The following is a 481,837-nucleotide window of genomic DNA, read 5'->3' as shown; positions in this document are numbered from 1 at the left end:
GTTTGCGGAGCAACAGGGGATTGGCGGAGAGCTCAGATGGCAATTCTCACCCGCCTTAAAAGTACCACCTTAAAATTCTCCCCATGGGATGGGAAGGTGGCCCGCTAATGTCCGTTCCTACTCTTCGTTTTCTTTTTAATTTTTCAGACAGGGTCTCGCTCTGTCCCCCAGACTGAGCGCAGGGGCGCGATCTCGGCTCACTGCAGACTTGAACTCCCAGGCTCAAGTGATCCTCCCGCCTCAGCCTCCCCAGTAGCTGGGACCACAGGCGAGTGCTCCACTATGCCTGGCTAATTTTTGTATTTTTATTCTTTTGTAGAGACTGATGTCTCGCCATTTTGCCCAGGCTGGTCTCGAACTCCTGGCCTCAAGCGATCCTCCAGCCTCGGCCTCCCAAAGTGCTGGGATGAGAGGTGTGAGCCACTGCGCCGGCCCTTTTCCATTCCTTAGATTCTGCGATTGTTTTTTGAAAGTCCTGAGCATTCAAAAAGCTTTCCAGGGAGGGGTAGGAAGAGAGTTAAGAGTGGTAAACAGCAGGTCCACCCGGGGCTGGAGGAAACACCGTGGAACAGAGACAGTCTGGTCTCATTCAGGTGAAGGAGCTGGGCAAGGGGAAGCGGTCAGCATCCCCATTCCAGCGAAACCCACGGGTTTTCCTAGCAGTCCCCTGTTGCACAGCTTCCTCTTCACAATCGACCTCCACCCCAACTTTTCCAAACAACACGGGAGCCCATCCCCAAATGCTAATGCTTCTGGGAGGAAAAAATGAGAAGGGGGAAAAATGTATTCCCCAGATCATGAAAACGCTGCACACCCTTGAGCCCAGAATGCAGGATCTAAATCCGCAAGAACAGGATGGAATAATGTGGGAAGGTCTTCCAGGAAGAAATCTGATTTTATTCTGCTTCGACTGCTGAACAAAGTAAATCAAATAGCACGGAACTCAAGGCAGCCTGAATTTTGTGTAGAAAAAATATCTCTTGTTTGTCAAAGGATCCTTTGAAAAGCATCCAAGGACGCTTGTGTTTCCAAAGCGGCTGTGACAGGTATGCAGGCAGACAGCAGTCGGAATGCAAAGGCTTGTGCCGGATAAACACTTCTCATGAGTGTTTCAGCTTTGGCATTGCCTTTATGCCAGTTATTCTGGCAGATCACCACTGTCAAAGAAATACCTTTATAATTTTCTAACATTGATTGTCAACAGCACTATAGAGACCATAATATTACACGAAGTACCTTAATGATCTAATGAATAAAAACATTTTGTCTGGATTTCTCTTTGGTGCCTATCAGCACAGATAGGGGGAGGAGTGACTGATGTGTGAGGGGGAAATGTAAGAAACAACAATTAATGACACTTGCTATGTCCCTTTTTTACTTTATCTTATGATCTGTATACAGTGGGTTTTTTTCCTCCCTGGATATGAATCACTTCTGATTGAGCTTTGATGTTTTTGCCTTTCTTTAGGAAAATAGCAATGTTAGTAAGTGTACTTCTGAGCCATACCTGTCTTATCATTTCAATCCACACAACTCTATGAAGTACATACTGTGATACGGTTTTTTAGAGGGAGATACTCCAGCTCAGAGAGGGCAGGTAATTTGCCCAAGATCATACAGCTTGTTAGTGGCACAGCCTGGATTTCAACTCAGGCAGTCTTGACACGAGGACCCTCTCACTTAACGCCCATGCAATACTGCCCTCCTCTGCTTCATAGAAAAGGTGCAACTGTGTAAAGGTGTTCCTGGAAGTAAAAACGTGAGCTTTTGTCATAGATTAGTCACTTGACATCTCAGAGCCTTACCTTCCTCATCTGTAAAATGACAGCTTGGACTAAATAAATGCATTAAAGGCCTAGCCAGAAGTAAAGTTCAAGATTTAGAGTATTACTATGTGAGTATGAGAGTATCAGTATTCTTGTTCAGCATTGTAAGAAATCTTAACCTGGAGGTACATACAGTGTTAGCCACTTCATTGGTTTGCGTGATCTCACCACAGCGCCTTGTTTTAACACTGCTTGTGCTGCTTTCTACAACATCACCTCTTCCTGCTCATTCTAATTAATACTCTTTGCTTTGCAAATGTGATATCTAATCGAATTAATGTTCTTTTTTTTTTTTTTTCTTTGAGACGGAGTCTTGCTCTGTCATGCCCAGTCTGGAGTGCGTGGCGCAATCTCGGCTCACTGCAACTTCTGCCTCCCGGGTTCAAGCAATTCTCCCGCTTCAGTCTCCCAAGTAGCTAGGATTACAGGCACCCGCCACCACACCCAGCTAATTTTTTGTATTTTTAGTAGAGGCGGGATTTTACCATATTGGCCAGGCTGGTCTTGAACTCCCAACCTCAGATGATCCACCCACCTCGGCCTCCCAAAGTGTTGGGATTACAGATGTGAGCCACCCAGCCCGCCCTAATGTTCATTTCTTACTAAACTTGAATAAGACGCCTGGTGTAGGGGAGGGGGGTCAGTTTCAGTTAAGTGGTTGTTAGGATGATCTTGAAGCATTAGTTGGCCTGACTCATTCTTAAATTCCCTTCAGAAACCAAGAATGTTATTCAGCTGTACCAAATAAATAACAACACATCAGTTGCTAATGGAACACAGTCACACTGGCCATCTATGGAAATCCTCATGTTTCCAATGCTCTCATTAACTACCCTGAAGAATCAATTTAACAGTAAAACTAGATTGAATCAGATTTCCCCCTTTTTTATTCCAGGGGGAGGGGGAAAGATCTTTGTTTCTTTCATGTGTTTAAAGAATCTTCAAAATATTTTAATGATAGAGTTGTCTATCTGTTTCATATTATCATATCTCCATTAGCCTTCTAAACTCAGCGATATTATTTGATTCCTTGAAAACCATCTAATGTTTGAGAACACTATATTTTCCCCTTTTTTCTTGATTGTTCAACTTCTCCACCAGTCACAAACAACACTGTTATTCAGCCTTCTTTTTTTTTTTGAGACAGTGTTTCACTCTTGTCACCCAGGCTGGAGTGCATAGGCACCATCTCGGCTCACTGCAACTTCTGCATCCCAGGTTCAAGTGATTCTCCTGCCTCAACCTCCCGAGTAGCTGGGATTACAGGAACCCCCCACCACTCCCAGCTGATTTTTGAATTTTTAGTAGAGACAGTGTTTCACCATGTTGTCTAGGCTGGTCTCGAACTCCTGACCTCAGGTGATCCACCTGCCTCAGCCTCCCAAAGTGCTGGGATTACAAGCTCAAGCCACTGCACCTGGCCTATTCAGCCCTCTTGATCTGCAGGCTGGATTCATAGGTCTTCATCTGAATACAGTAGGAAGTATACTGGCATCAGGAGGTCAAGCTTACTTCTTTCATTACCTATTAAGGTAGTGAAGGCATTTGATATAGAATTGAACAAAAAGGAACTAGTTTACAATTTTACATAAATAGTAAAAGAGAAATAATAATTTCTTCTTTTTGTAGATAATAAATGTTATCAACTGGCATAATTTCTTACCAGTCTGTCATCCTCCATTTAGAAAAGCATTAGTAATTAAATGTTTTCCTTTACCATGTTTCTAAATATGAATCCTTCATAAGGCATCTATTAAATACTTACTATGGGGCGTATACATTATTGATTAAATCAATCCATATTTCCCTGAGAAAGACCAAGAAAAATTTCAAGGAAACATGTAACACAGCTACATGCATTGAGTACTTTATATGTTCCAGGCACTGTGAAAAGCCATGTATCAATCTGTTTCATCCTCACAAAACTCTGCAAGATTGTTGTTAGTATCTTCTCCAGATGATAGACTATGAAACTAAGATTTATCGAGATGAAACAACTTGCCAAAGGTTGCTCATTTAATTAGTGACACACGTCTAGCCCAAATCTGACTACAGAACCAAAGAGACTGACCAGTGATAGGTGGATGTTAATGTATCACACAGACTTCTCTCTCTGGAATTTCTTCAAAGTGGTGAAAACGTAAGCCAAGAATTTTATATCTGCTAAAACTGACTTTCAAGTATTTATACTAGAATAAAGTGACATTAGTTAAGAAATAATTCTTAAAGGAGATGAGTTCTCAGCTTGAAAAAATATAAGATTTGAATGGGAAGAGTGAAGAATATTCTTTTTTCAGCCTCTCAAGTAGCTGGGACTACAGGTGCATGCTGCCACACCCATCTCTACCATTCTTTTTGTTTGTTTTGTAGAGATGGGGTCTTGCTATGTTGCACAGGTTGGTCTCAAACTCCTGGCCTCAAGTGATCCCCCAACCTAGCCCTCCCAAAGTGCTGAGATTATGGCATGAGCCACCATGCCCAGCAAGAATATTCTTCAAAGGGTACAGTGGAATGAGCCACAAAGTAGAGGTGGTGAGTCAATAAACCATTCTTAGGGAACCCTGGGATGTGTGACTTTTTAATTTTTATTTTTTATTCCAATATCACAGTCACTTAAGGATATTCTGGGTCCTTTATTTTGCTGTAGGAGGTCTGCGTGGTTGCTATGCTATTTCTTTTCTTGTCCTTGACAAGGCCTGTTCAACTTCTCTGAACCACAATTTAGGGGCTTGACATTCTATTGATCTTTTTTTTCTTCTTCTTCTTTTTGTGGCCTGAAGATGCAGGGTAGAGTGGGAAAGAACTTACCTAGAGCTGTGTGTCGCCTTTATCATAGGAATTTAGTTTCTTCTTTTTTCTGAAGCTCTGTGCCAGAGTTCACCCCTCAGTGGATATTTAAAAAGACAAAATTCACCCAGACTTGCACCCCTAGTGCTACTTATATATTTAATTCCATGCTTCTTTTTAGTCTTCGTCCAAATGCATATCCATCTGCAATCTATTTACATAGCTATCTCGCCTGCTAGACTCTGAACTCCTTTAAAGAAGGGACTGTCTTAATTCTTACATCTCCATGGCCTACCCCAAAATAGGTGTGCTTGGTACGCGTTTAATAAATGAATGAGTGATGTTTAAACCATATTATAGTCTGCTGTTTTCCCTTGGTTAATGTTTCCTATATTTTACATAGCCTTAATAATTACCTTTATTGGCTGCTCAATATGCACATCTCAGTGATATATTGTTTAACCAAAGCTCATGTTGCCATTTGCATTGTTTCTACTCCTTTGATGGAGCCCAAGAGTTCAAGACCGGCCTGGGAAACATAGTGAACTCCATCTCTATAAAAAATACAAAAATAAGCCAGGCGTGGTGACACACACCTGTAGTCCCAGCTACTCAGGAGGCTGAAACAGGGGGATCACCCGAGCTCAGGGAGGTTGAGACTGCAGTGAGCCGAGATCATACCACTGCACCCAAGCCTGAATGATAGAGCGAGTCCCCATTGCAAAAATAAAATAAAATACTCCTTTGAAATTCCCTTGAGTTAGTAAGTAGGGATATGACTTCATATTAAGAAGGATTTGGAGGATGAGAATGCGATCACGGTAGATTAAATGGTCTAGAGGTAGGAAGACAAGTTAGGAGGCTAACCTCAGTCACACAAAATGGAACTGGTGAAGGAACCAGGGTCAATATTAGGATGGTGGTTGTGGAAATGGAAAGAGAAAAACAATTTCTACATCCACTGCCAAAGCTGGGAAGATATAACTAGGGATTTACCCTATATAGGACTAAAAATATGACAAACAGTGGGGACATTGTCCTACGATGGGGAGCGCTATTTTAGCACCACGGACAGCTCCCAGGTTATCAGGTATTCGTTCTGGGTGGTATGGAACCATTATTGCAGTCCATTATGGTGCCTTTTAATAAAAAACATTAAGTAACATTTTTGAACATATAATTAGTGAAAGCTTTACATACATTAATTCTCATAAGGAAACAGGCACATAAAGATTACATAATGTCACCCCAAAATCATACAGATAGCAAGTGGCAGAGCTAAATCCTGAGTCCAGGTAGTCTGGGTTTAAAACCCACTACGCCGCCAGGCACAGTGGCTCACGCCTGTAATACCAGCAATTTGGGAGGCTGAGGCGGGTGGATCACCCGAGGTCAGGAGTTTGAGGCCAGCCTGACCAACTTGGTTAAAATCTGTCTCTACTAAAAATACATACATTAGCTGGGCGTGGTGGCGGGTGCCTGTAATCCCAGCTACTCAGGAGGCTGAGGCATGAGTTTTGCTTGAACCCAGGAGGTGGAGGTTGCACTGAGCCAAGATCATGCCACTGCACTCCAGTCTGGGCGACAGAATGAGACTTTGTCCAAAAAAAAAAAAAAATTACACCATACTGGAAAAGACACTGATGACAAAGTATGATTATATAGTTATAAAGGCTATATCTTTCCAGCTTTGGCAGTAGATATAGACACTGTTTCTCCCTTTCCATTTCCACAATCGCCATCCTAGTCTTGACTTTGGGTCTCTCATCAGTTCCATTTTGGTTACATTGGAACTAAGTTTTGAATGACAAATGGAATTTAGCTACAGTCCAGATGGCCAATAGGCTACCTGAAGCCATGTGTTGAGAAGGGTTCTGAGTTCTAATCTAGGCCCAGCAAAAAGCCTCCTGTGAGCAGTTAGCAAATGTGGTAGAGAGTGATAGGAGACCTCCTGCTAGGAAGGTAGGTAAGCCAAATAATAAATGATCTTGGATGTGAGGAAGGAAGTTTAGACATTTTTCCTAAAAGTTTTAAAAACCCACTGAAGAGTTTTAAGCAAACTATGGCATTAGGTTGAGATTCGCATTTTTTAAAAATAATCCTAATAATTTCAGTATAAAGATAACAGAGTAAATCATGATCACAGATTCTCCTTTTCCTAATACCTGATATAACGAAGAAAAACTGTAGCTCAGAAAGAGGACAACAAACTCATCTGAGATAAGGTGAGATGGGGGCCAAGGAGACTTCATCCACACTATATAACAGTTACAAAAAGATCTAGTTGGAGCTGCCCCTATGAAACAAGATTAAGATGAAAAGATGACCATGTACATGTGGTACGGTCAAAAAAGGGTGGAGTGGAGAGGAAGGAAGATAATGTATGTGCTGTGAAGAAACCAGTATGGAAGAAAACATAAACCCATGAAACATATCCCCCAGGTAGTGCTTTGAACTATAAATGCCTTCAGAATATGAACCTGGGGAAATAAGACCTCAAAATTGAGATGAAAAAATGACCGAGAGAGCAAAAAGGTGTCAGAGCTAAAGAAATGAATCAAAAACTGAAACAACACCATTATAGACCTAATATATAAATTAGAAATGCCAAATAACAGGAAAGACATGATTGAAAATTGAATTAATGGATAGTAAAAGGTTTGCGATAATCACGGCAAATGCGTAATTTGCCACGGAGGGAGTAAAGTAATTAGGGAGAGGATAATAAGAGAACCAAGAGAAAATCAAACATAAGATACTTGGTGTTCCTAATTGATATAGATAATCCAATAAGTGTAACAAAATATGCATTTAGACACACAATACAGGAAGAGTTTTTCTAAAATGAAGAAAGAACTGAATCTGCAGAGGAAGATTTATACTGTATGCCAGACAAAAAGTACTTTAAACAGACATCAAAACATAGTCTGGTTAAGTTAATAATTTTCAAGGGAAATTAGTTATTTAGGTATCTAGGCAGAAAAGGCAAATCATCCATGAACGTGGGAGTGGGCGGGGGTAGAATCAAAACAGATATGAACATGCCCAGAAAACCTCAAGCCAGAAGACAATGAAACAATGTCATCAGCCTGGACAACACAGCTAGACTCTGGTCTCTACAAAAATATATTTTTTAAGATCAGCTAGGCATGGTGGCACATGCCTGTAGTTCTTGCTACTTGGGAGGCTGAGGTGGGAGGATTGCTTGAACCCAGGAGGTTAAGGCTGCAGTGGGTCATGATCATGCCAGGGCACTCCAGCCTGGGTGACAGAGTGAGGCCCTGTCTCTAAAAACAAAACAAAACAACACACACACATACACACACACACACACACACACACACACACGCCCCATCTACCTAGCTTGGAGAGAGAAAAAGTATGACCTAAAATGGTTACACATAGCCATCTGCAGATATTCTCAAGCATGAAAGAACTCAGGGAGTAAAACATACAAGCCCTTCTTGGGGAAAAAAAAAATCCAGCCAATCAGGAGCAGGAGATGAATGAAAAAACCAAAAATCAGGAACAGAAGACACCAAGGTAAAAGGTAAAAGGGCTGATGGTCGACAGTTCAGTATTTAAATAGAGAACTAAAATTAAACAACTGATGGAATTCTAGCAGTGCAATAAATTGAAAATGTTACAAATTCTAACAAAGTAAAAATAATAGAAAGATTTTTAAAATCAGGAGGTGAAGGAGAGTGAAAGGAAGTATGAGTGCTAATTACTTCATCTTCTATCTGCAGAGAACCAATTGAGATCATCCAAAATCGAAACATAAAAGAAACGCTTAAACTTCTTTATGATTTCAGCAGTTTTTTCTTAACCTCAGGCATATCTTAGTAACTTCTCCCATGATGGGGGAAAAAAAAAGGTTATCTGAAACTGAATTACTTCAGTTTAATTATAGATATTTTATTGTGTTAAAGTAAAACAAACTTAAATTCAGTAATTAAAATAACCTTGGTAGTCATAAAACTCTCTCTCTCTCTCTCTCTCATCTTCTACCTTTACATATAAATAGAGAGGCTTTTTGAATTATGTTAACACTCATTTCTGGGTGGTGAGATTTTGAGACATGTGCTGCTTTTCTTTTTTGTACTTTTCCATATTGCTTAAAAATTTTTTTAAGGAACAGATATCATTTTCATTTAAAAATAATTACTTTTTAATGATAAATGAATATGGCTGCTAAGTATAATTCAACATGGAAAGATACCCATGATATATTGCTGAGTAAAAAGGTTGGTTTAAAATTTCATCTGTATGTAGTTAATCCATTTCAGGTAAAAACCTACAAAAATAAAAAATGCTAATATATCAAAAAAAAAAAAAAAAAAAAAAAAAAAAAAAAAAAAAAAAAAAAAAAAAAACATTTAGGTAAAACCTACATATCATACATGCTTATGTATTCATTAAAAAGTCTAGAAAGATGAACACCACAATGTTAACAGTATTTATTTCTAAAGTTGGTGTAGAGAATTGGGCTTATAATTTCTCAGTATCATTTTCCAAACCTTTTTATTTAAAAATAAAACAGGCTGGGTGTGGTGGCTCACTCCTGTAATCCTAGCACTTTGGAAGGCCGAGGCAGATGGATTGCCTGAGCTCAGGAGTTTGAGACCAGCCTAGGCAACATGGCAAAACCCTGTCTCCACTAAAATACAAAATATATATATACATATATTAGCCGGATGTGGCGGCACATGCTTGTAGTCCCAGCTACTTGGGAGGCTGAGGCAGGAGAATTGCTTGAACCTGGGAGGCAGAGGTTGCAGTGAGCCCACATCATGCCACTGCACTCCAGCCTGGGCAACAGAACCGAGATAGTGCCACTGCGCTCCAGCCTAGGTGACAGAGTGAGACTCTATCTCCAAAAAAAAAAAAAGCAGATGGCCAGGAACAGTGGCTCATGCGTGTAATGTCAACACTTTGGAGGACTGAGGTGAGAGGATCACTTGAGGCCAGGAGTTTGAGACAAGGCTGGGCAACAGAGTGACATTTTGTCTCTACAAAAAAATTGTTTTAATTAACCAGGTGTAGTGGTGCGTGCCTGTGGTCCCAGCTACAAGCAAATGCTGAGAGATTTTGTCACCACCAGGCCTGCCTTACAAGAGCTCCTAAAGGGAGCACTAAATATGGAAAGGAAAAACTGGTACCAGCCACTGCAAAACCATACCAAATTGTAAAGACCATCGACACTATGAAGAAACTGCATCAACTAACAGGCAAAGTAACCAGCTAGCATCATAATGACAGGATCCAATTCACACATGACAATATTAACCTTAAATGTAAACAGGCTAAATGCCCCAATTAAAAGACACAGACTGGCAAATTGAATAAAGAGTCAAGACCCATTGGTGTGCTGTATTCAGGAGACCCATCTCATGTGCAAAGACACACATAGGCTCAAAATAAAGGTGGGGAGGAATATTTACCAAGCAAATGGAAAGCAAAAAAAAGCAGGAGTTGCAATCCTAGTCTCTGATAAAATGGACTTTAAACCAACAAAGATCAAAAATACAAAGAAGGCCATTACATAATGGTAAAGGGATCAATGCAACAAGAAGAGCTAACTCTCCTAAATATATATGCACCCAATACAGGAGCACCCAGATTCATAAAGCAAGCTCTTAGAGACCTACTAAGAGACTTAGACTCCCACACAATAATAGTGGGAGACTTTAACACCCCAATGTCAATATTAGACAGATCAACGAGACAGAAAATAACAAGGATATTCAGGACTTGAACTCAGTTCCGGACCAAGCGGACCTAATAAACATCTGCAGAACTCTCCATCCCAAATCAATAGAATATACATCATTCTCAGCACCACATCACACTTACTCTCAAATTGACCACATACTTGGAAGTAAAACACTCCTCAGCAAATGCAAAAGAACGGAAATCATTAACAGTCTCTCAGACCACAGCGCAATCAAATGAGAACTCAGGATTAAGAAACTCACTCAAAACTGCACAACTACATGGAAACTGAACAACATGCTCCTGAATGACTACTGGGTAAATAACAAAATTAAGGCAGAAATAAATAAGTTCTTTGAAACCAATGAGAACAAAGACACAATGTACCAGAATCTCTGGGACACAGCTAAAGCAGTGCATAGAGGGAAATTTATAGCACTAAATGCCCACAGGCCCACAGGAGAAAGCAGGGAAGATCTAAAATCGACACCCTAACATCATAATTAAAAGAACTAGAGAAGCAAGAGCAAACAAATTAAAAAGCTAGCAGAAGATAAGAAATAACTAAGATCAGAGCAGAACTGAGGGAGATAGAGATACAAAAATCTCTTCAAAAAATCAATGAATACAGGAGCTGGTTTTCTGAAAAGATTAACAAAATAGACCGCTAGCCAGATTAATAAAGAAGAAAAGAGAGAAGAATCAAATAGACACAATAAAAAATGATAAAGGGGGCATAACCACTGATCCCACAGAAATACAAACTACCATCAGAAAATACTATAAATACCTCTGTGCAAATCCATTCACTTTTTAAGGATTGCAAAATAAAGATTTCTAATTCTGCATTTCTTTTTCATTCATTAATGGAAATGCTTTTAAAAAGAAGTAATTTCCCCCCATTGGTTAACTAGTATTACAGTTTATACAGAAAAGGCAAAATAAAACCTTGATTCTATGCATTTCTCTCCCAGTTTTCAAGATAATGGATTGGTTCCCTATCATCTTCTGAAGGTGAACAATCTTTTAAAATATTCGTATGAATTCACAAATTTAAACACTTTTGATAATTTTAATCAATTACAATTATTAACTTCCATGAAAACTCAAATTGTCCTGTTTTTGGCCAATAAGAGCCCCTTCAATTTGGCTTCTCAGGTTTTTTTCCCCATGTACCTAGATGTGTTTGATATTTTTCTTGCTACTGAGTATAACAGAATGCTCTAGGCTCATCTCGTACATTTTCTGTCTCAGATAGAAATCAACCATTTCTCTGAAAATTATCAATTTTTCCAGGAAGTCTTCCTCTCTTTTAGTGGTAAATAGTGTTTTGAGACCAGGATCTTGGTACTAGGAATGCTCCTGGCTGCTGACTTGGTCAGAAATTTTAGGTCTCTTCAGGGGACAGAGCTAAACTACAAGACTATCTATATAGATAAAATCTATAAACTATATACTCTCTCTAGCTAGTATTATGTGATATATATTATACTAATAACTCCAATTCCAAGTCATTCTTGTTTTTATTTGGCCTCTTATGTATTATATCTTCTTCCAAATGAGACTCCTGGTAGTTCGAGACCAGCCTGGCCAACATGGTGAAACCCTGCCTCTACTAAAAATAACAAAAAATTAGCCAGGCGTGGTGGCAGGCACCTGTAACCCCAGCTACTCGGAAGGCTGAGGCAGGAGAATCGCTTGAACCTGGGAGGCAGAAGTTGCAGTGAGCCAAGATCACACCCGTGCACTCCAGCCTGGGGGACAAGAGCAAGACTTCATCACAAACAAACAAACGAGACTCCTGGTTCTTAAGAACACAAGTGATGATAGAAGTAGAATATCCTATAATTACTCACTTATTTATCACACAACTCTTTCAGAATGGCGATACTAATACACTAAATATTACTACTGAGAACATTTAAGAACATTTTTGTATTTACTCTCCCTATTCTGCTGCCTCGTTTTTTAATTTTAATTTTTTTTTTTTTTTTTTTTTTTTTTTTTTTTTTTTTTTTTTTAGCAACAGACCTCTCTCTGTCACCCAAGCTGGAGCACAGTGGCATGATCATAGCTCACTGCAGTCTCAAGCACCTGGCCTCAAGTGAGCCTCCCACCTCAGCTCCCAAAGTGCTGGGATTACTGGCATGAGCCACTGTACCTGGCACTATATTACATTATCTGATCATTTACCCGTTACATGATATCCTGTTTTAACACTCACATAGTCTTAATTTAAAAACAACTGTATTTCTAATTCTCACCACCAGTTTCTCTTGTGTGAATCTTATTCTCAAGTAGAATCCTCGGGAACTGTTAATAGGAACAATATTTATTAAGTTCTTACGGTTGATAGCAGTTTGCCTATTGATAACAGTCATCAAGTGCTTAAAAGTTTACAGAATAGAATGAAACAATTACCTTTTATTTAAAAGCCACTAAAACATATTAAGAGAATGACAGAAGAGATGAAAAAAAATTTACTGAATATAAAGTTCTTGGCTCACATGTTCTTTTTTCTTAAGTATCTTAAACATGTTAAGATATATTTATTGAGTATCTTAAATATATTAAATATGTTATTTAATTTTCTCATGGGGTAAATCATTGCTCTCAAAAATTCTGGTGGCGATATGATTTTCTTTCCCTTGCTGTTTTTGCTTAGATGCTCAAAGGAAATTTTTCTTCTTTAAAGCACAGTAATTTTATTGGAATGTGTCTAAGTGCTGTCAGTTTCAGTATGATATTCTCCAGTGTGCAGCATGTTCATTCACATGTAGCTTCAAATCTTTTTTTTTTTACTTCAGGGAAAAATAATTTTTTAATTTATAATTTTAGAATACATTGTTTTCTTCTGTTGCTTTTTGTCTTCAGGGATTCCTGTTATCTGTATCTTGGATCATCTTCTCCTATCTTCAATATCTGTCAATTTCTCTTGATATTAACAAAATTCCTGTCTTAATTTCTTTTTGACTTAAAAAATCTGCCTTTTCACATTCTGTTTTTCTTTTTTCACTCTGTTGCCCAGGCTGGAGGGCAGTGGCATGATCTGGGCTCACTGCAACCTCCGCCTCCCAGGTTCAAGCAATTCTCCTGCCTCAACCACCTGAGTAGCTGTAGCTGGGACTACAGGAGTGCACCACCACACCCAGCTAATTTTTGTATTTTTAGTAGAGATGGGGTGTCACCATGTTGGCCAAGCTGGTCTCGAACTCCTCAGCTCAAGTGATCCACCCACCTCAGCCTCTCAAAGTGCTGGGATTACAGGCGTGAGCCGCCACATGTGGCCCACATTCTGTTTTTCTGCTGGATTTGTCTTTAGTTTTCTGTTTAGTCTTCATTCACAAAGTTTAGTCTCCACTTCTTTTATTCCTAATTCTTTCTTGAAGTTTGTCACCTCATTTAAAATTATTTTTTGTAATTTGATTTATGTTATTTTTCATATCTTCTGTTATTCTCTTAATATCTTTTAGTGGCTTTTAAAGAAAAGGTAATTGCTTTGATCTATTCTGTAGACATACCTTGCTGTGTGGTGTTGTCTGAATGGATGCTGTTGTGTTCCACATATATTTTATTTATTTTTCAGAGACAAGGTCTTGCTCTGTCACCCAGGCCGGAATCCAGTGGTGCAATTATAATTCATTGTCCCACCTCAGCATCCCTAGTACTACAGGTATGTACCAACTAATTTTTTTTTTAATTTTTTGTACAGATGGGGCCTCATTATATTGCCCAGGCTGGTCTTGAACTTCTGGCCTCAAGTGATCCTTCCGCCTTGGCCTCCCAAAGTGCTGAGATTACAGGCATGAGCCACCACACCCAGCCTCTTTTATTCTTAAAATAACTTCGTGTGGGATTTGGTCTTGAGACTTTTTATTGCTTATTTTTTCATGTAAAACTCATTTTCCTGAAACTCGAGAAAGAAGTGTGACCCAAGGTAATATTTCTAACTTCATGGAACTCTCTTTTCTGATATTTTTATAACAAGCTAAAAAACATATTGCAGCTTGTTTTCTGAGATTTCCTGGTCCTCTTTCTTTTTACCACTTATATCTGTTCCCTCCCCGCGCCCCCTAACATCCCCACCTCCCCCACTCCACCTACCTCCACCCCTTCTCTACTGCCTACTTCCACAGTTTCTCTTCAGGGTAGAAACCTATCCTGAAAGGCATCCCTGGCTGGTCACTTTTGAGAGTTCTAGAAGCCAGACTGCTCCAGCTCCTTCAATGTTTTTACAGCAAACCCCTTCCACTCACCTGCTATTGGAGTTGGCAAACCTCTTCCCAGTTACAAATGCTGTCCTCAACTTGCCCTGCCATGCTTTCCAGTGAATGACTGTTGACTATTTGGGGATTCTCTTGTTTTCAGATCCATCAGAAGTCTCACAGAGAAAGCCCCTGTGCTTTCTCCTGCACAGATGCTAGTACCATGCAGGTCTTTGTGGATTTGGGAGTTTGCAGGGATATCTTCTCGCCAAGTTTTGTTGTAAATGTATTCATGGGTTTTTGATTTGGCTATCTAGTTGTTCTGTTTTTATTTGGGAATTCAAAGAAATTTCAAAAACTATGCTGCAGCTACTATCTTCCCAGCTCACTTTATTTTTAAAATATTTTTACAGCAATCATGTTTCTCTGGGGGCAAAAGCAATAATATTTCCATTTTTGGAAAAAAAGATGCACCTGGCCACATTCTATTGGACGGCTTTGAGGGATTTAAACACATACAATCAGCTAATATGAAGTAGCACAGCTGTACCATTGTCAAAATATTTAAATACTTTCATTCCAACTAGAAAGTAGCCAGTGCTCCGACCCCCAATGCCTGTTTCTCAACTGTCCTTTCCCTAGGTCCCCCTGACTGAAGTAGAAGCTAAAGAGTCAATGTCTATCACAAGAGGGGTCCTGTGGGTTCCTGCTCCAGCTCAATGGCTGATTGGTCAAAGCCCATGCGTAATGTTGGTTTAATACTTGGAATATCACCACTGAGTAGACTCCATGAGATTTGGAGACAGCATGGGGGAGGTGAAAGTGAGGGTTTACAGGCCTTCTGAATGGGCCTTAGCAGAATATTTCAACCAACATTTATTAAGCAACTCCTGTATGCTAGGCACTATTCCGGGCAAAGAAGGTACAAAGATAATAAGACAAAGTTCTTGGCCTTGGGGCACCCACACTCTAGTGCTCCGTCTTTGGGGCTACTTATCTGCTGGAAGGATGCCAATTTCACTGAATTGCATTACACAGCTCAGCCTCTGAGCAGAAATGAAAGAAGAAGAAAAGTGCGGACCTAATGGCAAAGCTCTTACTGAAGCCATGACCTAAACAAGCTCGAATCTCTCTACCTTTGGAACAGTGACTGCTGTAAGAGGCCTGGCAGCTAATTAAAACATGTGGTAAATAAGCCAAGCAAGGAACTCTCTGTCCTTGTACACAACGATTCGAGCGGTCTCCTTAGACACAAAAGCCTGTATCCTTATCTATGGAGCAAATCAACTATTAAACGATTCATGTTCTGTGTCCTCAGTGGACTGCAATGCTTTGTTTGAATGAGGAAAAAGAGACCTGGAAGGAAATCTGGTTGGAAACACAGTGTTTGGCTAAATAATAACTGCAGTTTTTCTTATAAAAGATTTTTACCCTCAGGAGTGCAATGCATTTGAAGAGATGCTCTGATTTTTGTTTGCCCAGTTACTGGAAGCACAAGTCACCCTGTAGAGGGTGGAGTGGAGGGGCTGGGATCAAATGGGACTAGCTATTTACTGTCAGAGCCCAATGCCATAAGGGAAAAAAGTTACTTCAACACCCTTATTCCCCCAAAGTCAATAAATTCCAATTGACCACATTTATTAAGCAAATACGTATTAAGCACTTACTGTGTGTCAACTGTAGTCCCTGCTATAACCAAATTCCACCTTAACCGTCAGGAAAATTAACATACAGAAACCAGCTGGGTGTGATGGCTTGTACCTATAATTCCAGCACTTTGGGAGGCCAAGGCAGGAGGATTGCTTGAGTCCAGGAATTTGAGACTAGCCTGGGCAACAATTTGAGACTCCATTTCTGCAAAAAATAAAAAATTAGCCAGCTGTGGTGGCACGCACCTGTAGTCCTAGCTACTCGGAAGGCTGAGATGGGAGGATGGCTTGAGCCTGGGAGGTTGCGGCTGCAGTGACCTGTGATCATGCCACTGCACTCAGCCTCAGCAACAGCTCAGCCTTGCCTCTGTAAAGAGGTATAGAAACCCAGTGGTTCTCAAAGCAGAAGTAATGCTTAAACAGGAATCAGACGTACATTATGAGTAGGACATTATTGTTTATACCTTCAGTTGTGACTTCTGAGAGACTGATCACAGTCAAGACAACTTGATTAGTCTGTAGGAGTTTATGGGGCATTTGGGAACCCCTACCTCAGAGCAAGAAAAACAGGCCCTATAAATTATCATCTGACAAAATGAGAATGTTATATTGGCAACTGCTATCATTAACTTCCAGTAATGTAGCAATTTTCAATGCAGGAAGGGAATGTATCAAAAACCTTGGTGGGAAGGCAAGGGAAAAATAAAAGGTGCCTTTTCAAATTACACATCCCCTCTTAATAGATTTTTGTATGGTAGTGGTTAAGAGCACAGGTTTCGGAGTCAGACTGCCTAAATGCAAATCCTGGCTCTAATCCTTACTAGCTATGTGACTCTGGTTAAATTAGATAGCTACTGCATGCCTCAGTTTTTGCATCTGTAAAATGGGAATGATGACATTCATGGCATCATACAACTGTTTTGAAGATGAAATGAGTTAACACATGTAAAGTAGTACTTAGAAAAGTGCCTCCCAGCTGGGCTTGATAACTCACACCTGTAAACCCAGCACTTTGGGAGGCCGAGGTGGGTGGATTGCTGGAGTCCAAAAGTTCAAGGCCAGCCTGGACAACAAGGCGAAATCCCATCTCTACAAAAAATATGAAAAATTAGCTGGGTGTGATGGCATGCTCCCAGCCACTTGGGAGGCTGAGGAGGAAAGACAGATTGAATCTGGGCAGTGGAGGTTGTGGTGAGCCATGATCACACCACTGCACTCCAGCATGGGCAACAGAGCAAAACCCTGTCTCAAAAAGGAAAAAAAAAAAAGTGCCTACCTCCCAGGTCTTGTCCCACTGCTGCCTCTTCCTGACCTACATCAACCATCTTAGCGAGTGTCCCAAATCTCAGACCCTGATAGAATCAAGAAGGGAAAGGAATCTTAGAGGCCAGCTGCTCTTATCCATTATAGGAACCCTCTCTCTGAAATCTCGGCCACATCATCTTGAACACACCCTAACAAGAAGGTTTCCTTCCCGCTAAAACACCCGTTACATCTCTGGACACTTGAAAGGTCTTCTTTGCCTTAAGCTAGAGTCTGTTTCCCTGTTTCCTCTGCCTGTTGGAATCAGAGATAACAAGGAGATTCGCATCCTTTTCAATGATGGAGGCCACAAAAGTTATGCATGAGGGCTCTAGGGACAGCTTGCATGGCTTGAACCTCAGCTTCACCATTTATTGGCTGTGTGATCCCGGGCAATGTAATCTCTCTATGCCTCAGATTCCTCATTTGCAAAATGGGCATCCCAATACTACCGATCTCCCAGGGTTGTTATGAGGATCGAATGAGGTAACATATTTAGAGCTTGGTACCTAAGACTCAGTCCATTTTATCATGATGCTCATGCTGTGGATAGCCCCTCAGCATTTGCTTCTTCAGGCTACACATCCCTGTTTCCTTCACGTGTTCCTCAATCAGTAATTCCCAACACACCTCACCCCTCTCCTTTGAGTAGCTCCAGTTGCCAGTGTTCTTCTTTCTTTATTTTTTTTTTCATTTTCTTTTTCTTTTTTTTGATACAGGGTCTTGCTCTGCTGCCCAGGCTGGAGTGCAATGGCACAATCACAACTCACTGTAGCCTCAACCTTCCTGGGCTCAAGCCATGCTCCCACCTCAGCCTCCCGAGTAGCTGGGAGTGCAGGTGCACACCACCACGCCTGGCTAATTTTTGTATTTTTTGTAGAGATTGGGTTTCGCCGTGTTACCCAGGCTGGTCTCAAAATCCTGGTCTCCAGTAATCTGAGTAATCTGCTCGACTCCGCCTCACAAAGTGCTGGGATTACACGTATTCTGTACAGTAACATGCTGTACAAGTTTGTAACTTAGAGCAATAGGCTATACCATATAGCCTGGGTGGGTAGTAGGTGATACCACCTAGGTAGGTTTAGGTAAGTGCCCTCTATGATGTTGGCACAATGATGAAATAGCCTAATGACACATTTCTCAGAACATGTCCCACTTGTTAAGCAACACATGACCGTTTATCCCTAGAACTGAGCCCAGGACTTGGGTGGGCTGTGGTCCACAAAGGCCAAGAGGTGCCATCCTCTACCCCGCTTGGTTGTTTATTCATTCATATATTCATTCACAAAGGATTTTAAGAGGCTGTATTTTTATTAAGCGACCCTAAGAGAGAATTGGCTTTTTTTTTAGTGCACTTATCATACTCTTGACTCAAAGTGAACTTGCAGTGGGCTAAAAGAAGGGTGAGTAAACTCTTCTGTAAAGGGGCAGATAGTAAATGTTTTAGGCTTTGCTCTTCATATGGTCTCTACTGCAACCACTCAACTCTGCTGTTGTCACACAAAGGCAGCCACAGACAAAATGTAAAACTTTATTTACAAAAATAGGCCACTGCCTGAATTTGGCTATGAGCCATATTTTGTCGACTTCTGAACTAAAACATAACATAAATGTGTTATTTTTCCACCTCTCACCTACTGCCTCGTGTTTGCAGTTGGCGGTTATTGTTTTAACACAGTGCAAGTCCTTTCATTTACCTCTATTCAGCTTTATTTCGTTGGTTTGCCCATTCCTCTACCCTGCTGAGATTTTCCTGAGCCCCGATTGTGCCACTGTCCAAAGTAACCCCTGTCTCTCTTAACCTTGTGCCATCATCTGCCAATGATAAATGTGCCTTTTTATATATTTATCCAGGTAATTGATTAGCATTTTAAGCTGGAAAGATCTGAGCACAGAGCCTTCATTTTTGCGACAAGCAATGTCCCTCCTTGTAAATTCTGTATATTGTTCGGGACTCAGCCCAGTGCCACTTCTTCCAGGAAGCTATTCTTACAACTGCTCTCCCTTCCCAAGCCACCCTGTCCAGTCTGAGAGGGTGCCCTTTGAATGTAAGTCCATCCTACCTTCCACATAGCTCTACCTTAGCACTACCACTGCCCTGGAATTATGCCTTCTCCGTTAGACTTTGTACTCTGTTCCAAATCATGGCACAGAGTAGGTGCTCAACAAATGTTGCTAGAATTAATGAATAAAGGAATGAATGAATGAATGAATGAATGTGTGGTTTCATGTATGGGTCCTCCTTAGCTTCTTCCCTTCATCAAAAATTACTTTTGGGGGGCTAGATGCAGTGATTCATACCTGTTATCCCAACACTTTTGGAGGCTGAGGAGGGAGAATCATTTGATGCCAGGAGTTTGAGACCAACCTAGGCAACACAGCAAGACCCCATCTCTACAAAAACGTTTTAAAAATAGCTGGGCGTGGTGGCAAGCACCTGTAGTCTTAGCTCGTTGGGAGGCTAAGACAGGAGGATCTCTTGACCCCAGGAGTTTGAGGTTACTGTGAGCTATGATTGCACCACCGTACTTCTGCCTGGACAACAGTGTGAGACCCTATGTCAAAAAAAAATTACTTCTTTCTTGTTGCCTTGCTTTGATCAGCAGCTTGGTTACTGGAATTTAATAAACTAATTGGAGAATGGTGTAAGTGCAAGATAACAGCTCAATGTACCATCTCTACGTCTTCCCGGATTGCCTGAGAGGTTATGTTTTAGAAGAGTGTCCAATGTCCTTATCTCAAAAGTCTAAATAACATGGCAATTTTAGGTGCTATAGGAAAGAGATTTTAGAAAGGAAGGTGAATACTTTATCATCCCCATCTAATCATACAGCACTGTGTTCTCTTTATTAGGCTTTTGCATAAGAAAAACCTGAACACAGCTTCTCTGAAGAATATGTATAAATGTTTGTGGATTACGAATAATATTAATAAACACCATCTGCACCCCTTAGAGTGTTCCAGGCTTGTCCCCAGAGAGTCTCTAACGAAACAACTCTTAGTCTCACCTTTAAAACCAATATCATGCTGTTCAATTACCAGGAAATTCCTGTCTCAAAATCCAGCCTCATCTTGAGAATAAACAACAATACATAAAGATAGAGTTGGTGTTATATTGCTGTCATTGTTAATAAATTATTGAAAATTATTGAGGGTCTCATTCACACTGGTATTGGGGTAGATGAATCCTGTACCCCGAAGTACTTGGAGTGACCTAACTCCTCTTTGGTTAGAAATTCAATAGGGAGTTTCCTTTGTCACTAGCAGTTGAAAGCTGAGGGTTAAGACCTGGGATTTATCTCCCAAACACAGCTCACTCAGCTCCTTAACATATATTCTACTTTTTTTTTTTTTAAATTAGAGACAAGGCCTCACTATATTGCCCAAGCTGGTCTCAACCTCCTGGGCTCAAGTGATCCTCCCACCTTGGCCTCCCAAAGTGCTGGGATTACAGGCATGAGCCACCACACCTGGCCCAAAATATATTCTACTTTAAATCAGAGTAAGGGGTGCAAACTGGTGGCTCCAGGGCCAAGTCGAGGTAGGAGCTATGTACAGTGTTGTCTTCTTTCCTCCCTTGCTCCCTCTCTCCCTTCCATCCTTTTTTATGCATAATATTTGAGCTAGATTTTCTTTTTTCTTTTTTTTTCTTGAGACGGAGTTTCACTCTTGTTGCCCAGGCTGGAGTGCAATGGCGCGATCTCGGCTCACTGCAAACTCCGCCTCCCGAGTTCAAGTGATTCTCCCGCCTCAGCCTCCCGAGTGGCTGGGATTACAGGCACCTGCCACCATGCCCAGCTGACTTTTTGTATTTTTAGTAGAGACGGGGTTTTGCTGGCCGGGCGCGGTGGCTCACGCTTGTAATCCCAGCACTTTGGGAGGCCGAGGTGGGCGGATCACAAGGTCAGGAGATCGAGACCACGGTGAAACCCCGTCTCTACTAAAAATACAAAAAAACTAGCTGGGCGTGGTGGCGGGCGCCTGTAGTCCCAGCTACTCGGAGAGGCTGAGGCAAGAGAATGGCGTGAACCCGGGAGGCGGAGCTTGCAGTGAGCCGAGATTGTGCCACTGCACTCTAGCCTGGGCGACAGAGCGAGACTCCGTCTCACAAAAAAAAAAAGAAAGAGACGGGGTTTTGCCATGTTGGCCAGGCTGGTCTGGAACTCCTGACCTCAGGTGATCCACCTGCCTCAGCCTCCCAAAGTGCTGGGATTATAGGCGTGAGCCACCGCGCCCGGCCTAGGTTTTCTTTTAGCAGAGCATGCACCCTCCTATTCATCATAGTTTCTTCCATTCCCTGTTGCCTGTCCTACACCAGGTAGCTTTACACATTAGAATTATTTTCCTGGCCCCTGAAGACATTTAAGTTCTATATTCAGAACACTGAGCAATTTGCAAAAGGGAGGGATATTTATAACAGTTATTATTTCAGAGCATTTACTATGGACAGGCCATGCACGAGAGGTACTTTCCACATATTATTTCACGTATCCTACATCTTTAGGAGGCTAAGAAAGAGGAACTAGTCCAGAGCCATAGAGCTGATAGATAGCGGAGGCGGGACTGATAAACAGAGCCTCCCCAGAGCAAGCCACATTACAACACATGACAGTGTGTGCTGTTCTGAAACTATCACACCTGGTCCTCTTCTTAAAAATTTAAAGAAATAATTACAGAGGCTTCAACTCAGCAGCAAACTACAACTGGATCTGAAATTTAAAACTTAGAAAAGAGAAAAAGCAGATAAGCCCCAGAGCAAAACTGTTAAAAAAAAATTACCCGCGATGGCAGAAATCCTAAATAACATGAGAACAAGAGGTTTTTATAGGCTGCTTTTAAACTAACTGTTCTTGTGTGCATGTGTATGTATACTATATTTTGTTTAAAATGTTTTTATTTTACTAGATCCTGAGTGGAAAAATTTATTTCTCTCAGGACAGTGCAAACAGAGCATCAGAGCCGAAAGCTGGCAGCTGTGTCCTCAGAAGCAGAAACAGAATAGGGAAGGGGCAGCAGGAAACTGGGAAAATTCTGTAAACCTCTGGAAAATTCCAGGCTAGTCAATTTTCAGTGGTGACAGGAGCCCTCTTACCCTCCCTCTGGGTTCCTAACAGGGGCCAAGTGAAGGCGATACAGTAACAGTCCTGCAAACTACTAATCTTCTATCTTCAGGAAGGGCTGTCTTTACTGAATTCACGTTTATCAGGGCCTGCTGTTGTGCTCTGTGCTGAAATACTGAGGCACAGTCCCTGCCCTCCTGGAGCTTAGAATCTGAAGATAAAGTCTTTCCCTTTAAATTCCACTTACTCAGAATTTTAAATATTTCTGGCAACCATTTTCAAGCATGAAATGTTTTCTAGAACCCTGAGATTTTTGTCAGACGCGGACTGTATCCTCCAGTATCTAGACCCCAGGATGCTAGGGACTGAGTTGTCTTCCTTCTCCCTAAATTCATATGTTGAAGGCCTAATCCCACATGTGACTATACCAGAGACAGGGGCTTTAAGGAGGACTAAGGTTAAATGAGGTCATAAGGGCAAAGCCCTAATCCAACAGAACTGGTGCCCGTGCAAAAAGAAGAGATACTGGACCTCTCTGCATGCGAGTCCTGAGGAAAGGTCATGCCAGCACATGGTGGGAAGGCGGCTGTCTGCAAGTCAGGAAGAGAGGCCTCACCAGAACTCAACCAATGCTGCACCCAGATCCAGCCCCCAGAACTCTGAGAAAGTAAATTTATGTTGCTAAAGCCTCTAAGTATTTTGTACTTTGGTAACCCAAGCTGATGAATATACAGGAAAACTTCCAGACCACGTCATATTGATGAATACCAAGCTTGCTTGTGCAGTGGGGAGCTGGAGAAAGAATCACCCTCAGTGTGAGGCTGTTGGCTTCTCATCTTCACTCTTGTCTTCTGAACTTGCCTAGTGCATCTGAATTTGAACAGTAAGGCCATTCCATGGGAAGCAAAACCTAGAAGAAAAAGACAAGCTAGTACACCTTTTCAATATGCATCAAAACTTGGATCCTAATCACAGCTAAGAAGGAGAAACCCTCTACGAGGAACTCTAAGGTGGTTAGTGATCAATGAACTAACCAGGTGGTCTTCCCTAATTACAGAATCTATGAAGAGGAAAACAGGAAAGCGTATGTGTAACCATTCTGCATGTGAAGTTCTATATGGTTGTCTCTTGGTATCTTAGAGGGATTGGTTCCAGAACCTCTTACATATACTAAAATGCCCAAGTTCTCATATAAAATGATTTAGTATTTTCATATGACCTATGCATATCCTCCCATATACTTTAAATCATCTCTAGATTATTTATAATTACCTAATACAATATATTATATTATATATTACATGTATATATGTATTATATATAATACCTGATATAATGTAATACCTAATACCTTCCTGCTAAAGGGAACACAGTGTTCCTTAAAAATCTCTCTCACCATCATCTCTCATCATCTTTCTATTATCAGTCAGATCATTGGCCAGGCGTGGTGGCTCATACCTGTAATCCCAACACTTTGGGAGGCAAAGGCGAGTGGATCAACTGAGGTCAGGAGTTCAAAACCAGCCTGACCAACATGGTAAAATCCCATCTCTACTAAAACTACAAAATTAGCTGAGTGTGGTGGCACATGCCTGTGATCCCAGATATTTGGGAGGCTGAAGCAGGAGAATCACTTGAACCTGGGAGGTGGAGGTTGCAGTGAGCCAAGATCAGATCAAGCCATTGAACTTCAGACTGGGCAACAAGAGTGAAACTCTGTCTCGAAAATAAAAAATAAGATCATCAATGGGCTGCATAGACACCCATGCACCCTGTGGATAGTAAGTTCTCAATAAATATTTATTGATAATGATATAATAATTTTACTCTCACAGTTGCCCTTGACCAATGCGAGCAACAGTATCATTCAGTTTGGAATTTAGAAATCAAATCTTCATGGGATCAACACTGGATGTCTCCAGCAACAGATTTCCTGGAAGTTTTGGGATCTTGCTGATATGACCTCTCATTGGTGCCAAATTCTATCAACCTTGAACACATCTCCAGAATTTTGTGATTATTCTAAAGAAGACTTTTGTGCTGAGCATTATTAAAAAGAAACTTCCTGTGACATCTCTAGTCCAATTGGAAACAAAGCAATCATACTCCTGCTAAGCAGATATGCTGCTCCGGGCTCTGAGCATGCAGCTGGAAGGGTTTGCTGCTCCCTGCAGGCAATCCCCATCCATGACTGCACTTGCAGCTGGCGCCTGAGACAACTGCTCCATCCTGGGAAGCAGCCTTTCTATACCTTTCTGAGAGCCCTGCATAACACACAATAACATGTTGGATTATTTAACATTACATGTAAAGGTCAAGGGAAAAAAATGGTAATGCAATGCTAAGTCTAAATGACAATTGGGAATGAGTAAATCTGGTTGTCTTGGTAGTTGGAGACCTGCTTTCTGCTCCTAATAGTATTAGGTGGCTTAGCCACCTAAGCTGTCATCCCCTATTCCATTGGATTCTCCTATAGCCTTATGCTCTATCTCTAATCTTTTTAAGAATATGCTACCAGCTTCTGAAGGACAAATATCAGAACTATGAAGGAGACAAAGGAACTCCAGTTATAATAAGATAAATGCAGATGAAAACCACACTAGGACACCATTTCTCAATCATCAGATAAGCAGAAATATAATATTGGATAACATACTCTCTCTGTTGGCCATTTCAAGGGCTAATAGGCATTCTTATATATTATTGGCAGGAATGCAAAATGGTATAACTTCTATAAAGGGTAATTTGGCAATATCAGGCAAAATTATACATGCATTTACCCTTTGATGCAGCAAACCCACATGAAGACTCTATCCCAAAAGAAAAGAATATGAAAAGATTGGAATATCACCACTAGACAAAACCTAATGAAATGAAGGATCTAGACAATGATCACCAGCAGCTGTTAGGAACACATAAAGAGAGACATCATGTGCTTCCTGGTGAAGTTCACAATAAACCCTGTAATGTATTATTGCAAAAAAATCAAACTGAGTCAGATCAAGCCTCTAGATTTAACTACCAAATTATAGGAACTATAAGGGACAGAGCAATATATTAAACAACACCATAGGCGATGCAATCAACAAAATCCAGACTGTAGGAAACAGTATAGGATAAACAGTCTGGCTGAGAATCTTCCAGAGTTTGTGAAATATATGAATCCTTAGATTTAGAAATCACAGTGAATCCTAAGCAAAATATATAGAAAAAAAAATCTATATTTGCACACATTATATTGAAAATGGTAAAAACAAGATCTTGAAAGCAGCCAGAGGGAAAAATATTATCCAGAAAGCATAGCTCATGAAAAATAGGAGAAACTAACAGATTGAAACCAAAATCTATTGTTTTTAAATGACATACAAAGACCTAAGGTCCCCTTCCCTGAGACAGGCTACCTACCGACAACAAGGAGAAATAACATAGACACATAAACTCTCTGCTTAAAATCACTATTTGTTTTAAAATCACTCTTGGACGGGCACGGTGGCTCATGCCTGTAATCTCAGCACTTTGGGAGGCCAAGGCGGGTGGATCACTTGAGGTCAGGAGTTTGAGACCAACCTGGCCAACATGGTGAAACCCCATTTCTACTAAAAATACAAAAATTAGTCGGGTGTGGTGGTGCATGCCTGTAATCCCAGGTATTCAGGAGGCTGAGGCAGAAGAATCGCTTGAACCCAGGAGGCAGAAGTTGCAGTGAGCCAAGATCACGCCATTGCACTCCAGCCTGGGCAACAAGAGCGAGACTCCATCCCCTGCAAAAATAGAATAAAATGGAAATCACTTTTGCCTATTTTTCTTATTTCTATTGAGGAATGGGAAGAAACTGTGTCCAGGTAGGAGAGTTGAAATTAGATGTCACTATTAGTCCTTGATGTCTGCTGGCAGTTAGCCAGCCTTCCTTGCTTGGCATGGTCACTTTGTTGTGCTTGCAAAGATTTGGTCGGGTTCTGAGCAACCACTCTGGTGTCTGCCATCAACACCAAGTGGGAGATACCACCCTAGGGGTGAGGATGGTTTGCACGACTAAAGAAGCCACTATCTGGGCTGAAGACAGGAGCAGCAGGAGTATTACTTGGATGGTGCATCTGATAAGATAGGAGATCAGGGAAGTGCAAAACTCTTCTGGCTGGTCTCTGCCTCCTGGGATCCTACAATTTCTATTATGTGAAATCAAAAAGAATCACAGTACAAACTGCCTCAGAGAAGAGAAGCAGTCTTCATTTTGGCAGACCCCAGAGCCACTTCTATGATCATTCAGTCCTCGCTGAACAATCAACCAGAGCAGGGCAATACCTGCTCTGGCTTGGAAAACCACTGAACCACGGCACTTGGTGGGCCAGCCTCAGCCAAGGCCACAGGGACCTTAACTGGCACAGACAGAGAACTGAGCAATACAGTCCCTCAGACAAAGCCTTCTACCATCCCTGACAGCAAATCACCCCATCTCAGCTTCGGCTGAGACTTCCACTTCCTTCCCTTGTGGCACATGAGCCATGGAAAACTAGCACGGTATGCACCCGACTCAGTGCATGCAATTATCTCATTTAGTTCCCACCCTGTGAAGTGGTGCCTATCCCCATTATATATGGGAAGAAACTGAGGCTTGGAGATACTAAATAACCAGTTGGTAAGTGGAGGAACTTGCAAAACTGGGTGACTGCAACACCCACATTCTTCACCACTGCCATAAAAGGTTTCCACACATTCAGGCCAGACTGGTGGCTCAAGCCTGTAATCTCGGCACTTTGGGAGGCTGAGGTGGGCGGATCACTTGAACTTAGGAGTTTGGGACCAGCCTGGGCAACATGGCAAAACCCCGTCTCAACGAAAAATAGCTGAGTGTGGTGGCATGCACCTATAGTCCCAGCTAGTCAGGAGGCTGAGATAGGAGGATCACTTGGGCTGAAAAGGTCAAGGCCGCAGTGAGCCAAGATCATACCACTGCACTCCAGACTGGGAGGCAGAGTGACACCCTGTCTCAAAAACAAGATAACAAAACAAAACAAAAAACGTTTCTACATATTTAAGACTCCTGTTCCTAACGCCTTCAATGAAGGAAATTCAGGCTTGCACACCCCAACTGATTTCAAAAGCTTCATCTAATAATCTTTATCCCTTTTACTCTTAAAGAGAAAACCGTCCTACCACCACCCTTCAAAATATTTACTCTCTCAAGAGAGAAGAGGTTGTCCTCCAACACTTTCTCAATCTTAAGAGTGCCTGGCACGGCCAGGAGCAGTGGCTCATGCCTGTAATCCCAGCACTTTGGGAGGCCGAGGCTGGTGGATTGCCTGAGGTCAGGAGCTCAAGACCAGCCTGGCTAACATGGTGAAACCCTGTCTCTACTAAAAATACAAAAATTAGCCGGGCATGGTGGTGCACACTTGTAGTCTCAGCTACTCAGGAGGCTAAGGCAAGAGAATCGCTTCAACTGGGGTGGCAGAGGTTGCCGTGAGCCGACATTGTGCCGCTGCACTCCAGCCTGTGTGACAGAGTGAGACTCCATCTTAAAAAAAAAAAAAAGAGTGCCTGGCACATCATTCCTCCAAAAAATACAATTTTTTTTTCTATTTTTTTAGAGATGGGTATCACCATGTTGCCCAGGCTGGCCTCAATCTCCTGGGCTCAAGTGATCCTCCTGCCTCAGCCTCCCCAAGGCTTAGAATTACAGGCGTGAGCCACCACGCTCAGTCATAGAAACAGGTCTCCAGCTCTAGAGCTGGACCATTTACTTTAGTGTCTCTGGCCAGGCCCACTGAGGATGATAAAGGCTGCTGACGCCACGGCACTGACTGCACCCTGAGGACAGCAAAGCGTTGCCAGAGAAGCCCAAGCTGTTCGGTGGATGAACAGATCCCAGGTACCTGGGAGGCTGAGATGGGAGGATCACCTGAGCCCAGGGAGGTCGAGACTGCAATGAGCCGTGATTGTGCCACTGCACACCAGCCTGGGTGACAGAGTGAGACCCTATCTCAAAAAAAAAAAAAAAAAAAAGCCCGGCACAGTGGCTCACCCCTGTAATCTCAGCACTTTGGGAGGCTGAGGTGGGCAGATCACTTGAGGTCAGGAGTTTGAGACCAGCCCTGCCAACATAGTGAAACCCTGACTCTACTAAAAATACAAAAAAAATTAGCCGGGCATGGTGGCGCCCGCTTTTAATCCCAGCTACTTGGGGGTACTGAGACAGGAGAATCACTTGAACCTGGGAGACGGAGGTTGCAGTGAGCCAAGATTGCGCCACTGCACTCCAACCTGGGCGACAGAGCAAGATTCCATCTCAAAAAAAAAAAAAAAAAAAAAAAGTAGTAGGACATGCCCCAAGCTGCCTGTTACTCTGTACAAATGATACCCAAAGGCACATTTCATCACGGGGCTATTGAGAAACACCTGGTTTACAAGGTTTTGAAAAGTTTTCAAATAACCATCACTTGAGCTTCATTCAGCAGTTGGAGAATCAACCCAAAGATAGAAAAGGTGATATTTGATGTCCCGTGACCACTGCATTTATTTCAGTAATGTCAATATTGGCAGCAGGATGGGCATAAATTGGGTGGGGAGGGTGTTTGCTTCTTAATTAAAGGCCCTTCCTCACCTCGTATCTATTCTCATTAGTCAGTAACTGGAGACAGCCATCTATGAAAGATTTTATTTTTCAACGGTGTTTTATTTTATTTTCCTAAAATGTCAGTTGGATGGCCAAGGAAATTTTTCCCCCAAGAGTCCTTGGAGATTATTTTGAGCCGAAATAGCCACCATCACGGTTGGCTGAGCACTAAATGAAAAATAGTATTAGATGTCAAATTAATATTTTAGGACCGAAAATGTACAAACCCTCCCTGCCATGTCGGCTAGCGTGATAGTAAGCATTAGCTACAAAACTGCAGGGTGACAACTGGAAGGCCGGAGCCACAAGTGGCCATCAGTTCAAGAGCTGAAATCCAAGAGCAGGAGAGAGAATTACAGGGAGTAGGTCTCTATTCATCAAATTTGGCAGACTAGAGGGGCAAGAAAAGACAAGAGTGATGACGTTTTTAAACGGATTCATTTTGTGAGATGACTGCTGGGTGAAAAGCAGTGGATTAGGGCTTTGTCAAAACCACAGCTGAAGCCTTAAGAGAAAAATATGATATTGTAGAAAATGACAATGGAAAATATAGCAATGTGACAAGAGCAGGCTACAAACCAAATGTACAACATTGTCCAATTTTTAAAAAATAATATGAGAGGGGGAGCACACACACGAGTGAGCGCAAGAAGGCTGGTTTTGCCATAGAATGTTCTAGAATGTTTTCTTAAAAAATGCAGATCCCTTGGCCCCACCCCTAGAGGTTCTAATTTATTAGATCTGGTTTGGGTCTCAGGTATATGGGATTTTTTTTATATATATACTTTAAGTTCTAGGGTACATGTGCACAACATGCAGGTTTGTTACACATGTATACCTGTGCCATGTTGGTGTGCTGCACCCATTAACTCGTCATTTAGATTAGGTATATCCCCCCACCCCATGACAGGCCCCAGTGTGTGATGTTCCCCACCCTGTGTCCAAGTGTTCTCATTGTTCAATTCCCACCTGTGAGTGAGAACATGCGGTATTTGGTTTTCTGTCCTTGCGATAGTTTGCTCAGAATGATGGTCTCCAGCTTCATCCATGTCCCTACAAAGGACATGAACTCATTCTTTTTATGGCTGCATAGTATTCCATGGTGTATATGTGCCACATTTTCTTAATCCAGTCTATCGTTGTTGGACATTTGGGTTGGTTCCAAGTCTTTGCTATTGTGAATAGTGCCACAATAAACATACGTGTACATGTGTCTTTATAGCAGCATGATTTATAATCCTTTGGGTAAGGTATATGGGTTTTTTAAAGCTATTTAGGTGGTTCTCTCTGATATAGAGAGAGAAAGAGAGGGGTGGGGGGAGGGGAAAAAAGATCAGGATAGCTTTATGGGGCATTTCTTTTTTTTTTTTCTTTTTCTTTTCTTTTTTTTTTTTTTTTTGAGATGGAGTCTTGCTCTGTCGCTCAGGCTGGGAGCTCAGTGGCACAATCTTGGCTCACCACAACCTCCACCTCCCAAGCAAGCAATTCTCCTGCCTCAGCCTCCCAGGTAGCTGGGATCACAAGCATGTGCCACTGTGCCCAGCTAATTTTAAAAAAATTTTTAATATTATTATTTTTTTAGTAGTGACAGGGTTTCACCAGGTTGACCAGGCTGGTCTTGAACTCCTGACCTCAGGTGATCCACCCTGGCCTCCCACAGGGTTGGGACTAGAGGCATGGGCCACTGTGCCCGGCCTCATGGGGCATTTCTGATTTAAATGTTTTGCCAGTGGATTTTTTATATTTACATATTGCTCCGTGAATATGCATTGTGTCCACTCTCAGAAAAGGCTATTAGTACAAATTCCAACTGAACTTCTTAGGAGAAATAGCCTCCAGCAACAATAATAATAATGATTAATGCTTACAAAGTGCTTCCTGAATGCCAGACACGATTTCATTAATGCTGCCATTTAGTCTTGAAAATAACTCTGATGTAGGCACCAGTATTGCAGCCATTTTATAGATGAGAAAATCAGAGGCCAGAGATTCTAGCTCAGACAACTAGAAAGAGACACAGTATGAGCATAGGGACTGTTACTGGGAGCCTGAGGCTTCACTCCCACATTCTATTTCATCCTAGTGAACAGGATGCTTCGGACAGGGAGAAGTCTGTGGTCCAGACACCCACCTGAGGCACCGAGGGCTCCCCTCGGATCACATCATCCCATGCGCCCTGGCTCCTGGGCCTCAAGGTGCCTGCTTTGAGCTTCCCTGGGAAGTCATGGGAAGTTTCTCCCTGCCTTCCCATCAGTGTCCTGTTCCTTCCAGAGACTTCCCAGAGTTTGCTACTTGCCTGACAGGAAGAATTCTATCACCAGGCAAGCTAAACAGAGGGAGAAAGAATGAAGAAATTGAATACCCCAGGACACTAGCTGGCTATTAAGGCATGCCATCAGCAATCCTTTGAAAAAATTCTTAATTGGTTTTTTAATTGAAGTAGAGAATGAACTTCTGTGAAGTACTCCATGCCATTGTACATGAGGATATGGATATGAAATCTGCAGGGGTTTTGACTGGAGAGAGGACAGAGCATTCATTGGGATTATTTCCCCATTTAACAGATGGTGGTGCCAAGTCATTAAGGAATGTCCTAAAAGAGAAAAGAATGAGTTGATGCCCCTCCCAGAACCAAAGGTCTTCACTAGTACAAAAGTGTTGGGAGCAAGCCCCCCAAAATCTGGCCATAAACTGGCCCCAAGACTTGCCATAAACAAAATCTCTGCAGCACTGTAACATGTTCATAATGGCCCTAACGCACAAGCTGGATGGTTGTGGGTTTAAGGGAATGAGGGCAAGGAACACCTGGCCCGCCCAGGGCGGAAAACCGCTTAAAGGTATTCTTAAGCCACAGACAATAGCATGAGCAATCTGTGTCTTAAGGGCGTGTTCCTGCTGCAGTTAACTAGCCCAACCTATTCCTTTAATTCGGCCCATCCCTTCATTTCCCATAAGGGATACTTTTAGTTAATTTACTATCTATAGAAACAATGCTAATGACTGGTTTGCTGTTAATAAATATGTGGGTAAATCTCTGTTCAGGGCTGTCAGCTCTGAAGGCTGTGAGGCCCCTGATTTCCCACTTCACACCTCTATATTTCTGTGTGTGTGTCTTTAATTCCTCTAATGCCACTGGGCTAGGGTCTCCCTGACCAAGCTGGTCTTGGCACAAAAGTATTCCATGGATTTTAAAGATTTTACAAAACCAGTAGGTATTTTAATTCATTCTCTTTCATGGTAATGTTGCCAGATAAAACACAGCATGCCCTGTTAAATTTGAATTTTGAATAACAAATAATTTTTTGTAAAGTATGTCCCAAATATTACATAAAAAAAATATATATATATGTATGTATGTATGTTTTGTTTGTTTTGTTTGTTTTGTTTTTTTTTTGAGATGGAGTCTCACTCTGTCGCCCAGGCTGGAGTGCAGTGGCACGATCTCGGCTCACTGCAAGCTCTGCCTCCTGGGATCATGCCATTCTCCTGCCTCAGCTTCCCGAGTAGCTGAGACTACAGGTGCCCGCCACCACACCCAGCTAATATTTTGTATTTTTAGTAGAGATGGGGTTTCACTGCATTAGCCAAGATGGTCTTGATCTCCTGACCTCGTGATCCACCTGCCTCCGCCTCCCAAAGTGCTGGGATTACAAGTGTGAGCCACTGCACCCAGCCGAAACATATTTATATTTTAAAATTATTTGCTGTTTATCTGAAATTCAAATTTATCTCAGAGTCCTGCATTTTTATTTGCTTAATATGGCAGCCCTATTTCATGGGAAACATGATTTATTTTCTCCTTGGAGATTGCTTTTTTTCCTCAGTGTCACTAGTTCAATGATTTGAAGAAGCATAAACCAGAAAATTAACCCCAGCCCATCCTTTTGTGTCAGACACCCACAGGGTCAGCTCTTTTGGTAGTCAGTGAGTATTACATATTGCAAAAGCACACATGCATGCACACTCACCCACACACCTTCAAGCACACATGCACACACCTTCACATCAATGTTCTTACACTCATACATACAGATACAAATGGATGCTGTTTCTCCTAATATCCTAAAATAAAAATCCCTCACTCCGTTCAGATTTTCATGGCTTTCCAAACACATCATTTTCCTTTTTGTTCAGTGTCTGTCTGTTCAAGGAGAAAGTCATATCCCCAGCTTGCTTTGTGTGCTCAGCTACACTGACTCGGCTTCCCACAGAGAAGGCTGGCACTGAGACTTTATCTCTTGTATTTCAGAAAATTTGAATTTCTCTTTTCTTGCCATTGCATAAAACTGCCTGTTTTAGTATAAAGGGATGAAAGTTGTCTTAGGGTCAGATAATGAATGCAACTTACTAACAAGAAAAAGCACAGAACTGAGAGTTGAAAACTCAAGCCATATAATGAAAACATTTGAAAATGAGAGAGAAGAAAAAAATTTTACGTATTTAACCACAGTATAGCACAGTGGTTAAATCATCACTCCCATAGCCAGGCTCTTGGAATTACTAGATGGCCAAATTATTTACCCTAATCCGTAAAGTGGAAATAATAACACCTACCTCCTGAGGTTGTTGTGGTAATTAAGTAAATATATAGAAGATGTATGAAATTGTATCTGACACAGTGTTTGCTTTTATAATGATCTTTGATTTGCCAGGCACAGCAGTACCTTCTTCATGTGTATCCTCCCATATAATTGTCGAAATAAGCTTTGAGATGTATGGACATGAGGAAACTGAGGCTCCAAGAGGTTGACTTGCCCAAGGCTACACAGGTGGCATGCAGCAAAGCCAAGATTCGAGTATCAATCTCAGGACACAGCCACCCTTCTCTCAATTACCCAGTATTAAGAAGACAAAAGGTGGAAGGTTGATGGTTCTTTAGAGAGGTGACAGCATTCTGTCTATGATTGTTGTTTTTGTGGGATGGTGGTGCATCAGGAGATGTTTGCAGTGGTGCTTTTGGGGGAGGACAGGACCCTTTGTTTTGGTTACAGACCTCACCCAAGCGTCTGCCAACCAGATGAGGACCTTACTTTCTTGTGACTTCTCCAAGCAAATCCCCAGGAAACGGGAAGCCCTGATCCCAGACTCTGCCTGGCTTTCCATCATTAAGGCAGTATAAGGCAGGGTCCATCAGCATGTGGTGGGGGGACAGTGGTGCCAGCAGGAGCCCCAGGACTCTATCCTCAACTCTTCTCTATTTGCACGCTTACCATAGATCATTTCATTCCGTCCCTTTGTACCATTTATAGGCAAATGATTCCCAAATTCATGTCTCTGGCCTAGACCTCTCCCCTGAACTCAAACTCACAACTGCCTACTCAGCATCTCCACTTGGATATATAATAAACATCTCAGAGTTTACAAATCCAAAACTAGATTTTATTTTAAAAAGCAAAAACCTGCTTCACTTCCAGTGTCCCTGGGTCAATCTATGGCGATTCCATTCTTCCAATAGTGCAGCCCTAAAGACTTGAGGTCACTCCTCACTTCTCTCTTCTTATGGCTTGGCTATCCAATCTGTCAGCTCATCCCATTGGTTCCACCATCAAAATGCCTCCTGAGCCAGACTACTTTCCATCATCTCCACATCTGCCATTTTGTCTCACCTGGACCATTGCAATAGACTCCTGGTCTCCCTGCTTCCAACCTTGCCTCCTGCCATGGTCTATTCTTCATACTGCAAAGTATTCCTGTTAAGACATAACTCAGGTTACATCACTCTTTTGCTCAAACTTCTCCAAAGCCTCCCATTTCAGAGGAAAGTCAAGGTCTTCCATGACCTGAAAAGGCCTCCATGGTCTTAGCCTGCCCCAGCTCTCTCCAACCTCACTTCCCATCACTATCACCAGCTCCACCTGCACCAGCTGCTAGGCCTCCATGCCAGTCCTTGCATAAACCAAGAGCGCTCCTGCATTGGGCCTTTGCACTTGCTCTTCTTCCCACGGGACATACTCCATCCACCACAAAGTCCTCACGACTCACAACCCAATGTCCTTCAACTCCTGCTCAAATCTCACCCTAACAGAGAGGATTACCACATCCATCTGCATAAAACAGCCACATGCCATCTTCACCTGAGCATTCCCTCTCCCCTAAACTGTCTTATATTTTTTTTCACAGCATTCATCCTTTATCAGCACCTGATGGGATCCATTCATTTATTCGCTTATTGCCTCCATCCTCTGGAAGGGACGATCTATGTGGATAGAGGTTTTGTCTGTTTTATTGACTGCTATATCCTCAGTGACTGGAAGGATGTGTACACACAGTAGGTGTTCAATAAGTACTGAGTGAATGGAAAGAGCCTTCTAGATAGTCTCGTGCCAGCTGAACGGACTGCTTCAGCTTCCCTAGCACGCAATCAGGCTTTCAGAAGACTCCATCCTGTACTCCTTTCCATCTAAGGAGTCACAGCTCTAGGATGATACTACATACAGTTTCTTTCTTCCTTTCTTCCTTTCTCCCTTTCTCTCTCTCTCTCTCTCTCTCTCTCTCTGTCTTGCTCTGTTGCCCAAGCTGGAGTGCATGATCATAGCTCACTATAACTTTGAACTTTTGGCTTCAAGTGATCCTCCCGCCTCAGCCTCCCAAAGCACTGGGATTACAGACATGAGCCATCATGCCCAGTCACACAGATCTTTTCTGATGGCTTGCTTTTGTGTTTTGTATCTCTGCTCTGTTTGATTTGGCAGAAAAGGCTCCTGCACAAAGCCATGTGAAAGTCTCCCTGTATGTCTTGGCTGCTCCTGTGCTCCTGATGGAAATGTGTCTGGGGACATTATTCTAAAGGCTCCAAATCAAGCTGCAAATGATGAAAACCTCATTGCTCAAGTAGAGAAGAAAACAAATCCATCCATCCTGACTCCCACTGCCATGGAAACCCCAAATGAGTTCAAAAGGCCAGTACAGACAATGCTTGCAGCTTTTCTTATCCTCTCTTGTCATTTCAGGGGATTGTGTTTGCAGGCACATGCTGAGAATAGGAGCCCTTTTGGATGGAATGCACCAAGGAGGAAGCTTTCCAAAACCCAGGCTAATCATCTGCAGCAGCATCAACATAATTATTATTATGTGAGGAGTTTGTAGCCAAACACTTTGGTACATCTATTAGGGACCCTCAAACCACACCAAGTGCTCAGCCTCTCAGCAGAAATTCACTCATCCCTTAATCAAGCAAGGCTATTAGAGGAAAGCTTTGCTGATTCAGCTGGGAGGCATCAGCCAATCCTCTGGCTTCTGCAGCATCTCCTAACAAAGAGCTGCTTCTGGAACCCTAGAATGAACATTGAACATCATTGCAAGTGTCAAATACTAGGACCTGTGATATCTCTGTACCCATTCCTAAAAGGACCCAGGTATATCCAATCAAAAGATCCAGGTAGGCTGGGTGCCGTGGCTCACGCCTATAATCCCAACACTTTGGAAGGCTGAAGTGGGCAGATCACCTGAGGTCAGGAGTTCGAGACCAGCCTGACCAACATAGTGAAACCCTGTCTGTACTAAAAAAAAAAAAAAAAAAAAAAAAAGATACAAAAATTAGCCAGGCGTGGTGGTGAGCACCTGTAATCCCAGCTACTTGGGAGGCTGAGGCAGGAGAATCGCTTGAATCGCTTGAACCCAGGAGGCAGAGGTTGCGATGAGCTGAGATTGTGCCACTGCACTCCAGCCTGGGTGACAAGAGTGAAACTCCATCTCAAAAAAAAAGAAAAGAAAAGAAAAAAAGATCCAGGCATAGCAAAGGATAAATGAATATTATTCTCCAGAATTATTATTAGCAAAACTGTCACTAGGCCAGAGTGCCTATTAATGGGTCCCAGGTTCAAGAATGCATGTTCCATCCACATAAAGACAGTGCCCCAGTGGAGGTGCTTAACTCTGTGGTTTTTGATACTCAGATCAGCAATGGCACCTGAGTATTCCTGAACAGTCAGCCAGCAGAAATTTCTAGCTCATCTTTTAAGTATATATAATATGTTGGCCAGCCACGGTGGCTCACGCCTGTAATCCCAGCACTTTGGGAGGCTGAGGCGGGCAGATCACATGGTCAGGAGATCGAGACCATCCTGGCTAACACAGTGAAACCCCGTCTCTACTAAAAATATAAAAAATTAGCCAGGCATGGTGGTGGGCGCCTGTAGTCCCAGCTACTTGGGAGGCTGAGGCAGGAGAATGGTGTGAATCTAGAAGTCGGAGGTTGCAATGAGCTGAGATTGTGCCACTGCACTCTAGCTTGGGCAACAGAGCGAGACTCCATCTCAAAAAAAAAAAAAATACATATATATATGTATATAATATATCTCTGTACATCATATTTGATTTTATCTGTCATCCATTTTTAAGACAGACCATTATTTTGTGTAAAATTAAGAAAGAAAATGATTTTGTCAATTAAATTAGAATGAGTCATTGATTGTAAGATGTGTCCTGATTAGAGACTTAAACTGTAAAAAAACTGTGTGTCTTAGAATTGTGTGTGTGTGTGTGTGTGTGTGTGGTGTAGGGAGAAAGAAAGATGGAATTTTTAAAAAGTAATGTAGGTGGTTTGGAGCAATTTTAATATTTAATATTCTTACCATTTCTGAAATTAAGGAAAGTAACGATTATATTGTTTTTAAAAACCTACCTAGAGGAGTTTAACAGAATTTTTAAAATCATCAACTGCATGAGGCTGTTTCTATTTCAGACTCTAGTGAACACGCACAGATTTCTGTAATGTGGAAATGAATTATCTAATTGCTCTTCCTGCTTGCTCTTCTTGAAAGGGCTAAGCCAGGTTCAGTGCTGATGCCTCAGCAAAGCGCATATGATTCAGTAACGTGGCAAAATGGCTTTCATTCTAAGATCTCACATTCGCTCCAGAGTTCACTCCCTCTCTCATAGCCTCCCCCAAACCTCTCTTGCTGGTGGTCATTTTCTAGGTTTATCACTAATTTCTTATTTGCAAAATCAGAGAGTAGAACGAGATTGATTTCTTTTTTGAGTTAAATTTCTTTCTTTTCTGTTTTTTTGTAGAGGCAAGGTCTCTCTATGATGCCCAGACTGGTCTCAATCTCCCAGGCTCCAGCGATCCTCCTGCTTCAACCTCCCAAAGTGCTGGGATTACAGGCACATGCCACCATGCCTGACCTTGGTTGAATTCTAAGGACCTTTCTGCTTTAATATTCACCTTTTATACGAATTCCTTCTGCTTTAATATTCGCTTTTATACTAAGTCCTCTTTGACTTTACAAGTGTTGGCAGCAGCAGGCAAATATTTAATGAGAATATTACAAAAACAGAGTGAACTTTTTTAGAGCATTTACTATATGCAAGGCACTAAGGTAATTGCTCTGTATACAGTATTTCATTTAATCCTTGAAGTGGCTCTGTGAGGTGGATGTTGCTATGCCCATTTTATAGATGCAGAAGTTGCCAATGAATGCCAAGAAAGGTTTTTTTCGGTGTGACAGATTTATTGAGATATACTTCACATACTTCATAGCTCATCCTTTTAAGAGTACGATTCAGTGGTTTTTGGTGTATTTAAAGAGTGGTGCAACCAGCACCTCAATCAATTTTAGAACCTTTTCATCCTCCCAAAAGGAAACCCCATCTCCTTTAGCAGTCACATCCCATTCCCTATTTTCCCAGCTCCTGGAAACCACTAGTCTACTTTCTGTCTACATAGAGTTGCCTATTCTGGAAATGTCCTACAAATGGAATCAAAACCATATGTGGTCTTTCCAAGTAGAGTCTTGAACCCAGGACTTTTTGACAGCAGTTATGTTCACTATATGCTCCATTGCTAGGTGCTTTGAAAGACAGACATAAAGTAGGAAACTTGTATTTTTTTTAAGAAATCATTTTATATATTTTCTAGTAAAATTTCAGTTTATAAATTTATGAATAAATCTGGCCAGGGAAAAAATTACTCTTAAAACATAAAGCAATTGTTAAAGGTCAACATTCACCGGGACAAAATGAAATCACGTTCATGATATCTGTGTTTTTTATTCGCTTACCCCCATCTTTCATCTCATGCTGGTAGTTGACAGAACTAGAGAGAACATCAAATGTTACCAAACAGAACCTGGCACATCAAACTCAGGGAGAAGAGCATTAAGAGTTTTCCAAATTTATGCATTGATAACAAGCATTTTAAGGCTCCAAAATGCAGTCGATTGAAATATAAGAGGCTTAGACCATTTACAGGATGGAATTAGAATGGCATAATTCAGCAGAGGGGATGGACCTCTTAGCAGGAGAGACAAGAGAAAGTATAAACCTACAAAAAGACACCTTCTGGGGAAGCACTCACATGTTTGAGCATGCTGTCTGGTTAGAGTAGGCCCAAACTCAAAACTTTTATTTCTAATCTGTGACCCCGGACATCTACACACCCAATCTGAGTCAAACAGAAGTTTCAGAAACTTCATGGGGGCCAGGCATGGTGGCTTACACCTGTAATTCTAGCACTTTGGGAGGCCAAGGCAGGTGGATCACTTGAGGTCAGGGGTTCGAGACCAGCCCACCCAACAAGGTGAAACCCCGTCTCTACTAAAAAAAAAAAAAAAATACAAAAATTAGCTGAGTATGGTGGCGTGCACCTATAATCCCAGCTTCTCGGGAGGCTGAGGCAGGAGAATCACTTGAACCTGGGAGGCGAAGGTTGCAGTGAGCCAAAATCATGCCACTGCAATCCAGCCTGGGTGACAGAAAACAACAAAAAACAACAAAAATTTCATGTCTCAAAAAACAACAACAACAACAAAAAACTTCATGGCGGGAAAAAAGCTTTAAGCACCTAGCATCCATTCTGCTAGCAAAAGCTAATAATATTCATGCACTGGAAACTTGTATTAATGAGGGTTCTCCAGAGAAAAGAACCAGTAGGATATATATACAGATATATTGAAAGAGACGTATTTTGAGGGATTGGCTCATGCAACTGTGGAGGCTGAGAAGCCCCACAATCTGCCATCTACAATCTGGAGAACCAGGAAAGCTGGTGGTATAGTTCCAGTTCAAACCCAAAGCCCTGAGAACTGGGGAGGCCGATGGTGTAAGTCCCAGTCTGCATCTGAAAGCCCTGAGAACTGGGGAGCCGATGTCTAAGGGCAGGAGAAGATGGACGGCCTAACTCAAGCAGAGAGCAAATTCACCCTTCCTCCATCGTTTTGTTGTATTCAGCCCCTGAATGGATTGGATGATGCCCACCTGTATTGGTGAGGGCAACCTTCTCTACTCAGTCTACCCATTCAAATGCTGATCTCTTCTGGAAACACCCTGATAGGCACACTCAGAAATGTTTTCCCAGCTCACTGGGCATGCTTTAGCCCAGTCAAGTTGATATATAAAATTAACCATCATGAGACTAAGCCCTGCTTGTTTGAATGAGAAAGCAATTGCTTGAAGCAACAGCAGACAATACAAAATTCACATTTTATATTGAATCAGGAAGAGGAAGCAAAAGTATAAAATGATGAATCTCCCCTGTTCCCCAGTTCTGCTCGGGCTTTGCCCACTCTTTCCTGCCTGCATGTGGATATTTAGAAGGTGCACAGAGGCACCGGCGTTCCAAACAGTCACCCACCCACTCGGCTTCTTGCACTCTGTTTGTAACTCATTCAGAAACTGCAAAATAGAGTGAAGAAGAAAAAAACAGGTGATTTTCCCTGCCTTCTTCTACCAAAGAGGGGGCATGCTGTGGCCTTGTTTCTGCATCATCTTGAGCTGATAGAGTGTTCCTCAGTCATCCCCCACAGCTGGGATGCTCTTCCCTCCTGTACCCCTGCTGAAAGTTTCGGTCTCTCCATTTTCCTTAAGCTACTGCAAATCTTGCCACCATAAGGGCCAGGCACTTTGCCCTGGCATGTGGAAAGACACAGGGCTTGATGGCACTTGCAAAGGGGACTGTACTAGTCTCCATTTGTCCCCCATGCCTGCCACCATCCTTTGCCCTCCTCTACCTGCCTGGGGGCCCCCAAACGACTGATCTCTAGGGCTGAATCACCCAAGCTCCTCTGCCCTCAGGTTAGACCTGGGGGAGGGAGGGACAGGAAGTGGTTGGAAAGCTGGTGGAAGCACGGAATTAGTAGGGCATTACATAGATCAAGGTTCTTAGTTGCAGACAATAGAATTCACCATGGCTAGTTTAAGCAGAAAGAAATACATGAAAAACTTCATTTACTCAGATGTGATTATTATACATTATATGCCTGTATCAAAATATCTTATGTACCCCATGAGTATATACACCTACTATGTACCCATAAAAACTAAAAATTTTAAAAAGAGAAATACATGGAAAGAACTAAAGAGCTTATAGAATCTTTCAGAGGACCAGAGAACCAGGCTTGAACACTACTCAGCCAGAAACAATGCAGCCAGAAAAAAACGTCCTCTGATGGCATGCAACTGTTTCCACGCACACCCCAGCAGAAGCAAGCGCTTCCACCACTAAGCTTAGCAGAGAATCTGTTCTCTCTCTGGGCTCAGCCACCACCTTGCTGCTGTGCCTCACACATTGGCAGAAACTATGTCGTGAATATCAATCTAGCTGCAAGGGAGTCTAAGAATGTAGTTTTTTGCTTTCCGGATCGAAAGTGATTTGAATACGTATTGAGTCAACTTACAGTATCTGCCACAATAATTTTAGGGCTCCTTTCCTGTGGCTTTATTAATATGATTTGTGCCAGAAAGACTGTGAGGTACAGTGAAAAGAATATGGGCCATGAAATCAGATAGAGGTGGTTCTTTCTTTTCCTTGAACACACCAAATTTGTTCCTATCTTAGGGTCACTGCATTTGTTCACCTTTTGCCTGAAACACTGCACCAGTATCTTCTCATGGGTCTTCAAGTTCCAGCGTAAATGTTAGCTCAGAGAGGCTGCCTTCCCTGGCCAGCCCATCTACAGCATCCCACCTCACCCTCACTTCCCATCATCTCACCTTTTTAATTTTCTTTTTAGGACTTCGCTGCCATTTTCTTGCTTTTTGTCGTTTATGATCCAAGTTCCCCTCATCCCAAATAGAATATAAATTCCGTAAGAGCAGTGACTTGCTCTGTCTTGTTCACAGCTGTATCCCTGGAGCCCACAAAAGTGTCTGATACACAACAGTAATAGCATTGATTATATAATTACCATCTGCCACATATTGTTTAATCCTCATGCTACTCTTTATGAAATAATTACTGTTATCTTTGCCATTTTGCAGAAGAGAAAATAGAAGCCGAGACATGGTAATAATTATTTGTCTCAGGCCAGACAGCAAGTAAATCATGTATTCAAACCTAGGTAGTCTGGCTCCAGAGTCTAAACTCTTAACTGCTATAGCATGCTGAATATAGTAGATGTTCAATAAATATTTTGTGAGGCTGGGTGTGGTGGCTCACACCTGTAATCCCAGCACTTTGCGGGGCTGAGGTGGGAAGATCGCTTAAGGCTAGGAGTTCAAGAGCAGCCTGGGGAACATAGTGAGACCTCACCTCTAAAAAATAAATAAAAATGTTGTGGCTAAGTGAATGGACACCTTGTAGTCATCTCACTGACACTGCTGGATTATCAATTTCTCCATCTCTGTCATGGGCTTCTCTTCCTGAAACCCCTTTCCCCCTTCCTTAACACCAGCATTCCCCAAACCTCTATCCTGTGTCAGCTGCTCTTCTTACTACATGCTCTCTTGGGTGATATTATTCAGCGTCATGATTGAACCATATTATATACTGATAAGTCCCAGCTCAACCATAAATCTCTAGCATCAACTCTCCCAGAGTGAGAGAATTGAATGTTCATGGCTTCCTGACACCACTCTTTTTTGTTTTTTTGGTTTTTGTTTGTTTTTTTTTTTTTTGAGATAGAGCCTCACTCTGTCGTCCAGGCTGGAGAGCAGTGGTATGATCTCAGCTCACTGCAGCCTCCACCTCCCAGGTTTAAGCAACTCTCCTGCCTCAGCCAACTGAGTAGCTGGGATTACAGGCATACACCACCATGCCCAGCTAATTTTTGTATTTTTAATAGAGACAGAGTTTCACCATGTTGGCCAGGCTGGTCTCAAACTCCTGGCCTCAAATGATCCACCCACCTTGGCCTCCCAAAGTGCTGGGATTACAGGCATGAGCCACCGTGCCTGGCCTGATATCACCTTTTGAGGATCCTTTGGGCATCCTAAACTCAACAAACACAAGTTAACTTAATTTGCTGTATGTACAGTCAGGTTAATCCCAGCCAGGCTGTGAAAAGCATGCCATTTCATCTTCCCCCAAACAAAATCTGCTCCTTCTCCCCTATCCCCCACCTCAGCCAATATCACCACCATTTATCCAGCCTCCAAGGCCAAGAGCCTGGCAGGCATTTTGGAGTTTTCCTCCCTCTCCTCATTGCCCACCTGTGACTAAGTCCTGTGGATTCTACATCTTAAAGTAGCTCTCCAATCCATCTCTTCCTCTCTATTCCTGCTCCCAGCGGGACTATTGAATATGTTTCCAAGATCATATATTGCAGTTGTGTTACAGGAAAGGGGTCCTGATCCAGACCTCAAGAGAGAGTTCTTGGATCTCACGCAAGAAAGAATTTAGGGAGAGTCTGCAGTGCACAGCAAAAGCCAGTTTATTAAGAAAGTCAAATGGTGAAAAGACAGCTACTCCATAGACAGAGTAGGATGTTCCCGAAAGTAAGAGGAGGAACACATTCATCCTAGGTACAATGCTTGTATATATAGGGAGATGTGCTCTGCTACAAGGGTTTGTGATAAAGAATTAATTTTCTTCATTACTATATTTTGCAAGAATTGATATTATTATCTTTAAAGCAAAATTAGGAATGCCTTTGTGTTCCAGATATTGGGATATCTGCACACTCCCAAGTCCGGCTCTGTTTAGTAAACATTATTAATTTGCTGCCCTAACTGTAAACCTCTAGAGGCCAGGAATGCCTAACTTCTGAGAATGCAGCCTAGCCAGTCTCAGCCTCGTTTTCTTAGCCCTCACTCAAAATGGAGTTGCTTTGGTTTGAACACCTCTTACAGTAGCATCCTAACTTCTCTACCTGTCTCTGGTCTTGCTCCCTTATGTGTGTTTCCCGAATACCCCAGCATGACCTAACTGCAGTAGAAATCTGCTTGCTCTACTCTAGCCTCCCCAGAGGCTCTGCCGTTCATTGCCTTCAGGACAAAGTTCCAGCCTGTTAAAAATCAACCTTGATGCAGTCCCTGCCTACGTCTCCAAATTTGGCATCAAGCCTCCCTCTCCCAACCTTTACCATCACCCTATGCTTCAGAAATAGCCAGTTCACAGCATTTCCCCAGCAAAACTCATACAGAGTCATGTTTTTCTCCTTATGAAACAGTGATCAGGGAAAGCCAGTCAACTTGAGAGGAGAGAGATGGACATCATTAGAGCTTTTCAGCCCCCTATTTTAGTTTCTCCCTGAGGCCCAGCTGCAGTCCTGCCATTTTATTTCACCAGACACTCCAAGAGCTTTATAATTCAGACTCTTCATTTGCTGCTGCGAGCTCTCATTGAAGTCTGTTATTTGCAACCAAAAGATTTCCAACAAATGCACTGATGAAGCGAAAGAAAAGGCGTCTATTTACATGAAGTGATTTGCATGAGAGGAAAGAAGGAGGCACTTCCCAGGAAGAGGGAGATGGGACTGGGGAGGATGGTCGCGCCAGCCCCAGGGATTCACATCTGAGCACTGTGGCAAGAGAAGCTGCAAACGGAAGACAAAGCCTGTTTTACAAAGGCTCCCTCTTGAAGCACACAGTTTGTGTGCCCAAGGGACAAAGTGCCTCACAGAGCAGGGCCTTCTTGATGCAGTGCAGCTTTGGCACATTTAAGGTTCCCAGTAACATGAAACTGCTCTGGCATCTCCAGGGCTGGCTGTCCAGGGATCACTGGAAGTTGGCATTCTTGGGACAGTCTTAGAGTTATCCCAGGGGGCACTAGCAGTTTGGGTGGTGGAAATGCACATTCTCAAATGGCTAGCCAGGCAAAGGATATCTGTGGGTCAGAGCACAGGAAGAAGGCATCACATTACCCAGTAACTGTAGAGGATACATTTGTTTGCAATACACCCTCTGAGAACTTCCAGAAATAACTGAGTGAGACTTGAGTGGGGTACTTAAGGCACCCAAACCTGAAGATGTTAGATAAATTCAGCAAAATATGAGTTATCACCATTAATGTGCCCCCCTTTCAACCCACAGGCCAGGGAAACTTGAGGAAATCAGGTTCATGGCATTAGGCTCACTTTAAAAAATGAAAAAGAGAAAGAATAAAATAATCTACTAAACTATAAGTGGAATTACATGTGGGGCTTTTATTCTTCCTTCAAAGTCCTCTCTATAGCTCTCAAGATATTTATGAAATGTCATCTGCTAAAAGAAGTAGTTTATAATTTAGCTTGTTAAGATTTTTCTTTTAATTCAGCAACGTAGAATGGGATGAACTTATATTCCAGGGCCACAGGTCTGAAAGTCATAAAATTATGAAGTTATAAAGTCAGCCAGGTGCAGTGGCTCATGCCTGTAATCCCAACACATTGAGACACTGAGGCAGGAGGATCAACTTGAGGCTAGGAGTTCTAGGCCAGCCTAGGCAACATAGTGGGATCTCATCTCTACAGAAAATTTTAAGAAACCAGCCACACGTGGTGGCACGGGCCTGTACTCCTAAGTCCCAGCCACTCAGGAGGCTGAGGTAGGAGGATCACTTGAGCCCAGGAGTTCAAGGTTACAGTGAGCAATGATCACATCACTGCACTCCAGACTAGTCAACAGAGCAAGAACCTAACTCTAAAAAAAAAAAAAAAAAAAAAAAATCACGGGGTCTCTGGTTAATCAAAGAGCTCTTGCACATTTCCCTTTACCTCATTTTGGAAAGAAGTAGACAGGCATTTTTGTAAGCTTACTTTTAGCCCCACATTTTACATTATATTACTTGACCCAATTGTGAAATGATACATTTTGCACAGGCTGGTTAGGATTAACCCAACTGAACATACAGTAAATCAATTCACCCATGGAATGGATGTCAACAGAGCCTTAAAGAGAAACTTTATCTCTACAGAAAACTTTGAACTCAATTCAACTTGACATTTACATATCCTTCATGCTCTTCAAGTGCTTTTTTATTCTTATTAGTAATGAGATAGAGTTTTTAATTTGAGCTGATTCATTATAAAAATCTTCTTTTAGGCCGGGTGCAGTGGCTCACGCCTGTAATCCCAGCACTTTGGGAGGCTGAGGCAGGCGGATCACAAGGTCAGGAGATCGAGACCACGGTGGAACCCCGTCTCTACTAAAAATACAAAAATTAGCCAGGCGTGGTGGCGGGCGCCTGTAGTCCCAGCTACTCGGGAGGCTGAGGCAGGAGAATCGCTTGAACCCAGGAGATGGAGGTTGCAGTGAGCCGAGATTGCGCCACTGCACTCCAGCCTGGGTGACAGAGTGAGACTCTGTCTCAAAAAAAAAAAAAAATCTTCTTTTTAAAACGTCTTAACTATGTTTATTCTTTGAGATGGAGTTTCACTCTTGTTGCCTAGGCTGGAGTGCAATGGCACAATCTTGGCTAACTGCAACCTCCGCCTCCTGGGTTCAAGTGATTCTCCGCCTCAGCCTCCCAAGTAGCTGGGATTACAGGCATGTGCCACCACGCCTGGCTAATTTTGTATTTTTAGTAAAGATGGAGTTTCTCCATGTTTGTCAGGCTGGTCTTGAACTCCTGACCTCAGATGATCCGCCCGCCTCAGCCTCCCAAAGTGCTGGGATTACAGGCATGAGCCACGGCAACCGGCCAACCGTGTTTATTCTTGTAACAGCCTGGAGACATGAAATGCAGGATCATTAGTTCACTGGAAGATTAAAAACTTGGGGAATTATGTTTTTCAAACATAAACTTTCAAGTAGATGAAATCCAGGAATCAAACTTGCTATATGATAGGAATTGTCCACAGCAATTCACTAAATCTTATGAGAAAGAAACTGTTGTTATCCCTAGGTCATAGACAAAGAAACAGAAGCTTGGAGAGCTTATGTAACTGACTTGCCAAAGACCCCACAGCTTGTGAGTGTTAGGGCAGGGTTTTAAGGCAACCTGACTACAGAGCCCACATGTACTGATCAGGATACTCTGCAACCTCCCAGCTTCTCCTACCTCCTTTCTTGAGCTAGCGTGTGCGACTTTGGGCTGTTTTGTTACCAACTCTGACTCCATCTATATGTGATCTTATCTTACCTAGCCCCTAAGAAAGTCTAACTGGCAGCCAGGTGCGGTGGCTCATGCCTGAAATGCCAGCATTTTGGGAGGCCAAGGCAGGAGGATTGCTTGAGCCTAGGCATTCAAAACGAGCCTGGGTAACATAGCAAGATCCCGTCTCTATTTTTTTAAAAAGAAAGTCTAACTGGTTTAGCTTGGATTATGGTCCACATTTAAATGGTGAGGACATGGGCTGGAGAGTCCCTTAAATGCACCCACTACATCTCGTTGAATTTTCTGCACTCAAGACTGGAACAACCACCACAGGCAATAATATAGCAGGAGGAGAGTGGCAGGAAAACTAACCCGTGTTGATTACCTAGTAGGTACCAAACACTATGTGAAGTGTTTTAAATGCATTACCTCATTTATCTTTATAACAACACAAGGGCTAAAGGAGACCAAAGACTATCAAAAGGTCAATCAAAACCATTTCTAGGGTTAAAGAACAAAGATAATGCAAGACATTAGAAGGCCCAACAGCATAGGAGGGATGAGGATAAGAAAAATGGCACTAAGGAAGAGCCTTGAAAAAGGAGACTTAATTTTTTTTTCCTAATTTATATTTTGAATAAATATTACAGCAATGGGGCTGGGCACAGTGGCTCACGCCTGTAATCCCAGCACTTTGGGAGGCCGAGGTGTGTGGATCACGAGGTCAGGAGATCGAGACCATCCTGGCTAACACGGGGAAACCCCATCTCTACTAAAAACACAAAAAATTAGCCAGGCATGGTGGCATGCGCCTGTAATCCCAGCTGAGGCAGGAGAATGGCGTGAACCCAGGAGGCGGAGCTTGCAGTGAGCCCAGATTACGCTACTGCACTCCAGCCTGGGGGACAGAGCAAGATTCTGTCTCAAAAAACAAAACAAACAAACAAATAAATATATATATATATATTACAACAACAGTACAAAATTCAAAAGATATATGAGAGTTTTTTGTTATTTACTTGTTTTATATAGTCAAAATAGTTTATTGATTGGGACCATAAACTTTTCTTTTCATAAAAGTTTTATAATGGACATTTGTCATTTGTGTCTGCCTCAAATCTTTTTTTGGTAGTTCTTCTATGTTGTGAATTCTCTTTTCCATAGGAAGAAAAAAAACAAACACGCCAGGTGCGGTGGCTCACGCCTGTAATCCCAACACTTTGAGAGGCCGAGGCAGGCGGATCACTTGAGGTCAGGAGTTCGAGACCAGCCTGGTCAACATGGCAAAAACCCTATCTCTACTAAAAATACAAAAATTAGCTGAGCATGGTGACATGCGCCTGTAGTCCCAGCTACTCAGGAGACTGAGGCAGGAGAATTGCTTGAACCTGGGAGGCGGAGGTTGTAGTGAGCCAAGATCGTGCCACTGCACTTCAGCCTGGGGGATAGAGTGAGACTCTGTCTCCAAAAAAAAAAAAAGAAAAGAAACAAACAAACACAACACATTTCTTAAGACCCTTTGCTGCTGGGATATAGACATTTGACTATCTTTCAACAAATCCAAACCTAAGCAAGACTTGAAATATAGGTGACAGGCTGTAGACACACAATATTCTAGTAAGTCTGGACACAACGGTGCCTGGTTTTCTGCACGAACTGTAATGAGGGTCCTGGTGGTCAGTTCCAGTTTTATAGATGTTAAGCATCATCCGGCAGCAACGGCAGGATTTCTGCTAGAAGAGTCTTAGGATATTTGGGACATGTGTGGGATGCTTGGACATTCCTCCTGGCTGCTTCACTTCTGGCTCTGTAATATCCAGGCTTTGTTTCTCAGCTCTCCTAGAAATTCTAAGTAATACCATGTAATAAAATTCTGCTGAAACTAGCTAGACTGGATTGTTTTCCTGAAAGAGATCCCAAGGTATTGGGAATCTGGAATTGACTAGGTGACTTGGTTGGACTTGAAAGTAGTAAGGATAGGATACAGGAAAAACATGACATCTGGTGGCCAGGACGTCACTAAAACTATTGTTAGAGAAGTTAGCATGACACTATTTCTGCCTCCGTTTGTTTTTTATTTTTATTTGTATTTTTTTAAGACTGAGTCTTGCTCTGTCACCCAGGCTGAAGTGCAGTGGTGTGATCTAGGCTCACTGCAACCCCCGCCTCCTGGGTTCAAGCAATTCTCATGCCTCAGCCTCCCGAGTAGCTGGGATTACAGGAGTGTGCCACCACATCCAGCTAATTTTTGTATTTTTAGTAGAGATGGGTTTCACCATGTTGGACAGGGTGGTCTCAAACTCCTGACCTCAGGTGATCTGCCCGCCTCAGCCTCCCAAAGTGCTGGGATTACAGGTAAGAGCCACTGTGACCGGCTGCTGCCTCAGATTAGATTGAGGCATCAACAGATTAAATCTCAGGATGCCAAAATTAGATTGAGACCAACCACCGCACCCCTCCCCCACCACCTACCTCACCCCCGCCATGCAGGATTTAGAACAGGAGTGAAGGAGACCCTTTTCCACATCTCCTAGGACTCTCGATGAAATCAAAGATACAAAAGGGGTCAGTGGGAAGATTTAGTAGAAGATGGTTGAGGAGATTGTTTTGAAGAGGCTTTTGCTCTGCTGTCAGCCCTCTCCCCTTAGGATGAGAGGCAGAGGCTCTGTCTCCCAACCCTACGCGTAGTAAGAAGGTTTTTATTTGTCCACTGGGAGAGCTCTGAAACGTGTGCCTTGCAGTTGGAAGACACAGAAGACTGGGGCGGCCTGACTAAAGAGCAAGAAACTAGAGTGTGCTGCGAACTGAAGTCCAACTCCACCAAGAAAATTCAGAACGTTTTCCTCCATTACAAAGCTGGTTACGTGCTCTGGAGATAGAAGAACAAGCAGGGCTTCTGTATTGGGATCAGTGGACACTCCTGGAGTTTACTGAGGCAAAGGATGAAGGAGACTTCCTAAGACCATATGGGGGTAACACAAGACAAAGCCTTGGGTCCTGTCTACCAGGTCCTCTGAGAAGGACCTCCGCAGAAAGTAGCTGAGCACGTTCAGCTGGATACCCAGAAGCTGAGGAAGGAGTTGAAAGAGACAAGCTGGAATAGAGATACATCCACTTGAGTCAAAGGAAATTGCAGGAGAGGGGGCCTGCAGGGAGCCTCTCCAACATTCCTATTAAAGGGCCAGAAGAGAAAGAATCAGCTTGAGCCATCATCCAGGCCCCCTGGGGGTTACCAGCTTTAATCATCTGCATCCCCAGAGAGCACGAAGCTACCAGATCAAGTAGTGACTCACTTACCCCTTTTTCCTCTCATCTCTACCCTACCTTCAACCTTGGAAGAGAAAGAAAATGACAGCTAGTGGGTAGAGGTGAGGGTGAGCAGGGAAGAGAAACCATAGAAGCCGTCAGAAGTTTCCTCCAGGGCTAGAGGAAGGCCATGTTCCTTTCTCTAACCCCTGAATAAAGTTTAAAGAGTTGGTGAGAAACAAATATAAAATCGCATTTTGATTATATCATGAGTTGTGTTCATAGATGTCCACGTCACCCAGTGGCAGAACACCAAAATTATCACCTGTAGTGACACAGAATGAAGTGCCTATTGAAAGCAAGGCCCTGGGGGCTGTGGAGTGGGGATTATAAAGGCCACGAGGTGAGCGGTTCCATCTAACTGCACGATGCAGTTTAAAGAAAAGAAATGACATTTTCAGGGATTTAAATTCTCACTTCGAAGCGTGGTCAGTGAGTGAGAAAGTTTCTGTGACTTCCTTCAAGTACTCTTTTATGTCATGCAGGTTCAAGGCTAATGAAGCTGAAAATTAGAGGCAGAGGCAGAGCCTGAAGATTGATGAATCTCAAAATCGACTGAATTCACAGTCCCGCTATGACTTTCAGGGCATTGATTGGGAAAAGATGGTTCTTCCCCTGAGTACTGGAGTGGAAATATTTTGGAGGTGTTAGATAACGCCAAGAATCTGAAACCCCAGGACTCACAGAGCCTCGTAGGCCAACAAAATGAGAGCAGCCCTTCCTCCCATTCTGATGAGGCTGGTCCTGTTTTATGCAGAGACCCTGTACCGAGCTCACTGAATGGTCACCTTGCAACGGGATGTCCTCATGGCCCACCCCTTACTCTGCTCATGGTCTCCAGATCCACAACTAGAGTCAGATTCTAGAATGTCCCGAAATCAAAACCAAACCTGGGAAGAGAAGACCTACCTACCAAAAGAATAGCAAGATTAGGCCAGGCGCGGTGGCTCACGCCTGTAATCCCAGCACTTTGGGAGGCCGAGGCGGGCAGATCATGAGGTCAGGAGATCGAGACCATCCTGGCCAACACGGTGAAACTCCGTCTCTACTAAAAATACGAAAAATTAGCCGGGCACGGTGGCGGGCGCCTGTAATCTCAGCTACTCGAGAGGCTGAGGCAGGAGAATGGCGTGAACCCGGAAGGCGGAGCTTGCAGTGAGCCTAGATAGTGCCACTGCAGTCCGGCCTGGGCGAAAGAGCGAGACTCTGTCTCAAAAAAAAAAAAAAAAAAAGAATAGCAAGATTATGAAGAGGTTTACGCTTCTTGCTTGGCTGTCTAAAAGTGAGTCTCAATGGTGGCCTGTGCAGGAGAAGTCAGATGCCACACAATCCTTGATGTGCTGTGGAAAAAGGAACCCAAAGCCTTAGAGAGATACAAATGTTGGTGTATTAGTCCATTTTCACGATACTATAAAGATACTACCGGAAACTGGGTAATTTATAAACAAAAGAGATTTAATTGACTCACAGTTCCACATGGCTGAAGAGGCCTCAGGAAACGTATAATCATGGTGGAAAGCAAAGGGGAAACAGGCACTTTCTTCACAAGGTAGCAAGAGAGACAGAGCTCAGGAAAAACTGCCACTTTGTTTTTTTTTTTTTGTGGGGGACACAGTCTCGCTTTGTCGCAGGCTGGAGTGCAGTGGCGCGATCTCGGCTCACTGCAACTTCTGCCTCCTGGGTTCAAGCGATTCTCCTGCCTCAGCCTCCCAAGTAGCTGGGATTACAGGCAACGGCCACCACGCCCAGCTAATTGTTTGTATTTTAGTAGAGACGGGGTTTCACCATGTTGGCCAGGATAGTCTCGATCTCCTGACCTCGTGATCCACCCGCCTCGGCCTCCCAAAGTACTGGGATTACAGGTGTGAGCCACTGCGCCCGGCAAAACTGCCACTTTTAAACCATCAGATCTCCTGAGAACTCACTCACTATGATGAGAACAGCATGAGGGAAACTGCCCGCATGATCCAATCACCTCCCACCAGGTCCCTTCTTCCACATGTGGGGATTACAATTGAGATGAGATTTGAATGGGGACACAGAGCCAAACCTTCAGTTGGAGTGGATTTATAATCACTGATCTACTCACCCACCTCCAGAAAAAACACACATTGGTGAGAGAGGAGTTGGCATTCTTGAAAAGCGGATGCCCTCTGTAGGCCAGGGATGATGGTGAGAGATGCTTTGATGGAAAGAGGTTTCCTCGGGGGGCAAACATCAGCTTTAACTTTCAGGGGCAAGCATGTCCTGATTCCTGAAAAAAAGCAGAAGACTTAGATATGATTATCAAAAGGATTTGACTCTAAGGGATATTTGAGGGTGCTTAATAGATCCTAGGGCCTTTGGGGCTGAAATACATGGACGCTAAAGTCTGACCTAATTTGTATAACAACAAAATCTAAGTCTGGGGAACAGAGGACTGACTAGTCATGATGGAGGCGAGTCCAGTCCTTCACCCAATGCCAGGCCTGAGTCACTTTCCAAACCCAGAGCCCTTCGAATAGTAGGGAGACAAGATGCTCTTGAGGAACAACCCAGCAAGGCCAGCACAGTGTGTACTGAAGTCTTCCTCCTATCCTTTCAGGAAGGCACTTGGGACTTACCAGGGCAATGGGACCCTGGGAAAAGGAACTCATAGACCTTTCAGGATGACTATCTTCTAACTAATGCTAATCCTGCACGCCCCAAATGCCATCTGTGATTCTCTGGTAGGTGTATGGAGTTTTATGGTAATAGCAGACAGTGGGGCTTACTCACAGGGGGACTGTTCCCAGTGACCCCAGTGGGTCCTTGAACTCATAGTTATTTCCTCAGTTCCTGAGTACTTAGTCGTAATCAAAGTACCGGCAGAAGAGTCACACTGGCTCCCTGACCTGTGATGTGAATGTTATTACAGTTGGAAGTGTTAAGAGGAAGGCTCTGGAATGGTCCCTCCCTGCTGAAATAATAAACCAAATGCTTCGGGTCTATCAACTCATTGAATTTTCACAACAACCCGATGATGTAGGAAATACGATCGTACCCATTTACAGATGAGGAAACTGAGGCACAGAGAAGTTAAGCAATTTGTCCATTACATGGCTAGTAAGAGTGAATTCAAATCCAGTCAAATTTTAGAGTCCACACACCAAGCAAAAATCCTCAGTCAGTCTGGGCACAGTGGCTCATGCCTATAATCCCAGCACTTTGGGAGGCTAAGGTAGGAGGACTGTTTGAGCCCAGGAGTTCAAGACCACTAGGGACAACACAGTGAGACCCTGTCTGAAAAAAAAAAAACTAGCTGGGCATGATGGTGCATGCCTGTAGTCTCAGCTACTCAGGAGGCTGAGGCAGGAGGATCACCTGAACCCAGGAGGTCGAGGCTGCAGTGAGTTATAATTGTGCAACTGCATTCCAGCCTGGGTGACAGAGGGAGACATTGTCTCAGAAAAAAAGTCCTGTCAGCTGAGATGCTTGCTACAGGCAAAAGGGACATCAAAGGAGTGGTGGAGGAAAGATGTTATAAACACCAATTGTTCCCTTGTGAATATTGCAGAAACAAGGAATGAAGTAGCTATTCATGTTGAGTATAGTTAAGAGGCCCAGGAATAGAATTTGAAGTCATACTGAATGGGTTGAGATCCCAGATTTACTGCTGAAGATGTTGAAAAATTTTCTTAACTTCTATTTGGCTCAATTTCCCCATAAGTTAAAAAAAGTGGGGAGAAGGGAACACTGATAGTTGTTATTTAGTAGGCTTATTATAAGGATTAAATTAATTAACATTTATGTAAAGTGCCTGGAAGGCAGTGTTTGCTTTTATTATCTTCCTTACTGTATCGAGTACATTTGGATGCAGTTAACTGATTTTCTATTTTATTTCTTTTTTTTTTTTTTGAGACAGAGTCTCGCTTTGTCACCCAGGTTGCAGTGCAGTGGCACCATTTTGGCTCCCTGCAACCTCTGCCTCCCGGGTTCAAGCAATTCCCCTGCCTCAGCCTCCCAAGTAGCTGGGACTATAGGCACCTGCCATCATGCCAGGCTAATTTTTGTATTTTTGTAGAGATGGGGCTTCACCATGTTGGCCAGCCTGATCTCTAACTCCCGACCTTAGGTGATCCGCCCACCTTGGCCTCCCAAAGTGCTGGGATTACAGGCGTGAGCCGCTGCACCTGGCCTATTTTATTTCTTATAGCTTTTCTCCTACTATTTTGTATAGTCTATGTTAACGATGGCCAAGTTTACAACTTAGTTCAGGGGTTATAGAATAACAAGATGGGCTTATTATTATTATTATTATTACTTTTTTTTTTTTTTTTTTTTTTTTTTGAGACGGAGTCTCGCTCTGTCACCCAGGCTGGAGTGCAGTGGCGTGATCTCGGCTCACTGCAAGCTCCGTCTCCCAGGTTCACGCCATTCTCCTGCCTCAGCCTCTCCGAGTAGCTGGGACTACAGGCGCCCGCCACCACGCCCAGCTAATTTTTTGTATTTTTAGTAGAGATGGGGTTTCACCGTGGTCTCAATCTCCTGACCTCGTGATCCGCCCACCTCGGCCTCCCTAAGTGCTGGGATTACAAGCGTGAGCCACCGCACCCGGCCTACTATTATTATTGAGACAGAGTCTTGCTCTGTTGCCCAGGCTGGAGTGCAGTGGGATCATAGCTCACTGCAGTCTCAAACTCCGGGGCTGAAGCAATCCTCCTGCCTCAGCCTCCCGAGAGGACTACAGGTACCCATCACCGTGAAGAGGGCTTATTATTAAACTTGAGGAGGAACAGCCATCACTCAGAAGTCCTGGACTTGGAGACAGATTCAGGAGCTGCTATGACTTCAGGTCTCTCCTTTAGGGAAGAGAGTGAACATGTTCTCATTTGTACAAGGGATAGTAACATCTCAAATTATAGAAAGTTATATGGCTTAAAGGTAGATTTTCTTTTTCTTTCTTTCTTTTTTTTTTTTTGTTTTTTTTGAGATGAAGTCTCACTTTGTTACCCAGGCTGGAGTGCAGTGGCGCAATCTTGGCTCACTGCAACCTCTGCCTCCCGGGTTCAAGTGATTCTCCTGCCTCAGCCTCCTGAGTTGCTGGGACTACAGACCTGCACCACCGTGTCTGGCTAATATTTTTGTGTATATTTTTAGTAGAGACAGGGTTTCGCCATGTTGGCCAGGCTGATCTCGAACTCCTGACCTCAAATATTCCACCTGCCTCGGCCTCCTAAAGTGCTGGGATTACTGGCATGACCCACCACACCCAGCCTTAAAGGTAGATTTGCTGTGGATGCTTTGCTTATATTCACTAATATTCACCTGTAGTTTATCCAGTTAGTTATGATACTGGTTACTGATGCTAATGCTGATAATAGCATCAGACTGTAGAGCTCATAGAATAATTATTTAATGTCATCTATCTCATTAAACTGTAAGCTCCATGAAGGTCAGCATCTTTTCTCTCTTGTTTTCCATCATATACCCAGAGCTACTGTAGTGTGCTGCACACGGGATCTCTCAATAACTATTAGAATAAATGACCCATTTATTTTGAGTATGATGATTGTATCAGTTACCTAGTGATGATAACAGATGACTACAAATTTAGCAGCTTAAAACAGCACACATTTAATATCTCACCATTACTGTGGGTTTGGGTCAGGAGTCCAGGCATCCGTTTGTTGGGTCCTCTATTCCCGAGTCTCTTCTGAAAGCTGCAATCGCATTTCTGACCAAGACTGAAGTCTCATCCCACATAGTTGTTGGCAGAATTCGGTTCCTTGTGGGATGTTGGACTGAGGACCTCTGTTTTTTGCTGGCTGGCAGTCGAAGATTATCTTCAGTTCCTGCCACATAGGCCACTCCATAGAGCAGCTCAGAGCAGGGCACCTTGATTCATCAAAACTAGGAAGGAAGAATGTGTTAGCAAGAAGGATATTACAACCTTCTGTAACATACTAATGTACATGTAATCACATATATCTCATTATCTATCTATTAAAGGCAAATGACAAGTCCCATCCACACCCAAGGGGAGAGAATTACACGAGAGTGTGAGGACCAGGTGGCAGGGATCACTGGGGGCCGTCCTAGGGTCTGCCTCAAAATTCACCAAATACTGTCATCAGATCAGCTAACCCGGGGTTGTTCCCTAAGGAAGGCAGGATAGTTAATGTCTGTGAAATGGCAGTGAGTCCTCATTAGCTCAGCTCTCATTATCAAAGTCTTTGCGTTGCCAGGTTGCATAGGGAAGCAAAGGTCATCTTAAGATGAAAATATCACTAATATTATCAAATTAGTCCCCACTCTAGCAGACATTTCTCCTCTTAATGCTAGTTATGTCCTTGTACATCCCATTTTTCCAGAGCAGCCGCATGCTAATTATATGAGTCTACAATGTAAATTCAATCAAACCAATTGCTTAGGTTCTTCAAAACAAAATTATTTGAATATCAGAGGCTTTGGAGAGGCTTTTGAGGAAACTGATGAAATGCTCAAATAATTTTGCACAAATGATTTTTGTTTGAATCATGTTGGGAAATTTGAGTGTGGAAGATTATGTATCCTGCTATCATATCATGTTTGGGAGAATACTATGAAAAAATTCCAGCAAAATATATATTTTTTTCATTCTAAGAAAATTACCTAGATGCAAAACAACCTAAATAATTGAACCTTAAAAGTAATTTGGCCTGGCCGGGCGCAGTGGTTCACGCCTGTAATCCCAGCACTTTGGGAGGCCAAGACGGGCGGATAACAAGGTCAGGAGATCAAGACCATCCTGGCTAACACGGTGAAACCCCGTCTCTACTAAAAATACAAAACAATTAGCTGGGTGTGGTGGGCGCCTGTAGTCCCAGCTACTCGGGAGGCTGAGGCAGGAGAATGGTGTGAACCCAGGAGGCGGAGCTTGCAGTGAGCAGAGATCACACCACTGCACTCCAGCCTGGGGAACAGAGCGAGACTCCATCTCAAAACAAGACAAAACAAAAAAAGTAATTTGGCCAGGCACGGTGGCTCACGCCTGTAATCCCAGCACTTTGGGAGGCCAAGGCAGGCAGATCACGAGGTCAGGAGATCGAGACCATCCTGGCTAACGCAGTGAAACCCCGTCTCTACTAAAAATACAAAAAGAAAAAAAAAATTAGCCGGGTGTGGTGGCGGACACCCATAGTCCCAGCTACTCAGGAGGCTGAGGCAGGAGAATGGTGTGAACCCGGGAGGCGGAGCTGCAGTGAGTGGAGATTGCGCCACTGCACTCCATCCTGGGTGACAGAGTGAGACTCTGTCTTGAAAAAATAAATACATAAATAAATAAAATAAATAAAAAGTAATTTAAAAATAACATAGTCTCATAATTTTACTGTTTACTATAGTTTACTGTAAATTTTGGTCTCTTGTGAGTGGTGCTTTGATTCAAATCCTAGCTATGTCAGTTACTAGCTGTGTGATCTTGGACAAGTTCTTTAACTTTCCTGTGCCTCATTTAACACATATATAACACAGGATACCAGTAATAATAGTATTTATAGCGCTAACTACACTATTTGACTCTAGCAACAACCCTGTGAGGTCAGTGTTATGGCAGGTGCCTTAGACAGAGTGACTTGTGGTTGGGATAAGATGACCAGATGTCCCATTTTAATCTCTAAAATATTAAGCCTTAGCATCATAAACCAGGATGCCCAAGTAATTAGGGAAGCTCAGAGGGTATCTGCAAGTTTTGGATAATTTCCTCATCCAAGTCTAACTGGTTTTGGAAAAAGTTCTGCATATGTGAATTCACCTAAAACAGAAACCAAATGATATTCTCTCCCTCTCTTTCCTCTTCTTCAACTAAATCTTTCATTCCTTAGCTCTCCTCTGCTCCCAAACCCATCTCTTAAGTTCCTCCAGGGCGCTGTTTAAGGTCTTTGAACAGTACCCTTAAGTTCTCAGGAAAAGAGAAACAATCTAAATCAAAAAAGCAAATATACAAATATTGAACCACCTTCCAACTGTTTTGTTTGAACAGAGAGAGAAAAACCCAAAGCAAGACTCAAGAGTGTTAAAGTTCATTTTCAAAACACAGAGCAAACAGTGTTCATTCTTAATAAGTCAACGGAGCATAACAGAATTCAGAGGGGCCAAGGAAAGGGTTACTGCACGACAGATCAGTGACACAAACATAAGCAGTGGAGTCCCCAGAGGGGCAAACACAGGAGACTGAGCTGCTGCTTGGGGCAAGAAAGGTTCTTTGGAACTTGGGGTTCTGAGCATGAAACCTCGCATTCCCCATTCAAGCAAGTCACAACATCTCTGCTTCTTCAGATGCAGAGAATAACAAAATCCTTAGAGGCCAAGCTTGGGGAAAAGAAAAGAAATGGTGGTATCCAAGTAGTATTGAAGTAGTATTGCCTTTGGAAAGTAATAACTAAGAGAGAAAAGAAGCATGATTCCATAGTTGGTGCTGGATACAATCTGAAGCATATAATAAATTTATGTCACTGTAGAAATTTCAATTCTACTTTGATGGAAATGAAAAGAAACTATAGGTAACACAACACATGGTATTTAATCGTGAGGCTTGAAAGAGGATAATCTCCTTAACAAAAGCACATGTTGAGTTCAAAATCATGGGGTGGTATTTCTCTTCTCAGTAAGATGAGAAAAGGGGATTGGAGAATAATTACACTTCCAGGAACCCCAGAAAAACAAGGAGCAATAAATATTTTCTAGATGGGTCATAGATCTTAAGTTCAAAAAGTTCTTATTATCACTCATAACTCTGATCACTACCATTTCAATATTTAAGGGTAAAAAATCTCTCCAATATAACAGTTTATTACATATGTGTTTAAACTCTCTAATTACAACCTTTAACCTTGAGTCTATGATACCTACAAAGCTTGTAAACCATGTCCCTGTTACAAGTATTAGAGTGTTATTTGTAGGAAATTAGATTTCCTCACTGTCTTGGATCACATTGCCTAGAAGCAGAGCCTGAGACAGGGATTGGAGTGTGCATGATTTGAAGGAATGCAATTGGGAGAAAGGGAGTGAGGGAAGGAGAAGGCGGGAGAAGGGGCTCAGCAAGGCTGGGGTCTCAAGCCTGGAGAGGAGCTTCAGCCTGATCCTGCGGCCAGCTCTGTAACGTAGATTACAACTCAGAATAGGTCCCACGTTGAGGCCAGGCATGGCTGACGCCTGTAATCCCAACACTTTGGGAGGCCAAGGCAGGAGGATCATTTGAGCTCAGGAGTTTGAGACCGGCCTGGGCAACATAGTGAAACCCTGTCTCTACTAAAATTAGCTGGGCATGGTGGTGCACGCCTGTAGTACTAACTACTTGGGAGGCTGAGGTGGGAAGATCGCTTGAGCCCTGAAGGTCGAGGCGGCAGTGAGCCATGATTGCACCACTGCATTCCAGGCTGGGTGACAGAGACCCTGTCTCAAAAAAAGAAAAAGGAATTGAAGAATTGACACACATTGAGGCAAGGGGGCCAGCCTCAGAACCTCGGTCACTGGCTACTGCTTATGACTGGGGAGGTAGTATAATTTCTTTATTTGGGGTGATGCAATTCTCAAAAGAAGGGGAAAGCTGTGAGTGCTCAGCAGCCAAAACTTCAGCACCTGAGGGTGGGTGCACCAGCCAGGTAGAAGGCACCTGGGGGCTGGGCGTGGTGGCTCACACCTGTAATCCCAGCAGTTTAGGAGGCCAAGGCAGGTGAACCACTTGAAGTCAGGAGTTCGAGACCAGCCTGGCCAACATGGTGAAACCCCATCTCTACTAAAAATACAAAAGTTAGCCAGGCGTGGTGGTGTGCACCTATAATCCCAGCTACTTCAGAGGCTGAAGCATGAGAATCGCTTGAACCCGGGAGGCAGAGGTTGCAGTGAGCAGAGACTGCGCCATTGTACTCCAGCCTGGGTGACAAGAGTGAAACTCTGTCTCAAAAAAAATAAAATAAAATAAAGGCACTGGGTCAGCACACCAACAGCACCCAGTGCACTCACTACAGCTGCAACAGGAGCTCAGCCGCCTGTGACAACTAAGCCACTATCTACAACCTCACCAGCCTATGTCAAGGAATCTCACTGCTATAAATATGGAAGAGAGGTTCTTGGTGGTCTGTCACTAGTGTTCGCTTTCCCCATTGAAGCCTGTTTGAAATAAATACTTTCTCTGGCAGATTCAAATATAAATACAATGGGAATTGTTATTTTTCCACAGCCACAGGCAAAACCAATTAAAGATGGATAAAAGTAAATAATGTTTAAAAAACAAACATTAGAAGACTGGAAGGAAGTTGAATTGAATATTTATCGTCATTCTCAAAGGTAGATGATTTTTCACACCTAGAAGTAAGGAGGAAAAAATCTTGAAGGTTTTATCGTATAAAAATGTAAAACTTCTGGCTGGGCGCAGTGGCCCATGCCAGTAATCCCAGCAATCTGGGAGGCCGAGGCAGGCGGATTACTTGAGGACAGGAATTCGAGACTAGCCCGGTCAACATAGTGAAATCCTGTCTCTACTAAAAATACAAAAATTAGCTGGGCATGGTGGTGGACGCCTATAATTCCAGCTACTCAGGAGGCTGAGGCAGGAGAATCTTTTGAACCAGGAGAATCTTTTGAACCAGGGAGGAGGAGGTTGCAGTGAGCCAAGATTGCACCACTGCACTCCAGCCTGGGTGACAGAGAGACTCTGTCTCAAAAAAAGAAAAAAGTAAGACTTCTATCCACCAGGGAAAAAGAAAAACAACAACAGTGCATTGACAAAATTAAAAGGTAAACAACAGTTAGCAAAGAATATTTCTGCAAATTTAAAAACAAAAATTCCTTGTCAAATCAAAGTTGCTAGTGTGTTCCAGATAGTGTTTTCATAGCATGCTCCTTGGACATATTCCGGAGTAAAATCCCCACCCAACAAAAGAAATATTCCTTTTTGAGTGCTATCAATGACTAGCTGTGACCTTGAGGAAGTTACTTAATTGCTCTATACCTCAGTTTCTTTATAATGTGGGGACAATAATAGTACCTGCCTCTTTTTTATCATGAGGGCTGCAAGAGCCACGGGTCCTACTAGGAATTAATTGTCCTTATTTATTTATTTTAGAAACAGAGTCTCGCTCTGTCACCTAGACTGGAGTGCAGTGGCATGATCATGGCTCACTGCAGCTTTGAACTCCTAGGCTCAAGTGCTCCTCCCACTTCAGCCTCATGAGTAGCTGGGACTATAGGCACACGCCATCAGGCTTGCCTAATTTTTTTTTTCTTTTTTTTTCTTTTTGTAGAGACAGGGTCTCACTATATTGCCTAAGCTGGTCTAGAACTCCTGGGTTCAGGTGAGCCTCCCAACTTGGCCTCCCAAAGTGCTGAGATTACAGGCATGAGCCACCATGCTCAGCCTAATTACAGAAAGAGGAAATCAAGAGTCAGCAAGAGAAAGGGGAGCTATGGTGAGTGACACAGGACAACTACTAGGGAGGAATACACAGAGATAGGGTTGACAGAGTTCAAGGAAGCATAGCCAGCCAGGTTCTACCATGCTCTGGCATGAAGCTATCCTTGGCAGAGTTAAAGACTTAGAACTTGGGTCAGGGAATTGTCAGGGGACCCTTAACACTCCCCCTTATCTACTATGACAGAAACAAAATTAGTTTCTTCTTCGTCTTCCTGGGCTTCTTGTAGTGGATGTGGTCATAAGACCAAGTTCTGGTCTATGGAATATGAGTGGAAGTGGTGGGTGCCATTGCTGGGCTGACATGCATTGTGTTCCTTCCTTTCCAACAGCTGGAAATTGGATCTAATGACTCAACCTGGACCTTGCAGAAGGCAAGAGGCCCGAAGACAGGGCAGAGCCACTAGATGGAAAGAGCTTGGGTCCCAGAATTGCTCTGTGGAGCAGAGCTGCCAACCAACGTGGAACACCCACACTGGCAGTTTTGTGAGCAAGAAATAAACTTCATTATTCCTTACAGCACTAAATTGACAGGTCTTGTTACAACAATTTAGTCTGCCCTAATAGAGCAATGTTGAGCTAAGCTCGTTGATAAATGGCACTAAGATCCTTTCCTACAGAAACATCCAAAGCATTCCAGAAGTTACCCTACCAACAAACAGCAGGAGACAACACATTCATGCTGAAAGCTACACATACAATTTAAAGGCTACTGCTAGGCTGGGCGCAGTGGCTTACACCTCTAATTCCAGCACTTTGAGAGGCCAATACAGGCAGATCACAAGGTCAGGAATTCGAGACCAGGCTGACCAACATGGTGAAACCCCGTCTGTACTAAAAAATATAAAAATTAGCTGGGCATGATGGCGCGTGCCTGTAATCCCAGCTACTCAGGAGGCTGAGGCAGGAGAATCGCTTGAACCTGGGAGGCAGAGGTTGCAGTGAGCTGAGATCATGACATTGCACTCCAGCCTGGGTGACAGAGCAAGACTCCATCTCAAGAAATAATAATAATAAATAAAGGTTACTGTTAAAAGCACTTCCCTTTCCCCTCTTGGCCTAAAGTAGGGGTTGGCAAACTTTTTCTAGATATTGTATGTGGCTTTGTAGGCCATTTAGTTTTACAACTACTCAACTCTGCCAGGGCACGGTGGCTTATGCCTGTAATCCCAGTACTTTGGGTGGCTGAGGCAGGTGCATCACTTGAGTCCAGGAGTTCAAGACCAGCCTGGCCAACATAGGAAACCCCTGTTCTCCAAAATTAAAAAAATTAAAAAATTAAAAATAAATAAAAATAAAACTACTCAACTCTGCCACTTTGTTAGCACAAAAGCCACCATAGATAATACTGAAATGAGTGGGTGTGGCTCTGTTCCAACAAGTCATGATTTATAAGAACAGAGTGTAGGCTATCTTTGGCCTGCAGGCCACAGTTTGCTGACCCCTGGCCTACAAGGACCCCTGGAATTTCCACTGTTAGACAATCACTTGTTTGGCCTATATGTAGGAGGGTCTTATTAAAATATAAACATAGGCAGTAAGCCTATGTTTATTGTAAAAGTCTGCATGTTTTGTGTTCTAATGACAGCCTTATGTTGCACCTGATTTTCTTAAGAACGCTACATTATAATAGGTTGACACTCCTGACCGAGGGTCTAAGGTTAAACTTTTATAAAAATTATAGCCATCATATTTAATCAATTAACTTTATACCTGCCCGATGTAATGCTTTCTAAAATAGATAAGCATACTTTAACAGAAAAATATTGTGAACATTCACATCAATTTTTTTTTGAGACAAGGTCTCACTCTGTATCCCAGGCTGGCATGCAGTGGCATGATCTCAGCTCACTGCAGCCTCCACCTCCTGGGTTCAAGCGATTCTCCTGCCTCAGCCTCCCAAGTAGCTGGGACTACAGGAGCACGCCACCATGCCCGGCTAATTTTTGTATTTTTAGTAGAGATGGGGTTTCATCATGTTGGCCAGGCTGGTCTCAAACTCCTGACTTCAAGTGATCTACCCACCTTGGCCTCCCGAAGTGCTGGGACTACAGGCATGAGCCACCACACCCGGCCTCATATCAATTTTATTTAAGACATTTCTAGAGAAAGTTACGATTGATTGTTCTGCTACCATGGTCCAGATGCTGAGTTAGAAGCTTTAAATACATCATGACAAAAACTCCTAAGGTGCCTCACAGAGGGAGAAATTGAAGCTTAGAGGGGTTAAGTAATTTGTCCAAGATAACCCAATCAACTGATAAATAACCCCGCCAGACATGTTTAGTTTCAAAGCCTCTATTCTCATACCACAGCATCCTGCCCAGGAAAAAGAAGGGCATGGGTTGAAATTTTGATGGGAAACTAGAGGCTGGCTAGAAGAAGAGGCCACGTGAGTTCTGCATTTCAAGCCATAGGTTTCTTTTTTTTTTTTTTTTTTTTTTTGAGACGGAGTCTTGCTCTGTCACCCAGGCTGGAGTGCAGTGGCGCAGTCTCAGCTCACTTCAAGCTCCGCCTCCCAGGTTCACGCCATTCTCCTGCCTCAGCCTCTCCAAGTAGCTGGGACTACAGGCGCCCCCCACCACGCCCGGCTAATTTTTTGTATTTTTAGTAGAGACGGGGTTTCACTGTGGTCTCGATCTCCTGACCTCGTGATCCGCCCGCCTCGGCCTCCCAAAGTGCTGGGATTACAAGCCCGGCCCAAGCCATAGGTTTCTATGGTCAAAGGTATCAGGAGCAGAAGCTTGGCCACTGTGCATTTGTCAATGGCCATTCCATGAATAACTGGCGTGTATTCTAAGTGGGAATTATTGTTAAGTACATGTGAGTGGCCTACAAAGAGGAGATATGAAATTAATAAATTTACTGAGTACTTACCATGTGTCAGGCAGTGTTCTATATACTTTACATGGATTCTATCATATAATCTTCACAATAAGGTAAGTACTATTATCATCTCCATTTTATAGTTAGGGAGACAGAAGCACAGGGGGAGTAAAGTAATTTGTCCAAGGTCAAACAGAAAATGGAAAAGCTGGCCAGGCCATCAGCTAGTGCTTATAATCCCAACACTTTGGAAGGCCAAGGCAGGTGGATCACCTGAGGTCAGGAGTTTGAGACCAGCCTGGCCAACATGGTGAAACCCTGTCTCTACTAAAAATACAAAAAAATTAGCCAGGCGAGGTGGCAGGTGCCTGTAATCCCAGCTACTCAGGAGGCTGAGGCAGGAGAATCGTTTGAACCTGGGAGGCGGAGGTTGCAGTGAGCCGAGATTGCATCATCAATCAATCTCGGCAACAACAGCAAAACTCTGTCTCAACAACAACAAAAAAAAAGACAGAAAGAAAGAAAAGAAAAAGAAAAAGAAAATGGAAAAGCTAGGCTTGATCCTATCAGACCTCAAAGACCACATCTTCATGTCCTGTGCTATATTGCTTCCTGAAACAGCAAATGGTAAAATTCTGCCTTGTTATAATTATTCTTATCACCATCCCTGTTCATTTCTCTAAATAACTTATCACAACTTGCAATGATGTGTATTTTGTTTTCTTTCTGGTCTCTTTAAATAGTAAGTACCATGAGGGCAACCATGTCTATTTTATCCACCAGTCTCATTCCTCATACAATGCCTGGCACCTTGCAAGTATTTGATACATATTTATTGAATGAATTCATGGGCCAACAGGGGAACTCATGATAGAATAATGTCTATGCAATGGAAAGTGGTTCTTTTCCTAGTAAAACGCAAAACAAATAAACAAACAAATCAGAGTTGGAACCCTTGTGTATGGCTACTAGGACTGTGTGACAGAACAGATGGTATGGAAAACAGTTTGGTGATTTCTCAAAGTTAAATATAGAATTACAATATAATCCAGCTAATACTAGTATATATGTAGTAAGTAGTAGCATTTAGTACACATACAGTAAATTACTGATTTAATTATTAGTAATTATTATATATTCCACTCCTAGGTATATACTCCAAAAATTGAAAGCGGAGACTTAAGCAAATACTTGTACACCGAAATTCATAGTGGCATTATTTGCAATAGCCAAAAGATAGAAACAATCCAACTGTCTACCAATGAATGAAGAAACAAAATCTGTTTTATCATATGATAGAATATTATTATAGAAAGGAAATTCTGATACATGTTACCACATGGATAAACCTTGAAAACATTGTGCTAAGTGAAATAAGCCAGACACAGGACAAATATTATATGATTCCACTTACATGAAGTCCTTAGAATAATCAAATTCATAGAGACAGAGCATAGAGTAGCAGTTACCAGAGCTTAGGAGCTGGGGGGATGAGGAGTTATTTCATGGGCACAGTGTTTCAGTTTGGAATGATGAAAAATCCTGAAAATGAACAGTGGTGATTGCCGCACAACATTATAACACTGTAAGTACACTTAAGGCTACTGAATTGTACACTTAAAAATGGTTAAAATGGGCCAGGTGCGATGGTCCACACCTGTAATCTCAGCACTTTGGGAGGCAGAGATGGGGGGATCACTTGAGCCCAGGAGTTCCAGACCAGCCCGGGCAACATGGCAAAACCCTGTCTCTACAAAAAAAATACAAAAATTAGCCAGTTGTGCACACCTGTAATCCCAGCTACTCAGGAAGCTGAAGTGGGAGGATCACTTCAGGCCAGGAAGCAGAGGTTATAGTGAGCCAAGGTCATACCACTGTACTCCAGCCTGGGTGACAGAGTCACACTCTGTTTCAAAAAAAAAAAAAAGTTAAAATGATAAATATTGTTATGTATATTCTACCAAAAATTTTTTTGAAATAGGAAATATAAAACTGTTTCCACCAGCACATCACTCAGGTCAGAGACAGCCACCAAGCAGCAGGCCTCCTAGGGGCGCATGGGTCTGAGAGAACAGCTGTCCTCAGGATAAGGGTACTGGTGTCTGCAGAGCCCAAGGGGGCTGAATGATGGCAGTGAGTCTCTGGCAATACAGATGATACTGATTCTTCATAGAGTTAAACTCTGAGCCACAGTAGGCAGAGCCCAGGTCATGCTGGTCATTATGATAAAGTCCTGGGTGCGAGGAAGTGGGCGCTCCACTGCAGAACGAGTGGTGAACCTCAGACACCATGGAAAACAGAAGATTCACAAGACAGAATCCTGGTGCGAACATTTCCACAGGATGGGGACAGAAACATGTCTTTCAACTACCTGTGGTATCCACTAATCCTCTGGTAAGAAAGGACTGAAGGCTCATGCCGGGGCCTACTGCATGAGACAGAATGTTGTCCAAACAAGAAGTACCTGGGACTACTGAACACTGCCCATCGCTCCAAGAAAAGTGATACACATTTTTGTCATTAATACTTTGGCATGAATTAGCTTGCTAAGGAGATAAGCAAGTTAATGACTTTCCAAGGCCCGAAGAAAGAAGATCCAGGTGAATACGTTTTTGTTTTTTTGTTTTTGAGACGGAGTCTCGCTCTGTCACCCAGGCTGGAGTGCAGTGGCATGATCTCTGCTCACTGCAACCTCCACCTCCCGAGTTCAAGCAATTCTCCTGCCCCAGCCTCTTGAGTAGCTGGGATTACAGGCACCCGCCAGCACACCCAGCTAATTTTTGTATTTTTAGTAGAGACAAGGTTTCACCGTGTTGGCCAGGCTGGTCTCAAACTCCCAGCCTCAGGTGATTCGCCCGCCTCATCCTCCCAAAGTGCTGGGATTACAGGCGTGAGCCTCTGTGCCTAGCCCCAGGTGAATAAGTTTTGTAGGAGACAGAGATACTATTTAGGAAGAAGCAAGGGATAGAGCCTAAATGGATAGCCAGAGTGAAGCCCAAGAGGGCTGGAGGCTGCAGGAGGGGAGGCTCTGAAATATCCAAAGAAACTTCAGAGGGCACAAAAGAGAAGATCTGGCTTCTTTCCAAACACTAGTGTCCATGAAATGGAGCCATCTAACCTCCAGAGAGTAGTGAGAGCCTCTCATCAAGTGCCCTTCCCTAGCTAAAGCAGGGGCCCTGGAGCCACAGTTACACTCAGGCAAGCTCGTTCTCATTTTTAGGCCTTATTGATGTGTATAGGTAGCATGACATGACAGTGAGGGGAAAGACATTGGGAGTCTGAAGCCAGTCTTCGGGATGAATCCTGCTTCTTCCACTTACTGGCTTAGGAATTACTTAAATTCCCTGAGAATCAGCTTATTCATTCATAGAATGGGTTAATATCAACTTAAGGTAACACCATATACCATGGTAATTCCTATTAGGTAAGTAGGTGCTATGGATTGGATATTTGTGACCCCCACCCCACCCCACCCAGAATTCATATGTTGAAATTTAAACCCCAATGTGATGGTATTAGGAGGTAGGGCCCTTTGGGAAGTGATTAGGTCATAAGAGCAGAGCCCTCATGAATGGTGTTGGTGCCTTATAAAAGACGCCCCAGAAAGCTCTAGCCCCCATTCTGCCATGTAAGGATACAAGAAGTTGGCAGTCTGCAACTCATAAGAGAGCCTGCCATCAGGCAAGGGATGGTGGCTCATGCCTGTAATCCCAAAACTTTGGGAGACCAAGGCAGGTGGATCAGTTGAGGTCAGGAGTTCGAGACCGGCCTGGCCAACATGCTGAAACACGTCTCTACTAAAAATACAAAATTAGCTGGTGGCTCATGCCTGTAGTCCCAGCGACGTGGGAGTCTGAGGCAGGAGAATCGCTTGAACCTGGGAGGCAGAGGTTGCAGCGAGCCGAGATCGCAGCACTGTACGCAGCCTGTGCGACAGAGTGAGACTCCATCTCAAAAAACACACAAAAAAGAAGTAAGCCTGCATCAGAAGCCAACCATGCTGGCACCCTGATCTTGGACTTCCAGTCTCCAGAACTTTGAGAAATAAATTTCTGCTGTTTATAAGCCACCCAGCCTATGATACCCTGTTAGGGCAGCCCACTGCCTGCAACAGCAGGTAATACTTAATGCCATGTCCAGAACACAGTTCCATGTTCGCTTAGATGTTCATGTCCTTCTTCCATCCCTAGTTCCAGTCCTGTGCTCTGCCTACCCTGGAGTGAGCACGGTGCTGTTTCATTCATTCTGCTCCCTGAATTTGAGATGTCAGAGGTCAGTGCCTTCTTTTTAGCCAGCACTGTAAGAATTTGTAGCCTTTATTTTCACATTGCCCCTCCTCTGAGGCTCTCTAAGGGCTTAGCAGCCTCCAAGGGGGAAATATAAACAATTTCTATTTTACCAAGAGGGAAGCTGGAACACGATGCAAGATCAGCTGTTTTTAAAAAAAAAAAAAAAAATAGAAATTTCAAATTTTCTTCCATTCCCATGGTTCATTCCACTGTGTAAATGGCTGTCCTGGAAACCAGCCAAGAGCAGCCAGCAATCAGGGACCATTGCGGGCTCATGGGGACTGCTGAGCAGGGGCTGGCTAGAGGAAGATTTTCAGTCATCGCATCTTCTGCAACCCTCTCAAACTGCCCCTCCCAAATGATGACACGTTCAGCTCAAGAGTCATTTCATTCTGAAACAATTGCCAAGCACCAGGCATGCCCAGCCTGTGGATAGGAATGAATGACGTGCTTCCTCTGATCTATGTCTGTCCCTTTGAGAAAACACTCATTGCTAAATGATGTTAACCTCTTGTAACACCTCCTATTTTTAGCCTCTTGAGTGAGTGATAAATCAGGTTATAATCTGACAGGATGTTTAAAGACGTATTAGAATCAAATTAAATGACAGGGCCTCAGACATCATACACACTTTTAAAGAACAGAGCCAGAACACATTATCCCTGCCCAGTTTCAATGCATACCCACTGAAACCTAATTTTTGTAAAAGGACTTGGCTTATGTCATAAGGTTGACTCTAAGATTAACTATGTCTCCTCCAACTTTAATCAAGCCCCATGTACCCAGCCAGCTCATTCCAAAAGCTGGAGATAGAAATGATTTCTCTGGAATGTTATCATTATGCTGTGAGCTCAGACACTGCTGGTAGAAACCATACTCTCATCCATATCCGTAGGGAGCACCTACTTCATGACAGCCACTGCCTGGGGCACTGGGGGGACAGCGGTGAACAAAGAAGACATCACTCGTACCCTCGTGGAGCTAGCTTGGTGAGGAGATAGATATTAAGCAAATAACCCAACAAATAAATGGCCGGGTTGCTGGGTTCCACTGTTGAAATGATGCTATTTGGCCCCTGTTTCAGTCTCTCTCTTCATCCATCCCTTATAGCTCCACTGTCTTCTATTTGGCTTCATTTTCCATAAGATTCTACATGACTAAGGTGGCCACTTGCGGCTCCTGACTACTGTGGTGCTAATGAATGATGACCCCAGAGCAATGACTGTCCCCAGAGTACCACCAAAGTTTCAAGGAGGATGCTGACTGGACTGATTCAGATCACTTGCCCGTTCCTGGACCCATCAGGAAGAACTGCGGGAGAAATAATCCGGCCAGCCCAGGTCGCATGCACACTCTCAAGGTGGGAAGAGGGAAGGGTGGTGTTGGTGCCCCTGGCACCTTATGGCAGAACAGGATTCCGATGGCACAGGAGAGAGTGGTTTCCCAAATGAAAGGATGGTAGGCTAGTGAATGTTTGTCGACGAGTGTTAGAGAGTTGATGTTTAAAGTTGGTCAAGTCAAAGAAGAAAAGAGGGAGCGCTGTAAATTGTGTTTTTTTCGGTGTTTCTTCCACCTCTTCTTGAGGTGTGCAACATGGTAGAAAGAGAGAGGCCTTCAGGACCAGGCAGATGTGGGCCCACATCCTGCCCCCATCACTTCTTAGTGGCTACGTGGCCTTGCGCAAGTCATCTAACCCTCTCTGAGACAGTTCCTTGCTGGTATCATGGCAATAGAAGCTCCATATGGGAAAATGAAGTGATAGGATTTTTTTTTTTTTTTTTTTGAGTTTTGCTCTGTCACCCAGGCTGGAGTGAAGAGGTGCAATCTCAGCTCACTGCAACCTCCACCCACCAGGTTCAAGCAATTCTCCTGCCTCAGCCTCCCAAGTAGCTGGGATTATAGGCACCTGCCACTAAGGCCAGCTAATTTTTGTATTTTTAGTAGAGACGGGATTTCCCCATGTTGGCCAGGCTGGTCAAGTGATAGAATTTAAAGAAGTAGGCCAGGCGCGGTGGCTCATGCCTGTAATCCCAGCACTTTGGGAGGCCAAGGCAGGCAGATCATGAGGTCAAGAGATGGAGACCATCCTGGCCAATATGGTGAAACCTCGGCTCTACTAAAAATACAAAAATTAGCTGGGTGTGGTGGTGCACACCTGTAGTCCCAGCTACTCAGGAGGCTAAGGCAGTAGAATTGCTTGAACCTGGGAGGCAAAGGTTGCAGTGAGCTGAGATTGTGCCACTGCACTCCAGCCTGGCAACAGAGCGAGACTCCATCTCAAAAAAAAAAAAAAAAAAACAGAAGAAGAAGAATTTAAAGAAGTACCTCATTACTGGGAGCACTGGAGGTACCTACTGGATGGTGGGTATTTAGAAATCTCCCTGCAGTATCATGTCCTGTAACAAGCATTGTAAATAGTCTCCAGAACTGTGCAGTGGGACGAGTGAGTGATGCTTACAGACAAGAGAAAGAAACAAAATATAAACAAATAAATAAATAAGCACTTCCATGTTCTGATAAGTGCTCTGATGTAAATAAACAATGTGACAAGATGATACAGAGTAATAAGGGTGGAGGGCTCCTTAGACAGGCGAGACCAGAAAAGCATCCATGAGAAGATGACCTGTGAACTGAATCCTGAAAGATGAGAAAGGGATTGCTATGCAAAGAATACAGGAAGAGGATTCTAGACAGAGGTAACAGCAAGTGCAAAGGCCACGAGGCAGGAAAGGGGTGGGTGTGTTGAAGAAACAGAAGGAAGGCCAGTGGTTTGAATGGTGAGATTAAAGAGGTGGGTAGGAAACAGATCATAGAAGGCCTTCTAAGACACAGCAAGAAGTTTGGGGCCAGGTACCAGGGCTCATACCCGTAATTCCAGCACTTTGGGAGGCTGAGGCGAGAGGATTGCTTGAGCCCAGAGGTCAAGGCTGCAGTGAGCCGTGATTGCACCACTGCACTCCAGCCTGGGTGAGAGAGTGAGACCCTATCTCAAAAAAAATTGAAGGAAAAAAAAAGAAGTAATTTGGGTTTTACATTGAATTATATATGTGGTTAAAATTCTAATAAGATAATTCAGGTTGTTGGGTACAAAAATAGGTAGATAAGGGCATACGTGGAGACCAGTTAGGAGACCATTGCAATTGTCTAGAGAATAGACAATTGGGGCCCAGCCTAAGGTGATGGTACTGGAGATGGGGAGAAATGAATGGATTAAAGATGTTTTTGGTGGGCCGGGTGCGGTGGCTCACGCGTGTAATCCCAGCACCCCAGGCGGGCTGATCACTTGAGGTCAGGAGTTCAAGGCCAGCCTGGCTAACATGGTGAAACCCTGTTTCTACTAAAAATACAAAAATCAGCAGGGTGTGGTGGTGTGCACCTGTAATCCCAGCTACTCAGGAGGCTGAGGCAGGAGAATCGCTTGAAACCAGGAGATGGAGGTTGCAGTGAGCCAAGATTGCAGCACTGCACTCCAGCCTAGGCAACAGAGTGAGACTCGGTCTCCAAAAAAAAAAAAAAAAAAAAAAAAAAGATGTATTTTGGATGTAAGACCAGGAAGACTCAGAGATGGATTTGTACATGGGAAGGAAGTAAAAGGGAGGAATTAAAGATAAATCTTGACACTAGGGTATAAATAACTACCTGGGAGTGTATGGGGCCATTTATTGAGATGGGGAAGATTTGGGATGAAAGAGATTTAAGACGTTGAGTCTGAGATGCCTATAGGGTCCTAGGTAGTAGCAGGGATTAAGACATCAGATGGGCAAGTTTGGGTCTCAAGGGAGAGGCCAGGGCTGGGGTACAAATTTGAAGGCATGGGCAAGGATGAGATCTCAAGAGACTAGATGAGAAGGGAAGAGGTGCCAGCCTTTAGGCTCTGCTATCTGAGCCCTGAGACCCATAGAAAAGCCAGCAAAAGAAAAGAAGATCTAGGAGGGAAATCAGGAGAGCTGGAGTGATAGAGACCAAGAGAGGAAAATATTTCAAAAAAAGGAAGCATTCGACTCTGGTGTAAGATGTTGAAAGACTAGTGAAATGAGGACAAGGAAATGAACTTTAAATTTAGAAGACGAAAAAAAATCAACCCTTTACAGTGGTACCCCCAAACTGACCCTTCTAAAACAAATCTGATCATGTTCCTCCCTTGATTAAAAGATTCAAGCCTGGCACAGCGGCTCGAGCCTGAGGCAGGAGGATTGCTGGAGCCCAGGAGTTCAAGACCAGCCTGAGCAACACAGTGAGACCCTATCTCTTAAAAATTTTTAAAAATTCAGTGGCTCATCACAACTTCTTATTTTATTTTATTTTTGAGACCGAGTCTCACACTGTCATGCAGGCTGGAGTGCAGTGGCGCGATCTCGGCTCACTGCAAGCTCTGCCTCCCGGGTTCACGCCATTCTCCTGCCTCAGCCTCCCGAGTAGCTGGGACTACAGGCACCCACCACCATGCCCAGCTAATTTTTTTGTATTTTTAATAGAGATGGGTTTTCACCGTGTTAGCCAGGATGGGCATCACAGCTTCTCAACAGCTTAATTAACAATTTGGCCTCCATCTGCTCTCATTCCACACCCTACTCTGCCAGCTCTTCCTAAGAGCAGTGCCCACCAGATTCCTCCTGCCTCAGTCGGCACCCTCTCTGTGTCTGTGCTCACGCTGGATATCTGTCTGCTTGGCCCTTCTCTTGCCCTGGTGGATGTGTACCCCTGACTCAGCTGAGCTGCAACTCCTTAGGTGAAAACTTCCCTGATTCTACCTCCAGACAGTGTTGTTTGAGGCATTCTCTAGGGACTCACAAACCTCCTCCGTGGATCTCTGACATAGTATAGTATTTCTCAGGTTCCTTTTTTTTTTTTTTTTTTTTTTTTGAGACAGAGTCTAGCTCTGTTGCCCAGGCTGGAGTACAGTAGTGCGATCTCAGTTCATTGCAACCTCTGCCTCCCGGGTTCAAGCGATTCTCCTGCCTCAGCCTCCTGAGTAGCTGGGATTACAGGTGCCCACCACCACGCCCAGCTAATTTTTGTATTTTTAATAGAGATGGGGTTTCACTGTGTTGGCCAAGCTGTTCTTGAACTCCCGACCTCATGATCCGCCCGCCTTGCTCTCCCAAAGTGCTGGAATTACAAGTGTGAGCCACTGCCCCCGGCCTCAGTTTGCATTTTAATCATTTTCATATTCGTGTCACCCATCAGACTATGAGCACCTTCACAGTGGGGACTGTGTTTTGTTCATCTTTAGTGCCCAGTACAATACCTAACCCAAAGTAGATGCTAAATAGGTATTTGTTAAATAAATTCCCCAAAGACCACTCTTTGAAATAGACATTCTAACCATTATAAAGGAAAAGCAAAGTTAAAATGTATCTTTTGAACTTGAGTATACACACAAATTCTCATCACCCAAAAAATCATCTTAATGGTTAGAAACACATTAATACCCCTATTATGGGTTGAACTGTATCTCTCCCACCCCCCACCAAAATATTGAAGTCCTAACCCCAGTACCTCAAAATGTGATCTTATTTGGAAATAGGGTCTTTATAGATGTAATCAAGTTAAAATGACTGAGTAGAGTGGGCTCTACTTCAATGTGGCTGGTGTTCTTACAAAAAGGGAAAATTTAGACATGGAGACAGACATGGTCAGAGGAAAATGATGTGAAGACCTGGAGTTGTGAAGACAAGGATTGAAGCAATGAATCTACAAGCTAAAGAGTGCCTGAAGCTACCAGAAGCGAGGACAGAGGCATGGAACAGTTTCTTCCCTAGCCCCTTTAGAGGGAACACAGCGCTGTCCGCACCTTAACTTTGGACCTGTGGCCTCCAGAACTGAGACAATAAATTTCTGTTCGTTTAAGCCGTTCAGGTTTTGTTTTGGCAGCCCTAGGAAGCTAATAGACCTCACAACATGACAGAAGCCAAAATATATTTTCTTTGCTTTATCCCTTTGGAACTCCGAAAATTTAATTATTTTCTTTTTTGCTGAAAAATTATTTTTATGCTGAAAAAAATCCAAGAAAACCCAAATAGCACTCTGTGCAATTTTGCCTAACAGAGAATTAAGAAGAATCCCAAAAGATCTCACTTTAATTGGGTTTAAATTAATCTACATTTTACATTTATAATGACATTAAATTAACCAAATGCATTTTTATAATAATAATGCATTCTGAAGGGTGGAAATTGGATTATGTTAATTAGAGTGCTCTATTTTTATTTAGTAAAAGAAAGTTATGCATCTTCTGCTCATTTCATAACTCTGGATGAGCCTCATTATAAAATAAAATAGTCTATTAATTAAAGTGTACTCTGTGAAAACTGTAGAATTCTGGACGGAAAGCAACAGGATGGAGGTAAGTGGTGAAAATTTCCAGAATACACAGGGAGGTGACACTAAATGGTTTTGGCAGTGAAAAAAGAAAAGAAGCTGATATGTTGGGGAGGCATTGGTCAGTCTAACTAGAAAACAAAAGCCACTTTAAGTGTCTTAAGAGAGGGAATTTAATTCAGGGAAAATACACATAATGGAAAAGCTACACATCCAAAGGGATAATGAGGCAAACCTGAGATTACAGCGGAAGGAACCACTGCTGGCTTCAGGCTAGAGCACTTTCTCAACCTGGGCACTCTTGACATTTCTGGTGGGATAATTGTTTGTTGTGGGCAGTCGTCCTGTGTTTCATCACATGTTTAGCCTTCATCTCTGACCATTTTCCACTAAATGCTGGTAGCATGCCCCTCCCCAAGTTGTAACAACCAAAAATGGCTCCAGACATTGCTAAACGTCCCTTGGGTGTATTTGTGTGCAGTGGCTGGGGTTAGGTAGTAGACAGACATGCTCCCAGCTGACAGCCACTGAGCTAGAAGGACAAAAGGAGAAGTAGTGACCAGAACCCAGGGCCAGGGTCACCCAAGCAAGAACAGCTGGAACCACAAAGCAGAGAGGTCTGTCCAGTAGAGAAGGGGAGGCCTCAGGCAGAGAGGGGAAGGGACAAACGCCCTGGCTTCTCCCTTGTCCCCACATTCTCCTTCAGGTGGCTGTTGGCTTCCCGCCATATAGAGCAGAGCAAGGGAAAAGAGAGGAGTGGTTCTGAGAACACAGGCCAGGGGCAGCACTTTGCTTCTGAATAAGGACAACAATTTAGATTTGAGGTCCGACTCAGACTGGTGCTCCTTCAATTTGCCAGATCCCCAGACAACGGCTGCTTCACACAGGGGCCCCCGACTGACGGCCGCTTCACCGGGGGCAGACCTACTGTGAAACTAAAGGCGTCTAAACGTCAAGCCCCTTACTTGGGCAGACTCAAGGTCCTTGGAGGGCTCTGGTAATATTTTCCTCACGGCCTCACATTTAGTAAAATTGGCATCACACTTCCCCTCCTGTTGAGTGGAACTGGAGTGGGTGTGGGCATGTGTTTAAAGGAAGGTTGAGTTGGGGATCACACTGCCCTTGGACCTGGGCAGCAGCGGCTCCTGCCCTGAACCCCACACTTAGGAGGGCCTCACCCTGGTTCTCCTCCTGCTGTACCCCTCCCTTCAGGATGAAAAGTCCACAGAGTCCAGGAGATATGCCAACCAAAATGTACACGCCCCTCATCCCCAGTTCTTGCCCATACTTTCAGTACCTAAGACCCCAGGATTCTCTGCTCAAAGGCCCTGAGTCTGCCTCCAGGATGTACAGGGTCCTCTCACCTGAGTCCAGCCTTCCAAGAGTGGACCATGCTGTCAGAGTGCATACCCTTAGACCCAGGAAGTGGCCAAGGCACCGCTCTTTGCTGGAGGTTGTGGATAAAGCTTGGACATTGTAGATTAGGGTATCCACATACATGTGTGAGAGGCTGCTCATGGTATGGAATGGAGTAGGGAGTAGGAAGAGAATTGGGGGTTCAGAAATAAGCAATAAAATCAATAGAAATTATTCTGGGTCAAGCACTATGGCTCACACCTGTAATCCTAGCAATTTGAGAGGCCAAGGTGGGAAGATCACTTGAGCCCAGTAGTTCAAGACCAGCCTAGGCAACATAGGGAGATACCATCTCTAAAAAAATGTAAAAATTAGCCAAATGTGGTGAAGCGTACCTGTAGTCCAAGCTACTCTGGAGGTTGAGGTGGGAGGAACACCTGAGCCCAGGAGGTGAAGGCTACAGAGAGCCATGATTGTGCCACTGCACTCCAGCCTGGGCAACAGAGCAAGACCCTGTCTCAGAAAAAGGAGAAAAGAAGGAAGGAAGGAAGGAAGGAAGGAAGGAAGGAAGGAAGGAAGGAAGGAAGGAAAGAAAGAAAGAAAATTATTCTGACAATGAGAAGCAAAGTGTAAGCCAAAATATTTTTTTTTCAAATTATACCCAAAGTATAGTAACTAACTCATTTACAGAAAGAAAGGACTTTCAAACAAAGAATAGGCTTTTATATTGTTTGATTATCTGTTTTTTATCTAACATGAAATACTGGTACCATAATCCACCAGTTCAATGGGGTTACCAATGACAAACTGGCTAATGAGGGTTATCAATTCAGAATACTTAAGATCAGTCCCTCTGGGAGAAAACTTGAAACGTACATGAAGTCTTACAGTTCATATATGAAAGAAATTTGCTGTGGAGTTTCCCAAATTTGGCAACAATTTTAAAAATTTACATGACTTACCAATAGCCAGTTCTGAGGCTGAAAATTTTTTCTAATATATAAATACTTTAAAGGAAGAGTATTCAACCATGCTATAGGGAAGACTGAATTCTCTATCTCTAGAAAATGATATTATGAAATCATTGCATGTGAAGAAGCACATGGAGGTATGCAATTACAAAAACAGTAAAGTATAAAGAGAGTGTCGAATAGTCCAATAATAAAGATATTATTTTTCTGGAGTTTTGTACTATTTGTCAGCTTTTAAAACTTTGTAACATGCTTAGACCTAAAACCATAAAAACCCTAGAAGAAAACCTAGGCAATACCATTCAGGACATAGGCATGGGCAAGGACTTCATGTCTAAAACACCAAAAGTAATGGCAACAAAAGCCAAAATTGACAAATGGGATCTAATTAAACTAAAGAGCTTCTGCACAGCAAAAGAAACTACCATTAGAGTGAACAGGAAACCTACAGAATGGGAGAAAATTTTTGCAACCTACTCATCTGACAAAGGGCTAATATCTAGAATCTACAATGAACTCAAACAAATTTACAAGAAAAAAACAAACAACCCCATCAAAAAGTGGGCAAAGGATATGAACAGACACTTCTCAAAAGAAGACATTTATGCGGCCAAAAAACACATGAAAAAAATGCTCATCATCACTGGCCATCAGAGAAATGCAAATCAAAACCACAATGAGATACCATCTCACACCAGTTAGAATGGCAATCATTAAAAAGTCAGGAAACAACAGGTGCTGGAGAGGATGTGGAGAAATAGGAACATTTTTACACTGTTGGTGGGACTGTAAACTAGTTCAACCATTGTGGAAGTCAGTGTGGCGATTCCTCAGGGATCTAGAACTAGAAATACCATTTGACCCAGCCATCCCATTACTGGGTATATACCCAAAGGATTATAAATCATGCTGCTATAAAGACACATGAACACGTATGTTTATTGCGGCACTATTCACAATAGCAAAGACTTGAAACCAACCCAAATGTCCAACAATGATAGACTGGATTAAGAAAATGTGGCACATATACACCATGGAATACTATGCAGCCATAAAAAATGATGAGTTCATGTCCTTTATAGGGACATGGATGAAGCTGGAAACTATCATTCTCAGCAAACTATCGCAAGGACAAAAAACCAAACGCCGCATGTTCTCACTCATAAGTGGGAATTGAACAATGAGATCTCATGGACACAGGAAGGGGAACATCACACACCGGGGACTGTTGTGGGGTGGGGGTGGGGGGGCAGGGATAGCATTAGGAGATATACCTAATGCTAAATGACGAGTTAATGGGTGCAGCAAACCAACATGGCACATGTATACATATGTAACAAACCTGCACATTGTGCACATGTACCCTAAAACTTAAAGTATAATAATAATATTTAAAAAAAAACGTTGTAACATGCTATAATTTCTTTTCCCATTTTAAGTAAAATACTCAATTTCATACTTAATTTTATATTTATAACTTTGCATTCTTTTTCATAGGGAAGGAGCTCATCTCCCCACAAATTGTATAAGCCTTAGTTTCCACAAAACCTGGATCTTCCCTGGCATCATCATTTATTATGTGAGTTGTTTGGGTGTGGAGAGGTGAAGTGAGAGGTGCTTGGGGGCTATGTCTGGGGAAATTTATAGAAAATTATCTGAAAGGGCAGCTTGTGCTGACCCATAAGATGTCGAGATGTATTATTTTGAGGTAAACATGTCAGCAACTGGCACTTCTCGGATGCCTTTTCAGATGACTGAATTCTCTCCTCATTTCTCTTTGTTTTTGTTGTGTGGTCATGGTGGTGGCTGATAAGAGGTGAGATAATGGGGCCAGAGACAGATGACTTTAGCTGTCATCTCACAGTCTCCCACACCACAGAGAGCAAAGAAAGACAATGGTAAAAAAAAAAATAAATAAATAAATAAATAAACACCCACCCGGGAGCCCCCCCGGAGCACACCACAGATCCTGACAAAGAGCTGGTTTCCAACTGGGACAGATCCCAGAAGCAGACCAAGCTGGGGTGTGGGCCCCAGGGCAGGTAGGAGCCAAATCAACTTGTTTCCTCTGTGAGGCTACAGGCTGCAGAGCCAGGACTATTCTCATGGAACAAAGCACAGGGATTAATTTGCAGGATGAAATTTATTATGTCTTTTACAGTAAAGACATTTTGCCCTGAAGCTTACTAGGTTTCTGAGTGCTCACATTTTCTCAAAAGTAGCCACTGAAATTTGCTGATTTAATTTCAACCTTAGTTGGTGTGGTTCAGGGATGTGTCCAAGATAGGCTACCTGGGGCAAATCCATTTCCCAGCAAAGCTTCTTTGATTTCTGGAAGATTTTACCATTAAATAAAGTGAGTTGAACGCAGGCTTTATCTCTTCTCTCTTCTGAAATCTCAATAACATGACTGTAAAATAACAAAATAGGTATGAAGCAGGTATAAATCCACACAGAAAAAAAGAATGAGAGGAAGATAACAGCGGACTAGAGATTCAACAGAATTCTGGAAGTTGGAATCCTAAGAAGTGGGACTTGCAGGTCAGAGAAAACTGGATCAGAAATACTCACCCTGCCCCTGCCACATTAGGCCAGAACAGAACAGCTTTCACAAAGAAATTTTCAATGTGTATGTTATGAGATTATTTTCTAAGATGGATCACTTATGATTATAAAACAAAGAGCTTTCCTTTACTAAATAGGAGGAGCTAATCAGGAGCAAGTTCATTGTTATTCTATGTCTGCTCTCCAATCCCTGGCCAAGAAAATTCTCTTTCTGGAGAGGGTGAGCTGCAAATCGCTGACTCAGGAGGACTTGGGTGAGATGTCACACTGCAAACAGAGGTAAAGGTGGAGTCGGCTCTATCTGAAACACAGACTGAGGAAGAGAAGAGCGGTTTCCCCAGAGAAAAAGAAGAAAAGTGGGGTAACAATAATAATAATGTGGACAGGAAGCAAGGAAATACTGGGTAGAAGAGGACGGTTCCCTGGCAAGGGCCCCACTCTCAAGCCTGGAGACCCACGGGAACAGGCATTCTTGTTTTTGTGCCCAAATGTTGCCTTTTGGCCTGCCACGCCCCCTATCTTGTACCCATATAAACCCCAAACCCCAGGTTCTACAAGCAGATGAGACAAACAGAAGAGCAGCAGAGTGGGGCGGCAGAGAAGAAGAGAAGAGAAGGAGCGTCTGAACATCAAGAGGAGTTCAGCTGGGGACAGTTGGTTGGGAGATCAGCTGCAGGACAGCCAAACTCCAGGGGAAGATCATCTTCCCACTCCATCCCCTTTCCAGCTCCTCATCCATTCTGCTGAGAGCCACCTCCAGCACTCAATAAAACCCCCGCATTCACCAGCCTTCAAGTCTGTGTGTGATCTGATTCTTCCTGGATGCCAGACAAGGACCTGGGTACCAGAAGGGCAGGGTGTAAAAGGCTGTCACCCTGACTCTCTACTGAGCTGGTTTAGCAATTAGCTGTCCACGGATGGCAGCTACTAAAAGGGCATTAATTGTAACACACCCTTAGACGCCACCATGGGGCCAGAGCCCAAAAGTGCTCACCCCAGCACCTGCATCTGCCCATCTGTGTGCTCCCCCTCGCGTAAGGGGTTTGAGTGCACGGTGGTCAAACATTTGAGCCATCCTCCTATTGCACATCCTGCAAGGGGGGTCAGGGAAATCTCCCATTTCAATAACAGTTTATATATAAACTTGTACCAAACAGTGTTTAAAACACTTTATATATACTAATTCAGTTAATTCTTACACAGCTGTGTGCTAGAGGTGCAAATATCACTTAATTTTACATTTCATGAAACTGAGACACAGAGAAAGTAAATTCCCCAAGGTCACACTGCTGGTAAGTAGCAGAGCCAGGAGATGAACACAGACAGTCTGGGGAAAATGGTTCCTGGGTGACAAAAACACAAAAGGTCTGCCATAGTTAAATTTGCGGATGGTACAATTTTACCCAGTTTCCCATAATTATAAAATGGGAAAAGGAAATGCCATAAGGTTAAGCTCGTTCCTTTGAGCAGATTCTTTTCTGCAGCAGCAGGTCCCCCTATAAATATGGGTCTGTGATAATCTGAGTAATAGCCCCCAAAAGATGTCTGTGTCTCAGTCCCTGGAACCTGTTACTTTACATGGTCAAAGAGACTCTGCGGATGTGATTAAATGAAGGATCTTGAGATGGGGAGATGAGCCTGGATGGGTTCTCCAATACTCACAGGAGACCCCACACCCCTTTCCACTTCCAGACCATGAAGGGAGGGGCTCACAGACTAGAAAGCCCTCTGCAAATGCTACCCTGCGCCCATATCACTATTGCAATCACTGGTAAGAATCTGAGGACAAAGGTGAGTGTGATCTCAGACGGATATCTCTCCAAGTTGGGATATAATTGAAATCGGCACTGATTACACTTGACTTTGGATACCCACATAACCAACGGTTTATGATCACAGAACGGCAAACTTGTCCATCAAAATCAGGGTAAATATACCAAGATGTTTGTAGAATTCAAACACCAGTCTAACTTGATTTCATTCAGGAAACAGAATGTCTAGAGTGTTAAAGACTTTGCTATGGTTTCAAGGAAAGAATCATGAATAAAGTCTGGCTCAGCCATATCTATAAAAAGGATTAAACTTCATGAGTCATGGATGAGAGCTGGTGTGTGATCAACAGCCCACCTGTTCTCTTGGTGGAAATCATGTCTTTTCATTTTCAAGCTACTTTTATATTGTAAATCTATAATTCTAAAATGACCTTTATAGCTGGAGGATTAGAGAGGAACCATATTGTTCCGGAATGAGCCACCAGAGACTTGAGCAGATGGGAGAGGCAAATAATTAAGCCAGGAAGGGCACCGAGATAGTCATTTGTCTTAGGGTATGTCAATCATTTCAGGTCTGCAACAGGACTCTGTGTTCCCTAGATAAGGTGCAGAAGTTTATTGGGTACACCCATATGAGTCATGAACCAGGAAAAGACACATTCAGCCAGGAGCTGCAGGCAGACATTGGGAGGCCATATGACTATCAGAGGTACTCGGCTCAGACCTTGACTTAGAACAGTGACATCAAAAACATGAGGCACACTCCCCATCCCATGCCCATGGCAGACATTACTAAGTGATCACTGCATACTTTCTTGCTGAGACCAGAGACAGCCCCAGAATCTCTCTTAGCACAGATCCCCATTACCTATCTCCTACTACCTATTTTGTTGTTGTTGCTGTTGTTGTTGTTGTGAGACAGGGTCTCACTCTGTCTCCCAGGATAGAGTGCAGTGGCATGATCATGGCTCACTGCAGCCTTAACCTCCTGGGCTCAAGTGATCCTCCTGCCTCAGCCTCCCAAATCTACTACCTATTGATCAGACCCACAAAATAAAACCTATTTGTTATTCCTGGTTCAGAACAAAAAGAAAAGGAGGCAAACTTGAGTTAGAATAAAATCTGCATTAATACCTGTCTTGAGAACGCACTGGAGGCACATGGCATTGAACAGAGAGCTCTGGACAAGAAAAGAAGGGAGGACGTCCAAGGGCTGAAGCCAAGGAGGCATCCAGGGAGTTGTAGAAGATGACACTGAAATCTCGATGAGCTTTAATACTTCCTCATGTGCCTTCGGCCTTAATGGAATCATGTGCCCATCCTGAAGCAATCACTGTAGTCAGATGCAAGGGCTTTGTTGATTGGCTTAAGTTAATTGGAGCCCACCCGTGGAAAAGAAGGAAAGCATGTAAAGGAGTGATGAGAAGCAGCTGTGTGAGCTCAATGGGCAGAAAACCCGTGCATTTTGGAGCAAGAAGAATTTGTAAGTAAGTAAGAAGGGAGCCATCAAAAGAAAGCAAGCTGGAAATCCGCTACAGTGTCTCTACAAGTGGCATCAGGTGGGCTGATGTGGAACTAAAGTCATTCCCACCTAAACCACATGACTCACAGTGGGGGTAAGGTGGCGCCTCAAAGGAAACTGGGGTACTATTACCATGAAGAAGAGGAGAGGAGATTTAATGCCAAGGAGTAAATAATAGGCGGCATTCACAGTAGGGTAAGATTTCCAAGGACTGGAGTGAGAGAGCTCTCCTCGAAGTACAGGTATCTACAAAGCAGGTGCAGAGTGGCCTGAAGCCCAGAGAAATAATTTCCGGAGACCAAATGGGAAGCACTTTCGTTCTCTAAGGAGACCTAGGGTACCAAACCTGCCATAAAAATGAGGAAGCAAATTTAGGTTGTAACTCAGAATGCTCCCAGGACTAGCAAATGTGCCGGCGTGAATTTTCCTGGAGTAAGTGGTTAAGGCCAACCTTCCAATGTAATATGAGAAAGACACCCTAGAGCCACTCAGGTCTTTCTTACTGCACCTAGATTCATAATAGACCACAAAGACCCTAAGAGCAAATGATTTCTGCAACCTGTGCAAACAGCCCACTTTTGTAATTTTTCCCTGGATATTTCCTTACAGTGGTTAGCAACAAATTGCTGAAGTCAGAAAGCTCCAAAGGGCTTGCCTTCTAGGAAAGAAAGTAAGGAAACTGGCGGGGGGTTGTGCCCCATTTCTTTGTCATTCCTGGAAACAGGAAAGTTTCCAGGGATGAAGAGGGGGGATGGCAACGTTGAAAAGAAAGGGATGCAGGGCTGGGCGCGGTGGTCCATGCCTGTAATCCCAGCACTTTGGGAGACAGTAGATCACCTGAGGTCAGGAGTTTGAGACCAGCCTGGCCAACGTGCTGAAACCCCGTCTCTACTAAAAAATACAAAAATTAGCCAGGTGTGGTTGCGGGCACCTGTAATCCCAGCTACTCGGGAGCCTGAGGCAGGAGAATTGCTTGAACCTGGGAGGCGGAGGCTGCAGTGAGCCAAGATAGCACCAGTGAACTCCAGCCTTGGACCTATGGAAAAGAAGGAAGGTACACAGAGGAGCAATGTGTTTCTTTACAACTAGTGTCAATTGGGTCGTGTATCTTTTAGCTTTAAGCATTAAAAACCCTTCCCCAAACTGGCTTAGACGGAAGAACTTATTGACTTATGAAAGAGAAAAATGGAGAATGAATTTTAGGCAGGGTTTGATCCAGCAACTCAAGGACATCCACATCTTCCCATCTCTACTCTCTTCATCCTAAGGTTGGCTCTCATTATTGCAAGATGCTCACCAGTAGCCCCTGGGGAGAAGGGGGAATGTGTCCTCATTAATATCAAAGAGAAGAGAAAGGAGTCTGTGTCTCAGAATTCTTGTCAAAGGACCTCGGATCGGACTAGCTTAAGTCTTGTGCCTGCCTTTGAGCCAATCACTGTGTCTGTGGGGAGGAAAATCAGGTTCTAACCAGGAGATGGCTATGGAGCCAGCCACATAAAACCTGCAGAGCTGAGAATGGTGGGAATGAATGCTGGTTTCCCCAAGAAAATGGATATGGTTATGATGAATGAAGGGAAATAGAGGCTGGACAGCCAACAACAGGTCTCCTAGCATCAGATGTACAGGGGAAGGTGGAATGTGTGTACTACACATTCTAAATCAAAGGTAAAGTTAAGAGCTGAAGTTTCTCCCTGGAAGTAACTTTTGCTTTAAAAAAAAAAAAAGCAACAGGAAGAGAAGGCGCCCATGATGTGATTGTGACCATGCTCAGCTGGGTAGCAGCTGCTCTGCCAGATGAGACACAGGGATAGCCAGTGCACATGAATAATCTCTGAAGATGGATCTGATACATGCACTTTACCTAACAGTCTTGGAAGGACTCATAGGATACACCCCAAGGAGTGAGTTAATGTTGTGTGCTTTATTTATTCACAAGGATGGTTTCCTCCTGAAACCCAGCACTGTGTTAACATTCTGCATGTCACTTTGGTTCAAGCAAGTCCCAGGAAGATGGATCACTATTCATTCACTGAAGAATTTCCCAAGTTAAAGAAGAGATACAATTAATAATGTTAGAGTAGCCCAGCTAGAAACTCTAACAAGTTATATAACAGAGAAGACAGAGAATAATGAGAACAGTTATTCCTTTGTGCTTCAAAGAGAGTAGTAAAATAGACTCGATAGCATGAAAATTCTTCAACAGTTTTTTTTTTGTTCCTCACTCTTGGCCTAATGGGCCTTGATTCATGCCAGGGGTCTATGGGGCTGAAAGAGCCAACATATCTATCTGAAATAGAGTTCTCTAACCATTATGTCAGATATAACAGTAGCTTTCAAAGTCTTGCCTGATAATGAGGCGATTGTTTAAATGAGTTATGATAAACGCCTACAATGAAATTGTACTCATTCATTTAAAATGATGCTGTAGGCTGGGCATGGTGGCTCATGCCTGTAATCCCAGCACTTTGGGAGGCTGAGGTGTGAGGATCACTTGATGCCAGGAGCTGAAGACCAGCCTGGGTAACATAGTGAGACCTCCATCTCTACTTAAAACTTTAAAAATTAGCTGGGTATGGTGGTGTGCACCTGTAGTCCCAGCTACTCAGGAGGCTTAGGTGGGAGGATCACCTGAGCCCAGGACACAGTGGGCCGTGATCGTGCAACTGCACTCCAGCCTAGGTAACAGAATAAGACCATCTCTTAAAAAAAAAATGGCATTCTTTCTGTCAGCAGCCACAGTCGTCTGTGGATTGATGTAGGGGAGTAAATAGATAAGTGCATGGAAAAATGAGTGAATGAATAAACACAGCACCAATTAGAGCAGTGAAGGAAACTCGGGAATCCAGAGGCCAACCCCTGGTTCCCTTCATTCCATCTAGTTAACATCTAAATGAGATCCTGTTCCAGGCTATCCTCTTTCCAGCCACTAGAAGGGACAGTCCACAGGAGGCATTTTAGTGCTTCCAGATCTAGAGATGGTGTTTTCTTGCTCTCAGGAGGGGCATCTTAAGAGTCTAGACTCTCAGACCCTTGTAAGGGGTCAGCCACCTCCCGCCTCTACCCCTTGAGGAATTTATCTTTTCGTTGATCTCTAGATCCCTCCAGCCTCCCCAGGTGGGGCTACAGCTTGTCTCGGAAGGAATGCCATCCCTGCTGAACCTCAGGGGCTCCTTGACCTTCACCCTGTCTCAGCCACCTTCTCCAGCGCTGCCACCCCCACACAACCCTCATTAGTGGCCACCATCACTGCTGCCGCCGTGCTGCAGCCCTGTTAGAGACCACTCCCCTCCTCTTCAGTCCTGAGCAAAGAGACAAGGAAACACCTTCTCAACAGCTTCATGAGTCTAGAAACGCAGAGGTCCCATTCACGGGGCTTTCCCCAGGTAGGGAGGAAGGCATGGACACATCAACCTTCCATCTCGGCAGTACCTCTTCCTCTTCTTGTTCACCAACCTGCTAGCTTGAGGGACAAAAAAGGGGGAAAGTGACAAAAAAGGAGGTGAAACAAACTCAAAGCCTGCAATTAGCTTAAATGAGCTATCCATTAGATGCTGAGCTGTAGTGGATTGTTGTGAAGGGCCCCATGTTGACAGGTTTGGTTGTTTTTTTTTTTTAATTTTTCAAGAACAAGCAGAAATCTAGATTCTTATGTATAAGTCTCCCAGATTTTAAACATTGGTGACTCATTTTTTTTTTTTTTTTGAGACGGAGTCTTGCTCTGTTGCCCAGGCTAGAGTGCAGAGGTGCGATCTCCGCTCACTGCATTCTCTGCCTCCAGGGTTCAAGCAATTCTTCTGCCTCAGCCTCCTGAGTAGCTGGGATTACAGGCACTCACCACCACGCCCGGCTAATTTTTGTATGTTTAGTAGAGATGGGGTTTTGCCATGCTGGCCAGGCTGGTCTCAAACTCCTGACCTCAAGTTATCCGCCCACCTTAGCCTCCCAAAGTGTTGGGATTACAGGCGCGAGCCACTGCGCCTGGCCCAGCTGCTTCTATTTCAGAGAAATAATATGGCTTAAGAGAGAGACTTCTTTCTCTCCCACCTGAAAGAAGTCCAGAGGTGGGCAGTCCAGGGCTGCATGTGGCTCATGAGAGCCCCATGTCTGAATCACATGGCTTGGGTTTCTTTCTAGCAGTTGCTAGAATGCACTGTAGCTTCAATTCCAGATCAACCAGCTAAATGCCCCTGGGAACAGCCATTTATCTTTCTATGCTTCTGTTTGCTCATTTGTAAAATGAACAATAACAGCACCTTCCTCACAGGTTGGCTGTTGAGAATTAAATGAGATAATACACAAATAGTTGTTAGCACAGAGCCTGGAACACAGCCCCAAAAGTGTAAGATTAAGTGACCCCATCCCCACTCTTTGATTACCTGGGTCATTATAAACTGTAACAACAAAGCAAAATCACTAGAGGTCAGGAGTTTGAGACCAGCCTGGCCAATATGGTGAAACCCCCGTCTCTACTAAAAATACAAAAATTAGCCGGGCCTGGTGGCATGCGCCTGTAATCCCAGCTACTCGGGAGGCTGAGGCAGGAGAATTGCTTGAATATGGGAGGCGGAGGTTGCAGTGAATCAAGATCATGCCACTGCACTCCAGCCTGGGGGACAAAGTGAGACTCCATCTCAAAAAAAGAAAAAAAAAAAGAAATGGGAATCAGGAGCCAAAAGTTAATCTGTAAGAACATAAGCTCTACCCCTCCCTGAAGCTTTGGATAGATTGTTGGATTTTCTTCAACTGTGAAGGGGAGAGGGGCTTTCTGAGTCAATTTTATCTAGAGCTAAGGAGCAGGAAGACCCCAAGTGACACTTGATTTGTATAGTTAATGCCTACCCTCCTTCTGTCCCCAACCGCTTCTAGAGACTCTTGGCAAAATTGAATGGGAATTTTCTGACACTGTCTCTGCTTGTACAATACTGAGAAGTCAGGAAGAGCTTGAGTTGGCTGTAATTCTAAAGGGTGAATGGATGCTGATGGTGTATCCTAGCAACAGCTGAAAAGAAATCAATGTCAAGTGATACAAGTTCCATGAGTAGAAGAAGCAAAACATCCACTGAAACATGGTGAGAAGTCACATGACCTAGGTACTGACTGTCAGGCCCAAACTGGCCATTGTAAGCTAATCTTGCTGTTAGGATGCTATAAAGATGAGGCAAGAGCAAAAGGGTGAGCTGGGTTGAAGGAAGCCTCATAAAAATGACCAAATCAAAATGTTCAATCAAAGCCCAGCTTTGGAGCGATGGCCTTAGCCAGAGAAAACCACTTAATTTGTAGATAACCAAAGGCCATAGAAGGTTGTCAAATAAGTCCCTTTAATCTAATTATGAGTGACATTTACCTCAATAAAGCCACATGGTATTAAATAAGACATTAATAATCATATCTCACAAGAGTGGAAATGACTCTCATCCATTACCCACCTCATAAATTTAGAAAGCATTGATTTTTAGCCAAGTACCAACTGAAGAATACTAATATCCTACTGCATTAGTCAGGGTTGTTTTTGCTGCCAACGAGAGAAATTCAGCTGGAATTGAGCAAATTCAAGGGGAGAGAGTAAGTCATAGAATCAAAGGAAGTCTCTCTCTCTCCTTCCCAGGGAGGCTGGGCATGGTGGCTCACACCTGTAATCTCAGCACCTGGGGAGGTTTAGGTAGGTGGATCACCTGAGGTCAGGAGTTCAAAACCAGTCTGGGCAACACGGTGAAACCCCATCTCTACTAAAGGCTGGAGAAACCAGCCTGGGCAACACGATGAAACTCCATCTCTACTAAAAATGCAAAAATTAGCCGGGCGTGGTGGCACACATCTGTAATCCCAGCAACTCGGGAGGCTGAGACAGGAGAATCACTTGAATCCGGGAGGCGGAGGTTGCAGTGAGCTGAGATCGCACCACTGCACTTCAGCCTGGGTGACAGAGGGAGACTTCGTCAAAAAAAAAAAAAAAAACAGAAAAGAAAGAAAGAGAGAAAGAAAGCAAGCCAGCCAGCCTAGGGAATAATTTGATGAGCCTGGTGTGGACCGCACATATGTCTATTCCAGGGCCACTTATTAGGGCCAGGAGGATGGTGTCAGAAGGCAGGAGGCAGTGTGCTGTAGTTAGCAGGGCTAGAATGGGAAGGAGAAGTTTTCCAAAGAAGGGGGATGCTATTTTCAAAAGGGAAGAAACTGATGCTGAGCAGACAAATACCAAATGCCCAGCACATTTATTGAATTTGTGATAAGAGTGAATTTTATAACCTGCCACTATCATTAGCTTGTCTAAGTTGTCTTGGCAAAGGTAAAACATTACAGAATCCAGAGCTGTCTGGAATGTACTGTGGATTTGATCTTTCTAAATCATTTGTAATTATCTATCATAGGAGGTGGAACGTTAGCTGTACATCTCTGAAAATATCAAATTTCATTTTCCTGTAAATAAAAGAAGGCTACTATAAAGATAAAAGCTAATATTATAACCATATATTTAATTTTGTCTTCAAGTATAACCGTTAAGTGTTTTAAGTAAGTAATTTAAAATTGAGTTTCTAGTAAAAATCAAAGGACTATTACATAAAATAACTTTAAAAAAGTCTCTAAGTCATTCTTGTATAGTGATCTATATTAACATATAATGTAAAATTTAGTTGAATGAGTTGGCATTTATATGATTCCATTTACTTAAAATAAAGAATAATAAAAGGCCTAAAATTAATCATGCTTTCAGGAACTGTTAATCAGTAAACTAAATTATCATTATTTAATATTGTTGTTCATGCTGGGTGCGGTGGCTCGCTTCTGTAATCCCAGCACTTTGGGAGGCTGAGGCAGGCAGATCGCTTGAGCTTAGGAGTTCAAGATTAGCCTGGGCAAGATAGTGAAACCCCATCTCTACTAAAAATACAAAAATTAGCCAGGCATGGTGGCGCATGCCTGTGGTCCCAGCTACTCAGAAGGCTGAGGTGGGAGGATCACTTAAGCCAGGGAAGCGGAGGTTGCAGTGAGCCGAGATCACACCACTGGACTCCAGCCTGGGTGACGGAGTGAGACCCCATCTCAGAAAAATAAATAAATAAAATTGTTAAAATTTTGGATCTTTGCTTACGATTCCACCAAGATCATTAAGATATGATGATAATAATACTAATGTCTACCATATGTCAGATGCTTTACCTAACAAGTCTAAGGAAGATTTAATCATCCCCGTGTTACAGATGAGGAAACTGAGTTTCTCTTAGGAGGTGACAGTTGCTACGTGGCTAAGCTCTGGGATGGTCCTAGGTCAGTCCAGCTCTAGAGCCGAATCTCTTTCCAATCTGTCATACTGCTTCCCTGACTCAACAGTGCTAGAGAGAAGAACACATCTGTTCAGGATGTTTGTTAATCAAATAGAACTCTAACAACTGAGGGTTCCAAAATAATTATTGAATCCACAGCCATACCACCCTGAATGTGCCCAATCTCGTCTAAAATAATTATTGAATCATAAATTATATAGATGTGCCATACAGTTGGACAAACAAGTTAACTTATTAGATTTTTAAATGTACTCCAAAAATAGAGTAGACACACTTGCAGTGTGTACGATGAGATAAGTGCCAATTCTAGGGTCCTAAAAGAAATCTCAACATCAAACTCAATGATCAAATACAGACAAAAAAGAAATGAGGGCAAGGCAGCCATTACTCAGTCAAACGTAGGGGAGAAACTTTGCTTTAAGTGATCACAAGAGAAAATGTGAGAGTGAAATCTTAGTTCTTCACCAGTGGAAAATTAGTTAGGGGTTTTAATTTAGGGTTGTAGGGGCTAGGTGTGTGGAGACCGTAAGGGAGCTGGGACAAGCACAGCTGTGTGACAAATATTAATGGCTATCACAACTCTCAAACTGAGAAATTCAGGTCAGCCTGTAGGGCAAGCTGCCTCTAAATGCAACAACCTTTTTATATGGCTGACTACTTCTTCCATGAGTAATTTTTTTATTTTTTCACTTAGCTCAAGTTGGAATTAATGGTTCTAGTGATTTGCGTTGCCTTAGATGAAATTCTTAACATTGCAAATTTATTAATCCTACCTGCAAAGAGATAGCACTCGCGTCTGTAATCCCAGCACTTTGGGAGGGTGATTTCTCATTTCTCAAAAATGAGAAAGTAGTTTTCCATGTAAGTTAATATTTAAATTTCAAATTAGGGCCCGGGCGCGGTGGCTCACGCCTGTAATCCCAGCACTTTGGGAGGCGGAGGTGGGCGGATCACGAGGCGGGAGAATCACGAGACCATCCTGGCTAATACAGTGAAACCCCATCTCTACTAAAAATACAGAAAATTAGCCGGGCGTGGTGGCGGGCGCCTGTAGTCTCAGCTACTCGGGAGGCTGAGGCAGGAGAATGGCATGAAGCTGGGAGGCAGAGCTTGCAGTGAGCCGAGATTGCGCCACTGCACTCCAGCCTGGGCGACAGAGCGAGACTCAGTCTCAAAATAAATAAATAAATAAATAAATTTCAAATTAGGATCCAGATTTTCTTGCATGTAATTTTTCCATCCCCTTTGTATTGCTTTGAAAACAGTATCATACATCACCTAAAATTGTGAGGCTGATGCTTACCCTTATTTAGTGACATAAAAATGACAGCCAATTTTTTTTTTTTTTTAGCAATTTTATTGTGGCTCAAACTTCCAAGTCCAGGCTACATGCAGGCAAATCTGTAAATCTGACTTCTCTGTAACTGGAATCAGGTAGAGCCATCACTTACAGAAAATTTAAAGGCCTGGATATATCCTCAAACGCACATGCAGAGGTTTTGTGGAATACATGCATCCATTTCAACACAAACTTTAAGTTTTTAAATAAAGCTATTTATTAGCTTATAGTAATAAATTCTGGCAAACACTACTGGTTCATAATATGCCCAGAGTTATGAATCAGAAGATTCATAATCAGGGCTACACCTAATCAGAAAGGTGGCTGGCAAGGCATGGTGGCTCACGCCTGTAATCCTAGCACTTTGGGAGGCCAAGGCAGGTGGATCACCTGAAGTCAGGAGTTCGAGACTAACCTGGCCAACATGGCAAAACCCCATCTCTACTAAAAATACAAAATTAGCTGGGCATGGTGGTGAGTACCTGTAATCCCAGCTACTCAGGAGGCTGAGGCAGGAGAACCACTTGAACCCAGGAGGCAGAGGTTGCAATGAGCTGGGATCAAGCCACTCCACTCCAGCCTGGGTAACAGAGTGAGACTCTGTCAAAAAAAAAAAAAAAGAAAGAAAGAGAGGGAAGGGAAGGGAAAGGAAGGGAAAGAGAGGGGAGGGGAGGGGAGGGGAAGGGAGGGGAGGGGAGAGGAGAGGAGAGGAGCAAGCAAACTTGGGCAACATAGGAAGACCTTGTCTCTACAAAAAATTAAAAAACTAGCTGGGCATGGTGGTGTATGCCTATAGTTCAAGCTACCTAGGAGGCTGAGGTGGGAGGACTCCTTGAGCCCAGGAGGTCGAGGCTGCAGAGAGTCATGATTGCACCACTGCGCTCCAGCCCAGGCAACAGAGTAAGAACGTGTCTCTGGGAGAAAAAAAAAAAAAAAAGAAAGGAAAGGAGAGGGGAGGGGAGGGAAGGGAAGGGAAGGGAAGGGAAGGTGGAAAAAAGGAAAGAAAGGAAAAGGGAAAGGGGAAAAGGCAAAGGAAAGGAAAATGAAGAAAGAAAGGAAGATAGTACACAGCAGTAACAAATTCTATTACTAGAGGAGAAGTAATAAAGCCATAAGGATGCTGTATTAGTGAGGACATTCAGCTGCAAGTGAAGGAAGCATAAGTCAATACAGATTCTCAGTCAAGCTATAAGAAAATAGTTGGGGAAATTTACTGGTTCGTATCATTGAAGAGTGTAAATGAATGTACTTCAGGCACATGTAGAACCAGGTTCTCAGACAGCAGACATCAGCCTGGAAAACAATGTTTCTGGCTGGGCGCGGTGGCTCATGCCTGTAATCCCAGCACTTTGAGAGTGCTGTGATCACTTGAGGTGGGTGATCACTTGAGGTCAGGAGTCAGAGACCAGCCTGGCCAACATGGTGAAATCCCATCCTTACTAAAAAAACAAAAATTAGCAGGCATGGTGGCATGCATCTGTAATCCCAGCAACTCAGGAGGCTGAGGCAGGATAATCGCTTGAACCCAGGAGATGGAGGTTGCAGTGAGCTGAGATTAGGCCACTGCACTCCAGCCTGGGCAACAGAGTGAGACTCGGCCTAAAAAACAAAAAACATACACAGACATTACCTTCCTGGTGCCAGAGCTGATAAATATAGCTCCATTACTATGCTCTTATGATGTGACTGCATTTCATACTATGGCCACTTGGCACCAGTGGATGAACTAACTTGTATTTGAGAAGAATGTTAGGAACAGGACTTCTCCATTCATAGAAGGATGACTTAAAGCAGAGAGGTAGACCGAGGGGTTTTTGCAAGCTGATCACACAAGTGATTGCAAACCCTTGAAATGATCACCAAGTTTTTGGAAACACAGCATAACATCACGGTAATTAGTGTACTTTTTTTCCTGTAAAAGTTGCTCAATGAAACTTTAGAAATTTCCTATGTATAACTATTTGCATGTTTAGATGTTATTTCCCACAAGAATTCTTACGTTCTGAAGCTTCAGAATTTACTGTTCTTGGCTGCTGCTGTTTAATTTCAGTCACTATCTCACCTCCAACAAAAATTATTAAATTTTTTTTTTTTTTTTTTTTTGAGACAGAGTGTCACTCTGTGGCCCAGGCTAGAGTGTAGCGGTGTGATCTCAGCTCACTGCAGCCTCCGCCTCTCAGATTCAGGCAATTCTCCTACCTTAGCCTTCTGAGTAGCTGGCACTACAGGCATGTGATGCCATGCATAGCTAATTTTTGTATTTTTAGTACAGACAGGTTTTCACCATGTTGGCCAGGCCGGTCTCGAACTCCTGACCTCAGGTGATCTGCCTGCCTCGGCCTCCCAGAGTGCTGAGATTATAGGCGTGAGCCACCGTGCCTGGCCCTAAATCTAATCAATACGTTTTGCTTCATTATGTCTACATATAGAGTGCCTTTGTAGGCGGACAGTGGGTTTTCAGTAAATGCTCAATACACAGATTCTTTACTGGAATAATTTTGTTCAGGCCTTTTCCCAAAAAGTAACAATAAGTACTATGAATAAAATAAAACAAGGAAATTCATATAAATAAACAATAATAGGAAGTTCCTGAGGAAGCTACTTTAGATTAGATGGACACAGAACATTCTGTTGAGGAGGTGATACTTGTAAAGCAAGATATGAATGATACCAAAAAAAGGAGCAACACAAAGATGTTAATATTCTCGGCAGAAGGAAGAGCAAGTGCAAAGACCCAAGACAAGAATGAATCCAGTCTTTGAAGATTAGACAGAGGCTTGTGTGGCTGACATGTAGTAGGTGATGGAGGGAGAAATGAGAGATGATATCTGAGAGATAGGTCAGTAAGGCACATCATAAACACAAGCAGGGACTCCCACAGGCAGTTCCATTGTCTTTTTTTTTTTTTTTTTTTTGAGACGGGAGTTTCACTCTTGTTGCCCAGGCTGGAGTACAATGGCACAATCTCGGCTCACTGCAACCTCCACCTCCCGGATTCAAGTGATTCTCCTGTCGCAGCCTCCCAAGTAGCTGGGATTACAGGCGCAGGACACCACACCTGACTAATTTTTGTATTTTTAGTAGAGCCGGGGTTTCATCATATTGGTCAGGCTGGTCTCGAATTCCTGACCTCAAGTGATCCGCTTGCCTTGGCCCCCCAAAGTGCTGGGGTTACAGGTGTGAGCCACTGCACCTGGCCTCTTTTCTTTTCTGTGAAGTGAGTTTCTCCGCCATGGACACTGTCCTACATATGACAAGGCAGAAAGCATTCTAATCCCATGAATGTTGATGTTGGCCAAGGTATGATAGGCAAGGAAAACAGACCCAAATTCAGAGTAAGTGTCTATTCCCACAAAAACAAATCATCTCTCCCTCCAATATGGAAGAAGTCCCGTGAAATGAACTCGCTGCATTGATGTTACTGGGCTTAGATATGCGTTTTCTGTTGGGATCTTCGAGAAGCAGGCACTGAGACAAAGATTTGTTCTCAGAAGGTGATCTCAGTAATCATCTGGCTACTTTGTTCTCAATCTTTTTGGATTACAGATCCAAGCCTCAAGGTTCATTTGCCAAGCTCTTCCCAAAACTTTTACACTAATCTTCCATGTTGCTTTTTTCCATCTCTGACTATCTAGCCAGTGACTGGTTACGGTTACAGATCCTCACCTCAGATCATATTTCCCTCAAGTCAAAGTACATGATAAAAGGCAGTGTTTGGAATTCTGCCTACAAATTGAGATTTGCCCTCTACTGTCCTTCAAGACCACCCCAAATATACACAGTACATTTCTAGCTCATAGTGCCTATTGTTCATGGTATCTGTAAGCCAGGTTTGGCTTTTTTCATTTTCAGTTAACTGGACAATAATGCTCCACATGGGTAAAGAGACAGATTGGTAGGGGCAAGCTGTGGGAATACAGTAGGTAAAGGCACAGGGTCGGGAGAAATCTGTTCAAAGGAAATGTGTCTTCATGGCCCGTCTGGTCCTACCTGCTAGGTTGATGGAGTGCTGCTGGAAATGGTCAACTTTATGAGTAGATGGATTAAATAGCACCTGGTGTCCCATAGTCTCCAACATCCCCAGTAGCAAATTAGAACCGTTTCTCAAAAGGAGAACAGTAATCTTCCAGAAGGGGGTATGACCTTGCTGCAAAGTCCTGTGGGCTTCCATTGTGATTCTCCTGGAGAAATTTGTCTCTGACTTCAGTAAGTCTCCCAATCAGCCAGACACTTTGAGAGGGCTGAGCAGCAGAGCTGCTTGGACTGCAGACTGGGCCACCTACAGGGAATATTTTTGCTCTGCCAGCTCTTCAGGTCACCAGGTGAATAAATAAGTGCAAAACACCTGTATGTTATATGCTGTCTCAAAAGTCCAGGGCTCAAAAAGCCAAAACAGCCACTGAATAGTCTCTTGAAGGCACTGAATTCAACCCGATCCAGCAAAGTAAGGGATACTCAGGGCATAGGGCTGTAGTAGACTAGTTTCTTATGACTGAGGAAGAGTTTCAAAATAACTGGTTTTTGCATGTTGGTTCTTTAGCACAGTTGTTCAAAACATTGGCTGCAAATGTAACCACAAGGTGGGTGCAGGGAGAGGTTTTAAAAATTACTGATGCCTGGAACCTACCTTCAGAGATGCTGGTCTGATTGCCTGGGCTTCTAGATTATAAAAAAGCTAATATGCAGCCAAGGGCGGAGACCATTGTTCTAGTTCCTTCTAGATGTCCCTATACCAATAGGCAGGGTCCCACTCTACCCCTTCATTTTCATATAGGAAACCGAGGAGGTAAGTTAACTCATATAATTACCCTGCGTTTCACTTATAACCCAAAAGGTATCTGAGACAGGTCTCAATCAATTCAGAAAGTTTATTTTGCTGAGGTTAAGGCTGTGCCTCTGACACAGCCTCAGGAGGTCCTGACGACATGTGCCCAGGTGGTCGGGGTACACCTTGCTTTTAGACATTTTAGGGAGACGTGAGACACCAATCGGTATGTGTAACATGTACACTGGTTCCGTCAGGTGAGACGGGACAACCTGAGGCGGGGGCTTCCAGGTCATAAGTAGATAAGAGACAAAAGGTTGCATTCTTTTGAGTTCTTGAGCAGCTTTCCACTGAATACACAGTTTAGTCTGGCTCAGTGAATCTGGATTTTTACATAAACAATAAGGCAGAGGAAGCAACCGGATATGCATTTATCTCTGGTGAGCCTCAGAGATGACTCTGAGTTCTGTCTGTCCATTGTCCACAAGGAATTTCAAGGAGGGAGATGTGTAGCTTTTTATCTTTGTAGCTATTAATATCTTATTTAGGGATAAAATGGGAGTCAGGTTTGCCTGACATCGTTCCTAGCTTGACTTTTCCCTTGGCTTAGTGATTTTGGGGTCCCAAGATTTCTTTTCCTTCCACACACTTGATGCTTGAGTTGAGATTTGAGAATCAAGGTTTATTCTCTCTTAAGTCATTCAATGCCCTTGGAAACAACCACCTGACTCCATAATCCTAGCATTTCTTTCCATTGCTATTAAATTGTTCCATGGTGGCTGCTAACCAGTCTCCAGGGTCCTTATCCTCAGGGGGCTCATGGATCCTGGTGACTAAAGGCAACAGCCTGATAAGCTCCTTGATCACTGGAGCTGTGAGCTTTCCATCTGGAATACATAGAGATGTGGGCCTTTCACCCTACCCAGACACAACAACCAATTCCAAAGATCCCGCATCATTTCCTTGAAGGTCTTTTGCCTACCTCTGGTACCAATCTGGATATTAAAGACTTTTTTATTTGTAAGCAACAAAAAAAATCTGTGACCCTAGTTAGCTTAAAGAACTAAGAATATATTGGAATAGAGTCTAGGATAGTTTACAGTTTAAAATGAACCATTAAAGAACCAGACTCAGGAAATAGGATTTCTCTGATAACCTCCTTAGAGAGCTTCAGTAAAAGCCACCCAGTTCTGATGACTTTCAGCCTTCGTGTCTCTCCATTCAAGTTCCAAATTCCCATGAGAAAATATGGCTTGGCTTAGGTCTTCCCACATAATGAGCTATGGTAGTAAGGTAGGGTCCCAAAGCACAAACAGGACCACAGAGGCTGTTTCCAGAAAAGGGAACTGTAAACCAGGCAGCTACCCCCATACAAGTCTACTTCAATCACCATGTTTGGAAGCATCTATTTTGCAGTTGGAGAACAACAAAGTGAAGGGCAAAAAGGCATGAAGGACATTGTTTAGTTACACAATTTTAATCTAGTGAATGGTAAACAGTAAATGAGTAATTACACGAAAAGCTCCATATTTTGCATGTTTCAATTGTTCTTCATTGTCTTTACTTGTAAGGTGTTGAAGGTGGGATCCACTCCTGAATCTTCTTTCTAGTGGTAGAATAAGGTACATATTGTTCTGGGGTGCCAGTCACGTTGAATTTATGGTTTGTCCAAATGAATTTACGAGCAGTAGGTGGTTTTGTTGTTGGAGGATCATCAGTCATACTGTGAAGCCAACGATGCCTTAAAGAGGGGAAAAAACCCAAACAGTTATGAAGAGACAGTACAGCATAGTGGGAGGAGGGTTAAAAAGGTAGCCCTGGAACTATTTTGTTGCTTGGGTTCAAGCCTCAACTCCATCACTTACTAGCTGAATTCTTCTATGCCTTAGATTTTTTCCATCTGAACATCCCTACTCCTCAGGGATGGTATAAACATAAAAGGAGATAATATACATAAAGCACATAGAAAAATTCTTGTGTGTGGCAGATACTCAACAAATGTTAGCTACTGTTCTCGTTACCGTATTTTTTTTCTTCATTTTCTTTCTTTCTTTCCTTTGGAGACAGGGTCTCACTCTGTCACCCAGGCTGGAATGCAGTAGCACTATCATGGCTCATTGCAGCCTCAAACTCCTGGGAACATGTGATCCTCCTACCTCAGCCTCCTACGTAGCTGACACTACAAGAGCATGCCACCATGCCTGGCTGACTTTCAGAACATTTTTGTAGAGATAGGATCTCACTATGCTGCCCAGGCTGATCTCGAACTTCTGAGCTCAAGGGATCTTCCTGCTTCAGCCTCCCAAAGTGCTAGGATTATAGGCATGAGTCACCATGCCCAGCCCATTACTGTATTTTATCAAATCTGACACTATCCATTTTCAGACATGCCATCATTTTATCTACCTCTAAGAAAGAAAAGATGCTACCAAATAAATTATGGCACACTACTGATTATAATATGTATCCTAATTTTAGATGTTAAAATGTATTTTAGAATTGATAAAAATACAGTATCACTATTAGGTGCTAGAGGCCGATTCCAGATTTTCAGTATGCTCAGGTTACTCTGGCTCATGAAGGTCTAGTTTAAAACCCATGAGGCTCCTGCTGAGAAGAGTCTCTGATGCATTGTAAATTCAAGCATGTGAGTGTAAACACTAGAGAATATGCAAGTTGTTATATTAAAAAATTAAATCAGGGCCAGGCACAGTGGCTCATGTCTATAATCCCAGCACTTTGGGAGGATGAGATGGGAGGATCATTGGAGGCCAGAAGTTCAGGACCAGCCTGGGCAACACAGTGAGACCCCGTCTTAAAAAAAAAAGTTAAATCGACCCCCAGTTCACAAATATTTCAGTCATAAGTGCTTAACAATTTAATTTAAGAGGATATGTTCCAGAAATCAGACCTAAAAGCTGGATACCTGGAGTTGAAAGGGAAGAGACCAGCGATGCTGCTGCTAATGACAGGGAAAGGAGGAATCAAAGTTTGTGGGACAGAGTGTGATCAAGCAGGAAGCTAAGCTGAGGGGTTTACATGGGAAAGAAGGCAAGAGAGAATTTGTTCCAGCCTCTAAGACCCAGAGCTCACAAGACAGAGATGACCCTATTGAGGAAAAAAAAAAAAAAAAAAATGAGAGGATAGCCACAGAACTGCAGCCCAGGGGAGGGGGGAAAAGGTGATTATCTAGCTGCAGAGAAAAGGATAAGAGGAGGATGTTTCAGTGGAATAACTAAAACTAAAGCTAATGAGAAAAATTTTTGTTGCTATGTAAACCTAAGAATATTTGCTAGCAGTAATTGGTAGATATAGCTAGGTAATTGACTAAAAACCAGTCTGAATAGAGATAACATATGATTACAGTTGCTATATTTGTGTCTAAAGATAATTGTATCATGATCAGCTTATACAATGAAGAATGCAAAAGGCTGTACAAGCTAGGTCAGTGTCTGTCTTACATCCTCTAAAGGAAGCTGGGGATTAGTGAAAGTGACCTGGACCAATAAACTGTAACCATTCATATGAGCACACGAGCGCTGAAGCCCTTGTGAGACAATAGTGGTGAGCCAGGCTCCACTAACCACTCAGATATTAGCTGTTAAAGTCACAGCTGTCACTTATCAAGGGGCTTTACGTGAGCTTATGGCACAGCTGAAATATTTAACTTTTACCTCGTTGAGTCAGCTTAACTAAAGAAACATTTTATTCAAAAAACTGCTGTCAAGACTCCTGAAGGTTAAAATAATATTTAAGGAACCATGGTCCCAAGCTTATGCCTATTCAGTTACTTAAGTGAGGAACTGAAGAGCTCATGGAGAAATGGAAAATGCTCCAAAAAAGTAAAAGATAATTTTTGTCACAATACACAAAATCTGAAAATATTTTTCCTAGCAAGGCTACATGCAAGAATCAGAGAATTAATAAGTAATAAACTATACCCATTATGGCAGTTTATAAAGAATTATAAGAAACAAGGAAATGTTTATAGTCTGCTAGACAAATATAACCCTTGTTATTTTATTATTAAATAAGGGGTAAATAAATCATATCTTTCAGATTGCCACACCAGAGAGTTTTACTTGCAAAACAGACTCTTAGCTGAGTCTTTTTTTTTTTTTTTTTTTTTTTTTTGAGACAGAGTCTTGCTCTGTGGCGCACGCTGGAGTGCACTGGCCATATCTTGGCTCACTGCAACCTCCGCCTCTTGGGCTCAAGCGATTCTCCTGCCTCAGCCTCCCGAGTAGCTGGGATTACAGGCATGCGCCACCATGCCGGGCTACTTTTTTTATTTTTAGTAGAGATAGGGTTTCACCATGTTGTCCAGGCTGGTCTCGAACTCCTGGCCTCCAATGATTCACCCGCCTCGGCCTCCCAAAGTGCTGAGAGCCACTGTGCCTGGCCAGAGATACTGACTTTTAAGTTATTTTAAAAAATTTGGCTGGTGTCTCAAAATAAATAAATAAGCAAATAAGCCAACATACTAACTGCATTGTTTAGAAAACTGTGTTGTAGTTGGCATTAGACTCCAATTTTACATCCCAGTTATTAAAGGACAAAATATAAAATTATATATACTTATTAAAGTCAGTGAGATTGCAAATACGGAGACTAGGAGAAAGGAAAAAGATTACAAATACAAAAGAGAAGACAATTTACAGTGAAAAAATATTACATTGGGGGAAAACTCAGTACTCAAATATATTGAAGTTATATCAAAATAACTGAAAAACAAAGATATTAAATCATAATTACTGAAATCTCCTCTACCAAAAAAAAATTATTTTAACTTTTGGGAATGAAGCTTAAACTTGCAACACAACTCCAACAGAAGTAAATCCCATAAATGGTTGATCCTATTTTCAGTTGTATAAGAAGAAAAAGTGTGTCTGAGAACAGGAGAGGGAGATTTCCCCTTCTTTAAAAACATGCTGCTTCACTTATATAGCCCCTCAGTTTGAGGATGTGAGCCACTCAAAGTGGAAAACAAAGGGATTTATTTGTGAGAAAAACTAAAATAGCCTAAAAGGAAATTTAAGAAATAAAAACATACATACAATATAAAATACATTTTCAAAAAACCATTGCAAATGAAAACACTCCTAAAGAGTGTTTTGTATTAATAACAAAGATAAGAAAGTTTAAGGTTCTCTTTTAGAAAATTGTCAGAAATAAAACATCACCAATTAACAGCTAACAACAACAATGCAGACAGGTTTTTTTTTCCTTAATTGATACATAACATTTTACATATGTGTGGGGGTACATTTGATATTTTGTTACATGCACAGAATGTGTGCTGATCAAGTCAGGTCTCTGAGGTATCTCCATCACTTTGAGTATTTGTTATTTCTGTGTTGGAAGCAATTCAAGTCCTCTCTTCTAGCTACTTTGAAATATACAATACTACTTTGACTCTTTCTTCCCGGATAACATACATGATCAAGTTAGGGAATCAAAGACTGCAGTGGTGTCATCACAGCTCGCTGCAGCCTCAAACACCTGGGCTCAAGTGATCCTCCTGCCTCAGCCTCCCAAGTAGCTAGGACTACAGGTACACACCACCACACTTGGCTAATTTTAAAATTTTTTGTAGGCCAGGGGTGGTGGCTCACACCTGTAATGCTAGCACTTTGGGAGGCCGAGGCAGGCAGATCACGAGGTCAGGAGATCGAGACCATCCTCGCTAACACAGTGAAACCCCGTCTCTAGTAAAAACTCACAAAAAATTAGCCAGGCGTGGTGGCGGGTGCCTGTAGTCCCAGCTACTTGGGAGGCGGAGCTTGCAGTGAGCCGAGATTGCACCACTGCACTGCAGCCTGGGTTACAGAGTGAGACTCAGTCTCAAAAAAAAAAAGAAAAAAAAAAAAGAAAACAAAAGAAAATTTTTTTCTGTAGAGATGGGGTCTTTATGTTGCCCAGGCAGGCTGGTCTCAAACTCCTGGTCTCAAGCAATCCTCCTCTCTCAACTTCCCAAGGTGCTGAGATTACAGGCTGGCTTCTGACCATATTGTTCATGTTTCAGGTATTTTCACTTAGTATCACTGAGACTAGAAATGCCAAAGATTTTGTAGTTTTGTTTATTTATTTTTTTTAAGACAGAGTCTTGCTCTGTAGCCCAGGCTGGAGTACAATGGTACAATCTTGGCTCACTGCAACCTCTGCCTCCTGGGTTGAAGCAATTCAGCCTCCCAAAGAGCTGGGATTACAGGCGCACGCCACCACACCTGAATTTTTGTATTTTTAGAAGAGACAAGGTTTCACCATGTTGTCCAGGATGGTCTCGAGCTCCTGGGCTTGAGGGATCTACCTGCATCAGCCTTCCAAAATGCTGGGATTACAGATGAGCCACTGCACCCGGCCTAGAAATGCCAAAGATTTTTCAATTTTTCAAAAAATAAATATGAAAGACTAAGGAAAAACTCCAGAATGTTTTTTGAAGTAAAAATATTCATGATACTAAAACTGTTACTCCATCTCACTTAGTTTATGAGATATTCTCACACATACTGCTCTTTCACTTATTTAACACTCATCAAAGTATTCTAAAGTCTAGGAAACAGGATTACAATGACTTTCCCAAGGTCCCACATGATGTATGTTATAGACCTGAGGCTTGAACACAGCCTCCTAATGGTTGAATCAAGAACCTTTTGATTAGAAATTTAACTTTCAATCAATAGATGAAACTGGGTTGGGATTATTTATGGTATCCACAAAACCCCTGAGATCCATCTAACCCCAGGATGGGATTGATACATTTAACAAACTTAAAAACCAAACATGGTTCATTATAACATGGCAATTCAAACCTTGTTAGCACACTATTATTTAATTAAGTGCAATCTGAATGAAAATCCCAGTGGGGTTCTTCTTAGAGTTTGACAATATGATTGTAAGCGTCAGTTAAAAGTTTATCCAAGAAAATTTTGAAAACTCAAAACGATCAGGCTGGCACTGGCATTATCAGACATTAAATGAATGTCTCAAACATTAGAATGCTATAACAACTGACACAAAAGTACAATAAGAAAGTAGAAAAAAATTCCCCAAACAGACTAAAATGTATATAAGGTGAAACTGGCATTTCAAATCATTAAGTAAAAATTTCTCAACAAATTATGCTAGGACGATTTTGTTGGGGGGAAAAAAAAAACACCATAAGGTATAAGTTGAGAGGAGTGTAAAAAACAGATAAATAAACAAACAAAACAAAAGAAAAAAAAGTTAGATTTCCCAAGTCATCAATGAATCCAGATAGATTAATAATGCTCAGGGCCAGGCAGTGACTCACGCCTGCTATCCCAAGGGACGCCAAAGCAGGAGGATCACTTGAGGTCAAGAGTTTGAGGCCAGCCTGGGCAGCACAGTGAGACCCCCATCTTGACAAAATAATTTTTGAAAATTTAGCCAGGCATGGTGGCACCTGTAGTCCCAGCTACTCAGGAAGCTGAGGTGGGAGGATTGCTTGAACCCAGGAAATAGAGGCTGCAGTGAGCCATGTCCTGCCACTGCACTCCAGGCCTGGACGACAGAGCAAGACTCTGTTTCTAAATAAATAAATAAATAAATAAATAAATAAATAAATAAAAACAAATAAATAATAATAATGCTCAGAGACAAAATGAATATTTATAATCATAGAATATATTGATATTCATAGAATATGAAGGACCACTGTAAAATTATTGTCAAAGGTAAAAAGCCATAAAAAGAAAAAAAGCTGATAGATCTTACTATGTAAAAATTGAAAAAATTATACAACATTGATGAAAGAAATTGAAGAGGACACCAAAAAATTGAAATATATTCCAAGTTCATGGATTGGAAGAATCCATATTGTTAAAATGTCCATACTACCCAAAGCAATCTACAGATTCAATACAATCCCTATCAAAATACCAATCACTTCCTTCACAAAAATAGAAAAAAAAACCCAATCCTAAAATATATATGGAACCACAAAAGACCCAAAATAGCCAAAGCTGTCCTAACAAAAAGAACAAAACTGGAGAAGTCACATTACACTGACTTCAAACTATACTACAGAGAAGCCAGGTGTGGTGGCTCATGCCTGTAATCCCAGCACTTTGGAAGGCTGAGATGGGTGGATCACTTGAGGTCAGGGGTTTGAGACCAGCCTCGCCAACATAGTGAAACCCCATCTCTACTGAAAAATACAAAAATCAGCAAGTGTGGTGGTGCATGCCTGTAATACCAGCTACTTGGGAGGCTGAGGCAGGAGAATCACTTGAACCCAGGAGGTGGACACTACAATGAGCTGAGATCACACCACTGCACTCCAGCCTGGAACAGTAGAGTGAGACTCTGTCTCAAAAAAAAAGTCTTAAAATTATACTTCAGAGCTATGGTAAACAAAACAGCATTTTCGCCAAAGGTGCCAAAAACATACACTGGGGAAAAGGCAGTCTCTTCTGGGAAAACTGGATATCCACATCTACATGCAGAAGAACGAAATTAGAGTCCTATTTTTCACTGTATTTTACAAAAATCAAATCAAAATGGATTAAAGACTTAAATCTAAGACCTTAAACTATGAAACTACTACAAGAAAACAATCGGAAAACTCTCCAGGAAATTGGTCTGGGTAAAAATTTCTTGAGTAATAACCTACAAGCACAGACAACTGAAGAAAAAATGGGCCAATGAGATCACATCAAGTAAAAAGCTTCTGCACAGCAAAGCAAACAATCATCGAAGTGAAGAGACAACCCACAGAATGAGAGAAGATAATTGCAAATTACCCATCTAACAAGGGACTAATAACCAGATTATGTAAGGAGCTCAGACAACTCTACAGGAAAAAAAATCTAATAATCTGATTAAAAAATGGGAAAAAGATTTGAATAGACATTTCTCAAAAGAAGACAAACGAATGGCAAATAGACATACGAAAGTGTTCAACATAATTGATCATCAGATAAATGCAAATCAAACTTACAATGAGGCTACTATGGGCACACTGCCTATGGGGTAGCTCTGGTCTACAAGGAGCAGTAAAAAAAACCTACAATGAGATATTATCTCATCCCAGTTAAAATGGCTTTTATACAAAAGACAGGCAATAATAAACGCTGGGAGGATATGGAGAAAAGGGAACCCTCAAACACTGTTGGTGGGAATGTAAGTTAATACAACCATTATACAGAACAGTTAGGAAGTTCCTCAAAAAACTAAAAATTGAGCTACCATATGATCCAGCAATCCTGCTGCTGGGTATAACCTAAATGAAAGGAAATCAGTATATCGAAGAGACTTTTGCACTCCCATGTTGGTTGCAGCATTGTTCACAACAGCCAAAATTTGGAAGCAACCTAAGTGTCTGTCAACAGATGAATGAGTAAAGAAAATGTGATACTTAAATACAATGGGGTACTATTCAGCCATAAAAAAGAACAACACCCTGTCATTAGTAACAACATGGATGGAACTGGAGATCATTATGTTAAGTGAAATAAGCCAGGTACAGAAAGACAAACATTGCATGTTCTCATTTATTTGTGGTACCTAAAAATCAAAACAATTGAACTCATGGAGATAGAGAGTAGAAGAATGATTACCAGAGGCTGGGAAGGGTAGTGGGGTTGGTTTGGGGATTAGGGGGAGGTGGGGATGGTTAATGGGTATTAAAAAAAAAGTTAGAAAGAATGAATAAGACCTAGTATTTGACAGCACAACACAGTGACTATAGTCTATAATAACTTAATTGTACATTTTAAAACAACTAAAAGAGTATAATTGGATTGTTTGTAACACAAAGGACAAATGCTTGAAGGGATGGGTACCCCATTTTCCATGATGTGATGATCACATACTGCATGCTTGTATCCAAACATCTCACCCCATAAATATATACACCTACTATGTACCCAAAAAATTAACATTGTTTTTAAAATTGAAAAGCGTATGTCCTAAAACACTATAAACAGGATTAAAGACTAAAAGAAACAGGGGAAAATATTTGTAATATACAGAAAAAAGGTTCATCTATCATTACAAATCAGAGAAAGTCAAATATCCAATAGAAAACTGGATAAAAAATATTAAGAGATGTCAACAAAGAAAAAAATTATAGTGGCAAACAACGAAGTTTAATTAAGGCAATGCACATTAAGGTATAATTTTTTACTTGCTAAATTGGCAAAGATTTTAAAAAATAAAACCCAGAATCAGTGAACTTAAAGAGAAATCAATACTCATATACTACTGAATATATTTATCCTGAGAATATAAATTGGTATAGCCCTTCTAGAGGGCAAGTTGGCAGCAGGTATCAAAAACTTATAAAACATGTATACTCCTGGTGGATCCATTTCCATTTAAGGAAATGAGAATATGAATACTCATGTACAAGGATATTTATCAGAGCTTTATTTATAACAGTGAAAGAATGGAAAGAATGGAAGGAACAAAACCAAAAATGAAGGGAATAGCTCATGGCATACCCATATGATGGAAGACCAAGGCATTATTAACATTTATGCTATAGAGACTATTTTGGCCAGGTATGGTGCCTCACACCTGTAATCCTAGCACTTCTGGAGGCCAAGGCGGGAGGATCACTTGAGGCCATGAGTCTGAGACCAGCCTGGGCAACATGAGACCCCATGTCTACAAAAAATGCAAAAATTAGCCAGGCATGGTGGCAGGCACCTGTAGTCCTAGCTACTTGGGAGGCTGAGGCAGGGATCACATGAGCCTAGGAGTTCAAGGCTGCAGAAAGCCAAGATCGTGCCTGGACAGCGGGGGATCCCATTTCTAAAAAAAGAAAAGACAGAGAGAGACAGAGAATATTTTATGACTTGAGAAAATGTTCACCATATATAAGTTTTAAAAGCAGGTTATTTGCCTAATTTATTTAATACTTATATATAGCATTTATAAGTCATGGGCACTAATCTATACACTTTACAAATATTAACCTATTTGATCCTTATAACAACTCTAGTGATAAATATTATTATCCAAATATAGTAAGTGAGAAAACCAGAGTGCCAAAAGTTAAAACAACTTGCAAACCCAGGCTACTTCTTCAAAAAGCTCAATTACATTAATAACAAAAACAAAAGAATATATATGCATAGAAATCGAGGAGAAAAGAATAATATATAGTTGTCCCTAGCATCTATGGGGGATTGATTCCAGGACACCCTGTGGATGCCAAAATCCACAAATGATCATTTGTGGATATGCAAATGTAGTATTTGCATATAATTTATGCACAACCTCCTGTATACTTTTAATCATCTCCAGGTTACTTATAATGCCTAATACGATGTCTGCATATCACTTCATTCATGTGGATTCAACATAATACCCGGCACTAAGCAAATCCAAGTTTTGCTTTTTGGAACTTTGTGAACTTTTTTTCTGATATAATTTCCATCTGATGTTGGTTTAATCCATGGATGCAGAACCCACACATACTGAAGGTCGAATGTATATCAAAATGTTAATAGCAGTGGTTTCTACAAGTGGTGGGATAACAGGCTATTCTTATTTCTTTTGTTATTTTTTGAATTTTCTATAATGAACATGCTGAGCAGTTCCTCATTCACCAAGAGTAATACACAGCTTATTTCCACATCCCACATATGGAATTTTCCAACAAGGCATCTTTGTAAAATGTTAGAATCAATATTAAATGAAGCAATGAATACTCAGTGAAATGTGTTAAATAAAAGCTGAGTTTTAAAAATCGAAACAATCTTGTCTTCTGCTTATAATGAGCACATTTTAACAGAGAAAGGGTATAAAGAAAAGTAACATTCTGTAACATAACAGAAACTACCTAATTAATGCAGTTTGTAGTTTCTTTGAACACAGTCTCCTAATATTCTAATTTTCTGGAGCAGAAAATAAACATTAGGAAGGACTTACTTTGAAGAAAGTATTATCTGCCATTGACAGCCAGCAATTTATTTAGAGAAATAATATTTTAAAAGACTATAACAGGCTAGGCACAGTGGCTGTCACATATAATCCCAGTGCTTTGGGAGGCCAAGGTTGGAGGATCACTTGAGGCCAGGAGTTTGACACCTTCTCTCTCAAAAACAAAAACATTAGCTGGGTGTGGTGGCATGCACCTATACTCCCAGCTACTCAGGAGGCTGAGGCAGAAGGATGGCTTAAGCCAAGGATTTTGAGGTTGCAGTAAGTTACGATCACAGCACTACACCTGGCCTGGGTGACAGAGCAAGACCTTGTCTCAAAAAAAAAAACACCCCTCTGCCCCCACCCCAAAAAACCCACAACTGTAACAAATGATTCAGTGGGTCAAAGTACTAAAAAGGACAGGTTGAAATTGCAATGTAATTCAGAGGTAAATTTAGTTTCAAATTTATTAAAAAGCTATAAAGGAGTAGCAGAAGATGCCATTTTTGGATCAGCTAAAGTGAAGAAAACTGATTATCATACCCAAAAAATAATGTTTGTTTCAAGTAAAATAGTATATGTACATCCATTCGTTCAACAAATATTTATTGCAGAAATACCATGTGGTAGGCACTGTTCCAACATGGTATTTGGGGAAACATACAATAAATAATATGAAAAACATGTTAAGCCGGGCGCGGTGGCTCACGCTTATAATCCCAGCACTTTGGGAGGCCGAGGCAGGCGGATCACAAGGTCAGGAGATCGAGACCAAGGTGAAACCCCGTCTCTACCAAAAATACAAAAAAATTAGCCGGGCGTGGTGGCGGGCGCCTGCAGTCCCAGCTACTCAGAGAGGCTGAGGCAGGAGAATGGCGTGAACCCGGGAGGAGGAGCTTGCAGTGAGCCGAGATCGCGCCACTGCACTCCAGCCTGGGTGACAGAGCGAAACTCTGTCTCAAAAAAAAAAAAAAAAAAAGAAAAAAGAAAAACATGTTAAGCAGAGGTAGGTAAGTGCCACCAAGGAAAAAACCAGAGCAGGGGAAGAGTATAGAGTATGAGAGGGAACAGGGCTCTTATAGACTAGATCACCTGAAGAGCCACCAGATGGGCACTTGAATAAAGTGAAGGTGTGTGAGCTGTGTCAAATATGGGGAAACAGCTAGTGCAGAGACTGAGCTGGGAGTATGCTCACTGTTCAAGGAAAAGCAAGAAGGCCAATGTGGCCAAGTCAGAGTCAACAGGGCTGTGACTAGGACAGTGCATGCAGACTGTGATCACATAATGCCTTGCAGACCATGGAAGGAGTCGGGGTTTTTACTCTCACTGTGATGGGAAGCCACTGGGTCATTCTGAGCAGAGACTTGATGTGATCTGATTTACATTTAAAAATAGGCACTCTCATCACTTAGCATGTTGGGAACACTAGTGTGCTCCAAGAATGTTATCAAACCAGTTGGGAGGTGACTGTAGATGTCCAGGCAAGAGACAATTGTACCTTGGACTAGGGTAACAGTCATAGAGGCAGGGATGATATGTGGGATATATGGAGAAACGAAAGCAGGATGAACTTGCTAACAGACTGGACATTAGAGAAATTAGACTGGGGGATGACACTGAAGTTTTGGGCTTGAGTAAACAAGAGTCATTTAAGTGCTTAGGAACATTTTGCTTGATAGGTTAATCTGCCTATGCACTGGGGATTTGAAGAATTGAAAAAAATCAAATATCAAATATGTTCAATTTATAAATGTGACCTAAAATGCTTAAAGAGATGTATTAAATAAATTTGCAAATGGGTATTACTGTTTAGGACAAGGTAATCCTTTCCATTAGAGTTTATCAAACATTCATCAAAGAACAAGAGAAAATGATTGTTCCTTATTTTTATGCAAAAAATAATTCAATTTACTAATCTTTTTATCCTATTTATAAATTGAACCTCAAGAATGAAAAACAATTAGGTTTTTAAATTTGCAACTATAATAAATAGTATATTAATTTAAAATCCAAATTGCCCAACAATCCTTTCTAAATACAAAAGCCCCACAGAAACTAAAACACTCAAATTGACACAGTATTTAGTGAGACAGGAAAAGTGTCTGTGACATATTAAGTGAGGGGAGGGAGAAGCAAGTCAGAAAATGTGGTATACGTTATGTGAGAAATGTGTAGGTATATTGTTATTTGTAATAATAAGCTTTCTTCTAAAGAAGGTGTGACCAATAAACTACAATCAGTTTTTCACACTGTAGTCTTTAAAAAATATTCCTCTGTGGAGTCCCAGCTACATGGGAGGCTGAGGCAGGGGGGATGCTTGAGCCCAGGAGTTCAAGGCTGTAGTGTGCTATGATTGCACCTGTGAATAGCTCCTGCACTCCATCCTCGGCAACATAGCAAGACCCCACCTGTAAAACAAACACCCCCAAAACATTCTTTCTCTACCCAAAGGCAGACCCTCAAATAGTTGTTGAATCCGTGAATAAAATGTTAACGGTATTGCTTCTGGGCCAAAGAATCAGAGCTTATTTTTGTTTCTATCTCATATTAATATTTCTGTGGATTTCCAAATTTTCTATAGCAATTGTATATTCTTATAATCAGAAAAAATCTTTTAATGGTGATTATAAGGATTGTTTTAATAACATGAAAAATTGCTTATAATATTGATGGAAAAAAGCAAGTAAAATGGAGTATGGTTATGAACACAACTACACAGAAAGGATTAAAAAGGGGCCGGGTGAAGTGGCTTACACCTGTGATCCCAGCACTTTGGAAGGCTGAGGCAGGCGGATCACATGAGGCCAGGAGTTTGAGACCAGCCTGGCTAACATGAAGAAACCCCACCACTATAAAAAAAAAAAAAAAAAAAAAAAAAAAATTAGCCAGGTGTGGTCATGGGCACCTGTAATCCCAGCTACCCAGGTGGCAGAGGCACAAGAATTGCTTGAACCTGGGAGGTGGAGGATGCAGTGAGCTGAGATCATGCCACTGCACTCCAGCCTGAGTGACAGAGTGAGACCCTGTCTCAAAAAAAAAAAAAAAAAAAAAAGGATTAGTGGAACTATGTCCAATATTGACAGTGCATGTCTACTAGGGGCTATGTGGATCACTCTCCTTTGCTAGAATGTTTAAACTTTTCTGATCTCTCCTCATTTCTTTCAAGAACAGATTCTATGTAGATTCAATGAATTTCATATTGCCAAATCACAAGGACATTTTTCTGTCATCATCTTCCTCAACCTCTTGGCAACAATCAATACAACGAGGCTTCCCTGGCAGAAAGACTCCTCTTTCTTCCCTTTCCTCCTACCTTGCTAGCTACTTACCTTGTTCTTTGCTGGCTGGCAGGTTTGACCATTGTCCTAAGCTCGATTTGTATATCCAGCTGTTTACTTGATATATATCTAATCATGTAGATTTCACAACAGGTATCACACACTTACTGTGTCCAAAAAGAGGCTTCTGATTCTAATTCTCCACCCCTACCAACCCGCCCTTCTACAAGTCTTCTCATCTCAGTGAATGGTCCCAGCATTATGGTACCAACCACTCAGGCTCCAAACCTATGAATCATCCTTGATTCTTCTCTATCACCTCCATGTAATGGCCCTCACCTGCCAACCTGTTTCTCTATAAAGGCTTCTAGAACACATCACGCCAAATGAAAAACAGCTGACCACCACGATGTTAAGCATCTTAAACAATTAACCTAACAAATGGCAAAACCATTTATTAATTTTTCCCTGGCCACAGAAAAATTTTCAGGGACAAAACTGTATTCTGTTAAAAAAAAAAAAAAGAAACCCTTTACCATACACTATTATTTTTTAAATGATGTATTTATGTATTACTTCAGTAAATTAATTTTAATAAGAAAAATCAATGTATGAGGAGAGACTAGTGTAACTACACTGAGAGAGAAAGACATGTTACTAAGAAATGAACAGAAAGTGCCACCAAGTGGGAAAATGGTATACATGCAATAGAGAAAAATCTAACCAAGCCATGTCTGGCTTTGTTTTTTTTTTTAACTTGGTTCAAAGGACTTCAAGGTTCCAATGCTTCCAATCACAAAAAGCACATCTTTATTTCTTCTGATACAAGTGAAAACAATAATTTTATACAGCCATGCATGAAATAGCCCAAACTTTCTACTTTTCTACACTAATTCTATATAAACACTAACCACCATAACAACGAAAATGAAGACTTCTGTGTGTTACTGTATAGACGGTGGCAATTAGATAACTTCAGAATAAAACTGAAGGCAATAAAATTGGCATTGAACAAAACAGACAAGAACAAGAAGAAAAAAAAAGAAAAAAAAAGTAGTATAGAATAGTACTTGAGCTGGGCACGGTGGTTCACACCTGTAATGTCAACACTTTGGGAGGCCAAGACAGGTGGATAGCTTGAGCCCAGGAGTTTGAGACCAGCCTGGGCAACATGGCAAAACCCTGTCTCTACTAAATAAATATAAATACATACATACATACATACAAAAAGTAGCTGGGCATGGTGGCCCGTGCCTGTAGTCCCAGCTACTCTGGGGGCTGAGGCAAGAGGATGGCTTGAGCCCAGGAGGTCGAGGCTGCAGTAAGCCAAGATCGTACCACTAAACTCCAGCCGGGGTGACAGAATAAGACCCTGCCTTAAAATAAAATAAAATGTTGTTATCTACTTAAATACTTTCAGAGTATTCTACTCAATCAAATTAAATTTAAATTCCTGAAGAAGAAATTAATATCTTGTTGCTGATCCCATAAGAGAATAAAACATATAGGAAAATGAAGGTACTGTAAAAAAAGACACTAAATTAGAAGACAGTATTAGTACTAGTATTCATTAAGTGCCTATAAACTACAAGAGAACAAAGACCATACATATTTCACTCACCACTGTGAATATATAAACCCATCAAGGCCTGACATATAGGGGGGTGCTCAATATATATTTGCTGAATGAATCGAGTTTGTAAGCAGACTGTGTTAGGTTCTAGGCAATCCCCGTTTCTTATTTTCAAGGCACGTGTAGCTCAACTGCCCATCCGAGAAGTTTGCACCACCATCTTTTGTTTTTGTACTGGTGGACTTAGCAGCCTTTATTGGTGGCTGGTAGATTTAAAGAAGTGAAGGCCTTTAGACCAGAGAGATAAAATGAGCTCATTTTTCCGCAAGATTTCTAATGTTTCCCATAAGATTAGAGAACATTAAATGAAACAGAGAAGCTGACTAAAATTCTATCCAAAACACTAATGTCGCTAAGGGAAATCTTTCCCTAGGTGAGATTACGCAGCTACTGAACAGACTCATAAGACTATCATAGGCCACACTTGGCATCTGAAAACTCAGGACAGAGGACAGGAATCACAGCTTGCTGGCTGGGCAGCATCAGATGTTCTTCTCCCTGGGAGTCTGTGCAGTTGTTCATGCAAGTGACAGCTCACCCAGCCGTCCAGAAGCTATTTTTTTTCTTTTTTCTTTTTTTTTTTTTTGAGATGGAGTCTGTCTGTTGCCCAGGCTGGAGTGCAGTGGTGTAATCTCAGCTCACTGCAAGCTCCGCTTCCCAGGTTCACGCCAGTCACCTGCCTCAGCCTCCCGAGTAGCTGGGACTACAGGCGCTCGCCACTAGGCCCGGCTAATTTTTTTTTGTAGTTTTAGTGGAGACGGGGTTTCACTGTGTTAGCCAAGATGGTCTCGATCTTCTGACCTCGTGATCTGCCCGCTTTGGCCTCCCAAAGTGCTGTGTGTGAGCCACCGCGCCCGGCCCAGAAGCTATTTTCTTTAACTCCCTAGATGACACAGCTTAGGCTCAAGGGAGATGAGAGCATCATGAGGCAGGTGCAGGAGCTGCCCTAACTTTAAAGCTTTATGCTCCACCAGAGCCAACGTCTCTAATAACTCCAAAGGCATAGCTTCAGGATTCCCTTTCCCACAGGGTCATGCCAGTTCTAAGAGCAGCAGCACTCACCAGGCATTTCTAATTCCTCTCAATCCAGAGGCAATTTCCCAATCAGAGGTCGATTTTATATTGCAATACTGTTAATACAATTTTATCTGGTTTCCAGGATAACAGAACTAGGCATTTAACTGAAGGTCATATTCTCCTAACCCTTAATTTATAAAGTTAAGTTGAATACTACACTAGATAAAATCAAACCAAAATCCTATCTCCAGCACCAATCTCTATCCTAACCAACAGGCTAGTTTTCAACTGTCTACTCACCTTCTCACGTGGTCGTCTATCAAGCTTCTCATACTTAACGTAGACTACCTCTTCTAAACCTGCTCCCCCTACTCCACTCTTCCCTATCTCAGTAACTGTACCTCTAGTAGTTCAGGCCAAAAATCTTGAAGTCATCCTTGACTGGTTTTTCTCTCAGAAGCCAATCAGCAAATCCTGCTGACCCCATCTTACTTGGCACCCTCTAAGAGGGCCTCCAATGATCACTGCCTCCTGGATACCCTCATCTTAAGTGTGGCTGGACTGATTGACTTGCTTCTAGTAAACAGACAGCTGAAGTATGGGATATCACTTCCTAGATGAGGTTTAAAAAGACTGTGCCTTCCACCTTGGTCTGGGGAAGCCAGAGGCCATGTCAAGAGGTGTCGTGTGCAGAGGTCTACTGAGTGAGCTGGGAAGCAAATCTTCTGAGGTCTGTCTACAGCCACATGATTAAGTGTGGCAGTGGGTCCTTCTCAAGTCAAACCTTGAGAGCACAGCAGCCTCAGAGAAGATCTCAATTGTAACCTTGTGAGACTCTGAGCCTGAGGCACCCAGCTAAGCTACACTCAAATTGCTGTGAGATAATATTTACTGTCTTAAGCTAAGTTTGGGATAACTTGTTCCACGGTATAGACAACTAATACGATCCCAAATCTCACAACCTGCATCACCAGCACCCTAGTCCAACCCCGTCAACAGCCTAGGCCATGACTTACAACAGCTTCTTAAGTGATTAGCCCGCTTCCACACTTGCCTTGCCCCTTTCCTTTATTCTTCACAGCAACCACAGAGATGCTTTAAAAATGTAAATCAGAGTGCAAAAGTCATTAAGTGGGCCCAAGGAATGCAGACATCTGCACTTGGTATGTGAGCGAGAATGCTGCGGTAGCCCAGCAAGATGTGTCAGAGCCTTTGTGGGGAGAAGAGCCTGTCCACACAAGGAGAGCGGAGGGTGGCAAGCTGGTTTGGGGTGCTAGAGGCAAACTTGGGTAAGGAGGAAGTCCAGTGGGGGAGGGTGGATGAGAGGGCAGCAATGGGAACTTAGTTACACACAGTGGAATTGATCAAATAACTATATTAAGAAAAAAACCAACTATAAATGTGGAAAGGGAGAAAACTGGAGTGTAACCTGTAGTGCTGGACTGCTGTCAGTGGTACTGGTGAGGACACACAATCATCATACATGTTTCCTAGCTTGTCCACTGAGAAGGCCTGGGAGCACTGACATTCCAATAATGATGAGCACATCTGACATTCATATCTTAGTTTCTAATACCACTCTCCACTAAAAAACAAGCAAATGGCCAGCTGTGGTGGCTCATTCCTGTAATCCCAGCACTTTGGGAGGCCGAGATGGGTGCATCACCTGAGGTCGGGAGCTCAAGACCAGCCTGACCAACATGGCGAAACCCTGTCTCTACTAAAAATACAAAATTAGCCAGGCATGGTGGTGCATGCCTGTAATCCCAGGTACTTGAGAGGCTGACGCAGGACAATCTCTTGAACCCAGAGGTGGAGGTTGCAGTTGAGCTGAGATTGCGCCATTGCACTCCAGCCTGGGCAGTAAGAGTGAAACTCCGTCTCCAAAAAAAAAAGCAAACAAACACAGGGCTCCTCAGAGAAATGCCTGTCTCCAAGGCTGGAACAGACAAACTCTAAGATGAACCTGGAAAACCTTATGTCAGAAAGTAAGAAGGTGCTCCAAGAATGATGAAGACATTTCAAAAGGACGCCCTCTAATGCTAAAAGCCAAAAAAACAAAAAACCCATATATATATATGGGTGTGTGTGTATATATATACACACACACATACATACATATATATGGAATTCAAAAAACTCACCATCCTGGCCAACATGGTGAAACCCCATCTCTATTAAAAATACAAAAATTAGCTGGGTGTGGTAGCGCGCGCCTGTAATCCCAGCTACTCGGGCGGCTGAGGCAGGAGAATCGCTCGAACCCAGGAAGCGGAGGTTGCAGTGAGGCAAGATCGCACCACTGCACTCCAGCCTGGCAACAGAGCAAGACTCCACCGATAAGGTAAGATAAGACAGCATAACATAACATAACACAAAATAAGGGCGAAGTGGCTGGGCATGGTGGCTCATGCCTGTAATCCCAGCATTTTGATAGGCCAAGGTGGGAGGATTATTTGAGGCCAAGAGTTACAGACCTGCCTGGGTAACATAGGGAGACCGTGTTTTTAGAAAAAATAATTTTAAAATTAGTCGGGCATGGTGGCACGTGGCTGCAGTTCCAGCTACTTAGGAGGCTGAGGTGGAAGGATTGCTTGAGCCCAGGAGGTCAGGGCTGCAGTGAGCCATGGTCACACCACTGCACTTTAGCCTGGGCAACATAGCGAGACCCTATCTTTAAAAAAAGTGGTTGATAGGCCAGGCGCAGTGGCTCACGCCTGTAATCCCAGCACTTTGGGAGGCCGAGGCAGGTGGATCACAAGGTCAGGAGATCAAGACCATCCTGGCTAACACAGTGAAACACCATCTCTACTAAAAAAATACAAAAAATTTAGCCGGGCATGGTGGTCGGCGCTTGTAGTCCCAGCTGCTTGGGAGACTGAGGCAGGAGAATGACGTGAACCCAGGAGGTGGAGCTTGCAGTGAGCCGAGATCGTGCCACTGCACTCCAGCCTGGGCGACAGAGCAAGACTCCGTCTCAAAAAAAAAAAAAAGCGGTTGGCAGGGACAAAGTACCTAGGCATTTCTCAGAAGACATGCAAATGGTCAACAGCTATATGAAAAAAATGCTCATTGTCACTAATCATCAGGGAAACGCAAATTACCACCAAAGTAAGATATCACCTCATATCTGCTAAAATAACTTATCAAAAAGACAGAAGATAACAAGCTTTGGCAAAGGTATGAAGAAAAGGGAACCTGCGGCCAGGTGCGGTGGCTCACGCACCTGGGATTACCAAAGTAATCCCAGCACTTTGGGAGGCTGAGGTGGGTGGATCATCTGAGGTCGGGAATTTTGAGACCAACCTGGCCAACATGGCGAAACGCTGTCTCTACTAAAAATACAAAAATTAGCCAGGCGTAGTGGCTCACGCCAGTAATCCCAGCCACTCAGGAGGCTGAGGCAGGAGAATTGCTTGAAGCTGGGAGGCGGAGGTTGCAGTGAGCTGAGATCGTGCCATTACACTCCAGCCTGAGCAACAGAGCGAGACTCTGTCTCAAAAAAAAAAAAAAAAAAGACAAGAAAAGGGAAAAAGGGAACCTGTACATTGTTGGTGGGAATGTAAATTAATATAGCACTATGGAAAACAGCATGGAGGTTCCTCAGAAAACTAAAAATAGAATTACCATATGATTCAGCAATCCCACTTCTGGGTATATATCCAAAGGAATTATACCCAGAAGATTCCTGAATTATGCTGAAGAGATACCTGCACTCCCATGTTCACTGCAGCATTATTCACAAAGCTAAGATAAAGAAGCAATCTAGGTGTCTATCATCGGATGAATGGATAAACAAAATGTGGCATACGTACACAAGAGAATACTATTCAGCCTTAAAAAAAAAGAGAAATTCTGTCATTTGGACATTGTGGATGAATCTGGAAGACATTATGCTAAGTAAAATAAGCCAGGCACAGCAAGATAAATACTGCATGATCCCACTTATATGTGGAATCTTAAAAAAATTGAACTTATAGAAGTAGAGACATCCAGGTACCAACTCCAGCTGCCCAGACATGGGCACCATGGTCATGGCAGAGGGGACAGCAGTGCTGAGGCAGAACAGACTGGGCACCAAGGCACAAGATTTCTGTAACTGGCCTAATGAATCCTTTGAGAAAATGGGACAGTACACTTACGGTTCAGCAGTACATTCAACAGAAGAGCAGATTGCTCCAATACTGACAAAATTCTTGAACCACCTGAAGGCCAAGATGAAACTGTATGGAAGTATGAACATTTAAAGCAATTCTGCCTTGAACTAAGTGGACTTGATGTCAAACTTCCGAGTGAATACCATCCAGATACTTGTACTTAAATGACAGCAAGTGAACAATGGATTTGTCTTTGTGCAACTCATAAAACAAGAGTGCCCTGCTAGAGACTACACTAGACACACATTTGATGGTGCTGTGTCTTCTGAGTAGCCACATTTTCCTGGCAAGGTTAGTATAAAGGAATCATTGGTAGCAAAACTAGGATCAGCATGCCACAAGATTTACATAATATTTTCACATGCTTATTTTCATCACTGGCAAATTTTTGATGAATATGAAAATGAAACATTTTTGTGTCATCGGTTTACTGTGAAGTATAATTTGATGTCCAAGGATAACCTGAGTGTACCAATTTTAGAAGAAGAAGCTCAGAATTCAGTTTCTAGGAAAAGTGAAGCATGAAGGGAATTATATAGAAAAATGTACTGATCACATAATTAACATTAATTATATGCTGTATATATCATTTTAGACACATCAATCATGTGTCCATATTACAGTTTCTTTGTTTAGTGTAGGTTTTGGCATGCTGTGTTTGTCTTTTATTAATAAAATGGGAATGACTTTTTAAGTTATTCATAAGCTGTATGTTCCCCAGTTTGGCACTCATGGGTTTTCAATAAGATTAGGGCCAGGTGCGGTGGTTCATGTCCGTAATCCCAGCACTTAGGGAGGCCAAGGTGGGTGGATCATTTGAGCTCAGGAGTTCGAGTCCAGCCTGAGAAACACGGCGAAACCCTGCCTCTATGAACAATACAAAAAATTAGCCAAGCATGGTTGCGCAGGCCTATAGTCCCAGCTACTTAGGAAGCTGAGGCAGGAGAATCACTTGAGCCCAGGGGGCAGAGGTTGCAGTAAGCTGAGATCACACCACTGCACTCCATTCTGGGCAACAGAGAGATACTCTGTCTCACAAAAGCAAATAAAAATAAAAAATAAATAAGATTAGTATTATCTGTTATAATGCCTGTTAATAAAAGAATTTACAGTTTGTAAAATTGCTGCTAAATAATCACTGGATCACAGTCCTTATCAAACAAATCCACCTATAAAAAATGAGTGAGCTTGAGGTTTTGTATAAGCCATATACTAAACAGGTGGTGATGTTTTCCTTTGGTTTTACCTCTGAGTTTAGATATTCTAGAAACTTCTGTAGTATACAGTTTCACCTTACCTGTTAACTTTCCCAAAATGAGATTAAAGTGTTATAAAATTCTGTTTAGTTTTTAATATGCATGTAATTATGTACATTTAGATTATATTATATCTAAATATAAATGCAAATGAAGCATTAATATTTAAATAATCTTACTATGCTACATAAAGTACATTCTAGGCTAGCATACTCAGAAAGGATTTATCTTTCTGCAACAGTGGACTGTTACATACAAGATGATGATAATGGTAAGGCACATAAATGATGTTCCCACTGGAAACCTGCCCTGCCTGCCACTTCTCCTTTCCCTTAACCCTCTTCTCAAACTACTTTAGCTGAGAAGCTTTTCACCAGACTGTGATTTAGTGATGGATTATACCTATTTATATTCGTATTAACTGCTTACCAATTATATCCCATATTAGCAATTACATTACACTACAGAACAATATATTGGCATAGGCTCTTGCTTATCTTTGTTTTGCAAAAATTGTTCTAACTACCTAGAAAATAGTCTTTAAAATAGTTTCTCTTCCTGTCAGTAGTATTAGTCTTTTCATGTAACCATCTAGGCAGCATTAAATACAGTTGAAGAAATATTTTAGTATTTATTTTATATACCCTGTCCACAAAGTTTCTGTTTGAATTATATGCACATGTGAGATTATCTGCAATAATTCACAGGTTCTGAGGGTGTTGGTAAGTGGCTACACATTTTTTGGACTTTGGTATAATTAAGGGTCTTAAGAAGGATTCCAGCACAGGTTTAACCATCTTATAATCTATTGAATGCCATTTCTGATAAAGCACTGGAGGTCTTATTGCCAGACTGACTGTAATGAGGCACTAAAGGGGAAAAAACTGTACACATTGTGACGAAAATATTTAAATCCATCTTTCGAACAAATTTAACACAAGGAAATGCTTTTTCATTTAAAAGGGTTATTTTGAAATGAAGATGAAAATGTATTCATCTCCACTGTTTTTTCTAATTTAAGGGAATAATTTATACCATATTAGACAAGAACGTACAGCAAAAATGTGGGACATAGCAGTATACTCAGAGTGTATATATATGTTTTACACCTTTCCAAGCTGCCAGTCTTTTAGGCTTTGAATATAGCCAGCAGCCCCTATCATTGCTGTACCCCAACCCACAACTATCTTATAAAAAGTTTTATGTTCACAGTGAAAGGAATGCTGACTTTCAAATTACATATTTATATTAATGTCACTATAAACCAATGGGAATAGTAATTTTTAAACAAGCTTGCTAAATATTGGGACTAAACTGTTAAGTTAATAAATTATATGTAGCCATGTAGCTGTTCTCTCTAGACGGTGTCTCTCAATAGGTTTTTACCACTTGACTAATTTCTTAGTGATTTTTTTTTTTTTTTTTTTGAGATGGAGTCTCGCACTGTCACCCGGGATGGAGTGCAATGGCATGATCTCGGCTCACTGCAACCTCTGCCTCCTGGGTTCAAGCGATTCTCCTGCCTCAGCCTCCCAAGTAGCTCGATTACAGGCGCCCACCACCACACCCGGCTAATTTTTTGTATTTTTAGTAGAGACAGAGTTTCGCTATGTTGGCCAGGCTGGTCTCAAACTCCTGATCTCAGGTGATCCGCCCGCCTCGGCCTTCCAAAGTGCTGGGATGACATGCGTGAGCCACCATGCCCAGCCTCTTAGTGAGTATTTAAACAAAGGTAGTGACTGGGATTGGTGATCTGGCTAGGTATTTTGAAACACATTTTGAAAAATATGGCTTAGTGTTAATAGGGAAATAGAATATGAGGTTTTTTTCTTATTCATTCTATCTTCTTTGTACTGTGTATTTAAAATTGATCAGTTAAATCTCCAAAAGAAAACATCAGGCTGGCTGCAGTGGCTCACACCTGTAATCCCAACATTTTGGGGGGCCAAGGCAGGAGGATAGCTTGGGATCAGGAATTTGAGACCAGACTGTGCAACATAGCAAGACCTCACCTCTACTAAAAATAAAAATAGGCCAGGCATGGTGGCTCACACCTGTAATCCCAGCACTCTGGGAGGCCAAGGCGGGCAGATCACCTGAGGTCAGGAATTCGAGACCAGCCTGGCCAACATGGCGAAATCCCGTCTCTACTAAAAATACAAAAGTTAGCTGGGTGTGGTGGTGCGCACGTGTAATCCTAGCTACCCAGGAGGCTGAGGCAGGAGAATCACTTAAACCCGGGAGGCAGAGGTTGCAGTGAGCTGGGATCACGTCACTGCACCCCAGTCTGGGCGACAAGAGCGTAACTCTGTCTCTAAATAAATAAATAAATAAATTAGCTAGTCCCAGCTACTCAGGAGGCTGAGGTGGGAAGATCGCTTGAGCACAGCATATTGAAGCTGTAGTGGGCTATTAATGTGCCACTGAACTCCAGTGTGGGAGACAGAACAAGACCCTGTCTTCAAAAGAAAAAAGAAAAAAAAAACAAGCAGAGTAGAATGGTGGTTACCAGGGGCAGGAGGAGTGGAGAGTATAAGAAAGAGGAGATGTTGATAAAAGAGTACGAAATTTCAGTTAGGAGGAATAAGCTTTAGTGCTCTACTGCACAGAATGGTGACTGTAATAAATAATAATTCACTGTATATTTGGAAATTGCTAAAATAATTTTAAATGTTTTTACCACAAAAAAAGATAAGTATGGGAGGTAATTGATTTATTAATTGGCTTGATTTAATCATTCCACAATGTAAACATGTATCAAAACATCATATTGTACCCCACAAATATATACAATTATTATTTGTCAATTAAAAATAAAATTTTAGCCTGGGCAACATACTGAGACCCCATCTCCTAAAAAAAAAAACAGCAGGTTGTGGTGAGGCACGCCTGTAGTCCCAGCTACTTGGGAGGCTGAGGCAGGAGGATGGCTTAAGCCCAGGAGGTTGAGGCCACAGTGAGCTGTGAAAGCACCACTGCACTCAGCCTGGGCAACAGAGTGAGACCCTGTCTCAAATAAAATATTTTTAAAAACTGAGAACCCCTCCCCTCTAAAAACCTCCAAAGAACTCCAAATGCAGCTTGCATGGGTTCCAAGTAGTCAAATTGAGCCCAATTTGAACAATAAAAGAACCATTTATAGCAATGGATTATAACCCATTGATTAAAATAGGAGTTGATACAGATACAAATAATGAATTAAAGCTTTGATGAGTAACGGGATACTTATATAACCTCAAAGTGTCTCCCCACAAAATGCTAATTAATTTCAAAGGGAAAATTAGTAACTTTAGAATGGAGAAAACCAGCAGACCCCTTAATCATGTAATAGAGGTTTTCATTAATAATAGGACAAAAACAAATCAGCTGCTACTTAATAGAGTGCAACAAGAAAAACATGGCTTCAGTGACGGGAATGTCACAGAAGCATAGCCTGAACCTAGTCATGAGGAAACATTCAACAAACTCACTGAGGGACCTTCAACAATATAACTGTCAAGTAATTTTCAAAAGCGTCAAGGTCATGAAAATCACGGAAAAGCTGAGGAACCAATCAAGTGTGAAGGAGACTAAAGAACTTGAGATCCATATGAAATGTGTGATTGGATCTCTCTATAAACGGCATTGTTGGGACAACTGACAAAACCTGAGTGGCTGAAGTTCAGAACACACTCCTCCAAAATATGCAGCTCTGGCATATTGACTATGCTGAGTCAAAGGTACTTGAAAAACAGCAGGCACGGCTGGGTGTGGTGGCTCATGCCTGTAATCTCAGCACTTTGGGAGGCCGAGGTAGGCATATCACTTGAGGCCAGGAGTTCAAGACCAGCCTGGCCAACACGGTGAAACCCCATCTCTACTAAAAATACAAAAATTAGCCAGATGTAGTGGCACACGCCTGTAATCCCACCTACTTGGGAGGCTGAGATAGGAGGATCACTTGAGCCCAGGAGGTCGAGGTTGCAGGGAGACGAGATTGTACCACTGCACTCCAGCCTGGGTGACAGAGCAGGACCTTGTCTCAAAAAAAAAAAAGTAAGGAAAAACAGCAGGCAAAAGAATAATATGGCCTTTTTCTTTCTGAAAGCAGGAGAAAAAATCCCCATATCAAGGATGTCCTCCTTATACCAGAAGGAAACTATCATTCTACATCAAGGACAGGAAATTGAGGTCAAGGGAAATCTGCACAAACTTTGTTAAATTAACTCTTATCTTCTTAGTTACTTCTCCACCCAATTAACCTATTCGAGCCCAAGTCCCTTTGTCTTCTCACATTTTCACAGTGTTCTACTCCTTGTCCAATTCAGTATCTAAGTGTTCAACATGAACTGCATCTTTGGGTCTTCATCCCTTATGAGGGCTCCATGTCATGGAACTCTTATATTAAATAAATTTGTATGCTTTTCTCCTGTTAACATGTGTTTAATTCTCAGGCCCAGACAAAAAGCCCTAAGAGGATAAGGGTAAAATTTTGCATCCCTTTTATAGCGTATCTTTGTTACTTTCCTGACATTTATGGTTATGTTGTGGTTATTTAGGACAATGTTCTTGTTTGCAGGAAGTATACACTAAAGTATTCAGGAGTGATGGGGCATCAATTTGGCAACTTACTTTTATTAAAATATTTGTAATGATTCTGAAAGTTCGGGATTATTTCAAATGTTAAAAAAATGTAAATCAGACCACACCCTATCTTACCTTCCAGTGACTTCCAAATAAATTCAGACAAAAAGCTGAAGTATGTACCATGGCTTACTGAAAGATTCTCCCCAAAGCCTGAAAGCTTGAAGGGACTCCTCCCTTCTCAGGCCCAGTCCCAAGGCTCAAGGCTACGTGGGCCAGCAGCTTGCGTCAGCAAGACAGGAGAAGCAGGAAGAGAGCTGGCCGAAAGACACATACCCCCTTGAAGATCGAGAGGCAGGCCGTCTGGTACTATGTAGCAGTTACATCAGACTGAGACACTTCCTGTTTACAGGAGACTATAAAACCCCTGCCCCATCCTCATTTGGTGCTAATGCCATTTTAGGCATCAGCCCGCCTGCACCCAGGCACTCATTAAAACAGCGTGTTGCTCCACACTGCCTCATGTTGTCTGTTGGCACACTCTTGGGGTTCGAGCTGATACAAGAACCTTTCATCTTACAAGATCTACACAATTTGGGCCCTAGCTATTTCTCCTACCCCGTTTCTTAACGTCTTTCCCTCACTCATTCCATTCCAGCCAAACTGGCCATACTGCTGTTCTTTGAACAGACCAAGCAATACATCTCAAACATACAGGCTTTGCACCTGTGGTTCCCTCTGCCTGGAACGCTTTCTCCCCCCTTCTACGTCTTTCCTCAAATGTCACTTTCTCAAAGAAGCTTTCTCTAACTCCTGTATAAAACAGCCACCTGATCCTTCCATTGCTCTTGATTCCCCTGTGAGGCCCAGCTTCATATTATCTTCCTTACATTTATCATTACCACAAATATATAAAGGATGTTTTTCTGCCTTCCCCCATGAAAACAAGGACCTTGTTTTATTCACTGCTTTACCACAGGTTCTTGGCACCTGGTAGGTACTAAATAGTTATTTGAATAGGGATGATAAATTGTATCTGTACAATTACTCTCTACACGTGATAATACCTAGCTCTCTAATTAGAGATATATCAACCCAACATCAAATTTATTCATGAATCAAAGGTAAGAATCCACAGATTTAGAATTCCACAATGTGTCACGGTCAACAAAGAGGGGTTTGAGAAACAAACAGCTAAGCTTGTTCAACACCACTTCTCCCTAAAAAGATTCATCACAAGCCGTGAAGCTTCCCATACAAACAAGGGTCATCAAAGGTACTCAGCCCTTAGGAAGCTCCTCTCCACAAAGAAATGCAGCTTTGAATCCTCACTTGCCCTCAGGCACCTGCTGGAGTGATCTTCTACAGCTCTTAGCTTCATTTTCATGTGATCTCAGATCAAATAAAAGGACTTGCTCCACTGAATACAACTTTTATCTTTTCAGGTTTTTACTATTTTATAATTTTAAACATAATTAATCGCACATAATTGAAATCATACCCTTACTCCTCATCTCCCAAAATGTGGCCCCTGAGCACCAATGTTAGATGAACATTTTGAAGCAGATAGATGTCAATCTGAATAAGACAGCTCACATGCCTTCCATAGCCTCCCAGGACCAACTCCACCCAAGAAACAATCTCTCAGGGAAACAAAAACCAGGACACCTCAGCTCCTAAAGCCTGAATTCCACGTTGACACCTTGGTGTCAAATAGTCCTCCTAACATATAGAATGCCCCTTTGGAGAAGGCTGATGGTTCTAAACCTAAAACCAAAGCTCAATGCATGCTGGGCTTAATACCTAGGTGACAGGATGATCTGTGCAGCAAACCACCATGGCACACGTTTACCTATGTCAACTTGCACATCCTGCACATGTACCCTGGAGCTTAGGATAAAAGTTGAAGGAAAAAAATAAAGAGACATAGACTGTGGAAAAAAAAACAACCCCACAGCTCCTCAGACCTTAACGGAACCACAGGTTATTATTTCCCACTAAAAAGAGTGCAACAGCAATCCGCAAATGATATAGCATGAGAAAGCTCCTAATCAGGACTGCTTTCTCATGTTAAGAACCAATGAGCTTTTTTAGTCAGAGACAGGGTTTCACTCTGTCGCCCACGCTGGAGTATAGTGGTGCAATCATACCTCCTTGCAACCTCAAACCCCTGGACTCAAGGGATCCTCCCACCTCAGCCTCCCAAGTAGCTGGAACTACAGGTACGTACAACCATGCCTGGCTAATTTTCTAAAACTTTTTTTATTTATAGAGATGAGGCCTTGTTATGTTGCCCAGGCTGGTCTCAAACTTCTGGCCTCAAGTGATCCTCATGCCTCAGCCTTCCAAAGTGCTGGGACTACAGGTATGAGCCACCACACCAAGCCCCAGTGAGCTTTTAAAGACATTATCCATTATCATATTCTTCAAATTACATCACTGACACAGTCAGTGCTCACAATTAGTCCAAGTAATAGAACAGGGGTTGAAATCTGGTTATAGCTTAGCAAAAAATGTACAGTACAAATATGCTTAGCTCACAGTATATGAAAAACAAACTGTTCTGTCCAATCGAGTAGCCTATTTATCTTAAAAAAAAAATTTTAAAACGTCCTCAGTTGCATTCTCCACATTTTAAAGTGCTCTAGAAAGGCCAGGCATGGTGGCTCATGCCTGTAATCCCAGCATTTTGGGAGACAGAGGTCGGCGAATCATTTGAGTCCAGGAGTTCGAGACCAGCCTGGGCAACATGGCAAAACCTCATCTGTACAAAAAATACAAAAAAATTAGCTGGTTATGGTGCCACATGCCTGTAGTTCCAGCTATTCAGGGGGCTGAGACAGGAGGATCACTTGAGCCCAGGAGGTCGAGACTGATTGTGCCACTGCACTCCAGCCTGGGCAATAGAGTGTCACCCTGTCTCAAAATAATAATAATAATAATATTAATAATAATAAAGTGTTCTGGGCCACATGTGGCAAGTGGTTACCCTACTGGACAGGGCAGATAAAGAACACTTCCATCATCGTGAAAAGTTCTGCTAGATAATGCTGCATTTAAAATGTCAAATATTTTTAAAAATTAATTGGAAAAAAAAAAAAAAAAAAAAAGAACTGGCCCAGTGCAGTGGCTCATGCCTGTAATCCCAACACTTTCAGAGGCCGAAGTGGGTGGATCACTTGGGGCCAGGAGTTTGAGATCAGCCTGGCCAACATGGTGAAACCTGTCTGTAGTAAAAGTACAAAAATCAGCCAGGCATGGTGGCAGGCACCTGTAGTCTCAGCTACTTGAGAGGCTGAGGTGGGAGAATCACTTGAACCTGGGAGGCGGAGGTTGCAGTGAGCCAAGATCGTGCCACTGCACTCCAGCCTGGGCGACAGAGTGAGACTGTCTCAAATAAAAAAAAAAAAAAAAAAGCAAGAAAAACAAGAAGTCTCACAAATAAATATAGATGTCCACCTTTGAAAAATCATCCAGAAACTCTTCGTAGAATTCTCACCTGATGGAACTGCGGACTGCTGAATAAGCCTGCTGCCCTCTTTGACAAGTCTGCACTTTTCAGTTCACTGCAGTCTCCACTATGTCCTATTGTTTCATAGCTGCACTTCACTCACTCATGTCACATATCTGGGTTTCCAAGTGACTCTTTAGAACAGAGGCAAATACGCTGAGATTATCCCACTTTCTACTGAAGACAGCCCAAAACTAGCTCTGATGATCAAAGCCAATTAAAATAAAATGTCACAGCCCAACAGATATACTTATTTCTAGTTTTTGGGTGAAATTTTCTAGACCATTGGAAAGGATCTCTAGAGTTTAATTGTATATCAACTGTACGGTATTATTTCAACAATCTATGAAACAGATATAAGTACTGTGCTTTGAAATACTTCATGCAAAATTTGGTAATTCAAGTGAGCATTTAGAATTTCATTTCGAAATGTGCGTATTATAAAGTCACATAAGTTTTAGAGACCTAAGGAATTTTAGGGCTCTCATTTTATAGACAATGAAACTAAGCCCCAGAGAGGTTAAGGAACTTGCTTAAAGTCAAACTGCCAGATAAGATTACAGCCAAAGTTCTTTTCACCTTTCGCTTCACCCAGACAGGTGATACTATGGCATATTGTTTTTCCAAGACAGCCACACCATTATACATATCCCAATATATGCTGTGATGTTGACATGCCTCCATCAGGAGATAGGTTCATGTTTTCTCATGTAGAACTTGGGTGGAGCTTTCTAATTGCCTCAATCAATGGAATATGGAAGTGACACTGGACAATTTGCAAGACTAAGTTAGATAAGGCAATATGGTTCCTGCCTAGCTCACTCTCTCAGAGCACTTGCCTGTGTCAGCCCAGGCAACATGAAGGTGTACCAACCCACAGGCCCAGCTATACCCCCAGCTGACAGCCAGCAATAAATGCCAGATACTAAGTGAACAAGTTTTCAGATGATTCCAGTGTCCAGACTTGCAGTCTTCCAGCTGAGGCTCCAGACATCTAGGAGCACAGACTAGCCACCCTCGTTTTATCTTGTCTGAACTCCTGACCCCAAAAAAAACTATGGGGAGAGAAATAGTTGTTGTTTTAAGCCCCTAAGTTTAAGGGTGACTTATTATGCACTCAGTGTAAGTAAGATAGATACTTTCAGAAGAACACCACTGACTGCCTTATAGAGAGATATTCAATAAATATTTTTGTAATGAAATAAATATTGCCAAGTTAAATAAAATAAAATGAACCAGGCATGGTGGCTCGTGCTTATAATCTCAGCTATTTGGAAGGCTGAGGTGAGAGGATTGCTTGAGCCCAGGGGTTCCAGCCTGGGCAACATAGCAAGATACCATTTCAACTAGAAAAAAATAAATAAAAGCTGGGCATGGTGGCACACGCCTGTAATCCCAGCATTTTGGGAGGCCGAGGTGGGTGGATCACTTGCGCCTAGGAGTTTGAGGCCAGCCTGGGCAACATGGCGAAATCGCATCTCTATAAAAAATACAAAAATTAGGCCGGGTGCAGTGGCTCATGCCTGTAATCCCAGCAATTTGAGAGGCTGAGGCGGTTGGATCACCTGAGGTCAGGAGTTCGAGACCAGCCTGGCCAAAATGGCGAAACCCCATCTCTACTAAAAATACAAAAATTAGCCGGGTGTGGTGACATGAGCCTGTAGTCCCAGCTACTCGGGAGGCTGAGGCAGAAGAATTGCTTGAACCTGGGAGTCAGAGGTTGCAGTGAGCCAAGATCATGCCACTGCACTCCAGCCTGGGCAACAGAGTGAGACTCTGTCTCAAAACAAAAAACAAAACAAAAAAACAAAAAACAGGCCAGGCATGGTGGCTCACACCTGTAATCCCAGCACTTTGGGAGGCTGAGGTGGACGGATCACCTGAGGTCAGGAGTTCGAGACCAGCCTGGCCAACACAGTGAAACCCTGTCTCTACTAAAAATACAAAATTAGCCAGGCATGGTGGCTCACACCTGTAGTCCCAGCTACTCGGGAGGCTAAGACAGGAGAATCGCTTGAACCCAGGAGGTGGAGGTTGCAGTGAGCCAAGATCGTGGCATTGCACTCCAGCCTGGGTGACAGAATGAGACTCTGTCTCAAAAAAGAAACAAACAAACAAATTTAAAAACAAAACAAAAATTAGCCGGGTGAGACAGCATGGGCCTGTAGTCTCAGCTACTAGGGAGGCTGATGTGGGAGGATCACTTGAGCCTGGGAGGTCAAAGCTGAAGTGAGTCATGATCGTGTCACTGCACTCCAGCCTGGGTGACAGAGTGAGACCCTGTCTCAAAAAAGAAAAAAAAAAAAAAAAAAAGAAAGACAAATAAAATAAAATGTTGTCTTAGCTTACCATTCAGGAGGCACCATGCTTCCATCCACATCCCAGAATGTGTTTTTGCCATTCATTTCAGTAGTATATACAACCCATCGGTGACGGCCTGGGTGGGAAGATGAACATTTAAAAAGAAAAAAAAATTTTTTTTAAAGCATAGATGCATAATATCAAAGAAGACAACCTTTTTATTAAGAAAAGACTTTTTGTGATCTTATATAAGAGAGCTATTGGAGGAATAACACCCTGGGTGAATTCGTGAAGGCAAGCTCCAGGACGTGTGTGGCAAGCTTTAATCAGCAACCTGCAGCAAGGACTGAGATGATTCACTGCTGTGGGTGGGGCTCAGGCCTTTCCCACAGTGGAGAATCCTTGCTTCCCTGCCAGCTCCCCACAGAGGGAGGGGCAGACAGGATAGGAAAGTGTGTTCCCAGATGTACAGGGTATTCAGAAAAGAAGGTGCTCCTCTTGAGACGGAGGCAAAAACACATTTGTAGCAATCATACTTGAATTCTATGTCTCCACATAAGTATTTTTTTAAAACCACCCTAGATCCTTTTCGAAATTTGTGAATTATACACAATAAGCAAACATTAGAAATGATGGTTAGGTACACAGGACAACTCATGTCATCAAAATCATATGGCTGCACTCCTCATTTAGGAAATTTCCGTGCACTAGTTGAGGGGTCTAACCACTATTTATTTACACTATTGGGTCCTTAAACTGAGCAATGACTTGGGCTTTGTCACTTATTATCAGTGGTTATTAAGCAAATTTTATGAGCCTCAGTTTCTTTATCAATTAAAAGTGGATGACTATACCTACATCTTAGAGTTGCTGTGAAAATTAAATATCACATACATTCACCTAGTTCAGCATCAGCCATATAAGCGCATAATAAATATTAATTCCTTCTACCCCTTCCTTACTGCTCTTACCTGCCAATAGGGAACACTGAGTTCATTCATTCCTATGACGGACTTTAAACCAATAAGTAAAAGGTAATCTGCATTTCATTTACAGGGTTTTCCTAGGTAAACATATAATCAACAAATATTGACTACTGGTACTTAAACATGACCTCATCTCTTTTTAAAAAGACAGATTTCAATCAACATTTACTGCTTCATTTAGAGAAATCAATCTTAAGAATAGCTAACTAAAAGTAAACTATAATCCAATAGAGGCAGGGGAATGTGCAGGCAGATGGAGGAGGAGACCTCGGGAAAAGTTTCGTAAGTCAAGCCCTGACAATACAGTTAGGCTATAATGATGGAGGTGGGCCTTAACAATCTCTCTCTCTCTCTCTCTTTCTGTCTCTGTATTTCTTGAAATGTTAAATGCCTATTCTCAGACTCAGAAATTCAACTTTATTTATTTATTTATTTATTTATTTATTGGAGACGGATTCTCGCTCTGTCACCTAGGCTGGAGTGCAATGGTGCGGCCTCGGCTCACTGCCTGCAACCTCCCCTTCCTGGGTTCAAGTGATTCTCCTGCCTCAGCCTCCCAAGTAGCTGGGACCATAGGCATGGTGCCACCATGCCTGGCTAATTTTTGTATTTTTAGTAGAGATCAGGCCAGAAATTTATTTAAACACATGAATGTAGTTACAAGCAGGTTTACAGTAGCATCATTCCTAATAGCAAAAAGTCAAAAGCAATCTATGTGTCTATCGATAGTAACAGGTTTGAAGAAATAATGGTTCTTCCATACACTTGAATGTTGTGTTGCTATTTTTAAAAATGCTGTGCATTTTTTTTTTAAATAAACACAACTGGCTGGGCATGGTAGCTCACTTCTTAATCCCAGGACTCTGGGAGGCTGAGGCAGGGGGATCACTTGAGCTCAGGAGTTCGAGACCATCCTGGGCAACACAGTGAAACCTTGTCCCTACAAAAAGTACAAAAATTAGCTGGGCATGGTGGCACACGCCTGTAGTTCCAGCTACTCTCGAGGCTGAGGTGAGAGGATCACTTGAGCATGGGAGGCAGAGGTTGCAGTGAGCCGAGATCACACCACTGCATTCCAGGTGGGGCAACAGAGAGACCCTGTCTTGAAATAAAAGAAAAGAATCTTAAATATACATACAGACTAAACTATTAAAAGAGCTGCAAAATTATAAGGGGAGGGAGCTTTCATACACCAAATATATATACATACATACATATATAGGTATACACACATATATAGCTATAAACACACACACACACAGACACACACACACGAAATGGGGGGTCTCTATGTTGCTCAGGCTGGTCTTGAACTTCTGGCCTCAACTGATCCTCCCACCTTGGCCTCCCAAAGCATTGGGGTTACAGGCATGAGCCACCATGCCAGGCCCTAATTTTTTTTTTTTTTTTTTTTTTTTGAGACAGCGTCTTGCTCTGTCACCCAGGCTGGAGTGCAGTGGTGCAATCTCGGCTCACTGCAAGCTCTGCCTCCCGGGTTCACGCCATTCTCTTGCCTCAGCCTCTCCGAGTAGCTGGGACTACAGGCGCCCGCCACCACGCCCGGCTAATTTTTTGTATTTTTAGTAGAGAGGGTGTTTCACCGTGGTCTCGATCTCCTGACCTCATGATCCACCCGCCTCGGCCTCCCAAAGGGCTGGGATTACAAGCGTGAGCCACCGCGCCCGGCATTTTTTTTAATTAGCAAAAATAAGAATATTTCCAATGCAAGGGAGAACAGAAGAAAGGAGGCCGGCTGCAGTGGCTCACACCTGTAATCCCAGCACTTTGGGAGGCTGAGGCGGGTGGATCACGAGGTCAGGAGTTCAAGACCAGCCTGACCAACATGGAGAAACCCCATCTCTACTAAAAATACAAAAAATTAGCTGGGCATGATGGTGCATGCCTGTAATCCCAGCTACTCAGGAGGCTGAGGCAGGAGAATCACTTGAGCCTGGAAGGTGGAGGTTGCAGTGAGCCAAGATCGTGCCATGGCACTCCGGCCTGGGCAACAACAGAAAAACTCTGTCTCAAAAAAAAAAAAAAATTAAAGAAAAGAAAGAAAGGAAAGAATGTAATGTTATAGTTTGTAACAATACAGTGAGAAGTTGAAAGAATAATTACCCCAGGTTCTGCCATTAATTACTTGATTAAGTCTCTTTGGTTAAGACACTTCCTTGGACCTCAGTTTCTTCATCTATAAAACAATAGTTTTTAGACAATCTCTTAAAATCTTTTCTAGGTCTAAAATTCTGTGATTTATGTGAGTATTAAAAATATCGTAACTAGGTGTGACAGTATGTGCCTGTAATTCCAGCTCTTCAGGAGGCTAAGGCGGGAGGATTGCTTGAGCTCAGGAGTTCAAGACCAGCCCAGGTAAAATAGTAAGACCTCATCTCACACACACACACACACACACGCACGCACACACATAAATACAGAATACATAAGATGTTTACTTCTTATAGACCAAGATGCATCCAAAGCAACCACATTCCTGAGAAATATTCCTAACTACTCAATGACTTACCTTCTTCATCTGTAAAATGGGGGCAGAGGAGCACAGAAGTGCCTATCTCAAGGAGATGTTGAAGATTAAAGTAGATAACGTATGTTTTTGTTTAGCACAGCACCTAGCACATGGTAATCACTCAATAAATGCTAGGCAATTATTTTTTCACATTATACATTGTTCCCCTGGATGAAGACTAATTGCTTTTTCCTCTTTGATACTTTTCATCTCAATCAAGAGAGTATTTTTTTATTATTATAAAAGTAACAAATGCACATGGGAGAAAATTCAACAATTCAAGAAGGTACAGGTTGGGTATCTCCAATTCCAAAAGCTCCAAAATCGGAAATTTTTTTGTGTGCTGGTATGACACTCAAAAGAAATGCTCATTAGAGCATTTCAGATTTCAGATTAGGGATGCTAAACTGGGATGTATAATGCAAATATTCCAAAATTCAAAAAAACCTAAAATCTGAAATACTTGTGGTCTCAAGCATTTTGGGTAAGGGATACTCAAACTGTAAAAATAATAATAGCAGTCACAGTGCTAATATTTATTGACCACTTATTATGTGCCAAGCATTAGGCCAATGGTTCTTAACAGATGGAAATTTTGCCCCCAAGGGGACACTTGGCAATGTCTGGAGACATTTTTGGTTGTCTGTCAGTGCTGCTGCTGCTGGTCATTCTATGATGCACAGGACAGCCCCTCACAACAAAGAATTAGCTGTCTCAAAAAAAGAAAACTACGAACCAATATCCCTGATGAACACAGATGCAAAAATCCTCAACAAAATATTAACTAACCGAATCCAACAGCATATCAAAAAGATAATAGTATATCATGATCAAGTGGGTTGAATACTAGGGATGCAGGGATGGTTTAACATACCCAAGTCAATGTGATATATCACATAAATAGAATTAAAAATAAAAATCATATGATCATCTCACCAGATGCAGAAAAAGCATTCAATAAAATCCAGCATTCCTGTATGATAAAAACCCTCAACAAAATTGGCACAGAAGGAACATACCTCAAAGTAATAAAAGCCATATATGACAAACCCACAGCAAACATCATACCGAATGGGGAAAGGCTGAAAGCATTCTCCCTGAGACTGGAACGAGACAAGGATGCCCACATTCACCACTTCTATTCAACATAGTACTGGAAGTCGTAGCCAGAGCAATTGGATAAGGGAAAGAAATAAAGTGCATCCAAATTTAAAAAGAGGAAGTCAAACTGTCGTTGTTTGTTGATGATAGGATCATATACCTAGAAAAACTTAAAGACTCATCCAAAAAGCTCCTAGACCTGATAAATAAATCTAGCAAAGTTTCAGGATACTAAATCAATGTATACAAATCAGTACCACAGCTATACACCAACAACGACCATGCTGAGAAACAAATCAAGAACTCCATCCCTTTTACAACAGCTGCAAAAAATAAAATAAAATACTTAGGAATATACTTAACCATGGAAGTGAAAGAGCTCTACAAGGAAAACTAAAAAACTCTGCTGAAAGAAATCATAGATGACACAAACAAATGGAAACATATCCCATGCTCATGGATGGGCATAATCAATATTGTGAAAACGACCATATGGCCCAAAGCAATCTACAGATTCAATATAATTCCCATCAAAATACCATCATCATTCTATCACAGAACTAGAAAAAACAATTTTAAAATTCATATGGAACCAAAAATGAGCCCACAGAGCCAAAGCAATAGTAAGCAAAAAGAACAAATCTAGAGACATCACATTACCCAACTTCAAATTATACTATGAGGCTACAGTTACCAAAACACTATGCTACTGGTATAAAAGTAGGTAGGTAGACCAATGGAACAGAATAGAGAACCCAGAAATAAAGCCAAATACTCACAGCCAACTGATCTTCAACAAAGCAAACAAAAACATAAAGTGGGGAAAGGACACCCTATTCAACAAATGGTGTTGGAAAAACTAGCAAGCCACATGAAGAAGAATGGAAGTGGATCTTCATCTCTCGCCTTATACAAAAATCAACTCAAGATGGATCAAAGAGTTAAATCTAAGACCTGAAAACATAAAAATTCTAGAACATCACATCAGAAAATCTCTTCCAGACATTGGCTTAGGCAAGAAGTCATAACTAAGAACCCAAATGTAACAAAAACAAAAATAAATAAATGGTACCTAATTAAACTAAAAAGCTTCTGTTCAGCAAAAGAAATAATCAGCAGAGTAAACAGACAACCCACAAAGCGGGAGAAAATATTTGCAAACTATGCATTAGACAAAGGACTAATATCCAGAATCTACAAGGAACTCACACAAAGCAGTAAGAAAAAAACAATCCCATCAAAACGTGGGCAAAGGACATGAATAGACAATTCTCAAAAGAAGATATATGAACAGTCAACAAACCTATGAAAAAAATGCTCAACATCACTAATTATCAGGAAAATGCAAATTAAAACCACAATGCGATAGCACCTTACTCCTGCAAGAATGGCCATATTCAAAAAATAATAGATGGTAGTGTGGATGTGGTGAAAAGGGAACACTTTTACACTGCTGTTGGGAATGTAAACTAGTACAACCACTATGGAAAACAGTAAGGAGATTCCTTAAAGAACTGAAGGCAGAACTACCATTTGATCCAGCAATCCCACTACTGGGTATCTACCCAAAGAAAAAGAAGTCATTACATGAAAAAGACACATGCATACACATGTTTATAGCAGCACAATTTGCAGTTGCAAAAATAAGGAACCAACCTAAATGCCCATCAATGAATGAGCGGATAAAGAAAATGTGGTATATATACACCATGGAATACTACTCAGCCATAAAATAGAAAGCAATAATGGCCTTTGCAGCAACTTGGATGGAGCTGGAGGCCATTATTCTAAGTGAAGTAACTCAGGAATGGAAAACCAAATATCATATGTTCTCACTTGTAAGTGGGAACTAAGCTATGAGGATGCCAAGGTATAAGAATGATATAAAGGACTTTGGGGACTCAAGGGGATAAAAGACTACATACTGGATACAGTGTAACACTGCTCGGGTGACAGATATACCAAAATCTCAGAACTCACTACTAAAAAACTCATCCATGTAACCAAAAACCGCCTGTACTCCAAAAACTATTGAAATAAAAAACCAAAAAATGAATAGAATTATCTGCCCCATAGTGTTAACACTGCTGAGGCTGAGAAACCCTACATCACGATAAGTTCCTCCCATTCACTTTTCATCTTTTAATACAGCTTTATGAGGCACATATTATTATTATTCTACTTTACAGATGAGAAAACTGAGGGGTAGGGAAGTTAATTAAGTTAACCAGGTCACAAAGTTATAAAGTGGAGGGGCAGAATTTTGAATCTCTATCATCTGATTCTATGAATTTATTGAGTTTCCTTCCAAAATTTAACATGCACACAAAAAGCCTGTATTTTCTCCTTTTAAGGATACCAAACATTGTTCTGCAACTGGAATTTTTTTATATTACACACATCTTTGACATCTCTCTATATTAAATTTATAGGTTTATATCATTCTTAACAACAACGTATTCCAAAACATGTATACATATGTAACAAACCTGCACGTTGTGCACATGTACCCTATAACTTAAAATAAAAAGAAAAAAACAAAGTATTCTAAAAAATGTTTAATTCATCGGTATCCAACTTACGCACACTAATGTTGCTTTTAAAATTTACTAGCACGGTGGCTCATGCCCGTGATCCCAGCACTTTGGGAGGCTGAGAAAGGAGGATGGCTTAAGCCCAGGAGTTCAAGACCAGCCTGGGGAACAAAGTGAGACCCCATCTCTTTAAAAAAAAATTAAAAAATTAACCAGGTGTGGTGGTGCATGACTGTGGTCCCAGCTACACAGGAGGCTGAGGCAGGAGGAAGGCTAGAACCCAGGAGGTCATGGCTGCAGGGAGTCAAGATCACACCACTGCCTCCAGCCTAGGCGACAGTGAGACCTTGTCTCAAAATAACAACAACAAAAACAAACAAAAATGCTGTGGCCAGACACAGTGACTCACACCTGTAATTCCAGCACTTTGGGAGGCTGAGGTGGGAGGATCACCTGAGCCGAGGAATTCAAGACCAGCCTAAGAAACATAGCAAGACCTCGTCTCTCCAAAAAAAATTTTTTTAAACAATTAGCCAGGCATAGTGACACATGCCTGTAATCCCAGGTACTTGGGTGACTGAGGTAGGAGGACAGCTTGAGGCCAGAAAGTTGAGGCTGTAGTGAGCCATGATCGAGTCACTGCACTCTATCCTGGATGACAGAGCGAGACCCTGTCTCAACATTAAATAAATAAATAAATTTTTAAAACATAATAAAACAATGCTGTGATGCGTGTTTGGTTTGCAAGAATATTTGTAGAATTAATTCTTTTTTGAGATAGAGTCTCGCTCTGTCGCCAGACTGGAGTAGAGTGGCGGGATCTGGGCTCACTGCAACTTTCGACTCCCTGGTTCAAGTGATTCTCTTGCTTTAGCCTCTCAAGTAGCTGGGATTACAGGCACACGCCACCACATCCAGCTAATTTTTGTATTTTTAGTAGCGACTGGGTTTCATCATGTTGGGCAGGATGCTCTCGATCTCCTGACCTCATGATCCGCCCGCCTTGGCCTCCCAAAGTGCTGGGATTACAGGCGTGAGCCACTGTGCCCCGCCTAATTAATTGTTAAAAGTGGAAGTGCTGAGACAAAGGATATGTGCAATGTAAATTTTTACAAATATTACCAAATTATCCCTCCAAAAAGACTGCATTAACCTATATATTTCTATGGTTCTGCCCACATTGGGATTTATCAGCTTGAAAAATACTCAAGGCTGGACGCAGTGGCTCACGCCTGTAATCCCAGCACTTTGGAGGGCCAAGGCGGGTGGATCACGATGTCAGGAGTTCAAGACCAGCCTGGCCAATATGGTGAAACCCCATCTCTACTAAAAAATACAAAAATTAGCCAGCCATGGTGGCACCCGCCTGTGGTCCCAGCTACTCAGGGAGGCTGAGGCAGGAGAATCGCTGGAACCCAGGAGACGGAGGTTGCAGTGAGCCGAGATAGCGCTACTGCACTCCAGCCTGGCCGACAGAGCGAGACTCCATCTCAAAAAAGAAAAAAAAGAAGAAAAACACTTCAAAATTTGATAAGTGAAAAATATGTAACACTGTTTTTAAAGTTGCATTTCTGTTGTTACAAGTGAGAATGAGCATTTTTCCATACCTTCATTGGCTACTTTTCTTTTATCTGTAAATTATCTTTTTTCATTTTCTATTGAGTTTTTCATCCTTTTCCAGGTGTTTTGTAAAAGCTCCTTGCATAATATGGAAAACAGACTCAAATCAAATCCCAATCCAATTATTCATACTAAAAAATACTGCACTCACCAAAAAATTGCTTGTTGTCTTCATAGTATTTGTTTCCATATTTGTCTTCCCCCACTAATGTACCAACCCTCGCATCATTTGTCCTGTGAATACCCAAAAGAAAACAGACATTTTAGAATGATTCTTAGTTCAAAACATAAATGGAAATAAAGTGAGAGTAACAACTTTCTGACACAAGGGCTGCTGCATCAACTAGCAAAATGAAGTGCTAGGGATGGGAAAAGATGAATTGACAACTGATGTGCCCAAATTTTACACTAAAAATATAAATGTAGTCTCTTCAGATTACAGGACTACTTATATCTACTATCCATCAGCCAGGAGGCACTGGAATTAGCAAAACCTTCAGGAAATCAAAAAGTCAAAGTATTTCATCTTCTTACAATGATACGAAGGTCTCCAGGCTCTTTCATTCCACTCTGGGTCTCCATTTAGGTTTCCGCGAAACTATGCTGCTCGTGGGATCAGTGAATGTCAGGAAGAGAAGGGACCATTATTATTACCTTCAATGCCTTACAGAAAGGGAACCGTACGGCAGTGCAGGGAAAAAAACTTTACCAAGGTCACTGAGTTAATGTCTTGTAATGCTCAGTACTCTCCAGGGCGTGGGAAAGGAGGGGAGCCCAGATGCCCCTTCCTCCGTGTCACAGCTCTGACTCTACAGATAGCTTCGGTCTTGTCTTGGGGATATATGGGACAGAGACCAGCCTGGGGGTGGCAAGGCAGAGATTGGGGCGGTTGTCCTTGACAAGAGCTGTGGATTCTCCAAGGTGACCCGAGCCTGGGCCCCCTTCCCAGAAATCAGCCAGCGAAAGTCCAGCCCCAGAGGCCAAGAGCATGGCTCTGGCCGCCTACCTGAAAAAAACCCGTAGATAGCCTCGGAGACCGCCGTGGCCGGTGATCTGCTGCAGCCCGCGTTTCAGCACCTGCACTAACTCCATCTTGCCCCGCAGGCCCCGCCTCCCGGGTGCGCCAAGCAAAACCCACCGGGTGGAAGCTGCCACTCAGCCGCAGGAAGCCCACGCCCATAAGGTTCCCAAGCGAACGCCCGACGTGGTGGCTCTGCGCGTGCGCAGAGCTAGGTCTTGCCTACGCGGTCATGTTCTGGCTTCCCAAGTAGGCAGAATTGGTTTCCTCTGGAAGCAAAGGTACCTTAAAATTTAGAGTTTTCAGAGGTTAAATCTAGAAGGCGGGCATATGCTGGAAAGCTCACCTAGACGAGGCTTTCTCACACTGGGCTTCCTCCTTTGGGAATTTCAGTTTCCTCATCTAAAAATAATTGGCTCTGGTGGGCGCGGTGGCTCACTCCTGTAATCCCAGCACTTTGGGAGGCCGGGTTGGGAGAATCGCTTGAGCCCAGGAGTTCGAGACCAGCCTCGCCAACGCAGTGAGAACTCTGTCTCTACAAAAAAGAAAGAAAAAAAAATTAAAAATTAGCTGGATGTGGTGGCGCGTGCCCGTAGTCCCAGCTAGTCGGTAGGCTGAGGCTTAGATGGGAGCATCGCTTGAGCCTAAATAATTTCAATATTACTTTATTTGTTAACCACAATTCTTCTACAAAGAGAAACCTCCCTTCAACTATTTGGCTCCTGAGATACAAATTAATATAGGAAAGCCAGTATAGGTGCTTGATTCTCTTACCTTTTTTTTTTTTTTTTAAATTTTAGAGACAGGCTCTTACTCTGTTACCCAGGCTGAAATACAGTGGTGTGATCATAGCTCACTGCAGCCTCAAACTCCTGTGCTCAAGCAGTCCTCCCATTTAAGTATGTGCCACCACCCCTGGCTAATTTTTTTTTTTTTTTTTTTTTTTGGAGATGGGCGTCTTGCTATGTTGCCCAGGTAGGTCTTGAACTCTGGCCTCAAGTGATCCTCCTGCCTCAGCCTCTCAAAGTGCTGGGATTACAGGTGTAAGCCACCACACCCAGTCAATTCTTTCCCTTATGTATGTTTTCAAAATAACAATTTAGTTCCCTAGCTTTTTGTTTTGTTTTTTTTTTTTTTTGGTAGTGGTGGTTAAAAACACAAAATATAAAATTTACCATTTTAACCATTTTTAAGTGTACAGTAGTGTTAACCACATGCACATTGTCGCGCAACAGATCTCTAGAACTTCTTATTCTTGCAAAACAGAAACTTTATATCCATGGGACAACTTTTTCCTCTTTCTCCATCTCCTGCCAACCACCATTCTACTTCTAAGAGTTTAACTACTTTAGATACTTCATATAAGTAGAATCATGAGGTGTTTGTCTTTTAGGACCTGGCTTATTTCACTTAGCATGATATCCACAAGGTTCATCCATATTGTAGTATATGACAGGATTTTCTTCTTTTTATAAATGTTGAATAATATTCCACTGTATGTATATGCCACCCAGTTATCTGTCCATAAACATTTCTGCTGATTCCGCCTCTTGGCTATTGTGAATAATACTGCAGTGAACACGGGTGTGCAGATATCTCTTAAGATCCTGTTTTCAGTTCTTTTGGATATATACCCAGAAGTGGATTGCTAGATCATATGGAAATTTTATTTTTTATTTTTATAGGAATCCCCATACTGTTTTCCATGGCGGCAGCACCATTTTACATTACTAACAACAATGCACAAAGGTTCCAATTTCTCCACCTCCTCACCAACACTACATATTTTCTGTGTCTGTATGTATTTTTGTTTGTTTGTTCTGAGACGGAGTCTAACTCTGTTGCCCAGGCTGGAGTGCAGCGGTGTGATCCCGGCTCACTGCAACCTCCCCTTCCCAAGTTCAAGTGATTCTCCTGCCTCAGCCTCTCGAGTAGCTGGGATTACAGGCGCCCACCACCACCCCTGGCTAATTTTTGTATTTTTAGTAGAGACGAGGTTTCACCATGTTGGCCAAGCTGGTCTCGAACTCCTGACCTCAGGTGATCCACCTGCCTTGGCCTCCCAAAGTTCTGGGATTACAGGCGTGAACCACCACGCCCAGCCTGTGTTCATTTGTTTTTTACAGTGGCCATCCTAATGGATGATGAGGTGATACCTCATTGTGGTTTTGATTTGCATTTACCTGATTACTGATGTTAACCATGTTTTCATATGCTTGTTGGCCATCTGTATATCTTCTTTGGAGAAATGTTTATTCAAGTCCTTTGCCCATTTTTGAATTGGGTTTTTTTGTTGTTGTTGTTGAGTTGTAGGCATTCTTTATGTATCATGGATATTTTCTCCCATTCCCTAGGTCATCTTTTCATTCTGTTGATTGTGTCCTTTGCTATGCAGAAGTTCATAGGTTTGATGTAGCCCCAATTGTCTATTTTTACTTTGTCTGTGCTTTTGGTATCATATCTGAGAAATCACTGCTAAATCCAATGTCATGAAGCTTCCCCCCTGTTTTCTTCTAGGAGTTTTATAGTTTCAGGTCTTACATTTAGGTCTTTAGTCCATTTTGAGTTAATTTTGGTATATGGTGTAGGATAAAGGTTGAACGTCATTCTTTTGCTTGTGGATGTCCGGTTTTCCCAACACTATTCTCTCCCCACCATGTAGCTTTGGTACCCTTGTCAAAGATCACTTGACCAGATACTTGAGAGTTTAAATCTAGGTTCTCTATTCTGTTTCATTGGTCTATATGTCTGTTCTTATGCCAATACCACTCTGTTTTGATTACTGCATCTTTGCACAATGTTTTGAAGTCAGGAAGTGGGTTCTCTATTCTACTCCATCAGTCTATATGTCTGTTCTTATGCCAATACCACTCTGTTTTGATTACTGCATCTTTGTACAATGTTTGAAGTCAGGAAGTGGAAGGCCTCCAGCTTTATTTTTCTTAAGATTGTTTTGTCTATTCAGGGTCTTTTGAGATTGTGTATGAATTTTAGGACTTTTAAAAATCTGCAAAGGGCCGGGCACGGTGGCTCACGCTTGTAATCCCAGCACTTTGGGAGGCCGAGGTGGGTGGATCATGAGGTCAGGAGATCGAGACCACGGTGAAACCCTGTCTCTATTAAAAATACAAAAAAATTAGCCGGGCGTGGTGGTGGGCGCCTGTAGTCCCAGCTACTCAGAGAGGCTGAGGCAGGAGAATGGCGCGAACCCGGGAGGCGGAGCTTGCAGTGAGCTGAGATTGCGCCACTGCACTCCAGCCTGGGCAACACAGCAAGACTCCGTCTCAAAAAAAAAAAAAAAAAATCTGCAAAGAAAAATGGCACTGGGATTTTGACAGGTATTGCAATGAATCTGTAAACTTACTTTGGGTAGTATGGGATTTTAATTTTAACAATATTAAGTCTTCCAATCCACAAACACGAATGTCTTTCCATTTATTTGCATCTAATTTCTTTCAGCACTGTTTTGTAGTTTTCAGTATATAAGTCTTTTGCCTACTTGATTAAGTTATTCCTAAATATTTTATTCTTTTTGATGCTATTTTAAATTTGATTGTTTTCTTAATTTCCTTTTTGAGTTGTTCATTGTTAGTATTTAGAAGGCAACTGATTTTTGTGTGTTGATTTTGTACCTTGCAACTTTGTTGAATTTATTTATTAGTTCTAACCATTTTTTGATGGAATCCTTAGGGTTTTCCACATATAAGACCATATCATTTGTTAATGGAGATAATTTTACTTCTTTTCCTTTTTTTTTTTTAAGGCAAGGTTTCCCCCTTGTCACCCAAGCTGGGGCTCAGGTGATCCCCCTGCCTTAGCCTCATGCACAGCTGGGACTACAAGCATGCAATATCATGCCTGGCTAATTTTTAAAAAGTTTTTTGTAGAGATAGGGTCTTGCTGTGTTGCCCAGACTAATCTTGAAATTCTGGCTTCAAGCAAGCAATCTTCCTTTCTCAGCCTCCCAAAGTGATGGGATTACAGAATGAGCCACTGTACCTGGCCCTTCTTTTCCAATTTTCAGCTTTTATTTATTTATTTTTTGCCTAAGTGCTCTGGCAAGGGCTTTTAGTAATATGTTGAATAGAAGTAGCAAGAATGTACATACTTGCCTTGTTCCTGATCTTAGAAGAAAAGCTTTCAGTTTTTCACTATTGAATATGATGTTCGCTGTGGGCTTTTCAAACATGGCCTTTATTAGGTTGAGATAATTTCCTTTCATTCATAGTTTGTTGAGTGTTTTTGCCAAGTGCTTTTTCTGTATCAATTGAGATGATAATATGGTTTCTGTTCTTCATTCTGTTAATGTGCCTCTCAACTTAAAATGGCATTACATTCTGACATGCCCATTGTAAAAAAAAAATGCACCGAGGCCAGGTGTGGGGTGGCTCACACTTGTAATCCCAGCACTTTGGGAGGCTGAGTCAGGCAGATTGCTTTGAGCTTAGAAGTTCAAGACCAGCCTGGGTAACAAAGTGAAACCCCATCTCTACAAAAAATTAAAAAAAAATGGCTGGGCATGGTAGCATGCACCTGTGAGGCTGAGGCTGGAGAATTGCTTGAACCTGGGAAGCAAAGGTTGTAGTGAGCCAAGGTCATGCCACTGCATTCCAGCCTGGGTGACAGAGTAAGACCCTGTCTCAAAAACAAAACAAAACAAAAAACCAAAAAAAAAAAAAATGCATTGTAAACACCAATAAACCCATCATAAAACAAAAAAATTGTAAGTCAAGTCATGATCAGTTGCAAACCATTTGTAGTACATTACACTGATTGATAGTTGTATGTTGAACCATCCTTGCATTCCAGGAATAAGTCAAGTCCCACTTGGCCATGGTGTATGATCCATTTTTTTTTTTTTTTTTTGTGAGACAGAATCTCACTCTGTTGCCCAGGCTGGAGTGTAGTGGTGCTATCTCAGCTTATTGCAACCTCTGCCTCCTGGATTCAAGCGATTCTCCTGCCTCAGCCTCCCAGGTAGCTGGGATTACAGGCGCTTGCTGCTATGCTTGGCTAATTTTTGTATTTTTAGTAGAGACAGGGTTTTGCCTTGTTGGCCAGGCTGGTCTTGAACTCCTGACCTCAGGTGATCTGCCTGCCTGAGCCTCCCAAAGTGCTGGGATTACAGGAGTGAGCTACCATGCCCAGCCATATAATCCTTTTAATGTGCTGTTGAATTCAGTTTGTGAGTATTTTTGTTGAGGATTTTTACATGAATACCCGTCAGGGATATCTATAGTTTTCTTGTAGTATCTGTTGTGGTTTTGGTATCAGGGTAATGCTGGCCTCATAAAATGAGTTTAGGCTGGGCGTGGTGGCTCACACCTCTAATTCTAACACTTCAGGAGGCTGAGGCGGGTGGATCACTTGAGTCCAGGAGTTTAAAACCAGCCTGGCCAATGTGACGAAACGGTGTCTGTACTAAAAATACAAAAATTAGCTGGGCCTGGTGGTGTGTGCCTATAATCCCAGCTACTCAGGAGGTTGAGACATGAGAACTGCTTGAGCCTGGGAGGCAGACGTTGCAGTGAGCTGAGATTCCACCATCACACTCTGGCCTGGATGACAGAGGCGAAACTCTGTCTCAAAAAAACAAGAGTTTAAAAGAGTTACCTTGGCCAGGTGCAGTGGCTTATGCTGTAATCCCAGCATTTCGGGAGGCCGAGGCAGGTAGATCACCTGAGGTCAAGAGTTCAAGACCAGCCTGGCCAACATGGTGAAACCCTGTCTCTACTAAAAATACAAAAATTTAGCCAGGTGTGGTGGTGGGTGCCTGTAACCCCAGCTACTCGGGAGGCTGAGGCAGGAGAATCGCTTGTACCTGGGAGGTGGTGGTTGGAGTGGAGGTTGCAGTGCGCTGATTGCACCATTGCACTCCAGTCTGGGCAACAAGAGTGAAACTCCATGTCAAAAAAAAACCAAAAGTGTTACTTTCTCTCTTTCTTCTTTTTTTTTTCTTTTCTAATGAGATGGGGTCTCACTATGTTGTCCAGCCTGGTCTCAAACTCCTGGGCTTAAGTGATCTTCCCACCTTGGCCTCCCAAAGTGCTGGGATTACAGATGTGAGCCACTGTGCCCAGCCAAGTGTTACCTTCTCTTTAATGTTTTGGAAGAATTTGAGAAGGATTGGTATTAACTTTTCAATTAATTCAAATGTTTGCTAGAATTCTCCTGTGAAGTATCTATTCCTTGGCTTTTCTTTGTTGGGAGGTTTCTGATTACTGATTTAATCTCCTTACTAGTTATGAATCTGTTCAGATGGTTTTTTTTCTTTATTTAAATTTTTGTTTGTTTGTTTTGAGACAGAGTCTCACTCTGTTGCCAGGCTGGAGTGCAGTGGTGCGATCTCAGCTCATTGCAGCCTCTGCCTCCTGGGTTCAAGTGATTCTCCTGCCTCAGCCTCCCGAGTAGCTGGACTATAGTCATGCGCCACCATGCCCAGCTAATTTTTATATTTTTAGTAGAGACAGGTTTTTACCATGTTGGCCAGGATGGTCTCGATTTCTTGACCTTGTGATCCACCCGCCTCAGCTTCCCAAAGTGCTGGGATTACAAGTGTGAGCCACCATGCCTGGCCTCTTTTTCTTTATTTTTATAGATGGGATCTCACTCTGTTGCCCAGGCTGGAGTGCAGTCATTCAGTCATAGCTCACTGAAGCCTCAAACTCCCAGCCTCAAGCAGTCCTCCCACCTTGGCCTCCCAAAGTGCTTGGATTACTGGTGTGAGCCACCGTGCCTGCCCTGTGTTTTCTATTTGTCAAAGTATTTTCCTTTTAATTTCTTCTTTGTGGCATTGGTTACTCAAGACTCTTTTGTTTATCACTGCTGCTTGGTTGGTTGGTATTAAAAAAATGTATTGTTTCATTTCCACATATTTGTGGATTTTCCAGTTTTTGTTTTGCTTTTTACTTCTTTTTCTTTTCTTTTCTTTTTTCTTTTTTTTTTTTTTTTTTGAGATGGTGTCTCGCTCTATTGCCCAGGCTGGAGTGCAGTGGCGTGATCTTGGCTCACTGCAACCTCCACCTCCCTGGTTCAAACGATTCTCCTGCCTCGGCCTCCCGAGTAGCTGGAACTACAGGCACACACCACCACACTTGGTTAATTTTTGTATTTTAGTAGAGACGGGGTTTTACTATGTTGGCCAGGCTGGTCTCGAACTGCTGACCTTGTGATCAGCCCACCTTGGCCTCCCAAAGTGCTGGGATTACAGGCATGAGCCACTGTAATCCCAGCCCTTTGCTTTTGATTTCTCACTTTATTCCACTGTAGTCAGGAAAGATACTTGGTATGATATCAATCTTCTTAAAATTTGTTAAACCTTGTTTTGTGACCTAATATGTGATCTATCACAGACAATGTTGCATGTATGCTTGACAAGAATGTGTATTGTCTCATTGTTAGGTGGAATGTTCTCTGTATGTCTGTTAGGTCCAATTGCTCTAGAGCATTGTTCAAGTCCTCTGTTTCCTTTTTGATATCCTGTCTGGTTGTTATATCCATTATTGAAGGTGGGGTTTTGAAAACTACTTTTATTGTGTTACTATTGCTTTTATTTCTCCTTAATTCTGTCAGTGTTTGCTTCCTATATTTGAGTGTTCTGATGTTAGGTGCATATTTAATTGTTATATCTTCCTAGTGGATTAACCCTTTTATCATTTGGTAATCCCTTTCTTTGTCTCTTGTGACAGTTTTTGACCTAAAAGTCTATTTTGTTTGATATAAGTGTGGCCACTCCTCTTTTTTTGTTACCATTTGCATTAAAAATCCTTTCTCTGTCTTTTCACTTTCAACCTATGTGTGTCCTTACATTTACCCTACGTAAATCTCTTATAGAGAGCATATAGTTGGATTCTGGTGGGTTTTTTTTTTTCTTTTGGTCCATTTAGCTACCCTGTCTTTTGATTGGGGAGTTTAATTCTTGTACATTTAAAGTAATTACTGATAGGGAAGGATTTACTACCGGCATTTTGTTAATTGTTTTCTGTATTTTTTTGCTGTCGTTTTGTGTCTCTCTTTCCTCTCTTGCCACCTTCCCTTGTGTTTCATTGGGTTTTTGGTAGCAATTTGCCATTCCTTTTTCATTTTCTTTTGTGTATCTTTTTTTTTTTTTTGAGACGGAGTCTTGCTCTGTCGCCCAGGCTGGAGTGCAGTGGCGCAATCTCGGCTCACTGCAAGCTCCGCCTCCCGGGTTCACGCCATTCTTCTGCCTCAGCCTCTCTGAGTAGCTGGGACTACAGGCGCCCGCCACCATGCCCGGCTAATTTTTTTGTATTTTTAGTAGAGACGGGGTTTCACCGTGGTCTCGATCTCCTGACCTCGTGATCCACCCGCCTCGGCCTCCCAAAGTGCTGGGATTACAAGCATGAGCCACCGCGCCCGGCCTTGTGTATCTTTTATAGGTATTTTCTTAATGGTTATGTTGTCCCTAGCTTTTTTTTTTTTTTTTTTTTTTTTTCAAACTGAGGCGGGGTTTTAATATGTTGCCCAGGCTGGTCACATGCTCCTGGGCTCATGTGATCCTCCCATCTTAGCCTCCCAAGTAGCTGGGGTTATAGGCACATGCCACTGCACCTGGTGTCTCTAGCATTTTTAAAGTATAATATGTATTTATAGATTTAAATGTTCGATATGTTTCATCCCATTGCAGTTATTATTCTTATCAGTTACCAAATTGTTTTATCTTTGGTTAGTAGAGACCTCTTCAGGTTGGTTCCTGAGTTTCTGAGACACAATCTAGTCATCTTTGATAGTTTTATTATCATTATTTTATTTTTGGTGTGACAAGATGTTCCCAGCTCATCTTATACATTTCCTACCCTGGACCTGCAATCAGTCTTTCTTCTGGGGAGCCCTACTCCACGGTTTATGGTTGCTTAAATCTCAACTCTGTCACTGTATTAGTACCCTCTCACGCTGCTAATAAAGGCATAACTGATACTGGGTAATTTATAAAGGAAAGAGGTTTAATTGACTCCCAGTTCAGCATGGCTGGGGAGGCCTCAGGAAACTTACAATCAGGGTAGAAGGGGAAGCAAAATCATCCTTCTTCTCATGGTGGCAGAAACGAGAAGTGCAGAGGGAAAGGGAGAAAAGCCCCTTATAAAACCATCAGATCTCATGATAACTCACCCACTATTATGAGAACAGCATGAGGGTAACTGCTCCCATAATTAAAGCATCCTTTCCACAACATGTGGGGATTACAGGATTACAATTCAAGATGAGATTTGGGTGGGGACAAAGCCAAACCCTATCAATCACTAATTAGCTATATTGAGCAAGTTGCTTACGCCTTAGTTTACTCATTTGTAAAATGGGGTTAATAATATTACCCACCTCATGAGATCACTGTAGGCATTAAATAAGGCACATAAAAAACTTAACACAGTGCCTGGTGTATCATAAGTACTCAATAAAGGTTAGTTTGATAAATTACTTCTAAATAACAATAGAGACATATGTCTTCTTGAGCAAATTTTTCACAGAACATTCTGACTTCCTGTTCTAATTTTCATCAGTTGTCTTTAGGCCTCATGCATGAATGGATGATCATTGTGGGATTTCTTTTCATTGTGTTTCTAAATAAATGAGTCTTATTTTATCTTGGATCCTGCATATTTTTCTTTCTTAGAATTCTCTCATTTAGGGTTGCTTGTTTTTTTTTGTTTGTTTTGGTAAAGCACATTTTTGAGACTTTTTTCAAAAATGCATGTAGGAGATAACATTTCCCTTGATTGATCCTTTACCTGGTCATAAAACCCTAGGTTCAAGATAGTTTCCTCACAGAACTCTGAAAGCGTTCCTCCATTGTCCTCTAATATCTAACATTTAGATGGGTGTGGTGGTGCATGCCCATAGTCCCAGCCGCTTGGGAGGCTGAGGCAGGAGGATTGCTACAGCCCAGGAGTTTGAGGCTGCAGTGAGCTATGGTCGTGGCCACTGCACTCCAGCCTGGGTGTCAGAGTGAGACCCTGTCTCAAACAAAACCCCAAAACCTCTAACATAGTTGATGAGAATCCTGCTGCCAATCTGATACAAATTTGTTAAAAACCTGTTTTTCAATCTTTTGAAGTTTTTCAGATTTTTCTATTTGTCTTTAAAATTCTGAAATTCCATGAAAATTTATCTAGGGCTATTGTAGTTGATGTTTGTTGGAATTCAGCATCATCTTTGAATTTGGAGATGTGCCATTTTTAGCAGTAGAAATTGTTTTAAATAATTTTTCCCCTACATTTTCTGTTACTTCTTTCCGAAATCTGGGTATTAGGTGAACATTGGCCCTTCTGGATTGATCCCCTATATCTTTTTAATGTTACCTGTATATTTTGTTTTTTTCTGCGTATTTTCCATTTTGATCTTTGTGCTTTACATTCTGAACCATTTCTTGGCATTTATGTACCAGTTCACTAATTTGTTCCTTGTCTGGGTCCAGTCCATCAGTCCTGATATAGATTTTTTCAACATGATTTTCAGTTTAAAGAATGCTTACAAATAAAGAAAGAAAGAACTCTTTAATCTCTCTTCCTTTTTTTTTTTTTTTTTTTTTTTTTTTTTTTTTTGAGACAGGGTCTCACTCTGTTGCCCAGGCTGGAGTGCAGTGGCGCGATCTTGGCTTGCTGCAACTCCGCCTCCCAGGTTCAAGTGATTCTCCTGCCTCAGCCTCCCAAGTAGCTAAGACTACAGGCATGCGCCACCACACCCAGCTAATTTTTGTATTTTTAGTAGAGACAGGGTTTCACCATGTTGGTCAGGCTGGTCTTGAACTCCTGACCTTGTGATCCGCCTGCCTCAGCCTCCCAAAGTGTTAGGATTACAGGTGTGAGCCACTGTGCCCGGCCGGTCTCTCTTCTTTTTCATAGTATCCTGCTCTGATTTTTTTTTGTCATTAACTTGATATCAACATTGTTATTATAGAACAAACTAAAGTTAAAGAGATATACAGAATTCAGTTGGATAATACTGACATGTTCATGTGAACAAGCATTGCCAGAAACCTTAATTCTTTCTTCAATGATCTTAGCTTCAATTTAACTCATCCATTTTGAACATTTTCCCTCTTAAATTTAGTACATTGAACATATGTACCTCACTGAAGAAATCATATAGTTCCATTTTCTGAACTGATTTCCCACTCCTAGCAACAACTACTTCCAACCCTTTTAGCTTATTTTGTTATTCCCTACCATATTTCTAAATTACATGCTTATAATATTTCTAGATTTTTTCCAACTTTAGGCATTATTTGTTGACTTCTCAACATAGGTGAGGACTTTTAGGGCTTTCACACACTCCCCTCCTCACACCTAGCCCCCCCCCACTTCCTGTTCCATTTTTCATATATAGTTTACTAAATTTTCTGTTACATATCCATGTAAGGACAATTTAGTGTTTACAACTTTTCAAGGGCTTACTCCCCTCCCTTGGATACAGGGAATTGTGGAGGAGATCTGGAGATCTAACAGCACCTCATTTTTTCCACATAAGGATTTATTTTTCTATCAAATATTGCAGAATATACAAAAGTGCCTATTTGATCTTAAGAATCTACAGTCAGCTTAATAAGTAGAATAGTATCAGAGATTGAAGTTTTCAAAAAAGGGCTGAAAAAACAGCTTTGATTCCCTAAACTCTTCCAGAATCTTGCCACTTTCCTGTCAAAGGGCATAGTTTATCTTCCCTTGAATGCCGGTGGGATTTATTTATTGCATCAATAAATAAAATGACATGGAAAGCAGTGTTGCTTGGTTTCTGACGGTAGGTTAGAAAAGACCATCTGGCTTTTCCCTGGCACTTCCTCTCTCAACACTTCCTGCAGCAGCCACATGGAAATTACCCTTCATTGCCCACAAAATGGAGTCCAGTCTGTAGCTGAGTAGTTTTCTTAGCCATCTCCTGCCCATACAAGTTTGAAGGTCAAAGATGATACCCTCCTGCCTTTTTTTTTTTTTTTTTTCAAATTTTAGAGAGGGTCTCACTCTGTCACCTAGGCTGGACTGCAGTGGCACCATCATAGCTCACTGCATCCACCAACTCCTGGGCTCAAGCCATCTTCCCATCTCAGCCTCCAGACTAGCTAGGGCAGCCATGCACCACCATGCCCAGCTTAAGATGTTACAATCCTTTAAACTTCTTATGATTTCTTATGTATCACTTTGTAAACAATTCCATAAGATGAAAACCACCCCCGACCTCCCAGGCCCCAATCTTGTCCAGGTAAGCCTTCTCTACCTGGGTTTCCAAGTGAGGCTGCTGAGATGCAATATTTTTTCCCCCCAAGTGAGGGAAACATTTCTAGTATTTCTGGTTCCATATGCTCTTCCAGAAGCTTGCCACTTCATCATCAGGAGGTGGAGTCTATTTCCCCTCCTTTTCCATCAGCACAGACCTTTGTGACTTCTTCAATGAGTGGAATGCAGCAGAAGACACTGAATTAGTGTTTTTTTCATTTTTTTTTGAGACGTAGTCTCGCTCTGTCACCCAAGCTGGCGTGCAGTGGTGCAATCTTGGCTTACTGCAACCTCCACTTCCCAGGCTCAAGCGATTCTACCACCTCAGCCTCCTGAGTAGCTGGGACTGCAGGCACGTGCCACCAGGCCTGGCTTTTTTTTTTTTTTTTTTTTTTTTTTGTAGAGACAGGGTTTTGCCATGTTGTCCAGTCTGATCTTGAACTCTTGAGCTCAGGCAATCTGCCCGCCTTGGCCGAAGTGCTGGAATTACAGGCATGAGCCTGCATCCCCTGCCTGACACTGGATGAATTCTACTGCCAGGCAAGAAATGGTAACAGAGCTCCCACGTGGTCTTCTCAACCCTTGTTCTTGGAACCTAGCCTCCAGGTTGTGAGGAAAGGAAACAGGACTAGGTATGTGTTCTGGCTTCAGCTCCACCTGAAGTCCCAGCAAACAGTCACTATCAACTTCTAGACATGTGAGTGAATGATTACATAGATTCCAACCTCACTATTTGAGCTGACCTAGCTGTGGCTGAAAGGAGCAGAGACAAGCTGTCTCTCCCAAGTTCTGTCCATGTTGCATATTCATGAACACAATATATGTTGTTTTAAACCATTACGTTTTAGGGTGGCTTGTTTAAAAGCAAATAGAACTCTGTCAATACTTTTCAAGCCCCTTGTATTCGCTGTTTTTATCCTCTTCCTACCCCTTCAGAAGTAACTAGTATTCTAATTTAGTATTAAAATTTCCTTTGCTTTCACAAAATTAGCTTTCCCACATAAATACCTCTCAACAATGTATTTGCCTGTTTTCAGTAAACCAGTTAAATTATGGTTTTGTATACTTTTGGGCTTTTTTCATACAACATTGTATCTTGGGGATTAGCCCATGTTTACAGTTTATTCCTTTTTTAGTGTTGTATTCTATTGGGTGATTATACCACAATTAACTTATCCATTCTCCTGTCAATGGATATTTGAACAGTTTTCCTTTTTTGCTCTTACAATGCTGAGATGAATATTTTTGTATGCCCCCTGGTACATGTGTTTCTCTAGGATAATTTCATGCATGTTCAACTTTCTATTTAATGCAAAATCTTTCCTGAATTTATTGTACCGACACTCCCTCCATCAACACCCATAGTTTTACTCCACATACTCTACGTTTGGTTTCACCAGACTAAAATTTTATCATTCTGGTGGGTGTGTATTTACTTCCAAAATACTTTCAGCAAATCCTTCTTCTTCCCCTCCAGAGATGTCACAGTACAAGAGCATTTTGGAGGATCTGTGGTACAAATCAGATTGCTTTGCAGCTGTCCACAACTGCAGGATAAAAAGTCCTTCTCAGGTTTGCTAGGAGCATCACTACTAATCTATTTTTAGCTTTCAAAAAGTTGTGGTTATCATTTATTTGTCCCATTTTTTTGTCTTTGTAAGATGCATTAAAAAACAAACAAAAACCATAAAGCAAACCAGGTGTGGCAGTTCACACCTGTAGCCCAGCTAATCCGGAGGCTGGGAGACTAATCAGGAGGCTGAGGTGGGAGCATAGCTTGAGGCCGGCAGTTCCACCCTGGCCAACACATTGAGACTTGGTGTCTAAAACAAATAAAAACAACCCATAAACCTTTAGCTGTTTTAATGCAGTTTTAGAAGGAACTTAGGGTTAAATGTATGCATTCAAGGCATCTTTCACCAGGCATTAATTTTTTAATTTTAGTACATTTTTTCTAAATGTTTTTTGGCTTTTCAAATCTACTTGGTTATTTTTGCTGCTCCTGTTTCTTGTTTACTTTTAGATTCAATTTTTTTTCTCCTTAAAACATATCATATAGTTACATTCTGCATGTGACAATTTTAATACCTAATATTGTCTTTGAGGGTCTTTATGTATTGCTTATTTCCTTGTGAGTTTGATAATTTTGTGTACTCATATTTGGTTGAGCCTAATCTGTGAGAATATCAAGATTTTAAATTAAGGGTTGGTAAACTATACTCCAAGAGCCAAATCCAGTCCATTGCCTGTTTTTGTATATGTTTTATTGGACCACAGGTATGCCCACTCATTTATGTTGTGTATAGTTACTTTAGCACTTTTTGAGTCGTTTTAACAGCCATTGCATGGCCTATGAAGCCAAAAATATTTCCTTTCTCAACTTCTGATCTCAATTATGAATATTTTCTCCAGAAAAGATTTACACTTGCTTCTGCCACGACACAGGGGATACTACTGACCTGAAACAACCTTAGCCTTCTTTAGGAAGTTATCTCAATTTGGTGAACTCAGCTAATAGATCAAAGGCCTTCAGAGTATCTGTTCCTCTATACTGCTAAAAGTAGCAGTCGTCTTCTTTGACTATATTGTGATTTCAAGATGCTGTATCTTTTAAAATTTATAATGGTGGATCATTTCCACCCACAGACAGGCGTCCTTTTGTGGAACTTTTCTTACATTATTTAATAATTTCCTTTTCTGAAGTCTTTTCTATTTTCCCTTTCTTAAGCTCTTAGTGTTGAAAGTGTTAAGACCTTCGCCGGGCACGGTGGCTCACACCTATAATCCCAGCACTTTGGGAGGCCGAGGTGGGCAGATCACTTGAGGTCAGGAGTTTGAGACCAGCCTGGCCAACATGGTGAAGTCCTGTCTCTACGAAAAACAAAAAGAAATTAGCCGGGTGTGGTGGTGTGTGCCTGTAATCCCAGCTACTGGGGAGGCTGAGGCAGAATTGCTTGAAGCTGGGAGGTGGAGTCTGCAGTGAGCCGAGATCGCACCACTGCACTCCAGCCTAGGCAACACAGACTCAACCCCCCCGCCCCCTGCCAAAAAAAAAAGACCTTGTTTGATTCTCTAATTTTATAATTTCTATCCTATTTTCTATTCCTTTGTCTTTTGGGTTTATTTTCCGGGTGAATTCCTCAATTTTATCTCCCAATCCTTCTAATGAATTGCCTTGACTATCGTTTTTAATTTCTAGGGGCAATTCCTTGCTCCAAATTTTTTTTGGGAAAATTCTGTTCTCCTTTTATGGATACATCTGGTTTCTCTCAAGATATTAATTATATTTGGGGAATATTTTTCTGATCTTTGCGTTTTTTATCTGCTCCCCACCCCTCCTGTCTGGTCTCTCATGTAGAGATTTTCCTCAAGTATCTGGCTATCCTGGGCTGTAAGTTCACATTTAATAATAGGGCACTAAAGAGCTGAATGGAAACCCAATACATACACACATGACTTGGTAATTGGAGTGCTTCATTGAAGAGTGATAAGGTGGCAAACAGGCTTTATTTATTTTTTATCATTAAGGGATAACCAAAATGGAGATCTTTTCTCTGGGGCCATTTAGCTTCTCCAAAGAAAAAAAACCTGGCAGAGAAAACTGTACTTGATTGCCAGTATCCTGGGAAAAGGGTAGGAAGCCTACATATCAACCAAATGCAGACTTTTTTTTTTTTTTTGAAACAGAGTCTCGCTCTGTTGTTGCCCAGGCTGGAGTGCAGTGGTGCAATCTTGGCTCACTGCAACCTCTGCCTCCTGGGTTCAAGCAATTCTCCTGCCTCAGCCTCCTGAGTAGCTGGGATTACAGGCGTGTGCCACCATGCCCGGCTAGTTTTTGTATTTTTAGGAGAGATGGGGTTTCACCATGTTGGTCAGGCTGGTCTTGAACTCGTGACCTTGTGATCCACCCACCTTGACCTCCCAAAGTGCTGGGATTACAGGCGTGAGCCAACGCTCCCAGCCTCCAAATGCGGATTTTCACTTCCTCCACATTTTCAACCCTGTATCTTATTCACACCTTCTGTCATCCCTGGTATCCTGTAAGTCCTATGCTCTTCCAGTTCAGTTTCTCAGAAGAATTATCTCTGGCCTCCTCCTGCTTGAAAAGGGAGGAGAGAAAGTGGCCACCTTTTTTTTTTTTTTTGTAGAGATGAGGTTTCACTACATTACACAGGGTAGTCTCGAACTCCTGGACTCAAGCAATCTGCCTCGCTCGGCCTCCCAAAGTGCTGGGACTACAGGCATGAGCCACCGTGCCTGGCCTCCACCCAACTTAAGTAGGGCTGGGGAAAGACAGTCTAATTATTCTGTATCCAGACTTGCAACCAATCTATTTTTTTTTATGTCTCAAGCATCATCTCTGCATCTGAGCACTGGCTCCTTCAAGGTACTGAGCATCTTGTCTGGTATCCTGGCTTCTTTCTCATTGCATTGCCATTTGCAGTCACTCAGTTAAAGCTTCTTTAGTTCTGGTTCTACTAAATCAGTCATTCTTTCTCTATTTGCATTTTGTTTTCCAAAAATTTACTTTACTCTATCCTTTGATTTCTTCTCTCCTGTTCCATTTGTCATCGTGTAGTTATATTTTATGGACATTTTACTGAGATTTCAGGAAAGAAAACAAAAGCTAATCTGCAGTATTCAGCTGGGAGTCTTCAAATTGAATTGTAAATAATCCTAAAATATAGGACATAGAAATGTTTCCATGTTTTTCTCTTCCTGGAAGTACTTTAATTAAAATCACCCCACCTAAGAGTCATCTATTGTATCAGTGGCGATCTTAATATAGCAGATCTATACTTGCTATAGATGAAACCACAACGGAACAAACGAAGGATAAGCAATCACTGAAAAGGAAAATGAATAATATATTTACAAATATATTGGTAAGACACAGAAATTTGTAATGCATGTCACATTTTAATATAGTTTTAAAAAGTCTTCCAAATATAGTAACAAATTTAATCAGAAAAAACACCTGAAACATCTTAACTATTAGTACATTATTTTAAAGGATTATTTCCCTGATTCCTTGGCTTACTAAATTGTATTTATAAAGGTATAAACTACTGATTTTTCCATTTGAGTATTATACTAAATGTAATTTCTTTAGCTGAGAATTATAAATAAAATTGTTGACTAAGATCATGTTTTAAATAGGGAAAAAAGTTTTCCCTTAGTAAACTGGTAAAGACTGTAAGTTGATATTTTCAAACTTTTGATTACTATAAAGTAGTAAGCAATAAAATCCACATCCCCACAATAACTTCAGCTTTTCTTCTACTGCAAAAATCTTTACAAAAAATGTACTCTGAGTGCATTATCCGTGTTTACTTTAAAAATCAACAAACATACCAAAATAATTCATCAAGAAATCAAAGCAAAGAAACAGTTATATCAGGTTTGCTAAAAGAATAAATTACTGTGGAAGACATCCGAGGAGTCTAAAATGAATTTGTTGTAGCAGTAACAAGGCTTCAGGCTGATTCTTACACTGTTGTTAAAGCAGCCCTCCCATGCTTTACAGTGAAAAAAATCAGTGAATATTTATTTTAAAAAATTATCAATAGCTTCAAATAATGTTTAAACTTGCCTTGAGAACATGTACTGGCTATGATAAATCCATTATTTGACAAATTGGGTGAGTTTTTTTAGTGATCTAAAAGAAATTGGCTAAAACCCATACATGACAGGTTTGGGAAGCTCTAACTCAGCTCAGAAAAGTGGGAGAGAGATCAGATCCTTTTTATGGAATGAAAGAGCAACAATTTAAATATCTTTTTTGAAACAGTGAAACATTTTGGGCTCAATTAGTCTTTACTACTTACTTTCTTTTTACAGAGACGAGGTCTTGCTATATTGCCCAGGCTGGTCTCAAACTCCTGAGCTCAAGCAATCTGCCTGCCTCAACCTCCCAAAGTGCTGGGATTATAGGCATGAGCCACCACACCTGGCTAGTCTCTATTACTTTCAAAGACAGCAGTAGGCCAGGCACGGTGGCACGCGCCTGTAATCCCAGTACTTTGGGAGGCTGAGGCAGGATCACTTGAGCCTAGGAGTTTGAGACCAGCCTGGGCAACATAGTGAAACCCACCTCTATAAATGAAAACAAAAACAAAAACATGAGCAGTAAGTTAAAAATATTAAAATATCAACACTAGCTTATTCTCAAAAACAATTTTCTGCTATATAAAGTGCTTGTAACTAATAATATACATTAAAAATGTCAACTCTTAAGATCATGAATGGCCTATCTCACTGCCAGCAATGAGAGTGGTATATGCTAAGGGACACCATGATAGTTACAGAAGACAAAAAATATATATTCAATTATTTCCTATAGTTCTAATACTGTCATTATACCAGTAAGCATAAAATAATCTTATTTTGATACGGTAATTAAACAAAAATTATTATGGCAGAGTAAAATGCAAGGAACTAACTCCTCCTTAGGTATTTCTGACCATTAAGTATTTTTACTAGTTTGTAATGAAGTTAAATATGACTAGAACACAATTCAGAAAAAAGAGACTAATTTATTTGTTTTATAAAATAGAATGAGTGCTTAGATAATCAAGAGGTGACAGCTTCAGGTATCATCTTCACCAAGAATAAATTTGTAGTGTTTCATATTCATTTAAAGGAATCAGGAAGAAAAACTGATTTAATTTCTGCTGCCTGCCCAGTCACTTCAAGAATTCTTAAGGAAGCTAAAATAAAAATACCTTGGATTCTGGTTACTTTCTAAAGTAAAAATTTCCAGATGCCCCAAAAGCAATGAGTTCAATTTGGTGTCTCATGTTCTGGCAAAGAACAGTTAAGTTTACAGCACTGCAGTCGCAGCTTTCAAATGCTGTGACCAATTATTTGAGAATTATAATCTGCAGGCTCCATTTTCAAAATATGTGGGATAACACTGTCAATTCGTATGTTGCCAATGAGACCTTTGAAAAACAATTCTTCAGTGATGGTAGCATTCATTAGTCTTAAAGCTGGCAATCTGAGTAGTAGTCTGGATAACCTAAAAAAAGAAAGAAAAAAGGGAGAGGAACAAGGTTGTAAACCAGAAAGAAATTTAGTAGAAAAATATGAGTAATCTCTGCATGTGGCCTAATTTAATAAAGATATCATTTTCAAAAGTTAAAATCAAAACTTTAGTATTCTCAAGCCTTAGAACATATGGCAATTACCTGGGTATTAATGCAGTCTGACAGACTCCACAGGGGAAAGCCCTGCTCTTAATGCTACACTGTACTGCCTCCGCTTGGCTGTTAAGGACCATGGAACTGAGTTGTTAAACCATGCATCAAGTTATACAATTTTTTTTTTTTTTTTTTTTTTTTTGAGAGAGGGCCTTGGTCTGCTGCCCAAACTGGAGTGCAGTGGTGTGAGCTCACTGCAGCCTCAATTCCTTGGACTCAAGTGATCCTTCCCACCTCAGCCTCCCAAGTAGCTGTGGCTACAGGAGTATGCCACTATACCTGGCTAATTGTGTTTTTTTTTTGTAGAGACAGGGTCTCACTATGTTGCCCAGGCTGGTCTCACACTCTTGGGCTCAAGCAATCCTCCTGCCTTGGCTTCCCAAAGTACTGAGATTATAAGCGTGAGCCATTGTGCCGGGCCAAGTTATACATTTAAGAATGGCAGCTGGGTGCCAGTGGCTCACCTCTAGGAGGCTGAGGTGGGCAGATCACTTGAGGTCAGGAGTTCGAGACCAGCCTGGCCAACATGGTGAAACCTCATCTCTACTAAAAAAATAAAATAAAAAAATAAAATAAAATAAAATAAAATAAGCTGGGCATGACCAGCCTGGCCAACATGGTAAACCTTGTTTCTACTAAAAATACAAAAAATAATTAGCCAGGCATGGTGGCACGTGCCTATAACCCCAGCCACTTGGGAGGCTGAGAGGCAAGAGAATCATGAGAATCGCTTGAACCTAGAAGGCGGAGGTTGCAGTGAGTCGAGATCATGCCACTGCACTCCAGCCTGGGTGACAGACCAATATTCTATCTAAAAAAGAAAAGAAAAGAAAAGAAAAAGAATGGCTTAGCAACTCATTTCAGGTTTTAAAAATGGCAGTGTTTTGTGTTATCAGGACATAAGACATTTTCTTGGTTTTGCTCTGCAAAAAACTACTGAAGTAGGCAATAGTTGCTATTACTGGGAAAAGCACAGAATGTGGAATCAAGACCGCTGGGTTCAAATCTTGATTGAACTGCCCACTACATATATAAATGTGTGCTTGCCACTTACTGTCTCTCACAGTGCTGTTGTGAGGATGAATGAAATGATCTCTGCCAGTTTCTGTACCAGGTAGTGAGGTTCCTTAGGGTAAGACCCTATCTTGTGTCAAAGTGCCTTGTAAGTTGAAAACTACTATCCAAGCATAATGTATTATTTTTAAGTAACCAAAAATGTAAAAAACTGAGAAAGTTTTTCCTTTGCAGTCACAAAGGAAAAAAATTTAAATACTGTATTTATTTGTATAATGAGGCATAGAGTAACTTTTAAAACTTAAAGATGCTGAAAAACAACCACAACAAAACCACCTTTCCAAAAAGACTGTGGTGGGTTTATCCTTCTGTCCTAACGCCTTGCACTCTAACACCTCAGACCAAATTAGACCAGCAGCCCCCAGGATTATCTTCCTGGAGTTGTGTGCTCTACTCCTCAAATTACTCAGCATCCACATCAAATTACTCAGCTTTTACAGAACTGGTAGAAATCAGAATAGGAAAACGAGTTAGATAAAGTAAGGCTGATATTTGAGATGAGACTGGCTTATAAATCTACTTTAATATATGTAAAAAATTATTATATGTAAAAATGTTATTTTACTAGTTTGAAGTATGCTAAACTAATAAAATGTTTTATTATAAGCAAACACACTTATATAGCCCTTACTATATCATAGGCACAGTCCTAAGCACTGTACATATATTAACTGATTTAATCCTTAAAATAATTGTAAAAAGTGGATACTATTATTATCTCCATTTATAGGTGAGGAAACATGCCCAAGGTTATGAAGCCAGCAAGTGCAGGCGTCAGAATTCAAATCCAGGTACTCTGGCTCTATAACCAGGTGATTAACTCCTCGGCTATAATGTCCCTCTTTAAAGAAAGTGGCTCTTATAAAAAAAGAATTTTTCTCAAAGAACACTGGCGAGAAATAGCTTGGAGCGAATTTCATAAACCATGTTTCAAAATTAATTATAAAACAATTAATGGTAGTTGATTTTTTTTTAATTATTATTTTTTAGACAGGGTCTTGCTCTGTCACCCAGACTGGAGTGTAGCAGTATGATCACAGCTCACTGCAGTCTCACCTCAGCTTCCTGAGTAGCTGGGACTTCAGGCATGTGCCACCACGCCGGGCTAATTTTTGTATTTTTTGTAGAAACAGGGTTTCACCATGTTGTCCAGGCTGGTCTCTTGATTATTTTTTATCCTCCTTTTACTAACAGAATTCATTATTTTATCCAAAGAAAAAGAGTTTGGATTTTGGAGTCAGACTACCTGGGTTCACAGTCAGGTGCTATCATTTACTGTGTGACCCTGAGCAAAGTTAACCTCTCTGTGCTGAAGTCTCCTCTTATATAAAATGTAAGAACTGGATGAAATATTTTATGTAACGTACTTGCAACAATGCAATACTGCTTTTTATAGCATTAGTATTTCAAGGTAAAGGTTGCCTAAAACATTTAATTATTCTGAGAGTAGAAATAATGAGATAACAGATCCACAAAAGGTTTTTCAATTGTTTTAATTATATAGAATTTAACTCTACATACCTGTAGGTGTCATCTGGATATGTTTTGGTTATATAATCTTGGAATTCCACATAAGCCTTTTCCTGAAATTTCTCTATCTGTTCCATGTTTTCTAGGCCTGGATGATCTGAAACATTAAAGAAAACATTGGTACCCTAGTTCTGAATGTTCATTTAAGACGGAGTGGATACGAAAAGAGACAGAAAGAACAGTCAAAACAGAAGCCCCATCATAAAATGTGTGGCTCAGGCCGGGCGTGGTGGCTCACGCCTGTAATCCTAGCACTTTGGGAGGCTGAGGAGGGTGAATCATCTGAGGTCAGGAGTTCAAGACCAGCCTGACCAACATGGAGAAACCCCGTCTCTACTAAAAATACAAAATTAGCCAGGTGTGGTGGCACATGCCTGTAATCCCAGCTACTCAGGAGGCTGAGGCAGGAGAATCACTTAAACCTGGGAGGCGGAGGTTGTGGTGAGCTGAGACAGTGCCATTGCACTCCAGCCTGGGCAACAACAGTGAAACTCTGTCTTAAAAAAAAAAAAAAAAAAAAGTATGGCTCATTCATTCCACAAATATTGATTGAGCCCACCTACTATATACCAAGCACTATATTTTACATATTTAAAATTATTTTTTATCTCATATACATATGCTAACAACTAATAAAAAATAAGTCAGTGTTACCAAAATAAACAGCTTTCTCTCCATTCCAAAAGTAGTAGGAAGGCATTTGATAACTTTGCCTTTAACAGGAGCAAAAGGTAAATGACTCAGCTTAAAAAGACATTTTAAGGCTGGGTGTGGTGGCTCACGCCTGTAGTCCCAGCACTTTGGGAGACTGAGGTGGGCGGATCACAAGGTCAGGGGTTCAAGACCAGCCTGGCCAACATGGTGAAACTCCGTCTCTACTAAAAATACAAAAAATTAGCTGGGTGTGGTGGCAGGCACCTGTAATCCCAGCTACTTGGGAGGTTGAGGCAGGAGAATCACTTGAAACCAGGAGGCAGAGGTTGCAGTGAGCCGAGATTGTGCCACTGCACTCCAGCCTGGGCAACAGAGCGAGACTCTGTCTCAAAAAAAAAAAAAAAAAAAAAAAAAAAAAGGGCATTATAAATCCATGGAATATTTGCAGATTATATTCTATGCCATATTTTTATAAGTCAAAAATTCTATTATTTTTAGGGAAAAAGGTATATAAGAATTATGAAACCATAAATATCATCTCTATCAGAAAAATAACAAATATGAAAAAATCTATATAAGCATTTCAATGGTCGCTATAACATTATACAAAAACAGAAATATTAAAAGAACTTCATAAAAATTATGCATAGCTTAAGAAATGTTGAATATGGAAAGCTCTGTTCTCATGGATGAAAATTTTAAAAAGTAATAAATGGAAAATCCTAAAAATACTTAGTAAAATAAAATTACATTAGAATTTAAACTTCAAATCTATGTTCTTTCAATTTTCACCTAAGGAAAATGAAGGTGACAAATTGTGCTAAGAATAGAGACATACGTTACTAACTCATAAGAAACATTAGAAGAAATAGTACAAGTTTTCATGTTCTTACTAGTATTACTGACAGAAAGAGGCAGGTTTCCTCAGATAATTTTATTATGATGCACAAGAACAGAAACATATCAGAATGAAAAATACAGAACCTAAGAGAACAGTCAATTTCTCTTATTCAGAAATTGATCACTGAGAGCTTACCGTCATTTTACCATCTGTGAAAACTGTAAACTGGCAGGAAAACAAGAAACCAATTTTTTTTATTTGTTGGTAACTCATATAAGATGTTTGGAAATCTAGCCCATCAACATAGCAATAGTCATCTCTCATTCTGCCATTTAGTAATGTCTAAAAAAATACACCTAAGAATTCAAATGTTGACGTGACAACAGAAATAAAGGTCTATAATATTTTTTACATTTTCATTTATTTTTGAGACAGGGTGTCCCTCTGTCACCCAGGCTAGAATGCAGTGGCGTGATTAGAGTTCACTGCAGCCTCAAACTCTCAGGCTGCAGTGATCCTCCCACCTAAGCCTCCCAAGTAGTTGAAACCACAGGTGTGCACCAGCACATCCAGCTAATTTTTTCTATTTTGATTTTTGTAGAGAAGAGGTCTCATTATGTTGCCCAGGCTCGTCTTAAACTCCCTGACCAATCCTCTCATCTCGGCCTCCCAAAATGTGAGGATTACAGGCATGGGCTACTGCGCCCTGCCAAGGTCTATCATATTATTTCACTGACTTCTCCACCTCCCTCTTCATACCCATATAAATGTCTAACATCCTTAAAATTCACCAATTTAAAGTATACAATTCAGGCCAGGCGGGTGGTTCACTCCTGTAATCCCAGCACTTTGGGAGGCCGAGGCAGGTAGATCACCTTAGGTCAGGAGTTCAACACCAGCATGGCCAACATAGTGAAACTCGTCTCTACTAAAAATACAAAAATGAGCCGGGTGTGGTGGTACATGCCTGTAATCCCAGCTACTGGGGAGGCTGAGGCAGGAGAATTGTTTGAACACAGGAGGCGGAGGTTGCAGTGAGCTGAGATTCCACCACTACATTCCAGCCTGGGCGACAGAGCGAGACTCAGTCTTAAAAAAAAAAAGTATACAATTCAATAGTTTTTAGTATGAATATACTGATAGTTGTACAACTATCACCACAATCTAATTTTGGAACATTTTTGTCACTCCAAAAAAAAACCACTCTACCCATTAGCAGTCACTTCCCATTTCTTCCTTCTCCTTAGTCCCTGGCAACCACTTATCTATTTTATGTCTATACAGGTTTGCCTCGCATATTTTATATAAATGAAATCAAACAATGTGACTGGCTTCTTTCATTTAGCAGAACTTTTAAAGGCTCATCTGTGTTGTAGTATGTGTTAGAATTTCCTTCCTTTTATCGCTGAATGATATTCCATCGTATGTATATATTAATTTGTTCATCTGTTGACCGACATTTGGGTTGTCTCCACTTTTTGACTATTATAAATAATGCTGCTATGACTATTTATATACTCATTCTTGCATAGATATATATTTTTCATTTCTCTTGGGCTGACAAGAGTGAAGCTGCTGAGTCATATGATAACTCCATGTTTAACCTTTTGAAGAACTACTGAACTCTTTTCCAAAGCAACTGCACCATTTTACATCCCCACTTGCAACACATGAGGGCTTCTATTTCTCCACATCGTGAAACATTTTATTTTGAATAAGAAGTAAATGTTTATATACCTGGACTGAAGAGTACTATTGCCTTCAGGTAGGCATATTCATATCCATCAATGCAGAGTTTAACCATGCTGTTACAAAACTCCTGTAGTTTGAAGATGTGCTCCATCAATAATTTTCTTCTTTCTGTTGACATTTTATCTTTAATTAAAAATAAACAAATGCTTCTAGTGTTTGTCTAAAATGAACAACTACTTTCATCCAATATATTTCCCTCTCAGGAATTTTGAAATTTTAATTCTGAAATATTTTTTGAGACAGGGTTTTACCCCTGTCGCCCAGGTGGCAGTGCAGTGGGGTGATCTTGGCTCACTGCAACCTCTGCCTCCTGGACTCAAGCAGTTCTCCTGCCTCAGCCTGCCAAGTAGCTGGGACTAGAGGCGCATGCCATCATGCCCAGCTAATTTTCATATTTTTTGTAGGATAGAGTTTCACTATGTTGCCCTGGCTGGTCTTGAACTCCTGGGCTCAAGTGATTAGCCCACCAATGCCTCCCAAAGTGTTGGGATTACAGGCGTGAGCCACTGTGCCTGGCCTTCCTCTCATGAATTTCAAGCTTTGAGTATAACCAATGTAGAATGTTTAAAATTAAGTATGTCTGCAATTATAGCTAAAACTAATCATCTTAAGATATTGTTCATTCAAGAGCAACAAGCTGTTAGTATAATCTGTATAAAAATATAAGTAGAAAGGTTTATATTTATTTTTCTTGAGACAGGGTCTCGCTCTGTTGCCCAAGGCTGGAGTGCAGTGGTGCAATCTCAACTCACTGCAACTCTGCCTCCTGGGTTCAAGCAATCCTCCCACCTCAGCCTCCTGAGTAGTTGGGACTACAGGTTAGCGCCACCATGAATGGCTACATTTTGTATTTTAGTAGAGATGGGGTTTCACCATGTTGGCCAGGCTGGTCTTGAACCCCTGACCTCAAGTGATCTGCCTGCCTCAGCCTCCCAAAGTGTGAGCCACTGTGCCCAGCCAGGTTTATATTTCATCTTAATTCTTTTGATGTTGTAAAAGTACTTTTAAAAAATGAATTATTTTCTCATGGTAATTGCTTTTGGGGGAAAAACTATATATAAAAAATGCATTTGGATGTTTATGGCACTTGGCTTGTTAAAAAAACAACAACAAACAAAAAAAGAAAACTAAACATAATGGTTCCTTTTTTTTTTTTTTTTTGACATGGAGTCTCGGTCTGTCGCCCAGGCTGGAGTGCAGTGGCACAATCTCGGCTCACTGCAACCTCTGCCTCCCAGGTTCAAGCAATTCTCTGCCTCAGCCTCCTGAGTAGCTGGGATTACAGGCGCCTGCCACCACGCCTGGCTAATTTTTTTGTATTTTTAGTAGAGACGGAGTTTCACTATGTTTGCCAGGCTGGTCTTGAACTCCTGACCTTGTGATCCACCCACCTAGGCATCTCAAAGTGCTGGGATTACAGGCGTGAGCTACCGCGCCCAACACCCCCCTCCCCACCCTTTTTTTTTTTTTTTTTTTTTTTTTTTTTTTTTTTTTTAAGAAATGGTTCTCACTCTGTTGTCCAGGCTAGGGTGTAGTGGTGCTGTCATAGCTCACTGCAACCTCAAATTCCTGGGTTCAAGTTATCCTCTGCCTCAGGTTCCTAAGTAGCTGGGGCTATGACTATAGGCATGCGCCACCATGGCCAGCTAATTTTTAAAAAATTTCTGTAGAGGTGGGGTACCACAGTGTTGTCCAGGCTAGTCTTGAACTTCTAGGCTCAAGCTGTCTCACCTCAGCCTCCCAAGTGCTGGAATCACAGGTGTGAACCACCCCACCTGGCTGAAATGTTTGCTTTCAAGATATACCTTTGATAAGATAGGATGTAAAGATAACCATCTGAAACACTAGACAACTAAAAGTACATAAGACTCAAATTTTGGTAATAGGATTTTATTTAAGCTTATATTGGTTGGGAAAAAATGAGCAAAACCATCTACATGTTTCACTACCAAGACTACTATAATAAAAACAAATATTTAGTAAAAACACTGTTAAGAAGAAAAAAACTGAAGCAGAATAAAGTTTTACAACAAAGATTTTAATTTATTGTAGAGGGACATGTTTAAAACCCATCCATTAGTAATTAGTCAACCATAGCTTTCCTGAAGGTAGGCTTTATAACCATTACAGGCATATAAGACATGAACCAGGGGTAGGAGTCCATAAGTAAGATGGGAATGGGATGCTGCCTTCTAGTAGATCTATTTTTTATGACATTTTAAGGTGATTACCCCTCTGCTGTTATAAGAAGGAAGCAAATGATTTAAAAATAATATAAAACAATAAAAAATAGAATATGCTAAGGAACTAAAAGGTAGTCCCCAATTTATAAATTATTTCTGAGCTCAAAAGGCAATTTTCCCCATTTGTTGATGGGGCACTGTTTTGGGTAGTCATAAGCCATTCTATAGTTAAGCATTTATAAATCAGTGATTGCTCGTCTTGTGAAATGAATGAGGGCTGCAATTACCTTAGCATCTAGGAAAGGAAAAACAGAATGAAAAGGATTGTTCTGACTCTTCAGAACTATTTAGGCGAGAGAATACACCCTGATGAATTGATACAAAATCAACCTATCTTAGGATTCAAAGGGCTATAATAAAGAAAGGTCATTTGAAAATTGCTGGGTAGTATTATGTTTTAAAATATTTGACCACCTCTACATAAGCTCACCCTGGATTCTTTGATAGTTGCACAAAAATTCACAAGGCCTGGTCAGAAATAGCCTGCCAGACTTAAGTATACTGTTTTCAATTTTGTTGCATTCTATTTAAAAAATATTTTTAGAGGATTAGTAAATTTATAAAATTGTAAAAATTATCTAAGAAGAGCACTGGTACCTAAAACACTAATATAATAATTATTAGATATCTAACTTTAGTCATAACATTAATGAAACTCATGCCTCCTCCTACATCCTGGAAAAGGTAAGGAAGGTGGTTTTTACCTTGTTGAAGACTACTGTGAAGACAATTGACAAATGTTGCTAATATAGTTGCTACATTCATCACTTGCCAGCACTGGGCAAGACCAAGAGTAAAAAGTTCATTCCAGTAAGCTTTCACCAGTGATATGCTGTTTTCTTGCCTATTAAAAACAGTAATAAAAGCACAAAACAGATATTATTAAAATAAGTTTTATAAACCTTACAGCTAGTCCAAATACTTAAAAACAGCATATTACTAAATTAAAATTACTCTAGAAAGATTTGAGCAAGTCTGTGTTTTGTATAGCTGATAACAAAATGAGAAATGAGGAATGCTTAGACATTTAAATAGTAGCTAGCTCATCAATCAGCCAGTTTATAAGAACAACTGCAAGTAATATTCAAACTAAAAAAGTTGGGGCTTTAACTTCACATTTCATAGAAATGGAATAAAGATTGTTCTTCAAAAGCATATATTAAAAAAAACTTTTGTTTTGAATACAGGTAAATACCTTTTAAAAGAAAGGGCAATTCAAATTATTTTATTGTTTTGAGACAGAGTCTTGCTCTGTCGCCCAGGCTGGAATGCAATGGCGTGATCTCTGCTCACTGCAACCTCCACCTCCTGGGTTAAAGCGATTCTCCTGCCTTAGCCTCCCCAGTAGCTGGGATTACAGGCATGCACCACCACATGCAGCTAATTTTTGTATTTTTAGTAGAGACAAGGTTTTGCCATGTTGACCAGGCTGGTCTTGAACTCCTGACCTCAGTTGATCCGCCTGCCTTGGCCTCCCAAAGTGTTGGCATTACAGGCGTGAGCCACTGCTCCCAGCCTCTAGAATTATTTTATAGTAGGAAAGCAACCAATTTTAGGAGAAAAATGGTTCATTGTATGTTTCAGAGGAGATATTAGTATCCCTATAAATGAGATACCCAGGATTTTACTATGAATAACAAGAGATTAGAAAGGTCAAAAGTTCTTTCCTGAATTTCTAAGTAAGTGATCTCAGCAGCATAAGGAGGCTGAGGCAGGAGAATGGTGTGAACCCGGGAGGCAGAGCTTGCAATAAGCAGAGATCGCACCACTGCACTCCAGCCTAGGTGATAGAGCGAGACTCCGTCTCAAAAAAAAAAAAAAAAAAGAAAAAAAAAAGACCCCCATCTCTACAAAAAATGAAAACATTAGCCGAGCATAGTGGCATTTGCCTGCCGTCCCAGCTACTTAAACCTATTTATCCATTTGAAATTAGGCAAATAAACTTCCCAGGTCTCAGGTTGTCTAATGATATAAAATGCAGAGACACTATACGTCCTATATCTTGCTCAGAGTTATTAAGAGGTGAAATGTAAGAATTAGCTGGGGCTGGGTGCAGTAGCTCACGCCTGTAATCCCAGCACTTTGGGAGGCTGAGGCAGATGCATCACTTGAGCCCAGGAGTTGCAGACCAGCCTGGGCAACATGGCAAAACCTTATCTCTACAAAAAATACAAAAATTAGCTGGGTGTGGAGGTGCACACCTACAGTCTCAGCTACTCGCAGGCTGAGGTGGGAGGATCTTCCCCCTAAGCCTGGGGAAGTCGAGGCTTCGGTGAGCTGTGATCACGCCACTGCACTCCAGCTTGGGTGACAGAGTAAGACCCTGTCTCAAAAAAAAAAAAGAAAAAGACAGAGAATTAGCTGGGTGCTGTGGCACATGCCTGTAGTCCCAGCTACTCAGGTGGGTTGAGGTGGGAGGATTGCTTGAGGCCAGGAGTTTAAAGGGGTAGCACACCATGATTGCATCTGTGAAGAGGCCTGCACTCCAGCCTCTAACCTGGCACGGGAAGACCCTGTCTCAAAAAAAAAAAAAATTGAGAAAGTATATGCCAGGTACTGGAGAAATAGCAATTAAGAGATTAAGTTTGCCTTCATGAAAAAGAGGGGAAATAACAAATATATAATTTTAAATATTTTATATAAATATACATATATGATTATACATAATTTTAGGTAATAAAAATTCTACATTAATATAAAGTTATGTATATTAGAAAATGGGAAGGTTCAGGTAAGGTGGTTAGAAAAGGCATTTCTGAGGTGGTGACATTTGAGTGGAGAAAGATGGCAGAGAATTAAAACAAACAAAAAAACCAAAAATCAGATCTAGGGGAACAGTATCCCAGGGAGAACAAGGGCAAATGTGCTAAGGTGAGAACAAGCATACAATAGATATTCAATAAAAATTGTTGAGTGAATTACTAAATGCTATCCTATTGTCTTGGAAGGTCCTTTCCTAGCCTTGTTTTCCTGGCTAATACCTACTGATCCCTTAAAATACAGCTCAGAGTTCACTTTCTAGAAGGAACATTATTCCTCTCTCAACATAGTTTATCATTCCCCCTTCAGTGTCACGCACACACGTATCCTCACTGAAGGCAGAGACCCCCTTGTGCATTTCTGTATCTCAGAGACCAATGCAGCACATGGTACACAGAAGTAATTCTGCAAATGATTTCTGATCTTAGGGAGTACAGAACAGGCAGAAGTGAGAACTTTGATGAAAAGAGCTGTGGGCACAGGCCCTTTTACAATTACACATACAATTAAACAATCTTTAACCAAACCTACAGACTTTATTATAAATGAGATGATGAAACTATAAGTTTTCTTTCCTTAAATCTCTGGAGAGATATAAGTTGGTAAGAACATCCTGATAGGAAGTATGTCCAACCTAATGAATGGTACTTGTATATTTTTCTTCTTAATAAAGCTTTAAAATTAGGATAATCAGCGTGTTTAACAGAAATCATTTGTTAAGGATCACAGCCTTCTTTATGACATTACATTTTATTAAATAATTGAACATACTTGAAACAAATGCTAATACTGTCAACTCAGTCACAGCAAGTTTTTTTTCTGAGAATTATTAATGTGAAATTTTAACTTCAGGCTGATCTCTTTTCCATTCAGTATCTGAGAAGGATCAATGGCCACAAGAAAATGCCTACCATTTGAAAGTAAAGTTTAAATGCAAAGAAAACCAGTATTTTATAATATTCATATAGAAAATGCTTAAAAATATCAATCTTAAACAAAATCAAAGGAGATAAAAATAAAGGATACTATTTTCATTAAAGATGGATAAAATTCAGAATTGAGGAAGAGGTGAGGAAATAAGTATTCATTCTCATACGCTGCTGACGTGAGCATAAACTGGATCAACATCATCTCAGAGAACAGTTTGGTAGTACCCATCGAAAGTTAAAATGTACACCTTCTTAGACCCAGCAAATTCACCTCTAAGAAACTATTTTATAGAAATACAGTCATGCATAGCACAACGTTTTAGTCAACAGTGTACCACATATGCAATGGTGGTCCCATAAGATTACAATACCATATTTTTATGGACACTTCTCTATGTTTAGATACACAAATATTTACTATTGTGTTACAACTGCCTATGGTATTCAGTACAGTAACATGCTATACAGGTTTGTCTTAGGTTTGTAGCCTAGGAACACTAGGCTGTAGCATATACCCTTGATGTGTAGTAGGTTTGTGTAAGTACATTCTATGATGTTCACAATCACAAAATTGCCTAATGATGCATTTCTCAGATTACATAGCCATCATTAAATGGGCAACGCATGCCTATACTAACATGACTATACTAACAAAAGTGGGCAAAAATACATACACAATGCCACAAAATGCACACTGTAGCACTGGATATAATAACAAAGAAAACTGGCAACAATCCAAATGTCTACTAATAAGGAATGAGTAAGTGCATAAAATAGAATACTATAATAGAAGCCATAAGGACAGATGGGGTAAATTTACATGTACTAACACAGGAAGAAGTCTATGAGTGTAAAAAGCAAGGCAAAGAATAGGATGTGTAAATATGTGTATGTATTTAATTGTCTAATAAGTATCTCACGGAAAAATTCTAGTAGGACACGAAACTGTTAACAGTGGGGTTAGTTACCTCTGGTGAGTGAGGTTTTACTTTATAATCCTATACTTCAATATTACTTTAAACATTAAAAAAAATAAAAGCTAACATGAAGGAAGTTAAACTCAGTTTCACTTTTAACCTCTGATTCTGAAGTTTTAAGGAGGAAACAGCTAACCAGTTTACTACTAAACACAGGAAAGGAAAAATAAATGGAAAAAAATCAGAGCTGGCTTGTGCTATGCATCTTGTAGTAAGAAAGTACCTTGGCATTGCTGGAGAAGCTCAGAAAAAAAGGAGTATAAGTGCAAAGGATAAGAATACCAAAATTATTACTAAGGAAAAAAGACACAAGTGGCAGATGAGAAATAACCTACCAGATTGTTGTGTTTCCAAAAGAAAAGTGAAAGGACTGTAGAAACCAACTATAGAAAGATTATCTATTTACATTTATCCAAATCCCAAACCAAAAACCCTGATGGTATAGCTAGCTATGTTTTTAAAAGTTCAATTATGTTAGGAAAGAAAAACAGCAAGGCTACTCTAAAAAGATGGTCTTTAAGAGAATGAAGAAGAATGACCTTTTATTATCTACTTTGCAGCAGGCAATGGCTTAGATACATTTACATTCATTATCTCACCTATGTGATGTAGTTCATAATCAAGTGTTTCTGCTCCTAATTTACAGACACTGAGCCTCATTTAGGTTACTCGGTCCAAAGACACAAAGCCAGCAGATGCATAAAAACAGAATTTGAAACTTTATGCTCCTTTAAACCTCATTACACAATTTAGCAAGTAAAATGCTAAAGTCAGTAAATTTCTCAGTAGAGACTCCTCCATTTAAGGTTAATATTTTGGGATGGTAAGGGCATGTTTGCTACCAGGTTAGGAAAATAAATGACTATTGTAGTTTATGTTCAAAACATCTTTCCTTTAAGAAGCAAAAAGAGCTGAGTAGAGACTATAGTTAAGGTTATCACTAAGGCATTTAAAAAGCAACACAAATGGGCCGGGCGCGGTGGCTTAAGCCTGTAATCCCAGCACTTTGGGAGGCCGAGGCGGGCGGATCACGAGGTCAGGAGATCGAGACCATCCTGGCTAACACAGTGAAACCCCGTCTCTACTAAAAATACAAAAAATTAGCCGGGTGTGTTGGCGGGCGCCTGTAGTCCCAGCTACTCGGGAGGCTGAGGCAGGAGAATGGTGTGAACCCGGGAGGCGGAGCTTGCAGTGAGCCGAGATCGCGCCACTGCACTCCAGCCTGGGCCACAGAGCAAGACTCCGTCTCAAAAAAAAAAAAAAAAAAAAGCAACACAAATGTTGAGGTTAAAAAAAAAAAAGGCCGGATATGATGGCTCATGCCTATAATCCCAGTACTTTGGGAGGCTCAGCTGGGAGAATCGCTTGAGGCAACGAGTTCAAGATCAGCCTGGACAACATAGTGAGACTTCCATCTCTAGTTTTTAAAAAAGCATTAACTTGCAAAATAGTAAATATGTTAATTTCTTTTACAAACAGGTACAGGTATTTTTCTCTAATTACTACACTATATTGTGAGTTTTTTTTTTTTTTTTGAAGCGGAGTCTCACTCTGTCACCCAGGCTGGAGTACAGTGGCATGATCTCAGCTCACTACAACCTCCGTCTCCTGGATTCAGGTGATTCTCCTGCCTCAGCCTTCCGTGTAGCTGGGATTACAGGTGGCTGCCACCATGCCTGGCTAATTTTTGAATTTTTAGTAGAGACAGGGTTTTGCTGTGTTGGCCAGGCTGGTCTTGAACTCCTGGCCTCAAGTGATCTGCCTGCTTTGGCCTCCCAAAGTGCTGAGATTACAGGCATGAGCCACCACGCCTAGCCTATATTGTTAATATTCATTAAAATATGAATATAGGACTCACAATTAGAGGTTATATAATTGTTTATACTATTTATTTTCATAAAGGAATATAACTTTTTAGCCCCTCATATCTGGTAGTACTGAAGGCACCAGTCCTCAGGGAAAAGTATCAGTGATATGTCAAAATGAACCCAAAAAATTACAGGTTTCAAAACTACAAAGTTACAGGAAACATTACATCATGTTTCAGTGGTAATTTAAAAGATTCAGCTTTCTGGCTTAGCATTTAATGGAAGGCTATTGATTACATTGTTCAATAAATAAAATCTCCTTGGTAAATGGTGGTGGCTTGGAGCTTTTGGTTATATTTTAAGAATCTAGGTAGAGATGACTGCTGCCATACTTACTCCAGGCAAATTATGACAAGTACTCTCTACTACCCCGCAATGGAATCTACCACTACTCATATAGTCACTTAACCTGAATTTTACAGGGAGAGCTTAAAACCAACAACTGAATTACTCTAAGTACTGAAACTACAAATCTTAAAATGGAAAATCAATACCTTTGTAAAATACAGAAGCCTTGTAAAATATTAGTAGTATTAACTGTATACTGACAATCAACACCTTTGTAAAATACAGAAGCCTTGTAAAATATGAAGGTACTATAACCATGCACTGTTTAGTAAAATTATTTAAGTTACTGTTCCCTTCAATTAAAGTGATCAAAACAATCTTGATTTCAGAAAATGATTAATGTTGCTTATCTGTTTCTCTCTGTAAAATTAGGACTTTGTCACCAACTTTTATATTTTTAGATAAAAATGCAACCTAATGCCAGTTTCTACTTTTAGAATAGCTTTTATTTCCATATAATAGAATTTTTCCATCATTAGCACTTTGTCCTTATCCGTATGATTAATTAACACATAAATAAGATCTATGAATCATCCAGATAGGGATAAAAAATAAGAGTTTGCATAATGGCCTTGATTGCTAGATCAAGTTTTTCTAATTACAAAGAACCTTGTGGTTGTTACATTGAAACTGATTCTCAATACAGATCACAGGAAAATGTGGCTACCACTATAAAAATGACTTATTTTATAAACAGAAACCTCCTGAGGCCTTATTTTTGGTTTCTTCAACATCTGCGTTATTTCCATAGGATAATTATACTCAATTTAATAGAAGTACTTAAAATCAATGGTGGTGTAAATAATTCAAGGAGTTCAAACCACTCCCCCAAATTCCTCCCTTTTGTTGTTTTATTATAATAACTGATAGCCTATCATGAAAAATATCACCAGGTTACTTTTTAGACACATGAATGTGAGTTACAAGATGAGTGAACTACACTTAATATTTAAAAATTAGTCAATTGCTGGCTAGGCACAGAGGCTCATGCCTATAACACCAGCACTTTGGGAGGCTGAAGTGAGCAGATCACTTGAGGCCAGGAGTTTGAGACCTGCCTGGCCAACATGGCGAAATCCCATCTCTACTAAAAATACGAAAATTAGCTGGGCTTGGTGGTGCACAACTGTAGTCCCAGATACTCAGGAGGCTGAGGCATAAGAATTGCTTGAAACTGAGAGGTGGAGATTGCAGTGAGCCGAGATCATGCTACTGCACTCCAGTATAAGTACTTATTTTAAAAATTTTGGTAGATAATAGACTAATTGTTCTCCAGATTACCCCACCCTCGGTAGTGTGTACTTGGTTTTCTGTATCCTCACTATATTTGATACTATTGATCATTTCAGTAATTACAAAGTAGAAAAAAGACTCTATCCCAACTAAATAAAAAAAATTAATCAATTGCCAATATGCAAATTTACATTTTTAATACAAACAAACACACTGGACGTTGGGCGAGGTGGTGCACGCCTGTATGGGAGGCATCCATATAGGAGTATTGCTTGATCCCAGGAGTTCCAGATCAGTCTCAATGACAGAGGAAGAACTCATCTCTTAAAACAAAAAAAACCCCAGAAAACTAGAGAAATTCTGAAAATTGAATGTTAAAAAAGGACTAACAATCTTTAAAAGTTAACCATTCTAAATCAGGCTTTTAGTCTATGTAACTATAATATCTGAGCACATGATTTAATGCATAGTATAATGCTGATTAATAAACCAAATTATAATGTTAAATATGCCTTTATTCAATTCTCTGTATGCCTTTTACAATCATGTTCGCATATTTCTTTGTTGTATTCACAATAGTCTCTGAGGATAAGAGGTGGGCAATTATTATTCCCATTTGGCAAATGGAAGAACAGGTATACAGGATGTGAAACTGAATTGTTTACAAAATCATACTGGTGAATAGGGTCCTAGGAGTTGAATAAAAACTTTCTAACTTTGAATAAAAACTTTCTAACTATGGGCTTAACTTTTTCCATTGTTTTGCCTTTAGACACACCAGTTATTTTAAAACAATTTAAATACATTTGGCAAACTTTAGGTAAAGCTTGAGTTTCTTACAGTAGGCCATCTTCTATCTCATCTGATTTCTTCAGAACAGAATACAGATATACTCTTTTTTAAAAGACAGGGTCTAGCTCCATCCCAGGCTGGAGTGCAGTAAGCAATGTGATCATGGCTTACTTCAGCCTCAGACTTCTGGGCTAAAGTGATTGGCCCCCCTTAGCCTCTAGAGTAGCTGGAACTACTAGTGTGCATGACCATGCCCAGCTAATTAAAACTTTTTTTTTTTTTTTTTGTAGAGACAGGGTCTCACTCTGTTGCCCAGACTGGTCTTAAACTCCTGGCCTCAAGCCATCCTCCTGCCTTGACCTCCCAAAATGCTGGGATTACAGGCGTTAGTTACCATGCTCAACCTCAGATGTACTCTTGAGTGGTTAAGACTAACCCTCTAAGTCATTGTAGTGGTACTATGGGGGTTTACATTTTCTTTTTTTTTTTGAACCACATGATTGGAAAACAATTATCTCTACTTTTAACATAACCACTGTAGGCAAAATTCAGCTCTTTAGTAACATGCCTGGGATGAACACTGAAATGGTAGTGATGAGAGAGAAACAAGAACCTAGGGCAGTCTTACAGTCTATCTTTGAGCCAATGAAAGATGAGGCCTGCTACAAATGCTAGCCATAATCTATCAATTCTACTGATCATATTCCATCCAAATTCTTAACTTAGTCAAACTACAAAATATGGATACTCTTCCACGTAAATACAGAGAACATACTAGTTAACTGCTGTGATTTGTCATATGAATGACACAACTTAAAGCTATAATGTTATACTGTTTTTTCCTTTAATGCAAATCTTCCCAAAATAAAAAGTTTTGTTTAATGTACATTTGTGCTACAAAATCACATTTATATTCAAGATTTCAAAACACTCACCCTAGAGCCTGGAAAGAAGGAATCGAAAGTGCCCAGTGCATTGATAAGAACAGCAGTCTGGAGGCAGACTCCCCAATGTAGTGCACATTCAGGTACTCAGGCATAGGAGAAGGCATGGTGAGCTAGTATGAACAAGGATTTAGGTAAATTATCTTATGACTGAAAAGTTCTAAATTATCATTTCTTTGAAAAAGTTTAATGTAAACATAACACATCAAATGAGAGCTAATATATTCACAAAAAAAGCTAATCTTGAAATAATCCAAGTCACTAGAATTTACAGCTAACAGGGCTTAGAATAAATAAGTAGCCCATAGTTTCTAACAAGCCAATATTCAGACAAGCAGAACCTCAACAAATATCAACGATGATATTATCTGGTTATGTTACTTCCTGTCTTGGTCTAACAATATGTTTCTTTTCCTTCCTTCTCTCCATTAATGATAGCATACAACAAATTCAGTTTAAGGAGAAATCCTGTCTGCTAAATGTTTCTTTCATTTAGGCTAAGGGGTTAATAAATTCAAATACTTACAAAGCCAGGAGAGTAAGGAGTGGAACAGGCTTGCTGGTGCCAAGTGGGAAGAGCATATTTATTCCCAGATAAAGGGCACAGCTGGTGAATTGAATTCAGTGCAGTGAAAACATATGGAATTGTGGGCTCAGCACTGCCAGCTCTTCCAGTTTTTCAAAGAGCACATTCTGTGTGAAACCTCCCTATTTAAAAAAACTGGCAGGCTGGGCATGGTGGCTCATGCCTGTAATCCCAGCACTTTGGGAGATGGAGACAGGTGGATCACGGTGTCGACAGATCGAGACCATCCTGGCCAACATGGTTAAACCTCATCTTTACTAAAATACCAAAAAATATTGAGCCATGTGTGGTGAGTAGTCCCAGCTACTCGGGAGGCTGAGGCAGGGGAATTGCTTGAACCCAGGAAGTGGAGGTTGCAGTGAGCTGAGATCGAGCCACTGCACTCCAGCCTGGGCAAGAGAGTGAGACTCCATCTCAAAACAAAACAAAACAAAACAACCCAAACTGGCACTAAATAAAAAAAAAAGTTTTAAAAATTACAGGTATGCCTGTGGACATACTACTATTAAGTGGTCAGTTTATACTGCTGATCCAGTTCTTTAATATGTCTGACCACTGTTGAAACTTTTCTACTTTGTAATTACTGAAATGACCAATAGTATCAAGTATAATGAGGATACAGAAAACCAAGTACACACTACCAAGGGTGGGGTAATCTGGAGAACAATTAGTCTACTATCTACCAAAATTTTTAAAGTAAGTACGTGCAATAATACCACTTCCAAATCTCTGTTCCAGCAAAAAACTTCCATACATGCACAAAAAAGCATGTGTAAGGATGTCCATTGCAGCTCTACGTCTAATAATGAAATTAAATGCTGGCAACAACCCAAATTTCTATCACTAGAGAAAAGAATAATCCATGCTATAGAATATATGTGGGCATTAAAATTGGAAAGGTAAACTGAGATGTAATGGTATACAAAAAATCTCACAGACATCCAAGTGGAAAAAACTGTAAAACAGTATGTATTAAATAGATGACCCAATTTATGTTAAAGAGTACATATATATATGTATACCTAAAAAGTACAGAAGGAAACACGCCATACAGTTAACAGTGGCTACCTGTGGGTGGGGTAGGTAGATGTGCCCATATGTATTTTTCTAGGGAATGACTATTACAGCTTTCATTAGATTCTCAAAGGTATCTTTTTTTTTTTTTTTGAGATGGAGTCTCGCTCTGTCACCAGGCTGGAGTGCAGTGGCGTGATCTCAGCTCTCTGCCCAGGTTCAAGTGAATGTCCTTTCTCAGCCTCCCCAGCAGCTGGGACTACAGGCATGTGCCACCAGGCTTGGCTAATTTTTTTGTATTTTTAGTAGAGACGAGGTTTTACCATGTTGGCCAGGCTCGTCTCAAACTCCTGACCTCAGGTGATCCACCCGCCTCGGCCTCCTAAAGTGCTGGGATTACAGGCATGAGCCACCGCACCTGGCCCGTCAAAGGTATCTGCTATATAAAATACCGCACCTGGCCCCTCAAAGGTATCGTCTATCTAAAAGGCTTGAGGTTTGAAACAAAGAAAAGTTATATAAAAATGTAAAAAAAACCCCTGATTTTGTTCATTATTAGCCAAGAATGGTTTACCTATTTATAAATGGTACCAAGTAATAAAACAAAAGGGCAATTAATAGTTGAAATTCTGTAAGTGAGAAGAAAATTTTTTACATATTTAAGAATGTTTGAGAAAGGTTTACTACAGCAGTAAGTTAAAATACAATTATTTAAGACAATTCTTGGCTGGGCACAGTGGCTCGTGCCTGTAATTCCAGCACTTTGGGAGGCCAAGGTGAGAGGACTGCTTGAAGCCAGTAGTTCAAGACCAGCCTGGGCAACATAACGAGACCCATTTCTACAAAAAAAAAACCAAAAAAAAAAAAAACCCCACACACAAAACAAAAAATTAAAAATTTAGCCAGGAGTGATGGCTCACACCTGTATCCCAGCAACTCGGGAGGCTGAGGTGGAAGAGCTGCTTGAACCTAGGAATTTTGAGACCAACCTGGGAAACACAGTGAGACCTCATCTCCAAAAATAAAAAAATTAGCTAGGCATGGTGGTGTGCACCTATAATCCCAGTTACTTAGCAGAATGAGGCAGCAGAATCCCTTTAGCCCAGGAGGTAGAGGTTGCAGTGAGCCAGGATTGTGCCACTGAACTCCAGCCTGGGTGACAAAGCAAGACCACATCTTAAAAAACAAAATATATCATATCTTTTCAGAATTACCCAAGATGAGTAAAAAGAAAGTCTGAAAAACTAAGGGAATTACCAAAAATTACTAGTTTTGGGGGAAGGGGCAAGTAAGATGCAAAACAACAAAAAGTCCTTTGTAGGGCTGGGTGTGGTGGCTCAGGCCTGTAATCCCAGCACTCTGGGAGGCCAGGGCAGGCAGATCACTTGAGGTCAGGAGTTCAAGACCAGCCTGCCAAAGAGATAAAACCAGGTCTCTACCAAAAATACAAAAAATTAGCCAGGCATGGCGGTGTGCGCCTGTAATCCCAGCTATTCGGGAGGCTGAGGTGCCGAAAATAGCTGGAACCCAGGGGATGGAGGTTGCAGTGAGCCAAGATTGTGCCACTGTACTCTAGCCTGGGAGACAGAGCAAGACTCTGTCTCAAAAAAAAAAAAAAAAAAAAAAAAAAAAAAAACTCCTTTGCAAGATGGTTTAAAATTGCATTTAAATATTAATACTTGTAATGTGTAAACACTGGATATAATGGTTTTGCTTTACACAACAGTGGTGGTAACTGAAAACTTTCTGCTGCTTTAATCATAAAATGGAAATAGTTTACAACACACACTAAAGGGACTCATTATTTAAAATATTACTACACCATGTTAACTTATAAAGAGAGAAAATGTTTCATAATCTTTTCTACATGCTCAATAAAACTCTAGTATTCTGAATCAGAAAGCTAATGCTGGCTGAAGAAACAATAGTCCATTTCACAAGTCTTTGAGACTGAAAAGACAAAGATTTATTCCTATATAGAGAGTGAGCTTCCCCAAAATGCCTGTAGATCTTTAGGTTTATAAATTGAATTATACACATTTTTCAAATTAGAAAAGTTCAATATACTGAGCTGAATTTTTAAAGAGCATTGACAAGAACTAAACCTGACCAATCTGTTTTAGAAGTTATTAGTTGCTTCTACAATTATCTTTCTAGCAGTTTCTGTATTGAAATCTTGTAACAGCCTGCATGATATAGCTTTTTTTTTTTTTTTTTTGAGATGGAGTCTTGCTCTGTCGCCCAGGCTGCAGTGCAGTGGTGCCATCTTGGCTCACTGCAACCTCTGCCTCCCGGGTTCAAGCAATTCTCCTGCCTGAGCCTCCTGAGTAGCTGGGATTACAGGCGCCCGCCACCACACCCGGCTAATTTTTTTTTTTTTTTTTTTTGTATTTTTAGTAGAGACGGGGTTTCACCATGTTGGTCAGGCTGGTCTTAACTCCTGACCTCGTGATCCACCCACCTCAGCCTCCCAAAGTGCTGAGATTACAGGCGCGAGCCACCCCGCCCAGCTGATACAGCTTTTAAAAAATCACTGGACGGCCGGGTGTGATGGCTCACGCTTATAATCCCAGCACTTTGGGACGCCGAGGTTGGCGGATCATTGGAGCTCATGAGTTAGCATGGGCAACATGATGAAACTTCGTCTGTATTAAAAAAATACAAAAATCAGCTGGGAGTGGTGGTGCATGCCTGTACTCTCAGCTACTCAGGAGGCTGAGGTGGGAGGATGGCTTGAGTCTGGGAGGCAGAGGTTGCAGTGAGTCAAGATCACGCCACTGCACTCCAGCCTGGGCTATAGAGCCAGTCTGTCTCAAAAAAAAAAAAAAACAAAAAACAAAAACAAAATCCTTGGAGGCTGAGCACAAGCACAGTGGCTCAGGCCTATAATCTCAGCACTTTGGGAGGTCGAGGTGGGAAGATCATTGCTTGTGGCCAGGAGTTTGAGACCAGCCTGGGCAACATAGTGAAACCTCATCTCCACACAAATACAAAAAAATCATTTGAGTTAGGAGATCTGGATTCTGCTTCCAACTTTTTGTTAATCACTTTGCCTAATTACCAGTATGACCCTAGATTATATATTCATTCAGTAACTATTTACTTAGAGTTCACTGGGAACCAGTAAGTGCTACTGTCTCAGTGGAAGAATAAAATAAAAACTGAATGAGCTATAGAAAAGGGCTAAGAAAGCTAATGGCATGTGTGAGAAATGATGGGCAGCTGGGTCAGAATGTGGAGGGCCCTAAAAGGTCAAGTTATAGAGACCGGACTTAATTTCATAACATATGGGCAATGGGAAGCTACTGAAGGCTGGTAAGTAGCAGAGTGACATAATTTGATTTTTAACAAATATAACGCTGGTACCAGCACACAGGACGAGATGGAAAAGAAAGACTGGAAGCGAAGATATTAGGGTAACAAATCAAGAAAGGAATTTTAAAAGGCCTAAAATATGGTGAAGGAAATGAAGAGGAAGGGAGAAATTCAAGCAATGGAATGGTTAAAATTCAGTTACGGAATGAGAGGAGTGAGGCTTAGGGAGAATAACTGCCTCTAAAGTTGCAAACATGGGTGACCAGAAAGACTGATTCTAATATGAAGATAATAAAATTTTAGAAATAAGTATATGCAATTTCCAAAACCACCTCACTTCTGTTGCATGTATATAATTTCTAAAATGGGAATATGATCTACCATATTCTTAAAATCTTCTAAGGAGATTTTAAGAATCAAGTAAAATAAAGTACATGAAATCATACCAAAAATTATGAAGCTTAATAAAAATCTTTTTCTTTTTTTTAAGATGGAGTATCGCTCTATCACTTAGGCTGGAATGCAGCGATGCAATCCTGGCTCATGGCAACCTCCAACTCCCCGGGTTCAAGCAATTCTTCTGCCTCAGCCTCCTGAGTAGCTGGGGTTATGGGCATGCGCCACTACGCCTGGCTAATTTTTGTATTTTTAGTAAACACGGGATTTCATCATGTTGGCCAGGCTGGTCTCGAACTCCTGACCTCAGGTGATCTGCCCGCGTAGGCCTCCCAAAGTGCTAGGATTACAGGCGTGAGCCACCACACCCGGCCAATAAAAATCTTAAATATTACTACTGCCCTTGATTTTTCAAAATCAAACTTCAAGTTTCATTATTAGACTATTTCTCCTTACTACCAAGATTGCTTTGAACAAGACACTAAAAATCTCTACATCTCTTTCTTTATCCACCAAATGAAAATAAAAATTCTAACCCTGCCAGATATGGTGGGTCATGCTTGTAATCCCAGCACTTCAGGAGGCCAAGGTGAGAGGATCACTTGAGGCCTGGAGTATAAGATAAGCCCGGACAACAAAGTGAGAGCCCATCTCTACAAAAAAATTTTTTAAATTAGCTGGGTGTGGTGGCACATGCCTGTGATCTCAGCAACATGAAAGACTGAAGCAGGAGGATCCCTTGAGCCCAGGAGGTCGAGGCTGCAGTGAGCTGTGATTATGCCACTGCACTCCAGCCTGGGTGCAGTGCTGACTGTGAGGATACTTAGGAAGACAAAGATGGAATGACAAAAGCCAATCCTAGGAAGAAAAAAAAGTTGTAATTTGCAAAATTCTTCTGTCCAAAACATTTCAAGGAATCAAAAACTTTGAGGACCAACATCAACAATAAACAGGTAAACTACCCCTACTTTCTAAAGAGCACTCTGGTCCTTTTCCCTCACAATGGGTCCTGTTCCTACATCTGTCTCATTTCATCCTTCCTCCCATTTAAATCCAAAGCAGAACATAAACCTAAGAAAACAAAAGAGTATCTTTCATTTAGAATAAGAAAGAACAATGGGAAAAATCAAGTTTTGCCTTGCTCCACCCTTGTCCATAAATCTTACCATAATTTTTTAGAATGATACTGATTATTCCAATTACTTTTTCTTATAGCATTCATAAAAAATTTTCCTGTAGAGTGTAGAAAAAAAATTTCTAATTTTTTCCATGTAAATTATCTTTGGTAAAATTTTACATAAAAATTGGCTTCACTGATATATTTTATTGACTACATCAAATTACACTATTTTAAGCCACTGAGTTTTTCTCTGTGGCTATTTCTACCAAGTCAAATTTTATAGATACAAATATTACTTTGCACTCATAATTTCTACTGATACACATATTTACTTGATAGCTATACATATTTTCCTAAAAAATCTATGGAATTTTATAATCTATAGTAAAAGTATGAGCAGTCACCCTCAGGTATTCCAGGACTGCTATATATTGCTAAGTGAAATCTGTATGCATTCAATCCCTTTGCATACATCTTGCTAAGAGTATCCACAGCTGAGTGGTTAAAATGGAGGAGTCAAAACAACAGGATCTTAATGTAGGGTCTCCAGTGAGCATGGCTATAACTCTGTCCAAGCATTATTTGAATGACAAATCAAATAGTAGAAAGTGATTTTCTAGTTTTCTACATGTATTATTTCTAGTGTTCTGCATGTATTGTTTCTGTCATAAATAAATTAGGTTGGTGAAAAAGTAATTGCAGCCTTAAAAATAATGGCAAGGCCGGGCGCGGTGGCTCAAGCTTGTAATCCCAGCACTTTGGGAGGCCGAGGTGGGCGAATCACGAGGTCAGGAGATCGAGACCACGGTGAAACCCCGTCTCTACTAAAAATACAAAAAATTAGCCGGGCGTGGTGGCGGGCACCTGTAGTCCCAGCTACTCAGAGAGGCTGAGGCAGGAGAATGGTGTGAACCCGGGAGGCGGAGCTTGCAGTGAGCCGAGATTGCACCACTGCACTCCAGCCTGGGCGACAGAGCGAGACTCTGTCTCAAAAAAAAAAAAGTAATGGCAAAACCCACAATTATTTATAGGAACAAAATAAATTATAAATGTACCTTCTCCAAAATGGCTAAAAAGTGTAAGTTAAAAACTAAAAGTTAAAATATATTATATAATTTGTATCTTTTTAGATTTTATTATGTAATTTTAATTTATAATAGAGATGAGGTCTTGGCATGTTGCCCAGGCTGGTCTCCAACTCCTGGACTCATGCAATCCTCTGGCCTCAGCCTCCCAAAGTACTGGGATGACAGGTGGGAGAAGCTGCACCTGGCCAATTTGTATCTTATAATAATGCTGGAAGCCGGCTAATTAAGGTGATACATAACAAATGGAGTTCTTTGTAGTTACTATGGTAAGAGCAAACTATCTGGGTCTTATTGATTTATGATATAGTAGCAGCTAGGCATTGAACAAAAGCAGTCCATTCAACACATCATGAATGCCAATACTTAAAGTTTAACAAAATGTGCTGAAAAGTTATAAAAGCTTTTATAGATTTAAATGCAATAACTGCTATTATAACTGACTTAATAACAGGATGCTTTATTAAGCCATTATCTTATCTACATAAGGCTTTAGCCTCCTGCATAGATGCCCGCTAACATGCCCAGCTTATTCAGTATCTTGACAAACAAAAGAGAAAAGCCTAAAGATATTTTGTTTCTATATGCAGATAAGTATTTTTTTTTTTTTTTTTTTTTTTTTGAGACAGAGTTTTGCTTGTTGCCCATGCTGGAGTGCAATGGCATGATCTCGGTTCACCATAACCTCCTCCTCCCGGGTTCAACCGATTGTCCTGCCTCAGCCTCCTGAGTAGCTGGGATTACAGGCATGCGCCATCACGCCTGGCTAATTTTGTATTTTTAGTAGAGACGCGGTTTCTCCATGTTGGTCTCGAACTCCTGACCTCAGGTGATCTGCCCACCTCGGCCTCCCAAAATGCTAGGATTACAGGCATAAGCCACTGTGCTTGGCCCAGATGAGTATGTTTTAGCTGCTGTTTTGAAATTCTATCAGGGATATTTCTGACTTTAAAAGCACAACAAACATACTTTGATTTTTGAAAGGGAGATCAAAATCAAGCAACACAACATACAAGTTAAAAAAAACATATAGAAATACCCTGAAAGCTACATGTGAATCGCTGAGAAGTGGCCCCTCTTTTTCGGTGTAATTTATGCTTGAATCTCCAGTGATTAGGTGTACACTTCCTTCCATGCCCGCTACTGAGCTCTGGCATGCTGTGCTCTCTCCAGGATTCAGTGCTTTTGCAAGAGTGTCAAATGCCCTGTATGAAGACATCAGAAGCTGTGAGCTTGACCAAACACTGCAATAAAATAACAATTCTACACAGGATTCTGGAATTAAGATTTAAGCCTAAAAAACTGGCCAGGCTGGTCTAGAACTCAAGTGATATGCCCGCCTCAGCCTTCCAAAGTGCTGGGATTACAAGCATGAGCCACATGCCTGGCCTAAAGTCTCTTTTTAAAATCTTGCATAATTAAGGGGGAGAAGCATCTTCATATTTTCATATAATAATATGTTTTTAAAAGTTATATATTTTATCGCTTGAGCCCAGGAGGGCAGGGCTGCAGTAAGCTATGATCACACCACTGTACTCCAGCCTGGGTGACACAGCAAGACCCTGTCTCAAACGAAATTCTTTTTAATGAATTATTTTTTAAAAACATTATATATATGATATATATATATGATACTACAAGACTATCAGCCTATTTATTTTGTATACAAAAGTTACTTAGGACAAGGGTAAGAACTTATGTTGACTTTATTATACACAGTACAATAGGTCTTAAATTTTATTTAAAAATTCAGAAAACATTTTACTCATACTTATTTTTGAAACACATTCTCCGTCAGCAAGGCTGGAGTGCAGTGGCATGATCATGGCTCACTGTAATCCTGAACTGCTGGGTTCAAGCAAGCAATCCTCGCACCTCAACCTCCTGAGTAGCTGGGACTACATGTGCACACCACCATGCTCAGCTAATTTTTAAATTATCTGTAGAAACTGGGCCTATGTTGCTAAGGCTGGTCTCCCAACTCCTGGACTCAAGCAATCCTGCCACCTTGGCCTCCCAAAGTGCTGAGATTACAGGCATGAGCTACTGCACCCAGGCAAAGAGTATTTTAAAATGTGTGGTCACACAGCTAAATCTAAACTGTAACAATTTAATGTTAGAATAATAAACTAATGTTAGCAAATAATTACTCAAAATAGTTCCCCATATTTTTCAACAGGCCTCCTACAGTTACTTAAAGTCTCATGTTCAACAAAGTATTACTTATTGTGACTCTTAAATGTAGTTTATTCAGTACATATATTATATTTTGTTGTTGTTTGAGACAGACTCTCGTTCTGTCACCCAGGCTAGAGTACAGTGGCGTGATCTCGACTCACCGCAACCTCCACCTCCAGGGTTCAAGCGATTCTCCTGCCTCAGCCTCCCAAGTAGCTGGGATTACAGGCATGCGCCACCACACCGAACTAATTTTTTCATTTTTAGTAGAGATGGGGTTTCACCATGTTGGCCAGGCTGGTCTCAAACTCCTGACCTCAGGTGACCCACCCCCCTCGGCCTCCTAAAGTGGTAGGATTACAGGCATGAGCCACCGCGCCCGGCCAATTCAACGTATTTTTATCATATCTTTTTTTTTTCCTTTAGAGATGGGGTCTATTTGCCGGTTGACTCAAAATCCCAGGCTGAAGTCATCTTCCCGCCTCAGCCTCCTATACACTAATGTGTTCAGCTTATTCAATATTTTAAATGATAAACATAGTGTAGGAAAAGCCTGAATAAATTGTTTCTATATCCTAGGCATTAATATTTACAGAATGAAAAACAATTCTGATACTACTTGCTTCAAGTGTAACTTAAAACTGTAGTTGATTAAACTAAATCTTTTACATTAATTTTCATCACTAGAAATTGAGGAGCAGGATCAATATGATTGCCTAGAAAGACAAATATTTGATTCTCCCTACACATCTTCATTTTTAGAAGAAAAAAATTCCCAAGTTTTAAGACTACATTTCTAATCTTCTAATATTCACTTACTGATTTTGTCATTTAGAATATAACTTTTCATAATGAATGCAGGTTTTCAGTTAAAACTTACTATGCCTTAAATTTTCTAAGTGAAAACAGAAATGTAGGTTAAGCATTCCCAATACTAAAATCCAAAATGCTCTAAAATCAGAAACTTTTTGAGCACCAACATGATGCCACAAGTGGAAATTTCACCCCTGACCTCTCATGATGGGTTGCAGTCAAAATGCAGATGTTTAACAGTTTATTCAGTGTTTATTCCCTGTCCCCAAGGGAAAAAAGATCCTCCCAGCTGAGATAAATCTTTTCTGCAAACGCCCAGATTCCCCCAAGCAAGCATGCCCACTAAGGATGATAAAATGGCACATGTACAGGCCAGACATGCCAATGGCAGGTTCCCCCGATTCCCCATAAGGAGCCAAGACCTATGTGCATTACACTCACTGTGGATTTTTGCATATTCTCTTCTTTGTGGTGTAAAGATATTTTTGAAAAGGTCAGAAAGGACTGCATGGTACCCAGAGTAATGCAAACATTCCAAAATCCGAAATCTGAAATGTTTCTGGTCTGAACAAAACATTTTGGGGATAAGGGATAATCAACCTGTATTTGTTTTCTGAAACTTTTATAAATAGCATTTAACATAAAAATGTTTTAAGAGATACTGAAAGACATGTAAAGAAAAGGACATTGATAAACAAAAGAGACCTTACCTTGAAACATCACCGTTGGTCTGCATTTCTTGAAATTCACACAAAGAGGTATCATCATTGCTTAAGCTTTCAATCATAGACATTTCATTACTATTTTGAGAAAGATCTTTAGTTTTTCCAAGATTCGCTAATGATGTAACCACACTGGCCAATGTACTTAAATCTCCCTGACATGATTCAGCCTTTAAAAAAAAGGGTATTAAAATTCTGTGAATTGGTATCACTATTTTTTTTCAATCTGAACTATCCAATTATAGATTATGATATGCCAACAAAAGAACAGTATGATAAATGAAACCTGGAAAGTTAAAGGGCTGAGCTTTCAGAAATTTCTTGATGAAAATACAAGTTTAAAAACATCAGGTATATTTCTTAAGAAATGTTTATATGTTACTTTTTTTTTTTTTTTTTTTTTGGGACGGAGTCTCGCTCTGTCACCAGGCTAGAGTGCAGTGGCATGATCTCAGCTCACCGCAACCTCTGCCTGCTGGGTTCAAGCCATTCCCCTGCCTTAGTCTCCCAAGTATCTGGGATTACAGGCACATGCTACCATGCCCAGCCAATTTTTTGTATTTTAGCTGAGACAGGGTTTCACCATGTTGGCTAAGATGGTCTTGATCTCCTGACCTCGTGATCTGCCCGTCTCAGCCTCCCAAAGTGTTGGGATTACAGGCGTGAGCCATCGCGCCCGGCTGTATATGTTACTTTTTTTTTAAGAGACGAGGTCTCCCTTTATCACCCAGACTGGAGTACAGTGGCATGACCACAGATCACTGCATCCTTAAATTTCTGGGCTCACATGATCCTCCTACCTCAGCCTCCTGAGCAGCTGAGCCTGCAGGTGTGCACTGCTATGCCTGGGTCGTTTTTTCATTTTTAGAGATGGGGTCTTGCTGTGTTGCCCAGGCTGGTCTTGAACTCCTGGTATCAAGTGATCCTCCCTGCCTCAGCCTCCTGAGTACAATTTCTAAAACTTACTATACAAACTATAAACTTGTATGGAAGATAAAGAATACTAGTGAAGAGTGGGGGAAAAAAGGGCAAATGAATTGTTGAACAGACTTCCTAGGATGCCAACTTTCGCCAGACACTGTGTTAATTAAATGTGTTAAAAGGCACTGTGTTAAACACAAACATTAAAAGAAATAGATCAGTTACCCATTATTATTCTCTTCACTTTTTTGTTACTGGAGTTGAAAACTCTCTTTATATAGGTAAGATACTGATCTTTCGATTTGTCTTTTTTTTTTTTTGAGACAGAGTCTCACTCTGTCACCCAGGCTGGAGTACAGCTCACTACAACCTCCAACTCCTGGGTTCAAGTGATCCTCCCACCTCAGCCTCCTGACTACGGGTGCACACCACCATGTCCAGCTAATTTTTAAATTTTTTGTAGAGATGGGGTTTCATCATGTTGCCCAGGCTGGTCTCAAACTCCTGGGCTCAAGTGATCTACCTGCCACAGTCTCCCAAAGTGCTGGGATTACAGACATGAGCCACCATGCCTGGCTTGTCTTCATTTTTTAATGTTTGTTGAAAATGTGTATATTATTTGTGCATTAGCTACAATTCTTTTATAAAAAAGAATTTCCTCTCAACTCTTTGACAACTCAGAAATATAATTTGTACAGGAAAGGCAGGTACTTTATTTTGCTTTTACTTTGTTATCAATTTTCAGAGTAAGAAGTTGATATCCTAGCAATTTCTAATTGTGATAGATGAGTTTTTCTGAGTATAATTTTTAATTCATAGATTTTCATATATTTGATGCTTTATATATTTAAATTTATTAAAATCTTTTGTAAATCCTTTCCCATCCTAACCTAATGAGAAGCCTTTTAAGTTGCCTTCTATGGCCTACTGGGCCAACCGCTTGATGGTATCTTTTTATTAATACTTTCTTCGTGGTTTTTCTTTTTGGTGTTTTTGTTTTTTTTTTGAGATAGAGTCTCGCTCTGTTGCCAGGCTGGAGTGCAGTGGCGCGATCTCGGCTCACTGCAAGCTCCGCCTCCCGGGTTCACACCATTCTCCTGCTTCAGCCTCCTGAGTAGCTGGGACTACAGGCGCCCGCCATCATGCCCGGCTAATTTTTTGTATTTTTAGTAGAGACGGGGTTTCACTGTGTTACCAGGACGGTCTCCTAACCTCGTGATCTGCCTGCCTTAGCCTCCCAAAGTGCTGGGATTACAGGCGCGAGCCACCGCACCTGGCCCTTTTTGGTGTTCTTAATACTAAAATAACACATATGTTCCCATGATGCTTCATTTATGATAACAATCAGTTTCTGTGAGATTTATTTTGGTGAATCAGTAGAATAAAACAATTTTTGTGCCTTCTGCAAATTAATCAATGGTCCAAAAATCATTTACGGAAAACTCTACCAGTTATCATGTTCTTACATAATTAATACCTATATATGCATTTTATTTAAATCCCATAAAAACTCTGTGAAATAGAAATCATCATTCCTCTATCGCCAACCAGAAGAATGACCCAAATAGTAGAGGTGGGACTGGCTGACTGCCAAAGTCTATGCTTTTTTTTTTTTAAGAGACAGTGTTTTTTAGAGACACTCTATCGCCTAGACTGGAGTGCAGTGCCAGGATCATAGCTCACTGCAGCCTTGAACTCCTAGGCTCAAGTAATCCTCTGCCTCAGCCTCCCAAATAGCTGGGACTACAGGCATGTACCATCATGCCTGGGTAATTTTTTTATTTTTAGAGACAGGGTCTTGCTATGTTTCCCAGGTTGGTCTCAAATTCCTAGCCTCAAGGAACTCTTCGACTTCAGCCTCCCGAGTTGCTGGGATACAGGCTTGAGCCACTGTGCCCAGAAAAGCCAATAATGTTAAGCACTGCCCCAAGAAATTTTCTTATATTTGAATAAAAAGTACATTAAAATTTTAAATGCTTTAATATTCACCTAAAACTTAGAAGCTTATATATATATTTTCTTCTATCTAGCAACTAGATTCTTAAGTTTTTGCCCCTAAAGGCTCTTAGCCAACATAGAAAACTTTCATCTTGTGACTTCAGAGTTTTGGGGCGATTTGTCAGAGAAGCTTATCATACGGTTGTCATAACAATTTAATACAAAAGATATACAAGAGAGCACAGTGTCTGGGCAGAGTAGTTTGTCAAGGAAACCTAGTTCCCTTCCTTTCTTAAAGGAGTTAATATGTCAATAAAACCAATTATCATTCTAACCTTGAATCATGTAGACAGGGCTAAGTGAAGTTTTCCAAAATATATGGCAAGAGGCCACTGCCTCACCTAGCAATTACATGCTAAAGCCCAGTCTGTAAGATAGATACTTTTATTACTCTTATTTTACAGATGAGAAAGTGGGGCACTAAGAGGTCAAATAACTTGCCTAATGTTATATAGCTAGTAAGTGGTAGATGAAATTTGATCTCAGAGCCTAACTATTTAGAGCGCCTTAAAGCATCAAGTGACAAATATATAACAAATCTTGCATAAACAGGACAAATAATCTATAGGTTATATAAAATCAGATCCCGGCCGGGTGCAGTGGCTCACGCCTGTAATCCCAGCACTCTGGGAGGCCAAGGTGGGCGGATCACGAGGTCAGGCGATCGAGACCATCCTGGCTAACACGGTGAAACCCTGTCTCTATTAAAAATACAAAAAATTAGCCGGGCGCCTGTAGTAGTCCCAGCTACTCGGGAGGCTGAGGCAAGAGAATGGCATGAACCCAGGAGGCGGAGGTTGCAGTGAGCCGAGATCGGGCCACTGCACTCCAGCCTGGGTGACAGAGCAAGACTCTGTCTCAAAAAGAAAAAAAAAAAATCAGATACCAGCTAGGCAGGGAGGCTCATGCACATAACCCCAGCAATCTGGAAGGCCGAGGCGGGAGGGTCACTTGAGCCCAGGAGTTTGAGACCAGCTGGGTAACACAATGAGACTTGGTCTCTACAAAATAGGAAAAATTAGCCAGGCACAGTGGCACGTGCCTGCAGCCTTAGCTTCTTGGGAGACTGAGGTGAGAGGATCACTGGAGCCTGAGAGGACAAGGCTGCAGCAAGCCATTACTGTCCCACCACCGTACCCCCAGCTTGGGTGACAGAAGGGACCCTGTTTAAAAAGCAAACATGGTTGAGAGAAACCCTGATCGTAGGCTTCCTAAAATCTGTTTTCGGATATGAGTTTTCAAGGAGAAATTTTTGCTTCTTGTTCTCCCAAAGGGCTTCTGACAAGTACAGAAACTCTTCATGTTCAATTGAAATAAACAAACTGTTTTTCCTTTAGACCCTTGGTCTGACATAGAGCTGCTCCAATCTCTAAGAGAACTGGATGACTTGGATACATAATAGGAGAGCTCTTGCAGTCCTATTCCTACTTTTGACTCAAGTAAATATTTTGATGGAGGTGAGCTAAGAATTTCCTTTTACCTGAAATATTTTAAGTATTTTGGCACTAAAAAAGAAAAAAAAAGTATTTTGGCACTAACAAATCTGTAAGGGAACATAAAAGAAATATTAAGAATTTTAAGGCCGGGTGTGCTGGCTCACGCCTGTAATCCCAGCACTTTGGGAGGCCAAAGTGGGCGGATCACAAGGTCAGGAGATCGAGACCATCCTGCCTAACAAGGTGAAACCCCGTCTCTACTAAAAATACAAAAAAATTAGCTGGCCGTGGTGGCAGGTGCTTGTAGTCCCAGCTACTCAGGAGGCTGAGGCAGGAGAATGGCGTGAACCCAGGAGGTGGAGCTTGCAGTGAGCTGAGACTGCGCCACTGCACTGTAGCCTGGGCAACAGAGTGAGACTCCATCTCAAAAAAAAAAAAAAAAAAAAAAGAATTTTACACCTATAAATGTCTTTTACTGAGGACTCATATTTCAAGATGAGGGAAGAGTATGTGTTTGTTGCTTTCATGTTGAAGGGATAATCATCCTAGTGAAATTATGAACATTTCTGATTTTTTTTTTTTTTTTTTGAGACAGAGTTTCGCTCTCGTTGCCCAGGCAGGAGTGCAATGGCGCTATCTCGGCTCACTGCAACCTCCACCTACTGGGTTCAAGCAATTCTCCTGCCTCAGTCTCCCGAGTAGCTGGGATTACAGGCATGTGCCACCACGCCCAGTTAATTTTTCCATTTTTACTGGAGACGGGGTTTCTCCATGTTGGTCAGGCTGGTCTTGAACTTCTGACCTCAAGCGATCCACGTGCCTCAGCCTCCCAAAGTGCTGGGATTACAGGTGTGAGCCACTGTGCCCAGCCGAACATTGCTAATTTATGTTAAAAAAAAAAAAAAGGCAACTTGTAATGTGGAATATTTAAGAACAAAGCAATTTACCAAAGCAAAGGAAGTGATTAGGAAAACATTTTAAAATGCTTAAAAATATCTAAGCTTTAAATTGTACTAAACACACCTTATCTGATGTCATCAGCACAGTTGACTCAGTTTTTACTCCAGATGGATGAATATTCACAAACATTCCTGAATCTAACAGTCCTGTTGACCTGTAACAAGTAAGCACAAATTTTGGCCTGAGTTTCACTGGGAAGAAAAACAAAATGACCAGCTACTCAGTGTCTGTTTTACTTTACCTTGTACTTTCACTATCTGTTACAAAAGTTGGAGTTGCAGTTAATGGGCTACGAAGGTCCTTTCGGATATAGATTTTTTCTGTTGAAGCGGCACAGTTGGAAGATTTTTCTCGTGATACTTCAATGGGTTTTCTTTCACATTGGACAGCTACAAAAATGTGTTAAACTATTATATCACAATATAGGATTTACAGACAATTATAAATGTAAGCTGTAGGTAGGCTTAATGCTGCTAATAGGAGACATGGCTACCATACTAAACTCCAAAGATAACCATCAATCTTTAGAAATTATGTGCAAGTTCAACAAAGTTGATTTAGGTTAGTAAAACCAGCCAATTTGCATCTCTCATTCTTTTTTCTCTCCCTGCTCCCCATTTCTGTGATAAAAATGAAAAGGAACTCTTTTTTAAAAGTGCACCATCAAGAAGAAAGAACTAAAGTTAGGAGTTACTTACCTATCTATATGAGAGCTTTAAAAAAAATGAAGTGAAATTTAATCCATTGAAAATAATACTGAAAGGAACAAAAAGGCCTAAGGTAGATCTTTTATTAACTAAGGGCAGGAGATTTTTGAAAGCAATTCAACTACTTCGTCTTCCTTCCTAAAATACAATACATAATCTTTGTAAGAATTGTATCTCATAACTTAGGAGATGGTACAGTAAGGTTGTTAAACTGCCAGGATTCAAAGCCAACTTATGCCACTTAAATGTAAAATGGGTAACCTAGTACCTACTGCAGAGAATTGCTGTGAGAGTAAGTTAATACATATGCTAAGCGCAGTGTCTAGCATAGTGCAAGCTCAATCAGTACTAGGTATTGTCATTATCTTACTAATCACCTTTTAGTAGTTTAATCAAAAAGTAAACTGATATCTTAAGCTAGTTAAGCTTTTTGGCAAACACAAACTACAAAGACATGCTTTTTACACAGGTATTAAATATTAGTTGAATAAATAAAAAATACATACGTATGTCTGTATTCTTATATTTTTAGTTGGAAAACTGTAAACTAAAAAGTATACATATTTGACATATTTTGTTAATTTCAATACTCTTGTAGTTTGCTGGAATCTTTAAAAAGTATTTTCTCCTTAAAAGCTAATACATACAGTCTTGCTTCATTCCAAACGCAATACATCTCTGTAACCTGCAGTATTGACAGCGGTTTCGGTGGTGCTTATTAATAATACAATCCTTTGATCCTCGACATGAATATACTAAATTTTTTCGGATGCTTCTTTTAAAAAATCCTTTGCAGCCTTCACAAGTTACTGCTCCATAATGACGTCCTAGAGAGAAAATGTTTAAGAAAATATAAAAGTCACATTATTTCAGAACAGAAATGAAATAAGCCAATTTCTTCTCTTTAAACATATAAGATGAAACTGATTTTTGAGCTTCTGACATGAAAAACATTTTTAGAAGTTATTTTTATTTATCATAATTTTTTTAGAGACGGGATCTTGCTCTGTGGCCCAGGCTCAAGTGCAATGGTGTGATCACAGTCTATTGCAGTCTCGAACTACTGGACTCAAGGGATATCCCCAAGTAGCTGGGACTACAGGCTTGTGCCACCACACCCAACCAGTTCTGTTACCTTTTTTTTTGTAGAGACAGCCTTGCTATTTTGCCCAGGCTGGTCTTGAACTCCTGGCCTCAAGCGATCCTCCTGCCTCCACTCCCAAAGTGCTGGGATTACAGGCATGAGCCATCTCCCCTGGCCTAATGTAATATATTATTAAAGATCAGAAGTCATCATTTTTAAATGATCCTTTGCCAAAATTTCTAGTTTTCACATTAAAAAATGTTTCTACAGCTGGGCGTAGTAGCTCACGCCTGTAATCCTAGCACTTTGGGAGGCCAAGGCAGGTGGATCACTTGAGGTCAGGAGTTCGAGACCAGCCTGGCCAACATGGCAAAAGCCCATCTCTATTAAAAATACAAAAATTAGCGGGGCATGGTGTCACGCGCCTGTAGTCCTAGCTACTCAGAAGGCTGAGGCAGGAGAATTGCTTGAACCCAGGAGGCAGAGGTTGCAGTGAGCTGAGATTGCACCACTGCACTACAGTCGGGGTGACAGAGCAAGACTCCATCTCAAAAAAAAAAAGAAAAATTTTTTTTTTACATGTTCACTTTCAAAAGTGGAATACGCATTTTATTTCATTACAAATCAAATTAAATTGCACTGAAGTAAAAAAATATAAGTGAATAAAGAACTTTGGGACCGGGCATGGGGGCTCACACCTGTTATCCCAGCACTTTGGGAGGCCAAGGAGGAGAGGGTGGATCACCTGAGGTCAGGAGTTTGAGACCAGCCTGGCCAACATGGTGAAACTCCATCTCTAATAAAAATACAAAAATTAGCCGTGTGTGCTGGCGTGCACCTGTAGCCCCAGCTCCTTGGGAGGCCGAGGCAGGAGAATTTCTTGAATCCAGGAGGCAGAGGCTGCAGTGAGCTGAGATCGCGCCACTGCATTCCAGCCGGAGCAACAGTGAGACTCTGTATCACAAACAAAGAAGAGCTTTGGGAAAAAATTAGTTAAATGTTATAGGCTTCAAATATGAACCATAAAAATGACACAGTCCTTTATTTTTCTTCTTATTTTTAGTAGAAGAAACATGGTAGTGTGGTAGTTATTTCAAAAACACGACACATACAGGAGGTTTTTTTTTTTCTTTTTAGGTTATTCTTAATGTTACCTGATGCTTTGTCTCCACATACTACGCAAAGATCAAAAACCTTATTTAGTCCTTGGTCTGGAGAAGAATTATCTGTTAAGAGCTAAAAAAAAAAAAAAAAAAAAAAGAAAACAAAAAAACCTGTTGTTACTCAGCAGCACTCATTCTATTAAAACAATTAAAGAACATTCAGTTGGTCTTGCTTTGTTGCTTTCTTTTTCACAAGTTATTTTTAAACTTTGTACTCTGTGAAGAGCTCAGAACCTTTCCACATGTAATGACATGACAAAAATAAGCTTATAATGGCATAAATAGATAACTGTAAACCTTTTAAATAGAAAAGGAGCTATAAATAAATTTCCTTGAGGTAATTATAATCATGCAGATGTGCTTGCTATATGAAGGTATGGACTTAAAAAGCTCATCACTAGGCACAGCTAGTAAGATACTGGCAAAGGAAACTAGTTTCTTCTTTAAAAAACAAAAAAAGGCCAGGTGCGGTGGCTCACGCCTGTAATCCCAACACTTTGGGAGGCTGAGGCGGGCGGATCACCTGAGGTCAGAAGTTCAAGACCAGCCTGGCCTACGTGGTGAAACCCTGTCTCTACTAAAAATACAAAAAATTAGCCAGGTGTGGTAGAGGATGCCTGTGATCCCAGCTACTTGGGAGGCTGAGGCAGGAGAATTGCTTGAACCCAGGAGGCGGAGGTTGCAGTGAGCCGAGACTGCACCACTGCACTTTGGCCTGGGAGACAGAGTGAGACTCCGTCTCAAAAAACAAAAAACACACAAAAAACAGCAAACTAGTTTCTTCCTTTAGGCTTATCTTTCAACCTTTTCATCATTTTCTTTCAATCTCGAAATGTGAACAAATAAATTCAATTAAAGAAAATGGTATGGCATTTGAATTCCTCCAGGAATACTTCTGATTTTATGAACTTTAAATGGTTCTTAAAATGACTGCCCCTTACTATGTAATATATAGCATCATTTCTTCTCGTATCACCACAAAAATCAGTCTTCAATAAGTACTTAAACTTCTGGTACTAGATGTCCTATGAAAGCATCTATGGCAAGTATTACTCTTTTCTTTAATAGCCTACCTGTTGCAAATGGTGCTAATCTTTTATCTATTATTTCTAAGTCTGGAAGGAGATATTGAGAAATTAAGGGATTTACCCACATTCATGAGAAAAACATCAGACCAAGTCCAATAGTGGGGCATCCTACAATATACCTGGCCAGTACTCCTCACACAATTGTCAAGGTCATCAAAAACAAGGAAAGTCTGAGAAACTGTTCTAGCCAAGAGAAGCCTAAGGAGACATGTCAACTCAATGCAATAACATATCCTGGATGGGATCCTGGGACAAAAAAAGCCATTAGGCAAAAACTAACGAAAGTCTAAACACCTATAAACTTCAGTTAACAATGTATCAGTATTGCTCATTAATTATAATATATTGTGAATGTAAAATGTTAATAATAGGGGAAACCGTGTGTATTTACAGGGGAGTAATATGGGAACTCTGTTCTATATGCTCAGTTTTTCTGCAAATCTAAAACTATTCTAAAAAATCAAGTCTACTACTTCAAGAAAAATTAAGGTACATATAATGTTATACTTTTTTTGTGACTTTTGTCTTGTTGATAAAACAACTTCTTATAAATCTGTGACTGTATCCACTTTCTACCTTTATTTCCAAAACTAATACAAATATCATTGGATGAATAGATGATATCAGGATATATAGGCAAAATTTCATGTTTTATGAATTCAGTTTTTCAATCCAAAGAGGAATTTTCTTTCGTGATTTTTTCATCATAAAAGATGGAATCCAATTTTAAGTAGACCCCCTTCAAAAAGTTTCTGAAGGCAAACTTCAGAGTACATTATATTTGTATTCGATCATAGCAACCAGCAGTGAAAACATCGACATAACCACAGGCATGTGGTGTATAAAAGTTTTTGAGTCTTTGAAGAATAATGTGTAATTTTCTATTCTAGTGAAAACTAAAATGATGTAATGTTAACATACACTACTTCATTCCAGAGTAAAGCAGGAGACCATGACTACACTGCCTGCTGTTTCATGAAGATGTGCATGACAACAAAGGAGGCACAACGCTGAAGCCAGCAGCTATAGTCCAAACTTCTTGATTTGGCAGCTTCCCGTTTGTAGCACAGGCAGCTTGGTTCTGGAAAATACAGCTACAAAAGCTGCTCCTGATTTGACAATTTCCTAATTATGAAGTAGGAGGTCTCTTAGAAGCCAGCTTTGCATCATGCTCCAATAGTCATTCTTGAAAACTTGGCCTAGAACTGTTTCTTCAACCTTCCTAACAATTCTGCAAGCTCTCTATATCCTTTATTAAAGGCTGTCATCCTGGCTACAATAGCCAGAGTGGATCTTACTGTATGCAACAAAGAATCCCCCAAAATATATGAGTGTGAGGAAAGTACAGTGGCCCAAAGGAGAGGGCTGTCACTGTAGATACTGTGTTGCACATAATTTTATGCATCTTTTTCCTACTGAATATACACAGATCTAAAGTTTTTATGGCAGGGCTTACGATTAAAATTTTTTTTTTATATGTAAGAGGAAAAGACACTTCTATAGTTATTTACCTGCAGGTGTTGTGCAGACAGATCGGGAGTGGTAAAAAATAACTGGTTGACACCTGCTGCATCTGGAGTTGTAAGGAAAACTTTTCCTGGAGTGGAATCTTGCCTGGCCAGAATGACTTTGCTTGGAGTAGAGCCGTCGTGATTTGTCAGAATGAACTGCTTGCCTGGGGTATTATGATCAAGTGCTGTCACAATCTGGATTTTCTGCCCAGTTTGCTGCTCTGTAACAATCTAACAAAATCATGAAAAATAATCAATGAAACTCAATCATTTGTTTTTCTTTAATGACACAATTATCTTCTTAGAAAAGCACATCATTACATATATATTCAATATAACACACACGTACCTTTTAAACTACCAATTCTATTGCCACAAAATTCTATCCTACAGAAATAAACAAATGTGCAAACAAAGGTACAATAGTAAGAACCTTTTGACCTCACTATTTTGATTCCCTCCTTCCCCTTCCCTCCCATGTTCCATTTAGACAAACATATATTGGGTGATTTATATTAGCTGTTCTGCATACTGGGATGTAGCAGTGAATAAAACAAAACTTTTGCCTTCATGAAGCTTTTATTTTAGTGGGGAAAGACAGATAATAAATAAGCAAATAATAATATCGTCATGCGGTACTAAATGCTACGAAGAAAAACAAGGTAAGGTGAGACAGTAACAGAATGAGGGCAATGAGGGAAGCTCACTCTAAGGAGGTGTCATTTTTGCAAAGGCCTGAGTGAAGAAACAGACCAAGGCTTAGGACTACCTAGGGGAAGAACATTCCAGGTAGAGGAAACAGAGCATATAAGGAGGTCCCAGGGCAGGAGGGAGGGTGTTTGACACATGTGAGGCACAAGGCACAGCAATAGAGATATATGATGAGTAAGGCAGAAGAGAAGACAGGGATTACAGTAGAATATGGGATCTGAGTGACAGCTGGGACTTAGAGGGCTTTGTAGGCCAAACAAAAGTCTAGATTTCCTACTGTGTGAAATGGAGAGCCACCAGAGGGTTTGGAGCAGAGGAGTGACAGGATTTTACTTTTTAAAAAGGAATCAGACAGGCACAGTGACATCATCTATAATCCCAGCTACTTGGGAGGCTGAGGCAGGAGGATCACTTGAGGCCAGGAGTTCGAGACCAGACTGGGCAACACAGTGAGACCCTGTCTCAAAAAAAAATAGCATAAAAAAAGCATTCTAAATTTAGTGTGAAGAACAGACTGCAAATGTTCAAGAGTAGGCCGGGTGCAGTGGCTCACGCCCATAATCCCAGCACTTTGAGAGGCTGAGGCAGGTGGATCCCTTGAGGTCAGGCATTCAAGCCCAGCCTGGCCAACATGACAAAACCCTGTCTCTACTAAAATATAAAAATTAGCTGAGCATGGTGGCGGGTGCCTGTAATCCCAGCAACTGGGGAGGCTGAGACAGGAGAATCGCTTGAACCCTGCAGGCGGAGGTTGCAGTGAGCTCGGATTACACCACTACACTCCAGCCTGGGCGACAGAGCAGGACTCTGCCTCCAAAAAAAAAAAAAAAAGGGAGGGGGGGTGGGGGCTGGACACAGTGGCTCATGCCTATAACCCCAGCACTTTGGGAGGCCAAGGCGGGCAGCTCATGAGGTCAGGAGATTGAGACCATCCTAGCTAACAGAGGGAAACCCCGTCTCTACTAAAAATACAAAAAATTAGCTAGGCATGGTGGCATGTGCCTGTAATCCGAGCTATTTGGGAGGCTGAGGCAGGACAATCACTTGAACTGGGGAGGCGGGGGTTGCAGTGAGCCGAGATCGCGCCACTGCACTCCAGCCTGGGTGACAGAGTGAGACTCTGTCTCAAAAAAAAAAAAAAAAAAAATGTTCAGAAGTAAAATTAAGGGAGATCAGAAAGGACACTACTGCAGATACCATCAATATCTGGTTATGACATACGGGCGGAAATACTGACCAGGAACAGGGTAGGAGCCATGCTGGGGGTGAAAAACAATTAAATTGGGATTTATTTACTTATTTTTTATTTTAAGAAGAGAGAAGTAACAAAATATGCTGATGGACTGAAGGGGAATATGAAGAAAGAAGAGTCAAGGATGATTGTAAAATTTTGGCTTGAGCAATTGTGAGGACAGAACTGCCATCTGCCATCTGGGGGGAGGAACAAGTTCATGAATACACAGAACTATTTCAGCATTGAGAGTTTCTGTTATTCAGCAAATATATTCCAGATTAAACATCATTAAGCCAATTAAATTCCTTGATTTAATTTTAAAATGGCAAAGTCGGTTTGTTTCTGATTTTCCAAAATTCCAATCCTGTTCCTTCTGTACCATCCAATCCTGTTCCTTCTGTACCAAACTTTTTTCTATTTTTATTTTCCTGAAATTATTTCAAGATTCTTTTCTATGCAAAATTTAAAACAAAGTTCTGATTCACTAATCAGTTTCTGTCTAAAGGAAATTGTTTGGATAAAAGACTAATAGTTCATACTGACTTCTTAGAGAAGAGCATTTGGTGCATTCACGGTCCAACTGCTCCTGGCTTGAAACGGTCTGCTTAAATGAGTAAAAGGACATTGCTGCAGCATAATAATTGTAATAATTGAATATTTAGGCAATCCAAAGAGCCTTCAATAGAGAAGAGTAGTAAATTATGGAAACAGTTCTTAGCTTTCAGGACTCTTTATATTTTAAAATATTACTGAGGGTTCCAAAGAGCTTTTATTTTGGGACGGAGTTTCACTCTTGTCGCCCAGGCTGGAGTGCAGTGATGTGAGCTCGGCTCACTGCAACCTCTGCCTCCCGGGTTCAAGCGATTCTCCTGCCTCAGCCTCCCGAGTAGCTGGGATTACAGGCGCCCGCCACCCCACCTGGCTAATTTTTTGTATTTTAGTAGAGATGGGGTTTTCTGCATGTGAGTTAGAAATTTAAAGAGAAATTTTACAAATAGTTGATTCATTTAAAAATTAACAACCCATTAAATGTTAACATAATTTTTTAAAATTTATTTTTAATTTTCGTGGGTACATAGGTGTATATTATCTTTGGGGTACTTGAGATGTTTTGATACAGGCAGGCAATACATAATAATCGCATGGAAAATAGGGCATCCACCCCCTCAAGCATTTATCCTGTATGTTACAAACAATCCAATTATATTCTTTTGGTTATTTTAAAATATATAATTAAATTATTATTGACTGGGCACAGGGGCTCATGCCTGTAATCCCAGCACTTTGGGAGGCTGAGGTGGGCGGATCACGAGGTCAGGAGTTTGAGACCAGCCTGACCAACATGCTGAAACCCCCTCTCTATTAAAAATACAAAATTTAGCTGGGCGTGGTGGCAGGCACCTGTAATCCCAGCTACTCAGGAGGCTGAGGCAGGAGAATTGATTGAACCAGGGAGGCAGAGGTTGCAGTGAGCCAAGACAGTGCCACTGCACTCCAGCCTGGACAACAGAGCGAGACTCCGTCTCAAAAAATAAAAATAAAAAAAAATTATTGACTATAGTCCCTCTGTTGTGCTATCAAATACTAGGTCTAATTCATTCATCCTATTTTTTTGTACCCATTATAACCTATTTCTTAATGACTAAAAAGTTTGTTTTCCAAACAAACAAAAATGTAGTGGAGAGAGTGGCTTTGTTTTACATTTCTACAAATTGTTTTAATGTCTGGTTTAACAGAATTTGGAATCTCACATCTGTTTCTTCATTTAATCTGTTGGACTATGTTGTTTTGGTTATAACAAGGCTGGGCACAGCCCCTCACGCCTGTAATCCCAGCACTTTGGAAGGCCAAGGCCAGTGGACTGCTTGAGCCCAGGAGCTCCAAACCAGCCTGGGCAACATGGCAAAACTCTGTTGCTACAAAATATATAAAACATCAGCCAGGCACGTGAGTACAAAAAATGGCCACAAAAAATCAGCCAGAAACATATTTCTTCACCATATATATATACATATGCATACATATATGTATATATGTTAAAGAAAATTCAGCTTCATATTTATTGGTTGAAAAGGGGAAGGATATTTTAATACTCTTTTCGAACTGTGAAAGTTGTTCAATATTACATCAACTCAACAAGTGGCAGCTTTTCAAAGGTTAGCTGCAAGGTAGAGTCATAAACTATATTAAAATCTGTTGGTCTATCCTGCAATTTAAATGGATCCTTCACTCATGCATCATTTTGTAACATTATACACTGGTCATCCGGAAAGCAATGATTCATTGAGTTATGTACACCTTATAAATGCTGACACATTTCATCGTATAGTATCATCACATGTCACACAGTCTATAGAAAATTCCACTGTATACCTGGGAGAGAACAATACTGAAAAGGCAAATAGCATTTCAGTATTATTATAAAAATGGTCTTCACCTGGTTGATTCTCTGAAGTGTCCCCAGACAATACTTTGAGAACTTCCAAATTATGTGATATCTCTAAGTAATAGGACATAGCCATTTAAAAAAATGAAGATGTCAGTATTGACACTGAATTCCTCCTACTGATCCCACCAAAACTGGCCTCAGATTGCACCCTCTAAAAAGCATTCCCTCCAAAAGCATTCCTACTCACTCTACAGCTCTTTAATTTCTTTCCTTCCTTCCTTCCTTCCCTTCATTCCTTTCCATTTTCTTCTGTGCTCCCATTGCACCTGATACAATGACCTGTCACAGAACTTACCACATTCTACTATGAATTGTCTGATTATTTAACTATCTCTCAGTAGCTTGAAAAGCTATCTTAAGTTAGGGAATATCTTTTATTTCTGGAACTCCAGAACCTGGTATATGCATTTAGTAGGAACTAGAAAAGTTTGGTGGGTCAGTGCATCAACCGTAAACTAGACATACCTCACCCATCTGTTGTTCAATAATTTGATGTGCAATTTCTTCTATGGTTGCCATGATCTAACTGCCAAAATGTCCTGCCAAAAATAAAAAGATGCTTTATAATTAAACTCACAAAAACACTTTTATTAAATAATTTACAAATAAAACTATATGATATTTAAGATTTGCTTCAAAATAATCTAGTTAAGGTGGGAGGGTTGGCTTTTTCTGCAGTCTCTTTTTTCTATTCATGGTTGCTTTTTCCATGCGTCTTTTTTTTTTTTTTTTTTTTTTTTTTTTTTTTTTTTTTTTTAAACAAGGCCTCACTCTATCACTGAGGCTGGAGTGTAGGGGGCACCATCATGGGTCACTGCAATCTCAACCTCCTGGGCTCAAGTGATCCTCCTGAGTAGCTGGAACTACAGGTATACACCACCACACCCAGCTAATTTTTTATTTTTTGTACAGATGGGGTCTCACTGTGTTGCCCAGGCTGGCCTCAAACTCCTGGGCTCAAGCAATCTTCCTGTCTCGGCCTCCCAAGTATTGGAATTGGAATTATCAGCATGAGCCACCACGCCCATCCCTTCATGTATCTTTTATTTTTTTGAGATGGAGTCTTGCTCTGTCACCCAGGTTGGAGTGCAGTGGCATGATCTTGGCTCACTGCAAGCTCCACTTCCTGGGTTCATGCCATTCTCCTGCCTCAGCCTCCCAAGTAGCTGGGACTAGGCACCTGCTACCACGCCGGCTAATTTTTTTGTATTTTTAGTAGAGGCAGGGTTTCACTGTGTTAGCCAGGATGGTCTTGATCTCCTGACCTCGTGATCTGCCTGCCTCGGCCTCCCAAAGTGCTGGGATTACAGGCATGAGCCACTGCACCTGGCCCCAGCCCTCCATGTATCTTTATATGTTTATACAGTCTTCCCTCTGAGTGTCTGTGTCCTCTTCATAGAAGGACATCAGTTATTTTGGATTCTGGTACACTCTAATGAACTAATTTTAACTCGATTATCTCTTTTAAGGCCTTATCTCCAATATACTCAATTCTGAGGTACTGGTGGTTAGGACATCAACATAGGAATTTGGGATTCATATGATTTTGTGGGAGAACCGAATTCAGCCCATAACACTCAGGCATAAACTTAATAAGAAACACGCAAGATCTAGGTAGGCAAATAAAACTTTAAAATGCTGCCTAAAGACAAGAAAATCTACACTTGGGCTGGCCCCAGTGGCTCACATCTGTATTCCTAGCACTATGGGAGGCCAAGGTGGGCTGATTACTGGAGATCAGGAGTTTGAGACCAGCCTGGCCAACATGGTGAAATGCCATCTCTACTGAAAATACAAAATTAGCCAGGTGTGGTGGTACATGCCTGTAATCCCAGCTACTCAGTGAATGAGACTGCATATACAATAGCGGTACCACAAGATTACACCCATAACACTGTATTTTTACTACACCTCTTCTATATTTAGATTTTTTACTTACACAAATACTACTGTGTTAAAACTGCCTACAGTATTCACTAAAGTAACATGCTGTGTGGGTTTGTAAAGAGCAACAGGCTATGCTGTATAGCCTAGGTGTATGGTAAGTTATACCATTTAGTTTTGTGTAAGTATGCTCTATGATGTTCATTTGTGATAAAATCACTTAGGGATGCATTTCTCAGAACACATCCCCATAACATATGACTATATATTTTCCAAGACTAAATTTAACTCCGAAGATAAGGCAACACACATTACTTTTTTTCCCCCATAATTTTGTGCCTGGATGACTGAAAGAATGCTTTTAAACATTCATCCATCCATCCATGCATCTATGCAACCATGCATGCATGCATGCATCCATCCATCCATCCAACACTCATTGCTGCTACTGCATGGGGATTCTCAACCTTATAAAAAAAAGCAACTCTCCCTTTCCCTAACTACACCTTTCAGTTAACTGAGTCCCTGATGTGTTCCAGGATCTATGCCTGACACTGGGATAGGATAATAAAGATGGTCTCTACCCTGAAGAGATGAGAAAGAAGGTAAGTAATGGTGTAAGTCAAGGCTGCTCTGACAGCAGTGTCTGTTTTCTTCCCATTCTTCCCAACTTCAAGTAGGATCCAGCCTGATAAACTAGCCTTGAGTAGCCAATACAAAAGTAAAATTTACAAGGTTTTTTTTTTTTTTTTTTTTTTTGAGACAGAATCTTGCTCTGTCACCCAGGCTGGAGTGCAGTGGTGCAATCTCGGCTCACTACAACCTCCGCCTCCCAGGTTCAAGCAATTCTCCTGCCTCAGCCTCCCGAGTAGCTGGGATTAGAGGCATGCACCACCATGCCCAGCTACTTTTTGTATTTTTAGTAGAGAAAGGGGTTCACCATGTTGGCCAGGCTGGTCTCGAACTCTTGACCTCAAGTGATCCACCCACCTCAGCCTCACAAAGTGTGGGGATTACAGGTATGAGCCACCACACCCAGCCAACACACACATTCTTTATACACTGTTGGTAGAAGGTTAGACTGTTTTAACCTTCCTAGAAAAGTAATTTGCCAATGTATACCAAGAGCCTTAAAAATGTTCATATTGACTGGCTCAAAAATTTATTCAATTTTCTTCCATTCAACAAATCACTTGCTGAATACTTACTATGGGCCAGGCATTCACAGAACGACTTATCCTTATTCTCCAGCTTCAGACCATCAGTGCTGCTTTAATGGCAAAGGAACAAAGTTTTAACCCCTTCCCTTGGTATTCATTCAATATTTATTACGCATTCACAAGGTGCCTGGCACTGTGAACATAATGGAGAGTTCTTTCATAATCCAACTTCCCCCTATTCTCATTTCCTATCACTCCCAAGAGGGGCCTCTGTTCAGGTCAAACTACGATGTTCTTTATTCCCCAACATATTCCTACTTTTTCCCTCATTTAAATTCCACCTGACCTTTAAGATTTGTTCAAGCCAGGGGCGATGGCTCATGCCTGTAATCCCAGCACTTTGGGAGGCCAAGGCATGTGGATCACCTGAGGTCAAGAGTTCAAGACCAGCCTGGCCAACATGGTGAAACCCCATCTCTACAAAAAATACAAAAATTCAGCCGGGCGTGGTGGACGGCGCCTGTGATCCCAGCTACGCAGGAGGCTGAGGCAAGAGAATCGCTTGAACCTGGGAGGTGGAGGCTGCAGTGAGCCGAGATCGTGCCATTGCACTCCAGCTTGGGAAACAAGAGCAAAACTCCGTCTCAAAAAAAAAAAAAAAAAAAAAAAAAAAATTTGATTCAAATAGTTTTTTACCCAGTCTTTCTTGAAGGGTCTAGCAATTATTTTGTAGACTAAGGTTGTTAGCTAGGATTCAGAAATAGATTTCTGTTAACTCCTAATACTGTATGTAAAATTTTATCTAAAGGTGCATTTTTCTACAGACAGTTCATGAAAGACTTCAAGAGGCTGCAGATGGTCTTGTCACTGAAAAACGGCAACGAATTATATTTATACTATTATTTATTGTATGCTGTTTTGTTTTTATTCCCCAAGAGTAGGAATTATACATTGTGTGGCAGACACACAGACGGTAGATATTTCGGGGATGTTTGCTCCCTCAAAATCCTTCCTTAAGATGTGGGGCCTGTAATTCCAGCTACTCAACAGGCTGAGGCAGGAGGATAGCTTGAGGCCAGAGATCTGTCTGGATAACAAAATGAGGCCCCCCACCATTTCTATAAAACAAAACAAAAAACCTTTCCTAGAAGAAACTAACATGCCCCTTGAAAGACTAAGATTAGCAACATTTCATAAAACCCACTTTTTTTTTTTTTTTTTTTTTTTTTCAGACGGAGTTTCGCTCTTGTTACAGCCCAGGCTGGAGTGCAATGGCGCGATCTCGGCTCACTGCAACCTCCACCTCCCGGGTTCAAGCGATTCTCCTGCCTCAGTCTCCGCAGTTGCTGGGATTGCAGGCGTGCGCCACCACGCCCGGCTAATTTTGTGTTTTTAGTAGAAACAGGGTTTCTCCACGTTAGTCAGGCTGGTCTCGAACTCCCGACTTCAGATGATCCGCCCGCCTCGGCCTCCCCAAGTGCTGGGATTACAGGTGTGAGCCAGCGCGCCCAGCCGCGACCCACTTTTAATGATAGAAATACGCATCGCTTTTTTAGATACACTAACTGGACTTAAAGCAAAGTTCAAAAACAATCATCGGCCGGGCGCGGTGGCTCACGCCTGTAATCCCAGCACTTTGGGAGGCCGAGGCGGATGCATCAGAGGCGGGTACATCACGAGGTCAGAATATCGAGACCATCCTGGCCAACATGGTGAAACCCCATCTCTACTAAAAATACAAAAAAAAAACCAAAAAACCAAAAAAACAAAAAAAAAAACTAGCTGGGTGTGGTGGCTAGTGTCTGTAATCCCAGCTACTCGGGAGGCTGAGACAGGAGAATCGCTTGAACCTGGAGAAGGAGGTTGCAGTGAGCCGAGATCGCGCCACCGCACTCCAGCCTGGCGACAGTGAGACTCCCTCTCCCTCTCAAAAAAAAAAAAAGAAAAAAAAATCGAGTATCACCAACCACACAGCAGAAACGGTTCAAAAAACCTCAAAATCGAAGGTCCATTTACAAATTCTAGCGGTATTAAACCCTAAAGGCCGTAATTTTAGGTATTTTTGCTTTTGCTTTCCGGTTACTTTTTAAAAGGCTGACCTACTTACTGAAGATTATGGGACAACTTGGCAACATTCGTACTGCTCAAAAATGGTATCTGCCCGAGTTGGAATAATTATTTCTTAACAAAAGAGCTATCCATAGGAAGCTTGGAGATGCGCCCTGCAGTGAGAACCCTGAGGCCGTTCCATTTTTTCTGAAAAGATCCAGGCCCACAGGCAGCGACGACCCTGGCCCGATTTGTCGTGAGAGAAAAGTGAAAGTGGAGGGGGGTCATTCTGTCCGTCCCGTGAAAGCACGGGACTTAGGGACGGGATGCAGGCCGGGACTTGCGGCCACTAGCCGAGGGTCGGCCTCTCCCAGGTCTCACTCGTGCCGGCGTTAGCCGTGCGCCCTGGAAGCCCTGGCGCTGCGCGCGGCTCTCCCGGGCGGGGAAAGCTGCAGCGCCGCGGAAGCTTTCCCTGCAGGTTAAAGGTCAGAGGTGCTGCGGTGAGCGCAGCTGGAAAGGCGGTTGTGTGCTCCAAGCCGCTCGCCATCCGGCCCCGCGTCCCGCCGCCCCCGCCTCTCCCCGGGGCCCCGCGCATTCGACGCCGCCGCTCCGCGCTCCCAGCCCAAGTCGAGCAGCCCAAAGCGGCGCTCCCAAACTGAACGGCTCCGCTAGCCGCAGGACGCAGGCCGGAGGATGCTCTGGGACCGCGTCCGTTGGCGGTTCGGGTGAAGGGCACCCCCTGGCCCCCACCCCCGACGCGGCCGCTGGTGTCCCCACCCAGCGCTTCTTACCGGCGCTTTTGCGCCCCGCTGACTCCGGCGTCGGGCGCCGACGCGACAGTCCTGCGGCTGCCACTCGTGGATTGGGGGGCGCTCCGTGAAGAGAGGTTGAAGGAAGCCGACGGGAGGGGGGATCGAGATTCACGGCGGAGAGAGCCTTCTGTGTTTAGGTATTTGTTGGGGGTCAGAGTTCGTGACCCCTTCCTCGGCTCGGCGGCGCGCTATCCCGCCAGCGCCTGCGCATTAGCAACGGGGAGAAGCGGCGAGAGGAGGTCGTGACGTTCCCAGGGTGGGGTGGAGGGATCGGAGGGCCGAGCAGCGGCTCTGTGAGTCCACTGCCCCCTTTTGGCTTGGAGGCAGAGTGCCTGGCCAGAGCTACGCGTTCCCAGCCAGGTACTTTTTGAAGCCACGTGCAAAGGTTTTAGCACCGTTTGCCAAAGGTGGGCATTAGGGGAAGTTTTGAGTCAACGTTTTAGATTTGAGTAATAAATAACCCTCTGGGTCTTAGGCATATCTGTTTCTAATTTCTGGAAAACTGGGCTCTGGGTACAGTCCAATCATATTTAAACTTTATTTTTTTTGTATTATACTTTAAGTTTTAGAGTACATGTGCACAACGTGCAGGTTTGTTACATATGTATACATGTGCCATGTTGGTGTGCTGCACCCATTAACTCGTCATTTACATTAGTAAACTTTATATATAATGACAAGCTGAGGCCGACTCACGCAAATGTTAAGGCAAAGTTTCACTTATAAACTGTTGTGAGTAAAGAGACATAATGGCTAAACAGGGCAAGAATATAATCACTAGAGACTGGGCACGGTAGCTCACGCCTGTAATCCCAGCAAGTTGGGAGGCCGAGGCGGACGAATCACTTGAGCCCAGTTGTTTGAGGCCAGCCTGGCCAACATGGCGAAACCCCGTCTCTACAAAAAAGTTAGCCGGTCCTGGTGGCATGTGCCTGTCGTCCCAATTACTTGGAGGCTGAGGTGGGAGGATCACCTGAGTCGAGACGGCAGTGAGCCAAGATCACACCACTGCACTCCAGCCTGGGTGACAGAATGAGTCTTTCTCTCTCTCCCTCTCTCTATACACATATATATTTATATTCCACATCCCTTATATAACATATATATTATTATATATATAATCCTCAATGGCCGTTTTCGGTCTGTTTTGCTCAGTGATGTATTACCAAGCACATAGGACAATGCCTGCTAGTCAATAATGATGTATGAAATGAAAGCCAGGCAGGTGGCTGCTGGGAGGCCAAGGCAAGATCACTTGGGGCCAGCAGTTGGAGACCAGCTTGGGCAAGATAACAAAACCCTGCCTCTACAAAAAAATTTTTCAAATTGTGAAATGAAGAGACATTGGTGGAACATCGCATTCTGACAGTGGCCACCTGTGGTGGCAAGGCGTGGCAGCAATAACTGCCATGTGTGCAAAGCACTCTGCGCTTTAGATTTTGAAGCATTCTTGAAATTTCTAATTTTTTTTTAATCTCCTTTGTTTTGTCAGGAAATTTCTATTTTATCTAGCTTAGGTCGGCACTGTAGGAAAGCAGCCACAAACTCAGGGCAGAAATCCAAGGAAGGAAAAACAAACGTTTGCTGGGAATGAGAACATCTCTGTTATTTCTCTCTGGAACTAGGCAGATGGACAGAGATCAAGGCATGAAACAATTCCTAAGAAGTAAAAATATGCTTTATCCTTCATTAAAAATCCACCTCTGCTGAGCCCAGTGGGTTCTGCCCCCAGAGCCTTGGGAGGCTGAGGTAGGAGGCTTGCTTGATGCCAGGAGTTTGAGACCAGCCTGGGCAACATCGTGAGACTCCATCTCTTAAAAAAAAAAGAAAAAAAAAAGGCATGGTGGTGCAGGCCTGTATTCCTAGTTACTGAGGAGGCTGAGGTGGGAGGATTGCTTGAGCCCAGGAGTCTGGTCCAGTGTTGGCGCCATTGCATTCCAGCCTGGGCGAGAGTGAGACTTTTTTTTTTTTCAACCTCTACCTTTTAGCATTATTTGTTGTGTATTTGGTTTGGTTTTAAGGGACACCCCCTGCCAATACCATAAGCTGGTCCCAAAGGTGAAAATTATGAAAGTATAGTCACATCAGGGATATGTTCTGAGAAATCAGTCCTTAGGCAATTTCATCATTTTATGCTCATTATAGAGCGTACTTATACAAACCTAGATGGTCTAGCCTAGACACACCTAGGCTGTATGTTGTAGTCTGTTGCTCTTAAGTCACAAACCTAGGACAAGCCTGTACAGCATGTTACTGAATACTGTAGGCAGTTGTAACATAATGGTAGGTATTTGTGTAACTAAATATGTATAAACATAGAAAAAGTACAGTCAGTCCTTTTAAAAAAAGAAAAAAAGTGCAGTAAAAATAGGGGATTATAATCTTATGCAACCATTATTGTGTATGTGGTCTGTCCTTGACTGAAATATTGTTATGCAGTGCACGACTGCACTATAGGCCTAATGGATACAGGCAATCTGAGACCTCTTCACTATTCTTGGTGGAGAATATGTATGCCTGTAGTGATGCTTCTGGTTACCCCTTATCACCCAGTTAATTCACTGAAGTCACAATAAGTTGACTTGTTAAAACTTGGAAGTAGAAGCCATTTTAGGAACATCATTTGTAGGTGAAGAAGCGTTTCCATTAATTGTGCTTCAGGAAAAGAGGTAAATGAAGTTCATCTTTATTTATTTTTGAGACGGAGTCTCACTCTGTTGCCCAGGCTGGAGTGCAGTGGCATGATCTCAGCTCACCGCAACCTCTGCCACCTGGGTTCAAGAGGTTCTCGTGCCTCAGCCTCCAGAGTAGCTGGGACTACAGGCGCACACCACAATGTCTGGCTAAGCTTTTTGTATTTTTAGTAGAGACAGGGTTTCACCGTGTTGGCCATGCTGGTCTCGAACTCCTCACCTCAAGTGATCCGCTCGCCTTGGCCTCCCAAAAGTGCTGGGATTACAGGCGTGAGCCACCGCGCCCAGCCGAAGTTCATCTTTAAATGTGTGACTCTAGCCGAAGTTCATCTTTAAATGTATGATGCTGGCCAGGCTCAGCAGCTCACGCCTGTAATCCTAGCACTTGGGGAGGTTGAGGCGGGTGGATCACCTGAGGTCAGGAGTTTGAGACCAGCCTGGCCAACGTGGTGAAATCCCGTCTCTACTAAAAATACAAAAAATTAGCCGGGCATGGTGGTGCACGCCTGTAATCCCAGCTCCTCAGGAGGCTGAGGCAGGAGAATTGCTTGAACCCAGGAAGTGAAGGTTGCAATGAGCCGAGATTGCGCCACTGCACTCCAGCCTGGGCGACAGAGCAAGACTCTGTCTTGAGGGGGAAAAAAATCACACCAACAAAATATATTATAGTAAATTTATTTTGTATAAATATAATACATATTAACATTATTTACAATGCTAATTTATTTATAAAGTATCTTTATATGGACAAAAAGATACAAACTGTTATCATTTTAAGTACAAAGTATTTCTAGAAATACATTATAAGCCATTTAAAAAAAAACGATATTTCAAGACTGGTTCTTACATGCTATGACCAACTCATATGAAAGAGCAAGTTGCTCCCCCTTCATTCCTTCCCCCAACCCCAAAGGAAAAGGAATTTGATATTTAGGCTTTAAAAAATTTCCTACTACCCTTTATCTTTTAAAAAACCCTACTCAAAACAATTATCTCTTATAAGGGAAAAATCATAGATAAGATTTTCCTTTAGAAAATGACATTACAAGTGGCATAAGCCCTAGAATGATATGTGTATTAGAGGCACTTCAAAAAAAAAATCAGAAGGGATCCATAGGAAGGAATTTAATTCAGCAAATACTGAGTGTCCACTGCATGCAAGGCACCCTGCCAGAAATCTCATTCAAGTTGTCCTTAGGGATAGAAGGTGCTAAGTATCATACAAAAGATTGTGAACTGAAGGCTGTGTGGGGGCTGCAGGAAGGAGACAGGATCTAGTCTGGAGGAATAGGGGAGAGAAAGACTAAGGGTCAGCTATCACAGAGAAGTCTTGGATAAACAGAGATGCGGATGGGTGAATGAGGAAAAAAAAGGAAACTGTGTGAACAAAGAAAGGTTGGGTCAGAGTTAGCTGGAGTGTATGGCAACTGAGGAAGTATTCTATGCCAAGTCACTGGGAAAGCCACTGAAGCATGTAAAAGTGGGGATAAAACTAGATTAAAGCTATGTTGTTGGAAGACTGCTCTGGCCGTGTTTAAAATGGGATCACACAACGGCATTGGAATTAGAAGTCACTATTCATTGGAACAAGTAACAAGGACTTGAACCAGGGCCTATGTAATAACAGTAGGGCAACGAGGATGGAAAGGATACGAGAGTAATTGCAGAGTCTTGTTGAGAGTTAGAGGCAGATTCTGGAGTCTCAAATGGTATCTTTCTCTTACAGAAGAAAATAAACAGATTTGAATGGGAAGAAAGTTGAGTTTGATTCATGTAAAGTCTGAGATGCTTGAGGACTCATATAGATAGCCAATAGGTAGTTACAAATGTAGCTTTGCAGGATAGTGGAGAGAGTAGGTCTAAAGTCCAGGTTATAACGTGGATATTTTCAGGCTGTGTTGGAGTTGTAGATGACAAGAATCCTGTTTTCAATTGAACAAATATTTTCTCTTTAAAGACCCAGGAAGCCAGGCCTGGTGGTGCATGCCCCTGTGGTCCCAGCTACTCCAGAGGCTGAGGTGGGAGGATTGCTTGAGCCCAGGCATTTGAGTTCAGCGTGGGAAACATAGTGAGACCCGGTCTCTTAAAAACTAAAAAGACCTAGGGCAGTATTATGGAAGACAGTGATATATTAAGTACTGCCTTCAAGGAGTGTGTGGTACACTAAGAAAAACAGAATATGTATCTCTGGAAATTCCATTGACTACATTTGACTAAAATGGATCTCAAACTTTTCAAAAGCTGAGCACAATGGAAGCACACTCCAAAACATACCAACATATGCTGTGATACAACATTTACGTTTTAACTAAATTACCAAATAGGAGACTTTCCCCACATCTAGATATATTCTACGAACCAAATATAAAATACACATTTGGCTGACAATTATACTTTAAAACTGTCACCTTCTCTTTGTTGTGTCATTACAGCTTTTATGTGAATCAAGGGTTGGTCTGATGATCTCATTTTAAGAAATGCTACTACACACTCAAAGAATCAAGCATCTTGAGCAACCAAAATACAATAGGGGGATGCCGGGTACATTACAGAAAAAGGGAAGAGATTGGAAAGAGGTTCGGAAATGTGGATGATGCCAGAGATAATTACTGTCATTTTCTTAGGACTCTGATGGGTCCTATACATTCATAGCTGCCACAGATAAAGGTGGACTGCTAGTTGGGGACACTAACAATGCCAGCCTTCCCCTGGTTCAGCCTGGCGTCTCATCTACGTTATGCTTAGCATCATTTTTAGCTTAGCTTTATAAATGCCCTACTCTTTCCTCCTTATGAATTAAAAGGAGATACCTGAAAAAGGGTTTGATGGAAGCACAGGCACACATATCTGTATAATAAATATAGTATCCTTGGAATCTAGATACTACTTAACTTTTCTCCCCATTTATAGACTGTGCCCAATATCATTTTTCCTCTAAAATACTAGCAAAATATATTTTTATAGTTTTTTAACAATAAATTGCATATAATTAGGTTCTTAGTTGACAATGAATGAGCCAGGTTACATAAATAACAATTGGTCAGCTTTAGTAAGTTATGAAGGACTCATAAAGGGACAGGGGAATGTAATACTATTCCACATTTAAAACATCTTTTTGGGAGAAGGATAATTGGATAGCTTCCACAAAGACTACACATTTTTCTAAACCCTCCATGGGGCTAAGCCAATAGCTAATACAGTCACATGCATTTTACATGTAATTAAAATTACTGTAAGTTTGTGCCAACTTTCTTCCCTGTCTCACTCTCTTTAGATTTAGAACTGGTTCATGATTCAGCCAGGTCTTAGAAGATAGAATAGGCTGGCTGATATTTTTTAGATTCTAAGGCTTAAGCCAAACCTTGTAGTCAGAAGGCTGAAAGCTCAAGAGGAGGGAAAGAAAACCCAAATAACTTGTCTTGCTAAATGCCAGACGCAGAAAGAAAACAGTTTATAAGGTATAACTTTAGCCTCCAAAAAGAATACACTAGAAACTGCAACAATTCTAACATGGAAGCCTTATTTATGTGATCTTGATTATATAAAATTGAGCTACGAAGAAATTTTAGTGTACCTGCTATGACAGAAAGGGGAGGGCACGTTAGGATTGTGTATGAGGTTCAAATGACTCCATAGCAAAAAACAGCCACAAAAAACTATAGCAGCCAACTTTAGATCTAGTAGGGACTCTGGTGCTGCACCAAACAGCATTCAAAAGGCCCCAGAAAGGCACTCAGTAATCCTCATGGTTGCTGTTAAGGATCACACTGAATTAGGAAATCCTTTATTTAGAGGCAGAAAGGAAAATTCTTATACGCTTTAAAGAAATATTCTATGGATAACCTTGCCGTTTAATTTTTTTTTTTTTTTTCGAGACGGAGTCTCGCTCTGTCGTCTAGGCTGGAGTGCAGTGGCACTATCTCGGCTCACTGCAACCTCTGCCTCCTGGGTTCAAGCGATTCTCCTGCCTCAGCCTGCTGAATAGCTAGGACTACAGCCATGCGCCACCACGACCGGCTAATTTTTGTATTTTTAGTAGAGATGGGGTTTCACCATATTGGCCAGGCTGGTCTTGATCTCCTGACCTCAGGTGATCCAACAGCCTCGGCCTCCCAAAATGCTGAGATTATAGGTGTGAGCCACCGCTCACGGCCATTAAGATAATTTAGTTTAAACTTAGTTAATAAATTGTATATTGTGAACATCAGGGATGGCTTTTATCACAGTATTATTTTATTTTCTTCTGCTAATCAACAATTTTATGTACCAGGTAGTTCATATGTTAAACAGTAAGTGCACCAGAATTATGAATCTAAATCTTTCCTAAGGACGTGTGCTGATAGCTGCTTATAGAGAAAGGATTTGTTTTTTTTAATTAGGAGGGAGGATATCACAAAGTGGTAGAAAAAGACCTTTTGAAAATGAATACTATAGAATTTCAGTTATTACTGGCTTATAATTGTGCTTTTCTGATATAGTAATTCCAGTCCCATTTGTAATGCACAATATTTTTGGAAATGTAACATTACTTATAGATACAAATACCATCATTGACTTGGGCTCAGAACTCTTATAATAGCAGGGAATATTATGTAACATAATGCTTGCTATATTTTGCTATTTTAAAAAATGATACATTTATGTTTGTTTTGAAGTGGTAGAATTTTTAAAAGATTGGACTTAAAAGCCCAAAGAGTTGGTTATTTGTGGTATTCTTCTGCAAATAAAAACATCTTCATTCCTACTCACAGTTTTAAAAAATTCAGATTCTATCTCTTTGCTATAATTCTTTGATGATGTAATATTAACTCCTGCCAAAGAGGTACCTAACAACAGAAATACTTTAGATAATTTACTGAAATTTCAGTTCACAGTTACTGAGGTAGAAGCTGCCCATGTTTTTCCACTAAAAGATACAAAAATTCACCCAAGTTTATTGATTCAAAGACATGCATTTTTTTCATCAGCAGTTTTATAATAATCACAATTCCTAAACCAAGCACTTTGTGGAAATTTGCTCCTTGCTATGTATTTTTTCCTTACAAAGACTTTCCACCAGTAAGAATGTTACAGTGTAAGGTAAGAAAACAGTGTGGACAATGTCACGAATAGTTAAGACAGTATACAGTATTAAGATAGTTTTTCTGGTCTCTAAAGAAATGGTACTTTAGAATTCAGTGTGTCTCAGAAATAATTCTGACCATTAAGTAAACATCAAAATTTTAATAAATAACATAAATGAAAAAACAAACACCTTTTAAAAATTGCTTATACCTAACAAAACAATTTCTTTGATGAAGGGTCTGGTTGGCTTCATCTTGGCAGTGTTCATTTTTATACAATTTTTGAATTGCATTTACTCCATTCTGATGAAATTCCACCTCTTTGGAATCACAGAAGAGATAAAACCAATACTGCTACAATATTGTGCCTTCCTGAAATGCTTCTATCCACCTATTGATAAGAGAAATCGGTTAGATTTGTAAAACCTAATCATCTGACATGTGAACACCATAGAGATGACAGCTGGGCCTGTGGTCCTCATTACCATAACAACATAGGTAAGATATCTATATCTATATCTATATATCTATATATATATATCTCTATATCTATCTATATCTATCTATATCTATCTATATCTATATATATCTATATATATCTATATCTATATCTCTATATATCTATATATATCTATATCTATATCTCTATATATCTATATATATTTTGAGACAGAGTTTTGCTCTCGTTGCTCAGGCTGGGGTGCAATAGTGCTATCTCGGCTCACCACAACCTCTGCTTCCTGGGTTTAAGCGATTCCTCCCAAGTAGCTGGAATTACAGGCATGTGCCACCACGCCTGGCTAATTTTGTATTTTTAGTAGAGACGGGGTTTTTCCATGTTGGTCAGGCTGGTCTTGAACTCCCGACCTCAGGTGATCCGCCTGCCTCTGCCTCCCAAAGTGTTGGGATTACAGGCGTGAGCCACCGTGCCCAGCCAGTAAGATCTTTTCTTGCAGCAAATTGGCCTTCTGCATACATGGAACTACCCTTTATTTGGTAATTTGTTCCAAAATTTAGCCTGGAAAGTGTGCCTCTCATTTCTGATAGGCATAAGGAAGGGACCATTTCATGTATAAAAGTTCTATGAAATCTTGATGCTACCAATTAATTTATTTTGGAAGTTGATATGTCAGTGAAGGCTTTATTACAACTTCTTTTTTATCTGGAATTTGGACTCAGTGCTTTTAGGAACACTAGCTCCCTGTCTCCTGCTACCTTAACTCTAGCAATCAGAGTTTCCTTGTATATCCCCTAGTACAGACCTGTTTCAATATTTGCAGTTAAAAGGAATCTGGCATCTAGTGTTGATCAAAAGTTTGCATGCTATATAAGAGCTTCTTGGCTTGGCGCCGTGGCTCATGCCTGTAATCCCAGTACTTTGGGAGGCTAAGTTGGGCAGAACACCTGAGGTCAGAAGTTCGAGACCAGCCTGGCCAATATGGTGAAACCCTGTCTCTACTAAAATACAAAAATTAGCTGGGCGTGGTGGTGTGCACCTATAATCCCAGCTACTTGGGAGGCTGAGGCAGGAGAATTGCTTGAACCCAGGAGGCAGAGGTTGCAGTGAGCTGAGATTGCGCCACTGAACTCCAGCCTGGGCAACAGAGCGAGACTCTATCTCAAAAAAAAAAAAAAAAAAAAGCTTCTCAAAGTTTCACAGACGTCTTTCCAAAATTCTTTAGTCTCAAAGTTTTATCTGACAATATACACAGCTGCAATTATTCAGAAGATACTTGAGGGTAGTCTTTTTCCTCCCTACTAATGTAATTGCTTCTGAACTTTTTCTTTTCTTATGGAAACATTTCTTACAGTATTATTTTATGTAGGCTGGGCATGGTGGCTCACACCTGTAGTTCCAGCACTTTGAGAGGCTGAGATAGGTGGACTGCTTGAGTCCAAGAGTTTCAGACCAGCCTGTGCAACATTGCGAGACTCTGTCTCTATTAAAAAAAAAAAAAAAATATATATATATATATATATATATGTACAGAAGAGAGTCCAGAGAACTATGAACACTTGAAATCACTCAGTTTAATTATTTTGTAAAAGCAACCTATAACAGATTCAGTTCAAATTTTAAGGAATTTTCAAAAATTTAACACTGAACATAAATAGCATATAAGTTATACTGCCATAGCAAGGCTTTTTTTCCACTAAAATTAATACATTTTAATATTCTGTCATGTACTTCAAAAAGCAATCCATATGATATTAATAAAGAGAAACTTATAATTTAGCCTGGGTCGATTCTAAATTACAAGTAAGCTGATTTCCTTTACCCAACTACATGTAATTCTGTCTTGGTGGCATTTCTATCTTGTCAACTCAATGATATAAGCAAAAGATGACACATATTGAAAAGCAGTACTTTTTTTCAGTTTGATGAATACAGATGAAAATTGTAAGAAAGCTAATATCTGACAGAATCTTAGGGCAATTACTATTTTGTCTAAATAATTTTTATAGAAAAGATGGTTAAGTGACATAATTTAAAAATATTCTCCAGTAGCCAAAGGAAAATATTTGGAAGAATAGCTATATACTGTTGGATATCCTAAAATAGACTGAAAAAAGAGTCTTACAGAGTGTGTGCAACATTGTGCCTGGCTGGTATTCAGGGATGTGTGCAATTCTGGTACATTAATCTTAACTGTCTTAAGAAACTAAAAGCTTTGCTTACTCAAAGCATTCTTTTTTTATTTTCATGCACTTTTAAGCTTGTGGAGAACACATGAACACCTCTTCCTGAAAACAAAAATGTATTCTTTTGTGAAGCCAAAGTAAAAATCAAATGAAAGAGAGATGATGAACTATTTTGTTCAAAAGAGAACTAATTTCACAGAGGTAGATATACATCTCTATGTTAAGCAAACTGATAACATCTAAGTAAAGATTCTTGCTGGAATTCTGAAGAGACTGTTTCAGCCTTTGCCATCTAAACTGATAGCCATTTCCTTCTACTCAGTCACTGGGAACAGCATGGGAGTCTCTTAATGTGTTTGACCTTTTCCCCAAAGAAGTTAGCAGCGAGCAGCTGTTTAAACTCCTGCTGTTCCATGGCACAAATGAATCGCTGGATTGCCAAAGTCCTGGAATGTTTCAAGGGAAGATTCTTACCCTCATAGAAGGAGAGGTCAAATGCCTTAGCTTTCCTTCCTTTCAGCAGAGCAGCATCACGCTGCTTCCTCTGAGATCATGTGTAGATAAAATACTTTGTATAGGACTACCTATTTTCTTTTCCCCTCTGCCTCCTGAAAATATTCCAGATACCCCCGCCTTGTCTTTAAAACAATTCTGAAGAGTTTGAATAATATGTTCAATCTTTCTAATTAGAATCTCTGATTTAAATTTTGAGTTGTCCCCATGTCTTAAAGTAGGTCATTTTACAAGCAACCATTAAAAAACTGAAATCTCATGAATAAAAGAAAAATATGGCTAGATTACTTACTTCTGAGCTGAATGAGCATCCTCTGCTTTGAATACATAAAATAACATGTTTTTGTGCAGTAACTGAAATACTTTAGACTCTGAATTCTCATCTTTAACTTGAATAACAGTGAATCCTAATAAAGGCTGACTCTCCAAAGCGGCCACGTCCTAATTTAAAAACATACAAATGGAGAAAAGTTTTTAGATTGAGACAAAATTCAGATTTGAAAACTCTTGATCTACATAGCTCTAATTTAATTTCAATTATTCACATATAAGGTAATGATAATTCTAACAACTTACTCACTTATCATTTATTCAGTAGTATTCATTAAGCCACTCCCTCCCTAGGTACCCTATATGCCAGGCACTGTGGCACACAATTTTTGGCATGTTCACATCTAGTGAATTTCACAACATCCTCACTAAACCAAGGAAGGCACGTCATTATATTACTTTCATTTTATGGATGCAGAAAACAGCTCAGAAAGGTAAGCTATTTACCTGGATCCCACTAAGGAAAAGTGTGGACCCTAGAGCAGTGTTTTCATAGGATGGTGGAACACAGGGTGATCAGGTAGGAGAAAAGGACAGAATTAAACTGCTAGAATTGTTTATAATCCAAAAAAGCCTATCTTATCTATGCTGCTGTCAGATCAATGCAATCTAAGGATGACAGTAAAGGGAGTATCACTCAAGAGAGCTTGGCAGAAAGAAACACAGCTCTGCCTTTTTTTTTTTTTTTTTTTTTTTTTTGAGACAGAGTCTCTGTTGCCCAGGCTGGAGTGCAATGGCGTGATCTCGGCTCACTGCAACTTCTGCCTCCCAGGTTCAAGTAATTCTCCTGCTTCACCCTTCCAAGTGTCTGGGATTACAGGCACTCTACTAATATTTGTATTTTTAGTAGAGACAGGGTTTCACCACGTTGGCCAGGCTAGTCTCGAACTCCTGACCTCAGGTGATCCACCCCCCCCCCCCCCCCCCCACTCAGCCTTCCAAAGTGCTGGGATTACAAGTGTGAGCCAATGCACCTGGGGGCAGCTCTGCCTTTAGTAAAGTAATTAGTAGTCACACAACACACACAAAAATTGCATTTTAATAATATGGAAAATTCCTAACACATTTGAGAAACAGCTCTCCAGGTACAAAGCAAGAACACTGTTCACATTAAAAATAACAGCAACAACACCTCTCCCATCCAAAAGCAAAAAATCATATGTAAAACAAATGGATTTTTAAAATATTGTAATTACTTGCAGTTGGCATTACAAAACCCCAAATTACTCATCTTTAGATTTCAGATCTTACCTCACTTGCAGCATATGTATATAGTACTTTATTTTTTATGACAAACCAAAAGTGTTTCCAGGGTTTTTTATTGCCCTTTGATCTGTACAAATAGCCACTCATAGAAGAATCCTCTGTGTTTGCTGATACCTAGATAAGAAACCCCATACAAAGTTTAATGGTTTTCAGACAAATTATAACAGCAAAATTATTTGCAGCCAATAGGTGCTGACAGCAATAACTGTAATGACAGAATGTTTCAGAATGAAATATATTTTCACAGTGCTACTATACAAATTGAACTCTGCTATTAACGTGAGCATAAAAAAGAAAACAAACAACCATGTTAGAGGCAATTACAGAATTTTACTTGGTTTAACTGCCTGCACATGTTTGCGTATGTTTCTTTGTGGGTTCATCTGTGTTTTCTGGGTTGGCAGGTGAAGAAAAATAGTTCCAGAAGACTAAAATGCTTTTCTAAAAGCTGGATTTGGGGACTTGGGGATTTGTTTTTTATTGCTCTTATTTTGGGGCATCAGGGAAAATTATTTGAACCTTTAATTCTGTTCCTAAAAAACTTTTTGGACTTCTAAAAACCATACAAACAGAATAATAAACAAAATTCTACTATTAAGGAAGCTCATTTTAAGAATCAATCTTTGCTTCCCAAATTATAGTCAGAAAGAAAAGAGGCTAATTTTTACTTCATAAAACGTTGAAAATGTTTTCATCTCTATGCAAAAAGACAGTAAGCTTTTACTGATTGATTTTTTTTTTTTTTTTTTTTTTTTTTGAGACTGAGTCTTGCTCTGTCACCCAGGCTGGAGTGCAGTGGCCCGATCTCCCGGGTTCACGCCATTCTCTTGCCTCAGCCTCCCGAGTAGCTGGGACTACAGGCACCTGCCACCATGCCTGGCTATTTTTTTTTGTATTTTTTTTTTAGTAGAGACGGGGTTTCACCGTGTTAGCCAGGATGGTCTCGATCTCCTGACCTTGTGATCCACCCGCCTTGGCCTCCCAAAGTGCTGGGATTACAAGCGTGAGCCACCGCAACTAGCCTTTTTTTTTTTTTTTTTTTTTTTAAGACAGTCTTACTCCGTCACCCAGGCTGGAGTGCAGTGGCACAATCTCAGCTCACTGCATCCTCCGCTTCCTGGGTCCAAGCGTTTCTTGTGCCCCAGCCTCCCGAGTAACTGGGATTACAGGCATGCACCACCATGTCCAGCTAAGTTTTGTATTTTTAGTAGAGACAGGGTTTTGCCATGTTGGCCAGGTTGGTGTTGATTTGCCTGCCTTGGCCTCCCAAAGTGCTGGGATTACAGGTGTGAGCCATCGTGCCTGGCCTATTGATTCTAATAATGGTCATTCAAAGTTGTGCTTTTAAAAATGTAAGAGGAGTAGATGTATAAAAAAATGTTTAGGATCTACCTTAGTAATGGTATGGCAGGCATACGCTTACGGTGGCTTCCCATGACTCTTGCCGTAGAGAGTCACAGTGTTGTACATTCTCCTCCCCTTGAGTGTGGACAGGACCTATGACTTGCTTCTAAGAATTTGGTGAGGGTGATAGGATGTCACTCCCATGATCAAGCTACCTTATATATGGCCCTGTCTTGTTAGGAGACACTCTAGAAACTTTCTTCCTTGCTGGCTTTGAACAACTAAGTAGCAATGTTGAAAGGCCCACATGGCAAGGAGCTGAGGACCTCCAGCCAAAAACTAGTAAGAAGCCAAGGCCCCCAGTCTTGCAAGTACAAGGAAATGAATTCTGTCAACAACGTGAATGAGTTTGGAAGCAGACCCTTCCCCAGATGAGCCTCTAGATGAGAACTCAGTACTTGCCAAAAATTTTCTTTTTTTTTTTTTTTTTTTTTTTTTTGAGACGGAGTCTCACTCTGTGGAGTGCAGTGGCGTAATCTCGGCTCACTGCAATCTCTGCCTCCTGGGTTCACACCATTCTCCTGCCTCAGCCTCTCCGAGTAGCTGGGACTACAGGTGCCCGCCACCATGCCTGGCTAATTTTTTTGTATTTTTAGTAGAGATGGGGTTTCACCGTGGTCTCGATCTCCTGACCTCGTGATCCGCCCGCCTCGGCCTCCCAAAGTGCTGGGATTACAAGCGTGAGCCACTGCGCCCGGCCTTTGATTATAACCCTGCAGAGTCCCAGCTAACCCATGCCTGGACTCTGGAGATAATAAATGTATGTTGTTTTAAGCTGCTAAGTTTGTGGTAATTTATTATGCAGAAATGGAAAACTAATACACATGTGCTCTGTGAATTTTAAAAGTGTATCTTTAATTATATTAATTTCTTATAAATTTCATGAAAGTATATATTGTTTAGTGGGAAATTTAAGATCTAACATTAAATTAGAAATATTTGTTAAGCAACAGTAGGTTTATATAAATACATCCTTATAAAGACTACCAAGTAATTTTTTAAAAAACTAGAATTGTTTCCTATCTCAGTGAAAAAAAAGAGGAAAAAAATCCAACTAGAATGTTTAACATTCAAATGAGATTTTGCTTAAAATATAGTTACATTGGAATCCTACTATGTTCTTATCTAAGTTGTTATTAATGTTGCTCAAAATATATTACATTTCTCCTTCATACCAATTTAGGATCAGTTTAGTAGCCACACAAGAAGATCAACCATAATACTATTTGAATAGCCATGACTAGACCTGTATTTTTAAAAATAAAACTGCTGTTCACCAACTTAATCACCTAACTGATCCACAAAACATTTCTTCCAATGATTTGATTATTTACAAAATAAATCAGGGTTGTGTGGGTGAGGGACTATAAAACTACATATTGGGTACACTGTATACTGCTCAGGTGATGGATGCACTAAAATCTTAGACTTTACCATTATACACAACTCATCTATGTAACCAAAACCCACAGGTACCCCAAAAGCAATTAAAATTAAAAAAAAAAAAATCCAACTCAAAAGCTGTAGTCTGCCATTACTGAGAGTATTGAGGCTCTAAATGTAATTCTAAAAAGAGGAATTTCTAAAAATATTTTAAACATTACTAGAATAAGAACACAACTTCCCAGTTCCTCAAAAAGTTAAACAGAATTACCATATGAGCAAGCAATTCTACTTCTGGGTATATACCCAAGATAAATGAAAACATATGTCCACACAGAAATTTGCACATGAATATTTCTATCAGCATAATTCGTTATAGCCAAAAGGTGGAAACAACCCAATATTCAACAAGAGATGGGTGGATAAACTGTGGTATACACAAACAATGAAATTTTATTCAGACATAACAAGAAACCAAGTATGGATACGTGCCATAATTTCCATGGACCTCTAAAACATTGTGTTTCAACTGGGAATATACTCGTAACTTTACATAAGAAATATGATCTTGATCAAATTTTTAGAGTTCTCTCCTTCCACTATGTATGCTAGAACACCTCCTCAGTAAAAAAGCAAGAGAACCAAATTAAAAACTACTGGCCACAAAACTAGCACAGGTGGACCTCATTAATAAACTGATCATAATGGAGTAGCCAAAATGGCAGTGCTGTTTGTTCTAAATTTGAGGAGCTGGGATAGGATATCAACAATGTCTGTGGAATACACCATTAGCAGGTCTAAGCATATAGGCTATTATCACTATTTAAAGTTTTCTTTTAAAGGAAGTTTAAAGGAAAGACAACCTACTATCAGTGATATCAGCTGTGCATAACCAACCAATGCCTACAAATAAACGTGCAGATCAGTAAATGCTAACAAAATGCCCAAAATATTCTGTGGACTTCTTCCCTCTGGCAAGGATCTTGCTCAAAGTCATTTTAAAAAATTAATGTGTGTCCAACTTATCTTTACTTTCTATCACTGCCATTAAATGTTCTCTAAACCTTTCAATAGCCATTTTCTACATGACTTAGGTCAGACAGGAGACCAAGCAAGATTGTGAGGCAGCCACATCCATCATCAGTATTAAAATTCATGACTTAATAGTTGTGGGAAATGACATCTTCCTATATGAAAGAAAAATGGTGTATTATATGCATATGAATAATTCAGCCTCTATCACATTGCAAGTTTAATGGAAACACTTACTTCTTTGAGAGCAGCTGGGATTTTTTTCTGTTTCCTCCCTGATGGAATACTATGTAAGACTGATGATAAGGCACTTGAAGGAGATTTGTGATTTCCAGGAGATCCAATCCTAGGGGAGTGCTGATGATCTAGAACAAATCAGGCACACTTATGTAGGCAATGCTCAGCATTTTGCAATTCAATTTCATTCAAATCCATAAACACTGTTGCATAAAATATCCATGGAAGGGCACTAAGAAACAACATTGATAACTTCTGGAAAAGGACAATGGATGGCTGGGAGTTGAGTGGAAGGAAGACTTTCTACTATCTATGGTTTTATACTTTTTGAACTTTATGTGAAAGGATTACTCTTGTGTGCCTTTAGAATTATGAAACATGTGACTATACTACCAACTTTAAAAAAAATCCAAAAAACCTTCCCTACTGACGTAAACCCCAAAGAACCCTGGTATTGTTAAGTGTCTAGATACTAGACCAGCTACAATGAACAAAGCAGTTTTAAAAAGGGGGCTATCGGACATGGATGAAGAAGTAATGAATTCTGATTGCAGAGGGTTCAGGGAAAGCTGAGAAGATAATAAGATAAAAGTTGGCCATGAAGGAATAAGTAGGAATTTGCCAGGTTAAAACAAGCAGGAGGAACACTGTGCACTAAGAGGTCAGCGTGAGCGAAGGCAGAGTGGTATGAAATTAAATCATCTATCTGGAAAATAATGAGGCCAGATTAAAAAAGGGGCTGGTTTGAAGGAAACTGGACTGTTGTTTATATGTTTTAGGCTGGGGAGTGACATGAGCAGATGAAATTTGGAAAAATAGATTATATCTGGCAGTACTAAGGAGAAAGGACTAACAGCAAGAAAACTTGTTAGGAAATTATTATAGTTGTCTAGATGAGAGATAACAAAGGCCTTATTAGGGCTGGGATGGAGAAATCAAGACAAAGATTTTTGATGATAAAATTGACAAGAGTTATTGACCAAATGGGTATAGGTGATGAGGAAGGAGAATTCAAAGATGAATTTTGAATGTTTGCAGCTTATACCATACACCCAGACTAAAGAGAGGAACATAAAGGAAGAGATGGATGGGTCTTCTTGGAAAATGTATACAGACAATAATAAATTATTCATCTAGAAATATGTGGACTCTGAAATATCACGTCATCCACTTAGAAATTCCTCCTTGCTAATGAAAAGCTATCCTTCAGGGAAATGAAGAACAGACTTTTAAAAATTTAGATCCTGGCCAGGCACAGTGGCCTATGCCTGTAATCCCAGCACTTTGGGATGCTGAGGCAGGTGGATCATTTGAGGTCAGGAGTTCGAGACCAGCTTGGCCAACATGGTGAGACCCCCATCTCTACTAAAATACAAAAATTAACTGGGCGTGGTCACGCGTGCCTATAATCCCACCTACTCGGGAGGCTGAGGTAGGAGAATCGCTTGAACCCGAGACGCAGAGGTTGCAGATTGCATCACTGTACTCCAGCCTGGGCAACAGTGCAAGACCCCATCTCAAAAAATACATATAAATAAAATTTAGATCCTACAGGTTTCAGGAATTTAACTAAAAATCTCCTCCTGCCATCCTGGCTAACACGGTGAAACCCCGTCTCTACTAAAAATACAAAAAATTAGCCGGGCGAGGTGGCGGGTGCCTGTAGTCCCAGCTATAGTCCCAGCTACGTGGGAGGCTGAGGCAGGAGAATGGTGTGAACCCCGGGGGGGCGGAGCCTGCAGTGAGCCAAGATCCCGCCACTGCACTCCAGCCTGGGTGAAAGAGCGAGACTCCGTCTCCAAAAAAAAAAAAAAAAAAAAAAAATCTCCTCCCAAAACATAGACCTGAGCAGTCCTGCTAAGCTGCATTCATTTTACTGGAGGATACCTGTAAATAATGAGCAGGGAAATAGTATCATTTTTGTGTTTGGTCAAAAAGCTGCACATTCAGATGTACATTAAGATCTCACTAAATCAGATTAACTGACTAGAATTAAGCTAATGAAGTGCCACCTAAGTAAAGAGAATTACTCTACATATAGATAAAATGATTTGTAATGAGCACGCTATCGTGTGAAACTATAAACTTCAAAATTACTTGAAAGTTAAAGTTTCCTTTTACTGTTTTAAGTGTTTTACACTGTAATTACATTTCTACAGTTTTCTTAGCAAAACCTTTTACACAGACTGAAACCAAATTTCAGCCCAACCTCTCCCAGAATTACAACAAAATATGAATTAAGAAAGCTTACTACAAATTTGGAGATAAGTATCAACAATCATATTGCTAATGTACCGAAGGTGTTTCTGTCAGAAGGTTGTGTGAAAGCATCTGGGGAATAAAGGAATTTTTGGTTAAATCTTTACTTATATATTACCTAATTTCTGCAGTTCTTGGAAACAGTGTTCACATACTCTTGCTGGTTGATTTTTCAGGTAATCTAAGCCATACTTATTAGATGAACAAGCTTGGCATACAATCTGAAAACACATTGGAATTATTTCATTAATTTCATTACAATAACTTGTGTTTCTAAACCATAAAGTATGTTATAATTTACAGTGCTATCCACTTTTCAAAACAGTTTCAGAGTCACTGAGGCTCACTTCGTCTCAATAATAACTCTATGGAGTTCAGGCATATAGTGAACTAATGCATAGTACCACACTTGAAAGATGAAGGGGCCACAGATGATTACTTACAGAGGGCTGACTACATAAAATAATAAAGTAAAGGAGTTAATATATGCAAAATGCTTAGAACAGTACCTGGCATGCAAAAAGGCCTGTGAGGTATACTGATCACCATCATTGTCATCATCGTAATCATCACTGCTGCAGCAACGACCACGTCTCTGCACCTCTACCAAGTTTTTGGGCTCCATACTAAATGCTCTCTAAATACAACCTTATTTAATCTTTAGAGTAATTCTCTGATGTCATTGTTTCTACACCCATTTTACTAATGAGATCATGAAGGCTTAGAAGCATCACTAGGGATAACTTCAACACTGAACATTCCCCCTACTGAATACTATAGATACTTAGTACTAGAGAGATGCAGTTTAAATAATAGCTGTAAATGTGAGGGCCTGTTTAATTGTGGATTTGTTAGATTTTGTTTTTGAATCAGTTATTTATTACTGATGTTCTAAAGTAACTCTGAAGTCGGAGGGTGGAAGTTCACTAAGAAGATTGCTCCCGCCCCTAAATATTTAGAGAAAACACCATTTATGTTTTCTACTATTAACATAATAATAATTATTGTTATTCTTGAACTATAACGGTTTATGAGGGGAAATACACTTCCTCACTATGTACAGCCTGGAGACAGTAAAGACCACAATGGAGATGGGTGTTATCATTGCCAACCTTTCCACAGGCCCGGCAGTGGTGTCGTCTCCAAGTGAGAGTAAATTCGCTTGTGCAGATCATACACATTGTGGCTCTGGTATCAGGAATCCAGATAGGAGCCTTCGATCCAAGAGGACTAACTTCCTCTTTATTTTCTGAGTCTGCCTGTGGAAGAAGAACAACTTCTGATTATCTCCATGCACACTGCCTGCCTTTTTATTCGGCAGTGGCATCTCACACTACCAAGATGGGGATGAGGACCAGGCGCAGCAGCTCACGCCTGTAATCCCAGCATTTTGGGAGGCTGAGTCAGGCGGATCACATGAGGTACAGAGTTTGCGACCAGCCTGGCCAACATAGTGAAACCCTGTCTCTACTAAAAATACAAAAATTAGCCAGGTGTGGTGGCAGGTGCCTGTGATCCCAGCTACTCAGGAGGCTGAGGCAAGAGAATTACTTGAACCTGGGAGGCAGAGGTTACAATGAGCCGAGATTGCGCCACTGCACTCCAGCCTGGGCAACAAAGTGGGACTCTGTCTCAAAAAACAAACAAGAAAAAAAGATGAGGATAAACTATGGGCTATTGGCTGGGCGTGGTGGCTCACGCCTGTAATCCCAGCACTTTGAGAGGCCAAGGCGGGCAGATCACAAGGTCAAGAGATCAAGACCATCCTGGCCAACATGGTGAAAACCCATCTCTACTAAAAATACAAAAATTAGCTGGGCGTAGGCCAGGCGCGGTGGCTCACGCTTGTAATCCCAGCACTTTGGGAGGCCGAGGCGGGTGGATCACGAGGTCAGGAGATTGAGACCACGGTGAAACCCCGCCTCTACTAAAAATAGACGGTGAAACCCCGTCTCTACTAAAAAATTAGCCGGTCGTGGTGGCGGGCGCCTGTAGTCCCAGCTACTCGGAGAGGCTGAGGCAGGAGAATGGCGTGAACCCGGGAGGCGGAGCTTGCAGTGAGCCGAGATCGCGCCACTGCACTCCAGCCTGGGTGACAGAGCGAGACTCCGTCTCAAAAAAAAAAAAAAAATTAGCTGGGCGTGGTGGCACGTGCCTGTAGTCCCAGCTACGCGGGAGGCTGAGGCAGGAGAATTGCTTGAATCCAGGAGGCAGAGGTTGCAGTGAGCCAAGATCGCACCACTGCACTCCAGCCTGGCGACAGAGTAAGACTCCGTCTCAACAAAAAAAAAAAAAAAAAAAAAAAATATGGGCTATTGGCCAGGCACAGTGGCTCACGCCTGTAATCTCAGCACTTTGGAAGGCCGAGGCAGGCGGAAAACCTGAGGTCAGGAGTTTGAGACCAGCCTGGCCAACATGGTGAAACCCCAACTATACTAAAAATACAAAATTAGCCAGGCATGGTGGCACATGCCTGTAATCTCAGCTGCTAGGGAGGCTGAGGCAGGAGAACCACTTGAACCCAGGAGGCAGAGGTTGCAGTAAGCTGAGATCGCACCATTGCACTCCAGCCTGGGCAACAAGAGCGAAATTCCGTCTCAAAAAAAAAAAAAAAGAAAAGAAAAGAAATATGGGCTATTATATTTTTCATGTGCTCAGAATACTAAGTTTAGCTACAATCTAAAAATTTTCTAATGCAAAATTAACTTAAAAAGATGCCTGTGGTAGTGGGATGGCAGCTGATTAGTTTCTGCCTTAAACTATTTCGTATTTTCTAAATTTCCTACAATGAAGTTTTATAGCTGGGAAAATACATGAATATGCTTTATGCTATCACATACTTGCAGTGAGACATTAATAGGAGGATAAACTTTCAGTGCTGAAATGAGACATTAATCTGTAGAGTAACTCTCTGATGTCCAGTCCAATCATTTTCTGAAACACATGTTGCTTTCCTAAACCCCTGTGAAATGTTTAAGGTAAAAACTTTGAAATGCACTGGAAAAAAAAAAAAAAGGAGAAGACAATACCTCATCAAGACTCCTACTAGGACAGAAGGTGATTCTTTTCTTGGCATACTCTTCTATTGCCCTGGAAATCGCTTCTAGCCATTCATCCCTTTCTGTGGCAGAACTGTTGGGGGCAAAAGTTTTCATCAACCAGATGTCAGCTTTTGTTCTTTTCCTTTTTCTTCTTTTCCTTCTCCCATGGCAACAGATCCCACCACCCTCCAACAATACTAGTCAAAAAAGCAGCAACTCTGAGGTTTAGTGAACAGATCATCAGAACAGACAACAGAGAACCCATGATGGCATTTTAGCAACGCTTATTTTTTCTTTCCAAAAGTTCTGCTTTATATTAAATAGCCTTTGAACTCTCCTAATGAAAATATTTTTGGTTTGGTTTAAAGGATAATTGTACAATTAATAATTATGATTATTTATATAGCCAAGGAGTTTCTTAAGACATCATCCTAGAATTTAAAAAGATTCCAATAAGTCAAGTTTCAAATTCCAATTTATAGCATAGAATACTAAATATCTTTAGATTACTAAGGGTCACTAAAAATTTCTACGAAGGGCACTGGGGTGAAGGGAACATATTTTTTTTGTATTAGAAAGCAGATGTTGACAACGCGGTTCACACGGTAAAGGCTGCAGTTTTTGTTAGGGCTTCTCTACCTATTTCACCCACCAAGTTCTCTGTCCCTACCCAGCTCATCAGGAGATATCTTTAATTCAGCGCTAGATGGGAATGGGCCAAATAGGGGCAAGCTTGGTCAGACAAGGGTATTTTTTTTTCTCTGTTTTTCCAGCCATGCCTCTTTCCCAAAACCATGTTAACTCCAAATCATTACTGGTATCCGCCTACTTATGAAACCACTGTTTAAATTTTGTTTTGTATATTTAAAATTGAGAGGCACATGTTAGGTATTATAAATAAAAATAAACATATAAATCTATACATACACAGTAGAGAAAGAGCAGAAAAGAGGCAGAGGGAATGAGAGAAAGACTTTAATAAATAATTAAAACTCCATCATAATAAAACAAAATTCATCAGAATGGGATTGTGACTGTGTTAAAAAAAAAAAAGTCTGTAGCTTAATTTAGAGAGGCATTTTGAGGTATACAGAAGTAAAATCAGCGGGGTGTGGTGGCTCACGCCTATAATCCCAACGCTTTGGGAGGCTAAGGTGGGTGGATCATTTGAGTTCAGGAGTTCGAGATCAGCGTGGCCAACATAGTGAAACCCTGTCTCTACTAAAAATACAAAAATTAGCCGGGCATAGTGGTGCATGCCTGTAATCCCAGCTACTCAGGAGGCTGAGGCAGGAGAATTGCTTGAACCAAGGAGGTGGAGGTTGTAGTGAGCCGAGATAGTGCCACTGCACTCCAGCCTGGGTGACAGAGCAAGACACTGTCTCCAAAAAAAAAAAAAGAGCAGAAGTAAAATGACCTGATATCTGCAATTTGTTTTAAAATAGAAAATTATGAAACAGGAAAATCAGTGGCAAAATCTTGATGATTATTTTTAGTTTGGGTGCCTGAATATGCAGTTTCTGGCATTATTTGCCCTAACTTTAAGTATATTTGAACTCTTAAAGGGTGTTTCTAAAATAAAAAATTCCAACATTAATAATGGTACACATATAGGCCGGGCGTGGTGGCTCACGCTTGTAATCCCAGCACTTTTGGGAGGCTGAGGCGGGCGGATCACGAGGTCAGGAGATCGAGACCATGGTGAAAGCCCGTCTCTACTAAAAATACAAAAAATTAGCTGGGCGTGGTGGCGGGCGCCTGTAGTCCCAGCTACTTGGAGAGGCTGAGGCAGGAGAATGGTGTGAACCCGGGAGGCGGAGCTTGCAGTGAGCCAAGATCGTGTCACTGCACTCCAGCCTGGGCAACAGAGCGAGACTCCGTCTCCAAAAAAAAAATAATGGTACATATAGACATATGTTGCTGTATTTTAGAGAACCCAGGGCAGGTCAAGAATAGAAACCACTCACCTTCCCTACAATCATCATTCTCAGAAAGCACCTCCCTAATCCATGGCTTGAGTGCCATTTAGAATGTTCATTTATGTGGATTAAAAAAGGTAGAAATCCACTTTACAAATAAAATTTTAAATCAATTTCTCAAATTTTCATTATATATGAAGAACAACAAAAAAGAAATAACCTCTTTCTCTCTAAACCAAACAAAACCCTGCCTTATTTACCGCTACTATTCTAGCATTACTGCCAAAACGAGATGCCATTTAACAGTTACTACGTCAGCCAACTCTGCTAAATGCTTAGCAAATGTCACCATGTCTCACCCTCAGAGCTTCCCCATGGAATATACATTGGATCTTACACTCCCTGCCCCCAACTACAACATCATTACCCACCTTCACCATTTACAGGTAAGGAAACTGAGAATTAGTAATGTTTGATAATTTGCTTTATAGACAACAGACTAAGTGATGAGCTGGTATTAAACCCAAGTGTAGTTAAGGACTGGACCTCTCACCACCAGGTCATTGCTAGCCTCTGCTCATGTTCTCTGCAGAACTACATGATGAGAATACATGCTCAGGGTTCCAAGCAAACATTCATAACACATTACCATCTCTCTCCCCCTCCCCGGCCCCTCACCAAAAGAGTAACAGAAAGCAGAGAGGCAGATGGTAAATTTGAGAATTGCTGTTGGATTCTTCTGGAGCCCGGGGAGCATGTGGAATGTGATTCAACTGTGCAAATCATGTCACATATGCTGTTCTTTCATTTAATCATTCCTGGCTCTCTCCTGTGTAGGGTTCTGCCAAGACAATGTTTACCAGCTCTTGATAACACATTTCTCACAGACCACACACATTTGCCCGCAGCATCCAGTGGAGATATTCTAGTCTCCTTTTGTAACATGATTAGCAGAAGAATCAACATCTTCCTCAAACTGAAAAATTGTTAAGTCAAGTATTATTTTCTTTATAGAATGTGTATAGTACAAGAAAGCAAATGTGTGTCAAGTAAGTACCACTTTCCCAATGAGTGGGATGAATCGCCAAGGGTTAAAAACATGGCTGGGCGTGGTGGCTCATGCCTGTAATCCCAGCACTTTGGGAGGCCGAGGAGGGTGGATCACCTGAGGTACGCAGTTCAAGACCAGCCTGGCCAACATGTCAAAACCCCGTCTCTACTAAAAATACAAAAATTAGCCAGGCATGGTGGTGTGCACCTGTAGTCATTGCTACTCAGGAGGCTGAGGCAGGAGAATCACCTGAACCTGGGAGGTGTTGGTTGCAGTGAGCTAAGATCATGCCACTGCACTCCAGCCTGGGCAACAAAGTGAGACTCTGTCTCAAAAAAAAAAAAAAAAAAAAAAAATTAAAAACCCTTCAGTAGAAAGGATTTGGGGTTGTTAGACCATGCCACACCATTTACTACTTGGACTAACTGCAGGATGCTTCTCTGAGGTTCAAAGGCCACATCACTTTGATTTGTGAGTAACACTGTGAGTAACATTCACTGGGAGCCTACTAAGCCAGGACCTAAGCCAAGAACTGGGCACACAAAATATACCTCACTTGTAAGGATGCACACTGAATTGAGGTGAAACGCAATTAACATATGATATGACAAATGTAGATACATAACACAGAAGTAGTAAATTACCTTATGTAAGTAGCAAGGATGGCTTTGCAAAGGTGATGACAAAGTTAGGACTTAAAGAGTTACAGGAGTTTGGCAGGGAACTCTCTGTGTACCCTCATTCAGTCTGCCAGCTGTGGTCATCTCTAAGCTGATGGTGCCCAAATATATGCCTCTGGCCCCAACTTCCCTCTGAAATCCAGATCCTTACAGAAACTGCCCCTTGATGGCTGCATTTGGATGTTGCATAGGCACCTTACATTCCATATGCACACCTGAAACTCAACTCCCAATTTCTCCCCTAAAGCTGCTCCTCTCCCAGTGCTCCCTGTCACAGTGCATGGCACCACCTCCCAATTCATAGTATATGCTGGAGTCTCCTCTGAAGAACTCCTCTTATACCCTGTGTCCAATCAGTCCCCTCCTTTAGGCCACCTCCCAAACCATATTCCATGCAGCAGCCAGATACTCTTTAAAAAATGCCAATCTGATCACATCATTCCCTTGTATAAGCCTTTCCGTGGCTTCCTGTGGCTCTTAGGCTAAAGACCAAATCCCACAAGATGGTTCTGCACCATCTAAGTCACCTGTCCCTCCAGGCTTATCCTGGGTCATTCTCCTCCTCATTCTTGAGCTCATGCCACACTGGCTTCCAATTCTCTGAATATGTCATGCCCCTTCTCACCTAAGGACCTTTGTACACAGTGCTCCTAATGACCAGGAGGCTCTTCCTTTTTCCTCTTTGCCCCTCTGACTCCTACTTATCTTTCCTAAGTCAATATAAACAGCAGGGTTTGTAGGAAAGAGGCTGCCCTCTCACCCCCATTGTAGTTTAAGGTCCTTTGCTTTACAGCCTCCTGCCCCGGTACTTTTTCTGTGCATCATTTAATCACCACAATACTTAATTGTCTTAATATTTGCTAAGTGCCTGTCCTCCTCCATGGAATGTCAGCTCAGTGAAGGAAGGGCCCTTTTAATTTTTTTTTTTTTTGAGATGGAGTCTTGCTCTGTTGCCCAGGCTGGAGTGTAGTGGTGCGATCTCGGCTCACCGTAACTTCTGCCTCCCAAGTTCAAGCAATTCTCCTGCCTCAGCCTCCCGAGTAGCTAGGATTACAGGCGTGTGCCATTATGCCCAGCTAATTTTTATATTTTTAATATAAAATATTAAATGGGGTTTCACCATGTTGGCCAGGCTGGTCTTGAACTCCTGACCTCAAGTGGTCCGCCTGCCTTGGCCTCTCAAAGTGTTGGGATTATAGGCGTGAACCACTGCACCTGACTTGACCCTTTTAATTTTTAATCCACTGTGTCCCGATGCCCAACACAATGCCTGGCCCAAGGTAGAGGCTCCATATTCCTTACTGAACAAAGGGATGAACCGCAGGTGGAGGTAACACCTGTGGAAGGCAGACGGCTGTGGAGTTGGCTGGCATGCATGGAGTCACACGCAGATCCGTGCTGATGGAGCATGCAGTATGTTGGTGGGAGGGGATGGAGGGACTGAATAGGGATGAGGCCTCCTTACCCCCTTTAATATGGGATGCAGTACCTGCCTAACTGGTTGGAGGAATTTGGAAGGAGAGCATGGCATACGATGACATTCAACATGCCTTAGCTCTCTTTCCCTCGTGCCAGCTTGATCCTCCCTTGGAAATTTATTTTTCCTTTATTGGGAACTTTCCAGTTCAATGATTTCCCCTGCAGAGCCCACATTCAGCCCATTAGTAATCCTATTGGGCTTTTTCTGATTCATACCATTGTTCATCACTTTAACCCAAGACACACTATCATCTACTGCGCACTCACTATCTGGCTGCCCAACTTCTACTCTAGTCTCCTGATGGTCTGTCTTCTACAAAGAAGCCGGTGTGATCTTTCACAAACATAAATTAGATATTATCACTTAGCTGAAAACTCTTAAAAATCCAGTGACCTTACTATGGGTGGCCCCTAGCTCTTGCCCCCAAACTGTAACTCACATTTAATCTCCCCTGGTACTAGGGGAGTACTAGGCTCTCCCTGGAGTACTAGGCTCTACCTATATTGGACTTCTTGCTGTTTCTTTAACATACTACACCCTTTCCTGCCTCCCTGGTATGTCTTTTGTTCTTGCTGTTCCTTCCATCTGGGATTTGTTTCTGGTCTCTGATGCTCCTCAGAGATAACTTTTCTGATCCCTCCGCCCCACCACCCCATAAAAGTTCTTGACCTCATCACTTTCTATCTGCTCAGCCTACTTTATTCTTCTTTATAACACTGAATACTCCAAATTATTTATATGTGCATATATATAAATAAACCTGATTATTGTGTATCTCCCACTTTAGAATAAAAGCTTATCCTTAAGGGTAGGGATTGCACACCCCCAGCTCCTGGACAGGGTAAGTGATGCCCAGTAAACATTTGTTAATGGTTGATAGTAGACAATCTCCTTCCCTAATAGTTCTCCATATGCCAGTCTCCAAACAATGACTTTCTCTCATCACTAAAGTTAGTTTGACTCAGCAGTGATTGCTCTCAGTTGTCACTGCTTATCACTGAGGCCAGGACTACTAACAAAAAGACAAACAGGATTGCCCAGACCAGCTGGCTGCTTGCTGCCGTGGCTACACTGTCTCGCCCACCCATGTCATTACTGCTGCCATCCACAGAGGGCTGCTTCTTGGGGACAAGGCTCCCAACTTTGAGGCTAATCGCACTGTTGGCTGTATCTGTTCCCACGACTTTCTAGGAGACTCCTGTGGCATTCTTTTTTCCCACCCTTGGGACTCTACATCAGTGTGAACCATGGAGCTTGGCAGAGCTGCAAAGCTGGCACCAGAATTCACCAAGAGCAATGTGAAGTTGATTGCCCTTGCAACAGACAGTGCTAAGGACCATCTTGCCTGGAGCAAGGATACCAATGCTTACAATAGTGATGAGCCAACAGAAAAATGCCCCTTTCCCAACAATGATGGTAAGGATCAGGATCTTGCCGTCTTGTTGGGCATGCTGGATCCTCCCGAGATGGAAGAAAAGGGAAAGGTTGTGAGAGCTTGTGGTGTTTATTTTTGCTCCTGACAAGAAACTGAAGCTGTCTACCCAGCTACTACTGGCAGGAACTTGGATGAAATTCATGGGGTAGTTATCTCTCTCCAGCTGACATCGGAAGAGAGGGTTGCCACCCTGATTGATAAGAAGAATGGAAACAGTTATGTTGCTGGGCATGGTGGCTCACGGCTGTAATCCCAGCACTTTGGGAGGCCAAGGCGAGCGAATCACTTGAGGTCATGAGTTCAAGACCAGCCTGGCCAACACGGTGAAACCCCGTCTCTACTAAAAATACACACAAAAAAATTAGCCGGGCATGGTGGCGCACGCCTGTAGTCCCACTGACTCGGAAGGCTAGGGCAGAGGAATTGCTCGAACCCAGGAGGTGGAGGTTGCAGTGAGCCAAGATCGCGTCACTGCACTCCTGGGCGACAGAGCGAGACTCTGTCACAAAAAAGAGAAAAAAAGTTACAGAAATATAAATCTTGATCAGAGCTGTTCATTACACCTATCTGGTACTGATCTGGAAATCATGAACATCCAGCTATTTACCTAACAACCAAGGAAAGAAACATGTACTATAATTTCCTGAATTATTTAATCTTAATAAAATAGATTACTGTTTTTCACCAAGGCTCATTTTTACTTGGGAAATGGAAGTGCAATTAAAACTTGACTTTTCTATAGCCATTTCCACCTTGGAATTTTGAAAATAACTTCTTGATTTTAAGAACCAAGCTCAAGCACTCACTGGGAACATGATATACAGAGTCTTAATGTTCTTTGAACTTTCTTTCTTTTTTTTTTTTTTGAGATGCAACCTCACTCTGTTGCCAGATTGGAGTGCAGTGGTGTGATCTCGGCTCACTGCAACCTCCGCTTCCCAGGTTCAAGCGATTCTCCTGCCTCAGTCTCCTGAGTAGCTGGGATTACAGATATGCGCCACCACACCCGGCTAATTTTTGTATTTGTAGTAGAGACGGGGTTTCCCCACATTGGCCAGGATGGTCTCGATCTCCTGATTTCGTGATCCACCCGCCTTGGCCTCCCAAAGTGCTGGGATTACAGGCATAAGCCACCACACCCGGCCTTGTTCTTTGAACTTTTGTTCAAACTCCTCTATCCCTCAAAAACGAAAAAAGGGCTGAACGCAATCCTGTCTCTAGCACTTTGGGAGGCCGAGGTGGGTGGATCACCTGAGGTCAGGAGTTCAAGACCAGCCTGGCCAACATGGTGAAAGCTCATCTCTATTTTAAAATTTAAAAAGATGGCCAGACGTGGTGACTCATGCCTGTAATCCCAGCACTTTGGGAGGCTGAGGCGGGTGGATCACTTGAGGTCAGGAGTTCGAGACCAGCCTGGGCAACATGGTGAAACCCTGTCTCTACTAAAAACACAAAACTTAGCTAGGCGTGGTGGCGCATGCCTGTAGTCCCAGCTACTTGGGAGGCTGAGGCACAAGAATCATTTGAAGCCGGGAGGCAGGGGCTGCAGTCAGCCGAGATCGTGCCACTGCACTCCAGCCTGGGCGACAGAGCGTGACCCTGTCTCAAAAAAAAAAAAACAAAAACAAAAAACACAAAGGAAAAGAAAAGAAAGAAAAAAGTCACAATGCTAAGTGATTGAGAGTTTATCTGCACTCTCTAAATACTGGTATCTGGTGGATGCTTCAGGTACCCCCAAGAACTTTGCTTGTTCTGACTGATAGCTGCAAAGCATTTGACAAACCCTGGATACAGGTATTTGTCTTCTCCTGTCATCCTGTATGTCAGGCAGCAGTAGCCATTGCATTTCAGAGGAGTAGCACACCCCAGGATGACTCCTGTGGTCCTCTGATTTTGGGAAGTCAGACATTTGGTTTGAGTCCTTGACATTAATGGACATAAGCAAAATTATAAAGGTTGTCAGAAACACCTAGGTTCAAATCACAGCTCCACTGCTTACTACTCATGTAACCTTAGATGTGTTATTGAACCTCTCTGAGCCTCCATTTTTCTAATCTGGAAGATCAAGATAATACTCACCCCACAAAGTTATCATGGAACTTAAAAGAGAAAATAAATATAAAACAAAACATGAGCACTGTGACTGATGCAGAGTAATAAATGATTCTGGCCACTACTCCATCTGCTCCTAAGATCCTAGTTGATTTTAGCGGTATGGACAATTGGAAACAGACTGCCTGTTCAAATCCTGGCTTTGCTAATGTAGCTGAGTGGCTTTTCTCAGCATAGAATGGGTATAATAACAACAACTTGCCTTACAGGTTGCTGTGAAGATGAAACGAAGTACTACCCATAAAGTCTTTGTAACAGTGCCTGGCATACAGTAAGTGTTACAAAAGCATTTGCTTCTATTTTTATTAGGTCAAAAGTTAAGTCTGAGAAGAGAGTGTCTCATTATTTAGATTGTGCAGTGGAGCATGCTATGACTATTGGCATCCCTCCCTTCACCAGTCACACCTTCCCAAATACCCACTTCCACCACTCAGTCAGTAACTCAATAATGTATTTTTATGAGTCATAGAGTTTCAGGTTTCCTTAGCACTTGAATTACAGTATGGCAACATATTAAGTCACTGCAGGTTCCGGTCTGGGGCAAGGTGGTATCATAAATAACAATGGATTTCTTTTCCCTCCCTCCCTCCGTTCTTTCTGAGATGGAGTCTCACTCAGTCACCCAGGCTGGAGTGCAGTGGAGTGATCTCAGTTCACTGCAACCTCCACCACCTGGGTTCAAGTGATTCTCCTGCCTCAACCTCCCGAGTAGCTGGGATTACAGGCACATGCCACCATGTCCGGCTAATTTTTTTGGATTTTTAGTAGAGATGGGGTTTCACCATGTTGGCCAGGCTGGTCTCAAACTCCTGATCTCAGGTAATCCACCCGCCTTGGCCTCCCAAGGTGCTTGACTACAGGCCTGAGCTACTGCACCCAGACCATAACGATGGACTTAAAAGTAAAAGACTTCGATTTGCATCCTGGATGTGTCAAATATGAATCCGTTAAGACAGCAACTCCATTTTTCTGTAATTTAGTTTCCTAATTTTTAGAAGATTACACCTACCTCATAGGTTTGTTAGAAGCTTTAAGTGACACATACAAATTTCCTAATAACCTATAAAGCACTAGTTGTTCTTAAAAACAATTTGAAATAGTCACTTAAAAAATGATCAGCAAAGCACTTTCACCATTGTTATTCTATTCATAAGAACATTTTAATCTCTGTGCTTCTAGCATACTATTGCCTCTGCTCTCAGCCACTTCCTTGCATGGTAAATCAAGAGTAAAAATGCACGGTATTGGGAAAGAAGAAAAAGAAGAACAAAAAGTCAGTAGCTAATCTAAATGCAAAAAGTGTTGGCAACATCTGACCCTGTTATACTCACAAAAATCTATTTTTATATATTCTTAAAAATAGGCCAGGCACAGTGACTCACACCTGTGATCTCAGCACTTTGGGAGGCCAAGGCGGGAAGATTGCATTAGCTCAGGAGTTCAAGATCAGCCTGGGGAACATACGGAGACCCCATCTCTTAAAAAAAAATAATTTTTTTTTTGAGACAGAATCTCTCTCTGTCACCTAGGCTGGAGTGCAGTGGTGGGATCTTGGCTCGCTGCAACCTCCGCCTCCTGGGTTCAAGCAATTCTCCTGCCTCAGCCTCCTGAGTAGCTGGGACTACAGGTGCCTGCCACCATACTTGGCTAATTTTTGTATTGTTAGTAGAGATGGGGTTTAATCATGTTGGCTAGGCTGGTCTCAAACTCCTGACCTCAAGTGATCTGCCCAGCTCGGCCTCCCAAAGTGCTGGTATTACAGGGATAAGCCACCACACCTGACATACAAAAAAATATTTTTAAAGTTAGTCAGGTATGGTAGTGCATGCCTGTGGTCCCAGCTACTCAAGAGGCTGAGGTGGGAGAACTGCTTGGGCCATGGAGGTGGAGGCTGCAGTGAGCTGTGATTGTGCCACTGCATTCCAGCCTGGGTGACAGAGTGAGATGCTGTCTCAAAAAAAAAAAACCAAAAACCAAAAACCAAAATTTTCCCGACATTCCCTAGCAAGCAGACTCAGAATGAGAAAAAAAAAAGAAGAAGAAGAAGAAAAAAAAAATTTACCTGGCTGAGAGAATGAAGGAACGTTCTACACTTTCAATCTTTAATTCATTCTGATAGGCTTCTTGGGTAGGTTTTCTGACCTGGAAGAAAGCATAACAATTTGAGCCGACTCATCCTACTGAAAACCATATCAATGAGCTGAAGTTGTCCAATGGCCCTGCCTGCTGACATCCACAACCAACCTTCCTATCCAGCTTTCTCTACTGCTATTCTCCTTCATCTACTCTATGCTTCAGATGAATTGAAAAGCCCACACACCAACCCACCTTTCCCACCTCCAGGACTTTGCTCACAATATGCCCTCCACCTGGAATGCCTTTCCCTTATATCTCAGCGTGGTCAAATGTGACCTACACTTTAAGGTCCACTGGCTCTTCCTCCTCTTTCTCCTTCTTTCCTAGCTGCTCTCAAAAGCTGCAGGCCAGTCCCCACCATGACCATCAAACACTGCAAGTTCTTTATCTTCTGAATTCTCAAAACTGTAATTGTGCCTTTATAGTGATATTTATTACTGTCTACTTGATAGGTATTTATGTGTAGTGTACTATCTTCCCAACTAGTTGATAAGTCCCTGGGGGAGGAAAGACAGTAAGAATCATGCTTCAACTTATCTTCATATTTTCCACCAAACCCATTACTCTTTTGTTTATAGTAGTTCTCAATAAATATGCTATGAATAAATTAATGCATAAGTGAACAAACGACTACATGAATGAATAATCAAATGCATAAACAGGCAGGGCGCAGTGGCTCACGCCTGTAATCTCAGCACTTTGGGTGGCGATGGTGGGTGGATCACTTGAGGTCAGAACTTTGAGACCAGCCTGGCCGACATAGTGAAACCCCATCTCTATGAAAAATACAAAAATTAGCTGAGCCTGTAGTCCCATCTACTCAAGAGGCTGAGTCAGGAGAATCTCTCGAACTCGGGAGGCAGAGGTTGCAGTGAGCTGAGATCGCACCACTGCACTCTAGCCTGGGCAACAGAGTAAGACTCTGTCACAAAAAAACAAAACAAAACAAAATAAAACAAATGCATAAACAGTAACATATATAGACAGAAAAGTAAAGGATGTAAGAAAGATGTTTATCTTAGGGAATTTTCTCTAAATATATCATATATTTGTTGTTGTTGTTATTTTTAATAGAGATGGGGGTTTCACTATGTTGCCCAGGCTGGTCTCTAACTCTTGAGCTCAAGTTATTATCCTGCCTCGGCCTCCCAAAGTGCTGGGACTACAGGTGTGAGCCACTATGCCCAGCCTTTATTTGGGTTGTTTTTTTGTTGTTGTTTTTTTTTGAGATGGAGTCTCACTCTGTTGCTCCAGCTGGAGTGTAGTTGCACGATCTGGGCTCACTGAAACCTCCACCTCCCAGGTTCAAGCGATTCTCCTGCCTCAGCCTCCTGAGTAGCTGGGATTACAGGTGTGCGCCATCACGCCTGGCTAATTTTTTTTTTTGTGTGTGTATTTTTAGTAGAGATGGAGTTTCACCATGTTGGTCAGGCTGATCTCAAACTCCTGACCTTGTGATCCACTGGCCTCGGCCTCCTAAAGTGCTAGGATTATAGGTGTGTGAGCCACCGCACCCGACCTTATTTGAGTTTAAAAACAAATCACCTGGGTGGGCATGGTGGCTCACACCTATGTAACCCCAGCACTTTGGGAGGCCAAGGCAGGCTGATCACCTGAGGTCAGGAGTTCAAGACCAGCCTGCCAACATGGTGAAACCCGTCTCTACTGAAAATACAATAATTAGGCAGGCGTGGTGGTGGGTGCCTGTAGTCCCAGCTACTTAGGAGGCTGAGGCAGAAGAATCACTTGAACCCAGGAGGTGGAGGTTGCAGTCAGCCAAGATTGTACCACTGCACTCTAGCCTGGGTGACAGAATGAGACCCCATCTCAAACAAAACAAAACAAAACAAAACAAAACAAAACAAAAAAAAACAAAACACAAATCATCTAACAGATGTACAGACCTTCATTCCAGCCAGTGAGAGCATGTTGTTCAGTTTATACATCCCAGACTGCACTGGTGTTGTATACAGCAAGGCATCATTAAACTGAAAGTAGAAACATTTCAGGGTAGAAAGTAAAGAAACACATTACTGCCACAAAGATTTTGATAAGATACAAGATTAAAGGATAAATAATACCTCTTTGCTAATAGCTCTCTGAATAAAATACTTATATTCTGCTATATACACTAGAACTACCTAGAATTTTTTATTAGAATATAATTTAAAAGGCAATTTCTGGAAAACGTGCTTTATTTCCAAGTTCTGTAACAGATTTAATGTTTTTTGAATTCTAAATCCCACGAAGGTATTAGTCTGCCTAAACAAATGATTAGAACAATTTTCCAGGTTAGAAATGGAATAAATTCCAAAAAGAAATAATCTTCTGGTTATACATCATAACAGACTTTATTTCCCATACTTGAAATGCAATTAAGCGGTACGGCCAGTTCAAGAAGCTGGTGAGGCTGATATTTGAAGGTGCTAAGCTTATCTACCATGTATAAATGTCTCCTTTCCTTAAGCAACTATCCCTACCTCAGCCACATCAGAACTACACAAGTCCTCTTACCAGGAAAAACATTCGAGGTTGCATCACTTTCCGAGACAGCTTCATCAGAATTCCTTCTTTGAGAAAAACCTGATTCATCCAAACAAACGCCCATTTAGTCCTACCATCACAACACAACGACAATATAATTTCCTTTTCAACTTTCTTCCCCGAGAATTTTTTTCATGACAGACTGGGGAGCCACAGTTTCCTTGAGATTTTTTACAGTCATAGTTAATTTTAAACCCTTAAATCATTTAGGAATCGGACAAGCAAGCAGGGTTGGATAAATCCAGTATTGGCCCCTGGGATGCTGTATGGAGGGACACGTAATTGACTGAGCGTGTACTTGATCCTGAAGCATACCGAACATCCTGACAACTGCATTTTGTAGTTTTCCTGAATTCATTCCCTAGGCCACTTTTGTGCTATATGAGAAGGATCAAAATACCAATTTCCCCCCTCCCTTCATAATCTTCTCTTACATTAAAGATGTTAAATGAAATTGTCTTCAAAACTGTGTGAGGTTGCTGGTATTACACAATAAAACGATCCCATTAAATCAGATACTCTGTGGGGTCCCTTGCTGCTCCCCTAATTGAATTGGACTTACTTCATAAATGGGCTTATTCCTAATTGAATTGTCACAGTGACTTACATCATGAATGTTTTGAACAGATAAAGTGATCAAGACTGAATCAATGAAGAGTAACAAAAACAACCTATTTTTATAAAATGATAAACAGATACAGATGGTACCTAAATGCATCGTATTAAGTTTGCAAAAAGCAATGTAAAATGCTTACCCGACCAGGCTGCACAATTTCATGGTGTCCATTTAAGCTGTACTGAATTTGCATAAGTTTCTGAAAGTTGTCCTACAGAAAGACAATGGAAAGCATATGAAGGCCTGGGCTTTCAGGTTCAAGACCACACCAGCCACTGATAACAAGACACTTACTCCTTGCTTCATGGTGTCATTGGCATGGTTGGCTACCTCTATAACAACAGCAAGGGCATCTGAAATAGGCAGGAACAAAACGTGCATTTAGTAATTACAATGGAAACAAATAGTTTGCAACATTAAGCAATTCCAGGGGACAAGATAGCTAGTTTATAGCAACCAACCTCTGGAGGAGCTTATTGACTGTGAGTAGGCAGAAATATAAGGTTCAATGAAGGCAAAACCAAACCAAACCAAACACCACCACCACTACCAAAAACCTGGTCAAAACAATATTTAGGGAAATAATGAGCCAAAAGAAGACTCTAAAGAGACACTGTAGACCATGTTTACTAACAGTATGAATGTCAGGGTTGTTTTGTGCTGTGATTTGATTATCCTATTCAAGTTTACAAAGATAAGGATGGGATTTCACCTGGAAGATAAGGACCATCCCAGTATAAACTGTCTTGGGAGAAAAGGATCGTGAGGGAAAAGGATCTTGCTATAGGAAATAAAAACTACGAGAAATGACTAAGATCAGGTCTCAGTCTCTTAGTCTGATTCCAAGAGACATGAATTAGAAATGGGGGAAATGCCACATGGAAGCATCCTAGATCTTAGGAATTTGCAAGTGTCATTTTGTGAGCTGGGTTATTAGCTTCATGGGCCTATCTGTGTTTTATTCTTTTTATTAACCCTTTGCCTTTAGCGAAGTGTTTTTCCATACTCCAGCCTTGTCATCTTTATAACTAGGTCTAAAGGAAAAAGTCTGCATTTTCTCAGCTTTGGGGCTGCAGTTATTCTCAACTCAAGGCCATAGTGATCCCTTAGGGACATGTGAACATGTGTAAAGATAATTTTTGGTTGTCACAATGACCAGGAAGATCCACTGGCCTTTAGTGGGTAGGAGGCAGGGATGCCAAACTCCATGCAATACTCCTTAGAAACCCACACAAAGATTATTCAGAACAATATGACAGTAGCATCCCCACTGAGAAAAACTGGTAAGAGTGTTAGAGAGGGAAGCATCTCCTCCCGAGGCTGCTGTGGCAGTGACAGTGGTCATCAAAAAAAGGACTATTAAAAAAAAGAGTGGCTGGGCACAGTGGCTCACGCCTGTAATCCTAACACTTTGGAAGGCTGAGGTGGGCAGATCATTTGAGCTCAGGAGTTTGAGACCAGCCTCAGCAATAAGGTAAAACCTTGTTTCCACAAAAAATCCAAAAATTATCCAGGCGTTGTGGCTCATGTCTGCAGTCCCAGCAATTTGGGGCACTGAGGTGGGAGGATCATTTGAGCCCAGGAGGTCAAGGCTGCAGTGAGCCCAGATCACACTACTGCACTCCAGCCTAGGTGACAGAATGAGGCCCTGTCTCAACAAAACAAAACAAAAACAACAACAACAAATCAATTTCTGAAAAGGGGTTGAGGTGTTTTGGTCCAGTTACTGTAATCTACCAAAGGACTGTCTTCCTGGTACCAGCCCTGGAGGCTTCTGTATTCTTCTTCTTCTTTTTTTTTTTTTTTGAGACGGAGTCTTGCTCTGTCACTCAGGTTGGAGTGCAGTGGTGCGATCTTGGCTCACTGCAAGCTCCGCCTCCCAGGTTCATGCCATTCTCCTGCCTCAGCCTCCCAAGTAGCTGGGACTACAGGCACCCTCCACCATGCCCGGCTAATTTTTTGTGTTTTTAATAGAGATGGTTAGCTACGATGGTCTCAATCTCCTGACCTTGTGATCCGCCCACCTCAGCCTCCCAAAGTGCTGGGATTACAGGCGTGAGCCACCACACCCGGCCTGTATTCTTTCAACATGTATCATCATCACTATTATTAAAGGAAAGCAGCTTTTTCCTTATATAGAGACCCTGACTATGTATCAGAATTTTTTTTTTCTTTTGGAGACAGAGTCTTGCTCTGTCTCCCAAGCTGAAGTGCAGTGGCATGATCTTGGCTCACTCAACCTCCGCCTCTCAGATTCAAGCAATTCTCCTGCCTCAGTCTCCTGGGTAGCTGGCATTATAGGTGCACACCAGTATGCCCAGCTAATTTTTGCATTTTTAGTAGAGATGGGGGTTTAGCCATGTTGGCAGGGCTGGTCTCAAACTCCTGACCTCAGGTGATCCACCTGCCTCGGCCTCCCAAAGTGCTGGGATTACAGGTGTGAACCACAGTGCTCAGCCATGTATCAGAATTTACGGCGCCTGGTACCCTCTTCACAGCAGGTATTCAAGAGGTTACCTTAGACACATTTCCTGCTTTCTGGCCTGCTGGAATTCCCAGTGGACAGGGGAGAGATGCCTTAAGATTTAATGGATGACAAAGCTGCTGCTGCTACTTGGTCACCTGGTCTCCCAAGCTCTACCTTTCCTACTCCATTCTGTGATTCTACTTTCCCCATGTCATCCCATTAAGAGGCCCTGGTGCCTCTATTCCTTTAACTCTTCTGCCTACCTTTCAAAGTTTTTCTTGCCTCACCTTTCCTCACCCTTGGAGTCTCATCCACACTGCTCACCACTCTTTTTTTCTTGAGACAGAGTCTTGCTCTGTCGCCCAGGCTAGAGTACAGTTGCGGGATCTCGGCTTACTGCAACTTCTGTCTCCCAGGTTCAAGCGATTCTCATGCCTCAGCTACTGAGTAGCTGTTATTACAGGCGTGCACCCCCATGCCCCACTAATTTTTGTATTTTTAGTAGCAAAGGGTTTCGCCATGTTGCCCAGGCTGGTCTTGAATTCCTGGCCTCAAGTGATCCACCTGCCTCGGCCTCCCAAAGTGCTGGGATTACAGGCATGAGCCACCACGCCTGGCCACTGCTCACCATATGATTGCTGTGCCTCTGGCCATACAGTGGGCCTCGCTGTTCACTGGTTTTCTCATCTATGTCTTTGCTGCCACGTGTAATTTCCTTTAAATAAGCTCCTTAATCTCTGACCCTGAATTTGTTTCATGTGTAAAATGGAGCTAATAACTCACTTTCATTGAAGGCAGAAGCCCAGGACCCAGGACAGATGTTTTCTTTCTATTCTATAAGTTCCATATACAATTTGTATCCTCACGAGAGGGGCTGCCGTCGGGAATGCTCATTTTTCCTCCCACCCACTCTCCCACTCATCTCCAGTCCTACTTTTTCCTGCAAAGCTTCCCTGCCTCTTCAACCTTCACACTTTTCTCTGTCATCCAAATAATTCTGTCCTGCTCGGTGCACCCTTACTTTGAAGTCATTTGCTTTGTTCTTTAATTTGATGGGTATTATAAACTTTTTCATCAACTAGATATGATCACTGAAGACAGGAAACTTGTCAGATCCCCAACCACAAGCTTTTCCTTAAAAAAAAAAAAAAAAAAAAAAAAACGCCTTTAAAAGCATAATGTATACAAACAGAAGATGTTAGAGAAGTAAAATGATTAAAAGAATATATAAGAATTTCTACAAAAAGGGTTAAAAATGTTCACTTTTTACTCTGCAAATGTAAAGGATATACAAGAATGTGATCAGGCCGGGTGTGGTGGCTCACGCCTGTAATCCCAGCACTTTGGGAGGCCGAGGCAGGTGGATTGCTTGAGCTCAGGAGTTCGAGACCAGCCTGGGCAAGATAGTGAAACCCTGTCTCTACAAAAAATACAAAAATTAGCAGGGTGTGATGGTGTGTGCCTGTAATCCCCACTACTTGGAGGGCTGAGGCAAGAGAATTACTTAAGCCCAGGAGGTTGAGGCTGCAGTGAGCAGTGTTCATGCCACTGCACTCCAGCCTGGGTGACAAAGTGAGACTCTGTCTCAAAAAGTTTAAAAAAAAATAATGTGATCAAAATTCATAAAATTAATAGACTTGCTTAATATGTTTCTGCAGTTAGACCCAGAGGTTGCTGGGCATGGTGGCTCACATCTGTAATCCCAGCACTTTGGGAGGCTGAGGTGGGCAGATCACTTGAGGTCAGGAGTTCAAGACCAGCCTGGCCAATATGGTGAAACCTCATCTCTACTAAAAATACAAAAATCAGCCGGGCATGGTGGTACATGCCTGTAGTCCCAGCTACTTGGGGGGCTGAGGCAGGAGAATTGCTTGAACCCAAGAGGCGGAGGTTGCAGTGAGCCGAGATCGTGCCACTGCACTCCAGCCTGGGTGACAGAGTGAGACTCTGTCTCAAACAAAAAAAGAACAAGGGGTATACCTGTGACATTTGAAAGAGGTTGTTGGGAATAAACAGAAACACCCAAACAGAATTAATCTGTGTGTATGTGTGTGTATCTGCGAGAGAGGGAGAGAGAGAGATTGTGAGGGAGAGAGACACACACAGGCAGACAGACACAGGAACTCCAATTATCCCACTAGCTATGAGTCCCTCATGTTGTAATGGACTTAACATTACATTAGCCCTTAAGTACTACTAGGGCTGAGGGAAGGCTAGTATCCTATTGTTAAACAGTCCCAGAATAATATGCTTTTTTAGACTCATCCCTGCTTTGTAGTTTAGTCACTTCATGGACTCATGATTTTGAAGCTTGAGGACCTTGCAGATCTGGTTCAACCCCTGTTTTTGAAAGACAAAGAAATGGACCTCTAGGGAAACTGAATATGGCACGGGCACAGAGTGACTGAGCACAGGAGGGCAAAGCTTCCTGACCTCAGCCACCATGCTGGCTCCACAGTCGCAAGAGGCTGGTTCCTATGCAGGGCTGGCTGTGGGTCTCCCCTGTCCATATAATCTCACCTATCCCCAGCACTGCTTTACTACTTATCTGGTTCTATGTTAATCTGCTCAAAATGGAGTTTTCGGGAAGTCTTTTTTTTTGTTTGTTTTTTGTTTTTTGTTTTTTGAGAAGGAGTCTCGCTCTGTTGCCCAAGCTGGAGTGCAGTGGTGCAGTCTCGGCTCACTGCAACCTCTGCCTTCCGGGTTCAAGCAATTCTCCTGCCTCAGCCTCCCAAGAAGCTGGGATTACAGACGTGCACCACCACACCTGGCTAGTTTTTGTATTTTTTTAGTAGAGAAGGGGTTTCACCATGTAGGCCAGGCTGGTCTCAAACTCTTGACCACAGGTGATCTACCTGCCTCGGCCTCCCAAAGTGCTGGGATTACAGGTGTGAGCCACTGCACCTGGCCTTCAAGTTGTATGAATAGAGTTTGTAATGGATTTTATTATCAATATATTTTTACTTTCTAGCCCTACATAAATAAACATAATATAAAAACTTCTGCAACCACAAAAGTTATTTACCTTGAGTGTCTCTGTAATCTCCAGCATCTTCTATGAGATTCTTCAAATAATCTAGAAAAGAAGAAAAAAAAAGTATTTGAGTACAATAAACCATTGAGCCCCAAACACATATCTTTCTTTTTCAACACTTCATTAGTCTTGCTGGTTAATATACATGCTAGTCCAACTTGTGCTAACTTTCTAAAAATGTGAAAAAATAAAGTCCTGAGATCAATTTGAAATCAAGACATAGAGTCAGAGTTAGAAAAAGCCTTGGAGGAAACATCGGTTATTTCAGAGATGAGGAATCAGATTACTGAGCAAAGGATCTCACTCAACTCACACAACCTCTTGGTGGCAGAGCCAGCATGAGAATTCAGGTCTCCTAATGCCCAGTTCAGCTTTTATCCCAACACATAGGAAGTACCTTAATCTTGAGATCAGACATACGTCTAGTATAAAATTCTAATAAATTAATTAAATTAAATTAATTAATTAATCCAATCCCCAAAAGACTCCAAATTTGTTAATCTAAGAGTCTAACAATGTTCAGGACACCAAGGGAACTCAATATATGTATTTAAACAGGTGGTTTTCAAATGGGGACAAATTTGCCCCCCAGGGTACATCTGGCAATGTCTGGAGACAGTTGTGGTTGTCATAACTGGGGAAAAGGGGGTGCTACTGGTGTCTAGTGGTTAGAAGTCAGAGATGCAGACTGGACTCAGTGGCTCATGCCTGTAATCCTAGCACTTTGGGAGGACAAAGGGGGTGGATCACTTGAAGTCAGCAGTTCAAGAACAGCATGGCCAACACAGGGAAACCCCATCTCCACTACACACACACACACACACACATACACACACACACAGAGTCAGAGGTGCTGCTAAATATCTTATAATGCAGCCCTGCAACAACAACAAAATTATCTGACCCCAAATATCAAAAGGTCTGAAGTTGAGAAACCTTGGTTTGGATGAAGACAGTCTCTACGACTACACACACACGCACACACACACACACACACACACACACACAGTCAGAGGTGCTGCTAAATATCTTATAATGCAACCCTGCAACAACAAAAAAATTATCTGACTCCAAATATCAATAGGTCTGAAGTTGAGAAACCTTGGTTTGGATGAAGATAGTCTGTAAATAAGTAATATGGTATACAGTAGTTCTTATAATACAGAAAAAAACAGAGGTAATAGAAGAACCTATATTTAATAAATCTTTAACACCAAGGAAAGTCATGGAATTTCAAGGCAATACTTTCCTTCTCTGTTGAGAAATGCTGGATGGCCTCCCATTACCTGTTAAATTAATACAAATTCCTTCCTGGAATTTAAAGCCCCCTGCTACATTGTCCCTATCAATTTTTCTCTCTCTCTTGCTACTGCCTAAAATGGGCCCTTTGTTCTGACTAAATTTGATCTGTGCAACCCCTTAAACACTCCCCATGTGTCCCCTGGCTTCACACGGTTTGTCTCTAATAGTCCCTTTTTCTCGATCCCTTCCTCTGTCTCGCTTATACAAATTCTACTCACAGTCTTCAAGGCTCTTCTTAAATCCCCCTTCTCTTACAAAATTTCCGTTTGAAAGAAACGTTTTCTGCCTTTGAATAACACATGACACAGCAGTCTCACTTTATGCTTCTATCATTTTCTTTCTCATTAGACTCAAAGCTCCTTGTGAGCAAGTCATCTGACACATCTTTCTCTCACACAGCACTTAGCCAGGGGCTTTGCACAAAGGGGACAATAAATGCTTACTGAATAAAAACGGTTCACTTACTCATTCGAGACAGAGTCTCATCCTGTCGCCCAGGCTGGAGCACAGTGCTGCAATCATTGCTCACTACAGACTCAAATTCCTGGACTCAAGCAATTGTCCTGCCTCTGCCTCCCAAATAGCTATGACTACTGGTGCGTGCCACCATGTCTGCTTTTTTTTTTTTTTTTTTTTTGCAGAGGCAGGGTCTCGCTTTGTTGCCCAGGCTGGTCTTTAACTCCTGGTTTCAAGCAATCTTCCTGCCTTACCCTACCAAAGTGCTGGAATTACAGGCAGTGAGCCACTGCACCTGGCCAAGAATATATTATTTTTTAGATAGGATTGTATTTTAGTTGAGGTAAAAGGCAATAAATGCTGAAACCAATTCTAATGCCAGTAGGAACTGAGGAAAATGAAAGGAGAAAAGGTGTGTTCAGAGACTGAATATATCTTTATCAGACCCAACTGCTAGTTAGTACTATTACGGAATAGATACAACTTCATCTCATGGATTTATGAAATCATGCTCAGACGAACAAAGGAAAACATGGGTATCGGTGCCAGATCTTCAAACGTAACAGATGACACAAACAGGCACCCAACTGCTGAAACTTCGTAAGTCTTTGAGACAGTGATCTAAGAGCCTGTGTGAGTCTAGACATGCACATTATAAATATCCAGCAGTGGCAATAAGCCATGGTAAGATGTTATGTATAAACATATTAAGCTTCCCTGCGCCATGGCATAGGTTCTATCTTGCCAGAGACCATCGCTAGCAATTTAGATCTTAATCTGAACGAAGAGAGCATCCCCCCAAAATATAAAGGAAAAATGAAGTGGGCACACAAAAAAGATAAAAAATTCCCAAATTAACAAAATACATGTTATATATTACACTTAGCTTCATCTGGAGATGAAAATAAATATTCTCACTCTGACCCCACTCAGAATGCATTCAATATGTTACATAAGCCGTGTTTGGTGAGTGCAAACATTTAACATTTCTATGGCTGACAGCTGACAGGGTTGGGGAGACAAACTTACCCTCCCTAATTAGACATTCTGAAACCCTAAGCTACCTCATTAATCAAGTGATTTTCCTTAAGCTGTTAGTTAGTTACTATATCTTGTTGTGGAAAGGAATGCAGATTTACCTAAATATCAGACTCATGGCGAGTTCCTATTTCGTCTTCAATTTGTTTTTTAATACAGAAGTAGATCCATGAAAACAGACTTTTCTCTAAACGAAAAGGGCTTCCCAGAAGATGTCCATATTAGGAAATCCTGACCTCAGAATCACTGTGCTGAGCCCGATAAACTTCTAAGTTGCATTTCCTTTGCTCACACTCAAACATGAACTTTTACAAACACAGTTTAAATACACTGAGCAGAAAACCCACCATTAACACGTTGCAACATCATGCTATTAATCAAGGAAGTAACGGAGTTAGGTTTACCCTCCTTGCCAATTTTTAAAAATATCTTAATGGTCTCCAAAACTCAACTCTCCAACTTATCCATCCATTCATCCATCCATCCATCCATCCATCCATCCATCCATCGATCCATCCATCCATCCATGTTTTTAGGGCATCTTCTTGCAGTATATCTTTTTGAGGACTTTTACCTTGGCAAAGAGAGCAGGACCAGGATCTCCTTAAACAGTTAAGAATCACCTGGGGCCTTAACTACAGCATAAGAATGTGACTGATCACCCTGAGTCAGATGGGAGGAACAGGAAACCAGTAGCTGCCCCAGTGACTGTTATAAACCAGGTGAAACCCAGGAAAGGAGACCAGACAGACACGCCTGTATTGGTCATAGGGAACCACCTATTACCTATCACTTAGGACCTGGTATTTGGCAGAAGCTTTCCTAATAACAACGAGGAGAGCAATCATTTCAATTTGCCATGTTAGACTGGTAGTATTCTATGACCTTTCTGTTCCTGCCAAAACAAACTGAGCATTATTCAAAACTTCACTAATAAAACTGCCTCAAATGCCACTGAGGTTATTTTTATCAAAGGAAAAAAAAGCAAATGTTGGTTCAGTGTGTAGGTACACTACAAAATGTACTCTCTGGCCACCAGGTGGCATCACTGATTAATAAACGTTAATTAACTCCATCACCATCGCCCAACATTAGTAGCAAAAAATTAACTGGAACACAACATACTATGTGCAACTTCTAGGGATATGCAAGTTACCTTTTTTTTTTTTCTGTCTTTTTTTTGGAGGGTCTCGCTCTGTTGCCTAGGCTGGAGTGTGCAGTGGTGTGATCAACGCTCACTGTGGCTTCAATCTCCCGGGCTCAAGTGGTTGTCCCACACCTCAGCCTCCCAAGTAGCTAGGACAACAGACCTGTACTACCACGTTGGGCTAAGTTTTTTATTTTTTGTAGAGACGACGTCTCACTATGTTGCCCAGGCTAGTCTTGAACTCCTGAACTCAAGTGATTCTCTCACTCTGGCCTCCCAAAGTGCTGGGATTATAGGTGTGAGCCACAGTGTTAGTACAAGTTAATTTTGTTCTCATATAAAATGCCCACGGCCACCAGGCACAGTGGCTCATGCCTGTAATTCCAGCACTTTGGGAGGTCGAGGTGGACGGATCACGAGGTCAAGAGTTCGAGACCAGCCTGGCCAACATGGTGAAACCCCGTCTCTACTAAGAAAACAAAAATTAGCCGGGCATGGGGGTGCATGCCTGTAATCCCAGCTACTCAGGAGGCTGAGGCAGGAGACTCGCTTGAACCTGGGAGGAAGAGGTTGCAGTGAGCTGAGATCATGCCACTGCACTCCAACCTGGGTGACAGGGCAAGACTCTGTCTCAAGAACAACAACAACAACAACAAATTCCCAAGGCCAGGTGTAATGGCTCATGTCTGTAATCCCAGTACTTTGGGAGGCTGAGGTGTGCAGATCACTTGAGGCCAGGAGTTTGAGACTAGCCTGGCCAATATAGTGAAACCTCATCTCTACTAAAAATATAAAAATTAGCCAGGCATGGTAGCGGGCACCTGTAATCCCAGCTACTCAGGAGACTGAGGCAGGAGAATTGCTTGAACCCAGGAGGTGGAGTTTGCAGTGAACCGAGATGGTGCCTCTACACTCTAGTATGGATGACAGAGCGAGACTCTGTCTCAAAAAAAAAAAAAAAAAAAAAAAAAAAAGAGAGAGAGAAAGGATGAGGACCCAATATATACTATATCTTGTTGGTAATGTAAGTTTTCTGTATAAGGGTTCCCAGGGAGCCTTTTACCACCACTCATTGATTACCTAATCAATATATAACCAACTTAGAGTAGAAACTAGTCGGAAGTACTGTTAACCATTAATAAAAATTAGTCATCTGTGGGAATCTGGGACTTTTTGCATTCAACACCCAGTCAGATTCCTGGACCATGCACTGAGAAATGTTTGGCAGCAAAGCACAGAGGAAATGAGTGTATAGGAGGGATAACATTCCAAAGTCAAGTGTTTTGAATTTGAGGACATGTCTTGCTTTGTATTTTTCAGATTTCTTCTTTCCTCCATAAATATGTAGTGGGATCAGCAACACATACAGAATTCTGGGATCCAGAGAAAAGTAAGTCTAGTCAATATGACTTTGTAAAGTTTTATGAAGTTTCAGATTTTGCAAGAAACAACCTAAAATTAGCCTGACTTGTGAAACAAAGTACTGATCATTTTCAATACCAAAAACAAGCATCAAGTGTCAAGTTACAAAACATACTGACACTTCAAGGCAGCTTGGCGAAGTGGTCAAGAGCCCTTGCTCTGGAATTAGAAGACAGAAATCCTTGGGCCAGGTGCGATGGCTCATGCCTGTAATCCCAGCACTATGGGAGGCCGAGGTGGGAGGATACAGCCTGGGCACATAGTGAGACCCATCTCTAAGTCTTTAGATGATGATAATGATGATAATAATAACAATAAAGATAGAAATGCTTACTCTGCCTGATCCAGCCACATCTAGTCAAGGCATGGGGACTTTGGCCATGCCTCATAGCATTTTTGTGTGTTAATATCCTCATGCATAAAATAACTAGGCCGAACCAGAATGAAAACTGTAATGATTCTCATTCTAAAATATCATGAAACATATTTTGTTGAATAAAATAAAAAATTAAAAATTTGAAAAATTAAATAACGAGGAAAACTTAAACTATGAACATCTCTGAGAAAAATGATTACTGAACTATTTCCTTGTTTTTATAAATGCTTGATTTGACTTAAAAACCATCCTAGGGTAGCTGGGCGCGGTGGCTCATGCTTGTAATCCCAGCACTTTGGGAGGCCGAGGCGGGCGGATCACGAGGTCAGGAGATCGAGACCACGGTGAAACCCCGTCTCTACTAAAAATACAAAAAAATTAGCCAGGCATGGTGGCGGGGCCTGTAGTCCCAGCTACTCGGAGAGGCTGAGGCAGGAGAATGGCGTGAACCCGGGAGGCGGAGCTTGCAGTGAGCTGAGACTGCGCCACTGCACTCCAGCCTGGGCGACAGAGCGAGACTCCGTCTCAAAAAAAAAAAAAAAAAAAAAAACCATCCTAGGGTAACAGTAACAGTACTTAGGTGTTCTATTAGCTCTTTAGTGCATTTAATTTGTTTTGCCTATTTACATAAGTAGGATGGCAATACAACCTTATCTCCCCATATGATCTTGCCTTATACCTGCTGTCCAGACATAATTATAAATACTGTCCTCTTTTACTTTTGTAAGTTAATGGGTTTGGATTTATAAGTAACACTGATTAGCACTGTCGGCTGGTGTGGTGGCTCACACCTGTAATCTCAGAACTTTGGGAGGCCGAAGTGGGCAGATCACCTGAGGTCAGGAGTTTGAGACCAGCCTTGCCAACATGGCAAAAACCTGTCTCTACTATAAATACAAAAATTAGCTGGCGGTAGTGATGCACGCCTATAATCCTGGCTACTAGGGAGGTGGAGGCAGGAGGATCGCTTGAACCCAGGAGGCAGAGGTTGCAGTGAGCCAAGACTGTGCCACTGCACTCCAGCCTGGGTGACAGAGCAAGACTCCATCTCAAAAAAACAAAAATAAAAATAAAAAAATAGGCCAGGTGCGGCTCATGCCTGTAATCCCAGCACTTTGGGAGGCTGAGGCAGGAGGATCACAAGGTCAGGAGTTCGAGACCTCCCTGACCAACATGGTGAAACCCTGTCTCTACTAAAAATATAAAAGTTAGCCGGGTGTGGTGGAACGCGCCTGTAGTCCGAGCTACCCAGGAGGCTGAGACAGAAGAATTGCTTGAACCCAGGAGGTGGAGGTTGAAGTGAGCTGACATCGTGCCACTGCACTCCAGCCTGGGCGACAGAGTAAGAGTCCGTCTCAAAATAAATAAATAAATAAACAAAAATAAATAAATAAATAAATAAATAAATAAAGCATGCCTTCTTCCATATTTCAGATTCTTTCCTTGGGATCAGGGAGAATATTTTATTTATTTTTTTTATTTATTTTTTTTTTTGCTTCGTGATTTGTGATATAGAAAAGAATTAAAGTTAAAAAAAACTTTAGGCTGGGCATGGTGGCTCATGTCTGTAATCCCAGCACTTTGGGAGGGTGAAGGAGGTGGATCACCTGAGGTCAGGAGTTCAAGACCAGCCTGGCCAACATAGCGAAACCCTGTCTCTACTAAAAATACAAAATTAGCAGGGTGTGGTGGTGTGAGCCTATAGTCCCAGCTACTCGGGAGGCTGAGGCAGGAGAATTGCTTGAACTCCGGAGGCAGAGGTTGCAGTGAGCTGAGATCGCACCACTGCACTTTAGCCTGGGTGACAGAGTGAAACTCCACCTCAAAAATAAAATAAAATATTAAATTATTTTTGGGTGCTTGATACACATCACAAAAAACCTTTCCTAAAGGGATGTGAAACTTTTAATACAAATATATGAGAATAACAGTTTCAGTAAATGCCAATTTTGTGTGTTGCAGTTTTTTATTGCTAATAGAGAGAATTGGTAACCTGTTTTATTTGATAATTATCATTCGAAGGACACAATACACCACTATATATTTATTATGTGCTCTTTTTTCTAAGTTATTATATTTGTTCATATTTTTAGTCTAGATGTCTATTTTTAGTATGTGTACTGAAATGAAAATTTCCTAGAGGTATATTTTCTGATGCGCTGTTTGCCTTTTTACTTTGACTGTATTTTAAACTTTTATAATATTTTAATGTTATTATAATGGTGCAAAGGTGCCTCAGAAAATAAAATAAATAAAATAAAATGAAAAGTGTCAATATTTTCATTTACAGGCTGGGTGCTGTGGCTCACCCCTGTAATCCCAGCACTTTGGGAGGCCGAAGCGGGCAGATCACTTGAGGTCAGTTGTTTGAGACCAGCCTGGCCAACATGGTGAAACCCTGTCTCTACTGAAAATACAAAAAATTAGCCGGGCGTGGTGGTGGGCACCTGGAATCCCAGCTACTAGGGAGGCTGAGGCCGGAGAATCACTTGAACCCAGGAGGTGGAGGTTGCAGTGAGCTGAGGTCGCGTCATTGCACTCCAGCCTGGGCAATAAGAGTGAAATTCCATCTCAAAAAAAAAATATATATATATATATATATTCCTTTATAATTAATTTTTCTGGGCCTACAAAACTATCTTTCCTCCTGTCCTCATTTTAGAGTTTCAATAAATAGCCAGTTTTATAATTCTTCATATTTAGCTCTGATTTTATTTGTAGTATATGTATTAATGTAGGGATCTTGATTTGTTTTTCAAATTATTATTATTTTTGAGATGGAGTCTCTCCTGTTGCCCAGGCTGGAATGCAGTGGCACGATCTTGGCTCACTGCAACCTCTGCCTTCTGGGTTCAAGGGATTCTCCTGCCTCAGCCTCCCCAGTAGCTGGGACGACAGATGTGTGTCACCACGCCCAGCTAATTTTTGTACTTTTAGTAGAAATGAGGTTGTACCATGTCGGCCAGGCTGGTTATTTTTCAAATTACTAATAGGTTATTTAATAAACAATCTTTTTTCTATTGTCTTGGGTTTCCTACTTTGTCATACATTAGATTCTTATAAACACAGTCCATTTCAAGTTACTTTCTCATTACATAAAGAATAATTCCTTTTATAAAAAAATCAATAGATCTATTCTTGCAATGGTATTGTGTAACTTTAATTGTTGATGCCTTAGAATATGTATGGACTGGCATTTGCCTCCCAGAATACTATTTAACAATGTACATATCCTATTTACTTCTATACACAAATCATTTTGACAAGTAATGATAAAACTCCAAAATTCTAAGTTAAGTTTAATGAGAATATGTAATGTCATGAATATATTAGAAGCTAAGTAAATGGTACTATAGTATAAGGTATCATGTTATGCACAAACGCTAAAACTGTGGCCTTCCTGAGGACAGAAAGCCTGATTTTAATTATTGTTGTAGCCCCTGCACCTAGAACAAGATCTGCTACGCCAGGTGCAGTGGCTCACACCTGTCAGCCCAGCACTTTGGGAGGCTGAGGCAGTTGGATCACCTGAGGACAGAAGTTTGAGACCAGCCGGGCCAACATGGTGAAACCCCATCTCTACTAAAAATACAAAAATTAGCCAGGTGTGGTGGCTCATGTCTGTAATTCCAGCTACTCGGGAGGCTCAGGTGGGAGAACTGCTTGAATCCAGGAGGCAGAGGTTGCAGTGAGCTGAGATTGCACCATTGCCCTCTAGCCTGGGCAACAGAGCGAGACTCAGTCTCAAAAAAAAAAAAAAAAAAGTGCTCTGGCCTTTGGCTCTAATTCTTCTGCTTCTCAAATACTCATTCAATTCTAGTCCCTGAATCTGTATGTGGCCTAGAACCACCTCTTATAGATGTGGTGCTTGCCTAAGTTAGAAAGTGTCATCTCGGGAGGGGCACGGTGGCTCATGCCTGTAATCCCAGCACTTTGGGAGGCCAAGGTGGGCAGATCACATGAGGTCAGGAATTCGAGACCAGCCTGGCCAACATGGTTAAACCTTGTCTCTAATAAAAATACAAAAATTAGCTGGGCATGGCGGCGCATGCCTCCAGTCCCAGCTTCTTGGGAGGCTAAGGTAGGAGAATCGCTTGAACCTGGGAAGTGGAGGTTGCACAGCCTGAGCGACAGAGTGAGACTTTGTGTCAAAAAAAAAGAAAAAAAGTGATCTTTCTGGGCTCTCAAGTTGCCTTTCTGTGAATTAGAAAAGGTCCCTTTCCTGGGCCAATGCACCCCCTCCTCACCAGGGCAAAAAACATGGCAAGGAAAGGATCACCTGAGGACAGGAGTTTGAAACAAGCCTGGCCAACATGGTGAAACTCTGTCTCTACTAAAAATACAAAAATTAGCTGGGCGTGGTGGCTCATGTCTGTAATTCCAGCTACTCGGGAGGCTCAGGTTGGAGAACTGCTTGCAGGCATCCTTGTCCAAGAATTATGTAAGGAAGCCCTGATCTATCCTAGACTGACACAACCCTGGTCCTGAGGTGGCATCCCCACAGAACTCACAAACCAAACCCAACTCCAGGCTCATCCTAAGGCAAAATTTTGACACAGATCTCATGATAGATGATATCTCCCCAGGCCCCTTTTTAGTGGGAAAGTCCAGCTAGGCATATCCAGAATGTTCTAAGGAGAGGCAAACTGCAAAAGTCAATATACATTTTTTTTTTTTTTTGAGATGGGGTCTCTCTCTGTCCCCCAGACTGGACTGCAGTGGCGCTATCTCTGCTCACTGCAAGCTCCACCCCCTGGGTTCATGCCATTCTCCTGCCTCAGCCTCCCAAGTAGCTGGGACTACAGGCGCCCACCACCACACCCGGCTAATTTTTTTGTATTTTTAGTAGAGATGGGGTTTCACCGTGTTAGCCAGGATGGTCTTGATCTCCTGACCTCGTGATCCACCTGCCTCGGCCTCCCAAAGTGCTGGGATTACAGGCATGAGCCACCGTGCCCGGCCAATTTACACTATTTTGACTTAACTTGTCTGAGACTGCTTTTCTTTCTTCCTTTTTTTTTTTTTTTTTCTTTTCTTTTTTGGAGTCAGGTTTTCCCTCTGTTGCCCAGGCTGGAGTGCTATAGGTCACTGCAGCCTCGACCAACCTCGACCTCCTGGGCTCAAGCGATACTCCTGTCTCAGCCTCCCGAGTATCTGAGACTACGGGTGTGTGCCACCATGCACAGCTAATTTTTTTTTTTTTAAAGAGGCGGGGTCTCCCTATGTTGCCCAGGCTGGTCTTGAACTCCTGAGCTCAACGGATCCTTCTGCCTCGGCCTCCCAAAGAGCTGGGATTACAGGCGTAAGCCACTGTGCCTGGCCTGAGACTGCTTTTCTTAGTGGATACATTTTCTAGTAGCTGCCAGTTTATTAAGCAGGAATCTTAAGTGTACGGAAATGGCCTTGGCACAGTCAAGCCACACTTAAAAGAAGCTCTTACCCATATTTGGTCTGTACCACCCTGAGTATCAACAAAGCAAACTTAGGTTTAGGGAGATAAGCACATTTTATTACCTAACAGCCAAGCGAAGAATAAAGCAAATATAAGCACCACAGTTCAAATTTGATTAAAGTTCAGTGTTTTCTCCAACTGAAACAGGTCCTGATGAGAGCCCATGATTCTGACAAAAACTGTGAGAGAAACTTTAGCAACAGATTCTGCTTGCTATAGCTCTGCCAAGACAAGTCCCAGCAACAGAGGCAATTGGCTACTTGCAGGAAATCTGGGTCAAATCTGCACTTAGAAATGGAAAAAGAATGGCTTTGTAGCAATGTCTATGGGTAGAATTTGGGGTATCTGCAAACTTGGAGGGCAAAAAGAGGCACACAAACAAACCCACCCTATTTTCACTAACCTCTAGGTGTAAAACAGGATTTTCTTCCATCATAAATGTAGGTGCAAACCACAACAGTATCAGTGATGTCTGTGACTTTATCACCACAGATATTTTTATAGCATATTACAGTTGTGGCAGACATCTTATCCCTCTCAGCACTCCTCTCACCCCTACTTCAAAATCATGGTACTTATTACATCTGCCACCAGATCTTATTTAATGCAGTACTAAAGAAGTACATGCATTAATTACTGTGTCACGATTAAAAAATATTACTGTGATTGTGGTATAGCAAAAAAAAATTTTTTTTTTTAATAACTGTACTTCAGCCCAGTTGGTTTTTCCTTTAATCTTACGTAGTTTTTTCAGCACTTAAAAAAAAATTATTCTGAGAAGGGCTCATAGGCTATATCAGACTGCCAGAAGAATCTAGGCACAAAAAAATTTAAGAACTCCTGTTCTACAGAGAAACTAAGATTACATTTAAAAGCTCTAAGCTAATAGAACAGGTGGATGAAATGTGCTACCCTTGATCTTAGCCGAAACGCCGAGAAGCGATGATGAAATGTGCTTGCCTCATATACCCTAAACACTTCATAGCATTAAAATATTTCATGGATGGCTAGGTGTAGTGGCTCATGCCTATAATTGCAGCACTTTAGGAGACTGAGGTGGAAGGATCCCCTGAACCCAGGAATTCAAGATGAGCCGGGCAACATAGTGAGATCCCATCTCTACAAAAAAATAGAAAAAATTAGCCTGGTATGGTGGTGCATGCCTATAGCCACAGCTACTTGGTAGGCTGAAGTGGGAGGATCTCCTGAGTCTGGAAGGTTGAAGCTGCAGTAAGCCATGATCCTGCCACCACACTCTAACCTGGGAAACAGAGCAAGACCATGTCTCAATACATAAATAAATATTTATCTTTTATGGATACCTGGATACAATTTATTCAATACTATCTCTCAAAATACCTTTCTCACAACTACAATTAAAAATGAATTCCTTCTCACCGAGCGCCGCCAATATGGTGTTCAGGCACTTCATGGAGGTTGGCCGGGCAACGTACGTTGCCTTTGGACCTCATGCTGGAAAATTCATTGTGATCATAGATGTTATTAATCAGAACAGGGCTTTGGTTGGTGGACCTTGCGCTCAAGTGAGGAGACAGGCCATGCCTTTCAAGTACATGCAGCTCACTGATTTCATCCTCAAGTTTCCACACAGTGCCCACCAGAAGTATGTCCCACAAGCCTGGCAGAAGGTAGACATCAATACAAAATGGGCAGCCACACGATGGGCCAGGAAGATTGAAGCCAGAGAAAAGAAAGCCAAGATGACAGATTCTGATCATTTTAAAATTATGAAGGCAAAGAAAATGAGGGACAGAATAATCAAGAATGAAGTTAAGAAGCTTCAAAAGGCAGCTCTCCTGAAAGCTTCTCCCAAAAAAGCACCTGCTGCTAAGGGTGCTGCTGCAGCTGCTGCTAAAGTTCCAGCAAAAAAGATGACCGCTGTGGGCAAGAAGGCTCCAGTGCAGAAGGTTCCTGCCCAGAAAGCCACAGGCCAGAAGGCAACACCTCCTCCAAAAGCTCAGAAGGGTCAACAAGCTCCAGCCCAGAAAGCCCCTGCTCCAAAGGCATCTGGCAAGAAAGCATAAGAGGCAACTATAAAAAGCAATACAGGTTCTTTAAAAAAACAAACAAAAAACAAAGGCTAGTCATGGTGGCTCACGCCTGTAATCCCAGTACTGTGGGAGGCTGAGGCAGGTGGATCACTTGAGGTCAGGAGTTTGAGACCAGCCTGGCCAATATGGTGAAACCCTGTCTCTACTAAAAATACAAAAAAATTAGCTGGACGTGGTGGTGCATGCCTGTAATCCCAGCTACTCAGGAGGCTGAGGCAAGAGAACTGCTTGAACCCAGGAGGTGAAGGCTGCAGTGAGCTGAGATCGTACCACTGCACTCCAGCCTGGGCGACAGAGTGAGACTCCGTCTCAAAAAAAAAAAAAAAAAAAGAAAGAAAAAGAAAAAACAGAACAATAAAAATTAGCCAGACGTGGTAGTGGGCACCTGTAACCCCAACTACTTGAGAGGCTTTGGTGGGAGAATTGCTTGAACCCAGGAGTTGGAAGTTGCAGCGAGCTGAGATCATACCACTGCATTCCAGCTGGGGTGACAGGGTGAGACTTGGTCTCAAAAAATAAAAATAAAAAGGAATTGCAACAGAACAAGAGCTGAGCAAATTACAACATGAACTCTGAATTCTGAATAGTATTATCTTCCTAATTTACATGGTTGGAACTGCCTTATATCAGAGACCTTTGGGCTCGTCAGAAACTAGATAACCAGATTCCTTGGCTGGAGTGCAGGACAGCCCTACTTTTTTTTTTTTTTTTTTAATCAAGTTCTGCCTTAGAGAAAGTGTTAAAATAACTTTGATACATACAATTAACCCTAGGTTTTAAAATAAATACTTGCTAAACAGAAGCTTTCCGTAAGGGTTTTTAAAAAAGAGTCATCTATTAGCCGCCGGGCGTGGTGGCTCACGCCTGTAATCCCAGCAGTTAGGGAGGCTGAGGCAGGTGTATCACGAGGTCAGGAGTTCGAGACCAGCCTGGCCAATATGGTGAAACCCCATCTCTACTAAAATTACAAAAACTAGCTGGGCATGGTAGCACGTGCCTGTAGTCCCAGCTACTCGGGCGGCTGAGGCAGAAGAATCACTTGAACCCAGGAGGTGGCGGTTGTAGTGAGCTGAGATCATGCCACTGCACTCCAGCCTGGGCAATAGAGTGAGACTCCATCTCAAAAGGAAAAAAGTCATCTATTAATTTAATTGTGATCTTTTTTGTGTGTGCTTGTTAGCCTGTACATAGCTCAAATTTATAGCTTCAGAACACTATAACAGATGTTTTAAATATCTCATTTTCTACCAACATGAGAAATCCTAGATTTCTAAAACCTAGAGCGAGTTAATATCATCCTAAAGGCAAAGACAATGAGAAAAAGTGATATAATATGTTGTTAAAGTAGCCTTTTACATAACATAAATATTTTGAACAAGATCAAAGAAACCACCTGATCCACATTTAATCAAAGGACTGTTTTTTTCTAAATACCTAAGTGGAAAAGACTTATCAGAGGAATTTTAAAATTCCTGTATCTTATATTTTCTCTATCAGGATCCTTACTGATTTAACTTGTTTCAACACCAATGTAATAACCTTCCACAAATGAAAGGCTTTTTTCTGAAAAACAAATTATACAACATATAGCACAGGTGGAAACCCTGTTTCTACATAAAATTAAAAAAAAAAAAACTCAGTGCCTAGACAGCAGTACTTTCACAGCAACAGTAGATATATCTTGCAAAGTAAAGAGTAATCAGAACATCACAAAAATGAGTACTGGAAAATCAGAATTTTAAATAAAAATAAAAAGCATCAGTTAACAGGATGGATCACTTAAATACAAAAATAAAAATAAAAAAGCAAATCTTTAGTATTAACCTGCAAGGTTATAGGAATGTCCTTAGGATTATAGGAACATAGGTGCTTCAATTAAAGCTGTGTAGCCTTGGGAGGACATTTCACCTTTCTGCTTGTGCCTTTCTTTTTAGGAGAAGATATAATCTCTAATATAAATGTTGTCTCGATGTCATTCTTTGGGCGAAAAACATTTTGGCTAACGAGTTGTTTTTTTTTTTTTTTTTTTTGAGAGGGAGTTTGCTCTTCTTGGCTAGGCCGGAGTGCAATGGCACGATCTCAGCTCACCACAACCCCTGCCTCTCAGGTTCAAACAATTCTCCTGCCTCAGCCTCCCGAGTAACTGGGATTATGGGCATGTGCCACCATGCCTGGTTAATTTTTGTATTTTTAGTAGAGATGGGGTTTCTCCATGTTGGTCAGGCTGGTCTTGAACTCCTGACCTCAGGTGATCCGCCCGCCTCAGCCTCCCAAAGTGTTGGGATTACAGGCGTGAGACACCGCACCTGGTGAGATGTTTTAAACCTAGCTTAAAACCAATCTAAATTATTTCCTGAACAGCTTTAACATATCCAAAACTGACCCAGATATTTTGGAGGCCGCTAAATTATAGATATAAGACACACTCCCTGAACTCAAGGTTGGAGAACTGAAGCAATCAGAGATGGCTACAAAGAGAATGGACTTCTGACCTGACTTCAGGTCAGGCTTAGAGGAAGGAAAGAATTTTAAACAATGGAAAAAAAGGCATAGGATGAAGAATACAAAGTCTACATTCTTTCTTTAATTTTAGTCCTGATTTCGTGGCCTTGAACAAGCCATTCATCACTTTTCCCCCTTCCCAAATCCACCAGTATCGAGGGCCTATTATATATAAGGTATTGTGCATCAGTTAACGAATGGAAAAGCCGAGGTAGGCAGATCATCTGAGGTCAGAAGTTTGAGACCAGGATGGCCAACATGGCAGAACCATATCCCTACTAAAAACACAAAAATTAGCTAGGTATGGTGGCAGGCACCTGTAATCCCAGCTACTTGGGAGGCTGAGGAGGGAGGATAACTTGAACCTGGTAGGCGGAGGTTGCAGTGAGCTGAGATTGTGCCACTGCACTACAGCCTGGGCAACAGACAAGATTTTGCCTCATAAATAAATAAATAAATAAATAACAGAAAAGATTTTCCTATCTAAGATTAAGAGGTAGCTCAAGCTAAAAATAACTCCAAGCTCACATGATGTTGGTATTATAAAACAAAATTCTTCTTCTTTTTTTTTAAAGACAGAATTCTCACTGTCACCCAGGCTGAAGTGCAGTAGCATCACCATGGCTCACTGGAGCCTCGAACTCCCGGACTCAAGCAATCCCCCCGGCTCAGCCTCCTAAGTTGCTGGGTTACAGGCATAGGCCACTGCACCTGGTTAAAATCTATTTTAGTAAAGAGAGGTTTTTAAAACCTGCTTTTGTCATTTCACCCTTTCTCAATAAAAAACAAAGCATGAAACCTAAATTTAACATATGTAGACTTTTTACTACTTAGAACAGTCGTAGTGTGTGAAATAAAATAAATAATATGGCCGGGCGCCGTGGCTCATGCTTGTAATCCCAGCACTTTGGGGGGCCAAGGCGGGCGGATCACGAGGTCAAGAGATCAAGACCATCCTGGCCAACATGTTGAAACCCCGTCTCTACTAAAAATACAAAAAATTAGCTGGGCGTGGTGGCACGCGCCTGTAGTCCCAGCTACTCGGGAGGCTGAGGCAGGAGAATCTCTTGAACCCAGGAGGCGGAGGTTGCAGTGAGCTGAGACTGCACCACTGCACTCCAGCCTGGCAACAGAGCAAGACTCTGTCTCAAATAAATAAACAAATAATATGTAAAAATTAATCTTTGCATTAAATTTTCAGATTCTTGCTCCATTCCCCTCCCATTTGAAACTACAGCTGTCTTTTGCCACTGAAAACAGTACTTCATTTGACAGCTATGGAAAGAGCCTATGCCATTCAATAGCTGGTTTATGAGAGCATTGAATTTATCTAGCAAAAACACAACATGTGTATCAGTACTTCCCTTTGTCCTGTGTATTCTAAATCTCTGCCAAAAGCAGAAGAAAGAAAGTACAGAGGGACAGGATATCCTTAAATTATTCAGTTGGCTTTATGTCATTCCAGAGAGAAACCTAGTGCCTGATTCATTGTTAGAAATTTAAATTAAGGGCCAGTCGTGGTGGCTTACGCCTATAATCTCAGCACTTTGGGAGGCCGAGGTGGGCAGATCACTTGAGGTCAGGAGTTTGAGACCAACCTGGCCAACATGGTGAAACCCCGCCTCCACTAAAAATACAAAAATTAGCCGGGCATGGTGGTGCACACCTATAATCCCAGCTACACAGGAGGCTGAGGCAGGAGAATCGCTTGAACATGGGAGATGAAGGCTGCAGTGAGCCGAGATGGCGCCACTGCACTCCAGCCTGTCCTGGGGCTAAAAGGTAGGTCTTCCTCGTGAGCAGTCTGTCACTAGGCAAGCTTTTAAGTGCTGAAGCCTTTCCCCTAAAGATAAATGAGGAAATCCTTGTTTTTCAGGATTCACCTATTATCTCCAATATAGCTCTTGGCTTAAGAGAGTGAAGTTAAGAAGAAAAGCATGCACAGCATTTCTTAAGGAGAGTAACAGAAACCAAGTACCTCCAAATTTACTTATAGAAAATTACAACACATTGACTTTACGGTTGTGGCCACATTTTGATGTTCTTGTCCATTTTGATACAATTTTAATGCATATTATATATGCATATTAAGTCACTGTACATCCAATATAGTTCAGCAAATATTCCAGAGAACCTAGTAGAAGGTGTTGGGTAACTATGTTTGGTACTGAGACTACACTAGCCTTTTTGTGATGCCAAACCACTTAATCTCAATAAGCCTGTTATCTCATCTGTGAAGATAAAACTGATATTTGCAAGGCTATGGTGAGGATTTAAAGAGCCAGTGAATATAAAGACCTGATTACAGCAAGTTCCTTCACTCAAACACAGTGTTTTTGCTTTTTTCTTTCCTTCTTTTTTCCTTACCAAACAGACATAGCTCTATAATCCTGAAGCTTACAGTCTAGTAGAAGATAGACTAATTATCATGATAAGGAAATAACTATCAGGATAAGAATACTACTATTACTAATAATAGTAAAAGCTAATACTTATGTAGAACTTGTTATAATTAAAGCATTATTCCTGTTTTTTTAAGACAGGGGTCTATGTTGCCCAGATAGTCTCAAACTCCTGGGCTCAAAGATCCTCCCGGCCTCAGCCTCTCCAGTAGCTGGGACTATAGGCGTGTCCACTGCACCCAGCTACGGTACTATTCTAAGCACTGTCCACATTTAGCTCATTAATCAAACCTTACAACAACCTTCTGAGGCAAGTAACTAGGGCTATGATAGTGCTATATAAATATGTGGGAGTGACCCTCTAAACTCCATTCTCGAGCAGTTGGGGAAAGTACCTTCTTGGAATTAATCATATTAGACAGGTGAAATGATGCAGGGGTATGGGCTTGGGATGGTCAAAGATGTTCTGAATTAAAAAGTAGCTACATGTATGAATGCCGAGGTGAAAATGCAAACATGGATGGATGATCAAAGAACCGAAAGCCGTTCAGTTCAGGCAACGTATATGTGAAGTACATACGCAATCTACAAATCTACGTATTAGGCAATGTGGTGACTGGGGTGATATACAAAGAGAGGCACCCAAGTTTCATAAAGGCAAGAAGAGTTGGCTGATGGATAAACCAACTGGGTGGTTGGCAAAATGCTGGAGAAGCCCACCTGTCAGCAACAGCCTGTACTGGGGGATCCTCTGAACCGGCTTGAGCAGGTAGTGCTTGAGGGCCAGATTAGCACAGCGAGGGCTCATCTGAAAGGAGAAGGCATCCAAAATAAACACGGTGTTTTCTAAGAAGCAAGGGACCTCGATTCAAGTGCTCAGGAAGCCAAACTTTAAACATCAAGCAACTCTGGAAAGAGATTCGTAGAGAGGCTCCCTTTTATTTTAAGGTACAGCTGTTAGATACACTGAGAGTGAACCCCAGCCAGACTGACCACCAACCTCCACCCTTTCCTGTAGGCAGTCCCTGAAATCACTTGCTCCTGGGAAAAACTTGTTAACAACCCTGTCAAAGAGCGTGGTAGCCACAGTCTGTGTCCTAGGCTAGTTAGAGCCTACCCTACTCAGCAGCTCCCACTTGTATTGATAAATACAAACAAATCCCAATGGACCAAGAAGGAAATGCATGGCCCCTAAAATAAGGCAGCGGAAATACAACTGCCAGGAATTGGATTCAAATGATAATCAGAGCCTTGTGGTCAATATAGTCAAAATAATGGTGGTAGAAGGGAGAACTGTAGAAAGTAAAGATAACCTGAAAAGCGGCTTTGCTAAGTATCCCTTCTTTAAGAAGTCTGAGGAATGTAAAAGTCTTTTGCAGATGAGTGGCCTTATAAAAAGATAGCCCCCAAATCACAGCGTTTATAGGAACATTTGATTATGGAACCACATTTTGGCTTGACTACAAAGACATTTGGTTATCCCTTGAAACCTCTCTTCCTTAGTATGTACAACAGACATCTATCTCGGCCCATTCCTGAGCCTCACCCTCATTCTCCAACCTAAGAGTTTACTGTGAGGAGTCATCAAAAAGGCCAAGTGAAAATGTCCCTGCATCCTAAGAACTACAAAATAAAAGTCACGCTTCTAACATAGCGCAAGTTGCTGGATAAGTTTTGTTAGATTTGCTCAGACTTTTATCATTTTCTAAATATGTACCGCCACTATCTGGTACACAGAGTGATTATGAAATTATAATGATAACGCATGTTAAGAAAGTATCTTTCATCCAAGCATCATTATAACCCAGATTACGAATTCTCCTGGCCTTATGGCTCCCTGTTTTCTTTTGTTAACAAGGTAACACAACTCACTGGACTCTTACCAAAACCTGGGTCAATCATCAGTTGCCACAATTACATCACACTTTGTTTTTTGATAGCACAAAGACAACAGAGGAGAGGAAAAGAAGAAAAAATTACAGATGACTTTAAAATTTAATTATTTGTCTACTGCGCAAATCAGAAATCAGCAATACCATACTATTTTAAAAACTTTTCATTTCGGCCGGGTGAGGTGGCTCACTCTTGTAATCCCAGCACTTTGAGAGGCCAAGGTGGGTGGATCACGAGATCAGGAGTTCGAGACCAGCCTTGCCAACACAGTGAAACCCTGTCTCTACTAAAAATGCAAAAATCAGTTGGCATGGTGGCACACGCCTGAAATCCCAGCTACCCGGGAGGCTGAGGCAGGAAAATCACGTGAACCTTGGAGGCAGAGGTTGCAGTGAGCCGAGATCACACCACTGCACTCCAGCCTGGGCGACAGAGCTAGACTCCATCTCAAAAAACAAAACAAACAAACAGACAAACAAACAAAAAAACCCCTTTTCACTTCTAGTTTTGTGTGACTGGAACTCACCGATCTTTTAAGCTTCAAAACAGAGAAACAAGTACTAAAACATAGTACGCAAATTTTACTCCAAATTGGTGGAGGGGACTTGTGATTTTATCTCTGATTAAATCCGGGTTCCACCCTCACAGCTCTGAGTTAGAAGTCAAAGCTTTGGCTGACACATGCTCTAAACAGGTTATTACTTTTTCTTAACTTTGGCACCAAAACCATGATATTTATTTATCTAAAGGGAAACATAAATTCTATTTCCCATCCATCATTGTAAGTTAGTTGTTAGGATAAAAGAAGAAGTTAAATTAAAAGTTAAGAAATGTTCCTTAATCAAGTTCATTGAGTCAGAAAGCAGAATGGTGGTTGCCAAGGGCTGGGAGGGAAGAGAGAATAGAGTTAATGTTTAATGCCTACAGAGCTTCAGTTTTGCAAGTTGAAAAGAGTTCTGGGGATCTGGTTGCACAAGAGTGTCAATGTACTTAACATTACTGAACTATATACTTGAAAATTGTTAAAATGCTAAGTTTGTGTTATACGTATTTTACCACAGTTTAAAAAGCCCCATCAAAATATTCTTTCCAGCTAGGCACAGTGGCTCACGCCTGTAATCCCAGCACTTTGGGAGGCCGAGCAGGGTGGATCACCTGAGGTCAGGAATTCGAGAACAGCCTAGCCAATGTGGTGAAACCCCATCTCTACTAAAAATACAAAAAATTAGCCAGGTGTGGTGGCACGTGCTTGTAATCCCAACTACTCGGGAAGCTGAGGCAGGAGAATCACTTGAACCCAGGAGGCGGAGGTTGCAGTGAGCCAATGTATGCGTGACTGTACTCCAGCCTGGGCAACAGAGCAAGACTCTGCCTCAAAAAAAAATTCTTTCCAAGTCAAAATATTCCCATGTGCAATAATATATTTTCAAAATTAAGTCATGTACATTCTTGAGTTCTCACCATTTAAATTGTTCAATTCCATCTTTGATTTTGAAGGGATTACTTTTTAACTTTTTCTTTGTTTGCAAGCTTTGTTTTCAAGGACTGCAACTTATTATTAAAGCTTCAACAACAAAAAGGAAGAGAAATGTTCAACATTAGATGGTAGCAAATACCTCAAATTCTCTAACAACAGCAGCAAAACCTGGATTTTTCTTGCACTGTTCATCCAGCAAGGCTATATTCTTATCAAATTCTTTGATGTATGTGGAATACATTTTTAGATATGGTCCCTTCTTTACAAAGATATCAGCAATTCTTTGTTGTTCAGTCCTATGGATAGAGAAGAGATACACAAAAAAATATAAAGAGAGAGTGATGAACATATCCAATGATAAGCAGAGTCCACATCTAAGCCATCAACTTACCTTTTTTTCGCTTCTTGTAAGACATACCTCAAAATGCCTACTTTTCACCATTTCCACTGCCACCATCCCATCTTGCCTGGACTCTCACTGGTCTCCCTGCTTCCATTCTTGCCCTCTCCAAACCATTCTTCAACACAAGGAGAGAGTCTTAAAAAATGTTTGTCATGGCTGGGTGTGGTGGCTCATACCTGTAATCCCAGCACTTTGGGAGCCGAGGCGGGCAGATCACCAGAGGTTAGGAGCTCCAGACCAGCCTGACCAACATGGAGAAACCCAGTCTCTACTAAAAATACAAAATTAGTCAGGCATGGTGGTGCATGCCTGTAATCCCAGCTACTTGGGAGGCCGAGTCAGGAGAATTGTTTGAACCCGGGAGGGGGAGGTTGCAGTGAGCCGAGATCGCGCCACTGCACTCCAGCCTGGGCAACAGAGCGAGATTCCATCTCAAAAATAAATAAATAAATAAATAACTCACTCCTTGGACGGGCATGGTGGCTCATGCCTGTAATCCCAGCACTTTGGGAGGCTGAGATGGGCAGATTACTTCTGATCAGGAGTTTGAGACCAGCCTGGCCAACATGGTGAAACCCTATCTCTACTAAAAATACAAATATTAGCTGGGCATGGTGGCAGGCACCTGTAATCCTAGGTACTCGGGAGGCTGAGGCAGGAGAATCGCTTGAACCCGGTAGGTGGAGGTTGCAGCGAGCTGAGATTGCGCCCACTACACTCCAGCCTAGGCGACACAGTGAGACGCTGTCTCAAAAAAAAAAAAAAAGAAAAAAACCCCAAACTCCTTACCTGGCATACAAAGGCCTGACCTTTCTGACCCCTGTCACACTTCTCTTCCTCTTCCCCATTTCTCTCCCACCACACTGGCCTTCTTTATCTTCTTTGGAGACATGGAATTCATTTCCACTATGCAGACTTCCACTAATGGTTCTACATGCCTGGAAATATAGAACCCTGGCTGGTTCCTCCTTTTCTTTCAGGTATCACTGTAAATATGCCACCTTCACAGAGGGCTTTCCCTGACCACCCAAGCTTCATTCGCTACCACAGCGTCCTATTTCAGGTCTCTGCAACTCAGAAACTGCTTCTGGTAGTTTTCTTGTCTATTTATCTGGTCCTTCCCCTATTAAATGTCTGCTCCATGAAAGCAGGATGTCTGTTTTGTGCACTGTGATATCCTCTGCATACTCAGAGCACAGACTAGCACACAGTAGATATGCAAACTTTCTTGAATGTGAAAATAAAATATTTCATCAATTGTTGTTAAAAGCCAATGGAAAAATGTTATTTCAGAAAGTCAACTAACACCAAAGAATATGTATTGACTTAAACCCTAAGAGAAAAATATTTTAATAAATAGAAAATTAGGCTGGGTGCAGTGGCTCATGCCTGTAATCCTAGCACTTTGGGAGGCTGAGGCGAGAGGATCACTTGAGCCCAGGAGCACAACACCACCCAGGGAAACACAGGGCAACCTGTCTCTACAAAAAATTAAAAAAATTAGCCAGGCGTGGTGGGGCATGCCTGCAGTCCCAGCTACTTGAGTGGCTGAGGTGGAAGGATCACTTAAGCCCGGGGAAGTCAAGGCTGCAGTGAGCCATGGTCACACCACTGAACTCTGGCCTGGACAAGAGAGTGAAACTCTGTCTCAAAAAAAAAAAAAAAAAAAAAATCGGAAGCAAATAAGCCCTAATTTTTTTTTTTTTTTTTAAATTTAAAACAAGAAAAAAAAAAAGATTTGTTTTTTAGTAGAGACAAGGTTTCACCAATGTTGGCCAGGCTGGTCTCAAACTCCTGACCTCAGCTTATCTGCCTGCCTCGGCCTGCCAAAATACTGGGATTAAAGGTGTGAGCCACAGCGCCTGGCCAGTTATATTTTACTTCTATCATGACTTTTTTTTTTTTTTTAAAGGAGTCTCGCTCTGTCACCCAGAATGGAGTGCAGTGGCACAATCTCGGCTCACTGCAGCCTCCGCCTCCCAGTTCAGCCTTCTGAGTAGTTGGGATTACAGGCAGGTGCCACCATGTCTGGCTAATTTTTGTATGTTTACTAGAGACGAGGTTTTGCCATGTTGGCTAGGCTGGTCTCGAGCTCCTGACCTCAACTGATCCACCCGCCTCAGCCTCCCAAAGTGCTGGGATTACAGGCGTGAGCCACCGCGCTCAGCCTATCATGACCTTTAAAGACTACATTTTAGTCATTTCTCAGTCCTTAATTGTGTGTTAATTTATACTTAGGCTACAGCTATGTATTAATTGCTTATCTGCCATATTTACCCAACATATAGAGGCAAAATATTTCCAAAACAAGCAGAGGTATTTTTCTGGTTTATATATAAAGAAAGTTTAGAGAAATTTTGAACATGAAAATAGGCGATACTATTTTCTTATTCTAATCATGTTGTGTTCCCCATGGTCTTCAACAGTAAATTCAATCCTCCTACACCAATCTTTCTACATTATTTCCACAGAAGTCACCAACACCTCTGCGTACTTATTTTCTTCAGCCTAGTGGAAGTAGCTTCCAATACTAACCTTTTGGTACTCTTTTCCTATTCTTAAATCTACAGCTTCTACAAGGATGTCATACATATATAAATTTGCCTTTCTTTGGGAGGCCAAGGCGGATCACCTGAGGTCAGGAGTTAGAGACTAGCCTGGCCAATATGATGAAACCCTGCCTCTACTAAAAATACAAAAATTAGCCAGGCATGGTGGCATGCGCCTGTAATCCCAGCTACGTAGGAGGCTGAGACAGAAGAATCACTTGAACCTGGGAGGCAGAGGTTGCAGTGAGCTGCGATCGTGCCATTGCACTCCAGCCTGGGCAACCAGAGTGAAACTCCATCTTGAAAGAAAAAAAATTGCCTTTCCAAAACAACCATCCTATTATTTCAGTGAACGGCCTCTTTTCCAAAACTGGAAAGGGAGTTTTATGACCTGCAGCTCCAGAAGGTAAATAAAACATTTAGAAACTATTCCATTGTGAATATAGCATATAGCATCTATCTACACTGAATCTCAAAAATCTTGATTGCCCAAGTTCACCTATAGAAATTTAAATTGGCTGCATCTTGCTTCTGAGGCAGCATTACCAAAGATTTTTTTAAAATAATAGTATTGAGCTTGGTGTGCCAAGGTTGTGAATTCTGGGCCATTGAAAATAATCAATCTGGTCAGGCATGGTGGCTCACACCTGTAATCCCAGCACTTTAGGAGGCCGAGGCAGGCAGATCACCTGAGGTCAGGAGTTCGAGACCAGCCTGGCCAACATGGTGACACCTCATCTCTACTAAAAATACAACAAATTAGAAAGGCGTGGTGGCACGTGCCTATAATCCCAGCTACTCGGGAGGCTGAGGCAGAAGAAACACTGGAACCCGGGAGGCAGGGGTTGCAGTGAGCCGAGATCGTGCCACTGCACTCCAGCCTGGGCGACAGAATGAGAATCTATCTCAAAAACAAAAAACAAACAAAACAAAATCAATCTATGGGTAACTGCAAAGACAATATATTCAAACAACTCAATGTAATGAACAATATATCTCTGTCACATGTGGGGCCCTTATGGCTTCATCTAAAATTGGAAACACTAGGAAAATCTGAAAACAGTCCATTTTTACCAGTGCAACATTCTTTCCTCCAGTTCCTTCAGGAGATCCCGGTTGAGCTCATACAGCTGAGGCAAGTAGTATAGGATCTGATTTAGAATCCGGTCCTCAATCACTGGTTTCCCAAGTTGCCTGGAAGCATGAGCTACTGCATCCCGGAAATCCTATTACAGTCCAGAGAAGGAAAAACAATACACACACAAGTAACTTGATAACAAGCTTTTATCCTCAGTCCCCCTCTTCCCTAAAATGATACAGATTGCACAGCTGTATTTCTCATGCAGAATTACAAATCTAAAGTACCCCCTTCCTCCTACCCCACTCACCTAGATAGGAAATTAAAAATAAAAAGTAGCGGCTGAGACGATTATTTGATTTTCAAACATACTATATCATATTTATCTTAAACCTTTTAGTTTGATCTCTAAACTTAGCAATTATACTAAGCGAGTGTCTGGAAATTGTAACGCAATTCTAAATAGTCTTTAGAATTATTCCAATACCATCAATATAAACACAATCCATTTATTTTAAAAGTTCCCAGGAGCTCTTAGCTAATTTTATTCTGGATTTAAGAGTCCCACTGTCCACTTTCAGTCATCATTTCCCAACAACTGGAGCATCCTAGGTGAGGCATGTGGAGAGAGGCACATGTTGTGGGTCTCCCTCTGTCGTCCAGGATGGAGTGCAGTGGCCCAATCTCAGCTCATGGCAACTTCCCGAGTAGCTGGGACTATAGGCGCGTGCCACCATGCCAGGCTCATTTTTTTTTTTGAGATGGAGTCTTGCACTGTCACCCAGGCTGGAGTACAGTGGCGCGATCTTGGCTCCCAGGTTCATGCGATTCTCCTGCCTCAGCCTCCCGAGTAGCTGGGATTACAGGTGCCCACCACCATGCCCAACTCATTTTTTGTATGTTTTTAGTAGAGACGGTGTTTCACCATGTTGGCCAGGCTGGTCTCGAATTCCTGACCTTATGATTCGCTCGCCTCAGCCTCCCAAAGTGCTGGGATTACAGGTGTGACCCACTGCACCCAGCCCATTTTTCTATTTTTTGTAGAGACGAGGTTTCACCTTGTTGCCCAGGCTGGTCTTGAACTCCTAAGCTCAAGCAATCCTCCCACTAGGGCCTCCCAAAGTGCTGTGATTATAGGCATGAGCCAACGTGCCTGGCAGACACATGCCTGATAATCAGAATCCTGGATCCAAGCCCTTGCTCCTTATTTACTGTGTTTCCTTGGGCCAGCCTGATTTTCCTCATCTGCTAAATGAGTATAATATTAGTTATGGACTTTAATTAGATATTGCACATAAAACTTTTTTTGCAATGCAGCTGGCACACAGAATAAATGAAACATTTTAACTCTGGACCTGAAATTCTCCCCTCCCTCTTGTCAACCTCTCAATAAATTCACCAGGGTTTACACTTTTCACAAATAAGAATCTTTCTCTTCACCTATTATTTTTCATTTAGTGTTCTCTAGACTATCTGTACTATGTTTTAATATAGGTCAATATCACCGCACCCTATTACTCCAGAGGACTTGGAAAGGGTGGGGTAGGAGATAAGTATTTGCCTAGATTTCATTGTCCCCTAAGGGTGGGCCTCAAGATATAAGTAAAACAGAGCGAAATCTGTTCCACAGTCCTGAGGATTCAAAAACAAAGATTTTTTCCTTTTTAGAAACAGCAGTTTTAATTAAAATCTGAAAGCAAAGTTTGGGTAAATGACTAATAGGCCTTATCTTTCCTTACCTTTATTTCCAACTGCTTTCCCTTCAGGGATTTACCAGGCAAATGAAATCAACCAAAAAAGATACTGTTCCTTCCACTGATCCTTTCAACATCTGCCCCTAACATACATATATTACCCATGAGGTTTTTTTTTTTTAAACTCTGGACAGCCAAAAACCTCACAGATAACAGATAATATATGAAAGGATCCTTTTTCTAAAGGATAGCTATTTTGAAGAAGTCCAATCCTCTTATGCTTAATCAATGCTAAAAAACCCTTCACTTAGGACTCAGTACCTGGGACTAAGTTTATTGATCCAACAGTCACATCAGCCCAAAGGAGCCAACTACTCATACCAGTAACTAAAGGACTAACCTGTATACCTAATTAGTATCACATAAAATAAGAGTATTTAATTCTCATAGTATTATAAGCTCTAATCCAGAAAACCACTCAGAACATCTCCAGAAACCAAGTGGATATCAGCCAAATTTCACCTCCCAACAGCTTGCTTCAATCAGCACTCACATTTACTAAAAGAAAATAGAGCCACTTAACACTTTTGAAAATCATTAGGCTGTCTGCTATCAGGCAGGGCTATAGAATACATTTACACATCATGAATAATGTATTCAAAGCAGAATAATTAAACATCCTCTATGGTTATCTTTTTTGCTTTTGTTTTGACCAGTTTAGTGATTAATACAATTTGGATGCAAGAATTCCTTGCTCAGCAAAGCAATAAGTGCCACCCTTTCTTCTGGTGGAGTAAGTGATGACTATATTTGTCTCCTGGCAGCAGGATAACTTTTGTTTCCCAGTTGGAAGGTATTTCCTCTGCCATGACAGTGACAGTGATGTTAGCTGCTAAGTAACTTAAGGAGCCAGTTTGACACAGCTTTTGCCAGACCCTGCATTCCATATGTCTGCCACCATTGCCAAAAAGGGAACTTGTTTATTTAAGACGCATTTAACAGAGACCAGCCAAATACAAACTGAACTGACCAGTGAGATGGCTGCCTCTAAATGGAGGCCCTTGTCACACACCAGGCAAAACTCTGCTTTTCCCAGTACTACTGGATGTTTTTAGGCAGCTCAGAATGGACTGATGGCCCACAATGTTTTCTTTTAAATTATACGCAGTATGTCAGAATAAAATAGAAATTTAATAATTAAAATAGCAGAAGTACACTTAATAAAGGCTATAAGAATTTTAAGAGTATATATCCATGAAACCCAGAGAGTTACTTTTTTTTTTTTTGAGACAGAGTTTTTCACTCTGGTTGCCCAGGCTGGAGTGCAATGGCATGATCTCAGCTGACCACAACCTCTGCTTCCTGGATTCAAGCAATTCTCCTGCCTCAGCCTCCTGAGTAGCTGGGATTACAGGCATGTGCCACCACACCTGGCTAATTTTGTATTTTTAGTAGAGACAGAGTTACAGAGTTTCTCCATGTTGGTCAGGCTGGTCTCGAACTCCCAACCTCAGGTGATTCACCTGCCTCAGCCTCCCAAAGTGCTGGGATTATAGGTGTGAGCCACGGTGCCCAGCTTACTTTTTTTTTTTTTTTTTTTGAGAAAGAGTTTCACTCTTCTTGCCCAGGCCGGAGTGCAGTGGTGCAATCTCAGCTCACTGCAACCTCCACCTCCTGAGTTCAAGTGATTTCTCCTGCCTCAGCCTCCCAAGTAGCTGGGATTACAGGCGCTTGCCACCACGCCCGGCTAATTTTTGTATGTTTAGTAGATACGGGGATTTCACCATGTTGGCCAGCTGGTCTCGAACTCCTGACCTCAGGTGATCTACCCGCCTCAGCCTCTGAAAGTGCTGGGGTTACAGGCGTGAGCCACCGCACCCGGCCTTTTTTTTTTTTTTTTTGAGACAGAGTCTTGCTCTGTAGTCCAGGCTAGAGTGCAGTGGTGTGATCTCAGCTCACTGCAACCTCCAACTCCCAGGTTCAAGCCATTCTCTTGCCTCATCTCCTGAGTAGCTGGGATTATAGGTGTGTGCCACCACATTTGGCTAATTTTTTGTATTTTTAGTAGAGATAGGGTTTCACCATGTTAGCCAGACTGGTTTTGAACTCCTGGCCTCAAGTGATCTGCCTGTCTCAGCTTCCCAAAGTGTTGGGATTACAGGCGTGAGCCATCGTGCCCAACCAGAGAATTACATATTCTAAGTAAGCACTCGACAAAGATTCTGTACTAGTCAGGTTCCTGAATCTTTTCTTAGGCCCATCTGTGCACTTTCTTGTAAAATCCAGTTTTAGCAAGAACTTCCCACCCTTGATATTGTTCGGGTCCTTCATCCTCTACCATTGCCCAGGTGATGTATGATCACCCTGGCTGGTCCGTCTTCAGCAAGAATCCTCTTAAGTTGGTTTAGCCAGAATCTCCCTTGCTCCTGAAGTTTCTTGTTAGTAATTTTCCATCCACTAACTCCCACTTTGCTCCTCCTTGGCTATAAATTCCCACTTGCCCATAATATATTTGGAGTTGAGCCCAATCTCTCTCCACTACTGCAAAATCCCATTGCAGTGGTCCCTATGCCTATTGTTTTTTGTTTTTGAGATGGAGTTTTGCTCTGTCGCCCAGGCTGGAGTGTGGTACGATCTCAGCTCACTGCAACCTCCGCCTCTTGGGTTCAAGCGATTCTCCTGCCTCAGCCTCCTGAGTAGCTGGGATTACAGGCATATGCCACCACGCCTAGCTAATTTTTGTATTTTTAGTAGATACGGGGTTTCACCAGGTTGGCCAGACTGGTCTCGAACTCCTGACCTCAAGTGAACCACCCACCTTAGCCTCCCAAAGTGCTGGGATTACAGGCATGAGCCACTGCACCAGGCCCCCTATGCCTACTGTGATAGTCCTGAATAAAGCCTGCCATACTGTGCTTTTGCTTCAACAAGTGTCATTGAATAACTGGGTTCCACTCCCAATTATGGCCTCCATAACCACATGCAGCAGCCCTGGCCCCATTCTCTTTTTTTTTTTTTTTTTGAGACGGAGTCTCGCTCTGTCGCCCAGGCTGGAGTTCAGTGGCGCAATCTCGGCTCACTGCAAGCTCCACCTCCCGGGTTCACGCCATTCTCCTGCCTCAGCCTCTCCGAGTAGCTGGGACTACAGGCGCCCGCCACCACGCCCGGCTAATTTTTTGCATTTTTAGTAGAGACGGGGTTTCACCGTGGTTTCACCGTGGTCTTGATCTCCTGACCTCGTGATCCGCCCGCCTCGGCCTCCCAGAGTGCTGGGATTACAAGCGTGAGCCACCGCGCCCGGCCGCCCTGGCCCCATTCTCATTCCCTCACCTCTTGTGCCACCATTTCCTGACAGCTGTGTGCTACAGCCCCAATGCCAGATGTAACTAATTCACACAGGAACCACACGCAGAATCTTTAACTTCTCAGCTCTTCATGAACCTCAGCCATTGCAAAAACTGGTGCCACTGGGAGGAGGTGACATCTTTTTTTTTTTATAAAAGGATTATTACAACATACGTCTGGTTATTTTTCTAAATGTTAACAACCAGGATAATTTGGGAAAGTGTGATGACACTTAAAAGCCAGAGGCAAAGCTATTTTGAGGCAGAAGAATCTAAATTCACCAACACCTCCTTGATGAAATCGGTGAGGATGCAAGACAGCAGGATTAGCTCTTCAAAAGTTAGATCCAGAGTTTAATTTTTCACACTGGAAAAGCTGGGTAAATAAAATATTAAAATAGTGGGGGGAGGAGTTAAGAGTGTGAAAACGTTAGTTAGCTATAGAGTTTGTTAGCATCAAGTACCTAGACTTCATCCTTACAACAAAACCTACCAAAGATTCTGCATGCAAAATTGAACCACCTACACTGTAGTTTCTGGTCATAATAACCAAATGCTTGTTTAATGTGGAATTTGTAGAGCTAGAAATGGGCCTCTGAATTATGAAGCATATGATAATATTATTCTTACTAATTCCCCAAAACCTACAAATCAGAATCAGATTAACTTTAAGTTGATCTTTAATTCTTTTGAGATATTAACATACCAGCTTTGACAGCTCGAATCACTTAGGGAAGACCTAAGCAAAAAATAAATGCAAATAAAATCAAGTATGAGCATCTGAGGCAATGAAGCACAAAACAGATGGCCTTGTTTATGGGGTCAGGCTTTATATCTCCAGCACCAACGAGGGGTATGTGACTTAATTACCAGCTGTCCTGACCCAGCTGCCTGACCTCAGGGCATTACTGAACTACTGTCATGACACAGTGAATTACAAAGACCAAACGAACATACGGACAGACATGGAGCTCTATAAGGTTCCCTGTCCTCATGAAGGACACCAGGAATCACTTCACTTTAAGCAAAAGCAAAGCAGCTGTGGAGGTCAAAGTGCTATGATAAATATGCAGAAATGAGTGTGAAACTATGGAGTAAAAGTAGAGGTGGGAAAGTCCCCACATTAACCATCTGACTTTGTTTTTAAAATGAAAATATTTTCCCAATGAAATTATTCTTCCCTCTCTATATGCAGACCCAGTGATACGGTATATAATCATCAGTGGTGCATAATCATCAATGCAAAACTGTAGAAAACATAACTGAAAGCAATCTTTTATGTCTAGTTTCCAATCTCCTTTAATAACACTAACAAGTAATCATCATAATAACTCTAAGTGACCAAGATCTAGCTTCATTTTCATCTTTAGAAGATGAAAAACAAGTTTCTCTGGTTTCCAGGGCAACTAAAAGAATTCTGAAAGCAAGCTAATATATCCAAAGATACACTATATCCTATACAGCATAGTAGAGATTTCAAGTAATAATTTTCAATCAGTTGCTAAAGAACAACTAAGTACAAGGGCTCAGACAGACCAGACTTCAAAGTCTGGTTTTCCTATTAAGTAATGGGTTATTTTTGACAGTTAGCTTACTTTCTTCATTGAAAAAAACAGGAATAACATCTATTTGATAGGGCTGTTATGAGGATTAAAACAGATAATTGATGTAACATAGCATGCTGCAAGGAACATAGACAGCACTTAATAGAGCACCATTTATTTAACTAAAGGAGATTCGGTTAAGTTAAATGATCAGATGAACATCATTTAAGATCCACAAGTCATCTTCCCTCCCTCTCTCCACAAGTCCCTGAAGGCTTGGAAAGAGAGCTGTGAAACAGAGGCATCTAAAGAGAAGGAAATACCAAACCAAGGTAGGGAAAACACCTCAGCAGCAAAACAAAGGTACTCTGAACAATGAGCTTCATTCAGTGAAGGACAGTTCTCATGTGAAAGAAGCTGCTCCAGAGTGAAGGTTTGGTAGCCATGTCAACAGAAGCTAGAGAAAGATTCTTTACAACTAAAGAAAAAATGCTGAAAATGCTTCACAAGACTCAAAAGTCAGGGTGTATTCAGTAAAACAGCATGAAGTGATTTTAACATGGAAAAAAAAATGAGAACTGAGAAAGTCTTCTATTCCTTTTACAATGCGAAAAAAAAAAAAAAGATCTATTTAGTAACAGACATCAGGATGCCTAGGGTAGCCCTGCCTCTGGCTCTATGGATTTTATTGAGTCTCTCAAATTTTCAAGTGGATGTACGTCTCCACCTAAAGAAATTAGTGAAGCAAAGATGCTTCATTACTAATACTATATAGCCAGTCCATCTTTGTCTAAAAAAACCCCTTCCAAATATATATATAATATATAGTATATAACTATATATTATATACTATTCTGAAAGCAAGCTAATACATCCAAAGATACACTATATCCTATACAGCATAATAGAGATTTCAAGTAATAATTTTCTTGAAATATAATATATATAGTATATAATATATAGCATATATAATATATAGTATATATTATATAATATATTGCATATATTATATAATATATAGAATATAGTATATTACATAATATAGCATATATAATATATAGTATATTATATAGTTTTATATAGTATTATATATAATATATAGTATAATATATATAATATATAGTATTATATATAATATATATAAGAATCCCTTGAGCCTAGGAGTTCAAAACTGCAGTGAGCTGACTGCACCACTGCACTCTAGCATGGATGACACAGCAAACTCTTTTACCAAAAAAAAAAAAAAAAAAGACAATATTTTGTCACCCTAACAAACTTGTTGAGTGTCAAGCTTATTGTCATTTCATATAAATTATAATGTTTGATAAATAAGTGACTATATATAGTATATGGTATATAATACTATATAATATATAGTAATCTATTATATAATATATAGTATATATACTATATAATGTATATAATATATAGTATATATACTATATATAATGTCTATAATATATAATAGATTGCTATACTATATATTATATACACTACACTATATAATTATATATAATATATAGTATATTATATATACTATATATCATACTATATATTATATAGTATATATACTATATATTTTATGTATACACACACACACACACACACACACACACACACACACTTTTTTTTTTTTTTGAGACGGAGTTTCACTCTTGTTGCCCAGGCTGGAGTGCAGTGGTGCAATCTCGACTCACTGCAACCTCTGCCTCCTGGGTTCAAGTGATTCTCCTGCCTCAGCCTCCTGAGTAGCTGGGATTACAGACATGCGCCACCACGCCCGGCTAATTTTTGTATTTTTAGTAGAGACGGGGTTTCTCCATGTTGGTCAGGCTGGTCTCGAACTCCCAACCTCAGGTGATCCACCTGCCCTGGCCTCCCAAGGTGCTGGGATTACAGGCATGAGCCACCGTACCCGGCCCAAATATTTTTTTAAATGCAGACTATTTGTACATTTACATAATATTTTTATAGAGATACTTACTAAGGCTAGCTCCCATCAGAGAGCAAATAAGGCAACCAAAAACCTTCCTATTAACTTGTACTTAATTATATCAGATGTCTACAGTGTGGTGGGGATGTTCAGGGCAGAGCAGCAAATATACAAGAAATTCATTTTGAAAAGCCACTTATTTATCAAACTTATAATTTATATGAAATGACAATAAGCTTGACACTCAACAAATTTGTTAGGGTGACAAAATATTGTCCTTTTTTTTTGGAAAAAGGGTTTGCTGTGTCATCCATGCTAGAGTGCAGTGGTACAATCAGCTCACTGCAGTTTGGAACTCCTAGGCTCAAGGGATTCTTCTGGCTCAGCCTCCTGAGTAGGTGGGATTATAGGTGTGTGCTACCCATGCCTAGCTTTGTCCTATCATTAAAAAAAGAAAATCTATTACAAAAGAGAACTGGCTGGGCATAGTGGCTCATGCCTCTAATTCCAGAACTTTGGGAGGCCGAAGTGGGCAGATTGCTCAGGAGTTCGAGACCAGCCTGGGCAATATGGCTAAAACCCATCTCCACTAAAAATACAACAAATTAGCCTGGCGTGGTGGATGCCTGTGGTCCCAGCTACTTAGGAGGCTGAGATGGGAGGATCGCTTGAGCCCAGGAGGTAGAGGTTGCAGTGAGTGGAAATTGTGCCACCACACTCCAGCCTGGGTGACAGAGTGAGACCCCGAGTCATTAAAAAAAAAAAAAGGAGAGAGAGAGGAAGAGAGAACTTACCAATATTACCAATATAGCCAAAAGTCAACGTGAGAAACTATTCACAGGGAAATATTTTCTCAAAAGAAATTAGCAATGTTAAGAATTCTTTTGGAATTTCCAAAGCTAGAGATTTTTCACATAGGAATCAGGCCCCTATTTTTGTTTTGTTTTGTTTTGAGACAGAGTCTTGATCTGTCACCCATGTTGGAGTGCAGTGGTACCATCTCGGCTCACTGCAACCTCTACCTCCTGGGTTCAAGTGATTCTCCTGCCTCAACCTCCCGAGTAGCTAGGACTACAGGCATGCCACCACACCTGGCTAATTTTTGTATTTTAGTGGAGATGGGGTTTCGCCATGTTGGCCAGGCTGGTTTCGAACTCCTGACCTCAGGTGATCTACCCGCTTCAGCCTCCCATAGTGCTGGGATTACAGTCATGAGCCACCACACCAGGCCAGGCCCCTGGGTTTCTCTTGGACCAAGTGCAGAGCACAGGTAATCATTTAGTGAATGTGAATCATCCCTAAGTGTAACCTACTTTTCATGTTCATATGTATCCATTCAAAGAAAACCTGAAAATAATGATAGTGTTTGCCAAGACTTAAATGGATGTATATTTGGTGAACCTTTCATTTCTCCACAATTAAGCCTAATTTATGATGTTAATAATTACACCACATAAACTGTCACTTCAACTCCTTTTTTCATTGTTTCATCTACGTTTTCCTTTTGTTTTACCCCTCTCTTGAGTCTTAATATCTTGCCTAAATATAATTGAAATAAAGTAACACTAAAAGCACTTTAACTGTCAATGCATAATGAAACTTGTGAAAACCTGCAAGGACAAAGGAGTGCATGAGAAAAATGAATATGCACCCAGACACATATCATAATTCTTTCCTAACAAGTCTGTTCAAGTTGACAATTATAGGCTGGCTGCACTGGCTCCTGTCAGTAATCCCAGCACTTTAGGAGGCCAAGGCAGGCTGATCACTTGAGCTCGTGAGTTTGAGATCAGCCTGGGTAACATGTTGAAACCCCATCTCTACAAAAATTACAAAATTTAGCTGGGCATGGCGGTGAGTGCCTGTAGTCCCAGCTGCTCAGGAGCCTGAGGTAGGAGAATTGCCTGAGCCCAGGAGGTTGAAAGGCTGCAGTGAGCTAAGATCGCACCACTGCACTCTAGCCTGGGCAACAGAATGAAACGCTCTCTGAAACCAAAAAAACAAAAAAAAGTTGACCATTTAAAAAACGGAAAATAGAACTAAAACTTAGTTGTAAAAATGTCGATTTCTAATCTCTCCTAAATGGAGGTGGTAAAAGGAAAAATAGTAACAAAATTGTCTATTTCAAGTCTGTTTCTGGGAGCTTATTTAGGTAGGAGAAAAACACTTTTGGACAATGATAATGATACTCTTCATGTATTGCTAATGCAAAACTCTAATAGCAAGTATCTTCAGCAAATGCCTAAGAAAATATATTATCACCTTAAAAACTGTTATGAAGACATAAAGTTTGAAGACTTTGGACATATAGCTACTAAGACTCTTTCAGAAATCATGTTATCTACATATATGAAATACATACATTTTAGAAAATATCTATCATTAAGTTAGTAATGCTGAAAATTTCTAGGGGTAGGGAAAGTACAAAAGGGAATAGTCTTAGACTTCAAGAAAATATTAGCAGATACTTACAATGTGCAAAAGTTTTAACACATCCACAAACCTGTAAAAAACAACAATGAAAAAATGTTTTAAATGTGCCAATGGGGGGAAAACAGTCTTCTGAATTGTAAACTAGATACCTACACTTTCTCTGAGCTCATGATCTCCTTGGCAATATGATGAACTTTACTTTTCACTCCATTATCTTCATCCTGTGGATAAGAGCACATTTAGCACGAACTCATAAAAGAATAATGAAGATCAGCTATGAGCTAGTCAGACATGAATTTTAACTCGGATACTTGTAAGTTTCCTACTAGCACACAGTTCATACTATATAACATTTCAAATGGCAAACGTGGAGAATTGGATGAGGGATAAACCAATGTCACAGGAGTAGCTGAGAGCAATCAGTAATCTTCACTGTCATCAGCTGGATTGATGAACTGCCCTGAGTAGCTCCAGAACCTTGCTGGGACGCAACCATCAGTGGTTCAAAATGGAAGTCACAAACTAAAAAGGCTACAGGGGAAGTGGCCCCTTACAGATAGATATCAGAAGAAGACTCCTTTGGGTGCGTACAAATAATTTAAGAATTTGGCCGGGTGCAGTGGCTCACGCCTGTAATCCCAACACTTTGGGAGGCTGAGGCGGGTGGATCACCTGAGGTTGGGAGTTCAAGACCAGCCTGACCAACATGGAGAAACCCCGACTCCATTAAAAATACAAAATTAGCCGGGCATGGTGTCTCATGCCTGTAATCCCAGCTGCTCGGAGGCTGAGGCAGGAGAATTGCTTGAACCCAGAAGGCAGAGGTTGCGGTGAGCCGAGATCGCGCCATTGCACTACAGCCTGGGCAACAAGGATGAAACTCCGTTTCAAAAACAAAAACAAACAAACAAAAAGAATTAGTTAATATCCAATGGAATGTATATGAGAACTTCACCATAAGTAAAGGTATTTTAACTCACAACTTTAGTCTGAACAGGGCTCTTCTTCAATCTATAACAAATATAAGTCAAAATTATAGTCACAGGCTCTCCGAATTTCCTTAAAATCCCTTTTAGATATATGCTTAGAGAGTCAAGGCAGTTTTATGCTAAGGAGCTGAAATGAAATTCGTGTGTGTGTGTGTGTGTGTGAGAGAGAGAGAGAGACGGAGTCTGGCTCTGCTGCCCAGGCTGGAGTGCAGTGGTGTGATCTCAGCTCACTGCAACCTCTACCTGCCAGGTTTGAGAGATTCTCCTGCCTCAGCCTCCCGAGTAACTGGGACTACAGGTGCGTGCCATCACGCCTGGCTGATTTTTTTGTATTTTTAGTAGAGACGGGGTTTCACCATGTTAGCCAGGATGGTCTCGATCTCCTGACCTTGTGATCTGCCCACCTTGGCCTCCCAAAGTGTTGGGATTACAGGTGTGAGCCACCGTGCCCAGCCATGAAATTCTTTTATTATGGACTACTTTGTATAAAAATTAAATGCCCTAGCAGGAACAAAAAAAATGTGCATCTTTAACAAAATAATAATAAAGATGACTCAAAAAGAGGTCTCAGTATTTAGGTGAATTTGTTGTTGTTGTTTTCAATAAAATATCGAGAGCTGGATTTAGTTCCAGGGAAATCAGAGAAAAGGAGAGAAGCTTCTCTCCATTTATGTTCCAGTTCAAGATCAGAACACTACAGTTCCACAGTAAAGACCAAAAAGAGTAAATAAGGAACAAGCAAGTATAAATTTCAGATATTACACCTACGGTGAAAATGATGACTACTGACATTAAAAGGAAAATGCTTGGATGTTTCTTTGAAGAAATGTCAGACCTGGTTTTGGAAAGAGATCTCTTTGCATTCTCGTAGGCACTGGCAACACCAGGACACGGTTATTTTGTGCTGACCAGGGTGCAGCTGGACAAGGCAATGACATGATAAACATTAAAAATGACTATGACAGTCCAGCAGTCATTCATTAATGAAATGCCACAGGAAAAAAAAATACGGTAGCAACTTCTCTCTAAAGTAGTCTTCTTTTTAACATTGGAATCATGGATCTAGCAGATCTGCTTCCCCGAGACTCACTGTGATGGATCACATGACTATGTTAGTTCTTCATTTGGGAAAATTTTTTTTTCTTTTTTCTTTTTAAGTTTCTGTATACAACACTGAGGGAAAAAACTTTTTTCAACTGCTTCCAGAATTTCAGTGTCACAACCAAGGTATAAAAATAGACGCAGGTTTAACAATGAAACCCTTCTGAAAACTACATTTTAATAAATTTTAAAAAATATGACTATATACGTTCCATACATACACCGAAACCCTTTTATTCGTTACTTTATTAAAGCATGGGTGATGTTCAAGTGAATAAATGGGGGAGAGGATTCCTCAAGGTTTTATAGTATGTTAAAATTTAGATTTTTAAAAACTGTAATCAGGCCGGGCGCACTGGCTCACACCTGTAATTCCAGCACTTTGGCAGGCCAAGGCAGGTGGGTCACCTGAGGTCAGGAGTTGGAGACCAGCCTGACTAACAAGGGGAAACCCCGTCTCTACTAAAAATACAAAAAATTAGCTGGGTGTGGTGGCGCATGCCTGTAGTCCCAGCTACTCAGGAGGCTGAGGCAGGAGAATCGCTTGAACCTGGGAGGTGGAGGTTGCAGTGAGCCAAGATGGTGCCACTGCACTCCAGCCTGGGCAAGAAGAGTGAAACTGTCTCAAAACAAAACAAAAAACAAAAAAAAAACACTGCGATCACTTCTATGCTCACAAGAAGTCAGAGAACTATAGGGGAAAGTTTTATTTTTGCATTCATTCTTTTTATTACATTGAGAACCATTAGAATCATAAATAGTAGTTAGTCATTAGAGTGAACGAAGTCAAACACATGGACTATATAAAGTGAGAGTTGGACCAAGAGCACAGTCCCAAAGAACATTCACTTAAAATAGAGATTTGCCAAGACTCAAAGTTGACTATTTGTTGTGGGAAGTCAGGAACCCCAAACGGAGGGACCGGCCAAAGCCATGGCAGAAGAACATAAATTGTGAAGATTTCATGGATATTTATTAGTTCCCCAAAATTAATACTTTTGTAATTTCTTATGCCTGTCTTTATTGCAATCTCTGAACATAAATTGTGAAGATTTCATGGACACTTATCACTTCCCCAATCAATACCCTTGTGATTTCCTATGCCTGTCTTTACTTTAATCTCTTAATCCTGTCATCTTTGTAAACTGAGGAGGATGTATGTCACCTCAGGACCCTGTGTTGATTGTGTTAACTGCACAAATTGTAGAGCATGTATGTTTGAACAATATAAAATCTGGGCACCTAGAAAAAAGAACAGGATAACAGCAATGTTCAGGGAACAAGAGAGATAACCTTAAACTCTGACCGCAGGTGAGCTGAGCAGAACAGGGCCGTATTTCTCTTCTTTCAAAAGCAAATGGGAGAAATATCGCTGAATTCTTTTTCTCAGCAAGGAACATCCCTGAGAAAGAGAATGCGTCCCTGAGGGTAGGCCTCTGAAATGGCCGCTTCGGGGGGCGGCCGTCTTTTATGGTCGAGCTGTAGGGATGAAATAAGCCCCAGTCTCCCATAGTGCTCCCAGGCTTATTAGGACGAGGAAATTCCCGCCTAATAAATTTTTGGTCAGACTGGTTGTCTGCTCTCAAACCCTGTCTCCTGATAAGATGTTATCAATGACAATGTGTGCCCGAAACTTCATTAGCAATTTTAATTTCACCCTGGTCCTGTGATCTCGCCCTGCCTCCATTTGCCTTGTGATATTCTATTACCTTGAGAAGCATGTGATCTCTGTGACCCACACCCTATTAGTACATTCCCTCCCCTTTTGAAATCACTAATAAAAACTTGCTGGTTTTACGGCTCAGGGGGCATCACGGAACCTGCCGACATGTGATGCCTCCCCCAGACACCTAGCTTTAAAATTTCTCTCTTTTGTACTCTATCCCTTTATTTCTCAGATCAGCTGACATTTAGGGAAAATAGAAAAGAATCTACGTGAAATATCGGGGGTGAATTTTGCCCGATATCTGGCTGAATTTCCCCTGATAACTATTAGCACAGTTGGAAAAAGAACACAGATTTCCCAATATTTAACCTACAAATAATTTTATTACACCTTGAATCTCTCTTCAATATCTGCCAGTAATCTCAGCATATCCTTACAAATAATTACTGCTAAACATAATACCCACACATCCACTCTCCCACCAAGATTTAACACATCCAAACATTCTGAAATACTTGTTTTAAATCTTTCTGTGAAACAAATTGTTAAATTGCGATATTAAAGTTCTCTTCTTCCTCTGACGGAAGTAGCCACTAATCTTACAGTTTGTATATATTTGTCCCTTCGTGTTTTCTTACTTTACTACAGAATAATTTATATGCAATAACAAGAAATCCTGACCCTTCCATAAGAATATAAATACTGAGCTGGGTGCGGTGGCTGATGCCTGTAATCCCAGCACTTCGGGAGGCTGAGGTGGGTGGATCACCTGAGGTCAGGAGATAGAGACCAGCTTGGCCAACATGGTGAAACCCCGTCTCTACTAAGAGTACAAAAATTACCCTGGCATGGTGACAGATGCCTGTAATCCAGCCACTTGGGAGGCTGAGGCAGGAGAATTGCTTGAACCCAGGAGGCAGATGTTGCAGTGAGCCACGATAGTGCCACTGCATTCCAGCCTAGGCGACAAGAGTGAAACTCCATCTCAAAAAAAAAAAAAAGAATATAAATACTGTTATGCAAAAAATATTCAAAGAAGGCTGTGAAACCAACTACTTGTGAAAATAATCTTTAAAGAGCAATGGATTACTAATTCAGAGTCCAGTCTAATGAGCCTAGGATATTTTTTTCATTCTACTTTACCTTAGCTCTCAAATTCTACTGCTAAAAAGACAGTTAGATAGACAGATGAATATGACCTCTATTCCTATTATTCCCCTTTCCTAAGATAGGTTCCTGAATGATGGAGACTAACAGGTTGGATATGTTTTGCTCAACTACATTCACTCACTTTTTTTTTTTTTTTTGAGACAGAGTCTCGTTCTGTCACCAGGCTGGAGTGCAGTGGTGTAATCTCAGCTCACTGCAACCTCCGCCTCCCGGGTTCAGGAGATTTTCCTGTCTTAGCCTCCCAAGTAGCTGGAACTACAGGCATGCACTACCACACTCAGCTAATTTTTGTATTTTTAGTCGAGATTGGGTTTGACCATGTTGGCCAGTATGGTCTCGATCTCCTGACCTCATGATCTACCTGCCTCGGCCTCCCAAAGTGCTGGGATTACAGGCATGAGCCACCGTGCCCGGCCATACATTCACTCACTTTTCTTTTTTTTTTTTTTTTTGACACAGAGTCTCATTGCTGGTCAGGCTGGAGTGCAGTGGCATGATCTCGGCTCACTGCAATCTCCGCCTCTCGGGTTCAAGCGATTCTCCTGCCTCAGCCTTCCAAGTAGCTGGGACTACAGGTGCATGCCACCATGCCCGGCTAATTTTTTTTTGTATTTCTAGTAGAGACGGGGTTTCACCGTGTTAGCCAGGATGGTCTCAATCTCCTGGCCTCGTGATCTGCCTGTCTCAGCCTCCCAAAGTGCTGGGATTACAGGCGTGATCACTCACCTTTTAAATTACACATAGCTATATTCCTCAGGAAGACTGCAGTCTTAAGCACAGTCTGACCTTGACCTGGCAGACCATGTATCAGGCACTAAATAATCATGATTACATAAGTATCTACACACACATACACACACACACGGATAACTGTTATTTTGAAAAAATATTTTAGCAAGTCCAAACTTTTCTATCACAATGGGGTTCTCCATATAATCTGTAGATAGAAAGTTTAATGTTTACAAAATACAGTGTATAAATTTTAAATTAGAAATGGGCTTGGCATGGTGGCTCATATCTGTAATCCCAGCACTTTGAGAGGTCAAGGTGGGAGGATTGCTTGAGCCCAGGAGTTTGAGACCAGTCTGGGCAACATAGCGAGACCATGCCGTTAGTAAAAAAAAAAATAATAATAATAATAATAATAATAACATAAATAAAATTAAAATTACAAATGCATTAAAAATGAGAAAAACAGAAACCAAAACCATTCAGGGAACTGAAGCCCTGACTCTTCATTTCCAAATAATGTGACATCCCTTAAAGGTCAAGAGCGGATCTCATCAGTAGCTTTAAAGAAATGCAGGCACACTATAGATGTGGAAGCATTTGATTACTGGAGTCAGCTAAAATGTGCACGAGCTCGACACAAAAATTTCAAGTAGCTGTTAATTTATTTTTGGCACCTACCCTTTGTTTCCTCTCCTCTTTTTATCACTCTCCTTTTGTTAGGTCTCTACTCTGTATCTTTTTTTTCTCTCCTTTTCAGGACCTTGCTCTACCAGGGCCTGCATTACACAGACTTGTGTAGAGGAGGCTACTCCATACAAAAATTAACTAAAAATGTGAAAACTGTAAAACTTCTAGAAGAAAACATTTTTTAAAAATCCTTATGACCTTGAATTAGGCAGAGTTATTAGATACAACACCAAAAGCATAACTCATGAAAGAAAAAAACTGATAAATGGAACTTCATAAATTGTTCATGCTTCAAAAGACATCATTAAGAAGATAAAAAGATAAACCATAGACTGGAGAAAATATTTGCAAATCATGATTCTGAGAAAGAATTAGTAGCTAGAATACATTAAGAACTCTGATAGGGCTGGGAGTGTTGGCTCATGCCTGTAATCTCAGTATTTTGGGAGGCCAAGGCAGGCAGATCGCTTGAACACAGGAGTTCGAGACCTGGGCAACAGGGTAAAACCCTATCTCTACAGACAATACAAAAATTAGCTGGGCATGGTGGTGCACACATATAGTCCCAGCTACTCAGGAGGCTGAGGTAAGAGGATCACTGAACTCAGGAGGTTGAGCCTGTGGTGAGCCATGATTGAGCCACTGCACTCCAGCCTTGGCAACATAGCAAGACCCTGTCTTTACAAAATAAAAAAATAAAAAACAATTAGCCAGGCATAATGGCACACACCTGCAGTCCCAGCTACTTGGGAGGCTGAGGTAGGAGGATCACTTGAGCCCAGGAGTTCCAGCCTGCAGTGAGCTATCGTCGCAATATTGCACTCTAGTTTGGGTGACAGGGTGAGAACCTGTCTCTTAAAAAAAAACAAAACCAAACTCTGATAACTCAAACAAAAAGGCTGTGTGCGGTGGCTCACACTTGTGACCCTGGCAATTTGGGAGGCTGAGGTGGGAGGATCACTTGAGCACAGGAGTTTGAGACCAGCCCGGGTAACAAAGCAAGACCTTATTTCTGTTTTTTTTTTTAAATTAAAAAAAAAGATAAAAGATGTGAATATGTGAAGAAACATTTCACAGAAGAAGATGTAAGAATGGGCAATAAGTATATAAAAACTTGTTCAACATAGTTATTAGGGAAATGTAAATTAAAACCACAATGATATACTTCACACCCACACAATGGCTATAATAAAAAAAAAAACACAGAAAATACCTAGTGTTGGTGAGGATGTGGACCAACTGGAACCTTTATATATTGTTGGTGGGCATGGTAGCCCTTACTCATATGGTGTGAAAAATGAAAAATAGCTCAGAGCAAACTGAGCTATGTGAGGTACGCAAAATTTATCAGGCCCAGAAAAACATGAGTATGAGACTTCAGTGATGGCCCAACCCCCATGCCCAGATGCAACTGTTTGAAGGCATTTTTGTCCCTGACCAGCTGCCTCCACCCATAGTCTCCATGTTCCTGGAATTTGTGAAACAAAGAACAATGTAAAGTCAATCAAACAGCTTATGATATTTTAATATAAATTACTGACAAACAACTTAGGAATTGCCTCTTCTTTTCCTTTAAAAAACCCACCTGTGTGGGAGGCTGAGGCAGGAGAATCGCTTGAACCCAGGAGGCAGAGGTTGCTGTGAGCCAAGATCGTGCCATTGCACTCCAGCCTGGGTGATGAGAGCGAAACTCCATCTCAAAAAAACAAAACAAACAAACAAAGAACAACTTGTGGCCAGGCATGGTGGCTCATGCCTGTAATCTCAGCACTTTTGGCCAAGGCGGATCACTTGAGGTCAGGAGTTCAAGACCAGGCTGGCCAACATGGTGAAACCCCGTCTCCACCAAAAATACAAAAATTAGCTGGGCATGGTGGTGCACACCCGTAATCCCAGCTACTTGGGAGGCTGAGACAGGAGAATTGCTTAAACCAAGGAGATGGAGGATGCAGTGAGCCAAAACTGCGTCACTGCACTCCAGCCTGGATGATACAGTGAAACTCCATCTCAAAAACAAAAACAAAAACACCCACTTGTGGCTGGGCCAAGTGGCTCACACCTGTAATCCCAGCACTTTGGGAGGCCGAGGTGAACGGATCACTTGAGGTCAGGAATTTGAGACCAGCCCGGCCAACGTGGTAAAACTCTGTCTCCACTAAAAATACAGAAATCAGCCAGGCGTAGTGGCGAGCGCCTGTAATCCCAGCTACTAGGTAGGCTAAGGCAGGAGAACCACTAGAACCCAGGAGGCAGAGGTTGCAGTGAGCCGAGATCGCACCACTGTACTCCAGCCTGGGCAACAGAGCAAGACTCTGTCTCAAAAACAAAACAAAACAAAACAAAAACCCCACTTGTAACTGCCCCTAACAGGAGTCTTGGATCTATGCTCCAGGCTTGTAGTCCTCAAATTTGGCCCAAATAAACTCTCTACTTATATTAAGTTTGCCTCATTTTTTTTTCCATTAGGTCGACAGGGTTTTCTGCTGTCTCCTAATGTCACTGAGCACAGAATTTACATTTCTTCTCCTTGTTATTTTGAGATCATTTTCAAGAGAAAGAAGTCAGTACCATCTTTACACTTTCATTTTAAAATCTGAAGTTAGTAACTGACTTTCTGTCATCTGATAGCAGTTAGTAAGAAAAAACAGCTCTACCACCAGCCCATTCACTGCTCTACATATAAATTTGAAAACATTAGTGGTCATTAGAATCACAGGCAGATCTTAAATTTCAGATTCCCAGGTACTGTCTTAGAAATTCTGATTGTGTAGGTCTAAAATGGAACATTAAAAGTAGGTGTTAGAAGAGGGAATTACACAGGGCACCATGGTTCACATTTGTAATCTCAACATTTTGGGAGGCAGGAGGATCACTTGAGGCCAGGAATTCAAGGCCAGCAAGGACAACATAGTGATACCTGAAAAAAAAAAAAAAAAAAAAAAAAACCCAACAACAACAACAAAAAACAAATAGCCAGGCGTGGTGGCATGTGCCTGTAGTTCCTAATCACTTGAGAGACTGAGGTACGAGGATCACATGAGCCCAGGAGTTCAAGGCTGCAGGGAACTATGATAAATAAGAATAGCCCCAGTTGGCCAGGTGCGGTGGCTCACACCTGTAATCCCAGCACTTCGGGAGGCTGAGACAGGTGGATCACTTGAGGCCAGGAGTTCGAGACCAACCTGGCCAACATGGTGAAACCCTGTCTCTACTGAAAATACAAAAACTAGCTGGGTGCCAACAGTGGCACATACTTGTAGTCCCAGCCACTTGGGAGGCTGAGGCATGAGAATCACTTAAACCTGAGAGGCGGAGGTGGCAGTGAGTCAAGATTGCGCCACTATACTCTCCAGCCTGGGTGACAGAGTGAGATTCTGTCTAAAAATGAATAAATAAATAAATAAATAAATAGCCCCAGCCTTCAAGAAGTGAATAAGGGAAACAAACTGAACATACAAATAACTATATATAAGCACAACTATGAAAAGTGCTGACACCTTGAAGAAGTGAAAGACCATAATCGGGCAGAGGTGTGTCAATCAGGAAAGGCTTCACAAAGAATAAAGCATTTGATGACTCCAAATCACCGTTTAAACACAATCCATCAGCTACTCCTATACTAGCTACTGTAGATACCAACTCATTAATGCCAGAAACCTGGACTCTTCTTTTTTGTCCCCACAGTCACCTTTTATTATTACAACTGAGTCAAGTCCTATCAATGTCTCCTGAATATTTAAAGCTTAAATGATCCTTTCCTCTCCTTTGATGTTGCCTCCTTACGTCTTGCCCTCACTATTACAGCAACCTCAGAGGTTTCCTTGGCTCTGTGTTTACCCCACTGCAACCCCTTCTATACACTGCCACTAGAATATTTCTAAAATGCAAATATAACCGGGTTAGGTCTCAGGCTAAATGTTAGCAGCTCCCTATCATAGATGGATAACAAAGATTCAAGTTTCCTTCGCCAAGGGTATTAGGCATTTCACAACGTGTCCACTCACCTTCGCCAGCCTTCTCCCTCATCCTCCACACTGTGTACTCTCTAACCCACCACACTGCAACTCCAGCCGTGCTCTGCCCTTCTGTGTCTGTCCCTTTGCGCATATACCTTTCCTTTTGCCTTGATTTGATTCCCCATCACTTCGCCTTCTCCCTGAAGACTTCTGCCTTTCATATTCCAAATGTCCTTTAAGACAACACTCCAACTTTTTTTTTTATGATGGCTGCCTTGATATTCTTTCCCTCCTACTGTCAAAGGACAAGATAAATTTCTTGATCATGTAATGTTTAGAGGACTTAACCCAGTAGACTTTGTTTACTTGCTGAAATGTCTGAATTCCCTCTAGTCTCTGATCTAATTCACCCTGTACCCTTCTGCACATAGCATGCTGCTTGGTCCACTGTGCAATTAATATTTATGAATAAGCAAATGTGTATAAGGATGGCTGCCACCTTCTCAGAATCTGAGACAGAGCACATTGCTTTTGAAGATGTGTTGCATAACACAAAAATGCAAATTCAAATGAACTAAAAGCTTTAATCACATAAAAGAGTAGGAGGTTGGACCAAATGATTAAGGTCTTTTCCAATTCTAAGGTTCTAGGAGTCTATATATTCCATTGTCCATTTTACCTTCTAAACCAGGAAAGCTACAGAGCTAAATAAAGAGGTATAAAAATTATTAGAAATAAGTCAATGGATTATAATCATCTTCAAAGTGGACAGAAAGTCAAATATAAATTAAAAAAAATTAAAAGCTCTATATGATCTCCAACTTGTAAGAACAATGACTGATTCTGACCCAAGTAAAACAGCGATGGAAAAACACACACCCCATGGCATCTCAACTTTTCAGCTAATGAAAATCCTCACTTAAATTACATTGCATTTCAAAGCAGTTCCCTGTTAAATAACAGCATCTCCCAAAAGTACACTGCTGTGGAAGTTGAAACATGAGCCACAAACAAATGAAATAATTTTGTCAAGGTCATAAAATAAGTCAAACAAATTCCAAAACAGAACCTTTGAGCCGAAATCTAGTTTTATGTTCCGATCTCTTGACGCTAGCCCAGCTTTGTAAATTCTTTTTTTTTTTTCTCTTTTTTTTTTGAGACGGAGTCTCGCTCTGTCGCCCAGGCTGGAGTGCAGTGGCGCAATCTCGGCTTACTGCAAGCTCCGCCTCCCGGGTTCACGCCATTCTCCTGCCTCAGCAGCTTTGTAAATTCTTCATTGTGTTCTTATCATTTCATATTTGTTCACTACAAGTGACATTCAGTGAAATTTATCCATTCCTTTTTTTTTTTTTTTTTTTTTTTTTTTTTGAGACAGAGTCTTGCTCTATCGCCCAGGCTGGAGTGCAGTGGTGGGAATCTCAGCTCACTGCAACCTCCACCGCCCGCATTCAGGCAATTCTCCTGCTTCAGTCTCCTGAGCATCTGGGACTACAGGTACACACCACTGTGCCTGGCTAATTTTTGAATTTTTAGTAGAGACGGAGTTTCACTATGTTGGCCAGGCTGGTCTCGAACTTCTGACCTCAAGTGATCCACCTACCTGGACCTCCCATAGTGCTGGGATTACAGGCAGGAGGCACCGTGCCCAGCCTATCCATTACTTTTTAATAGAATTATTAAAAGGCCTCTTCTATCCTACTCTAGAGTTCTAATAAAAAACAAAAAATGTTAACATCCAGACTTGCCTGAGAAACATCTCTTTATCATTAAGTTATTTCAAAAATGAGGTGACATCATGATTAATCTCTAAACAATGCTCTCTTAGGTTTTCGCCCTTTCTTTATGAAAGTATGTATCATATGAGCTACTTTACAAAGATTTTTTAAAAAAAAACAAGGAAATCAATATATAAGAAAGATGAAGATGATGAATATTCTAACCACAAACAAGCAGAATAAATACATCTTACTTTTTAAACAAGCATTTAAGCCCTGAAAGGAAAGACCAAAAAATATAAAAATAAAAATTTAGAAAAGGGAACAGGACAGATCAGCATGGCTAGGTATTTCACCTCAACATGTTTCACTGACATCATTCAGCTTCCACGGCTGTACCAAGTTGTTAGTAGAGACAGATTGGGTTAAAAACCCCAACTTGGGGTTCCAAGGCAAGTTACTTAACTTGTATAAAACTCCTTTTCTTCATGCAACATGAAGAAAAACAGTACCTATGTCAGATCCGTATCAATTTTCTTTTTTTCTTTTTTTTTTTTTTTTGAGACAGCGTTTCACTCTTATAGCCCAGGCTGGAGAGCAATGGTGCAATCTTGGCTCACTGCAACCTCCGCCTCCTGGGTTCAAGGGATTCTCCTACCTCAGCCTCCCGAGTAGCTGGGATTACAGGCATGCACCACCACTCCTGGCTAATTTTTTTTATTTTTAGTAGAGATGGGTTGGTTTCTCCATGGTGGTCAGGCTGGTCTCGAACTCCCGACCTCAGGTGATCCACCCGCCTCAGCCTCCCAAAGTGCTAAGATTACAGGCATGAGCCACCGCGCCCGGCCAATTTTGTTTTTTTCTAAGTGAGATGAGGCCTCCCTGTTGCCCAGGCTGGAATGCTGTGGTGTGATCTCCACTCACTGCAACCTCCATTTCCTAGGTTCAAGTGATCCTTCCACCTTAGCCTCCTGAGTAGCTGGGACTACAGGCATGAACCACCACACCTGGCTAATTTTTTGTGTCTGTTTTTTTTGTAGGCATGGGGTTTTGCCATGTTGTCCAGGTTGGTCTCGAACTCCTGGGCTCAAGAGATCTGTCCACCTCAGCCTCCCAAAGTCCTGAGATTACAGGTGTGAGCCACCATGCCTGGCTTGTTTTTTCTTTTTCTGGGTTTTGTATTTTTTTTTTTTACAATAGGGTCTTGCTCTGTTACTCAGGCTGGAGTGCAGACTGGAGTGCAGTAGCCTAAATATAGCTCACTGTAGCTTCAACTTCCCAGGGGCTTGCCCCACCACACCTGGCTAATCTTGTTTATTTTTTGTAGAGACGAGGTCTCACTATGTTGCCCAGCCTGGTCTCAAGCTATCCTCCTTCCTTGGCCTCCCAAAGTGCTGGGATTATAGGCATGAGCCACCATACCCAGCCTGATATCACCAACTTTTCCTGAGTTGCTAGAAAGCCAAATTTGTGGCCCATCCTCAGCTAATGAATAGGACTACATGATATACATTACTCTGTACAAATCTTCCATTAGCACTATTGTTTTTCCTTCAGCAAGGTTTATTTTATAATAGCTTTGTTGAGATATAATTCATATATCACAAAATATGTTTTTACCCTTTTAAAGTATACAATTCAGGCCAGGTGCAGTGGCCCATGCCTATAATCCCAACACTTTGGGAGGCCAAGGCAGGAGGATTGCTTGAAGCCAGGAGTTGGATGCCAGCCTAGGCAACATGGCAAGACCATGTCTTTAAAAAAAAAAAAATTAGCCGGGCATGGTTGTGCATACCTGTAATCCTAGCTACTAAGGAGGAAGAGATGAGAGATCACTTGAGTCAAGGAGGTTGAAGCTGCAGTGGGCCATGATCGCACCACTGCACTCCAGCCTGGGTGACAGGACGAGACCCCATCTCAAAAAATAAATAAATAAATAAATAGAAACTCCATGCCCATTATCAGTCATTCCTCATTCCTATTTTATGGCTGAATAGTATTCCATTGTAGGAATATATCGCATTTAGTTTATGCAGTCATCATTTGATTAGTATTTGGGTTCTTTCTGCTTTTTTTTTTTTTTTTTTTTTTTTTTTTGAGTCAGAGTCTCACTCCGTTGGCCAGGCTGGAGTACAGTGGCATGATCTTGGCTTGCTGCAACCTCTACCTCCCTGGTTCAAGCAATTCTCCTGCCTCAGCCTCCCAAGTAGCTGGAATTACAGATGGTCACCACCACACCTGACTAATTTTTGTACTTGTAGTAGAGACGGGGTTTCACCACGTTGGTCAAGCTGCTCCCAAACTCCTGACCTAGTGATCTGCCCACGTTGGCCTCCTAAAGTGCTGGGATTACAGGCATGAGCCACTGCACCTGGCCCTTTCTACTTTTTTGACTATTATGAATAATGCTGCTATGAACATTCCTCTACAAGTTTTTGTGTGGACATATGTTTTCATATCTCTTGGGTGGATACCTAAGAGTAGCATTGCTAGGTCATATGGTAACTCTATATTTAAACTTTTCAGAGCTACCAGACTGTTTTCCAAAGTGGCTGCACCATTTTAGATCCTATAAGGACTCCCATTTCTCTACATCCTGACTAGCACTCATTACTGTACATCTTCTTGATTATGGCCACCCTAGTGGGTGTGCAGTGGTACCTCACTGAAGCATTGCTTTGTATTTATTTAATGGCTTATGATGTTGAACACCTTTTTACATCCTTATTGGCCACTGTATATCTTCTTTAGTCTATTCAGATTCTTAAGGCTGGGTGACTGATCTTTTCACTGTTTGAGTTTTTTTTTTTTTTTTTTTTTTTTTTTTTGAGATGGAGTCTAGCTCTGTCACCTAGGCTGGAGTGCAATGGTGCGATCTCGGCTCACTGCAACCTCCACAACCCGGGTTCAAGCAATTCTCCTGCCTCAGCCTCCTGAGTAGCTGGGATTACAGGCATGCACCACCACACCGGGCTAATTTTTGTATTTTTAGTAGAGATGGGATTTCACCATGTTGGCCAGACTGGTATCGAACTCCTGACCTCAAGTGATCTGCCCGCCTCGACCTCCCAAAGTGCTGGGATTACAGGTGTGAGCCCCCGCGCCCAGCCAAACCACCGCACCAGGCCTGAGTTGTTACATTTAGGTCTATAATCCATTTTGAGTTAGTTTTTGTGTATGTCGAAAGGAAGGGGGTCCAATGTCATCCTTTTGCAGGTGGATATCCAGTGATATCAGCACCATTTATATGTTGACAACCTGATTTATTTAAAAAAACATTTTGACTTTTTGTATTACACACATTTTTTAAGTCACCTGAAGTCAATTGTGAAGTGATACTCATGTAAATAAACTGACTTTAAAAAATTACTCAACCAAGGTCATACAGTTAGTAAGTGACAAATCTAAGACTAAAACCCAGGACTTAGGATGCCAAATTTCAAGTTTTCCCATTAAAATAAAATACTAACTTACATGTAAATAAGTTTCATATTTACTCATCAAAGATAAGAAAAGGCAAGCCAGAAACAATATATTTATTGGTAAGATTACAGAAAGCTTGATTTGAGATGTTTAAGATTTGGCTTGCTTATTTTCATAAAAATCGATAATAGCAGCCAGGCGCGGTAGCTCACGCCTGTAATCCCGGCATTTTGGGAGGCCAGTGTGGGCAGATAACCTGAGGTCAGCAGTTCGAGACCAGCCTGACCAACATGGAGAAACTCCGTCTCTACTAAAAATACAAAATCAGCTGGGTGTGGTGGCGCATGCCTGTAATCCCAGCTACTCAGGAGGCTCAGGCAAGAGAATCACTTGAACCCTGGAGGCGGAGGTTGCAGTGAGCCGAGATCGCAGCACTGCACTCCAGCCTCGGAGACAAGAGTGAAACTTCATCTTAAAAAAAAAAAAAAATCAATAATAGGTAAAAATCTACTAAGCATTCACTTTGTGTTAAGCCCTGTTCTAAATAGTGTATAATCACTTAATAATCACAACAATCTTAGAAAATAACGTCAAGTGTCCACTTTTTTTCCTCCTCTTTTTACAGATGGGGAAACTAAGGAAAGTAAAATTAAGTAAGTTGTTCAAGATCGCAGAGCTAGTAAGTGGTGGGAACCCAGGTAATCTGACTCCAAAGACCACTATGAAAGCAAATTACTTAAGAAAAAGGCATTCACCAGCCTGTGGCCAGATGGATTAACAAGTGTCTAGAAAGAAAGAGACTATTCTATCATTGCTATTGTTGTCTCAGATGAAGAGACAGAAAGAGAAAATTCATTAGCGTGGCTGAGAATTCTAAAGGAGGGAAATTATTAGTACTGGTGGCATCAGGTAAAAAATGTTCAATGTCCATAATCAGGGTGGAGGGTATTGGGAATATTGAATGGGTACAAAAACACAGTTAGATAGAATGAACAAAATCTAGTGTTTGATAGCACAACAGAGTTATTACAGTCAACAACAATTTATCGTACATTTTAAAATAAGAGTATAGCCGGGCACGGTGGCTCACGCCTGTAATCCTAGCACTTTGGGAGGCCGAGGTGGGCGGATCACCTGAGGTCGAGAGTTCAAGACCAGCCTGACCAATATGGAGAAACCCTGTCTCTACTAAAAATACAAAATTAGCCGGGCATAGTGGTGCATGCCTGTAATCCCAGCTACTCGGGAGGCTGAGGCAGGAGAAGCGCTTGAACCTGGGAGGTGGAGGTTGCGGTGAGCCGAGATCGTGCCATTGCACTCCAGCCTGGGCAACAAGAGTGAAGTCCGTCTCAAAAAACAAAAAAAATAAAATAAGAGTATAATGGGAATGTCTGTAACACAATCACATAAAGGCTTGGTAAATGCATGAGATGATGAAAAAAATTAATGTACTCTGTTTCACTAAAAACAATGTCCATGATTAACTAAAGAAATAGTCCTTTTTTTAAAAAAAAAAGATAAAAATTTAACAGGGCTACTGCAATATAGCACAACTAATAACATAAAACAATAATATAAATACAGGAAGGGAAAGGAAAGGCAGGCACAAATGCAGAGGAAGGAACCTTGGGAGTCTCCACTGCCCACAAAATGAATGAGTCAACCAGGTGGTGTTATCACAGGATGTGTTGGAAACAGACATAACACTGCTGGGTTAAAGATTAATCCTTCCTTTATACGATGTATCAGTGAGATCCCTGATAGAATGTGGAAACCAATTTTGGTCAGTGCTCCATGAAGTATGGAAAGAAATGGGAAAAGATTCACGCAAAACAAACAACTAGACCAAAACAATAGAAAAGAGTGTCTGCGAGGAAAAGAAAAAACTTGGAGTTGCTTTTCAAAGAAAGTCAAGATTGATTTAATTATGGCCCTCAAGAAGACAATTTGAGGCTGGGTGCAGTGGCTCACGCCTGTAATCCCAGCACTCTGGGAGGCCGAAGCTGGTGGATCACCTGAGGTCAGGAGTTTGAGACCAGCCTGGCCAACATGGTGAAACCCCTTCTCTACTAAAAATACAAAAATTAGCCAGGTGTGGTGGTGGGTGCCCATAATCCCAGCTACTCAGGAGGCTGAGGCAGGAGAATCACTTGAACCTGGAAGGTGGAGGTTGCAGTAAGCTGAGATAGCACCATTGCACTCCAGCCTGGGCGACACAGAAAGACTCCGTCTCAAAAAAAAGACAATTTGCATGTTCTTCCTCAAATTCTTCACAGGCTTTGGTTCTTTCCAGTCATTTAAATCCCAGGCAAATATCATTTTCTAAGAGGCTTTTTCCCAAAGTAGCCTCCTGCGTTTGTAGCACATCACTCTGATTTGTTTCCTTCATAGCCTGTAACACTCTGAAGTTCTTCCTGATTATGATTAAGCACGTAGGTTCCTCTTACCCTGTTAGAACACAGCTAGGCCGGGCGCGGTGGCTCACACCTGCAGTCTCAGCACTTTGGGAGGCCCGAGGTGTGTGGATCACCTGAGGTCAGGTGTTCGAGACCAGCCTGGCCAACACAGTGAAACCCCGTCTCTACTAAAAATATAAAAATTAGCTGGATACGGTGATGGGTGCCTGTAATTCCAGCTCCTCAGGAGGCTGAGGCAGGAGGATCACTTGAACCCGAGAGGCAGAGGTTGCAGTGAGCCGAGATCGTGCCATTGTACTCCAGCCTGGGCAACAAGAGTGAAACTCCACCTCAAAAGAAAAGAACGTGGGCTACATAGAAGCTTAGGACCTGAGTACTGCTTATCTCTAGTAAATACCAGTGGTACCTGGAACATAGTGCGAATTCTATAAATATTTGTAGAATCTATGTCCATGAAGCTGCAACATGGAAAATGAGCTTTCAAATTAAAGCAAGACAGACACCAGTAAGACACAAAAGGAATTACTTGATAGTCAAAGTAAAATCTATACATTGCTGACTGCTGTGGGTCTTTAAGAAGAGAGGCTGAGGCAGGAGAATGGCGTGAACCCGGGAGGCAGAGCTTGCAGTGAGCCGAGATTGCGCCACTGCACTCCAGCCTGGGTGAGAGAGCGAGACTCCGTCTCAAAAAAAAAAAAAAAAAAAAAATCAAATTATTTTATCTTCACTATTCTATGAGTATTATTCTTTTTTTTTTACCTATAAAACGGCACCCTTTAGTCCCAAAAGGTTAAATAATTGGCCCAAAGTTGACCAGATCATAGCTGGTGGATCTGGGACTTAAATTCAGACTGCTGCACGTGGGCCATTCATTTAAGGCTGAAAATAAATTTAAACAGAGCAAAAATATTAAACAGGAAGGATAATAGATTGATAAAATTATGACACAGGAATTAGGTGAAAGTATGGCACATGAATTTTCTCCATGGCTTGCTATGCTGTGTGGATCTTTTCAAATTCCATATTGCTGTAACATTCCTGGGGACATTGTTGATGTACTAATTTTTTCCCTTTAATAACGTCTCTTAAAAAATGTGGTTTCAAATGAAAGAGATAAATATACTCATGCCAAACTAGAGAGACATTATAATGAACCCCTGCATCATGCATCTTTATTTATTTATTTATTTATTTTTGAGATGGAGTCTCACTCTGTCACCCAGGCAGTGATCTCGGCCCACTGCAAGCTCCACCTCCCGGGTTCACGCCATTCTCCTGCCTCAGCCTCCCGAGTGGCTGGGACTACAGGTGCCCACCACCATGCTTGGCTAATTTTTTGTATTTTTAGTAGAGATGGGGTTTCACCACATTAGCCAGGATGGTCTCAATCTCCTAACCTCACGATCAGCCCACCTCGGCCTCCCAAAGTGCTCAGATTACAGGCGTGAGGCACCGTGCCCGGCCCTCATGCATCTTTTTTTTTTGTTGTTGTTGTTGTTGTTTTATTTTTTATTTTTATTTTATTTATTTATTTATTTTTTTTTATTATACTTTAGGGTTTTAGGGTACATGTGCACAATGTGCAGGTTTGTTACATATGTATCCATGTGCCATGTTGATTTCCTGCGTCATGCATCTTAAACAACTCTGAACACATGGACAATCTTCATGTATGCTGTTCTCCCCCCAAACTCACACACACACTGGATTATTTCAAAGCAAATGATGATGTACTATTAACAGCCATCTTTATTCTTTCCCAAAATAATTTGAGTCTAAAATGCATATAATTCCTTTATTTCAAAAAAATCTACAAAAAATTGGTAGCAATACAGGGAACAATTCTAAGGGGGGGGGTGGTTTCTTATCAAAAAGCAAGCCATTGGACATTAGGAAAAAGAATTTCTTTGCCTGGCACCATGGCTCACGCCTGTAATCCCAGCACTTTGGGAGGCTGAGGCGGGTGGATCACTTGAGGTCAGGAGTTTGAGGCCAGCCTGGCCAACATAGTGAAATCCTGTCTCTACTAAAAACACAAAAATTCCTGGGAGGAAGAGCTTGCGGTGAGCTGAGGTCGCGCCACTGCACTCTGGCCTGGGCGACAGAGAAAGACTCCGTCTCAAAAAAAAAAAAAAAAAAAAAAACAACCCACAAAAACTAGCCAGGTGTGGTGGCACGTGTCTGTAATGCCAGGCACATGGGATGCTGAGGCAGGAGGATGGCTTGAACCCAGGAGGCGAAGGTTGCAGTGAGCTGAGATGGCGCCATTGCACTCCAGCCTGGGTAACAGAGCAAGACTGTCTCAAAATAATAATTTCTCAAAAATCACTAAGTAATCTCTAAGTGATACATACTTGGTAACGAGAATATTTTAGGTGCCACATTATAGCAGGAATTGAATTTAAATTTCGAAAGAGTTTTATAAGTTTTAATAAAACTCACGAGGGTTTCTGTGCCTATCATGCAGACAAATATCATTCCCAAGCATAGGGAGAGGTCAAGAAGCAATTAAGTACCAAAATATACCTGTTTATCTTCCAGTGGGTCAGGCTCTCCTTTACTTGACTCAGAGCTGACATCATCTTCATCAGAACTGTTGATGACTTCCTCCTCATCAGAGGGAAGGTCACCAAGACCAAGATCATTCTGTTCCTCCTGGGATGCTCCTGAACTGCATTCAACAGAAAGCAGGTATTAGTCACCTTCAATAATAAGGAGTGCTAGCAAAACAAAAACCAAATCAACATCTTATCTTCATAACGCAAACAAGATATATCTAAGGGATTTGTAAGAATGAAAAGACCCAGATCAGCCAACTTTCCCTTCCTTCACCCCGTCTCAGCTGCCAAAAACTCAAATTAATTTTTTGAATTTTTAATGACAAGAATGTGGGTGGGAAGCAAGTTTCCCAGCTGCTCCCATCCTATGCTTCTATATATCCCTCCCAAAGAAGATCAGGTCTCTGCTCCTAGAATAAACTAAGAAGCTTTACAGAAAGTGCGCTGGTTTACCATAAAAGGCTGCCAGGTATACCAGAAGAGTTGCTGTTTCCTTAGGCCTTGGTGTTTAAAACAACAACAAAAACCAAGTTAACAAATCTATGAGGACTGGGGGATAATAATGGTGACTACCATCAACAGTGCAGGTGCAACTGTGAACATGTACCCTGCTATGGTTATCACTGTTCTGTTCACAAGACATGGGGAGGAAGAGGAAATTTTACAAATTCTCAGATTATGCTCAAGACCTGCTGCATTAGAACTACGAGGGGCACGGGGCCCAGCAATTTGCCCAGCAATTACAACTACCTGGGCCACAGGGCCTAGCAAATAATAAGTAAGCTTGTTTAATGCTTTCTGGGTGATTCTGATACAAGCTAAACTTGGAAAACCACAGAACCAGGCCATTTACCAATTCCTCCTTGCCAGCCTGATATCATCAAGGTTCCTCCGTTTGTTTTAACATAGATCTCATGAATCTAAAAGCCACTGTTGCAATCCAATCTGTGGGGGGAATTCCATAGGAAAGTTCCCTAAGAAGAGATGAAAAGAATTCCTTCTAGTATTGGCTGTAAAGATTCAGGAGCCAATTGCCTGTAGCAACTGCTTTTCTGTCGTAAGTCTACAAGAATATCTGCAGAATAGAAGAGTATAGGTGGAGCCAGTAAAAGATCCACAGACAATCAGCAGGAAAAACTCTCAAGCAGAATAAGGAGACAGTTGCATTCCACTCTGGCAGGCTCTTTCAGCGGGTCACAGGCAGGTCACTCAACAGCCAAGGTTACAAGTTACGAGAATCTCTAACGGGAATCTTAAAAGCTAAAGATAAATTTTCTGCCAGTTCCTGATTACACATGGTAGGATACAGACTTGCCTCAGAAGCCATTCCTGGAGCCCAACTGTTACACAAACCAGTTGGCTGGAGGCACAGTGCCAAAAGGAACACCTCTCACTGCTAAAGACGGGCTTTTCCATTACTCAATGGCTGGGGCCTCTGGGAGTCATATCACAGCCTCGTAAGGTGGGTGCACACTTTATCACAGCTCCCCAAGACATGCAGGAGACTCACTCCCCAGGGGTAAGGGGTGGATAGAGGATAGCAACTTTCTGGTTAGATCAGTGGCAGGATTCACTGTCTCTGGGTGCAGGGGTAAGAGCCAACCCTGCCGGACAATTAATTGTTGACTGAGGTTAGTGAGAGCAAATGAGAGTTAACAGGGTAGACAGACTATAGGATCCACCCATATAGCTAGAAGAAAAGGTACCCCCACCACTTGTTTTTATCTTAATTCCTTATCTCTTTATATCTTCTAAAACCCTGTTAACACAACACATGTTCAATTTCCAAGCGGCAGCAGCATCACCTGGAAGCTCCTCAGAAATACACACGCTCAGGCCGCCCACAACCCACCGAATCAGGATCCATGCTGTAACAAAATCCCAGTCTATGTGTGAGAAGCTCTGCTCTAAAAGGCTTTTTGAACCAGCCCATCTGGGTACTGTTTTAGACTCCTAAGTGTAATAGATTCAGATAGTTAGTAATAGGGCTGTGGCACCTATGAAGAAATTAGGTTTATTTGGCCGGGCGCGGTGGCTCACGCCTGTAATCCCAGAACTTTGGGAAGCTGAGGTGGGCAGATCACGAGGTCAGGAGATCGAGACCATCCCGGCTAACACGGTGAAACCCCATCTCTACTAAAAACACAAAATATTAGCCGGGCGTGGTGGAGGGCGCCTGTAGTCCCAGCTACCCAGCTACTGGGGAGGCTGAGGCAGAGAATGGCGTGAACCCGGGAGGCGGAGCTTGCAGTGAGCCGAGGCTGCACCACTGCACTCCAGCCTGGGCGACAGAGTGAGACTCTGTCTCAAAAAAAAAAAAAAAAGAAATTAGGTTTATTTTGTCTGAAGAGGGGATGAAAGGTGTTTCTTGATCAAACATCATTTGGAAGGCTATTATTAAGAACATAGTAACTAGGTGTTGCCACATCCATTAGGGATAGAGGAGGGATTAAAGTACAAAGTGAACATCTGAAAATAAGAAAAAAAACTTTAAATATTCAAACTACATGAATCAAAACACAATGCCATGAAACAAGGAGAGATTTTAGTGTCTCTCCTGAATCCTTTAACTATCTCACTAAACTGCACTTGGTGGTAGACTTGTTTCCCTCATTAAAATGTAAATTTCCAAAGACAAGGAAATTGAAATTGTGTTTTCCAGCTGAATCCTCACCATACAGCCCAACACACAATGGACCCTCAATAATTTTTCACCAAATAAATGAAAATGATATCAGAAAGCAACAGGTGTTGAATTTTAATGGTACAGGTGGCCTGAACCAGGGTGGCTACATCAGGAATTGAGAGAAAGGGATGGATGTTAAGAGGAAGAAAAATCAGGGCTGGGTGTGGTGGCTCATGCCTGTAATCCCAGCACTTTGGGAGGCCAAAGTGGGTGGATGGCTTGAGCCCAGGAGTTTGAGACAAGCCTGGCCAACAGAGCTAAACCTGTCTCTACTAAAAATACAAAATGTAGCCGGGTGCGGTGGCATGTGCCTGTAATCCCAGCTACTAGGGAGACTGAGGCAGGAGAATCACTGGAACTCAGGAGGCGGAGGTTGCAGTACTCAGGAGGCTGAGGGAGGAGAATCACTTGAACCAGGGAGGTGGAGGTTGCAGTGAGCCAAGACTACGTCACTGCACTCCAGCCTGGGTAACAGAGTGAGACTCTGTCTCAAAAAAAAAAAAAAAGAAAAAAAAATCACCAGGACTTAGGGTAAAGGTGTGAGGAGGAGAAACTTCTGGAATACGTCAAGGTGTCAAGTCCAAGTCACCAGCAAAATGAGGGGGACATGAACTGAAACAAATATTACAACAAGGGAGCAGATTTTAAAGGAAAGATAATGGTTTAGCAGCAAAATCTAGGATCCACATTTTACATGTTCATTTCTAAAACAATTACTCTATTTTCCTAAACAACTGTTGTCGCTTCTGAATCTACCTAGATAATTTTAGATTTCTATATTTATTTTTTTGAAAAAATAGACAAGGGTCTTGCTGTGTTGCCCACGCTGATCTCAAAACTCCCAGGCTCAAGCGATCCTCCCACCTCAGTCTTGCCAAAGTGCTGGGATTACAAGCATGAGCCATCATATGCAGCCAATTTTAGATTTCTGATAATGAAACAAGGACTCCTTACTGATGGCAATTGTATAGTTTGGAGTTCTATTTATTTCCTTCCCACTGTCCGAATGATAACATCCTAACGCTGTCTGCTTTGTGGGGTAAAGGAACAGGACGTAGGGCTTCCTCCACGTCTTTCTGCCTAGTTAGTTCATAATTTGATATCTGAAGTAAAAGGAAAGTAAACTCCAACAGCAACCAGAACAAAGAGTGGGCTCTACTTCCCCAGGCACTCTAAGTCAGATTTGCTTCTGTAAGGAGCCAGTTTCTAGAAAATCAGTTTGTTTCCAGTGCACTGGAATTAAGACAAACAAGTAAAGCCAGACTTAAATTCCTACTGATGGGTAACTGTTTCCTTCAATTCCACATGCTACCATCTACACATCTGAAGTGAAGACTACATGATGCCATCACTTTTTAAAAGTTATTTTTTTCTATATGCTAGTTTCTCTACATTACAGCACATCCTCCACTGGAAGTATATCAAATTTTTCTTTCAGGTAATAAGTCACAACTACAGTGAAGTCCTTCTCTTTTAGAAGGAATTATCTTTTAAAATTTTAATTTATTTTATTATTATTTTTTGAGATGGAGTCTCACTCTGTCGCCCAGGCTGGAGTGCAGTGGCGTGATCTCAGCTCACTGCAACCTCGCCTCCCTAGTTCAAGCAATTCTCCCATCTCAGCCTCCTGAGTAGCTGGGATTATAGGTGTACGCCACCATGCCCAGCTAATTTTTGTATTTTTAGTAGAGACGGGGTTTCACCATGTTGGCCAGGCTGGTCTTGAACTCCTGGCCTCAGGTGATCTGCCTGCCTCAGCCTCCCAAAATGCTGGGATTACAGGCATGAGCCACCACGCCCTGTGGAATTATCTTTTTTAAAAATACTAAATCCATTTCCTCTAAGAGTTTTTAGGAACAGAAAACCTGTACAATGATGAGCCAGCATAGCAACTGCCAGGTTCACCAAAAAACATCCTTCTGAGCCCCCACTAAATTAAAAATTCCAGCAAGGAGAAGGGATAAGGGATAGGATGGCCAAGAGAAGGAAAAGTAGAGTTAATGGCTTCTCTGTTGTTGACAAATTCCAGTTATCTTTTTCTTCTTTTGCCTGTGGTTTTATTCTGAGCCCCTTCACCAAGGAATGCTTCATGTAATTCCTCCCAAGCTTGAAGAAAGAAGTTCTTTCCAATTCCCTCACCTTCAGTAGTTTCTTTCTCATTTCCAAGTCACCACATGTAAATCTCAACTTCTGTGGTCTTTCTCTTCCTCTTCTTTCTACTCCTGGCCCAAACTGAACAGAAACCTGCTTGTCCTCAGGATGTTGTGATAATTTTTTTTCAAATGCTGTCTCATTATGACTTGGTGATTATGTGTTTCCTTTGGCACATTTCATATTTATCACAGAATGAGGGGGAAAAAACTACCATTATGGGTTTTAAATTAGCAAAATAAATTTCAAGTTATTTAGTAGTTATTATAGCACACTAACTCTAAAATTGGTACACAATTTTCACCAAAAAAATTATTTCTATTTTGTTTTACCAGGAAACATTTCCTTCTGCTACTTCAGCTCCCTTATAGGACTGCAGATTCCACTGTCACAGTAAAACCATGAATCAAATCAATCTTTAAAAACTATTTATTTATTTATTTATTTATTGGTAGAGACAGGGTCTCTCCCTACATTGCCCAGGCTGCTCTTGAACTCCTGGCCTCAAGTGAACCTCCTGCCTTGGCCTCCCAAAGTGCTGGGATGACAGCATGAACCACCGTGCCTAAAAAAAACTATTTAAAAAATCCTTCTTACTCTCCTTTTCAGGTCTTCCTAATTACACAGCACTTCTAGAATTTTCTCCATCCCTTACTCAGGTAATGTTCTTGAGATCTACCACCAAAATGAGTTTGGAAATATGGCACGACTTGTGAAATAGGCATAGTTGGCCATTTGCATCCTCCAAAAAGCAACCATCACGTATTCACGTCATGTTTTTAGGTTTTTCAAACACAAGATTGTGCACAATTATTTTAAGTATGTGCAGAGCCAGGTGACAGGACTGAACAAATATCAAGTTCAACCAGTGTGACTCCTGAGTGCTGGTAGGTAAAGTAGGTAAACCAGATCAACTAGTAGGTCTTTCTCCACTCCTAACTGCTTTCACAAAAAAGAAACATCAATGCTTCAGTAATACGTAAGGCTATGGATGCTGATGTTCTTATTGAATAAGTATAATAGCAGAAATCCTTCCCTCTGAAAGAAAAGGACATCTATCAATTTTTTTATGTCCTTGTATTATAAAGGTATCAAATATGTTGATTTTTAATCTTCTCTTTGAGAGGTTGCTTGATAAAGGTTAGGACAAATTTTAATTTAAAAATTAATGATTTTATTATCTCGATTTCAGTTTTTAAAATCCTATAATGTATATATGTAGTGTATAAACTTTTTGAGTTAAATTCTTTAATATTCACAAAATAAAAATAAATAAAATCACTAAAATACTTAAAGGGATAGTACCACAGGAGTTTGTTACTTAAAGGAAGATAAGAAAAAATGAATAAACAAAGAAACTTACAACATAAAATGTACACGATCAGTGTTTTATTTTTTCATTCTTAAGTTTTAGAGGTTTTAACAACTGAGCCTTTCAAACTAACAAGCTAGGGTTCTATGGCTTCAAAAAAAAGAAATCACACAAAAATATCCAGCTTCCCTGAAATATAAACCAGAAACTGTTTAAAACTGTCTCTGGGTGACTCTGTTAGGGTAAAATGCCAGGCTTCAAATGATGGATATTTTTTAAAAACAGGCCTGCTTCATTTTCCAGAAGCAACCTCTACCTTTGCAAATACCATTACTATCACCTTCCCCCAGTAATTACGAGGATTCTTAGAATTGTATGCTACTGACTAAAGACATAATCAGGGCCAGGGGTGGTGACTGATGTCTGTAATCCCAGCACTTTGGGAGGCTGTGGGGGGTGGGGAGGGATTGCTTGGGCCTAGGAGTTCGAGACCAGACTGGGCAACACAGGGAGAGACCCCATTTCTATGAAAAAAAAAAAAAAAAAAAAAAAAATGCATGGTGGTATGTGCCTGTGGTCCTAGCTACCTAGCTACTTGGGAGGCTGAGGTGGGAGGATCACTTGAGCCCAAGAGGTCGAGGCTGCTGTGAGCCACGATTATGACCCTGCACTCCTGCAGGTGAGGGACCAAGACCTTGTCTCATAAATAAATAAATAAATAAATAAATAAATAAATAAGACCAAAATCATAATCAGTACCTTGAGGCTGCTATTTAAAATACAGTCTTCACAAGACAACTCTGAAAATGGTTTAAAAAACAAATAGAATGCAAAATTCTTTAAAATAGAAGAGTACCTACCCATATGCTTGCAACTTTTATATGGAATTGGCTTTAAAGTCATTCATTAAGATTTAACATAAAGAAGCAGTTTTAAAGGGATCTTCCTTCAATGGCCATTAAAAAAAGACCAGTTAAATAAATTGGGGTTACATTCATATAATGAATTACTAAACAGTTATTTAATTTACTTTTTCTTAATCCCTAGGTTTAAAACTAAAGAGCTATTTAAAAAATGAGGTAGGCCAGGTGAGGTGGCTCATGCTTGTAAATCCCAGCACTTTGGGAGGCCGAGGCATGTAGATTGCTTGAGTGCAGAAGTTCAAGACCAGCCTGGGCAACATGGTGAAACCCTATCTCTATTAAAAATTAAAAAATTAGTCAAGCATGGTGGCACACACCCATGGTCCCAGCTACTTGGGAGGCTGAGGTGAGAGGATCACTTGAACCCAGGAGGTTGAGGCTGCTGTGAACTGAGATTGTGCCACTGCACTCCAGCCTGGGCAATAAGAGTGAGACCCCGCCTTAAAAAAAAAAAAAAAAAAGCCAGGATTGGTGGCTCACGCCTGTCATCCCAGCACTTTGGGAGGCTGAGGCAGGTGGATCACCTGAGGTAGGGAATTTGAGACCAGCTTGACCAACATGGAGAAACCCCGTCTCTACTAAAAATACAAAATTAGCCAGGCGTGGTGGCGCATGCCTGTAATTCCAGCTACATGGGAGGCTGAGGCAGGAGAACCGCTTGAACCCGGGAGGCCAAGGTTGCAGTGAGCCGAGATCCTGCCATTGCACTCCAGCCTGGGCAATAAGAGTGAAATTCTGCCTCAAAAAAATATATATATATAAAAGAGGTAGATCTATGCACAGTGGCATAGATCATTCTCCAGGAAATATTGTTAGGTTAAAAAGAAATCAAGGCACAGAGTGTGCTCCTATTTGTATAGAGAAGCAAAAAGAACAGTACATATACACAAACACATGTAAAAAGTGTGTATATTTGTGTGTGTGTGCACAGACATGCTGGCATATACCAGGCTGCCCCCGAACACATTCAGAAAAACTGATAAATATAGTTGAAGTATAGTTGCCTCTGGGACTAAAGTCCTGAGAGTAAAAGACAGACTTTTTTTTTTTTTTTTTTGAGACAGGGTCTTGCTGTTACCCAGGCTGGAGTGCACACCCAGGTTAGAGTGCCGTGGCATGATCACAGCTCACTGTAACTTCTGTCTCCCAGACTCAGTGATCCTCCCGCCTCAGGCTCCCAAGCATTTGGGACAACAGGTGTGTGCCACCACACCTGGCTAACTTTTGTATTTTTTCTTTTGTAGAGATGGGGTTTTGCCATGTTGCCAAGGATGGGCTCAAACTCCTGGGCTCAAGTGATCTGCCTGCCTCAGCCTCCCAAAGTGCTAGGTGTGAGCCACTACTCCTGGCTGAGAGATTTTATTATTTGCCCTTCAGTAAATTTTAAAAAGTTGTTATCACATGCATTTTTACTTTTTCAAAATTGACCACCCCTGCCCTGACACACAGAGTCTGAAAAGCTTCATGAAAGGTAGTTCAAAGCATATATGTATTTATACATATATACACATATTTTTATATGTATATAGACTCTTTAGGGATAGTTTATTTTCTCCCAGGATGATGAGATTAAAGATATTTTCTTCTGTTCTTTCCCTTTCTCCCCCAACCCCCAGACTTGGAGCTCTGTGTAAACATTTTCAGGATTGCCATTTCCAAAAAAAAAAAAAAACTCTTTTAACTATTGCTTAAGTTGCTAAGATATATAAATTATGGCTTTCCCTTACTGCCGGGAGGGGTTTGTTTGTGAGAACCTTAAGCCTAAGTCTCTAAATAATAGGTAGGAAGGGGAGATCTGGCTAACCAGCTGATAGCTTTAAAAAAGAAAAAAAGAAGTCAGTAGAGGGATTGTTCAACAGCCTGCAGGGCCCACAGAGTAACCACACGACTTGCTGACTATGTCACAGTGAACAGCAACATAATAATAGGGTCCGCCTCCCATAGTTCTCCATCTGATTGTGGGAGAGCTTCCTGACCTGCAAGTAAAGATGATCATGTGCTTCAGGGTTCCTGGTCCTATCTTAATGACATAGGAGGAGCCCCATGGTGAAAACAGTCCAACAGACACTCTTAGCCATCTAGCTTAGCTGGGAGGCATCCAGGTCAAACCTAGCTAGAAGGAATCCAGGTCTAGCTGGAAAGGAATAAATTGTTACAAAAATATCTCCTGAAACAAGCACTACATAAAATAAATCTGCAACATTTAATTACCGTCAATTTTGCTTTCTTAGAATTGGGATTCACGTCACGAAATGTGGACAACTTTCTCGTTAATACAAATAGAAAAGCATTCTACTGAGCTTGAGGTTGCCTCCAATAAAATATGGCAAGTTCCAGTTGGGCGCGGTGGCTCAGGCCTGTAATCCCAGCACTTTGGGAGGCTGAGGCAGGCGGATCACGAGGTCAGGAGATCAAGACCATCCTGGCTAACACAGTGAAACCCCATCTCTACTCAAAATACAAAAAAATTAGCTGGGCATGGTGGCAGGCGCCTGTATTCCCAGCAACTTAGGAGGCTGAGGCAGGAGAATGGCGAGGCGGAGCTTGCAGTGAGCCGAGATTGCACCACTGCACTGCAGCCCAGGCGACAGAGAGAGACTCTGTAACCCTGTCCCCCCCCCAAAAAAAAAAAAAAAGGGAAAGTTCCCAATCCAATTCCGTCATTGCACCAAAGATGATGTTTCTCTTATTGAAAACGAAAAAGTTTTAAGACAAAGTTAGAGTTGACTTAGTATCATTTCTCCCCTTCACATCCTCATTATGTAATATACTGTCTGTATCTACTTGATGCCAGAAAAAATAAAGGCCATTAGAAATAAATAATGACGCTGGGATGGCTACAAGAGAATACTTCATAGTTACATACACATATTTACACATATATATGTACACATACCTTTTTTTTTTTTTTTTGGAGATGGAAACCGGAGTGTAGTGGCATGATCTTGGCTCACTGCAACCTCTGCCACCCGGGTTCAAGTGATTTTCCTGCCTCAGTCTCCAGAGTAGCTGGGACTACAGGTGCCCCACCACGCCTGGCTAATTTTTGTATTTTTAGTAGAGACTGGGTTTCACTATGCTGGCCAGGCTGGTGTCAGACTCCTGACGTCAGGCGATCCACCTGCCTTGGCCTCCCAAAGTGCTGGGATTACAGGCGTGAGCCACCTTGCCCAGCCTATACGTACATTTTAAAAAATACTTTTGTAATACTTAGAATATATAAAAATGGTGATGCCATTTATTTCAGTAAACATTTATCGAGGGCCTACTATGTTTCATTTACTATTTTAGGAGGCAGATGAAGATAATATTGAATTAGTTACAATGTTCAAACTACAAATTCTATTGATTGCTTCTCTTTATTTTCCTACTGAGACCTTCTTAAACAGATAAAGGCAGAAGGGATTGAGATAACCACAGTAATTTAAGACAAAGGAAAGAACCACTTTCTAAAATGAGACAACTTGGCTGGGCATGGTGGCTCACGCCTGTAATCCCAACTACTCGAGAGGGGCAAGACTGGTTAGTTAGTTAGTAGAAAACACAGCTCACCCTTTGACTACCTTCTCTGACAGGGTGACCACTTTGTCCTGGTGTCAGCTGTACATGCCCTTTGCTTCCTCTAAGGTCTTGTCATCATAATCCTAAGAGCCTTTTGGAAAACATGACTACTCCGCCTGGCCACACTATGCTCTTGATTGTGAGTCAGCACAAAACCATTGCGGTGCAAGGCTGAAAATTCAGACCCAATATTATGCTCTACCTTGACATCTGGGGAAAATTAGGAGGGCTCCAAATGGTCTCACTACACACTGCCCTTCCCACTGTGCTTCTGCTGATAGAGTCCCCTGGCCACCCTCTTAGTCACAAGGACCAGGCGCAGTGTCTGCCTAGCCCTGAGAAGTGGGTTTTAGTTCCCTGTCAGCCAGCAGAGTTATTTAAACAAGGCAATCACATCCTCTCATGGGAACCAAGAGTGACCCCCACCCTCTTGGTACTATAAAGCCTGCCTCCTGCAGCCCGTAGTTGTTCCTGAGTACAGGCCTGGATGGCCAGGTGTGGCATGCTGTGTCCTCCTCTAGGCTGGGACTGCATGTGACTGAGAAACTGCTGTTGATCTCACCTGTCCAGTGATGAGCATCAGGTATTCAGCCATTCCCGTAACCCTAAGCAGAAATCCCTCCCTCACTAACGGCGTGAAGAGGAGGTAATTCAAACAACCTCCGAGGCCAGGAGCGGTGGCTCCCAGCAATTTAGGAGGCCGAGGCAGGAGGATCATTTGAACCCAGGAGTTTGAGATCAGCCTAGGCAACATATGGGGATCCCGCCTCTACAAAACATAAAAAAAATAGCCAAGTATGGGGGTGTACACCTGTGGTCCCAGCTACCTGGGAGGATGAGGTGGGTGGATGGCTTGAACCCACAAGTTTGAAGCTGCAGAGAGCAGCGATTGTGCCACTGCAGTCAGGCTGGGTGACAGAGCAAGAACCTGTCTCAACAACAACAAAACAACCTCCAAAAAAGGTGCCATTCTCCGGGATCCTGACAAAGCAGGTGCACTGGCAGATTTTAATAAGATTATCCCGAGAAATTAAATTGAGAGGTGTATAAAGTCAGCTTTGTGTTTACCTAAGTATATTTTGCATATATATCTAGACTCTGCCATGAAACACTCAAGCAATTTTCAAGTTAAAGGCATTAACTTACATGTTCCAGAAATGTGGCATATTCCATGTTACAGAATGCTAAATGTTACATTATATACAGACCCCACTATAATGAAAGAGTAGGGGAATTACAAGGAAACCAATAGCTAAAACCAAAGGACTTCTGCTTTCATTCCCAGATGTTATTTTATCTAAACCTATTTAAGTGTATCAATTTCCAATAGGAACCACAATCATATCTGGGATTTCCCACTAACATGGGGAAAAAGGATCAAAGGCTTCTTGGGAGCCCATGAGGAGCCACAGAGGGGGAGGTTAGTCACTGCTCATGAATAAATGTGTCTACTTTCTTACTTAAAACTATACACAAGTAAGCCTATTTGCCATCTTTCTTCTTCAGATTCTATTCACACAAATGGTATGTCTTCAAGGTCTACTCTAGACCAGTTATAAACCATCAATAACCCCCCAAAACCATAAGGAACCCACATCTTTCTGACACAGCACCCTGGGGAAGCTGTAGAGGGTGTCAGGAAAAGACATGGATTTCTTCCTGCACTTTTTTTTTTTTTTTTTTTTTTGAGACGGAGTCTTGCTCTGTCGCCCAGGCTGTAGTGCGGTGGTGTGATCTTGGCTCACTGCAACCTCCGCCTCCCAGGTTCAAGCGATTCTTGTGCCTCAGCCTCCTGAGCAGCTGGGATTACAGGTGTCTACCACCAAGCCCAACTAATTTTTTATATTTTTAGTGGAGATGGGGTTTCGCCATGTTGGCCAAGCTGGTCTCAAACTCCTGACCTCAAGTGATTTGCCCACGTTGGCCTCCCAAAGTGCTGGGATAACAGGCATGAGCCACCATACTCAGCCTTTTTTTTGAGACAGAGTCTCACTCTGTCATCCAGACTGGAGTGCAGTGGTGTGATCTTGGCTTACTGCAACCTCCACCTCCCAGATTCAAGCAATTCACTTGCCTCAGCCTCACAAGGAGCTGGGATGACAGGCGCCAGCCAACATGCCCAGCTAATTTTTGTATTTTTAGTAGAGACAGGGTTTCACCATGTTGGCTAGGCTGGTCTTGAACTCCTGACCTCAAGTGATCTGCCTGCCTCGGCCTCCCAAAGTGCTGGGATTATAGGCGTGAGCACCCGGCTCCTTCTTCCACTCTTAATCCCACGCATCAGTGAGTCCTTACACCAGTTACATTGCTGACTAGTTCTGTGTTTATTTTTAGCTTCTTTGATTGAGAAACCAAAAAAAATCACTACTTTTCTATCAAACTCAGATTACATCTTCGAAAGCTAGAGTCAGGGAAAATGGAAGGGAAGTGAAAATAAACGTGTATTCAAGTGAAATAAACATTCACTTCTGACAGGATCACAAACATTTATCACAGTTTCATACATTTCTAAGAGGGAAGGAAAGGCAGCAGAGAAGAAAAAAAAAAATGCTCTTTCAGCCTAAGAGACCTGCATTTGAAGGCAGGGTCCACCACTCACGGCTGTGTGTAACTGGCTAGTTAACTGGACTAAGCTTACATTTCCCTATACTACAAAATTGAGATAATAGGCCGGGCGTGGTGGCTTACACCTGTAATCCCAGTACTTTGGGAGGCTGAGGCAGGAGGATCATGAGGTCAGGAGTTCGAGACCAGCCTGGTCAACATGGTGAAACCTCGCCTCTACCAAAAATACAAAAATTAGCCAGGCATGGTGGTGCACACCTGTAATCCCGGCTACTCAGGAGGCTGAGGCAGGAGAATTGCTTGAACCCAGGAGGCAGAGGTTGCAGTTAGCTGAGATTGCACCACTGCACTCCAGCCTGGGCAACAGCGCAAGACTCCATCTCAAAAATAAAAATAAAAATTGAGATAATATACCACCTGCAATGAAGATTAAATGAGATAATGTGAATATATCTGTTATATGCAATGGATAGGAAATAAAGACAGCTTTTTAAAAAGCAGGCATGAGAAAGGGGACAACATCATAGTTCATCCAGTAAGCAGAATGGCAAGAGGAACTGAAAGTTGTTCTTGTTGCCCCTGGAAATCCCAGAATTTAGTATAATACCTTTCTTGCATGAATATATTAACAAATGAATGGATTCCATCCTAATATCTCACACATACATAGTATAGCATAATTAGGCAAATCTAACCTGCTGCCTGTTTTGGTAAGGTCTATGAGCTATATTCTTTTTTTTTTTTTTTGAGACGGAGTCTTGCTGGGTCACCCAGGGTGGAGTGCAGTGGCACGATCTCAGCTCACTGCAACCTCTGCCTCCTGGGTTCAAGCGATTCTCCTGCCTCAGCCTTCCAAGCAGTAGAGATGGGGTTTTGCTATCTTGGCCAGTCTGGTCTTGAACTCCTGACCTTAAGTGATCCTCCTGCCTCAGCCTCCCAAAGTGCTGGGATTATAGGCATGAGCCACTGTGCCCAGCCTGGTTCTCATATTCTTAAATCATGGAAAAAAAAAAAAAAAAAGAACAATATTTTGTGACACATGAAAATGATTTTCATGTCCATAATGAAGTTTTATTGGAAAACAGCCACGCTCACTTGTTTTTGTACTATCTGTCACTGCTTTTGCTCTACATTGGCAGAGCTGAAGAGATGCAACAGAGACCTATGGCCCGCAAAGTCTAAAATATTTATCATCTGGCCCTTTACGGAAAACGTTTGCTGATCCTTGGTACAGTAGATTACCTAAAAGAAGCAGTATATTTCCTTTGGGGCAAAACTGCCTGTGTTCGAATCTGAGTTCTGCCACATACTAAGTAGGTGAAACTGAGTCAGTTTTTAACCTCTCTATGCCTCAGTTTTTCCTCCATAAAATGAGGATCATAATATTGCCTACCTGACATAATTTTGTGGGGATTAAACAAATTAATACAAGCAATGCACTAACAATGCCTGGTACATAGAAAGCTCGTTTGCTCACTCACTGTTTCTCTTGTATATACTTAAAAGTCTAGAACTGTATAAAAAGTGACTTCAGGCCGGGCATAGTGGCTCACGCCTGTAATCCCAGAACTTTGGGATGCCGAGGCGGGCAAATCATGAGGTTAGGAGATCGAGACCATCCTGGCTAACACCGTGAAACCCCATCTCTACTAAAAATACAAAAAATTAGTTGGGCGTGGTGGCAGGCGCCTGTAGTCCCAGCTACTCGGAAGGCTGAGGCAGGAGAATGGCATGAACCCGGGAGGCGGAGCTTGCAGTGAGCTGAGGTCGTGCCACTGCACTCCAGCCTGGGAGACAGTGCGAGACTCCAAAAAAAAAAACAAGTTACTTCAGGCTGGGCATGGTGGCTCATGCCTGTAATTCCAACACTTTGGGAGGCCGAGGCGGGCAGATCATGAGGTCAGGAGATCGAGACCAGCATGGCCAATATGGTGAAACCCCATCTCTACTAAAAATACAAAAATTAGCCAGGCATGGTGGCATGCATCTGTAATCCCAGCTACTTGGGAGGCTGAGGCAGGAGAATCACTTGAACCTGGGAGGCGGAGGTTCCAGTGAGCCAAGATTGCGCCACTCACTCCAGCCTGGGTGACTGAGTGAGGCTGCGTCCCAAAAAAAAAAAAAAAAAGACTTCGGAGAGAAGCTTCTGCATTATCAGTCATGTGAAACAGCTCATCACCAGCTTAAAGGTCTGAGTCAAGAACACCTACAGTGAGGTCATGTGAGCCATGGTTTTGCAACAGGTTACTCCTAGAGCCCATTTTCCATGTTTAATTTCACTACTTATTTTCGGTAGCTTACTACTTGTACAGTAATATCCTGAAGCTCAGAATAATTACAGTTTCATGCATATCTCAATATTCTCTCTTATTTCTAAAACAATTTTAGTCACATATAATGACGAATTCACAGGTATTCCACTAGATCTCAAAGTACCTTTTCAAGTATGTTTTGAAAAGCTGGCTTTGTTCCTCTTTGCTTAATAATGATCACACTGATGCGACAAAGGCCAAGGCGGCCTATGAATGACACTGATAAGCATACCTCACGTATGCAATAAAGTTGCTGATTTCTCTAGTAATGTAAACTTCATTTTGCAATATAAAGCAGAGTCCTATTTCTTTTCTAAATGGAAATTTTCATATTGCACTGAACTAGAAAAAGCCCAGTAGAATGCAATTTCAAAGCAGTGATCACTTGCTCTGAGCTACTAGCTGAAGGCACAAAAAAAAAAAAAAAAAAAACGGGGAGAAGAGGAAGTAGAAGAAATGAAGAAACCAGAAAACAGTAAGTAAGGCAGGGTAAAGGAGAGAAATAAGCAGATGGGCAAAGCACCATCCGTGTGTGTGTGTGTGTGTGTGTGTGTGTGTGTGTGGTGTGTGTGTGTGTGTGTGTGTAGATGACATGTTACCACAGACACATGAGAAGGAAGACAAGGTTCCTGCCCTGGGGAAAATGGAGCTGTCAGCCTTTGTCTTTCTCATGTACCTCAAAGATAACAATAGCCTCATAGGGACAGAGTTTACTCCTAAACTTTCCACTTATTCTAAAACTTTCCATGTGAAAAATCAAAACAAACAAAACCCCCAAAACCTTATCTCTCCAGTGGAATGGAGATGGATAAACAGAAGAAAAGGAGGGAGCATTTTACTTTTCACTTCATGTACATTTAACTTTTTTTAAGACAACAATTTTATATAACTTTTATAACTAAACAAATATGTAAAGAACTGAAAATCCCCATTCTCTCTTCTCCAAGTTTACTAATCTCAGTTATTTCAAGTATTCCTTAAAAACAACTTTTTTTTTTAATACTTACTAAAGAAAGGTCAACGGTAAAGCAGGCAGAGAGGATTAATTAGAGAAAGCTATCCCCATCTGCTCTTCCCACAAAACGCAAAGAAAGAAAAGAAAAAAATCCGGCCACGTTGACATGTGGATTACAGCAATAGCTTTTGGTCTACTTCGTGTAGATAATCTCAAAATGAATTCTCTAATTCCCTAGACGACTCCCCGCTCTGAAAATAATAAATTCCCTGTACTTTGTAAGGTAAACCCAGTAAACAAAGAATATTTTCACCCTGGGCATCAGGAAATGATGTATAGCAAAATGGAAGCTTCTATACACCCCCACACTTGTGTTCACAGTCACAGATTTTACTTAACAGAACCCATCCACAGGGTATTAGCTGCATAGCCAGCACAGATATTTACAGGGGCCAAGATTTCAAAGACCAGGCAGAGAAGACATTAATTTGTAGAGTACAAAAGAGCACACAAAAAATGCTTTTGCTTCTTAACACTGTGAGGGCTCAATAAGAATTAAAGCTGCTTAGAATCACTGCTATCAAGAGTCAATCTAGCTGGGTGCAGTGGCTCACGTCTGTAATCCCAGCACTTTGGGAAGCCAATGAGGGAGGATCGCTTGAGCCCAGAGTTCGAGACCAGCCTTGGCAACATGGGAAGCCCCATCTCTGCAAACAAATACAAAAATTAGCTGGGTGTGGTGGCATGGGCCTATAGTCCCAGCTACTTGGGAAGATGAGGTGGGAGGATCACCTAAGTCTGGGAGGTTGAGACTGCAGTGAGCTGTGATCTTGCCACTGCACTCTAACCTGGGTTGACAGAGCGAGACCCTGTCTCATAGAAAAAAAAAAAAAGAATTCAGTAAGGTCACATTCAAGAAAAGGGGAAGCAACAACAGTTAATCAAGTAACCATTGGGTATAAAAACATACTTAAACTAATTTTACCATCAAAAAAACCTCCTAACCTAGCTAGAGCTAATATATTTGCTTATTTTCACAGTATTGAAGTTTTGCCCTACAGAAAGATTTCATAGAGTGTTTTAAAAAGACCAAATGGATTTCCTTAATAGTAATAGAAAACTTTCACCTTTCAGATCTTTAATATTCTTCGCTTGTTAGTACTAACTTTCATTGTAAAAGTTCCTTTTATATTCAAATATGGTGCTCCACACACAGTGAATGTGCAGTAAGTACCTGTTAACTAGAAAGAGTATGTAATACATTGAGAAAAGATGTAATATATTAAATAGTTTTCAGTTTGTCTTTACAAATTCTTTAAGCATTTTACCTGCCTTCTAACAGCTAAGACATGGGATTTTATCTGTTGTATAGTAGCAATAAAAAGATAAGATGTTTTCTTTTGTTTTTGAAATGGAGTCTCGCTCTGTTGCTCAGGCTGGAGTGCAATGGCGCGATCTCGGCTCACTGCAACCTCCGCCTCCAGGGTTCAAGTGATTATCCTGCTTCAGCCTCCTGAGTAGCTGGGATTACAGGCGGCCACCACTGCGCCCGGCTAATTTTTATATTTTTAGTAGAGACAGGATTTCGTCATGTTGGCTAGGCTGGTTTCGAACTCCTGACCTCAGGTGATCTGCCTGCCTCGGCCTCCCAAAAGTGCTAGGATTACAGGCGTGAGCCACCGCACCTGGCCAAGATGTTTTCTTAAATTAATATTTTTCTAAAAGATTTTATAGCTCTTAGCTAATACTCTTAAATCTTTTCCATATAGATATCTAATTAGTCCATATCGGGGCTCAGAAAAAACTTCATTTTATTTAGGCCGTACCCATATGTTACATGGAGACAAGAGAGCAGAGTCTAAAATACTATATTTTGGCCAAAAAAAAATATGTTGAAATCCTGAAGTAACTATATGGATTATTCATCCTGTAAGAGAAAACATGTCTTCCATAGCCAAATCATTCTGATATTTCCCTACATATGTAAAAATTTTGGGCGAGGCATGGTGGCTCACACCTGTAACCCCAGCACTTTGCGAGGCCAAAGCAGGAGGATTGCTTGAGGCCAGGAGTTTGAGACCAGCCTGGGCAACATAGTAAAATTCTGTCTCTATATTTAAAAAAAAAGTTAAAAATTAAAAAATACATTAAAATGTCACTAGACCCTTCACCAGAACATTTTAGTAAATTTTTGCTAACTCCAAAGCTAAGTACAGACTGCCTAGATTTTTTCAGTTTCAGTCCTACTACAAGTAAGACTACAGGGACAGTTCTTTCATTTACAGTTCAATCAAACTAGATTTTTTTAAGTGATACATCTTTGCATTTTCTGAATAGCACATTTAGATACGGTAAGACCTGTAGTAACCAAGAAACTGTCAAAACTGCTTTTGATTGGCGAATTTAGACTCCATGCCTTCTTTCTGCAGGTTTGGTGAGAGGACTGGTGGAATGGAGTGCTTCTTGCATAAACATCCCACAATATGGAAGGATGCTCACTATGTATCTAATAAAGACAGATGCATGTGAGGTCTTTTAATTCAATTTCTCTTCTCCAAGGGAGCTTTGTTTTAGCAAATAGCAGTAATTCTCCACACCAGTGGAACTGCTTTCCAAAATTAACAGATGTTTCCTGTACATTCTGGAAGCCTGGTCAGTGGGACACTGGTTTACTCAAAATGCAGCTGGATTCTGACTTCACACAAGCAAAAGCAGTGTTTAACCTGACCACTGTTTGCTCAGATGTGACTACTTAATTTGTGCCAGGTATCTGCTGGGGCCAAGGATACAAAGGTGTTGTAATCTCTCACAATATTTATTCTTACATAGTTGTCCCTGGGTATCTGTGGGGGATTGGTTTCAGGACCCCCCACAGAGACCAAACTCCATGGATGCTCAAGTCCCTTATATAAAATGGTACGGTACTTGCATATAAACTACATATATCCTCCTGTATACTTTATTTATTATTATTATTATTTTGAGACGGAGTTTCGTTCTTGTTGCCTAGGCTGGAGTGCAATGGCACGGTCTTAGCTCACTGCAACCTCTGCCTTCAGGTTCAAGCTATTCTCCTGCCTCAGCCTCCCAAGTAGCTGGGATTATAGGTGCCCGCCACCATGCCTGGCTATTTTTTTTGTATTTTTAGTACAGATGGGGTTTCACCATATTGGCCAGGCTGGTCTCGAACTCCTGACTCAGGTGATCCACCTCCCAAAGTGCTGGGATTATAGGCATGAGCCACCATGCCCGGCTCCTCCTGTATACTTTGAATCACTGTTAGACTACTTATAACCACCTAATATAAATGCTATGCAAATAGTTGTTGTATTATTTAGGGAATAATGACAAGAACTAAAAGTCTAAAAGTCTGTACATGTTCAATACAGATGCAACCATCCATTTTCCCCCAAAATTTTTTCAATAAGCAGCTAGGTGAATCCATGAGTGTGCAACTGATGAATACAAAGAGCAGAATGTACATGTATTTTTTAGGGGGGAAGCAGAGGGAGGTTAACAAAGTGTTATGATAGAATGGCGAGTTGGTGCTGTGTAACAGTAGAAGATCAAGGAAAGGGGTCCATTGTACTGTTTGATATGTAGTTAAAATCAATATAGTACATGTTAGCTATTTTTATTATACCATAAACAGGATATGCCAGGCAATATGCTAGAGAAGGGAGTGGAGGCACAATGTACAAATATTCACTTCCTCACTCATTCTTTCCATAAATATTTACTAAGCACCTACTATGTGTCAGGCACCGTTCTGGGCACTGAGGACAAGGCAGTGTAACAAAATTTAGGATCTCCCATCCATGCAGGCTGTTTTCTAGTAGGAGAGACACATAAGCAAACGAGTAGATAATATACTGACAAGAAGAGGCAGTGTTAGGAAAAACGAGATGAGTGGATGGAGAACAATGGGGAAGATTAGGAGGGGAGTGTATTTTGTTACCTTTCCTACATTGGAAGGGGAGGATTTCCACAAAAGGTAGCATGTGAACTAGGTCTAGAAAGATGAAAAAGTCTCTGTCTGGGAAAAGGGCTTTTTAGGTAGTGGAACAAAGCCATGAGAGAAGAGCATGTTTTGGATGTAGAATGTGGTCAATTTTGTGTAGATGGGCAATAAGGTGATCAGACTGGGAAGGCAGACTGCCATAATGTGGTATTACTGCACACCTGTCAGCATTGCTAAAATAAAAAAACAGTGAAAACTACCAAGTGCTGGTGAGGTGTGCAGACACTGGGTCACTCATACATCGCTGGTAGGAAAGCAAAATGGTATAGCTACTCTGGAAAACAGTTTGGCAGCTTCTTATAAAACTAAACATGCAATTCCCACACAACCCCCAACTGCACTTTTGGGCATTTATTCCAGAGAAATGAAAATATATTCACACAAAAACCTGAATATGAATGTTCATGACAGATTTATTTGTAAAAGCCAAACAGTGGAAATGGCCCAGATGTCCTTTAACTGAAATACTACTAATACTTAGCAATACTTAACATTAAAAAAGAAAAAGCTATTGGCATACACAACAACTTGGATGGCTCCACAGAAAATCATGCTGAATTTTTTTTGTTGTTTTTTTTGAGGCAGAGTTTCGCTTTCGTCACCCAGGCTGGAGTGCAATGGTATGATCTCAGCTCACTGCAACCTCTGCCTCCTGGGTTCAAGAAATTCTCCTGCCTCAGCCTCCTGAGTAGCTGGAATTACAGGCGCCCACCACCACGCCTGGTTAATTCTTGTATTTTTTTTTTTTTTGAGACAGTATCTCGCTCTGTTGCCCAGGCTGGAGTGCAGTGGTGTGATCGTGGCTCATTGCAACCTCTGCCTCCTGGGTTCAAGCGATTCTCCTGCCTCAGCCTTCCAAGTAGCTGGGACTACAAGCATGCACCACCACACCCAGCTAATTTTTATATTTTCAGTAGAGACAGGGTTTCACCATGTTGGCCAGGCTGGTCTCAAACTCCTGACCCCAGGTGATCCGCCTGCCTCGGCCTCCCAAAGTGTTGGGATTATAGGCATGAGCCACCGTGCCTGGCCCGTGCTGAATTTTTTTTAATGTCAATTCCAAAAGGCCACATGCTATATGATTCTATATTTTTATTATTTTATGTTACATTTTATTTTCTACTTTATTATTTTATATTTTATTTTTATTTTTTTGAAGACAGGGTCTCACTCTGTCACCCACGCTAGAATGCAATGGCGTGATTACAGCTCACTGAAGCCTTGACCTCCTGGGCTCAAGTGATCTTCCTGCCTCAGACTCCCAAGTAGCTAGGACTACAGGCATGTACCATGACACGTTTTTAAATTTTTTGTAGAGATGGAGTCTTGCCAAGTTGCCCAGGTTGGTTTTGAACTCCTGGGCTCAAATGATGTTCCTTCCTTGGCCTCCCAAAGTGCTGGGGTTATAGGCATGAGCCACTGTGCCTGGCTGTGGTTCCATTTTATATAACTTTTTTTTTTTGAGACAGTTTCGCTCTTGTTGCCCAGGCTGGAGCGCAGTGGCATGACCTCAGCTCACCACAACCTCTGCCTCCCAGGTTCAAGCAATTCTCCTGCCCCAGCCTCCTGAATAGCTCAGATTACAGGCATGAACCACTATGCCTAGCTAATTTTGTATTTTTAGTAGAGTCAGGGTTTCTACATGTTGGTCAGGCTGGTCTCGAACTCCCGACCTCAGGTGATCCGCCCGCCTCAGCTTCCCAAAGTGCTGGGATTACAGGCGTGAGCCACCACACCTGGCCTTATATAACATTTTTAAACAACAAAACAATCTGAAATACACTAGTAGTTGACAGGGGTTGAGGGGAAGAGGTGGGAGGGGGGTGGGTGTGGGTATAAAAGGACAAGGGGGTCTTGGTGGTGATGGAATGGTGACGATGGAGATGCAAACCTACACATCTAATAAAATTATATAGAATTAAATACACATGAGTACAAGTAAAACTGGGGAAATCTAAACATCAGTGTGGATTCTGTCAATGTTAATATACTAGTTGTGATTCTTTACTATAGTTCTACAAAATGTTACCATTAAGGGAAACTAGCTGAAGCACACTAGTTTCTCTATTGTTTCTTTGCCACATGTGAATCTACAGTTATATCGATAAACATTTCAATTAAAAACAGTAATAAACCACATTGCAAATTCCTCCTGGGTAAGAACTATCCTTAATTTCTATGCTGTTTTTTCACTTCCACTTCCAAATGCCGAGAGCAGCCTCAGATAAGGACATTATCGGAGGTAATTTATTTGTTTGCTGGTTTTCCTGAGGGGACATGAAGTTTACTGACTTCTATAAAAGTAAAATCTATATTTTGCTATAAATTTTATATTTAAAATGCCATATAAATTCTATGAAATAAAATCTAACAATCCAAATCTCTCTGAAGCACCTGATTAGCTACAAGGGACTAAAATCACCTGACAACATCCCCTCTAGCAGGTAAAATGTCACTATGTTTACATGAGAATCAGAGCTCTCTGAAATCAACTGTCATTAGATAGGAATCTCAGCCGAAGAATATTGGCAGATTGAGGCCACAGGACTTCACCAGGCTCTATAACAAAAGCCTTCAGAGCAGCATCACACCACTGTCCCTTGGCCATCCTCTGTTTTGTTTTAGCATAAAACACAGCGAAAGGCAGGAAAGAAGTGATGAAAGGCAGTGAAATGGACACGTACCTACACCTGTAGACTAAAAACTGAAAGCCTATACTTATATGCCCTTTGATAACGAAATGTCCTGGCAACCAGGCCAACTGTGTAGCTATTTGTGGGTAGATTTTAATTTAATTTGAGAGGAAAAAAATTACAAATTCATTAAAAAGTCAGAATTATAGGATATTTTAAGTAAAATACAGTTTGAAAGGGCCAGGCATGGTGGCTCACGCCTGTAATCCCAGCACTTTGGGAGGCTGAGGCAGGCAGATTACCTGAGGTCAGGAGTTTGAGACCATCCTGGCCAACATGGCCAAACCCCGTTTCTCCTAAATATATAAAAATTAGGCAGGTGTGGTGGCGCACGTCTGTAATCAGCTACTCGGAGAGGCTGAAGCAGGATAATCGCTTGAAACCAGGAGGCGGAGGTTGCAGCAAGCTTGAGATCACGCTGCTGCACTCCAGCCTGGGTGACAGAGCGAGACTCTGTCTACAAAACAAAACAAACAAACAAACAAAAAAACAGTTTGAGTAATTTCTTTTTGTTTTTTCTTTTTTTTGAGACGAAGTCTCGCGCTCTCACCCAGGCTGGAGTGCAGTGGCGCGATCTCGGCTCACTGCACGCTCCGCCTCCCGGGTTCACGCCATTCTCCTGCCTCAGCCTCTCAAAGTAGCTGGGCCTACAGGCGCCCGCCACCACGCAGGGCTAATTTTTTGTATTTTTTTTTTTTTTAGTAGAGATGGGGTTTCACCATGTTCTCGATCTCCTGACCTCGTGATCCGCCCTCCTCGGCCTCCCAAAGTGCTGGGATTACAAGCGTGAGCCACCACGCCCGGCCCAGTTTGAGTAATTTCATATTTTTAAATCTACCTTTAACAGCCAAGTACAGTTTTTTAAATCAGTTTGGCTCTACAGAAGCCTGTTACATAATTAGCACAGTAAGAGCAGGTTGTGCATAGAAGGAAGTTATTATTTATTTATTTAGAAACAGGGTCTTGCTACGTTGCCCAGGCTGGTCTTGAACTCCTGGACTCAAGTGATTCTCCCACCACGGCCTCCCAAAGTGCTGGAGGCCATGCCCAGCTAATTTTTTGTCTTTTTAGTAGAGATGGGGTTTCACTATGTTGGCCAGGCTGGTCTCAAACTCCTGACCTCATGATCCGCCCACCTTAGCGTCCCAAAGTGCTGGGATTATAGGCGTGAGCCACTGCACCTGGTCAGAAGGAATTTAAACATGCTTTCTATACTATGACTATGGCATTTATTCACTTAAAACAAGACAAACCAAGTTCAGTTCAGCATGGACAGTATTAATAAATATGCCAATTTTTTTCTTTTTTTTTTTTTTTTGAAACAGGGTCTTGCTCTGTTATCCAGGCTGGAGTGCAGTGGTGTGATCTCGGCTCACTGCAACTTCTGCCTCCCAGACTCAGGTGATCTTCCCACCTCAGCCTCCCAAGTAGCTGGGACTATAGGTACATGCCACCATGCCTGGCTAATTTTTAAATTTTTTGTAGAGACAAGGTCTCACTATATTGCCCAGGCTGGTCTCAAACTCCTGCCTCAAGTGATCCTCCTGCTTCGGCCTCCCAAAGTGCTGGGATTACAGGCATAAGCCACCAGACCCAGCCAGATGACAAATTAAAAAGTCACAAAGAGGCATCTCAATCCATTTTACCTTGGAAGTAGATTCAGCAAGCCTTTTGGGAGACAGGGTCAGTGACTATAACCTGTGTTCCAGTAATGCTAGCAGTGGTTTGCCTAAGAACTTCTCTCAACTTATAGCCAGACTGAACATGCTCCCTCATCCAGTATCCAGGTCCTACCCTCTCACAATTCAAAATGCTCAGGCCGGGCATGGTGGCTCATGCCTGTAATCCCAGCACTTTGGGAGGCCGAAGTGGGTGGATCACTTGAGGTCAGGAGTTCGAGACCAGCCTGGCCAATACAGTGAAACTCTGTCTCTACTAAAAATACAAAAATTAGCCAGGTGTGGTGGTACGCACCTGTAATCCCAGCTACTCAGGAGGCTGAGGCAGAAGAATTGCTTGAACCTGGGAGGTGGAGGTTGAAGTGAGATCATGCCACTGCACTACAGCCTGGGCAACAGAGCAAGACTCTGTCTCTAAAAAATAAAAACAACAAAAAGAACCCCAAAGGGCTCCATAAAGCCTTCCTCCTCTAAGAAATCTTCAACTAATTAGAGGGAACGTATCACCTGCGTCTTTTGGGGGCATATACCCCTACCATTCATTTAAATCTGTTTTTTCTCTAAGTTAATAAGGGTATTATCTTATTATAAAAAGTATTTTAGCCTTACAAAATATTTACTTTGTGGATCCATAAATAATGATTATTAAATAAAAGTGCTTTAGATGTCAGAATGTACTTGACAGAGAGAACAAAATGAAGAACAGGGATAACAGGTTAAAAAAAGCAGCTCTCACGTAAATCAGTGGGGAAATATGAGACATGCATAATCCTTTCCATGCCATTAACGTCCACATGCAACTAGTAAATGACAGGAACCATATTTAACTTGCTTTGAATAGCAGCCACCACCTACCGGACTAAATGCAAATATGACGTAATGAATTCAGGTTCTAACCTTTGAAACACCTATTACCTAACCACAAGAGCTTTCGAATCAATGAGCTCTTCTTGCATGAAAAATCTGGGGTCTCTAAAAATGTTCATTAATTTCTATTCATATCACTGCAGGTGTCTCTGTGTTTTCCCTCTAAATAGTGAACAAATTAAAGACAGAAATATTTTGTCCATTGTGGTCCCTTGGGTAGAAGATTCACAGACCTCTACCAATATTAATAATAAAAAATAAAATAATAGTGAAACCATGGCTCACAGCAAAGCACAACATCAACATGTTCTGATTAAATGTCAGTCTGTCTCAGAATCAGAAAACTTGGTTTCATACTTCAGTTTATCTACAAGTTAGCTGTGCCCTTGAGCAAGTTATTCAACCCCATTAAGTCTTAGTCTCCTCATCTGTAAAAGAAAACCATAATATCTATCATAAAGGACAAAAGGGACGAAATGGTACATGCAGGAGCTCCCAGCATAATGCTGGTGTATCGAAAATCTTGAGTAAATCCAAGAGATTACTATTTTTTTTTTCTGTTTTTTGAGACAAGAGTCTCGCTCTGTCGCCCAGGCTGGACTGCAGCAGAGCTATCTCTACTCACTGGAAGCTCCACCTCCCAGGTTCATGCCCTTCTCCTGCCTCAGCCTCCCGAGTAGCTGGAACTACATGTGCCCGCCAGCACGCTCGGCTAATTTTTTGTATTTTTAGTAGAGATGGGGGTTCACTGTGTTAGCCAAGATGTTCCCGATCTGACCTCGAGATCCACCTGCCTCGGCATCCCAAAGTGCTGGGGTTACAGGCGTGAGCCACTGTGCCCGTCCATGATTACTATTAAGCCTAAAATTCATGCTATTTATGTGAACGGCACTTTTAATCCTTCATCTTGTCTGGTTTATAGACTTTTGGTGAGGTGGAGAAAAAACTGGATTGATGGGGAGTCAGTTTGGGGGGAAGAAAGTTTTGTTAACGTATATTAGTAGCATCAGATTATTTGTTTGCTGAAAGTTTCTGCCTAGTTTGAATATTCACCTTGCTGAAATCACCATTTTAAAAATAGCCATATAATTCGATGTTCATATGCATCTGTGTGTGGGGCCTCCTTCCTAATATTGGTAACAATATTGTCATAAAAGGAGAAAAAAGTGCAATGATACAAGTAAACCTGAACCTTTGTGCAACAACTAAGATCACTTTCGTCTTCTAAATTTTGCTCACTTTCTCTATAATGCTTCCACCCCAGCATTAGAAGCTCCAGGCTAGAACTCTGGTTTTGGAATTTCCCATTTCTGTGGTGCGGGCAATGTCGACAAGTCTTTATGGGCTTTGGTTGCAGCAGTGAGTGAAGAGATTTTACTGCATGATTTATAATGATTCCTTTAGTGCTAAACTTTAATGATTCTAAGACTATATTTAACCTAAAATCATTAGCAGACATATGTTAATTTCTAAGTTTTTTCAAACCACTTGATTACAAAACAAAAAAAAATCCTTATTTATTTTTTTCTTAACCCCAGACTTCTAAAAGACTAAGATTTCAGAAACTTTTGTTATCAAGCAAATCATACCTAGACTTGTAAACGATTTCATTATCTATTCCTGCCTTCCTCCCCAGTAAGAAGGGCAGTAGAGATGGACTGTGCTTTATCTGCATGTTTTTAGTGGAGCTATGGAAAGAAAAATTAAGCAGTGGAAAAGCTACCTTTTTTTTTTTAGATGGAGTCTTGCTCTTTTCCCCAGGCTGGCTCAATCTTAGCTCACTGCAGCCTCCGTTTCCCATGTTCAAGCAATTCTCCTGCCTCAGCCTCCTGAGTAGCTGGGACTACAGGCACGTGCCACAACACCCAGCTAATTTTTGTATTTTTAGTAGAGACGGGGTTTCACCACGTTGGCCAGGCTAGTCTTGAACTCCTGATCTCAAGTGATATGCCTGCCTGGGCCTCTCAAAGTTCTGGGATTACAAAAAGCTACACTTCTACATTGAAATCTCTTCTTGGGACTGTGGGATGTATCAAAAGACCAAAAGAAAGTTAGGGAAGGCGGGGATAAGCTACAAATTATTCCTTCTTTATACATTTTGTCGACTTAAAATTACAGTTGCCAAACAATTCAAAATCAGAACTGCTTTTCAGATATAAAACAAAACAAAACAGGCTATTCTAAGTTTATTAAAAACCTTATCTACTCTTTAATTTCTAATGTTTCATACGATACTAACATATGCCAAAGTATGTCAACTGTTACAAATGTTATCAATAAAAACTGACTTCAAAAAATAAATGATCTAAGTAAAATATGAAGTTTTCGACTGAATCCACAGGAGCTAAAAGAACAAGCAGTTACACCATTTCAAACATAAAAAGCCTAAATGTGTTTGTTTTCCTTTTTATTTTTACGGAAACATTAGGGGGAAACTGGTTTTCTTTGTTCAGTGTTTATTATTTCACCTTTCCTGCATCAGAAACCAAAATACTTTGATAAATGGGAGAGTCTGGTAAACAGACCCTTAAAGATGAGGGCTCAGAACCACTAATCCATCGCATTTCCATCACTGTTCATTTTTCATGAAATCACTTAACCACCATAACTCAATTTCTTTGCATATAAAAGGGTAACATAGCAACCTTACTCCAATTCATGCTTATATAGAACCAAAAGGGGGCCTATAATAAATGCAAACAAGAAGGGCTGAGAAACCTGGGAAAGAAAACTGAAAGAAGATAGCTGTTCTTCCCAGAAATACAATCATCATATTTACTCCACTGATAGTCTATTTGGCCACTCCTATTTTTATTGCTCCAATCATAGATTATCTCTGCCTGCTGTCAAAACTACTTACAAATACAGTTTTTTCTCCAGAGATCCACAAACACAATTACCAGAAGCAGGCTAAACCACCGAAGTAGTTTTTCCATACCACCCAGAAGAAAGTAGGCAGTTCCATTCCTGAACTTAAGACACGCAGCATTAAAAAAAGGCCAGTACTTCTTTGAAGCTACCCACACCCAAATGTGCTATAACACGAACTGTTCTTTGTACCTAACATAGTTTCAAGAAAGTATTAAAATAAATAGGCCGTTATAAACATGTCTAGTCTGCTTTTTTTTTTTTAAACCCAAAAGGGCTTCCCTAAAGACCAAATTTATCTATACGATTCCAGGGATAATGAATTTTTAAAAAATGTCTAGAAGAACATAAAAAGCTATCAAATGTAATATACAAGCACAGGCATTGCTTACGAATATGTGAAATATGAACATACTCATTCCCTTCCATAAAGACACACGCCCAGATCTGGAATTCCCCTGAACCACCTGGAAGATGAGGGAGATAAAGTTCATCTCCACCTCTTCATCCTGTTCCCTTCCCCCTTGCTATTTCCCTCCTCAACACACTAACCTTTCCCTTCTTGAAGGCACCATCATTCAAGAATCACAAAAGCCATTTATTTAACTTCACTGCTGTTTTATTACTGTCATAGTCTCATTTCCTATTACTTTCTATCACATTTTTCATATATTAGAAGCTAAATATGTTCTCGTGGGCGGGCTGGGAAAGAAACCCCAACTCAGTTATGACTACTGCAGAAATGCATTCTGATTTCCAAACACCCTACTGCTAGGTTCCATCCAGTCCCTCACTGAAGGATGATTCTCTGATTACCTTTATATATCAGGTAGTTACAAGAAGTGCAAATACTTAGGAGAACATAGTGGGCCCTCCTTGTCACCCTCCCCACTTCTGCCCTTCCCAAAAGATTTACACTGGGGACATTTCTCTAGGACCTAGGTCAGAAATTCACTTTACAAAGCGATGTTTGTCTCACTGATATAACTAACTCAAATTTTATAAAAATAGAATAATCATATCCTTGGCTAAATTTAAGATTTTTAGATCTTTATTATTCAAGAACTTGATGAAAACACAGCAATGGAAAACTAGTTAGCTCTAAAAATAATAATGCAACCTTTTATTCTCCCAAAGTGTGCAAATTTCAGCTATCTCAAAAAAATGTTTTACTAAGCAGGACAGAATACACACACACACACACACACACACACACACACACACTTCTTCTTCCATACATTTTTGTAGTCTATATTTTTTTCTTCTATCTCTGACTAAAAATATGCCTCTAAAAGTGTAGAGTGACAGTCTACCACACAAAAACATACATATGGGCTGGCCGCAGTGACACACGCCTGTAATCCCAACACTCTGGGAGGCCGAGGTGGGCTGACATGAGGTCAGGAGATCAAGACCAGCCTGGCCAACATGGTGAAACCCCATCTCTATTAAAAGTACAAAAAATTAGTTGGGATAGTGGCAGTGCCTGTAATCCCAGCTACTCAGGAGGCTGAGGCAGGAGAATCTCTTGAACCCAGGAGGCGCAGGTTGCAATAAGCCAAGATTGCACCACTGCACGCCAGCCTGGGCGACAGAGTGAGACTCCATTTCCCAAAAAAGAAAAAAAAAAAAGCATATAGATAAAATATCATTTATCTGCTTTGGCAGGAAATGAGACCAAAGCAATACAGCTGGACAAAATACTGCAATTTAATTCCTAATATTTAATTGATACTCTTCATAATACTTATTCCTAATTCCTTTAAAAAAATTTGTTTCTTTCTTTTTCATAGAGATAGGGTCTCACTATGTTGCCCAGGCTGGTCTCGAACTCCTGGGCTTGAGCAATCCTTCTACCTCGGCCTCCCAAAGTGCTGAGATTACAGGCATGAGCCACCATGCCTGGCCCCTAATTCCTTATTAAAAGGAAAAAAGAAGAGCTTTACTGCCAAGAAAGAAAACTCAATGCTTCTGCTGCAATTTCAAATGCAGGGTAAGTATGCAAACAAACAGATTTGCCAGAATTGTGTGGCTATGATTCTAACACAAGAAACACCAAGTTAAAGAGGCATACAGATTTTTTATATTTCCTGAGCTGTCTCTGAAAATAACTTACAGGAAAGGGCTGCTGTTGAGTATTAGTCCCAACCCCCACCTTCTAACTGTGCATAATCTTATCTGTGCTACGACAACATGGAAATGTTCATAGGCTGTTAATGTATGCTCTAATCCTTACACTGAAATCCAACAATCCCATGAGTGGTAAATGTAACCAAAGAGAGAGGTCTTCTAGACTAGGTCCCCTGATTTACAATGAAAATCCCATAACAGGACTTGTAATGTCATTCAGCAGCTCTTCAAGACCAGTCTCAAATTTAAAATAGGGAGAAACAAAAACTTAGTACTTTGTTTCATCAGAGATGAGGGTATACTGATTCATTTAAGAGAAATAATTTTGAAGTTCAATTTATTTTGAATTCTGGTGCTTGAAGAAGACCAAAAGATAAATCCAAACCTGTCAAATGACAGGCACTTCTGGGCAAAGTTTCAAGGGACAACAATCCACATTTCTGATGCCACTTCCTCTCTTCTCAGTCCCAGTTTGCAATCTGGCTCCTTCTCCAACAGCACCACTAAAACTGCTCTCACCAACATTAAAAAACAACCTCCTAAAACCAGATCTAATCATGCCCATTTAAAAAAGACTTGGTTCAAGTGTTGCCATGTAGGTGATGTTTTCTTTAATACCCCATTCAGGGTACAACTAAGAAAAAGACAATTAGTAAAATCATGTATTATAAATTTCTGTCACCTCAATGGGCAGAAGTTCCCTGGGAGTAGGCATCACTTTTCACCTTTGAAAGTACAATGCTTGACATATGGTCAGTATCTGTGAAATAAATAAATCAAGGGTTTGCTAAGTTGCCTAGGAAAACCCAATTATCATACTTTTTCTTTGAAATGTTTATAATAAGAACAAACTGAAACAACACAGGAAAAACCTGGAATGTTTCCAGGGACAGTTTTCTTTATAGAATCAAGAAATCTGCCTCAATTTCAAAAAGAAAATTCCAACATTTGGACACTATTATTTTGCTGATTTGTCTACAGCCCTTGAATAAGGGTTACAGACAAAGGCTCAAAGCCTCAAATTTTAGGAACTTCTCTCTGAACATCAAACTTCTTAAATAAAAATAGTAGTAAATGGGTACCCATCACCTGAATATCAATAAGATAGATCCTTTGCCTGCTGGCTATTTTATGTTTATTATATCTGAAACATTTCAAGGAAGAGGTCTCATAACTATACTCCCAAAATGTCAGAATAATCCAGAGAGGCTCACAGTTGCACTACCAACAAAACTGCCTCTGAGAACTCGGAGCGGTGACTAAATGATGACCTATCTGGAACACCTAAAGCTATGGTTTCTCCAGCCATGGGAACTTCCCTTCCAGTCTCCTTCATCTTCAGGTTTGGCTGTTAGTCCTTTCTCCTCTGGGGTTTCCCAGTGCCACTCCTTACACCCCCATCCAGTCTCCTCCTCTGGTTTCTTCTACTCACTCTGCCAGGCATCAGAAACTCAATTAGCCGAATGATACAGTTAGCAAAGGAGAATGGGGAGGGAAAGAGAGAAGGGATTGGAATAAGGAGAAAAGGAGGTAGAGAAACTCACTGCCTACTAATTCCCAGCCACTACCCTACCCTTCCCCCTTATCACTCCTGACGACTTTCAGTCTTCCACACGCTCACCCAGCCCCCAGTTTCCTCATTCTTCCTTAGTCATCTCATCCTTCCCACAAACCCTGGGGCCCCAGGCCTTGTAGATTTGCTCCTCTGAGATCCCAGGTGCTTAACCCCACCCTGGCTACCGCCTCAGCCCCAGCTTGCATCACAGGGACACACGTGCATGCAGGCACACACACACACCCACAGTCAGAGATAATTCACCTCCCTTGGGCTGGGGTAGGGAGACGAGTGGAGGGGAAGACAAGACAGTAATGGTTAATATAACCTGGGGACTAAACTGAGGACTTCACCACCACTTCAAAACTGTTTCTTTGGGAAATACACTCTGAGTTCCAAATTATCACGAACTTTTAGAACACAATCCTATTAGGAAATGGGGACTGCCTACCATTACTTCCTGATAAATTGTAAACACGTTGTTATAAATTTGTAAATGTTGGCTAGGCATGGTGGCTGACGCCTGTAATTCCAGCACTTTGGGAGGCTAAGGCAGGAGGATCTCTTGAGACCAGGAGTTCGAGACTAGCCTGGGCAACAAGGTGAAACCCCATCTCTACAAAAAATACAAAAATTAGATGGGTGTGGTGGCACATGCCTGTGGCACCAGCTACCTGGGAGGCTGAAATGGGGGGATCACTTAACCCCAGGAGGTCAAGGCTACAAGTAAGCAGTGATGGTGCCACTGTACTCCAGCCTGGGCAACATAGCATGACTGTCTCAAAAAAAAAAAAAATGGTAAGCATTGGATTTATGAAACATCTATATTCTAAAGAATGCGACCATATGGGCTACACCCAAGCTTGTCAAAAGTCTGTTTACTAACCAGAATTTGGTTGGTCATATGTGTAGACTCTGTAAAATTCATGATTCAGTGAATTAGAGCCCTGACCCAGACTTTCTTCCCTGAAGGTTGAGAAACTAAGACACCCTTGTGATGACCCCAGCATAAAAATCTTAAACAGAGTTCATTTTCACTTTTTCTTATCATTTTAGAACCCCAGTCAGTGTACTGGATTTTGAATTAATTATTCTAAGGCATAGGTCTGTATTTTCAACAGCGAGATTACCAAACAAGACCCTTTGAGCTCACCTGAAATATACGCCTCACTGTTCATTTATTTGATCTCAGGGGGTCAAGGTGTCCTCCTCAGGAAGGATTGAATTTCTTTTCTCCTCTATTCAATGTTGTTTACAAGAGGAACAACCTCCCAGGCAATACTGTGATTCTGACCCTATGACTCAGGGCTTTTGATTCCTCTGGCACATTTTAGTAGTCTCAAGCCTGTTGCAGTCTCCCTGCTCCAGGCCTAAACAAAAGTCTCCTTGGAAAGCGATATTCAAAAGCAAAGCTCACCCAGCTTTTACCAGGCTGCCCTACTTGACAGCCTATAACCTGTCCAAAGCCGCCCTGGTTTCCTGTGGCCTCCAGAAAGAACTCTCCTTATGCCACTGGCTGGCTGCATCCATTAACCCCTTCTCACCAGCTTCCACCCAGTTGAGCACCAGGGCCCTAACAACCTAAGCAGCATACCAGATAAAAAACAAGCTCCAGGATTGGCAGAGATAATGGTAAGCCCTTAGGGTTTAAGCCCGATGGCCAACAGAAAACACACCCCAATGGCCAAACCTCCAATTTCAAGAAAAAATTGTACTCATTCACAAATAAAGTGATTTAAAAAAAAAAAGAAAAAATTTATCTTAGACAAGGATAGTAGTATATTGTGAAGAAGCCAACCAAACTTATTACACACAAAAAAATATGCAAAAGCATGTTAACAAAAAAAAGCATGTAGTACCAATAAATGGTTCTACAGAGAAGAGCAATCCTGAAAACAGACAATTTGAAATATTTATGCCAAGAACCAGGAGTGGGTGGCCCATGTCTGTAATCCCAGCACTTTGGGAGGCTGAGATGGGAGGATCACTTGAGCACAGGAATTTGAGATCAGCCTGGGCAATACAGGGAGACCCTATCTCTACAAAAAATAAAAAATAAAAATCAGCTGGGTGTCGTGGTATGCACCTGTGGTCCCAGCTACTTGGGAGGCTGAAGGTGGGTGGGGGATCACTTGAGCCCAGGAGTTACAGGCTGCGGTAAGCCTTGACTATACAACTGTACTCCACCCTGGGAGACAGAGGGGGGACCCTGTCTCCAAAGAGAAAAAAAAAAAAAAAAGAAAAAGAAGTATTTATGCCAAGGAAGGAGCTTTTTGCCTAGGTACTAATATTCAGGAAGCAGAAATATGAAAACAAAATGCGGCTGGCTGTGAGAAAAATTAGGCAAGGGAGGAAAGTAGCCTTTTTTAGGCAAAAGGAGGAAGGGCAGGAAAGACTGACTACGAGTAAAGAGAAATGCTATGAGAATATCTGACAGTTAAAGGAACTTAAAATAATTTACTTGGTACGCTGACTTGCTCGACAATTTTACACATTCAATTCACCCAACAATGCTTTTTTTTTTTTTTTTTGGAGCCTCCATGATATGCTTTGGCTGTGTCCCCACCCCAGTTTCATCTTGAATTGTGGTCCCCATAATCCCTACGTGTTGTGGGAGGGACCCGGTGGGAGGTAATTTAATCATGGGGTGGTTTTCCCCCAAGCTGCTGTTCTAGAGATAGTGAGTGAGTTCTGACAAGATCTGATGGTTCTATAAGGGGCTTTTCAATCTTTTGGTCTGCACTTCTCCTTGCAGCCCCCATGTAAAGAAGGACGTGTTTGCTCCCCCTTCCGCCATGATTATAAGTTTCCTGAAGCCTCCCCAGCCATGCTGAACTGTGAGTCAATTAAACATCTTTCCTTTATAAATTACCCAGGCTTGGGTATGTTTTTATTAGCAGCGTGAGAACGGACTAATACACCCCACTATGTGCCAAGTATTTTCTAGAAAATTCACATTTTAAGACTTGAATTTCAAAGACCTGAAGTTAGTGGACTAAGAACAATCTAAAGATTTCCAAAAGGGTCCATGTGCTTTTTTGTTAAACACAAACGAACATTAGAAATACAATGGAAAAGCTACCTATGCAACTATGGAGAGAAGGAAGCCCCTGCAGTGGTTGCTCCCTTGGCCTATTTTCATTCATTCTCTCTTAGACCCAATCAACATCTACTGATTCTACTAGGCCTCTTGCTTGGCTTTATCCAGGGCAAAGAGATGACTAGAACTCTTCATGGAGCTTAAAACCAAATACAGAACATCAGACATGCCAATACATAGTTATACATTAAGACAGCCTGAGATGAAAGGATATCACAGCATAACTGGGTGGTCAGAATAGGAAGTAAACACTTCTGACTAGGTAATTGTAGAAGCTTAATGAAGCCAAAGACTGAGGGGGTGGATTATCGAGGATGGGCACGATTTTAATAAGAGAGATGGAGTAGGTATTCCACAGGTAGGAAGCGCACATAGAAAAGTGAGAAACAGGCCCAGTGCAGTGACTCACGCCTGTAATCCCAACACTTTGGGAGGCAAAGGCAGGAGGATTGCTTGAGCCCAGGAGTTCAAGATCAGCCTGGGCATGATGGCAAAACCCTGTCTCTACAAAAAATACAAAAATTATCTAGGCATGGTAGCATGCACCTATAGTCCCAGCTACTCAAGGAGGCTGAGATGGGAGGACTGCTTGAGCCTGGGGGGTCGAGGCTGCAGTGAGCCATGATCATACCACTGCACTCCAGCCTGGGTGACAGAGTAAGACCTCATCTCAAAAAAAACAAAAAAATTAAATTAAATTAAATTATTTTAAAAGTGAGAAATAAAGAGTAGTTACGTGTTTCCTGCATTTTTCCTATATCCACTTGAGGTCAGCGATTAGCTATCAACAGGTAAAATGACCAATCTTCAAAGAGTGGTGAACTTCTAAAAATGTGGAGGTTCCACCTGATAAGGGCGCCACACGTAAATGCCTGCATATTTCAGTAACTTCAGATTTCTTACACCTAGCAAATAAATGTCATTGAATTGGCCAATTTCCTACCCCAGGTTTCCTGATATGACTTCTGAGCTGGTATCTGGAGGCCCAGGACCTCTCTGTTCCATGCCTTCCTTGCAGCGGCACCTACACTGCCACTGGTTCAAATTCTTTGAATTTGAAAATAAATTAAATAAAATACATTAACTACTTCAAGCTTGTATTGCAAATACCATTCCAACTGTGTGCTAAAAGGAGGCTGCACTTGAGAATAATTTAATACACATTTCCTAAACTATTCCTTCAACCACGTGTTTTTTCCCCCCTGCATTCCTAACTCACCAGGCTGTTGAAGGTTAATTGCAACGATGCATGCAAAAGTGTCTGTCTGGCACCTGTTACCTGGAATGCTGATGTCTGGGTCCAAGTTGCAGCTGGCCATCTGGAGCTTCATACAGCTCTTCTACCTCATACACATTTGCATCAGCGTCCTCCATGCTGCTGGAATTCTGCCATTCCAACTCTTGAGTTTTCCGTATAGCCATAATAAATGGCAAGTTCTCGTACTCTGGTATTTCCTCATAATGGCGTATATTTTCATACTCCGGTGCACAGAGGCTTGTAACAGACTTGTAAGGTGCCTGAGATGATGACTCCCGGGACAGCATTTGGTCATCCAAAGACTCAGCTCTCAGACCATTAGCTGCACTGGTCTGGCCCCGAGACTTCTTCCTCTTCTTTTGAGATTCCAGGCTATAGTTTTCTGTGGAATATGCCTTGATGGGTTTACTTCTCTTCTCCTCTCCTACCAACAAGCCTTGCCAATCACTTTCAATCCCCTTCTGCTCCCCACTGGAGAGGTGGCCTGTGGTGGTGTCTCCGAGTTGGCTACTCTTGGACCAAAATTTTTGAAAGTCACTCTTCGTGAAACAGATGGACAGTTTCATGCTGAGCAACTTTTTAAAAGAGTTTTTCTTTGTAGAGTCTTTGCAAGGCTTAGTGCACTTTTCCACATCCATAGCAGATAACGATTTTGCTCTGGGCTTGGTTAGGGCTGTTGAAGGCTCACTGTTTGACGATACGGTGACAGATTTTAAGGATTCTGGGTTCCCTGAAAACGGTAAAATAGGATGAGGTAACTTCCACACTGGCTTTTCTGAAGCCCGTTTAGGCATATCAAAGGAGGATGACACACCACAGTTTTGGGCACACAAATGCTGAAGGTGATTTCTTTCTAGACTCTTCTCTGAACTTTTTTCTTCACTTGAAGGATAAGAACTTTTTTCCACAAGCTCCTCGGAGGCAGCCTTTTTAAGCACTCCTGTAGCAGGCAAGCTATGTCTTTGAGGTTTTTTGGGGACAATTCGTAGAGAATTTTCCTCTTTTATAACAGATTCCTTTTGCATTTGAGGGGCAGAAACTCCCAGGTTTCTCCCAGATTGCGAATGTTCATTGCAAGTTAATTTGAGCTGCTTAGGCAGGCTCATAGATAGAGTACATCTTAAAAAATCGGTCCCTTCGTCCACAGCAAGCGACATACTAGAACCATCTACAGTTGTGCTGTCAGAACTCAAATTAGAGTCTGTATCAAAAGAAGGTGCCATTTTTTCAAAGGAAGATGTTTCATCACCCATGGCTTTCTGTGAATTGACTAAGTCCTGTGCGTCACTGTTGGATTCCATATTCAATTCACTTCTATTTCCCAGCTTCATTTTATCCACCTGTTCCTGCTTACACAAAACATTCTGATGAAGAACACTGATTTTATTGATTTTCAAACTATTTTCAGTAAGACAGGAAGAGCTACTGTCTGAATTCCCTGGTTCTTCAGTGCTTTCACTAGGAGTATCTACACACTTTTGGCGTAACAGACGAGCAGTTCGTGTCTTTCTGGGCTTGGGAGTTGGAAATTTTGGGGTATATGGTACTAAATGAATTTCTAAGGGACCAAGGTCTTTGACTTCTGATTTCTTACTAACTCCATCTGAAGATATAAAAGTACTCCTTTTCCCATTTTCCAGAGCCTCTAGTTCAGATGACTGAAAGCAATTATTGCTTTTTTCACTGTCATCCTGGCAAGTTTCAAAATTTTCACATTCATCACTAGGAAGCTGTAAGTGGCAACTGTGATGATCAGGAACTTTTTCAAAGCTGGATGGGGAAGGTGACAAATCTGCAAATTCAATTCTGAATTGTCCATTTGAATTACAGCCACCATTCATTTCTGGGCTGTCTGTGGGCCTGTGCTTCTGTGCGGAAATAAAAGGTGGCATTCGGTGTATTAAGGCATCTTTGAGCTTCTCTTCTAAAATGCTTGCCTTTAAAACAACCCCACCCTGATTCTTGGCTTTTTCACCATACAAATCATATTTACTCCTAGTTTTTATAGTCAAAGTCTCATCAATTTTACTGTTTTCTAAATTTGCATTCATTTCCAGGGGCTCTAAAACAAGCTGCTTTACACACAAATTCTCTTTATGGCCCAGCTTATGGATACACTCAGAACTGCAGGAACACATTGGTGAAATACAATCACTGCTCTGATCACCTTCATATTTACAATTAAAGTTGTCAGTGCTTTCAGCTAATTCCTGTTTATGCCCTTCCAGGTTCAACATGATTTTCCTTGATGGTGACTGCCCAATGTCTCGAACAGGTGAGCTCTTCAGGACTTTTGGTTTTGGGGCTATTGCTGGTTTCATTTTCTTTGTTGGCTGTGGAACACTAGAAATCACAATGTCGGGTTTAGGTGCAATAGGAGGTGGAGCTGGCTTATTATTTGCCACAACAAACTTGGGCTTGGGGGCCACTGGTGGCTTCTTCATCTCTAGAAAGGAAAAAATAATAATTTGATGTCAAAACAACCAAAGCACAAAATGATACATGATTAAATCTGATAGCATTTTTTATTTTTAACAATATGACCTTGCCTTTTACGGAATATGTTACATTATATAGTATCAATATTACTCCTGAAAATTCCTTAAATTGTCTTTCAATTCCATACATAGCTTTGGGTCTATTGTACATTTTTAAATAAATCCAATACAGTTTGTTTCTCCAACTTTGGAACTGGTTACCATATCTTTTTTTCTTCTTCTTCTTCTTCTTTTTTTGTGAGACGGAGTCTTGCCCTGTCACCCAGGCTGGAGTGCAGTGATGCGATCTCGGCTCACTGCAACCTCTGCCTCCAGGGTTCAAGTGATTCTCCTGCCTCAGCCTTCTGAGTAGCTGGGATTACAAGTGCGCGCCACCACATCCGGCTAAGTTTTGTATTTTTAGTAGAGGCGGGGTTTCACCATGTTGATCAGGCTGGTCTCGAACTCCTGACCTCGTGATCCACCCACCTCAGCCTCCCAAAGTGCTGGGATTATAGGCGTGAGCCACCGTGCCCAGCCCATCATATCTTTCATTGACAATAAATGAAATAATTGACTTCAGTTTGGGACCCACATAGTAGTTCTTCAATTCATTTGCCAAGTGCTGAAAGTTGAATTTGCCTAAGTTAAATGTAGGATGCAACTCTTTAAACTTCTCATGTGAATAAGCAGTAGTAGTCTTCTATCTCAAGGATAATATAATTGAGTTGTATAAATAAATGCCTTTTATCAATGATCTGTCTACCTCAATAGATAGCACCCCAAAACAATATTAAAAAAGGAAGACAGAAATCAGAAATTTTCTAAATTTAAAAACTGAAAATTAACTCTTTGGTATTATTTAAGGCTCATAATAAACCTGGTATTTCTTTCTGCAAGAGTTATTAGTTGGGAATTTTCATTATATTCCTTTACGGAGTTCTATTTTTTAAAAAGTCACATGTCTAGGCCCTACCCCAGAGTGAACTAGTTAGAGTTTCTGGGGATAGATCCTGGACATCTGGACATCTTTTAAGTTCCACAGGTGGTTATGTTGTTTATCCCTCATTAACATCCACTGTTCTAGTATATTTTTAAAAGATAACCACAATTTCTAGTGTAGCAATTCTTCCTAGACATTATATATAAGGTATTTAACTAACACCTATTATACAATGCTACATCGGTACAGATCTGCTCCTATACTATAGGAACCTAATAAAAACATTACACAAAAGACCTACAAAGCGAAAAGATAAATAAAGCCTGTATATCTGTAAGTTCCCTTACGTTCTTAAACCTACACTGTCATATTATTGATCATATTTCCCCAAGGAGACGTGAGATAAAAAATATTTTATCTTTTACGTTTATATTTGTTCGTTTGACAGGATCTAACACTTAATAAAAACTTAATTTACTGAAAAAACTTTTCAAAATATCTGCTGCAAAGGACTGCCGGATGTTTTTTAATTACTTGAATAGACAGGGGCTCTGATATTTCATTTGGTGATGACTTCCTTTTGAACAAAGGAAATTAGTCACGACACTTGGGAAGCTATTACACGGAACTGAGTTTTATTAAAAAAAGAGGAGTAGGGTGCTCTACTTCCTTTTACCAACCAAGGAAGAATTCCCTAAATCTCTACTTCTATGTGTGCAATAAAGATTATATGATGTATATGATGATATATGTCTTCTCACTCAATTTCTAGGTATAATGTCATCATCAATAAAAAAATTAATTATTTTTGAAATAATGCAAATTCCTATACTACATAACTTCAGTTAGCTGTTCAATAAGCATAGTTGATTTTGTCTGAGTTTTTAGGCAGAAAATAACTGAAAAACCCTTCAAATCCTAGTGAGAAACCTAGTTGTAAATGTCTATTAAGTTAAACCCTCCATTTATTAAGTCAAGTCTTAAGAGAAAGTATGAATGCCTTAGGCCTCTTCCCAACAGCCCATCTTACTCAGTTAAGACTGTCAAGTTCATTTTATTTCTGTAACCATTATCAAAACATCCTACCTCTGGGATTTTTAAAATAATTTTTTAAAAATTAGTTTTGGCAGCCTGGCATAGTGGCTCATGCCTGTAATCCCAGCACCTTGGGAGGCCAAGGTGGGAGGATTGCTTGAGCTCAGAAATTGGAGACCAGCCTGGGCAACACAGTAAGACCCCGTCTCCATGAAAACAAAAAAAAATAGTTTCGAAAATGAAGAGTTCTTGAGATTGGCCGTACCATATGAATGTACTTAACACTTCTGAACTATACACTTAAAAATGAGTAAGACAGTAAATTTATCTTACGTGCTATTTTACCACAGTTGGAAGAAAACTTCATCTCATCAAATTAATCTTTTACTTTCCGTATCTTAGAACCTTGTCAGAAGCTTTAGGGTCATGTAAATATCATTTTTTAAAAATCCCTGGTACCAATTTTACTTTTTAAAAAATGTGTTTTGTACACAAATCTGCTTCCAAGAGATATAAATTCCTGTTCTAGTGTCACAGAAATTCAATTAACTACGTATGAGCTGGAGTTGATTCCCAATAAATATAGCAAAGCCCTATTATGTACATAAAGCCCTCAACGCATACTCACTGAATTCAATTAATAACTGTGAACTTGGGCTTGCCACTGTTAGTCAACTGTGTATTGAAGGAAGTCAAAGACATAACTCAGGGAGCTGGCTAACCTAATTGTGGGCCTTGTGCAGACCTGGCTGCCTCACTTTCCTTCCTTATAAATGGGGGAGTTGAACAGGCCTTAAAGCCCATAGCAATCTGAGATGATAACTTCTGAGATACTCATTTCAGAAGAACCTTATGTACTGTGGCCTCTTTCTCCTGCGTTGATGTTTTTTCAGTGCACCTTTGTCTGTGTTCAGCATAAGACACAAGCTCCAGAAGGGCAGGCACTTTGTCTCATTCACTGATGTATCCCAGTGCTAACAACAGGGCCTGGGAATAATCACAGCTGCCACATACACATCCTCTTTAATATGTCTCCATAACAGAAAATTTCTTCTTTAAAAATAATCACACTCAAAACTGTACATCCATTTTAATGTAGAATAATATTTTGAAAAGTTAGCAGGAATCAATTTCAATAGGATTATTGAATAATTCCTTAATTATTAATAGGAACAAGTGTTCAACTAAGTCACTGGTATAGCAATATCCAAAATCCTTCATTATTTTTTTTTTCATGGCTCTATTTTGGAAGAAACACAACTCAAAAAATAATAAGCCATTATATTATGGTCTACTCCAATGTGAAATAAGTGCATGACATTTGGCAACAAAGCTAGCACCTTTGGATCTTAATACTGTATCAACAGTCAGACCCAAAGCTTCTTAGAGCAAAGCAGCAAATCTTTTATTTACACAGCTGTTTGGCTCCAGGGAAATATAAGGTAAGAAAGTAAAGCACTAGTACCATTTTACTATTACAAACATACTCGTCATCTGTTACACACAGATGGCTGTGGTTCATATGTACACTCTCTGGCTACTGGACCAGCCAAAATGCAAAGCACAGACAATGAGACAGTGACCTGTACATGTTCAAAAGGACACAAAATATATACCTATTATATACCTATATATACCTATAATTCTCTCTCCTTTTTTCTTTTCTTTCTTTTTTTTTTTTTTTTGTGACAGAGTCTTGCTCTGTCACCCAGGCTAGAGTGCAGTGGCTCGATCTTGGCTCACCACAACCTCTGCCTCCCCGGATCAAGCAATTTTCATCTCAGCCTCCCGAATAGCTGGGACTACAGGTGCACCCCACCACACCTGGCTAATTTTTGTATTTTTAGTAGAGACAGGGTTTTGCCATGTTGGCCTGGCTGGTCTCGAACTCCTGACCTCAAGTGATCCACCCGCCTTGGCCTCCCAAAGTGATGGAATTACAGGCGTGAGCCACCGCGCCCAGCCTCTCCTTTCTCATATATAGCTTAAAATAATTCTGAAATTTCCACTAAGGGCAGATTATTTTATAGATGCAGAAAAACAAAGCAAGCTTTTCTGCTGGACACATACAACCTAGATGTTCTACAACGTTCCTTTTATTTTCTTAAATTAAACCAACCCTTCCAAATACCACAGATTAGATTCAAAAGCAAAAATCCCCTCCCTTAACTTCAAATAACCTTCCTAAACGTTTCAATGAATTTGACTATTGTTCCCAAAAAGCACCATAATCAGCTTGTAAGAACTATGTATACATATAAGAATGGGTAGAAATAAAACCCCAGTTCTCTTCCATATTCCCCATCTAGACACCAGAAAGAATTATAATAAATCCAACAGATGGGTGAGCAAAAAAGTAGTCGATGCTTCTCAGCCAGCAATGCTAAAAACCAACCAACTCGGCTAGACACAGGAAGTGTCCCACTTTAAACACCATAAAAATTTCTGTGGATTTCTTTAATTGTAAAGTTGATAAAATACAAAAATAGCTTGCATTATTTTAGGATAATTCAAATGCAAGAATCATGAACTTCCAGTCTGGGCCCTAGAAATTGGGTTTACATAAATGTCAAATTACATGCTTCTGTGCCTGTTCCTTATAAACTGTTAAGACTGGAATTGAAAACTGATACATATAAGATACGGTTATTTTAATACATTTGACACCTCCACAAAGGAAAGAACTAAAACTGGCTGGAAGGATTTTAAAATTTCCAACCACTTTTAATTTAAATCAATTTCTTGATCGAAGGTAAGGCACAGAAATGTAGGATGAAAATAATTTACCTTATGTAAGTATAAAGCCTCCCTTTGGCAAAGAAAAGAGAGTTTATAAAGATATCTCATATAAGTGCATATAACATCAAAAAGGAAAGACCCACACAACACCTACTTCTTGCTTTCTTTTCCTATTGGCTAACTTCTTGTTTCGTTTGTTGTAATCTGATCACAGGGAGCAATGCAACACAATATATCTAGGCTTTAGAAATAATACAAATCAGAACATTTGAGTGCTGTTTGACAGTTTCAGGTTGCAAGAATTTTAAACAAATGCCAAGTAAAGCAATGAAAATTTAATCTGATACTTAAGTGCTGATTCTGGAAGTAACTTTGAGAAGAAGCTTTAAACTATTTCACTATAAAATTTCTAATGAAAGTTTGTTTCAACATGGACAAAAACGTAAAATAATCCGTAACACTCTACTTAATACATAAGTTCTGGTTTAAAAAATAACCTATGTACTTATAAAGTGAACGTAACACCACTTTGGTAATTATTTTGTAAAACAGAAATTGTTCCTTAAGAATGTTCAGAAACACAACGTCTAGAATTGCTGAAAATCCACACAAAGATAGAGGCTTTGTCATTTGGATGAAGGGGAAAGAACTATGGGAGGCAGACAGAAAATAAAGCTTTGTTTACCCTAATCAGGTAGAAACAAAGTATCTGTAATTGGGTGCAGACAAGCAAAAAAAAAACAAACAAAAACAAAAACAAAAAAAACCTCAACAATCTCAACTCCTCTGCTTCTCAGGTAACAGAGGTAAAATCACCAGGACATGACAATGTGTACGCCTCTTTAAAATGGGTAAAAGGTTTACCAGCAGATACAAGATTGAAAGTGACTCACTTAGTGGCCAAATTGAACACGCTGAGAACACTGCCTTTGCCTATAATAACTGATTTATTAACTTGGGAATCTACACTATTTTCACATGCAAAGGCGAAGTCCTCGCACTGCTGGAGAGATGAGCGAACGCCCTTTACACATCGCATTTCACCTGGTGCAGAGCCCCCAGCACAGTCCCCCTTGGAAGGGAGATCCCGAGAAATCCCGGGTTTCCAAACAGCCTCTCTGGGCAGGAAAAGACGAGAAATCAGGCAGCGAATCCCATTAGCTCCGCGCTTGCCGAGGTGCTCGGCAAAGGTACGGGGCACACAACTCGCCCACCCCGGCGAAGAAAGTTGCTCGCGAGCCCAAGCCTAGCAGCGCTCGCCACAAACTTTCCCGCGGCAGCGCGAGCGCCGTCACTTACCGGCTGCAGAAGTCATGATTCCCCGGTGCAGCTCGCTTCCCCGCTCGGCCCCTCAATCCATGTTCCCCTTTCAGTCCATTGTTCCCACAGTTCGGGTAGAAGAGAAAAGCCCCCGCAGCGCCCACATTCCGTCCCGCCGCCCCGCGGCGCAGCCTGAGCGCCACACAAAGGACGCGGCCGGCTCCAGCGACCCTGCGGGGCTCCCGGGCGCGAGCCGCCGGGGGCGGGCGGGCGAGCACTAGCACCGCCCCGCAGAGCTGCACGCTGACAGCCAGGCGCGGGAACGAGCAGTGCTCTCTTCGGCTCCGCTGGCGCGTGCCCTTCTCGGGCTCCAAAAATCAGCAGTGCTCCGGGCGCCCCCTGCTAGTCGCGGCCGTAAAAGGCAGACAAAAGCCCTAGCCTCCTCCAATCGGAGGGCTCGAGCTTCAGCTCGCTCCCGCCTCTCTCGCTTACACGCTCACTCTTTTCTCCAATATGCGGGCTCGAAAAGGGGGCGTGAGCGGCGAGGCATGTTGGGAATTGTAGTTTTCTAGACCCACGGGACGGGCAGGAGCCGGAGCTCCGTGCCGCCTGTTCTCCCGCCTTCATTTCCCATCGTGCTGAGGCGGGTGGCATGGCGGAGAAGGATGACACCGGAGTTTGACGAAGAGGTGGTTTTTGAGGTAAGAGGAAAATGGCGGTGGGTGTGGATTGCCTTTGTTTGAGAAGGACGAGACGGAAAGCAGGGAGGCAAGGCGTTCCCGGGGCGTGGGATCGGGTGAGGCGCTCCAGCTGGCCTCGACCACCGAACCCCAGCGATTTCAGGGCCTAGTGTCCGTCGTCGCCTGACAGGTGTAGCCAGAGGCGCCCTGGCCGTGGCCGGCCTCTATCTCGGGCCCCCCCAGAATTCCCAGACGGTGCCCGGTTGCCAGGCCCTGGGCTGGAGCGGTGTCTCTTCCTTCCTGGGAATGGATGTGCCGCGTGGGGACTGCGCCCGGCTGGGGCGGGGCCGAATCGTGCCTTTTAGATAGTCACAACTTAGCCTCCTCCTTTTCCATCCGCGATTTTTTTGGGTCAGTATCCAGAAGTGCTTCAGGTCACTGTTGACCGTCAAGGCGTGGCCCTCGGAATGAAGGCAGCAGGTGCCCGTTTTCTAACACGGTTTAAAGTCTATATGTGGGACCTACTGTGGGTGGTTAGGGCCGGGGCATCTCAGCGTCTAGATTCGATTCTTTTGTCCTTTGCTGTTGCGCTAGGTGTAGCCAGTTCTTCTGACTCGAGGCTCTAGATGTGAGTGCTTTTGTGTGGGACTATTTTAAGACGTTCTCTGCCATCTTGAATGAAAAAAATCGGGCGAGTGTTTTTGATGCCATTTTTTCCAGACACAGGTCAAAACTCGCACCCCTGTACATATGTGTATTGCATGTATACACTTTACTTTTATTTATCCAACTAGATTTTAAGAAAATTTAAAAATGAAGTGGCCCATGCCATACAGCGAGAGAGCGAGGCACAGACAGGACAGAATGCTAAATGTTGAAATATGTACAAACTGTCATTGAAGGATTAATTTCTGTTCTTGCGGCCTCCCAGAGGCTACACCCAGTACGCGATATCCGAGGTGAATCTTTAACTATGAATTGGATTAGAAAAACCGGCAGGAGAAAATGTATTACAGGGTAAGAGAACTGAGTATGCCAAGCTTGGGAAGTGCGAAAGTACCTGGTGTGCATTTTTAGGGGGCAGGGTGTGGAGGGTGGCTATGTAAAGTGGCTTGATGTGGCTGCAATGAAGAAGCAGTGGAAAATGTGGCCATTTTACCAAAATGAAGAGTCTAGATATGAGGCGTTCATTAGGGAAGACAAGGGCCTGAATTTTGGAAATGAGAGATGTAATGGAATAATGGCTTGGACAGACACTTGTAAGTTAAAATCGAGGCAATGTTCATAGATTGAATGTGGTAGCTGAAGGAGAGAGAAATAGATTTCTAGAGTAAGGGTAACTTACCTATTTTTTTGATTTCTGAATATAATAGTAATATATGCTCAAGGAACATTTTATTGTAGAAAATAAGCCCCCAAGTTAAAATCATCCATCATCCCACCACCCAAAGATGGTAACTACTAACAGTATGGTATGTGTTCTTATAGACTTTATTTCTACGTAAATGTGTGTTTATGTGTGTGTAATTTTTTAGCCTCTATATTAGGACACAATGTGTGTGTGATATTTTTTAAAACAAAAGGTATACCACATAGAATTTTGTATATATTTTTCACTTGACTTTATCGTGAATCTTTTCCCATTCATCATTCTTTGAAAACATTAATATTATAATATCCCCTCATGTGTATCATAATATAGCCTTTTTTTTCAAAATACCATTGTAATCAACAGTGATATAAGCCTATCTTTAACCACAACTCTGATTTTCCTCAGAATAATTTTTAGAAGTAGAACTAGTGGGTCAAAGAATATGAACATTTAAGACTTACGCAGAAAGGTTATACCAATTCAGGTTTCCGTTAAGAATAAGAGAGTATTGGTTTCACCAAATCCTCAACAACAGCCTTAACAGTTCCCTTTAATCTTTGCTAATTGGATAGGCAAAAATAACATTCCATTGTTTTAGTTTACATTTTGTGCATTTATACATTTATTAGCCATTTTTCTTTGTTTGAACATTTCTCTTCATATTTGTTGCTCATTTTCTTATTAGATGCTAGCTTTAAAAAAATTGACTTGCGTGAGTTCTTCATGTATTACCAAGCCTTTGTCATACTTGCAGAAAAATTTCCAGTTTGCTGTTTGTTTGCTTTTTGATATACACAATTTTTATTGCAATATAATTTACATAAGGACAGGGCACAAATCACAAGTGTGCAGATGGTTATATTTTCACATGTTGAGCACACCCATGTAACCAGCACCCAGATCAAGAAACAACAGATGGGGCATGGTGGCTCACACCTGTAATCTCAGCACTTTGGGAGGCTGAGTCAGATGGATCCCTTGAACCCAGGAGTTTGAGATTAGCCTGGACAACATGGTGAAACCCTATCTCTACAAAAAAGACAAAAATTATCTGGGCGTGGTGGCACGTGACTGTAGTCCCAGCTGAGGTGGGAGAATCACTTGAGCCTCGGTAGGTCAAGGCTGCAGTGAGCCATGATCGTACCACTGTACTCCAGCTTGGATGACAGAGCCAGACTCTGCCCCAAAAAAATAAAAAATGAAAAAAGAAACAACATCACCAGCACACCAGAAGCTCCCTCCTGGTCCTTTCCATCACTACTCCCTACCCCAAAATGATCGCTATTTAAACATAATAACCTAGATTAATTTTGTCTATTTTTATTGTTTAGACACTGTGCATTTCCATTTATATACTCTCTTATTTCTGACTTTTTTTTTTTCCTCTCTGGCTTTATTTGTGAGATTCGTCCATATTGTTAGCATGAGAGTTTTTATTTCTACATTGTATTCCATGTGAATATATGATCATTTTTAAATTCATTCTTCTGTTAATGGTCATTGAGTAGTTCCCAGGTTTAAACTAGTGCTATTGTGAACCTTTTTGTATGCGTTTGGTTAAACATATTTCTGGTGGATATATATGTAGGAATGGAATTGCTGGGTCATAGCAAATACATAGATATTTCTGTAGATATTGCCAAAATTGATTCCAAAGTGGTTGTACCAGTTTATTCTCCTGCCAGGAATGTATGAGAGGTCCCATTGCCCCACATCCTCATCAACAGTTGCTAATTTTAGTGTTTTTCTTTTTATGATTCTAGGGGCTATGTCCTGGTATCTCCTTGAGGTTTTAATTTGTATTTTCTTGATAAAGACGTTAAGATGTTTAATGTGTTTATTAGCCAATTGTATATCCATTTTGTGAAGCCACATCAAATTTCTTGCATATTTTTCTATTGGGTTGTCTCTTTTTCTTACTGATTTGAAGGAATTCTTTACATACACTGGATACAAGTCCTTTGTTAGAGATGCAGTTGGCCCTCCTTAGCTGATAGTTCCACATCTGCAGATTGGACCAACCGTGGCTCACGCCTGTAATCCTAGCACTTTGGAAAGCTGAGCCAGGCGGATCACTTGAGGCTAGGAGTTTGAGACCAGCCTGGCCAACATGGCGAAACCCCGTCTCTACTAAAAAACACAAAAACTAGCTGGGCATGGTGGCATGCACCTGTAGTCCCAGCTACTCCAGAGGCTGAGGCATGAGAATCGCTTGAACCCAGGAGGCGGAGGTTGCTCTGGGTGACAGAGTAAGATTCCATCCCCCCCAAAAAAATAAAGGAAATACTCTGGCCCGGTGTGGTGGTTCATGCCTATAATCCCAGCACTTTGGGAGGCTAAGGTGGGAGTATTGCTTGAAGCCAGGAGTTTGAGACCAGCCTGGTCAACATTAACAAGATCCTGCATATTAAAAAAAAAAAAAGAAAAAAATTAACCAGGTATGGTGGTGCATGTCTGTAATGCCAGCTACTCCAGAGCCTGAGGCAGAAGATTGCCTGAGCCCAGGAATTTGATGCTGCAGTGAGCTACAATTCCAGCCTGGGTGACAGAGTGAGACTATATCTCTAAATAAATAAATAAATACTCAAAAATATTCAAAAAATAATACAAATAAAAAACTATACAGGATAATAACTATTTACATAGTGTTCACATTGTATTAGGTATTAAAAATAATCTAGAGATGATTTAAAATATGTGGGAGAATGTGTGTATGTTATATGCAAATACTATGCCATTTTATATAAGGGACTTGAGCATCCATGGACTGGGTATTTGCCCTAGTCATGTGACTAATTCCCCATGAATAAAGAGACAACTGTATATACCTCATATATTTTACCTTGGGCTATATGTGGCCTCTGCACTCTTTTAATCGTGTCTTTTAATGAACAGAAGCTCCTTATTATAATCCAATTAAACCTTATTCTTTTGTGATTAGTGCTGTTAAAAAAATATTTGCCTACTCTAAGGTCACAAAGATATTTTCTTTAAAAACTTTATTTGACCTTTTCCCATTTAGATCTGTCATCCATCTGGTACTGATTTTTGTATGGTAACAAGTGAAGATCAACATTTTTTTTTTTCCCGTATGGATGTCCAGTTGACCTGGCACCATTTACTGAACAGATCATTTTTTCCCCACTGAACTGTAGTGTTGCCTTTGTCATAAATCAGGGAAACTTTTATGTATGGATCTCTTTCTGGACACTTTCTTCTTTGCCATTGATCGTTTTGTTTATTCATGTGTTAATATGACATTATTTTAATTACTATAATTTAAAAAATAGGTTTTAATATCTGATAGCATTAGACCCTTCAGCTGTATTTTTCTTCAAGATTGCCTTTGGCTATTCTTGGCCCATTATATTTCCGTATAAATTTTAGAATCAGCCTGTCAGTTTTTGTAAAAAAAAAATAAAAATAAAAAAACCCTACTGAGACTTTGATTGAATTGCTTTGAAGCTATAAATTAATTTGGGGAAACTTAACATCTTTACAATATTGAATCTTCCAATCAGTGAACATTTATTGCTTGCCTTCTAAATGAATCAGGCAACTTCCCATCTCATTCTGTGCTCTAGGACTGATTTTACAAAATGAGAATTATCTGTTTCTTCAGAGTATAGCTAAATTGGCCTTACCTGGGGAAAAGAGACTGAATGTTGTCTATCAGCTCAATTTCTTTTATGGTTATTGCTCAGGTACAATTTTCTATTTTGATAACTTTTTTATTCTGAAAGGCAGTGTAATATAGTTAAAGATACGGGCTCCAGAGCTGGATAGCCTAAGAAATCCTAGGTCAGCTATTTATTAGTTAATGTGACTTTGAGCAGGTTACTTGTCTAAGCTTCAGTTTTCTCCATATTAAATAAAAATAACAGTAACTATCTTGTAAGGTAGTTGTGAGTACTAAATGATTTAATATAAGTGAATTACTTAGATGAGTACCTAACACATTGTAAACACTCAGTAAATGTTACCTTTTATTAAATTTTTCCAGCAAATTGCTTTTTATCTAGGTTTTCAAAGTTATTGATATATTCTTAGTAGTCTCTTTAGTTTCATTTATAGCACAAATTAGATCTGATTGTTGTTATGTTTTTCTTTTTGTTTTACATAGATGTGCTGAAGTGTCAACTTACCAGATAGACTTTTCTTTTTTTTGAGACAGGGTTCCACTCTTGTCGCCCAGGCTGGAGTGCAATGGCAGGATCTTGGCTTGCTGCAACCTCTGCCTCCTGGGTTCAAGCAATTCTCCTGCCTCAGCCTCCCGAGTAGCTGGGATTACAGGCACCCATCATCACGCCCAGCTAATTTTTGTATTTCTAGTAGAGATGGGTTGGTTTCACCATGTTGGCCAGGCCGGTCTTGAACTCCTGACCTTGGGTGATCCACCCACCTCAGCTTCCCAAAGTGCTGGGATTACAGGTGTGAGCCACCGTGCCTGGCCCCAGGTAGACTTTTCAAAAAATTAATTGTTGGTTTTGTTTGGTCAGTTCTATTGAATTTGTTTGTGGTTTTAAATTTTTTAAAATTTCTACTTTTATCTATTTCCATTCATCTATTTGTGTTTATTTTGCTATTTGTGTTCTGTTTTCTTTAGCTTCTTGAGTTAAAAACCTAAATGCCCAAAATAACTTGTAAGGCTATAAATTTCCCTGAGTATTGCTTAAGTTGTGTCACAAAAGTTTTGAAATGTAGTTTGTCTCATGGTTGCGTAAGTTCCATTTTTATTTCTTATTTAATACTCAAGTGTATAGTTGAGGGATTGATGTTATCATTGGTGATTATTTTTCTCCCTGTGTCCCTCAGACCCATAATTCCACCCTAATCATTATGGACTGCATCACTGTATTCCCTTGTCCTCTGGGTTCCATTTAGGTTCGGCCAGTGGGAAGGACCTGCAGATCAGAGGATGGAGGAAAGAGCGCCAGAGAGGTTTGGGTGTTTCTTGTCTGAATTCTTTCCCTCTATAGCTACTATTGGTTAGTGATTGCATTCCTGTACCTAAAGCCACAACTTTTTTTTTTTTTTTTTTGACAGGGTCTTGCACTGTTGCCTAGGCTGGAATGCAGTGTTACCATCATAACTCACTGCAGTCTCCAACTCCTGGCTCAGGCGATCCTCCCACTTCAGCCTCTCAAGTAGCTGGGACTACAGGCGTGTGCCACCACGTCCAGCTAAACTATAAGTCTTATCAGGGAATTCTTGGGAAAGGCTTGGAGCAGCCATCTTATTTCCTGTGTTTGGGCTTTACCACCTATGAGACCTGTAACCCCCTCTACCCCCTATTACCACTTTCATTCAACTTAGATCTCAGGCCACTGACTGAGAAAGGCCTTCTTTTGAAGAGCTGAAAGCTTGTAAGGCACGTTGTCTTGCCATCTACCACTTGATTCCTCAGCCAGTGGAACATATTTCAGGTTCTGCTGAATCAGCCCTACTTCTAGATACTAAGTACTGTGTCACCCATACATCCTAATGCACAGTGACTGGTTTTTGGCACCAGGGACTTGTTTTGTGAGAGAGAATTTTTCCACAGATGGAGGATGGTTTCAGGATGGAACTGTTCCACCTCAGATCATCAGGCATTAGTTAGATTCTTATAAGGAGCACACAACCTAGATCTCTCACATGCACAGTTCACAATAGGGTTCCTGCACCTATGAGAATCTAATGCTGCCACTGATATTGACAGGAGGCAGAGCTCTGATAGTAACGCTTGCTCACCCAGTGGCCCACCATCCTGCCGGCCGCGGGCTGTATTCCTAACAGGCCATGGACCAGTACCAGTGCTGCGCAGGCCTGGGGGTTGGGGACCTCTATTAATGCAGTAAACAGAAACCTGTCTATGTGCCATAAGCAGAAAGGAATTTAACATAGGGAATTAATGGTTAGATTATCGTTGGAAGGCCTACAGGATCAAGCTCTATCAGAGTTGCTATATGCTCATGAAGGCAAGAGCACGTGATCATGATCATAGTTACAATCCAGGAATTAGAAGCCATCACCACTTTGGGAGTCCAAGGCGGGCAGATCACGAGGTCAGGAGATCGAGACCTTCCTGGCTAACGCTGTGAAACCCCATCTCTAGTAAAAATACAAAAAGAAATTAGCCGGGCTTGGTGGCGGGCGCCTGTAGCCCTAGCTACTCGGGAGGCTGAGGCAGGAGAATGGCGTAAACCCAGGAGGCTGAGCTTGCAGTGAGCCAAGATCGCGCCAGTGCACTCCAGCCTGGGCGATAGAGCAAGACTCTGTCTCAAACAAGACAAAACAAAACAAAACAAAACAAAACAAAACAAAAAAGCCATCACCACATCTGCCTCTCAATAACCTAACAAAGTGATACCTTGGTGTTGGAACTTGGAGTCTCTCCACTGTCTCTACCACACCTGCAGCTGTGTTACCAAGAAGCTGGAGAATCCATATTGGAATACTGCCATAGAAACATTTTGCCTCCACAGCTTTGTTTCATAGCAAAAAAAAAGAGAGAGAAAGAGGGAGGGAAAAGAAGGAATGAGAGAACAAACGGACAAATGAAAGAACAAGGCCAGCAGTGGGGGGATCACTTGAGGCCAGCAGTTTGAGACCAGCTTGGGCAACATAGCGAGACCTTGTTTCTACAAAAAATTATTTTAAAGAATTAGCTGGGCATGGTGGCATGCATCTGTAGCCCTAGCTACTCAGGAGGCTGATGCAGGAGGATTGCTTAAACCCAGGAGTTCAAGGCTGCTATGAGCTTTGATGAGCCCACTGCACTCTGCCTTGGTGACGGATTGAGACTTTGCCTTTACTTAAAAAAAAAAAAAAAAAAAAAAAAAAAAAAAAGAACAGATGAAACAAAAGCCAAAGAAGCAAAAAGTGGACTTCTGCTCTTCTTCCACCTTCCAAATCTCTTACACCGTACACCTACTTGAGGAAACCCTAATTTATATCTAGAATCCTAGCTGCAAGATAATTTGGGAAATTTCAGATGTAGCTTTCCTGCCTCTGTAACACAAGAGATACATTGGAAGAAGGATTATAGAATAGAGATTGAACAAGCCAATTTACCATATCTATCTTAGGGCCTAACCTCTCTTCCCCTAAGAAAATTTAATTGTGATTTTTTTTTGGTATATTTGTTGTAATACTGTTATTTTAATGATCTTCAGAGTAGAAATCAGACTCATTCATGTATTGAGACTTACCTAGAGAATTGCATGCTGCATGAAAGTTAAAAACTTAAATCATGCAGAGTTTTGGATAATATTCCGACAGCATCCCTTCCCTTAAAACAAACTCTTTGAGGTATCTTGTTTTAATTTCTGTTTCTTGGATTATTTGTAAATTTTACTGTATTATACTTTGGGTCATTTGTATTTCTTCTTCCAGTGATCACTTTGAGTCCTCTTAGTCTGAGAGGACTAGATGTGCACTGAAAGATGATATAAGAGAAGGACTAAGGGAGGAAAGAAAGAGTGAAGTGCCCAGGCCCAATTTCCATTTCTTGCCCTAGAATCTGATTACCCATTTTGTCAGAGCTAGATTCCGTATATACTTTCAATGTTAATTCCGTTATATTGGAGCCTGACTCCTCCTTCTATAAGATCATTTGTTTTAATTAGATTCTTCTACCATCATTCTACTCTAAGAGGCTGAATTGAGAAGGACAGTATAACCTCAGTCTTGGACCTCTCAGGCTAAACAGCAACAGAACGAAGTTTAGAAAATGATGGATACTATGTCTAATGTGAATATTAGCAAAATAAGCATGAAATACCAAGATTGTTGTTTTACTCTATTATCATCATCATTAATTACAGTGTTTTGAGAGTAAGAATTCTCCAATTACTTTAGAAAGGTATTAAAATTCTGATGTTGCTTTCTTAACTGTTTTTTAGACAGGGTCTCACTCTGTCGCCAGGCTGGCCTCCAATAGAACAATCACTGTTCACTGCAGCCTCCATTTCCCAGGCTCAGGTGATTATCACATCTCAGCCTCCCAAGTAGCTGGGACTATAGGCATGTGCCATCACGCCCTACTAATTTTTTTTTTTTTTTGAGATGGAATTTTGTTTCGCTCTTGTCGCCCAGGCTGGAGTGCAATGGCGTGATCTCGGGTCACTGCAACCTCTGCCTCCCGGGTTCAAGCGATTCTCCTGCCTCAGCCTCCCAAGTAGCTGGGATTACAGGCGCATGCCACCACACCCTGCTAATTTTTGTATTTTTAGTAGAGATGGGGTTTTGCCATGTGGGCCAGGCTTGTCTCAAACTCCTGACCTCAGGTGATCCATCCGCCTCGGCTTCCCAAAGTGCTGGGATTACAGGCATGAGCCACCATGCCCGGCCAATTTTTTGTGTTTTTTGCAGAGAGTGGGTTTTGACATGTTGCCCAGGTTCAAGTGATCGTCCTGCCTCAGCCTCCCAAAGTGCTGGGATTACAGACATGAACGACTGCACCAGGCCTTAAATTTTAATTGCAGAAACTTCAGGTCATTTATTCTGTCTTAAACTCTGCTATTCCTAGAGGGAAGAGTGCCTGGAAATAAGACTTTTTAAATCTGAAAGACTAATTTTTCTGCCTCTTTGCATCATTTGAAGTTCATTTAAACCATTCCTTTGTAACTTTCTTCTAGTAGGGACAATATTGTATTAAAGGGATCTTTTACTCAAATCTCTTGCCTTGGTAACCTTATCCTCTGTAGGTGAACTCGTTACTGTTTTGGGTGTTTGTTTAAATTCATTCTTCCTCTTTTCTTTTCTTCCTGGCTGAGAAAGATAATTTTTGCCCATTTTATCATGATTTCTTTTTCTCCTACTTCTTTCATACTTCTGTGTAAGTTATTAAATGTTAACCCTTCGTTGGCAGTATGTTCAGCTTTCGCCCTTTTCTCCCATAGCATTTAATCAGTTAAATGAAAGGAAATGACTCTCACAAAACCTTTCACATTTAAAAGGAAGTTTTAAAAAATTTCTCTCTTCCTCGAGAGATTCCCCTTTCTTTGTATTTTTAAAAGTTATTATACATCTCTGAGGAACATGAAGGCATTTTTTCCCTAAGTAATAATTGTGGATTCTTTCTTATTTGTATTATTGATTTGACTAATGGAAGAATATTGTTTTTGTCTGTGAACATATACATGGACAGTATTTGCTATTTTGATAATGGAGCTTCCTGTCTAGAATAATTATAGATATAAAATTTAAGGTATTATTATATCATTTATTTTTTTAATATATCCTGAGTTTCAGTTTGTCAAACATAAAGCCCTAAATTGTATTATTTAAAATAATCTTGTTCCAATTAGTAGCTGAGATTAGAAGTATAGCAAAATTCATGCTATAACTATCTATAATAGGAATAATATTTACTAATAGTGTTATTAAATCACAACTCTATTGACATCAAAGATTGACCATTAAGACCAAGTCTAGCCAGATATGGTGGTTCACACCTATAATCTCAACAATTTAGGAGGCTGTGGTTAGAAGATCACATGAGCTCAGGAGTTCAAGACCAGGCTGGGCAACATAGTGAGACCCTGTCTCTGCAGAAAATGTAAAAATTGGCCAGTGTGGTGGTATGTACCTGCAGTCCAAGCTGCTTCGGGGCTGAGATGGGAGGATTGCTTGAGCCCAGGAGGTTGAGGCTGCAGTGAGCTGTGATTTCAGCACTGCACTTCAGCCTCCTGGGCATTGAAATGAGACCCTGTCTCAAAACAAAAACAAAAACAAAACACCAACTCTGGTTTATAACCAAGATATGCAAGAAGAAATTCCATGTTTAATATGGATTATAAAAATTATTCTTGGGGAACAAGTCTGCTTTTTTTTTCTGCTTATGTTGTGTCATTTCTTCTGTTTTGGCTTCTTCACAGATCCTTGGGGCTCCAGTTTAGATTAAAATTTTGTTTCTGTTTTACGTCTAAACATTCAAGAAAAGTAGGAAGTTCTCTCTTTTATGTATTTTTTATTGCATTTATTAAAATGTAAGTCCATTTGTCTCAAGCTATGACACACACAGTGCCTACATTATTTTTTGTAGTTACCTTGGTATTTTATGTGCAGCTGTATTGAAGGTTTTTATTTTTTTAAAAGCATTGTGGAAAGAGGACCAGATGAGGAGTCGAGAGACTGACTGACATAAATTAGCAATGAAATTCTGAATAAATCACTTAATTTCTCTAGAGCTTGTTTCCCAGGATCATCCTTTATACCATATCATCCTTTGGTATGAAATTTTTCTTAAATCCATTCTAGGGGATTGGAAACTATCTAGTGGGTTGGGTAAAGGAGAGTAGGCCCTTAGAGGCTTCCATTAATTAGGAAATACAGGAAAAGAATCTACTCATTTGCAGTCTCTTTTTATATTAGAAATCCTGACTCAATTTTAGTTTTCCCTGGTTCTGTACCAGGTGTTCTCTGAGTTCCTAGAAGCAAATCATGCCTTACGCATTTAGGAGAAAAGGCCCAAAGCTCAGTGTACTCGACAGGGGCACAGTGTTAGAAAGTGTACTAACTTCGACCAGGCGTGGTGGCTCATGCCTGTAATCCCAGCACTTATGGAGGGTGAGGCAGGCGGATCGCCTGGGGCCAGGAGTTCGAGACCAGCCTGGCAAACGTGGTGAAATCCTATCTCTACTAAAAATGCAAAAATTAGCTGGCTGTTACAAATGCAAAAATTACAGCTGGCGCCTGTAATCCCAGCTACTCAGGAGGCTGAGGTAGGTGAATTGCTTGAACCCAGGAGATGGAGGTTGCAGTGAGCTGAGATCACGCCATTACACTCCAACCTGAGCAACAGAGAGAGACTCTGTCTCAAAGAAAAAAAAAAAAAAGAAGTGTACTAACTTCATTGCCTCTGGATTTTTTGAGTATTGCTTATAGTATACATTGAGACTTCCTGTTGTTATTATTCCCACTATAGGAAATCAGTGTGCCCATTACTTTTTATTTGAAACAATATATTTGAGGACATCCTTTATTTTAAAATCTGCATTGTAATTTATGTAGTTGACAGAATATAGCCTCCTATCTCTTATTGTTGAGGTTTTTGCTGATTAATCCACAACTTTTAATATTATATCTCATTAAGACCTTTATTAAAATGGATTTTTTTTCTTTTTTCTTTTTCTTTCCTTCTTTTTTTTTTGAGACAGTCTCACTCTGTCACCCAGGCTGGAGTACAAGTGTTGCAATCATAGCTCACTGCAGCCTTGAACTCCTAGGCTCCAGCTATCCTCTCCTCTCACCTCATCCTGTGTGAGCCATTGTGTACAGTTATCGCTCCTTTTTTTTTTTTAATTTTGGGATAAGAAGCAAAGGAAATAAAGTTGGATGTTATCTCATAATATCCAAAAATTATATTAAAGTTTACTTCATGCTCTCCTCACATCCAACATTTTGCCAATTGTGTTTGATCTTCTGGCCTTTGTCTTAAAGCAGTTGAAAATGAAGTTTTGCTTCCTCTCCTTGCTTCTGCTCTGCATTCATTTAAGTGACCGATATGTGCCAGTTAATTAGCTAGATTTGAAATAATATTAAAAGTGCATCATAACCAAGGGGATATCAATCTACCATTGCTGACTTCTCTCCATTTAGTTAAGACAATCCACGGCTGTCCTTGCTTTTTAGTCAACAGAGTATAAAAGCTGTGTAAGTCAGTTTTCTCCCATTGCATCTCTTAGTCTTTTCATGGGTATGTTTGATTTTTATTTAGATTTTGGACTTAGGTAGTAATGCACTTAAGTACATTTGTACTGTTGTATAGGAAAATCTTAAGGTTACTCTTTTTAAAAATGTTTGCTATTTATTACATCTCATATCAGAATCATTGGATAGGATTTCAGCGGAAAATATTAGAAGCCTGCAGCCAGACAAACTTATTAATATATGTGTCTTACTTTTTCTTGGTTTATTTAAAAACTTTTAAATAAAGACTAATACTAAAAACATCCTTTGAAGGCATTTTTAAAACTCCAGTATTCCTATTACCTTCGTCTGTAGTTGCTGAGTAATAACAGCACTGAAGAAATAATGTTCAGATTTTTTTCAAAGGGCTGCTTCTGATAGGAAAATGCTTAGTAATGACAGAGGCACGCCCTCCAATTCAGTGGCCATTTTGTACTGTAGTTCTTCTGGAGAAACAAGTGGGAATCATCAAAGAAAGAAATGTATGGATAAAAAAGAATAAAGACAAGAGGCAGTAAATTTTTCATTTAGGTCAACTGGAGAAATTAGAACCATGCTGTCTGTGAGTAGTTTAATTAGTTGGACCAATTTTAATGGACCCTTTTAGCTTAATCTCTTGAAATTCTATGATTAGATTTTACTTTGCTGATTAATTAATTAATGCTTGAATTTGGGGCTTTGGTATACTAATTTAGAAATTATGTTGAAATGTAAGCTCTGAAAAGCATTTCCTATTATTTTATATCTCTAATATCCTATGATATTATCTAAGGTTTAAGGGAGATAAAGGCACGAAGTAGTTAATTTCAGATTATATTTTGTGATTGTGTACTGAATTAAAGATAAGTGAAAAGTCTATATAGAAATTTACTACATTGGCAATACAATTATGGGGAAATTTATTTTCCATCATGGGGTTTTGTTAATTTTGGCAGAGATTTAGCCTTTTAAGTAGATTCCTCATTAAAAATTGAGAAAAATCACTGCCTTTTATAATTTGTTATAGTTTTACTCATCAGTTTATTTTGTGATACTCTGCAGCTAGCCTGGAAAAACATGGAAATCATAGCAATTAACAACAGGAGTTTAATCCTTTTCAGTGGTATTTTCCAAAAACAATATATTGTTGTTCTATATGTGATAGTCACATTTAGACCTATAGCTCTAAGCTATATTCAAAGATAAAAGATTTTTTTAAATGCTTTAAAATAACACATAATAATTTTCAGGCAAATATTTTCCCATCAAATCCCTTTAGTTGCAGATAACTTTTCCCTAGAGATTTTATTGAATTAAATTTATTGAATTTTATTGAATTAAAGATCTTTTAGAGGTTCTGTTGGCATGGTAGAAACTTAAAAAAATATGTAATTTACATGGTAGTATGTAGAGAATACTTTTTTTCCAGAGAAATTACAAGTTGGTACAAACTTGAAGAAAAGTTATGTATAACTTGGTGAATTCTGTAACTTGGGAATGAAAATCAAAGGCTTTTTGATCCTTTGAACCAGAATAAGCACAGATTCATATAGGTGGGAAGTCTGTGTTAACAAAGTTACTTCTCAAACATTACACAATTTCAGGCTTTTGTGCCAATGCTTTGTGCCTCATACTGTCTTCTCTGTTAGTAGCTGGTGTGCCTGTGTTTTCCTGTTGCTTTTTGTGTTTAATATGGACTGCATGGCCCAAATAACATGTGGCATCTGACAATAGTTAGCATTTTGCCAAACCTGATAGTGTGGTTTAGATATCATACTGACATTTTAAATAAAGGAATGTGTAATAGTTGAAGTAGAGCATTAGTTTTTGTGTTGGTTTGGTTTAGGTTTTTTTGTTCGTTTGTTTTGGTTTTTGGGTTTTTTGAGACAGAGTCTCACTCTGTTGCCCAGGCTGGAGTACAGTGGTGCAATCTTGGCTCACTGCATCCTCTACTTTCCAAGCTCAAGCGGTCCTCCTGCCTCAGCCTCCTGAGTTGCTAAGAGCACAGGTGTGTACCACCATGTTCGACTAATTTTTGTATTTTTTGTGGAGACAGGATTTCGCCATGTTGCTCAGACTGGTCTCAAATTCCTTGGCTCAAGTGATCTTCATGGCTTGACTTCCCAAAGTGCTGGGATTACAGGGGTGAGCCACTGCATCCACCCCATTGTTAGTTTTTATATGGAAAAGTGTATTGCTCATTTTATTCATTTACTAAACTCACATGTAATTGGGTACCTTCTTTTTTTCTTTTCTTTTCTTTTTTTTCTTAGTAGACCTTAACTACCTTTTTCCACACAGATAACACATGAATATGTTCTCATTGTAAAACATTCACATAATACAGGGAAAGGATCAGCTCTCCCTTAATCCCCCTTTTCCTTTGCAAGTCCACCTTTCTCTGCAGAAGTACCACTGTAATCACTTTGGTATATTTTCTTTTTTAAATTATTTTTTATTTTTATTTTTTTATTTTTTTGAGACAGAGTCTCACTCTCTCGCCGAGGCTGGAGTGCAGTGGCGCAATCTTGGCTCACTGCAACCTCCACCTCCCAGGTTCGAGTGATTCTCCCACCTCAGCCTCCCAAGTAGCTGGGACTACAGGCGTATGCCACCATGCCTGGCTAATTTTTTTGTATTTTTAGTACACACACGGTTTCACCATGTTGGCCAGGCTGGTCTCAAACTCCTGGCCTCAGGTAATCCCCCCACCTCGGCCTCCCAAAGTGCTGAGATTACAGGCGTGAGCCACTGTGCCTGGCCAATGTTGGTATATTTTCTTTAAGATTATTCTCAGCGCAATTACATTCATCTATATGTGTATGTGTGTATATATATATATATATATATATATGTGACATACATAAATATATTGTATAATTCCATTTTGTGGGTTTTTTAAAACAATGGGGTTTTTAAATGGCTAGTAATAGTCAATATTCTTGTATGTATATTTGGCATACTTTTATAATTATATTCGTAGACTGGAAGCTTAGTGGTAAAATTGCTAGGTCAACGGATATTTGCATTTATATTTTTATACCTATACTCCCACTAATAGTGTATGATGTATCTGTATTCCCACGTTGCCAAAACTGAGTATTCTCAGACTTCTTAATTATTGCCAACTAATAGGTAAAAATTGTATCTTTGTTTCAATTTGCATTTCTTCAAAGATGAAGTTTAACATGTTTTCATTTATATTGACCCGTTTGTATTTTTTTTTTTGAACTGCTTCTTTATATCCTTTGCCCATTTCTACAATTTAAAAAAATATTCTTACTGGTTTATGTGGGCTTATTGTAAATTAAAAAACTGTTGCATCATGTTAGCTGAATTTTCTATCAATAATCTTTTTTTTTTTTTTTTTTTTTTGAGACAGAGTTCCACTCTTGTCCCCCAGGCTGGAGTGCAATGGCGTGATCTGGGCTCACCGCAACCTCCCCCCACTGGTTCAAGCAATTCTCCTGCCTCAGCCTCCCGAGTAGCTGGGATTACAGGCATGCGCCACCACCCCCGGCTAATTTTTTGTATTTTTTTTAGTAGAGGCGGGGTTTCTCCATGGTGGTCAGGCTGGTCTCAAACACCTAACCCCAGGTGATTTGCCCGCCTCAGCCTCCCAAAGTGCTGGGATTACAGACGTGAGCCACCGCGCCAGGCCTCCATTTTCAGTGAGTTGTTTTTAAAACCCATTAAGCTAGTTTTGAAAGTAATTTTTAAGACTAGACTACCATTGTTTCTGTAGTCCCCAAGAATCTTTGCAGCCAGTTTCTAACCTTGTGTAACGTGAGGCAAATGCTCTTACTGAATTCTTTTTTTTTTTTTTTTGAGAGGGAGTCTCTCTGTTGCCCAGGCTGGAGTGCAGTGTCATGATTTTGGCTCACTGCACCCTCCGCCTCCTGGGTTCAGGTGATTCTCCTGCTTCAGCCTCTCGAGTAGCTGGGATTACAATAAGCCCACATTACAGTCTCCTGCCACCACGCCTGGCTAATTTTTGTATTTTTAGTAGAGACGGGGTTTCACTACGTTGGCCAGGCTGGTCTCAAACTCCTGACCTCAAGTGATCCGTCCATGTTGGTCCCCCAAAGTGCTAGGATTACAGGCATCAGCCATGGTGCTCGGCTCTTACTGAATTCTTACATGTGAACTATAACTCATCTGAAGCAAAAATAAGGCAATTGGGAATAAATGTAGGTATTATCAGGAGAATAATGCTAGCCTATTTTGAGTTTTCTAACTTAATCTGCTAAATATATTTAAAATTACAAGTTTAGTTTCTAGTTAAATAAAACAAACAACTATACACAGTACTACATTAGACCAAATTAATGAACTTGTTTACTCAAAATTATTTGCAATATGATGGGGTAGGTAACAGCACTGAATCTATCAGGTTTTTCCGACTCAGAAAAATCCCTCCTCTGTTATTTACTACTATCTGTCCTTGTGACCTTGGGCAAGTTCCCTTGGTCTCTCTGTGCCTTAGTTTCCTCATATCTAAAATGAGCCATGCCTCATAAGGTTATTGCAAAGATGAGACAGGCTAGTACATAAAAAAAAAACAAAAAAAACCTTAGATTAATTCCTGGCCCTGTCTGGGTACTCAATAAATGTTTAGTACTGCTGTTGTTTGTGGGGAGATGGGTGGAAAAGAAATCAACCAACCAGATAGGAACTACACTGGATCATCCTCCTGTGAGAAAATTATGCATCTGGGCAGTATCAAGCAGAATTATCAGCCTCCACTGACTTCACCAAACCGGAGGTTAAACTTGCTGTAACCTCAGAAATGGGCAGTGGGAGAAGATCAAGGGCCATTATCAAACACTCACCACTTATAGCCCCCATAGCCTTGGGAAAACACAGCACTGGAATATTATTTTGTTTTGTTTTGTTTTCGTTATCTTGTTCATGTTGGTGTCTGTTGTGGCTCTGTTTCCCTTGGAAACTAAATTTCTAAATTGGTAATCCATTGCCTCTTGATTATTTCTCTTCTCTGAGTTTATACCTTAAAATTTCTTGACTTCTTCCCATTTGCTACTTTATATTAGCCTTAGGCTAATAAGTATAGAGCTCTCTCTGAAGGATGAATAAAAGTCATGGAGCCTGTAGATCATAATAACACCAATTTTATATGAGCATTTTCCAAAGTGTTCTCACGAGAAAAAAGTCTGTATTGGTATGTTCCCAGATTCTGTAGCTTCTATGAAACTTAAAGCCACCAATGGGAGGGGACAATTTAAGATGAAGTTAGCTTGAAGAGAGACAAAAATATGATGGAATTAAAAATTATGCCTTGCAGGGTTGAGCATTTTGAACCTTACAGAATATAACATATGATATATATGGTGAACTTGAGAGAGGTTGTTTCTTTTACATCTCAATTTTTCTCAAAGAGACAATTTTATATTATGGTTTAAAAGTGTGAGCTTTGGAGTCAGACTAACTGGGTTTATATTCTGATGGGTGACTTTAAGCAAGTTATAACCTCTTTATGACTCAGTTTCCTCATCTGTAAAATGAGAGTAATAATAAAAATACCTCTTTATAGAGTTGTTAGAATTAAATGAGATATTATAAAATGTGCTTAACTCAATGCCTGGTAAATAAGCAACTCAGCAAATGTTAACTATTTTTAGTGTTACTACATTGTTTTTCAGGCTTGGCTCTACTGTTTTCTAAAATATATATAGTAACTCTGTTAGGGCCTTCCTGTCTTCTCCTACCATTATCTCTAGTTATTCTTACAGATTACATATGTTTCTATACTGGTATGTCATATGAGTTTGCCACCATATTTATATGCTAAAGACTTGAATCTATACATTCAGTAGGCTACTTTCCTGACCTCCAGACATTTTAGGTCTAAGCCATTCACATTTGACTATCTCATAGGCACTTCTAATACATCACCTTCCTCCTCAGATTTGTTGCTGTGCCACTGTTTCATATTTCATTAAATGGCACCACCTGATTCTTCAAATCAGAAATCTTAATCTTGATCCCTCCATTGCCAACCATTTCAATCAGTAATCAAGTTATTTTGATTTTAATACTTTAACACATTTATTGAATGTTTTCATTTTTTATAGTTCTTGTAGTCCAAGTTATCCAACAATAAGAGACTGGATAAATAAACCATGATAGAGTCATAGAATTGAAATGCTATAAGGACACTAAAAAGGAATAAGGTGCAATATATGTCCTAATATGGAAAGGTCTCTAAAATACATTCAATGAAGCCAAGTGCAGAGAAAAGTATATAGTATATTTCCATTTGTATAGAAATTTTGAAGGCTATTCATACGTATATAAGTGGATACTAAATTTTGGGGGAAGGATTCATGAGCTAAATATTTATTACCTTTTGGGTGAGAGACTAGGGAAAACAAAGTTATTTCTTGTTTTATATCTTTTTGTATTTTTTAAATTTTTAGTATAAAAGCAGCAAGGGAGTAAACAACAAACAAACAAACTGAGGTTGAGCAGTTGAGCTTAGTGTCCTTTTACAGATGAAATAAGTTAACTTTTCTTGTATATCCCCAGAAAGAAGTTAATGGCAGAGAACTACTAAAGTAACGAGTGCCTGACACAGAGTAGGTGCTCAATAGATATTTGGCTAGTGATAAAGGAGTAAATGATTATTGCCCCTTTTCTATCCAGATGATCTTTATCTGGAATGCTGTTAGCACTCAGTCATTGCCATCTGCAAGAGAGAATAGATAGTGTGAGGGACCAGAATCAGAATTTGGCCAGTAGTTAGTGCAGACTACAAATTGCTTTTCTGAAAGGGTATATGGCTCTGAGATCAGCTCTTCTAATAAAGGGAAGGAGAGAGTCTCAAGGGTGCATCAGGGCTAGTGTGAAGAGCTCCAAGGGTTCAGACAGACAGAATAAGTGACATAGGGCCCAGCACGGTAGCTCACACCTGTAATCTCAGCACTTTAGGAGGCCAAGGAGGGCAGATCACTTGAGGTCAGGAGTTTGAGACCAGCCTGGCCAACATGGTGAAACACCATCTGTACTAAAAATATGAAAATTAGCCAGGTGTGGTGGCACATGCCTTTAATCCCAGCTACTTGGGAAGCTGAGGCAGGAGAATCACTTGAACCTGAGAGGTGGAAGTTCCAGTGAGCTGAGATTGTGCCACTGCCCTCCAGCCTGAGCAACAGAGGGAGACTCAGAGAGAGAGAGAGAGAAAGAAAAAAAGAAAGAAAGAAAGAAAGAAAGAAAGAAAGAAAGAAAGAAAGAAAGAAAAGAAAAGAGGAAAACAGAAACATTGCAACAATGACTACTGAGTTGGAAGATAGACAATCATTGACTGTTCTTAGCCCAGTAGATGTGCTGGATTGTGGACCTGTAGTATTGATATTAATAGTGTGTCAACATCCAAAAGAAACCATTCAGTAAAGTGCCATTTGTGGAAGAGGCTAGGTTTATTGAGATATCTAACTTTCCTAGTTAATATCTATGGCCCAGATAGTCAGATTTGCACTTCTTTTCTTATGTTGACACCCCAACAGAATTTTTTAAATAAGGAAAATTTTTTATTGGAAGACTGAAGTTCAGTTAGATGAGCATGAAGTTTATGTAGAAATAATCTCCCAACAGCTTAGCTCAGCTATTCTTAAAGTTTTTAAAATTTAAGGCTCTACTGGAGTAAAATGATGTTATATAGAAAATTATTTTCTTCAGATATTTTTAATACTGTAATAACATTTCTCAGCCTATTTAAAGGTTCATATTGGTCATCACAATACTTAGTGTAACCAAGTGCTCTAATTATTTTGGTTTTATATTAGTAGCTGACATAAATTCTAATGCAGTTGTTTTGAAGGTAACTCATTTCACTCTTAGAAAGCCTGTTGAGTTTTTGCAACAGTCTGTTGAGCATTGCAAGTCATGGAAAAACAACTAATTTTCCATTTTGGTCATTGCTTTTCAAATCAGTCAGCATCCTAAAATAAAAAGTAAATAAAGCAGCTGCTAGGCTACATATTTTTTTGTGATTTTTTCAATCTTTGTTTCCTTATACTCAAAAACAGGTTCTCAGCCTTAGAACTATTGACACTTTGGGCCAGATAACTCTTTGTGAGGGTTGTCCTGTGCAATATAGGATGTTGAACAGCATCCCGATCTCTACACACTAGATACCAGTAGCGCTGCTCACATCCATCCCACAGTTTTTTGGGGGTTTTTTTTGTTTTGTTTTTGTTTTTTAAGACGGAGTCTTGCTGTGTTGCCCAGGCTGGAGTGCAGTGGCGCTATCTCCGCTGCAGCCTCCGCCTCCCGGGTTCAAGTGATTCTCCTGCCTCAGGCCTCCCAAGTAGTTGGGACTACAGATGTGCATCACCATGCGTGGCTAATTTTTGTATTTTTTTTTTAGTAGAGATGAGGTTTCACCATGTTGGCCAGGCTGGTCTCAAACTCCTGACCTCAAGTTGGCCTCCCAGAGTGCTGGGACAGGTTTTGTTTGTTTGTTTTGAGACGAGTCTTGCAAGGCTTACTGCAGCCTTGACTCCAGGCTCAAGCAATCCTTCACTTTCAGCCTCCCAAGTAGTTGGGACCAGAGGCGTACACCACTATTTCTGGCTAATTTTTTTATTTTTAGTAGAGACAAGGTCTTGCTTTATATTGCCTAGGATAGTCTCAAACGCTTGGCCTCAAGCAATTCCTCCTGCCTTGGCCTCCCAAAGTCCTGGGATTACAGGCGTGAGCTACCCTGCCTAGCACACCCCTCAGTTTTAACAATGAAAAATGTCTCCAGAAATTGCCAATGTGGGGGAGGGGAGTTGTGCAGTGATGATTTACTTTGAGAACCACTGCTTTATAAGAACATAGTAGTTTTTTTGTTTCTGCTTTTTGTTTTTAACTGTCTTGTTTAATAGTGATTTTAAAACATGGCTCACAAAAATCATATAATTGAGAATAGTTTATTCCATGCACTTTATATTAGTTTGTGGAAAGAAAATGTGAATAATTCAAATTGACAGATAAGTAGACACTTATTTGTGCCTCCACTGAGACTAGCAACTTGAAATCATGTTGCTAGAGGATACCTTTGATATTTGTTGACCTTGGCGAAAATATTAAAAAGCGTAGACATTGTTGCAGGAAGTTTGCAAGTCCAAATACTTGCTCATCATTTTCTGAATTTTTTTTAATAAACACAAAAAATAGCATGTGTACAAGTTACACTAGTTGATACACATGTGATTAACTCATAAATTTATTTTAGATCTTATCTATATTAACATTTGCTTTTTGTCATATTGTCTTTCAATAGACATTAGAAGTACCACTACTAGATGGAAGTTTGAGCTGGACATGGTGGCTCACACTTGTAATCCCAGCACTTTGAGAGGCCAAGGTGGGAGGATCACTTGAGGCCAGGAGTTCATCAGCCTGGGCAACATAGTGAGACCCCATCTCTAAAAAAAACAAAAATAAAAATAAAATCACCTGAGACTATTAGATGGAAGTTTGTAAGACTCTAATGGGTTTTTTCTGGTTTTTATTTTGTTTTGTTTTCTTTTTTAGAGACAAGATTTTGCTATGTTGCCTAGGCTGGAGTGCAGTGGCTATTCACAGGTGTGATCATAGGCCCTACAGCCTCAAACTCCTAGGCTCAAGCAGGCATCCTCAGTAGCTGGGACTATGTGTGGAGTGTTTTAAAATCTAATAAAATGGGCCGGGTGTGGTGGCTTATGCCTGTAATCCCAGTACTTTGGGAGGCTGAGGCAGGCGGATCACCTGAGGTCAGGAGTTCGAGACCATCCTGGCCAACCTGGTGAAACCCTGTCTCTACTAAAAATACAAAAGTCAGCTGGGTGTGGTGGCTGGCTCCTGTAATCCCAGCTACTTAGGAGGCTAAGGCAGGAGAATCACATGAACCTGGGAGGCAGAGGTTGCAGTGAGCCGAGATGGCGCCATTGCACTCCAGCCTGGGCGACAAGAGCGTAACTCCATCTCACCAAAAACAAAACAAAACAAAACAAAAAAATCAGTAAAATGATATTTTCCCCAGATTATAATAATAAGTTGAATTTTTTTGAGTTTACATTTTTGTTCCATAGTATTTTCTTAAGCCTTTTATACCAGGCTTTAGGAAAACCTAGCATCTGATTTTTAAAAGACTTTTATTATAGACCTTAAAAATGTATTTTAAGGGAGAGAATACTACAACGAAAACTCCATGGCCAGGCCTGGTGGCTTATGCCTGTAATTCCTGCACTTTGGGAGGTTGAGGTGGGCAGATCACTTGAGCTCGGGAGTTCCAGACCAGCCTGGGCAACCTGGTGAAACCCCATCTCTACCAAAAATACAAAAAGTGAGCTGGGGGTGGTGGTGCATGCCCATGGTCCCAGCTACTTGGGAGACAGAGATGGGAGGATCGCTTGGAGGTTGCCGTGAGCAGAGATAGTGACACTGCACTCCAACCTGGGTGACAGAGTGAGACACCATCTCAAAAAAAAAAAAAAAGCTCCATTTACCCATCACTCAGCTTCAGCTTCAGCAGCTGTTAACATTTTACCAAACTGTCTTATCTATTCCTCTCCCCCTTCCCCATCTTTTTTCTTGGTGTATTTTAAAGCAAATACCATGTGACTCCCATTTGGCCTGTTATAAATAAATAAATAAAAATAAAGCAAATATCAGACATTATCTAATTTCACCTGTAAATGTATCAGTAAGTATCTCTAACAGACAGGTACTTGCTGTGATTTAGGTGTGGTTTGTCCCTGCCAAAACTCATGTTGAAATTTAATTGCCATGCAACGATGTTGGGAGGTAGAACCTTTAAGAGGTAGGACCTAATGGGAGGCATTTAGGTCACGAGGCTCCACTTGCATGGATGGCCTGGTGCCATTCTCACAATAGTGAGTGAGGTCTTGCTCTCTCAAAACTGAATTAGTTCTCTTGGGAATTGATTAGTTCCTGAAAGAGCAGGTTGTTATAAAGTAAGGACATTCTTAGTGCTTGGCCCCTTTGCACATACCCACACCCCTTTGACCTTCTACCATATTATATCTAGGCAGCAGAGCCCTTGCTAGAAGCCAGTGGCATGCTCTTGAACTTCCCAGCCTGCAGAACTATGAGCTAAGTAAGCTTCTTTCTTTATAAAATATGCAGTGTCAAGTATTCTGTTATAGCAACACAAAACAGACTAAGAACTCTTTTTTTTTTTTCCTTTTCCAAGATGACTCTGGCCAGGCACAGTGGCTTACACCTACAATCCCAGTGCTTTGGGCCGAGGTGGGAGGATCACATGAGCCCAGGGGTTGGAGACCAGCCTGGGCAACATAGTGAGACCCTGTCTCTAAAATAATAAACAATTAGCTGGACATAATGGCACATACCTGTAGTACCAGCTACACAGGAGGTTGAGGTGGGAGGATTCCTTGAGCCCAGGAGTTTGAGGCTGCAGTGAGCTATGCACACCACTGCATGGGTGACAGAACGAGACCCTGTTTCTAAATAAATAAATAATGATAACCCCAATATAATTATCTCATCTGACAAAATAAATAATAATTTCCTAATATCTAATACCTAGTCTGTGTTTGGGCTTCCTTAAATTCTCAAAAATGCCTTCTTGCAGTTGTTCCAAGCAGGATCCAAAACAAGTCCCTACGTTGCCTTTGGGTGATACGTCCCTTTAGTCTTTCCCCACCCTCTTGCCTCTTTTTTTTTTTTTCTGAGACAAGATCTGGCCCTGTCATCCAGGCTGGTGTGCAATGGTGTGATCTCAGTTCACTGAAACCTCTGCCTCCCAGGCTTAAACCATCCTCCCTCCCATCTCAGTCTCCTGCCTCTCACCTTTTTAAAAGTCATTTATTTGTTGAAGAAATTTGGTAAATTTTTTTTGGTGTTTTTTTTTTTTAAAGACAAATGCATTTCATTATTTATTTAGATATGTCCTTGAGTCATAGAAACTAAATAATTTGATCTGCAGGATTTCCATACTCTGCATTTAGCTTATTTTGTAGCATAAGATGGTATTTGGTTTAGCACAAAATGCTGTATTGTAAAATACCACTTTTGGCCAGGCATGGTGGCTCATGCCTGTAATCCCAGCACTTTGGGAGTCTGAGGTGGGCAGATCATTTGAGATCACGAGTTCAAGACCAGCCTGGCCAACATGGTGAAACCCCATATCTACTAAAAATACAAAAAATTAGCTGGGTGTAGTAGCGCATGCCTATAATCCCAGCTACTTGGGAGGCTGAAGCAGGAGAATCACTTGAACCCGGGCGGTGGAGGTTGCAGTGAGCCAAGATCGTGCCACTGCACTCCAGACTGGGTGACAGGGGGAGACTGTGTCTCAAAAAATAAAAAATAAAAATACCACCTTTTTATCTTGTTTCTCAGAGTGTCGTGAGTTTTATTTTACTACCTGAACAAGTTTAAGAGTCCCATCGCATTCTTACTTTGTGCTTAAGGGAGCTGAAACAGGGAGAGGATTTTCCTGGAAACAGAGCATACCTAGAAAGTACCAGAGCACCCAATATTTCCTTGGTAATGTTGAAAGTTTGATGAACCATGGTTTTATCAGAAGTATCACAAGATAAAACTTTTTAGGGAAAACTGTTTCTGTTTTGTTTTATCTCCTGTGCCTACATGTTGCCTGACATGGAAGGTGTTCAGTAAGTATTTATTACCGAATCAGTTGCCTAATTCTGCCATCTTTGGCCCATTCTTCTCTGGCCCAAGACCTGAAAGCTTACAACTTGTTCTATCTGTAAGAGTTTAAAGCAGTTTAAAAGAGTGAAGCTAATAATAAAAGCACTGTAGCCAGGTAGAACTGCTCATGCCTATAATCCCAGTAACTCAGGAGGCTGAGGCAGGAGGATCCCTTGAGGCCAGGAGTTGGAGACCAGCCAGAGAAATATAGCAAGACCCCATCTCTACAATAAATTTAAAAATTATCTGAGTATGGTGGCTTGCACCTGTAGTCCCAGCCACTCAGAGGCTGAGGTGGGAGGATTGCTTGACCTCCAGAGGTTGAGGCTATAGTAAGCTATGATCGTGCCACTGCACTCCAGCCTGGGTGACAGAGAAAGACCCTGTCTCAAATAAAAGTTAACCAGCAATGATGTAGTAATGACACTGGCACTTGTACAGAATACATCAGGAATCATGTAGGAAACAAGCACTGCCATAAGTGAGTCAGACTTTATACATCTGGGAGATCTGATATCTTTTCTTTTTTTTTTTTTTTTTTTTTTTTGAGATGGAGTCTCGCTCTGTTGCCCAGGCTGGAGTGCAGTGGCAGGATCTCAGCTCACTGCGACCTCCACTTCCCGGGTTCAAAGGATTCTCCTGCTTCAGTCTCCCGAGTAGCTGAGATTACAGACATGTGCCACCATGCCTGGCTAATTTCTGTATTTTTAGTAGAGACGGGGTTTCACCATGTTGGCCAGACTGGTCTCGAACTCCTGACTTCAACTGATCCAACCGCCTTGGCCTCCCAAAGTGCTGGGATTACAGGCGTGAGCCACCGCACCCACCCAGATCTGATATCTTTATGTGGGGCCTGCAGGGAGTAGGGCTGGCAAGAAGTGCCAGTAGTGTAGGACTTGGATGAGACATTTTCTTGAAGAGCTTTCTTCAGCAAAAATTTGGGATTTTCCTGTCTATTTTTGTTTATTTTTATTGCAAAAATGTTTCGGCCACCAGAACAATCTTAGCACAACCAAAGGTTCTTGGCTGTTTCTCATTTAGCAAAATTCTTTCTGGTGTTAGGATATGTGTTTTCTGTCAGCTAAAACTTACAGGAATAGTGAACCACAAAGATTTCCTGAGGAGCTCCCACATGCTGTGTCTGAGGTTTCTCGTATTTCTTTTGGCATCAGTAACATTCTCCAATACTTCGAAATTATAGTTTGAATCCAGTGTTAATGATTTCTCTTCAAAAAAACAACTTAAATAAAACATTTGCAGTTTTATTTTGCTTGAACCAAGGAAAAGTCATAATAGAGACAACTACCTACTCTGCCTTACCCTCCACACAAAAACACCCCTTTCTAAAGCTACCATCTAATACTTTATGAAAAATAAATATTTCCCTGTATTTATTAGTGTATAAGCCTAATATCCCAAAACCTCTAAAATATAGTGGTCAGAACAGTTGCAATAGGGAGCCTCCCCTTGCTGTAAAAGAAAAAAAGTCAAAATAAATTATCTTATGTTGAGTGATCAGGTTTTAATACTAAGACATTATTTGCCATTTTCACTGTCATTCTCATGTGCATATACAGAGTACGAAAAGCTCATCAGATGGTTGCATATTCTACATTAACATTTAGCTATTTGAAACTATTACTTGTTTTGGTATGGCTATTCGTCTTTGATACTACAATGATCAGAAAAGACTATTAAAATACTTCTGGCTTTCCAACTATATTATATTTGTAAGCCTTGATTTTTCTGGGTACTTCACCCAAAACAATACATTGCAACACATTGAATGCAGAAGCAGATATAAGTATCTAGCAATTTTCTATTAAGCCAAACAATAAAGAGATTTGCAAAAAGTGTAAAACAATCTATTCTTCTCAATAAATTTTTTTTCATTTTGGAGAATTTTTTCATTAAACATATGTTGTTTAACATTGTAACAGGTTTATTGCTATTTTCAAGTAAAATAAGTTTCTTTTTTTAATTTTAGTTTTGAGTTCTAATATGATATCATTAGACATCCATGTAAACAAAAGCTCTTTGGGGCTCTCAATAATTTTTAAGATTATAAGGAGAGCTGAGACCAAATAATTTGAGAATTACTGGCTAGGATATGGTTTTCTGAGATCTATTAAATAATACACAAGTTATTTGACAGTTTCAGAAAAAAAGTGATAGCAATTTTATTCCTAAATATTTTAAAAGAATTAATGTAAGCATAATGAATAGAACTTGAGTGTTCAGAGTGTTCATACAGTATCTGGGTTTACATGTGTTAGAAAGTGATGTGATTTGCACTAACAGCCAAAAATAGAAAAATGCAAATATGAAATATAATAGTAGATAACTAGAAATTACATTTGATTAAACCTGCAATACATTCACCTCAGTCTCTAAAGGTTGTCTTCTATGAAACTTTGACAAATACTTTGTTACATACCGCCATGAAACAAAGTATGGTGATCACCTTGGTAAGCCAGATTTTTCCAGAACTGTAAAACAGTGCTTTCTGGGATAAAACTGATCTGTTACTAATGATGGGGAAGAAACCAAAACTACTGAGGAATCACTAATATAGCACAAATGGATGTGCCACACCTTCAACAAGAAGCGTGTGAAACCAGCCAAAAAGTTAATGAGAAATTGTATTTGGAGAAAAAGCAGAATAAACTACTGGTAGAATTTACTGTATCACATGATACTGTTGGATATGATCTGTGATATATAAGGTGAATGATTAATGTGCTGTCATTTTAAAATGTGAAATAGCAAGTGTTCCAGATTATGGTGATCCTAACTGAGTGTGTATATATGCCCTCAGCTTATATACAGAACATATTTGAAGAAAAAAGTATTCTTGTTTCTCTTCTGAGTATCATTTTTTAAAAAACAATCTATACTACATTTTGTTATTTTGTGATCTGTGACATAAAGTGGAAAAGGAAAGGACGTTGGTGTCACTGATGAGAGAGCATCAGCTATGTGTGCAGTAAAAAAGGGCATTGTAATCTCAATAAAAAGTTTGTACTCATTTCGACTCTCTAAGTCTCTTGCTAGAGAACAGTTAGCAGTCAAGAGTATGTCTCCTGGTTTTGACTGAGTCTTTTATTAGAAGAGGAGGGCACGATGGCTTGCACCTGTAGTCCCAGCTACTCAAGAGGCTGAAGCCAGAGGATATCTTGAGTCCAGGGGTTCTAGGCCAGCCTGGACAACACAGTGAGCCCCTATCTCAAAAAAAAAAAAAAAAAAAAAAAGAAAGAAAGAAAAAGAAAAACAGAAAACAAACGAAAAGAACAGGAATCAGCAAATTAAGGTTTTTGGGCCGGCTTTGCCACCGTGACCCGTACCCCCATTTTTGTATGGCAGGTTTTTAAAACGTTTTTAAACAGCTAGGGAAAATACCAAAATATTTCGTGACATATGAAAATTATATGAAGTTCAAATTTCAGTGTCTGTAAATAAAGTTTTATTGGGACATAGCCATACTCATTAGTTTATGTATTGGCTGTGTCTGTTTTCTCACTACAGCAGCAGACTTGATTAGTTGTGACAGAGACCATATGGCTTGCAGAGTCTGAAATATTTACGATCTGGCCTTTTACCGAAAAAGGCTGCTGACCCAGAGTTAGAGTAACTTCCCTTTGATCCATCTTATTTATTGTTCTTCCCCATGGAAGTTCATTTGAAGAAAGGGTTCTACTGCCTTAAAAACAATGTTTTTTTTTAAAGTATGTAAGGTCGGCCCAAACAAATGAACTGGCATTCTTATTCTTTTGCCCCCACTGGGGCAAGAGCAGGGTGGGGTTCACAGTTCACTTTGAAAATGCAGATTCAGTAATTCAAGGCAATGTTTGAATATACATTAGGGGTAATATCAAGATTAACCATTTATGGCCGGGCGCGGTGGCTCACGCTTGTAATCCCAGCACTTTGGGAGGCCGAGGAGGGCGGATCACGAGGTCAGGAGATCAAGACCACGGTGAAACCCCGTCTCTACTAAAAATACAAAAAATTAGCCGGGCGTGGTGGCGGGCGCCTGTAGTCCCAGCTACTTGGAGAGGCTGAGGCAGGAGAATGGCGTGGACCCGGGAGGCGGAGCTTGCAGTGAGCCGAGATTGCGCCACTGCACTCCAGCCTGGGAGACAGAGTGAGACTCCGTCTTAAAAAAAAAAAAAAAAAAAAAAAAGATTAACCATTTGTGCTGCCAGAAATTTTAAATCTGGTAGAGGGATATATTACTTTTTTTAAAAATATTTTTCTTAAAAAAAGAGAATAAACATAGCTTAAAAGAAAGGCATTTGACTCAATTCCTGTTCTCTCAAATTGATATTCCACAAATTGCTACCAGTCCAGCAGATTCCCACTCTTCCTTATTCTTCTGAATGCAAGAATATATTCCCTAAATGTCTTCGTCTATCTTAGGTATCTCTCCTGTTCCCATAGTATCCAAATACTTTCCTGACATTGTTAACTTGCTTGGTATATTTGTACTAAACTATAAGTAACTTTTTGGTGTCTTCCTTAATAGACATGGAAGGGACTGTTTCTTATTTTAGGTAATATAGTATAATCCTGCTTTTTCTAACTGAGTGAACCTGTTTCCTCATCTGTGGAATTGGAATAAAAATAATAATGATAATGATGATAATAATACCTTTTATGGTTGTGAACCTTAACTGAGAAGATGAAAGTAAAATACTTAGTTAAAATTTTGCCACATAGTACTTTAACTGTGTTGCTCTTTTTTTTTTCTGTTGTTTATCTCTAAAACCTAATTACAGTCTTTTTGGAGATTTAAATATTTCATTGAATGGAATCAAGATTTATTTATTTATTTATTTATTTTTTATTTTTTTATTTTTCTTTCGTGAGACAGAGTCTTGCTCTGTCACCCAGGCTGGAATGTAATGGCGTAATCTCGGCTCACTGCAACCTCCGCCTCCCAGGTTCAAGCCATTCTCCCGCCTCAGCCTCCCAAGTAGCTGAGATTACAGGCACCCACCATCATGCCCGGCTAATTTTTATATTTTTAGTAGAGACAGGGTTTCACCATGTTGGCCAGGCTGGTCTTGAACTCCTGACCTCAGATGATCCACCTGCCTCAGCCTCCCAAAGTGTTGGGATTACAGGCATGAGCCACCGCGCCCGGCCAAGATTTATTTTTAAACATGTCACCAACTGTATGCTTTAGAGAAGGTTGAAAGTTAAAATTAAAGCTTGCTGTTCAGAAATAGTTGTCCAGTAGATTTTCATCCAGTAGTGACACTGATATTTCTGCTTGATGGGGTTGGATTTTTTTTTTTTTTGGTCTGTTCCGAAAATCTGTGCTGTTTCCACATAGCTTATATATAGTTAAAAGTATAAATGGAGTGCTTACTATGTGGCAAGGACTGTCCCAGATGCTTTATATTAATTTAATTTTCATAAGAACTCTATGAACTAAGTGCTATTACTGCTATTTTTAGATGAGACAGCTGAGGCACAAAAGGATTATAAATTTCCTGGTTACTTAGCTAGTAAGAGGCAGAGTTGGGATTTGAATCTGTAGATTGGTTTTTGTTTGTTTGTTTGTTTGTTTTGAGATGGAGTTTTGCTTTTGTCGCCCAGGCTGGAGTGCAGTGGCGTGATCTCGACTCACTGCAACCTTTGCCTCCTGGGTTCAAGCGATTCTCCTGTCTCAGCCTCCCGAGTAGATGGGATTACAGGCACACGCCTTCATGCCTGGCTAATTTTTATATTTTTAGTAGAGTCAGGGTTTCACCATGTTGGCCAGGCTGGTCTGAAACTCCTCACCTCAGATGATCCACCCACCTTGTCCTCCCAAAGTGCTAGGATTACAGGCATGAGCCACTGTGCCCAGCAGATTGTATTCTTAACCTCTGTGTTCTAATGCTTTTGTTAGCCATACTGTGTCCTGTTTGTCATATGCTCGTATGTAAGATATAGCTTATCTAAGGTAACATTCTTGAAGAGTTTTAAGTTTGTTCACAGTGCTGAGCATATGCTAGATAATACGTATTTGTGCTTGAATGAATTAAGGAATATGATGAGATGATAAAAATATTATAATTCATACAATATAATCATTGTTTAATTCTTCTTGGCTTTGAGTAATAACATTGTCGTTTGAGTTATCTATAACATTGGCTATTTTGAAGCAGTCTACTCTAAGACTATAAAATTTGAGGCAATGAAATTGCTTAACAATGTATTTATATTCCTAAATTCATTTTGTCTTGCTGGTACTCACTCGAAAAAAAAAAATCTGTGTGTTTTATTTAGAGTTTTTCCTTTTTTGGGTTCCTCTGTTGAATTGTTTGTTGATTTGTTTGTATTAAATGGCATTGTATTATAACAGATAATTCAGTTCTTATAGAAGAAACCTTAAAGAATTTGGATATACTGGTCACAATAGTGAAGTCTGGTATTAAGTTTGGCCCCCGAAACTTTTGAAATAGTAATGATCTTGAAATTTGCTTTATTTTATGTCTTTTTCAGAATTCTCCACTTTACCAATACTTACAGGATCTGGGACACACGGACTTTGAAATATGTTCTTCTTTGTCACCAAAAACAGAAAAATGCACAACAGAGGGACAACAAAAGCCTTCTACAAGAGTCCTACCAAAAGTAAGAAAGCATGCTCATTCTTTCTGGCTCAATCTTTTGCACTTTACCTTACTGGCTATTCAGATACTTCTTAAGCACTTCCATATCCTCCCTCACACTGGTAAGGCTATTTATTTCATCAGTAGTACAAAACTTTCTGTTAGATAAACATGAATCCTTACAGCTTTGGAATATTTTGTAGGTAATTTATATCCAGTGAGGAAATAATTTGGTAGAGAATTAAAATACATTACTTATTTAAATATTGATGCTATCTAAACAGAACCGAAAAAAATATACTAAAACTTTAATGAGAGCACAACTAATAGGAATCCTCTACTAACAGGGTTTTTCTCTTTAAATGTTTTTTTTTAAAAAAACAGCATGAATTACAAGAAAGCAAATTGATATTTCTTAAACACAGTTTCAGGGGTAGATAATGGAGTGAGTATAACTTCTGGTGCCTTTTTTATCTATAGAATTAAATACTTTTATACAGTAAATATCTCGTAGTCAATGTCCAGCATTGTGAGGCTGAGATACTAGAAAAATCTCCATTAATTATGTTCTACAAAATGCATTTTCTGGATTCATTTATGTCCTGCTAGCCATGTTTATTAAAATAAGAAATTTATGGGCCAGACACTGTGGCTCACGCCTGTAATCCCAGCACTTTGGGAGGTCAAGGCAAGTGGATCACCTGAGGTCAGGAGTTCGAGACCAGCCTGGCCAACATGGTGAAACCCTGTCTCTACTAAAAATGGAAAAATTAGCTGGGCGTGGTGGCGGGCGCCTGTAATCCCAGCTACTCGGGAGGCTGAGGCAGGAGAATCGCTTGAACCTGAGAGGCGGAGGTGGCAGTGAACCAAGATCGTGCCATTGCACTCCAGCCTGGGCAACAAGAGCAAAACTCTGCCTCAAAAAAAAAAAGAAAAGAAATTTACTCTATTTTTAGATGAGACAGCTGAAGCATAGAAAGATTATAAATTATCATAGGTTACTTAGCTTGTAAGAGGTAGAGTTGGGATTAGAACCTGTAGTTTACTCCCAGAGTTTATGTTCTTAACCTCTGTCTACATGTCTAGTATATTTTAGTTTTAACCAAAGGAATTGCAATTTAATAGAAAAAATATAACCAAATTTCCTCATTCCTTGAGCATTCTAGTTTAATCAGTGTTTTATCACTATTGAGAGGAGCATTTAAAATTTTCAATTAGTCATTTACGGGGAAAGTATGGAATGGCGGAAGGATCCTTTCCCCAATCTTCTTACAAAGACACCTAAAATGTGAGGTAACCAAGCTGGCCCATTTGTAATAGTCAAGTAAACACTAGAGAATTTTTTGACTAACACCCAGAAGGTGAGAGTTAGGAGAGTTAGAGCTCACATGGATCAGAACCAGTTTTCCTAGTCCTCCGTTTATACCATTTCTTCCCTGTGCCCCTTTTAAGTGTGAATGTTCCTGGGAAGTGGTTTGTATATAATAGGCTATTTAATAAGCTTGGATTTGAGGTTACTTGGCAACACAAAACAAAGAATGGCCAGGGGATAGTCTTAGAGCAGCAGGTGCTCATTGACCTCTAATTTTTTGTTTTGTTTTGTTTTGATACAAACTTGAGTTTTATAGGTATTATTGTCATTTATGACAAGTATTTTTATATATAGAAATGTTGTTGCTAGTTTATAAATAAGTCAAGTAAGAGTTTAAAATTGAATCCCCTCAGAAATTGAGGAACAATAAAAAGCATAGCCAGAGGTTGTTTTAAAAAATTACCAGGCTGGGCACAATGGCTCATGTCTATAATCCCAGCACTTTGGGAGGCCGAGGCAGAAGGACCACTTGAGCCCAAGTGTTGGAGACCAGCCAGGGCAACATAGCAAGACCCCATCTCAAAAAAATTATCATATGTCTAGAAAGTTTGTTTTGTCTTCATTTTATTTATTTATTTATTTGAGATAGGGTCTTCCCCTATCACCCAGGCTGGAGTGCAGTGATGTGATTACAATTCACTGCAGGCTTCACTTCCTTGGCCCAAGTGATCCTCCCATCTCTGCCTCCCAAGTACCTGGGACCACAGACATGTGCCACCATGCCCAGCTAATTTTCTTCTTTATTTTTTGTAGAGATTTAAAAATTGCCACTCACTATGTTGCCCAGGTTGGTCTCAAACTCCTGACTTCAAGCAATCCTCCTATCTTGGCCTTACAGATGTGAGCCACCACACCCAGCCATATTGCACATTTCTAAGACAAGTTTTTAACTGTAGGATCTATATTTTTCTAAAATGAAGTTCTTTTTTTTTTTTTTTTTTTTTTTTGAGATGGAGTCTCACTCTGTCACCCCCAGGCTGGAGGGCAGTGATGCAGTCTTGGTTCACTGCAACCTCCATCTCCCAGGTTCAAGCAATTCTCCTGCCTCAGCTTCCCAGGTAGCTGGGATTACAGGCACAGGCCACCACGCCCAGCCAAGTTTTGTATTTTTAGTAGAGATGGGGTTTTACCTTATTGGCCAGGCTGGTCTTGAACTCCTAACCTCAAGTGATCCGCCTACCTTGGCCTCCCAAACTGCTGGGATTACAGGCGTGAGCCACCATGCCTGACCAATTTTTTTCCTAATTTGGGGAGAGCTAAATTTTAGAAAACTTGTTATATTGTTTAGCTCATTGTCAGGGAATGTATGTTTAGAATTGCTCCCAAAATTCTGTTCAAGGAATGAAGTATCAATTATTTCCTCTGAAAAGCCGTTTTTCTATGAGTTCTTAATGAAACCATCCTTAGTATTAATTGCTCTCTCTTTTTTAACTTTATTTTTGCATATACTTGTTAGTAGTTGTTAAGTAGTCTGCCCTGATATTCTTACTATGAATATTCATTCTGTCTCTTTTTCTGGTTTCTTTTCCTGTGATTATTCTTAAATTCATTCCATAGAGTTTTAGCAGCAGGCTTCTTGTTGGCTTGATGTCTTCTCTGGGGATCTCATCTACTTTCTTGCCACTTATGTCCATTCTCCAGGCTTTGCTGAGTTCCAGATGCTTGTTAGACATTTTCATCTACATGTGCCCCACAAAGCTCGGATTCAACTTGTCTCAAATAGGACTTCCTCAGACACCCCCAAAACAAACAAACAAAAAATGTTCTTTTTAATAGTCCGAAATCACCACTCCCTCAGACACCCCCAAAACAAACAAACAAAAAATGTTCTTTTTAATAGTCCCAAATCACCACCCTCTCAGTTACCATACCATTTCCAATCGCGCTGACATAGTCTTGGTCATCAAGTGATACATCAAGTCAGCTTCTGTGTCTCTTAAATCTAACTCTTATTTCATGATCATTTTTGTACTCATTACCTAATTTAAAGGCCTTTATTGTTATTTAGCTGGGTGATTAATTTTCTTTTTCCTTTTTTGAGATGGAGTCTTGCACTGTCGCCCAGGCTTGAGTGCAGTAGTGCGATCTCAGCTCACTGCAACCTCCACCTCCTGGGTGCAAGCGATTCTCCTGCCTCAGCCTCCTGAGTAGCTGGGATTATAGGTGCCCGCCACCACGCCCGCCTAATTTTTTGTATTTTTAGTAGAGACGGGGTTTCACTATGTTGGCCAGGCTGGTCTTGAACTCCTGACCTTGTGATCCACCCACCTCAGCCTCCCAAAGTGCTGGGATTACAGGCGGGAGCCACCGCCCCCAGCCTTGAATATCCTCTTAATCATGCTTCTTGTCTACAATCATACCCTGCCAGTTTAGCCTCTGTACTATTGCCAATTATTTTTCTTTATTGTTTCGCTTCCTTGCATAAAAATCTTTGGTAGCTCCTCACAACCTACAGGATAATGTTCATACTATTATGGTGTGTAAGACTAAGATCCTTTAAAACCTATCTCAGTGTACCTTTTTAACTTCCATACTAATCCCTTCTTCCCTTGGGTCATAACTGTCCTGGAGTGCGCCACCATCCCTGTGGCATGTGCTTTCATGGCTCTTTCCTTCATCCTCTTCCCTTGACTGAAGTGTTCTTCTTTTTTTTTTTTTGAGACCCAGTTTCGCTCTTGTCACCCAGGCTGGAGTGCAATGGTGCGATCTCGGCTCACCACAATCTCTGCCTCCCGGGTTCAAGTGATTCGCCTGCCTCAGCCTCCCGAGTAGCTGGGATTACAGGCATGCACCACCATGCCCGGCTAATTTAGTATTTTTCATAGAGACGGGGTTTTTCCATGTTGGTCAGGCTGGTCTCGAACCCCCGACCTCAGGTACTCTGCCCTCCTCAGCCTCCCAAAGTGCTGGGATTACAGGCATGAGCCACCGTGCCCGGCTCGTTCTTCTCTTCTTTGTTGAATTCCTACTCATCCGTTAGGACTGAGCTCCAGTGTTAGCTCCTCTCTGAACTCCTCTTTTCCAATACTTTTTCAGACTTTACATTGATTGTAATTCTTTATATTGTCTCTTCTTCTATACTAAGTTCTTGAAAACAATAGTTACATGTATTTATCTTTTTTCCCATGACCCTTTGCAGTACCTGGGATATAGTAATCACTCAATGAATATAAACTGCACTTACTGGCATGCTCAAGGAATGGGCTATTAAGGTAAATTGAATTTTTGGTTGATTCAGTAGTAAAGCTTTTTTATCAATATATGACAGTTTTTCTAAAATGGTCAAAGTATCTTTTTGACTTAGTATTGTGGAATGAAATGGTCTTAATATTTGAGAACTTGTAACCACCCTGTGATTTTTCTTTCTGAAATAAATACTATCATCATGTTGACATAGTACATTGTCTTCCCAGGATTAATGGGCTGCTTCAGAATGACTTCTGCCTGCTCTTTAAAAATCATATTTTCAGGCCTCATTCCAAATGTATTGAATCAGAATCTTTAGTTTGGGGGCCCAAGAATATGTTTCTAACTAAAATCTCCAGGTGATCCTGATATGCAACAAAATTTAGGAACTAATAAGGAGGCTGAGACATATTGACAAGGTATATAACCTGGACAATTTTTTTCTCCCTTTTCTCATATAAATTCTCATTGATTGGAGGTAAGTAATTTGAAGCTTTTCTGCTGTTTGGGTATGCTTTAATAATCCTATACAATGTCATTCATTTCCTTCAGCAAGGTATCCTGTTAAAAGTGGCTGAAACCATCAAAAGTTGGATTTTTTTTTCTCAGTGCAATAAGAAGGACGACTTACTTCACAAGTTGGTAAGTGGTCACTTCTTTTTGCCACTTTTCAGGGTTCTAGGTTATTAGTGAAATAATTGGTGAATCAGAATTTGTTTTGCTATCAATTTGGGCAGTACTTGATTTTTACTAGAGATTCTGCAGTAACTCAGGATCTTTTAATTTGGTCTTACTGGTATTGTTTATAGCTTTTAAAGAGGTTATTAGCCACTCAGAATGGAATATTCTGATAGTTATTGAAACTTTATTTGTTAGATCGCTAATTTACTATTGCCCTCTTCCTCCATTGACAGGTATTCCTCTCTATAGGTAAAGGAATATGTCATTAGTGGGATCAATTCAATCTGTTAAATCACAGAATTTCCCAAAGACTCGAAACAGTCAACCTGAAAGGTCTTTGTGATTTTTGTGAGGCTTTGTTTTTTTCTACTCTCTGCTGTAACAGAACTCCAGAGGGGAAATACTTCAACCTTCTGACGTCCTAACAATACAAAATCCAGGGAGTATAGCCTAAAAATTCAAGTTATGTGGTTCTCATGGCTCCCAGAAGGAGTAATGTAGTTACGTAAGCAGGTTTCAGGATCTCTGCTGGCCAGTGACCTTAAGAATTATCATTCTTATAAGTTAACATTTGTAAAGAGATTGTTTACAAAGTGCTTTCACATTTTGATTTGGTAATCTAAACACCACTATAGGATTTAGTCCACTTCAGTAATGAGAAAACCAGGAAGGTTCAGACAATTCAGTTTGTTTTAATAACTTACTGAGTGAATTGTCTAAAAATGTTCAGCTAGTAAGTGATAGAGCCAGAATTTGAACCCAGGTCTCTTGGTTCCAAAGCCATGCTCTTTCTGCTATAGCATACGACCTCTCTAGCTCAAGTATTATTATTTTTTGGCTGACTAAAATTACTTTTTAGCAATCCAAATTGTCAAGTTCTTTGTTCAGGGTTTCATCTTTGTTGAAGGTGTGTTGAGAAGGTCAATGAAGTGTCTTATCGTCTACATATAATGCCATTTTTATCCAGGTGGAGCCATCTCATTCTTCAGTGATACTAGGACTGTGGTAAGGTATATGGATCCATATACATTTTTCTGTGATTTAATCATAGTCTGCCTAGGCCTGGTCTTTTCATTCTTGATTCTGTGTCACTGGCCACATGTTTCATGTGATGTTTTTACTATACAGTGCCAGCTTCTGTATGCATCCCTTTTGTGCCTATATTATGGAGAACTATAAGAATACATACCTAAGGATTAGTTTACTAGTAATGGAACAAGAAATTGCCAAGTTGGCTTTTGGCGTGAGATTGCTTGACTTTTTCCCCTTGATTGTGACGTATTTAAAATGTTGTTAGCTATGAAGATATTGAAGCAGGCCCTCATTTCTTTTGTAAGAATATTGGCAATTGCTCTGTGATATCTGAACATCTTACTATTGTTCATTTTTATAGTACTTTTCTTAAGAATTAAAAAAATCCTTTATAGCAACCATGATCATAGTGGTAATAGCACTTTTTAGCCTATAAAGTGCTTTCACACGTGTTATCTTATTTGATCCTTGTATCAAAAGTCCCATGATATCCAAAGTGATTAAGATCTTTGAAGAATACTGACACATGAATAAGTTCCCTTCTCTATCCCTAAGGAAAAAGAAATCAGAATCTCTTAATTTTTTATCTGTGCCTTCTCATAACCTTTCATTTCATCCATGCAGAAAGGAATTCCTAAGTACTTTCTCATGCCACTTCCCTATTAAGATCCTGGAAAGATCTTTATCAATCAAATCAAGTCCAAATTTGTCACGTCAGCACTAAAGAGTCTGCGTAATTTGGCCCTAACCTACCTTTCCAGCTTTGTCCACCAGTATTTGTATCAATGAACCCAGTCTTCATTTTCCTTTATTCCATACTTATTCTGTATGTCTATGTTTGTGCTCTTATACTGTGATGGAATTCTTTCTGTTTTTTTTTTTTTCTTGATCCATTAGAATCTTTTCAATAAGCACTCCTAGCTTTTTCTCAAAGCTTTCCCAAAACTTCAGCCTATTGTATCTCTTATTTTCTGCATCAACCTAGTAATAATTACGTTGTGTTCTATAAGTTTTTGTATTGTAATATATCCAACATGTGCTTTTCTTTATTGTTTTAATTATTGCATAGATAGTGACAACCGTAATAGCTAACATACAGTGCTTACTATGAGCCATTCTTCTTGGTATTTTATAGATATTGACTTATTTAATCCTCATAACAACCCTATGAAGTAGCTACTGTTATTATCCCACTTTTGCCAAAGAGGAAACTGGCACAGAGAGCTTATTAATATGCTTAAGTTGTGGAGCAAGGATATAAAGCTAGACACTAAGTCTTGGCACTCAGACTTGTTGAAAATGTGCCAAAGTTTACATAGTACACATCCCAGGAGCATAGAGCCTCCAGCCATGCAGGTGATACCTGCTAATACTTAAATCGATCAGAATTAGCATCTTTTCAGTTTCTTCATTTGTTTGAGACCTGGATCTGGGCTTCCCAGTCCAAATAGGACTGTCATGACATGTTTCTTAATTTGCAGGTGTCAATTTTTCTGGTAGTTTGATTGTTACCTTGTAACACAGTTAACATGTTTTCTGCAGTTCTTATTTTTACAATCAAAGAGTAATACATAATTTTACATTTTATCCTTAAGAAAGAAACTTAATTCATTAATGTGATTCAATTTAAAGTTATAATAATCAGAATATAGTTCAAGTTTTTCCTCTATGTGAGGCAATCTAACCACTAAGATAACACCGTTTTAGTTAATTTGGAGTGTCTTGGTGCCTTTCAAGTTTATTTGTATGCATAGATGATTGTAGGTTGTTGGTTGATCACCTTTTTTTTTTTTTTTTTGAGACAGAATCTCCTTCTATTATTCAGGCTGCAGTGCAGTGGCACCATCTCGGCTCACTGCAACCTCTGCCTCCCAGGCTCAAGCAATTCTTGTGCCTCAGCCTCACAAGTAGCTGGGACTACAGGTGCACGCCACCAAACCTGGCTAACATCTGTATTTTTAGTAGAGATGGGGTTTCACTATGTTGGCCATGCTGATCTTGAACTCTTGGCCTCAAGTGATCTGCCCACCTTAGCGTCCCAAAGTGCTGGGATTACAGGGGTGAACCACAGTGCCCAGTCGGTTTGTCACATTCTTAAATCAGATATTCCTAATGCTATTAATGTTTCCTCTAAGCACGTTGGTTTTGGGGAGGTGTTATCCCAGTTTTACACATAAGTCTGATGCCAGGGAATGCTGTTAAAGAAAGTGAGTAACTGATTAAGCAGAATATCTGTGAAGAGAGAGCACTCCCATTGAATATTACTGGCTTTTCCACTCTCTATCAGCTTTAGCCTTCAACTAGTTAGAGTTCTTCAAACTTACCTTATATAGGTACATAGAAGTCTCATAAAAGGTATGGTCTAAAGCTTTTGTAGCAAAAGTTTGATTTTTAATACTTGCATTGAATATGGCTGTGTCTAATTGGGGAACCAAATAGTAAGATCAATTTCAGAGATTACTCAAAAAGCTACCATGCCCCATCTCCTGCGCTCCTTTTTTCTCCCCTCTGAAAAATAGTATAAAGTGAGTTGTGTTGCTGTTTTTATGAAAGTGGGGTGGGATGTCAATTAAGTGGTTCCTAATGTTAGAATCAGAATTGTAGGAAGAGAGAAGAGGCAATTGTTCAAATATGAAACATAAAAGTGCTGCAGAGGTACATGCAGAGTGTGTCAGTAGATGGTAAAAAAAAAAAAAAAAAAAAGCCACATCAGGCTAAAAGAAAGATCAACATTCTGTTGAGAAGATGCTCTCTTTTTGGACTGAAGATAAATAAAATATATCTAAATGCACCTAATATTAAAAATCTTCTTCTCTAAAAGTGGCATATAACCCTGATCAAGAGGTCATGGGCTCAGTTTGATATACGGTTCACTGCATTCTTGCTGAAGTCCTCATTATGATCAGCTAGGCCTGGAATGTGTGGTGTGGGAATGATTAAATTAACTAAGAAGAGCAAACCTGTTGCCTTCACACCCTAGACCTAATGGGTTTTACTTTAATTGCTAATGGCCTTTACTTTAATTGCTAATGGCCTTGTCCATCATTCTCTTTATTTTGATCATATAGTAGGATCACTCTAGTACTAAATTTGTTTGTTTGGTTTTGGTTTCTTTATTTTTTATTTTTATTTTTTTTGAGACGGAATCTTGCTCTGTTGCCCAGATTGTAGTGCAGTGGCACAATCTCGGCTCACTGCAACCTTCGCCTCCTGGGTTCAAGAGATTCTCCTGCCTCAGCTTCCCAAGTAGCCAGGATTACAGGTATGCGCCATCACGCCCAGCTAATTTTTGTATGTTAGTAGAGATGGGGTTTCACCCCATCTTGGCCAGGCCATATTGGCCAGGCTGGTCTCAAAATCCTGACCTCAGGTGATCCGCCCACCTTGGCCTCCCAAAGTGCTGGGACTACAGGCGTGAGCCACTGCACCCGGCCTCTATTTGTTTAAATTTAAAAAAAATACAACTTTAAATTTTCTTTTGAGACAGACTATATGCAGGGAAACACAGCTACCAAATGCTCAGGATTTGAAATCAAAATTCTGGGAAGTTACTTAATCTCTTTGGGCTTTGGTGTTCTCCCCTACATAATGGAGAGGAGGATGATAAGGTACATCACAGGGTTACTGTGAGAATTCACCTGTCTGCCCTAACAGTGCTACCTCATCTCTCACCTCTCTACCATGTGTACTCTGTGCACAATCTATTAATAATATCATCTAATATCGACGACTCACACTTCCCCAAATTAGAAAGGCTTTTATCCTGTACCATCCCACTTCTCCAACTCCTTTGTCTGGTCAATTTTTGTTCATCCTTTAAAACTTAGCTCAGGCTTCACCTCTTTTACTTTCTCTGACTTCATTACAGGCTTGGTCCCTCTATGCCATTTTCATAGTACTCTAGGTGTATTTCATCACACTCCTTTGCATGTTATATTGCAACTGTTTACTTTTTGGGTCTCTTCATTAAACTACGAACTCTTTAAGAATAGAGACTTGTATATCTTTTTCATTTTGTGTCTTCAGTGTCAAGCCTGATGCCTGGCTTATAGACGATATTCCTTGATAGATGAATAGAAAGAAGAGAGGGAGAAGTAAATGAGCTGGTATATGTGAAGGCATTTTGTAAACTATAAAGTGCTATGCAAATGTTAGTGTGATTTTACATTGCATTCCTTAATAGTGTATTTTAAAATATCTGAATATCCATGTTTAGGAGGCCTTGATCCTGCTAATAAAATTCTTAAATATTGGCTATATTGTTACAGCTTCAGGGACAGCATCTTTTATGTTGTAGGATTATATTTTCCATGTTGTGCCCTAGCAATTTAATCAATTAGGCTTAACTAGACAGGTTTGTTAATCTGTAATTACTTTACATCTTGTTATTAAAAATTTATATTTTACATCTGATGGCTCAATAATGTCTATCTCAACCTTTATTGTTTCACATTTACATTGAAAATAAAACCCATCTATCATACTGAAGGTAGATTGGACTGTTGTTTCTTCTTGAAGTATCTTCTGAAAATAAACACCACCAAATTTTATTAGTACATTAGGAGCTTAGCGTTTAATGCAATATTATGTATGTGTTAATACCTCTCTTCTGGTATTTTAATGGCAAGGATATTGGATTCCGACTCGACTCATTACATACCATCCTGCAACAGGAAGTCCTGTTACAAGAGGATGTGGAGCTGATTGAGCTACTTGATCCCAGTATCCTTTCTGCAGGGCAATCTCAACAACAGGAAAATGGACACCTTCCAACACTTTGCTCCCTGGCAACTCCTAATATTTGGTACTGTCCAGAAAACACCTATTCTTTGACTGCTTACATTGAGAGTATTAGCAGAGGAAACCCATTATCATGCTCTCCATTGTAAAGGCGTAAACATTCCATACATTTAGCAGTACAATTAAAGTAACAATATGGGGGGAAAAGTGCCTTTGTAAAATAAATACTATTTAAAGTGAAGCTAGGGAAAAAAATCCAATTTGGTTATTATATACTTCCAACTCATTAAAATTAGTTCTGTGCTCAGCAACCTAGCAAATGGGTATAACAAGTGCCAAAAAGTTACTCTGCCAGGTGCAGTGGCTCATGCCTGTAATCCCAACACTTTGGGAGGCTGAGGTGGTAGGAGTGCTTAAGGCCAAGAGTTTGAGACCAGCCTGGGCAACATAGCAAAACCCCATCTCTACAAAACATAAAAAAATGAGTTCAGGTATGGTGGCATGTGTCTGTAGACCTAGCTCCTTGGGAGACTGATATGGGAGGATTGCTTGAGCCCAGCAGTTGCAGAGTGCAGTGAGCCGTGATCACACCACTGCCCTCCAGCCTGAGCAACAAAGCGAGACCCTGTCTCTAAGGGGGAAAAAAAAGAATTTCTTTTACCCATACACCTATTCACATGTGTGCATGCAAACCTAACCTTCTTTGTGTTTCTTTATAATTAATAGGTTTTATCATAACTATATTGTAGAGACACCAAGAATAGGATGGGACATGGAGGTGGGCAGTTGATTCTGGCTGTGTTGGCTGAGAAAAGATCACAGGGAACATGATTTGATGATTCAGACCATCCTATAACTTTTCAACCTCTTGAACTATTTGAGTCTAGAGAAGTACCGTGCAATAATCTGTTAAAAGAAAAAAAAAGAATGTGTAGCAAAAAGGGATTATATGTAAAAAATTATTGATATCTTCTTCCTGTTAAAGTACTTTATTAAATTTGACATAGAAGGGAGGAATGAATCAAGAAGTACACTAAATCACTGTTCAAACTGTTCAAGTTATATAGGCAGTGACATTCATTGGCCTCAAGGTTCTGTATTTATGTCTTCCCTGTCACACTGACAAATGCTTCATTCTGCAATCACTCAGATATGATCATGAAGAAGTAAAGCATCTTGTCCTTCAAAAATATGAGAATTTAAGGAGCTGATAGAAGGAACCATAAGTTTTAAGAATTTACTACCTTACTAAGTTTCCTTTACCACAAATATAATCAAGCAACTATGAGACCTATAAATGATTTTAGAGTTTACTATTAACATATAAAAGTATATGATGAGATTCTGCTTTATGGTATTACCAGTATTATCTAAAAAGTAAAGGATTCTAAAGGAAATTAGGGCAAATATTTATTTGTTTACTTATTTTTTGAGACAGGGTCTCACTCTGTTGCTCAGGCTGGAGTACAGTGGTGTGATCTCGGCTCACTGCAACCTCAGCCTCCTAGACTCAAGTGATCCTCCCGCCCTAGCCTCCCAAGTACCTGGGACTATAGGAGCATGCCACCACACCTGGCTAATTTTTGTATTTTTTGCAGAGACAGGGTTTTGCCATGTTGCCCAGGCTGGTCTTGAATTCCTGTACTCAAGTGATCTGCTTGCCTCAGCCTCCCAAGGTGCTGGGATTACAGGCGCGAGCTCCTGCACCTGGCCAGGGCAAATATTTAATAAGAAATTGCATGTGATTTTCTTTGCAATATGATTATTATAACTCTTTCCAAATATTGCTGATGTTTTTCAGCTATTCTCAGACACATCCCCCTTATACTCCCCTCTTTCTTTTCTTTTTTTTTTGAGACAAGGTCCTGCTTTGTCACCTAGGCTGGAGTGCAGTGGCGTGATCTCGGCTTACTGCAGCCTGCTCAAGTGATCCTTCCTCCTCATCCTCCTGAATAGCTGGGACTACGGATGCATGCCACCACACTTAGCTAATTTTTAAATTTTTTGTAGAGAAGGGGCCCCACTGTATTGCCCAGTCTGGTCTCGAACTCCTGGGCTCAAGTGGTCCTCCCACCTGGGCCTCTCAAAGTGCTGAGATTACAGGCATGAGCCACTGTGCCTGGCCCCCTCTTTCTTATATATACACATTTTCACCAAAGCATTCATTGCTTTAAAAATGTATTTTAGTTTGTTAGACTTGTAATTGATATGAATTTAAAAATGTGTACATATTTTTATTTCAATTAAAGCAGTATAAAAGTACAAACCTTGTCCATATCATGGTCTGTGGTAAGTATGTATATTCCAAATTAATGATGATTATTATTTAAAATTAGAGGACTTTATTCAAACAATTACTCATCAAGTGTGTATCATTTCTAATTGGAAAAATGTGTACATGTTCTTGATATAGTATGTGTTTCTATGCAAATAAAGTTTGATTTTAGGAAAAGGGATTTATAATATCTCTGAAATAGTATTTTTACTTTTAAATCTATAAGATTTAAAAATGTCTAATTTGCTTTTTAGGTTAAGGATTCCATATATTTTATATTTTTTTAAAAGTGGTTTCAGAAGATGCCTATTGTTATATTTATTATCATTTTTATTAATGTCATAAAGAGAAATGTAGCAATTTCTTTGGGGTCACAGAAGAGGGGTTGGCTAAAATTAGAAGTAACTATTTCAAGCTTTTGGTAAAATCTTCACAGAAGACTTGGTGTCAGAGGAAGGTTTGAACGAATAGGATTTTGGTATTAAATGTAAGATGACACCAGGCAAAAAGGAAAGAGAAGAAAGAGATGTTCTGGTTTACAGTGCTTGGAGTTGAGGGCTGGGATGCTAATCTGACTCAAGACATGTTCTGGGCCAACTTCTGAAGGATTTTGTAGACTGAGCTAATGAAGTTTGATTTTATCCTGCAGGCAACGGGTGATATTTCTAGCTCCAGATTCTGTATATGTAGGCAATGTAGAGGCCTTTTGTTGGTTCTGCCCAGCATTCAGTCAGCACCTACAGAGAATTTCTTTGAGTTTCTTTTGTGAAATCAGCTTTACCTGATTCCAGAAGATACCTGTTTTCTTACCTAAACTTATCAGCTCAGATGTTAATACCTGAGCACTATTGTCTAGTTGCGAGGTATTTTAAAAATCTTTCACATCACCTTCTTAAATGTCATATATTTTTAAGTTATACTTTACAAAGAAGCTAGCATTTTATTTATTTAGTAAACCTAAATTTAAATTTTGTTTTTACTGATTAAAGTAATTCATCTTTCTTTCTCTAATCTGATGCATATCATTTTCTTCCTTTCTTGTCCCCAGGGATCTCTCAATGCTATTTGCCTTCGTTAGCTTGCTTGTTATGCTTCCCACTTGGTGGATTGTGTCTTCCTGGCTGGTGTGGGGAGTGATTCTATTTGTGTATCTGGTCATAAGAGCTTTGAGATTATGGAGGACAGCCAAACTACAAGTGACCCTAAAAAAATACAGTGTTCATTTGGAAGATATGGCCACAAACAGCCGAGCTTTTACTAACCTCGTGAGAAAAGCTTTACGTCTCATTCAAGAAACCGAAGTGATTTCCAGAGGATTTACACTGTGAGTTCATTTTTTATTTTATTTCTTAAGTGATTATTTTCTACTCCATAAAGGAGAATATTTATTACCTATTTTCATTTCTATGTTGCATTTATAGGAGAAAAAAGTGCTTTTCTCTTTAGTACTTACTAAAGTCAATTAACTGCTAAGTGAAGGAATAAATACATTATGTGCTAGATTTAATATGTAGTATGATTCTGCTTATCTGCTTTGAGGAACTAAAGTACTTTGGAGATCATGATTATTTCTGTATGTTACCAGGTGATTATATGAGATAATATATAGAGAGTGTCTAATACTGAACCTGACGTGCAATAGTTACCCAGTAAATGCTTGCTCCCATTACTCCCTTTCAAATGCCTTCTTTATGATAGACGTATCTGCTATAAATGCATTTTGAAAACTCTTGACATGTACTAATAACTGTTTAGGTAAATATTAGCAGATATTACAGCACTGATACTCTCAGAATATCATGCAAATAGTGATGTTTTCCATTCTTACAGGAAATTAAATATTCACCAGTCTAGCTGTAAGTATATTAAGCTGTAGGATATACTGGCTACTTAATCTATTATTAAAGGGAAAGTTACATTTATTGAGCACCAACTTATTCCATATACTATGCTAGTCACTTTTGCATACAACTAAAGGCATAGAATTATAAATGGTAAATATTCATATCCATTCCATCTGATTCTAAACCCGGTTTGCAGTACACTGGACACCTGCCAAACACTAACAGATGACAGTTGTGTGCTAGTATATTTAATAATTTATATAACCTATATAACTTTTGCAATCTATAGGTGGGAGAAAGTAAGCATATGGTGAAGAACATTCATAGCTCTTAATTAGTCATATCTAGAAAATCATGAAAAGAGGGAGTGAAGAACCTCTGGTAGTCATCGCATCTTTCACTCTGTTCTGCTCTAGAACAGTACACAATCTTGAGATAAACACTGTTTCTAAAAAATCATGGAAAAGAGAAATGGAAGAATCCCAGTAGTTACCTTGTTCTTTACTCTCTTGTGTTCTACACACAATCCCAAGACATAAGGTGGATTTTATAATTTCTCTTTCCTCTCAATCAAACTATAAAAGTCAGCCAGGCACAATGGCTGGCTCACACCTGTAATCCCAGCACTTTGGGAGGCCGAGGCGGGCAGATCACGAGGTTAGGAGATTGTAGCTATCCTGGCTAACACGGTGAAACCTCGTCTGTACTAAAAATACAAAAAGAAATTAGCTGGGCGTAGTGGCGGGCGCCTGTAGTCCCAGCTACTTGGGAGGCTGAGGCAGGAGAATAGCGTGAACCCGGGAGGCGGAGCTTGCAGTGAGCCGAGATCGCGCCACTGCACTCCAGCCTGGGCGACAGAGCGAGACTCCGTCTCAAAAAAAAAAAAAAAAAAAAAAAAAAAAAAAAAGTAATAGTTCCTTTTTATTTTATTGAGAGGACTTACTGGTTAAACAAAGTGGCTTTGTGTTCAACTAATGGTTAGGCATGTATAGAGGATTCTGTGCCTTGTGTCATTTTCCAACTTTATCTGTCCCCATGGAATTTGCATGAAGAGGTAAAGTGGGCCAGTTAGACATGATTTACCTCTAGATTATGACTTCTACCCATTCAAATGACAGACGGGGAGAAGAAGTATTGGAAGAAATTGTGCTTCCTTTGTCTCTATCTAACTGGATAATGGCTTGAAAAATGAAAATAAGTCTTGAATCATAATTTTTTAGACATTTTCAAAATTAGTTTTTAAAACTGGTATAGTAAAATGGAGCACAAGCAGTAGTGCCATATATTGAAGTAATGAATGCTGTTTTGTTTCTGCCTGAAATTGTCCTCTCTCACAAATAATTGAAACCTTTTTTGCCTTCATTCCCTTGTCTTAACATAAGCCTGTCAGTCATCATCCTCTGCTTTTTATAGATTTTTTAAAATTTGCTTTTTATAGACTTTTAATACCTGAATACATTTTAGTATGGTTTAACATTTTTAAAGTTTTGAGTTAGGTATGTTGTTTTATAGCTTTGTGGTTATAGTATAAGCAATTTACAAATGCTAATATTTTGTTTTACTGTTGGGAAAGATTACTGGTTAGAAGAAAAAATTTATCTGATAACCAGGTATTTACTCATGCATACTATAAGTTATGAAATGTAATACATTGTATGTCATTGTTACAAATTAGATACTCCCCATTAATCTTATGGGAAGTGCCATGAAATGTGCTTCCTCTTGAACAGCTTTGAGAGTAGCTATGCTACTATGCAGTAACCCTTACTTTGCCTTTCTACTTGCATTCCCCTGTTGGCCACTGGTCCTGTTATCTTTCCACGTCCCCTACTTCATTTTGAGTAGGTAAGTGCCAGTGGCAGCAGGTGGGTAAGTAATTTTACCCTACTTTTATGAATGTACAGAATGTATTTCTATACAGTATTTTTTCTGTACAAGTGACCAAAATATGATCAGTGAACATATGTAATGAACATATGTAAATGTATATTAAGAATTTAAAAGTGTTTATAATTAAGGTCTTCATACTTCCTGTGGATATAGGTTTTGAAAACTGAATATAAAGTAGCTCTTCTTTAATGTATGTTAGCAAGCATAGTGTCTATGTAAAAAAGATGTGAATTCTTAATAAATATTTCTACATTTCTGTTATATCTCAGCCAGAATCCATTGTTTCCCTACATCAGAGGAAGCCTTTGCTCTTTGAGATGTTAATTTTTTATTTGTCTTTTTTTAGTGGTTGTCTATATATATATATATATATAGTCACAGAACTGACTATTTTATGAGACCTGAGTTGACATATGTATAATCATTTTCTAGTGAAGATCATGAAAGAGGAATTTGTTTTCTACATTTAATAGAATTGTGGATTTAGGAAACAAAAACTTTAGGACACCTGTACAGTTGTATCACATTTTACTTTTCAAGTTTGCTTGACAGGGTCAGTGCTGCTTGCCCATTTAATAAAGCTGGACAGCATCCAAGTCAGCATCTCATCGGTCTTCGGAAAGCTGTCTACCGAACTCTAAGAGCCAACTTCCAAGCAGCAAGGCTAGCTACCCTATATATGCTGAAAAAATATCCTTTTCTGTTTATATATGAAACTAAGCAATGTTTCTAGAGTCCTGAATATAGATATTATAGTTGCATCCTGTGAAAGTTTACTGTAAAGTGAGATTGCCTATTTTGAAGCTAATTTCCATCAGCACTTCTATGTTAAAACTGGAAATGCATTCCTGGGGGAATGACAATAACAGACAGGAATAAAGTTCTGTTCTTGTGTGGCTGCTTTTTAAACAAGGAAAAAACTTGAAGTCTCTTCCTTTACTCATCCAAAGAATGAAGTCAAAAGAGCCTGGCTTTGCTAGGTCTGACGTTTTAAACAAATTTCTCAACATGGCAGATTTGCATCATGGCATGTTAATAAACTGGCAACTGGAAATCCTTCCCTTTTCAAAAAAACAGGTTCTAGGAGCAGAATGGCTAAGTTCAAACACTGGCTGTATCAGTTACTTCCTAAATGACTTTAAGCAAGTTTCTTAACCTCTCTATACCTTGCTTTAGTCATGTTTAAAATGTCAATAATAACATCATCTTCCTTATTGGATTTTTGTTAGGATCAAATGAGTTAATGCATGTAAAGTGATCAGACATCATCTAGCATACAGTGAGCACCCAAAGACGGCATGACAATAAGTCCGTCACTTAAATTTATTAAAATAGGAAATTAGTTCTATTAGCCAGAAAATAAAGGCATATAAGAGCTTTATTTTAGTAAAGACATATAGATAAGTTAAATCCTGACTAAATAGAAAGCAAAAAGACAGCTTTGCCACTTCAGAATGCTGGATATTGTAGCACTGATAAATATAATACTTAAAGATTACAGGGTGCTTTATGTTCTAACATATCCTTATACAAACCTTTATAGCTAGATTTTCTTGTCTCCATTTTATGAGAAAACTAAAATCGAGGTTAAGTGACTTGTGCAGTATCATACAACTATTAACGGATGAAGTTGTGTCTTGACTGTAGGACTTATGACTTGAAACCATTTTTTTCTCTCTCTCTCTCTCTCTATATATATATATATGGAAATTTTACATGTATATGAAATGGAGAGAAAGCATTTTAATTTTTATTAAGAACTTTTCCATTTTATTCCCCATTGCCTAAATGCCAGTCTGCTATAGGTCAACCATTCTTCCAGGTGCTAGGAAAACTGAGTAAAAATATGTACTACCTACTTCTAAAGACTTTTGAATGTGATCAATAGAGAAATCAGTATTCATAATATGATATAAGCACCATGGGTTCCTTCCAACATAGCAGGGCAACATACTCGGTTTATGGGGTCAGAGAATGCTTTCAGGGAGGTGACATCTAAGTTGAGCTTCAGAGAATGAATAGAAGTTGGTCATGAGGATAAGAGTCTGCATTCCAGATAGAAGGAAGCAAAAACATATGGAAAGAAATAGAGATATGACAGTGTGGCATGTGAACTGTTGGTCATTCAGTGAATATTTATTGAGGACAGACTGCCAGGCAATATGATAACCACTAGACGTACAGCGGTAAACATAATATACATGATCCCTGCCTTATGGAGCTTGTAGTTCAGTGTAGGGTAGGGAGTGAGAGGGTTAGCCTATCAAAGACTACAGATCATATGAGTTCTTTGTGCCAGTCATTTTTCTAGAAACTGGGGACCTAGCAGTGAACAAGATAGACAAGATCCTTATTCTCGTGGAGCTTACCTTCTAGTAGATGAAATAATCAATAAAATATGGGCTTGGTGCAGTGGCTCATGCCAGTAACCCCAGCACTTTCAGAGGCTGAGGTAGGAGGATTGCTTGAGCCCAGGAGTTTGAGACCAGCCTGGGCAATATAATGAGACCTTGTCTCTTAAAAAAAAATTATTTTAAATTAGCTGCATGGTGGCACACACCCGCAGTCCCAGCTACTTAGGAGGCTGAGACAGCAGGATTCCTTGAGCCCAAAAGGTCAAGGCTGCAGTGAGCTGTGTTTCAGCCACTGCATTCCAGCCTGGGCAACAGAGTGAGAGCCTGTCTCAAATAACCAAAAATAAAATAATAAATGGACAGATGGGATTCTTCAGATAAAATAGTTACTATGAAGAAAAGAAAAACAGGGGAATAGGATAGAGAATGATTGGTAGGGTGCTGCTTTTTATTAGATGGTAAGAGAAGGCCTCTCTGAGGAGCTGGCATTTAAACTGAGGTTTGCATGCTGAGAAAGATCTGGGGGAAGAGTATGCCAGTTAGATAGACCAGTGAGTAGAAAGATCTTGTGGCAGGAATGAATTTAGCATGATTGGAGTATAGAAAGAAGACCATCATGAGTTGAGCACAGTAAGTTGGAGGTTAGAGTATGAAATGAAACTCAGAGGTAGCCAGGGGCCAGATCATATTCTCCATATAAAAAACCTTAATAAATTGAACTAAAAAAGAATCCACCAATCATTTTGAGAAGACCAGTAAGATATGTAAACCCTAATTTGCCTGATCAAAGTAAAGAGCAGAAATATACAAGATTAGTAATGAGAACACAGTGATAACCATTGATATAGAAGACATAAAATAACTGTAAGGGGATAGTATATGCAGCTGCACAGCAGCAACTTTGAACATGTAGGGGAAAATGGTTCTTTTTGTTTCTTTTGAGACAGTGTCTCACTCTGTCACCCAGATTGGAGTGTGGTGGCATGATCATGGCTCACTGTAGCCCCATTCTCATGCAATCCTCCTGCCTTAGCCTCCCAAGTCGCTGGAACCAAGGCACACACTACCACACCTGGCTAATTTTTTTGCATTTTATAGAGACAGGGTTTCACCATTTTGCCCAGGTTGGTCTCGAACACCTGGGCTCAGGGGATCCCACATTGCTGGGATTATTATAGGCATGAGCCACTGAGCCCAGCCTCATTTCTTATCAAAATAAAAATCTGCAAAATTGACCTAGGAAGAATTTTAAAACTTGAAGAGATTGGACATAGGATAAAGAATACTCAATTTTAAAAAGAAAACACCTGGTTTATATGTAGACAATGGAAAATATGAAACTATTTTTAAAAAACAATGATAGAGTTTTTAGTGCTCTAATGTGATCTCCAAGTTACATTAAGTGAAAAAAAATCACAAAGTGCATGGATTGGTATTTATTGTATCCTTCAATTTGTGCATAAAATGGACTGTGTGTTTATACAGGGATAAATAGGTATGTATGTATTTGTGTACATGCATGCATATATACCTACATATCTCCAGATACACATTTATATTTGAATTTGCTCTTATGTATGTATGCATAAAAAATCTTGGAAGGTACTGGTAAAAGGAATTGCCTTTGCATTTGGATAGTGGAACTACATGGCTAAGGAATAGAGGTGGAAAGTAGTTTTTGCTGTATCCCTTAATACCTCATGAATTTTGAATCCTGTGAATATATTACCTATTCAAAAACAAAGTGAATTTAAAATTTTTTAACTACTAGATCCAGATGGTTTTGTAGTTAAAAAAATTTCAGACTATAGAAAAGGTTAGAAAGTTTCCCTATATCATTTTATTTATGAAAATACGGTAATCTCAATACCAAAACGTGTTGTATTACAAAGAATAAAAACCAGTTGTATTACAAAGAATATAGACCCGTCTCATAAATGGAGAAACAAAATGTTTAAATGGAATATTTATAAATTTAATATTGGATTGTATCAAAAGATTATTATAATATGACCAAATAGGAATATGCTAGAAATGCAAAGATGGCTCATGATCAATAATTATTTAGGAAAACAGTTAAAGGGAAAAATCATTGTTGATTTTGATGTGTCTATAAGGATGAGGGCAGAGGAAACCTAACAGTAGTCTATGTCAAACAAGCTAGACAGAACAGGCCTGGTGTCACTTATATCAGTCTGTGTATTTCAGATAACGTTCAACTAATAATGTCCTGCAGTACGCAGACTGAAAGGAAAAGAATATTTACTATAGCATAGTGAGGACCCTGAACCATGACACAGTAAAGTGCGCAATACAGCTACAAATGGTAGGTGTCAAAAATAACGGAGCCGAGCGCAGTGACTCACACCTGTAATCCCAGCACTTTGGGAGGCTGAAGCAGGCAGATCACTTGAGGCCAGGAGTTCGAGACCAGCCTGGACAACATGGCAAAATATCATCTCTAGAAAAAAATACAAAAATCAGCTGGGTGTGGTGGTGCATGCCTGTAATCCCAGCTACTCGAGAGGCTGAGACATGAGAATTGCTTGAACCTGAAAGGCCGAGGTTGCAGTGAGCCGGGTTGGTGCCACTGCACTCGAGCCTGGGAGACAAAGCAAGACTCTGTCTCAAAAAAATAAATAAATAACGTATCACTTTAACTCTTTTGAAGACTTGAACTGTTAATTTTTTAGACATTAAAAATTGTATCCACAAGTATCCAAGATATCTGAGGTATTATGTTAATATATTAGATATTTAAAATTAATTTTTGTTTAAAAACTGCTATAAATCTCCTAGATGTTCAGAATAAAGATTAGTAAATGTGATATAGGACAATTTCACTGTATCTTTTATGCTTTCATGAAAAGGCTTTGTTGATTGCTTTAACCTAATTTAACCTACCCCCTGAACTCTGAGAGTGACAATGTAACGAACTACATCTGTGTGGTGCCTTTTAAAGAGCTGGGCCTTGGACTTAGTGAAGAGCAGATTTCAGAAGAGGAAGCACATAACTTTACAGATGGCTTCAGCCTGCCTGCATTGAAGGTAATCCATTTGTGGAAGGGAAGGGCTGAAGAAAAAGTAGATGTACTTGGATTGTGTCTATGCTTTCTGAATGTAAATGGTGCGTTTGTTCCACTCATTGTTTGCTGCATACCATCATCATAAATGCACAGGTGATGTTTGTAACTCTGTCTTTAAGAGCCGAGAGCATAATAAAGATTGGAAGAGGAGATCTTTAGATTTTGACGTCCAAATACTTAAAATGCTTAAAGAAATGCCTTAGAGTTTGGAGATAAGTGAATTTACTTTAATTGGAGGCCAATGTGAGTGGTTTTATAACTAGCCATTTGTTTCAACAAACATGGATAATGTGTTATCTCCAAAATTCTTAAGATTTTTTTTCATACATCAAAAGCCACATGAAAGGATACATTTAGCTACATAGAAATTAAACTTTTGGGCTGGCCTGGTGGCTCACGCCTGTAATCCCAGCACTTTGGGAGGCCAAGGTGGGTGGATCACCTGTCACCTGAGGTCAGGAGTTCGAGACCAGCCTGACAAACATGGTGAAACCCCATCTCTACTAAAAATACAAAAATTAGCTGGGTGCAGTGTCACATGCCTATGGGAGGCTGAGGCCGAAGAACCCGGGAGGCAGAGTTCGCAGTGAGCTGAGACCATGCCATTGCACTCCAGCCTGGGTGACAATAGCAAAGCTCCATCTCAAAAAAAAAAAAAAAAAAAAAAGGAAACTTTTGACTTCAAATAATGCAAACTTTAAATGCAAACAAGCTCAAGAAAAATTACAATGATTTATAACAAAGAGTTTTAATTTTTTTTTTTATGCAGAGCACTCTAAAGTGTCTAAGACCTATAGAAGATAAGTTGGGTGCATGAACTGACAGTTCACAAAAAAAGAAACACAGGCTAGTCCCAGTGAGGTTGTATTTTACAACGAATTGATCACAACCGGTTATAGATTTCTTTGTACCTTCTTCACTCCTGCTGCTTCATTTGACTAGCCTAAAAAGAAAAAACAAGAAAAGAAGAAATACAAATGGCCAATAAATATAATAAAATTTTTCATTTTAGTAATGAAAGAACACAAATAAAAATAATAAGCTGACCATTTTGCCAAGGATATTGAAAGTTGGTAATTTCATTATCACTGAAGATTCAGGGAGACCTTACACACCAATGGTGAAAGTATAAACTGCTTCACTTTAGTAGTGAATACCAATCTTCATACAGGTGTATGAAGCAAAATTGCTTTATTCTAGCAATTTTAATTTGCCCTTACAGATTTATCTCAGAAAGTAACCAAAGATATACCCAAAGTATGTTCATGACATTAGTGTAGCAGCCAACATTGGAAACAAATTTTTTTTGTTTTTCTTTCTCTTTTAATTTTTTTTTTTTTTTTTTTTTTTTTTTTTTTTTTTTTTTTTTGAGACAGGGTCTCACTCTGTCACCCAGGCTGGAGTACAGTGTGGCTCAATCACAGCTCACTGCAGCCTCAACCTCCCCAGGCTCAGGTGATCCTCCTACCTCAGCCTCCCGAGTAACTGGGACTACAGTTACATGCCTCCACACCTGGCTAATTTTTGTATTTTTTGTAGAGACAGGGTTTCACCATGTTGCCCAGGCTGGTCTCAAACTCCTGAGCTCAAACTGTTTGCCCACATCAGCCTCCCAAAGTGTTGGGATAACAGGCATGAGCCACCACGCCCAGCCTCCAGTAGTATTTTTAAGACATTGATCCAAATGTCTTAAGTTCCTGTTAAGTATTTAGTAAGCTCTCCTTAGATGTTTCTTTTAGTTTTTATTTTATTTTATTTTTATTTATTTATTTTTTTTTTTTGAGATGGAGTCTCGCTCTGTTGCCCAGGCTGGAGTGCAGTGGCATAATCTCGGCTCACTGCAAGCTCCACCTCCCGGGTTCACGCCATTCTCCTGCCTCAGCCTCTCCGAGTAGCTGGGACTACAGGCGCCCGCCACCACGCCCGGCTAATTTTTTGTATTTTTTTAGTAGAGACGGGGTTTCACCGTGGTCTCGATCTCCTGACCTCGTGATCCGCCCGCCTCGGCCTCCCAAAGTGCTGGGATTACAAGTGTGAGCCACCGCGCCTGGCCTGTTTTTAGTTTTTAAAACTTCCCTTGATACCATGAAAATTAGTGCAAGTATTGTTGTTAGCATTTGTCAAGATCCATTTTGTTTTGAGACTGTATTGACTTCCATATCTTTTACATTTTCTAAATCATCATAAATGTTCTAATTATCTTGTTTGTTTTCTTTCTTTCCTATTACGTAAAATTTGCTTTGACTTATTCCTACTCCCCTTCTAACCCATCTCAATTAAATGGCACCACAAAAAACCTGGACACCATCTTTCTTGTCCCTCTTTTTGCCCACTCACATCCAGTCTGTTAGCAGATTCTTATGTCACTTCTACCTTGAAAATGTATTTTAAACCCATCCACTTTTTTCTATATCCACCCCCGCCCCCGCAACATCCTAGTCCCAGCCACCATGCTAGTCCCAGCCACCATGCTAGTCCCAGCCACCATGATTTCATACTTAGGCTGCTGCAGTACTTTCCTCAGTTATCTAAAGTTATTTGTTTCAGAATGCAGCTTGACATGTAAAGAGCCTTTTAAATGATTTATCCTTTGAATTTGTAAGTCCCCTTCTACAAACTGCAGGAAGTTATTTTAAACATAGTCAAACTTTATATACCAAGCTGCTTATTCACTTTGTGTTTATAATAGTGCACAATGGAACACTGCCTGAAAGTTCAAAAATAGAGGAATGGCTGTGTGAGTCATGCCAGAGCCACAGGGTGAACCATTGTGTAGCAGCTACAGCTTGCTCGTGAAAATTCTGTAAAAACTTGGAGAAACATCTGTTGCCAGTGAAACAATCAGGATACATAAGTGTATATGCAATATGGCCACAACCTTGTTTAAAAAAAAATGAGAAAATACCAAGATATATATAGCTACTCTTTGGGGTGGTAGGACTATAGGTACTTTCACACCCTTTCAAATTTTATGTCCTAACCTTGCTTTATTCTTTAAGGAAAATAAAGATTTTTTTCAAAGTAGAATTTAAGAGATTCTTAATGTGGAAAATTGAGCAGACCTGGGTTTATATTTTAGCCCTGACTGACTAGCCATTTGCTTTTGAATAAGTTATTCTTTGAACTTATGTCACCTTTGAAAAGGAGTTACCATCCCTGCCTTATAAGGTGTTAGATTAAATGAGAAGACATATTAAATACCTAGAACAGGGCTTGACATATAATGGGTACCCCCAAATGGTAATAGCTGTTATTCTTTAGGAAGGACTTGGAGAAAGAATTATAGTATTTCATTTCCTTTTAAATTACTTTTTGTTAACTCATCAAGATGCCTTGGAGATTTATTTCTTTATGCTGTTGATGTACTGTTTTTAAAAGCTTATTAAATCCTGAATTGTACTCTAGCTTAAGTATAGGCAGCAAAGAGAAGTTGTGGACCCTGTGGAGTCAGATTTTCCAGGTTTCACTCTAGCTCCGTTATTTGACTACTGTGTGGTCCTGAGCAAATCATTGTTTCTGTGTTTATTAAAATGGGATAGTTGCACTGCTTGCTTCCAAAGGATTAGATGTTTGTCAGTTCAGTGCCTGGTGTAGAGTAAGCAATTAATAAATGTTAGCTGATTTTTAAAATTCTATCTGATATGACCTGCTCTGAAATGTGAGACTTGTTCTCTGTTGCTCTATCCCCATCCTACCTTCCAACAATGATGATTATAGTTAGATTCTTTTTGCTCACTCACAGTGTTTTACAAATCAAACTATAATAGTATTTTTATATTTCTTTTATTTTTACATATAACTAACCTGTAACCAAACTCAATAATTGTGTTACAGTTACCACATTTATCAGGCTCTGAAAGGAGCCTTATCTTGAGGAGCTCTATAGACTTTGCAAACTGTTGAAAACCTCTGTAATGTTCAAAAACTGTGTATTGCCCCCTTCTGTAGTTACCACTACATTATTCAGATAAGAAATTTAAAAATAGATTTTGTAAGTTAAATTTTTAAAAGTGTGTTGCCCCCTCTAAAGAAAATACATTTTGGATTTATTTTTTATTGTTCATGTATCTTCCTTCAGGAATGTTTAGTGATAGCAAGTATTGCACCTTTAGAAAGAAAAGCAACCTCTGAATTGTAGCCTGAGGAGACATAAATAAAATACAGGTTGAATATTTCTTATCCAGGCCTGGCACAGTGGCTCACGCCTGTAATCCCAGCACTCTGGGAGGCCAAGGGGGGTGGATCAACTGAGGTTGGGAGTTCGCAACCAGCCTGACCAACATGAAGATACCCCATCTCTACTAAAAATACAAAAAATTAGCCAGGTGTGGTGGTGCACGCCTGTAATCCCAGCTACTTGGGAGGCTGAGGCAGGAGAATCGCTTGAACCCAGGAGGCGGAGGTTGTGGTGAACCGAGATCGTGCCATTGCACTCCAGCCTGGGCAACAAGAGCGAAACTCCGTCTCAAAATAAATAAATAAATAAATAAATAATAAATAAATTTCTTATCCAAAATGCTTGAGACTAGAAGTGTTTTGGATTTTGGATTTTTTCAGATTTTGGAATATTTGCATTACACATTGAGGTTGAGCATCCCTAATCCAAAAATTTGAAATTTGAAATGTTCCAGTGAGCATTTCCTTTGACTGCCATGTTGGTGCTCAAAAAGTTGCAAATTTTGGAGCACTTGGGATTTCATTTCAAATTTTTGGATTAGGGATAATCAGTCCCTAGAACAGAGTCCTTATCCCTCTCTTTTCCTTTAAGTTTTTAACTAGTTTTTTAAATTTATAAAATCATCTATTTCCTGCTCTAGAAAAATAAATGCACACATTGTGAAATGCTTTAAATGAAAATTTTCTGTTTACCTGTCGGCTATGGTTATCTCCCAGAGGAGCTTTCCTTATCCAAAGGACAAACAGGAAAAAAGAAATACATATTTCTGAGTTCTGGTTTAAGTGGATAATGTGACAGTGATTGGATGATAAATTAGTCTTTAGAGACAAGGTCTTGCTCAGTCACGCAGCTGGTGTGCAGTAGTGCAATCGTGGCTCTCTGTACCCTAAACTCAACTTGAACTGGGCTCAAGCGATCCTCCCACCTTAGCCTCCCAAGTAGCTGGGACAACAGTTATGTACCACCATGCCTGACTAATTTTTAAGAAAATATTTTGTAGAGGCAGGGGTCTCACTGTGTTTCCCAGGCTGGTCTCCCAACTACTGGCCTCAAGTAATCCTCCCACCTGAGCCTCCCAAAGTGCTGGGATTACAGGTGGGAGCCACTGCGCCTGGCCTTTAGTCTTTTTAAAAGCCGCAGTAAGCTATACCAACTTGATTCTTGCAGTTATCTTGACCCAACATGCTGGAATCCTCCTTGTTAACTCTTTTTCTCTCAATACCAAGCAGTCAAGAGATTGTGTTAGTTCTACTTTCACAGTGTATCCAGAGTCCATCTGCTGCTCACCTTCCACCACTAACCACCGTAGTCTCATTAATGCTTACCTGGAATATTGCAGTAACTTCCCTACTGGTTTCTCCACTTCTACTCTCATTTTCCTATAATCTCTCAACTCAGCAGCCAGTATGGGCCTGTTAATGCATAAATCGGGGGATTATGTCACGCTTCTGCTCAGAACCCTTCAGTGGCTCCCCATTGCTTACCTGGCACCAGCTGTACTGAGCTTCTTGCTGTTCCATAGATCTGCCTGTGTGCTCCCACAACAGTACTTTGCATTTGACTTCCTGCTCCCTAGAACTCTCTTCCTTGATGATTATCTCATGGCTCACTTCCTTCAGGTGACACTTTTAGAGACCTCCCCAGCCAACCCCTTCTCCTCTCTCCTTCCCGCTTTCTGTCTCTCTCCCCTTCTTTCATATGTGTACACACACCTACACACACACACACACACACACACACACACACACACACACACACTTACTATTCCCCTTCTTTGCTGTATTCTTCCCATCAACCAAGAAACACTGTCTTTCTTTTTCTTCCTCGACAATCATTACTGCAAAAGGGAAATAGTATCTTTTACTTGTAAATTATTATCTGTGCCCCTCTACCTGAATATAAGCTCCATTGGAGTGGGGACTCTTTTCATTTTTGCTCACTGCTGTTTATCTGCACCTAGAACAGTGCCTGGCACATCGTGGGTGCTCAGGAAATCATTTCTGAATGAACGAACAAAAGAATAAAAATCATTGTAATCATAAAATTTAACAGTTGAATAAGAAGACTTGCAAGTAAACTTGCAGGTCAAGAATCCCTAGATATCGCATCTGTAGCAACTAGGAAATTTGGCCTTGCTCACTTTAAAAAAAAAAATAAGTTAACGGTAAAATAGATTTACATGAAATTATCTTAATTCATTATTGGCATAATTTTAAAATTCATTTAATAAAACCATCTAAATAATGTCTATTTTCATGGTTGTGAATAATTGGAATCTAAATTACCCAAAGTGGTTTCATCCTCTTTTTATTGCCTGCTACCTCTTGTTTCATACTACATTGTTTCCTCATGCATTTGTTTCAGAGATGTTGTCCTCATCTTGAATAGGACTATATCTGGAGAAATATTTTGCTGCCAGGATTCAGGATGTATCTCAGGAATGGGCCTATGAACATATTCAGACTGCATTTAAAAAAAAAGAAGAAGAAGAATGGGATTTATCCTGGCAACATACTGAGACCCCATCTCTAAAACTTAAATATTAGCTGAGTATGGTGGTACATGCCTGTGTTTCCAGCTACTCAGGAGGCTGAAGTGGGAGAATCACTTGAGCCCAGGAGTTTGAGGTTGCAGTAAGCTATGATAGTGCCATTGTACTCTAGCCTGGGCAACAGAGCAAGACTCTATCGCAAAAATTAATCAATTAATTAAAATAATGGGTTTTGCAATTTCTCATGTCAGACATTCCTGGAGTATTTAATTGATTTTTTGTTTTTTTGGATGGAGTCTTGCTGTGTCACCCAGGCTGGAGTGCAGTGGCGCCATCTCAGCTCACTGTAATGTCCGCCTCCCAAGTTCAAATGATTTTCCTGTCTCAGCCTCCCAAGTAGCTGAGACTACAAGCACACGCCACCATGTCTGGCTAAATTTTGTATTTTTAGTAGAGACGAGGTTTCACCATGTTGGCCAGGCTGGTCTCAAACTCCTGACCTCAAGTGATCCATCCGCCTTCACCTCCTAAAGTGCTGAGATTACTGACGTGAGCCACTGCACCTAGCCCTGGACTGATTTTTATGTTAATTTCTTAGTTAATTCATAGGGCAAGGTAATAGTCTTATTTTGAAACACAAGCTTTTGATCCACGTGACTCATTTCTTTGGAGAAATATATATATATATTATTTATATATAAATATAAATAATATATATTTATATTTATATATAAATATATAATTTATATACATAAATTATATACATAAATTATGTATATAAATTATGTATATAAATTATATATAATTTATATTTATGTATATAAGTTATATATGTTTTTATATATATATATATCCACTAGTCCTACTGTCCTCTTTTCTCCGTGAAAATTTTTTTTAAATAATGAGTGAAGATTCACTTTTACTAAAGTATCTCATTCCATCAACACTTCCCATCTAGGGCAGACCTGTAGTAAATTATATATTGATGTTACCTGCTGTATTGGAATCAGAGGTTCCCACATACATAATTTGAAATCATATTCTTGGCTAATCTTAAGGTAGTTTAAGCTCAGCTATATTTATTATTTAGGATAAAGTGCAAAATTTAAACCAGAAGTTAAGATAAACAAATTTATAGTTTGTTTTGAACACTGACCAATATTTGTTATTGATCTAGTCCTTTTTTCTTTTTTCTTTAGGTTTTGTTCCAACTCTGGGTGGCACAGAGTTCAGAGTTCTTCAGACGGTTAGCCCTATTACTTTCTACAGCCAATTCACCTCCTGGGCCCTTACTTACTCCAGCACTTCTGCCTCATCGTATCTTATCTGATGTGACTCAAGGTCTACCTCATGCTCATTCTGCCTGTTTGGAAGAGCTTAAGCGCAGCTATGAGTTCTATCGGTACTTTGAAACTCAGCACCAGTCAGTACCACAATGTTTATCCAAAACTCAACAGAAGTCAAGAGAACTGAATAATGTTCACACAGCAGTGCGTAGCTTGCAGCTTCATCTGAAAGCATTACTGAATGAGTAAGTTTAGAAATTATACCAAGAAAGGTCTCGGTGATTAGCAAGCTTCATTCGTGCACCATTGTGGTTGCTGGCTTGTGTACTACCTAGAAAAAAGAAACAAAACTGAGGCATGAGCATGAAGGGTGATTTATAGCTACAAATATAGCAAAAAAAAAATAATAATTTGTAAGTACTATAACTTGAGGGAGTTATTATTTATGGTTTTTACTTTTCCTTAGTTCGACAGAAAACTTGGAAAGGTAGGCTAAAAGCAGGTGTTGTTCATTCTCTGTGAGAGCTGGAATGGAGATGGTTATAAAGAATGAGTTTTCTTTTAACTCTTAAGGTAGTACTCTTAAACTGGAAACTGCAGTCCAATAGAAATATCTACCAGTACTGGAACAGTATATATGTTATATATAGTAGAAGAGTAACATATTGCTATTTTTCTAAATAAATTACAGCAGATCTGGAAATTGTTTTGTATCACAGGACAAGCTTTGTGGTCCCAGTTGAAGAGCAAAATGTAGAGTCTAGAGTTTATATTTGTTCATTTCCTACCTTGCATGAAATTGTTGGTACTCTACCTTAATTCCTAAATTTTTATGTCCCACTTTGGTATACCTTTATCAGCTGAAAATACTATTTTCACATATTTGTACATGGAAGTTTTCAAGTTTAAAAATTGAATCAAGGCATTTAATTGAATACAGTCATTTCCAATGAAATTTTTCTCTAACAGTTAAATATTCATCATGTAGGACTGGATCAAATGAATGGTTGGGTTCATGTTGTGTTGGTAATCAGGAAGGTCCTAGGCATTTAAAGAGCTGACAAGATTGTAGTTGATGTACTTGACCCTGGGATACAAGGCAAGAAGTGGAATGGGGAAGACAGTATTTAATTATGTAAATAAGAATGGGTCAAAAGGACTTGACATATCAGCAAAATCAAAAGGCTAGTTTCACTGGAATTAGGGAGGATAAGAGATACAAGGATAGAAACTTAAAGTCAGAAAGACATTTTGAGAAGCTAAGTTTTTACCCATCAGTTCAAGGCCTGAGATGGGCTTGATATAAGGCTGATATAAAGATTATGGCATAGGAAAAATGAAGACCCTATGAACTCAGGGTATTCCAGTGGTCTATATCTGCTGTTCTAAGAAAGCAGGTAAATGCTAACGAGGCTCTTAGCCCTGCCTCCTACAGGGAACTGGGCGATAAGGCCATCTCCACTTGAGTGAGTGGCAAAGGTTGGATTGTCCTCAAAGGAAAATAAGATTTCAGTGGACAGTTTGTAGGCAAAGCCAGAGCCTCCGAAGAAATAAGTTTTGGCAATAGAATCAGAAATATATGGCGTATATTAGAATGCATTTGAGTGAGGGAAGACGGCTCAGGGAAGAAAGAGTGCTACACAAGGTAGACATGAACACAAAAAAGAGGAGCTTTGTACCATGAGCAGGAATTGTGGATTATGCATAGGAAGTTTTTGTCATGTTTTAAAGTGGAATATTCTATACATGCTAACGTCTGTCACCTAAGTATTTTCACTAGAAAGTACACCAGTCACAAACCATCATATCCAATTTGCTCTGTAGTGCTGCTACATACAACTTTTTAAATTGTTAACTAAATAATTGTTTTGTGTTTCATATTTTAGAATGCTCTTTTTGTGTTTCACTCCTCTCCCCCTTGTGTTCTTTGCTGTTCCCACTCTCAGTGCCTCGGTGTGGAACCATAGGGCATTAATCTCTAACTGTTCTCCCCACCTCCAGGGTGTGTATGGCCAGATTAATGTTAGTGAGGCATATATTTGCTTTCTCACTTCACTGAAAATCTTGACTGGTTTCGGAGTCATAGCAGCTCAAACTAAAGTCCTTACAAAACATACTATAGAAGGGTTTGTCATAACCTGACTACAGTCTGTTTCTATCTTTATTTCTCATTCCTTTCCTTCAGTCCAGCCAAACTGTATAAATGCCTTTTCCCATGGTCCTTCTATAGGTTGGTGCAAAAGTAATTGCAGTTTTTGCCATTAAAAGTAAGGGCAGGCCCGGCGAGGTGGCTCACGCCTGTAATCCCAGCACTTTGGGATATGATGGTTTGTGACTGGTGTACTTTCTAGTGAAAATACTTAGAAAGGTGAGAGACATTAGCATGTACAGAATATTCCACTTTAAAGGCTGAGGATCACGAGGTCAGGAGATCGAGACCATCCTGGCTAATACGGTGAAACCCCGTCTCTACTAAAAATACAAAAAAATTAGCTGGGCATGGTGGCGGGCACCTGTAATACCATCTACTCGGGAGGCTGAGGCAGGAGAATGGTGTAAACCCGGAAGGTGGAGCTTTCAGTGAGCCAAGATAGCACCACTGCACTCCAGCCTGGGCGACAGAGCGAGACTCTGTCTCAAAAAAAAAAAAAAAAAAAAGTAATGGCAAAAACCTCAATTACTTTCGTACCAACCTAATATAACAAGCTTCCGGCCAGGCTCAATGGCTAACACCTGTAATCCTGATACTTTGGGAGGCCAAGTAGAGCAGATCGCTGGAGCCCAGGAGCTGAGACCAGCCTGAGCAACATGGGAAACCCTTATCTCTACAAAAAAATACAAAAATTACCCAGTCATGGTGGTACACGCCTGTAGTCCCAACTAGTTGGGAGGCTGAGGTGGGAGGATCACCTGACCCCTGGAGGATGAGGTTGCAGTGAGCCAAAATCACACCACTGCACTCTAGCCTGGGTGACAGAGTGAGACCCTGTCTCAAAAAAAAAATAATAAAAAATAAAAAGAACAACCTTCCTCACCTTTTGTATATGGGCCCAAGTTTTATCCATCCTTCAATGCTACCTCAAAAATACCTCTTCCTTAGTTGTTCCCCATCTGTCCTTAGAGTTGGTAGTAATTTTCCCTTCTGATTTCTCATAACACTGTCTCTCTGTGGTATTATCCTTTTGTGCCTGTATTCAGCCCAGTTTTACATCTTACTAGCTTTGTGACTCTAGGCAAGTTTCCCCAACTCTCTGGGCCTAATTCCTTATTATCTGTAAAATGGAAATAAAATGATAGTTCTAATTATTTATGATATTGTAGTCTTTTTCCTTTCTGATAAAGGAAGAAACTACAGAAAGCTTTTATTTATTTATTCAAAGTAACCAGTGCTATTGATGCAAAAAAGAAAAACCCAACAACTCTTCCAACACTTTTTTTCAAAATGAGCATATAAAACTTGATTTTCATTAGAATGTAGTTATTTTGTCACACTAGTAAATAAAAAACCAAGACGCTGCCCCCCACCCCGTCTTGGTTTTTTTTGTTTTTTGTTTTTGTTTTTTTGAGATGGAGTCTGTCACTCTGTTGCCCAGGCTGGAGTGCAGTGGCGTGATCTCGGCTCGCTGCAACCTCTGCCTCCCAGATTTAAGCGATTCTCCTGCCTTGGCCTCCTGAGTAGCTGGGATCACAGGCACCTGCCACCATGCCCAGCTAATTTTTATATTTTTGTAGTGACGGAGTTTCACCATGTTGGCCAGGCTGGTCTTGAACTCCTGACCTCAGGTGATCCACCTGCCTTGGCCTCCCAAAGTGCTGGGATTACACATGTGAGCCGCCGCGCCTGACTGTAAATTTTATATATATGTTTGTATGTAACAAGAATGCCAAGTTAGTCTTTCTTCATAAAAAGCAATTACAATTTGAGGACACTTCATATTTGCCTTTTGTGCCAGCACCAAGTCTGTCTTATCTGAATCCTTCCATTTCATGAGCAACATCAATTCTTCACTGCCGTCTGTGGCACCAATTATTCTTTCAGGATCAAGACCTCTGGCAAATCCTCTTGGTTTGTCAACAGCATCTCTTTTCTTCTTTGATTTGCTGTCATCAGATTCACTGTCAGATAAAGATTTTCTTTTTGTACCATCTTTTTCTTCACCAGCTTTTTGAGAATTAAGAAATGCTTCAGTTAACTCTGGACAATCTAAATTTTCTTCAGGTTCCAAAGTATTGTCAGCATCTGTAAACCCCTTCAGGAAATATTCCACTTTCCCATTCCCTACATGTCTATCTAGTACATTTTCCACCACAAATTCTTCAGGCTCTGCCTCTTCAACTTTTTTACTTTTCCATTCTGTTTCTTTCCCATGTTTTGCAATGTGGTTTTGTTGCAGGCCATTTTTTTTTTTTTGAGAAGGAGTCTCGCTCTTTCACCCAGGCTGGAGTGCAGTGGCGCGATCTCGGCTCACTGCAAGCTCCGGGAGGCCATTTTTTATTGCAGACCTGCAGAGCTATTATTCGCTGCCTCCAAGCTGCTCCGGTTCGTGGGTCTGTGGTGTCTCCAGTCTTGCATGTCACCAGCTCGAGCCTCATCCAAGTGGGGAGGGAGCCAGGGAGCTGTTGTTGGCAGGGGAAGTGGGGGTGGGGTAGGGTAGGGAGGGGCGGTGGATATTATATTTTACTTACGTATATGTGTAATATCACTCGTTATTTCTTATAAATAGCAGATGAGTTTAATTTTTCTTTAGCCCATAAAATGCCTAATATGTATGCAAGAAATATTTGTTGAATAAATATTTAATACTCTTTATAAGCTTTTTAAAAAATTGTGGCAAAGTATACATAACAAAATTTATCATTTAATCATTTTAAAATGTGCAGTTCAGTGGCATTAAGTGTATACACATTGTTGTGTAGCCATTACCACTGTCCAACTCCAGAACTTTTTTCATCTTATAAGCCTTTTTTCTTTTTTTTTCTTTTAATTGAGATGGGATTTCACTCCGTCCCCCAGGCTGAAGTGCAGTGGCGCCATCGCGGCTCACTGCAACCTCTACCTCCCAGGCTCAAGCAGTCCTCCCACCTCAGCCTTAGGCACATGCTACCGTGCCCGGCTAATTTTTTGTATTTTTGGTGAAAATGGGGTTTCACCATGTTGCCCAAGCTGGTTTTGAACTCCTGAGCTCAAGCCATTCACCTGCCTTGGCCTCCCAAAGTGCTGGGATTTAAGCTTATTTTAAAATAAGCCTCGTAAATTATACATTTTTCATTTCATATTATAGAAATCTGTTTCTGTTTTTCTTTATGACTCAGGGTAATAATTCTTGAAGATGAACTTGAAAAGCTTGTTTGTACTAAAGAAACACAAGAACTAGTGTCAGAGGCTTATCCCATCCTGGAACAGAAATTAAAGTTGATTCAGCCCCACGTTCAAGCAAGCAACAATTGCTGGGAAGAGGCCATTTCTCAGGTCGACAAACTGCTACGAAGAAATACAGATAAAAAAGGTACCTGTGAGAGATTTCTTTGCCATATGCTTATCAGACATGCTTATTCCACTCTGGTAGGATTTTATTAGGTGGACTTCTTGTCTTTAATGATGAAACTAGCTTCAAAATTTCTTAGTTTACTTTTTTAAAATGTTGAATTTATATGTACAAAGTGACACTGAATACAATTCTTGGCTCTCATTTTGTAAATTAAAAATGAATATCATTTGAAAGTTCAGTGAATCATATCTCTTTTTAAAAAAAACTGAAATGACAGAATAAATTTTGATAATATTTTTCTATTATTAGAACTTCCAGAAACTCTTTTTCAGTTAGGATAATGAAAGAATGAGTTTGATAGTCTGGTGCTAGGAACTTGAGTTTTTCTTTTAAGATAAATTTCTTACTTCAGTCATTCAAAAATAATATACAAATGATATAATTAGTGGCACAGCATATTTAGTACTAAGATCTAAAGACATTGTGTCATTATTTAATAATATATCAGTTGCTTTGTGCTACTAGGTAAAAAAAATATATATATAGTCTTGAGATTTTTCCACCAAGCTGCTTTTATGTGACTCTGATTTTATGCTTGTTTTTACCTCACTGATTTCATTTTTCAATGTTTGGCATATCAATTTTTGAAAACTGTGCTGCAAATCAGTACCATATTTATCTCTTGGATCTTTATTATGAGGTTACTCAGACTTAAGCATGGAATTTGCATTGCTGCTAAAGATAATTAATGCTTTACTATCCTGTTATTTTTGTGTTTACAGCTAGATTTGTAATAATTTCTTTAATGTCTTAAACAAGCTTGAACAAATCCTTAGACAGTAAAAGTATTCACTTTCTCCAAAGGAAATATTAACATGCTAATTACTGATATATTACCCATAGGTTTTCTGAATATCTCAAATGTAAACTATGAATAATTTTTTCTCCAAAGGATAAATCTACCAAGAAACTCTGATATATGCAAATACTTACGCATATTAAACTTTCTGATATGACATCTAGGGCTTTTGTGTACATTTTCTACAAATAGAAACACTCAGAGGACCTTTGGTTGTTAAAAGATGCATCCTGGCCAGGCACGGTGACGGGAGTAGCTGTTACCCAGCTTCTCAGGAGGCTGAGGCAGGAGGATTGCTTAAGCCCAAGAGTTTGAGGCTGCAGTGAGCTATGATCGCGCCACTGCTGCACTCCAGCCTGAGCAACAGAGTGAGACACTGTCTCTCAAAAAAATAAATAAATAAAAGGCCAGGCTCAGTGGCTCACGCCTGTAATCCCAGCACTTTGGGAGGCCGAGGTGGGCGGATCCTGAGGTCAGGAGATCGAGACCATCCTGGCTAACACAATGAAACCCTGTCTCTACTAAAAATACAAAAAATTAACCGGGCATGGTGGCGGGCACCTGTAGTCGCAGCTACTCGGGAGGCTGAGGTAGGAGAATGGCGTGAACCCAGGAGGTGGAGCTTGCAGTGAGCTGAGATCATACCACTGCACTCCAGCCTGGGCAACAGAGCGAGACTCTGTCTCAAAAAAAAAAAAAAAAAAAGAAAAGAAAAGAAAGATGCATCACATTCACCCCTCCTTTAGCACATGATGAGATGTTGAATCTTAGTCTATCACTTATCCACTATTGTTAACCATTACTGTGAAAACTTTCTCCACCTCATTGGGTAGGTAATTAAGCCATTTTCTAATTATTTTCTGTATGTGTGGCTTTGCTTATAGATAATAATGATATGGATTAGGACACAAATAGTTCACAAGCTTTTTTCACTAAAAAATTCACAGTGGCCATGACTACACAGGTTTAAATTTTAAAAAATGTTCATTTGAATATTTTAAGAAGCAGGTACTTTAGTTAGCCATATCTTTTTTAAAAAAGGTCTTATTTTGAAATCATTTCAACCTTACAGAAAAGTTGCAATAGTTGAAAGTCTCCTTCATCAATATTTCCTAGTTGTTGACATTCTGTCACAATTGCCTTATCTATGTATGTATCTGTATGTGTGTATAATTCTTTTGATGGTGGTGTTACTCTGAACCATTTGAGAGTAAGTTGTAGACTTGAAGCCCCATTACCCCTAAATATTTCTGTATGCATTTTTGTAAAACAGGAACATTCTCCTATGCACCCACAGTATATCATCAAAATCAGAAAATGAACACCAACCATGATATTGTCATTTTATCCACAGAACCCATTCAGATTTCCCTGATTGTCCCAATATTTTTTATATGTCTAGACCTAGATTGTGCATGGTGTTCAGTTGTCATGTTCTTTATTCTTCTTTTCCTTAGAGTCTTTCGTGATAAATATTTTGTAAAGAAATACTCTGAGGTTTTATAAATATGCTTTCTTCATCAAAATTTTAACCATTATGAATGCATATACCATATGACCCAGTAGTATCATTCCTACGTATTTAACCAAGAAATATAAAAACTTAGTGTTCACACAAAAGGCTATACGTAAATATTTTGTTTATAAACTAAAACTAGAAGCAGCTAGGCTTTGGGATGTGACTAAGCTGTTACATCCATCCATACAGTGAAATACTACTCGGCAACAAAAAAAGTGAACTACCAATGCATACAACACGATGAATGAATCTCTGATACATTATGCCAAGTGAAAGACGTCACATTCAAACCACTACATACTATATTATTCCACTTATGAGGTACTCTTAAGTTGGCAAAGGAACAGAAAACAGATCAGTAGTTGCAAGGAACTGGAGATGGAGGGAGGAATGGCTTGTAAAACCTTTTAGTGGAGAATGGCATTTAGAAACCAAGATTAGAGTACTTGGCTTTGGCGGCACATGTATTGAAATTAGAATGATACAGAGAAAATTAACATGTCCTTTGTGTAAGGATGATGTACAAATTCATGAATCATTCCATATTTTATATAGAATTTATATAAATATGTATGTACACACATATACATATATACACATATGTATCTACATATATATTGTGGTAAGCTCAGGAAATCATTGAGAATAGGTTATAACTTTGGCATTACTCAAGGACTGACATAGAAAAGCATCTCCAGTTAATGAAGTTTCCCATTGTTAAAAATATCACAGGCCAGGTGCGGTGGCTCATGCCTATAATCTCAGCACTTTGGCAGGCCAAGGAGGGAGGATCGCTTGAGCCCAGTAGTTTGAGACCAGCTTGGGCAACACGGCAAAACCCCATCTCTACCAAAAAACAAAAAAAAGTTACTTGGGAGGCTGAGGTGGAAAGATTGTTTGAGTCCAGGTGGTCGAGGCTGCAGTGAGCCATGATTGCACAACTGCACTCCAGCCTTGGTGACACAGTGAGACCCTGTCTCAAAAATATATGTGTGTGCGCATGTGTATGTGTGTGTGTCACATTATTTTAAAACGCTTCACATTTATTGCCTCTAGGGCCTTGTTATTCAGAGTGGTCCCCAGACTAGTGTATAAGCATACATGAGAGCTTGTTACAAATGCACCCCCGACTTTAAATCCGCCTGTATTTTAATAAGATCTGGTAATTTGTATCCACATTGAAGTGTGAGAAATTTGAGAAGCATTGCTCTGGGATAAGGGTCTGCAATTTTTTTCCTCTAAAGATTGTCTGCCTTGCAGGCCATATGGTGTCTGTTACAACTACTTTACTCTGCTGTTGTAATGTGAAAGCACCCATAGACTATACTTAAATGAGTGTGGCTGTGTTCTAGGAAAAATTTATTTACAAGAACAGGCAGTGGGGCAGATTTGGCAAGCCCCTGCTTTCAGACAATAGAATTGAGGGATAAGGTCTTCAGGGGGGTTTTTTCACTTTGTAACCTTCTGTGCTGTTTGTAAAAGCTATTACTGCAAGCATGTAATTAAAAATCTGGTGGGTTTTTAAAGTTTTTTTAGACTTTTTGTGTTTGTTTGTTTTTGAGACAGAGTCTCACTGTGTTGCGCAGGCTGGAGTGTGGAGTGCATTGGCGCAATTTCAGCTCACTGCAAGCTCTGCATCCCGGGTTCAAATGATCCTCCTGCCTCAGCCTCTCGAATAGCTGGAACTACAGCCATGCATCACCACGCCCAGCTAGTTTTTGTGTTTTTTGGTAGAGATGGGTTTTCGTCATGTTGGCCAGGCTGGTCTCCAACTCCTAACCTCAAGTGATCAGCCCATATTGGCCTCCCAAAGTGCTGGGATTACAGGCTTGAGCCACCACATCTGGCCTCTTGCTAGATTTTTGTTAAATGAATTGCATGCTGGAGCTAGCTCTCCAAAGATTGTTAAATATTCAGAAATTTGTGAGTCAGTTTAACATCATTGGTAGCTTAAAATTGGTCACAGTGGGTGCATTTACACCATGGGAACTGGAAATCAGGAAGTGCCGCAAATTGGGTGTTTTGTTTTGTTTAGAGCTGGATTGCCAGCACACTGTTTAATGTACCTGTTTATTGCTATTAATAGTAGTCTTATGGATTTATTTGGTTTTTTTTCTTTTCATTCAAAGAACTCAATATATGGTGTCAGCATTGATGTAATGAAATCTGTGTTCCGCTAATTAGGCAATAGTGGCAGTTTTTGAGCATGTAATCTGTAGCAGGCACTTTTCATGTATTCTTTTTTAATCTTACTAGATAGCTATTATTTTCACCACTGTTCTACAGATAACTGTAATTTTTTTTTTTTTTTTTTTTGAGACAGAGTCTCACTCTGTCGCCCAGGGTGGAGTGCAGTGGCGCAATCTCGCCTCACTGCAACCTCCGCCTCCTGGGTTCAAGCAATTCTCCTGCCTCAGCCTTCCAAATAGCTGGGACTACAGGCACACGCCACCATACCCAGCTAATTTTTGTATTTTTATTAGAGATGGGGTTTCACCATATTAGCCAGGCTGGTCTCGAACTCTTGACCTCGTGATCCACCCACCTTAGCCTCCCAAAGTGCTGGAATTACAGGTGTGAGCCACTGCACCTGGCCCTTTTTTTGAGACAGAGTCTTGCTCTGTTGCCCAGGCTGGAGTGTAATGATGCAATCTCGGCTCACTGCAACCTCCACCTCCTGGGTTCAAGCGATTCTTCTGCCTCAGCCTCCTGAGTAGCTGGGATTACAGGTACATACCACCATGCCTGGCTAATTTTTCTGTTTTTAGTAGAGGCAGGGTTTCACCATGTTGGTCAGGCTGATCTCGAACTCCCGACCTCATGATCCTCCCGCCTTGGCCTCCCAAAGTGCTAGGATTACAGGCGTGAGCCACTGTGCCCGGCCAGTTAACTATAATTTAAACTAGAAAACAGCAAGAGCTGGGATGTAACCCAGGTGTGACTAACTCTACAGCTCTTAGCCACTGTGCTATTCTGTCTCTCATTAGTGCTTCCTATTAATTTATTCATCGTTCTGCCATCTTGCCTACAAACTAACCAGTCATTTTTTTGTAACATTTCCCAAATGCTTCTTTATTTTAACCACTTAACTACTGTTACTTTTGAAAAGTAAAAATCAACAAGTTTAAACCATACTTCTTTTTTTAAGTAGAAAGGTAATGATTAATGGTAGCCAGCTGGATATGAGACTAAGTAACCCTGTCATTAAATACCAAACACAAATTTTAAGAATTAATCAAAGTTAAACTCACTTGGGTGATCTTTAAAAGATATTTCCTTGTGAATTCATTTCCAATTCCAACCTCTGAGAGTTGAAATAGCCTCAGGGTAAGATTGAAGTTTGTATTTTGTGAAGAAGAGTGATGGTCTGTCTTAAGACTGTTCCTGTGCTATGAATGATAATATTTTGTTCAACAAGTACTTATAGAGTACCTGGTGTGTACCAGATACTGTGGTGAGGTGAAGAGAGAAGGGCAGGTCCTCTTCTCTAAGAGTTTAAAGACTTAAAGTTAAGTTGTAAATCTACTAATTTATTGTTTTTCATTTTGATATCTTTTTTATAAATAAAAAGTTATTAGAACAAGTTGGACTATGAAATTGACAAAGTATTAGTACCAAGGATTTTTTTGGTTGGGGGAGACAGGATCTAGCTCTGTTGCCCAGGCTAGAGTGCAGTGGTGTGGTCACTGCTCTCCCCAGCTCAAGCGATCCTCCCACCTCAGCCTCCCAAGTAGCTGGGACTACAGGTGTGCACCACCATGCCCAGCTGATTTTTATTTTAGTTTTTGTAGCGACAGAGTCTTACTTTGTTTCCAGGCTGGTGTTGAACTCCTGGGCTCAAGCGATCCTCCCGCCTCAGCCTCCCAAAGTGCTGGGGTTACAGGCATGAGCCACCGCACCTGGCCCCAAGGATGTTTTTAATTAGATGTTCACTCATTTCTGTATGGTCTGTTTCTTATCTTTATTCCCATCTACTCCCATTTTTTAAAGGCAAGCCTGAAATAGCGTGTGAAAACCCACATTGTACAGTAGTACCTTTGAAGCAGCCTACTCTACACATTGCAGACAAAGATCCAATCCCAGAGGAGCAGGTAAGGGTGAAAATTACTGTTCTTTCCCTTGTTGGATTTCTGTTTCTAATGAGCTTCAAAATTACAACATAATATATTGAATTTATATCGTATCATTAGTTCTTAGTGCTTAACTCTGAATTCATTGAATCCACCAGCAGACTTTTTTTTGGTTGTTATTTATATCTAATTGTCCATATCTGAGTGGCTTTCAAAAGTGATTGAACACATTGAAAATTAGTACATTGGCAAAGCTACCTTTTGGGATGCTGGAAATGTTTTTATCTTGATCTGAGTAGCAGTTACTGGTATGTGTGCATATGTAAAAATCCTGTGCACTTGACTGCATGTACTATACCTCACTTCTAAAAACAATTTTTTAATGATCGCATTGGATATTGACAAAGATTACTTTTGTTCATTCTAAGGAAAACCACTTTTCCTTAGGTCATATTATCTATTCAGTATTTTTTTTTCCGTGTATGTTGCGTAACAAGTTACTATTCAGTATTCTTAATTGCAAATGGAAACCAACCCTAGTTAGTTTAACAGACAGATACTTTATTTAAACTTTTAGGTAGCTTACAGAATATTTCAGAAAGCAAGATAAGCAGGCTTGAATGAGGCTAGGGTAAAAAGCCAAATCACTCAAAAGAACTGTTGCAATGGAGATATCATTGCTAAGTTAGTGGGTGGAGACATTGCCCCTTGCTTCGTCAATGCTGAATAGTAAAAACTACCTCCAGAAGTGCTACCTCAGGAAGCATATCTGCCACATCCTGCCAGAATGAATTTTTCAAAGTGCTTGCTTCTTTTTTGAGACTGAGTCTCACTCTGTGGCCCAGGCTGGAGTGCAGGGGCACGATCTCAGCTCACTGCAACCTCTGTTGCCCGGGTTCAAGCAATTCTCCTGCCTCAGCCTCCTGAGTAGCTGGGATTACAGGTGCCTGCCACCGCGCCTGGCTAATTTTTGTAGTTTTTAGTAGAGACAGGGTTTCACCATCTTGGCCAGGCTGGTCTTGAACTCCTGACCTCGTGATCCACCTGCCTCGGCCTCTCAAAGTGCTGGGATTACAGGCATGAGCCACCATGCCCAGCTGGTGCCTGCTTCTTTTATCACAAACTTCTAAGTCCGATCTGATGCAGGTACGTCGATTAGAGGATCCCAGGTCATTTACCTGAGCCTATACTGTAAGGATACTGCTTGGGTAAGCAAGCATCCTACCCTCTCTGTCTTAGAGATAGGGAGAACCATAAGGTGGGGTGTTCCCTAATCCTAGGAAGAGTGTTCAAACTTCCTGGGAAATCCGAAAGAACCACAAGAAAACAAACGTGCCTGACCACCTCCCCAAACTGCCAGCCCTTCTAATTTTGATTGGTTTTGATACAGCTAATGACTATAACACTAAGTGTATGGTATGTTACCAGAGTAGAAAAATAACTACTGAAGTTGTTGAACTTTTTTTATCCACAGTGCTTTTTAGTATCAACTGTTAGGTTGTTTTTGAAGATTTCAATTTATCCTTAGGTATATATTTGCCTTTTTCTTTTCCTAGCTCTGCTTTAATGACCTGTGCCAAATGCAAGTCCTTTTTTTTTAATCTCAGAGATAAGTAAGTGCAAGTAAATGAATGCTTACTAGAGAATTGTCTGCTTCAAGTAAAGTGCTTTTTCTTCTATTCATTTTCAGGAATTAGAAGCTTATGTAGATGATATAGATATTGATAGTGATTTCAGAAAGGATGATTTTTATTACTTGTCTCAAGAAGACAAAGAGAGACAGAAGCGTGAGCATGAAGAATCCAAGAGGGTGCTCCAAGAATTAAAATCTGTGCTGGGATTTAAAGCTTCAGAGGCAGAAAGGCAGAAGTGGAAGCAACTTCTGTTTAGTGATCATGGTAAGCACTGACTTTAAAGTAACAGGTTATTTCAATGTAGGGGATTCTTTCTTTCTTGAACCATGAATGTTATTTTAGCTGAAGAATTCTTGGGGTTTTATAAGGGTCCACCAGTATGCATAGTACTTTTTCTTCTAGATGCTAAATCAATTTGATTAATAAAAGAGTAGGAATGTAACCACATTGGAAATATGAAGTCATACTTTTTTTATCAGTTATTTAATTTTTTAGTAAATTTGTTTTAGAATAGGCAGCGAGTTGAATAATTTGGGATATTTTAAAGGTTATTTTCAAATTTAGTGAATTTGAGATTCTCAACTCTGTTGTCCATATGTTAAAATATTTAAAAATACCTCAGTGAAGCACAAAATTAAGAACTGTTCACATTGAAAAAAATGGCCCAGGCGCGGCGGCACATGCCTGTAATATCAGCACGTTGGGAAGCTGAGGCGGGTGGATCATTTGAGGTCAGGAGTTCAAGACCAGCCTGGCCAACATGGCGAAACCCCGTCTCTACTAAAAATAAAAAAATTAACCAGGCATGGTGGTGCGTGCCTGTAGTCCCAGCTACTCGAGAGGCTGAGGCAGGAGAATCACTTGAACCTGGGAGGCAGAGGTTTCAGTGAGCCGAGATCATGCCACTGCACTCCAGCCTGGGCAACAGAGGGAGACTCCATCTCAAAAAGAAAGAAAAGAAAAGAAAAAAAAAAAGGAATTAAAACCTAGACCAGTGAGCCACATCATTAGCGTTATTTAAGTGGTTTGAGCACTTCAGTAGATGGGAGGGGAGGGGGGTGCCTGTGGGTGTACTCCCCATACTCTGATTTCAGCAGAGTGGGATAGCTTGTAATACAAAAGCCTTATATTCCTTTCTGTTTCTCACCCTTCTTTTCTTAAGTCAAACTTCATGGGAGACAGGGAAGGAATCAGGGGAAGCTTAATACTTGACAATATCAACCTAGCTAATTCTTAGTTGAATTAATGCCTATGGATTTCTAAGTAGGTAGAGTATGACTTCCCTTCCATTTTAGAGTATCTGTGTGGACCCTCAAAATCAACTGCCTTGCTTTTCCCTCCTCACTAGAAGTACATAGATTACCTATACTTCTGGAAAGTTCCTCCAGTTCTCTTTTTTTTTTTCTCTCGGGAGCCCTATGTTCTCTCCTGTCCAGATCCACATTTCTTGGTTTTATCATTCCTCTTTCTTCCCATTGGCCCCCTTTATAGCCCAGGTCCTCATTAGATTATCCTTGTACATTAAAATAGCTTCTTAGCTGACTTCCATTTTCAGTACCTTTTTCTTCTAAGCTATCTTGCAAACTCTTTGCAGATTTTTCTCCAACACTGCATTGATGATGGCTCTCTATCTTAAAACCTATAGTGGTTTCTCCCTTTCTTATTGTATTGAATCTAAACTCTTTCCTGTTTTCAAGTCTCTTCATCATAAGAATTCATCTATCCAATTGTGTTTTCTACTGTTTTTACTATAGATATCTTCTTATGTTTATCAGATTAAACTACAGTTCACAAATGTGTTATTTTTATTCATGAAAAAAATTCATGCTGGCCAAGCACAGTGGCTCACGCCTCTAATTCCAACACTTTGAGAGGCCAAGGCAGGTGGATCACTTGAGGTCAGGAGTTCAAGACCAGCCTGGCCAACATGGCGAAACCCCCTCTCTACTAAAAATACAAAAATTAGCCAGGTGTGATGGCGCACACCTTTAATCCCAGCTACTCTGGAGGCTGAGGCAGGAGAATTGCTTGAACCTGGGAGGTGGAGGTTGCAGTGAGCCGAGATCACGCCACTACACTCCAGGCTGGGCGACAGAGTGAGACTCTGTCTCAAATAATAATAATAATAATAATAATAATAATAATAATAATAATAATTCATTCTTACCCCTTTACCAAGAATTCTGCCTTCTCCACCAAGCTGTTCTCTCTACTAGTCTCTCCTTCTCCATGAATCCTTCTCTGAGTGCTCCAGCTCTGCCACCTCTCCTAACACTACAGACCCTCACACTAGAGGGACATTGTGATGAAATATAAAGGAAGTCTTGAACCCCAAAGCATATAGCAGAGAAGGGAAATGATTAACAGATTGATTTCCTGCAATCTGTTCATTCATATACTGGGCCTACATACATCAGAGATTAATTTTAGGCACTGTTGTTTTCTACATGTTCAGGGTTTTGTTTTGTTTTGTTTGTCTCTGTAACAAAATTACAGTCTTCTTAAATAGGGGCCTTATTATCTCACAGCATTCATTCAGCAAATTACTCATTCAACAAGTAGTTATTAGGTACTTGTTATATGTCAGGCAGTGTTTACTGCTGTATCCCTAGGACAAAGATCAAGAGACAAAATGTAAAGCCTCCTGCCTGCCTTGAGACTTAAATTCTAACACATTTGTCAATTGATCCTCTCATTACTCAGATTATATCCACCCCATTTAATTAGTAATAATTGTGAATATCAACCAACTTCTAATATATGTTGCTTCCTTTAAGAGCTAACAGATTTATAAACTAAGAATGTACAAAGATTGAAAATAGCATTGTATATAAACTTATATCCTTTTTTATTGTTTAGTGTTTTCTTCATATAGCTTTAAAATTATGCTATTGACATTATGGGAAAAGATTTATCAATGAGAGAAATGTGTCTCTTTTTCAGGTATGTGCTTTTGATATAGTTTACATTGGAAAGGGTCATAATGCTGTTTTAGTTTGTGAAAATAAGTAAAAAGCTGCTGATACCATAGAATGCTTTTCCCATGAAAAATTTCAGTACATCTTCCAGAGCTGTTTTCATCTCTGCCTACAGGGGTAAAGTCCGCATGGAATTAGAGGGGGAAAGTCTGCACTGGAACCTGCTGTGGCCATTTTTTTGTTGTTGTTGCTGCTTCTCTAGTGGAGTTACTGCAGCTTAGGGATGGTTCCTGGAAGTGGACACATTTTACAAAAACGTTTTTTAAATACACGCCAGCTCTTCGAGAAGCACTTTTTTCCTTCCGTCATGCTTCATACTATATTGTATTGTACTAACCCCTCATGCTGGGATGAGCGACTGCCTAGCAAGCAACCCACTGCCTACTAACATCAAGAGGGGCTAAATAAAACTGCATTTTCCTTGCAAGGACAACTTCTACCGTATGAATATATATTATATTTATGTATTATATTTTGTACAATAGTTGATCTTGAATGCAGACTTTATTTCATTTGTATTTTTCGTGGTACTACAAAATGTGTAGAAGTTATGGCTTTACTTTCATTAGGGTCTTGTTAGGTGGTTGGCAAGTAAGTTAAATTGTATATTGCATTTTTTTCCATGCTGTTTTAACTTGTAAATATGTATGTATACATGTGGAAGATATTATTATTATTATTATTATTATCTAGATTACTTTAAGCCTTTTATCTAACGTATTATCAGTGAAAACCATGCTGCTCATTCCATAATACAATGGTTCTCAAACTTTAGTGTGTATCAGAATCAAGATGAGGGCTTGTAAAATATAGCTGGTCCCTACTCCCAGAGTTTCCATTTCAGGAGGTCTGGGATCAGGCCCAAGAATTTGCATTTTTAACAAATTCCTAGGTGATAACTGATAATGTTGATTCAGGGAACACACTTTCAGAACCACTGCTTTAATATTTTAAATAAGATAATATGTGAGGTGTCATAAAAACCTTCATCAAATCCCCATCTCATTTCATTTCTTAGGCGTTTTCTCTCTTATCAAGTTTCCTGGATTTATAAATTTTCATTGATTTTACTAGAAAGTTTTATTTAGCTTTTATTTATTTATTGTTCTTTTTAAGAAAAAACTTAAACTGAGAGTTTGAATTAAAAGTTTAAATCATTGCTAGGTCCTTAGTTATTTTTTTTTCTTTTTTCTTTTTTTTTATTTGAAGCCGTGTTGAAATCCTTGTCTCCTGTAGACCCAGTGGAACCCATAAGTAATTCAGAACCATCAATGAATTCAGATATGGGAAAAGTCAGTAAAAATGATACTGAAGAGGAAAGTAGTAAATCCGCCACAACAGACAATGAAATAAGTAGGACTGAGTATTTATGTGAAAACTCTCTAGAAGGTAAAAATAAAGATAATTCTTCAAATGAAGTCTTCCCCCAAGGAGCAGAAGAAAGAATGTGTTACCAATGTGAGAGTGAAGATGAACCGCAAGCAGATGGAAGTGGTCTGACCACTGCCCCTCCAACTCCCAGGGACTCATTACAGCCCTCCATTAAGCAGAGGCTGGCATGGCTACAGCTGTCACCAGATTTTACCTTCGCTGCTGGCCTTGCTGCAGAAGTGGCTGCTAGATCTCTCTCCTTTACCACCATGCAGGAACAGACTTTTGGTGATGAGGAGGAAGAACAAATAATAGAAGAAAATAAAAATGAGATAGAAGAAAAGTAAGAACCAAGATTCATACGAAGTGATATTAGATTGTTCCTTATACAAAAGTGTTTAGCTTCAAGACTGGAAAGGGAATATGAGTGTAAGTTTACTATATATAAAGCTAAGATATGGATTTACAGGAAGAACCCTGGTTTGAATAACTGATCTGAAATTAGTAGTTACCTGTAAATGGCAGATCTTTTAGGAAAATAAGAGAAAGGTAAGGGCTCTTTTGAATAAACTGCTGTTTTATTTGTGGCACAACTGATCAATCTTGGAAATTCTTTAAGTATTTTTAATAAGAAATGAATTATCATTTCTTGCCAGAATTTGCTACCATAAGGTGATTGGGAAAATTCTGTTGCAAGAACATTAACGTTTAGTATGACTCCTTTTTACTGTATTCTTGCAGTTAATAACTGCAGCTATTATGTTAATAACAAGTTGTTTGTATTTTATTTTTGTTTATACCAGTCTTAAAGATCCAGGTTCTGAATAAAAAAATTAATTGATACAATTGATGTGTGCTGGGGTTTGGAACTAAAAGTAGTTTCAACAGTGCGTGGGTTATGACATTTCTTATGTTTCTTTGTTCGTGTGTGTATTTAGTAGTTAATTTTAAGATGTCCTAATGATCTTTAAAAGAAAAATATTGTACCATTTTTTAGAATTACACTTTCACCTTTCTTTTTGCCATTGAAAGTGATGATGTCAAAGTGGGATTTCTGTACTCCAAGGCCCAAACCCCCAATTTAGCAAGCAGAAAAACGTTCCTTGTATCACTTTACCTTGGATAATTGGGTGCCATTAACACAAACAGGTCACAATCCTGCTGTTTTCTTGCCCTGTCCACCATAATGAGATTCAGGAAACATCCTGTCAGCCTCCAGGAAAGCATCCTTGTCTCCTTAGTATTTCATTTACAAACTACCTCTTAACAGAGACTGCTTTTCAAATTGGCCAGTCTTACCTGTTTTGTGTTGTGATTGCATTTTCAAAGAGTGATTATTTTCAGCGTATACAGTTTTGAAACCTGTAACTCCTATGCAATAACGTAGTTCTATAGACATTATTTGGGGGAAATGTAGGAATAACTCAATTTATGTTGCTGTCCTAGAAAGGAAATTGCATGATGAATCTAGATTGTCTTTAGAGTAAAGAAACACATTCAAATTCCTGTAACTTATCACTTTTAGTGAGTAAATTTACTTATACCGAAGGGGATTTTTTTTCTTTCAGGAATCTAAGGAAATTTACTTTTTAATCTGAGAAAAAAACTTGGTTCTGCTTTATATAAACAGTAGAGATTATTGTACTATGGGTGAGTTTGCCTTTTTGCCAAAATCCTGGAACTCATCTGTAATTAACCTCTTAGGAGGAATACCTTAGGTTGGGCCTTGCTTTACTACTTAGAAATAGCTAAATTTCAATTTTAAAAATCTTTGTGTGTTATAATTGTTAAATTATTCAATAATACTTAGGGTTTACTTTCTTATTTAAATCGCTTATTTAGTTTACTGACTTCATTTTTCTTTGGGTTTAGAAGAAGCAATTATGGAAAAACTTGGTAATCTCTCTCAACCTATAACCTTACACAGGAAGAATTAGAGTTTAATAATTTTTAATTCTTTTATTGTATGTTATTTTTATTACACCAGTTTAGGGGAAATATCTTCATAAAATTGTATCAGTGTTATTCAGTGTTCTCTAAGGTGATACCTTTTAATTTTGAAAGACTAAATAATTTTAATCGAGAATTTCCAGTCTTTCAGTCTGATCTATTTAATTCACTACTTGTTACATAATCCAGTGAAAACTCTACTTGTTGAAATTATGACATAAAGATCTTGCAGCTTTATTTGAATATTTGTTCTTTTGTGCAGTTTCCATCTTTTAAAATATTTAAAATATTTTCAAGATAAAGTATTATCTTCTCTGCAAAAATTCCTGGAGTAATTTTCTCTCATAATATTTGAAGTCAGTGGTTCTCAGTTGTATTAGTGGGGTAACTACATCAAAATAAATAAAGTCTTATTTTTAAAATGCAAATTTTAGACCATACTCCCAGTGATTCTTAGTTGGTCCTTTTGGAATGAGCCATAGGTAATGTTTATGTCCAATAAAATCCAGGAACCTCTGTCTAGGACTTTGCTCTTCTTGCCATGAATACCTTAGAAAGTATTAAAAAACAGGCCAATGTAATGTAAGTAGGTTTTCTTGTTTGTTACTTTTCTAAGAATATTTTACTTCCCTTAGCAGGTTTTTAATTAGCTTTCAAAGCTGCCACCCTGGCCGGGTGCGGTGGCTCATGCCTGTAATCCCAGCACTTTGGGAGGCCGAGGCGGACAGATTGCCTGAGCTCAGGAGTTCGAAACCAGCCTGGGCAACATGGTGAAACCCCATCTCTACTAAAAATACAAAAAATTAGCTGGGCATGGTGGTGGGTGCCTATAGTCCCAGCTACTCGGGAGGCTGAGGCAGGAGAATGGCGTGAACCCGGGAGGCAGAGCTTGCAGTGAGCCGAGATCATGCCACTGCACTCCAGCCTGGGCAACAGAGAGAGACTATGTCTCAAAAAAAAAAAAAAAAAAAATGCTGCTACCCTATATACAGAAGAAGCCGTCTGGGGAAAAAAATAAAACACTGCAGGGAAAATTTACAATTGTGCTTTTTAAGTTTTACAATATGATTTTTAACAGTATGATTCTTGTTAGGAGTATCATCCTGACAGTTTTTAATACAGATATTTCTGTAGTTTGTTTTACCAGGACAAACCTAGTACTTAATGGAAGAATGCATGTGAGAGTCTATTTAGGTCACTCTTGAAGACAGAATTTGTACCCTTTGTCTACCTCCAGGTAGGAAAGTCCATTTAAAACTCAATTTTCTTAAAATAATAGTAATATTCTGATTTACGTAAGAAAAGTTATAAAGCTTTTAGTGTTAAAGCATTAAAAAAATCAAGTCCTGATACATTCCACAAAATTGTAAGTCAGTGGAGTGTTTACAGATCATTTCACTCTGGTGACTAACTCTTCACTTCCTATCAGTAATGTAAAATATGAAAAAGTTCAACTGATTTGGTTTAATCATAGTGTATTGTTCCTATACCCAAAACAAACAAAGAAACAGACTAAATACTGTAAGAGTGTATTATAGCTCAGCTAAATCATTGTTTGAACTAAAGTAGATATTATGCTAAGAATGACAACCAGACAAGGCATAAAGATAGATTTATTTTTCCAATTCTACTTACAAGAAAACAGTTATGCAGTTCACAATTAGAAAATAAAGCTACAAATATTTTAGAAGAGAAAATATAGAAAAAAATGCAGTAACAATTCATTTATCTGTCATCATAGACAGGTGATTAATTTGCCTAAGTTAACTTCTCAGCTAACTAAAACAAATCCATCTTAATAATTTAATAACTAAACGCACTACTTCTCTACTTTGTCTAGAGTACATAGAATATAATTTAACTTTTTCTGTTGTCTTTAGGAATATCAGTTTGTATCATGGGGTGATAAAAACTCATCCTCAGGGGCTACTGAGATATATGTCAGGTGCCCCTTTACAACATGACCTCACATTGGTGTGCTTTTTTGAGTTACGTCTGTTTTTCACAGTTTCTCTATCTTCCCTTATAATCAGCTGTCACTTTTGCCGCTGTCTTGTGTGCCTGCCTCCTGCAATAGGCCCCTAATTTGCTGCTTCTAATCTGCTGTGGACTGAGAAACCAGATTGCCAAGCTTGCTAGAATTGTGTCTAAAATAAGAGTAAGTAGACTGAAAGAGAGCTAAGGGGCTTTTCTGTCAGTAAAGTGCATGGACTTTGTGATACCTGCTTGACTGCTTAGCATTGTTTTGTTTGCCTCTTAGTTCTTTACTAAAAACTTGCTAAAACAAATACTTGGTTGAATATGTGATTGCCATATATTTGAAGTTCTAATTCAGTGTTTATATAATGATGTTTCTAGGACTTCCATTAATGAATTCAACTATAAGAGAAATTTGACTATCAATCATTTTTGAATAAATAATTGTGTATATTTCAGAAAAATGTTAAATATATTGTTATCATTAATTGTTCTTAGTACAGTACACAGATTTAAAACTTATGGCACTATAAATGTAACTTCAACTCTGTTCATCAAGACTTATGTTCTAGAACTATTGGTATGAGACTAAAGATGGCTGATTTAGTAAGAACTGGCTAAATTGAATATTTGGGGAATGAGTCATTCTAGATATCCCAGTTTCCTGCAGAGCTTGAACCTCTTTCAGCCCTAAAATTTTTTGGAATAATATCTGAAGGAAATCTTCATAAAATTGATATGCATTACTGTCTTCTTAAATAATATATGAATGTATTTTAATTTGTTTGGTATCAAAATGATCACCATTAACATCACTTATAATCTGATAGACTAATCAGACATTGAGAGCTGTTTGTCCCTGTACTAAATGGCTCCATTCTGCTGTGCTCGTTTTAGTTTTCATGTCTTTAACAGTCGTTCTGATTCTTCCATTTCTATTACTGCTTGCTTAAGTGTGCCTGTAGCAGTAGCCCTTCTCCACCTTCATAAAGTGCCTTCTGATCTGCTTTCATTTTGGAGACCAGATGAACTAAGTTTATTAGACTTCTGTGTAAAGTAAGAATAAATAAACTCAAAGTGAAGACTTGAGGAAGTGGATTATGCTTAAATGCATGGATTTTGTGACATCTGTTACTTTACTACCTGTTTCATTGCTATAGTTAAAATAAGTGAAGCTACCAAATTAGATAACCTGCTCTCAAAATAGAAAAGTTGTTATTGTGCAAAAGGAACCATTTTGTTTACATACTTTACTTTCTCTAAAGTTAGTTCTATACTAGAATTATTTGGCGCTGATTAAAACTGGTCCACTCAAGTTAGCATTTTCTATAGTATTTTCTATTTGAATTGGAGACTACATGCTGTTAAGAATTTCTTTGGCTTTTTTTTTTTTTTTTTTTTGAGACAGAGTCTCGCTCTGTTGCCGAGGCTGGAGTGCAGTGGTGCAATCTCAGCTCACTGCAAGGTCCACCTCCCAAGTTCATGCCATTCTCCTGCCTCAGCCTCCCGAGTAGCTGGGACTACAGGCGCCCGCCATCACTCCGGCTATTTTTTTGTATTTTTAGTAGAGATGGGGTTTCACCGTGTTAGCCAGGATGGTCTCGATCTCCTGACTTTGTGATCCACCGGCCTTGGCCTCCCAAAGTGCTGGGATTACAGGCGTGAGCCACCGCGCCCAGCCGGCTTTTTTTTTTTTTTTTTTTTTTAAAGAGAGAAATGTATCTTCATTTCCAAGACATGAAAATAGATTAAGCCCTGAAAAATAAGAAAACATTCACGATTAATATCACAGAGACCTGAGAAGTAATAAAATTTATAGACTATAGGCAATTATACCACAAAGAATTTATTTTTTGATTATGCTAGTTTTAAAAACAGGAGTCTTTATTTTTATTCAGCTATAGTAAGTGTACCTTAAAAGCTTACCAAAAGTTTTCAGTGTTAGATCTAATGATATTGGCAGATATTTGAATGACTAAATTCCCACTGTCATTCTGTACTGGGCATGATTCAATTGTAATTTAATATTAAATAATTAAGCAGGATCACTTTTCTCTCTTGAATGAAAAATAAAATTTGCACGCTATAATATTTACAAGTAAAAGTCAAATCTGTATAGAAATGGATGTCCTAACATCAAACAACTTATTTTTAGCAACATGCTGATTATTTTAGTAACCATATATTGACTCATGCTTTCATTACAAAGTAATTGTCAAATCAATCTGTTTATTTTATGACCATGCCTCATAGTCAGCATTCAGTTATCCATGTTAATGGAAGGGATCTGTGGTATAATAATCATAAAAGATAAGTGGTCCAGGCTGGGCGCGGTGGCTCATGCCTGTAATCCCAGCACTTTGGGAGGCCAAGGTGGGCGGATCACGAGGTCAGGAGTTCGAGACCAGCCTGACCAACATGGTGAAACCCCGTCTCTACTAAAAATACAAAAATTAGCCAGGCGTGGTGGTGGTACCTGCCTATAATTCTAGCTACTCAGGAGGCTGAGGCAGGAGAATCGCTTGAACCCGGGAGGCGGAGGTTACAGTGAGTCGAGATTGCGCCATTGCACTCCAGCCTGGGTGACAGAGTGAGACTTCACCTCAGAAAAAAAAAAAAAGATAGGTGGTCCAAACCAGTTTCTTGAGTTGAGACTGCCATTATAGACGAGATAGTCACGATGCCAAAGCCAGGTTAGTGATAAAAGAAGAAAACTTCTGAGTGTAGTTGTGAGAGGAAAGTGATTCTATTCAGTGTAATTGCTGTAAACCAAAAAGAGGATGAATTGATTCAAGGATTCACATATGTAAAAGTTTAGCATGAATAAGGAGGAACTGATTTTATAGATATTCTAAAATGTGTGATAAGCTAGGACGAAGTGGCTCACACCTACAATCCTAGCACTTTGAGAGGCTGAGGCAGGAGGATCTCTTGAGGCCAGGAGTTCAAGACCAGCTTAGGCAAGAAACAGCAAGACTTGGTCTCTACAGAAAAACTTAAAAATTAGCTGGATGTGGTGGCACACACTTGTAGTCCCAGCTGCTCAGTAGACTGAGGCAGGAGGATCACTTGAGCCCAGGAGGCCACAGCTGCAGTGAGCCATGATTGCACCACTGCACTCCAGCCTGGGCAACAGAACAAGAGACCTTGTCTCAAAAATAAATAAATGAAAATGGGCCGGGCGTGGTGGTTCACACCTGTAATCCCAGCAGTTTGGGAGGCCGAGGTGGGCGGATCACCTGAGGTCGGGAGTTCAAGACCCGCCTGACCAACATGAAGAAACCCCATCTCTACTAAAAATACAAAATTAGCCGGGTATGGTGGTTCATGCCTGTAATCCCAGCTACTCAGGAGGCTGAGGCAGGAGAATTGCTTGAACCTGGGAGTCAGAGGTTGTGGTGAGCCGAGATCGTGCCAATGCACTCCAGCCTGGGCAACAAGAGTGAAACTCTGTCTCAAAAAAAAAAAAAAAAAAAAATGAAATGTGTGAGAAAGTGCATATAGTATTTTTTTATGGTATACATTTTAATGTATTTTAGCTTGTCAGCAATGAAATTAGTTTTATCTCTATGTATTGAACTTCATTTAGCCACATATTATTGCAATAGTACAGTATTTAAGCTGCCTATTCTTTTGACTGCATTATCCTTTAAAATCGGTATATTCTATGAGATATGGTTATGGATACATATATTTCCTCTCCTATTTATATCTTAAGATTTTCTTAAAGTAAAGGATAATTTTACTGTTTTAGGCTTTATGTTTTTCAGTTTTATATCATTTCCTAAACGTTAGCTACCTACAAATGAATATTATTGAAGAATTTTTCTAAAACTAAAGCATGTCTTTTATGTTTACTCTTTTATAATATCCTAAACAAAGCATATCCTTTTCTGCTTCCTTAAGTAAATTCATAAGGAATTAACTTCATTTCTAAATCGAAGTATTTTCTGCACTTTTATTGCACCAATCTGTTACCTTCTGTTCATACCATGACTTAAATAATGCTTACTCAGGCACAGTACTATCTGCTGACAACGTACAGAAGGCTCCAGAAATGTAACTCCCATCCCTTAAAGGTTGGTGTATGGTCCTGGTACAATCGTGGAGGTCCATATGGGTGAAAAGCCCAGAAGTCGACCTGAGCTGAAAGCACTCCCAAGGAGTTTGGTTTTGTTTGGGTTTGTTCTAGGTATGGTCCCAGGGATCCCAGATCAAACCAGGCCCCTGGGCCTATCCTAGAACCAACCTAAACTCGCGCATCATTCCTGGAACATCAAGAGTGTGAAGACTGAAGATAACCTGAGGCCTACCAGACATCCTATATTCACCAAGATTCACACTTTTTGGTATGCGTGCCTACATTTTAGCAAAAATTGGTTGGTTAATCCTTCTAAAATTAGAGGGATGACATTGGGTAACAAAGTCTTCCCAGCCTTTGTCATTATAGTAATTTCTCGCAATAGAAATTCCATACAGTTATTATTACCAGTGAAGAGAGTCATTCTTGTTTATTATCAGTTCTATATTTTTAGCTGAAGCAACTTAGCCCTAAAAAACCCCCAAAATCAACTTCTCCCTCCAAATTAAACTCTCCTCCAAATTTAATGGTTTCTGTTTTCTTAAATGTTTTTCTACTTGACACTGTTATATCAGTCTCATGTAACTGAATAATTGTTCATAATTTCTGAAGAGCATTTAGTCTTTGCCATCTGGCTTCAGTGCCAAATGATTTTAAATTCTTGTTTCTGGAGACTAATGACTTTTTCCTTAATTTATTATCAAATTTGCCACATTTTAGAGCTCACTTTTAGAAGTTCTGCTATGGTTAATGAAAACAAGCTAGAATGACACAGTAGAAATGGGTTAATACCTCACATTTTACATCCCTATTTTGTAGAAGATTTTTAGTAAGTTTCTCTATTTTTATTCCTTGCCACTCTGGATTTTAAAAATATTCTGACCTAGTTGATCCATCACATGGTCTCGTATCACAACTGTTGCATCGCTATAGTCACATAGATGTTTTTCTGTTTAATTTAGAAGACAATATTTCTGAAAAAGTATGAAAGGACCCCAAATCCAAAAGTTATGGTGCACAATGAAAATGTATGCTTTTAATAATGCTGGCTTCTGCAGTAGGTGTAGACCATGTTTGAAATAACAACAGACTAATCAGAAACTCCACATGTGAAAGGAACTTGAAATTGTGCTGTTCCTCCAAGCTTATAACACCAGCAAATTGGGTCAATAGGTTATTCCTTTAAAATAGGACTATGAGCCTACAGAGGCTCACTCTGAAGAACTCAGCCGTGGAGTTAGTTCTGTACTATATGCATCACAACAGATATGCTTCATCCCACAGACTTCTTGACATAGCTTGAAATGAGTGAACCCATCCTTGATTTATATACAATATATGTTCTCAGTATTTTGGGAGCCTTTCCACTTTTTTAAACATTATTCATTATGAACACTGAAAATAGGAATTTGTGAAGAGTTAAAAAGTTATAGCTTGTTTATGTAGTAAGTTTTTGAAGTCTACATTCAATCCAGACACTTAGTTGAGTGTTAAACTGTGATTTTTAAAAAATATCATTTGAGAATATTCTTTCAGAGGTATTTTCATTTTTACTTTTTGATCAATTGTGTTTTACATATTAGGGTAGTACATTTCCTACCCTACCTGAAGACTTGAGATTATAGCCTTTGGGGGGATGGGCAAAGTACTCTCTTTTTTTGCATCTGTTAAATTGTGATTTTTAAAAACACATATAAATTTTACTATCTTAACCATTTTTATGTGTATAGTTCAATGAGATTAAGTCCAGTCACATTGTTGTGAAACAGATCTCCAGAATTTTTTCATCTTGCAAATCTGAGACTCTATACCCGTTAAACAACTCCCATTTGCCCCTTCCCCACAGCCCTGGCAACCATCATTCTACTTTTGTCTATGAATTTCACTACTTTAGATACCTCATATAAATGGAATCATACAGTATTTGTCCTTTTGTAGCTGACATATTTCACTTAACATGATGTCCTCAAGGTTCATCCATATTGTAGAATGTGATAGGATTTCCTTCCATTTTAAGGCTGAATAATATTCCATTGTATGTATTTACCACATTTTTTTATCCATTCATCTGTTGGTGGACATTTGGGTTGCCTCCATCTCTTGGCTATTGTGAATAATGCTGCTGTAAACATGAGTGTGCAAATATCTATAATTTTTTTAACACAGTACTTTATTTTCTGTATTTAATCATATGGAATTTTTTGTCAATTATGTTAAAGGATTTAACAACAACCCAACTATAGATTTATATATATGTGTATTATTGTTGTTCCTTCTAAGCTTAAGAAGTCTCTAATAAAATCCATACTTCCTTATATCTTTTTGTGTGTGTACCTTTTTTATTCTGCTCTTTGCCATATGGATTAGTACCAAAAGGTAAAAATCCCTTTTCCTTCATCTCTGTTTTTCTTCCATTATAGTATTTTTCAGAATTTGTTAACATGCCAAAAGATGGCAATTGTCTGGGAAAGCCATTGATTTATTACTCCAAGTTTTGTTTGTTCATTTAAGTGCCTTATATGATAATTTATCACAGTGAAAACAGCAGCGTAAATTTTAAAGTTCCGTTTTTGCCATTCCCGGTGATTGTTAGCCACTGAGTACATTCTGGGCATGTTATGTTTATTGACTTATATAACCTCCTTGACAGAAAAGACACTGACACCAAGAAGGTCATGAACACCTGATGAAGCATACTTTGACAAGTTGGTTGAATTAATGTTATTGGTTTGAACGTTTCTAGGCTTACCTACACTCTTAGGAACATTCATGGGAACTCCAAAATGGCTCTGTATACTAAAAGCTAGTTAAAGAGAAAGTGGCCTCCCTTGAACTGGACTTTTAAATAATAAGCCATTTCTTTTCAGAAAAGATTTAAGGCAAGGAATAAATATCCATAAAGGCAATTTTTGAAACTTGACCCTTGTCTGGAATTTTCTAATTGAAAGTATGAGATAAGGTAGAATATGTGTAATTACTGGATTCTGAAGTCATTGAGTAGGAAATATCCCATATAGTAGTCCTTCCTTGTCTTCACAATTTGCTTTTGAAGGTCTTTAGCAGATATGCTATAGCCATTGAAAATTAAGTTGGCAAATGGTAATTTTGCCCGAATGTACATCTGTAAAAGTTAATGAACATTTTCAGAATCTGGTCATTAAAAAGTAGTCCTATTTAAAAGATCTCCAAATGTGTCTTTATGAGAAAATGTTCATGGTATACACATAAAATAGTCATCATACGTGTTCCTAGAAATATATTCCTAGAAGATATCGTTTAAAGATAAGAAAACAGGCTCAGTAGTTTTCTCACTTAGTCACACACACAAAGTGTCAGAACCAGTATCCTAATTAGATAATTAGATCCTAAGAGATACCAACCATCTGCTGTTCATTGTTATGATAAACTGCCTATGTATATACATTTCATTTTACAGCTAACCTCTAGGAGACGGTACAGAGACCTTGATTTTGGTTTTTTGTTGTTCTTCTTTTTCTAAAAAGAGACAGGGTCTCACTATGTTGTCCAGGCTGGGCTCAAACTGTTAGGCTCAAGTGATCGCCCTGCCTCAGCCTCAGGAATAGCCGGGATTACAAGTGCGAGCCACTGTGCCAGGCAAAGAGCCCTTAAATTTGGAAGTCATTAGACTTGAATTCTGGATTAAAAACTACTACTCTAAAACTCAGGCAAATCACTTAATCATATTAAGCCACAGTTTCTTCTGTAAAAACAACAAACAGCATTAATTATGATTTATAAATGGGACTAGACCTCTGAAAGCATCTTCCATTTTTAAAACTCTGTTCCTCTATTATTAATAAAAAGATACAGCTCTACTAGGTAAAGCCAAGTTTGTCCTGTGTAAGAGAGTTGCAAGAGAGAGCTTATTTTTAGGCACAGTAAATAACTTGAGAATATTCAACTTTAGAGGTTGGACAGAAAGAATAAGAGGGGACTTCAGAGGCCAAAGCAGGTGGATCACTTAAGATCAGGAGTTCGAGATCAGCCTGGCCAACATGACGAAACTCTGTCTCTACTAAAAATACAAAAATTAGCTGGGTGTGGTGGCACGTGCCTGTAATCCCAACTACTTGGGAGACAGACAGGAGAATCGCTTGAACCTGGGAGGAGGAGTTTGCAGTGAGCTGAGATCGCACCACTGCACTCCAGCCTGGGCAACAGAGTGAGACTCGGTAAGAAAAGGTGGCAGGGGAAGGAGACCCTAGTTTAAAAAAAAAAAAAAAATTTAGCTAGTTCCAGCACAGAACTTAATACTGCTGAGGGCAAAGTATACCCTTATATTTTCAAGCAGTCCAGCGCAAGTACTTGAAAGGTAAAGTGTACACGTTCAAAAGGAACAATAGCTCCCTGTGATTACTTGTTATTCCTTTGTCCTTAGATAGCATAATCTTTTCATTATGAAGGGATGTCCTATTGCAAGGTTTTCTTTGTGGGTATACAAGTTTCTGGCTTATCTTCATTTCTGAAACAAAAGAATCTTGTTTCATATCTAGAACCAACTATGAAGCCATTGTTGGCTGTAATTGAGTTATGTGTGGTTCCTTGATCTAAAATGGTTTGTCTCTGTTCTTTAGCACCCATGCCTGGCTATTAGCCATCAAGCCATTCATCTTGCTTGAACTTAGAAGATTAAGCTATGATACATGGGTCATGATAGCCAATGACAAGATTACAATACAAAATACATATGTGAATATTTTATAAGATCTGAAGAACTTAATGATTATTTCTAAACAGTGACATAAGGATGATTTTTAGCCAGTTTTTTTCCCCCAAAATGAACATGAAATACTTGTATCATTGGAGGGGGGGGAAATGAAATTTTAAAAATTGATTAAGGACCAGGTGCAGTGGCTCAAGCCTTTAATCCCAGCACTTAGGGAGGCTGAGATGGGAGAATCACTTGAGCACAGGAGTTTGAGACCAGCCTGGGCAACATTGTGAAACCCCATCTCTATGAAAAATAAAAAATTAGCCTGGCATGGTGGCACACGCCTGTAGTCTCAGCTACTTGGGAGGCTGAGGTGGAAGGATTGCTTGAGCCCAGGAGGTTGAGGCTGCAGTGAGCCATGATTGTGCCACTGTACTCTAGCCTAGGTGACATAGCAAGACCCTGTCTCAAAAAAATTTGTTTTCAATATGTTGATAATGTTTCATTCTTATTTGGGGCCTATATTCACACATAAGAAGAAAGTTTTCCGTTCTGTATATATTCAAGCTATCACCTCATAGGCCTAACTTGGCGCCTAGAGAAACCAGGGCAGGGCTGTGTGGTCAGTTCTTGCAGGAATAGCTTAGTCTGGTGATGTTTTATTGAGTTTTAATTTTAGTAGAACTTCAAAACCTGTAATAATCTAACCTAGAGGTTCTCAGCATCTTAACAACCAAGAACCCATGATACTCACCATGGGTGTCATGTTTTGAAGGCTTTCTACCACAAAATCTGCGTTGATTAAAAGCCCTGTAATTTGTGCACACACACATACACACACCCCCTTTTCAACATTAACCAAAGCCAGCCTGGCATGGCGGCTTACACCTGTAATCCCAGCACTTTGGGAGGCTAAGGCAGGCAGATCACTTGAGCCCAGAAGTTCAAGACCGGCCTGGACAACATGGCAAAAGCCCATCTCTACAAAAAAATACCAAAAAAAAATCAGTCACATATGATGGCACACTCCTGTAGTCCCAGCTACCTGGGAAACAGATGGAAAGATCACCTGAGCCCAGGAGGTCAAGGCTGCAGTGAGCCTTGATTGCACGCCACTGCACTCCAGTCTGAGCAACAGTGAGACCCTATCTCAAAAAAATGAAAAAAACAAAAATTAACCAAAGCCATAATGGCCACTCAGAGTGTTTGGTGCTAAGGACAGAGCAGGGAATAAGGTTTCTGCCCTCAATGAATACTAGAGGGTAAAGTTAGACAATAAATATATATTGGGAGGCAGGTGATGGTAAATGCTGTATAGAAAATAAAGCTGAACATGAGGGCTATGGGGGAATGGAGAATACTTTTTTATACAAGGTGGTCAGACGTGAAGGGAGTGAGGGAACCATCCCCACAAATACCACAGAGAGAAGAGTTTCCCAAAAGTGGTGAGAGGTAACTGGCTAAAGCCCTGTGAGAACGGGGCTAGGAAGGTCAAGGAGCACCTTGTAATGAATAGAATATGGTTTTACTCTTAATGAGATAGGAAGCCACTGAAGGGTTGTAAGCAGTGGAGTTGACATGATTTGACTTAGGTTTGAAAAGCATTATCAAGTTTAAAAAGCATTCTTTTTCATGGAAGTCTGACAGGGATGGGGAAAAGGGAGACCTGTTGGTTATTGCAGTGATCTATGTGAGGGAGGATAGTTGGTGGTGAAGGTTGTGAGGAGGGTCAAATTCTGGATATATGGTGAAGGTAAGGCCAAGAGAGTTTGCTGATGTAATGAATCTAGTCTGAGAAAGGGGAAGTCTAAATAATTCTAAGGTGTTAGATCTAAGAATCTGGAAGAACAGAGGTCCTTTTCTGAGATGGGACAGGCAGCTGGTTTTGGATAGGTTCAGTATGAAATAGCTATTAATCAACAAGTGGAAATGTTGAATAGGCAGTTTGATATAAGAGTCCAAGTTCAGCTGGGCGCAGTGGCTCATGCCTGTAATACTAGCACTTTGGGAGGCTGACGTGGGTAGATCATTTGAGGTCAGGAGTTCGAAATCAGCCTGGCCAACATGGTGAAACCCCACCTCTACTAAAAAATACAAAAATTAGCCAGGCATGGTGGTGCATGCCTGTAATCCCAGCTACTCAGGAGGCTGAGGCAGGAGAGTCATTTGAACCTGGGAGGATGAGGTTGCAGTGAGCTGAGATTGCGCCACTGCACTCCAGCCAGAGCGACAGAGCAAGACTCTGTCTCAAAATAATAATAATAATAATAATAATAATAATAATAATAATACCAAAGTCATGAACATAGGTTGGAGTACTGTATCAGAACTCTGACATCCTTGGGGAATCTACATTTCAGAGGTTAGGAGACAAAAAGGAACTTGCAAAGGAGACTGAAAAGGAGCAGTTGGTGACAGAAGAAGTGGTGGCCTAGAAGCTGGATAACATTTTGTTATAAAAGAGACCATGATTAACATGTCAAAAGCTGCCATAACATCAAGAAAGATGGGGCCATTTGTATATCTTTTTTGAATAAATGTCTGTTCAGTTCCTTTGCTTGTTTTTGAATTCAGTTGTTTATTTTTCTTGTTGTTGAGTTGTAGTTCTTTACATATTCTGGATATTAATTCTTATCAGATTTTGCAAATTCTCCCATTCTGTAGGTTGTGTTTCCACTATCTTGACAGTATTCTTTGATGCACAAATGTTTTTATTTATTGTCCAATTTGTTTTTCTTTTGTTGCTCAGTTTTCCTTATCTTTTTCAAATGGGACAATAATGCTATCTGATTCATAGGCTTGTTATGTTGATTAAATAAATTAATACATGTTAAATACAGATAAAGGGATTGGGACAGTGCCTGCCACATAAGAAGCACTCCATAAATGTTAGCTATCATCCAGGCTAAACTTACAGTAGAAAACCCAGTGGTCAGCGATATAAAATTAGGACATGTGACACAGAAGCCAGAGGAGGAAGGGGTTTAAAGAAGTGCATGATCAACAGCAAAGATGATAAAAACAAGCAAACAAGCAAACTTAGACATGACACGTAAAAGTCAGACAGTGGTGTTCAGGTCAGACACCAAATTATACTGGATGAAGAAATGTTGCTAGACCCTTTCTGATCTCCAGAGCCAGATCTCCTGCTGTTTCAGCTCTTAGGGTGCTACAAAATGAGACAATCTGTTGGACTTTGCCGAGACATAGCAGAGAGAACACTAGATTTAACTGGGTTAAAGTGTCTGGTCTTTTACCACTTGATCTCTGTGGTTGCCTCCCATAGCTCCAGTTCTCTCCCTTTTTGAGAACAATTATTCCTATTTCACAAGGGCATTGACAGGTTACAGTGAAGAGTAAGCATAATAGTAAGTCATTAATTATTAAGATCAATACATGGCTCCTTTCTGACTCCATGCCTTGTTCTGTTATTCCAACACTGTTGGAATGAACACTGTTGTTCTTCCAGCACACCAGGTCCCACCAGCCACAGGCACCTGTGAGGTGGGACATTCCCATTTTACAGATACTTGTCTTATAGGTTTGCAATAATAAAATGAGATTAATACACATCAAATGCTGGCAACAATATTGGCTGCAGTTTTATTCTAATGGAAAGTTCTTGCCTGATTTTTAGTAGTGCTTTTCTCTTCAGGTCCAATTTCTGGGCCACTGCATTCGTTATAGCTTGCGATGGTCACCAACTTACCCAACCTCAGTGTTGCCATAAGAAACAAGTGCTTATATATTATCATTGAACGTATCAATGAAGCTTTTTGTTCCCTCTGCTTTGGTTGCAGATATGAGAACGCACATTAAGTGGGTCATGAGTGTTCTGTTTGAGGATTTCATCTACTGGTGAATAAACAAAACATGGTGCTCTTCCTGGGTTCCTACAGCTACCAAAGCAAAGATGTCTTCAGTAGAGTAACTATGTCCGGTCCTGATCACTTTCGCCCTTGCAAGCCACATTTCAGAGCAGGATGTAAGTCATGTTTATTTAGTCTGGTTTTTACCCTGTTGTCTGGCTCCTGTTTATTCTTTTTTTAAGGTTTACATTTATTTTCTCTTTTTTTTTTTTTTTTTTTTTTTTTTTTTTTTTTTTTTTTTTTTTTTTTTTTTTACAAAGTCTCACTCTGTCACTCAGGCTGGAGTGCAGTGGCACAATCTCAGTTCACTGCAGCCTCAACCTTCCCGGGCTCAGGTGATCTTCCCACCTCAGCCTCCCAAGTAACTGGGACCACAGGTATGTGCCACCAGGCCCTGCTAATTTTTGTATTTTTTTGTAAAGATGGGGTTTTGCCATATTGCCCAGGCCGGTTTCAAACTCCCGGGCTCAAGCAATTTGCCTACCACAGTCTCCCAAAATGCCAGGATTATAGACATGAGCCACCGAACCCGGCCTATATTTGTTTTTGATTTATTACATATTCTAAGATACCTTAGGAATGAATAGATTTTGAAAGTAGAGTAAGAAATTCTATAGAGAATACCTGAATGGTTTAGAAAAGCCAAAAGAGCTATTATTTTATAATATTTTGTTTATTAATAATGTACGGTAACAGAATATTTAATTCAACATGCATTTATGGAATGACCTTCCTTGTACTAGACATACATTCACAGACATGCTCACATACATGCATGCGAATCCTAATTACCACTTCAGGCAACATAACAATACCCCGTCCACATTTAGTTTAATCACAGGACTGCTAAAAGAAGTTAATCAAGGCTGGGCATGGGAGCTGACACCTGTAATCCCAGCACTTTAGGAGGCTGAGGTGGGCGGATCACTTGAGGCCAGGAGTTCGAGACCAGCCCGGCCAACATGGTGAAACCCTGTCTCTACTAAAAATACAAAAGTCAGCCAGGCGTGGTGGCGGGCGCCTGTAATCCCAGCTACTCGGGAGGCTGAGGCAGGAGAATCTCTTGAACCTGGTAGGCAGAGGTTGCAGTGAGCCGAGATCGTACCACTGCACTCCAGCCTGGGTGACAGAGTGAGACTCCATCTCAAAAAAACAAGAAGTTAATCAGGTGGGCAATTTATTTCTCTGTGTGTTGTTCTCTTACATATTAAAACTATTCAGCTCATTTCTTTGGACTCACTCCCCCATGCCGCCATCCTCAATGTTTAAATTCCTTATTACTCGTCAGGCTAATGTGAGAATCCTATTGCAAAAGCACTGTGTAAACTGAAAAGGTTTTCTTTTTATCTGGTTGGGGGATCCAGTCTGGCCTACTTTGAAGAAGTACTTTATCTAGTTGACTGCAGTGAGAGGTTAAATGTTTAAACCCTACCAGTTACACCATTGTTCCAGGAATTGAATTGAATGGAATTAAAAGACTTTTCCAAACAACTCAAACCAAGCAAACACTCCCTGATTTGTTCTCTCAAACAAAATATATTAGCCTGTGGTGACTAAATATTGACCTAATGACTAAATGAAAGCAAACAGATTCTATAACGCTCTGAAGTACTCGCCACTCAACCTCAATGAAACTCAATGAAACTTCCCAAGAAGCTTCCAGAGAGCAACTCTTTCCGTTAAGTAGGGACTGGAAAAGGTGCATGTCTTTAAGTAGGGAGAGAAGAGACCTCGAAAACACTCCCCCCGAGGATCCTAAAAGTCTCATTTATATAAAAACAAACAGGAGACAACTCCCCCACCCTATCTGCCTGTGCGATATCCTATTTTAAAAAATAGACCAGGGGCTCAACATTGCTAATGGACCCATTTAACCCCCCATTTCTACACACACACGCACACGCACACACACACCATCCTCACTACGTTTACCACCATCATCACTAGTCAAAGTCGTAAAGATTGAGCTCCATATGTGAGTGTGACGCCCATTCCCTCAAAATACCATCAGCCCTTAGTATCCAAGGTTCCACATTCATGGATTCAACAAACTGCAGATGGAAAATATTTGGAAAAAAAAAAAAGAACAATCAATAATAAGTAATAATACAAATAAAAATGCAGTACAACTATTTACATGACATTTACATTGTGTTAGGTATTATAAGTAATCTAGAGATTATTTAAACTATATGGGAGAATGTGTGTAGGCATATGCAAATACTATGCCATTTTATATCAGAGACTTGAGCATCCTCAGATTTTAGTATTCTTGGGGGTTTCTGGAAGCCCAGACTATACCACTATGCAATAGAGGTATGCAAGAAATATGCACTTGTGCACCCTAAATATACAAAAATTTTTAAAAATTAAAAATGGCTACTAAATTAACTTTTAAAGCACAGAGCCATTACAGCTGTCACATAAAGGATAAGGAACAGCTGTGCACTGGGAATTCCTGATCTTAAAATAACTATCATGGCCACCCACAGTGGCTCATGCCTGTAATCCCAGCACTTTGGGAGGCAGAGGTGGGCAGATCACCTGAGGTCAGGAGTTCAAGACCAACCTGGCCAACATGGTGAAACCCCCTCTGTACTAAAATATAAAAATTAGCTGGGCGTGGTGGTGCATGCCTGTAATCCCAGCTACTTGGGAGCCTGAAGCAGGAGAATCGCTTGAACCTGGGAGGCAGCGGTTGCAGTAACCCAAGATCATGCTGCTGCACTCCAGCCTGGGTGACACAGCAAGACTCCGTCTCAAAAAAAAAAACAAAAACAAAAAAACTATCACGACATCAATGTCAATCAGATTTTCATACTTCCTTGGTAGGTACTGGTTTTTCTTTCAGTCTAAGAAAAGCTTTTTCTTAAGGCTGCAGGTAGAAGACATGTAAGCCCCTGTTCAAACATGCCTCTAAAAGCAGAAACTGGAAATGGGACTATAGGGTGACTGGCTGCTCGCATACCATGTTTGCCTGGTGGGATTTGGTGAGGGAAGTTACTAAGTATATCCACATTAAGAGAGGACTTCCATTTCCCTTCTCTCTGTGACCATCCAGCCCCCCTTTAACACTGTGACCATTCCCCAAAGCTCAGCATGATGAAATCTCTGTTTCTTACCTATAACTTTGACACCTAAGTTCTTAAACTTGTTTTGATAACCACATCCCTCTTGACTTGCCAACAGTCACAGAAGGAGTCACAGGCCAAGGAGTCACAGGCCTCCTTGCCAAGGAGAACCTGCATTCTGATTCCTCAGACTCAAACCAGACATGCCCAAACCAGCTGCTTCTAGATATTTGTACTGGTCTCCATGGTACCAGACTCGCATACTTAGAGTGAACTTCGAAGAGTTCAAAGCCACACTGAAGGAGGTACTAGACTTGGAAAGAAAACAGAATGAAAAATTCAATTATTTGTAATTGTCTAATTATTAGTTGGTTTTCTTCAGATTAATTCTTTTATTTGTTTTGTTTTGTTTTGTTTTGTTTACAAACTGTTTTTTGGGACAGAGTCTTGCTCTGTCGCCAGGCTGGAGTGCAGTGGCATGATCTTGGCTCACTGCAACCTCTGCATCCCGGGTGCAAGAAATTCTCCTGCCTCAGCCTCCCGAGTAGCTGGGATTACAGGCATGCACCACCACGCCCAGCTAATTTTTGTATTTTTAGTGTAGACAGGGTTTCACCTTGTTGGCCAGGATGATCTCGATCTCCTGACCTCATGATCCGCCCGCCTCGGCCTCCCAAAGTGCTGGGATTACAGGCGTGAGCCACCATGCCTGAACAGATTAATTCTTTTCTTAAACTCCATGCAGTATTTATTTTGTTTTTTAGAGGAGAACTAGGGGCCCATAAAAATAGCTATAAGTATTTATGTTTCTGTGGCCCATCTTGTACGGCTGTCACTGGGTAAAGTGTTAAGAGTGAAGCTGCTGTTTAGCTTTCAAGCATATTCTGTTTGTGCGAATTCTCCCTGTCCTAAGCTTCAATTCCTTGATTTTTCTTTGAGACAGAGTCTCTGTCGCCCAGGCTGGAGTGCAGTGGTGCGATCTCGGTTCACCGCAACCTCCATCCCCCGGGTTCAAGTGATTCTCCTGCCTCAGCCTCTTGAGTAGCTGGGACTACAGGCGCGTGCCACCAAGCCCGGATGATTTTTTAGTAGCGGCAGGGTTTCACCATGTTAGCCAGAATGGTCTTGATCTCCTGACCTCGTGATCCGCCCGCCTCGGCCTCCCGAAGTGCTGGGATTACAGATGTGAGCCAATGCACCCAGCCACATTTCCTTGATTTTTCTAGCCACTCTCTCTGTTATCATGCAGGGAAAATGGTGAAAAGGTAATTTACTTAGAAGAATAAAGAGCGATCAATTTCACTCTCAGTACTTTCCCCTGTAAAAGCCCTAATGGAAGTGTCACCCAACCTTCCTAACTAGCAATGTTATATTAGGTTACCGCAAAAGTAATTGCAGTTTTTACCATTAAAAGTATGCAATTACTTTGCACCATCCTAATAGGAAGCAAACTTTCAAAGTCATTGATCTCTCAACAGCTATGCCTTTCTATTCATGTTACACTATGGAATTAGGATATACACCTACGAAGACTTTTCCAAACTAGAACTCATGGCTAAACACATGATTTTGCATGTGATTGCACAGGTGAGTCAGATCAGACTCACATTATATCTCACTTCATCAGTGAGGCCAATCAGACTTTATCTCTTATGGGCTGCATCTGAAGCATAAACTTTCCAAGATAGACAATATTAAAAGTCGATGCCATCTGGCAGCAGCACCCCGGAAAGAAGGGTGCAGAGTGTCTGCTGCTGAGATTATTGAGGCTGCCCTGGCTCCCGCCTCTCCCAGGGTTTTACCAAGGAGCTGATGAAGCCAGTCTTTGACTCTGTAAATTGCCCTAAATCCTTTAAACCAACACCCCACTTAGGTTAATCAGAGTTGGTTTCTGTTGCTTGCAACCAAAATCTTTGGTTGATTAAGAAACAAAACACAGGCCTGCATGCCTATTAAATGGAGTGGAGTATAACACTAGGAGGAAGAATGTCAATTTTTTTTGTCACTACCTTTTTCTTGTTGTTCAATGTATTTATAATTAGAAGGTACATTTAGAAATTCAAAAAGGAAGGAAGGCTTTGAGCTTTGATACAGAATAATTTATTCGGGAACATTTGCTGGCTGAGCCAAACAGATTTCTAGTTTGTGTGCTATTTGTATAGCTCTATGAAAATCAGTTCACTTCCTCTACAGCAAAAATAATTTTTATGACACTCTTAACCTTGATCTCTGGCTACATCCTACTTGGTATTTTTTTTTGAGGGAGCATTGGGGAAGAGGTCCTTTTTTTTCAACCTTTTAAAAATTCAAATTCAGTGGTTTTTAGTATATTCACAAGGTTGTACAATCATTACTACTACTACTTCAAGAACATTCTCATCCCCCTAAAATAAACCCCATATCCACTAGGAGTCACTTCCCATTTTCCCCTCACTCCAGCATCTGGAAGCCACTAATCTAGTGTCAGTCCCTATAGATTTGCCTATTCTGAACATTTCGTATACATGAAATCATACCATATGTGGCTTTTTGCGTCTGTTTTCACTTTGCATAATGTTTTCGAGGTTCATCAAGAGGGCTTTTAAAAATATAGCCCTTAGGCCGGGGGCAGTGACTCATGCCTATAATCCAAGCACTTTGGGAGGTCTAGGCGGGTGGGTCACCCGAGGTCAAGAGTTCGAGAACATCCTGGCCAAAATGGCAAAACCCTATCTCTAGTAAAAAGACAAAAATTAGCCGAGTGTGGTGGTGTGTACCTGTAATCCCAGCTACTTGGGAGGCTGAGGCAGGAGAATCATTTGAACCCGGGAGACGGAGGTTGCAGTGAGCTGAGATCGCGCCACTGCACTCTAGCTTAGGCAACAGAGCGAGATGCAGTCTCAAAAGAGAGAGATATATATATATCCCTTAGGCTCTCATCAAATACAAAATTAATCTCAATAACTTTATCTATATATATGTAGAGACACTCCTAGAATCATTTTCCCTTTAAGATCTTATGAAGATTTATTATTTTGAACTCTAATGACTTGTGGATACATTCATGAGGAAGGAAAGAAGGAAGGAAGGAAGGAAGGGTTCTTCCCTTTAAGATCCTATGAGAATTTATGATTTTGAAATCTAATGACTTGTGGATATATTCATGAGAAAGGAAGGAAAGAAGGAAGAAAGGGAAGGAGGGAGGAAGGAAGGAAAGGAAGGAAGGAAGGAAGGAAGGAAGGAAGGAAGGAAGGAAGGAAGGAAGGAAAAAAATTTTACAGGATAAAAACAAGGCCTAGAACCTTCTAAGGAACACCTTGGGGTCACCCTTTTCTGCTGCCCCTCTTTCTCTCTATCCCTCTTTTTCCTTATCTTCATTTTTATTACACCATTGATCACTCCCAACATAGTATTTATTCAGATATGTTGACTCAAGTCCTTGGAACACCTCCAAGTGGAACAGTCCAGTATGCCTTTGGGTATATGGGTCCAAGGCACAGGGAGATGTCTGAGTTGGTGGTGGACATTTGGGTTTCACCAGCATAAAGAACTAGTCACTGAATCTGCAGGAAACTGTGGACAGTTTGAAGAGGACTCATGGCAGGCAGAACACTGAGGCATGTGACATCCAAGAGGGGCATTCCTCAACCAGGAATGCTCTCTTAAATATCTTGACCCCTTCATGATCCAGATCAAAAGAACTAGTTTTCCCATTTGCAATTCATCCTTCCTTTTTCTTGTTTTTGGAGGACACAACATTCTAAGCCCTGTGTTCTTTAATTTAACACTGACTGTAAATTATGATTGAAGCAAGCCACAGCAGTTTAACAGCAGACCTGAGTATTTATCAAGACAAATACTCAACAACCCAATACATCTTAGACAGATTTAAGAAAAAGGATGATAAATGTTTACATATAAGCTACCATAAAATGTGTACTTATTCTGTAGCTTGTCAGTTTAAAGGTGTCTTTCTCAGATTGTTTGCTAAGGAGGGCAAAGAACTTTCTGATGATATATAAAGATTTGTTGTAATGGTTCCAAGTCAACAAGATGGCTGACTTGTATCCACGAGACCATAAATATTGTAATTAGAAACTGCATTTGTTAAGACGATGTTTGTTTAAAGTTATAAACTATATTTGCATAAGAGGTTGATTTTTACCCACCAAGCTTGAAATAATTAACTTCATCGACTTTATTCTATAGCTTCTCTAGACTCTAACTGGTGCCTAGGGGATGTGGGGGGAGAAAAAATAAACAAACTGGTGCCTAAGGTTTTTTTCCAACCAGAAAGCATCTAGATATTTTGTCTGGATTTCTTCCTACAGGCTTGTATTTTAATAAGCCTGGCAACTCTAGCACTCTAGCAATTATTTCTGGAATATTATTTCTGGAAATAATTGCGTCAGTTTTTCTTCATCACTTGCCTAAGAAACGTGTCTCTTTTTTTTTTTTTTTTTTTTGAGATGGAGTCTCACTCTATCGCCCAGGCTGGAGTGCAGTGGTGCAATCTTGGCTCAATGCCACCTCTGCCTCCTGAGTTGAAATGAAGTTCTCCTGCCTTAGTCTCCTGAGTAGCTGGGACTACCGGTGCCCACCACCACACCTGGCTAATATTTGTATTTTCAGTAGAGACAGGGTTTTGCCATGTTGGCCAGGCTGATCTTGGACTCCTGACCTCAAGTGATCCGCCCACCTCGGCTTCCCAAAGTGCTAGGATTACAGGCACAAGCCACCATGCCTGACCAAGAAATGTGTCTTTTCCAAAGTGTTCAACTAGCAACTGGGAGCTCAGTAGCAATCCCCTGATATGGCTGCAGCTCTGCCCTTAGAAAAGGCACTTTTCTGATTGACTGTTAGAATTAGAGGGATACCTAGAAATCATTTAATCCGGGCTCCCTTGATTTACAGATAAAGAGACTAAGGACCAGAAAAGTGAAGTATCTGTGGTCTCCCAACAAGTCAGAGGCTGACCAGGACTAGGATCAAGGTTTGCTGCTTTTCCTACACTGCCTCTCTTTTCTATTGTTTCTGAAATCTTTCTATATTGTGATAGAATATATGTATCATAAAATTGACCATTTCAGCCATTTTTAACCGTACAGTTCAGTGACATTAAGTACATTCACATTGTTGTACAACCATCAGCACCATCCACCTTCAGAACTTTTTCATTATTCTAAACTCCCAGAGTCACTGTTTAATAACTCCATATGCTCCCTCCCCTATCCCTGGGAACCGCTGTTCTGTTTTTTGTCTCTATGTATGTGACTATTCTAGATACCTTATGTAAGTGGAATCATACAATATTTGTCCTTTTGTGTCTGTCTCATTTCACTTAGCATTGTCTTCAAGGTTTATCTGTGTTGTTGAATGTGTCAGAGGTTCATTCCCCTTTAAAACTGAACAATATTCCACTGTCTACACACACACACACACACACACACACACACACACCACATTTGTTTATCCCTTCATCTGTTGATGGAGACTTGGGTTGTTTCCACCTCTTGGCTGTGTGAATGATGCTGCTATGAAATAATTATCTGTTTGGGTATATAACCATATGTGGAATTGCCAGATCATTGAGGAAATGCCATACTGTTTTCCATAGGGGCTGTACCGTTTTACATTCCTGCTCCTTGTTATTACTATTATTTTATGTGGAGATGGAACCTTGCTATGTTGCTGGGCTTGAACTCCTGGGCTCAAGTGATTCTCCCACTTCAGCCTCCCAAAGCTCTGGGATTACAGGCGTGAACCACTGCACCAGGCCTACTCATTCTTTATTTTATTTATTTATTTATTTTTTTGATGTGCAGTAACATTTAGAAAGAGGATTGGATTGAAAGTTGTCAACCCCAACCTCAGGACTGATTAGCTGTACAATCTTGGGTAAGCCAATTCACTCCTCAGACTCAACCTCCCCAGTCAGGAAGAGAGAAATGCTTTGCTGACCTCACAAAACTGTTATAAATGTGATACACATACAAGATGAAATATACCAAATGCTTTATAAATTAAAACAGGTTCTTTGATGTAAATTATTATTAACCATTTATACTAAATTCAAGTCAAATCCAATTCTAAAGGAGAAAACTCTGAGGTATTAGGAAGGAAAGAGCTCTTTATTAGTAAGGAGAGAAACATACTGTCCAGCAAAGATTTTTTTTTTTTTTTTTTTTGGATACAGAGTTTCACTCTGTTGCCCAGGCTGGAGTACAGTGGCGAGATCTCTGCTCACTGCAACCTCCACCTCCTGGGTTCAAGCGATTCTCCTTCTCAGCCTCCCTTATAGCTGGGATTACAGGCACATGCCACCACGCCTGGCTAATTTTTATATTTTCAATAGAGACGGGGTTTTGCCATGCTGGCCAGGCTTGTCGCGAACTCCTGACCTCAGGTAATCCTCCTGCGTCAGCCTCCTAAAGTGTTGGGATTGCAGGCGTGAGCCACTGCGCCCAGTCCAAGACTTCGAACTAAAGGTCTTTTTTTCTAAAACCTAGGCAGTTGGACCCTAAATAAAGAACGCTGTTCCTAAGCACAAGCACTAAGTTCCAGCCAGCTTGGGGGAGGATGAGAAAAAGGCAAAACGGCACATTTGAAAGCAGCAGTGGCTGGGGTCTGCCAGCTGCTTCAGCCTGAAGCTCTGTAATTCAGTGTTTTATCAGGAACATTTAGAACTGTGTTTACAATCCTCTATAAACATGTCATCCCCATGACAATGTGGCTTATCCCTTTGATTGATGATAACAGTTGCTGAAATATGTCCAACAGATTTCTTCTGAACTTAAATTACAGGCTTAGTTTTACTTCTGTAGATTAAACAGTAGCCTCTCAAATAGGAAATAAAAACTCCATGCACACTTTTGAAAAAAGTTAGGGATACCTGTTTTATTAAATTCATTCTTCGTCACAAAGCAACTAGACAAATATTGATTTTGTAGTTACTGTAAAGGATTGAACAAAAATATGAAGAGCAGAGTTTCCACTCAAATGTGATCAAAGTCAACACTGAGGATCTCACGAGATTAAAACAATGCTACTAACCTGGATAAGGTGGCATCCCCCGAAAAACTATTTTCTTACCTTTTTTTGTTTGTTTGACAGAGTCTTGCTCTATCACTTGGCTGGAGTGCAGGGATGCAATCACAGCTCACTGCAGCCTCAAACTCCTGGGCTCATTTTTTTCTTACCTCACATTTACTTATATTTCTTCAGCCATCCCTTTTCTGCATCTATCCCAAGTAGTATCCCTGCCCCCCCCCTTTTTTTTGTTTGAGACAGAGTCTCACTCTGTCACCCAGGCTGGAGTGCTGTGGCACCATCTTGATTCACTGCAACCTCTGCCTCCCAAGTTCAGAAGATTCTCCTACCTCAGCCTCCTGTGTAGCTGAGATTGCAGGTGTGCGCTACCATGCCTGGCTAATTTTTTGTATTTTTAGTAGAGATGAGGTTTCACCATGTTGGCCAGGCTGGTCTCAAACTCCTGACCTCAGGTGATCTGCCTGCCTCGACCTCCCAAAGTGCTGGGATGACAGGTGTGAGCCACCACACCCGGCCAGTAGTATCCCATTTTTAAAGACACCAAAGGCCTATGGTGTTTTTATGACATGATGCTGAGCTCCTTAACTATTAAACAAAAAAGGCTATTGGACCTAGAGAGTGTGTATATGGTCATATTGGCCAGGAAAGAGACATTCTTCCTAGGCTCCAAAACTCTATGGTGGGGACAGCGAAGCAAAATCAGTGTTTTGTGCATCTGGTACTAAGGAGAGGAAAGGAGATGCTCAGGATCATAAGGTCAAGGGGAGACTGAAGCATAGGGGAAGAGGGTGAACGCTGGGAAGAAAAGTAATTGCCAAGAGAAAAGGGGCCCAGAGAATAGAAGGAAGGCACCCCCTCAGGGTAGGAATTTCTTCTGAGATATCTCCTTAAAAAATTATATTCTAGCCTCTGGAAAAAAGAGCTCACTGCTTTATAAGGCTATTCATTCCAACATTTGGACAACTCTAATTTTTTAAACATTCTTCTTTAAAATAATTTACCAGCTTGGGCAACACAGCAAGACCCCATCTCTAGGCTGGGCGCAGTGGTTCACACCTGTAATCCAGCACTTTGGGAGGCCAAGGTGGGCAGATCACAAGGTCAGGAGATCGAGACCATCCTGGCTAACATGGTGAAACCCCATCTCTACTAAAAATACAAAAAAATTAGCTGGGCAATGGGGCATGCCTGTAGTCGCAGCTACTCAGGAGGCTGAGGCAGGAGAATGGTGTGAACCCAGCTACTCAGGAGGCTGAGGCAGGAGAATGGTGTGAACCCAGGAGGCAGAGCTTGCAGTGAGCCGAGATCGTACCACTGCACTCCAGCCTGGGTGACAGAGTGAGACTCCATCTCAAAAAAAAAAAAAAAAAAAAAAAGACCCCTCTCTACAAAAAATGAAAACATTAGCTGAGCGTAGTGGCATGTGCCTGCCATCCCAGCTACTTGAGAGGTTGAGGTGGGAGGATTACTTTAGCCCAGGAGGTCAAGGCTGCAGTGTGCCATGATCATGCCACTGCACTCCAGTCTGGGTGACAGAGTGAGACTCTTATCTTTAAAAATAAATAAATAAATAAGTAATTTAATATCCAGCAACACATGATGTAATAATAAATTATGGTATATCCATATAATGGAATATTATGCAGCCCACACAAATGATGCTACTATGAAAGAATGTAGTAACAATACTTAGTGATATAAGGACTTCCCTATAATATGCTTATAATATGTTGTTCTAGGTACTCCAAAATCCTAATTTGGCATGTATATGTGTGTGTGTGTGTGTGTGTGTGTTTATAATTATTGGGAGGATATACAAGCACACCTCAGAGATACTGCAGGTTTGGTTCTAGACCAGTGCAATAAAGCAAATATCACAATAAAATGAGTCACAGATTTTTCTTGGTTTTCCAGTGAATATAAAAGTTATGCTAATACTATACTGTAGGCTATAAAGAGTGCAATAGCATTGTCTAAAAAAGGTATATACCTTAATTAAAAAATACTTTATTGCTAAAAAGTGCTAAGGATCATCTGAGCTTTCAGTGAGTCATAATCTCTGCTTTTGGAGGGTCTTGCCTTGATGTTGATGGCTGCTGACTAATCAGGGTGGTGGTTGCTGAAGGCTGTGACTGTGGCAATTTTTAAAAATAAGACAACAATGAAGTTTACTGCATTGATTGACTCTTCCTTTCATGAAAGATTTTTCTGTGGCCTGCAATGCTGTTTGATAGCATTTTCCTTAGAGTAGAACTTCTTTCAAAATCAGAGTCAATTGGCTGGGTGCAGTGGTTCATGCCTGTAATTCCAGTGCTTTGGGAGGCTGAGGTGGGCAGACCACCTGAGATCAGGAGTTCAAGACCAGCCTGGACAACATGGTGAAACTTAAAAAAAAAAAAAAAAGTGTAATAGAAACCCATCTCTACTAAAAATACAAAAATTAGCCAGGCATGGTGGCACACAACTATAGTTCCAGCTACCCAGAAGGCCAAGGCATGAGAATCATTTAAGCCCAGGAGGTGGAGGTTGCGGTGAACCAAGATCGTGCCACTGCACTCCAGTCTGGGTGACTGAGTGAGACTCTGTCCCCCCCGCAAAAAAAAAAAAGAGTCAATCCTGTCCAACCCTGCTGCTCCTTTATCAACTAAGGTTATATAAAATGCCAATCCTTTGTTGTCATTTCAGCAATGTTCACAGCATCTTCACCAGAAGTAGATTCCATCTCAAGAAACCACTTTCTTTGCTGATTTATAAGAAGCTACTCCTCATCCATTCAAGTTTTATGAGATTGCAGCAATGCACATCTTTAGGCTCCATTTCTTTTTTTTTTTTTTTTTTTTTTTTTTTTTTTTGAGACAGTGTTTTGCTCTTGTTGCCCAGGCTGGAGTGCAGTGGCATGATCTTGGCTCACTGCAACCTCCGCCTCCTGGGTTCAAGCGATCCTCCTGCCTCAGCCTCTCAAGTAGCTGGGATTACAGGCATGCACCACCATGCGCAGCTAATTTTATATTTTTAGTAGAGACAGGGTTTCTCCATGTTGGTCAGGCTGGTCTCGAACTCCCCACTTCAGGTGATCTGCCCGCCTCGGCCTCCCAAAGTGCTGGGATCACAGGCATGAGCTACCGCGCCCGGCTAGGCTCCACTTCTAAATCAAGTCTCACTTCTAAATCTAGGTCTCAACTATGGGTTTAAAATATTTAGTAAACCATGGTAGAAACAGATGTGCTGTCATCTAGGCTTTGTTGTTCTATATAGAGTGCAGGCAGAGTAGATTTAGCATAATTCTAAAGGGCTCTAGAATTTTTGGAATGGTAAATGAGCACTGGCTTTAACTTAAAGTCACCAGCTGCACTAGCCCTTAACAATAGAGTCAGCCTGTCTTTTGAAGCTTAGAAGCCAAGCATTGACTTCTCTACAGCTACAAAAGTCCTAGCTGGCATCTTCTTCCAATATAAGGCTGTTTCTGTACAGGATTCCTAACGTATTGTAAGTAAAGATGTCACTTTCTAACAGGCCCAGAAGCCCCAAGCTATCTTGGGACCTCAAGAGGAGAGGAATTTACTCAACTCCTAGGTATTTGAGGATACAAACCCATGGCTGGGCTCAGCTTTAGAAAGGTCTGACCTGAGATTCCTTATGGAACAGAGTTCCATCAAAGCCAACTTTAAGATCCTATATGAAAAAAAATTATTCTTGCTGTACTTTATACAAATAATCAGGCCAAGTATAATAAAGCAAATCAGTCTTACCATGATTTGTCTTTAGTAAAAATGGGAGACTGGAGAGAGAAAAAATTTATGTTTCAAGAACTATGGTACACCTGATATTAGATTCTAGTCTCATTGGTTGTTTTTGAGGGATTTTTTCCACTGCAATTTAGGCTAACCTTGCTTATTCCTGTGAACCAATCAGTGATCTCCAACTGCAACTCAGAAGAAACCAGAGGGATGGGTAGTATAAAAAATCTAGATCAATATTCTGATACTGGGCACCTACTGGAATCAACTAGCAACCCCATATCAGCTTGGTTCCAGCAGTTGCCCAATTCATAGAAAGCCTTCTTATTTAGTTTACTCGGGATACTTTTTCTTATTTTGCTTTACTCTTGTGGAATATATTGCTATTGTACTCTTTGTGTAGGAATGAGGAATAAACTTACTCAACGTTTTCCTAAATTAAACATTTATTAATCTTCCGGATATCATGTTTGGTCAGAACTCAAAGTTATGAATGGACCTCAACCTACTAATGCTTTTTGACTGAGCTCCTCTCTACCCCGAATGCAAGAGACCTGGTAGTTAGGCAGGAATATCATTGCCCCTATTCAGCCTAAATAAGTTATAGAAGATGGATCTTCATCCCTCTGCAACCCTTAGGATTAAAGTTTCTCTTATAAAAGAGAGGGGGGAAATGTCAGAGGCATTTGAACTGGAGCGACTCCATCTTGTATAGAGACTAAGTAAAATAAGGCTGAGACCTCCTGGGTGGCATTCTAAGGCACAGGATGAGTTAAAAGGTAGGGCCGGGCGCGGTGGCTCACGCTTGTAATCCCAGCACTTTGGGAGGCCAAGGCGGGCGGATCACGAGGTCAGGATATCGAGACCACGGTGAAACCCCGTCTCTACTAAAAATACAAAAAATTAGCCAGGCGTGGTGGCGGGCGCCTGTAGTCCCAGCTACTCGGAGAGGCTGAGGCAGGAGAATGGCGTGAACCCGGGAGGCGGAGCTTGCAGTGAGCCGAGATCGCGCCACTGCACTCCAGCCTGGGTGACAGAGCGAGACTCCGTCTCCAAAAAAAAAAAAAAAAGGTAGGCACAAGATATAGGTCATAAAGACCTTGCTGATAAGACAAGTTGCAGTAAAGAAGTCAGCCAAAACCAAGGTGGTAATGAGAGTAACTTCTGGTCATCCTCACTGCTACACTCCCACCAGTGCCATGACAGTTTACAAGTGCCATGGCAACGTTAGGAAGTTGCCCTATATGGTCTAAAAAGGGGAGGCATGAATAATCTACCCCTCATTTAGCATATAATCAAGAAATAATCATAAAAATGGGCAACCAACAACCCCTGGGGCTTCTTTGTCTATAGAGTAGCCATTCTTTATTCTTTACTTTCTTAATAAACTTGCTTTCACTTAAAAAAATATATATATGTATATGGCTGTTTCATCGATGTTAAAAATCTGTTATTTAGTGTAGCCACCTTCACCAATGATCTTAGTTAGATCTAGAGAACTTACTGCAGCTTCTATATTTAGGACTTGCTGCTTTACCTTGCACCTTTATATTACAGAGACCACGCCTTTTCTTAAACCTCAGGAACCAACATCTGCTAGCTTCAACTTTTTCTCCTGCACCTTCCTCATCTCTCTCAGCCTTCATACAATTGAAGAGAGTTAGGGCCTTGCTCTGGATTAGGCTTTGGCTTAAGGGAATGTTGTGGCTGATTTGATCTTCTATCCAGATGACTAAAATTTTCTCCCTATCAGTAGTAAGGCTGTTTTGCTTCATTATCATTTGTGTATTCACTGGAGTAGCATTTTCATTTCTTTCTAGAACTTTTCCTTTGCATTCACAACTCGACTAAACTGATTGGTGCAAGGCAACCTTGCTCTCGGCCTATGTCAGCTTTCAACATGCCCTTCTCACTAAGCTTAATCATTGCTAAATCATAGCTTTTGATTTAAAGTGAGAGTTGAGCAACTCTTCCTTTCACTTGAACACTTAAAGGCCACTGTAGCCCTAATTGCAATATTGTTGTGTCTCAGGGAATAGGGAGGCTAGAGGAGAGGGAAAGAGACTGGGAAAATAGCCAGTCAGCAGAGCAGTCAAAATACACGCAACATTGATCAAAATTAAGCCATTTTGTATGGGCTTGGTTTTTCGTGCCTGAAAACAGTTACAACAGTAACATCAAAGATTATTGATCTCAGATCACTCTAAGAAATATAATAATAATGAAAAGTTTGAGGCCAGGCTCTGTGGCTCACGCCTTTAATCCTAATACTTTAGGAGGCTAAAGTGGACAGATTGCTTGAGCCTGAGAGTTCAAGGCCAGCTTGGGCAACATGGCGAGACCCCATAGCTACTAAAAATACAAAAAATTAGCTGGGTGTCGGGGTGCGTGCCTGTACAACCAGCCACTCGAGAGGCTGAGGTGGGAGCTTGGGAAATGGAGGCTGCAGTGAGTTAAGATCACGCCACTGCATTCCAGCCTGGGTGATGGGAGGGAGACACTGTTATTAAAAAAAAAAAGTTTGAAATGTTGCTACAATTATTAAAATGTGACCCAGAGACATGTGGTGAGCTCATGCTGTTGGAAAAATGGTGCTGATAGACTTGCAGGACACAGGGTTGTCAAAAATCTTCAGTTTGTAAAAATCACGATATTTGTGAAATGCAATATCTACAAAGCACAGTAGAATGAGGCGTGCTCATACACCTAACCATTAGCAGTGCTTAGTTCTGGGTAGCAGAAGTGTGAATACTTTTAATTTCTTTCTTTATGCTTTTCTGCATTTTCAAAAATCAAAGTATACCAGAGGACCCTCCCTGAAAATAATCTGTGATGCTGACTTCTCACAAAGCAGTCATATAAGCCTCCAAAGACCTTCAGGATCAGAATACTAAGAAGGTAAAATAAATTGGAAGATGTGGCCTGGGTGTGGTGGCTCACGCCTGTAATCTGGGAGGCCTAGGCGGGTGGATCACCTGAGGTCAGGAGTTCGAGACCAGCCTGACCAACATAGTGAAACCGTGTCTCTACTAAAAATACAAAAATTAGCCTGGCCTGTTACAAAATTTACCAAAAAAAAATACAAAAATTAGCCTGGAAGGCACCTGCTATTTCCAGCTTCTTGGGAGGCCGAGGCAGGAGAATCACTTGAACCTAGGAGGTGGAGGTTGCAGTGAGCAGAGATTGTGCCACTAGACTCCAGCCTGGGTGACAGAGCAAGACTGTCTCAAAGAAAAGAAAAGAAATAGGAAGATGAGTGGATGTGTGCACATCTCTGCAGGGACAGACAGATATGGGTGTTCCAGGAGCTGCTTACTGCTCTGCTCTGGTGAGTCCCAGAAAGTTCTCAATCTCTGCTGCCCAAGGCCTCCTCTCATAAATCCTTTTACCCTCTCTGCTGATGATGTGGTTGGTCCCTGCAGAGTAGAGGCTACCAAAACTCTGATAAAATATCCTTAATATATACTGAATAGGATATAAAAATGCATGTGGAGTGGGGCATGGTGGCTCACGCCTGTAATCCCAGCACTTTGGGAGGCCGAGGTGGGTGGATCACCCGAGGTCAGGAATTCGAGATCAGCCTGGCCAACATGGTGAAACCTCATCTCTACTAAAAATACAAAAATTAGCCGGGCATGGTGGTGCACGCCTGTAATCCCAGCTACTCAGGAGGCTGAGGCAGGAGAATCGCTTGAACCCAGGAGGCGGAGGTTGCAGTGAGCCAAGATCATGCCACTGCACTCCAGCCTGGGCAACAAGAGCAGGACTCCCTTTCAAAAAAAGCCCGGGCGCCGTGGCGCCGTGGCTCACGCTTGTAATCCCAGCACTTTGGGAGGCCGAGGCGGGCGGATCTCGAGGTCAGGAGATCAAGACCACAGTGAAACCCTGTCTCTACTAAAAATACAAAAAAATTAGCCGGGCGTGGTGGCGGGCACCTGTAGTCCCAGCTACTCGGAGAGGCTGAGGCAGGAGAATGGCGTGAACCCAGGAGGCGGAGCTTGCAGTGAGCCGAGATCGTGCCACTGCACTCCAGCCTGGGTGACAGAGCAAGACTCCGTCTCAAAAAAAAAAAAAAAAAAAAAAAAAAAGCATGTGGTTGCAGTTTGCCCTAAGAGGGCCCATGCTGTCTGGGTGTTCAGTAGCTAAAGTTAGAAAAGGCTTTGAAGTGTCTGAAGAGGAGAGACAGGGAAGTGACTCACAGCTCAACAGCTTCACCCTCTGGCTTTGATGGTCCTTGGCTCCGTGGTGCTCAGTGTCTGTGTGAGTCTCAGGGAGCGAAAGCCCAATCCACAGCCCACCTGTTTGTATTCCTCACCCTCATTCGAGGTTTTCAGAGCTCAATGAGAACTCCTTTTGAAAATACGACTGCAGTTGTAGTGTAATTGAAATATCAAAAACCTTTGTTATTAAAAAACCCCAAACCTTTATTATGTCACATGTAATAAAATATAAATGTGCTAACTTGGCTCAAATAGGTTGGATCAAATAATATTAAATAAAGCAAAGGAGAAAAAAGAAACTTAAAAATAATTGTTTTTGATGGGGTCTCACTATGTTGCCTAGGCTGGTCTTGAACTCCTGGTCTCAAGCAATCCTCCTGTCTAGCTTCCAAAAGTGCTGAGATTACAGGCCTGAGCTACTATGCCCAGCCAAGAAACTATTTAAGTACTGTAAGTTTTGTTGTGCTCGCTTTGGCAGCACATATACTAAATACTAAAAGTTTTGTGATATAATTTCTTAAGTTGATAATTCTATTTTAGTCTTTCAACCTGATTATAAGAATTTGGGACAAAGTCTCACATAAACATGACTTTGGCTCGGTGCAGTGGCTCATGCCTGTAATCCCCCCATTCTGGGAAGATAAGGCAGGAGGATCGATCACTTAAGGCCAGGAGTTTGATGCCAGTCTGGGCAACATAGTGAGACCTCGAATCTACAACAAATAAAATTAGTCATGTGTGATGGTGTGTGCCTGCAGTCCTAGCTACTTAGGAAGCTGAGGCGGGAGGATCCCTTGAGCCCAGGAGTCAAGGCTGCAGTGAGCTATGATCATGTCACTGCACTCCAGTCTAGGTGACAGAGACTCTGTCTCTCTTAAAAAAAAAATTAACATGGCTTCATTGCTCATAAAACATTGTGATGAAGAGTCACAATGTTTTGAGTCACTATTCTCTTTACTCCATCTTTGGAGAGGTACAGTGGAGGAGAACAAAAAATGGCCCAAACCAAGCCTTTTAAAGCCTCCTGAAACACTCAACTCATTTTCTGTCTTGTCCCTTTAAAGGAGAGACTTGGCTGGTTCCATCATTCTCTCTCCTCTACTGCAGTGTCACTACACACTTCCACCATTTCCACTGGTCACCTGGAATTGTAACTACAGACTACAGTATTTGTTCCTGTTTGTTGTTGTTTGTTTTCAAAACGGAGTCTCACTCTGTCACCCAGGCTGGAGTGATTCTCCTGCCTCAGCCTCCCAAGTAGCTGGTATTACAAGCACACGCCACCATGCCTGGCTAATTTTTGTATTCTTATTAGAGACGGGGTTTCACCACGTTGACCAGGCTGGTCCTGAACTCCTGGCCTCAAGTGATCCTCCTGCCTCGGCCTCCCAAAGTGCTAGGATTATAGGCGTGAGCCACTGCAGCTGGCCCGTTCCTGTATTTGCATCTGAACAGTATTTGTATCTGGACAGGAACTCTCTTTCCTCTTGTAGCCAAGGATCACGTCAGAACAGACAAAATAATGTAAATATGTGAGCTGGCAATTTGGAAATAACATTCACAGAGACAATCTTGTCCCGCCCCAGAACCCTGGATGCACATGTGTATAAAAAAGAACACCTCGGTTAAAGAATCCTTCCAGCCCCATGAATCTGAATAAACAGCTGAAATGAATTTTCAGCTGAGTTTTCACAACGCTCATTGCAAGCTCTTTGCCCTCATTAAATTATCAGGAAAATGCAAATTAATTTATTATGGGTAATCACATCATTCTCCGTAGCACTTCGCCCAGAGAAACCTAGCCCAATATGGTAACATCAGAACAATTCTTCACCTCACATCTTCCCTTGAAAGATAAAGAAAACACAGAATCATTCTGCTTCTCTCCGGGAAGGAAGGCAAAGCGTTACCCGAGGCCCTCAAAACACCATCTGGCTGCAGTCTTTCCTTTTAGGGACCTGGTGTTTTCTGGCCCAGGGACAAAGCGCATTTATTTCAGATGGATCAACACTGTCACCCAGCGGGCAGACAGCTAGGCAGGCTGAGGCCTTAGCCTTGCTCTTGGCTTGACAGCCAGATACTGACAGCCAGTATTTGAGTAGGAACCTGTTTGTTTCGGGTGATCAGGATTAATTGTTACTATTCTCTTGGAGGGAACTGGGACAACCTCAGCTGACAAGCCTTTGATTTGGATGTCACGGGTGAGTGCAACTTAAGAAAGACATATGTTTTCATTGTGCTGTTGCTTTTTTTTTTTTTTAAAGCCACAAGTGAATTTATAGGAAGCACAGGCTGTAAACCAACCAAGCACGTCTACCAAGACTCCCAGAATCAAATAGGTTTGCAGGAGCAGGGTGGTATTTGGTCACCTGTCAGGTACTATGGGAAGACTCCTCTACCACAAAATAAGACTAGTTGCTCATTGTTCATAGTGACAGTGATGAATATTTTGAAAACAGATGTGTGTGTGTGTGTGTGTGTGTGTGTGTGTGTGTGTGTGTGTATCTGTGTATTGAAATGTCAGGAAATAATCTGCATTACTATGGTGAAATCAGTGGATGAGTTAGTCTTTCTCTATTTTGTATATATCTCAGAAGACACACACAGGATGCAGCCTCTGTCCCATCTCATTTGTACCAAGTCCTTTTCTCTTGTCTAAACTGTCACTTGACACTTGAAACAAGCTGGATTCCTTTGCATATTGAGGTAGGCTCTGCGCCTTCTTGCTAAATGTACGTTTGAATTATTTCTTCTCCCCAGCTGGAACTCATCAACAAGCTGAAAGCATTCATCTGGGATCACTTTACACTTATGAGCATGTCTGAGGAAGTGGGGGCTGATACTTCACCTTGTAGAAACTCTTGCAGAATTTTGATTAAAAGCAATCTCTGTTCATAGTGAGAAAATCTGGATTTGAATTCTGATCCCACCACGTGCGAGCTCCTTGACCTTAGATAAGTTAACCTGTGTCTCAGTTTCTACCTCTATTATCAGGGATAAAATTAGTACCTACCCCCTGGATTGCTGTGAGGATTTAGATAAGAAAATACACGTGAATAACTTAGCACAGTGCCTGGGCACATAGTTAAAGATCAATAAACATTAGTATTACCATTGTCATAATTATTACAGTGATATCTATCATATATATTATTCCCAAAATGCAACTTTCATAAAGTGCTTCTAGGCTAGCAGATGAAATCATGACATCTTTTTAGCTGGAAGGGTCCTGAGAGATCATCCAGTCATTGCTTCTCATTAAAATCACCCAGAGACGCTTTTAAAACAAATGCTAATACCTCATTGTAGCCAGACAAAATAATACTTACTGTATGAATCCTCTTTTTTTTTTTTTTTTTTTTTGAGATGGGGTCTTGGACTGTTGCCCAGTCTGGAGTGCAGTGCTGTGATCTCCACTCACCACAACCTCTGCCTCCCGGGTTCAAATGATTCTCCTGCCTCAGCCTCCTGAGTAGGTGGGATTACAGACACCTGCTACCACGCCCGGCTAATTTTTTGTATTTTTAGTAGAGATGGGGTTTCACTATGTTGGCCAGGCTGGTCTTGAACTCCCTACCTCGTGATCCACCTGCCTCAGCCTCCCAAAGTGCTGGGATTACAGGCATATGAATCCTTTTAGATGAAATTCTAGAAGGGACAAACCTAATCTATAGTGACAGAACGCTGATCAGTGGTGATCTGGGGATGACATTGGAAGGACTGGCAGCTAATGGGCCAAAGGAAACTTTTTGGGGTGATGGCAGTGTTTTCCATCTTGACTGTGGAAGTGATTACATGGGTACATACGTTTATCAAACTCATTGGCGCTTAAAATATTCACCTGAACGCATTACGTTGTATGTAAACTATATTGTAGCAAAGAGAACACTGATGCTGGGTCTCATCCACAGACATTCTGATTTAATTGTTCAAGGGTGAAGCCCAGAAGTCATTTTTTTTCATGTATCCAAAGCATCAGCTGTGATTGAGAGCCACTGATCTAACTCAGTCTTCTTTTTTTCCAGATGACATGAACCCAAACAAATACAGCTGGTTAAAGGGGAAGGTCTTAGACTAAAATTCAGGTCACCTGGTTTCTTGTGCGCCAAACCTTATCTTTACTTACAACATGTCCTCTGCCTGGAACCTCTTTCTCTTCCTTCTTCTCATCTCTCTGACAAAATCCTACCTACCCTTAGGGGCTAGTATACAGTTGGCTTTAACCAATAGTATGAGCAATAGCATACTGCATAACTTTTGAGGCTGGAGTGCAGTGGTGCAATCACAGCTCCCTGCAGCCTTGACCTCTAGGCTCAAGTGATCCTCTTGCCTCAGCCTCCTGAGTAGCTAGGGCTACAGGCATACACTACCAAGCCCAGCTAATTTTTTAAATTTTGTAGAGACAGGGTCTCACTATGTTGCCCAGGCTGGTTTTGAACTCCTGGGCTCAAACAATCCTCCCACCTTGGCCTCCCAAGGTGCTGGGATTACTGGCATGAGTCACTGTGCTCAGCCAGGAACATTCCTTCTTCAAACCAGCACCATGTTGTGAGGAAACCCAAGTGGCTATGAGGAAACCCAAGTGGCTATGCACATATGACACTTCTCAGGAAGCCTCAGGCTATGGCTCACCCCACTGGACTAGGAGCTCCTTGGCAGAAGGAACTGTGGCTCATTTTATTGACTGAGTGAGTGAGTGAGTGTATCTTCGGTATTCAGTACTTGTGTTTGGCACAGAGCAGACAGTCAATAAACATTTGTTGAACTGAAAAACCAGTGGAAGGGAATTAGCATTTATTGCCTATGATGTACCAGGAATTGAAACAAGCACTTTGTGCACATTATCTCACTGAATTTTTACAATAATTTTATGAATTAGTTATTATTTCTCCCTTTTGAAAGGGAGGATACAACCTCAGAGAAGCTTAGTAATTTACCAAAGGTCACACAGCAAGCAAATAGTAGAACCAAGGTTCGAACTCAAATGTGTTTTTTTCAAAGTTCATGCTTTTTCTCTACCACACTAGGCTGTCTTGCTTATGGTAGTTATTCTACTAGGTCTTACACTATGAATTTTTATGTAGCCATATCTCCTCAACTAGGTTATAAGCTTCATAAAGGTGAGAATTAAATTTTAGCACTTAATTTTCATATGAACTCATGAGGCGAATGATTTGGCCACCTCAGTTTTAACAGAGTATTCAATTTTTAAATTCATTAGAGTAACAGTAAAGATAATGCAACAGTTTTAAATCCGCAGTTATAAGAAGACCTGAAGTCAAGGGTTATCCCAAGGTTGTGATTTAAGCTGAGCTATTTTGGTAGCCTTCTGTTGACCCTATGAATAATCCCCAAGTCATGCAAACATCATACACAACAGCCCAGTTAAAAGAGTCATTATATCTCAAAGCACATACCAAAAAAATTCCTGGGATGATATTGTGCCTTTGAACCAGAAGAGGACAATTGCTGCCCATGAATTTAGAAGCAGATACAATGTTATATTTGAGCAACCGAAAGGAATCCGAATGACTCTAAAAGAACAAAGAGTTGTAAAGATATTAAATTCCAGGCAACAAATCTTTTGCTTCATTCAGCAATATTTGCATCCTTGAACAAAAAAGTTTAAACTCTATCCTCATTTCTCCATTAGAAATGCCTTCATAAGCTCACCAAAGACCTCTGTATTGTCAAAACCAGTGAACATTTTCATGTTTCTAATATTACTTGACCTATTTATTTATTTAGATAGGGTCTCGCTCTGTCGCCCAGGCTGGAGTGCAGTGGTGCAATGATGGCTCACTGTAGCCTTGACCTACTGGGGCTGGGGTGATTCTCCCATCTCAGCCTCCCTAGTAGCTAGTGCCATAGGCACACATCACCACACATGGCTAAATTTTGTATTTTTTGTAGAGACGGGATTTTGCCATGTTGCCTAGGCTGGTCTGGAACTCCTGGGCTCAAGTGATCCACCTGCCTTGCCTCCCAAAGTGCTGAGATTAAGGCGTGAGCCACTGCACCTGGCCTACTTGACCTCTTTATGGCATTTGAAAGTATTGAACAGTGTCTCCTCCAACTCTCTGCTGGGCTTCTATGGCCACTTTCTCTTCTGTCTTCTGTTCTCTAGGTCTTGCTTCCTAGTCTTCATGTCATGAAGACTTTTTCTCTACTTGACCTCTAAATATCTACTGTACTGAAAGCTTGCATCTTGTCTCCTGCCATTCACTCTCTTTACACACTCTTTGGATAATGCATAATTCTAACTACTATTTATGTCTACCAAGTGACCAAATGTCTATCAAAGTTAGTGCTCTCCTCTGATCACCAGACCTGTGCACTGACTTGCCTACTTCTTGAAGTCTCTACATTGATATCACTCAGGTACCTCAAACTCAACATGTCCCACCTGAAATTTTCATCTTTTTCTTCAAACGTTCTTATGGTGGATTGAAAATGGCTGTATATTCTTTGCCTCTCTACCCATCAAGAGATGGAAGGCTATTTCTGTTTCCCTTGAATCTGGGCTGGCCTGTGACAGGCTTTGAAAAATGGCAGACTGTGTAACTTTTGAGGCCAGGCATTAAGAGATGTATAGTTTCCATCTTCACCTCTTGGAGTTTTCCTTCTTCAAACAGACGCCATGTTGTGGGGAGACCTGAGCAGCTATGTGGAGAGGCCTTCATAAGGAGAATGGGGCCCACTGGCTAACAGTCATAACTCAGCTCCCAATGGCAGTGGCACTGCCTGCCAGCCCTGTGAAGGAGGATGTTTTTCAGCTGTACTCAAACTGTCCCAGCCAGTGCTACATGAAAGAGTCAGGCCATCCCTGCAGGGTCATAAATAAATATAGGTTGTTGTTTTAAGCATCCAAGTTTTTTGTTTGTTTGTTTGTTTGTTGTTTTTTTTTATGGAGACAGGGTCTCGCTATGTTGCCCAAGCTAATCTTGAACTCCTGGGCTCAAGCAATCCTCCCACCTTGGCCTCCCAAAGTGCTGGCATTATAGACATGGGCCACCACACCCATCCCGGGGTGGCTCGTTGTGCAGTAATAGATAACAAGACATTTCTTCTCCTCCCCCTCCTGAATTCTCTATCTCAAAAAATAGTGCTACTGTTCTAAGTGCCCAGGTGAGAAGCTGGAGATACCTTAAATTCTTCCTTCACTGACATATCAGATCTTATAGTGTCCTACTTCTAACTGTCACTCATACCCAGCATCCTTTTCCATTCCCACCCACTGTTACTGTCTAATCATTTCCCTCCTGGTTAAATGCTTAATAGGTCTCTCTGTCACTTGGACCCTTTCCATACCATTCTTCCAAAATGATTTTTCTAAAATACAAAAAAACCTCTTCATGTCACTTGTCTGTTTAAGGTCCTTTAATGATGCTGGGCATGGTGGCTCATGCCTTAATCTCAGCACTTTGGGAGGCTGAGGCAGGCGGATCACTTGAGGCCAGGAGTTCAAGACCAGCCTGGCCAACATGGTGAAAACCTGTGTCTACTAGAAATACAAAAATTAGCTGGGCGTGGTGGTGGGCGCCTGTAATCCCAGCTACTTGGGAGGCTGGGGCAGGAGAATTGCTTGAACCAGGAGGCAGAGGTTGCAGTGAGCGGAGATCATGCCACTGCATTCCAGCCTGGATGACAGAGCAAGACTCCATCTCAAAAAAAAAAAAAAGAAGGGGGTACATGGGGTACATAAATAAGACCCTCTCTATATCCAAAGATATTGTAGCCTGTGGGATTTGATGCACCTTGTTATCCCAATGAGAAGTCTGACCCCTCTTACCTGTGATTCTACCCTCCCATCCACCCAGTTTCTCTGTATCTGCAGGTGAACCAGCTTCTTTGTATCTGCAGGTGAAACCTAGCTCAGCAGCTTACAAGCCCATAGTCCTAGAAACACCTGCAATGAGACCAAGAAAGAATTAGCAGTGACCATGGCCATCAGACTGAGAGACCATTCACTCATTCATTGGTTCATTGATTCATTCAGCAAATATATTTTCAATGTTTACCATGAGCTGGGCCCAGGGATAGGGACTGGGGCTACAATGGTGAACATGACACAGTCTTACCATCAAGAAGCTTCCAGCCTAGGGGCAGAGGAATCCAACTTCAAAGCAGGCTGGGAAGGTAAGGCTGTCTTCCCTATACTCCCAGAACCCACCACACACTCTCTGTGGCTCAGGCCACCCTTGTAAGAGCTCTGTCTAAACCGTGATGCTTCCACCAGAGTATCTACTGCTGTTCACCTTCCAGGTACAGCTCAATCATTTCACTATCATGCAGGCCTTGTGGTTCCCTGGTTAGGTGGAATGAAAGAGAATTAAGAGATAGCTAAGGCCCTGATCCAGCCACGCAACTCTTTTGGAGGACACTAGAGTTCTTGGCTAAGTTTTCTGTGTTTTATAACCTTCTTCATTCTTATTTGTATTCTCTTTAGGTTCTCTGGTCATGGGATTATTCCCTTCCTCTTTCTGACCTAAAAAATAATCAACTTTCTGGAAATTTTGGGGACTCAGCCAATGCTGTTGTGATTCTCCTTGTTTAGCTTTCAGTTACAGAATGACATGTGACCTCCTTGCAAGGTTGCTATCAGCCTTGTTGTACAAAATAATATGTCCTTGGTCAAAATTTACATTTTGTGCCTCTTATTAAAGATGTGTCTGTTTGCCTGCGTCATCTCTAAAGGCCTAGCCCATCTGCAATGCCACCTCCTGGAATGGGACACAGCTGTTTAACTGAACTGATTTATTCTTAGGACTAAGAGACTGATTCAAGAAGACACGGAACGATATATTTAAATTTGCCCGTTTTTGCTTATCCCAATTTGTTTTTTTCCACTCCTTTGCCTATCTTTATCTCTGCAGCCTATCACCCAAATCTCTGCAAAGCTATCAACTTGGCTTTTCAGATGTGAAACTTTTTCAAGTTTCAAAGTGAGGACTGAAGGAAATAAAAATATTTCACCCCGAAATATACTTCTTTGGCATATTTTGAGGTGGCTGTTCAGAGAGCCAACGAATAGAAGTCACCCTGCAGAGCTGTCTTTTGTGGGGGAAATTTGCATCTGCAGAGAATCTGCATTGATGCAGGCAGAAGAAGACTTTCTCTGAGACCTTCTCTTGTCCGATCGAGGAAATATTAACTGAGACTCTGACACTTTAAAGATCTGAAAGAAATATTTGCCATCTACAGGCAGGGCTGAGAGAGCCCCAGCGGGAGTGGGCCCTCCATGTCACACTAAGGAACTTGGACTTGGCCTAAAGGGAAGTCCTTAGAGACTTATAAGCAGAAGAATGATGCAGACATGTTTGGATATTAAAAAGAACACCTGGCTGGGCACGGTGGCTCACACCTGTAATCCCAGCACTTTGGGAGGCCAAGGTGGGTGGATCACGAGGTCAGGCATTCGAGACCAGCTTGGCCAACATAGTGAAATCCTGTCTCTACTAAAAATACAAAAAATTAACCGGGTGTGATGGCAGGTGCCTGTAATCCCAGCTACTTAGGAGGCTGAGGTAGGAGAATCACTTGAATCTGGGAGGCAGAGGTTGCAATGAACTGAGATTGCACCACTGCACCCCAGTCCGAGTGACAGTGTGAGACTCCGTCTCAAAACAAACAAACAAAAAAGGCCAGGCGCCGCTCACGCCTGTAATCCCAGCACTTTGGGAGGCCGAGGCGGGCGGATCACAAGGTCAGGAGATCGACACCATCCTGGCTAAGACGGTGAAACCCCGTCTCTACTAAAAATACAAAAAATTAGCCGGGCGTGGTGGCGGGCGCCTGTAGTCCCAGCTACTCGGGAGGCTGAGGCAGGAGAATGGCATGAACCTGGGAGGCGGAGCTTGCAGTGAGCCGAGACCGCGCCACTGCACTCCAGCCTGGGCGACAGAGCGAGACTCCGTCTCAAAAAAACAAAACAAAACAAAAACAAACAAACAAACAAAAAAACACCCTGAAATGGGTAGGAAATATTAGAGGTCTCAAGACTAGAAGCAAGAACCAGTTAGAGCATTGGAGAAAATCAGGTCGGGAGTGATGAAGGCCTGAAGTAGGCAGAAGCAGTGGGATTGGAAAGAAGGGACAGTCAGGAAATGAAAGTCGCAGTGATAGATTCCAAACTTAGTTTCATAAGTGGCTTCTGAGATCAGTCTGTGGTGGCTATTTGGTGTGCAATCAGCAAAAAAGAGTTTAGGGCCCAGTCTAGGCTCAGTTGAAAAGAATGATGGGCTAGGAATGGTGGCTCACGCCTGTAATCCCAGCACTTTAGGAGGCCAAGGTGGGCGCGGATGACTTGAGGTCAGAAGTTTGAGACCAGCCTGGCTAGCACCGTGAAACCCCATCTCTACTGAAAAAAAAAAAAAATTAGCTAGACATGGTTGGTGCTTGCCAGCTACTCGGGAGGCTGAGGCATGAGAATCACTTGAACCCAGAAGGTGGAGGCTGCAGTGAGCTGAGATCACGCCACTGCACTCCAGCCTGGGCAACAGAAAAAGACTCTGTCTCAAAAAAAAAAAAAAAAAAAGATGGATTAGTGATGTCTGCTATGGACACAGAATGGGGGAATATTGGCTCATGACTGGTATTTACTATTCCCATTCTCTGGTAGAAGAAGCATTAAAATGAACTGTGTATCAACAAGTGCACACTGTGTGAGTCCATGAAGATCTAGAACAGACGAAAGTAATTCATGCTGATAGAAGGCAGAATAGTGGTTTCCTGGGGGTGGGCAGATGGGTAGGTTACTCAATGAGAAGGAGTAGGAGAGAGATTTTTCAAGCCTGGAAGAATTCTATATTTGATCTTGGTTGTGATTACACAGGTGTGTGTATACATAAAAATTCATTATGGTATATACCCTTAAGATTTTTGATCTTTATTATATGAATGTCATATCTCAGTTAAAAAAAAAGTGTGTTGAGAAGCCAGCAGAAAAATTAAAAAAAAAAAGTATATAGCTCCCTATAGACTTTGGCCACTTCTTTGATAGTCTTGTCGTTTTATTTGGAGAAGAAGACATAGACTATGATGAGCTGGTCCACAGAGGACATCTGGCTGCTTCTAAGGTGATCATACTCCAGGTCTGTCACTTTCAGGATGCTGTGAGAGCTACATTGGCACGTGTGCCCTGTGTCCCTGCACAGTGTTCCTTAGGACCATGGGACAAACCAGCTGGGAAGCAAACCAGGTATCCTTGCTTTCAATGGGAAGAGGAACCCTAGAAATATAATGGTTAGAAATCACATTAAAGAAATGAAAGGACAGAAAGGACATCCCTGATATACAAGTGATTACTTTCGTAAAGCATTGACATTTAATTCTGGACAGAACTTTATTTGCCAACATGCTAAAATATTTGTCAATACACTAAAAGAGTTAAACGTAAGCCTTTTCAGCTATACAGGTACCGATGGCTCTGAAACAAACATAAAATATGTGTTCAGAGGACCAATGAATCCAAATGATTGCAAATAATTGACCAGTAAGAATAATACTAGAGTGTTAATTGCACTGTAACATACCTGAGAAGAATGCATACAAGGCTGGTCTGTAAGTTACTTACTTTTATTCCCTTACAGATGAGAAAACTGAGGCTCTAGAAGTTCAGTAATTTATACCAAAAACACACAAGCAGTAAATGACAGCTGTGATTTGAACACATGTATATATATTTTTTCTGTTGTAATACTGCTATCTTACTGGCTCCTGAAATACCTGTAAGGTATTTATGAGTCGGTTTATTGTCTCTACTAAATAAGCCATGTAGCCCAACAACTAGAATGGAAATCAGAAAGCTAAATTTGTATTCATAATCTGTCACTTACTCCTTTTTTTTTTTTTTTAAGGCAGAATTTTTGCTCTGTTGCCCAGGCTGGAGTGCACGATCTCGGCTCACTGCAACCTCCGCCACCTGGGTTCAAGAGATTCTCCCACCTCAGCCTCCCAAGTAGCTGGGATTACAGGCACCCACCATCATGCCCAGTTAATTTTTGGGTTTTTGTAGAGATGAAGCTTCACCATGTTGGCTAGGCTGGCCTCGAACTCCTGACCGCAAGTAATCCACCCGTCCAGGCCTCCCAAAGTGCTGGGATTACAGGTGTGAGCCACCATGCCTGTCCTGTCACTTTAATGTGATTGCAAATCTTCTCACTTCTTTGTGCTTCAGTATTAACATCTATTATGTAGGGGTAAGTTTGTGTTTCCACAAAACTTCCAGGGGGGTTATGAAGCATATAAAATCAAGCTTTCATGAATTTTAATTAGCTAAAAGAATTTTATGAGATGCTGAGATTTGTTTAAAAATATAAT

The 481,837-nt window shown here is 40.8% G+C and overlaps 4 protein-coding genes, 1 non-coding gene and 4 pseudogenes across 34 annotated transcripts; 5 read left to right on the top strand and 4 right to left on the bottom strand.

Moving 5' to 3' along the window:
- Positions 1-98,512: 98,512 nt before the first annotated feature.
- Positions 98,513-140,552, bottom strand: NDUFA12 (NADH:ubiquinone oxidoreductase subunit A12). The gene is made up of 4 exons (XM_012500286.2): positions 140,440-140,552; positions 139,585-139,667; positions 130,714-130,801; positions 98,513-98,795 (listed from the first exon to the last, which is right to left on the bottom strand). Exons 1-4 carry the CDS (start codon positions 140,523-140,525, stop codon positions 98,615-98,617), a joined length of 438 nt encoding a protein of 145 aa, XP_012355740.1. The 5' UTR covers positions 140,526-140,552; the 3' UTR covers positions 98,513-98,614.
- Positions 118,801-119,781, top strand: LOC100603539 (annotated as a pseudogene).
- A 17,026-nt stretch (positions 140,553-157,578) lies between the features above and the next one.
- Positions 157,579-210,444, bottom strand: NR2C1 (nuclear receptor subfamily 2 group C member 1). 3 transcript variants are annotated; one of them, XM_030819832.1, is made up of 14 exons: positions 210,201-210,442; positions 204,782-204,855; positions 199,923-200,153; positions 197,315-197,396; positions 195,724-195,903; positions 194,611-194,758; positions 194,433-194,523; positions 189,043-189,224; positions 186,381-186,546; positions 177,817-177,938; positions 168,679-168,818; positions 165,717-165,854; positions 162,476-162,581; positions 157,579-159,699 (listed from the first exon to the last, which is right to left on the bottom strand). In XM_030819832.1, the coding sequence occupies exons 2-14, from the start codon at positions 204,833-204,835 to the stop codon at positions 159,525-159,527; spliced, it is 1,815 nt and encodes a 604-aa protein (XP_030675692.1). In that variant the 5' UTR covers positions 204,836-204,855; positions 210,201-210,442; the 3' UTR covers positions 157,579-159,524. The 3 variants fall into 3 exon arrangements, with proteins under 3 accessions (XP_030675692.1, XP_030675693.1, XP_030675694.1); XM_030819833.1 differs by having other exon boundaries at positions 159,195-159,699; positions 165,717-165,839; positions 210,201-210,443; XM_030819834.1 differs by lacking the exon at positions 165,717-165,854 and having other exon boundaries at positions 159,195-159,699; positions 210,201-210,444.
- A 3,131-nt stretch (positions 210,445-213,575) lies between these two features.
- Positions 213,576-353,862, bottom strand: FGD6 (FYVE, RhoGEF and PH domain containing 6). The gene is made up of 21 exons (XM_030819830.1): positions 353,620-353,862; positions 345,148-347,572; positions 308,459-308,603; positions 288,230-288,297; positions 288,116-288,146; positions 277,125-277,276; positions 273,238-273,394; positions 270,449-270,536; positions 251,551-251,601; positions 246,353-246,411; positions 246,198-246,269; positions 245,413-245,481; positions 244,803-244,886; positions 242,825-242,904; positions 232,074-232,176; positions 230,157-230,303; positions 229,163-229,265; positions 226,786-226,913; positions 222,715-222,843; positions 221,426-221,574; positions 213,576-218,368 (listed from the first exon to the last, which is right to left on the bottom strand). The coding sequence occupies exons 1-21, from the start codon at positions 353,633-353,635 to the stop codon at positions 218,332-218,334; spliced, it is 4,293 nt and encodes a 1,430-aa protein (XP_030675690.1). The 5' UTR covers positions 353,636-353,862; the 3' UTR covers positions 213,576-218,331.
- On the top strand, positions 234,355-238,900 carry LOC105738315 (annotated as a pseudogene).
- LOC100581781 lies at positions 264,146-264,829 on the top strand (annotated as a pseudogene). The gene has a single exon (XR_001114155.2). The product of XR_001114155.2 is annotated as a 60S ribosomal protein L14 pseudogene (transcript).
- Positions 353,863-354,140: 278 nt separating the features above from the next.
- Positions 354,141-437,288, top strand: VEZT (vezatin, adherens junctions transmembrane protein). 27 transcript variants are annotated; one of them, XM_030819819.1, is made up of 14 exons: positions 354,141-354,281; positions 386,467-386,598; positions 391,088-391,160; positions 391,687-391,776; positions 392,783-392,820; positions 397,476-397,651; positions 400,911-401,186; positions 404,137-404,286; positions 408,851-408,998; positions 416,904-417,235; positions 422,304-422,497; positions 428,848-428,948; positions 430,618-430,825; positions 434,749-437,288. In XM_030819819.1, the coding sequence occupies exons 7-14, from the start codon at positions 400,921-400,923 to the stop codon at positions 435,255-435,257; spliced, it is 1,908 nt and encodes a 635-aa protein (XP_030675679.1). In that variant the 5' UTR covers positions 354,141-354,281; positions 386,467-386,598; positions 391,088-391,160; positions 391,687-391,776; positions 392,783-392,820; positions 397,476-397,651; positions 400,911-400,920; the 3' UTR covers positions 435,258-437,288. The 27 variants fall into 27 exon arrangements, with proteins under 27 accessions (XP_030675679.1, XP_030675670.1, XP_004089195.1 ...); XM_030819810.1 differs by lacking the exon at positions 392,783-392,820 and adding an exon at positions 360,517-360,573 and having other exon boundaries at positions 404,149-404,286; positions 434,749-437,097; XM_030819812.1 differs by lacking the exons at positions 391,088-391,160; positions 392,783-392,820 and adding exons at positions 360,517-360,573; positions 433,421-433,504 and having other exon boundaries at positions 354,181-354,281.
- Positions 420,845-421,359, bottom strand: LOC105738314 (annotated as a pseudogene).
- LOC115837098 lies at positions 425,300-425,407 on the top strand. Its single transcript, XR_004032137.1, has one exon. It is a non-coding gene; the product is annotated as a U6 spliceosomal RNA (small nuclear RNA).
- Positions 437,289-481,837: the final 44,549 nt, after the last annotated feature.

The sequence above is a fragment of the Nomascus leucogenys genome, chromosome 10, assembly GCF_006542625.1.
Source record: "Nomascus leucogenys isolate Asia chromosome 10, Asia_NLE_v1, whole genome shotgun sequence".
NCBI lineage: Eukaryota > Metazoa > Chordata > Mammalia > Primates > Hylobatidae > Nomascus > Nomascus leucogenys.
This window is presented reverse-complemented; position numbering and strand designations above follow the sequence as displayed.

What these genes read in the sequence shown, in the direction of transcription:
- FGD6 (XM_030819830.1), bottom strand. An exon ending in CCCAGACATCAGCATTCCAG is followed by an intron (nt 308,604 to 345,147) that starts GTAACAGGTGCC and finishes TGTTGAATGCAG; the next exon opens with TTCAGGAGCATCCCAGGAGG. An exon ending in GTACAGGCTGTTGCTGACAG is followed by an intron (nt 251,602 to 270,448) that starts GTGGGCTTCTCC and finishes CTTCTTTTCTAG; the next exon opens with ATTATTTGAAGAATCTCATA.
- VEZT (XM_030819805.1), top strand. Translation starts at nt 354,246, where the DNA reads ATGACACCGGAGTTTGACGAAGAGGTGGTTTTTGAG. An exon ending in ACGACTTACTTCACAAGTTG is followed by an intron (nt 391,777 to 397,475) that starts GTAAGTGGTCAC and finishes TTTAATGGCAAG; the next exon opens with GATATTGGATTCCGACTCGA. An exon ending in CTGAAAGCATTACTGAATGA is followed by an intron (nt 417,236 to 422,303) that starts GTAAGTTTAGAA and finishes TTTATGACTCAG; the next exon opens with GGTAATAATTCTTGAAGATG.
- NR2C1 (XM_030819832.1), bottom strand. Translation starts at nt 204,835, where the DNA reads ATGGCAACCATAGAAGAAATTGCACATCAAATTATTGAACAACAGATG. An exon ending in GTTTGGAATGAAGCAAGACT is followed by an intron (nt 194,759 to 195,723) that starts GTATGTATTAGC and finishes ACATTTTTGTAG; the next exon opens with CTGTCCAATGTGAAAGAAAA. An exon ending in AATAGTACTCTTCAGTCCAG is followed by an intron (nt 162,582 to 165,716) that starts GTATATAAACAT and finishes TTAATGTTTCAG; the next exon opens with ATCATCCAGGCCTAGAAAAC.
- NDUFA12 (XM_012500286.2), bottom strand. Translation starts at nt 140,525, where the DNA reads ATGGAGTTAGTGCAGGTGCTGAAACGCGGGCTGCAGCAGATCACCGGC. An exon ending in TATCTACGGGTTTTTTTCAG is followed by an intron (nt 139,668 to 140,439) that starts GTAGGCGGCCAG and finishes GGGTATTCACAG; the next exon opens with GACAAATGATGCGAGGGTTG. An exon ending in AGCATGGTGCCTCCTGAATG is followed by an intron (nt 98,796 to 130,713) that starts GTAAGCTAAGAC and finishes CCCCTCTTTAAG; the next exon opens with GCATCGTTGGCTTCACAGTA.